Raw genomic sequence first — 436,971 nt, 5'->3', positions numbered from 1 at the left:
AGCTCCTTGAGCAGGTAGATGAGCTGCAAGCCTGCTTGGCATTTTTTGGCTGTGGTTTTGCCTCCCCCTGCTCCTCCCTGTGCCTGCAGGAGCATGGCTCCGATGAGGATGGGATTTGGTGTTGGCTGCCTGTGGGGTCTGCAGCAGCAAGCAGTCGGCAGAGGGTTGGGTTCAGGCTGCAGTTGTGCAGGCCATGGAGCACGCGGTGGCTGAGGGAAAGCTGCTCAGCCCTTGGAGAGCTTCCCAGCTCCGGCAGCACGGCAAGGCCTCCTGGTATGTCCCACCGGGTAGCCTGCACCTGCTCCCCCCTCTTGACTGCGGTGAACCCCTCAGCATGCCATTTGGGTGCTCTTTTAATGCTTGGTGGTGGCGTGGCACAAGTGGCCCTGTGTTCACAGTAGTGGTATGGCTTCAGATTTGGGATTACTTTGGTAAGAAAACACTCCACAGGAGGAAGAGAGGCCAAATTCATCCCTCAGGGAAAGCCTGCTCTGCTGTTCTGTCTTTTCTCCTCCTCCCTTACAGTTTTTTCATCTGTGCTGTTTCCTTGCCTGCACGTTCATCATCAGTGCATCTCTCCTCTTCAGTTTTCCTAGTGCAGTAGAGGAAAAGAGAAGGCAGAAGAGGTGTCATCCCATAGCCTTCTTTGTTCCCCTGAAGAATCTTTAAATGATCTCTTTTGTCCAGTAATATAATATGAGCCAAAATTTCCTCTGAAAGTAACTCATTCTTCATTCAAGGTGTGCATTGTGCTGTGGGTAAGAACAGTCAGACCACAGAGTGGAGTGAGTAGAACGGATGATTCAGAGAAGTGTTCCTTGATTTATTTTCTCTTGAATCTAGCCTTTTATTTCATTCTCTGTCTTGTTTGCAGGTTTAGAGCCTGGAGAGGTGTTTTGTTTTGTTTTGTTTTTTGGTGCTGCTTTCTGTTGTTATTCTCCAGTCAAACAAAAAAGAGGAGTCATGGAGTAAATTGATTATAAAGTGCCTTAACTCCATGTTCAGTGAGTTGGAGATAGGTGAAGGCCAGGCTGGCAGGGGACCGGGGAGGGTAGGGTTGGCATACACGAGAGTATTGAACGAGGAGAGGCAGAAACTGTGGTAATGGTTTGATTTTGTGTAACTTGTGTTTGGGCAACATAAAGCTGAACGAATATCCCCAGCTAGTTCTAAAGCTAGGGGCAAGTCTCCATTTAACACTTCCTGTGTTCAAGGTGGCTTTTGAGAGGGGTAGAGGATAATGTTGAAATGTAGGTATGATTTGAAAAGATGTGCTTTGATAGTACTATTTTTTTTTTCTTTGCTCTCTGTAGCTTTTTAAATCCCAGTACTTAATAGTTTCCCAGTCTCACTGGCTTCATGTGCCTGGTGCTGACCAGTATTATCACACTGATCTTTGAGAAGGATCCTGTGTGCTCAGATACAGAGTGCTGTACTGGCCCTGTATGTGCTCACGTGTATGTTCTCCTTCTCTGTGCTCAGCCCCCAGGAGGTTCCAGGCAGCTTCAAAATAAACTTGCACTTGAGTTCAAACAAGTTTGTTTCGAGGCTCCCTGGCACTAGAAGGAAAAAAATGTTCTGTCTGTCTCCTCTTGTTTTTCTCCTTCCCCTTTTCTGATTTGCTTCAATCCATAGCTCGTTTTCTTCTCTCACACTACTATGTGATTTCTTGTACAGTTCAACAAAGGGAAGTCCAAAGCCCTTCACCTGGGGAGGAACAACCCCAGGTGCCATTACTTTCTGGGGGATGACCAGCTGGAATGCAGCTTTGCAGAAACTGCCTTGGGGATGCTGGTGGGCACAAGGCTGAACATGAATCAGCAATGTGCCCTTGCTGCAAAGAAGGTCAACAGCCTCTTGGACTGTATTAGCAGGAGTGTTGCCAACAGTTGGAGGAATGTATGAGGTGATCCTTCCTCTCTGTTCACCGGTGAGGCCACACCTGGAGTACTGTGTCCAGTTCTGGGCTCCCCAGTATAAGATATGCAGGGACATCCTGGAGAGAGTTCAGCAAAGGACTGCTGAGGTGATTAAGGGACTGGAGCATCTCTCATAAGAGGAAAGGCTGGGAGAGCTGTGACTCTGCAGCCTAGAGGAGAAGACTCAGGTGGGATTTTGTCAGTGTGTATAAACACCTGAAGAGTGGGTGTAAAGAAGATAAAGCCAGACAAGCTCTTTTCAGTGTTGCTCAGAGATGGGACAAGAGGCAGCGGGCGCAAACTAAAACACAGTGGGTTCCACGTGAACATCAGGATTTTTTTTTTTTTTAAACTGCGAGGGTGACTGAGTAATGACACTGGTATCACAGAGAAGTTGTGGAGTCTCCATCCTCAGAGATACTCAAAAGCCATCTGGACATGGTCCTGGGCAGCCTGCTCTAGGTGGCCCTCCTAGATGATCTCCAGATGTCCATTCCAGTCTTGACCATGCTGTGATTCTAGCACTGGGTTTGGAAATGTTCCCTTCTCTTGTTTAGTATGCTAAATAGCACTCTGGGACCTTATCCAGACTGAGGTGTCCACTTCCCTGGGCTTCTGGTTTCCTACCTGTAAAATGGCGATAAGACCTACCTACCTCAGATAATTAGTTAATTAATATTTCTTCTACACTTTGAAAGCAAGGTGGGAGAATTTGACAAAATGCAAAAGACTGCCAATGAATGAAGTTAGAAACAGTCTAATGGTAATATAGCTTATATTTGTCTGTGAAAATTAAGGTCATGCTTGGCTGTAATATAAATATCTTGCTTGGAAAACTAGTTTGGGTTCAAAAGGACCTTGGTTTACTTGCTGTCAAAGTAGTTGTGGAAGAAAAATGCACATCAAGTCCTTACCTTAAATTTTTATTATCTTAAATTACTATCTCTTTGCATTTACCCAAGCTGAAGACTGACCTCAAGCTTCAGAGCTGAGCTTTGTGATAACAGGGTATGCAAGCCCCGTACTGACCAGCACAAAGCTGATACAAAACTGTCTTGCTAAACAAGCCAGAAGAGCTGACAGAGCCCAGCTAAGTTAGGATAGAAAATAAGGTGCAGGAAATGACCAGATGACCGAAGGGACCGTCGATACCTTTTTGGACTTCCTTTGCCACAGAAGATGGGACAGATGCTGGACTGCTTTTTATTTTGTTGCTAGCTAGTGCTGACTGAGCTTGCTGCTGGTGGCATTCTGCTTGAAGAGATCTCTTTTTGCACCTGGTCGGGCAGCAGTGCTGGCCTGTGTTGAGCCCACCTGACCCCAGTCTGGTCAGGTTGCCTCCTGGCTACCTCCAAAAAAGTAAGAGATATGAAAGCTTTTTTCTGTTTTTGCTGTGGATAAAAACACAACTTTGCTCTTGCCAGTTAATGGTGTGTGTTTTTGGAGCAGGTATCTTGTAGTGACTACCACTTTAGAAAGGGTTGGAGTGCAAATGGGGTGATTTCTTATTTCATGGCTGTGGACTACGTTATGCAGCTTTGTACTGTGAAATACAGGAAACCGGGCTTAGCCAAAAGTGAGTTGCTTAGCAGATGCTTGCTGTCATACAAATTAGCCACAGCTTTTTGCATCTTGGAGTACTGCCAGCAGAGAGCTAGTTATTGCATTAAACATCTACTACCAGTCATGATCTAAACTGAAGCAAGAAGATTAATTACTCCTCTAGCTTTAACTTAGCACTTAGCACTTTTTTTTGTGGTATCAAACATGGTTTTTATCTTTAAATCCAAACTATAATATACTGCTCTGAGTTTGAAATCAATGAATGTATGGGGGGAACAGGAAAAGATTTAATTTAGTGAGAGAAAATATTGTGTATGTATAGGACCTATCTCATTTTAAAGTGGAAAAGGAAACATTTTATTAGTGCAACTCATCTGTTATATAGCAATTCATACCTTCAAAACTGTAGTTTAAATAAATATATGCCTTAAAGAGTGGATACAATTGATTTGAACTACTAGTGGATAAAAAATAAATGTTCAATAAGCACCTTCTTTCACTTTTTACTCTGCCTCAACTGAGATTTTTAATACATAATTGTACAGATTGACTAATGAAGCACAGTATCTTTTCCTTACCTAAAAATATTTCTTTGCAATTATTTTGAGTTGCAAAGTTCTTACTTAAACTCATCTGAACATGGAGTAAACAACCGGATTGTAGAAAATTCAGACTTCACTATTTTCCTGAGGATATAAGATTTTTTTGGTCATTGCTGTCTGTTATGAGAGGGATTTGACACCAGAAAGGCTGTTTTGGATTGAATTGGTAACCTTGTCTGTTCATGCCAATGCTGCTGACTGTTGCCTGTTCTGTTCTCTGTAATCTTCTTAGCCAAGCTCTGTATCACCAAAGCTTTGATTTCTTGAGTTACTAGATGATGTCTAGAAACCCTAGGTCATAGAAATGTTTATATTTCTTTTAAAGGCTTACCCTTCCTGGTTAAAGAGAGAGGGAAAAAAAAAAGAATTAGAAATTAGTGTCCCCAGAAGACAAATGGAAAATCCCTAAAAATAATAAAAATCTGTTTAATTCATTTCAGGATTGTGCAGGGGAGGGGATATCAAAACATTGCTGGTATTTTTCGTAGTTCTGATATTGTTAGTATTGTCCCTGTAGTGCAGCAGCACTTTTCAGAAGAGGTATATGAGATCAAACAGCAGGTAACATTTACTACTTGAGTGCTGGGGTGCTTGCAAGTGCTAGGTTTATGCTCAGTCTTTACAGGGCTGCTACAAGGGCTTCCTCATGTTTTTCTTGCAGCCTTTTTTCTTTGGTGCGCAGAGTTCAAAAAAGTCCTTCCTTTCAACAGCTACAGCGGTGACTTTCTGTTTCCCTTATGCAAAGGAATCTTAAATGCAAAGGTCAAATAAATAATACTGCGTACTTGCCTAGAAATAACGTGCTAAGTTTGTAACTACTGGAGAAAATGATTTGGTACATAGTTATTTCTGTGTACCTCCCTAACACCAAGAACAATTAGGCACCAGCTGAAGGCAGTGACTGCCAAAAGCACATTTGGATGAAGTGGGTGTTTCTGGGTGGTACAGTCATGCATTAACAAGTGTGACTGCATCACTAAAACAAAAGTGTATTCGTAGCCCAACCCCTCTGTAGGGATGTGCTCTCCTCAAGAGGAAAGGACATCAATAAAGCATTTGGCAGGGAGGAAAAGTGAAGGACTGAGCACAGAATAATGAGGTGTATTTAACTGCTTGCTGTTAGCAAAAAACATCTACCTGAACTGCATATAGTGTTCACAGCTGCTTCAGGAATCATCCTCTGTGAAAGATGAAGTGGGAGCAGGTCAGCTGCTCCAAATCCAGTTCCCTAGGTGTTAGAAGAAATATAAATTGATGGGTGGGTAGGTAGGCAGCAAGCAGCAACTGGGAGGGCAGCTACACCAGTGACAGGAGTCCAGAAAGCTTCACACAAAGCAGAGGATATGTAAAACCCTTTCCTTCAATACACATGCACTCTTCTGATAGAGTTAAGAAAACAGACTTTTTTTTTTTTTTTTCTATTTTCTGAAACTGAACTCTTAGAAGGTAAAGAGCTACTTGTAAAAATAGTTCCAGGGCATAAAAATCTTGCAGTCTCGTTCTTGTTCCTTGGATTCAGTACTAAGCTCCAGTGGGTGCCTGTGTACCTTCTGGGGAGCGGAAAGCAGCATCCAACAGAAATCTTAACTATTATGCATCTTGAAAGAGGAAGTCAGATTTTTTTCTTAGCACATCACATGCATAGATAAATGCTAGAGACGAAGTGATACTGTGTGGGGACATAGGATAAAGTGTTTGGCACTGTGGAAATTTCAGACACCAAGAATGATGGTCCACAATCTGTAAGTGCTTTTAATAAGATAACTATCTGCTTGTTTGCTTAGATTTCTTGTAGCTGCATCTTCCACCACTGGGTGTTGAAGGGTGAGCAGATACAGCTCAGTGAAAAGGATACAAAAGAAACCACCCTTGCATTTCGAGAAACGTTTAGCAGCTTAAGTAGATCCAGAGTATAATACTGTTGACAGTGCATAAATAACAGCTATTTTCTGTTTATCTACATGCTACTCCATTCTTTGAGCCTTACCATTATTATTTAAATATGAGTATCTTAAGCATCTTTTCTCCTCAGAAACAACCCCTAGTTTTTCTTCCAATTTGCTTTCACAAGGTATTGTCAAATGTTTTACATGTAAGAGGAAAAGCAATATACGCTGCCCTCCAGCAGATACAAAGGGAAAAGCAGGGGAGTGGAAGCTGTGGCTCTAGAAGTCCCATGTTATGACACAGTACTCAGGAAACAAACAGGTCTTCAACCTTAAATGTTTCAGTGTGGTTTCCTTGCAGCCTTCTGCTAATTTGGTAATCCTTTGAGGAAACAATTCTGTGGATCTTTCTGGAGACAGCAGAGCATGGCTGATCTTTAAAATGGTTATTTTCTTTTAGCATAATATAGCCAGTGCTGAGGTCATGGGGGCAGCCGCAGCTGTACTCTGACTGCAGTGGTATCAAGTGTGTTTGCTTATGCTGAGCGCAAGCCAAATTACATGCTGCTGCATCCTAGTGCCTTCAAAATTTAGCTGTGCTACTGCTGCACTAGAGCTATGTGGTGTGACAAGTAAGCTTTCCACTAGGTTCCTGCAGGGGTTAAAATCAGCGGTAAAAGAAATGCATGGTTTCTAGTACTTCTGAGTAGTATCTCATTTGGATCTTGATGTGAAAGCAGAATATAGTAAGTTTCAAGTGACAGAAACAAATTAGTTCAATATCTTAGGTCTCAAACCTTGTCATCTTGCATGAAACACCTCTGACAGCTGTTGTGGAAGCTTGTAGCTAGTGGGCAAAATACAAAAATCATTAAGTTCCACAGTTTGGAATATAAGGGGAGGGAAAGCAGGAGAGAGAAACAACAGAGACAGCATTTTTTTTTCTGGATTTTCTTGTCTAATACAAAATGCTAAAAGTCTCTTGGAAGAAAAACTGCAAAGACCGGTGACACCCTTCCCAAACTAAGGCTCTGTGTAGTGGTCTCATGTCTCAGCTTCTTTGTGACGTCCCAAAGCTGCCAGCCTGTGTGCCAAATCAGAGCATCTCTGAAGGACTGCTGCTGCTGACAGCAGGATTTGTAGTTCCTGTAAGGAGCCTCCAGTCCCTGTTCCTGCTAGACAGTACTGAATGGCTGGCAACAAATGCAAAGCCAGGGTCTTGGTGACGCAGTCTAAATCTGTCTGACCTGAAAAGTGCAAAACCCATCCCTGGGCTCTGTGGTGGCTTTTAGCTACTCATCTGCACCATGGGGGTAAATGCCCACTGTCTTGTTAGTACCCTTAGCTGCTGATAAACTTGCACTGATAGTTTTGAGGCAAGGGCTGTTGCACTTTTTAGTGCTGTGTCTTGGTGTCTAGAGTATGTAAATCAAGACTGGCCAAGGTGCTGTCTTTGAGGCCTTTGCAGGCAGCCCACTAAAGGCCTTGTTCATTGTGGCTATCTTTGGCTGAACCAGTTGGCCGGGAATGGCTGGAGTGCGTACAGGTCCCTTCAGCTCTGCTGGGACTGAGGACTGGGAGTAGATGCTCTGGGGGAAGTGGGGGTTTGGAAGCGCCAGGCCATGTGCATCCCACAGGATTCCCTTCCCAAGTGTATGCTGCTGACTGAGATCCCTCCCCCTGCCCTTTCTGGAGAAGCTCCTGAAGGACCTTTTCTGGGGACCCACAGTGCTGGCACTGCACTCGGTCCCTTCTTTCTCAAATGGCTGGGAAGAGGGTGCACAGCCCTAGCGCTTGAGGCAGTTAAGAAAAGACTCGGGGGATGTTAGGCTTCGGGCCTAACTGGCTTCTAGCATATGCTGAGCTGAAGCTTCAGTAGGTGGCCCTCAACCCAAGCTCACTGAGACACTTGCCATCAGCAATGCTGTAGTGGCCCTGGCACAAGCTGTGTGGCGGGATTTGGTGTTCAGAAAGTTGTGGGGGCCGTGCCGGCTAGGCATATGAGGTAGGGCTGAGGGAACAGGGAGTATTTCATGTTTCTCTCCTTTCTAACATCCCCATGAGGAGGACCAGCTGCTCTTTATGAGGTAAACTCTCCATAGTCCCTACTGAAATGGTGTCTCTGAGCACCAGGCACTGTGTGCATGCAAATCACATGAGGTGCCCTGACTACCAGCCATTCCCCTGCGGCTGTGTCCATGTCTGTCTTGGGTGTGCAGTAGCAGAGGGCATGAAACAGTGGCTCGCTATGAACTGGTAACCCATGAAAGTGCCTTGACTACTGCTGGGGCATAACCCAGGGAAGTCCTTCATCTAGGGGAGAAGGCAGGGCTACAGCTGCACTCAACTAGTTAACAGAGGATGACGCTAGGTATGTTTAAAGCTACTACCCTTTGCTGGGAATGGCTTGGCTCTATGCTGCAGGCCTGTGACAAATTAATAAAGTTTTTAATTCTAAGCTGTATTTTCTATCTTATTGATAATAGAAACCAAAACCTGTGTGGTGTTTCACTTAAAACTTCATTGGTTAGTTGTTGCTTTTTTTTTTCTTTCTGATTTTGTTTCTTTGTTTTGTCTACTTCAAGCATGTATTTCCTTTATGTTTAAGGTAATACCTGAATGCTTCAAACTAGGTGGCTCTGCAAATCACAGGTGGGTCAGGGTCACAATGAGTAAATGCTACCTCCTTTTCCAGAGCAAAACCGATCCCAGAAGATCCATCTCTTTAAAACTTGGGCAATTTATGCTCCAAGTACTACTAATACAAAAGAGTCATTATGTAAATGCAGAGTCTTGGTGTTTCTCCTTAAATACAACAAATGTGAACTCAGTTATATAAATTTATACATGTTAAAAAACCCCAATGAATATGTTCTTCTTATATGAACAAAAGCTCTTAGAAATATTGCCTACACCGCACAAGCTTCTGGAATGCTTTCTTGAAATCTTCATTAAAGATTGTGTAGATTAGAGGATTAATAAGGGAATTGATATATCCCAGCCATGCTAGGAAATTAGACATGTCTTCTGAGATGTGACATCTTTCACAGGTATTAACAACTACTTCTTTTACAAAAAAAGGGAGCCAGCAGATCACAAATGCCCCCAGGATCAGACCCAGAGTAGTTGCTGCCTTTCGCTCTCTTGTGCTAGAGATTCTCTGTTTTTTCCAGGACTTCTCGTGCTTAGATTCAGACCTGGGGCTTCGTACGGTGATATTGATTTTATCGCAGTCCATCAGTGGATCTGATGTCTTCTCTGTTGTGCTGGGCATTGAAGCCAATTTGGTGCTTCTTTCACCTGTGTCCAAAAGGACCTGTCCATTTACCTCCTCCCTGACGATCCGGCTGACGCTTCTTCTGTGAAATGTTTTTGCTGCCTTGTATATCTTGTAATAAAGGATTAGAATCAAGGCCAGTGGGATATAGAAGGCGCCAAACGTAGAGTAAATGGTGAAAACAATGTGGTCATGTTTGATGATGCATTCATCATCCCTGCTGGTTGTCTGGTGCCGCCAAAACAAAGGCGGCATGGAGATAAAAATGGATATGATCCATACCACTGCAATCATGATGCCAGCATGCTTCGGTGTCCTTTTCCGTGCATATTCCACAGCATCCGTGATTGCTCTGTACCGATCCAAAGCAATGGCAGAGAGATGCAAGATGGAACACGTGCAGCATGTAATATCCACGCTCAGCCAAATGTCACACACCACTTGCCCCATGATCCACGTCTCCTTTACAATGTAGGCAATGCTGAAGGGCATCACTAGGACTGCCACAAGGAAATCAGTCACTGCAAGAGAGCAGATTAAATAGTTGGCGGGGTGGTGGAGCTTTCTTGTCACAATTATTGCAGTCATCACAAGAGAATTGATGGCTGTTGTCATTAGTGCAAGTACAGACAAGGTAATGGAAATGAGAATCTTGGATGTCACCCATTTGAATAGTTCTTCTGACGTACTGTTTTGTTCTGTTGAGTTTATTAAATCCATGTTCCCTTTTAAAGGTGATCTTTACCAGTAGAAGCTACCTGTTAGAAAAATAAAAACACTTCAGAAAGTGCATCTTTGTTCTGTAGAGAGCCTTCATTTTTGTTATCTTGAAAGACTGTGGGCCCCAAAATTACAGGAACATCAGACTTATCATTAGAAATGATTCTGGCTCTAGACAGATTTTCCTGGCTAACACGATGTGGGATGCTCTGCCTTCTCTTTTTCCTTGGTCGTGCTGATGGGAAGGGTATGTTTGCACAGCAGGGGAGAGGAGCGTGCAGTGGTGCCTGAGATGGCACTGCCCCGCAGGGTGCTGCAAACTGTGGCAGGGAACAGCCAGCCCTGTCCCTTCAGCAGGCAGTGGCATCCATGTGGCACCCATGGTGCAGAGCCAGCCTTTTGCTAAATGCTTGGATTGTAGTGGGTTCTCAAAACTGGTTATACATGGGCAATCTCATCCTAAGGTAAGTACTGACACTGCCTCTAGGCTAATGCTGGCTACTCTGCTGAGCAATGTAAACACTATTGAAAACTTTAATCCACAGGAAGCTGGTATAATACTTCTTTTCTCTATATGAATCCATTCTTTCCCATCAATACGAGTCCTTCCTCGTGGGCTTTCTAAACTTGGACATAGTTTTCTAGAGAAACCAGTAAAGTGAACAATTGCTCTATGAGTATGAGAAGAAGAAACATTTACATGTTGAAAGTTTCATTCCTCCTATGCAACTCTAAAATTAAACGGCTGGATATATTTTAAATCTTCAGATGTCTGGCTTATTGTCTAACTGAAATATTATGCGTAGATTAGACTCTTGAAAACATCATTACGTTCCTCAAGTTTTGCTGTTCTCTGGTTGCTGCCATAGAAAACTGCACAGAACTTGAATGTTGATTGTTCCACTAGCGACTATCTCTGCGGAAACAGTACAACTCCTCTTATGGCTCCGCAGGAAGTAAAAAGCAGGGAAATACTGATGAAATGAATGCTCAGTTGTGTTCTGGGGAAGTGCTGTTCCACCCTGCACTCTTATCAAGGAGGGTTTCTGAGCACATTGCAGGCTGGAGCTGAAGTAGAAGTTTCCAGCTTTTTAGTCTAGAGCTTGTAACTCACAGTAAGATGATCAGATCATCCTCTTGTGAGTTTTGACATGCGATTTCCTGTGCGTGGAAGACCTACCAGATGAACCTCTAAGTAGGGTTTCCTCTGACCAGTCCTGGACTGTAGTAAGTGGGTTGCACTTGCGTTGCACTGGATGCCAGAAATAGGGAAATATATGAAATAAATGAAATTTTTATTTTTATTTTTTTTTCTTAGGAAAAAAAGTGTCTCATTAATATAACTAAAGCTTTTTGGTATTGTGCTGAAGTGGCTTAAAAAATCTCATGTACTGTATATAACCTTGGTCCCTTGGACCAATTTAGTTTGATATTCTAACCCAGGCAATGCTTAATATGCTATTGGGTTACTCAAAAGAGTTTTTGACATTACTTGACCCCACCGTTTAATTGTATGGAAGGACAAGGAGAGGAAACATTTTATTTGGTGTTATTTACAAACACTACACAGAATCTTGTCCTGTACATGAGCTGATTACAGCATGCACATGCTCTTTTTCTCTCTGCATCCCTCTCTCTGAACTTGAAATACACTTCACATGCATAAAATAGATCTTTCGTCATGTCAGTGTCACCTTAAAACCCCCTGAATCCACAGTAATTGTTAGGTTGCAGATATTTTTGTCTATAGCTAGCTGCCTTCCAGAGAAGGAACAGGCAAGTATAGTATTATCTGGTGAATGTTCAACCTCTGCTAAATAAATCTTCATTTCTGAGCTTGAGTAAATACGTGGGAAAAAAATACTTATTGGGAAATACTAAGTCTTCTGTTGATATCCAGCAGTTGATCATATTTTAAAACAGTTACTCATTATGGTTAATTTCCTTATAAGTTTCTGATTCTTTAGATATTAGTCTTTAATTGCAAGCAAGCAAAAAGCAATTTAGATATAATGAAAGTTGATTAATAGCTTTTGAAAGATTATTCGGTTTGAGGCTGTGGAGTAAGGAAAATGGTATGGGTGGGTTCACAGAACTGGTGTGTAGGAATAAGTAGGTTTCCTTAGGACTGCAGTGATTGTGAGGCTCTTTGTAAGAAGCGCAGTGATGGCAATGCACTTACTTGCCATGTGTCTCTTTCTGTGGTTTTAAGATTGTCAGCCAGCATGCTCTGATTTCATTCAGGCTGACAGCATGGGCTCATAGCAGTATTGAAGACTGCCACCCAGGTTTTCAGCATGCTGCTGTTAGATACCCGTGCTGGGGTCTCCCATTCATGGGATATAACGTGCGCTTTAACGGCACCCATCTGGAATCCCACCCTTCTGTTCCTATGTGGAGTGTTAAGACCTTCTGCTGTTGCCTTCAGAGCCCCAGCAGCATGTGTCCAGGGTGGTCCCCATGGGATGCTGTGCAGACCAAGGAGTGTGGCACCATCCAGGGTGGGCAGAGGTCTGGCAACAAGATCTGCCCTCCAAGGTGGTGGCTCCCTCTGAGGCTCTGGAGCCCATCTGCTGGCTGTGCTGTTTGGGGCTGATGGTCATAGTTTGGTGGCTTTCCTGTCCAAGTGGGATGGCGGGCCTCCACTAACCATGGCGGGAGTTTGTGCAAGGTTATTGGGGGATTGTTAGCTAAAAATACTGTTTTATAAATAAGTAGAGTTAAAAGCCTGGCAGCATTTAAGGACTGCCACTTCTGTCTCTCGTGATCACTTACAGGATGAACTAATTCTGGATTTCCTCTTGCAAAGTTGAACTCGGCTCAGTCAGTGGCTGTCACTGGCTTTGGTTCTCAGCAAGCAACAGAACCATTTTTAGGAGTATGAAGGGTGATCCTGTAAACAGTGCGCTGGATTGGGATGCAGGGGAGCTGGCTTCTACCCCTCTGCAGGAGGCTTTCCTTGTCAATCTTGTGTAAATTCATTCAAGTGCTTCAGTTCATGTTCTATAAAATAGCTACAGGAGTACTTCCCTGCAAACCCACTTTGCATACATATGTTGTCTTCTCTTAGCAGCAGAAATTATCCATTGTATGCATTTAGTACAGGAAGCATCTAATCTCAGGTGGTGCCCCCGGGTGCTGTAGGTATACTGGCGTAACTACACACCGTACTTGGAGTTTGGACTTTGCTGTTAGCCCCACGTGAGTCTACAGAGCAAGACTTACAGCTAAAAAAGACTTCAAAAGGAAGCACAGAAGACTTTGTGCCCTCTTGATGAAGGAAAACAATCTTACAGTCATGCTGAACTGAAGATCTGTATTCCAATATAAGATGGGTTCAGCGGTGAGATATACGTATTTTCAAAGCAATTCTTACAGTCCAGATATTTCTAAGGCTACTTTTGTGTAACTGGCTACTCAGTGTCCCTTTTGAAGGATGAAGCTTCCTATTGGAATACATGGAATACATCTAATCCTGTGGAAGCTGGTTTTCTTTTGTCATCATCTTTACAATATGCAGCTGCTGTTGGAAAACTTTTGAAAGCCTTGAAGCATCGATTCTGTGCGTTGCATTAATATTCTCCTGAATTTAAGATTAGTGAAAAGGATGTTCTGTGCTTTATCTTCATTATAAATCTTAACAGAGTAAATTATTCTCTAACTGCTATTAAAACACAAGTGTGATGTTTCAGTTGACCCATTGAAATATTATGCTGAACAAGAGCTCTGTAAACAATGGAAGTTGCTGTTTACCAAAGATAGTATGTCTGTTATCTTAGATACGTTGACATTATTATTTTTTTGAGGAATTAGCCACTTCTGTGGATTTTTTTTTCCTTCCTGCCCAAATGCAGCATGATAAGATGACCAGAATGTAAGTATCTCCTTTATTATAAAGGCAACTGTATCATCCAACCTTGTTTAGGAGGCATAAGGGAAAATGTCTGTATAGCTTTATCACAAACATAAATGTTGAATTTTTCCATTGGCAATTCACAGAATAAAGAATGCTGTTTGCTCTCCTCAGTTTTGTAGGAGCATGTGTGCGTGTATTAAACCCATAAACACCCATTTATGTCTGAGATTTACAGAAGAATAATTAAATTGCTCTTGTTCAGTAGCATCAGTCTGTCCTGGTAGGTTTAGAAAACAGCACGCCTCTGCCTTTGCCTAATCTTGGGAAGTAGTTTGAATTTTCTCCAGTTGCTGGAGAAACATGGCTGGGAATGCCTTTGGGAAAGGTGTCATGAGCCTACTGTTTTTGGTCCTGAATTTAACTTGAACTATTAGCTTACAGCTGCTGGAGTTTTTATTTTATTTTATTTTATTTTATTTTATTTTATTTTATTTTATTTTATTTCGTGTCTGGCTTTTTTTAAACTGCTGTAAGCACTGTCAGGGAGAAAACTTGATGATTAGAGTTTAATTACTGCTTTTTGCATACAAGTTTTCTGAGTATATTTCGGGGGTGTTTGCTTGTTTTCTGTACATGTGGGGTCCTTACCAAAACATGTTTAGTTTAAAATGTCATCACCAATAGCAGAAGTAGAGTTCAGGAAGCAAAATGAGCAACTAACTGAACTGAGGATACTTAAAATACTCCAGAAAACAGTAGCAGTGTTTGCACTGCCAGGCTGTCCTCTTGACTCCATTGAGTTAATACAAAGTTGTGCCAGTGACATAGAAAGATCCTGGCCATCTCCTCTCACTTAACAGGCTCCAGCTGGCTTTGAAATGATGAAGCATTTCACCTGCTAGTGGGATTCCTTGCTTTATTGGCCAAACTAATCAGTAAGCCAGTTAAAAAGGCCCAGCTTTCTTGCCTTAATGGAAACTGATCCTACAAATATATTTTCCTGATGAGAGGGAAGGCTCTGTGCTTGCATTCAGCCATCTTGTTTTTATCACATGCACAGGCTAGCCAGAAATTAGAGGTAAGACTAAAATAACCATAGAATAAGGCAGCTGTAAGTACCAGAATTGCTTGAGAGCTAAAATTTCTTCCAAAAGCAGTATTTATGAGCTTGTAAAAATTCTTCCTGATATGGCTGTCACTGTCTTTAGATACCAACCACGTTGTATGCTAATGATAATTAGCTTAGTAGTGATCCATCACATTAAATTTGAGCAGAAGGAAATACTCTTTTGAATTAAACAAATCTGTTTAAAGAGGATGAACTCCTACCAGATTTGGTGGTGGATATGTGCTTTGTTGAGCCCAAACTCTGAAGCCTCACCAGCTGAGAAAGAAAGAGGAACACTCTCATTTGATTTTTAGTGCCTGTCCTTAAAATCTATTCTTCCCTTAACTCTTCCTAAGGCTCCCAGAGCTACAGTGCATCCCCTAAAATGAAGTAGGGGTGACTGGCTGGTGTGTAAGAGGAGTTACTTGCTGGCTGAAGGCAGCTGCTGCAAACCTGTAGTAAACATTGCCATCCCTGGAATGCAAAGTAAAAGTCCATCAGCAGTTTGAAAGAAGAAACAGAAATCTCAAGGCTGCCATACCTGATCTGCATTGCTATATGCTTGCTGTAGATGTACCTCCCCCTGCTAAGCCACAACTTTAAAATATTTAAATCTTGGTGTGCTGCCAGATATTCTAAAATGGCTGAAAACTTACCTCCTCCTTCCCCCACTTTTTCCCTCTTTTTTAAGAGCTGTATCCGTGTCCATAATTACAGGGTAGAGTTATTTCCAGTCCTTCATCTGTCAGCAAACAATCACATGTGCGTGCTGAAGTAATGCTTTAGAGTCTCTGTTTTGGATCATGCTGTCTCAGTTCATGGGACTGAGCACATTCTGGACCTGAAATGTATTGGTGAGGTAGAGGAATAACTGAAAAGATGTTTAGATTTTGCTGCTTGAGTCTCTGTTAACTGGAGTTATTTATCATTTCTCCTTATAGAAGGTCACAACAGACCCATTTCTAGAAACACAGACCACAAATAACTACAAAACTGCAGATAAATCAATTGAACTAATATCAACTAAAGATAATACAAAATTCTGCCTACCAACTACCCTCTCGGGAGAAGCACAGGTAAATAAATAGGCTTTGCAGCATGCCCTGAATAGCAATATAACACGTGAAGGAAACAAATCTCAGAATCCTGGAGGATATGTGCCTCCAGCTTAGAGATGCACAAAGCCATTTATTGTCTGAGTGCAGGAGCTCTGATTTGTTAGAAAATGGTAAAGAAAAGTCCTTGAATGCAACACACAGAACTTGCACAGTAAACCTGCATCTGATGCTTTTCTTAGCCATGTTACCAATCTAAAAGTCCCTGTGTTGGCAGAATGATACGCTGCAGTATGCTTCGTGTCAGGCACAACAAAGATGATGCTTGCTTTAGTTTTCTGGACAGCTCTTTAAATTCTTTCAGCCAACAGAAATAATCCCAAATGGTTAAAATGACAAACTCTGACAGACTTAGCCCTGAAAGTTACCATCCCAGATGCCTCCTAAGTAATCTTATTGCTCCTGGACCAAAGTCAACAGGATGGAGGTAGTGTTTCCACGGAAGCAGCTGAAATGTAAAGTCTGAGGGCTTGTTCAAGCTGCCAGCGAAGCAGAACTTGCCCTGTGCCTCTGGGTGCTTCTCAGAGAGATGCAGCACCAACTCCCTGAGAGCCGAAGTGAAAGCAGTAACCTCTGGCAAAGGGGCAAAGTGAAGCCCTGCGATAGCTCCTGTCCTCACCTCCCTGTTGTCATCAACTCACCTTCATGTTTCCTATTGAGGCCACAAGAACTCCAGCATGCTGGCTGTGATCCCTTTGCCACGTCTCCCTCCAGAAGGCTGTGGTCCTCGCTTTGCTACTCCACCAGCATTACCAGTTGCTCCACGTTTTCCAGCCTGTAAAACACCAGACTCTTCAAGCCCCAAAGTGACAACCCCACAAAGAGGGATTCACAGGTGTCCCATTTCAAAGGCAGTTCCTGGGGAGGTACCCCCAGAGCTAGCTTTCATCTCAGCCAGGTAACTGAGCAGAGTGCTCAGCAAAACCTGCCTGGGAAGCAGGGTTGCTACCTAGGTGGAGTTAGTCTGTAATGCTCTCCTCCAGGCGTTTGCCATGTTCTCTACTTGCATCCGTTGGATTGCAGCATAGTCTGTTGCTGCTTGTCAAGCCTGCCTGGAGGATACCTCCCCTGCTTATTGTCATCATAGCGTGGCAACTGCTGCATTTGCTTATATGGAAGAATGATGTTCACAAAGTAATTATGCATTCCTTGCTGCTTCGGGTGTTGAAGTTGAGTTTTTTTTTTTTTTTTGTCTCCTTTTGGAAAATTAGTCACTCATCTGTGTTTGCTCTTTATTTCATGTCCCTCTGCCATCTGTTTTAATCTAGCTGAGGGGGATGGGGAGGGGAAAGGCAAGCCAGCTTCCCAGCGAGCACTCTGGGAGTGAGGAAGGAGGAACAGCAAGAATGACATGGTCTACAGCATGACAGGCTTGCTTATATAAAACAGTAAACATGCCTCCCAAATGTAGCTTCAGTTGTTGGTAGCTGGACTGTGAACCTGTTCTGAATTTGATCATTTTGGCTGAAGAAAGCGGAAAAAAACAGACCTATATTCATAATACTGCCAGAGGAGATGGCAGTGATTCATTTTTTGTAGTTCATTAGACTGCAGGGCTCAGTTTCCTTTCCTCTTTGAGGCTGATCTGACTCCACAGTTCAGACCTCTCAGGGCAGTGGTCTGGGTGTAGCTGTCTCTCATATCCTGTATGGTCTGGAAGAGTCCCAGGTCTGGGAGATCCAGGGCCTGGACAACAGTCCCTGTGGAAGCCGTGTAAATAAACATCTGAGAGAAACAAAAGAGTGTCTGGGCATCCCATCGTCCTGTGTGAGCTCTCCACTGGGCAAAACCCACAAGTACTCTGTACAGACAGACAAATTCCTGTATTGTCAACATACTGTCCTTAGAGATGCGTGTCTCCTTGTGTGTGTGTTCAGGGTCCAAGCTAGGATTCCCCATATCTTTAATTTATTTTGCATATAACAGTCTGAAAGGTTCGATTCAACCAAAAGTTTTCTATATTAGGAAAGGATGTTTAAACTTTTTTTCAATTCTGTGGAAGGAAAAGCAAGGTTTTTTTGTTTATTTTGTTTTGAGTTTTTATTTGGTTTGGCAATGAATCAAAGAATCACAGAATTTTATGCTGTGCAGGAGTGGCTTTCTTTAACGATCATCAATTAAATTTGTGCTGCAAGGTGAAAACAGAGAATAGCTGTGCTTATATTTCAAAACACTGCCCTTCAGATAAGGGCTTGAAGCCTGCAGGAATGATAAAGCAGTGTTGGAGCAAGGAGATTAAGAGGTAGCTTTACTTCCTTTGAATGGTAATAAAACACAGCCTTGTTTCTCCCACTTCCCACTCATCCTTATGCTTTGGGGCCAAGTGTTCTTTGCTGGCCCTCAGAGAACACATGCATGCAGTTAGAAGTCAGAAACCTTTTTCATCGATACACCCACCTCTGCAAACCTATTACAAAAAGGGGCTCATCTTTGAGGGGTGGAAAAAGTCTACTAAAGGCCTGCCAACCTGAAAAATCTGGAGGGAAAAATATACTTTTATTTAAAAAATAAAAATAATTATTAATAAAATAATTAACTGAATGCATTTTGGTTAATAAACATTTTGATGGAATGAATCCTGTTACCTGACCTCTAGGTTAATATGTGTACCTTTTGTCTTAGTTCCTTGGGAGTTTGTCTTAATCCAATTAGTCACATTTGATAGTTGGAGCTCATGGGAGTTTCTGATTCTCGGAAGCATTGCTTTAGCCTTTTCTAGTCGTAGTAGAGAGGTGGGTTTTATCTAACATATTTTTCTGTATAAACTCTGAAAACTTTCAATGAGCTGGAAGAAACTGCCTTGTTTACTCCTGGACAGTAAGAAAACAGTCTATCTTCAAATGCGTCTGGAAAAGATCAGCAAAATAAGAAAACCCAATTTTCAAATTATCACCTGGGCCAGCATTAGGATATTTCTTTTTCTGCTGTGTGCTTACCAGGACAACTTGGAGGAAAAAATGGCCTCAGAGGTGTTAGGTGGAAGTGGAGTGAATGTGACAGGTCGGTGTGCTCCTCTGCAGCAGGGTTTCTGCATGACACAAGAACAGTAAAATCTGTGGTTAATTGCTTGCAATTTGGAGAGATGCCAAAATTCACACAATCTGCCATCTCATCTCTGCACTTTGCCTATTTTTTATTCTTGTGAAGACTGCACTTTTTTTTTTTTTTTGTCACGTCATCTGATGTCATCTGCCTTTATTCTGGTTGTCATCTGATCATCTCGTAGGCTGAAGATCACAAAAGCTTAGTGTGAAAAAAGGAACTTTGAGAGCATAGGTGGAGCTTGGAATGGGCAGGTGGAAGACTGGGGAAGTCTTGAGATAACTTGCTTAGCAAGTGGAGCTGTTGGGCAAGATCTCAATCTGGGAATGTCCCCAGGGGTTTTCATTTCAGAAGTAACTAACTGCCCACAAGGCAGGCTGGCTTGGGTTACTGTGCTCACGCTGACTTGCAGTGGACTCAAAACCACACGCTGCGGTGGCTCTGTGTCAACCCGTGGAAATCCAAGCTATTAGATTCCTTCATAGGAAAATAGAGACTCTTTACCTGGTGAAGTAGCAAAGTTTTATTAGATAGCTGAGACTGATGCTTTCTAACTAGCATTGCATTTGTTTCCCCCTAGATATTTCTGCTAAGATTGATTTGGTCACCTACTGTGAGCATTTAGGTTGGGGGCCATCTTTTCAAAATCCAGATTCTGTGTCTTAAGACTTAGCTCTGTACTGAAAAGGACATGACTTTTGCTGTGCTCTGCATGGGGTGCCACAGTGCTGGTTCTTGTTCCTGTGTGGAGGCAATTCAATGGATACAACTGAATGTTTTAGCCAGAAGAGTTTAGTTCACTCAGCGCATTGGCAGAAGCTCTAATGGTAAAAAGCATTTGTTTCAGGCTGGCGTAAAACAGTTGTGCCTGAGGACATGGGATGCAGCCATTCTGGCAAAGCTTGTCTAGTGAAGAGTGGGCTTTAGCTCTCCTCCTTTCCGCAGTTTCCAAATACTCTGAGACTCTCAAGGGTGCCTTTCTCCCTACTTCAGTTTGTTATTGCATTATAGCATGTTCTATGTTAGAATTACCAGCATTTGAAACACAAGTTCTGGTACACCTTGTATAAAATCAGAAGTGTGGATAGGAGAGCTATGGGAATGGGGGAGGCTAGTGAGAGTGAATCAAGCTGGGAAGCTGGAGGGAGAGCCTGAGAAAGAAGAAGAGGGGTGTGGGAGCACCTCCTGCACAGTACTTGTGTGTGTATATATCACACACTGCCATTCAATCACATCAAGTGTATGCAAATGCAGTAACATCTCAAGAGCCAGGATGCCACTTAGCTTGTCCATGCGGTGCAGTGGAAGCCTGCTTTGGGGGTTTCTGTGCTGTCTCTGGGTGAGCTGTTGTGCTGACTTAGAGCACGGGGCTGCTGGGGCGAGGAGGTGGGGGGATGCTGCTGGAGCAGCCTGGTGCCATGCCCAGGTCAGAGCGGGTCTGGAGCTGGCCCACGGCACTCAGGACAGGGCTTTCTGCATTACATTTTGGCAGGGAGTGGCTGTCTCTGTGGTCAGCTGGCATCATGGCTTGTTGAATAATTCCTGGAAGTCTTTGGCCTTGGGCCTATCTTCAGGGGTACAACGCTTTCAAGAACACTCAGAGCAGCAGGACAGTGTTAAAATGTGTTGACTCCAAATCCAGAAAGATATACCTTTCCCAGGAAGCTTTCTGGATCCGTCAGGTCTCCTGTTGCAGACACTTTGATTACTAAATAGGGTCTTAAGCTCTCTAACACTTTGTGAACTCGCTTTCATTTCTGATAGGAAAATAACAGACTGTCACACACAGCTTTTTTCTTTGCATAATTCTGATGTAGTTGTGACACTTGACATACAGCACAGATGACTGTGAATGGCTTCTTCAAATTAAAGCAGATGAATCAGAATTAATTATGAAAAACAGCCTTATTGTTGTCCCAGGAATTCAGTACAGACGGCTGTTGTCTAACAAGATTATCCAGCTTCAAATGCCCCCCCAGACTTCTAATTGATAAAACTTGTAAAACTCTTAAATGATAATCCTAAGAAACTTATTTCCAAACAAAATTTCAAAGTTTTTTTTTTTTTGTATTATTTTCCCCTCCCTTGAGAATCTATTGATGTTGGTTTTCTAAGAACTTTTAAATCATAACTTTGCAATTATGAAAACCTTTAGTACTGCAGGGAAGTTAAGATGCTACTTTATGCTAGGGATGCTTGTAGACAATACTTCAGCTGTTTGTTTCCTAAGATGTATGCAAGATGTATGCAACTTCAAAAGATGGCTGAGCAAAGCTGTCTTTTAGATTATAATACCAATTTAAAGAAGTGATAATTTAAGCAGCTCTTTTCTCCTTAGGTTGTATGCTAAGAAAATTTGTCTTTTCGTATGGTAAGAATATTTATTTGTAATGTTGGTGTACACTAGCAATATACTTCAAAACATTTCACAAGGGCTATTTACTAAAAGGTATTTTACAGCACTTCTTTATAAAAATATATATATTTTTGATCAGATGACAACATGTAATATTTTTCTGGTGGTGAATAGAAGCATCAAACTGATTTTCCCTATTTGCCCAAATCCATAGAAAGCACATCATTATTCTGAGCTGCTTTAGGAGAGTTCAAAAACTTGCAATGCATTCTCAGGGATGGCATGCTGTCTGTGGTTCCTGTAGTTTCTGAGAGAGAGAAAGAAAATAAGAAGTGCTTTCACAAAATAACATGGTTAAAAAGTATTAGTAAAGGACAGAGGCAAAGTGTACTAATCTTCAGAGACTAGAAGAAGCCTGGAAAAAATGAAAGGCAAGACATTGCTTCTGTATCATCTGTCTTGTTTGCTATGTAACAGAGCACCCTTGTACCTAGCACTTCTGGAAATCCTGAATTCTTTTCCCTGGGGTGCTTACAGCTGACCTCTCACATCAGCAAGCGTCAGTAAGTTGTTGGATTTAGCTCAGAACTATAGCATGATGAACTGTTTTTCTACCAGGAGATTGAAAAAGATCAAATGATAACTTTGAATCTCTCTGCTAAAATTCCTCTTCCGTTTTACTCTTTGAAGCTTCCAAAATTTCTGGAGAGGGGCTTTTATCAGTAACATACTGTGGACAAGTAATTAAAAATATAATATAATTTTACATTGGATGCACTTATGCATGTAAGCGTATATATTGCGTCCTATTTTTGTTCATCGTTTCAATGTTTTATATTTTAAGAACATGTTGAAAACTGTTTTCTTCATGTTCAAAATGAGTTTTTACTCTTTGAAGCTGAAGAATTTTTTAATGTTAAGTCCCCTGGAAAGAAGCAGTGAACAGATTCAGTCAAGTCTTCACATTTGTGTAGTCCCTTTTTCTAATTTCATTTTTCCCCACTTCTAGACTCTCAATGATGTCATTACGTTTTGGGGTTCTTTTACCTTTTTATTTCTTGATTCTCAATTATTAGAATGTAGCCAGGTCATATATATGAAATGTTTCCCTGCATAGTCCCAGTATTTAGGTTTTCTTAAAAAGGTACGGTTCTAGATATACACATCTAGAAAGAAAGTGTCTTCTCTAATCACTTGACCAAAGTATCTATGGCTTCAAGTAAAACTAGCAAGGCTGAAGAGAAATAGCCAAATTACTGGCTGACGACAGTCTAATTTTAAATGGACCTATCACAGCACCTTTGTGATATGTTTGTTTTATATGTTTGTGATATATGCGGTGCAGCCATTCCTAAAAAATGCCATAGAGCTAAACTAGTGCCATAGTTCTTTTGGAGCATGCTTTTTTTTTTTTTTTAAATTCTATTTTCTTTGCCCTCTTGAAATTATTTTTGAAAAGACAAGAGAGGGAGTTTGAACAGAAAGTGAAATCTTGGATAACAGAGCCAGTGGAGCTTCTTCCTGGCTGATTTGGCTGAGAGCTACTGTAACTTTTTATGTCCATTTATTTATACAACCAGGGTATGAAGCCAGCATAAAAATGTACTTGGTCAATCTAACAGGGCACATGAATCAGCTTTTTGCTTGCCTAACTTGCTGTGTTAGGAAAAGCAGTTGGAACAGAAAATTAATGTAGTTCCCAGCATCTGAAGAAATAAATATATTGTATTTACTTTGAAGCCCTGTCTGTTCTGTAGGTGTTTGCCTCCAGGTTTTGGGGATGAAAAGTTCCAGAACCATTAGCCGCAGATGCTGGGTTTGTTGTTACTTTACCTCTACTGCAACATCTATTATCCTTTCTGGTAACTCAAATAGATTGCATTAGACCAGGCATGTAATCACAGTACTTCCTTCTGCAAGTAATTTATTCCAGTCACTTTGTTCTCTCTGTTTCTGATTTTTTTTTCCCCCCTCTCCATTAGAAGACATATTAGTGTAGCTAATTTAGGCCATGCAGCTAGTAATGTCCTAAAATCTTTGAATCTGCTGGATCGGGATTAACATTTTGTTAATATTGCGCCTATATTTATTTATCTTTTGATTACTCCAATATGACTTGGTTTGGCCACAATGTTGACTGTCAATGCTCTCAATTCACTAGAAAGCAGCACTGCATGGGAGAAAACCTCATAGGTATAACCATTTATGAATCAACTAACCTAAAAACAAATTTTAATTAAGAACTATAAAAAACAGCATAAGAATTTTCAGAAAACATATCAGTTAAGACAGCAGCTTAGGAAGCAAAAATTCTCTGAAAATACTTGCTTCCGTACTATTTTCAGCCAGCAGTTGAAATGTTGTAGACCTTTAAGTGAAGGTTTCTCATATATCTCAGTTGGAGAAGAGATATAACATGGAAAGTAAATGCAGAACATTGAAGTAAGAAGAAAAACAAAACCAAACCTGACCAAAAAAAACCCCAACAACTCAACAACAACAAAAAAAACCATCAAATATAGTACAGGATCATTAGATTAACCTTATGTTATGATGAAAAACATTGCTGTAAGATGTGTTTCAGCTGCATTTAATGGGATCAGTAGGTTTATGTTCTTATTACATTGAAATGGATAAAGATTTTAATTTAGATAATTGGGCCTGACATAGTCTGTGTTTTTGTGTTTTTTTTTTTTTTTTAAATATCTGCTGCTTTTATGTTGGCTTCTGACTTCAGCAGTTATTAACAGAGAATTGTTTTTCCTGTAGAAAGCAGTGTTGAAGTTGGATGGTTGGATAGCAAAAATTAAGCATGCTTTTTATGCAGATGATTCTTTGCTTCTGCAGCAACATCCAGCAAGTACGATGGAGCTGGTGATAGCTTTCCATTGGCAGCACAGAAAATTAACTAGGAAAAAAAAAAAAGAGCCAACACCATGCCCTTGAACAGCCCCTTTCCAGCAGCACTTTATGGCTTCTTCTTAGCAGGGGTTTTATTGTTTAGTAGCAGAGGTTTCATAAATACAGAGGATGAATTTATTGTCATGGAATAATGTGCAGCAGTAGGTGGGATGGAGATGCAGTTCTCTGGGCAGAATGTAAGTCACCTCAGTAAGTCAACTCCCTCCTTGGCTAACTATGTCTTCCCTTTGACACACAACCTGCCCTCTTCCAGATGCAGGCTTTCCTGGTAGATGGATCTTGTGCGTAACCCAATGTATTCATGTTGCAATAGACATGCACTATGGGTTTATTGCAACAGTCCTGTAGGGATGGCATAGTCAGCTATATCCCCAGCATCTTTCTTAGGCTGTACACCTGTCTTCTAGTTCAGGGAGAGAAATGTAAAAATAAACTGAGTATATTTATAAATAAAATTACTTATCTCTACCATTATATGTATATTTTTAAGTATGAACTGTTATCCATTTCAATTGAAGCAGCATGACTTCTGCCAAAAGACTGCTCTTTCTCCATGAAGCTGGAGTTCATGTGTGTAAAGCATGGCAAAAGGAATTGCCCCTGCATGAAGCAGTGAACTTGGCTGCCCCTTTTGCTGGCTTGCCTCCACCCACTTTAGCCCACCGTGGCAATATGTACCTCTTTAGGCTTAAGAAATAGATCAGTTGGGTTAAACTCTGGAGATAGTTCTCTGTGTGCAAAATAGACACAACATACTTGTGCTTCATTGAGATATTGAAAACTGTCAGCTATGCTGATGGTCTTGGAATTGAAGTATTAAAGTACGGAATAAAATGTGCTGAGGCTAGAAAGTATCTTGTTCAAATAATCTGTTACAGCTCACAGTTGTTCTTCCTCTGGTCCAACTGTGGACCAGTTTAATCAGAGCCATTTAGTTTCATCAGAGGTTGCTCAGCTGCTGCAGTGAGGAATGTTGCTAATGGTCCCCAGAATGTGGTGCTGCAGAGTGACGATGCTCAGTGTTTACAGTTAGCACGGACAAATGTGTACATGTTGCTCAAGGTAACCTTGTAAGGATGAGTGATTATTACAAGTTTGGTTCTCTGCGCCAAACCTGAGGGGAACAGCTGGAGCCTCGGGGGACTGTTATTAGCAGATCTGTATTCAGAAAAACAGCAGATCCTTCTTTCTCCTCCTCTCATCCTCTCCTGGTGGGATAGCTAAATCTGCTGTATGTGATGAGAGGGGCTATTTTATTCCCTCAAATGTATCTGGCGTTTTGAGCACAAGGTGACTATTCCTCAGCCTGTCTTCCCTAGAAATTTCCTTCCACCTAGTGAAATAAATGTGTTCCACCTGAGGCTCCTTTTCCTGGGTCACTGACAGTATCACGTGTCTTTCCCTGTCTTGCTGAACAGTTACACAACCAAGGGTTAAGGACTGATAGCTTTAAAAGTTGTTAAGGAAAGAACTGATTGTTTCTTGATAATGTAGAATTTTTTTTTTTTCTGGCATAATGTCATTAAAAATCTTTTGCTACTATGACAGTTAATACAGAATATCCATGGGAAGGGTATTGTCCAGACTAAAAGTACCAGGGGGTCGTTGTCTTGGAGGCTGTTCTTTTGCTAATGTGTAAGAGTAGAGAAGAGTCACTTGTGACCTTTTATTCAGCTACTGAGAGTGTGCTTTCTTGAATTTTTGTGTGGGTAAGAAGTATGCCTTAGAAGGAAGCTCAGCTGTGTCATTGGAGGCATTGTGTTAAAAAAAAAGTCTGCAGTATAATTGTTGAGAAGAGACATCCGTTTAGGAAATCGGTAGCAGGGGCCTTTTTATTTGCTTGATTCCATGGCACGGGAGTTATTTTCCAGTCTGAAACTGAAGCTGAAGTATTAGGTTTTTTGAGTGCAACTATATGTTCCAGTGTCATTGTATAAGAATAATGACAGCAGTCATTATTCTTCAGGCTTCTTCAGCTGCATGTATTGGCTGCATTGCAGGTTCATATTAAAAATGATGGTATAAATTGCAATGACTTGCATATGGGAATAGGTCTTCTTAATATTCTCAGTTTTCTATAGATGATGATTGCTGCACTTTTGCTTTAAAAGCAGTTATGTAAAAACAGCAAAAGGTGTGTCACAGGAAAGGCAATTGCCTTTGAAAAGTTTCCTTAAGCTGTGCTATTAAATATTTATATGTGTAGTCTCAGAGCACGCAGACTAAAAAGTAATTGCCTTTAAGATCATTCCAAATGTTGCTTGGGACTCCTGGGAGAAGCAATATTTGGATCATTTATCTATCAAAAAAAAGACTGAGCACAGGAACTTTCTTCTGACTGTAGTAAAAATGTCAGTCTGCAATTTTTGCTGTTTCAGGGTTTCACTTTTCATTTAATAATCTACTGCCCTTTAAGACCATTTGATCAGAACATTAAAGGCACGTTCAAATCCCGTGTCCTCTTCAGTCAGGATATTATTATTCCTATATGTACGCTCCAGTTGCTAGAGATTTAATGATTCACTTCTAAGGGGGTGAGGAATCCGAATACCTCCTCCTGGACTTAGTTTTGTGTCATTTAAAATTACATTTTACCAGCTATAAAGAAGCTTCTAATGCTATTGCTGTAGTCATATGCAGGAGAATTGTTTGAAAAGATAAAGACTGCCTATAGTTATTAACTCTAGCCAAAGGGTGTAGAATCAATTACTTATTTTTCCTGAAGTTCTGTTTATGACCAGAGAAAAGCTTGTATAAATGGTCTAGACCCCATGAAACAGGATAAAGAACCAATTTCTTGACATCTTGTTGACTTCCTGTATATCTTTAAAGGATATTTAGTGTTAATTATTTAAAGCAATTGAGTATCAACCTTGCTCTTGGGAAATAAGTTATACTTAAGTGTCTCAAGTTGTGGAGATTTAACAGAACAGTCATTTAATAGCATTTCCCTCATCTGCTATATTGCAAACACTGTGTCAGGAATTGTGAATATACAATGAAACAGATATATAGTCTTAACAGTGCCTCTGTTCCTCTAGGCAGTACTACTGTAATTTTCCCACCTTAGGTATGGAGTTAATCAAATAAACCTTTTCTACAAAGGAGGTATAGCTCTTCTTTCTGTACGTGGAATTACAATAGTAATAATAATGAGTGGCAATAGAAAAGTCATCTATGCACACCTTTAATTATTCAGATTTTGTGTTTGATCATCTAGATTGCCATTTTGTACATGACATTTCTATTTTTTTAAGTAACCTTTCAGTTGTTTGGTAATATTAGCAACACAGAAGCCGAACATTCCCTCCCATTTCTTTCCTTGTGTACTATGAAGACAGTGAAGCTAAAGCCAAGTTTTTGGTTTTAGCTTTAACTGAAAAGCAATGTGCAAATGTATGACTGATTGCTCCAGGAGAGGTAAACTAAGTACTTTCGCTCATTTGTAGTTCCAAGTCCCTCTCTGTCTTTGAGGACAAGTCTAGAGTTCATACCTCTGTTTCATACAGCTTTTAGGATGTCTTTCCATGCAATTTGACCAAATGCTCCCATCAGGCTCTCTTTCCCCATCCGTACCAATTGGCAGCAGTGAGTCGGTTACATTTCCCATGCCCATCTTCGTACGGTCTCCAAGGAGTCTGAGCAATGAGCATTGTCCATTAACTCTACAGTAGAGAACTCAGCATCAAATCATTTCAGATGTGCCTCCTAGGTAGGAGACTTGATTTTTTTTCACATCCAGTGCTTCTGAACTGCAAGGTAGAAGCCCAGCCTAAGTGTGCTAAAAAGTTACTGATGTTCCTGTTAGCTTTTGCTTAAACTTTTTGAGGACTTATTTTGTTGGAGAAAGCACAGTGCTGGCCTTGTGAATGTCATGGAGAATACTGAAAACTCTGGGATATTTATTAAGCCTGGAGAACTGGGTGGAAATATAATGGGCATCAAGGTTGCTGAAAAGCCCTTCAAGACAATGAACTTACTGTTAAGAATGGCTTACTATTCTTAATGATGCTTTGCATTTATAATGTTTGCCATCTTGGAACAATTCTTAAAACTTATTATTTCACTCAGGTGTGGAACTATAGATGGATTGATATAAATGAGGTTTTGAAGGGGCTAGCTAGAGCTGGAGCCTAGGCACTTTGTTTCCCAGCCATTTGTTCAGGCAGTTAGAAAATGCCTGCTCTCCTAAAGCTTCAGTGCTTAGAAACTTTGGAGGTGCAGGATGCATTGAAATCAAACACTGAACTTGCTGATTGGTCCATTCCAGTTACCCTGACAAAAGATGTCTCCTCTGAGGAAGGCCCAACTAAGTTTATGTGCCGTAAACTTCAAAGACTACAGATTCAGACATGGCAAATAAAAATATTTGTCATGCCTTGAATAAGGCTGTGGTAATTAGTTCCTAGTGGAACAGGAGAACAGACTGTCTTAATTAAAGGCCATTTAGCTGGTTAACAGCTGTAAACTTCTCTCCAAATAAAGCCATTGGAAAAATTATATGAGTAAATACTATTTGATTTGTTTAATAATAAAAAGAAGGAGGTCCTTGAGTCTTCCTTTATCTGAAGCAGAGATGCAGGTTGAAAGTCTTTTACATAAAATGATGTAACCTGAGGATGTATTCATGAAGGATACTTTTTGTTAGATTTCTTCCCAAATCTTACTATCTCTAGTAAGAAACTAATTTTCGAGGAACTAGTGTGTGGCTGAAAATAACTGTGCCTCAAAGGGTCAGGTTCTCCTCCTTGTCAAGTTAACCTGGCACTTTACTAGAAAGTCAGTCCTACCTCCACTTGAGATGGCTGAAGCCAAACCATGACACAGAATAATGGAATATCCTGAGCTGGAAGGGGCCCTCAAGGACCATCAAGTCCAACTCCTGGCTACACGCAGGATGACTCAAAAATCAAACTGTATGATGCTCTCTCTCTATATATGATATATATAGATATATATCTGATATATATCAGACGTATCTGATTTCTATGCTGTTGGTAAGAGGTATTGTTTGAAAGAAGAGGGACCAGAGAAAAGAGATTTTCTGACGAGGTTGGCAGATGACCCAGTACCAGATGAGGCACCACTAATCCTGTTCTGTGTGGGTTATCTATGCCAGGTGTTTGTAGATGAGCCACAAAGGAATCTGGCATTGTTCTTAGTGCATGTGGTGCCTCAGCAATCAAATTATGCACATGAAGCTCAGGAAACAAAAGTAGTTGGTAGACTGTCTAAAAGCACAGTTAACACTGGCATCTTCCTCTCTTGGGAGGAGGTTTATCTCCATGTTTTACACTGAGTAAGCCTGTCTGTCTTTGCAGAGGCTGGATGAAAGATAAAAATAGCAGGAACCTGGCTTTTTCACTTTGTTTGAGGAAAGCTATCCCTAGAGTTAAGCTCCTGATACTGGAGAAATGTCCAGTTGATATTTATTTTAACACAGTGGTATACCTCGCTTGAGTGGATGGATGAAATAACAGCTGAGTCTGCTTCTGTACTAATGACACTAAATGTAATAGATGTGGGACTTGGAAAGTCAGTTAGCTCCCAAAGAGACCACTCTGTGTTTTCTTCTAGAAATACCCCAAAAGCTTGAGAGAAATGCCCCTAGAAGCCACCCATATTGTAAATCCCAAAGGAGCAAGCATTGACTAGCACCCTGTCTCATTGTCTGCACTGGTAAAAAGGATTAAATCTTATCACCCAGGAAATGGGTGGGAATGATATCTGTCTTGTGCGCCTCTAGCATGGCTGTAGATGTATGTACTCCCATTGCATCTTTGTCCATGATCTGTGGCTTGAAAGCCCCTTGGGAGAAGCTCAGAAAAGCTTTTCTTACAGGCAGGCCTTCTGCTGCATTCAGAATTTAAAAAATACCAAGCTGGAATATTAGATAGTAGGGTGAAAGTAAATTAAAACAAATCAATTAGCTACAAGTGCTATTCAGAGAGTGTTTCAAATTGAAATAGGCACCTAAGAGCATGAAGTATCCTGTCAAGTTATTGAACGTGAGGGTGGAGAATGGAGGAAGATGGTTTTAGTACACATGTTCAGCCACATTAATTAGAGCAAACTGATGATTTCCTTCTGTTGGGAATTGCTCTTAAAATGAGAACAGCTCTTTAGAGGGTGACCTCTATAACATGCTATCATTAAAAACTTCCCCTTATTATTGTATAAAATTTCAATACATTGTTGTCAAAATGGGGAAGCAATCTTGGGGGAAAAAATGCTTTAAAACACAAATGGTGGAATTGATTTGACTAATTGCAGCCATCTAACCCTGAATTGTTGCCCTGCACAGAAACAGTCATCTCATCTCTAGGGCAAAATTGTTCTCATCCTGAAGTAGATGTTTCATTTGGGTCAGATGAATTGTGCCTGAAGGTGCTTATTTCTCCCAACTGATTATAAACAGAGCTTAGGAAGACGAATTCAGATATAGAAATCTGCAGTGTGGATCTCTAGAGCTAGAGGAAATGGATCCTGACCAAACTATACCAATAATAAAAAGTTGAGAGAGAAATTTTCAAACAGAACATTTATCATATGTATAGTAGCGTTACTTGGTGGTCCAGGAAGTTTGTAGAAGTTTTTAAAAGCTATGGGGATCTCAGGTTTGTAAGGCTTCATCATTGAAGTTAACTAGCAGAGCAAAGGCGTGCAAGAAATATTTTTCAGGATGAGCTTGTCCTTCGGGTTGTTTCTAAATCATGACGTGCTACAGATAAAATTATGATGTTAATATTGGGATCATTTCTCGTGGGGAATTTATCCCATAGGGCTTTACCATTTACCTTTATATCCTTGTAAAAGGGAACTCAGTGGACAGGCAATAGGGATCTAAGGCTTCATTGCATTCAGTCTTTGAACTCCTTGCTTATAAAGTAGGTGCTTTCCTGTAATCCTTTTGACATTAAAACTCTCATTCTGTCTTCTAATTGGAAAACAGTATATGGTGCTACTTGGCTTTTATCCGATTCGTATTAATCAGTTCCTCATAAGTGAGAATATGAAAATCTGAGCTGTGAGGTAATGGCCCAATGTATGGAACTAAAGAAATTTTAGAGTCTACAACACTGTAATTAAAATCTCAAAAGATTTGTATGCTTCAGCACACCTTTTTAAAACATGCCATGGACAGCGGGATGTGCTGAGGGCAGGTGTCTTACATAGCAGTCTTGCTATTTCCCTATATTAAACTGCACAAGCATTTCTAATTTCAAGGAGATGAAATTGCAAGCTTTTTTTTTTTTTAAACTAATATGTCTCTATAAAGACAATGAATTGTGACTGCCTCCTCATCTTGTGCAAAGAACAATGAGTCTCAGAAGTCAGAAGCTTTAAAGATTGGTAGCTTAATTAGAAAGTGTCCTAAATGAAAAGTCTCAGCATTTTAATTAATTTCTTCTGGGATGAAAGAAGTTTATCTCAAAGGAAATTGCAGCAGATATGTGAGTATTGGGGATCACTAGAGAGACCTGGGCATTTGGAGGCAGAGAACTTAAACTGTGAGGTGTTTGCTCCTTGTCTGTAACTTTGAAGTAAGCATAGATGCAAACACTATGTATGTATACAAAAATAATGTGTGCACGTGTGTATGCACATGTATAAAAAATAAAAACTTGAAGAAAGGGATAGGTGTCTATTCTAGTAGCACTGGAAGGCCCTAGGCAGTAGCAGGAGAGGTTTCAGGGGGTAGTGAGGAAACTACACAGCCTGAAAGGGACACCTGGAGCCAAAGATGGGACCCCCACTGCTTGGGCTGGGCACCCTGCACAAAAGTCACTGTGTGTTCCCTCCCACGTTGCTGACAGGAATTCTGAGAGTTTATTACACATCTGGTACAATATTCCATGCCATCGGCAACCACTGGTACCCATCCACTCTGCCTGCGTTGTCTCCGGGATGGCATCAATGTCTACTGGACCTGGGCAGGGTCTGATATGGTCAGTTCAGGGTCATCCTCACAATATAGGTTTTGGTTACAACACTGTTCCAACACTGAATCTATTAGGAGTTATTTGAAATAACTTTCACATCGTTCCTCCAAAGTGATACATGGATAATTTGGAGAAGCTCCTTTGGGCTGTTATTTATGCTGCTAGACTGGCTTCCCGGTTTCAGATCAGATAGACTCATTTTCTTAATTCTGTGTAAAATGTATTGAATCAAGCAATGATTTCTATAATTTTATGCCTCAATTCTGGTAGAAATATTTTATAACTTTATCTGCAGGAAGCATCCACTTGACTGGTTTAAAGTTTCTTGGCAGATTCATGATTATAGTGAATGTTTTACCACTTGGAAGAGGGGATTGTTGAAACTTCATTTGCTTAGCAAATACTTATCAAGCTTTCACCCCCTTCATTATCAGAGTAGTGCAGCCTTGTGCATTCAGTTGCACAATCTCAAAATGCTGTCTGGCAATTTATTGTGACTTTCTGCTCCTTCTTTAGACTTAGATTAGGATTTAAAGGTTACAACTATTAGGCTATTTGGAAGCATTGTTTTAATAGAAGACCATAATATTTCCTGCATGTTAACAATTTTGATAATGCTGACAAATAAAAGACTTTTCTTCATTTTCAAGTAAAACTATGAGTGCTTCTATTCCATTAACCAGTCCCCAAAATGATATCCCATAAGCCTTCAAGCTCCTACACTGCAATTATGGCATTATATATGGGGAGGGGAACTCTGGTAGTTACTCTGCAATTATTATGTGTTTAAAAAGAATTTGTAAGGGTTTTCTAAGACTTGTACACACAGAAACATAGGCAGTTTCATGCTTCAGAGTATCTTTGCCCACCCCACTGTGCCTGAGCATGATCCCTTGCTCAAGTCTTCCTGAACTGCCTAGTTTCTTCACATACATGTTCAGAGCTGTCTGTCCTCGAGTGCCAACAATTGAGTGACGTATAACCACATTGGAGCAGGGATCAACTTTGTTGTATTCATTTTCTACGAATCCCTTTTGAATTTAAGAGCTGAGAATGATGCAGGTCATCTCTTGACCTTCTTCTCCCTGGAGGAGAGTCTAGGCCCCTAAATCCTGTCTGGGATGCTACAGTGCAGGATGGATGAGCAAGGTTTTCTGCAACAGAAATATGTCAGTTATGCAAAAATAACATTGATTTGTTAATAGAATATCAATTTGTCAATTATCTTATTCTGTTTTGAATCCTATAAAACTAATTTATACAAGAAAGCTGCTGATTAGTGTAATGGTACTGCGCAAAACAGTAGTAGTGCGGCAACAAATATTTGTTTTATGCTTTTTTGTAACAAATATAGCTGTTTTTAGAGCATCAGTGACGTGACTTGTTACATGAATTTTTGTTGGAAAGTATTAAAGTATGGACAATTTCATAGATGTAATGAGTATGAGCTTACAGCTAATGTTAAATGATGGGGAAAGTGAAATTATTAGAAAGACTTTGTGTGCATATATAAAGCAAGTTATCCTTAAGGACAAATCAGTGGAGAAATTTGCGAAGCAAGCATGTTTTACTGTCTTGATTTTATTTTATTTTTCTATTCAATGGACTACCTGTTTAGCTGATCCATTAGATGTCTAGTGGAAATATTTAAAATAACTATTTTAAAATGACATTTTCAGTAATAAGCCGATTAAACCCAAGTACAAAAATACTGTCTAAAGCTGATAATAGGGTTCATGTAATACACAGCAAATTGACTGTGGGACATGTCTCATTCAAGGGTACAGTTGCTGAAAATTGAGAATTCACCTCGTGACTCCACAGAGATGTAGTAGTGGGACAAGGTGTATACGGTCCCACTCCAAGTGTAGAAGTGATAGCACTGCGTCTTGAAAAATCAACCTGATCAGGGCTAGGAGGAAATCTTACCTAGGAAACACTATCAGTTTCTCCTAAGCACAATTTTGTTCTGGCCACCTCTGACTGACATTATAGGGTGGTCTGGGCAGGGAAGCAAGTTCTGGAAAGCAAACTCCATCTCAGTGCACGCTAAGGTTTAGAGCAGGCCTGTGCAATATTTCTAAGTCTGAAGACACTGACTCTATTCATAACTTGAACAAAGGAAAAGTGAAATAAGGCAGAACTTGCTTATTCTGTGAAAGAGTTGCAAAGGTTCCTTAACACATGAAATTACATATTTTGTGTTCAGAACAAAGCATAAAGAAACGTGGGGGTTGTGAATGACAAGTTTCAGTATTAGAAACTGTAAAAGTTTGAACATTTATCACAAAAGACGTTGAAAATCAAAATGGTTGAATAGTGCTGTTTGCCTGTCTTTTCCATGATATCCAGTCTGACATGCAGAATAAGACAGAGCTGCTTGTGGTCTTTTTCAAGGAGGAGCAAAGTGTTTTCAAGTAATGCTTTAAATATTTTTCTCTATCTGAGGATATTACAGTGGTCATTTGGGAGGAGAGAAGAAAAAAAGGGAGAGAGATTTCCAGGTCTCTCCTGACTACAGAGACTGCTTTGCTTACTAAAAATAAACTTTTTGATTCTTCCTTAAACTCTAAAATTTGAGCTGCTGGACTGCATTCAGATCACTGCAGTTTCAGCAAACATGGGTACAAATATGCAAGCCTGCAGCATGAAGGCCACTTTCATGGGCATTGCTGCTGTTGTGTACTTCTTCCCAAAACATAAGTTCCTCAGTCTTTTATGGTTGTCTGACTCCAGTTCTCACGCAATGTTTTCTTGCATGTTATATGAGGGACGCTAAAGTGAAGCAATTAGAAGAGTGGAACAAACATGAGCAATGCCTTTCAGTAGTCCTTTGGGGTAAAGGTATGATTCAGGATTCAGAAGTGGGCAAGCTGCTTATGGCATGGCAGAGCTGGCTCAGATCTTCTCTGAAGCGTGGGAAGAAATGTGACTAATGCTGCCTCGAGGGTGAAGGGGAGGTGTAGGGGGGAGGAACTGAGCTGGGCTGGAAAGCCAGAGGACAACCAGGCTGCTTCCACCAGGGCAGGGACAATAGCAGCTGCTGTGCTGGGATGAGCCATGTGCACCAGACTCCTTTCTCCCTTGGTTGGTGGAGCAGCCAGCCCAGGGTGGTGGCGGCGCCTGGTTTTGTTTGGTAGGCTTCCAGCACTGATAAAGTGGTCTGTGCCCAGTTTGTCATCCTTGGCAGACTGATGTCCTAGGCAAATGACAGTGCTTTAATTTATAGCTGGCTGTGCCTTGCCATGGGTCAGTAGCAGAAGCAGGAATAATAACACAGATCTTCTGGCTCTGTTGATACAGAGCTTTAACAACCAAAAGGCCAAGCAGCCAGCAACTTCTACAGAGCTTAACCAAAAAGTGTCCTTTTCCTACCTTGGTTATAAAGAGCTAGGTGAATGGAAAGACAAGATACTACTAAGGAAATGAAAAACATAGAAGAGGATGAGTGCTTCTTGTTCACCCATTTTTGAAATGTGAGGAAACAGTTGCCATAGAAATGCTATTCTTTGCTTGACGCGGTGTGTACCGGCTCTAGGAAGCCATTGGTTGTTGTCATAAATAGCTTTTCATAAATTTAAATATCTCAGAATAATGTAAGGGGAAATGTGCCCCTATGTTTTCTTATAGTAGATCAGATTCTGATCAAGTCAGGGTCTGCTTTTACTAGACAGATTTGGGCATCAGTTTTTATGTATGGTCTTCAAAGCGAATGTAACTTCAGTTTTGTTTTAGTTGTAGCAAAGGACAGCATATGTTTTTCAGGACAGTTTTGTCTTTTAGGACAGTTTTGATAGAACTTAACTCGCAAATATGTGTGATTTACATTAACAGACTATAAATTTGCAGACATTAGTTGGGCACAGTTTTGGCTGTTTGAAGTGATGTATTCTGTAAGGGGGAAAAAAGCACTCAGTAAAGAAACAGTTTTCAGCTGATAATAGCCTGAGATAATCAAATCTTCATAAATATGGCTAGTAAGTTTATTATAAAGGGTCAGATAGCAGGAAAGATGCTTCTCAATTCTTTTTATGGATAATATCTATTTATTGCAGTCACTTGCTCAGGCATGGCAGGAGGTAGTAGCAGCACCGAGTGGGGGAGAGGGCACTGAGTGTGTAGAACAATATGAGCTTTGGGTCTGCTTTCCTGGTTGGCACCTTGTTCCGCAGAGGACAGCTGAAAGCAAACTCCTTCAGGCAGAAGCTATTCATTAGAACAGCGAAAGCCAAGCTACCGCAGGGAAGGAAGAATGACCTGTACCAAACAGCCTATTGAAATGACATTTAAGAAAGTGGAGGCTTTGAAACTACTTTGCAGATGAAAGATTAAGTTCATGGCTACATTTAGTGGCTCATGCTATTTACAGATTTTTGGCAGCCAACCAGTAAGTTTATAGATTTTGTTTCTTTTATTTAGAGATAAAATAGATTTATTTTTCTTCCCTTTAAATGGAAGCAAATCTGTTTATAGGAGACTAGACCCTACGGCTAATGAAGATAGGGCCAGTTGATGTTCTCACATAGCTTTCTGGACCAGCACAGTATCCTTAAAGAGCTCTGTGTTCTTCAAGAACAGATACTGATTTGAAATTAAAAAAAAAAAAAAAAAGTGAAGAGACTTTTGCTGCTTTCCCTTCTTATAGTTAGATTTGGAAGTACATAAAGACAAGTCAGTAGTAATTTATTATAAAATTTATCTGGCCAGGTGGATGTGCTGTGTAACATACAGATGAAGTGCTTACTCAAAAGCTGCAATGCAATTTTAATTTGCTACTGCTGTGCTGCCCTTCTACTCTAAAAGGACCTTTCTGGTCTCTCATGCCTTAAAAAAATGAGGGTATGTCAACTGCAGCCTAGTACCTTAATTAATGGGAAGGCTAAGCTTATGTGAGAGTCTAGGTCAGAGATTTAGTGTTCCCTATTCCTTTCCATGGAGTCTGCCAGCCACTATAAATTACCAAAATGTCCACTGCTACCCTAGTGGGGAAGAATGAACTTTACAGCAAGGCAGCACCCAAACCATCCTCAGGGCACAGCAGTCCAGTGCTTGACTTGCTCTAGGGCTTCTCTGAACAAAACAGGCAAACTTCAATGCCTTGTTCTCAGTCTCAGTTCCTCCCAGGTGTCCTGTGTGGAAGTGTTTTGATTCAGTCCTGCTCTGCTGTGCTTGTTATTAATTTTTATGTTGTGGCAAAAGTGCAAGAAAAGTACGCTCAGCTCTTATGGTGGTGAGGAGAGGAGTTAATGGTTCCCCTGTGGTGGAATCAATTGAGCAGAAGTTAACATCACCCAGTGATGCAGATGCTGTACAGGCACCCTGAGGACATGGAGCCCAAAGGAAATGCCATCAGTCACCCACTGTGTGGGATTCAAGGTGCAGATCTGTGGTCTAGGGCTGTGGACATGCCCTCTGGAGGGATGCCATTGCTTGGCACTCTGTGTCAGAGAACTTGCCAACTGACATCTAGTTTGTTACAGGGCAAACTTAATTTTGCACTATTGATTTCCATAAGTGTAAAGCCACAATGAGGCTTAGTACTCTGTTTCTTGCAGTTACTGTAAACAAATATGATCTGTGTGGTGAGAGCATAACTATTTGTTCAATATTACACTTACAGACATTTATTCCTAGGAGTAGTGCTTCCTAGGAGTAGTGCTTTTATTTATCATTAAATAAGAAATTGCAAGCATATTTTCTCAACATCAGTAATGATCCTGTTTTCACCTTTTTGACCTCTGACTTACTAAATATCATTAATTACAACAGAACTCAATCTCCTGAAGTAATGAGATTGTCTATCCTGAAATGGCCTACTGTCAGGCTTTCAAATTTGAGGGCTCATAGCTCTCCATGGCAATTTACATGACACTACTAGCATCTTAAAAAATAGTCATTTCAATTTGTAAACAGCATGCCTTGAAGAATGGCGATCTATTGTCAATGATCTCGCACCATGTCTTTACTTCTCTGTTTTTGCAACCAGAGACAGGGCAAATGTTATCCATGCTGTGTGTGACAGACATCCTTCTTCTCTTTAAGAATGTATATTCTGCTCTATCTTACTGAAATGGATAAAAGTATTGCCAGTTGGTACGTGGATCCGGTGGCATTGCTGCCTATTCCTGCACAAAATAAATGCATGTTAATAAATGACTACTAACAGACTTTTTACTTCTATGGTTTTATATAACCTAACCTTAAAGCCCTTTACATACTAATTCTCAATGTCAGAGAGCTCTGTTCTTTCAAAGACAATCATGAAAAAAAGTCCTACCTTCCACGGGAAATGGACAGGAAAGAGCGCAGAACAGACCTCTAGATCTTCTTCACCCCAGCCTGCTCTCTGCTTGTGATTCTCCCATTGCTCTTGGCAATACTCCGTAACCTGCCTATGGAGAGTGTTTTCAAGCAGAGGGGTTTACATCATCAGGAGTGCCAAACATAGAATCCACCTTCAAAAAGAGATGAGAGCAGAGGAGTGCTTTCTAGTGGTATGCTGACATGCTTAGTGGCTTGAATCAGGGGAACAGTCTTTTCTTTTTGTCTTCTTTCCCTGAGTTGGCCTTTCCCTTTGGTTAACAGTACTAGCTATTCTTGCTCCTGGTTAGAAGGCAAGATTGCCAGTGGCTTTGTATGTGTGTGCCTGTAGTGCAGGGAGAGGTACAAGGAAACCTTCCTGGAAAACGTGCTGTTTCAGTGTGAGGCTGCCCTATTTGTGTCCTTCCCTGCAGGAATCAGTATGAAGCATTGCTGATTTTGCTAAACAGGAGAGGTGCTGCAAGCAACTTTATCTTTCTGGAGACCACAACCTGTGCTATGAGATGCAGCTCCATAGGGATCTGTCCCCTTCCACACTATTTTAAATTTCGAAGCTGGAGTGTGCTTGATGCTTAGCAGGACTTGCCCCCTTATGCGCTTGAACCTTCTTTTGTTATGGTGATTCTGGATGTAATGATTCCTGGAAATGTTTGTATTTAACTTCTGACTGAGAACAACTTGATACACTCAAACCACCGTGATCTCCTACAACAAATGGCAAGGCAATAAATTCAGTTCTGTAAAGCACATAACTGTCTTCTCTCAAAGAAGAGGAAGTCCTTTGGCTTTTCAGAGCTTCAGTAATGCAGGATAAAGAACAGTGGAAAACTTCCCACTCTGTGTGTATTCTAACTCCTGTAAAGTCTGGCAAATTTTTAAGAAATTAAGCAGTTACCTTAATATGTCTGCTTCTAAGTTGCAGATATTAAAAATATCTTAAGCAATGTGTTGCAAGATTTATTATTCCCAGCCCATTAAAGAATGTTTTGGTCTCTGGCCACCTACACCTGCAATAAGAAAATATCCTGCCAAGAATACACAGACTGCAGTGCACAGGGCACAGTCCCTGAAGTGGATGTGTCTAGCTCTCAATTTACAAAGACATGTACCCCTTCTTGGAGTGGGTGGTGTCTCTTAAAAACCTCATTTGAGAGGCAGATGGAGCATCACTGTGATGTTGTGGTGACAGCTTTACAAGGCTCTGTTACTAGTCTGGTTACAGCAAGAGCATCACCGTTCTGAGATAAGATGCTTGAAGCAGAATCAGAACCAAAGGCATCAAAGATTAATCCAGCTCCAGAACACTTAATATGTGACTGCGTTTAACGTTTTACCTCCCTGCTATATCCCTTGGCTGCTTTTTATTTTCCTGTATCTTGAGATCAGTTTTTTCTACTTTAGATTTAGGAGGCGGACAAAACCTGATTCTGTTCTCAGAGCCTGGATTGAGAGCCTTACATATCAATGATCCATCTGATGGAGAAAAAAACAAACAACTTTTCAGAGATCTTGAGACAGGACAGCAAATATGTTCTAGCAAATAACATGGAGTAGGAAGAAGCACCATTTCTTGATGCTTCTGGGTTTTTTAAAGGCTTCAGTCATCTAATGCCTCTACTCCCGTGTTGTCACAGCCCAACAGGTGTGCTGCTATCCATCCTAAAAACCATGTGTGCTTCAGCCTCAGGGTCTATCACTCCTCCTCACATTGGTTGCTTCTGCAAAGAATGAAATTTGCTGGCCTAGGTCTTGCAAACAAGCTGGGCTGGCTTTACCAAATGGTGCTTGGAGTATGGTACTCCACACCAATGGGCTGTAGAGATTGCTTGGCAGACCTGTACCATGATGTCTTATTTCAGCCTCCGTCTCTTCACTGCCTGCTGGTTTTTGTAGGATTAGTGCTTCCTCTAAGAAAGAAAGAAAAAAACAAACAAACAAACAAAAACACAATTCCCATCCCTAGAGAAGTGTTTCATTTTAGAAATCAAACAGCCTTTTCCCTGGATCTCTTTCTCTGACTGTGTAGTTGGTATCTGTTTTCTAGATGATTAAAAAGGTTAGCACAATCTTAAATATATCTGCTGCCCTGGCACGAACGTTAAAAGATGGGTAAACAAAACAAAATGCCTTGCTGCCAGGTGCTGACATTCTGCTTTGCAGTCAGTTTGGAACAGAGCCTCCTACAATAAAACCTCTGTAAACCTGTACTCAAATGAGTGACCAGTGTGCTTGTGGTGGGATGTTAAAGTGGGATAAATCAGCCACAGAACAGGGTAGAAGATACCCAGTTTCTGTTTGTGGAATGCTGTGTGCTTTTAAGCTTGTTGAGCTATGTGGGTGTTCATAGGCTGCATGGCCATGAATCACCCTGTTCCCAGATGTGCATGATGTTGAGGTCAGTGATAGCAATTTCTGTCAATGACTGCCTGGTGAGGCACCCACAGGAGTTGTTTGTTCCTTCTACAGTTGAACAATAGGACCTCAAAGGAAGAAAATAAGTAGTTTACAACAAGCAGAGAGCCAGGAAAGAAATTATTAGATGGAGAAAAACTCATCAATCCCCTGGGGGTGTTTAAAAAAAGACTGTCTTAGGGATTTTGCCAGGTTTTTGGTCTGAAAGCACCCAGTGAAGAAAAGGACACAAGTTGCATAAAGGTGTAAACTTTGCCAGCTACTGATTTTGCAACAATCTGGAGGCCTTGAGAAGCTTGAGTGTCCTGTGAAAGGTTTGGATGCTGTCCCGCAGGGACTCAAAGAAGTAAATTGTCTGAATAGAGCTCTAGCAGAACGTTATTAGCTATGTTTCACGTCTGGACTCCTGCCTATAAATCTTGGGAAATCTTGTAAAAGTTGTAAATCTTCCCTAGAAGTATTGTTTTTAGAGTTATTGGTAATATTTATCATTCTTTCAAGGATTATGATCACATTATTCAAATGGTGTGTGTTTACAGGCTAGTATATTCAAGGTTGTAAAGACAAAAGAATTAATGAAATATCTTTGCATATACACTTTTCTTCTTCTCTGGGGTGGGGGAATAAATACACATTCTGTTGATATACATAATTCTTTGACATGAGTATAGGTCATTCTAACTGTACAGATTTTACATATAAAACGTGTACGTAGCAGTGGCCTATAGATAGGATGTGTGGGAGACAGGAGAATAAATAATTGAAGTGAGGGCTAGCATCTTTCTAATATTCAGACTCAGGCTAATATATCAAGAACTTGTAAAAAAAAAATGTAGTCACAACTACTTAATTTGTAGAAACTTCTTAAAATATTCCAGGAGTGTCTTTTCCTATACATTGTTGTTCACCTAGGGTTTTGTTTTTATTTTAAAGTAGATACTGTTAAAAACAGCTACTGTTAGGCTCACCAAGAACTCAAAATACTCAAACGTTTTCCCATGAGATGCTGCAGATGCACACACCACCACCCAGAAAGCCAATGCTGGTTCTGTAGCCCACCAAGTCAAGTAGGCTGTGTTCCCTGCTCCTGTCAATGCTGAACTGCTGGGACTGAAGCCAAGAGACAACAACAGCTATTGCATTTGCTTTTTATGTACTGGAGGCTATGATTTCCCCAAATGCTTATTTATAGTGTCTTTTTGTTAATATGTGGTAACAAACCTCACTTGTGCATGGTCTTCCTTCTGCCAGTCCACCCCTTTCTCTTCTTGGTCAGAGTGAGGGGAATGGAGGCACATAGAAACTTGGTCTCAAGCTTTCCTACCTTTTCATTGAAAACTCACTGCTGACAAGGGAACACAAATGCTACCAAAAACAAATAAACAAATAAAATAATAATAATAATAAAAGCAGCCCCCACATATGAAGGGGCAAGATAGTCAAAACTGGTTAGCAGAGATGTGGTTATCTTTTGGTATTTATCTCTTTCCCTGAATTGTGATTGTCTGATTGTAAATAAGTTCAGTACCATAAGAAACAGCATTTTGAGCACTGTGCATGCTGTTTTGAAAAATGTCATTGATATAATGTGAAGATGAAAGTCAATTACTGTTTTCAGTGCTGCTTGGAGCATTTAATTTAGTGTTCAATACAAATGAAACAAACTGCTTTCACAGAATTACTTAGCATTTCCTTCTCTTTGTGGTTCTACTAACCACCATCTCTTTTCTGGGTTATCTGCTGTCTTAGAAGAATACTTTTGCCTTGACTAAGAATCCTATGAAGATTTCTCCCCACTTAAGGAAACACTGAGTGGGAAACTAACAAGAGTGAAGTAGAGATTCATTACTTCTAAATATCAAAGGTAACAAAATAAGTAGTTGCTTGAAACTAATCTATTTATTAACTTGGTAAGCCATGGGTAAGATTTTTTTTTTGTGATATTTGTGAGAGTCATGATACTTGTGACAATGGATGATTACTTGTACTTTATCATTAAAGGCATTGCTACAAAGGGCAGGCCCCAAAGGGGCTGCATCTCAATGCATTTGAAAACAAGGGAAAGGACAGGTAGACGTGCAATGCATCTGTACCTTTTGCTTTCAAGTATAGCTACCCAAATAATTAGCCTTGTGACTGTTGTAGTTGTTGTTAGCTAATGAGTTAACCATCCCCTTATGCTGATGCAGTAGTGATTACAGGCATCTAAAGATGTATGGTGTGCAGTGTTTAGATTCAGAATATTGCTTCAGCCTTCATATTCATTAAAGATTCTATTAAAACAAGGACTTTGACTTTGCATGGCAATTCTTGCAAAATTTCATAGAGTAAGAGCAAAGATGTGTCACAGCCTGAAATGTAACAAAATTAAAGCAATAAACAGGCATAAAACTTTAAAATTGTCTCCCTTCTGCTTTGGTGTCCAAACAAGTCTTTGTTACCGTTCTTGTAGAAAAGGAATCACGAGAGACTGACAGATAGGACGTTTCCAGCTTGAAAAATGTTCCTAGAACCAGGTACAACTTCATCTATCTGCTGCAAGACATGGGACAGATTATCAATGGTTAATCCTCACTTCACTGCTAGTGAAGGTGCCAGAGGGAAAGAGAGCTGACCTGAGTTTTGTCTAAGCAGGGGAAGGTGTGGAGGCTGAATTCTGCTTTAGATTATGACAAGGAAGAAACTGATGACTTTAATGTTGTTTTGGTTCATGCGAGATGGGGGGCCTATTAACTCAGTGGTTTAGCAGTCCTGCGCTGGCCTCGTGCTGCGTGTGCTTTGCTAACCTATTCCTAGGCTTCTGTTCTTGCATGAAAGTCCATATTTCTGCAAAATTGCCATCATACAACACCTACCTGCTTCTTGGGGATACTGTTACTATCAGTCTCTCTGTTGTCAGTAAATCAGTCACTAGCTTACAGCGCTTCTGTTAAGTCTTATGTCTTTGCGATGCTCTTGATAGTTCATCACTGATGAGGAGAAATATAACCATATATTTTCATAAAGGCCACTTAAGCCTTTCAGAAATAATGTCAGTAGTTGTGCTTATAAATTGAGGGCAGGATTTAGGCCTGATTTCTCTTGATAATGTGCCATTGTTCATCATAAGGTACAAGAATTCATGGCTGAAGGCATCCTGTTGTGAGAGACTTTCCCTCTGAGCTAGGTTTGTCATAGCTAGAATTTTACTATCTATGTCAAGACACATTTCAAAAGTCATACAAATTATCTGCATGTACCACATTAATGCCTACCACCTAACATTTATAGAGGAGGCTCTCAAGGAAGAAAAAGAGCATTCTCCTCATTTTCACCACTGGTTGTTCATGGTGACCTCTTTAGCTAAGATTTGTCTTACGGATTGATTATTTAAAGTATTGACTTATTTACTGATGGCAAAATTATTTAGAAAGGTAAATGTTGTTTTACATGTTAGGAAGCATAAATCAGGACTCTAGTTTATGTATTCTGTTGGCACCCATTTGCTGTTCATAATGTTTGGCTGCATGGTGCTTCTTTGCATGCAGTGCCATGCTTCCGGCCATATACCCCCCTTGCTTCACTCCCCCATGTTGCCCCAGTAAAAATGTGTGAGCTTTCTCACCTCAGAGCCTTCTGCTCTCTCAAGCATACAAGTCCATGCACTTCTAGATAATGTTGTAGAGGCACAGTCACTTGTAATTTGTACTTTCTTTCACAAAAAAATGTTGCTCTTAAGTCTTGTTACTGGGAATTAGTGTTTCCATCTCTTGCCTGGGAATTAGTGTTTCTATATCTCGCCCTTTGAGCTGCTGCTGCTCAATTATAAACCAAGCTCTTGGGTGATGATGACAATCTCTTAACTCACTGCTCAGTTTCTGCCCTAACTTAATGTGTCTACTGACGTAAGTGCAAGCACGTATGGCTACCCATTTCTAATTTGGTCAGTAAGACTAATTTTATCCACATCTTACCGTGTGTACTGGGATATCAAGCAAGCAAGTAATGTCACTTCATATTTTTCTTTGCAACTGTACAGGTTGGAAATACAGGGCAAGAATTACCCTGCTATGGTCTCCTGAGAAGTTATTCCAAAATGTTATTTACCTTGCAGTACTCGTGATCAGGTAGCACTTGCTGTGCTACCAAAACTCCCCTCAGCAGGGGGGAGAGAGAGATGTTCTGAACCATAGAAATGAATGTTGATCTTTCTGAGTATGCTAAAACAGAGTTTTTAACAATGTTTGTACACAGTGGCCCCTACAACTTGTTCCTTTCTTTGCCTCTGAAGCTATTGCAGTCTTTCTGACAAAATCTTCATAGCACAGTGCTTCCAAGAGACATGGAAGAAAGGAAAGGGATATGTATTATTTCATCTGTGGCTTGCACCATGCTTGAGCTAGTCCTTAGGTATGACGTAGATCGTTAGTGTTGTGTTATTCACAAAGCATTTCTGTTCAGATAAGCCATGTCAATTTTAGATGTTTACCAGTGAATAGTAGGCAAGTCTCCTGAACTTGTGAAACTTTCCAAAATAACAAGCTCCCTGTGGAATGTCAAGTATTGTAATTCCTGCTTTGGGCTTAGCCAAAGCAAACCTTGAAATACCTTTTCTTATTTTTTTTTGCAACATTCCTACTTCTGACATTATTCAATAAACCCTGATATGCAAAATTATAAATGTGGGAAAGGACTGTGCTAAATAATCCCTTGCACCTGTGTTTAAAATAATAATTTAAAAAATGGGTACACAGTAATAAAACAATATGAATAAGTATGCATTTTCCCCCTCCCATAGTGGCCATGCAGCTTCAGTGAGAATCCTATCTCATTTAAATAAGTTACTCCACTATTGAAAATGATTAAAAAAAAAAACAAAAACAAAAAACAAACTACACATGCCAAACACTTCTTTGAGACCTATGGTTAGCAATCGCATACTGTCTAGATCTATTTTGTTAAGTCCCCCATGCTTAGTTTGTTCCCCAGCCTGCAATAACCACCTTGAAATTTACTGCTTTATTTTACTTTCACCATTAACTTGCTTACCTGGCTAGAGATTGTTAATGTAGCTGATGATCTGTATTCCATGCCACATTATTTTCAAAGGCTTCTTGTTCCTGATTCAAGGTCTAAGGGGTGTTCTTGTGGATGCATATTTTGAAGCATTGCTTGTAATTTTAATGGGTATGGGGAAATAGAAAGAAAAGCTCACCATACTCTTTCCTAACTTTTACAACCCTGTGAAAGACCATAGAGATTTGCAGCTTTGTATTCTCCTGCAGGTTCAGAAAGAGAGATTAATTTGCACAGCTTTATTCTACAGGGGACGCTTGTTTCCCTAAACCAATTAATAGTGAGGCTCCTGTGGGGAGTCAAAGAGTCACAGAGGCTGTGGTTGGAAGGAACAGCTGCAATCACCTTGTCCAGCCTGTTCTTTGTACATGGAAGACTTCTGATATCAGAGACCATGTAAGCAATGGCTTTGTCCAGGTGAGTTATGAAAATCACCCGTAACTGAGACATTACAGACTCTCTGGGCGATAGTACTGCACTAATCTCTTAGTGGAAAGTGTTTTTTTTTTTTTTTTTTTTCCTTCCAGTCTCCATTATGAACCTTTCAGGACGCTGCTTGTGAATGTTGGCCTTTGTTATGCTGCCTGCCACTCTCAAAATCCATTTGGCTCTGTTGTTTTTGTTACCTTCCTCCAAGCAGTTGTAGACACTAGCAGATCATCCCTTCAGAAGACTTAATGAACCCCACTTTCATCCTCTTCTTGAAAGCCATGGGTCCTGACCATCTCAGCAACTGGACTATATCCAGGGTCTCTACGTTGCTCTTGAACACATCGCTCATCCCAAAAGTGAATGAAGTACTCCAAGTGCAGCCTTATCAATGCTGATTAGAGGGGGATAATAACTTCTCTCAATCTGCTGGGCATGCTTCTATTATTATGGTCATTTGCCTTCTCTCTGACAAGAGAGTGGTGTTGATTTATATTAATCTGGCATCCAGTGTAACTTCAGGATCTTTTCAGGCTAATTGACCCATTTTGTTTCCAGTCTTTACAGATGCATGGGGTTATTCTTCCCCATGTGCAGAGCTTTTCACTTTTCTGTGTTGAACTGTATGATGTTTGTTTGCCTGGTCCTCAAATTTACGGCTACGTTCCTTTGGATTGAAGTTCTGCCTTCTGTCATAACAGCCGCATCTAATCTAGCATCCTACAGGGTAATTCAGAAAATTTACAGGCAAGTTCCTGTCAGATTTGTTTTCATGAGGAACATTCCTCCATCCATTAACTGTAGGGGGAGCCATGAAAGATTTATTCCCTAAGCTACAGCTGGCTTTTGGGCATCTTCCCACAAAGAGCATATATCTGCTTTACCTCTCAGAAGTTAGGAGAGTGGGACAGAGAGAGAACCTGTAACCATCTTTTCTTTTTGCTCTGCTATGCAGTGCCCGAGTCTGAACAGAACAAGAGCTTTTTGTTTGCTATGATGTTCTTCTGTTTTGTGTCTATTTCTGCCTTCCAAATATTGTGTTTCATCTTTAATGGTTATGGCATGCATTAAGGAGAGAACAGTCTTATGACTGAACCAGCTCCACAGACTGTTAGCCTCATTATAGACCCTTAACTTAATGTTCAGACTGTTGGTGCATTAATAATCTTTCAGCATAAAATGTTGGCTTGTCTTCATGACTTTTTTTTCCCTCTATTACGCTTCCATTTTTTGTAAATAGAGTACCTTCTGGCTAGTTAACCTATGCTGTATTTTTTTTATTAACCTTCCCTCTACATCATATTAACTACAGATACTCCTAATTTTTCTTGGATTTTCATCAGCCCTTCCATTTTAATATTTTATATAATAAAATCCTAGTGCTTGTATTTCTGTGAATATTGCTATTCCTTCCTTTGTTTCAGTGGCCTCTCTCAAAGGATATGTCTTTTGCTATTGACCATGCAGGTATCACTTGGGTGTATTTAGCTTCTGTAGTGGTTCCCAGCTTATTTTTTTTCCCCAGCCATTTTGTAGACTACTAAGAATCTTCCAGTAGAAATGCAAGTCCCTGTATGACAACTCCAATGTCCTGCTCCAGTAGTGTGTTGGTTTTGGTTTTCACCTCCCTAATTGTTTTGTGTGGATCTCATAGAAATAGTTCATATAAAGGTTTACAGACCTCAAGATGAGTACAGTTGTTTCACATGACAGGAGAGTGGAGATAGTGTTGTTAAGCTGTTGCTTACTGTAGAGAAAGCAGTATGTGTTAAGTGATGATAAGTGTGTGCAATATATTCTGACAAGTGTTGCCTACAGGATTAACAACAAAACATGCATTTGACTTGCTTTGTTCACTGAGAGATAAATGTCTGTTAATCAAAACCTGGTGTATTTTTTGAAAACCATGAAAATATTTCACTTTGGTATAGCTCTTCAACCACAATTTAGAACATGAAAACAATATGCCTCATTTTATCCTTTTCCCTACAAAGCAAATACATTCTATCTCAGGCCAGAGTAGGATGAGGTTAAAAGGAAGATATTTTAACAGGGAAGAAGTGTATTACTACTGAGAGGGACAGCAGCAAAAAGGCTGAAGAGTGAGTGGCTTGCTCTGTCTCAGTGGCAGCAATTTCTCTTTTTAGCCACTAACCACCCTGGATGCAGCCATATGAAAAGCCCACTGCTGAGGGGGAGTGAGCATGACATTCTCTTCAGTGGGATTCAGAGCTAAATTAGCTCATCCTCCTCCCGCGTATCTTCCTTCATGAATTGCTGTGATGTGGCTGCATTAATGAGACACAAGCCTCGTACAGTACCTTTCTAGTGCCAAAGTTCAACTGAAGTTTGGCGAGACTGCCTGCAAGTGCTTAGCTTTACAAAGTTACGGGTTACAATTTTAAAAGATTGCTTCATTTATTATATAGTGCATCATCCTTGTTTCTTTCCTTTATTTATACAAAATGTCTTTTTTTTTTTTTTTTTTAATAAAACAGTGAGGTGCCTAGACTTGCAATATGATGGTCTACTACTCTGTTTCAGTTGTGGATGAGTTCAACCAAGCTGGAAGTCAGAGGGCATCTCTGCTGTTTTTAGTGGCAATGAGCTGTCCTGAATATGGTGATTTGCTGTATCCACAGAAAGTGAACTTCCAGCTAATAACCCTGAAGGTTTCTTGGGTTATTTACCCTTGTGAAATGTGGGGTGTGTGTATGAAAGAACAGTGCTTCACAAAGTGGTCTCTGGTTTGTTGGTGGTTGGATGGCTGGGCAGCACTCAGTTAAAATAAGTAGCTGCTTCATACTGCTTTTAGAAGTTTTACTAGTGTTTTCTCTTTCGAATCTGGGATCCTGATTTTGATTGGCACCAGGGTTAAACAAGAAGGAGGGAAGTGCAAGAGATGCAAGCATTAGGAAACTGTGAAAAACTTTCCTACAGAATGCGCTTGCTTCTAACTGTTGTAGGCTGCAGATTTGTTGATGGTCAAAGGATGAATAGTTGAATTCCTTTTTAAATGACACACTTTAGATGTTGTGTGGATATTGCTGAGGTGATCAGCTCCAGGGCAGATGCATTCTGCAGTGGAGCAGGGGATGGCGATGTGCAGGGGGGTTTCCTGCATTGAGGAAACTCGAGGGAGCCGCCAGAAGCCAGCAGCTCTTGTGAGAGTGGCTGGCGAGGCTTTGGTGGGACCAGGACCAGCCACACCCCCACATGCCCCTGCTTGATGAGCCTGATCTCCTTGTATGACAAGGTGACATGCTTAGTGGATGAGAGAAAGGCTGTGGATGTTGCCTACCTAGAGTTTAGTAAAGCTTTTGACACTGTTTCCCACAATATTCTTCTGGAGAAGCCAGCTGCTCATGGCTCGGATGGGTGTATGCTTTGCTGGGTAAAAAAATGGGTGGATGGCTGGGGCCAATATTTGTGGTGAATGGAGTTAAATGCAGTTGGAGGCCGATCATAAGTGGTGTCCCCCAGGGCTCAGTACTGGGGGCAGTTCTCTTCAGTATCTTTATCAATGATCTGGATAAGGGGATCGAGTGCACCCTCAGTAAGTTTTCAGGTGACACCAAGTTGGATGTGAGTGTTGATCTGCTCAAGGGTAGGAGGGCTCTGCAGAGGGATCTGGATAGGCTGGACCAATGAGCCGAGGCCAACTGTATGAGGTCCAGCATGGCTAAGTGCCGGGTCCTGCACTTGAGGCAAAACAACCCCATTCAATTCTACAGGCTGGGTGAAGAGTGACTGTAAAGCTGCCTGGAGGGAAGGGACCTGGGAATATTGGTTGATAGCTGTCTGAACATGAGCCAGCAGTGTGCTCAGGTAGCCAGGAAGACCAACAGCATCCTGGCTTGTATCAGCAATAGTGTAGCCAGCAGGAGCAGGGAGGTGATCGTTCCTCTGTACTCATCTCTAGTGAGGCAGCACCTAGAGTGCTGTGTTCAGTTTTGGGCCCCTCACTACAAGAAGGACATAGAGGTGCTGGAGCATGTCCAGAGAAGGGCTACGAAGCTGTTGAAGGGTCTAGGGAACAAGAATTATGAGGAGCAGATGAGGGCACTGGGGTTATTCAGCCTAGAGAAAAGGAGGTTCAGGGGAGACCTTATCACTCTCTACAGCTACCTCAAAAGAGGTTGTAGTGGGGTGGGGGTTGGTCTCTTCTCCCAAGCAACAAGTGGTAGTACAAGAGGTAAAAGCCTCAAGTTGCACCGGGAGGGTTTAGGTTGGATATTAGGAAAAAATTCTTCACTGAAAGGATTATGAGGCATTGGAACAGGTTGCCCATGGAAATGGTTGAGTCACCATCCCTGGAGGTATTCAAAACACACATGGATGTGGTGCTTAGGGATGTGGTTTTGTGGTAGACTTGGCAGTGCTAGGTTGACAATTGGGCTTGATGATCTTAGAAGTCTTCTCCAACCCAATTGATTCTATGATATTCCCTTTTTTCAGTCTCTTCCATGTCCTGATCCAGCCATATTTTAATTCTAAAAAGAACTAAACTCAGGTTTTGAAATAAATAAAATTAGCATATGCTTCAACACTGCTCTCGAGCATAAGTTCTTCCCAATGTCCCTAACTTCTAAAAAAGGAATGATTTCTATAATCACATAGTACATTCAGTATTTACATGTGCATTTGACTGAGATGCCTAATGGTGGTTAACCATGCTGGTGACTTAAGTGAGGAAGCTGATAGACAAGCAGAAGCAGAGAAGTGCACTGAGGGGAGCAGTTTTTAAATACTTAATTACAGAGTGCCTGAAGAAGACTAGGAGCTTCCTGGAGTATGGATCAAGTGTTTTCTCCTCTGATAGGATTAGGCCACTCTGGCTACTTGTGTCAAGTCCCTTCCAGACATGACAGCACTTTGATTCCTCCCACTCCCCTGAGGACTGTAATTAAGAAGTTACTGCCTCCCAAGTGTGCAATTATATTCTCTAAAAACCAATAACAAGCCCTTAGTCTGAGGCATCCCCTGCTTCCTTCATTAGCATTTTCTGACTGATAGGTAGGTAGTTCATTACACTTCGTAAAGTGCCAAGGATGTTTTGTCCTCCATAAAATTTACTGAAATGCAAAGGGTCTTAGAGAGGGGATCAAAAGGAAGGCATGAGGCTGGTTAAATACAAGTATAAGTATGTTTGATAATTGTTTTTTGTCAAATATATAGTATCTGAGTATCTGTTGAGCTTGCCAAAAAATGAGCAATGATAGGCTTCTGAGAAGCAGACATTTGGGTCTTGCTGTTTTTTAAGTTCCATTAAAAAACGCTGATTCTAAATAAAAGATGTTGGAAGAAAACTACCCAAAGAGACAGTCTCTCATCTGGTGACAGAAATAAAAGACTCACTAACCCTTAAATCTCTTGTTTAGACTAGCCATGCACTCGGTTATGTCAGTGCCACTCTTAAGCTTCTGTGAAGGCAGAATTGGTTATGGGAACTTTGTGTGTGCAAGGCAATAATGTGATTTGCTTGAAAACCTGCTTTGAGCAGTAATTTGAGTGTTCCACTACCCCAATGTTACTGCCACATCTCACAAATAATTATCTTTCTCTCATTTAAGGCACTCCAGCAATAGAAATTAAGCAACTCCTAGGCACGATCTACCAACGCAGTCACAAAATTTTGAGCTAAAGCTTCCTTGTTGCCGTGTACACCTTCATACTGCATTCTGAGTGGGCATGGAGACTGCTTTATTCCCTCCCTCACTGCACCAGCCTTTAGGCTTTCCTCTCTGCTTCCTCTGTTTAGAGTAAAGAACTTAATTTCTTTGATATTTCTACTAGCCCTTTTTTTTTTTTTCCCTTGTTCTTTTCTGGGTGCTTTTCCATTAATTCCTGTCCTTCTCAAATATATTGCTCAAAAATGGAGTAGTTTTTTTTTTTTTTTTTTGGGGGGGGGAGTGGAGGAGGGGAATGCTTTGTTATACCCTGTTTTATGTATTTACAGTAAATGTTCTCTTTTTTTCTTCAATACTATGGCACTGCAAACTCATGTCCAGCTTTTGATCACTCGGGTCCTTTTTTGCGGAGTTCCTTTTACTACCCTGCCATTTGCCACCCTGCTTGATGCAGGTTATTATTCCTACCTAAATGTAGTGCTTCGAAATTCATTAAGGACAATGGCTGTCTCTTGCTAAATTGGTTATTTCTCCAGTTTGGCACAAATGCTCTTGACTTAGGGCCTCAGTGCCAGGAGTGAGCTACAACCCAGAACCCATTTACCAGAAGAAAAATACTTCTCTGTGCTTGGACCATAGTTCCAGAAGAGGATTTAAGGCTCACTTAGGAGTTATTAACACCTTGGACCTTCAAGGAAGGTTAAAAAAAAATAGGAATATTTTAAGGAATATTATAAGGAAAATGGGAAGTTCATAGTTTTAAAAGCAAAGTTCATTGCCTGATGTCTGTTAGTAGTATTTTTCTTCAGTTCTACAAGTCATAGAAAGCATCAGATAAGTTGAGTGCAAACTAAATAGTCTGTTTCCAGATCAAGAATTAAGGGTAATAGCTTGAGGGAGAAAGAAAAAAGCAAACTGCACAAAATTAAAGAAACAAAATAATGAAGCTTTGTTTAGTAGATGATTCTAATAAATTGCAGCTTAGCTAATTAACATAAGGAGGCAAAAGCAATGTTAGAAACTACACCCTGCTTCCTCCATTATTTTATGATCCAAAATGACTTTTGTATTCACTGCTACTGTCTGCCAGTATTTTAGTCCTGGCTGCTGTGTCTAAATTAGGAAATTGCTTCTAAGAAGTAACCTCTAAACATGTAAAAATACTGCAATTATGCCAGCTCTTTTGGGCAGGGATGAGTGATACTTACACAATATTCTAGATGATTGTTTCTTCAAACTGTGTTCAGACCCTGAATGTTACTCATTAAAAGTGCTGGGAGCAAGACTTTAAAATAAAGACATTAACTGGTTTGTAGAAATCAGTACAAGTCTAAGATTAACTCTGAAGTTAAACTATAAACATTTGATTTTTATATTCCTTTTGTTCCGGTACCTGTAATGCTAGATAATAGTTGTGTTTGAGAGGACTGGATGGCCTCTCATGCAAACAGAATGTGTTTTAATTTGAGTGTGCAGAGTTCTGAATAGAACAGGGAGTGCTACTCTATTTATTCCAATAGTCTGGCTATTCCCTAGCTAATTAACAATGAAATGGACAAACTGGCATTGCTATTACTATACAGTCAATATAATTCAGTATCTTTGTTTTGCATCCTGTTGGTTTTCATTGGGCTTTGCTTTTCTTGCAAAATATTTCTGTTGGTGTTGATAATAGCTACATTTAACTTGAACGCCCCTGTGTGGATGAAAAGAATCTGGTTTTGTCTAACAGAAAGTAAAAAGTCTAATTTAGGAAAATATTTTAAAATGTTGTTGAATATAGTGAAATAACATCCCACACCTAAAATAACAAATACTTGTATAGGACATATCAGCACTCTGCTGTTGTAACACAGTATGTTGTAAGACATTTCTGGATCTCCAGGTTTGTGAGTAAAGAATGAAAATAAAAATAGAATTGCTACCTAGTACCTTGGAGATGTGTGCAATCATTCTGAAATTCATTCAGGTGACAATGCCTAAAATTATCCCCATATTTTCCATTGTACAATGATTATCAACTTTCTGTAGCTTTGTGAACAAAATTGTCATGCTGAATCTGTGCCTCAGGGTGAGTTGTAGTTGGATGAACTAGAGTAGCTGGGCTGTGCAGAGAAGGAGGTTAAGGAAAACTATGATTTTGCCACTCTTAAAATTCTTACAGCAGTGTTTGATTGAGAAAGTCTTCAAAACTTTGAGAGAAGGAAGATGGGAAATGACAGTGAGGGGGATGACTCACCATCATCACAGAATAAAGGATGTTTCTTTCTGGGAAAGTGCTGCAAGCAGACTAGTGTGAGGAGAGAAAGTGGTGAAAAGAAAGACAGGTTGGAAGTGGATAGCTGTTAGTGTCCAGTCAGGAAAGCTTGAAAACTGTTCCTGTTCCCACCATCTCTAGGTTTTTCCTCTTATTAGCCAAAAGTTGTGACATTCACTGACAAAATGTGTACTTGTATTCCGCTAGTAGTAGGCCCAGAAACATTAACAACTTAAGGTGCTTTCCTCTGTTTGGTTAGCTCAAAGATGCAGGTGTTAGTGATTCAAAGGTATTGAGCCCAACTGTTAAGGTACATGATGGATGCTCCAGGAGCTCTCCTTTGTGCTGTTTTAAAAAGGGAGAAGATTCTGCAAAATAACTTTATCAGGAGAAAACACTGGATATGATCTTGCTTGTGCAAAGATGGTGTTCAGGGTCTAAGGTAGAATTTTACAGAGAGTCAGACTTCTGCCTGCTTTGTTACAGAATCAAAGTGTAAGTAACGTGAAAGAAAAGAAAGATTTCAGGGTTAGACATTTGTTTCTGGTCCTAAAGGAGTTTTAACCCTCTTTCTGTCCTAGTATCACTTAAAAACTCTCTGAAGTCAGTTAAGCAAAGCTCTTCTCTGTCTGTGTCATCTTCAGTGCTTGACTTGAGAGAGGCTGTCTGATTTGCAGAAGTGGTAAGATGCTTTGAAAAGTTGATATCGAGGAGTTGTGTTCTGTAAGTACAAATAAAGGCCTCTGCGTTGCTTAAATCTCTGGCAACTGAGGCTAGCTACCCTCTTCTTAAGCTAGGGCCATGCAAGTTAGTAGATACTGGTGGCAGTGTTATCTTTCTGTCCTCAAAATGAGAACAGTGCTACAAACTCTCAGGGTTTTGGGTAATAGGCCTTCGCTGTGGTTCAGAAGAGGTCTACAGTGATGAGCACCATTGATAAGGACCGTGAGGAAGTGAGCAATTCTGGTGGATAGTAAATGACACACAGTAGAAAAAGAGTAATGACTGGGGAAAAAACACTAATATCTGTCCAGTGCTCGTGTCACTGACTGATAAATTTAGCAGGATCCCATGGGAAAAATAACAAAATATGGTCCAATGAAAGACTGTACAACAAAGCAAGGGAGATGTATTTGAATTGCATGACAGTTTTAATTTTGTCTTTTTCTAACATTTGAGTGTCTGTGAACAATATATTTCTTTGTTGATGTAGATTTTATAGTGTGTTTTTGGCCTCCAGGGTGTCTTTTGTATGCTCTTCGTGTACACATATGCATACAAACTAAGAGTCTACTTACCTTCCCAAATAAGGCTAAAAATGTTGCTTGTTTAACCAGTGCTTTTTTGCAATGTGATGATTTTTTCAGGTAGAGAAGCAAAATCAATTATGCAAAAACCTACTGTGCTAAGATTAGGAAGATGTGATTTGCAAGGAATATATTCAGTTTCAACAGATTTCCTTTGAAATCTGCAATTTGGGTGTTTAGAATATTTTATTTTACATTTCTAGACAACAGAAACCTACTTTGCTCCATGTCAGAGAATAAATTAAGTTATCCTTCTATGTGTTACTTCTAATCCTGAGACCATTCTGAAGATATTTTTAATGGTTTTGCAACTAGAAGTATCATCCTGCTAGGTTGCCTAAACTCCTTGAATACTATTCCTTGGAGTTACAGTCATTAAAGGAAATTTATGGTTCAGATTGCAGTGTTGGTGTACATAAAAGCAGATGTCTAAGTCTTTTCCTATAATTTATATGTATAAATATTAATATCCCATTTTATGATATTAATGTTGTATTATTAAGGATCTTGGGCGAAAATTTGATTCAGAAAGATTATCCAAAATTTTTTATTTAACTAGGTGGTCTACTATTTATAAACAATATTAAAAATTTTCTGAGATGCACAAGTGTTCTATTTAATTCTCTTACTCACAGACCTGGTGGACTGCTCTTTGACTTTATTGCCGTTACGTATTAGATGCAGGGGAGAGCCTTCCATCTGACACTCATGTTGTATCTCTAGTGCCTTTCCCAGATTCTGCCCCCGATAAGCAATGTATAAAAGTAGCTTCAATTATTCTCCCTTTGGTAGGAGACCTTGGAAAAACCTTCAGGAGGTTGTGAACTGGTGTGCGTCATACAGCCTATCTTGTCATGGTTTTGCTCTTTCTCTTCCCCCTTTCCCCTTTTGTCCTGAGGATGTGCTGCCCTTGCACTGTGACTACATTATCTTTTTGCCTCCTGTTTTACTTCAGGTCTCTGATTCTCTTATTATCAGTACTGTGCATGTACTTAAATTGTCTCCCATACAGAGCGACAATTTCTAATAGGGGAAAACCAAATACCAAAACCTGGAGAATTTTATGCCCAAGCCTGCTCTGAAACAGTAGTAATGAGGCAGCACCACATTTGTGCCCCTCCAACAACAGCCTTTGTATGTTCAAATTCTTATGCCCTAAGCTATAAAACAGTCATATAATGCAAACATCATAGCTGTGGTATAAAGACACTACTGTGGCAGTCTAGGACACAGATTTTCATGGTCTTAAAATTTACCTGAAAAAAGCACATGGTAAGAATAATAGATAATAACTTTTCCTGATGGCACAAGGGCTAACAGCCTGGGTGAAAATGTCAGAGGGCATATAAGCTCAAAACAATGATTGCTTTGGCCCTGGATCATGGCTCCAGGATAGCGCACTACAAAAAAAGGGCAAATAGATCCTATAGGTGGTAAATCTGGCACTATTTTCACTGACGTCTGCATTCAAGTAGGAAGGAGCAATCTTCATGCAGGGGCTTCCCATGGAAAGCATATCAAAGGAGATCAGCGCATGGTTCAAACCTGTAGGGCTTGTTGACTTCAGCTCTTGTGCTGCCTGTGGGTAAAATGAGTTGCCTTGATGCATTGTGCCTTCCAAGACAACCAGCTTATTCTGGCTATTGGACTGCAAGCCATTATTTATCACTATGGCTTGCTTTGTGTTAATTCTTAGCTCTGTCAAATAACAGGATGATTAGAACTAAGGGACAGAAAAGTGTCCCAAGTGTATGCTTATAAATAAGTGTAGAAATGAAGAGCAAGGTAGCACTCTGTTACTCTCCTGGTCTGCAACATCATCTACTGACTTTTCAGGAACCTCTGGAGTGGTTATGGTGTCTGACCATGCAGCAATCTTCCATGGATTTCTTTCCATGATTTTAGTTAGGTATTGCCACATGGTCCCATTGCTTCAGAGGATGTGCATGAGCAGTGCACATACAAGACCATCTACGCCTGCTAGTTTGGGGGGCACCTTTCTTTTGCTGGTGTGCTCCACACAGTTTCAATGTAGCTTCAAGTGTCTGTTCTACCATTGTAACATTTTCATTTTAAAGAAAAAGATTAAAGGCAAGATGTCTGCTCATTCACTGTGGAAAATGAAGTATTGCACTGCAGGAATATCTTAAACTGGAATGGGTATTCCTGCTTTCCCTTCAGTGGTCTCCCTGTTAATTTGCACTGATTTGCACAATGCTGGCAATTTTTGGCTGCAGTACCAAATTTCCTGTCCCTGTAGAAGTTCAATATGTTTCCCTTTGTCTTCTCACACACTACTGAACTCTGGCTTCCCACCCCTGCTCAAACACTTACTAATGTGTTTGGTTTTGTAAAGGAGTAACCACAGAGTGGGCAACTGATCAACTGTTCTAAATGAAAGCAGAATTTCAAATCAACAGGGAGATCAACTTTGCTGTGCTTTCCTTTGGAAAGTATCATTAACTGTTTTTCAGTAATAAGAATCATCTCTATAGTAATAAGGATTAAGAAAATAATTATTATGAAGATATTAATAAGAACATTTTTTAAATGTGCGTGTGTTTGGAGTGAGATGTTTAAAGGGCTCCTCAAGTTTATCTTAACTATGGTTCTAAACTTGTAAGATGATGAAAGTAGTATTTCTCTTTAGTATGAGTGGGTGGTGTTATCTATTAACATAAGTTTGAAATCACACTGTAACATTTAAAGTCTATTTATATGTGAAAGACTAACAAGCAGATGAGTGAATGTAGGTCAGAGGTGAGTTAACGAAAATGGTAATAATAACACCTGGCTACATGGGCTGGGTAAGAAATTACTGATGCCAGGAGAAGAGGATTAGGAAAATAAATTGGTGTTCAAGTAGACTGTGGATTCTTGTAGCAGAACAAAATACCAAACATTATGACTGAGCTTTACAGCACTGTGGACTCCCTGCAAAACCTTGTGTTTCATCCCGGAGGCATATTCAAATACCTACCACTTACCCTTACTAATGCTTTCAAGGCATACCTGGTTGAACTGTTTTAAAACAAACAAAAAACAACAACAAAAAAACACAAAACCAAAACAAAATAAAAGCACTTGACCAGATGGTTTTAATGTGTCCAGACACTGTCTCACAACGGACCATAGATCGTTTCCATAAATGACAATTTAACTGTCAAGATTTAATTAGAAAATGAATATGAGCCTTGGGAATAAACAGGATATTCTGTGGGTGTTGGAAAAAGTGGGCAGTCTGACATGGCAGGGGCTTAAGAATTGCATCACTAACATAGAATTGTCCTCCCAACAGTGATCAGGGACAGGACTGCTTGAAAAATAAACTACCAAACTCAAAATATTCACCATAAATACAATGCATGTGATATTTTCACATTGTTCTCATTCTTATCCCCATTAGCCACATTACATAGTTGGTTGTTGATTGTATCAACCTGCATATTGCACTCCTGAAAATGCTGGGAAAAGGACACAGAGCTTATAGAACTATAAAATCATAATTTTCCTGTACACTGTTCTGCTACTGTGAAAATTGTACACTTCTGATGCCACAATCCTCTTACAAGTGTAGGGAAACAGGGGCTGCCACAGCAAATTAAATTATGATTATTATATCCCCTGAAAATATATAACAGGCTTTGTCTGATACAGGGTTTGTTTTTCCTGTACAAAGGAGCTGTCTGAAAGGCAGCAGGGGAGAAAGAGAATGCTTATTCTTAAATTATAGCAATTTAAATAATATTTGTATAAGTATGCATATACATGTGTTATTAATATTAAAATACTTACTAAAGCTGACATAAAAGTCAATTTTAAATTGAAATTGGAAATAGTGAAGCCTAAAGTACAGCTTGACATCATTCATTGACACACTAATATAGATTCAGTATCGTTTCTGCTGTAAACCTAACGTTAAATCTAATCAGTATTTACTGTACTATATCTGAAGATAATAAGGAGGGTGCATTATCCATTTTAGTAATGCTACACTCATTTTAGCTGTCAAAAGGTTAGAGTCAAAGATATACAAAAGAAAATCTTCCCTAAGTGAAATCTAAAGGGACATTTAATTTGTTTCTGTTCCACTACTTCAGAAAAAGAAAATATTTTGAAGTGTATAATGAGTCCATGTAAATGGTAATTTTCTGTGGTGATTTCTAAAAGCTTTTTTAATAAAGCTATTATTATTATTTAAAACATAACTTTTTTTTTTGTGTCAGTGTTGAATTGCCTCTGTGAAGTTGTGACAGACTTGTGCTTGAAATATTAAATATATATAATTTTCATGGCTGTAACTGTATTGGCTGGTCCCAGATATTTATTATAGGGAAGGTGAATCCTAAGCTTCGTAAAGTTCATGAATTTTAATTTCCACTCCTGATTTGATTATTTGAAGATAAGTCATTTCATTTCATCTCTAAACAGATCTAAATGTGCAAGCAAAATCCTCTACTCTGCTTTTTGCACTCAACATAATGCATATTCAGCTTACAAGGCCCAAAGTAACAAATTCTTGCTTTAGCTATGCAAGATAAATTAGAGAAATTCCACTGGAAGCAGTGGAAGTATTTGCAAGCACATTTTTAATAACCCAGGACATGTCCTATTGCAGAATTCATGAGGCTATGAAGTTACTAAAACTGCAGTATTCATTGCCACAGGATACTGAAGCAGTCAACAATATAAATGGATTGGAAAAGGATAGTGACAGTTTCATGGAAAAAACACCAACACTGGTATTGAACATGATGACTCTATATGTAACCTCCATCTCAGGAACTTTAAAACCATTTTCAACAGTCCCAACGTGACTGTGTTAGAAGCTGTCACTAAGGTCTGACCCAGTACCAGCATACTTGTTGGGTGTCAGTGAAAGGAGCCCATATATTGACATGGAAGATTGATTGATTTTTTTTTTAAGTTCATTCATAGTAGTAGAATATAAAAGACTTAACAGGCTTAATTTCTATTTAGTGTTGTAGGATCCTTGCATTCAAGCTGGAAAGCTTTTGCCAGATGGTTAATAGCCTGAAAGTATGCTTTCAGCCTTGGAGAACCAGTCTGAAAAGTTTTCCTCTTCCTTGTTGATTTGTTCTGCAGCAAACAAATGGTGTAGTTTGGGATGATGACAGACTGAGTCCAGTGTCATTGTCTTAATTATGGAGATGAAAAGCATAGTTGCAGCTGAGAACTCGGAAATATCACCTGCAAGTTGTAGTCACACAGCTGTGAAAAAAGTAGCAATTTCCTATTTAGTGATGGTTTTGTAGCATGGTTAGCCAGTGGCCTCAGGCATTTCCATCCTTCAGCATCATCATTTGTTTCGCTTGTCTCTGCTTTAAGCTTTGCCTTTCTTCTGTTGAGAATAAGTGAGAGGAAGAGTTGTAAAATTGTAACGCTGTTGCACCAGAGCTCACACCACACTGAGGTGTAAAAGCTGTCACTTAACCTAAGTCATTGTGTGTGTGCATCTCGTGAGTGAATAACTGAATGAGAGATGACAGTCAGCAACTTAGCTTAGCATTTAAGTTGAGTTCAAGGTACAAGTCCCTATTAAACTTGATAAGGACTTAATAATAACAATAATAATAATAAACTTAATAGGGACTTAATAATAACACAGGTGAAATATCTAAGACATCAAGGAATACGTTTCCCATATTTTGCAGATCAGAAAACTAACTTGCTTGAAATAGTTATGGCTATGTTTTATGCTTCTGATAGGCTGTGCACCTTTGTGTTAGTGACTGCAATCCAGATACCAGAATTGGCGTAAGCAGCAAAGCACCAAAACCCCAAACACAAGCTCTTACAAGCCCTCCTATTCTGGAGATTGCAAACAAAATGTAGAGAGCATGGGGTTCCTTCAAATGCATGCAAAGTTTTTCCCCCCACCCTTCATCTTTTCTGTGTGTCCCCCAAATCATTGGTAAATCTATCGTTGCAACTGGAAAAATCCTTTGGAACTACTGGGATGGAAAGACAAGGGAAAGCTGGAAAGTCTGTAAAATGGGTATCACCCTGGTGGTTTGAAGTGAGGCAAAAAAGAGAAGTCACTCAGATAAAGATAAGGATTTTTCATGTGCAGTTTTAGTCACAGTTATGATAGCAGCAACCACTGAAGTTTTCTGTTACTGTGGTTTAATGTATAGTCAAGCTAAGACCATAGCTTGCTGTTAGCAGTGCACTGTGCTGGCCCATCTGCTCTTCAGACTGAAATGTGGTTGTTCTTAGTAAATGTGATGGTCATCCTCTTTTCAAAGGCCTTGAAGCCACACTACATAACCAACTTCGTGTCATTACATATGACAAAAGTACTCCTGGGTACAGGAAGATATGCATTGTATGTATAAGATAAAATAGTTGTTTCCTGAAATATTTTTAGGGATGCAAGTTTACAACTTAAGGTGCATTAAGATGGAAGACAGATGTAAATTATTAAATCACTACAAAAGTGGATTTTAATTGTCTGACATAACTGAACAAGTTTCTGAAGGGCTTTAAGCTGTTAAAATTTTGTCAAGCTAAGCAGTACCACAATTATTTTCAAAAATAATTTTCCAAAGCATTTTTTCCTATTATTTTTCCTATTTATACTGAAAGCTCTTTAGTGAAAGGACCATTTATTACTGTATGTTTTTTCAGTACAAGATGGGTATCTAGGCACTATTACAATAACACTATTAAGAACAAATAACCACTCCAGGATAATTCTATACAGTGTAGTGGATAGACCTTTGTATTCATGCTCTTGTACCTCAGATATAGTCATGACTTAGGCAGTACAGCAATTCATTAAGCCACTGGTTAGAATCACTGAGTTACACTGAATAAAATCCCAACTTTGAATGCTTATCTGCTGAGCCTTTCAAAAGAAAATCTGCTGAGCTTTGCTGTACTAACCCTTTCTACAATAACAGACTTTATTTTAATTCAACTAGACATATTTAGGTGATGACACTACTGTGTTCAAAGCAGGACACATTTATCAAATATATAGTGATTAAAATTACTTTCAGAAACACATCTTAAAACTGCGGACAATTTCCCCCCATTTATTTATAAAAGTACTTATTTTACCAAAATATCAATAACCTTTCTTCCATTAGCTCAAGCGTAATTGACCCTATTCATTTCTAGCTAAAATTGTCCTCCCTGGAGTCCACTGACTGAAACAGAATTACGATTCATATGGATTCAGCTGATATAATCTACTTCAGCTATAACCTAAAGAAGTAACATAATTCTTGCAATACATGATAATAGAAGCAATTGGCAAAGGTCAGCTTTTCAGATATCTTGTAAAAATGTAATTAAGTTTAGTCTTCTGATAGTTCTTCTGCCTCAGTGTCTGTACCAAACTTGGGGATTTTCTAATTGAAGTGCAACATCTATGTGACTTTGTTAACTTCAAATTAGAAGGTTCCAGTATAATTAAAATAACCTCAAAGTCAAATTTAACATGTAGGAATTGTGCTAAAACTCTTTGAATGAACTCTATTGTGTGATAGTAAAACAAATTTTAAATTATCAGTTCTCCTGAATAATATTTGCCCTTCCCCCCCCTCCCCCAAACAAAACCACTGACCTGTTCAGGCTGTTATTTTACATTAATGGGGGCAAAGGATATGCCAAAATGAGGCCTTTCTGTACATAACTCCTATCTGCATTTCAGTTTTCCATTTCTAAATCCTAACTTTTGTTAGGATGACTCTGTTAAGCTCACATCACTTTGATAAATCACATGATAACTCCTTGTAAAGCTGTCAAAAAACGAGATCAGTGTATATCAAAAAAAAAAGTGCAGATGCAGAGGTCAGAGAAGAAGCTAGCTGGCAAGAAAGTTGAAATGAATTCTAGTGTAATACTGAAGAAAAATATATGCATACCAGCATTGTTGCTGTCTACAGACTCCAAAAATTGTTTTAGTTGAGCTATCTACAATTAGAGAAATGATAACATTTACATGATGACTTACTGTATGAGCATCTCTTTAGTTACCTTTCAGTTTGACAGACTGCTATAAAACAAAAAGATGTCCAGCAAGGAAGTGTGCAGAGACAAAATTGGCACAAGCTGCATATCAGATATGAATCAGTTATACAGTGAGATGATAAGCTTACGCCTCTGTTTTACTGGAGGTGCTTGTATTTGCTAACAGGGAAGTGAAGTATTTCACGACCTTGAGGCAGCAGAGCATACTTTCTTCCTTTATGTGGGTAGCAATATGTGAGTGTGATAGACTGGCACTTAAAATCTGCATTATATTGCCATTTGGAAAGGATAAGGGATCAGAGAGATGTCTTGCATATTTTAGAAGATTCTGTGAGCCCAAATGACTTTCTGACTTCATAAGTATTCAGGATGCGCTACTATGGATCCCAGCCTTAGAGCCATCTCTGTAACCTCTGTGACATTGCAAAGGTCACTGAATTGAGGTGTCTGCTGGGAGCCTGTGTAGTAAAGAACATGCCAGCTCTGAATAGCTAAGGGTTAAGCATCATGGAGCATCACAGGTGTTAAACTCCATGAGATATCCTCAGCTGAGGTACAGATGAACTTGTATCATGTCTGTATGTTGTCCAGCAAAAGCCTCCAGGATGCTCTAACCACTATTAAGTAAAGTTCAGGGTTTTCAGTAAATTAGTTAGTTGCATTATTTTCAGCTGAGAGAAAACAAACAAACAAACAAACAATGACAACAACAACAACAGAACACAAACAACAACAACAAAAAACAACCTACAAAGCACACACCTGTAAGATTCAAAACTAAAGGTAAAACAAAATATGACAGCTTATTGTTGAATGTGTATGTCCTAGCGAAGAGCTTATTTAGCATGTGTTCTTATGGACCATTCGGTCTAGGTAATAATGAACACCTCATAAGATCCCAAATAATAATAATAGTTAAAAAAATGCAGTATATTCAAAGACAAATAGATTGTGAATATTTACGTGGTTAACAAAAGAGGAAGTGGCATAACATAAGCCTACCTGATATTGAAAGATGTTAGTGCTTAATGCGTTGAAGAACAGATTCAGGAATAGTCAGTCTTTTTGGAATACTTCTGCTGTAATGTGTTCAAGAGACAGAGACTTCACCAGCTAACTGCTATGTGTAGAGCTAGCTTCAGTTTTGACCTTATTGAGGTATAAGAAATGTATACAAATATGCTAGTCTACAAATACGCTAGTAATTAGAATGATAAATGCTGGTAAGTGCCTTTCTCATTCTTGCCTAAAATTTACTCAAAGTCTTATAACAAAATATACAGCTGAGTACCTTTCTGGTTGCATTTTGTTTTGTATCTACTGCCAAAACAGTGCATCTTTCAGATAAGATTTTCATGTGTTACTTTTAATAATAATGTTTAAAATTAAAAGACTGCTTTCATCACAATAATGAAGCAGGATAGCCAAGAAAATAGATATGTGTCTTAGCACTGAAATTCATTAAAATAAGAAGAATCCATGAAACAATGATGATAATGAGAAACATTTGAGTCTCAGAGTGGACAATATGGAAAACAGAGATTGCTTTTATGGCTAGCTGCATGGGGAGTCTGTCTTACTCTTTTTCAGATCTTTCTCTCTCCCTTCCCCCCTATCCCCTCTCCGCACTCCCTTTTTTATATCTAAAGAATAAAAGAAAATTATGGCAACTCAGTTACTTTTTCACTGCCATAGACATACAGGTTTTTAGTAGTGCAAAAGCAAGGTCTGGTGGCGGTATAAGGAATAATACTTTATTTTGCTTATGTAGAGATTAGTATTAATGATTACCTTTATTCCAGTGCTAAGAAACAAATAATTATTTAGTAATGACTAACACCACAACCTAAAGAAGGCAATTTGTTGTAATCAAGATATTCAGGTTTCTAATGGCCTCTATTTAGTTTTCAGATTGTGTATCTGTTATTTGTATTCATCTTAGAAATAAGTTGTCCTTATAAAACGTGTTTTTAAAAGAAATGTTTGAAGAGGTGCAGTCTTTGTTTTCCTCATTAAAATATTTTTACCTTCTCCAGAATATAATGAATTTGCATAGCAAACACTAATGAGACAAATGCTTGCCTTTCAATTGCATTTCCTTTTCTTGCATTGCTTACATTATTTTTCTTCAGCAAATCAGCCCAGTGTTAAAAAGTGGCACCAATGTGATGTATATGATACTATTATCTAGTATCTATATGATACTAGATTAGATACTAGTATCAATATGATACTTCTCTTCATGTCTGCATGTCTGCGGCACTGTGCTGATTTTCTTGACAGACTGTGGGATGTTAGGAATACAGAGGGTTTGCAGGGGAAGCTGATACACTGCACACATCCAACCAGAGACAAGTTTTATAATTCTGATATCCATCTCCACTGAATTCTGTTGACTGTGAAAAGACAAAAGGCTCTGCCTGGGACAGAGTCCTTTTGCTGTTGGAGCACAGATGGTATGAAAGTGCTTTATGCAACACAAACTGTTACAAAACATTTGGTGCAGTAAAATGCGTTGTTGATACCTGTCTTCTTTAAGCTGCTAGTCTGTCACTGTCTTTTGCAAACTAGCATACAACCAGCAAGCTCACTTCCATCACAAAAAAAAAAGAAGGGGGAGGGGGGAGGGGAAGTGCCCTGTTTGTTTGTTTATTCTTCCCTTCCATTTTCTCCCACCAGCTAGTTTCTCTCTATAATATCACCTCAGATATTATAGTAGAAACACTGAATAGCCAAAATTTCTATTGTACTAGATATAAAAAAAGATGAATAGTAAGGAAGAAAGTACGTTCTAAAAAAAGGTGGGAGAAAAGGAAAGAGAAGCTTTCAGAGCAAACATTCATCACACCTGGGTCTGCTGAACTTTCTAGGTACAGTATGAAACACCTCCTTTTCCATGCTATAGTCACAGCTGTCCCAAGAGGTTTTAACACCTACAGTTGGTTTAGATGCTGCTAACTTTCATAGCTTAACAGACCAGAGCAAGTGTTTTGCACAGTCTGGTATGCAACTCATAGGCTAAAACTCTGTTAGAGACAAAGAGCATCAACTACCTTGCTGTTTTCCTGACACCTTGATGGTAATTCTGCCTTCTACCTATAATGTTTTTTTCTTGATTTATGATTTGTGTGCTCTTTAGTCCTTGTTTTAAAAGATAAATTAATGAGGTCACAAATAAGAAAAGAATCAGAAAGTAGCATAGAATCATCTAGGTTGGAAAAGACTTCTAAGATCATCAAACCCAACCATCAACCCAGCATGGCCAAGTCTACCACTAAACCATGCTCCTAAGCACCACAGCTACACATCTCTTATTGGTTCATCCACCCTTGAATTTGGCAGTTGGAGCAACTGCTGGCCAAGGGAAAGTCCTGCTTAGAAGTATAAAATCATACGAGTTTGGGAACTTTTTCTTTCTCTGTGCATTCTTCATGGTGGCAGGAAGGGCTTGTAAAGGCTGAAAATGGTCTGTATTGTGGCAAAACTTTCACTAAAATCGGTATGTTTAATTAAGATTACCATGTATCAGTTAGAAGCCTTTCTTATTTTTTGTTAATTTTACAGTTATCCACAGTGACGCTTTTTCAATTGTTCTATTATTATAAGCACAGCAACTTTCTTTGCCTCTCTTGCTGTGAATAATAAATTTGAAGAGCACCTTGACTAATCTTTCATATACCCAGGCCATAGACAAAGCCCTGAGATGTCAGGACTTTGAACTTCTGTAGATAGAAGTGAGGGTAAGGAGTGCCAAACATCTGAAAATGTCAGGGTTGTCTGTAGCATTTGTTTCTTCTTCTATCAAAAAAGTAATGAGAGAAAATATCCTGAGAAGGATTTCTTAGAATGTCGAATAGTGGTGCATTTCTTTATTCCCTCTGAGCATATGCAGTTTTCAGGTACACTTATGAGTGATCACACTTAATATGCATTTGTTCACAATTGACTGCTGAAGATTTTAATTTGTCTCTTCCTTTACTATCCAGACATATCAATATTAAGTGCCAGTATTGTCTCCTGGCACAGTTGCAGGAAGTTTTACCCTTCTGTTTTTAAATGCTGTTGTATGTAAGCCAATTTAAGGTGTTTTGTGAAGTGGTATAATTAAGCTATTGCATTTTAACTGTTAGGGAAAACAAGGATTTGGGGATTTCATCATTGTTGTTAAGAAGCTACATTTATGTATTATGGGAAAGGTCACTTTGAAAAACTGCACATGGCAAAAACAAAAACAAGTATGCAGTGGCATGAACTGACCACTGGCCAACACAAAAGTGAGAAAAATTTCACAACACATCTTTGTGATGAGCTACCATCAAAAGATTTTAGGGTTCAGCTAGGCAAAGACATCTTTAGTTAAGCAAAATAATGAGTGCTGCTGTGCTTTTCATATTCATAATGTCCTACAAAAGTTAAGCTTTTAAAATACATCTGTGAAGTGAAGAGTTATACTACTATCATTTATTTTTTTTTCCTTCAGTTGAATATTTAAATGCCCAAGGTTGCAGAGAAGGTTGGTCAGATCTAGGACTGCAGACTGCAAGCTTCTTCTGCAGTGCCTGAACTCAGACTGCACTGGATGCCCTTCACTTATTTATAGTCCTACCTCCATTGGCCACCACCTTCCTTTTCTCAAACTGATTGTCCTTTTTGACTTCTCCCTGTCAGGTCTACAGCTTTCTGTTGCACCGATTGTACTGATGTTGACCAGTTAAGACTGACATAAGGCACTATGTCAACCCTTACCTGGCAACATTTACCTCTTCAGACCCCTTTCTCTCCTGCATTATCTTACAGAAAGATCAATCTCAGAGCTCAGCAAAACTCTCTGTTGAACATGCTTTGCAGAACCTCGATGGAAGATCCAATTAAATGAATTTGATCACCCTTAAATTAGGTATAGCCCTCATGAGAGGGCCCCCATAGAGCCTCTACATATGAGGGTAGAAAGTGACTCACCATTTCCAATGTTTGCATTAGCCTTGGTAAGACAGCCTCTATGCCAGGAGGCCCGGGGGGTAGAGTGGAAGTAGGAATTGCATCACCCTTAGCAATACTGGATACTGCCAAATACCTGTGAGAAAGCAAAATGTCATAAATATAGACTCCATAAGTGACAGTGAGAGAGCTCTCTACTTGAGGAAGAAAACCATCTTTCAGAAGTGTTAAACTGTAATTTGCAGGATTTCTTCAACTAACTGGTGATGATTCTTTAAAAGCTTAGAGGTTAGTGTCAGGAAAACCCCACAGAGTTCATACAGCAACATAGCTGGTAATATCTGAAATTCTTTATAACAAGCTAATGACTAGTAAAAACCTTGTAGGATTTGTTACTCCAGAAATCGGCTCCACTAGAGGAGCTCAAGAAATTGAAGAAAACTGATTTAGTTTTAGTTAAGAGGCTGGTTTACTTGTGAATATAAGGTATTTAAAAAGCTAATGTACTTAAAATGGAGCGGATATCAAAGGCAGTTTTTATTTCAAATTAGAGGACCAGTCAATGAGACAAAAGAGCAAAATAAAAGGCAAAAAAAAAAGGAAAGATCATTGATTTGCTGGAAAAAAATAAAGAATGAAACTAGTAATTTTTCAGACATTATCAAATAATACGGTAATTTATCTGTAATATAATTCTACTAACGTTTGACCATGACTTGGTACTAGATGATTTTCCACAGCACAAAGCTCTCTGGGGCAGGTTATGAAGATGGTTACAGTCCTGTTTGTTGTACTATCTACATGACATTATGGTCTAGGCAATGGCATTGGTTCTTGAGGTTGTCAGTGCAACTTTGGGAAATATGGGTTTCATTATTGCTAAAGGACAGGCAGTGGCCTCATGACATGAGGGGAAATTCCCAACAAATTGTGAAATATAACGTCAGTCTAGTATGTGTTCAAATATCATGGAAAAGTAAAAGCTATTTGATCTTTTTTTTTTTTTTTTTTTTCATCTATGCTACTGGTAGATGCAAGACTTACATTTTTCAAAAATTATTCTCCTTCTCGGTATAGAGCATTAACCTTCAAAGTGTAACTTATTGGCTGTAATAATAGAGTTTAATTACTAAAATGAGTGCCTGTGCTTTCTCCTTTTCTCTCACTCTTAGCATACAGATTTCTCTATCTCTAAGCAAGGCCAGGAAGTTGAGAAGGTGGAGTGGCCAGTATAAGCTACTATGGGAAGAAGAGTGCTCAAGTGCAGTGCTAAAGAGAGTAATGATGTACTTGACTGTTTCTCATTAAACATCCAACAGATGATCAGAAACAACTGATCAGGGCAGAGGCAAAGTAGTCCTCCTGCCTGTTTTTGCTTGCAAGTTGTTAGTGTAAGCATTGTCTGAATCCTTTTTCCTTCAACCCATTGCATTGGATATGGCAAAACTACATTCTGTATACGAATGTAAAAGTCTACTAGAGCTGGGATAATCTTAGGGATATCTTATAATACTCAAAAGGGTTTCTGTCTTTCAGATACTGTCGTAAGAAGTAGGAGTGGAAGATGGCTTCTAGTTCCTGTTTGAGACCTTACATTGCAGGGTTTCATTCCAAGTTAAGAAATCATAGTAGATGATCACAGAAAGTAGAGATTGCACTTAGACACCTTGGAGATTGTTTGTTTGTTTGTTTTCCTAGAGAAATAGAAGGCTCTGTTCTTTGCCAAACTCTAGGGGTTTTTGTACCAGCCTTCCCTCTGCAGTCTGTCCTTTCCCCAGCCTCCTTTCCTTCCAGCTTCTGCATCCTCATATTTTCATTGTCCTTCTTTCAACTTTTTTTGCAGCTAGCTAGCTCTTTGCACTCAAACCATTCCCAAAATTGCTCCCCTTTTCTCTCCTGAACCTGTAATGCAAAAAGCAATATTTTAAAAAATGTGTGCACTTAGTAGTCGAGAATTTCACAGCTGGCCCACCACCCACTGGACATAATTCTGGCCCAAATGAGGAATGAGTGTCTTCTGAAGGGAACCTTGAAGCCACATGTGTCTGCTTCAAATCAGTATTTGCACCTTGTTATCTAGACATTCCTGGGAAGGCAGAGCTACAGGCTGTCTACCAGGTCTTTCTAAAGACCTTTTCTGTAGGAGGGAGGAGGAGGTGGATGTGGGAATCCTTGTTGGTGATAGAGTAATATGAATGTAGCTGTTTTGTCTTCCATCATTTTGGCTTAATTAAAATGTTAAGTACCCTGGGATAAGGACCTAGAGGTTCAGCACGTATACTGAACTCATAGGAAAATCCTACCTAGCCAGCAGGTATAGTCTATATGGGATTATGATTTCTTTTATCTTTCTAAGAACAGCTGAAAAAATAAGTTATGTTCAATCAGTAACTTAGGCTATCTTTGGAATAGTGATTCCTATAAACCGATAACGGAGAGGAAGACATTACAGAATTGCATAAATTGGGACTTCTGAAGCCATTGATAAGTAGTTTACAACCAGAGTAAAAAAAAATTTTTTTGGTAGCAGAACATCCTCATGTACAGGGAAAAAATAGGAAATTGCCCCAAATTGTATGAATTAACTGTTTCATGTAATAAACAGGTCCCAAGCTTTTAACAGATGAGCGGGGTTGTCTTGTACATACCAGGACTTAATATTTCTAAACATAAACCTCTATTTTACCCAATATAAAAACATTTCACATCTGCTCAAAATGCCAATGATCTCAATTTATGCATAACAGCAACTGCCTTTAAGGAGGTGGTTCCTGCAACAGAAGTAATTCTGGACCTGACTCCATCTCTGAAGCATATTCATTACTTCCATTGCTTTTCAAGCCTCACAGTTCTTTTGCTTCAGGTCTGAATGTTTATTACCTCTTGTTGAAATCTGCCTGTAACCAAAAAGCAGAGCTATCAATTCCAACGCTTTTGTCCTAGTAATGGCATCGATATTGTGAGGGCTTTGATCTTGTGAAAAACAATGGAAAAAGTCCTGTGAAATGCGTGGATCTTTTCTTATTCTGTGGAGGATGCTAAATCAGACTTTTTAAATAGTATCTTGTGCTAAGATAATTATTGGAAAAAATCAGCTTTACATGAATTTAACAGCTGTTTTAAAAGAGCTCAACTGGCAGCACCATTTGCTATAGTACAGAAGAACTAGGTTCAAATACCGAAAATGACAGCCTTAGTGCAAAGGCAAACAGAAATCAATCTGTGATCTTGAGCTGTTTGTTTTCCCTGTATAAAAGGGGCAAGGACTTAGAAGTAGATAATATGTCCCAGAATGGCTTGATGTCCTTAGCTGGATGGGAACTATTTTACTCCAAATTTACAGTGACTACATTGGATACGCCAGAAAATGATGGATCAGTACAGTTGTACAAATCCCAGACACAGAAGTATAGCTTTTCAAAAACAACTTACAAAGCAGCCTTCCAGGAGAAGAAAAAGTCCACAGTAATGACAGCACACTGACAGTACAATAAAGAGGAATTTTTTATTCTAACTGCAGGGGTTGACAGTGACCAGAAGGCAAATGCATAAAATAGGAAAGAAGAGCCTATGTTCAAATGTCATAAACTCCCTGCCTCAACTGAAAGAAAAATAAATATTCTCAAAATGTGTTTACTTTGTATAGGTATAATAATAATAAAACAATAATTTATCTGACCACAGTAAGTATTTCTGAGCTTGAAGCTGAGGATCTAGTGCTACATGACATTATCTGAGTATAAATAAATCCCTTTCAAATGTTAATTGCCATAAAAATAAATGAAACCTTTGACATCTGGTGATGAGGAAGACTGCAGAAAAAATGAAAATGACCAGTGAGTGAAGGGTTAAGTGGGTAGATGGTCATCTTTGTGAGCAATTTTTGTTGACAGTTTTTAGGCTACCATTCAACTGTAGAAACAAAGCTGATTATTATCATTAATTCTTTTATTACTGAAAAAGAATGATAGCAACTCCCAGGGATGACTATTTCTATATGAAATGAGATTTGCAGGCATACATTGCATCCTCAAAGAAGATCTCAATCTAATCTCAATATTTATTGAGATATTCGAATCTCAATATTTAGTTCTAAACAAACCTTCCTTCAAAATTTTTATTTATTATTATTATTATTTTTTCCAGTTCTTCCTGTTACGTTATCAAATGCTTATGTTAGAAAGAAGGATTTTTGTCTGCAGTTTTTCTTCCCCTGATATTTCCCATGTGAAGCCACAATCCTCAAATGATTTGTATAAAGAGGATTAGAACATGTCATCACTAATTGCAGATGAGGATTTAAAGCAGGGATGGGCAGGAGAAGCAGAAAGATAAGGTTGCCCCACCTGTCTTTATTTGTATGGCATGAATGCTTTCCTTCTACCTCTGCTGCTCCAGAAAGTTAGCCTGGCTTCCACATCTGTCGCTATCTTATGGCAAAAGAAAATAGATCTTTGTTGAACATACTGAAAAACTAACTTTTCTATTGAACATCATTCCCAAAGATCCATTTCTGCCATGAGGCCTACACAGAATTAGTTGGTTCATGAAACCACAAGAGAAGGAGAATATATAAATAGATAGGAATAATTTCTGACCTAAAAAAAAGCTAGGTTGCAATTGTGGAATTATATTTTCCTGCTCCACCATTTTTTTTTTTGTTTCTGTCACTTTGCAGTACTGTTGTTGATCTTTACATATTCCATAGGAGTACATCCTGTGAGTATGGAAATAGTAACGGTAATAAGTGCAAGACCCAATCATCTGCAAATATTACTGTTACTTAATGTCAACAACGGGTAGTAATTTAATTAATATATTTAAAGAATTACATAAATAGCAATAGAACAAAATTATGTCAGCTTGCATTTCCCTTTGTTTTGCTTCAAGACAAATCAATTATGAAACACAAATCAGAGTAATAGATGCACACTTAAAACAATTTTGGGTCCCAGACGTTAATTAACCATGACTGAGAGAACTTTCTCTCATAAAGATAAATGTTATATAATAAAGAACCTAAAAGCTCACATGTGAAGCCATGGACTACTTGGAAGGACACTTTGTATCTTTTTATTAGCCCTAATGTTCCTTGATGGGTTGAAGTCTAAGGAGGTAAGGCAAAATAAACAAGACCAAGTAGTCAGAATTGCTTTGCTGTTCTCTGAATGGATCATTCCTCAGTAAACTGCATATGCGGAGGAAAGAAGTTAATGCCCTTTCATTTTCTTTAAAAAGGAATTTTTTCTTTCAAAGCCTGCTTTCTTCAGGCCTTGCAATGAGACAAAAAAGTGACTCAGCAGTTTCAAAATATGGCAGGACTGTGCCAGAGGGAATTTAATTATCTTCAGACATCTAATGAAAAACACAGATTTTTGTCACAATTTTCAGGACTTGTCTGTCAAACCTTGGCAAATCAGGAAACTGGAAAGGACTATTTCTTGATTAAGGCTGAAGAAGAGCTTGAAGTTCATTTTAAAGGAGAAAGGATTTGGTTGTTGTTTTGTTTCAATTTCTACCTTAATTACTAAAGATAAGGAAAAAAAAAAGAGTAAAACAACCTCCTTGTCTAACCTATCAACAAAATTATAGCCAAAGTTTTACTTCTCTCTGTTCCTCCTATCCTATACCATATTTTGACCTTTTTGAGTGAAGAATTTTTTTTTTTTTTTGGAAAGCAACCCATGATTTTAATTAAGGAAAGAATTAAATGCTTTGTTCTCAAAATGAAAGGAAAATAAAGTCTCAGTTGTATTAAGCAGAGTTGTTGATGTAACATTTTGGTTCTTGATCATCTGAACTCATGATAAACACTAGTATCTCTCTGTGAAAGCAATGTTACTAAAATGACTTAGATTCTTTTGGTCACTTACTCAGAGTACTTCCAGTGAGAAAGGCACTGAATAGTGGACAAGAAACAATTCATGAGGACAGTGCCTAGTATTTTAAAATGTATATGCTATTTCTTGACTGGTATAAGAGGTATGATAAGTGTGCTGTCTCTCTTTGTGCTGACAGAGCAATATCTTACATAGCAGAAGTGCATACCTTTTTAGCAGGCAGCATTTGAGTCCTATGTACTAATCTTTTACCAAAGTGGTCGTATAGCTCAACCTTTCCTGGAATGGTGCCTCTGTTTTAATGTATAGCTGTTGGTGATGCTGGGCTTAGAGAAAGTTCTTGGAAAAAATAAAGCCTTGCTGCTAACTTTGTCTCCCAGTGAGTTGCCAAGCCACTGATAATGACTCTGCTGTTGGTTAATCTGTGCTAACAAAGTGTGGGGTATTGAACAACACAGTGGCTTTCCAAAGCCTACTCGGATTCTTTACCTGCTTTCTTTCCAGTACAGTTGCTGCTGTCCAAATAGTCTTTGTGGAAAATTTCCTGTGTGGGGGCATAGAAATGGCAGTGGAGCCTGCTGAAGGTAGTATTTTTCTTCTGTAGAAGGCAAGTACATACCCTGTTGACCTAGCATAAAAGGTCATGGGAAGCATTTCTATTACCTTTCATTGACTTGGATAGCTTTCTTTATGAGTATTTTTTGAAGACAAATGGCTTTGGCCAGCCTAAGCATGGAATATTTCCATCTTTCTTTGATCTGTTTTTCTGCACTGTTGGGTTGGCGTTGGAGCAAATGTAGAGAGCTGCTGCCAGGGAGGAGTACTTGAGCAGAATGCGACCAGCGCGGAAACTCTCCGTCAGCCAAAACAATTTCTCACCAGAGTTTCCTCAAAGTTGTGAGAACGTACCAGAAGGATACATCACGACAACTCATATGGATTAACACAAAATGCATATCTGTAAGTGCAATTATTTCTGTGAAAGAAAGATAAGATATGATTTGGGTAATTTAATGATGTCAGTCTCTACTCTATTTTCAAAATTGACTGGTGTTTGTAGGGTCCCGATGAATACAGCTCAAAGTATGCCATTTTCAGAGGTACCATCTCTCCTTTCAAAACCAGATCTATTTAATGGTGGTGTGCAGCCAAAGAATTCCTCTCCATTCTGCAAAATTATATTTCATTGCAGCAATTTGAAGTCATACCCAAAAGCTGCAGCAGTTTAGAAAAATTAGCCAGCCTGTCTGAGCTTAAATCTCAAGCCTAAACTTTTTATATGCAGTGATAAATCACTTGTTAACTTTCTACACAAAGGGTGTTTGTTGATGCATTTGAGAACATTATAGAGATGTTTGTAATTATATAAGGATAAAGTAGAAATTCTTTTATGAATAAATTATTTTTTGTGCTATTTAAGTTGGAGAATTTTGAAAAGTGTGCATTGGTTATATTTGCTCTCTCGAAAAGAGAGTGAAGTGAGAAATATCTAGCTTTCTTCTATGTTGAGGAGGCAAAATGTATCAGGTAGATTACAGATTTAGGTAAAGATGCCTGGATTTTATCTGAATTAAAATATTTTCAGGGACAAGCTTTCCAAGGTCTTTCACCTAATCATGTACTAAATCACATTCTTCTATTCAGTAAAACTGCCTATGCTTCACAGGATGGTTTAGTTTAAAAAATGAAGTCTTAGAGCTCAAAAACCAAGTAATTCATTTTCTAGTGCCAAGTACATAAAATGCCCTCCTCTTCCTTATCCTTCTCCAGTTTAGGGAGGCCAGCTTAGCATTCTGCCTGTTTTTGATTAGAGATGAAGCACAAATCTGAACTGGCATGGTTATTCCGGTTTAAGTTACAGACCGTTGCTGCTATTATTTCTTCTCAGACACAAACAATTGCCCATTCAACTTCCAACTACAGGCTACAAATTCTTGATGGTTAACCATTTACTATGAGTAAAAACTGCCTTGTTTCTCCTTTTCTCCATGGGCCACCTCACCTCTGACAGCTGAGACAACTGCACTATCTGCTATCCATTCTCTGTGGAAAGACTTGAAGTTTTCCTATGCTCTCTTTTACTATGGACCAGAAACTGAGTACTTTTTTTAATGTTAAGGATGGCCAATTGCACCTCATCTGGTTTCTCTTTGCTTAAATAAATTCACACATACGTACTCCTCAGATCAGCCAGAGATCAGTGTGTCTAAAGAAACATTATTTTTTTCCTTGTTAGAGTAGGTGGGGGTACCTATGCACACTTGAGCCTATCTTGGCAAATTCCAAGAAAAAGGTGAATGATAGAGCAACACCTGCTTTTTCTGAAGATTTCCCCCGCTGTAAAGAAGGCTGATTTACTTCATTTTATTAAAAATTATAGGCTAATATGGAATGGGACTCAACACATAAGCAAGGAATATGTCTATGATAACTGAAAATCTTTGCCCAAGATAAGCCAACTTTGTTAAAATGTCTCTGTGCCTTAAGTTTCAGGCTTACAGAAAAACACCTTCAGGTTTTTACCTTATGATTGACACTGTTGTGAATATACAGGGAAAAAAATCCAGACTCTCAAGATGTGCAAAGTTCCCTGAGTCTTATGTATCTGAATACTACTCAGCTCCAAACTTCTAGAGTAAAGCTCTGGCACAGCAGCTGGATGCACATCAGCAGATCTTTGTACTGGTAATAAATTCTTGTAGAAGCTGGTGATTCTCCTACTATAGTGTCTAGGCTTGCTGATGTGATTATAGTTGCTGGACTGGGGCCTGTGTCCTCCTTCAGAGAAGAGCAAAATAAAACCCCCAGTGCCTCAACTTTTTCTCTCAGAGCTGTTTAATGTAGAAAAAAATGACTCCACAAAGCTAGCCTGTTGTGAGATAATGAGTTGCTGTCCCCAGTTTGTAATTCCTAAGTTCAGGCTGACGCATTTGCAGCTGAACGTTTTAGGGTAGACTTACCACTTCTCTGGAGCAGATGTATATTACAGAAAAGTTGGGAATTTCAAGATATATCTCACCAATTTACTATATGTAACACATCTGAGAAACTAAGCATCTAACAATAAAGAAAGGGAAGAAAGAGCATTTTTGATCAGCTTACAAGACCTATAAAAGTGCTATCGCCTTATTAGAAACTTTTAGGACCTAAAACTCACCAATTTTAAATATATCTTGAAGAAGTTATACATTATAAATAGTAACAATAGGTCAAACATTTTAAAGGAATTAAGCAAATCTGTTGATATGTTAATGGCAGAATACACAAAATCTGTAACAAAGTGATAAATGTTCTTCAAAGTATACAATTACAATGTTAATAACATTGCATTTTCTGCCATTACTGATGAATTAAACAGGTAAGAAAAAGAGGTCAAAAAAGAACATGAGGATTGAATGAAGTGTCCATTTTCAGTAGATGGGATAAAGACAGGCAAATCTACTATCATCAACTATAATTGATATAGGATTTCTCACTCCTTTACAGCATATGGAAAACAAATCTTTCATTGTCATCAACATCCATTTACATTAAAAATGGTGGGAATGTACAGGTAATTGGAAAATCAGTCTTCAAAATCTGAACATTTGAAAGCGGAAAAAATGCAATTGATTTTAAGTACACAGTGTACATGCAGAGGATTAGCTAAATCAATTTTATACTGAAAATATATAAGTGCCTATAGAGCATATTGTTTGGGGTAAGAGTATATTTTCTTCTATATTTTTATGAAAAATGTATTGCACTCACTCCATCATAATTTTTCCACTGTTGTTTATAGACAATTCAAGAATTTGAAGCCAAGACTGGGTGCTGCAAAATTTCAGATAAAAGCTGTGAGGAAAGAGGGCAATATGCAGACCATCTCACAGTTTCATATTCCCACAGAGAAAAACATCTTTAAGAAAACTGGATGTATAATGAAAAAGCAGAGAAGTGTTTTATCTCATTATTTTCCTCTCTTAAATCTCAGGCTCACACCCTCCTCCTTGGCTCCTGAAGACACAACTGTTTACTTGTCAATCATGAGCAATGCTTCCCTTCCTGGAAAACCTTTTTCCCTACATTTTAAAATAGTTTTAGGAGTTGGAGCATGGTAGTTAATTTAGACTAGAAGAAGTAGGGTCTAAGCAAAGGTCATCTTATCCTGACTGAAGAGTTGAGGACTGACTGCAAGCCTGAGTAAGCAGGAGAAAAATACTAATGGAGCATTCCCCCCCCCCCCCCCCCCCCCCTTTTGTGTGTCACATTTCAGGCTATCAGTCTTAGAATAGCAAACTCCCTAAGCAAGAAGCTTTAAACAGGAATGAAACTAGTGTTTGAAGACAGGCCCTGTTGTTTGGAGCCTCTTTTAGTCAACGTGGCACCTGTCAAGACCTGAACACCTGGTTGTGTGTGTTTTCAGAAATGTGTGACGTGATAGTTGCTGTCACCTCCTGTGATGCAGAGGAGGTCTGGCACTAGCCCCAGGGTGTTTTGTTTGAAGACTGGAACTGTTCTGGGACTGCTCCTAGCAGTGCTGTCATTTCCATCTTGGTCAGCATCTGATCTGTTTGTGGGGATTGCAACATGGAGCACACCAGCCGAAGCGTGCCTTTGGCAGCTTATTTGCCTAGGAAGGAGTGAGATGAGCCGAGATCTTTCCCTGCCCTCCTGGGCTTGTTCTTCTTGAGCTACCTCACCAGGGCAAGAGTTAGAACAAAAACAAGAGGGATCCTGCTAGCCCTTAGCTGAAGTGTAACCAGATTTGAGTTTAGCTGAAGCCATTGACTGCTGCTAATACAGGACATAGATGCCATCCTGCATCAGTCAGGGCTGAGCTTAAGGTTAAGGTTTTGGAGATAAGGAACTGCAGAGCAAAATTTGTTGCTGGTTACCAGAATGGCAGTGGTGGGAGGGGGCAAATGGAGGAGGAGCAATCATTCAGAACGTGCTAAGTGGCAAACAGGTGTATTTTCAGTGAGGTCATACTATAGAGCATTACTTTTTTTTGCTGGATTTTCTAGAAGCCTGAAGGGGCAGATTATGCAGGTGCTCTGGTAATAGTGAGTGATTAATTTGGAGCAATCTGATTCCTGCACAAGGAGTTGGAAGGCTTAGGATCTGAACAGGTAGGTTTTTGCAGCACCCTACTAAATCCGTGTGGATGTGACTTATATTGTTATTCACATAGACGATCCTCCTCCACCCCCCAATTAATTTAGAAATGACTAATGGTTTCTAGGAGGCCCCCAGACAAAGACAGGATTAGGGCTGTCTCTGTAACGGCTGTCTGAGATGATAGGAAGAAAAAGTTTTATCGTTGAGTCTTTCAAGGCCCTTAACTCAATAAAAGATGTCTGTTCTTAAGACTCATCATTAATTCTAGGTCAAGGAATGGTTGCTACAGTGTTGTTAATATCAAGGTTGGCCCTAAGGCTAAGATTAAGGCACTGGACTGGAGATCAGAAAAGATTTTGTTGCTGTTAGACCCAGCAGGGCCTGTTATAACGTAAGTTGTTGCTAGATGAAGCAATTCATTCTGGTAAGCACTGGGATGAGCATGGACTGCTGTGGTATCTATACAGTTATATTTAGTTTAGGATTATGTTTAGCAGATGAGAAAAGCCAAGGTGGAAGAGAGGAGTTCACTTCTTGATTATGCAGGACAAGAAGAGTTTGGATGAGGAATGGCGAAGATGAGACAGATTGTTTATAACTAGCCATGGAATAGTGTGTGTATAGCTGAGGATATGGTTAATGCTAGTGTTGGGTTTATGGATTATGGCTGAAGTGCCTGGGGAAATAAGTTTATTCCTAAATACCACAGGGCCCACATGGCTAGATGAAGGCAGTCCCAGGCAGGGTTTATGCTGTGGGAAAGGCCATTGCAGTTGGTTAGTGCCTTGGCTAGTACTGAAGACAGTAACATTTGAGGCAGAATATGCTCAAGGCTTGTTAGCGGCAGAGATAAAGTCGAGATTCCCAATCCCAGGGATGAGGGACAAGTCTGTCTGAGACACAGCAGAAGGAGGCAGAGGAGAAGGATGGTGGTAGGGCACGGAGGAAAGTCTGGTGAGAGTTGTATCTGCTACTCTGACTGTTGCATGGAAAATAGGAGAGAGGTCAGGGACCCCCTGCACATTTGAAACTTCTGGGGCTCCAGCACTGGCAGACTTGGAAGCCGAGCATGTAAGCTGCAGTGCTGGCTTCATGTATGCCTGTAGCTGATGCTGCTCTACGAACTAAGATTTATTGATGGGTGCAGCAGAACTCTTAGGATTTCTGTTAACAAAACCCACTGGCATACGGGTGCTTTTGCAGGAGGAAGACGCACTGCACTCTGGTTGAGGCAGCACTTGAGGCAAGGTTTACAGTTAAGGAGCTTGGCAGCAGGGTTTGACTAATTATGCTTATTGTTTCCTCCTAAGAGGTTTGCATGGTAGGTTAAGGGAAGGGTTGATGATAAAATAGAGCAGCTGGTTCCAGCTACACAGGAAGGACTGGGAGGAGGATAGGTGCAAGCAAGGGTGAATGCTGGATGCTGCTGGTAAGAGCAGAGCTTTCAAGGGAAGCTGATAGAAGTGGGAGAGAAAAAATGACTGGAAGAAGGAACATTGAGGGTGAAAAGTGGGTGGGAACAGACAAAAGCAAGATGCAATTTCCTAGGGCTTTTATTTTCATCCCTGTCCTCCTTCCTGTCTTTAGGGCGCACCCTGACTCATAGCCTGTCCTCTCAAAAACCAAGCACAGTGCAAGTTACGTCCTTCTGTGTTGTTTACAGTAAATGCTTTGATGGCTGATTAGAGGACCTGGTCATTTTCAGCATCCTGAGAACACTGCACCCTCTTTTTCTCTAGTGCTTTTTAGCAGAAGGCAAAACACAGAAAACCTTTTTTCTCTCTCTCTCTATTTTTTTATTTTTTATTTTTAAGGATGCTTTTGTTCTGAGCAGTTTAAGTGAATACTTTGTAAATACTTTTCTATTACGTGAATATTGGTCCTCGTCATTCACTGGAACAGGGATAATGTGTTAAAGTACCCGAAGTGTTAAAGAATTATCTAGACAGTGTAGTTGATAAAGAAAATCCTTAAAGGGCTAATAAATACATACATATATATATATATATATTTGTATATAGGTGAAGGAATGAAACACTAAGTGTAGCCAGCTGTTAATAAAAACAGTTGCTTCTGGAATGAATAAAAGAAGCAGCAAGATACTGACTGTGAAGCTGACATGATACTGCAATTTGAAAACTAATTCAGGAAAGAACAGAATTTAAATAACATTTGGATGCAACAGCAGGAAACAGAAGGAACAGGTGTTTAACAAGATTTTTTTTTTCAACTGTTTAACCTCTTTGTTAATGCCAAAACCCAAACTCTGTTGGACTCTGGCTTTATGTAGTTTCTGTAGTTGTTCTTTTGGCTGTTTCATGCCTCAGAGCATTTCTTCTGCTGTTCATTTTTCTCTAGGGAGCTGGGCCTCTATCTCTAAGTACTTTTGATCTCCATTGTATGTGTTGCTTCCTCTTCGGGAGTAAGTAGGATTACATGGCTGTGAATAAGGCCTGGCATTTGTTACTTTGCTCTGCAGGTTCACTGGAGCATCTGCAGGAGAGAATTTTAGATCTCCTTGCAAAACTGGATGAAATTTGTTGCCTAAGACCTAGAAACCAGGGAAGGCTTTTCTCTGTGATCATTGTAAAATATAAAAACATAAATAAGTGTTTTGCGGTGTTTCAGGTACTTCTGTAGTCTTCAGGGATATCTCTTAATAAAATAGGTCTCTCACTGCTGACAGCCTGCTGAGTGACTTGGAGTGCATAATACTGACGTGGCTTTACATCTTGGAAGAAGCTTCTGGTTTAAGCTACCTTTTAGCAAAGAGATCTTTCTCTCTAGCCTTTTATGTCAATTTCACACTGTTCCTTGGGTTTAGGAAGTCAAAAAACAACAAGAACAAAAAAAACACACACAAAAAACAAAACAAAACAACCCCCCTCCCCCCCCCCCCCCCCAACAACTCTATAGTGACATCTGTTTTAAAGAGGTGCCTTTTAATGTTAAGAGTGTTTACTTAAATCATGACTTTAAAAAGTTCCTTCTTGAATTTCTGTGAAGGGTTCAGGGTCTGATGAGAAGAAATTATATACTGTTATATCTGTAAAAGCATTGGACAATAGACAGAGTAAATACTTAATGTCAGATTTTGCTTCTGTGTACCTCCCACTCCCTTAAGCGCACCCCATTAAACCTCTGCCTGGTAGGGACTTTTGCATACGTATCTCTAACTCTTTAGGCCTGTTCTCACAAAACTTATCCCATTAGCTGCTGCTTTTTGTTCTTATTATTCCTCCCACTTCTCTTCCTCATTGCTTTCTCACCCAGTGTGCAGTCCAACCTGCTGACTGATATTCCTCTTCCAACAAATTAGTGTTTTTGATGCTAGAATCTTTTTACTTCCCTTTCCTTGTTTTTATTTTTTTCATAATTAGATCTCCCCCCCCCCCCCCAAATGCTGTTCAACTCTCCTTGATAATCTCTCTGTTCTCTGAATAAACAGATTCATCTTCTCACTCCATTCCAATATACGCGTATACAAGAACTGATAATCTCCTGCACCTTGCTCTCTCTGACCAGCCTTTCTATCCAGGGCAGGGTTAGATTTGCTGTCAGGTCGCTGAGTGCATCAGCACATTCTGTGACCTCTTTTTAAGCAGTTTGGCTGCCTGGGCCAAGAGCTATGACATTTGTTATCAGCTTATGGTATATTTTTAACTGGGTATTACTTGCTGGATGTTAGCTCCAGGGCTGCTGGTGACTTGAGTTTCCCTAATAGGAATCCCCCCCCCCCCTTTTTTTTTTTCTGGTGACAATGCACCAAGGACACACTTGATTGTGCAGGTTCCAAACAGATCTCCAGGATGTGGCCCTTTAAAGGAGAAAGCACAACTCAAAACTCAGATCTGAAGGGTCCATCACTGGGTATGCTTAGCTCACAACTTCCCTCTTAGTCTTTAGCTTGAAGACATTTTGTGATCTGAAGTCAAAAGTGATCAGCAACATATGATAAAAGAAGATCTCTTAGGTAACATGATCCAAATCTTTGCAGCACTTTGCTTAAAACCAGTGTTTTGGACTTCATTGTTAAAGTCTTATGAAGTCTGAAAAAACGGGTTGAGTGTATGAGTCCATGTAAGCATTGGGCTTTATAGCAGCACAATCTGGAGACATGAAAGTGGGCAGTGAAACTGTCTCACCACCAATGAAGTATTAAAAAGCAGTATTTTAAAATTTCTTCCTCACAGACCTCATCCTGCTCTCGGACAGCATGAAAACATGTACTGCTCAGTATTTAAAGACATCTGCTGTCCTTGAGGCATGGCTGCTTTTGTGTGTAAAGTATTAGATAGTTCAATGTCCAACTCCATTGAAAAAGAACACAAATAAGTGAGGTGCATTGAATGGGCCCTTTTGTTACTTCTATCCCATTTGCCAGTTTACAAGAGACTGTGTGTGTGGATCCTGGTACCTTCCTATCTGGCAGGATGGTTTTGAGGAGCTCAGACATGACAGTGATTCGACCCATTAAGCAAACAGATGCTTTGTAGAACTGATGTTACACCATTTCTCGCTCTAGAGAGTTGCTTTCTGTATGTTTTTTTTAAATTATTTTTTATGATCTTGATTAATACTAATTGGTATATGATTGCCTCTAAAAATACTGTTCTATGAGGGAAACTAATTTCTGTTGTTACAGGAGCTAGTATTTATGAGAAAACAATGTAAAGCAGCCCTGTGTAAATGATGAAATAAGCCATTTTCTTCTGTTGTGATTTGTTTGTATCTGTCTGTATATTGTTTTCCTTGATAACTTGAATTGTAACTCCTACACCTGCAACTTACACCATATGTTTTAAATCATTTCAGAAGTAATGAATGGCTAGAAGACATCACAATTTTAATGAAAAGCCATTATTAGATGAGCGTTATAGAAGTTTTCTTTTCTTTTTTTTTTCTCTCCAGTTTCCTTTCAGTCACTATACTAAATATTCTCTTATGAAGAATTCACTGCTTATTTATACAGTAGGGTTGTTTCATTTGTGGTCTGGTCCTATTTGGAGAAGGAATCAACCTGCATACATTCCCCGAAGTTTCCCTTTCTCTTTCAATGTGTATTGCAATTACATAAAATTAAAAGCAGACATTTTAGATCTCAGTAAACATAACCAGAGGATAAATTCATCTTAAAAGCTGGCTAGGACACTAAAGTCACAATTCACATATTATTTTTGTCAGCAGCATGTTCAAACTACCAAGGCTCTTCTTCAAAATCGCAGCTGTGATATCTACAATAAATGAACTACAGGAAAGCTGCAGTTAGGTCATACTGCCTTGTCACTGCAGATGAAACAAACGATAATAGCATTACTGCATACTGTTTCTGCAGCGTGTTTTGTTCACTAAAAGCAATTGTAATGATTAATGGTGTCACAATAATGTATGCTGAATGCCTTTCTTCCTGCTCTGGGTGATTGGCTTAGGTAAGGAGCATGATGGGGTAGACCAAGCTCAGCTGGAGCAGTTTGGTCCCTGTTTTGTGGTGGGCAAGTACAGAGACAGGTGATGGAATTGGCTGGGAGGGGAGGACGGGAAATTGGCTAGGACCAGGTGGTTTTTGGGGGCTAGATGGGGAAGGGGAAGTTTTCTGAATGAACCAGCTGGAAAAGCTAAGGCCAGTATGCTGCTTTTCAGTGGGGAGGAAGAAATGCTCCAGGCTATCTATGTACAATTATATATGTCTTTATGAGTGGAAAGAGGCAAGTCTCCAGAGTTACACATTGTCAGTCATTGCTGCTGGTCAAGGGGAGGTGTTAAAATTAGGCTGCTGGCTGGAAGGCTATTAGGAAATCAGTTTGGGCATTTTACTGTGTTTTAGCGATCTAATTCTTAGAGTAACTCTTATGGGGCTTGCTGCCAATTATTTCAAACAGCTTGAAAAATGCTTCTGCCTAGGGTAAATACAATCAACCTGAGAAGAACTCAAACTGCTGCTTCAGAGCACTTGCATAAACATACGTTCCACATCTACAATTATGTGTTTTACAGAATGAAATTTATTTTAAGTGCTATTAGTGGTTTGGAAGGCTTATACTAGCCTCCTGCATGCACAGGCTATTTGACCACAGGTGTCTGATTCAGAAGGTCTGCAAAACATCTACTTTGCATGTTTGCAAGCAGTCCAGGAACAAATTGTTTGACAATGCTGTTACAAACCTGGGCCATATGTGACAAAGTAACAGAAGCCAGGAACAAATAAGAGTATTGTGTGTGCTAAGTGATTGCAATAGTAGGTAACTTGATGGCAAAATGCACAGAAGTCCTAAAATTATGCCTTATGCTAAAGGTAAGAGACTGTTTTTATGTTGGCTCATCTTTTGCTTTTTTGCTTGGGCTGAAGTGGTTTGTCTTAGCTTGAGGGATCTGTAGAGGAATTCCTGCCCTAACCCTGGGAGCTGTGTTGGTAGGTAAGCTGGCTCATGCTCCTTGCAGTCTGTCTCTAGCTGTAGCTAGTTGATGAGACCAAATTGGGGCAAAAAAGCTGAATGCTGAAAGGCACTGCAGATTTAATCTCAGGATTCAGAGGAAGGAGAAGGGAAAACTCAGAAAGGACGTGTCATAGGTAAAAAGAACTCCTCTCTTACTCTTGGCAGGTAACCAAAAGAAATACCAGTGCTGAGGCTTAATACAGTATTAGTGTCATGCATGTGAATTTTGTTGGCTGTTCTATTGCACCATTCAAGGATCTGTAGCATAGATTTAATTTTCTGTCTGCAGAAATTCTTAGGTGTATAAATCCCTATATAATGTGAATGACCTCTGTTTTAAAACAGTATGAGTTACTTGTCCCAGCTGTCCTGTCTGGAAGGCTGATCCAGATTTTCATGCAGACAAGCATAAAGTTAAGTTTTTTTTCCTTCTAACTTCCAGTTTTGGTTGATTCATAAAATACTCTAAAATGTACAAAAAACAAAACCAATACAAATTTGAATATATAAAAATAGTACAGAATAAGATGAATGGATTCTTATCATGTAGTTGCTAATTGATCAATAGTGTTCGTTTTGAGTAGGCACTCATGAAAAACCAAGACACTTGTTAAAAGAATCACTCCAAGTTGCCATTACTAGTGTATGATCTCTCAATTTTACTGCAGTTTTGTAGTTATTTCTGATGTCCTGTCTATAACTAGCATATTAATTTTTTAAATAATCTTTTATTTGGGAGGAAGAAGGAGCTAGATATACAAATGACACAGCTGCAAAAACTTGAAATTTTTCCCAAATAGTGCTTAAAATAGATTTATAATCAAACAAAAGCAACTATTCTGTTCCTGTGAGACTGACAAATTACAAAAGTTTACAATCCACACCTCCCTCAAATCTACATCTGATAAGCTTGCAGAGACTAAACACAAAAGTTTACCCAAGGAATATCAAACTGCAAGGGATGCTGAAGGGGTGTGGGGGGAGCAGGGGAAGTGATGGTCTCTCCTTTGTGAGATGCACAAAAGGAAAGCAGCAAAATTCTACACCAGAAGCTATAAAATTTAAAACTACTTCAGAAAAGGATTGTTACATCTAACTTAAGTCTCTGTAGAAGAGCCTTGCCAAAGAAAGAAGAGGTTCAAACAGAATTGGAACATGCAGGGATGTGAGCTCTAATCGTAATTGTTTGCTCCTTCAGAACCTTTATGCCATCTACTTTCCTCAGTATTTCTGTGGTGAAAGACACCAATGGTATTCTGAACTCTTACCCATGTGATTTCTGAAGACAATGGTTGCAAAGTCTGTTGATTAAAACTAGCACTAACTAAACAACATCATTGCTGCCCCTGGGACATGTACATGTAGATGCACTGATGGTAGGAGGAGGTGCACAGCGAAGGGTACTAGGCAAACAGAGCCTTGTAAGGAAAAGTTCATCTGAAAACCAAAGAATTTTACCTAAGCATTATGAATTCAAATTCACAGAAAGCTAGAGAATAACTTGTTGCATACAAAATTGATATTTGAAGTACTGGAATGAAATGTTTGCACTGAAAAGAAATGCTGTGCAGGAATTTCTTGCAGGATTTTTTGAAGGAGTAATGTAAATAAAGACTATTTGCTCATTAGCATGGAAACTAAGCAATGAAGAGATGGGATTCAGCAAATATCAAATGTCAGAAACCCTGTATATAAAAGCCATCAAAGCAGCAATATTATCTTCTTGCAGTATGTCATATGTGCATCTTGGTTGATGAACAGCTAATTAATCTCATAGGCTAGAAGCTTAACAAACCACCACCACCAACAACAAAAAACAAACACAAAGCAGCCTGGATGAGCAATCTTTACACCTGGAAGAGAATACATTATACAATTAAAAGTTTTTTCAGATCCATGCACAGCCAGGCATCCTTTATGCTTAGTGTAGTGTTTGATTCTCATATTATCCTTCCATTAAATGAGTTTTAAATTCTGATTGTTTTTCAAAGTTTTTTATGATAACTCTTCTGTAAATCAGCTGCAATGATCTCTATACTGTATTCAGTGTCCAAGGCAAACTCAGTCTGTAACCAAGAATATTTTTACTGTAAAGGGTCCTTTTACTTGGTTAACTTATCACAACCTTTCAAGTTGGATGTAATACAGGAGGACCACGATTTTAAAACTATTTTAATCCACCCATTTAAAAGTAGTAGTTTCTACTTCTAATGATATTAAATTCACCAATATGATGTGAGAAATTCCAGGGAAGAGATTAATTTTGTTAAATGTAGATGTGTGCAATGCTAATATCTATTAAATATTTATTTTTTTTGCCTTCCATTTATATTCAGTAGCCCTTCTAGGGTGCAGTGTTTTGTATCTGAAAATTAAACTTTTAAGAGGTGAGAGGAATTATGCTTTTTCTTTTCATTGGCTATAATGAGAACGTAGGATGACCTGCTCAGATGTAAATATCTAAGTTACCTATGAAAATCTTGCTCCAAACAATGACGCCAATTGATACAACTTCATAAAAACAAATATTTGGCGTGCTCTAAAGTGGATCAGCAGTACCACTTGGAAAATCTCACCTACTAAAATCAGTTCTGCATGTGCACATCCTCAGTAAGAATGTGGGAATGGGGCAATTCCTTTATAATGTACTTAAATCTAGAACCCACCCAGCAGTGATGTTGCTAGGTGACTCATATTATTGGCATGGATATTGACTGAAGCCTACTGCAGGAGTTGAATATCTGAGATTCTCTGTTGGGGTTGAGTAGACCTTCACAGCTCAGACCAAAGAGAACAGACCTGTGCACAGCAGCAACTCTTAATGACAATCAAGACCTGTTAGAAATGAAGTCTTTTATGGGCTCTTTATTTATTCCAGGAGTCTTCAGTTACTGAGTATTGCCGTAGTTACCAGAGTCCTGGAAGACTGTCCTTGATGACCAAGATGTCCTTGATGACACATCTTTTTTGAAGGTATATGTTAAACTAAAATACAAAATCTACATTATTTAGTTAGGCCATGTCTCATGTGGGAACTTTATGAAGAGGATATAGTCCTTTCCTGAGCTACACACTTTACTCACAGCTCTGTGCCAAATATGAAACTGCCATGGGTTGACTACTATTTTATCATCTTGAAAATTTAATTTTCAAATGAGAACAAGAGAAAACCAGCTCTCTGAGGGCTTTTCATCTTTCTGTTCCCTATTCTCCCTTTTCCCTGTTCATCTATTAAAGAGTGAAAAAGGGACCAGAAGAGCAGAAGTCATTAGGATATTAATCCAGCATGTTAGCATTACTACCATTTAGCAGTTGAAACAATTATTATTGCAAAAGACTGTGTAGTCTGGTATGATGTGCCAAGGTCTTAAAATTAAAGCTAGCGTACTTGGAAAATAAAGCAAAAGAATTATTCATCTTAAATTCCTCCCGCTGGTATACTGCAGTTTCTGACTCCACGTCCTTCCAGGGTGGTAGAGACTACTTCTCTAAGCACCATGTTAAAACAAAACCTAAAATCCCATGACCACTTTTGGTTGCAAATTTGAAATGTTAGCCCCGGTTTTATTTCTCTTTGTATTGAAGACTAGGGCAAACATACTCTAAATTACAATTAGAGGAGCCATAGTTGAAACAGTGCCACGCTCCACCTCTGATAAATCAGAGGTCAAAAAGCATAAAGATATTGCTTTTTCCCTTGCAAGAATCTTGTAATTAGTGTTTCCAGCTCATAACAGTAGTAGTAGCGCACAGACTAAATGATTTAACAGTTAATAAAATAGTGAGTATGTCCAAACTGCCTGGTACAGATAAACAAGTTACATCAAGTTCTTGCTTGGTTTTCTTAGACTTGTATCTAAAAGGCCTGTTCTTGTGAAATTTGTGTAGGAGTGGTGTAGTATTTAAAACTCCAAGGGAAATTTGAAAATCCTGTCCTATAAGTGTGCTGAAGTTCATGATTTAATGCAATGCCATGAGAGAACCGTAAGGTGCTGGTGTACATCAAAGTGAAAATTTTAGGTCTTTAGTTATGCATTTAGATACACTATTAATATGTTATGTGGATCCAACAACAAAAAGTGCTTTATCTTCTTCTTTGAATATGTGAGGCTCAGACAGCACCGAGAACTGTATTGCAGTGGACTTAAAAACAAGATTTTTCACAGTGAAATAAGTGGCAGCCAAGCAAGGGGATGTCAGGACAGGACTGGAGGTAGGGTAGAAGAGGTAAACTCTAGGTGAGTGGTGCGTTGATGCTTTCTGTTTGGATGACTCCCTGCTGCTTTTCCTTGCTGCTTCTTCTGGAAACTAATGCTTTCTCTCACCCTGTTTCTGGGATGAGCTGGCTATGAGGAGCAGAGAAAACCCTTCCATGGGACAGGAGAGTTCAGTCTTTATTTTCATGGGGTTAGACATGAGGGATGCAGCTTGCTCTGGGTATGGTCCCTGTGCTTGGGGCAGTCCTAGCACCACCTCAGCAGCTCCTGTGTCCTTGTGCCACTCCTCAGCATTTTAGTTGTTAAAGTAATTTTATACTTCTTAGAGAATGTTGCAGAAAGGTGGAAGAAAACTGCAAAGACCTGCAGTGGATTTGGAGAATCTAAAGACATTTGAAAATAATTGAATCAAAACACGACCACCTCAAGGTCCCTTCCTTAAAGGTTTTGTTATTGATCATTTACCTGAGAACTAGACACACAGATGGCACTAATCCCCCCCCGAATGTATACTGCAGTATAAACGTTCCATTCAAATAATATATTACAATAAATAACATACAATTTTCCCACAAAGTTCAGTCTCTCTGTACTAAAAATTGATGTATTCATTTATTAATATTTAATGTTTCTGCTGTGTAAGCTCCAGTGGTGGTTTTCTGTAGGCAATTTGTCTTTTATTTACAGGCATGTATAATTGTACATGACAGCAGGAACATAAAAATATTTGCAGATAAATATTATTCAAAAATAAAATCTCCCCAATTTAAAAATATTCAAGGATGTTGAGGGATATATTTTAAATGTTAACTAAAGAACAGCTAAACATTTTTCAAATTGTCCCATCTGGTGCAGCTGTAAATAACAATCTGTCTGCTTTAAACCATCTTTTGTTGGCTATGTTAGCAAATGTTAGGATTATTTGGTATTAACTGACAATTTCATCTTAAAGTACATTCATGAAGTTCCACAGTGTTGACAGTAGTACGTATATCATTTCTTGCAGATTGATATGGTACTGAGAGAATCTTTGTGCAAACATGTTTAAAGCACTTCATCTTTATGTTTGAAGATATTTATTTGGATAGAGTTAGAGATATTTATCACCATCTTTACTTTGATCCTCCTTTCTGCAAAAAGGCAATAAGCTGAAAAATTAATGCATCTGGAGAAGTAGGTAAGGCAGTTTCATCTGCCACTGAGAGTAATCACTTAGGCATGAAAGATTGGCTGACTTCTGGATGTGAGTGGGTACAACAACGATGTCTTGCAGACATTACATGTCACCTAGTGGTCTTTCATCAAAGGAGAATTTACATTTACAGGTGTTTCCTTTCTTCTAGACAAGTGGTGTGTAATATGATAATAATAATTATTATGAAAAACTGATATCATTACAATAAAAGTAGGTAATTATTACAGATACCAGTATATGTTACTCCATATGAAAAAGAAAGGGGGGGGGATCAGTTCGCTCCTGTTGATAAGCACTTGAATATTGATATGAGACAGGCAGAGATTTCCAACCTGTTTCAAATTAAAATCAACTTTGGCACTTGGCCCGCTGGTTTGGACATAATATTCTTTACCATAAGATAATTGTTCTGAAGCTGGAAATGTAGGCGCTAAAATACGCTTTGTTTATTAAAGGACAAAAATGAATTAATGGTCTAATTTTCTCTTCCCAAGCCCTGGAAAGTTTTGTCCCTGAAAATATTTTTTCATGTAGTTTAGTAATGTGAAGGTGCTACAAGTATACAGCAAAGGGCAGAGTGAAATACAAGTGAAAGACAGCACCACTAAGTCCCAGGTACTTCAAAAGTTGTGCTGAAAAGAGACTTTCTCTATCATCTCCCACTCCAATATAAAATTGCTGCCTACTAGTTATGTTATTTATGTGTATTCAAAGTCACAGTTACTAGCTTACTTTTAAAGCTGGTGTTTTAACTGCTTGCTTTGGTGTGCAAGCCCAGCAGAGGAGATGTGCTGACGGTGAACCAGATCCAATATTTTCTCGTTTATCTTAAAAAAAAAAAAAAAAAAAAAAAAAAGTTGACAGGAAACAAAATGCCCAAGTGTCAGTGAATCAATTTGGCCAGAGGATTCTTTGTTAATGGTAATTATGCGTGAGAAGAAGTTGGCTTGATTGTCAGCTTGAGTTTGTAGAGCTGGCAGATTGCAGAAAACAAAATGAGTTTAACTTGCAAATAATGTATACTTGACACGGGAATAACTGACAGACAAGAATTTATAAAGTTCCTGCCTGCTGCTTTTATGGCCACTTTATAGGCAGAACTATCATTTATATGGAAGGAAAAAGTACTACCATGCTCTCCTGCTGTGACTGAGCATTGTGATTGAGCAAAACCTGGTTAGAATGGGATGCTCAGGTCCAGAACCCCTTCAAAAGCAATGTAGTAAAACCTGTTGACAAACAGCCTGTCCCTTCTGTGGAGCAGAAGTGCAAAAAAACAGCTTTAACATAAGTGGCTTAGTGTCTGTGAAGTAGCCAGATTTAAGATTTTTTTTAATCAGATGAATGTAAGAATTTTCTTAAAGTTGAATCTTTTCCCCATTTGAATAACTAGTCTCACATAAGCGGGAAGAACTTCATATGGAGACTGTGAAAACAAACAAACAAAACCACCCAAACCCCTCCTGCATGTGGGATCTAAGGATAACAACATCCTGGCATCCCTCCAGAGCCCTTTTACATTTCAGCTAGGGAAGAAGTGGAGCGGGTGCTCCTGGGCTTTGCAGAATCCCCCGCTCTCTTGTTTCTCTTTTTAACTCAGGTTTGTAGAGTTTTTTCAAATGCTGCTCAATACCTCAAACTGATATTCTGAGGATGAGAAAAAATGCTAGCAGATTTTATTTCCAACGTTTTTTTAAAAAAAAGTCTGTTATCAAACTGAATTGCATAACTATATATCCATTTTTGTAAAGGCAAAATGCATTAGAAGTCAGTAGAAAAGGGAATTGGTTTTAGGAACAAATAAATACGGGTTATCTCTGAAATGTCTTTGTTCAGTGACTGTTATATGGAGTCCAATTGAAATGTATGTTTGTTCTGTAGGGTTTTTTTTCTGTGCTTTCAAGAATGAAGGAAGTTAGATTTGACTAAAAGGAGGAATTACGGAACTGGAATTTATGATACATATATTTGCAATTGCTACTTAATAAGATACATTCAGAAGTAGTGAAGATGTAATATACTCTGAAAATAGTAGACATTGCAGAAAATTGCATGGCAAAAATGGATTAAATTGGATTTAGAGCCATCCATTACTCACTGGAAATGAACTTAAAAGAAGATGATACAGCTTGGCATACAAAATAATTATTTTAAATGTGTATATGCAGTAAAAGGTTGTGTTAGCATGTGTGCAACAGCTTCGGTGACCTTGGCTGGTAGGGGATGGGGGAATTTTGCCTTCAGACTACTGCAGGCTAATTGGCACTGCAATCCAATTTTCCAAAAATTTATTTAACGTTACTCTGTTTGCAGAATCCTTTTCCTCCTAGACTGATGCAAGGTTTTTTTAATATGAAACCTTAGATTATGTTTGTGAAATATGTGGTTTAAACAGGTATATTGGTGCAAATGTAAAAAGGGATTTACCAAGGTGGTGTGTCAGTGGCAAAAAAAAAAAAAAAAAAACATCTAAATGTCTGAACAATTCACAAACAAAACATGTACTTAGGTTTACTTAAGCCTGTTGAGGGAATATCCCACTCACTCCAAACCTGAAAAACATAGAAGTAATCTGAAAAGTCTTGGGCCTTCTTTTCTGTTCTTATGTTTCAATAGTATCAATAGTTCGTTTTGACTTTGACAGCCTTTGAATAAACTCTGCTGAAGTTTTAAGGTAATGGATTGAGGGGAAATCCTTGGTTGCTTTTCCTTAAACGTGTGTCTGCTCTGGGCAGCATGGATGCAGTCAATTATGAGTGCTGAGCCACAGAGAAAATTCAGCTGTTGTAAGAGAAGGCAGAGCATGGCTTCTCCATTCTCTCTCAGCTCAAGGAAAAACTGGCAGAACTGGAAAAGTGCATACTGTGCTGGTTTGTCCAAAATAAAACTGTCTTGTGAGAGAATGTGTACCTCGTGTGGGGAGTTGTCAGTGTGTGTACACATATATTTTGCTGGAGTGAGACATATGCAAAATGGAAGGTAGTTAAGCTGATTGATAATATTAATGTGACAAAAGATTGTTACTACTCCATGCTGGAATATTATCTAACAGGCACAGTGAAACATCTAGGACATCATGGAGGAATCACAGAGACTTGATTAGAGAGAAACTGATAGAAAAAAGGACTCGAAACACTCTTTCTTCTACCTGCCTCAGGCAAATTTGTCACTAAACCTTTTTTTCCAGACTGTGATCAGTCTCCATTTCTAACTAGTTTTGTGCCAGTTACTCTCTTTGGAAGATTGTTCCCAAACTTCGTTGCCTTGAAGGTAGAAACATTTTTCTAACTTCAGGATGTTTGCTCTCATGTCAAAATTGCCCTTTAGCTGTTTTCTTTTTTTTTTTTTTCCTTTTCCTTCCCTTTTCTGGTTTTTACTTTAGTGATACATTTGCAGACAGAACAGAACCCTTGTCCTTCTCTCAGCCATTATTTTGGCAAGCTGAAACAGTCTTTCAGCAACCTCTTTGCAATTATATAGTCATTTAAGTCTTGTTCTTTCAGAATTCTGCTGTGAAAATTATTTGGTCTCAGAAGACCAAATAAGCTCCTTAACAATCCCCCTAACCTGATTCCTGTCAGCCATTCTGCCTTTTGTTCCATGCTCAACATCTCCTTTGATTTGAAACGAGGCAGAGTATTTACTTAATTTTTTGTTGTACCTAGATTACCTTTAATCTCTTCCATTTTTTCCTGCATAGCAACTCTGTTTTTCCCGTTTGTTTTAATATCCCTTGCAAAGCCTAATTTTCACTGTATGTCTGCATTTCTTCATCTCTAACACTCAGCTCTCGTGGCTGCTCAGTACTTTCTTGGTTCTGCATACCTAGCATGTTTGTGTTGCTGCTGCTCATCTTACTGGGCAAGCCTCTTTACACATTTAAAATAGTGATTTAGTATTTAGACAAGGAAAACACACTTCCTAAATGCAGTGCTATACTGTACTTCCAGATAGGTTACTTTAGCCCCTTGCTTTTCCTATCTTGAAAGAAGTTCTTAGAAGACAGACACAACCTTTTCCTTGCTTAGCATTGTCAAGTATCCCATCTTGCATGTATATGTTGGCCTCCAAATTATATTTTGGGTGAAATACCCATTTGTCCTCTATAAAGATTTATGTAACTTGGGTTGCTGGTCATGTATATTTCTGCATTCTCTCCCAAGTGTTGATAAAAATAAGCTTTTCTATTACTCCATGGATAACATTTATGGACTGTGTAGAAATTACATAAAGTTCTTTCTTTGGTAATTCTAAAGGAAAAGACAACAGTAAGGTTAGTTTCCTCATGGTAGACATTTTTTGATAGTGTGGTGTAAAATGAATGCTAAACAGAATTTCCACAATAAACAAACTTTTATAAGAATGACAGTAAATTAAGCTCATATATATTTTATGCTGTCATACAGGTTTTGAGATCTCCTTTGTATCTGTTTTGATATTTTTTTCTTATTCTCTCCCTATTCCCCCACTTTTCAAAACACATCCTTATTTCATGTTATCTTTTGTAGCCTTCCATCTTGTTTCTCTTTTATTTCTTTGAACTGCTTCTTTTCCTTATTCCTGTTTAACTCCTATTTGAAAAGTCATTTCTTGCTTCACCTGATTGCCTGAATAACACTAAGCCATTTTTGTTGTGAATATTTTGCAACAGGCAACTTTGAGCACCACAAGGTCTCTTGCCATCTCAGCACTGAGGAAGAGGAAGCTGTCCTTTGCAGCATCTGTTGCCTAGCAATCTGTTTCTCAGGTGTCTTTAGCTGTACGGCATTGTGATCAAAGCTTCAAAGGCAAGTGGAAAGGAAAATAAAAATGGGCTTGAAAAACACTGCAATCAAAGTGCAGCACTTGCTGCAACATGACAGCGAATAGATGCCAGCAAAGCTTTATGCCCTATGTGCCATTATGTACAAGAGGCTTCAACCGTTTTGCTAAGTGCCTTGTGCTCTTTGGAAGACACAAAGCAGTCGTTACCATCTTGCAGCTCTCCACTGGATGGTGTCACATGACTCTGTTCAAGATTTGAGCTAATATCACTCAGCCTTGGTTTCCAAGCCCCGCTGTTTTTTTTTGTTTGTTTGTTTTTTTTTACATCACCACAGACAGTTTTATTAACCATCAGGTTGGATTCTTAACAACAGCCAAGGACCCGGAGTAGTGTGTTTCCTACAGGACAAAGCTAATGTGGATGAGATGGAGTACCCTGAGAAGCTCTGCAGTTTCTCACTCAGACGTCACTCAGAGCCACGGAGCCAGGCATTGTTTTGCATGTAACAGACCATCTGTGTGACCCAGTTGAGCCATTTCACAACACAGCAAATAGCCCAGACTGGCCCTGGCTAAAGGTGTGAAAGTTCCCCATACTTTGACCATATTGTGCTCATGCTTAAAATAGGTATAAAAGAAACCTTGTGAAATACAGCTTTATTAATACGGATGATGCCCAGGTTCTTGAGATGTCTGGCTTAATTTTATTCACACCATGAAGATCATAGAATCACAGAATCATTTAGGTTGGAAAAGACCTCTAAGACTATCTACTCCAACCTTTAACCTAGCACTGCCAAGTCCACCACTAGAAGATGTACTAACTAGCTAATGCCATCACTGAACAAAATTAGATGAAGTGATAAGTACCATTCATGATGTTAGAGGGAAACCAAACGTATCTCAGTGAGACCACCTGGATACAAACAACATCTGGACTAACACAACATAGTCCCAGCCTACTGTGACATTTATTTATTTATTTATTTTTTAAATTTTTTTAGCTTATGTATGTAAGTCCCATTAACTTTTGGTGAGATTAACTGTTTAAATAATCTAGGGATTCATATTAGTGTTTTATCTGTGAAGTGACCCCCGAATAGAAGCACAGAATGTTCTCTGTTATTCAGACATTTTATTCTGCTTATGGTACAAATAAAATAAAATAAAATAAAAAAATATCCAGGGATAATGATAAGTAAATCACACTAAAGACATAAAATTCTCAGAAATCTATAAAGGTTAGGGAACAACAGAAAAAATAATATTAATAATCTCTTGTCTTTCTTTAGGGTTCACAAAATAAAGGAGTTCATTGGCCCATCTTTCAGAAGCATAACAGGAAAATGCAGTAGAAATACAGATGATTTCAACCTGCACTCAAAGTTACTGCACCACCAGAGGGTTAAGCAGGTAAATCTGTTTCCCAGCTAGGCAACTGCTGAGTGATTCTCTTGACTGTGATTTTGGAACTTCACAATGGCATTTTTGTATGCTGCACTGTTGGCAGGTGAGTAAAATCTACACCCCACTGCTTCTCCCCATCCTGCTGTTTTGAGAGTTAGAAGATTGTAGTTATTTGTCATAATTTTATTTATTACATTTCATGAAACAAGATTTTCAGGGAATGGGGTTGTTAAAAACAGTCCTCACCCACCTCCATGATTCCTATGTTTTCAGACTTTAGTCATTCTAGAGCTCAGTTGTGCTTCGTGTTGAAATTCTTTATTTACTACTGAGACAACCTTTTATAATAAGCATATAAGAAGATAGTCAGATGCTTTGCTGACTGGAGAAGAGAGATGGAATTAAAGGGTTGATTTGCCATGAACTTTTCCTTAACCTCCTGAGCTTGAAAGAACAGTTTTTCTGTCTGTTTCATGTCTGGTTTAAAATTTTCTCAGAAAGGTGTTTCCTATTTGATGCTGTATTAAAAAGCATAGGTCTTCACCAGCAAGACAAGTGAATGTCTACAGAAGTAACAGGCATAGGACTTTTGGTCTGAAGGTATTTTCTTTTGCAAGTCTGGAGAAGGGAGGAGGGATGGAAGCATGAGATGGTGAGGATGGAATTGAAAGCCCCACTGAACATTGTTCTGCTTTTGGACTTCTTTCTCTTGCTCCTACAAAATATACTGTATAGATCAATAAAGGAGTGAAGATTCCCCCTTACTTTTAAAGCATTCATTTTCATTGTTTTGAAGGCCTGCCTATGAGAACAAGTTATTAGAAATTATGGTTTTGTTTGAAAACTTCTGCACAGAAACTAACAGCCAAAGTTGGTCATTTCTCACTACTCGCTTAAATCTGTGCAGCAGTGTGTCTGACACCACTGCACAACACCAGAGGTTAGCCTCATAGTATTCTCTCTTGTCACAGGTGAAAAAGCAATTTGTGGTGGTGTTTTCTTTTTCTCTTCCCCAAGTCTTGATTTGAAACTGTACAATAAACTCTGGGAATGCTGGGACTGGGGAGTAGCAGAAGCTAAAAGTCAGTTGTATTATTCACCTGTATTTTGCAAACTTTTCCCATTTTCAAGCTGTTGTCAGCCAGCAGAGAGGAAAAGTGATTCTGTGAGATCCCTCACAACCTCATGATGGAGATGCTGCTGTCTGTATTTGCAATCACACAGCCAGGTGGCTTGTGAAGACCCAGTTGCTTTGTCAGTTTGCACAGAGGAGGATGAAATCTAAGGAGATAATTTTGTTGAATTCTACCTGCACCAAATGAATTTCCAGTAGCTCAGCTCCCTGGGTTCAGAAAAGTAGTATTCATTTTCAGGAAAGGGTGTGAGGCAGCATGAGGATGTACAACAATAAGGCTAAGTGTGAATACCCCCAGCTGAATTTTGGGCCCTTTTCACAGCCCACGTTTCCTGTGGTTGGAGCCCTGCTCCCTGGCAGAGCTGGACAGGCATGCCACTGCTGTCCTGGAAAGCAAATTTCATCCTCTGCATTGCTGCTTTATGATGTCTTTCACTAGCTAGGTGAAGTAAGATTTCAGCTGTGCTTTCGGTGGTTGCAGGGGAGCGTGGTTTTGAAAGGTTGAAAGAAGAAAGGCTGGTGCATAATGCAGGTCTGGATGTAGCCGAGCAAGGCTTGTTTGCTGCGTTTTGCACAATGGCTGTGACAGCAAGAGACACCATTTCTGGCAGGCAAAAGATCTTTGGAGATGCTTTACACAGCCAGCGAAGCTGCCTCCAGCACCTGTAGTTAATTGTGATGCCTAGTGGATCAGAAATTCCTTGTCCCCCTAGTTTTCAGAACTGAATCTTTATTATTCTTTTTTAGTGCTTTTCCAGTGTTTCTGCATATTTAGAGCATGGGTGGTTTTACAGCAGGGTATTGAATTTATGTCAACAACAGCTCAAACGTAATAAACAGTACAAGCTTTAGGGCACTGGAACATCGAACCCATAAGAAATGGTCCAACCATTTAATTGAAAGTAACAGTGTGGATGTGAAACTTTAAAACTATCAAATTCATACAAATGTTTGTTATTCATTCCACAAGAAAATGTGATTTGCTTACTAGAAGATTTTTTTTTTTCCTCTCAGTGCTGAAGAAAAAGGGGAGGCTGTTTCATACAGGAGGGAAAGTGACAGTCCCAGTTTATACTGCCGAGTGGTGTACAGCCTGTTGCTTTGCTTGCCATGAGGGGCAGAGCTCCTCTAAAGAAGGGTAGAGGGTAACAGTACAGTACTAAAATATTTCCCATCTTCTGTTTCCGTACCATCTCCAGAACCCATTTCTGTGTGTCCCTGTGTTTTATAACACTTTATTATCTCCTCTTTCTACAAGGCCTTCCCACACTTTCTTTTCCTGGTCCTTAACCAGACTTCGTGTTCTTATTCTGCCACTCCATTTCCAGTTCCTGACCCAGAAATCTGTCAGGTGTGGTGGGATATTGCTGGGACAGAGCAGAAGTGGTAGTGGAGCTGGGGGAAGGAGTTAAAACTGGAGACCAGGGAGCTTTAAAGCACAACACAATAGTTATTGTGCTCGTTCCTGTCTCTATGGCAACAATAATGCAATGTTTTTCCCTCTCCACTTCCCATGGTTTCCTCCTGGGCTTAGCCTGTAGACCTGCAGGGCGTGGCTGTTGGCCACCCCTTTGTTCAGCACAGGGACTTGAAGGATGCCTGTGCAACTCTGAATTGGTGGAAGGGCTGTTGGGAAATTGGAGAGAGGTGGAGAAACAGCTAGGAACCTCTTTGTGCAACTATGTCCCTATGGAGATGGATAGATGCTATCGTGAGGTTTTCCACCAAGGAACAAAAAGGGTCTCGTTAAAATGGCGATGGGAGCTGGTGCTATAGGCAGTAATGTTTTTATTAGTATTGTGGCAGAGATCCTGTCAGAATGAGAACAGTATTACTAATATAGGTGACCCCTCAAAGACACTCTTGCCCTTGAATGCATTATTTTTACTTTAAATTTTATATTATTGAAGGTTTGCACAAACTGCATAGCAAAAATAGACTTCTGCAATAACTTCTCTGAAATCAAAGCATTAATAGTGCTGAGGCTGTGATTAAAGCAAACTGAATACCTTAAAATCTCTGTGCATCTTTAAATTACTTTCTTTGGATAATATATCTTATAAAAGCTGAAGGCAGCTGAAAGCTCAGAGCATTGTTCAAACAGTGAAGCAGAGTGCTATCTCAATTGCATTTTCTCCTATGCCTGCTATCTTGGTAACTATGCTTGCATTATAAGCTTTTTTTTTTTAACCATTGAGGTACCATCATACTGAATGAGATAGGGTGATTACTTGGGAGTAAAGAGACTTTCTGATATTCCATAAATGCAAGTGTTCCCAGGTGCATTTCTTGTGGCTTGACACTGCTGTGCCATTTGGATAATACCAGAGGGCAAACTTTGGAAAGGTGTAAGAAGTACCAAGAGACAGAAGAAAATGTTAGAAAATGCTGTTGTGACAGATGGTGAGATGGTAGGCTGTTCTCAGATGGAGGCAACTTGATGAGCTTTACTTCTCCAGTCTGGAGAGCTTCTTGAGAACAAGCTGGGAGCAAACACACTTAGGAAGCTGCAGAGCAGCTTTCATCTGTGAACTCTAACTACTGGCAGAAAAAAAGTTAGTCAGCAGCTCTCTAGGTAGCTGTATTAAAGCTGAACAAGTTCTGCTGGTGGTTTTGGTTTGCCAGGGCTTCTGGCATAAAGATCTGCCAGGAGCGCTGGCTGGAATTCATCATGCCTTGGCTGAGAAACATTAGAGCTGGCCACAAGTCGTGGGAGAGCAATGGTGGCATTCCTAGCAAACCAACAGCACTGGAGGAGCCAAACCAGTGCCTGCCTTGAGCTTTTCTGTCAGTGGTCCTTGACTTAGCTTGCAGTAGTGGAGCATCCAGATGCTGCCCTCTTGGCTGCTGGTCCTGCTGGATGTATAGCATCATGTATGGTGCCTTTATGGCAAGTAGTACCCTTTTTTTTTTTTTTAGCATATCTCTTCGAGAGTTTGCTGAGGTTTTGGCTAAGATGACTTGCAGTCTTGAAAAAGGTATTTAGATCTACAACTGGAATGCATCCAGCTATGCAGCAACATTTAAAGTGGAAGTGACACCTGGCCACCCGACAGAAATAGTAAGCTCCCAGGAAAACTGAGAGTTCAATGATGGAAAGCTGCAGGAAAATCAATTCAAAATACAGATGTATTCACTTTTTGCCTTACCATCTGACTGAAGTTAAGTTGATAAGCCATTTTTAAGCATGTGTTCCGTTTCACCAAAGGTCTATGCTTATTATATAGATGTTTTCCTATTCCCCAGATTTTTTTTTTTTGGGGGGGGGGGGGGGGGGGTGTAAACCTGAGCATCTTTTACTTCTTCCACTCCCTTCTGTCCACCCTTTCTGCCATCTTTCAATCATATATGTAAGTCTTAATACCCACATTAGAGACCTTTCTTTCCCCACACATTCAGAGCCTACTGCATACATGTAGCTTCCAAAGCACTGAGTGGGCTTGATGTACCATCAGGCTGGAACGTGTTAGGAGCTAATTCTGGGATGTGTGAGTGCAGGAATTGTCATGGGAACACAGCTGATAATCAAGAAAGATAAAAGTTCCAGTAGGAAAACAGATTATGGGAGGTTTCTCTGATGTTGCTTGAAACAGTCTTAGACAGAGAATGATTTTGAAATTATTTCAAAGGAGACACCATGCCGTGGAAATCCCTGATAAAGCAAATCACCAGTAATAAATAAAAAAGGACACTTAAAATCATTTTTTTTTCCTAGTTATACAAGGACATAAAGCTGTCATTCTTCTAGACCCTAATAATGCAATAAAATCTAGGGAGTTATCTTCCCCAGACTGAAATTCTGCTAATTAACTTGGGTTAAAAAAAATATAATAATCTCACTGTTCTTTGGTGACAGAAAAGGAAGGGTTGAATTAGCCTGCTGCATAACCAGCCACCAGTCTTTTAATCCAGTTTCCTAGGGAAATGGTCCTTACAAGATCGTGCTGTCTGTCAGTCCCCATGTGTTCCTTAGAAGTCATTGCCTGGTTTTAACTACATATGCAGAGAGATCAAGAGTTCCTATATGCTTCATGAAAACATGCTGCCAAATAGATACCAGGCAAGCCCCTGCTAATGGAAAGGCCACAGCATGAGTTCAACCTATTATTAGACATCAGAGAATCTGTATGAGCAAACAGAAGGACTGAAAACTGTTGTAGGAACAAAAGCTACAAAAAAGCAAGCTTCAAAAGGTTCACTGCTCAAAGAACTTGTTGGGAGTTGCGATACTAAGCTCTGTATGCTCTCTTCTAACCAGTGCGGGGCCTCCTATAATTAAACCGGCAACATTTCTGTGATGAAAAGCTGTATTCAAAGTCAGCAATCAGTTGACATTGCTGCATATGGGGAAGACAGAAGCCTTGGAAGGGTCTGCAGAACCCACTGTGAATGTCTCGTGTCACCTTACCGGGATGGAATAGCTGCAAAACTGAATTGCCTTTCTCCAATTCTTATCCTTTATACTTATGCCTGGCTACAGGTAAAGTCAGGGACACATCTCAGATGTGGAGGCCTCCAAAACCACATGCCTTGTTTAGAGCTTGCTTGAGTGAGTTTGCATGTTCTTGTACCAAGATCACAAACTGAGTAACCTTGAGCTAGAAGACACAGAGAAGTTTGTCGCAGGAAGATCTGTCAGTCCATGCAGTATACATGTAGCCCGTCATTGCAGAGTTCAAGTACCTTTTACTTGTCTACGTATTTTTCTTCCTGTTGCCTTGTTAAACATGGAACGTGCCTTACCTTGCCTTATGGGTGGGAGAAGTGAGACACTGGGAATAAATGATGAGACCAAAGATGCATGCTTCAGCAGAGGATGAAATGAAGAAGGAACCCTCAGTGCCACAGACTAGAGGTGACTCTTGTGTGCTGTGCTGTGGGAAGGGGCAGCCTCAGGCTCTCCACAGCATATAAAGCTCTTTCATATGGTCTCTGCCCTTCCTCCCTCCTCAGACGAGCTGTAATTCCTGTTTATGCTTTTTGATTGCACTACAGCATATCAAATATCCCAGAACTGACCATTACACCAATGCTTTTGAAGTGACTTTCAGCGTATCCCAGTGCAAGACACTGTATTACAAGCTTGGCTACAAAAGTGGCTTGCTACCTTCCCTTTCAGCAATTGTAAGCCATGTCCAGAAATGCTCTGAATTAGCTGCTAACAGCCTAGATTGCAGTTCTGATTGCACAAAAGATATTGTTTCTTAATGACTTACATCATTTGATTTATTCTTTTAAAGTCTCTGTGAAGTTTTTAGCCAGGTACTTTGTCCCCAAATAGTGCTCTGTAAAGGCTGAACTTCTGCAATCCATTAACATTTCCACTGGCCCAAAAATGTTATTTCTGTTTCCCTGCTCTAGATGAGCAGCCACCAGGCACTGCCCCACAATACAGCCCGGCTCCTGCCATCTTGTCGAGGAAGAACCAGCCTGAAGCCCGCTCACAGATGGTGTGGAGCATGTTCTCCAAGGCAAGGGGGCTGTACAACATTTAGCATTACCAGGCAGAGGAGGAAATTTCAGAATCAGCAGATCCCTCACAGCCCTTGTGCTGTCCTCTTGCAGGATGCAGAAGCAGCTTTCGTACCTCTGTTAGCTTGGCTTCCTCAGCATGGTGCAAGGAAGGAGGCAGTTTCTCAGGCAGTCTGATGCAATCAGTGTTCTCTTAGACAAGACTCCTGCCTTCAAAACTTCCTCACAAGCAGCGCTGTAGTCAGCAGTGAGCATAAAATGGTGGTGCTGGCTTGTGTGCATGTGCCTGAGAGTTGGCAAGTTAACAGTCGGACAGCCTGTTCAGATAAGGTTTTGCTTTTACCGTCACTTCCCACGTAGAGCCTGGTGCCACAGTCTGTGCTACAGCCTCCTTGTTATCATGCTGGAGAACTTGAAAAGCAGAGACTGCACTGGGAATATTTTTATCTTTTCAATTGATTCGTTTGTGTGTTTACCTGGTTCTGATAGGGACACTTCTTCTACATTCCACTGATTCCTCTAGTCATATATGTAAAATGGCATTAAAAAAAAAAAAAAGACAAGCACATGTGCGCACACACACCCAAAAAGATCTGAACTGGTCTGCTCACTGACTACTTAGATGTAACTGGGAATTTAAATTGCAAACAAATAGTAAAAAGTAACTGTCTGGATAACCTTCCAACAGGCAGAAACACCTTCTGAATTACCTTCTTAGTTCCTTCCTACGGCACATTATCATCACTTCAATCTAAATTGAATTGAATCTAAGCCAGTTTACCGCAACAAATGAGATGCTCTCTTGTAGATGCTCTGGCCTAAAAGCTAGGTGTGACACTGCTCACTCTTAGAGGCATCAAATGAGAGTGGTGAGGACAGATCTGTGTAGCTTCCTTCACTACAGAGGAGCACTGATTCTCACTGTTTGGGTAGGTTTTAGGAGGAGTAGAAGATACGAAGAAGGGTGTAATTTTCTCATTTTCCTCCTCCTTCTCCACCCTCAATATAGAAGACTTTTTCTTCCCTGGTGGGGAGGTATCTGTGCCCTGGGAAGAGCAGTTCTGCCTACAGGGTCTCTCCATTCCTTCAGGGCATTTCTTTATTGCAGCTCAGTTCTTTCAGAGTTGGTGACTGTTGAAGGCAGAAAGAGGAGAATCTGAAGAAAGGAGACAGGACACCAACTGTTTTTCTTACTGAAGGCAAGAGCAGTACTTCTTGATCCTTACATTCATTGATTCCTACAACTCTTTAAAAGGCAATGCATCTCGTGATAACATTTTCTTGACAGGTGTTGGTCCAAGAAATTTGTAATGGAATGAGAGGGGTATGATCTGTTCTCATTAGCACAGAAAGGCTTTCTGTTTCAGACGAGACAAACAAGTCTGTATTTCCTGTCTTCTTTAATTATTTCAATTTATTAAAATATTTGGTTTTATGTTCTTAATATCCCTGCAATGCTTTGAGTTCTTGGGTCAGTGAGTCATAGTTAGAGCTGTATAAGAGCAATCCTTTTTTTTTTTTTTTTTTTTAAATATATATATAAGTGTCTTACTTTTCAGGCTGACCATGTAATTTTATCATTCATCAAATGATCCATGACTCTCTAGATTAAATGAATGAATTTCCAGCAGGTAAATTTGCTTGGGCTCAGCAGACAAAGCTTTATGTCAGGTTACTGCCAAAAAAGTCTACGCAGTATTGTCTCAATAAAAAATGAAAGTAAAAATCAGTTAGTCACAGGTGTGCTACACATTAGATTAGCAGAAAAGGCATCACAAAATGATGACATTGCAAAATAGTTCACTTGGAAAAGGATACACAAGAGTTGGTCACACCTAGAATATGTATTGCTTTTATGAAAAGAATTGGCAGAAAAAGTCAGAATCACATTTATAAGTGAAGTCAGTTCTGATGAAATAAATCAGCTCCTGACGCTTACAGTGTTCCTTCCTGCGTAGATGGTGTTTCAGCCTACATGTATTTTCAACAAATCTCTCTGCCAGTCTACCTTTAACTTTGAAAATCAGTGCAACAGCATGGAACTATCTAGATTCCTGTGCCACTTCCAGTATGGTGCCTTACAAGTTTATTTAAAAAAAAAAAAAGATGTATTTTTTCCCTCATTCTCTTTCATGGTTACAAACCTCTTTTGCAGGTGTTGGAAGTTAGATTTTGGCAGATAGCTGCATCCTGGTCAGAAAAATGTTATATAACTTCTCATCTTTCTGCTTTTTAATTCCATTTTAATCTTTTTTTTCTTCCAGCTAAATTCTGGCCAAATCCCTCTCTCTCTCTCTCTCTCTCTCTCTCTCTCTCTCTCTTTTCCCTTCCAATATTTCTCCAGTATTTCTGCAAGAAGATTGTTTTTATGAATTTTCTGACTGAGATAGAGATGAGCAATTTCTAAACCACCAGACAAAGTCCCCTTTGGCTGCCACAAGCTGATATTAATGTTGCAGTGGTCCTGATAACTGTTTGTGTAGAGGTCACCAGTTTAGCCTCACCACATTCCTGAGAAGTCGCTGTCATTGCCATATTACTTGGGAAGATGAGAGATGAGCTTCCTGATCTACCATATCATCCCTGGCTTTGACCATAGACAGCGGTCTACCACTCTCTCTGAATCAAAAAAAAAACAAAAACACACAACTGAATGGCCATTCTTTCATCTTACAACTATGATGATACAACCAGTGAAAAACAGGTGAGAGCAGTCCTTTATGGAAAAGCAGCACCTCAGTGTTAGTCCATAACAGAAAGCACTTGCCAAAGAGAATCAGGACTGATTCTCCTCTTTCTCCATCCATGTGTCAGGATGTGTCCAAACACAGCAGATAACTTGCAAGATGTTCTTGCAAGTGATTTACATGGCTGTGGCACAGACATTGAGATTGTAGTGTATGGTTTTTCCCCTGGTTTTCATGTGTTGCATCAGATAGTCTTCATAGACAGGTCCTGAGAAAGATTAATGGGATTTTCTGCAGAATTAGTATTAGATTTCTTTTTGGTTGTTGTTCCAAATTGCCAAAAATATGTTTCCCTATTCATTTGGACATAAACACAAAAACACTGGATGTTGCATCTCTTGATTTTCTTTTATTATTCACTTTTACCCCAGCGGAGGTCAGCTTTGCCTGTGCTGGGGAAAGGTAAAACAGCTCCAAGCTTGGGCGTCTGCACACCTAACAACACACAGTGCTGGTTTCTTCCACCTTTCCACTTGCAGCTTCTAGCCAAAGCCAGTTTCAATCCTTCTTCTTACATGGGGAAAAATGTCCTTTGAACCAGGACACACAAACCTTAAAGAGTGCCCTAGAAAGATGCTTAGAGAGCCATTCCTGATGCTGTTGCATGGCTCCTAGTCTGTCTGAGAACAGCAAGAACAGGAGAGCCAAAGTGCAGTGTCCTCCTCTGCTGTACATGAGGATAGAGCTTTCTACTGGAGGCTGCAAGAAGAGACTCCCCAAAAGAGCTAGAAGCTGCACCTGAAATGTGCTCTCCAATTGCTGAATTATTAGGAAAACAGAAATACTGCCTTTCTTTTGTAACTCTCTTAACTTATTTGCTGTATCAAAACTTAGAAAAAAAAAGAAAAAAAAAGCATCTCTGTGCTCAATTTTTTTTTTTCCAAAGTTTTTATTTTATTTATTTTTTTGCTGGTAAATCTACTTGGATGTATTCAGAAACAATTTTACCAATTTAAATTGCAGTGTTTCAGCAAATACATGGTTCACCACAAATATCATTTCCTCAGCTTCATCGGTTACAGTTGTTCTTCAATGTTTGTTCTTCAGAACATGAATGCAGGTACCTCTGGGTAAACATTTCTTTTTTTTTTTTTTTAAACTTCTATGTTCACAGAGCAGTACAGAGATCACTAAGTTGCTGAAAACAGTATGGGGAACAAGAGTGCTCTCCCTAAATGTATCATGGATGCTGGACTTTTTTTATGCTGCAACTTTATATATTATTTAAACTGTTCAATGGAGAATATAAATCTTAGCGTCAGAGTAGGAAGATGCTGGGAAGTTTGTGATACATCCATGACAGACACAAGGTAATCAAAACCAACTTTCCTTCTGAAAAAAAAAAAAAAGCTCTGAAAAGCTCTCCACAACAGTACAATATACCTTTAAATGCCAGAGATAAATTCAGAACTGCCATGAAGAAAATACAGTAGAGTTGTGAGAGGGCTCATGTTTCCTGCATGAATCTTGACTTCATTGCAAGTTTGCACCCATTCTCCAAAAAGAGAACAAGGCGACAAATTCCCTTCCCACTTGGCATCATTTTCTTTCCATTCTTAGTTTAACTGTATTTTATGTATTTTCTCTAGTTTTCCAGCGTTCTATAACAAAGCATTTAAGAGGTAAGTCTTCCATAGAGCTATTTCTTTGATTTTCAGAATACCTGAATTTTTTCTATTTCTGCTCAAGTGCTATCAGCAGAAAAAAGACCAAAAAACAAACAAAAAAAACAACAGAAAACAACAACAACAACAACAAAACACCCAACAACAACCAACATTTGTATTCTGTAGTTTAATGTAAGGCATTTGAATGTCTTATTTTAGAAATGGTTTGTGGTTGTTTGTTTTGTTTTGCTTTGACTTTTTGCTTAATTTAGCAGAACTTCGCCTTTTCACCTAACATAAATATGTCTTTAAAATACAAAGTATCAGTAAATAAGCCTGGAGATTCTTAAATAACTTAAGCTTCCTTCAGTATATGAAATAAATCACAGAGTTACAGGGCATAATTTTCATCATGATGCCCAGACTTCCACAAGTTTTTGCTCCAATTATCAACCTTAATGTAAGCAGATATGATGGTCCAAAAGCTGAAAAGACCTCCCGTGGGAAGGATGACAGTGGGATGCACTAGCAACAGAGTAGGCAATGCAAAAGAGCAGATGTATTGATGCTGAGCAAAACCATTATAAAAGCTGTAAAAAAAGACCCTTAAAAATACCTTTATTAAAACGTTCAGTGTAATGTGTTATTTATCAGAAATAATTTGGTTCTGTAAAAAGAAATATCCTCATGTCTGAGAAGTATATGTACATGTACCCAAAATTCTGTTATTTTCTCCATTACAGAATAGGCTCCTGGTACTGCCGCATGGACACTGAAACCAGGGAGGCTGCTTGGGCTGAGACATGTTCTTCCTTTGGGAGGCTCAGCTGAGACTACATGATTTATTTCTGCAAAACGGAAGCCTGCCTTTTTTTGAAAAAAAGTCTCCAGGCTTGAGGTAGGATGATTAAATCAAAAGCTAAGCTCTCTTTGTACCCTGTCAAAATCCTAGTACTGTGCACTACAAAATGGCCCAGCTATTTTACCTAAGAAGTAAAAGTAAACGTTTTTTCCTCGTGAAGCTTAAGACTTGACACACCATGGAGCTGCATTCACAGAGTAGTACTGCCATATAGCTACTTGCTGTTACCATGCTTCATGCAATCACTTATTACTTGTGCTGAAAAAGTGGGAGAAACTGAAAAGAATTCACTCAGCCAGGTCAAATCTTCTCAGCAAAGAAGGCAGAAATGAATTCTGCTGCCACAGGGGTGACAGTCTAGGCTGCTCCCACTGTGGAAATGGTTCAAACAGAGGGGATGATTCAGGCAGAGCCCTAATGTGTTGGATTTGCAGTTCCTGGAGATGTCTTCTCTTTCGAGCAGCTGCTCACCTTGATTGTGTGTGCTCTGGCTCATTGCAGCAGCTCTGATTTAACAGAACATCATTGTGAGCAAAGAAGGTCCCTGTCTGTTGTAGTCTGCTGCCCTAGCATCGTTCGATCCTGCCTGTGGTTAAAGCCTATGACCAAACCCAGGCAGCTTCAGTGGTTTTACTTCTGTTCTGAGTCTTCTATGCTTCATGTGATCTCTCTTTAAGTCCCCCTCACAAACACACAGACCTAATAGTTTTAACCACAAGGCTAGTCTTTGAATTCTTGGCAAAGCAGAAGTCTAAAAAAAACAAGTTGTATTTATATATGATTAAACCACAACTAAGTAATGTTGTCCTTGTTTCACCATCTAGCCCTAGAGTTCCCCACTGCCATGGGCTGGGACGTGCTCTAGTTTAATAGTGGAGTTCATAGAATCATAGAATGGCTTGGGTTGGAAGGGACCTTAAAGATCATTTAACTCCAACCTCCTGCCATGGGCAGGGATGCCACCCACTAGGTCAGGCTGGCCAAGGCCCCATCCAGCCTAGCCTTGAACACTTCCAGGGATGGGGCATCCACAGCTTCTCTTGGCAGCCTGTTCCAGTGCCTTACAACCCTTACAGTGAAGACTTTCTTCCTAATGTCTAGTTTAAATCTACCCACTTTTAGTTTAAGACCATTCCCCCTTGTCCTGTCATAATCTACCTGAGTAAAGAGTCCTTCTCCATCTTTTTTATAAGACCCCTTTAAGTATTGAAAGGTCGCAATGAGGTCTCCCTGGAACCTTCTCCAGGCTGCACATCCCCAGCTCTCTCAGCCGTTCTTCATAGGAGAGGTGCTCCAGCCCTCTGATCATCTTAGTGGCCCTCCCCTGGACTCACTCTAACAGGTCCACATCTTTCTTCTGCTGGGGCCCCAGACCTGGACTCAGTACTCACTTCTCCAGCCTGTCCAGGGCCCTTTGAATGGCATCTCTTCCTTAGATAGATAGAGATATCCTATAGATATCTTACCCTTTCCTATGTGTAGAGATAGTCAAATCCCCTTGAAATGTTGGTACATGGGTTGCTGCATCCATTTCCACCCCCTCACTCCACCAGACGCACAAGTGGTCTTTGGCTGGGTGCAAGGGCAGCGCTACCAACCAGTGATGAAGCAAGAAACAAACAGAAAAATTCACAATCAGACAGGAAACATTTAGATGTGGAAGGAAGTGGCAGAATGTTTTCAAAACTGCATAGTTCAAATCTTTGGTTTAGTGTCCCTCATTTAACATTTCCATTTTTCTATTTTTGCCAATGCACATTACACATTTTGTACCTCAACAAAATGCTCTTACCTAGTCAATGGAGTTTGAGGGCTGCTCTCGTGAGTGACAGCTCCTCCCACTCTTCTTTCTTCTCACCCTCTTTGGTTTCATAACCTAGCCTTTTTCTTATGCTTTCTCCCCTTTTCCCACCAGTACCCAAGGAAGAAACTGTTTAAATATTCAGAAGTAGGGCTCACAGCAGCATGCTGTATTATATAGCCCTGAAAATGTGCAAGCTGTGTTTTCCTCTTTTCTTTTTAAAGACTAAGTTGTTACATTCAGAATTTTGCTAGTTGTCATTAATGATTGATATGCTTTTTCTATTTTTTTCCCTAACTTTCAAAATTAGAAACTGACTGTTTTTCTGAGATTAAACATCATGCTTTAGACAGAAATCTTTAATGCAACCGGTGATGTGCACCATTGAGACAGTAGCTGATTATGAAGGATGATATCTAAAAAAAACCAGCAAATCTTACCATGTCTAACATCTGGTTTTCTTCATTCATATTTTCCACACTTTTCTGGTACTTTTATATTAAAAACAGGTGAAGATGCAGTCCAGCTATTAAGCATCCTTCCTTCGTTTTTTTCCCCTTTCTATTAGAGAGATTTAGTAGTTTGAAGTGACTAAAATAATTAAACGTGGTCTGCTATTTCTTAGATGTAGCTATATATAACAAAAGATGTGTGTCATTAGCCTAACAAACTGCCAGGAGAGCCAGTAAATGGTTTCAGTGCAAGATCAAGAATGAGGCTAATGAACAGCAAACTCTACTTGTTACCTGAGAATAGAGAAATGAAACACAAGTGCACTAAAGAGAGATAATTAAGGAATGCCATCCTGGTAAACCTGCACTCTGTGTGAGTTTGTGTTGGCCAAGCTGCAAGGTTCTGGAATAGCAGACGAATGTTTACGAAAGTAAGTAACGCTAGTTTCCATTTTAACGCTTGCTTTTCCTGATGGTGTTATCTGTTACATGTCCAGCAGCTATGGATGACAGCTTAATAGGTCATCTTAAATAAGATATACACACAGAGCCGCTGATCAAATATTACATAAGTAAGTAGATGAGACATTTGTTTTTTAGATGGTTACAGTGGATTAAGAATTCCACAACAAATATATAAATTCCTGTCACAATACCATGTACACAGAGCACAGGCTTTTTCACTAGGGACTGTGCAATTGATTCACCAGAGAGCAACTCATTTTCTAGAAAAGTGTCAGCTTTTGGAAAGCTCCCATTCTTTGCTCTTACTATGGGATTTGGAAAGCCCACCACATAATGATACCTGCTGTCAGTAGCAGATTCTGTGCTTACGCCCTCTTTCCTTGTCTTTCCTTAGTAGCTATATATAAAAATAGGTCTGTTTTCTAGTTCAAATCTACCTTTACAGATGGTTGAAAGTGCCATTGACTTTTATGCCAAAATCTAATGGAGGCATCTTAGGCTGCTCATCTTACTTCTTCATTTTGTCATCAGTCTCTCAGTAACTGGCTGGCCCTAGTGAAGAGAGCTTTGTCTACTTTCCCCAAGGAGAAAACTTGGTGTCACTAGGCCATTGTAGAAATCTGAAATGCAAAAAAAAAAAAAAAAGAAAAAAAAAAGCCTCAACCAAGCATATCTAAACAGAAACAGATGTCTGTACTGCTGGAAGATCCCTGCTCGCTAGCCCACGAGCCACAGTGTGCCCTGTGCACATAATACATGTTAATCACCATTTAGTGCAGTGGAAGCAGCTGTGCTCACACTTCAGGGCACCTAACAAAGGTTTCTGTGACTCAAAGAGATTATTACTGTTTTTTTTAGAGGTTTTATGGTTCAAAAGAGCTCCAGTGGAATGAAAGATTTAATAGCATAATACCAAGGGGGAGATAGGTTGAATGTTTGTAGATACAGCAACAGGGTTTGTGAGCCATTAAGGGTAGAAGGTCTGCTGGGAACGCACTGGAGAAAACTTTGTAGGACAGAAAGATCCAAATCTGGGTATGGTCTCAGCTATTGTGCTCATTTGAAATGGTCCCCTCTGCAAATAAGTTCCAGATCCCTACCTGCCTTTTGTCTTAGAGGGAACTGGTGGTTTGCTCCAATACGTTTCAGGAACAAATTAACATTGATGCAGCTTGGATGATTAGAAGATAGGGACTTAAGAACAAATCAGGGAAGTGACAGTGTAGACATACCCACAGGTCCTCATTAGTAATAGAAAGTAGTTCTTTATTCTAAACATAAACATCCTAAAATATTAACTAAAAAACAACAACAAAAATACACCAGCAACAACAAAAACAAAACCAGCAAAAAACAGCCACCCTAGGCTTTTAGTCTAGATGAAAGGAAACATACATTTCATCTTTCCCAAAACAGCAGGGACCTTTTTTGCCACTGGCAACTGTCAGTCTTCAGGTAATTTCATAATAAGTCCTGCAGTACAGTCCTTGAGAAGAGCGAGGGTTGGCTGGAAGAAAAAAATCAAAAGCCTTCAGTAAAAGGCAGAGTGAGAATGAGCTTAATTTATAACCCTAATGTAAAAATTCTTTGTGCAGAGGAGATGGTAATGATGCTATTATGTTGGGCAAGCCCAATATAGAAGATTGTTTATGTAGATACAAGTGTTAGAGAGGGCAGAATGTAAGTCATTTCCCTAAGAAAGATATCAACTGCCTTAAATGCAGCTTTTACAGAGACCTAAATGATATTAGACTCCTAAAGTTTGACCTCCCTGTTTTCTTGAGCAGATAATTGTATTATTTTCTTGTTTTATCTGGTGTGTTTGGATTTTTTCAATGTCACTGAAAAATGTCAGTATCACTGTCTGCTCCTGGCTGTCCTCCCTGGATGGGTGGCCCCTGGCCCTGGTTCATTCCCTCACGACATCTGGACTGTCAGTGGACCCTGTTATCATCCCCTGGCTCTGTCTGTCTAGACCCTGTGGGCCTGTGTCCCCTTGGTTGAGGCAGCACCTGTGCTGGGGTCACTTCAGCTCCCTGCACACTCCCCTTGCAGAGATGCCCTGCTCTCACTGTTCCTCATGTGCCTAAATTCAGGATGTGGATGGCTGTGTAGCAGTTTTTCAAAAACTATCTGCTGATTACATCATCTGGACATGAGTCAGCCCTGTGATGTTGATGTATGTTGGCATGAATGTCTCTGACTGGTCAGTCATTTCTGATCTTCCGTTCACCCTCTTGGTTGTTTGTGTCCAAGAGCATCTTTGATACTCATTCTTTTGAGCTACGTTTCCTGTAAAAATTTAAATTCCAATTCCACTGTTCAACTTATTTGCATTCCTCCTCAACCTGGTATCACCTGCACACTTACCAAGTGTACAAGTTACTCCCTCTGCTAAACTGTTAATGAATAATTAAATGCTAAGTATTATTAAAATTTTAATTAAAACATTACATGACACCCAGGAGAGTCTCCTGGTCAACCACAAGTGGTACATGCCTTGCAATTTGACAGTAGTTGTAATAATGAATTATTAAGACCTATTTTCTAAGTAAAGTTTTCCAGACAGTGGTACACACCCCTTCTAATATTTTCACTCAAGCCGTATTTATTGCTTTGTGTCTGTGGCAAGTTAGAAGCTTGTTCCGTAGTTACTAGGATTTAATATAACAACAGCTGGAAGCATATATTATGATAACTGGCTGGGCTGTGTCTCTAAACAATACTGGATGTGGTCCAAATTTGCCTGCGTTCTCTGATGGTTGTTGAGAGACCAACAAACCACAGCCTGAAATCTCTTCCAAAGATCATGTGTTAATAATAGACGTCTCCATTTCAGTTCTCTCTTTTGGTTTCAGAGCTCTCCCTTCTCTTCAGTGGCTCAGTGACCAGTAGTCATCACAGTGAGCTAGGAAACTTGTACTCTGTGGGCTCCATCACTAATAGACTGGTTTGGCCAAGCCATGCTGATCTTTTATAATCTAGCACAACACTAAGGATAAGAGAATGAATACTGGTAGTTACTTGTTTTTTTTTTTTTTTTTTTTCCACATTAAACTTCATAGATAGTCTTATGCTTAGTATGAATGAGCTGAATAGATTTAATGCTACTTAATCAAGAGTGTTTACACCAGGTAAAAAAATGGGAATGCTTTCCTTTTCTTCCATAGGAAAGATCAACTCTTCTTCAGCAAAAGACCAAATTATGGCCCAACTCTGTATCTAGAGACTAATGAATGTGGTTATGATACAAAGAAATCATCTGCACCTTACAGCTGGAAAATGCTTGTTTCTCATATACTAAAGTATACTACATATACTACTACAAGTATTTTGCACACTGATTTCCCAACTAGGGGAAAAGCAAAAGCCGCAATAACTACTGCTGTCCACAGTGAATGTTTTTCAGTCAGGGCAGTGTCAGAGCATTTCATGTGAGTGCAATCAGAAGCAATCCAGGAATTCAGAAGACCAGGAAACAGACAGCTGAGGACAAGGAGAGCGTGGTCTGCCTGAAATCTAGCTGCTGTCAGGTAAGAAAGATGGTGAGACTGGGAGGAAGAAGGAATAGAGAAAATGCAATGTGATGCTGAAATCACACTATTGTGCTGACCCTAAGAGTGATTCACTGAGCTCCTCTGTCCTCCATCAGAGAAAAGAAGCAATAATCAGAGAACGTTCAGAATTTCTGTCCGTGAAAAGGCCCAAGCCAACTGTTCTGCTCTCATCAGTACGCTGCTATAGGAGCTAACTACAGACAGCTCTGGGAAGCAAGTGTTACTGTGGGCAAAAGGAATGAAATCTGGTTAAAATTAACTTTTGTTTCCACTACTGTGAGGGGAAAAAAAAGAGAGAAGGGGCATTTGACTGTTGTCTTTTTGTCCAGAATTGTTATTGCAGATGTGACTATGTAGTTACACATACAGTAGTTAAAGACTCATAAATTCTATTTTGAAGGTCAAAAGCCACTAAAACTTATTATAGTTTTGATTGTGATTTATAGCTGCAGAGATAGGATGTTCTACTCAAGCCAAGGGAAGCTGCCAAATGCAACCACACTTCGATAGGCACAAAGTACCCTTTGGAGGAATTCCTGGTTTTGCTTTATCATAAAACATCCATCAAATTGTAATCACTTCACTGTTGCACAATAAGTAGCTTTTCTAGGTTAAGTAAGCCAGTTCAGTCCTTCTCACCTAATCTGTCCAAAATTTACACAATGGGTCAGACCCTTCTGTGGTTCTCTTAGTTCTCCTTTCTGCTCTCCTCTCCTCTTTTTCCAACTGATCATGCTCCTAATGTTCCTTCATAATTCATCACAAATGTTACTCATTTTTATGGGTTTTGTATTTGGCCTCTATGAAGTTGGTGTGTGTGTTTGTATCAGTATGCATATATATACACAAGCAGGTAGCTAAATCACCTTCGCACCTCATAGTGACAGTCTTAGGAGATTAAGCTCTGTATGCAATGAAATATTCCTTGTGGTGAAGAATGATTTTTCACTTGTTTAGCTCCCAAGGCATAATGGCTGTGTTTGCTAGCGGGCCAGCTGACTTGCTAATTCATGCTTGGATGTTTTGCCAACAAGCCTTTGTATTTTCCATCACCAACTAAAAACCAGTTCAGTCAAGGCCTGAAACAGTTGCACACTTATTGAACATAATGAAGTGATGGTTTTACCAAAATGCAGTGAATTACTCTCAGAATGGCAACAGACTGTTTCTAGGGAGTAATAATCCAAAACTTTAATGGGTATGGCTGCTTCTTCATTGTGATAAGCCCTCAAAAAAAAAAAAAAAAAGGCATTTCAAAGTCCAGCTTGCATTTTGTTGTTAAAAAGCACTACTTAAATATATTCAAGAAGGCTACTTGTTTGTATGCTGATGTAGGTGGTTTTTTTTTTTCTTTCTTCCAATAGACAAAATCACAACTCGTGCTTTATAGAAATCCTCTCATTTGTTGATGAAGCCAGTGCATGGGAGTATTTAAGTTGAACCTTTTGTGGTGCTTAGCCGCTGATACTTCATGGTAGAACAAGCCGCGTTTGATATATAAAGCTAACTACCCAGGCTCAGGCTCCCTGCTTCTTTCCTGGCAGAGAAACTGCAAATGCACACACAGAAATGCACAGCTGTAAGAGTCAAACCTAGTTTTATATCTCTTCCACTTCTGAGTAAGCCTTCCAGATTATGATATGATACCCTCCTACTATAGGCAAGGGGAACTCAAAAGTAATTAGTTCTTAGAGTGTCTTGGTCTGTGTAGTTTTCTGTACTCTTTTGTGTTTTCTTTCTCCAGGAACTGAAGGAAAACTGATGACATGAAGAAAGTGTGAAGGAAATGACCAATAATTCTATTCTCATACTCCATCACCAATTTGTAAGAAGGAACATAATGAAAGTAATGCTTGAAATTAAAGACGTATGAGACACATTCCCAATATTTTCTGAAGTATGTCCAGGTTTTAATTAAAATGTAAAGTGTACAAACTGAAGGACTTGCTTTTCTGCCAGGAGCAGCTGCCTTGTGCAACCTTTCCTACCGTGGACATCAAATGTCAACTGAAAAAAATGTTTTGTTCTTGTATTGAAACTCATACAGTTGGAACCTTTATTGCAATTGGAAACATAATGTAGAAGTAGAGGGCAATATTATGTTTCATGTATAATTAGTTTGCAAAAAAAACCCATAACCAAGGGACATGTTTTTGGTGGAATAACTTCACACAATAGAAGCAGAATAATGGATCACATTCATAGATCCTTCTTGCTAAACTCCATGACAAAGTAAATGAACATTTGTATAAAACTGCTATAATAGTTGAAGCTTGAATTAGAGAGTCTGTAACCTTTGTTTGTGATCATAAATTAGAGAGAAATCCTGCAGGCAAAATAAATGCAACACTAATTAAAAAAAATACAACAACAACAAAAACCAACAAAACCACCAACATTAAAAGTCAACAGATACAACCCATCAAATAGTGAAAACATTATATTGTGTACCTAACATTAATCACTTAGGATGCTATAGTACAAGTTGTCTCCAACAATTTCTGTAGTTACCTCACAGGTTAAATGGACACTTACACGTGGAGTTTGGTCATATAAAATACAAAGGTATAAAAAATGGTTTCAAATACTAAAGCTGACTAAAGTCAGTGTTTCTTTCGTTCTCAAGCTACAAAGTTTTTTTCCACTGTTTCTGGGTGAAGGGCTAATACTAGGGGCAAGCCACTGAATCTGGCAGGTCATAACAGTTTTTCCAATGAATAACTTGGGGCAAAAAAAACATTCTACTCTTGTAGTTGTAACTTCTAGCAGCTGTGCACCAGTAGGTTACAAAAGGGATCTAAATTTTAATCACTTATGTCTTAGATGCTAAAATAGTGGTATGTCATTCTCAGATGTGGAACTGGCACAAAAAGCACTGAGCATCTGAGAGATGTCATGTGCAGTATGAGCCTTTTTGTGTGTGTCTAACCCCGGCTCAAGAGGGATCTCAGTATTGGGAAGTCAAACTCTGCAAGCAATGAGTGCCTCCTGCCTGTGTGTGTTCGGTTAGCCCTTTCATTTGCTGTCTAGATGAAAAAAAACAACACAGGTAATTTGGAGCTTGCAGAGGGGAAGGAAGGAAGGAGGAGGAAGCCTGGACTTGAATATTTGCAGGTTTCACTGAAACCAGTGAGAGACAGAAGCAAAAACCTGTGGGAAAAAACTAAAGCAACAGAAACTCAAATATTTTTTCCTCAAGAAAGCAGAACTTCTGACTTACCTAAGAATCTATTTTAGTTCTTGTATTAAAATTTCACAATGGTTTGTGGTTCATTACTTTTTTTCCTTTGTTGACTCCACAAACACTTCACTCTCCATGATGAAAATGAAGAAACTTTCAGATATTTATGACATGCCAAAGATAGAAGGTGCTGTCTTGCCCATGAGTGTTTGATAATTATGAAGAGGCATAGGCTGGGGTACCAAGAGCAGTGTGCTTACAGTACCTTAAAGCAACCTGATGTAAAGGTCAATGCTGTACTCTTTGCAGTATTCAGGCAGTAACATTCCCTGGAGTTACTGATGCTCTGAACAGCATTGTTGGCCAGTCACTTAAACATTCATCTCCTATGTGCATAAGAAACTGCACTCCCTGCTTCCCAATTCCTCTTTAATGCAACACTGCAGGAAGTTAGAGTCTGGTGTCAGCACACAGCAGCACACGGGTTTGGGAAAAAAATACAAACTTTGCAGATTTGTTTCTTGGGTCAACAGCTCTTAATATTTAGCAATCTAGAAATAAACAACTAACTTACATTCTATCCTGTTTTCAACAATAACAAGATAAATGATAGATGGACATAAGTTTTTGGAAGATGAATTCAAATATAATTGTAATGACAGCAAGCAACGTTTTAGAGCAGAAGCAAATGCTATGCATGTTGAAGGGTGTGTGGCATCCTTTTTCTCTTCGATTACTGAGACTTGTCCTCAAGCTAAGGTCCCTAAAATAAGTCCCCAAGATTAAGTGTTGTAAATCTCTCCTTCTGCCTTTCCTTACCATTGTTTGTAGACTTCTGTGGCTCAAAAACTGGAATCACAAAATCTTGTGCTTGGCTGCTATCAGATTGGTATGTGTACTTGTGCAGAAGCATATGTACCTGTATGCACAGGTAGGTAGATCAATACATAAATGGCTTCTTGGGAAGCAAAGAAACAAGATCAATGAAGAGCTACAGAGTCTACACTAAGCTGAGTTTTTTTTCTGAGTTAAAACTTGGAAGTATTGCTTGTATTGTAGAGCTAAGTTCAGGCCAGTCATATTTACTAGCTATGAAACTATTACTCTCATTTTTCCCTATTTTATGAGAATAAGAGAGTCTTTTTTCCATGTATATAGTAACTTTTTTTTTTTAAATAACCTCTCATTTCTATTTTCCTCATGTAAATGTCTGCTGGGTTACTGCTCCAAGAACAAGAATATCTAATAGTAGAAAGCATAAATATACATGAGATAATAATATCTGACAAAGCAAAGACATATAATCTCCTAAAGTTTTATAATGTGCAGAAAGCCTGGGGTTGCCCGGTGTCATAAAGCATCCAACTTTATGAATGTATGTAATTAATATGTATAAAATTAATTCTCTCTCAAACAAAAGCCTACCGGATTAAGAAACTATACAAATCATACAAACTGTGCAATTCATAGCATGTTTTGATCACTTAAATAATTATAGGGCTGAGAAGTACCGCTTGATTTGTTTTGGGTGACCTTATCTTGGCAGGATGTACGAGTTAAATTAAGATGAAAACAGATGACAGTTCACATGTTGACATTATAAACTAAAAAGATTCATAGCCTACTTGGATTTTCAGATGTGAATGCCAGCATACACAATCAGTCAGCATACAGGACTGCATGTGTGTAGCATACACATATATATGTTGTCTCAGCATCAGCAAAAATTAAGCTAAGGAAAAGCAAAGTCAGAGGAATGCTGTCACATGAAATCTCGTCTACGTTCAGGTTAATAAAACAAGTAAATGTATGTGCAAGGCTGGTATGAACTGGGAAGGTTTCCATTCCTCAGTCCAACTTTAGGATAAAGCAGAAACTCAGTCCTGCTCTGTTAGAAACCCCAGCGTTTCAAGTTCTCCAGCAGTACAAGAGAAGCTAATTAACAAAAACCAACGGACAACAAAAAGAAGCCAGATAAGCCATAAATATCTGCAGGTATAAGCACACAGCAAGCGAGATAATGAAAAGTTAGTCAGATTTACCGTTTCAATTATCCAGCTGGGTGGGTTGGTGGGGCTTGGATTTTGGGGGGGGGGAAACGCCGGGAGCCGTTTCCACGAGGACCGGTCCATGCGCATCCACTCCGGCGCCGCGGAGCGCGAATCAGCAGCCCCGGCTCCCCCCTCGCCAAAAAGGCGAAGGAAAAAAAAAAAAACGAAAAAAAAAAATTAAAAACCACGAAGAGGGGAGGGAAGGGAAGGGGAGGAGGCAGCCGGCGGCCGGGCAAACTCTACCGCCTGCGCTCCGACGCCGCCCCGACAGCTCCTCTCCCGCCCCCCGGCCCCGGAGCGCTGCGGGAGGCGGCTCCGCGGAGAGCCGCGGGGAGGAGCGGAGCGGAGCGGATCGGAGCAGCCGCCAGGGGAGGGCAGTGGGCTGTGGGCTTCGGCGTGGCTCCACCCGCGGATCCCGGGTTGCCCGCACCCGCCGAGCCGGCCCCGGTGGGCCCCAGGGTGTCCGAGGTGGGGTGGAGGGGCTGCTGTGGGGTTGTCGTCTTCTCGGTCTGAGCCTTGCGCCGGGGAGGGGAGTGGGAGGGGAAGGTCTGCATCAGCCGCCCATCTTCTGTGGGGTTTGGGCTCCTCCGAAGTGCACGCTCTTGGGTGAGGCTGTTCTCCGAAATGTTATGGCCAGGCTGCGAGGAAGAGTTGCTAGGCTGCGTGTGATGTGGCGTAGGGGTGGACAAGGATGCGCTAAGCGCTTCTGCAAAGGCAAAAGACCAGCTGGCAGAGCAGCGTGTTTGGACGGGGAGATTTTTGAAGTGAGTGATACCTTGCTGCTGCTCAGATGTGCTTGAGATGTAATCAGCCTGCTGTCAGCTGCACACCTTTTCCGTCCCTTTGCTCTCTCCTTGGCATGCAGCACTGGGCCTCCCAGCTTGACACGTCCCTGTGGATGCTTCTAGTCCATCATCCCAAAAAGCTGAGAGGTCACGGATGACCTAATTGCAAGCAGTACTTTCTGCTCCTTTTTCAAATGCTATGTGCAATTTACTTTCCTCATGGATATTTACCTAGGTACTGAGTGATCCTAGGTGCTAGTTAGTAAACCATATGTGCCCCTTTTTTGGCTCACGAGGTTTGTTGTTTGCTTGGACCTCTGTTTATACAAGTCTTTGCTTTGGAAGGAAATCAGAAATGTGTTTTGGTGAAACCAGCCCCTATATACCATTGCAAACTTTGATCCCACAAATACTGTAAAAAGGTGAAAGTTCTAGGGGTTCTTTTATGCCTTTGACTATTCAAAAAGGCAAAGGAAAACCTAAGTAGATAGCAGCTCTAACACCTACCTGCATCACACAGCCACATTGTAGTTCCATAGGTCTCTTTAGAGGTGGTATCCCTGGATCATTTGATGTCTGCCAGGATCTGAGGAGGCTGCTTAGAGCTGGTATTCTTCAGGCTTTTAGTTCTAGTTTTATATGAAGTTCTAGTTTTATATGTGAAGTTCTAGTTTTATATGAACTGAATACCTTTTTTTTCTTTTGCAGGTTATGACACTACTGAATAAAGTCTTCTCCTCCCCCAGCTACCAGTCAAGTGTATCTCCTGCTGTTGTTTGATTTAATGAACAAAGTTTTAATTATACCACAAGTGACTTAGAAATAGCAGAGGTTAAGCAAAATGGTCCTTTGTCTATTGCTGCTGATGAGTAGGAGCTGACCATGCGTTAACCTGCGTTTGCACTATCGCCTGCTTCTGGCCTTAGATCAATGCCATTACAGTCGGTCTAGTGGGGGATGTGAAAGTGCCTCTCTAGAACCAACAATTTAGTATATGACTTTCTGCAGCACCTATAAACCTTTTACAAAGATTTTCTCCCAGGGAAAACTGCTCAAGTGACATTGACGGTGGCAGAAATTCTCTAGTGATTCCCAAAGCGGCGTGCAAGGGCACTAGTTGTCACAGTCTGAGCAAGTGACGTCTCCAGCTCCTTCTTCAAATACCTCCTTAGGACCTCTTGCTTCCTGTGGTATGGTGCTTGTGACACAGGTGGGAATTGCGCATTTCTCCTTTGTGCTTTGTGTGTTCTTTTGCCTTCAAAGCGTGGCCCAGCCTGAGATTGCACATTTGAGCAAAGCTGCCCCCTACCCAGTACAGCGTCACCTTGACCAGCGTGTGTGTCTCATGGCAATAGTTTTGATGGTAGCAGGAAGGGGCTGTTCTGTTTTGATTATAATAGGTAGCAATCTAAAGCTTATTTTTGAGAGTATATTTCTTGTTGTGTTCTTTTACATAGGAGAAGTCACACTGGGTCAGGCACAAAGTCCTTCAAAGTCCATTATCTCCTCTCTGAGGAGAGCTGGTAGTCAGTATGCAGGAAAAGGGCATAATACTGGGGCAAACACAGAATGCCTTGTCCTGGTACACCTTCTCATCTTGCTGAAGCTTACGCACTAGTCACTTTTTGAACACGTTCATGCTTTTGGTATCCACATTGTCCTTCTAGCAAGCTGTTCCACAGCAGAGCTAGCTACTGGACTTATATATATAAAAAAAGCCCTTCTTCGTTGTTTTAAACTTATGTTTTTTGTTTGTTTGTTTGTTTTCTTCTGTTTCTGTGTGTCACACATAGACAAACAGCTGTGGCACTTTTTTACTATTAGATAAAGCTATTTAATCCCATTAGAAAAAAAAATGTAGGTCAGTGAATGGGTAATAGCTGCATGCAGGGCCTTTACTTTATGCATTTACTAGGGGAAGAAGGCCCATACTTCTTATATACTTAGATCTCAAGTTTTTTGAGCCAGTCTTTTTGCTCTGAATTTCCATAGTGCCTATCTCATTAAAGTCTTGATCCTGGACTTGAGCTGCAAGACAGCATGACAGCACAGATAATCATAATGATGGATTGTTTGAATGATTAGTAATAAGCAATTAAAACATTGGCATGGTGGCTGGGCTGTGAATGCAGAACACTGATGGGTTTTGTAACATAACTGCATGCATTTCAGTCCCTTTCTGAGCAACTTTATGCAGCAAAACATCTTTATTAGATGAAAAATAATATAAAAAACAGATTTCTCAAATTCAAGACTGCACCTCATTTTTCCAAAGAGTGTTCATCTCCAGCAATGAGATGGAAGTCCCAACTTCTTCTTGAACAGTCAGGGTTAGTTACCAGCATGTCAGAAATTTGTTCTGAGACAATTCTCCAAGTGTCTGTGGTCAGGAGAATTCTAAGGGGAATTTCTGTCCATTTTACCATAAACTCTCCACAGACTACATTAAATTGGAAACTATGGGTCTGAAGACATCACTAAGGCTGTGGAAGATTGGCATGAGTGAGGGTCGCTCGCCACTTCAGAAGACAGCCTTTCTCGCCTCTTGCATCTTTCTCACCTCAGTGCATGCAGAGCCTGGGGATGAGATGTGAGTTATGGAATTATTTCCTGTGCATGCCAGCTACTGGCCCTTTCCTGCACCTAAGCTCTGCTTCCCCAGGGCCAGTGTAGTGGGTGATAATGAACTGGACTGTGAATCTGGTGTTGGAGAGGTTGGGACAGGGAATCCTTGTTTATCCCAGTGTTTGAAGTTCCAGTACCCAGCCATGAAGTCCAGGTTGCTTTTCTCTTTCTATCTCTGCAAACCGTGCCCCACATCAGTATGGAGTGAAGAAAAAAAAAAAAAAAGAAAAAAAGGAGATTTGGAGCTGAGTTGTAAGCCACCATCCTTTGTAAGCTCTCCTAGCTCCTGAAAGCAAGAGACTTGATAAGTCTGAAAGTCTGGGGCTTTTTCATCATGTTTAAATCACCCTTGTGCAATAAATCAGGCGGACAATTTCCTCTCCTGTGAGGGATTCCCTTGTCTGTGGGGTCTGGTTTTTCTGAGATGTTTATTTCTTAAAGGACATCAGCTACTCCTTGCTGCTTGCCTTAGTTGTTCCTTGCTGCTTCATTGTTTCTCACTCACTAGTGTCAAACTGGTGGCTGGGGTTTGCTGCCTGTCTTTCTTTTTCTTTTCCTGGATTGTATCCACATGTCTGAAGATTAATGATGTAGAGATTCTGTGTGCTCTTTTTTTTTTTTTCCTCACACACTTTCTCCTTGCCAGGTATGGGTTTGAAAAAAGAAAGGCAATACCAGACTTTTGCTCTGGAAGAGCATGTAGCATGCTGGCAAAGCTCTCAGTTCTGTGCTGCAGATGGATTAGGGAGTTAATGGATGGCTAGTACTCCCTTCTTCCTCCTCAGTTCACGGTATGCCTGTGCAGATTTACAGGGCTGTTTTTCCAATAATCAAAGCAAGACCTGAGCATGGAGATGAAATTACCATTGTAGCTTAAGTTTTATCACACTCATGGGTGTGATGGCAGCCTGTGCTAACTATCAGTCTGAGACGAGTTCAGAGGAGATCCCAGGCCAAAATCCACTATGGAAACTGGCTGCCTGTCGTAACAAGCTGCTATGTGCTGTAACTAGGTATTTGCTGCTTCTCCTGGTACCTCCTTGTTACCTTACCTCTGCTGTGCCATCCCACCACTGCCTGTCAGTATGAAGCCAGGGTAACACAGAAGAGCACTACTGAGCTTTCTACAGAGTTTATGAAAGGTAAGTGTAAAAGTTGATGCTCAGTATCTAAGACCACACTGCCTTGGAGAAGAACCTCTTCCATGGCAGAGATTTATCAGGGCAGCAGCCCAGCATCACAGGGGTTTGAGATCTCTAGTTGACCATCCCCTCCCTTTAAAAATCCCTGTCATCTTTTGCTGCCTTTTCTGAGCATATCTGACCGTTGTGCATATCCTGACTAGCTTATATGGTGTGAGGGGACACTTGAATCAGTGTGACAGTGAGATGCAGAGCAGGCTCAGCTCAAGGACTGAACACCTCAGAGCAGTGCGCAGGGGCTCCATGAGTGGTTTGGTGGACAGGAGAGGTGAGAAGATGCTTGCTGAACCTGCAGTACGGCTGCCAGTGCTTGGCATCTGTCATCTTTGGGAGCTGTTGTTGCTGAGTCCCAGGATGACCACAGGACTGATGCCTCATAGTCCTTGCCTTTTCTGCTTTGCTATAAATACCTACATGTTTGGGATAAAATATGGCATGAGGATGCCTGAATAACCTTGGTTAAATGACAGGGGTTATGATGTTATTATTTATATCACTAGGTGTAAAGAGCAAGGAATTTAGCCGCGTTGACTCTGCCTTGCATAGCCGTCACCGTGCTGTGCTTTGGTGTGCCCTTAATGAGGGTCAGTGGAGCAGGTCAGTGGGGGCATTGACAGACCATCTGTGGTATGCAATACCAGGTGCTCAGCATCTCTCAAAATCAGGCCACTTGTTTGCATCCTTTAATTAAAACACTCTCAGCTCCCTTAAAGTCTGACTATTAAGTGAGAATGAAGACTGCTACTTAGGAAAACAGCTGATTATTTTTGCTTAATGAAATGCATGTATCTCATTGCTGTGTGTCTAGATAGGGGAAAATGTGAAAATGTTTACCCTCTGTAAATAATACTTACACTCAATGTATTCAAACCTGCTCTCATCATAGAAGCCATTGGATAAAGCTCAAGCATGCCCCACAGCAAATTTGGCATGGTATATAGGACAAGTCTTGGTGGGTTACTCATATCCAGGGAAAAACAGAGAGGCCAAGACTCCATCTTGGAAAAGGGAGATGCTGCAACTTCTGTGAAGAGAGAGGGGAAAAGAAGATATACAGCAGCGGGTAACTGAGGAATAGGAAAGGGACTGAGACTTGAAAAAGCATGGATGTTATCTCATGAGGTACATGAAACGAGGAATGAAATGGCAAGTCATGCAGAAAGAATACATGAAATGTACTGTTAACAGAAAAGTTCATTACAGAGTTTCCTAAGTGTGAAAACTCAATATGACACACAGCTGAAAGGGAGGACAAGGCTCCCTGAATGCTGATACCCTGATTTACAACTAGATTATGTCAGGGAGAAGATTAATCTTTCTTTCTTGATTTAGTAACTTCCATTCCAGTTGTCCACTGGGTTTTTAGAAGATTTCTTCAAGCCAACATGTATCAGTGTGGATATTCATGTACAGAGAAAGAGAAGCCAGCAAAATCCATATGCTTTCCTCCTTCTTCCAAAAGTGAGGATGTCTTCCACATTTCAGTTTTTTTCTAAAGTCTAGAGACTATGCAATACAATTCTTTATCTAAAATGATAGCAGCCTAGGAGATTAGGTGGATAAGTCAGTCTTTCGTAACTATCAAATCTATTCTTTATCGAAACAAAGAACATACGGGTCTGAGGGACCCTTTAGATGAGAGCCACTAGAGAAGTCTTGATCGTTTTCACTGCTAAATTACTAGCTACATTTATCAGACTACTTCTTTGGGCAGATTGTTGTCTCTAGGAACGCATGTTTTTATCTCCCGGAAATTATATTTTCTGCTTGGCTGGGTGCTGCTGTTCTGTCAGCTGCTGTGATCATGCTTGCACATGCACACGCTCTTGTATCTGAACAGTATGCAACTGGAAACCTATGCGATTCATAAGAAAAAGGAGAAAATGTTAATTGCAGGGCAAAATGGTACGCATCATGCTTACAGCTACATAGGTAATAATGTCATTACTTAGAACATCATTAAAATGTATCTGATATCTCAAACTAAAAGGTCTGCTGTAGGGTATAACACAGTAATATAAATAACAACTTCAGTCCTCAGCTCAGCAGTAATAGTAAAAAAAGAAGAGTATCTCTTTTTCCCCAAAGAGAAATGCCTTGCACAAATACTGATCATGGGAACCGCTGATGTCATTAGTGCTTGTAGAGATGTATCAGTGTTGATAAAAAAACCAACAGTAGCTGTGGAATAACTTCTGAAAATGGCAAAAGAAAAGCATAGTGTCTATTTAAACATGTGCCAAAGTGCCGGTGACAGAATTCAGGTCTGAAGAGGCAGCATTCATTTGAGACAAAATATATTTCATTCTACTTCAACGAAATCTGAAGCAATTTTAGTTGAAGAAAAGGATATGGACTAGCCCCTGCTATGTTCCACTTTACCGTGCTTTCTCCTAATTTCTCCAGACATTACATTTTTTCTAATCTATTCATCTTCTGTTTATAAGGTGTGTTTTAATTTCCTGCCATGTTGTATAATTTCTTTGATTCTGTCCTTTTAGTGCATCCTCCTTTCTTATTTCTATTTACTTTGATTTTTCCTTTTTTTTTTTTTTCTCACAATTACTTCTATTAAAGTTTATCTTGGAAGCCTCAACTGAAGACAAAGGGTCCATTGTGCAAGGATTGCAGATACTTACTATTGGTAGGTGACAATCTCTTCCAATTGTATTAGATAAAATAGCAAAGTGGGATAAAAGAGAACAAACACACTGTCACATGAGGTGAATTCTTAGTCTTTCTCACCTCTTGAAGCTCACTCATATTTATGTAAATAATTTGGTTACTTTTTATAGAAGGAAGGTTCAAGGCAGAGTGATAATAATAGAGTTCAAAAACATATGATGTACTGTATCAGATGAGGATAAGTGCTGTAGATAATAGAGAAAAGGAAAATTCCCACAATTCCCACCTACCTAAAATGAGGAAGGACCTCTATATTATCAGTGCTATGAAGCTATACCTTTACTCAATCAAATTCACATGCAAACATTTCAAAATCCTTGGGAAGGAGCATATGTAAGCAACATTAACTGAAAGAGGTAAACTATGTACCATAATACCTTTTGATGCTACAACAGTCTTTCACTTTGAATTTCTTAAGAGAATTTTATTCAGTCAGAATCCCATCCAAAAAACCCATAGTTTCATTCCGTGCTAATAGGCTACCAGAATTATTTTGATAACAAACAACTTTGATCTTTGCCAACAGCAGTCGTCTCAATAAGCAGGCTGATTTTGTTCTGATTCGGATCAGTTGAAAATGTTCTGCTAAAGTCCATGGGACACAGTTGTTTTCACTAAGAAGTAGACGCTTTGTCATCTTGGAGATATTTTCAAAACTAAGGAGAGCTTGCCAAAGTGAATTACTGCCTTCTCCCTGGTGTAAAAAAGCAGGTCTAACAACCTAAATCTTATGAGTAGCCAGATCTGTTTTCTTTGGGAAGGAAAAAGTAGTCCCATCATTCATCAGGAAGGACAGAGAGGTAAATACTTAATCTTTTTCAAGATGCATTTACAAACCATGCTGGAGAAAGCAAAAAAGAAAGGCAAATAGTAGTATAGTAATAACTAATAGCTAAAGGAAAGCACATCTTCCCTGGTGGCTGAATAGTAAGTATGCATTTGTCCCAGTTATATCTAATTACTCTGTCAAGTTCAACATCTCTTGCTCTAAGGCCTTTTATACACTTTGCTGGACATTTATGCTGATTTTAGCGGAATAAGACCAAGAAGACCTTGCCCATGTACGGATCAGTGTTTGTCATTGTGGTGCCACCAAGTGCTGACTTCGACTAAGATTGCAGGACTTCTCAAAAAAATCTTCATCCCTTTTCCTTATCCTTCTTAGTCCAGAAAGATACTGATAAATTTCCAAAACAGCCTCGCACTAAATCACAGTTCTCTTAAGGAGATCTTTGTGTGTGGTTTTGACTGACTAAAAAATAAATAGAATGCACCAGATAATATTTAATTTAAGTTAAAATATCAGGGTTTGTTCAAACTTCTCAGAATCTTCCTATTTTCTTCTGTTTTGATTCACATTTAGAAAATTCCATGGGAAAAAGAAAAGCCCAGGGACATATTTATTGCAAAGGTTTTAAATATTCCATTATTAAACAACTAGACTGATTGCATTGTTCTTAAATAGAGTGAGCTCAGGTGAGGATATGGAAGAATACCTGAGACAAATATTCTAATGGCTTTGAAATAAATGCATCTTTCCATGACAGCATTTGCTTTTAAAGATCCCAGTTGCTGAAATAGCTTCTTGCATCATTAATGAGTAGTGTATAGCTGGCTGATTGTTCACCTCCTTTTGTGCAAGAACTTGGATTTGCTTTGAATACAGACTATGGAATGAATACATTTGAGATTTTAAATGTCCCTGCTTTCTGAAAAGCAGCTTTGTTGCCAAGCCACATTTCTGGAGATGTGTAACATTATCAGTTTCTTCAGTTTCCAGACTTGCAAAAATGTAAATCATATTTTAGGACCACCACCAATCTATCTTTATGTTTTACTCTGTGCTTGGATGAGCATACTCTTTCAAAGCTCAGATGAATTGGAGACTGTAAAATGCTCTTCTGAAAGGATATAAGAAAAGGCACTTGTGTTATTTTCTATATAAATCACTAGATTGTCTTTTTTATTTTTTCAGTAGGTGTTTCAATATAACTTTGTAAGCAACAGTGTGCTTATAATGCAGAAGTACTGTTTGTTAGTGTGTTTTCTTAAAAAATAAAAATCAAATAGATATCTGTTGAACAACCAACTATCGCATGAGATCCCCAAGATCTAAGGCTGGTAAAATTCATGGCAATTCACTACAAGTTCACTACAGTCAGACTTTCAGTTATTCACAAGGGGCGGAAACCTGCTAATGATAGTTGCGTTTCTCCAAAGTCATCTAGACTGGGGAAGTTACTGTCAGTTCTGCTTTTACTCTTAAAACCTTTTGCTGGACATCCATGCCTTTACCTATAGATAACCATCCCTCCTAAGTTTTTTGTCTTGCTTTATTCACCGTTGTGACTTCCCTATTTCTTAATAGATAGTGAGCTCCCTCTGTCACCGTGGAGCTTTGAATGTTTTTCTTCCATACATTTCCCAGAAGCATCCACTTTTCTACATTTTTTTCTCTCCATTTTCATTTGCAGTTTTTTTTTGTCTTTTCCGACTTGCAAACTCCTGCATGCATCCAAAGCCATTAGACATCCACCTGCTCCATCATAGAGAAAGATGCCTTTTAAAGCATGTTCTCTATAATTCCTGTGCTGTGAGTGCTTCTTACTTTCTCAGTCTCCGTTCTACTCCCCTACCTCTAACAAAACCTTTGCTCTTAACATTTAGTAGAGACAATCTTTCAAAATCATTTTCATAGCCTTAAGGGTGTCTCTTGCATTCTACTCTCATTATGTCTTAGAATATTTAGGAGGAATTGTAAAATATGATTAGGTGTTCTGTCACATCCATGGTCTTAAGATTTATTTGATATAAGAGTGATCTGAGGCTCATTAGTTCATTCCTAACACAATCTGTGTGAAGTTCAGCTATAGTTTTCTTCAAACTTTAACCATTGTCTGTTTGCTGCTATTTTTTATGAAACTATCTTTGCAGAGAAAAAAGAAAGTCTTAGGTGAAAACCAAGATTCCTCCTAAGGGTATTTTTGCTCTCTACCAAAAATACTTGCAGGCTGGTTTCCTGAACATGAAAACTTCCTTCACCAATGTGTTGAAAGCTTTTTTATGAGGGAAAGTATTTGCAGTTAACAATAAAAAACATTAAAACCTATAAATACATTATTTTGAATTTATAAATTTAAAGCTTGATCTGCTTTTTGGGTTAGGAGGAGTTTGAGGCTAGGGAGCCAGCTGGTTTTCGTTGATATCAGATCCAACTGGGAAATAGCCAGGTGATTTCTATAAAGGGATAGAAAAAAGTCAGGTGGGTTTGGTAGCTGGAAGGAGGTGGAGGGTTGAAGTGTGGGTAGCCTGCCTTGGTCAGGTGAGTGGCTGGTCTTTGTGCTTCAGCAGTACAGCCTCTTCTAAAAAACAAAACATAAGCTGCAGCTCTAGCTTTTCTGGGCAAGCTGTTAATTTGTTTTGGTTCTCAGCAACTGAAGATTGAGAAGACCTGAAGCAGGAAGTTTACCACTGGTAACTGAAATGGTAGCATTCAGGCTGTAGGCAAAAGTTTTGATCTGTCAGATATTTGGTGAAATGGGAAGTACAGCTGGATTCACAGCACCTCTCTCCTTTCATCTGTTGCAACTAAATCAAGGTAAAATGATTTAAAACTTATACTTGTCCATCTTACTGAAGTTATGTGCAGCTGAGGTTGCTATATCTCTAGGTGCTGTCTTGCAGGGCTACTGTAGGGATGTTTTCCATGAATTCAAGGTGGTCTGGTGGCTTGGCTTTTTTCATCAGGGTCGTATTGCCACTGTCTGGCTCTCAAGGCTGTTTTAAGTGATAAAGCATTGATGGTTTTGATGCATGTTATGAATGCTTTACTTAGTGGTGAGGAAACATCTGATGTTATGATGTTACTAGTAGGTAACATGGTCTTTAATGAAAATATTCATGATGATAACGTAGGAGAGATGAGTCCTACTGTTTTGTGAGTTGAAGCTTCATCTGAGAAAGATTTTGAATATGTGAAATTATATTTTACCATTAACCTTAAGACAATGTTTAGAATTAAAATATTCAAGTGCTTTGGTGTTCTGGGAAGATTTATCCCTATATTAACACTTATTATATCTGTTTTTTTTCCTATTTTTTAAAGAGGAATGTGTGTGTATATACGTGTTAATCTCAGTCAAAACCCATGGTGGGGAAAAATGTGAACAGGTTAGAATATCATCAAGGTGTGGGTGTTGATTTTTTTTGTTGTTGTTGATTACTTGTGTGTGCGTGGTTTTTTTTTCTTCTTTTCTTTTTTGGAAAAGTAGCAATATACTTTATCTCGTCTCACCAGAATCTTTGATAGAGATTAGACAAGAGCTCTGTGTTCCTTTTCTGTGTAGCTACTTGTGATTAACGAAATTCTACAGAAAGGCTTGGTAAGATTTTGATGAAGAGGCAAAAATTTCACCATTAGCATATTTCCACACTTATTTTTCCTAAGCAAAGCTATTCTGTTATAGTAACTTTTTCCAATACAAGGTTCAAAAAACACCCCAAAGTTTCTCAGAACAACACTTGAAGTATTACTGAGAGATTGTACCTGAGATACTTTTTTACTATAAAATAATCTTTTTAGTACTCATCTAGTTCTTCTTACTCTCACATTATTTCAAACTGACTTTCTTTTTGGCTTTCTTGAAGAATGTGAATGTGCTGATCTTTAAGATGGGCTGTTTATATTATATGGACTATGATCTATCATATTTTCCAATAAAGAAAACCTTTATTTATGCTGAATATAAAGATGAAATGCTGCAGGTTCTGCAGAAAAGAGAACAAGAAACGCTATGTTTTTAGTTGATCTGAAGTTCATCAAATGCAAAATTGCTAGACTCCTGTTTTCTTTGTAAAGCTGTGTACATGTGTATGCTGGATATTGGAAGTTACTACTTGCTGAGAGTATATATGGGGTATACAAAATATCATTGGGATTTGTGACTTTGACTTTGCAAGTTTCTGTAGCGGATGTTGAGTACCTACTTTATAATTAGTCTCTTAGACCCTAAAAATTGTATGTAAATATGCTTGCAGTGTGGATCAAAATATTGTGCCTTAAGCTACAATTAGAAATAAAAATCTTGGGAGATAAGTCTGCTGTTCCTTAATAGAAAGGTCAGAAGGGAATGATCATAGATGACTGTAAATATACTTGTTAACAAGCTTATTACTGTTGTGTTATTGTTTTCTAAACCCATTCTCATGAAAGGTGAGAAGAGAAGTGGTGAGAATGGAGTACTTTTTTTTCTTCCTTTTTTTTTTCCCTGGAGTAAATTTAAGTGAGTCAACTACTTAATGAGTTTATAGCTATTATGACTACTTGACAATTTCCCCCTGCTCCTGACTCATTCAGGACAAAAACTGTGCTTTGGAGGAATAAAACATGCTAGAGAATTCTGGCTGAAATGTTAATATTTAAATATTCAAGAGTGTCTTAATTTCAAAAGAGCTGCAGATTAGTGGAATTCTACTTGAAATTAATTTCTTATAATTCAATATCTATTTCTGATGCACTACAGAATGTTGGTTGTGCATTGTGCACCCCCCCCCCCCCCCCCCCCCAAAAAAAAAGGTACCTAAAACCCACAACAAACTAGAAATAGAAGAGTGACTTAGTGTACACTAAGTACAATGCAATGCTGAACATACTAACTGTACTGCTTTAAAACTGCTTTGGAAGTGGCTTATTTTTATAACCCAATAACATACAATGCTTATTTTCCAAAATTTGTTCTGCTTGCATTGTTGTAAATGACTCACGCATTTTCCCTTCAAAAGAGTGAAAAAACAATTCCTTGTAAATACCTTTCACTGAACAAATTTTTAGATATAAAGCTTTCTTTAAGCACTTGACCAAGACTAACTAGCACTTGTTAGTACTGCTAACAACATTTTTCTAACAAAGGCTTAATAAATATTAACTGGGAAATTGGAGAATGTAAGTTATTTGCTTTATTGTGTACTACTAAGTAATTTTTCAGCTTTGGAGAACAGTCTGTCTTATAAACTTCAAATTCTATGTAACCTGATTTTTTTTTTCTTCTTCCTCAGAACAATAGCTCACATGAACATCAGGGTCTTTTTTTTTTTTTCTCTACTGATATCTATCAGATATTAACTTTTATTCAGGCTTACAGGATGCAGTCAATATGTTAAAATGTCTTTTAATATTAAATGTATGTAGCAGAATCTGCAAACTCACCTTTCTTTTGCAAGAGTAAAAATCAAACGATGATATTAGTCTTTTGCTCAAGGCTACAGCACTGCAAAAGGATCTTAGGAGGCTAAGATATTTGCAAAGCTTTTCTGAATGTTTAGAGATGGTCTCAGTTTATTTTTCTAATATCTGCAAATCTCAGTGTATCATGTCTTCATCCATTTTCCCATGTGCAGCATTCACTGTACTGTTATGGTGTGCCTTCATGCCAACGTCTTGCCATATATGAAAAGGTCAATAATTCTTTCTGTGATACAAGTAAGAGTCAACATATTTTTTCTATAAATTCAGCAATATTGTAGTTGGACTCGATGATTATTGTGGGTCCCTTCTCGCTTGTATATTCTATGATGATTCTATTGTATCTTTCTACCAACCTCAGGCTGAGAGTGGAGTTGGGAATAGTGCAGGGAGCGTGTTGGGGTTGCTGTGGCCTCAGAATCTGAGGTGAAAGGTGAGGGGACTGATAACTGCAGTGCATGAGACTTCCCTGGGGAGCCTCTCTGGATGCCTGGTCCTGGACAACATCGTTGCCTGTGTTCAAGACCTTGGCAACACACGGTGACTTCTTGAAGTGTTTCTTACGTAAGTCTCTGCCTGTTGACAGGAGTGATAAGTATTTCAACTACTTTTTTCCTTCTGTCCACAAAACATGCTACAGCCAGAAGCCCTGATCCTGATCAGTTAATGGGGATCTTATTAGGATTGGTGCCTAGTGGCATGAGTGCCTACATTTCAGAAAAACAGTTCAGCTTTTCAAAGCTGCTGTTCCCCTCTTACAGGAGGAATACTGTAGTAGCCAGAGACCACTCACTGAATACTAATGCTTGGAAGAAAAATAACTACCCTGATTTTTGTTTTATCCCACAGAGAAGTTGGAAAGAATTTGATTTCTGGGGAGGTGCCCTACAACCCCAACTAGCTGTTCAACTGGAGGAATTCACTGTGTAATTGTAATTCTGTAGCCTAGAGTAAATGTAAAATGATCTGTTGAACTTGTCTGATTTGGAAAGCATTTTTACTCCAGAAAGCCTCATGGCTCTGCAGATGATGATGTTTTGAGCAGGGATGGCAGTTACGGTTTATACAACTGATCTCTACAACAAAGTTTTTCTGTTCTTGTGCAGAATAATACCAGCAGTTAAGTACTGCATTTATTTTCCTCCAGGTTATGTATAATTTCACTTCTAGTTCAGTATCCTTGTTGTATCTGAAGTTATTTACAGGCAACTTTAAGGAAAGATAGCTAAAGCACTAAGCATAGTGCAAATTGAACAAATGTTATGATAATTTTAAAGGACTACAGAAGGTTTTTGAAACTGCAAAATGATTTTTACTTACAGTAGAAACACAATTTTATGTATGGTTGTCATCTTAGTAACTATTTGAACTGCTCAGCAGTTAATGCAGTATAAACCAAAGCTAATATCTGTTTTGGAAAACAAACAAAAAAACCAAACCACCAAACATTATTGGGAGAATGTAACCAAAATGAAATAACTTGCAAAAAAATTTGGACTTTTCTCTACAGACAGGAGACATCTCTTCCCTTTATACAACACGTCTCATTTGTGCTGCCTACTGTCCTTTGCTTTCATCTTACTGACCTCTGTGATAATGTACATGTGCCCTATAACGGTCCCAGTTGTAATGCTGTCTTTAAGATATAAGTAATTATGGCTTTGCCATAACTTGATAGTGAGTAGCCATAATTAAGATCCAGGTTTTGTTTCCTTTATTCTTAGATAATCTTTTGGGGACTATTTCTCAACTTCTGATTTTTCACTTGAAAGAGTTTTCAAGTGACAACAACAAAACTATTAAACCACGTTGATAGCTGCTGCATGTAATATTTTCCTTTTCTAATGGCAGTAGTATAAGTGGAAGTTATTGGTTCATTTTTTTTCTTCTAGTAAAAGAGATATTAATAAACAAGGAATATTGTAGATTGAATATGTAACAGCCATAAAAAAAATCTAAAATAGAATTAACTATCATCCCAGATCATAACATCCTTTCCACAAGAGTATAAATAAGACAAACAAATCATCCTCAGAAGATGACAGGTAAGAGAAACATCCTTCAGAAGAAAAATCACTGGTAAAATTCCTTGTTAAATCCTGAGCAACAAATTGTGTGAGATCAGATAATTCTAGCCTCTAGATACTTAGCTCAGTGAGGGGGAAAACTGTACTGGAAAAACAATTTTTCTGGAGACTGCAGTGCCAAGATCTGTCTAGGAGTCTGGGCAGCAATGAGGTAAATGGCTTGTCAACGTGACGTTGTTGTTGTTGTTTTTAAGTAAACAAACACTCGGTGAAGAATTCTTCACTTCTTCCACCCCCCATTTCTCCTTCTCTCCACTGGATTGTGAAGCTTGGCTTAGATCATGAGATCGCAATATTTCTTGTGTGGTGTGGGGGCTGTATGAAGGAGAAGAGGGAAGTGAAGCACGGGGGTTCTATTTCAGGGCACTAGGTAGGAAGCCAGGGTTTGGCAAAAAAAAAAAAAAAAAAAAACACGTTCTTGGCTGTTTTTTAACTTTAATTGGAGAGGTATTTTATTCTTGTTTGTGTGTCAGTCCTTGCAGTATTTTAGTAATAAAGTGAAGGTTTGTTCCTTCACTGTGTTTCTTCTAGAGTTGTGTAAAATCCTGTAACATCAAGAGGCATATCAGCAGAAATAGCAGATCACTAAAACTGCAAACAACCTCTACTGCAGTTGAAATCCCTACTTTAAAAAAGCATACCATCCCTTTTCCTTGTGAACTGTCTTGCTTGCTGAATAAGCACTTCTGCTTTGTCCCAAGGGTCTGAGTTGCAGTTGCCTGTAATTTGATTGTCACTTGGGGAAAAGGAATACATACAATTTTTTTTTCTTTAAGTAATAATCACAATATATGGCTTGCAGTACATTACATACCTGACTGCCTCAGCATGAGGGGAAAATTCCCTTCTTCAGTGAGACAGATGCCATTTAGTATACACGTTTGTCATAAAGCAAAGGAACACTGTTCCAGGGAATTTTTTTCTCTATTTTAGAATATTCATGTTTCTAGCAAAAACAAAATGCTGCCTACAATAAGGGAAAGGAAACTATGGCAAAAACTTAACTGCATCCCTATCTTGCTTTTAATTTAAGGAGTTTCATGAGGTAAAAGACAAACCTCTAGAGAGCTGAAAAAAGTTAAATAGGTACTTGGAGCCTTAAAAGGGAAGAATTTAGACTATAAACTCAAATAGCAGCAGTGTTGCTGTGCAAATACTATAGAGGCCAGTGTTGAGAAAGAAGGCTTTTCTGCCATGGATGTTTATAGTTTAGAGATTTGCCACTTGTATATTCAAATTTAATTGGCCACAATGAAATGCATTTTAGTTTCCAGCAAGTGTTTGCTGTACCCATTTACAACAAATATTTGTGGCTCTTCATTCCACATCATTCCTCTTTTAGTGAAATAGTCTCTGCACCCAGTGTCACTGCACCATTGGTAAGGTTATCACAGGTATTGGAATCATGAACTCTCAATCTGCTTGTAGTTTTAAAAAGGTATTTAGTTTTGCTTAGCAGAAGGAAAACAACAGTTGAAGAGGTATCGAAGAACATGAGATAGGGAAGCTCATGGTAGTTAAAAACATTTATCACTTTAATGGTATTTTATTGTGTGCTCCTGCATCTGCATCAACAGGTTGCAAATAAAGCAAAGGATTTGCACGACATCAGTAATGCTTCCAGTGTCCCAGTCTTATTTCAAGCTGTGGCAAATAAAGCATAAATATTGCAGGCAGCAATTTTTTCTCGTCTTTTTCTCATTTAGTCACTTGTAAAACAGACTTAAAAGGAACAATGCTATGAAACCTGGCTTAACTGACCACTGGGGAGAGAAACAAAATGGAGTGAAAAAAAAATACTAATGGATGTGGATCTGTGTTTTAAAATTCCAATGAATATTTTACAGAGGATTTTTTTTGTTGTTACAAAAGATGCTTCATGTATAATTCTTAATGTATGGAAAATATCACTTACGGAAATGATGGCTTGGTACTCCACCCATTACAAAGGTTTAGTGAGCAGTATTAACATTACAATGACCCCCTTTGTTTTACTGAGATCATAAAATCATGGAACCATAGAATGGCTTGTTTTGGAAGGGAGAGACCTTAAAGATCATCTAGTTCCAACTCCCCTGCTATAGGCAAGGATGCCACCCACTAGATCAGGTTGTCCAGGGCCCCATCCAACCTGGTCTTGAACATCTCCAGGGTGGGGCATCCACAGCTTCTCTGGGCACCCTGTTCCAATGTCTCACCGCTCTGAGTGAAGAATTTCCTCCTAACCTCTAATCTAAATCTCCCCTCTTTTAGTTTAAGACCATTTCCCCTTGTCCTATCATTATCTACCCAAGTAGAGTCCTTCTCCATCCTTTTTATAAGACTTCTTTAAATATTGAAAGGCTGCCATGACGTCACCCTGGAGCCTTCTCTTCTGTAGGCTTAGAGAGCTGGGGCTGTTCAGCTTGTCTTTGTAGGAGAGGTGCTCCAGCCCTTTGATCATCTTTGTAGCCTTCCTCTGGACCTGCTCTAGCACCTCCACATCCTTCTTCTGCTGGGGGCCCCAGACCTGGATGGATCTTTTGGTTAGGTGAAAATTTTTCAAAATAGTGGTGACAGCAAACTAGTAATGGAAATCTCTCTTAGCTGCCAGTTCACGTAGAAGTTAATTAACAAAAATCTCTTTGGTCCTAGATGAAGTTTCTAGTCATAATTGGGAAGAGAGAACCACCTGCAATAATAAATAGCCAGTCCCTGTTGTGGTAGGGTTTTGCTAGGGGTCAGTTAAAACTGTCTCACATTCTCTTAGTGTGTATTGGCAAACTGTGTAAGCTCAGATGTAGGAACAGCTGTGCAGTTGCTCTGTGCCCTTTCTCCTTCCTTCAGCTCAGACCTGCAGCTACTCCCCTTGGGAGTCTCAGCTTGAAATATTTGATGTAATCAGAAAAACATGGAGACTTGGGGGGTGTTGAGCCTGGTATCTTTGTGACCTATGGAAAAGCTCTGAATATTGGTTGCTTTGGATCACTGTGTTTTGATGGATGTTTCTATAAGGATTAGTCCTTGTAAAAATCTCCTAAAGGTGCATTTATATGTCCTTTTGAAAGACCCAAATTCAGTTGGGGTATTCTCTGGTGGGAGAGACAAGGAAGAGGTGGTCTTGGAAGCTTCAGGCTTTCAAATATTTATTTTCAGATATGTGTTCCAAATTAAATGTGCTTATTAAAAAAGTTTCATTGATACTTCTAGGTATATAATGCAAATATACTACCGTGTAAACAATGTCTGAATATTTTGTATTCAGGTGTTGAAAGCTACAACTTTCAGAATGATGCAGAAGATTGACTGCATTGAGCAGTTTGATCAGCCTTGCATTGTTAAGAAGCTACAAGCCCACAGTTATTATTTTGGGATCACTAATTACTAGTCAGTCACTGAAAACTCAAAGCATGCTATTTCTGAACAAACCAGCCTTTTCTTAACACTCTGTAGCAGAGGCTGCACTACACACTGTGATGGGTTATGCTACAATGCTTTTGTCCGTTTGCAAGAAAATGAGGGAATGAGTGAAGGACAGCCACCTTCGCAGGTGTGCTGTAAAGAAACAGAATGGAGAAAGGTCCATTCATTCATAGAAAAATGAGTGCAATGGCCAAGATAATGTGCAATGAAGAAGAAAGGAGATAAAAATTTTCCAATTCTTCAAACAAGCCCAAAATATGTCAGCATAGAGAATGTTCTTTGAAACTTTTGGATATTCTTGACAACTATGAAAGTCTTCTAAACTTTTTCATCAAGTAGCTGAACTCACCATGTCAGTTTTGTTGCTAAACCTTCTCAGTGGATATTGTCACCAGCTAATTGTTCTGATTACTCTCTATCTGCATGTTGCTAAGCACATCTGGAGTACCACCCTGTTTATGAAGTATCTGTGGTACCTTGAAGGGTTCACAGGAGGCTTTCATCTCGTGTTTCGCCTTGGAGTAGGCTCTGCACACAGGAGCATGTTTTGAGTAAACTTCCTAAATTCCTTGCAATGCGTGCATATGTACACATGCATCTACAGATTTAATAAGTTCCTCATTTAGCTATGAGGAAAAACTAATAAGCCCATGTCTTGGTTGTCTATATCTGAAATCTATCATGCAGGGATGTAGCATGATATCTGCTTCTAAAACAGGAATTAAATCACTTCATCTTCATAAAAATCACACTACATAAGCGGCCAAAACTGCAATACAGTTTTCAAATAATGGCAAGGTCACCAGGTTGCAGCCACAGTGGCTGAAATAGCAGCTGCTGCTTTTTCACATATTGGCTGTGTAATGGGCTTGCGTCACTAATTATATAATGAAATAAATGAAAATGTCTGCAAGAGCTTTTGGATTTTCCTCCTTAGAATGTCAAAGGGTCATACAACTTCATGAGGGTAACCACTACCAATTTTTCTTCTAAGTTTAGAAAGAACTAGTTCTGTTGTTTGCAGGTAGTGCCCCATACTCGAGATGAGGAAAACTATACGTATGAAACTGTGTTATGAAACACTGGTGTTTGGGCTGAATGATTGAGAAATATTGGCTGAGTGACTGAGTAATACTGGTATGTCTTGCTATTATGTACCACCAATTTGAACTGCTGTGTTCTGCTTTTCCTTTGGGCGTGAGTATGTCTTCAGGAGCAAAAATTTAGTGAGAAGTTCTTCTGAACTTCATACTTTGTTTCAGTGAAATACAAATTTGTAAACATGGAAATACAGGTAGGAAGATAAACAGCTGTATAAAATGGATGAAGATGGAACTTATCTGTGCTTGGAGCTGTTGACTGAAAATTAAATCAAGGTTTTGGAAGCCAATGTAGTTCAAGGTCAACACCCAGCTCTTTACTTCTGAGTTTTTTGAGTTTTTGGTTTATTTGCACTGAAGAACTATTTCTTCCTGACCTTAAATCTTGACCTCTTTTACCTCAAAGGTCACATTGTTGTTTAAGCCATTGAACAGTATGGATCACATTAATATCTATTTTTGTGTTGACATAAAATCACACTATTTCTCACTTTCTGTAGGATAGACTGAACAGCAATTTTACAAGTGTTAATGTTATCTTAGATCAGTATTTTGTGTGTCATTTACAGCAAGAAACTGCTGTGAAATCACAGTGTAGTCAAACTTGTTATGTTTGTTGTAATTTGAATTAGGTTAAAGTTTATAGTTAGCTGAGAAAGTACATTGCTTTATAACCTTTTATAATCCACCAACCATCTGAGTGAAAATCAAGCATGTTTTCCTACGGATGGACTGTTAGGTTAGCTCTAAATTTTGTTGTTCATCAATTTCTGTGTGCAATGCGGTAGTTATAATGGATTTCAGGCAGTTACAAATACTGAGGTGCTTTTGGTAGAAAGAAAAAAAAGATGCCCGTAGAACACTAATGTTGTTGCAGGAAATATCATGTGCTCTAGTATCACTTATGTGAATAAATGAAGCCAGATCTTTACAAGCGTATATATTTTTTCCTGATACTACAATATTCTAAATGTGAAATATAATGTCTTGTCTGCATTGATCTTTTACTGAAACTGCTAAATCTACATCTCAATTGAAACTCTAAACAATTTTTTGTTATCTTCTGCCTCTGTTAAGACTATTTTTGATTGTCTCTTAGAGCATTTTTCTCCCCGGTGTCCCCAGGTATGGGGTTGGGAGGGATGAGGGAGGATCCTTGACACTGACGAGTTCTCATGGTGAGAATTTACTAACATCATATAATAATGACTAGAGCTAGTCTTCTGATGTTTGGTGACTGCAGCTTAATTTGCATGAATAAAAATGTTGTTTCCAGCTGTGTGTGCAAGTGCAGTGAGCTGGAGTCTTGGCCCTGAGCAAAAACTTAGAGTTGCCGTGGAGATCTGGATACTCATTTTTTTTTTCTTTACTGTAACAGAACTTAGATATTCGAATCCCCTGGGTGGCTCTAAGGCTGTTGCATCGCATGGATGTGCACGTGAGCACCAGATCTATTTACATTGTATTTTTCCTTCTTGTTTAGGAAGTCATCTTTTCTGGTACTTGCTGCTGTAACTTCATTTGTCAAGTTAATTTTATGTAGCTGTGAAATACCTTGGTCCTCTTCCACTAATGGTAATAACATATTCTGCCACTGAAGTCTAATGGAAATTGAAATAAACTATTTTTCCCTTTTATTTTTTTCTCCTCATCTGCTTGTCTTATGAGCTACAAATATGAGGAAGATCTCATTAACATTAGTATTTTTTTTTTTCAATGGAGGTGTCTCCCATTTAGATCTTAAGGCCATTATAAAGTCATACTGTTATTGGTTGTTAGGAGACCTTTTCACATGGTTTTTGATGCAATGAATTAATTGTCAGCAAACATTGTTGAATTCTCCCATCATGTTCCTAGAAGAAAAAGCAGGAGTGGACTTGCAGTGTTCTGTTGATGGCCTGAGACAAAGTTAATGAAGGTAGAACTTGTTTGAGTACCTTGAACTACGATGAGCAGTATTTTACGTGGGTATATGTTGTATGGCATACAGTGTTGAACTACTATTAATGACCAAAAACTAGTTTGAAGGTTTTTTTCTTAAACCATCAAAATTATTTACAGTTCTTGATCAGTGCAAGTAGACCCTATTGACGGATCAGAAAACTAGCAAGAGAATTGAAGGGAAAAATACTTCTTCCTAGAATCAAGTTTGAGACCATAGATTAAATATTTTACTAAGTGTTGCTCCTAAGCAAAGTTTTAATAAATGATTAATGTGTATGTATATCTTAGGTGTTTTTTGTACATTTTATTATGAACCTTCACTAGTTTGCTGGGATAGTGGTGTTTGGCAAAAGAATGTCTTAATTCTAACTTTCTTACATTTAAGGAATACTCTTGCTTTTTTAAAGTCTTCCTGAAACAATGAACAAAAAGTTCTGATCTTGAGCACAAGGTAATTCTCATCCCAAGGCTGAATGGTTGAATAGTCTTGTTTAGCTTGCTTTCTCATAACAGCTCCCCCCCCCCCCCCCCCATTTTGGTTTCCCTTTTCATTCTTTCTTCCCTCTTACTCCCTGGTGCTCAGATGAGAACACACAGCCCTTTACTAAGAGTGGTGAGAGAAAGAATTGTAATTACAGTAATGAAAAGACCATGTGATTTATTATGACGAATGATTGTCAATTTACCAGGAATTGTGATTTATTAAAAAATAAAAATCTGGTTGCATAATTAACAAATCTGTTGGCATAAGCCTCCTCCCATTCATGAGAGAGACCAAAATCCACCTTATAATCATGGCAAGGTAGAAGTAGTTACCCATTTCTACTTGGCATTGGCAACAAAACGGTCTGTTTTCTATCTAAGCCAGCTCTTGGACTGGCACAAATAAATTTAAAGTGATGGTGAAGGATCAATAGCAACGCTATAGAATAAGAGAAAGCTATGTAAGAGTTTTCATCTTGAATAAGCATAAACCTTCAAAAAGAGCTTTTAAAGCATTGAATTAGCATCTTCTCAATTTGTTCATGTTTGGCACAGAATACACTCATCAATGTTGCAATAGTGTTGGTTAGAAAACACTTCTGCATCAATAAGAAGCATTAGACATTGTTCTATTCTAGCTTATTACTAAAATACTCCAGTTATAAATTGTCTGACTTCTCTTGAATGGAGAGATTTTTTTTTTTCTTCAGATGAGATGTCTTGCCAAAGTCCCACGTTCTTGCAGTAGTCTCCAAGTATTTTTAAGACTTTCCTTAGTATATCAACTACAGCTCTGAGATGGTCAAAATTCTTTAAAGCTCAGCCTGAAAGTAATTGGTGAATCCATCATTACCTTGTTGTTTCCTATCTGTTGATTGTGCTCTGAGTCCCTTTCTCCTTTGAGCTTTCACAATGTTCACTGACTCTGGCATATTTAATTTGCTTTGTGAATTACATGTGACAAGAAGCACCTTGCTTACTGCACAGGGAACAGCCTGTGCTGTGAACTGTGGTGCTTGTCTGCTGCATGTGGCATTAATCTCAGCCACAGATACTTCTAAAAGTCCATGTAGGATTACAAAAGAGAAAGATTAATTGGGGAAAATATAAACATGCCTTAACTATTGAAATGGGCTTGAAGTATCACAACATAGAAATCAAAATGAGACTTTTTGGTTTTGTTTAGTTTTGTTTTGATGTATTCAGTCATTAGGTTTCAGGTCTGCAAGGTCCTGGCCGATATCTCTTCCAGATGCATGGCACCTATAAATCAGGAGTGGAGCATTACCTAAATTCTGGATGCAGTGCATGGATTTGAAGTGTGTTGTCATTAGATGAGTGTATGGCTCAAGCTCTGGAGACCTTCAGTGTTGCTTCAAATGTTTTTCTGAGCTTTCTCAAAACAATGCAAGTGTTCTTTTTCTGCCTCTAGAGAAATTGTGAGATCCCTAACATTCCTCCCCCCAGATGTCTTGGGGGTTTTGAAGTGTGTGGGGGGGAAATCCTCAGTTTGGTGATGCTAATGTGAACGGATAAATAATAAGCTGGTGTTATGTCAAATTAAAATCATGTTGTTTTTGAACCAAATTGTATCTCTAATCTCTGGTATGGTGGCATGCTTTGTGGTTATAAATCTGAACAAAACTGTTTTAGATGAAAACCATTTATCTCTTTAGTGTTTATTGTTGCTAGATCACTTCAACATCGCTGTGTGATTGTTCAGGTTAACCTTTCCCTCACTGCAAATAACAAACAAAATTTCCTGTACCTGAATGTGGGTCTAAAGGACCTAAGGCGTCATTAATATGATAAAACTGACCTTCATATCCACATAACTATTTTTCTTTGTCTTGTAAAAAGATGTGGAGAAGCCTGTTCAACATCTCCAGTCTAATAAAATATTGACAAAAAATCCTTTCCGAAAGGGTTGAAAAGATTAGTTTCTCTTAGTATATTATTACTCCTTACCAGTATTAATAAAAATATAAACCCTTAAAAGCATAGGAAGAATAGCTCTTTTTACTTCTTGCAATGTAGTTTATGAAAGTTGAATAAACTGTTCTTCAACCTTAAAATTCATGTTATACTGGTAGGTTACACTCTGTTCTATAATTAAGTTATTGAAAGATCCAAAAGAACTATTGGATAACATGGAGAGAAGACGGTTGATGAGTGAGGTAAACTTGTATGAAATGTGCAGAGATGGAAAACCAGAGCCTTCTCTACATTTGAAGTAGAAGGTTTAAAGTCTCTTTCTCTTAAATGAAGTCATCTGTACAGTTAAAATGAAGTAGCATTCTCTGTAATGTTTAGATTCTAATTGGATAAATAATTTGGACTTTTTTCCTGAAAGGTTTTCAGGAGGATTGATGTTGTTAAATGAGTTTAGGGGAAAAATCCAGTTGGCACTGCTAAATGTTAAACTTCTAAGAAAATTGATAGTGCTGTGTGACAAATTATGCATGCTACCCTGTGCATTATCAAAACGCTTTGGGATGCAAACAAAAGTTATTAAGCATGGAAAACTTTTTCTATATTTCAAATATGTGAAGTTTCTGTGTCAGTCAAAGAATGAGAAGAGGTAGATGTGACTTATCCACAGCAATAACACAAATCAAGTGTCTATTTGTATCCAAGTGAGCAAGCATGTGTATGTGAACAGTTGTTAGTTACTAGTTGACTACCAGTTCACTAGAAGAGATGTGGAACTGAATAGACTTTCCTTGCCCCTTCCACCAATGATGTGCTCTCTGCATGTACTTTTGTTTCCAGTGGGGCTGGGGGAAACCAAGAGCAACAAGAATGGTACTGGTCAGGAATTCTGTGTAATAACAAAAATGTGCTGTTAGCTGTTGCTCTGACACAACCGTTGCTAGAGGAGATGATACCATCTTCCCTCTTGCTTAACCAACCACAGTAACTTCTGTAGAAGAGGATTATTTTTTAAAAAATTATTTTAAATCACTTTTAAATAACCAACCAAAAAGACTTTAAAAGCATGGACAATTAGAACGGATAGTCATTATAATTATTGTGCCTTTCACTTGCTAAGGGATGTCAGAGCTCTGGACACTCCAGATGTGTAATAATGTAAGTACAAATTAGGACATTTCTGAAAGAAGCTTTATTCACTATGATCATTCTCACTATGATCATAGCGAGACAACATTTGGATGACATCACCACCTCTGCTCCCTGTTCTATGCTAAATAATTACAGAGCCTCCAACCTATACACCGTTTCAGAATAATAGAGAGGTGAGGATAAATGATCACTCTGGTGTTAATGTGGCCAGGTATCCATCCATGTTCCTGGAGGGATGGACTCCTCAAGCAGCTTGCTGACAGGGCTAAGAAGGAATCAATCAGCAAATAATGTGACAATGTGGAGAGATGGTAGAGCCTATAGGAGTGGCACATCCCATATTATCTTAGCTCAGAAATGGGGAGTTGGAAACGATTGCAGGCTGTTAGCTTTCAGTTGAAAGGAGTTCTTGTCATAACAAAATTCTTAGCCATTTCTTAAATCTTATATTTTAAAACCACTGAACATATCTGGTCATTTGGGCTTTGCTGATTAATGTGGTGGTATAACAGGCCTCTAATAGTAGCTTGTTCTAGTTGGAGGGGTACTTTGCTGCTGGTTTGCTATGCAAAATGCAGACAACTCTTCTGGAAAAAAAGCAGATGAGCTGGTTTGTGGATTCCATCTGCACACCCAGGCAAACAAATAAACAAGAAAAAAAACCCTAGAACTGGTATTTCTCACTGGGATATCTTTGTGTTAAGAGACAATGCAAAACGAGCTGCAATGTGTGATTGCTACCATAGAGCACCCTGTGAATTGCATCAGATTTACTGGTGCCCTTTTCGTGCAAGTCTGCACTTCTCTTTCAGATCTATGTCATGACTAAAGTTAGGATTTCACTAAACAAACCTACTGTGCTAGCCTGACACCCAGTACAGGAAAAGTGTGGTGACTCACTTGCATCAACAGTCAAAGTTGTGAAAGTTTTTGTGGTGGAGGGGTAAGCTACTGCAATTTTGCAGCAGTTGTCCTGACCTGGTTAACATCAGTCACAAAAGATGCATTATGGGACAATGTCTGATCTCTTTAATGGGGCAACACTAGATGCTTTAAGTCTGTGAGGCATGTCTATATGCAGTGTGAAAGGGTGCATTATCTCTAAACTGGTTCTGGTAGCTGAAGTCATGTTTTTGGTGGCTGACTACTGTGGCTTAATCTGACAGGCGGCTAAATGCTACACAGTTGTTCACTCACTCCTTCCCCCTGCATGCCCACAGTGGGGTGGGGAAGAAAATTGGAAAGAACAGTTAAGGAATTCATGGGTTAAGATAACAGTTTAATAAGGAAGGGGGGGGGGGGGGGGCGGGGAGGGGTGTTGACACAACAACAACAAAAAGCTAAACCAATTGTTCAACACCAGCTAACTGAGCTGGTGCGCAGCCAGTCCCCAAGAAGTGGCAACCCCTCTTCGCCAAATCCCCCAGTTTTAGGGTTGAGCAGAACACAGTATGGCATGGGACATCCCTTTGGGCAGCCGAGCCTGGGCCAGCTGTCCTGGCTGTGTCCCCTGCCAGGGCAGCACCAGGACCTGGAGCATACTTGGCTCTGCGTGAGCAATGCTCTGCCCCAACTGAAACATTGGTGGGTTATCAGCATTCTTATCCTAAATCCAGAACACTACGCCATACCAGCTACTAAGAAAAAAATTGACTGTCTCCCAGACGAAACTAGGACCTTCATTTATTCAGGTCAATGGAGAAAAACTTGGCTTCCTGGGACAGCTTCCACCCTGATGTGTAATCCGCTGAGATGTGATAGCATGTCTCTGGTCACAGTACGCGTTAAACCATGATCTGCTCTTCCTAGGTAATTCTGCCAGCATAAGCAACATAGTTTAATAGCAGTATATGCTCTGGTAAGGTCGTTCTCCAGCTGATGAAAAGGTTGGTTTGAAACCTATCTGGGGAAACATCACTGAAGAGTGATGTTCACTGAGTACTCAATTAACATTCCTTTCTGCTCTTTCTGCTGCTTCTTTCTGTGCTTTTGTCACTACTGCTGTGGCTGTAAGCAAGGTTAGGGCTGTACCCAGTGGCTTCATACAGAAGCTGCCGAGCAGGCTCTTGCTGAAGGCAAGTGGCTCTTGCTTCCTAGCACAGACAGTCTGGTGTACAGAGAGACTATGCTTACCCCTTTTCTCTCTCCCTCAGAGGGAGAAGAAGCTGTCTCTAAGACCTGCTTGCTGTCAGCAAGCCTGTCGTCTCACACAGCACCTAAGGCAGACTAGCCGGTTGTTCGTTCTGTGGTTTACTATGCTACGTGTTGCCCAACTTTCTTGTTGTATTGGTTTGGCTCTACGTTAGTCTAAACTTTTCTTAGTGCTGCTCAATGAAAAGATGAGAAGTCATCTTCTAAGTGATTATTCATTCTGTCGTGTGAGAAGTGAGATGGCATGTGCCAGCGGGAGAAAGCCCTGTCTTGCTCCAATAAAGAGTGGGGGTCATGCTGGCAAAGTCCTGTCCTACAGCCCTTGCTCAGAGACTGCCTTGAGACTCTGCCTGACTCCTGTCTTGCCTTGGCAGGCAATTTGTTTACAAGTGGTTTCAAAATCTGTAATGACTTGAAGGAAATTTGTGTTTGCAACTCCTAAGTCAGAGGCTTATGCAATGTGTCTCAGGCTTCTCTTCTGCTTTGTCACATAGAATGTCTCTTGTGAGTAAAGTATGTAGTACGTTGGAGTGTTTTAATTATCAATTAGCAGACTTAATGAAAGTATATCTTGCCTCCTAGTAGTAGTTATAGACATAGGGGAAAAATGAGTTAATATTTTAGTTGAGAATGTAGGAGATACTAGCTACTAGTTTTCATATCTTGACATCCCCCCTTCAGGGATTTACTAATCCTGTAAGTAAATCTATGGTTAATATATTTAAGATGTAAAACAAGATATCTGTCTTGCCCAGAATTCAGAAACAAGTCTTTGCTGCAGGGTCTACTTTGCAGCAAGCTGATGTGCTCTGGAACATAACTCACTGAGGGGAGAAAAAATTTTGGTAAGGCTGGTGGAGAATCTACATTCAGAGAACAAGAGCAGAAGTGGAGTTTATTGATCCAGGTCATAATGACAGAGTGCAGCCTGATAAGTATGTTGTCTTATGAAGAAAGGGCTAAAGTTGCCAGCAGAAGTCCATGCTGTATTCCACAGAGTGACTGCATAAGTAGGAGCAGGAGTTTAGCTGATTATCTATGTGGCTGTTGGTGGTTCTCACCTCACATCAACATGCAGCATGTTTGCATCCCAAGACTGTCTGTATAAATTTTGCCTATAACTAAGTGAGCTCATGCGTCACTCTTCTAAGTACTAGGTCATATTTCATTGACTATTTGATATGGTCAGCTCCTAACTGGAAAACAAAGGTTTCAAATGCTTTTGTTTAAAAACAGAATGCAGTATTTTGACCAGAAGACAGCAGCCTAGTGACTGAACTGCAGTATAATTGTATCTCTTGTAATGCAGAATGTGGCAGCCTAGTGACTGAACTGCAGTATAATTGTATCTCTTGTAATGCAGAATGTGGCAGCTATTCTGATACTCTGGTAACCTCAGAGCTGCAAGGTGGCAGGGAAGAAGGGTAAAGAGATGACCCCGTGCAAGGAGTCTGATGAAAGAGTCTGACCTCAAGGACAGTTCTGAGAGCACTATGGGCAGTGACCCATATGAAACAAAGTACTTTTGGCCTGGGCTAGAAACCTGCTCTATCCTGAATTGTAACTTTTCTGATAGCATGCTATGTTTTTTTCTCCCTTATATCTTTTCAGTTTTCTTTTATTTTGCTCCCCGCAAAGCTCTTGAAGAGATAGAACAGTCAGAAAGATTTGACAAGGTGGGACAACTGCTAAAATACAATGATCTTGATTTTTATAATAGCTTTATGAGCCACATCTATTGTCTTTTTAAAGAAAGTAGAAAGTTTTGCTCTTTGTTAAATGATGAAACATGATTTTCACCATTTAGGCAATCTGCATAAGGAAAATCTGGTCCATGAGTTCATCTTGTATTTTTAGTTTTCATCAATTTTGGTAGCTATTGTGCTTGTTTATGTTATGCATGGATACTGTGCTGTCACTTGTTATATGATCCTTTTCGAGTTGCTTGGTTTAGTGCTGTATTGCTAGGTCTACGTATAATCTTAAAACTATAGCTGTCATTATAGAAAGTGAAAGCTATAAACGAGGCTTTGACTTTTTCCTTTTTTTTTAAACTCAGCTGATGGCAATACCATTATATTTCAACAGTAATCTTGCTATGAACCTCTGCAGTCATCAGAGGTAGTGCAAGCTTCTTGGAAGATGTGCTTTTAATCTGAATTTGAAAAGATTGTAAGGATTAATATAGCTGAACTTGAAAATAATGGCATCCTGACAATATTGGCGTAAAATATTTTTTTTAGAAGTCCAAATTTGTCATTGTAAGGTCAACAGCTTCATTTAATTTATTTCATTAGCATAACAGCTTAAATATCAATCTTTCCATTATTGCTGTATTTTGTAGTGTTTTGTCAGGCAGTTAATTTAAAGACAACCTTCATGCAATTTGTATTTGATGGATACATAAGAGCCTGCATGATTGCAGGTGGTTTGATTTGTGCTTTTACAGAACTTCCAGTAGCTTGAAATGCAATTATTGAATTTCTTAAAGACATACATCTGTGAAATTCAGATAATTTTTTGCTTGTTAGGCAGAGATGGACTATTATAAAAGTACTTGAACCTAGCAACGCTCTCTGCATTCTTATTTTACCATGAAATCATTGAATCAAGTTCATCTTCAGTATCTTTGTATCTACAAATTACCTTTATTCTACTCAGGAAGTTGGTCAGGTTGTCTTCTTAAGGAAGGGATAAGTTGCTTTCTCTGTCCTACCCACTCCCTAACTCCATGAAAAAAAAAAATGGTGTGGGGGGAAGATTGGAAAGGAAGACTGGCTATAATAGCTAATATACTTCATTAAGAAGAAAGGACTTTGGGCTTTGTGTATGTTTTCTGATTACCACTGGGAATATTGCTGCTGGGAGGAAAACATCTTGGCTGGAAGAGAAACTATGTCTAATAAACTTGGAGCTGTCTTTTTTTTTTAATTATAAATAAATTGTTGTATGAGCTAAATTAAGAGGAAAATAACAAGACATTCCTTAGCTAAAAGCATGGTGTTTTTTAACCTCTAACCCAAAGATACTATAAGTGCCTTAACTCGCCATCACTCTTTGCACTGCAATCCAAGGGGGATAGCATGGGGCTCCAAATCACCTGCATGTTGCAAGAGGTGGAAAATTTGTACAAACCATCAGGAAAAAGGAGAAATGCCTTCCAGTGACTGCAGGCTATGCTAGAAATCTTGGACATGGTATATTGAGGATTTGCTTCAGTTTCAAGTGCTGTGGGAACAACATATCATACTTGCTTTGTTGCCCTTCCCAGAGTATGTCCCTACTATCTGTTTGGCTGAACTTCTAGACTAGCCTTTAGAGAAAGCTTAAATACACTTGATTTTTTGAAAATTGTTCTGTATTATTTTATTAATCTTTGTTACACTGAAACCAATAGTTTTCAATATATTTTAAAAACATTTTTTTAATGTTTAAGAAAAAAGGGATTGGGGGAGCAATAATATCTGCCTGTTAACTGCTATGATATTAGTCACTTTTCCTATGTAGTATTTGCAGCTTTGTTATTTGAAGTTAAGAAGGGAAAGAGATGAATTAGTCCATGTTGAGGGGGAACTATGGAAGGAAGAAGGCTTTTTTTTTTTTAAATTTATTTCTTTGCACCTTAAAGACAGATGCTGGTCAGATAAATGATCTTTCAAGATTAAAAATATCTTTCAACATAAATTAAATCCTGCTTGAAGCATTAGGACTGAGTCATACAATAAGTATCTAAATGTTCTCAGTGATTGAAGCTTTTAGGTATAGATATCCATCTAAGCTAGTTCTACTTTTCAACAGAAAATAGCAAAATAGCTGTTTGCCAGTGTAATGATAAGACGGGTGTCACATAAAAAGAGATGGTCATAAAAGGGAGGGTGAGCATGAAGCAAGGAACATGTTGATTGTTCCTTAAGATGAAGTGTTTATTGCTGAAATGGTGATTCTTCAGATACCATAGCACATGTGGTGTAACTTTTACTGTTATGCTGGCTGTTATCATGTAGCAATGTCTGAATAGTGCTATAGGAAGATTATTGTTGTAGGCTATAATAGGACTTGCTTCCAGAAACAAGATCTAGATCACTTCAGTGGTGATTGCAGTATTTCTAGCTTGGTGAATACATCCAGAACAAACAGCTGTTGATACACTGCTTGTGAGTTAGGATCATGTGTTCTTGGAAAACTCCTGCTACAAAACAAGACTTTGCTTTTATTGAACGGAGCTAAGGAAACAGATAAAAACACTCCAGGATAAAGTGGGTAATCATTTTACTGAGTAAATCACCTAGATGAATATTTCAGTGCTTCCAGTATATTTTCCTGTACCTTCCTGATGTGTAAGATGCAGATTGAAAGTGTCATCTCGATGGGATGTAGAGTTACTATGCTTACAACACTAAGTATGTAATAAAGACTTCGGGTCTAACAAGCAACATCTCTGTCACTGAAATGGGTACTCTGAAAAGTGAAAGGGCTTTCCAAAAGTGAGTGGCCACAAAGTGAGCCCAAAAGCTGTCATTTTGTCATGCAGTTCTCCACTGAAGGTTTCTTTTTAAGGTGCTGAAACTGATGTTGCAAATTCTGCCTTAACTTCTTTCAGACTTTAGAAGAAATTAAAGTGTGATGTATGTAGTCTGCAGTCAGCCAGCGGTTGTGCATTAGTAGCCCACGGGATCCTTATTGTTGGCTTGAGCTGTTTTGTTATATGGCGCTGTCTTGTCACTTCACAGCTGTTGCATTATATGAGGAGTTTGAGCCACAGGGAATCGTCTTTCAGTATTAAGCCTTTTGCAGAGACAAGCGCAGGACATAATAGCATTCTGTAAGGTTGCAGAGAGCATTTGCGTTAAGACAGTTATAAGTACTAAATTCTTTTCTTTTTGTTGCACTGACTATAGGAATGATTTCCAAATAATAATGAGCCTGCTTTTAAAATCAGCTTTAGAAAGAATTGTCTTTTTCCCTTTTTCTCATGTACATCCTTTTTCTTTGGATGAGGGAAGAGGACGTGTTCTGCACCCTGTTGCCTCTTGTTCTGCCTAGTACTCAGTGGTTGTCTTCTTGCCTTACCCCTCCCTCCCCACAGCAGTCCTTACCTGATTCCGTAGGAAAGCTATCACTTGTTGATTCATCAGCTCCTGTTTTCTGCAAAGATTAAACTTTTTCCCCCTCTTCTTTTCACATCTAATTACTGAGGAGGTCCTCTTCAATTTGTATCAGCTTTTGTGCTCCTTAAAGAAAAAGGAGATTGTCCTCCTACTGAGTTGTCAAAATTCACACCATTTAGAGCTCAGACTAATTCCAAAGGGTAATATAGTCCAGAAAATTCTTTTCTCTATATGCGAATACTCTATTTCATGATACGTAATTACAGTCCATAGATTAAGATTTGAAACTGTTACAATAGCTACCTGCTAGGTTCCTACCTTCTAGGAAAAGCTGATATCAAAGGAGGTGCATGTTTTCATGTTCATTTTATGCCGTGTTAATTGTGTTCTTCATTAAATTCATCAAGTAATCATCTGAAATGATCATTATTTCTTGCTTAGCAAGCTGAGCCACCCTTCTTCTATGGCTAGGCAAACAGATAAATGGTGCTGGCTGTATGTAACTCAAGTAAAATGAAAACTGGTCTGCCATGCCTGGAATCATAACTTAAAGGCAAAATCTTTAGGCAGACCTAAAAGAGGCCCTGTGCTTACCAGGCGCCTCAAGGATATGCATTAGTAATTTCATAAGCCTACTCTCTGGATTCCCAATTCTGCAATTCAATGGTCATTTCTGAGTATACCTAAAATGAGAATGTTTTTTGACTTGATTCTGGAGCAACCTGAAAATATACCTCCTTGTGAGCATCCTGTTGCTTGTCAGCTTTGAGACAGATTTGCTTACCAGACCTGTTAATTGTTGCTGCAGCCTGCACAGTGGCCCTTAGCAGGAGATTTGGATTTGTATGACATTGCAGAAGAGAATACAGTGTGGAAACCCTATGGTACATCCTGTTTTGTTCTTGATGTTGATGATGCCTCTGCAGCCACTAAATCAGTTTTCCCCCATCAGAGTTACCTAGAAGTTAGAAGTCCTGTCTGTCAGATGTCAGGGATCCTTGTAGATTCATCAAAGGCATCCTGATACCTTCTAAGGATGTTTCAGGATACTTTGATATTAATCTTAAAACAGGATGAATTGCCCTCAAGATATATGTACTTTTCTCCTTTTCCTGACTACAGGGAGAGTATAGCTTGAATATCTAGGAGTTATAGAATATCCCGAGTTGGAAGGGACCCATAAGGATCATTGAATTAAACTCCTGGCACCACACAGGTCTACTCAAAAATTTTAGACCATGTGACTAAGTGCACAGTCCAAACGTTTAAACTCTGACAGGCTTGCTGCAGTGACTACTTCCCTGCGGAGCCTGTTCCAGTGTGCAACCACCCTCTCAGTGAAGAACCTCCTCCTGATATCTAGCCTAAACTTCCCCTGCCTCAGCTTGACACTATTCCCGTGGGTCTTATCACTGGTGACTAAGGAGAATAGATTGGTGCCTGCCCCTCCTCTCCCGCTTGTGAGGAAGCTGCAGACTGTGATGAGGTCTCCCATCAGCTTCCTCTTTTCCAGGCTGAGCAGGCCAAGTGACTTCAGCTGCTCCTCATATGTTTTCCCTTCTAGTCTCTTCACGATCTTCGTAGCCATTCTCTGGACACTCCAACAGTTTAATGTCCTTTTTGTACTGTGCTGCCCAGAACTGCACACAGTACTCGAGGTGAGGCTGCACCTGTGCAGAGTAGAGCGGGACAATCACTTCCCTCGACTGACTAGCAATGCCGTGCTTGATGCACCCCAGGATACGGTTGGCCCTCCTGGCTGCCAGGGCATACTGCTGGCTCATATTCAACTTGCTGTCAACCACAACCCCCAGATCCCTCTCTGTGAGGCTGCTCTCCAGCGTCTCGTCGGTCAGTCTGTATGCATAGCCAGGGTTGCCCTGTCCCAGGTGCAGGACCTGGCGCTCGCTCTTGTCAGTGCATCTTGTTATGCATCCAGCATGAAGTCATTCTGTTAATAGGACTGTCAAAAATACTTTTGGCAGGAGAGGACTAAGGTTTTCAGTGTATCAACACATCAGACTATCTTGTTGTCAATACTTTATATTCAGCTAAGTGTTCAAACATTATCTTTTAAAATGGCTGTGACCTGAGTTACTGCTGGGTGAGAGTCATCTTGTTGATTCTTTTGGAGATAATAAATTTGTTGCTAGTAACTTGAGATGATGGAATAAGTTCAAACTCTGTTATGATACTCAAGTACAGATAAGGCAACCACTACTTGCTATTGTCTTGCCTTTGGCTGCAAAGTTGTGAAGTATCTTTCAGGATTTTGACTTCCAGCTGTTGCTTATAAATAAGTGTTACCTGTGAGAATGATCATTAGGTACAAAACCTGGCTCACTGCAGAAATGTAAAGTGCCATCAGGAAGAGTGCTGGAGTACAAACATCTAAAGCATACTGTTTTTTCTTCCTTATTCCCCCAATAGTTTAGAGCAGGTAGACAAACAATGCAGCTGAAAATTAATATTCTCATAATGGCTATTAGTAATTGGTAAAGATTCAAATCAATTATCTTCTATGTGCTTCTTGAATTTTTACCCATTATTAACTGCATTATTTTTTCTGCCTAGACTGGGAGAGAAATGTTGGGGAGGGGCAAGGCTAACAACAAAAGCATAATAAGATGAGATATGCTATACACATTTCAATTACTTTGAATTCCAGCAACTTATGAAGGGCATGGATGTACACTTCTTCAAGGGGAAAAAAGTACATATAGTACTGTGTAGTTCTTTTTGGTTTTCTCTTTGGAGATATATACAGGTGATTTGGGCTAAGGAAATGTTCAATCCAACAATTGGAGACCATGTTGAAGGGGCTGTTCCAAGAACAGCTGTCCTCCTGATCTGCAGGTCCTTCATCTGGCCAGCTAGTGCACCCGTCATATGTTCTCTGCAAGAATTTCTTTTTTGTCCTAATTTCTCTGCTTTGTGATTGAGTGTACAGAGGTTTATGTATCTTTATGATTTTTCAATAGGTGCTATTGAGTTAGAGTGCATATGTTGGAATGATTCAGTCTTCTATGGGACTTTTTGTTTGTTAGAGTTTCTTAAGAAATACAAGCTGGAGTCAAACATGGCAAAGTAGCTTGTTGCATTGTTCTCCTTACGCTTACTTTCATGCTATTTCTAGAATAGCCAGTTGAGGCAGAAATTGAAATAATAACGGGTTTCCAAGGTTTTTTTTCTTTTTTATTGACGGAGAATTAAGGATAGAAAAAGGCATATGTTATAGCGTTGCACTATTCACAATCTGGTGTGGTTGAACTGTGGTTTAGCTTCTGCATGCTACAGAAAGATGATATTTAACTGAAATCTTCCCCCCCCCGCCCCCCCCAAACTATATAGTTTACTCTGTTTCAGTGGAAGTGTCTGTTTTGCTATGGTTTTCATACCCTCCTAACGTTGTTTGGGAACCTTTTTCTAAAATGTTTTGGTCCATTTCAGCTGACATGTAGGTAGTGAGGTCTATTATTTTGAAGTACCAAAACCTGAGCTCATTATTATAGCAGACTTTGGAAAACTGAACACCTTCATTCCAATATGTCCATTCCAGAAACCCAACAATCAGTCCAATGTCTGTTACCCTGATAAAATCTTACAGTTTAGAAGACAGTACAGAGACCCAGTCATTTCTGGGGGTAGTGTTTTTTTTTCTTTCACATTTAATTCCTAGTTAAACATTATTTACACTGATTTTTTTTTTACTCTGCACTCTATTTGTAACCAACCTGATGGGTACAGCTGTGGTAGGAATACAAGCTGCTTTCAGGATTTCTAAACCCTTTTATCTTCTGCATCTGGATGGAAGGAAGGCCTAGTTATATCTTTTTGCTTTGACGTGGGATCCTGGCATAGGGGAAAAACAAGGATTCTGTGAACTGTTGAAATTTTTATGCTTTCATATGTTACCTGTTATGGGTGGAGGGGCTAGCTGCATCCTACTTTATCTCTTTTGCACCCTAGTACGAGGAAAGCTCTCATTTTTTTTAAACCCTTTAATGTCTGCTAGTCAGTTTTACTTGACACAAAACAGCTCAACACTTTCTGCAAGTAGTCTTTGATAGTCCTCTTTATTTTTCATTTTTTTATTTTTTTTTTTTTTATTGTGAAATTATCTTCCAGCCATTCTTCTCAGAAGAAAAACAACAAAAGTTTCTCCTGGATTCTCTGTGTACTATTGCTGTCCTCCTTCACATCTTCTCACCCTTGGTATTCTAGGACCAATGTTTCCTCTTGTCATACTAAAGAGCTACGTGTTCTGGGTGGGTTCTTGTAATGTCTTCCATGTCAGATGTTATTCCTATTAACCAGCTTTATTTTGGCTTGATTTTTGTGAACTAATCTCAATAGGCGAACTGTTGAACCAAGCTACTGAGTTAGCATCTTCTTTCTTGCTTTCTGACAACTTGGTGTTTGTGCTGGCAGAGCCTAGCAGTAATGGTTCCTGGATTAGTCTGATTTTATTGTTTCAAGAATTTGGTTTTGGCCTTCCTTTCCATGGGAACTTACTTTCTCCAAAGAGAAGAAAAAGCAATTAGAATCTGCTGATTTTGTTCAATTTGAGTAGGTGATCTTATTGTGCTTCCCTCCCAAACTACGTTTTCTGTATAGAATGATATTGTGGTCTAACGCGTGTTTCTTTTTTTTTCTCCCCCTCTTAATCCCAATTTCAGCTACTGGACTTAGTTTTTGTTAGCTCATAGAAAAGTCCCAGTGGGACCATACAAAATATATTTGGGAGGGCCTGCCATTAAGAGCAATAAAGAGTAGTTGATTCAATAAATAGTATTTTAGGTTGCAAGCATTTAAAAATTGTACTAGGTGTTTTGGATTTGTGCACAGAGGATCAACAGCCCTATTCACAAAATCTGGAATCTGATATAAGCTTGATTTGCCAGAGAGCTGGAAGAGCTGAGGACCTCGGCTCTTTCCTTATTCATAGGAGACTGTAAATTCAAAAGGATATTATGGATATTAATCCATATCAAGTGTAGCAGTCACTAAACACAACTATTTTTGTATTATCAAATGGGCTAATATGTTGTTTGTTCTAACCAACTTTTCTACCACCTTCAATGAAAAAGTAATGCTGGCATCTAAACAAGCAAAGATGCTTATCTAGGTATCTATCAGGCTATTCTGGTTAACCTCCAAGTAGATATGGGGAAATAGCTAAAAGTCTGGGATTTCTCAAGATCCAACAGTGTCATTGTTTTCATGATAAGCAAGTAGCTATGATTTGGGATTTAAAACACCACTAAACTTTCTGTATTACTTTTTCAAGAAGTCTTATTCTTCCTATCTGTAGAGATTAACGTAGCATCAACTAAAACACTAGAGAGCTGTGCTTCTGTAGGCAGATACCAGCAGCTCTGTGGAAATCCATTTGAGAAACAACTGCTCAGTATTTTACCTGTCAATGCATTCTGGGTGTTCCTGAGACAAGGATACCTTTTTTGATGTCTCCAAGCAGGCTTCATTTTGTTTGCTTCACAGAAGCTTGATTTGCTCTCCTTCCCTCACTTCCTGATGGAGTTAGTATTTTTAATGTGTGTTCAGGATGTTCAGACTGAAGCTCAATCAAGAACCTGGGCCTGTATATGTTTTGGTGAGAACACTTCTCTTAATCCAGTGATTTTGAATGTTGCTTCTCTCTGTAGATGGTGTTTGTCACAGCATTTCTGATGTTTCCTTGCAGCTGTGTTATATTTCAGCTAATTAAGTTACTCTAAGGTTTATTTTTCTTTTTACTCTATGAATTTCCTTCCAAACTGGAACCTTTTGGAGAGAACAGTGTTTTAGTTGTCCCCCAAACATTTTCAATAATGTTCTTGGAAAGCTTCTATCATGTGGAAAGAGGAAGGGTTTTGTAGTGAAACAAGTTTCTTGTAAAACAGCAGACCTCAAATTTCCATACTTTTGGGTAAGTGACTGAGCTACTTGTTGTCCCCCCTTGAAAAAAAATGAAATAATAGTTCAGGCAAACACTGCAGATGATAGCCAGTATGTCTTGGTTGGTGTGCTGTACTATCAGGTATTTTGTAATAGGCACCTCTCAGTTTCTCTGGTTTTCTCCTCCCTTCTGTGCTACCTCATACAAACAAATATTTCTTGGGCCAGTGAGAAGCCTTGCAGACTTGTCTGGAGTGTTTATGTATCTGTCTGCTGGCTTGAAGATTAATTCTTTAAGAGCAAGAGTATGCACTAGTTTATGCATCCAAGCTTCCATTTTTATCATCATCTGGGACTTTTTTTTTCCCCTCACAGCTATCTGTTTTTCAGCCTCTCTCCTAGAATAAGACTAGCTAGGAAAATCAACTGAATCTATCCAGTTGTCTTGCTTTTACCAAGAAATTGAATTTCAATGAAGCCCCAGGGAGAGATTCTTGTACAGCTCTAGATTATCCTTGTTTATCCTGATGTGTTTGTTCATTGCTTTTTCTTTAGGTGCAAAGAGGACTTGCTCTTTACATGAATTGAGTTAAAACATCCTTCAGCACCAAGGTCACAAAAAAGAATTGGAGATATTGAGAGACTCAGTAAACTAGGAGGAATTGTCAGTATAAATACTAAGCTGGATTAATTGATGACCGAAAATATATGAAACTTTGCCCTTCATCTGAGTGATGGCTGCTATGGGTAAACATTACTTTAAGAAACTACTTCTTATGATGTAGTCCAGAGAAATGAAGCAACAATGAATTGTTTGTAGAGTTGTTTTTTTTGTCAATTAATGTTCACTATAAGGGGGATGGAAGAGTTAATAAGCCTTTCTGGCAGAAACTAACAATCTATAACACAGATGAACCATGGATTGTGTTGTCTGAGAAATGTAAACCCAATGATGCTTTCACAAGAATCCAGAAAACAATTGCAAAAGAGAGCCTATGTTCAATCAGAAGTCTTCTTGCTTGTTGTAGTTTGTTGTTGCTTGTCATGGTGTACGGTGAAATGTTGAATATGGTGCTGTTTATAGTTGTTTAGTAGTCTTTCTTATAAAGTTGCCTAAGGATTTACGTAATGTAATCACAATAGGCAGGCTGCTAATCTTCTTGCAAGGTAACTGTAGCCTTACATATTCAGGACAGGGTTAACTGGTTTTAATAGCCCAACTGCAGAAGTTAACTTATCTCTGCATGTAGCATTCAAATAAGCTTTTGTTTTGGTAAGGTCTTAGAATTACACCAATGTTTTTCTGTTTTTAATTTCTATATCTAAACTATTTGTACACCTCTGAATCTAAGGCTTCTCTGTCTCCTGGTAAGTCAAACTCAAGTTTGAAAAAAGATTTTTCAAACATTTTATGGACCTCTCTGAGATATTTTAAACCTCCACTGTTTTAAACAACTGTCCTGGATTTTTTTCATTGTCTTAAGAGGCTTTTTTTTTTCTTTCAGAAGTAGTATTTGAATTTTTTCCTCCCCCTATTAATGTTTTCAAACGACCTTTAGTAAAGCATGGAATATATTTGTATTCTGCATTCTGACAGTTCTGCAATCAAAGCATACGCAGAATTTCCCTAAAAGAAAACATGTTTCCTACTGGCTCTTACATCTGGTTTATTACCTTTTGGTAACTATAGCATTTTACGTCTACCCTATCTTTTCTCTTTTTTTTCAACCCAAACATTTTCATGCAAATGTCTAAATTCTTGAGTCATCTTGTGGAAGTGTTTTCTTGCCTTAGTTTTTTGATGTATTTTTTTTAACACCCTTACTGAGTTCTTGCTTTGCGTTAGTATGTGTAGCTTGTCCTCACACTGTTATTACTAGACAGCTGGAATGTGCTACTCTGAAAAATGAATTTTCTTGAGGAGATGTAGCTTGGATTTGGAGAGGCAAACTTCTTATTTTTGCTTCTGATCATGCTGCCAAGTAGTAAAATACTGTGATTGCTATGAAGAGTATTCAGTTGTCACCTTGATTCGTGTTGAATTGTTCCCTATTTTACAGACAGCTTGACTGGTTCTAGTAGTGTGGTTATTTACTGCCTGTTTCTACAACTGGATGTCATTTGAAGATGAGCTAATGGATGCATAGGAAGTGATTAAGGACTACTCAAAGGAAGCTCCATCCAGGGGCTGAGTTTGCAGTAGCAAATATTGGGAGAGGGACTTTGAGCATTGAGAAAGATATATAGAAATCCTTGGATCTGCATAAATGATTTCTTCTGCCTTCAGTCTGAGCTGAGGAACTTTGTAATGCTTTATTCTAAAGAATGCCACTACATGTTCCTTGAGAAGCTGCAGGCATGAATGTGGTGTTACCAACTTGAGTTCTGCTGTTCAGTCCTACTTCGTGTCTGCCCTCTGCTTATCGTTCTCTGAGATGTGTCAAAGAAACATGCCAATGAAACTGTTGGTGGGTTGGTCCTGAAGGAGTGTGAGAAGAGTAGGCTATGAGGGAGAGACTGCTTAAGACACACCAAAGAAAATACTGGCTCCAGTTGCAGATAGTGTTTAAGCTAGAGTTTTTTCAGCTCTGAGGCATCCTGATTTGCTGCTTAATACTGATGTGCTATATTAAGGAGTTTTGCAGGGACCTGGCAAAACAAGGCGACTGTTAACATGTGGTAAGTCAAACTGATTGCTGATGTATGCAAGTTAATGTACAGCAGAAGGAACAATGTGAGTTGTTTACATACTGCTCTGATAGCTTCAGACTTAACTGCAGCCCATAAATAAATAAAAATAGAAAAAGATTTGGTTTGTTAAGAACCAAAAATTACTAACAGGTTGTGGAAAGAACAGAGGAAATAATACTTAATGTCAGTCACCCTTGCTGTGGTGTGTGCAGCCATCTGGAAAACTGTGCACTTTTAGCCTGCCTGCTGCTGACAAGAGGGTAGAGATGGAGGTGGAAGAAGCAAAAAATAATTAATGGTATGGAAAAATCCTGCAAGGAGGAGGCATGCAAAGACTGAGAGCACTCTCACGGAGGCAAAAATGAATAGAAAGAATAAGTGAAGAAAGATTCCAAATGGGTTGAGTTGAAATACTGGGCAAGAGAAAGACCGTTAATACTTCTTTCATGACTACAGATCAAACCTCATAGTTGTGTGGATAGTAATTGTAAGGGTTTTTTTTTCATTTTCTGCCATATTATAGGAAGGTATAAGGATCGTATCTGAGGCAAGAGATGAGGACAACTGGAGGAGGAGCATGAATTATACGTGAAGTAAAATGTGTAAAAAGAATCAGCAAAGTTGAAAATGCAATAATAAATCTGGGAGCACAAGTGCAGGCAAGGGCCATAGATGAGACACAGCATTCTTGTGTGCTGGGGAATCATGGGCTGGCACAATTTTAGTGACTTTGAAACATCTGAGAATTGTACCTGGTGTTCATTGGCATCAAAAATATTATCCGTGGGAGGTGCTGTTCAGCATGGTCGATGTCATTACAAGATGATGAAGGCTGTTCGTACAGATAAGTGAGAAGTTATGGAAAGGGTCGGCCAAAAAGTACTTTAAGACTTATTGACCTTTACTTTGGTTTGAAGACTGGGAGGATGCATGCATCTTATTTTTTTGGAGACAATATGCCAGTGACTTTAGGAAGGTATAATATTCAGTTTTAAATAAGGAAGTCAGTGTTTTATATTAGAGAATATAAGGCTTTGAAAAGTTTTGAATGCAGTGACTGAAATTACACTTTTTTCTTTTGTTTTGGTTTGTATGAATTTGAGAATGTTTTTGTTTGGGGTAAAAAGAACACTGTATATCAGTTTTTCTCTTTGTTTCAGATATTGACAAAGACCTTAGTAGCATTTGTGTTTACAGTAGCCAGACAGTATACCAAAGAGTCAATCAACCAAATTATTTGGTTATTATCTCATTATTATTATTATTATTATTATATAAATTATCTCATTGGGAGGTGAGTGGCTGGAAAGCTGCCTGGCGGAGAAGGACCTGGGAGTATTGGTTGATAGTTGGCTGAATATGAGCCAGCAGTGTGCTCAGGTGGCCAAGAAGGCCAACAGCATCCTGGCCTGTATAAGAAGCAGTGTGGCCAGCAGGTCTAGGGAAGTGATTGTCCCCCTGTACTTGGCTCTGGTGAGGCTGCACCTCGAGTACTGTGTTCAGTTTTGGGCCCCTTGCTACAAGAGGGACATGGAGGTGCTCGAGAGAGTCCAGAGAAGGGCGACGAAGCTGGTGAGGGGTCTGGAGAACAAGTCTTACGAGGAGCGGCTGAGGGAGCTGGGATTGTTCAGCCTGGAGAAGAGGAGGCTCAGGGGCGACCTTATCGCTCTCTCTAGGTACCTTAAAGGAGGCTGTAGCGAGGTGGGGGTTGGTCTATTCTCTCACGTGCCTGGTGACAGGACGAGGGGAATGGGCTGAAGTTGTGCTAGGGGAGTTTTAGGTCGGATGTTAGGAAGAACTTCTTTACTGAAAGGGTTGTTAGGCATTGGAATGGGCTGCTGTCCTGGTTCCAGTTAGGACAGAGTTAATTTTCCCTCATAGTAGCTGGTAGGGTGCTATGTTTTGGATTAGGATGAGAAGAGCGCTGATAACATGCTGATGTTTTAATTGTTGCAGAGCAGTGTTTACACCAGGCCAAGGACTTTTCGGCTTCTTGCTCTGTCCTGCCAGCGAGCAGGCTGGGGGTGCAGCAGGAGCTGGGAGGGAACAGACCCAGGACAGCTGACCCAAACTGGCCAAAGGGGTATTCCATACCATCTGACGTCATGCTAAACAATATATAGGGGTGGCTGGCCGGGGTGGGGGGCCGGGCTGCTCGGGGATAGGCTGGGCATCGGTCAGCGGGTGGTGAGCAATTGCATTGTGCATCACTTGTTTTCTTACACATTATTATTATTAATACTATTATCATTATCACTATTATTACTATTATTGTTATTATTATATTCCTGTCTTAATAAACTGTCTTTATCTCAACTCACCGGCTTCACTTTCCCGTTTCTCTCCCCCATCCCAGAGAGGGAGGGGGGAGGGTGAGCGAACGGCTGTGTGGTGTTTAGCTGCCAGCTGGGTTAAACCACAACAGCCCTTTCAACGTGGGGCACGAACCCACGACCCTGAGATTAAGAGTCTCATGCTCTTTGCGAGAGGTAGCGGGATCGTTGCCCGCATTCTTCTCTCCTCTTCCCTACAGGCCTGTGTCTCAGCCATGAAGATGATCAGAGGGGACCCGTCCAGCACTTCCGGTGAGTCTTCTGCCCTCACTGATGCATTCCTGCCCTAGAAATCCTTGGACATTTCATCCCAGCACTCTAAAGAATCCATCACTGCGGTATGGCCATGGCCTAGATCTGGAAATGAAAAGGCAGCAGTGCAGGAAACCAACACACGGACCATAACATTTGTTGGAATGGTTTGCATTCAAATTGAGCTTGTCAGAAAATTGTTACCTCTGCCAAGGGTGCCCCTGGGCCTGCGGCAATGAAGTACCAGCATAAAAGGCAGCCCAGCTCCCTGCTCTCTCATCCAATTCTCTCGCCTCATCCTCCTTGGGAACCAGGTGCATCTCCAGCCCTAAGACATGTCCTGCTACAACCAGTGCCTGCCATGCCGGCCCTGTGGCCCAACCCCACTGGCCAGCAGCTGCAACAAGCTCAGTCTGCGCATATGATAAGCAATAACATGAACAAGGCTTTGCAGCAGGAGCTGGAGCGGCTGCAGGAGCTGGAGCTGGAGCTAGGTTGCTAGTAGCATCAATTGCAGCTCGATAGGCACAAGCCAGACCCCAGCACGCTACAGTGATTTGTGTCACTTTGGAACTGCCAGAGTCATGACACCTTTTTTTCAAGCATTCTGCCAGCTTTTTAGGATTTTGCAGTTGTTCAGGGGTGAATGTCCAAAACACTGGAGGTGACCACTGCTCTAGAAACCTGCCCATATCCTCCCACACTCCCTGCCACTCGCAACTATCCCGCCTCAAGACAGATCTCCGGATGAGATTCCTGAGTAGTTGTTTAACCCTCCACAAAACCTGAAGCGCATTCAGGAGACATAACAACAAGAGCAGGCTGGTCTGAGTATCCCAAGGATATTCAACATCTCGGAGAACCACCGTAACTAGCTCGGGGGATAAGAGGGTGGTGAAGGAGAAAGGGAGAGTGAACAGGTAGGGAAACATGTCTTCCCCTGTCCCCTTCACAGATTGGCTCCCTAACGAAAACAGGCAATAGGTGTAATTGCTAATAGTTTCCGAGATATGGGTTCCAAAGTATAGAGTCGACGTCAGTGCTGAGTACAAATACCAGGTTAAAGTCGTGACCAGGTATTTCATCATTTCATAAGCCATTGTTACACCGCACAGTACCATAACAATCTTAAACCAGGGCCCGGAAAGGATAAACAGTGCAACAGGGAGCACATACAGAAAGTAATGCACTATAAAACTCAATTTGGAATACAGGTACAGCAGACTGGAGATTAAGGCAATCAACATCGTGACTAGCAACTATTAAGCAGGTCCAATACTTATACCAATTTTAGTTTAACACACTCTGGTCAAATTTGTCAATATCTCAACCCTTCGGGCCCCACGTTGGGCGCCAAAAGGGCTGTTGTGGTTTAACCCGGCCGGCAGCTAAACACCACACAGCCGTTCGCTCACCCTCCCCCCTCCCTCTCTGGGATGGGGGAGAGAAACGGGAAAGTGAAGCCAGTGAGTTGAGATAAAGACAGTTTATTAAGACAGGAATATAATAATAACAATAATAGTAATAATAGTGATAATGATAATAGTATTAACAATAATAATGTGTAAGAAAACAAGTGATGCACAATGCAATTGCTCACCACCCGCTGACCGATGCCCAGCCTATCCCCGAGCAGCCGGCCCCCCACCCCGGCCAGCCACCCCTATATATTGTTTAGCATGACGTCAGATGGTATGGAATACCCCTTTGGCCAGTTTGGGTCAGCTGTCCTGGGTCTGTCCCCTCCCAGCTCCTGCTGCACCCCCAGCCTGCTCGCTGGCAGGACAGAGCGAGAAGCCGAAAAGTCCTTGGCCTGGTGTAAACACTGCTCTGCAACAATTAAAACATCAGCATGTTATCAGCGCTCTTCTCATCCTAATCCAAAACATAGCACCCTACCAGCTACTATGAGGGAAAATTAACTCTGTCCTAACTGGAACCAGGACAGCTGCCCAGGGAGGTGGTTGAGTCACCGTCCCTGGAGGCCTTTAAGAGACGTTTAGAAGTAGAGCTTAGTGATACGGTTTACTGAAGGACTTGTTAGTGTTAGGTCAGGTTGGACTGGGTGATCTTGGAGGTTTCTTCCAACCTAGATGATTCTGTAATTTAATAGCACGTGAACGTTTCTGTGGCATAATAACAGCCAAATAAAATATCTATTTCTATTAAAGATTTTCTTCATGACTATACAAGAAATTTAATTTTTTCATGATTCATAACTGGTTAGGAATTGGTATTCTTAACAATGCAGTGTGGTTAATCGTGCAGCTGTCTGCTCTTCTGGTGTGTATGTAATATGTGGATGATATTATGGAGGTTGCTCCAGAGTACTGAGAAAATGAGATAAGGGTGTATCTTTTGGTGATAAAGTTAACTACCTATATATTAATAACAATTTTATTGTCAATGTCGCTGTATTAATCCATTTCTTTCTTTTACCTATACAATCACAATAACAATCTGTAATACTACAGACACAACTAATACTAAACACACTGACTTCTCATGATGTGAACTGTTGCTAACAAAATACATGGAAGACATTTATCTAGCATAGGCTGTCTTTATACTGCAGCTGAAAGCTGTTTAGGATGAAAAATCCATTTATAATGGGTTACAGCTTATCTGTTCCCTTGCTTGCTTGCAGAGAGCCTGAGTGACCATTAAATGCAAGTTTTTCAGCACTGGTGCTGTCTTCCTTGTGTTCCCCGGTGCTGATTCCCACACAGCAAACATGTTTGGGTACTGTGGGTGTCTGTTGTCCATATCTCTAGTTGAGAAGGCAGGGACTCTGGGCTGCATCACCCCTCGGGAAGGGGCAAGGGTTGGGAGAACCGCCTCTCATGCTCATGGGGCTCCAGCCAGTTGGGCAGTGATGGTGGGCAGACAGGGATGTAGTGAGCATCCTGGGGCACTGGTGTCCCAGCAAGGGTGACTGCCCTGTGTGACAGAAGTCATTGTTGTGGGCCAACTAGCCAGTCTTCTCCAGCACTTTGTGGAGCTCCTGCCAGCAAGAGTGGTGTTCATAGCTTGTGCCCTCCCCCTGTGGAAGGGGGATCACTAAAATGTGGAGGAGTATGTGTTTTTACATCTTCAACTTTAAACTATGAAGCAATAAGATATAGAGACCTTTTTAACCTGTTAGAAAGTAGGCTTTCACTAAAATGTTATTGGTAGAGTTTCTATGCCATAGTAGAGCTGTCTCAGAGGAGCAAAGAAAGTATTTAGTTATGTAATTTACTCCATAAAATGTGTAAGGTGTAATATAACTCTGAGTTGATGAGCATGCTATATATGCTGTGGCTCTACTGAGCTGAACTTGTTTGCTTATGTTGCCTGTGGTAGATGGCTATGGTTCACAGACTTTTTCTAACACATGGACATGCTATAATTTGCCTGCAATGTGTCTTGGTGATTAAGATGCCAAGACTCCTCACAGGAATACAAGCACCAATGCTCCCTTAAAAAATCAGATTTTTTTTTCTTTTCCTTTTTTAATCAAGCCTAACTTGACTTACTACTTCTCAGCAGAAAATAATCAGTGTCTTGGGAAGGAAACGCCAAATGAGATTGCATCTGTCAAGTGGTGTTTCCTCTGGATCAAGTGGAGAAGGAGCTCTAGAGAGATCTTTCACCCTGACATCATTTAGTGTCAAATGTTGTGTATGATGTGGTTCTTGCATGCTTAGTGGCAGTATTTGCTCCATAGATCTTGACTTTTCTGAGGTAATGAGACTGGGGGAAGTAAAATAAGAAGATCAAGTTTAAAAGCCAGAAGGCAGGTACATAGGTTTTTTTTTTTTGTTTTTTTTTTGCTTTGAACAGTTTTGCAAGGCCTGGAGTCTCTGCAGCAGCAGAGTGCATGTGCCTTTAAGTACAGTGAAACATTTTTGTTATGTGTAAATTTAGAGCAGCATTATCTACGAAACTGAACTTTAGAAAAAACCTTTCATGTGAAGGGATGATCTGATTTTTCTGAGAAGCACTGAAAACCCTCAAGTCCTTCTCACGTTAATGCAAGCAGAGGGAGGTACTTGAGCAGCACTGTGGATGGCTGTTCACGAAGCTGCATGATTCCTAGTCACAGGAAACTGCAGATACTAAAAGCTGAAGGAATCCATGGTGACAGGGACGGGGCTGTCAAGGATTATACAATGTAAAACAAAAAACAAGCAACAACAAGAACAACAAAAAAACACCAACAAAAAACAACAGTACCACCTGTTCAGGAGGTCTTTGCACCAAAAGACACTTGTGGCTGTTCTGCAGATGGATGTAAACACGCTGTTTTGTGCTCTTCCCTAAACAACTGCTAATGGCCAGTACCAGCAACAAGCTTGGTTTAATCTGATTTTATATGTATATATCCCCCGTATCAGTAAAAACAAGATAAAATGATATATTTCTCCTATTTCACTGATAACCCATAACAGTTAGTTCTACAGATGTTTGGGTGACACTTTCATGATTGAAAAACTGATACTGGAATCCCAGCATTGCAGTTATCTATTGAGAAATTGTGCCTGTAAACTGTTTAACCTCTTCTAAATGGCTAATTTTCTGGCTCGTCTGGTTTTTTGCATTGCAAGAATTTTTAATCATATCACAATTTACCAAATCACTGTACCAAAAATATTGGTGGGCTGTTTTGTGGTCCATTAAGAGGTACTTTGAATGCTTTCCTCCAAACTCCAGAAGAACTTGAGAAGTTACAGGCCTGACTGATAAATGAGTTTGTGTTAGGGTAGCTGTTCAGAGATTATGAATCCTGTGCAGTGCGTTAATGGCATATGATCAGGAGCTTCTCTAGAAACTGCATTGCACATTGAAATGATTTGGCACTAGGTCTGCAGAGAGTTTTGAAGATGTTTTTATTCCTATTGCACTAAGTGGAGTGTTATTTTTCTTTTTTCCATCTCTTGCTTTCCAGGAGATGTTAGCTATACTGCTCAATTTCACCATTGCTAAGCTTGAATCTCCCCTTCAAACACTAGGGATCACTTTTTTATATTTCTTTTGACAGCCCAAACTGAGCAAGGCTCAATTTGGGGAGGCCAGCCTAGACAAATTCAAGTGATGGATTTTATGAGCTCAGGAAAAAAAAGCAGCAGTAAGAAGAGAAGGCAGAGAAGGGACGCATGAAAAATGGGCTAGAAAGGAGGAGTGGAGGCTGTGTTGATACACTCAGCTTGAGCAGCAGAAGAAGCATCAGGTTCTTATAAGTGTTCATTTGAACAAAATTTTCCTGTCCTGTGGATAAGCAGATGCCTTGGTATGCGCCATCTGTGGGTGTGGTGGCCAGTACAGTAGACCATCTATATATGGGTGACTGATTTAATGTAAGACTAAGTGTGTTACACTCGTGATGCCGCTATATTGTCTGCTGCAACTGCTTGGTGCTTGTCATGAGATCCTGGAAGCACATTTGGCCCAGGGACCCATCCCTGTGCCCTTTCTCTCCCTCCTCTGCCCCTGAATTGGAGTGACTCTCCTTAGGGGAGAGGAGGTGTCCTATTGCTACCCCTCACATAAGCAATGCTGATTATCCTGCTTGACTCTCATTCTGTGGTAGTACCTTTTTCCCTTTCCAATTCCACTCCAGCACATCCCATTTCTGATCCATACTGTTTCATTTACTGCTAAACCAGGATCCTTCAATCTTTGCCTGACAGCCAAGTTTAGATGTTGTTTCCTTGCTCCTCCTTCCCTAGTAGTTTGCTGTACCTCTGTAATGCTTTCTATTGCAGACATTCTTCCCTGTCCCTCTCCTTCCATATTCTCAGCTGTTTTCTTTTCTTCTCTTCTCCAAATGGCTTTTCCCCTTTTCATCACTGCCACGGTTCTATATGTTGGAGATAAGACACCTTCTACCTACTCCCAAAAAGGAGGTGCTTGTGAATTGCTGAGATGTGCCAGGAGGTTGAGGATGCTGGCGAAATGACCATGTAGCTACCGGGGAAACAATAGTTTGACCTAGAAAATACATCAGTCTGTTGGAGCTAGATGAAACAGCACATTGAATTTTATCTGCTTGGTGAAAGCTGAGTAAAGAACAAAGCATTCTTTTTTTCCTTCTCTCTGATGTTTACTATGTTTTTTCTTTTTGTGCTATAGCATTTGAAAAGAAGAGGCTGCTTACTGTAACTCTGTTCAGCATCATGTCACCCTCATTTTCTTGAAACAATGTGCAGTTCTTTGTCTTTGTGCTCCTACACTGGAATCTAATTATTTCCACCTGTGTATTCCTAGTGCAATACAGTAGGTTTTTAAAAGTGTGACTACTGGGTAAAACATGAGACAGGACAATTCAGGATGAAGAATTGCGCTTGAATTTTGATAAGTGCAAAATTACTTCTGAAGTTTAAAAATAAGAAATCAATAAGGGAGAAGAAAACCACAACTTTTGAGGTAAGACTGGTAGTCTTGTCCCCCACTACTAAACAGGCCATCTTCAGAACCTTCTGGCTCAGCTTCAACATCAGGAGGGTTCCTGTGTCTCTCTTCAATGATACTGTTTTGCCCTGGAATATATGAAGCCATCAAAAGAGAAACCTTACCTCCTGAGAACTGTATGTCACTTCAGCTGACTTCATCAGTTTTTACGCCCAAATGAATAATTTCCAGTGAGGAAGACAAAGCTTGCAGGAGCTAGCAACCAGGTTTTGGAGTTCTGCATTCCTGCTAGCTTTTCTGCAGGGTGTTGTGCCACCTTGTTTACATTTTTCTGGCGGACTACCAAAGCACAAAGGGATTTCCCTGTTGCCCCATTTTAATAAAGAAAACTGTTACATTTGTCACTGTGCAAATATGGCACATGAAATTAGTTTACCCATGTAGTCCTTTTTTTTCTTTTGAAAGCCTTACAGATCACCAGTATTAGAAAAGGAAGTTTGATGGGTGGAGCACTTTTTTTTACAGTTCCAGAGAAATTTAATTCCTTTTTGCACGAAATTTCTTATCAGCATTCCATGCTCTTATTTATTTCCTTTCTCTTCCAAAATCTACAGCCATATTTCATGGATGACTGATTTTTGAAGTGTTCCATATCCATTAAATGAAGTTAAAACTCCATAATATTAGTGGAAGCAGTTGTACCTTCCTGTGGTATAAAGGGAACCTATAATAAAATACTTCAAATAGTGCACAATGCATATAAGTAGAAAGGTTTCTATACAATGTAAATGCAATATTCTGGTAAAGGGTTTGGCTAGCTCTATTCCAATATCCTTATGTCGAGAAAAGAAAGGAAACCAGCAAAATATAAAATATTATATATAAAACTTATATTAATACATATATATATATATATACATACACATATATAAATTTCCCTCCCAGCTTCTTTGAAACAGCAGGGGCTGGCATGGCCATAGTCAGTCCTGGCTATTGGCATGACTTTAGATGAAAAAAGCTGTAACAAGAGAAGGCGACCCAGCTGTGAGGGATTCTGGAACACTGGAAAATGGAAAAATCATGTGACTAACTCTTGCTGTAACTTACGGGATTGACTACTTCCTTTTAGATGAAAGTACTGTCCCTTGATGTTTGAATATAGTCTATTGAAGGTGAAGAGTAGAAGACATCTTCAGTATGTAACCCCATAGAGACATGGAGTAAACTTTTTTGCCAGGTTATGTAGTACTTACTATTACAAAGCTGAGGGAAAGGTATTGCAAACTGAAGAAATAAAACCTATTAACCACAACACAAATGTCAATCTCATTTTAAAATACATAATAATCTTCTAAAACAGTAGTTATGGCTGATGTGAAGATTAAGTTGTTATCATAAATAGCCTTACTGCAATTCTAATGCAGGTGCCATGGATCATTTCACTTAGTATGTCATTAACCTATCATCTTAGTCATCGAAACAACTTCAAAACAACTGAAGTGTTACTCAAAACTCTTCTAAATTAACTCTAATGTTTCTACAGTTCTTAAAATGAGCTTTCAGTTTAAGTAGTAAATCAGGTAATTCAAACTCCCCTTCATATTTTATCCTTAGTGCAGTACTCAAACCTTGTTTGTAAACATTAATCTAGTCTTTGTGTCCTTTGTAGTAAGCATATTCTTCCCAGAAAGTGTACTTAGCATACTTTTGTGTGAATTACAACTATAAAGTAAAGAATCTGGTAATATTTTTTTCCTTTATTGAATTCTACTCACAATAACAATCAAGTAAATTTTATTAATGTAAATTTTCATCTACAAAAAATGAAAGCATAAAGAATCTTTTTCAGCAATTGACACGAAGATGTGAAAATAAAAATTTAACATTAATTTTTCCAACTCTGTAAGACCTATCTTTCAATTTTTTTTGTCAGTTCCTTAACAGACACAAGTTTCCTGAGTCAAGGAACTTCCTATATTGGTTCCGTTCCATGTGTTGCTGGTATTTTGTTCTTAATTAAGAAGACAATATATTCAAGTTAACTAAAATTCTTGCAAGCAGTAGTCTGGATTGTGTATAGAGAGCACTTTTTTTTTTTAAGGATTAATATTGTTATATGCAAAATACATAAAACATAAATAATAACGAATACTTTCTAAGTGAGTACTTATAGCTTATGAAGCATTCTATGCATCCACAGAGGACCAATACTGTCACCAAAAAAAAAAAGAGGAAGAAAGTCTTCAGAATTTGATAAGAATCATATCTCCTATAAGACAGACTGTAGGACTTGAAAAATAATTAACCTTTTCCTAGGAAACTGTCAAAAATTAATCCATTTTCAGATGGAAATGTCACAAACAGGGGAAAAGTTTCTAAGGATGAATCCTTTTTCTTCTAGATATAATTATACATCTCTCTATATAAATTTTTGTTTTTTCTTTTTTTTTTCTTTTGTAAATCTCCTGCATAAGTAAACACTTTCTTTTTTTTTAGCCTGACATCCTGAATTACTAAAACTTGACCTGGAGCACTGGTGTGGAAGGAATGACCCAGATGTTCAACTTGCATTTTTATGGCACTAAAATTCAGTTGAACTCTGTTGTATGCCAGCTTAAAGGGAGTTTGTAGGCATGAAGCAATTTACTAGGGCAAATTTAGTCCTTGAGCATAAAAATCTTTCATTTTTGCAAACTTCCTTTTTAGATTATATCACACCTCTCTGCCTCTATATTGAGACTTTATACACCAGCGAATATAATAAAAATGTACATCTGTTGGGTTCAGCCAATGACTGGGATTCTAATGGGGGAGAAAACACACACACACACCAAAAATCTTCAACATAAAATTGCTCGGAAAATGGATCTGGAAAGGCTGCCATACTAGCCATGGTGCCAGAGGTTAAAGCAGGGCCTCCAGAGCCTAAGCATAACAGCAGATACGTATTCTGACCCTAAATTGCTCTAGTTGTCATATTGTCAAGGAATTGGATATGGGTTCAATAAAGGAAGAAAAGATCTGCATTACTCTTATCACTGGGATTTCTTTTAAATATTTGCACACAGTGACTTTCTATGCACATATAACATGCTGAGTTTACTTTCCTTACCATCTTTACTAGAGTAAATTTTATTTCACTAATTTGAGTTAAAGTCCAAGACACTTAGCTAATGTGAAAGTACACAGCTGATATTTCAGAAAACATCAGTTTAGGTTAAGTTGATACACTAGGGAGAGAAGGAAATGTCACTGATTTGGTAAAAACGCTATTTTCCCTTCAGCTGCCATTTCACACTTTTAATGCCAGAGAAATATTCTTTCTGTTCATGGAAAATAGAAATATCAGAAATCATGTTTGCTTCATGGTTTGAAAGTGAACAGTACAAAGCAGTGCTTTTCAGTAGTACTACTTATGCTCCTTTAGAGGGAGGTCTTTGGATTTTATTTTTTTTTTCTTGTTGAGATTAAGATCTGGCCTTCATCAAGGCTCTCACAGATCTATCAAAAATCTATGTTCAGAGCAGCGAGGGGCTTCCTGAGAATCTACTGGGCTGATAGCAAAGGAGTGGAAAGAATTGCTTTGGTTCTGTGAAGCCAATGATTCCCTTCTCCTCAAGAACTGCACAGTGCATCTTCAGTTCTGCAAGGGTTTTCATACAGTAGTTTATTTGTTGTCTTCTTGGGCTATGCTGGCTGCTGTGTATGACATTATAATGTCTCTCAGCAGGTGTATGCATCTTCTGTGTGTGTCATTCCTCAGCTGCTTTTGTGACTGTATTGGGGTCAGAAGGATATTTGGTAATACAATTATTCTCATTTTCTCTAGATGAAAATTGCTGACTGCTGCAGTTAAGGCTGCTCTGAAATACTTTAGCTTAAAATTCATATAGGACTGCTCTGAAGATGAGGTTATCCCAACTGATGTCAATACGAGAATTTCATTGCAGATTTTGTTTGTTTCCTGCAAGAGGGAGAGGGAACATATTCAAATAAAAACTTTAAAATACTCTATTTATTTATTTATTTTTAGGGAGAAACTTCTGAAATATTGGGGGGGAGGGCAAAGAAATAGTACTTGAGAATGATCTTCCCCTTTTATCCTCTCAAGAAAACGTTTAAGAGGGTGGTACCCTCAGTTCAGAGAACAAGCATATAGAGATGTTTTTTCAAAGTAAAAATAGTCAGAGATTAGAATATCTGCATTTAAGTTTGGAAGTGAACTAAGTGGGAGGATTTAACCATAGGTATGTTTAAATTAAACATGTTCTGAAAGCTCCTTATCCAACTTTCTTTGGTCTTCATTGTATTTCTTTATCATTGAAATTATCCAAAAATGCAATATGTGTATTTCACTGCTGGGATATCCTGGAACTGTGAACCAGAAGCAGAGGAAGATTTTACAGAATAGGCTGGCTGGCAGTAAAATATAGAGGAGATAGGATGTGTGTGTTAATTTTTAAAACCCTGAATTAAATTCACTTTTGTTCTAAACCGTGCTCATATAGTGACCCCTCATATAGTGTTTGTTCATTTCACTTTACTTTTCGGGTAAGAATGTGGCTGGGTTGGAACTCTCTGGACTTGTCTTGCAACATAAGCTGCCGGGTTCCACAGCAGAGGAACACAGAGGGTGATTGCCAATCTTCCTTCCCTTGACCCAAAGATTTCACTTTGTCTGATTTAATTTTTTTCCTGTAGTATAGGAGGAATAAATATTCCCCACAATAATAAGACTGGACAATAATATGTTATCTTGTCTGAGACAAAAATTTAACTCAAAATATTTGCAGTTCCCAAATGGCCATTTCTTTATGTTAGTGATGCTTATTCTTAGACTGAGGCATTCATACAAATTTAGATTATTTTTTTTTATTTTGCCTCTAACACTGAATTAAGAGGTTAATAACTGTCTATGTCTATATAGTGTTCCTTTCTCCTTTCCACTATGCATGGTCATTCCTCTGAATGAATGTGACCACTTCTTCTTAGGGATGCATGCTGCAAATAACTAAATTTGCCGCTTGCAAGGACTAGGAAGGAACTCGTGTTTCTTGACATCTGGGTAGAATGCTACTTTTCTTGGAGAAATGATCTTATAGCTCCAAACCTTTCCTCACTCAGTACCTCCAACAAGTGTTTTGTCAGGATACAAAGGATGCATGCTCAGGCCTGCAGCTTGCTCTGGAGGAGCTGAATAAGGAGGTGTGGGGCTGGATAAGACAGTCTGTTGTTTGTTTCTAACACTTCATCTATTTTAGAAACAATATGTTACTGAGGTCTTCAGATTAATACCAAGAAAACAACATTTTTTCTCTCCCAAGAAATATTTGTAATACTAGCCTCAACAATGAGATTATATTTGTGTTTTGTAGCCAAATGTTTCTAGTATTTAATGATGTTTCAGGACCTGCTGCTTTCTTGATCTTCCCAGGCTATGTATGGTGTAGAGGTGTTTTTTTTTTTTTTTTTTTCCTGTCTTAGAAATAGAAATTAAGGCACAATGGGTAATTTCTCATAACTGCTGGTACCAGAATAAGATATAGTTGGTTGCAGAGCTCCATGGTGGACACAGCCTCATCAGGCTGCACAGGGCTGCATAGAAAAATGCAGGCTTCAAATTCCAGATAGATAGGCAGGTGGTTTATATGAAAAACCTCTTGCTTTTTCCTGCTTTGGAAAAGTCATGCTGTGACACAAAAAATCCATCTTAGGAAGGGAGAGGAAGCCTGGACTCCCACAGAGGCTCAGGCAGGAGGCTGCAGAGATAGGGTTGAAATGTGAGGGGCAGGGTCGGGGGGGATAGTAGGACGTCTTGACATCTCAGGCTGTGTGCTAGGGCTTGCAGAAAGCCACAGTACTCCAAAGGGGGCTCTTCCAAATCAGAAAAAGGGACTGAGTGTGAGATTAATCCTGTCGTCATGAATTACTGATGACTGCATCTAGTAAAAAGGAGACAAACTCCTTTTTAATGTGTTATTAGAATGTGTTATTAATGTGTTATTAAAAAATGTGTTATTAGAAGGAGAGAGGCTGTGCAGTTGATTTGGTTTTCATTTTGTTGCATTACTCTGAGCATGAGGAGGAGAGGCCTCCAGCAAGAGCTGGAGTTGATGTGGCTGAGAACTGGCTGTGAACATCTCCAGGAGAGGAGGATTTTTATAGTGTTGTATGGTGGGGAATGTTGGGGTGGGCGAGGGCACATTGGTGGGGTCACGTCACTCAGGCAGAGAGTGGCAAAGGTAGCAGGAAGCTAATAAAATCTCTGAGCAACTGAGATGGGATGGGAAGGGCTCAGAAATTGCCTGAGAAGTCAGAAGCTGAGGCTGGAAACATGGACCAGCTTGTGAGAATGCAGGACACAGGAAGAGTTATGGAGAAACTCTATTCTGTCTGACATGGTAACTATGCTTCTGATACTAAAAATAAATCTAGCTTTGCTTATTTTCCCCCACAAAAAAAAAATCTAGCATTTTGTGTTTGAAATTCTTTCTTGTTCTTTAGTGAGCTCCTTTTAAGGAGAAGGTGTAGGCACACCTATCCCAAGACTGTGGTTTATTCTGGGTCCTGGCATTTTACAAGAGTAACTAGATATATAGATAAACCTGTGAAAGGCCCAGAAAGAAGGGCAAAATGAGTATGAAAACATAACAAAGTGATGTGAGAAGCAATTAAAAAATCAATTAAACTAGAGGGAGATTCTGGAGATGAAATTAACTTGGGAGACTGCTTCCTGGGTGGTAAGTGTTTTAAATATAAATAGTGCAATTATCTATGGAAACATTGATTACTTTCACGGAGAGCTAAACTTACAATTTAGTAAGCAATTATAATCTAGTAAGACTGTTGTTCTAAGTGCAGGGCAATCAGCTGTCCTCAAACAGCTTTCAGTAATAAATTGTTTTTCATGACTTCCTTCTTTCCAAGGAGAGAAAGAGGATGAAGGTGATTCCCTTCGTTCTGTGATCTCTGATCAAGTGAAGTAAACAATTTTTATTTTAAAGTACCTAGACTCAGAGCCTGGATCTTCATTGACCTGAATCCTGGGGATTAGACTCTATGGGGAGGGGCAGGAGAAAATCACTTTGTCAGAAGAGCACTTTAAAAATAACGTAAAGAAGCACATGGTAGGACTGAACCCAGTTAGAATTTTTTTGGCAATGTATTTCTTAATGGTTGGAACCTGATTTTACTGTTGAGAGATTTTGACCATATTTTGTGATGAGGAAAATCAGATTCTGGGTCTTTTTGTTTATATGAATGTGGTAAAACACTAAAACACTGTATATTCTTAACATTACCATGCCTAAAGGAGCAGGGATTTTGGAGCTTCCTGGGGGAGAATTAGGTCCTTGCTCAATTGATATTTTGGATTCAGCCTCTTCTTTCAGACAAAATATTTTTGTCCTGATAGATCTGTTTCTTCTTGCTGACCTCCTGAAGATTCATCTTTGTTTAAAAGTTACCGTCTTTGAATATCAGCTCACTTTTAAATACTTTCTTCAAGAGAAAATGTAACTCATGTTAAATTGTAATTATTTCTGTTTAAAACAATTCTTTATTTATTTGTAGTCTTCTGAGTAACTAGATATTTGCTTTTTATTTGCTTAAACAAACCATAATCTCCTTCTCTGTGTCCATTCAAAATCTATCCATCACATGAAAAACTGCATCTCAAACCTAGCAAGGCTAAGACCCTTATTATATTATTATATAAAGCCTACTAAAAATTAAATATCTGGCTTCAGATATTCCAAGGTCTCTAAAACACTTCATATACTTCAACATATTATTGTTTAAAAAAATCGTGAGAGATTTTTAAAATTTACTAGAAAATTTTCCTCTTTTACATAGAGCAAATATCATTTATGCTGTATAAGCAGGACAACATAGATAGGTTCTGAGCTACTGCAGATTTCTGCACGTTTCCTCCCTGTTAACAGAAATACAGGCTTATTAAGGAAACTTGGTGTTGAGATATACTTTCATTCACAAGGAGGAAGGAGCTACAGCTATGTATTTTTCTTGTGAAGTTGCTTCAAACTGTTATGTGCAGAGTCTTAGAGATTAAGCTGAAGCATTAAGGACTTGAGCCTTAAAAAGATGGACTTTTTAATGATTATGGTGATATGAGATGTATAGTTAATTCAGTACAGTTAGCTCATTTAACAAATCTCACTTAATTAACCTCAGTCATTCCTGCTGACATAGATTTACAAATTCTGGTACCTCCTCTAGCTGGGACAGGGCTGGTGGCCAAGAATATAATCTATGGAATGACAGTTAAAAAAGATAATCATGTGATTTTTCTGCTTGTTCTACTGGGCAGAGGTTGGTGGGTTTTTTTGGCTTTGTTTTTCTCTTTGACATGCTAATGCAAATTGTTGAACTGAATTCCCAGACCTGCTAGGGAAAATGCAGTGCTTTTGCTTTATGTATTCAATTTCTTTAGAAATAACTTATGCAGGATGGAGACTATCTTGCCCATTTAAGTATGCTGACTTCCTTCCTACACAAAGGAGAAAGAAAAAGTACTAGCTGTTTCAAATACAATTTAAGAGTGCCTATCTCCCATGGGAAAGTCTCAAGCAACCTACAGATGATAGGTGAGTCTATGCAAACATTCTTCCTATACCATATCTCCAATGGTGAACACGATTGTGGCTGCAGTTTGTCATAGAATGATTTGTCTTGGAAGGGACCTTAAACACCACCGAGTTCCAACCCCCTGGCATGGGCGGGGACACCTCCCACCAGACCAGGCTGCCCAAAGCCCCATCCAGTCTGGCCTTGAACACCTCCAGGGATGGGGCATCCACAGCTTCTCTGGGCAGCCTGTGCTAGTGCCTCACCACTCTTTGAGTGAATTTCCTTCAACATCTGATCTAAATCTCTCCTCTCATGGTTTAAAACCATGACCCCTTGTCCTATCATCACACTCCCTGACAAAAAGGATGGTCCATGGACCATCCAGAAAATTAGAAACTGAAAGCAAATTCCTACTTGGGTATCTGCAGGTTGTTGCAAGCCTGTTGTGTAGGGAAAGCTTTATTTTCTTTCTTTATACAATGGGGATGGTGACCTTTCTAACTGAAGTTAGTGTGATTCCTTTCTTGAGTCAGAAAAGAAAATGGGGGAAATAAATTGGGAATAAACCTTCCCATTTCCAGATCATCAGTCCCTTCCAGCTTAACTGAAACAGTGCATCACTGGATTTTCATGATTTGTTTAGGCTTTTGCTAAATTTCCAAAATTATCAAGAAAACACAAATGGTTAATCATTCTAAAATGCTGGATGGCTGTATCTCACCTGGTGAGTCTTGGGGAATGCTTGTGCTTGAGGCAGATGCTAAATCAAGGCATTTTTTGCCCAACATCATGTACTTGTGGACTTTAAATGTGCCAGGTGTCTGTCATCTAGAAACAGCGTCCTTTAGTGGGCTGGGCTGAGAGCCAGAGACTCTGAAGCTGCATTCTACCTGTTTCTAGCTTAATAATGCTTTATCCTTATGTAACACTTTATTTGGCTGTCGTCTTTCACTTTTCTCTCTCTTTACCTCCCCCACATCTAGGCTGTTACTGCATCTTGCCAGCAGTAGATAATAGGAACATATTAGTGCTCCACTGGCATCTTAAGATCAATTCAGATCTATAGCTTTGTCAGTGCTACCATACTGCTAAAAACAGCCACCTTCAAATTATTCACTTTTTTTTTCCTCTCCACAGGATTTGACATTGTTTGTGGTATGGTCTGTTCCTAGTGCTATTATTTTATGTGGAAATTACTGGGTAAAGTCAGGTGGCTTCTTTTCAGTGGATTTTTGATAAAATACAAGTTGGATTTTACCAGAGATCTTGCAATGAAGTAGCAAAAGACAGATAATAAGGAATTTACCAGGTATTTTTGCAAAGAGTAAATTGGGGGTGGGTAGGGTGGGGGAAGGTGTTGGCAAAAAACAGCTAATTGAGAAAACTCATCTTGCTGCTCACAGAGCCAAAAATGCCAGCTGCTCTTGACAGTTTAATTATGGAAGGCCAGTAGACATGGACAAAGATGCTCTCACTAGTTTTGATTGATTAAATTGTGATTTTAAAGTGGAACTCAAGAAAGTTAGGTGCTGGATTGTCTCAGGTTAGAGACAATTACAGAATGTTCCTGTAGGGTAAAATGTGCATGTTCCTTTGGGGGAAATATGAGGTAATTTTGGGTTAGTCTTGTCCTTGGTGAAAGAGATGAGGATACAGGCATTACCTAAGCTGTTGCTACACTCTAAAATAAAAGCCTAGCTTTCTGTCATAATCATGGTGGTGTCTTTTAATTTAACATCTGACAGTTTTTGGAGAAAACTTCTGCAGTCTGCCGTTTGGCTGCAGTGCCTTGAGAGAGTTAGATGAATTATGTGTGTTTCACGAAGACTATGGAGAGTAGAAATAGTATTGCTATGTGTAAGTGCTATGCTGAGCAGTGCCAAGAAACGGTAATAGCATGACATGGGGGAAAGGGCTGTCTTCAATTAAAGGCAAATGTTGAGGATAGAAGCACTTGTCTTTTTGTTCAGTGCTGAAGTTTTCATAGTTTTGTTTCCTTTTTTCCTTTTTTTTTTTTTTTTAATTAAGTGTAGATATTTAAAATAATATGATTGTCTTCCTGTGTTGAATAAGCTGTAGAGACTTGGTCAGGATCACAGCTTCTGCAGGATGTCTCAAGTTGGCTTAAAACTCTTAGAGAATATTTGCTATTTAATTATCTTCACTTTTTAAATTAAGCGCCTTCATTGTAATGTGAACTTATTGCATTCAGTTTTAAGCTTTTGGAAGGTATGCTTCTATCTGGCAGATCATAGCCCTTAACTTTCAGAATTTTTACCCTTTAGGTAGACAGGAAACATGATCAAATTATACTGCCATTATCCTTCATTTGGTAAAACCACATAGATTTTTAGGCTATAGCTATTGTAATTTTGCTAAATTGATGTATGGTGGAATGACACATCTCTCTTCTCTTTCGAATCTCAAAGCTTAGGCATAATTGGCTTCTTTTGTTTCATCTTAGGGGATTATTATTTTTCATCTTCTACTTTTTCTGGTGCACGTTTCAATGTATGGAAAACCTCAGAATGAAATGCCACAACTTTTGTGAGAACTCAAAAATACCATATTTTTCTGTGATATTGAGATGTACCTTGATGAGAGATGCATGGGAGAAGTAAATGCTAATGACACAAAAGTTGATAGGTGAAGTACAACCATACCTTGGTTAGAAACTGCTGCTCCTATTATTTATGCCAATGGTCAGAAAAGAGTTGCTTAGGTTTGGCATTCAGGGAGTACAACTTGTGTAAAGAACTTTCCCAGGTATAAAGGTATACCTCAGGTCTCAGACCTTCAACAGTCCCCTTTCCACAAGCTTGGAAAAAGCAAAGGAGGGTTACAGCTTGAGTATCGGAGTAGGTGTGTGCCAAAGCATCTAACTAGGAGATAAGGATTTTCTGAGTTTAGTGGCATGATGTTCTCGCATTCGTAGAAGAGAAGGCAGCCTTGCAGTAAGCAAATGGATGTCTTACTGACCTCAATTAACGTTCTTTCTATTTGTGCCAGGGCTGAGTTTTGTTCTTCAAGCCTGCTAGGTGCATGCTAGGTAAATAGCAGACAAATGCAAATGGCCTTATTTTATCACCTGGATAGCATGAATACCTCTTGCTGTCCACCTTTAACTAGGTTAGAAGCTTGGAATGAAGAGCTATGGCTCCCTGTCTGGTCAATGGAGAACTATACAGGGGTGTCCTGAATCATCCTATGCGTGCTTCATTGATCATGTAGGAATGTAGAGTCCTAGCTCAGCCCAATGTTAATGTGAATTTGCTCTTTATATACACATGGATCTGACTTCAGTATGCCTGAGCTTGATTTGGCCTGTTTCACCTGCTCCCCCCCCCCCCCCCCCCCGCAATGTTCTCTCATATAAGAGAGATTTGTCTTAATTGTAGTGTAAGGCAAGACATGAAATTACAGTAGTCACACGCTGGATGTCACCTTATCTCTGTAATTCATGAGGCGATGCTGTACCTATAAATCACAAAAATTTAACAGCTGCAACTGCAGCCAGATAAAACATTGACAAGGGCAGCTGTGAAGCAGTGAAAGGCAGATGAAACTATGACTTTTTGTCAACTGGCTTCTCCCTCCCGGAGTATATCTGGTGTCAAGCTGTCATTCCACTTGACTTCAGAATGAACAAATAGAGTAAGCTGGTAAAACAGTGTGAGCCCTTTCATCTTTCCTTTCTTGGGAAAATTGGGAGATCGACGTAATTCATAGAATCATAGAATATCCCAAGCTGGAAGGGACCCATAAGGATCATCAAGTCCAACTCCTGGCACCGCACTGGTCTACTCAAAATTTTAGACCATGTGACTAAGTGCACAGTCCAATCTCTTCCTAAATTCAGACAGGCTTGGTGCAGTGGCTACTTCACTGGGGAGCCTGTTCCAGTGTGCGACCACCCTCTCGGTGAAGAACCTCTTCCTGATGTCTAGCCTAAACTTCCCCTGCCTCAGCTTAACACTGTTCCCATGGCTCCTATCACTGGTGATTATGGAGAACAGGTCACCTGCCTCTCCACTTCCCCTCACTAGGAAGTTGTAGACTGCGATGAGGTCCCCCCTCAGCCTCCTCTTCTCCAGGCTGAACAGACCAAGTGACCTCAGCCGCTCCTCATATGTCTTCCCCTCTAGGCCCTTCGCCATCTTTGTTGCCCTCCTCTGGACACTCTCCAACAGTTTCACATCCTTTTTGTACTGTGGTGCCCAGAACTGCTCACAGTACTCGAGGTGAGGCCACAACAGCGCAGAGTAGAGCAGGACAATCACTTCCCTCAACCGACTAGCGATGCCGTGCTTGATGCATCCCAGGATACAGTTGGCCCTCCTGGCTTCCAGGGCATGCTGCTGGCTCATATTCAACTTGCTGTCAACCACAACCCCCAGATCCCTCTCTGCAGGGCTGCTCTCCAGCGTCTCATCGCCCAGTCTGTACGTATAGCCAGGGTTGCCCCGTCCCAGGTGCAGGACCCGGCACTTGCTTTTGTTAAACTTCATGTGGTTGGTGATCGCCCAGCTCTCCAATCTGTCCAGAGACAGATCCAACTCCCATTCATGGGATGTTTAATAAGATGATCTTTCTTTGTCATCCTGTCTTCCAACCGGTCTTCCAAATACCACTCACATCCCTACCCCTCCCATATTGTATCAGCTTGTAGCCTAAAGTATAGTCTCTAGTGGTCCAAAATTCTGGTTAAATAACATGTCCGTACACCACTGTATGAAATAGTCTGTCTCAGCCGATAAAAATGCTTATGTAAGTGCAGAAAAAATCTTGAATCAAGAATCTGTTCATCTTCGTAATCCCTCTAACTGAAATATCCAGTGAGTATTGTTGAAATATAGGCTATCTCAGAAGATTATCAGGTTATAGTTTAGCTTTGTCTGTTTAGACCTCCATATATGTAGAAGTGATATGTTTTTTGTTTTCTTGTTTTTTAAATCTTTTATTTACATATAAACATTACATTCTAGCTGCAAAATATTTAAATACTATGAAAAAATAGGATACAGACAGCTATTGTTCCACCATGGGAGTCTCATGGCTGCAGAAATAACTTGGATTTATTTATTTATTTATGAATGATTTTCAACCCTCAGGCACAGTTACACAGGCTTTATTCTGTTACTTATTTAATATGCCACTGAATAGTTGGAGAAGTCATTACAGCAATATTTCCTCCAACATCAGCTCATCAAATATCAAAAGCCTTAGCTGAAGGCTGTATGAGATCTCTGGTAGTCATTGACTCAGAAGTACATGAACTGCCTTAATTTTATTTCTATACAAATATTGAAGAGGTGGACACAAGTCATTAATGAGGATCTTGTTGATGGATGTCAATTTGTCTTCCAAACTTTGTCTTCCTGTGTCACTTAAACTTGTGGTGTTGGAAGGACTTTGGTTCCTGGCTTCTATTAAACCACCCCCAAATACTTCTTTCCTTTTACCCAAGGTTTACATCATTTGCTATTGTTTGCATTATGGAAAACTTAATTTTGAATAAATTTAATTCTTTCCATACAGATAGACTTAATTTCATTATGGTCTGTGGGAAAGGACAACAAGATATGCTTCCTGTGTCCCTAACTGCAGAGGTCCCAGTTTTGTATCAACATTTTCACTGGACATATAGAATATGTGTTTGTAAGTAGAGAATGGAGAAAGGAGGGATCTTTACGCTAATCTCTGAAGTAGCTACACTAAGTTTCTGCTGTTACCTGCTTCTGAATTCCTTCAGAGAAATTGAGGTTCACTGTGGAGGAAGTCAAGGTTCCTTTTTCAGCTTAGGGATTTTCCATCAGTTGTGCTGTATTTTATGTAAAATAGTGATAGCTCTGTAAGCAGGTTTCAGTAACCCGATTAAGAAGCTTCAAAATTAAGCTATGAAGAGAAACTTTGCTGTGTACTAGGACAAAAAAAAAAATCTAATTCAAGCACGTTGTTTTGTGTTTTAGCAGGATCAGGATTAGGAATTAATCTTTCGTTGTTGTTTTGTTTGTTTAATGACCTTTGGTATTTTACTGAAAATCTAGTCTGGATTCATGTCTGATGGGAAGAAGTGGTGACAGATGTTTTAATAACAATATGCTCAGAAACTCTGAAAGGTTTTCTGGATATGGCAAAATGTTTTGACTTTAATAGGTTTTCAAAGGAATGGTATGCAAAGTAAAAGTAATGGTGTGGAGCCCTTCCTTAGGGTTAAGGTCAAATAGGTACACTTCAGATGTTGAGGGCCCCAGCTGCAGGCTCCTTCTGTGTCCTGGCCACCCCGTCCTGGAAGGTTGCCCTGGGTACCAGATGTGCTGTGGGGTGGCTGGCTTGCCTCTGTGCAGCATTGGTCTGGTATCTGCTGTCTTTGCAGTATGCAGCATAGATGGAACTGATTAACATTCAAACTAGTTTAGTTTTGATCTTTGAAAAATCTGGAGGAAAAAAAAAGGTGACTTTAAGCTAAAGCCTAGTAATATTGTAATATTCATAGTAGTACAAATTTAGTGAAGAATTCTAAAATATAATACAAGAGAGCTGTCTGCTCAAAGAAAGTTGTCTGGTATGTAAGCTAAGTTGTTTTTATCTGTTTTTTAAAACAAGAGTATATATTACAAAATGGATAAACGTTAAGCAAAAACAAAAGATTGTTTATCTCCCACTATGGAAGACTACATTCAGAATACCTATAACGACCTTGGCATCCTGCTTAATGAGTAAATGGAGTACTCAGCCATATCTGATAATGAAAATGAAGCATGCTTAATTGACTTAGCACCCAACTAATCATCAGTTAATGTAGTCCTGAAAATTGTGAAGTTATTTCTTCCTAGAAGGTCAGAGCATGCCTGTAGAGAAGGGACAATCTAAGCTATATACCTTAGGCATGGAGCAAATATAAATGGCAAACAGTAATTGATGTGGCCCAGAGGCTTCATATGGTAGCATGGCCTCAGTCCATGCTGTCTTCAGCCATCTGCAAAATGGTTATAATTCTAGAACTGGACTTCATTAGTTGACATCCTGCAGGTAATTACACTGAAGGACCTATCAGACTGCTTGCAAAACAGCTCTGTTATGGGAAGAGCAGCATCTTAGGTTGTGTGGGGGGTTTTTTTTGAAGAGGAAGAACGGTTTCTAGTCAACACTGTGACCGTCACAGAATAGTCTGCTGGGACTTTATTCAAAGTATATACAGAGTTATAGAGCCTGACTTGACACCTGCAAATGTCTCTGCCCTGATCTCACTTGGCTATACAGACAATGATTCAGAACTAAATGAGATAGTTTCTTCCAAAATCTGTCTGCCTCAGCTGGGATTTTTGTCTTGCTTACAGGAATGACTTAGTACTCAGAGTCAAAACAGTGACGCTTGAGGGAGAGGCCATCAGTTTAGTTCATTGTACAAGGGATAATCAATGGAAACTGTGCTTTCACTCTTCAAGTTCAGAATCCCCGGTTAACAAGACTTCATACAGCAAGAATCCTCTCACTCCATATTCTAAGAGCTGCTTTTTTTCTTCATTTGAAAATATTAAGTGGTTTTCACACATCATCTTGATCAGCAAGTAGCAATTATGAGTTTTCTTAGGATTTTTGCATTTATTTACAAGAGCAGAGGGTTAAATGTACCAAATGTAGTAGCAGCTACATGTCCAGAAATAAAACAGGAATGGCTGCGATGTCTGGATGTTGGTTCCATTGGCCTCTGAGCTGCTGTGTAGTCCCTGATTTTAGCAGCAGATGTCTTTCCATAGAAGGCATGGGATTTTCCATATGTCTCCCTACCAGGAAGCAGCCCTGGGACTTTGAAGTTCTCACAATGAAATGGAAGGGAGTGAGGAAGATGAGGATCCAGACTCTGCATTGGGCCAGTTGCAAAGGTATCTATCTGTCATGTTTGTCCCTGCAGAGCCACCTGTTGCTTTCCTGTTGCTAAAATCTGGACATCCTACATATGATCTTGATAAATGAGGGAGCAAGAGTTAAAATGTAGAGGGAATCTATCTTCAATTTTTTTCTCCTTTGTCACTTATCTTTGCTGTGTCTGTCTTTATAGACATAAAACAATAGAATTATTTTTTTTGTGTGTGTGTGCTAGAATACTCCTTCCAGCTTTTGACTTATTTCAGTGCCATTCTTCAGACACTTAATGTTTTGTAAGGTGGGGCTTTGCAGACCTACCCTGAATACGTTCTCAATGTATTGCTCAAAATCCAAATCCTTGATCTAGTATCAGCAAACTTCACTTAAGTAGGTTTTAAGTCTCGTCTTTGTACCTCCATCTGATGCCTCAGCTGAGGGGTCAGTGTATCAACTGTGAATCTTTACAAATTTCAGAAGCTTTGGAATTTGCCTGTGGAACAGAAGGTGACCCTTGCCAAGCCCCAGCTGTGAAGTATCATGTAGCCTTTTAAATGACAAATTTTACTTGGCAGTGTTGGATTTCAACACAGGCAAGAATGTACCACAAAGGTATCGACAAAACATCCTGTTCTCTAAAATGAATGTTTATTATAGTGATGCCTGAGGAGATTTCAACTTTTTTTTTTGTTAGAGCAGTACTGCAAAGTGTACATAGGCACTAACTGAGCTGTTAGCAGGGTTTGCAAAGAATACTAATAGGGTTATTACAACAGTGGTGATCTAAGAATAAAAGCAACATAAAGGTCATGTGCAGCAGCATTATTCTTAGACTTACTGGTAACCAGCTACCCTGTCAGGTTTCTGGAATAAGGTATTTCTGTAACAAAAATATTTGGAGACAGATCTCAGAGCAGGGATTTTCTGAAAAACTCTGTAAATACATAAGTAGCTTTTGGACACCCTTTTGAAGGCATCCACATGTGACTTTCACTGTATTTTTGTTCTGCCCTGCCCCACTTCCTCTTCATGGTTTTAACTTAGTCCATTTACTTGTGGTTAAATAAATGTAGGGCAGAGTTTCCAAGAAAGTTGCAAGTGTCTCAGTAAAGGAGACAATTTCTTAGAAGGGGAAGTGCCATGAAGGCATTATAATACCACACAAAGCCTTCTCACATCTTTCTCTGAAGCTTCGAACTACAGTAAATCTGAGGTTGATTTTTCAGTTTGAGATGATGGGCTGCTTTTGGCTTATTTTCCCTATGTTGATTAACCCAAAAAAGCTGCATGGCTTGCTGCTTCATTCTCCCCATGACTTTGCAGTGGGTTAAATGTGTTTCTGTACTTGTGGAGACAGGCATTGAGGAAAAAACAATGAATGGCATTTTTTAAGATCCTACAGTGAACACTGAGAATTTGTAACACTATTTGTAGCATCAAGTATTTACACAGCCTGCTTGAGACTGATTACCTTTTATCCAGCTGCAATGTTGGTGCCTGTTGTCCTGTTTGTTGATACTATGTGTGTGTCACCAGGTCTGTCTTTTACCTCTAGTGTGTATTAATGTTAATGCTTAATATGAAATGGATGGTAAAGGAGGCATCCTTAAACAGTGTGTAGCCTTTAAGTTGTGCAGAGTCTGGAAAATTGTTAATTTGGTATGATATTTGATGGGCAGAATGTAGGGTTAATTAAAACAGTAATGTCATTAAGACTCTTATAGGAAAGAAGCAGAAAGGAGGATGGTGCCTGCTTCTCCACTACCCCTGCTACCTACACTACCTCCTACACTACCCTTCTCCACTACTCCACAATTCTGGAGGAACAGCTTTGGCAAACTCAGCTCCTGGAAGTGTGATGGGGCAGGAGGGCCTTGGGCTGAAGCACCATGGCCTGGGCTAGGGTTAGCGTAGGGACCAACCTGCCTTTGGACACCCTTGGGAAGGTACCTGGATTTAGCCGGCATCCTGCTTTAGTCTCCTTGCCTCCCTGTGTGGCTTTAATTGAAGATCTGTGCTGGAGGAGAGCAAAGGAATGAGTAGAAGGGGCTGTGACCGCTGCAGGAAACAGGAATACAGAAATCAAAATCTTTTGTGTGTCTTCAGCATGCTGTGGTATTCTGCAGAAGTAGGTGATCTGAGATCAGAAGGCAGCTCTTCCACAGATGGACTGATACTGATGTGAGAACGGTTGTTCTTGTCTATAGGAGGTCTTCCTTTCTCTGCAGGTGGCAGGAAAAAAATAATTTAAAAATGTATAATGACTGCAAAAAAATAGAAAGCATCTGCTCCTGAACCATGTTAGCTCAATGGTTATAGAGGTTGAAGAATTGAGTTATAATATAATCTTGGATATCCTATGTTGGATTTGAAAACAGATATTCTGACATATGTAGCTTATGCTCTGCTCCCAGCGTGATCCACTATCCATATTCTATGATTCTTTGATATTTATTTGGTGTAATTAAACAAGCAAAAATCTTAGTCTTCCGATACAAAATGAACCATAGAAACACAATGTTTTGAGTTGGAAGAGACCTTAAAGACCACCTAATTCCAACACCCTGCCATGGGCGGGGACACCTCCCACTAGAACAGGTTGCTCAAAGCCCCATCCAGCCTGGCCTTGAGCCCCTCTGGGGATGGGGTATCCACAGCTTCTCTGGGCAACCTGTGCCAGTGCCTCACCTGAAAGATTTTCTTCCTTATGTCTAGTCTAAATCTCCCCTTTTTTAGTTTAAAATGATTATTCCTTGTCCTATCCCTACAATCCCTGACAAAGAGTCCCTTCCAGCTTTCCTCTAGACCACTATAGGTACTGGAAGTCTTCTATAAGGTCGCCCCAGAGCCTTGTCTTCTCCAGGCTGAACATCTCCAACTCCCTCAGCCTGACTTCATAGGAGAGGTCCTCCAGACCTCTGATCATCCTCGTGGCCCTCCTCTGAACCTACTCCAACAGGTCCATGTCCTTCTTGTGTGGGGGGCCCAAGAGCAGAATGCAGTACTCCAGGTGGGGTCTCACAAGAGTGGAGTAGAGGGGGAGAATCACCTTCTTCAAACTGAACTATTTAGAGGCAGCACAATTACCAAGACTGAACAGTTATTCCCTATAGATCAGAGATGAAGTCTTGGCTAGAAACACCTACACCCGAAATTATTGATATGGCAGCTGTTTGTACAACCTGGCTCTTGAACTCTCGTGTTCTAACAACAGTTTTCCTTAAGAACAACAACAAAAAAAGTGGTGTTTTATATTTGTCTGCAGCTTTCTAGATTAACTCAAACTAAACATCAGTTACCAATGAGTGTAATGTTGAAGGTGAGATCCTGAGTGCTTAATAATATGGTAATCACTCTTTCTGATTCTCAGATATATATCTGAGAGATGTTTTTCCTAGGTCTGGTCCCAGCCATCCCACGATTGCACCTGTATTCTGATCCTATTCAGTCTCTTTCAGCTGATGAGTTCCCAAATTTCAGCCTGAAGGCTTGTCTGCAATCGTTGCAATAGTAACTTTGTGTGGGGCATAAGTGGTGTTTCATTGATTTTGGGGGTGGTGTGTGTATGTGTGTGGGGGGGGTAGTGGTAGGGGAAGCTCTTTTCCGTTTAATATTTCTCATTGGGTTGCTGCCTTAAGGGTAGACTTTCAGCATAACATACAGGAATTTGCCTACACAGTATGTCCTATTAATGTAGAGGTACTAAACATGGAAGAGACTCCCACTTCCATTGTCTTTCTCATTTTGTTTCTTGAATACCCCAGTTGGACTTCTAATAAAGTACTTCCTCCAGCTGTTATGAAAACTTACGCTATGATCATAACTTTGTTTCCTAGCAACTCTGCATCCTTCAGCTCATAAAAGAAGGTGGCTTATAGTTTTAATGAATTTAATTCTGAGCCTTGGCCAATCAAAAGCAAGTAATGTGGAAAAGTAAATGTCATCCATACTTTAAAGAGGAAGTTAAACGTTCATGTAATTGCCTATCTGCTTTAGTATTGCATATCATTTTGATAAGATGAACATTTCTTAAATGTCCTTGTATTTCAAATTATATTTTCAGTTGTGACTGGTGATATGGATGTGACTACCTTCAACCATGTGGCCTTGGGGGGTTAGAGATCTTTGCTTGTGAAGGTTTTGCTTAGCAACTTCTTGCATTTGAGCATCAATGTTTTACTTGAAGGAGGGTAATGGGCTTTCTTTTCAATTATTTTGTTAATTGTTTTGTTTCTATTTTACTTTTTATTTTAATATAATTCAGTTTATTTGGCTGGATTGCCCTGTCCTGCCCTGCTTTGAACCTGAGTTTTGAACCTGACTTTTATTACAGGGGGAGGCAGCAGTCTGCTGAGCTGGAGTATGGTGACATTGATTACAAGCTCTAAAGTAAGAGATATCAGATGGTTTATATCCCTGCTGTCTCACTTGCATAAAGCAAGTCAATGAAATATCTTCAGCATTCCCTTTGCCATGATGGTTTCTTAATATTTCTCATCTATAAAATACTATGAGTAGAAATACTTTTTCCCATTCTGTCTCACTTCATTACGTCATTAGCGTGTTGTGAAAGTGGAAGCTGGTGGGGAAACATTTTGAAATCAAAGATCCCTTTTAGCCACATTATAGTCAGGATGTATATGGAAGTTGTGTGTGAATTCTGATTCCTTCAGAAATGTAGCAAGAATCAAATATTTGATTGGTACTTGAAAGAAACTTCCTAAGTGACTAATATGACAACAAAAAAAATGTGAAAGCTGACTAATGAAAGCTAACTTACTTTTTGGTGATAGGTTTTCCATATTTAGAAACCTCAGTGTTTCTTTGCATTGGAATTGAAGAACTTTCAAGAAATTCTTTCCATTAAAAAGGTCATTTTTTTGTTGTTTGCTTTCTCATATCTGAAGTGACCAGGTTGTTTTCATTGCTTGTTGGAAAATAGATACTGCAAAAGAGCAAACTTCAGTGAAAACATGCTACGCTGAAAATAATGTAATTAACTTGAGAACGTAGGACCTGCTATGCTGGTTCAGAGTAGCAATATATTTAGCATGCGGTTTTGTATACTACAGAGACAAACAAATGCTAAAAAAGGGAAAAGACTACTTTCTGGATTTCAACACTATAGGGAAAAAACTACAATAAAATACTTACCTGTCTCTGTCTTCTGTTACTGTGATAACATCTTCATTCTTATTTATTCTGGACAAATCTTCCCAAACTTTTTGTCACGTCTCTTAAGGTGGTCATCTTGTTTTTCACCTTCCTCTTAAGTGCGACCCTACCTAAACTTCCTTATGTGCATATATTATAATAGCTTTTAGTGATGAGGTCACATATTACTTCTTCCAAGTATACTAGCTAAATGGATAGTTGCAAGATGGATGGCATTAAAAGCAAGTTGATATTAGTTTAAGATCTTATGCTTTATATTTGTCCTGTGTATTATGCACTTAGTGTTAACCAAATCCTGATCTGACTACAAAGCATTTGTTATAACAATGGTTTTTTTCTGCGATGCTTTTCACTATGCTATCTTGCAAGCTTTGTCACCACTAATGCATCTATTTTCAAGGTGCTTTGAGGGGAGAGGAAAAAAAAAATCTTCCTGTCTTGCTTAAGGGGAATGGAGAGGTGGAAAGGTAAGGGTTAAATTGTGCATTCATTTCAAGTACCTAAATTAAGATGCTAAAGACTTGATCTTTCTGTGTTTCCAACACAGAGAGCTACGTAAATTTAAAGCACACGGGTTCAAAGCTTGGCTCCCTTTAGCTGCAGCTGCCCCAGAGCTCCTGTGCAAAAGGTTTCTTTTGTCATACAATTTTGCTTCATTCCTGAGCAGCCCCATTCCGTGCATTGGCCCATCCATCAAAAATAAATGCAAGAATTGATCAGAAACTCCAGTGATCCCAAAGTCAAGTCATTTTCCATGTGAAGGAATAAAGTTAACTGTTAGCAACCAAAGGATTTCATTGAGTAAGCAGATACTCCATTAGTTAGGGAGGACATGCACCTTTCCAGTGAGGTTCACCAGTATTTGCCGGGAAGGGAAGGATAGTACAATTTGGAAACCATGGCCTGCAGTTAGTGCTGTGGGGAAAAGCACAGGCTTTCTACAGCACAGCTGCCACCTTGGTGGCAGAATCAGAACCATTCACAGTTAACACATTTATCCACCCTTTGCCTGCACTGGCTTCCAGGGCACTCTGTCCCTCTGCCTTCCTGCTCCAAATTGGTCTGCACTCAGCCTTATCCAGATGCCCCAGTTCCCTGCCTTTAACCCTTTATCATGACGTGCACTGCATTTCCAGAGTCTTGGTTTCCTTAAGCCCATTTCTGATGTACAATAACACTCGCTCAACATTAAAATGTTTTACTTTAGTATTTGGTTTCCTGATGAGACAACACTACTGGAAGGGAAACAGTCTTGAGCCTGCTTTCATTCTGCCCTTTCAACTGTTGCAATTTTAGAGGGGGAGTAGGGCCCTAGAGGAAAGTTCTCCTTCTGCAGTGACTATGTACAGCAGCGCTTACCAGCAAAGCCAAGGCATGTACTTGCTGAAACTACAAGTGTTAGACTACAGCTTTTGAAGTCAAGAGGATTAAAATTTGTCTCCTAGGTGTTGAAAGTCTTAATGCCTCTGAGTATTTTATTTCAGTATCTTTTTTTTCCTTTGACATATGCTGAGTGAAGTTTTAAAACATGACTGTTCATCAGTATGTATAATGCCGTAATATTGTAGGGAAATGAAGGGGGATAATACCTCTGTAACTGCTGAGCTTAACGTGATAAAAGACAAGCTTTTAAAAACTCCTTAAATAGGTACTCTCTAGACATTTCTGTCATTTTCATTCTACTGTGTGGAAAGTGTTGGATATCAATTCCCTCCGCTTTTTTTTAAACTTTATGTAGTTGGTGTAAGATATGGGTAAAGGCACTGAAACATCCCACAGATTTTTTTTTATAGGATAATATCAACTTCACTAATATATCAGTTTGAGCCTTCCCATTCATATCGCATGTCACAGACATGAGAAGAAAATCTGTTCCAGACAGAATTTGTGCATGTTGGTAATCACTTTGTCTTGAACGGCTTGCAATGCTGCTGCACTAACCAGAAGTAAAGTTGTATGCTCCAGAAAGGGCTTTGAAAGATCCTTCAAAAGCTTTCTCAGAGCCAGGAATCTAGGCAGCATTGAATCAAAGGCAAAGTGTTCTGCCCACGTGCTTCATCCCCACCATCATCTCATCTCAATTTGAGTTGCTGACCTAGAAGCAGACAGATGGATATGTGACCTGCTTTTTTCTGCAATGACAGAACATCCCAAGTACGTTTGTTACATCTGTGCTGTATTTGCTCAGCTTTGTAGCCAGAGCTTTCAAATTACTACAGTTCTTCGGGTGCTTCTCTTTTTTGTGTCTGCTAAATCAAACGTAAGTTTTTTGTTGGTTTTTTTTTTTGGTGTGCTGTTTTTGCCAAAAACTTCGATCCCCTGTCCTCTCCCATATCTAAAAACAAACTGCAGTTTTAGATGCTCAGAAACTGTACAAATTCAAGGATGATTTCTGGTGTTTAAAACCAATCATCGTCACAGGAATACAAGCAACTTCCTGTGTGATACAGAGTGTTGCACGGTCTATCAGAAGCTTATAGTACTTGTGAGCTATTTACAAAGTAATTGCCATTTTCATCCCATTTGTCCACTCTGGAAGATTTTAAAGCCAGTTATTTGATCACTTAAGCCTGCCTGGTATTCCACTGGTGCAAAAGCATACAGCTGAACATCAAACAGGACTAATTAGCTTCCAACTGCCTACTGCTTGAAGTTACAGTTTCTGTGATTTCTTGATTTAAGCTACAGCTGAGGAAACACAATTCTTTGCTGAAACTAGACAGAAGGAGTAGATGGAGGGGAGAGGAGACTCATATGGCTTTGATCTAGCATGACTTACTGTGCAGTGGAGGATATATCCCATTATACTTGTAGTGAAGTATATCCATGATTAGCAGGTAAAAACATTTTCCTTCAGATCTTTAAAATGTATGGTCTTGTACAAGTAGGTACCACTGACTATTTGGATCTCAAGGACCTGGAAAATGGGAGCACTACAGCACTCAATATTGACAGTCGTACTTTGCAAGAGCTCTGTGGTTTTCCTGTCCTTAGGGGTTTTTGCTGTTTTTAGATGTGTTTAGCTATTTCGGTAGAGTGTAAGTAGGTTGTATTTAAAGAAGAAAACTGTAATAATAAGCACTCTGATGAACTCATGACTGTTGTGTATGATCTTTGAGTCAGTCTGGCCCTGGAGTCCAACACTGGAAAACAGCTGCCTTCCTGTGATTTCATAAGGCAGTGGCCCATATATGATATGTGTACGTATACACACCATAAAGGGTATGTTTTAACACGGATGGGGTTAACATGCATCCTTCATCAGGGAGCATTCTTTAGAGCAGCTATAAGTAGTAATGAATTACACAATTATGATCAGAAAGTTATTTTCTTTACGGTCTGTCATTCTTATAAAAGAATAAGGAAACACTGAACATTCTTCCTCTGACCCCAGACTCCTCCTCCCACCAAGAGGTTTGTGAGATGTGTAAACTATTTCAGTCATCTGATGGCAACGTAGCACACGTCCGTAGGTCTCCCCATTCACTACCCTTATAGTGTTTGGAATATACTTTCCTCTTCTTTTTCTTTTTTTCACCAATCTATACACATTTCTAAAGAGTAGTCTAGAATCTAATATGAAGTTTGCCCACTTTGTTTTCTCTCAGTAGGTGTCTAATATTTGTTGTACAAATCTAAATATAATTTTTCCTTTTTCAGTTTCTCAGTTTGCTGAACTGCATCTAGTATTCACATGGTGTTAATCATTTTTACTGAGATATCAGGACAGAAGGATGAACAGTGGAGAAAGAACTTTGTATAAAAACAACAACAAAACCACAACACATTAGGGTAGTAGTCATACGACATACTGTGCTCCAGTGAAAGGTCAGGATTCATATCATCAACCATTATATTTTCACAGTATTGATGTCTTTGAGCTCTAGTTAGTGGAGACATTTAATAGCTAGGGAAGAGGCAGTGAGAGCAGGGACATGTGGCCTAGGAAGAGTATAGGGATGCTGTCCAGATGTGCAGGGATGGGATCAGGAAACCCAAGGCACAGATGGAACTGAGCTTCACGAGGGATGCACAAAATAACAAGAAGGGATTCTATAGGTACATTGGCCAGAAAAGAAAGGTTAAGGAGATTGTGCCCCCTCGGTTAAACAAGAAGGGAGAACTGGTAACAGCAGCCAGGGAGAAGGCTGAGGTACTCAACTTCTTTGCCTCAGTCTTCATACTAGTCAGGCTTCCCACGTGTCTCATTTCCCTGAACTTGTACATAAGGGCTGGGGGAGCAAAGTTCTTCCAATTGTAAGTGGAGAAGCGGGTTCAAGACCACCAGGTGAAACTGAACAGGTAAAAGCCTATGGGGCCTGATGACATGCATCCCAGGGTCCTGAGGGAAGTGGCTGATAGAGTTGCTAAGCCTCTCTCCATCATATTTGAAAAGTCCTGGCAGTTAGGTGAAGTCCCTGGTGACTGGGAAAAATGGAAACATCACTCCCATTTTAAAAAAGGGTAGAAAGGAAGACTGGAGGAACTACAGACTGGTGAACCTGGCAAGATCATGGAAAAGATCCTCCTGGAAGCAATGTTAAGAACACACGGAGGACAAGGAGGTGATTTGAGACAGCCAGCATGGCTTCACCGAGGGCAAATTGTGCATGACCAATCTAGTGGCCTTCTATGATGGAGTGACTGCATCAGTAGAAAAGGGAAGACAAACTGATGTCATCTTTTTTAAGGCCTTTGACGTGGTTCCACATAACATCCTGATCTCCAAACTGGAGAGAGATGAATTTGAAGGGTGGACCGTCAGTGGATGAAGAATTGGCTTGAAGACTTCACACAGAGCTGTGGTCAATGGCTCTATGTCCAGATGGAGGCTGTTGATGAGTGGTGTCCCTCAAGGATCTGTCCTGGGACTAGAACTGTTTAATATCAGTGATGTAGATGGTGGGAATGAGTGCACTCTCAGCAAGTTTGCAGGTGACACCAAGCTGAGTGGTACAGTTGATACAATGGAAGCAAGGTATGTCATCCAAAGGGAACTGGACAAGCTTGAGAAGTGGGCCCATGTGAACCTAAGGAGATTCAACAAGTCCAAGTGCAAGGTGCTGCACCTGGGTTGGGGCAATCCCAGACATGAAGACAGACTGAGAGAAGAACTCATTGAGAGAAGCCCTGCAGAAAAGGACTCGAAGAAAAAAGAAAGTCTGTAACCACCCAGACTGACTGCCTGCTCAAAAATGCGGCAGTTCAAGTCTCTGGATGCAGGGAGTGTCTGAGCCTGTTGCTGCCATCTGAGGGAGGCAGAGAGACTGTGTGTGAGATGCGAGCAGGTAGATGACCTGGTCTGCCTGGTGGCAGAGCTCAAGGAGGAGGTGGAGAGGTTGAGGGACATTAGGGATTGTGAGCGGGAGATAGACTGGTGGAGCAACTCCCTGCAAGGCCTGAAGGAGAGGTACCAGGGTAAGACACCCCAAATGGGGATGGACCACCTGCCCTGTCGCTGTCGGGCAGAGGGATGGGACCTAGGAGTTGAGGAGGAATGGAGACAGGTCCCTGCTCGACCTCGCAGGCAATGCCCCCCCCCCCCCCCCCCCCCCCCGGACCCACCTTCCCAGATGCCCTTACACAACAGATTTGAGGCCCTGGAGCTTGAGAGACCGGTGGGTGAAGATGAGGTAGAAAGTCTACCCAGGAGGATGCCTAGGGTGAGGAAGTTGATTCCATGCCTCAAGACTGCCTCCACCAAGAAAGATAGAAGGGTAATCGTTTTAGGCAACTCCCTTCTCAGGGGAACAGAGGGCCCTATTTGTCGGCCTGACCCTACCCATAGGGAAGTCTGCTGCCTCCCTGGGGCCAGGGTCAGGGATGCTGCCAGAAAGCTTCCCAACCTGGTTCGCCCCACTGATTACTATCCTCTTTTGATAGTCTAGGCTGGCAGTGATAATATTGATGAGAGAAGCCTGAAGGCTATCAAACGGGACTTTAGGGGACTGGGACGGTTAGTGGATGGAGCAGGAGTACAGGTGGTGTTTTCGTCCATCCCTGCAGTGGCAGGGAGGGGTACAGAGAGGACACGGAAAGCCCACCTGATAAACACGTGGCTCAGAGGCTGGTGCCAACACAGAAATTTTGTTTTTTTTTTGACCATGGGGCGCTTTACTCGGCACCCGGCCTGATGACCACAGATGGGTCCCACCTATCTCTAAGGGGAAAATGGATCCTAGCCCAGGAGCTGGCAGGGCTCATTGAGAGGGCTTTAAACTAGGTAAGAAGGGGGACGGGGCTGAAATAAGGCTTGTTGGAGCTGTGTCAGGGGGAACAATGGCAAGGCCGGGGAGAAGGCGATGGCCCGACTGAAGTGCATCTACACTAATGCACGCAGCATGGTAACAAACAAGAGGAGCTGGAAGCCATCGTGCAGCGGGAAGGCTATGACTTGGTTGCCATCATGGAAACGTGGTGGGACCACTCTCATGACTGGAGTGCTGCAATGTCTGGCTATAGGCTCTTCAGAAGGGACAGGCAGCACAGAAGGGGTGGTGATGTGGCTCTCTATATTAGAGGGTGTTTAGATGTTGAGGAATTTGAGGCTGGGAATGATAAGGTTGAGTCTGTGTGGGTTAGGATCAGTGGGAAGGCCAACAAGGCAAGCATCCTGGTGGGGGTCTGTTATAGACTGCCAAACCAGGATGAGGAGATGGATGAGGAGTTCTACAGGCAGCTGGCAGAAGCCGCGAAATCGTCAGCACTTGTTCTCGTGGGGGACTTCAACTTCCCAGACATATCCTGGAAGCACAACACAGCCCAGAGAAAGCAGTGTAGGAGGTTTCTGGAGAACGTGAAAGATAGCTTCCTGATGCAGCTGGTTAGTGAGCCTACCAGGGTAGGTGCCCCACTAGACCACCTGTTCACAAACAGTGACAGACTGGTGGGAGATGTGGTGGTCAGGAGCTGTCTTGGGCAGAGTGACCATGAAATGGTAGAGTTCTCTATTCTTGGTGAAGTCAGGAAGGGGATCAGTAAAACCGCTGTCTTGGACTTCCGGAGGGCTGACTTTGAGCTGTTCAGGACACTGGTTGGCAGAGTCCCTAGAGAGGTGGTTCTGAAGTGCAGAGGAGTCCAGGAAGGTTGGGCACTCTTCAAGAAGGAAATCTTACTGGCTCAGGAGCGGTCTGTACCCACGTGCCCAAAGATAAGCCAGTGCGGAAGAAGACTGGCCTGGCTGAACAGAGAGTTGTGGCTTGAGCTTAGGAGAAAAAAGAAGGTTTATAATAAAGAGGGTTTATAAACTTTGGAAAAGAGGGTGGGCTACTCAGGAGGACTATAAAGATGTTGCGAGGCTGTGCAGGGACAAAATTAGACTAAAGCTTATCTGGAGCTCAATCTGGCTACTGCCGTTAAAGATAACAAAAAATGTTTTTATAAATACATCAACACAAAAAGGAGAACTAAGTAGAATCTCCATCCTTTACTGGATGCAGGGGGGAAACTTAGTTACAAGAGATGAGGACAAGGCTGAAGTGCTTAATGCCTTCTTTGCCTCAGTCTTTAGCGGCAAAACCAGTTGTTCTCTGGATACCCAGTACCCTGAGCTGGTGGAAGGGGATGGGGAGCAGGATGTGGTCCTCGCTATCCATGAGGAAATGGTTGGCGACCTGCTACAGCACTTGGATGTATGCACGTCAGTGGGGCCGGATGGGATCCACCCGAGGGTACTGAGCGAACTGGCGGAGGAGCTGGCCAAGCCGCTTTCCATCATTTACCGGCAGTCCTTGGTATCAGGGGAGGTCCCAGTCGACTGGCGGCTAGCAAATGTGACGCCCATCTACAAGAAGGGCCAGAGGGTAGACCCGGGGAACTACAGGCCTGTTAGTTTGACCTCAGTGCCAGGGAAGCTCATGGAGCAGATTATCTTGGGTGTCATCACGCGGCACTTGCAGGGCAACCAGGCGATCAGGCTCAGTCAGCATGGGTTTATGAAAGGCAGGTCCTGCTTGACAAACCTGATCTCCTTCTATGACCAAGTGACATGCTTAGTGGATGAGGGAAAGGCTGTGGATGTAGTCTACCTTGATTTCAGTAAGGCTTTTGACACTGTTTCCCACAATATTCTCAAGAAACTGGCTGCTTGGGGCTTGGACTGGCGTACGCTTCATTGAGTTAAAAACTGGCTGGATAGCCGGGCCCAAAGAGTTGGGGTGAATGGAGTCAAATCCAGTTGGAGGCCAGTCACTAGTGGAGTCCCCCAGGGCTCAGTACTGGGGCCAGTCCTCTTTAATATCTTTATCGATGATCTGGACGAGGGGATCGAGTGCACCCTCAGTAAGTTTGCAGATGACACCAAGTTAGGTGTGTGTGTCGATCTGCTCGAGGGTAGGAAGGCTTTGCAGGAGCATCTGGATAGGCTGGACCAATGGGCTGAGGTCAACTGTGTGAAGTTCAACAAGGCCAAGTGCTGGGTCCTGCACCTGGGGCACAACAACCCCAAGCAGAGCTACAGGCTGGGAGACGAGTGGTTGGAAAGCTGCCTGGCGGAGAAGGACCTGGGAGTACTGGTTGATAGTTGTCTGAATATGAGCCAGCAGTGTGCCCAGGTGGCCAAGAAGGCCAACAGCATCCTGGCTTGTATAAGAAGCAGTGTGGCCAGCAGGTCTGGGGAAGTGATTGTCCCCCTGTACTCGGCTCTGGTGAGGCTGCACCTCGAGTACTATGTTCAGTTTTGGGCCCCTTGCTGCAAGAGGGACATGGAGGTGCTCGAGAGAGTCCAGAGAAGGGCGACGAAGCTGGTGAGGGGTCTGGAGAACAAGTCTTACAAGGAGCGGCTGAGAGAGCTGGGATTGTTCAGCCTGGAGAAGAGGAGGCTCAGGGGCGACCTTATCGCTCTCTCTAGGTACCTTAAAGGAGGCTGTAGCGAGGTGGGGGTTGGTCTATTCTCCCATGTGCCTGGTGACAGGACGAGGGGAATGGGCTGAAGTTGTGCTAGGGGAGTTTTAGGTCGGATGTTAGGAAGAACTTCTTTACTGAAAGGGTTGTTAGGCATTGGAATGGGCTGCCCAGGGAAGTGGTTGAGTCACCATCCCTGGAGGTCTTTAAGAGACGTTTAGATGTAGAGCTTAGTGATATGGTTTAGTGGAGGACTTGTTAGTGTTAGGTCAGAGGTTGGACTGGGTGATCTTGGAGGTCTCTTCCAACCTAGACGATTCTGTGATTCTGTTCTGGTGGATGAAATGCTAAACAGGAGCCATCAGCGCATGTTTGCAGCCCAGAAGGCCAACTGCATCCTGGGATGCAACAAAAGATGAATGGTCAGCAGATCGAGGCCTCCTTGGTTTTCTTCCTCTACTCTGCCCTCACAAGGCCCCACTGGGAGTACTGCATCCAGGTCTGGGTCCCCCAGCACAAGAAGGATGTGGGTGTGTTAGAGCAGGTCCAGAGGAGGGCCACAAAGATGATCAGAAGGCTCGAGCACCTCTCCTACAAAGAAAGGCTGAGAGCTGGGGTTGTTCAGCCTGAAGACGAGAAGGATCCAGGGTGACCTCGCTGCAGCTTTTCAATAATTAAGGGAGGCTTATAAAAGAGATGGAGAAAGACTTTTTGCTCAGTTAGATAATGACAAGGCAAAGGGGAATGATTTTAAACTAAAAGAGGGGGGATTTAGATCAGGTGTTAGGAAGAAATTCTTCACTCAGAGGGTGGTGAGGCACTGGAACAGGTTGCCTAGAGAAGCTGTGGATGCCCCGCCCCTGGAAATGTTCAAGGCCAGGTTGGATGGGGCTTTGAGCAATCTGGTCTAGTGGGAGGTGTCCCTGCTCATGGTAGAGGGTTGGAACTCAATGATCCTTAAGGTCCCTTCCAACCTGAATCATTCTGTGATTCTATGGTAAGAGATATACATGCTTTTAGGTCATGATTTGTCTGATCTGGTTTAGGTGTAGTAGATGTTAGGATGACATGATTTATGTCCTATGAATGCCCATTTTTTTCCAGTGACTGGAAAGGGAACCTAAGGTGACTCTTGCAGATGGTTACAGTAGTATTTGTTCCAATCCTTTCATTCCTTCCCAGTGTGTTTAGGCTAGGCATTGTACATTTGGTAGCATATTCCTTCCATCACAACTGATAAATCCCCCCCCCCCAAAAGAAAGGAATGACGTGAGATTAATTTTGAAATCTTTATAAAAGCATTGGTCAAGTGTTGTGGTAAAATGGGGAAAAGGGAGAAAAATATTGCAATGAAATAAGAAAAAATCAGCAATCTTTGGCTCTTCGTTTCCTACCTCCCTGAGACATTCTTGTAGTGTATCATTCCTGCTTGTACCACAACGGGGACTGCTCTGCACATTTTTTTTTACTGCATGTGACAGAATGTGTTTGTTTTAGCCAAAATTAATTTTAAAAACCCTGTAAGTTTTCTTTCACACCTCTTTTAGCAGTTGAACTTAGAAGATCAAGAAAAACTGATAGTTACGTGAGGGAGGAAGGAAATTACAGGTTATTGCAAAAAATGCATGTTTTATCCTCTTGTATTTCTTTGTCTGTTTGTGTCCTGAGGAAAATACTTTGAACCTAGAGATAAATCTGTTTCTGGAGGTAGTGTGATGAATGTGTGGTTGAGTGAAGATTTTTAACTCCTCTTAGGAGCATTAGGATGATCTCAGAGGAGGGAGAGTTCATAAAAATTCCCAAGTTAAATGGGTATATGAAGAGGATTAATGCAGATAAAAGGTTTTATCCTTAAAGGATTTAAAGCATGAAACAGTGCTTTGCAGTAATAAAAACTGCTGATGGAGAACCTGAAAGGAAACAAATCTGGGTGAAACTGAAAAATATGTTGCAAAAATAATTGAAGCCAGTAAAATAGCAAATGTTTCATACAAAAAATCCCAAACTGCTGCTTAGCCGTTCTAGTAACATTTGTTATTAGTCACTTATTAGTAAGGCAACTGTTGTTTTTTCTTTCACTTTAGGTATTGACTTGAGCACAGATTTTAAAGTTGATTGCTTAATGCAGTTTCAGCTGTGGTTTCTACAGGGTCCATGAAGGTTTTTCTCTGAAGAGCTACAAAATAGGAATTTTCTGTTCCTCAGACTGTGTGCTGAAAATCATAATTCTTCTCTTTGTATCTGAATCTCAAGGTCGTCCTGCCAAGGTTGCTGATTGGTTCTGCCAGAATTTCTCTAATATGGGGTACAAATCCGGAGGTGAAATCCTACTGTCAAAAAGATGAGAGTGCTTAAAATGGTTATTCAAGGTTATCATACTGCTCTGAAAAGTCCAAGTAGCATTTTCTTCTGACATGTTCTTTTTTCTGTGTGTGAATGTTATATGTTTATATCTTTTTATACATGTTCATATCTTTTATACATACAAATGCAAGTGCTGCTAATAGCACCAATATACTGTAGTGTGATGCAGAGGGTAAGAGTGCCAGAACTATACTAACCAAACCTCAGGAACAGAAAAGAGGTTAGGGGAAGAGGGGAAGTGCTGATTTTACCGTGGTATTAACTAAGTTTTATTCTCACTTATGTTTTGCTATTGACTTTTGTTTGTTAGTTCAGTGCAGGCATTAAAAAAAAATGTCATACTGTATAAGTAGAAATGGATATGTTCTTAAATGTAATATGCAACAAAAAGAGAAAACTATAGTGTCTGAATGTACATATATTGAAAATGATTCATTGATTAGAGATCATGGACAAGATATTAACTTAGATAACAGTGATTTATTAATTCATTTTCTACAAGCAATGGTGGGTTTTTGATCAAAATGTTGCTGTCACTTCTGGTAAGATCACAAATCCTCTTGCCTATTTGAGGTATAAATGTGCCATGGATGAAGTAAGACTAGGTGAGCACCCAGGCTATTTCTTGTTAAAATATCTGTGAAAGAAATTAAACAGGGTTTTTCAGTAGCTAACTCTGACAGCAACGAGGAGAGGTACAGAGAGTACCATAGTTTTTACCACTGTTTTGGAACAGCCATCTTGGTGTGGCTTTTAATACATGTGGTCTTGGGTTCCCAGCACTGAGGAAACCTTTCCTATTCAGGTGTCCTAAGTTCACCAGAATGTTGCTCACACTAGGTATTCTTGAGTGTTTTTTTTTTTTTTTAATATTCCAAACTGATTATGCTGTCACAGTAATTTTGCATTTATGAGCATTGTATAATTTCTAAGTGAGCTTGAAACTGAAGGTATTACTACAAGGAAGTGCTCTATGAAGTGTTTATTAAGAAATGGCTTTTTATATACATAGTCTCTTCCAACTCCATCTATTATTGATGCATATATACTGAGTTCTCAGATGTTCACATCACTCTGTGGCAACCCATGGTATGCTAGTAGTTGGGTAACAAGATGATGTTCAAAAAAAATAGTCATTTTGATTACTGGATAGTACTGAACACATTTTTTCACTAGTGAAGAAAACTCAGTTATTGAATTAAGTTTAATCAAATGTCTTTGCTCTTGTATGGTGTGGATAGCTGGCTAGGTAGGGGCCTGGAAACAAATCTTGTGCTTCTATTGTGTCAGGATGTAGTTTTGGCCTTTTCCCACCACCTTGCCTTTTCCACCAGCAGTGCCAGAAGGAGCAAGTTTTCCTGCCTTCAAATATTTCCTGTTCCATTTCCATGCTGTATGAACCATTCTGGCTCATGTGGATCTTTTGTCTGTTTTTCCCACCTGTGTTGATGCCCTTGGGAGACTGGGGGGTGAGCAGGCATCAGACATGGGAGATGGGAGTTTGGGGAACAACCAGGTGTTTCACTAAATAGCATCGTGCAGCTATTTTGTGGTATAGTGTTTAGAATTGTGGAAATATGGAAAAGGTCTGGGGAAAAATGGGTTAGATCCTAACATAAAATTGGAAGGGGGGGCAGGATTCCCCCCCCTCCTTTGGTCATAAGGGTTAGGAGAAGAATAAGCATCTGAGAAGTTCCTAGGAGCTTCTATGAAAATACACTTCCTTCTGTTTACAGTCTCTGGAGTATGTTCTGGATGACTCAACTATTTTAGTCTTATTTACTCTTGTCAACTGTTTTGGCAGAGAGATCTGGCTATGTGCCAGGCTGTGCAGGCTCTCCAGACACTGAAGCCACCTGCTGGAAGGACCATAGAGCACCTGCTCCCACCACTGGGGAATGCCCTGGAAATGGCAGGAGGCTTTTCATACATCAGTTTCTCCATGCTTTTATTTTGGCCAGACAGCTAGCCAGGGATGGTGGGCTTGAGCTTGTTCTCAGATTTAGTTTTTATTCTTCTCCTTGGACTGACTAGGGGGCCAGGTGCAAAGCTTTGGGTGACAACATACCTCTCCATGGCGAGTATAAGCAGGAATGGAACAGCCCTCCTCAGGCTGGGCAGGACTGCAGCCAGGGAAGAGAACAGGGTGGCCCCTGCAGATCCTATACATTTGCAGCAAGGGGACAATCCTGGACCAGAGGGGTGCCTAGTGTGGGCAAATCTAGGTAGCTCTGACTGACCTGGCATCCTATTACATACCTGTGCTAGATATTTGGGATGTCTTCAGTGTTAGCAGGTTCAGCATCTCTATCAGTTCTTGTCCAATAGCACAGTAATACTTGCAAAAAGACTTAACAACCCATTTTAGTCTAAACAATATGGTAAAGCAATTTCTTCTGGTAAAGTAGTAAATTATGCTGACTGCCCATGGAAATACAATTTTTGAATCATGAAATTCTTTACATGCTTAATGAATAAAACTCAGTTGTATATATCATTCCAATTAACGTCCAGACTTTTTGTGATCTTTTGTCTTGTTACAAGATTTTGTTAGCTTCCTGCTTCATACGGCTGCTTATTAAAATACTTCATAGGTTTTTGAGGAAAAAATACGGCAAACATGGCAGTTATGTGGAATTACCTAGAACCTCCTGATGAACTGAGCCTGTCTCTTTCCACTAGGTAGAAACTGAACTTTGTAATTGTTCTTTTTTGATAAGCCATGCGAGTGTTTAATTAGAAAGTTCACTGTTATATTGCCTGAGATATGACATGTCTTAAACCTCCTTTCAACCCATGTTTGCTGCTGCCACTTTCTTTCCTTGGGACACCAGGTTCTCTGTCAGGCATTTGATTGCCACTCAGACACAGCTGGAGTCCCATGTTGTGCAGCAGTTTCTTCCTCAGAGAGAATGTGGGAGCCTCCATGTGAGGTCCTGTAGGCAGGAGCTTGCTCACCTTGTCTCACATATCTGTGCGTACACACATCGTGATGGGAAGTGCTGGCATGTGGGCCACAAGGCTAATGGGTAGACCAGGCAGGGGGTTGGTGGGAGTACTGCTGCACCTCCATTAAAAGGCTATGTGGCCCATTCTGTACAAAAGGCTAGATAGTGTTCCAGTTTGTTCTCACCTTGTCTTATGATTGTAACTCATGTTTGTGAGTGAACGTTACACCTAGGTTAGAAGTGCTGTTTCAGGTTTGAGGATAATCTGCTTTCATCTTGAAAAGCTCAATGGAAACCTATGGAAGGCTCAAGTTGCAAAGTACTCTTTCACAGAATCATAGAATGGCTGAGGTTGGAAGGGACCTCTGAAGATCATCTCATCCAACTTTCCTGCTGAGCAGGATCACCTAGAGCACATTGTGCAGTATGGCATCCAGGAAGGTTTTTAATATCTTCAGAGAAGGAGACTCCACAACCTCTCTGGACAACCTGTCCCAGTGTTCTGTCACCCTCACAGTGAAGAAGTGCGCCCTCATCTTCAGCCAGAACCTCCTGTGCTTCAGTTTGTGCCCGTTGCCTCTCGTCCTGTTGCTGGGCACAACTGAAAAGAGGCCAGCTCTATCCTCTTGACACCCTCCTCTCAGATATTTATACACATTGATGAGGTATCCCCTCAGCCTTCTCTTTTCCAGGCTAAACAGGCCCAGTTCTCTCAGACTGTCCTTGTAGGACGTGCTCCAGGCCTCTCATCATCCTAGTAGCCCTCTGCTGGACTTGCTCCAGTAGTTCCATGTCCCTCTTCTACCAGGGAACCCAGAACTGGACCCAGTACTCCAGGTGTGGCCTCACCAGGACTGACTAGAGGGGGAGGATTGTCTCCCTTGACCTGCTGGCAACACTCTTCTGAATGCAGCCCAGGATACCACTAGCCTTTTTTTGGCCACAAGGGCACCTTGCTGGCTCATGGTTAACTTGTTGCCCACTAGGACTCCCAGGTCCCTGTCTACAGAGCTGGTCTCCAGCAGGTCACCCCCCAGCCTGCACTGGTGCTTGGGGTTATTCCTAGGTGCAGGACCCTGCACTAGTCCTTGTTGAACTTCACGTGGAAAAACAAGCTTTATTCTAATATACTACTTATGAATGCTGTGACAATGTGAAGCTACTAACTTCTGAATCAAAATGCTTTTAAGCCAATATTTAAACCAATAGTATGCATTGTTTGTGACAAACATTTATTCCTTGCAGTCTTAATAATTACAGGGCATATGTTTGTCTTGGCTTTTCTATTGTTCTTTCCACCTACCTGAATAAGAATTTAGCAGGAGAAAAAAAGCAGTAGTTCAGTGGACATCACAGTCAGAAGACACCTATCTGCTGATAATTGAACTCAAAAGAAGCTATTGTTATCTTTGCACTGTTGGTGTGCTGGGTGCCCTGTTGACAGCCAAGTTCCTGTTCACTCTTCACAGAAGAATAAGGCAGAAAACTGAAAGATCAAAAATGGAAAAAAAAACTTGTGGGTCCAGATAAAGGCAATTTAATAGATGAAGCAAAACTAAGTGTGCAAGTAAAGCAGTAAATAAATAAATTCATGACTTCCCATCAGCAGATAGGTGTCCAGCCACTTCCTGCCAAGCAAAGCCTTGACATGTGTAGAGGTTGCTTGGGAAGACAAATGCCATAGCCACAGATGTCTCTCATTCCTCCTCCTTTACCTGAGCTTTTGTTGCTGAGTATGACATATGTTATGGGATGTCCATTTGGTCATTTTGGGTCAGCTGTGTCCCCTCTCAAATTCTTCCATAGCCCCAGCCTACTTAGCTGTGGGAAGGGGGGGGGGGGTGGGTAGACTGTCAAACAAAAATACAACAAAAACAAACAAAACCCAGAAACCTTGTCCTATGCAAGCACTGCACAGCAATAGCCAAAACACTGGCACGTTATCAAACTGGTTTAGTCACAAGTCCAGAGCATGGCACCATACAGGCTGCTATGCAGAAATCTAACTCCATCCCAGCCAGAACCAGTACAATTAGGTGGTCTAATTGCCTATTTCTTTACTGTCTGTTCTTTACTGTTGCACATGGTAACTTGGCTTTTCTGTGCTTTTTTGTTATTAAAAGCTCCAACACTCAATTTTTGGCTGTCTCCTTGAAAATTACTTGTCTTAGAATCTGTCATTAAAATAACCTGGAGTTCTCCCTGCCAGTTGCTGCTTGTCTGATCAAGATACACTAGTAAGAAAAGGGAGAATGTCTGTTAATTCCAAACAGATGGAATGGTCTTGCCATGGAGGCTATGGAGAGACTTAACTCGATGAAGTCATTGACAGACTTGCACAATTAACATACTGATGCATATCTTTCTTGCTTCCATCTGTCAGCATGGCTAATTCATTTCATTACTGTGAAATTCACTTCACTTGACATTCAAGGATGATTTTGTACCACAATTCACCTGCTGTGCTACTTGTGCTCTCTTGAAACAGGCCCTTTGAATCAAAACTATTTCAGTAGTATGCTGTGATGCTTTCCTTCTTAGAAGAGGTTTTACAGGTTTTAATATTGCAGCAGCATTGAGCTCAGAATTATCGTAGCTAGTGACTTAAGGATGTTTAAGTCTTGTCAAGTATTCATCTTTATAAATGTGAATAACATTCTTAATGATTTCAAGATCTTTTATCTGTTAGTTTTACAACCACATAGGTAATAGTGTTATGATTCTGCCTGTGGAGCATTGGTTGCTCCAGTCAGCATGGGCTGGGAGCTATTGCAAGGGCTCTTCACTGGAGTATTGTGAACGCTGAATTATGAGCTAATAGCGTAACGTGTTGATTTCCATATACAAGGTAAATCAGGGTCAGAGTTGCTCCAAAGACCTCTTTCATACAAACTCTAAATTGAGTGCAGTGAAATCTAAAAGTGCAATAATAAAAAAATAAGTTGTTTCATACAGCAGTTTTTTTATTGTGCCAAAAATTATTTCTAACTCCTAACTGTGATGTTTTGTGGAATGGAAATGTTTAGGACTTAACAATTCTCATTCCTGTTTCGATTTTGTTGATAATAGAACATGAATGTGTGAGGAACTAGTTTTGGACTTGTCACCACTTCAATTTGTTTTGCCTCAATCATGTACAAATATGGTTGGCTGAAGCTGTTTAGGTGACAGTCTCTATGAGAAGTCCACTTCAAAAGGAACACATTTCATTTGTAAGAAGCAATCTGATGTTCTTCAAATGTGATTCAGAGAGCCCAAGGTGTTGATGTGGTCCTCAAATATCATAGAGGTTTCACACACTGTGAGACTTAGAGAACCATATGCATGGTGTGTGACTAGATCCAGACGACTGGAAAGGCAGATCTGATGCTGCTGCTAACTCGTAGGTCAGTATACATGAGTTTCACTTATCCATGTTTACATAAAGGTCCTTTATTGCTGTATTCACTTCACTTGATAATTTGCTGATTAATAAAATACATTGATTAATAAATGCTGGCTTATCTGGGAGACACTTCATCATGTCACTGACAGGTACCTCCTTAGGCAGCAGTGCTACCAGCAATGAAGTCTCAGCAGAAGCTCACTTCCACCTGATTGAACTGAAGTCCTGTAGAGAAAAAATCTAGGTCTTTATGGAGTGTTTTTTTTTTTTTTTTTCTCGTTTGTCTTTTGAGCTGAGCTGAGGGAATATCCGTTGTCCTACTTCAGGTGTCTGTTCTTCAAACTTATTGCCAGGTAATAGTAGTTTCACTCATATCTCCAGTTCACAGGTACAAAAACGTATGGTTGTCTTATGGGGTCAGGCAATCTATTGCTGTGCTGCTCCAGGTCCTTGTTAAGCTCAGGACCTCATAAAAGGGGAGAAGCGTTTCCTTTTGTTGTGCTATTGTGGATGTGCTACACAATTACATATTTTAATGTGTGCCAAACTGCATCACTGGGACCCCGAGTATACTGTGTACTTTCTTTCTCTGTGGTACTTCTTCAGGATGTTTTCTGGTAAAAGACAAAGTTTCAGGCCTGCTGACTTTTATGTCTGGATGGATGCTGGGAAATGCTTGGAGCCATAGTACACTTGTAAATTCAGACATAGGTTTCAGCCACCCTGTGTGACCTGATGCTTTGTGTGTCTTACAGCTAATGCTTGTGTCGGCTACTAACTTGCCTACAGCCATTATTCCCACAGATGTAAGTGGCATTAAAATAACAGATTGTACTCACTGCAGTGTTAGCATCTGGATTGCCAGAATTTCTTTGTGGTAGTACTACACCCATCAACTTACAGTGGGAGCGAGGGGTTAAAGATGGCAAAGGAATAAAAAGCGTGAAGGACAAAATTCTCACTTGTATTAAAAGACACTTTTATGTTACTAAATAAATGAGGGTCAGGATGTCTTTCTCTATGCAACTGGCAACTAACTTCTTATTTCTGTATAGAAATTGCTTTATGGTTAAAATTAAAACATGAAAGGAAGATTGTTTTCCGTCCAGTGAATGCTTCTGCAATTTCCCTTTCTTCCTTTTTACTTGTTTAAACTTATATATATACACAAATATGTACATAAACCAGATGAGTCTTCTGCAGAATACTTTCATGTGTATTCTCTGAACAGTGCAAAGTAAGAAATTAACTATTGAATCTTCTGCAGCTGGGGGATAACTTCTGGCTATCACGCCAATGTCATTCTCAAAGCTAGGTCCTATTTTATTTATTTATTTTTAATGCTATAGGTCCTTGGAAATTTCACTGACATGTCCATTTCCATGAAAAGACATAGTTTTGGAAGCTGGTATTTCTCAATGGAAAAACTATTACACTGAACATATCAGACCAGATTTACAAAAAATGTTGTGATAAAATAGAAGCTTATGAATAAAAGCTTTTTGGTGTGCATGTATGAGAAAACTGTGGAGATGGCTCTGCAGAGTCTTATAAGACAACTTTGAACTGTCTAGTCTTGCTATAATGAATGCATAACTCATCTTTCTTCTCTCCTTCCTTCTTTCACCCATCAATGCTGGCTTTACTATTACCTATACTTCAAAATGTTTCTAAGACAATGTGAACAAGAATATAAAGATTTTATAAAACCTGGACTCATAAGGAAAAAAAAGTATTGAGGAGAAAAATAACGTTAGTAGAAATAGTTTTCATGCTATTTTCACTTTAGATGCTTTTGCTCTAAGGTCCAGATGGAACGTTTAAATAACTGGCTGCATTGTCACTTGACATGGTAAGCCCTATAGAAACTGCATAAAGCTTTATATAGGAAAGGAAAAAGGACAGAAGACTTAGCATAGATGGTGGATAAATTTGAGTAGTTATAGCAAGAAAATAGTATTATGTCTCCCATAGTCTTAGTATCTGCTATGTTTTGTCTTTTGATTCATAATCAGGGAATATTCAGGCAAGCTTATGTGTTAGATGCTTCTCTAATGAGAAGGAAGAGAAGCATTTGGAGATATTGAAACAGTGTTTCACTTTTTCTCCATCGTGCCAAATGATGCGATCTTATTCCCCCAGAAACTTTGGATTCTTGCTTTCTACTATGCAAAATAGTTCTTAGTTGGACGGCAAGACTCAAATTGCATTTGTAAATGCCTTAATAAATATTCAGATGACTTCAGACTGGGTAAGTCCTTCCAATGCTGCGTTGTAATTAGCAAACTGCTTTTTACTCTGGTTTGCAAACCCAAAAACCTTTTCACAGATGTGCTGAGATGTTAGGCTGACCTCTCTTCTCAATAAGTCTTACGCAGAGAACCTAATGTTCTCCTTCCCCTGCCTAAATACAGAGAGAGAAGGTGAGTACCTGTGAAAGGTTACTACTTAGACCTGGTTAGAGGAGGAAAAAAATAATAATAAAGAATAAGAAGATGATCAGTTAGAAATGCTTCAGAACTTTTCTCAGACTTGCTTCTTAAATACAAGAAAAGAACAAAACATAGGGCAAATGTTTAGCTGCCGAGACTTTACAGGTCCTAATGTCCCAAAACAGAAAATGAAAAGACTGCCTTTTGTGTTAGCAGTTCCTGTCTTTTGAAATGTCTTCTTAGGATTAATGTAGTCTAGATCAGCTTTCAAGCTTTGCTAATATTCTGACTTAGATAATCTCAAGTTTCTGAGTGGCCTGCGTGAATAGAAATAAACAAGGAGAAAGCTGCAATTAAAAGTAAAAACCAAGCCTCAGTATCCTGTCTCTCACCTATCCAAAGGATTTGTTTCCATTTTGGATTGCTTTACCTATCTGGATGAGACACTAATGTTTATTAGAATTGTCATGCCTTAGAAGATTGTCGGAGGAATTCAGGTTAACTGAATATATTCTGTAGCTTTGGAGAAGACTGAATTCTCCATGAAAAACATTGTGAGTTGTGTTTTTTTTTTTGTACCTTTGTCAGAGTCTTGTCTCTGTACATTATGAGAAGACAAACTTTGGGCCCCAAACCCACATTTTCTGCTGCTTAATTACAAAACCTAGCAGAGGAGGAAAAGGGAGTCTGAAAGGAATAGGTTAGTGACCTGACAACTTTATTTTTGATTTGTGTCACAAATATATTATGCTCTGTTTTAATACATCTTCATCTGGATTTACCGTGCAGAGAGATAACACTAATAGTGGTTGGAATCCCACTAAGTAAGGGAATCTCCCCTTTCATGTCTAGTGACAAAAGGCACAAGAGCAGGCATGGGTAGACTGGGAATGTACTTACCCAGTCTTCAGGTTGTAGCTTCCTTCTAATAAAGAAAACTGGGTATTAGAATGTAAAAGTGCAAGACTTATTCTCTCCTGAAGGCTGACTGGGAGATATCAACAGTTTTTCCTATAGCAATATCTCTGTAAATGTGGTTGTGGATTTCATTTAGGGACTTTCTCAGTATGTATTCCACTTGGAATCAGGATGTCGTCCATGGGTAGTAGGGGACCACAAGGTTTTGGGACTACAAGGAGATACCTTTGGGGCTACGTGGTTTGCATTACGTGCCCATTGCTTGTGTTGTCAAATAAGCAAATATTCTTCTACTTTGAGATTAAATACTTGCAGCTGGTAAATATGTGTGTTCTTTTACTGAAATGGCTCTTTAGTACACTAGTGGCTATGTTGTTTGGCTGGAACAAAGACAATTCTGAGAATGGTTTTTGTATCAAATTTACTCCAGCCCATGTCTGTGTTCATAGGTATTTAGCATAAATCTCTCTGTAAATATTCAAAACAGGATTTAAAAAAAAAAAAAAAAGTCGGTACACATGATGCCCCTTATGGAAATTATATGATGGAAATTAAATATATTGATAATATTTAAAGACCATATTCTGCCTACCATTGACTTACAGTGATATCAAGGGAGGTAGATCTATATTGCTCAATGTGATCAAGGATGGCAAAATCTGGGCATAAAATCAATTAAACTGTGTCTCATTTAGCTTTGCATGTTATTGAATGTTGATTTTGTTCATCAAAGGAAAATAAATGATATTATTCAAGAAAGTGAAAACATAGGAAATTACTTCAGTGTTAAGAAATCCGGAAACAAGAGTGGGGAGGATTTTTTTTTTTTTTTGGTCTTCATTCATCAGTGCCAATGCTATTATCCCTTAGTAGTAGAAAAAAATATGATTTTAATGTAAGACAGAAAAACGAAAAGTTGTGGCTTAGGGAAAAAAAACACAACAATTGTGTTTTTGTGTGAAGGGTTACTGAGGACTCTGTTTATAGTTGACTCATCACATTTGGTCTGTGAACTCTGTACTGGTACAGTAGTTAGTTCTGATACATTTAAGTTATTCTAATTTTCTAGAAAAAATTTATAGTGATATTTGGAACAGTTCTACAAGACGCATCTTCGTTATACAGTGATGTTACAGGCACATTTTGTAGACATGTTAAAATTAATATGAACTTTGCAGCCTTCTAATAATTTGTCATCACTTACACTATTTCAAAATTTCACCAAAATTGTTCAGCAACCTTTCTTCATAGCTTTTTAAGGGAGAATTGCTGTAATGTTTAACTTTTTTCCCTCCTTGCACTATTACATTAGTGTGTGTTTTGAGACTGAATCCTTGTTTTGAACTTTCTCGCAATTCAAATCTTAAATCAATAAATAAAATAAAAGTTAGAAATATCATTGAAATATTTTCTATTTTCAAACGACCAACTTTTTCTCTGTGAGAAACAGGGAATCAATAGTCTTCAGAAACAGCTGTCTTCGTTGTCACATTAAAAAAACTAAATCTCATTCAAAATCAGGCAACATTTTTGTAACGTAAAGGCATTATATAATTAATATACTATCCAGAAATCTGCTTGAACAATATTATGAAGCAATACAGTTATTTATAAACAAAACATTTTATTCATTAACACTCATTCAGATTTTCCTCATTTTGAGTAAGAAAGTGATAGCTTAGAAGACAGCCTCTTCAAATTGAAGGATAAACAGGTATTGTGTTATGTTTTATTTGATTAGTCTCTGAGAAACAATCATCTTAACAGAATGAAGGCAAAGCACAGCTGATAATGGTGCTACAAATCTCATTCATCAGAAGTTTTTTTTGTTCTAATTTTAATGCTTCTTATGAGGTGAATTACTTCTGCTGTATCATCTGTTTCTGTTCTGAGATAAAATTTAAAGACTTGCCAATTTTAGCAATATTGTTATAGTTATTACACAAAATGAAAAAAAGCAGACTCTAGGTAATATTTACATGAGCATAGTTGAACGAGGAATTCATATCTTAAGACAAGCTTAAGATAGAATCCCTACGTGCAGTCTTTTTGCAGCTTTCCAATAGTCATTTCACTTGCAGTATTTACCAGTTGCTTATGCGGGACTAGACATAATAGTTCTAAAAATATCATGGATCATGTCTTGAATCCTACAGAGCAGCTGTTCATGGATGTATGAATAATTTACTGATTAATCACACATACTCCCTTAAACTACTAATTCATACCCGTTTGTGTAAATCCTAGTCTGATACCATGTGACGCTGACTCAAAGATCACAGGGCATTCGGAAACATTGTGATTGTTTTTCTATCTGGTGTCTTTCTTTAGGGAAAAGGGATCCAGGATTTGTTTTCAATCTTTCAGAAGCCAAGATACCTGAGCATACGACTTGTTCCTACCTTTAGTCTCCATCTGTGACCTGCTATCATAATCCAAGAAAAATAACTTGAGAACTACCTTCTGGTAGCTATAGCACAAACTTTTAATTTAGCCAAGTAGAATTATTTCTTCAGTAAAACCTTAGGATATAATTGGGTCTGGACAACAAGTAGAGGAAAAAATCAATTATAATCGCTGTCATTCTAAAGTGAGTGAACAGTATTCAACTTCTTCCTGTTCTCCGACCACATGTGTGTATATATTAATCCACTGCTATCAGTATTCTGAGATTTTTCTGCAGCTAGGCTATTTTTATTTTATTTATTTATTTATTTGTTTTTGTAGATGAATAGCTCAACAGGGAAAAATCTTTGGGAAGGTTCAGTCAAAACCAAGATAATTGTCAGCTGCAGGTAGTTGTCATATACTTTGGCACTTAATATTAAAATCTGGAGGATTTTTCTGAGATTGGAAAAAATGGTTTGTATGAAGATTTGTTGAATTGAAAAGAGATTTGCTCATGTCTATCATTATATCACTATTTGTGCCAAGAAAATAATTGTGAAGGATCACTACCCCTGAGGAATACAAAAGCCTGAGAAATCATCCATGTATATAACTAGTTTTCCAATGGTCAATTTGTGATCTCAGTGACATCAGTGTGTGGAAATCATATTACTTTGTATTCTTACAGAAAACCACCCAAAAGAAAAGTAAAATTAAAAAAAAATGTCAGTGGTACTTCTAGTGCCACAAAAAGGTACTGTCTGCTTCATAATGTGATGCTTATGTCTGTAATGTGATATAAAATGTTGTATTAGAAAGTGTATTATGTTTATATCTGTTGTTAATGTCATGGTTTATAGTAGAGCTAGTTCACAAAATTGGTTATTGCTTTCTGGGTTTTGGCTTTGAAAGCATGATATTGAAGTGAAATATAAAATAACTGCATTTGTTGTTTGCAGTAGAAATGTCAAGTGTATTTCTTTGCTGAAACTTTCCACAGGTGCTCAAATTCTATGGCATTATTGTTGCTGGGACAACTTGCTATACCTCCAGTTAATTAATGTATAATAGCTCCCACATGTGCAAGAGGAAAGGCGTGGATTTAAGTTAGCAAATAGCAAAATGATATGACAGTTGATGGCAGTTTTAGACTATCTTAGAGTCTGTCCATGTTTCTCCTCCCAGTTTGCTTCCACTTACTCCTGGCTAATAGTTGTGATAATAATTTCTACAGTCTAGAGAACTGCTTGACATGCATGTTTAGCTTTCTATAACCAAAGTCACAAGCCTGCTTTGTGTTGAGATTCTGGTCCTGTTGCTTGCTGTTTTGATTCCACAATGCAGATATTTTGGAGCTGTAATTAAAAAAAAAAAAAAAAATCATAATGTTCCTTAAGAACTGGATCTGTTCTGGAGAAGCTTGTCTATTCAAGTCTTATGTGCAATATGTCTAGTTATTTAGAGTATAGTGGAGATAAAGCTCTATTTTTTGAATTCACTGGAAGTTTCAGTATTTCAAATGTTTTTATTCTCAAATTGAAATTAAAATTTTGATCTTCACCAGGTGGAAATATCAATTATCTTTTTGTAGAAAAAAATAAAAATGAAGTCTGCTTGGCTAAATTACAATCAAAATGCTTTCAGTTAGAATTCATTTGACATTACTTTGTATACAACCTCCTGGTACCTCATGCACACTGCAGATACCACATATCAGTTCTCTGTTTCATTTTCTCATTTCCTCTGCCACCATATCCTGCACCAATAGCTAGACTGAATTTCCAATGGTATGCTTTGGTTATATGCTTATCACCACACTCTGTGATACTCAGTTAAAAGAATGTGTCAGAATTGCAATTTTGTTGAAAGCTGCAATTTCTGTGGTGTTTCTGACTACCCCTGTTGTCTCCTATTACTTACCAAGAACACAGTTTTAGATGTCTTAAACAAATTACACAGACTTTGTCCTTGAGATACATCCAAGACACACATTATATGTTTATCAGAGTAGAAAGCTGTAGAATAGCTCACCATTATTCAAAGGTGAATACATATTTTTTCACTCATTGAATTTGCAACAAATTGCATGGTCAGGGACTTCTAAACCCCAGGACTGCTCCTGTGAAGATGAAACAATGGGGAAAAATACGAGAAAACCTCATTTTATTATAGCCCAAGTCTTTCTAAATTAATGACTGGCACAATCTGTACCAAATCATGGAATGCTTGTGTCACCAACTGCTGATTTTTCACTGAAAATATTATTTTACATGGTTTCAGTTGGATTTTAATCTAGACCTTCCTCACTGGCTTTTTCAGATAAAAGCTCCCAAAACAAGAGCTTCTTGTTAATCTGAAATTTAAGAACTGACCTTTCTATCCACTATGGGGAATGACAACGCTTATATTGCTCAATGTATAATCAACGCAAACATGACTACTTTTGAAAAGTACTCTTTAAAAAAGTAGCATTTTCGTAGATTATGGTATGATGTGGTAATATATAATAAAACAGGCAAAAAAAATAGCATTCTTTAAACTGCATAAATGAATATTGAATTGAAATCTGATGTACTTGAAAAGTGGTTTTTGTGCTAAGACCATTTCAAATCTTTATTTCAGATTTTTAACTTTGTAACTTGCTAACTACTTCTAACATACTGTAGAATTCCCTGATTTTGCTAACAGCTATTTTTTTTTTTTACTTGATATGATTGGGAAAATACCTGATTGTTTTGTTGCCTGTTTTGCAAACATTTACATTTTTAAAGTTATTCTGATGGTTCTGAAGTCCTATCTGCAATATATTTGTGGAATTTCTTAATTACTCTGGCTCGGAAAAGAAGTTGATTTTATAAAGTAAAGTTTTGGTAAGGATACTGACATGATATTCGTGAATTACAGCTGAAAGGCATTCAGGAACTGAGAATTTTACTCAAGCTCAAGGAATTTAGGTTCATATGATATTTAGCTGGTTTTAGCTACACTGAAATTGGCTGGAACTTCAGTGCTTTTAGAGTCCTCGGATAGTATCCAGGTAACTATCTGGTAATTGTGCTTGGAGAGAGAGCTGCGTGACAGGAGGAAAATAAATTAACTTCATGTACAAGAATATAAAAGTACAAAAATGTGTAAATGAATTAAGACAGATTTAAAGAGCTTGTGCAACCCTAAGACCAGCAGCTGTAAGGAACTGCAAAAAGTGTTGAGCACTCAGTAGCTACCACCTTGCAACTATTTCACTTTGATCATTGGTAGCAGGAGCTAGTACTTGACATTCTCCCTGTTTTCAAGGGCCACATTTTCCAGTGTGAAACTCAGGTATCAATATTGACAGTTTTCATTCTTCCCCCAGTGGACAGAGCATAATGAATTCAACAGCTCCTCTGCAAGGAAGCTACCATCTTCTCTGCCTCAGAATGATTCCATAGCTTTGTGTTTTAAAGGACATTGCTATGCCTTTAACCCGGCATTTAATTTACAGGCAAATGGATTCAATATTTCACAGATAAATTGAGACATAGTTTGTCAGCCACGTGTCTACTGGGTAGAAATATCAGACAAATGATTATGCATGGTAGTAACTGACACCATTACCCTAGAACTAGAAAAATTTGTCCTGACAGACAATTTGCTATATGTGGCATGCTAGGCATGGATTCTCTAAAGTACGATTTTTGAGCTGTCTGGAAGCTTCCGATTTCTTGTTTTCATTTTAAAATGGCTGAGGATTGTGCTTGGAAAATGTAATTAAATACCACACAATTTTTTAAAGCTTTTTTGGTGATGAATGTTTGCACATTATCTATCTATAGCAGATACAATTTCAAATAGCAAGCTATACTGTGATGCAAATTGAATTATGTTAAACCACTAAAATAATGTACTGTTGAGTTAATTTCTCAAATGCATACACAATATATAGCTTAGCAATATGTAAAAAAAGGTGATTTGGAGATGTTATGATTTTTTTTAAGATCTTTACTAAAATTTCTTGACATCTACCTGTCGTTGTTTCAGTCATGTCATGTTGCATGGAGTGGAAGGATTGTGTAGAACTGGCTTTTAATATTAGCAAGAAAGATAAATATATATCTTGTAGGTTTATAACAATGACATTCTAAAAGCTTTTTTCTTTTTTTTTTTTAAATTCAAAGTATTACTATGTTAACTTAAAAATCACTCAGAAGATATGAAATGCTGCCTCTTTAAAATATTTCAAATGAATAGTAAATTTCATCAAAGAAGTTTGATTTATCTGTAATGCCATGTTCTCATCTCATCTTTATCTCCATACAAATGCCAGCTTCTCTAGTGTCCGTTTTAACTTTGCAATGGAGATTTTAGACTCTCAAAAGAGAGTTGGGTGCTATTGAAAGTCCTGAGAGTACATCTTTGTCTTGCCAACAGACTGCATCACTGTGTGGGAAGGCTTATACACTTTTTTTTTTTTTTTAAATCATGGCCATGGAAAGGCTGAAGGAATAGAGTCCCTCGTCTCCCAGATGTTGCTGGTGAGAGGCCAGTGTAAGAATGGGGCTTCCTTGACTATCACAGGTGCTGTTTCTTGCTGGTTGTCACTTATCTTATTGTCAAGGCTTTAGTTCTAAGGTGTGAGTGCTTCAGGCCAGGCTTATGATAGCGTATTTTTTTTATTTTTGGGAAGGGAAAAAGGGATCATTCCTTTCTCTGCTGTCCAGGAAGCACTAAACCAATTCTGGTTGATGTTAAAATCATGAAACTGTTTATACGAGCTGATTTGTTTTCAGAGAGATGGAAGCTAAAGTGTATTCAATAGCTTCAGATGGTGGGTCTGCTCCACTGGAAATAATTGCTGTTTCCCTCTAAGATGAAAGCCCAACTGCACTGAAATGCTGGGTAGTTGTTTGAAAAACAACATATGCTCTGTTATTTATATCTTATTTAAGCAACTGGTTATGCAAGATCGTTTGATGTTTGATTTCCCTCATTTTAATGACAGTAAAGAGTAGTATGTGCTCAGGATCAGATGCTGAGTATTTGATTAGATGTGCTCTAAACGGGTTCTCACAATTAAGCTGTTGTGTTGGACACATTTACATGAAATCAGGAATAGTTCCTTTCTAAAATTAAAATTCCTTATTCTAAAATTCCTTATTTTCACTCCAGCTCCCGTAGAAGAGCATTGTGTGTAAACCGATGAGAACTGACCATTTCTATTGCAACTGGGTGTTAAATGTGGTACCTGCTTATTTATTCTCATGTTCTCATGACAAATTTTGCCGTGTTGATTCCAGGGGAGGGTTTGTGGGAGTCTTTGGACAAAGCTTTCTGGGGAAAAAAAAAATCTAGAAATTGTTAGCATGTAAACGACCACTGATGAAACAGTGGTATTAGTTTGCCTTAGACAGCTTTTCCCTGTGAACAAGAGCCTCGAGATCCCACATGTTTTCCAGCTGGAATCAGTGCTTGCCTCTGTCATCCTGAGCTGTACCAGCGGAGATCTCGACAACCTACATGTTGTCATTTTTTGTATTAACATCAATAGCAGCATAGGATAAATATTAGGACCTGGGAGTATTGGTTGATAGTTGGCTGAATATGAGCCAGCAGTGAGCCCAGGTGGCCAAGAAGGCCAACAGCATCCTGGCCTGTATAAGAAGCAGTGTGGCCAGCAGGTCTAGGGAAGTGATTGTGCCCCTGTACTCGGCTCTGGTGAGGCCGCACCTCGAGTGCTGTGTTCAGTTTTGGGCCCCTCGCTACAGGAAGGACATGGACGTGCTCAAGCGAGTCCAGAGAAGGGTGACCAAGCTGGTGAGGGGTCTGGAGAACAAGTCTTACGAGGAGCGGCTGAGGGAGCTGGGCTTGTTCAGCCTGGAGAACAGGAGGCTCAGGGGCGACCTTATCGCTCTCTACAGTTACCTTAAAGGAGGCTGTAGAGAGGTGGGGGTTGGTCTGTTCTCCCACGTGCCTGGTGACAGGAGGAGGGGGAATGGGCGAAAGTTGCGACAGGGGAGTTTTAGGTTGGATGTTAGGAAGTACTTCTTTACCGAAAGGGTTATTAAGCATTGGAACGGGCTGCCCAGGGAGGTGGTGGAGTCACCATCCCTGGAGGTCTTTAAAAGACATTTAGATGTAGAGCTTAGCGATATGTTTAGATGTAGAGCTTAGCGATATGGTTTAGTGGAGTACTTAGTGTTAGGTCGGAGGTTGGACTCGATGATCTTGAGGTCTCTTCCAACCTAGAAATCTGTGATACTGTGATAAATATTAGCAGATTAATTTTCTCATTTGTTAGGCACAAGAGTTTCAAAATACTCAGTTATTTTGCATTTTACTTTTTTCCTTTTCTTTTTAAGGGACTTAGTTACCTTTTGTGGCATCCCTTGTAGCAGCTAATATTTCAATGAGTTGTCCTTTTTATGTTATTCATCTTGCAAATGAAATAAAGTTATTTCCTGTGACCAAGTATGAATAGGGTAGTGCTGAACTGTAAAAAAATCTTTTCATCCATGGTACCTGTATACACTGACAAATGACATTTTTTTAAGAGACCACAGTAATACTAAAAATGTCATTAATGCCCTAAGGGGTTTCTTCTAAGTGTGAAGGAGTAATCAAAGCTCAGGTAGGTCTCTCCAGTCCCAGAGCACTGGCCTGTCTCTGCCAGCAGCGGTGTTGATTAATAACACTCCTAGTCGTTTGCATGTATGTTGTGTGGACACCAGTCTCATGAGATCAACAGAATTCGGGGCTCCTTTTTTTTTTTTTTTTTTTCCCCCCTGAAGAGATGTGAAATTACATGGAATTTGACTAGTACTCAGGGTGAGGTCAAATTCAAATGCAAATAAATTGGGTAAATGCAAATAAATTGGTAAATGCAAATAAATTGGATAAATATTGGGTCTTATATATTGTGTTTAATCCATAGTGTTTAATAGATAATCTTGTTACTGGGAGATTTTTACTGAATTTAATTTGAGCATGTACTTATGACTCTGGTTTTACTGAATAACTGGTAAGGAACAAGTTCAGAAAGTGGGAAATTCTTCAAAATATGTCTGAAATAATGATGTACCTGAGAAGTTTTTTTTAACTGAATGTAAAAAATATGACAGTGTCAGCTTTTCATTATATGGTGATGGTTTTAAAAAGAGGGGGAAAAAAAAGTATTTCTGAATAATGAGCGTGAATGTCAATTAAACCTATGAGGAATGTCATTTGACTTGCATTGTGTAATGCCTTCCTACTGTGGAACATGTCATTAAAATAAACTTTCATGGGTTATTTGGTATACTTCAGATGGTGTAGTATTCCAATTTTATTATTTTCAAGACCGTGAATGTCCTGCTTCACATGATGATCAGCCAATTGCTTTCAAATTACAGCAATGAATTATTATCATATTTTTGCAGTTTATTCTGAAAGGGTGTATTATGAGAATGGATGGAATAAAGAACCAGTTGTCTTAAACATGAGGTCACTTATTGATAAAATTGCCGAAACCATTACTCAAGCCATTATAATGGAACTTCCATTCTAATATTTGAGATGTGAGCTGAAGTGCAGCAAAAGGGTTTTTCAGAATAAAGTTGAGCTGACTTACTGAAGTATTGGAAGGATTTTATAAACTGAGCTGGGAATTGGGTTAAAGCCAGTTCATGTGGGGGTACGTTCAACCTAACAGCTGCTCATCCATCCATGGCTAACAGTAACTTTAACCTCTTCAAATGTCTTTAAAAGTGCTCTGACAACTGAGCCTTTCAGAATTCTTTTTCCCACTGCTGCATGACAAAATATTTAATAGTCAATGACTCAATCCTTTTGTTTGCTTTCAGTTTTCCTGCATGTTTTTGGAACTGGAAGTATTTAAATAAATAAATAAAAAATTTTCATCACCTTCCTACTCTAAGACCTTCCTTTTGCCACTTTCCTGTTAATTGAAAATGGATTTTTTTTTTGTGTGTGTGAAGAGACTGAGCCTTGTCTGAAGTCATTTAGCATGTTCGTGACTCTGTCATTACAAAGTCAAGCTGAAAATCCATTGTAGGTGAACCTTTATTGATTCTTGAGGTTCTACATAAAAACACCAGCATAATCAAATGCCACAATAAAGCTACACCTTGCCAAATTGTACTTAACTTGAAGCAGATCCAAGACTCTTATTCTGAAGGAGTGAAGCAATGATGTGAAATATTAAAAAGACTCCAAACTGTAGCATTTACAGAGTGCATGTTGCACAGGTGGTTTTCTCATCATTAGCTGCCCATTTTGATTAGTCTCAAGTTATTTGTTTTTTTAAAAAAAATTAGGATGACATTGTCCAGATGTTTTCCCAGATGAGTAAGAGAGAAAGATTATGCCTAAATATTAAATGTGAATGAGGCTCAGTTTCCAGCCCATGGTTCATTTTAAAAGAGTTAGACTTAAAGGAAAAATGCTGGTTCTTAACTTTCTCAAGGTAGAATAATAGAATTATCTACATTGGAAAAGACGTTGAAGATCAGATCCAACCATCAACCTGAGCTACCAAGTCCCATCCCTAAACCATGTTCTTTACAGCCACTAATGGAGGTGTCACCTCCATTCCTTTTTTTGTTTTGACCTGCCTTGTCCATTTGGCTTCTAATAGAGCAGTCTGTATCTTAGTGGCACAACCAAAGAGTTCTGTGACGAACCAAGCAGAATGCAGCATAATGCTTGTATTTACTCCCTAGAGAACAGCCATTTAGCTGAAGTTATCAGGCCAAGAAGGTAACAGATATAAATCTCTCTTTCTAAGAGGCTTAATGAAATGAAGCCTGATGTATCTTCTCTGAGAGCCTGTTTTCACTGGCAGAACAGAAGGGCTTCCCCCTCCCCCCAGTGCACACACACTGAGTCTTCAGAGCAAAACTATTTTGGATCTTGATATCTTGATCTACCAAAATCTGAAGCACAAAATACTCTCAAAGTTCAGTGGCACTTAACTGTGTGAAGAGGTGTTAGTGAGTGTGTGCTGCTGGATTTCACAAGAAGTTGCAGTTTTGCCTCTTAAGCGTGATTAGATTGCATGATTAGAACCTATTGGTCACTTTTGAGTGAAGCTCATTTTGTTCTGTGAAGAAGTTTAAGATAAAGGCCATCTATTCTCTATAACTATTTAAATCTGAAGATAGCATGAGTCATGGAATAAATGTTAGAGAACAAAAAAGAAAAGACCTTGGCAACTTTGTGTCACTACATGCCCACTGTCAGCATAACAAGACATTGCAGGGGTGTTGAATAGCAAATGAGATAAGGAAGCAAGAAGGACCAAGTAGCTCAAGTGCTGGGGTGAGACTAAGTACAGTGCTCCAGTTCCATTTTTACCACCAGCGCTCAGGTGCTTGCTTACCTTGGAGACGCTTTTCCTAACTTGATGGTTAATAATTGAGTGGAACTTCTATGGGCCAGTCTGCAGACCACAAGTCCATGTAAATCACTGATTGCCACTTAGGTTTTGCTAGTTTGTTTGGAATTACATATGTCAGAAGTAGCAGGTTTTTTGGTCTTCCATACCATAATCGATTTTTATGCTGTTTTGAGTATGTGGGTGGATACAAGGTAAGAAACTGGGAGCAATTAATGTTATCATGTTTCGGAATGGTCTTCAGGGTGTGAATAAAAGAGCAGTCCTAAAGACACTAAAGAGGTTATGGAAACAGGATCAGCATGAGAGCAATAAGCAGCAGGGAGGGGTCTGAGACGTTTCCACATGTGGATGACAGCTTCTGGGTCTAATCTGGCGGGAAATGCTACAACCTTCTGCCAATCATGACCACATACAAGCCTTAGGAAAAAGAAAAGGACTTCCGTGAGGCTGCTGGTTCTACTGACAGGCCAAACTCTATCACAGCCTTCCACTGCAGCCGTTTCTGCCCTGTTTCACAGTTGTCTGAAGCACTAGCATGTTTTGTTATTCCCCTTCACTCAGCATAGAGAGAGGATATTTAAAACCTTGTCTGAGCATGTCAGCTGACAGAAGCACACAAGAACTGGCTGTTCTAAATATGTGGCCTGTCTGCACTGAAAACAAAACACTGGTTACATTTAACTGAGGAATAATAAGTATGCTGTTTAAAACCAAGCAAACAATGTATTTTCAACTTTTGGGGGACATCGGAGGTGGTAATTTATACCTAGTATTACTGCTTGGCTTAGTTTTATATGTTTTATGAAATACTTTATGCTTCAAGTCCAAATACAGCAGTAAGGTTAATGAATTGGATTGTCCTTGCAGCTAGCAAGTGTTCACACCAACCACTGAAGGCAGAATTCTTTCTCCCATGTTGCTTTGGCTTGCCAGATCTTTGAAAATGTATCAGCATTAGAATTTCTCTTTATGTACAGGTTTCAGCTGAGAACACAAATGTCTGGGCAGGTTCCATCCATAGTGGCAGATTAGAACTGTTTTTAGCTAAGACCAGTTTGGCCCAGTATGACATAGGAGCGTGTTCCTGAGTTCCTGGGGAAGTTTCATTGAATGCTGTTAGCAATTCCGCATGCATCTAGTCAGTTTGGGGTCATTTGTGGGTGAAAGAAGCACGTCATTTGTGTGTCTTATGCTTATAAAGAAGCCATTTTTCAAAGAGGCTATAAAACAGAGGTCTTTAGTACCCGTGATTTGTCATAGTTATCTTAACAGTGTCAGCAGAAGTAAAAGATGATTTAATATAACATCTTTGTGGTTTGAACAGGTGCCTTCTGCCTGTGTTTCCTGTTTGGAAACATTTTATATATCTTTATTTCTTGGGTTGTAGTGGTTGTAATGTTGATGTTATTATCTGAGTTGCAATAAACTCATGTTCCTAATTATTAGTACTGTTATTGCAATTAAAGGGTATTTCAGAATAGAAGTTAATTTGTCTCCCTTCTCCTTCCTACCCCTACCCTCAATAACAGCCTATAAGACAAGCATAAGGAACAAAAACTGCATTGAAAGTAAATAATCTTGAAATAACTGAAGTTAGTGACTCCAGGAAGAATTTTGTGTATAGCATTTTTTTGTTCCTAGTAGTTGCCCTGTCTATTAAATTAAGGCATACTTATCTTGCTTTGTCTGATTTCATATACATTCCAGCCCAGCAATTTTCTTGATTGGAAAGCTTGCTACTTTAAAAAAAAATCAGAAATTAAAGTTCTATCAATTTTTAGGGTACGCTCTAATTGAACAATGGCATAATTACTTTGAAGCCAATAAAAGTGACTAGGGCTTTGTATTAACTCTGGAGTTTTTTGGGTCATTCAAGTGAAAGAGTTATGTACTTAGTGCAATATCATGTTCACGGTCCCACAGTGAAAAGCTGCAGTAGAACTTTAAACTGGTTTTAGTGTTTTGTTTTATAGTGTAGTTTGTCATTGTCTTTGTAAACAACTTCTTATAAAATTGCAATTCCTTCTTATGTAACCAGATACAGGAGCTGTACATCAATCAGCTTTCTAAGGCCTGCAAGAAAGAAACGAAACACACTTAGAAGATACCCTCACTAATAAGATGACAAAACAAAGCACTACTGATGAAAACCTCTAAATATGGATACCTGCTGTAGAACTAAGATTTATTCAGATTTTGCTCTTCTCAAACATTTTGAATAATCATTTTTTCCTAGGATTACATTTTCTAATGATACACAAAGAATGATATATCCTTTGCATTTAGCTCATGATTATGGGATTGCCATTTGGACCAATGCTCTGTGGTAATAGTTCCAACAGGGTAATATAGTTGTGTTTAGGTTTTGGACTGCTGCTCCAGAGTGGCAGAGCCTGTTTTTCTAAGTGGTTTTACAAAGTTGTCATTTCTATAGGGAATTCTTAATCTGAAAAAAAAATATTGCTCATGTTCCCTTCTCATTAACTTTGAAGCTATCACCTGCTTTCTATTGAATTAGTAATGAAATTGTAGACAATGTCTTTATAGAAGGAGTGGAAGGAGGGTGGCTTATCGCATTACTGTACTGGAGTAGTAATGAGGGGAATAGAGGTGTGCACTGGAAAAACAGCAACAGTCACTGTTTGAACAGCATATGAGTATGCTGTGTTGGAACTCTGTTTTTGCTACCAAGTACAGGTCTATGCAATAGAAATGAGGAAATGTTGCAGATAGGTAATTGCAGACTCCAAAAAGAGTATTTTCCTATGGGAGGTATTTCTTTTACTAGTATTCTCTGGTTCATTTTAGCTTACTAGTTCATATGAGAGCTTTTCTTCTCTTTGCTGGGGGGGACCTGTATAGGGTTTGCAGACACTACTCGGCTGATTGTTTTCATGAAACCTGAATTATCCTTGCCACCCCTGCATTTCTTTTGTGGCTTGAAGAGATAAGTATTGCAAGATTAAAAGCTGCAGATAAAGTGAAAAAGTGTAAATATTTAAAGCCAGTATTGATCACACGCAGCCCTTATACTTAAGAAAACTGCCTGCACACAGGGCACTTAATGAAAGACATTCTCAATAATCATTAATTTGTATAATTTGCATTTATTTATTTTCCTTGCATTTCTCCTCAACTTTCTGCTAAGGGGTGGGGTGGGAGGGTGGGAAAGGGTTGTGCTTACAGTATTCAGGTATACGCTCAATTTAATATAAAGCCACCTCTGCTCCCGCTGTTGCCAGGTAAGCAGCACACCAGCAAATCAGAACATATTCCTGCATCTTGGTAGTGCATGTATATTCCTTTGTGTTCCTGCTTCTGGACAGACTGCACCTGGGTAGCAGTGTCTCAAAGGAAAACTGAAATGTAGGACTTGGCTTGGCTTCTCTTTGAGGTGAAAAACAAATAAAATCTTTCACTAAGAGACTGGATTTGCATTGATTCAGTTATCCATACTAGTCTTAGAGAAAATCTATACTGCTGGCAGGAAGTATATGAAAAACACTGAAAAGTTTCCACACGTCACAAACAGCATGCCAGGATGTGTTTCATTCTGATCAATATGAATTAGACTCTGGAAAAAAAAATGTATCAGTCACACTGGTAACCCTAGTATGAATATTTTTATTGAAATGTCTTGGTGATAATGGCATTTTAAAATTAGTACTTAATTACTGTAAATTACTTTGGAAGTAGTCACTTTTTGAAAGTTGCACTATTTCTTTTCCCCACATATCGTATGTTTTAATTTATAACAATCTGTAGGCAGATGTGTTTGTTACTCCAGTAATACGAAAAATGTGAAAGCTGAAAAAAGCTTCTGAATAGAAAACCAACTTGTGATATTCTTATTACAAATATTATTGAATTATAAAAATGGAAAGGGGGTCCTTCCAAAGATATGTTTGCATACTTTCTGTTCTTTGCATTTGTCTGACAGTCTCTGTATTTTTTTTCTGCTTTGCCACTATTCACACTGTCGGTCCTGATATTGAGGCCTGACTTTTCTTGTGGCTCAAACAGCTTGATTCTCCTCATACCAGAAGGAAGTAATTTTATTACACAGCATTTAGTTTGAAGGCATTAAAAACTGTCTGTTGTTCAGAAGTACTTGCTGGGCATGGGAATTATCTCTTGCCTCCTGTTTAAATCACAACTGACCACTCTGAATGTTTTTCTGGCCCAAAGTATAGTCTTCTGGTCAAAGGGAAAAGCACTTTTAAGGACTGGGATGAAAAAGCTGTAATCTCTCACTTTTTTTTTTTTTTTTGCAAGATAGGCTAATATATAACTATTCCCTGCCAGCACTAGCTGTGTGAAATCACATGGTATAACAGGGTCATTTGTTGTGCAATCTGTCTGATCCCATGGGCTCCCTTTGCTACAGCACCTGAATGCCTTATGGGACTTGAAGCTTTAAGTGAATTTGTTTCAGTTACTTTCCTCCAGCCTGGCTGTTCCTATAGTATATTCCCTATGCCTTTTAACCATTGTCTCCCTTACATTCTAATCTGGTCAAGATTTTGACCTGATTGTTGTGGAGCTTAAGGTTTTGAATTTATTTATTTTTTTTTAATTTCAAATTTTCATGTCAACTTGTGGGAGGAAAATAAAATAAAAACACTCCTCCTAAGCAAGCATGAGTGTCTAATTTATCTCTGAGCTACGGATTCGGCACTTGCAGTTTTAAGGCTCATATATATATATATATATGGTGAAAGACTATTGTTGGCTTTAACTGTGCAGGCTTGTATACTGAAAATGATAAAAGATTATTAGCCAACAACCCAGCAGAAAATACTATATGAATTCAAATTTATAGCTATTAGCAGCAGCTCCAAAAATGTGCACAGCTAATCACATCAACCACCTGGGAGAAGGTAAGAGTTGCCCTATTACCTAATTAACTTTGCATGGCTTAAAAGAAACCCTCCTCTCCTTTCTTTGTGATGCAAATGATTATGCCACTGGCTTGACACTGTAGAAATCATGCAATAGTCAGTCGTGAAGTTGGAAAGCCAGGACTTGCTCTGTGAATGGCTTTGGAGATGTTATGTCAGTCTCCAGAGAGAAAGGGCGGACAGCATTTTCTTGCACTTCTCTTGTTTCTTGATTGATCACTGCATATATACCAACTCAAAGAGTTAAATACCAGAATTAGTAGTAGATACCCATAGAAATGAAGTATTATCTGCTGTTTCAGAGTAAGAATTACTATGCAAACACTTCATAAGCATTTTTTTAAATTCAGAAACACAATAATCCTTTTTGTGAAGTGTATTGGATTTTGTTAGTGTACACATAAACTCTTCATATTGTGGATGTATTTACTCTATCTATCTTGACAAGAGTTAATCTACAGTATCTTCATGATGTGTTAAAATACCAGAACGCACAATCATCTCCGCTGTTTTAACCACTGAAAACTTGGAGATGGGAGAGCAAGGCCATCTATACTGCATAGTCTTCAACCTGAATTTATCAGATTAAGTTCATTAAAAAGTAAACAAAACTACCACCATCACCAACAGCAACAACAAAAATCAGGCTTTTATCCTATTCCCCAAAGTACACGCACGTGTACTGCACGTACACGCAACTTACTCTCTTGAAAGAGATTGTAGGCAATTGCTAGTGAACTCCATGAAAGCATTTGGAGCAATGTCTTTTATGACAGGAAAGATGCAGTTTCAGAAGATGAGGGTAGCAAATATTTTTTTTTCTTTTTTCTTCTTTTTTTTTTTTAGTGGTAAGTGGCTCTCTTGACTAACACAGTCCTTGAAAATACCAAATAAAATTTACTACCTTGAATTTGTAGCCTCTCTTTTCAGCTAGAAAAAAATGGTGTTTATTATTGGAGTTTCAGGAGCTGGTCTTGCAAGAGATCTATACAACAGAAGTGCTTCATAAAGGGATCTAGATTTCAAGTACACAGGGTTGGGTTACTAGTCCTTGTTCATTGCTATGAATAAAGAGACAGACCATATCAATAGAAAAGTAAAGCTGTTTCCTAGAATCCTTGGTTGATTTTATTTCAGTGCTTCTGTGATAATCACAGTAAAAAGGTACAATCTTGATACTTAGAAATGATTTTACAGATTTCAAGTTAGCTATTAAAACCACAGGTTCCCCAAGATAGTGGCTTTCAAAACTTTGTCCTATTTATCTTCACAAATGTATTTTATGCCTATTTTTGTCTTTCTAACAGCTTTTCTGTGTACGCGTGTGTTGGATGGTATGTTTGATTTGTGTGATTTGCGGCTAAAATGACTTCATATTAGATCACCATACTATGTAAACTGTCAGCCTTTAATGATGACCAGCAAAAGATGCTTACAAGAGAAGTGTAAATTTACTAAAAGCAAATGTGTTTTATATATATATATATTTTTTGTCCCAGTAAGTAACTAGTCAGTACTTAGATTCTCCTAATTGTTTTCACTTTTTCCTTAGCAGAAGTACAGACGTTTTTTGAAACTATTTTGTCCTTCATATCTTACTTAACTCCTTCTCTCAATAACTTCATGATGGCAATCTCCACAAATTGAAAATAAATAAAATCAATATGAAAAATATATTTCTTTATTAGAGAACAATTATAGCTATTGCATTCTAATATTATAGCATTTTTCTAGTTTTGTGTTATGAAATATAGCAAAGCTCAAATGATTGCCTTCTTTTAAATGCAATTCTAATGTTTCTAGTCACTTATGCTGGAACTTACTTTTTATGAGTAAGAGTGGGTACGCTTGCTTGCTAGTAGAAAGACTGGGAGTTTTATTAATTTCGGAGCATTTGAATGCTGCATGTGATCTCCATTTGTTGAAAAAATAATGCATTAACTTGTGTATACAATAGGACTCCAACCAAACTGTTTCATGAATGAATGCATGTAACTTACTGGAGGGTAAGCCTAATCACAACATTCATTTTCATGCCTTCAGAAAAATCCCCTGTTGCATTTCTTTAAGCTTTCTGAAAAAGCTTTTAAAAAAGCATCACTAATTGTTGCTAAATAATACAGTATTTCAGGCAAGCTCTGGAAAATTATTTCTATTCCCTCCCCTTACAGAAGAGAAGGATCCCTCTTTCACTCACTCATGGAAGTTTTAATGAGAGGAAACAGTGTGCTTGTGTTTTGTAGCTTCTGTAGACATCTAACCAATATTTGACGTCCATCACCTGATGTCTTTCCCTTGTTTGTTAGTCTCTGCTCTGCCTTGGAGATCTGTCTGTATGTCTTCCTTCTACCGACACTTCCCTCTGTAAAACTACCTACTCATATGTCATAAGGGGAATATAAATACACTGACAGACTGTTACTTGGCAAATGGACGCTTTCAAACATATGCATCAAGTAGTATATTATTGTACTCAAATCATTGAGATGAAAGGCTTGAGCACGAGGTTATCTAAATATCCTAATGCAGCAGAGCATCTATTATGCTCCCACACAAGACAAATGAAGTAGCTAAAAATTCAGTACTCATTCACCAGTATCCTGCAATGCATTTTTATGTCTGTGTATTTAATGTCCATATTCAGATAATTGCATGAAGATTCTTTTCTGTTTGTATTTTGTTAGGAACTTCCTGAAAGATTTAAACATTCATATGTTTTAAAAATACAGTAATTGCCTGACCTAACACATTTGTGTGTGTGTGCGTGTATGTATGTATAAGGTTATATATACATAACCTTTCAAAACTTTTTTTTAAATGTGGGAAACAATACAAAACAGTGGGGTGAAATGTGGACTACTGTGTAAAAAACTGTAGGTATATTTTTGTTTCAACTCTACTGATTTTTTTTGTTCCTTAACATCAAATAGGCCAATCATTTTATTTTTAAATAGTCAGTAGGCTTAAAGTCATAAAAGGAAAAAAGATGAGATGAAATAGACGCATTTCAAACTAATGCTGTGCCTGCATATGTCCTGTTCTGCAGAGATGTATCTGAAGTCGGTGAAGTTAAATTAGGGCTGAGCTTAGTATTCTGTCTTTTCCCATTTATACTTGTCAGCCTGGCATTTTAAGTTCATTATCTCGTGAATTATGTTTGCAATATGTTACAAATACATCTCATTCTTAATCACTTATGCAATGTCCGACTACCTTGTTCAACGCAGGGCTTTGATTTGATGGAAGTAGTGAAAATTGCTAGCTCTGTTGGAGTCACAGACTTTTTTTTATCTAGGCAACTTAGTTTTGTTTTTCTGAGATATACCTTGAACTTTCTCTTGTTTAAGAAAATATTACTGTGTAAATGATTCTAGGTAAAAATATAAACGTATGAAGAGGGAGAGGAAAGAATCATTTAATTTCTGTATATGCTATTTTTATTAAATTTACTTGGGTTTTAAAAAGAATTTTATTTCATATATATATATTTATCATTTACACAAGCATACTTCTGCAGTAAAACTTGAGCTGTTCTGTATTGCTGACGACCACAGACCTTTTCTGTTTGGAAATGACATGATTAACAAAACAGTTTTTATGCAAGTCCATGCAAATTATGTGAATAAAAGTGCAGCTACTTGAGCTTGAAGATGCAGGGTAGCCTGACTAGGGTCAGAATCTATTTGAGTCATCTGTTATTGGCTGTTTATTCCTTCATATTACAAATTATTCCATTACTAGGTAGCTCAGACAATGGCTCAAAAGTATCTGTTCACTTGTGATTTGTTAATACAGCAAAGTAGGACAAAATATACAATTTAATAACAAGGATTTCTACCTGTTCTTGAAAGAAATCCATTTTATATGTACCTGTAAACATGTTTACTCTGATTTTTCAGTTTTCCCTTCACCTCTCTTCCTTATCTGTTCTGCAGCTTCTGGTACTGAATGTCCAAGCCAAACACTTTTAGTTCCCTGTGGTACAAGTTGCTGAATGTGTGGAAAATTGGAATGTAATCATTTCTAGTTTTTAACAAATAAAGGTTTTTCTTACAATATGTGCTAGAAACTAGAAAACTAGAAAGCTTTTGGTACCTATGAAAGAATTACTCCAAAAAGTCCTTGAATTTTCATTATAAAGCTTGTGTGCATTTTATACATTCTATGCAAAATTCTATACAAAGTCTTTTTACACTTCCCCAGAGAACAGTCCCTTTACAGTCAAACCCAGAGAGCTGTTCAAGCTCTTCTCTCGACACAGAGCTCCTATGAGTAGGATTTACCATGTTGGAATGAAGGCATCTCTAATCCACTCTAAATTTGGCCAAAATAGAAATGCAACATAAATGGAGAGAAAAAGCTCAGCATGTTCAGAGGGGGAGAACTTTGAACAAGTTTCATTTTTTTATACTTTTATGGAAAAAAAAAGAAAAAAAACACAGATGAAGCTTCAGAGCTAGGTTGTTGCCTGTGGTGCAAATGTTGGTTATTTTGGGATTTAATCTGTGACTACAGACAAGGGTCTATGCCAAAACAGGCCGAGCAATAAAATCTAGAGGGAAGACTGCAGATGGGATCGTGTGATATGTTGAAGCATGAATTGAGCCAACTCTTGGCTTGGTCCTCTACTTTCCAACTTTCTTGTAGTGCAAAACTAACCTGTTAGTGTTTGAAGTTACATCTCGAACTGCCTCCCTGGGACCTTATGAGGATAGCTTGTGTTTACTGCATTTTTATTATTTCCTCTTGTTAATAAAATGCAACAAACTCTTCGAACCCACTTCTTATAGTTGAATACTGCTTTCTATGAAATTCTGTAAGAAAAATTCCTTTCATGTAGTATGTGCATGTGATCATTACGACTTTACTCCGAAAATCAGCAAAGAACCATTTTCTATTTGCTTTCCTAGGCTAGTGATACTTGGGGAAGGACTGACTGCATGAGGTAGGTAGTGGCACAGTTGCTGTGCAGATATATCTGCAGCTGGTTGTGTCTCCTTTCTGTAAAGGTAGTTGTCAGCCTGATTAATCCACCCTGAATGGTTTTAAGTAGGATCCCCAGCAACATTTTAATAGAGCTCTTTGTTAGCCTAATAGGGTTTGTAACATTATTTTATTCAAGGAATCCATGCAGACAAGAAGCAAAAAGGATTCTTCTTTCAGTATAGTAAGAGCAAATAAACAGGAAGATTAGATTATATTTAAATAATGGCTTAACTAAACCTCCATCTATTTTTTTTTCTATACGTGCAGTGTCATAGCTTTAATAAATTGAGATGTTACACTTAAAATGCATTTCAGAATATCATATTCTTATGAGGACAAAAAGCCTCTGCATTATTACAACATAGAATAGATGAACTAACTTTTATTGTTTATAGCACAAGGTAGGATTGGTCTGAGTATCTGCTACTGACAGAAATAAATGATATTGCTGCCATTTACCTTGTATTCAGTTTTCTGATGGGAGAAGGAACGGGGAGAGAAAAATAATGAAAATTCCTAAGCTTATATGACCAGATCTGTGAGGGGTTTAAACATTTAACAGTGGAGTAAAATTTTAGATTAAAACTACAGGTAAAAAGTAACGTACTGACTCAGTGGGAAAAGTGTATCTAAAATTTCCACTCACTGGAATTCCCTTTCATCCATTGTACTGTCATGCAGAGAGGAGCACAATGCAAATACAGTAGGAGGTTGGCAGCATGGCAGGTGAATAATAGACACCTTTCTGAAGTGTCTCATGGTATTCAGCAATGTTTCTGCAGTGCTTGATCTGCAGACTTGATGTATGTGTCTAGACCTAAACAGGATGTAAATATAAAGGAAGAAGTTTACAGGACATCTGTTAGTCCATTGCACATTCTGTTTACAGGTCAGAAAAATTTAACATGCAGTAGGGTTACAGATGTCAGTGACTTTTGTGAGCAGGAAGCTCTGTTCTGTGCCAGGAGCTCATACAGACTCTTTTGTGGCAATAGCACAAGAAAAAGCAGCTTGAGTGATCAGAAGAGTCAGAGAAGCAGCATACTGCACTGGCAGTTATACTGCTGCTGGCCAGACTTGCTCACTTTCTAAAAGATCACACATCAAAACTTTCCTTGAGGGCCATGCACTGTAGTATTCCTTTCTTTTCCCAGAGTAGGATCCCCAGCTCTAGTGCCTAATTCCTGACAGGCTTCTGCATCCCCGAATCTGTAAGCCTGTTCCTAAACCTGACCCAGTCCAACGTGCTCCAGCAGAAAGCCAAGTCTTGCATGTGGCTGTTTGTGAGCCAGCTTCTGTGGCTGGGTAGGTAGGAGGAGGAGAAAGTTAACTCCAGAGAAGGTCACTCACTGTGCTAACCTGCTTTTAACCGAAGCACAATCTCTGGATCATATACCAGGTCCCTTGATACCGATTATTGCCTCAAGGACAATTTCTCTGGTCTAGAGAGCAATACTACAATACACAGAGACCTGAAAACATACAGCTATTTATGTGCTACTCCTGAACTCCCTGACAGCTGCAAGTCTTCAATAGTGAGGGTCTCACTTGACATAATTGGCATTTGGCATCAACCTGAATGGGTCTGTGATATTGCAAAAGAGACAGCAACTCTTCAGCCTAGTCCTACGCTGTAGTCTGAGACTGGGGGTTTCCATCTTCTTTGTTCCTAGTCTAAAGCAAGATACTCAGAGTCATGAGGCTGCCTTCCTCCTGCTTGGCAGGTGAATATGCAGGATGTTGGCTTATTAGCTGTTCTTAAGTTACTCTCCTGGGCAATTTTTATCAAAATATGTTGATTCTGTAAAATAGTTCATTTAGAGGAATAGTTTATTTAGAGGGAAAGGAAAAACCAGCTTTGACTTGTTTTCAGAAGTGTCTTGGAAGTTGCTGGGGAATGGGCTAATTTATTTATCAGTGGAATTGGGATAACAGAGCTATCCTACACAGTTTTCATCCACTTGTATTATTTTGTTTACTTATGCAAAATTGACTACATTGAAGTCATTTGCTAATCTAATTTGCAATACTGAGAACTGACATCTTAAATAATTTGATTGGACTGAGATGATTTTGGGCCTGCATCTGCTCATCTGAACTTGATGCAAGATGAAAGCAACAGACTTTAATTTTGTTGAGAATATGAATAAATAAATAAGTAAATAAAAGAAAATCCACCACACACACATACACAAAAAAAACAAAATTGCATCAGGCCAACTCCCTGTGGCTAGGCCAAGGCTGGGCCAGGCTGTGGGCCTGCAGGTGGGCCCAGGGCTGCCATGTGGTGGGGCTGTAGCTCAGGCAGGGACCATCATGGAAACCTCAGCTAAAAGCAGCTCCCAGGAGCAAGGGTGGGCCCTGACTACAGCTTCCCCATAGCACAACACTGCCAGGGAGCCTTTCCCCACAGCACTTTGGGGGCTCCCTGCCCATTCCAGTCAAACCCCCATGAGGGATATGTGCTCAGGACCCTTAGGCCTGCGGAGGAAATACCGACATTTACTTAACTAAATGCTTGGTAGTGATCACTTCCACAAATGTAATTTGTGTAAATTTACACCCTGTCACACCATGACACAGCAGTATAGAGCATTGCTTTCTTGGGATTTGACTAAGCTAATGGAACTTTTAACATTAAAGGTGTGTGAGATCACTGTTTAAATAACCTGTGCTATTAGCCACAGTTTATGTCGGGCTATTGCTTTAAGCAAGTGTGGTGGGTTTATGCTGCTGGGCAGCTGGACTCCACCATAGCTGCTTTCTCACTCCCCCTCCTCAGAGGAACAAGGGGAAAAATATGATGGAAAGGGCTTAGGGGTTGAGATAAGAACAGGGACATTGCTCACCAATTACCATCACAGGCCAAAACAATTCAGTATAGGGAGATTAATATAATTTATTGTCTATTGTTAACAGACTAAAACCATGAGAAACTAAAAGCAAACTAAAAACCGGCTCAGATCTGGCCAGCAGCAGGTCCCTTTTGGAGCTGGCTGGACCTGGCTCTGATTTGACATGGGGCAGCTCCTGGGATCTTTCGTAGAGACTATCCTTGCAGCCTTCCTGCTACCAAACCCTTGCCACATAAACCCAATACAGCAAGAAAAAAAGAATGGCTAAAAACATAACCAGGTATTTGGAGCCAAGATTTAAAAACATCACCCACTTTATGCTCCTGTGTTACTTGCACAGCTGATAAGAGCGTTGTGTAAAGAGAAAGTCCTTCTCAAACCAATACCACATTCATTTTTTTTTAGGCATGCGTGTTCTGGTAGCTGTTACTTAAACAGCAGAATTTCCCACCATCTGTAAAGAGCAAAGCCGATCACATGGGAAAGTTTAAGAACAATGATAATATGTTTGTTCCTTCTTAAATGGAGTTTAGAGTACAACACCATGTAGAAAAGCAAGTATCTTCAGCTCCAGCAGTAGCCAGAGGTCTTTCTGCTTTGGGGTCATTAAATAGCAACATGAGACACTTCCCTAAAACATTGGAGCTAGCTTTGCTGTGTTTCATTTATTTTTTTATTTATTTTGACATTGCATTTATACAAGCACACAATTTATAAGCCATACACAATTATTTGACCAAGTTCCTCCTTATGATCGAATACAGTCCAGTGGTATGAACCTGTGATTTGGCAATTTGATGCTGGCAAGCTCCTGAACTCTGAAGAACCAGCAGAAATACTGAAACTTTTTGGAGTCGGGGAAGGGGCAGAGTGAAGTAGCAGATAATGTGGCCTGTAATGAAAAGAGGAGAGTAGGAAATGACTGGACATATTTGAATATAGGTCAACACATGAACTAGAGATTTCCAAGCAAAGCAAAATATGGGGGATAATAACTTTGAATGAAAAGTTTGTTTTTCCAGAGGAAAGCTTGGAAACTTAATTATTCATAATCAACGAGGAGGAAGTACTAGCACTCTACATAAGGTGACACATATGAAGAGTAGAAAATATTAGTTTGAAATGGAGTAGTGTGGCTGGTTTGATGGTCTCAATGTTATTTTTAAAGCAGTTTTTGTGTAGTCTTCTGAGAGGTGAATTGCAGCAAGTCTTGTCCATAACTGATTCAGTTAAAAGTGATAAATATTTCTTAATTGTACAGCCATCTAGCTTATTTTGATTAGTCTAACATTTCAATTGTATCCTTTTTGAAAACAGCATCAATGACAGTATGGCTGACAGTGACAAATGATACTGTCCTCAGACAAATTCTAGTGAAAAACTCCAAAGTTTCATCCAACTAGCATATTAGATAGTTAATTTAGGGATAAATCTTCTAGTATATGGAAAATTGATACATCTCCATTGATACATCTTCTCCAACTTATGGTTTTTATATTTTTGTTGTTGTTTTCGTTTGGTTGGTTTTGTTTTGATTTTTACATGAAAAGAGCTGCAGGCAAAACCTGTGAGAAGCTTTGTCTGGGTCTTTTGCTTTTAGCTTGGGGGTCCCACTGGCGTCTGTGATGGAGCCTGGGGGTGGCCAGGTTGAGACCAGCCCCTGTCACTTTCCCAGACCTGTTCTGCCTCACCTCCCTGGGGGCTGTGGGATGGCGCGGGTCAGGGAAACAGGTCACTGCACTGCCCTGGTGGTCCAACAGCTTGGCCCTGAGGTTTAAGGGTCACAGCAGCAGAACGGCTGGAAGAAAATATGTATTGTTGGGATGTGATCAAGTGATGTAGGTGGATGAGATCAGCTGAAGTTGTTGGCTGAGGCAGAAATGTTGGGAGCTAGTGATCTGGAAAATGACAGAAAGATGGGAGAGAATACAGTGAAAAGAAAATATTAGGGGAACAAAAGTCACCTTAGTAAAACAGAAAATGTGCTATATCTGATTCTAAGCAGTGCATCCTATAAAGGGAAATTGTTAAAAGAAGGAAGAGCAACAGAAGGTGAATTTAAATCTGAACAGAAAATTTTAGAAAGCTTTTGCTATATGCTTCATGTGGGGGAAGGGGGACTGGGAAGAGAATAGCAGTTAAGGCTGAAAAGAAAAACCCCAATTCTCCCTTCATACTCTGATAATCTAGCATTGTTTGTTGTTGTTTTGGTTTTTGCGATTATGTCTTTAATTTAAAGATTTCACCTTTTAAAATACTGGAAACATGCTAAAATTCTAAACATGCTAAATTCTTTCTCAGAAGAAAAAGGGGGGGGGGGGTGGATTTTAGATATTGAGGTCTCACCTCAATAGAATCAATCACTCAATCTCTACTTGACTTTAAAGAAAAAGAAAAGAAAAAAGCACAAACAAAAGAAAGAATAAAAAAACACCTCAGTCTGCTCAGAGGTTTGAATATATGTGCTTCCATGCAGACACCTTGCAGTACTTCCCACTGAGGCTTCTGAAACTATGCAGGGACCTAGACCTATAATGCTTTTATTATATATATATATCTTGGGAGAACATCTTATGTTTCAGCACATAAGCATGGCCACAATAAGAACTTGCTTCAGAAAAAAAAAAAATAGTTGCATGTCAGGTTTAGGATTTGTTTCTAATGGTTCACAGCTGAGTTCAGTACACAGAAAAAAAAAGTCAGGGTGATGGGTATGTCAGCCATGTCAATGGCTGACAGTGCTTCAAGCTGTCCCATCGAGAGAGGTAAACTATTCTAGGACAATAAACAATAAAGGTACTGATCAAATAGAGTCTGAATGCAGTAGTCAATTACGAGTAGTTAATAAACATAAGAAGGAATATATTTAAAAACAAACAAAACACACCAAAGCAGAAAGAATTCTTGAATGTCTCTTTGGGAGGCTACCATGCTGGATGAGCTCCAAAAGTCTGTGTGGTTAGGTATTTTGTGAGTAATACAGTCATTCAAGTTGTAAGAGACCCTTAAACTCATCAGGTCCAACCATCATGTAACACTATAAGTCCAGCACTAAACTATGTCCTAAGCACCACATCCACGCATTTCTTAAATATCTCCAGAGATAGCAACTCCACCCTGAGCAGCCTGTTACAATAGTTTAGATACTAGACCAAATTTTGGTTGTGTTTGGGCTTTTGTTCTGTCCTTTTTATGTTCCACTACCTCCCCAAGGGGCTGATTCTGTTCTGTCACCAAAAAAAAAACACAAAACAAACAAACAAAAAACCCTAAGACGTTGTAATTTTTCTTACTGAAAATTAAATTTACGCTTAAAATATGGAATGCATAATAGTAATAATTAAAAAATGGTAGCTGTATTTTACTTTGCTTTGTACAATAAGATGACTAGACCTATTTTTCAAAGGTACTTTTTGAAAACCCAAACTTTACTACAATAAATCCAAATTAAATCTAAGTTTGTGTATGTGTTATATATGCATATATATGTATATATATATATAATGATTTATTTGGTGTATCTTTCTATCATTAAAATAAATAGTTCAGTGATCATATGAGCAACATTACTAGGGTCAGAAGTCCCTCATAAATATCCTATGAACCCCCCCCCCCCCCCAAGAATTATAGTGACTTTTTTAATGTTTCATGAAGATCTATGGTGACAAAATAGCCTAACCACTTTCCAGAAAAAGGCTTTGTCTCCTTGCTTAATAAGTGAAAGCTTGTATTTATTTAAACCAGAAAAAAATCATCATGCCAAACCATTTAACCAGATAAGCTTTAGAGCTTATCATAACCTGGTTCCTACCTACTTAATTCATTATTGATATACCTATATTTTACAGGTAATGCTAACAGTTTCAATTGATACTTAGTAATATATGCCTTCTAATATGCCTCTTGAATTCATAATTCTTAACTTTTATTTGAGCTGTATAACAAGCAATTACTTAAGCATTTACCAAATTTTTGGCATCACTTTAATTTTTTGAATCTTTCATCAATTTAGCAATTTGATTAAACTACCCATATAGATAGTTGCTTTATGCTTCTTGGTGTTAAAATGCATTATTGTCCTCTTATGTTTTTCACTATTGTAAAACTTCTTTGAAGAAGAAGTGTCATTGTCTGTAAAATGATGCTTGTACAATTTTGAAGAAAAAGGTCTGGTAATTAAGTAGCTTTATTGCTATTTTCAATTTCTCTGACGGGTATAAACATTTTAATAGAACTTTATTTCAGATAAGATATCAACAGAATGTTAGTAGCTCTTTTGTACTGGAACTTCAGAAAGAAATTTTTAACAGAACACCCTGTAGGCTACTCGTTGTACCATCAGTATTACATCTGTGTTATGTTGTGATTCCTCTTGTAGCTCTAGTTCAAGGCAGAACTGCGTGTATCCCTATACAGGGAAAGTGAGTGTTGTATTCAGATTCCTACTAAGTTTTATGTTGTCTCAGGCTGATATAAAAGGAGACATGATGTTAAAAATACTGCATTCTGGAAGAATTCCCGATTGCTCAAAGCATTGGCTGCTTCTAAGAGGATTAGATGCTAGAACTTAGTAGGGGAAAAAGTCATTCTTCCTATGCTGACTGTGGTGGCTGTATTTCACAGATGTTTGTGGCTGACAGCTAAAGAAAAACAAACAATTGAGCTAGTGGTTTTTTATTTTTTTTTATTTTTTATTTTTTATTTATTTGCTTAAAATTAAAGATTATAAAATAAAATAAACCTTGAGTTTTTTAAAAGAAATGCTGTTACTGTAGGTCCCAAAATACTCTATTAAGTTCAGATAATAAGTAGGGAAAAATATTAAAAGAAAAAAAAAAGGAAATGTTCTGCCCCCTGTCCTCTTCTTGAGGAAAAGCATAGCTTAATATGGTTACATTTCTGACTGTCCCTTCTCATAGGAAAACTATTGATTTCAGGGAGAAGATTCAGTAGTGTCAGTTGCCTAGCATACACACTGTATTAAAATTTATGTGCAAACACTTTTTTTTTTTTTTAAGGTAATCAACTCTTTGCCTTCTAGAATAAGTGCACACCTCTTCTAACAGTAGTAGGAAGTAGTAGGAATATAGCAGGATGTCCAGAGCAGAAGAGCTGTTCTCCTGTTCGTTCTGTTTTATATCTCCTCGGAGATTATTTACACCCTGAAGGTCTCCTAAGTGCTTTATGGATCTTGAGTCATTCGGAGGCTAACAAAGTAGATCTGGGAGATTCTTCTGCAAGTCATTGATCCACAGTTTCCAGGGGCATGTTTGTATAGACATTGAGAAGATGTGAAGTGACTGCTAGTGCTTTTCTTCTTGATATTCTCAGTGTATTTTGTAGTAGGAAAGCATGGAATAAAGGGTTAAAGTGCCTTTCATGTATGAAAAATGTTCTCCTGAGCTTCTGGATAGACTGTTTCAGGCTCTGAAGCTGGATGTGTACAGAAAACTCTATTCAGTTACCTGGGTTGTCAGCAGGCGGTGTAAAAGAAGACTTGTTTCTCAATAATGTAACGCTGAAGTTTCATTTAATATTAAATGTCAAAGTTGTGAGTTCATATGATAATTTAGGCTGGAAGGGACCTGTGGAGGCCTCTAGTTCAACCTCCTGCTGAAACCAAGGTCAGTGATGATATCAAATCAGGTTACATAGGGCTTTACCCACATAGGTCTTGAAAAGCTCCAGGGACTGAGGGTACACAACCTCTGTGGGAGAACTATTTCACTGTCTGACGTTCGCACTCTAAAAATGGTTCCCTTAATGTCTGGCCTGAACCCTTCATTTTTTTCAGTTTACTCCTCTTGTCTTCCTGCCACGCATATGTACTGCTGTGAAGAGGCTGTCTCTGTCTCTTTGATGCCTACAGACTGTGGTATTTTACTATTAGATCCCCCTTGAAACCATGTTGCTCTAGGCCAAACAAGTCCCTCAGCCCTTCCTCACAGGGCAAGTGCTTCAGTCCCTCCTCCACTGAACCCTGATGAACTTGCACAAGTTTGTCTCAGTCTTGTACTGCAGGGCCCAAGATCAAACATAGGATCCAGATGTGATCTATTTGAATGCTGAGTAGAAAAGGTATCATCCTTTCACTCAATCTGCCAGCTCAATCTCCTGTTAATACAATTGAGGATGCTGCTGAACGTCCATACTGCAAGGGCATGCTTGCTGGCTCATGGTCAGGTCCTTTTCATAGAGCTGCTCCCAGCCTGGCTGTGCTGAGATCCTTTCCAGGGTTTCTTATTTCTTCTCACTGAAATTACTTAGGTTCATGTTGACCAGTTCTCTCAGTCTGTCTAGGCCTTTCTGCATGACAACCCTGACCCTGAGTATATTGACTAGTTCCCCAAGCTGGTGTCATTTGCTAATGTGAGGCAGTGTGCTCTGTTGCCTCCTTCAGATAGTTGACACAGATACTAAACAGGATGGGGCACAGTACTGACGTCTGCAATACTTCATAAGTCACAGGCATTGAGGTAGAGTACGATCTGTTAACCACCACCTTTTGGGCCTGGTCATTCAAACACGTTTTTATTTATTTATTTATTTATTTATTTGGCTGTCTACCCATCTAGACCTTAACATTATAACTTGCATACGAGGGTATTGTGGGAGGTAGTTGAAAGTCTCCCGTAAAACATAATCTAGAAAATGTGACTTTAATGTAAGAAGCTGACCATTTTTTTCCAGTTCGATATGACTTAAGATAGAAACACAGTTTTCAATGTTTCTCAGTTATTACTTTATTTATCTTTGTGAGTATGTCATGGTGTACTTATAGAGAATATGAAAAATAACCTGGCTCAAAAAACACTTTAAAAAGCTTTAAAAAGTCAGGTGAGTATGTGTTACAGGAACTAAAAATTGTTCAGATGTTCTGAACATCTGCTGCTGAAGAGCTAGCATCTGGTTCCTGCATTAAGTGTGTTCTCCTAACTGGTTGGTTCTGTTCGTCACATTTTGTGGCATATAAGTAATTATTGTATTAACACTTCTGGTTTCTCATAAGTAACACATCCTGTCAAAAGCTGAACTTGTATATAATTTCTCTGTAATATCAAGGTCTAGGGTACTTACTGTTTTTACCTGTATTATCCATTTGGCTATACTTGATATAATGATATAGCTAAATGTCAAGTGTAGTTACCTGGCATAGAATTCACCTATACTTGCAACACATAAACACATGAGCGGTACATAATTCCCATTTGATGTCAGTGAAGCATAGTTTCAGACCTTGGCTCAGCTGGCAATCTCTTTCACTGGACATTACCCAGAGCTTTTTACTCTTCTCCAGCTATTTAAGGGAAATGGAATGAAGATGTATGGAAGAAAAGAAAGAAATTGTTTCCTTTTCATAATGTCTGATCCAATTTTACATGAATGTATTAGTGTGGGGTTTTCAAGTGATTCAGTGAGAAGTACAGCCAAGGACAACCCATAAGATTCTTCCTGTGTGAATCTAGGAATCCTTCAAGGGTAGTCTTGGATATAGTCAGAAAAATGCACGAGTGTAACAGCTGAAATTAATTTGAATTTACTGTTGCGTCCTCATGAAATGAACCAGAGAGAAAATGTAAGGAGAAAAAAAATGAATACAAGTAGGCCAAATTACGGCCTGGTATAAGTAGGTTCAGATCCATTGGCTTTCCTTGCTTTGTGGTATTCTTCAGTTTGACCCTTAGAGCTATTTATCCAAGAGGAAACAGTCCAAGGCCTGAAGTTCTATTTATCTGCAATTCAAATTATTTCTTTTGTTACCTACTCTTAAAAAGATTGCTTTGGTGGTGAAATAAAACACCAGAATTATGTTATACATTGCAGTTTCCCCTTGCTTTTAGTAGCTGTCTTTACTGATGCATTATCTGGATAAGGTGAATTGTTCTCCTTTCTATTATCTTAATACTTACCCATTTTTCCAATGTAATTGTAGTAATATGTGCAAACCTATCCAAGAGATTTGGATAGTAGTTCGAGCAGCTGCTTCCCTTCTGTCTTCTTGGCTATGGCTAGAGGTTGTTTTTGTTCTACAGAGAGAATGGTTGTCACCATCATGTTGGTTTGTTTTTTAATGGAGCAAGCATTTGTACATAGGGCTCTCCCAGGTCAGACCCCAATTCTGGCAACGTTTCTGCATGATACAGTAAATGTTTACACAAAGGTATAGCTAGTTGCCAATAAGAGACCAGATTGGACAGGAAAGTTTGTTATTTAGTTTCACAATATTAATTTGAAGTTTTTATCTCTTGAGCAAGTGTGGCGGGACTAGGTCCTGCCTGTTTTCCTTCCATGCTATTTGAAACTTTTTCAGTTTGGTCCTGCAAATGCACAATTATTTGAACACAGAGAGCAAGGGAGGTTGTCTTGTTGACTTCATGAGCAGGACATTCAGCAATGTGATGAGAGATTCAGCTTAGTGTCTCTGCTGTCTATCAGGCATAGATCTAAACCCTAGGCAGTTGGGCTTTTTGAACAGGCCTTCAAAAATAGCTTAGCCAAATTGTTTACCTTTCTCTTTTCTCTCTCAATCCACCTAGTAAATATTTTCATCTAAACTGATGACCCTACAGAACTGGAAACAGGGTTTTATCTTCCTATCTTCTCTGTTCCTCACCTCCCCTAGAAAAGAAAGAGAATATTGAAAACAACTCTGGCAGTTATCTCCTTTCTTCTACTTCATAAAACAGGTACAAGAAGAAGGGAAGCAGTAATATCAGGAAAGTACTGTCATTAAATAGCTTGGAGTAGAAGCTGAGCTTTATTTTTTTCAGCCTTGTGCTCAGAATATTTCCATGTTCGTTTTCATTCTGTGCAGTACTTGAAGCATGAGTTTTATACTAAAATACATTTTTCTTCCTCTTCTTTCTGTCACGCTTGCTCATAAATACTTCAGTGGACAGAAGAATTTGAATGCATAGAGGAATATTCTGTCTTCATTAAATTCTGTGTGTAATTGGTGTGACCTCTTTTGCATGCTTTTTATTTTAACTTATACATAATGTTTTAAAAGCAAATCATAAACCCTGAACTTACTGGGAGTATAAAAACTGCATCCGTTCCTAGATGATTGATTAGCTCCAGTATCATAGAAAGAAAGCAAAATATTATTATATCAGCTTGAGTGGTACTACTTCAGCATGCATCTGCCCTGTTAAACGTCCTCTACAGAAAAATTGTTCTCATGTAGGTTAAGTTGCTTTGGGATAGTTTACAGGTCTAAGGAACAAACAGCAGCAAATGCGCATGTGGTGCTGTGACATGCCTCTTTGTGCTTAGGGCATAACTGAGCATAGCTAAAGATAAATCAAATTGTTGATTGGAAAGGAAACAAGTCAGATTCAGTTCTGGGTTACTACGTGGTTGCACCAGTGTAAGTGGGGAGAGAATTTATTTCTAAGTCAGCTAGCATTTGTACTGTTTTTTGTGATGTCCACAGAGTGAACATTACCACCTAGTGGTTGACAATAGTGAGCAGGAGTTGAGAAACGCACACTGGTATGTAGAGGTGCTAGGTATTTGTGTTTAAAACTCTGCCCACCATATGCAGAGGCTTAAGTATCTGAAAGCACAGATCTGTTGGGTTTCTCTTTGGTTTGGTCTGTAAGCAAAACTGCAGTGTACTCAATAAATATCTTCAACAGGAAAGCACAGCAAAAGAAAACTTGCATTTTACGATCAGCAATCCATTTGCCTCAGATTGATTATAACAGCATAGCTACTATTGTGCAGTAGAAGTGTGGCGCTGCTAAAGAGGTCCTGCACTAAAGATGGAAGAACTGCAACAAGTGTTTGGCTTGGTGAGAACAGGGAACACCCCTGCTGAGAGACTGGTCTAGCTTAACTGGAGTAATATAAGCAAAGGAACTGGATTTGTTTCATTTGTCCTTTGCCAAGGTGCTGGTTAAAAACAACAGCTAGTTTTTATCTTAGTATTAAATCAAGGGGAACCATGAATTCCTTTTTTAAGCAGATTTGATTTCTCTTATGTTTATAGTCCGTGTTTGTTAATTGATACTATGCAGTCTGATGAATCAGTTTATTCAAAAGGCCAAGAAATGAGGTGGGTTTTGAGTCTCTGAAATAGTTGGTGCATCTGCAGTTAAATTCAAGTTGTCCCTGTATTCCCTACATCTTGGAAAAAATGTATTAACTGTTGCTTTTTTTTTTTTCTTTTTTTTTTTTTTTTCATCTTATTTGAAAAATCAGATTGGTTATTTGAATGGGGAGGGAGGAGGGAAGGCAATTTTCTTCTTGGTATTCTTAATCATCCCTCCATCTTTTGATAGAAGAAAAAAGACAGTATATGAAAGAAGGAGTTTTAAAGACTTTTTTTTTCCTATATAATGTTTTCTGTGTATGAGGAATTTTTTCGCTATTAATATCTTTGAAAAATCAAGAAAGTTAGATGAAAACTTTCAATTACAAAACAAGTTTTTCTCTAAGTTGAAGCTGTGATATTCTCTGCAAATATTATCATGAAAGTGATAATTTTTGCAGATAATTGATTATCAGGGATTATTATAGAAGAACTTAACTGGAGGTGTCCTGAACAGGCAGCAGCCTGAAGAGTAGATTGCATGCTTATTAAAGTATTTTAAGACAAGTATCACCTAGTGTAATTTTGCTCCCAGCTGCTGCCACCAGATATTGCCTGCAGCCCCTGAGTTTGGAGTTGCCTGGACCTCAGTGCCTCTGGACAGCTAGTAAGTACAGGTAATTCTGGCAAAAGGAGCAACCTAGAAGGTGAAGTGGAGAAGCTTTGTTTTATTATCAAAAGTAGATCAGAAACTGAGATAAAAATACCTGTATGCACTTCTGTCTGTATGCATGTGTTTAAAGGAGGAACAAGGCTTGAGATTGCATTTGACAAGAAAACTTTGAAAACATTTGACAAGACAAGAAAATGAGGCAAAATACTCATTATGAATACTGAAACCAATTCTACTTATGAATATATATATTTCCACGCTTCTTAGTGTAGTCTCTGGAACACCTTATTCTCAGTTTGTGGGTTTTATTTTCTCATGGACCAATTTTAAACCTCTTGCGTACTGCAGATGTTCTAAATTGTAAATGAGACTTGTCTCTTTTATAGTACAAATGTAACTATTTTCTTTTGAAAAGATCCCAGATCTATACAAACATCTCTGCACATATGATCTAGGATAATGCAAAGGAAAAATACCTGGAGTTTTGACAATGAGATCTGAACCAATTTTATTGCTATGGTAAAGTGAAACTTAAAGTGACTACAAATACCTAAGGGAGCTGTTAAGTATGTAAAAGGAGAGGAGGTAAGAGATTTTAAGCAATTATGAAGTTGCTTTATCAGAAGGGCTGATATAAAATCTTGTCTTATTAGAAAGTTAAAGCTCTCGGAATGAATCTCAAATGTTCTTTGAAGTGAAAAGGGCTGGACAAGTGAAATCCAACAGCTTGCACGTGAGACTCTGTAGTAAGTGATGCACATATTGGCTTTTTACATCTCGATAGTTGTTCAAGATTCCAGTTATTTGTGAAGAAATAGTTGGCTTATGAACCCCAGAGATCACTGTCTGTTCTGTATAAAACGGGAGCTAATGGGGTAAGTTTTTGCATCTTGAGGGAAGAAAATGCCTCAGAAGAAGTCTGGAAAAAATGTGACAAAGCTAATAATTACATATGTTTTATGTTTCTTTCTTTATTATTATTATTATTTAAATCAAACTGTAGTATTCAAATACTTATTTTCTTAATTCTTCTCCTCCTTCCATTTGCCCCCCACCCTAAAAGGTAGGAGACCTGCAAGAGCAGTTTGGAAAATACAGATATTTTTCCTTTTATGTTCAGCTGAGTCTCTGCTGCTTAAAGTCAAAAGGCATATTGCTGCAAGCAGAGAGTCTATAGGAGACTTGGGTATTTTTTGAAAACAACCATTTGTAGAGGTAAATATCACAAAAATAAGTATATGACAGCATATTGATTGCTGCACAAAATGTGTTCAGGGAGTCCAGAAGCTAACTTTCTATTTCTAGAAGAGAAGAGAGAATGTTGAGAAAAACTCTTCAAAGAGTAGGTGATTTTAGTCCAAGAATAAATGAAACTGAAAACAAACAAACAAAAAAACCACGTTTATTCAGGCATTGACAGTGTAATTCTAGCTAGTAATTTAATATAAACCACTTTTAAAAATAATTAACAAAGCTTTATTATTTTAATAATTCTTACTGGCCAATGAAAGTAGTTGCTGTAACTGTTGAAGAGATTGCTAGAGGCCTATGAATAACCTTCATTACTGAAGAAAAGACTTCCTGAACATATGAGCTAATGAACCATTAATCAAAGAGATCAGCTGGTTTTCCTAATGGCAGATTCTTTACATAAGTGGCTACAGCATGAGCGAACAGGTAGCCCTGGCTGCAGGAAAATCCAGTGTTCAAAGGGTTGAAGATGATGGATGGTCCAATAGTACAAAGCTTCTTGTGTTGAGATTGGTAATGTGTATTAACTATTTTCTTGTTATTAGCTGAATAATTATTCGTCTGTGATGGAAAAACTTTTTTTTTTAAGCGAGGCAAAGAGTGACAAGGTGACCTTTTTTTTTTTTATATATATGTATGGGAAACCAATGAGAAACTGTTTCAGATGCATCCTATCATCAGATATAGACATCCTAATTTCACTAGACTATAGTAAATTTATGCTTGGTTGACTGTTACAAGACTTGAGCACATCCTAAAGCATAAGTGGTTGCCAATTGCTGTACTGAATTTGAGCTGTTCCTTTATGGTTTCTTTAATATCAAATTATGGTTTCATCTATATCAAAGCTAATGGTCTGCTCCTTTTCACTGAGATGTCTTGGGTATTACCGACAAGGATTCCCAGTCATCTTCTGTAATAATATCTGCTGTTTTTGGATTTTAAGTGGAGGACTACCTGTTTTTAACCAAATTTCAATGACTTATGTTGACAATTACTTGGTGGTTGTTTTTTTGGTAGTGTTCCCCCACACCGAGTTCTTAAAGTAAACCCGTCTTAATCCTCCTCTTATTTTTATGTTCTTGCATTGTGCTTTGGGTTACACATCATGGTTGACATATCCTAAAGTACTTCAGGACCTGCATATCCTTCCCAAAGATTTCCCTTGTTTGTGACCGGTGTGTTCCTCCCCTATTTTCTTGGCTCAGGCAATTAAAGGTCCCCTGAGCTTACAAAATATTACTTCAAGCTTAAAGTCAACATTTTGAAATGAAACAATATTTTTGATTATGTTGGTATATTCAAAAGATTCAGGGAGAGGAGGTAGAAACATAGTGCTAGGGGAAGATGTAGGGTAAAAAAAAGTTGTGATTTATGTTTGTGTGTTTGTTTTTACCAGTAGGATACAGTGAGCTTTGTAGGCCACTTCAATGGAAATCTTTTAATGGGAATTTATCATGGGCCTGTTATTGAGGCAAAAATATCTATGTTGTCCATTCTCACAAAATTTAGGAATTACTGATAACTATCAATTGGAGTGGAAAAAGGCATACAGGTAAGGAGTGTTTATTAGGACATTTCCTTCCCTCTATAACACCCGTATTGTCTCTTTCATCAGAGATTATTTAAATGAAGAATTAAAGATCCCTTTTTTTTTTTCCAAAATTCGTATGAAGAATATAGTCATAAGTGCAACACAAGGTTCCCTCATTAAACACAATGCTTTTATTGTAACAATTTATTAATATTATTGCTCTTAACCAATGACCAAAATAAGTTTGTTGGTTCATCAGAAAATTTTGGTAGTGGTAGTACTCTAGAAGTTATTTTTTACCAAGTACAGGAAAACTGCAGAGAAAAGATTTGATTTATGTTGTCTGATTGATATTTAGAAACGCAAGGTTGTTACCTCACAGGATTTTCTTGAAGTTGAATCAGATTTTACCTTATGCAAACATACACATACTTCCAGGCACGCTCTTTCCTGAAAGAAACTATGACATAGGCAAGGAAATAGGAAGTACGTGAATTTACTTTTATTGTAGAATTCTAAAAATTCAGTAAAACAGACTTCATCTTAATGTACCTGAATGTCCTTTTCAAAACTGAAATAAATGCTAGACCACATTAACTACTTTTTCAAAACTGAAATTAGTTTTTCAGAAGAAGAATGAAGCATAACATCATTGATTTATGATGCAAAATTATACTAATGGTACTATCTCGTTGAAATTCCTTGCAAATTTTTTTTATGCTTATTTTTTCTTTCATAATTTATGACTGAAGGCTGCTGTATTTTATAATAAGACTGATAAAATGCTTTAAACAGGGAATTACAATGGCTGCAACAGCATCCATCAATGCAAAATAAAAGTGCTGCTGTTGTCAGTAATGCGGCTAAAAACTGGGGCAGTGGCATGCCTTGTTTATGTGCCCAGCAGCTGATTAACATTCACTATTTTTGGTTAACTAATCCCATAGATTCTCTTAGGTAGTACCTATGCAGAGTGGAGCAAACATGATCTCTCTCTTGAAGATCTGTGGATCTGGACCTTGGGCTTCTGCTAATATTATTTAATTGAAAGGAGGGCTGAGATAAAATTATAGCCTTTTGAATGCTAGTGTGTGCTTGCAGCTTTGTTAATCTACATTTTTATTTTTTTTTGAATCTCGATGAAGCATTCTTGCATAAATAAACACACTGTTATAAGATGAATGATACACAAGATGTATTTTATGAAACTAAATAAGGGATAACGAATTGTACTAGATTACTGGTCATATGTAGTATTGCTATATGAAATACCAGAGAGGAAAAGTAACATACCTGAGGTAGTGTGCTAATAGCCTTGCTGTAGAAACAGCATGAAGAGAAAGGAGAGACTGCAGGTAAAACAGAAAAGTTACCTGCATAGTCAGTGTTCTTGTACATTGTCGGTTTTCAGAAAGACAAAAATGCAACAGATTATTTTAATATTAAGCCAAATGCTGTTCATCTTTTGTTCAGAAAAAATTCTTTTGAAGAAGTGACATGTTTTGGTAGCAGTAAGAACCCAGTCAAAGGGCAGACCCTTTATGGTATATTACTTTCCGAGACATCAGCTAATTACTGCTCAGTTGAAGGATATCCTCAGGTTCTCCTTTCATTTATTTGATAATTAGAAGACCACCAGATGGGTTTAACTGAAATGACTTGTATGGTACAGATAAAAATAAAGTAATAAATTTAAAAAAAAGAAAAGAAAAAAAAGAGGAAAGCAGAGAAACACAGCATAGATTTCACTCTTCCTCCCACCGGTTTTTAGGCCTGTTCCAGTTCCTGAGGACAGGGAATATCAGATCCATTTGATCTTAATGAGACAGACAGGTGTTTTCTTGCAGATTTACTGTAGCCATTGAAGTAATTGATATGAATACCACCCTCTCTTGAACACTGTTAGGGGATGCAGGGTCCGTGGCAGCTCAGGGTTGGGGAGGGTAGGTCAGGTCACAGTAATCTGAGTGAACCCATCTTGTTCTGAATGAAGTGATATGGAGTTTTGTAATTCCCTGACACAACTTAGCAGTGGAGTGTTTAAAACCAGCTATGAGCAGTAACTTCTTAAATTCCTGCAATTACCTCCAAAATGATCCTCTCCAGAGCTGTAAGCATTCCCTTAGGGCATAATTTTAAATGGGTTACTTCAAGTTTCTCCTTCCTACTATTTTAACCTAAAGGGCATTTTAGAAGCAAATCCAGGTTTGTAAAAATGGTATTTGCTTGTACATCATACAGCCAGCACTTACCTGGTACCAACTTAGCATATTGGCACTGAGACACAGCATGCAGCCATGCTATTGAAGACAGGTTTTCTAGCCTGACCTTTGTGCCTAATTAAATCAAAAGGTAAATTAAATTTGTACCAAAATTTTTGCTGTTTGTACCTAGAACAAGAGAAGATCTGTGGAGACCTTTGTAAAGTTTGGTTAAGAGTCTTAACTTATGGTAACATAAACTGTACATATACTTATTTCAATTCTAGTAGAAACAAAATTACTGTGTATATTGCATGCTCGGTTCCTCATTCTGATTTATGTTTATACAGAACCAAAAACATCTACATCCCCTGAAACATACAGCTGCTTGTAAAACCTGATGAGTAGTAAATGAAAGAAAAAAAGAAGTATATGTGGAAGATAAAAGGACTGGGAGCACAGATCAAAGATTCTAGGCCAAATTCTAAGCTCCAGTGGAGCTTTTTTCTGTCATACACATGAGAATTCTAGAAGAAACTATATTGCATGGGAGCAAACAGTATTTGTCTAATGTTAAATAAAAGAAATATGTAGGCCTGTGGCAGAAGGAAAATCTATATTTAAGTGCATGAAATAGATTTTGTTCTTAAGAGTCTTCATAATGAGGTGCTTCCGTGATCTTCAAGAGTATTGGCAATTAGTCAAGTTACACAGAAATGTGCAGTTGGTCCGTGTCCTAATTGCAGCCTATAAATGAAAGAAAGAATGCAGAGTGAGTTGTTCAGTATGCTACAGCACACTGGCTAATCTGGCTGAACTTCAGGTCCCTGAGAACAATGTATTTTTCTATATAATGCTAGTTTGACTCTATCTAAATATATGAAGGTTAGAGAACCCTTGAAGATGTGGATCTGAAATGTGTAGAATAATGGCTTAATGGGGATTGTAGTGTACTTGATGGACTCGTATTAAGTAGCAAGGGGAGAACATAGTATTTTTCTGAAAGTCATTAATAATTTCTTGTACAGTACAACTTAGATATAGCATGGTGTGTGACTTACTTAACCCTTCAGAAAAAAGGCAGGAATGTAAAGTCTGCGAAACTTGGTAAGGGAAAGTTCTAGGTCATTTTTGCATATATATTTTTTTTAATTATTATTATTTAAGACTCCAAATATGTTGTCCTTTCCTCCCTTGAAACTTCCTTTACTCGATCATATGTAACCAAAGGAGTGTTCATCTGAGTCATTCTTGGGATTGATGTTTGTCTGTGTTTGATACCAAAATCTCAAAAGAGCATTTCATAAGGGTAGTTCCAATAATAAAAACAAACAACAACAACAAAAAAACATCAGCAGAAGATAAAGCTCTTCTAACTAATAGGAATTATGAAAGTCTGAGCTTTTCATGGAAGGTCCATCGTGGACTTACTTAACTTGCATATGTGGGAGCCTGATCCCTTTCACAGACATATACCTGAGGTGGCAGCAAATTTGAGGGTACTTTGCCTAAAGTAAAGATTGTCTAAAATAGCAGAGAGAACTTCAAAGGAAGGCTAGATAGAACCCAACCTTTTCTCTATTCCACCCTGTCAATTCTCAGCTTTTTTCTTAATTCTGAGTTACACAGTCCCATAACAGTAGTGTCCGTTTTATAGTTTTACGTTTAAACATCAAGATGTATTTCAATAAATTTCAGATTAAGTAATTTTAGAATGTGATGTGATCTGATTTTTTTCACTACAATCTTAAATATTTTGCAAAATATATATATTTTTGATGGATTTCTAATAGAGTTGTTTTGATAATACATTAGCATTAATACTCCAGCTCATGTAGGCTATATCAGGAAAATTCTTAACTCAGTATCAACATTTTAAGTAATAAATGCCAATATCAAGTATTGTGATTCTTTCATAATATTTTCTTTAAAGTGTTAGAGAAACACAAACGGAAAATTTAAGCCTCAGAACCATTCTGATTTTTTGTTTGTGTGGCAGTAAATTTTGTTTTTCAGTCACATTGACTTAAGAGGTAGGACACCATTGTTCCTGAACAAAACCAATCAAATGTAAATATTATCATTTATAATTGGTTATTTATTATTCTTTTGTTTTGGTATAAGTGCACAAATGTGAAGGTGACTACTCAGCTGAATTGTCATCACCTACATGATGTTGTAACCCCTAGGAAACCGTTAGCTTAGTCCTTGCCATACATGTATTACCTTGTCCTAGTGGTGGCTAAGAGGAGCGAATACCTTCACTTTCCACAGTGTTTTTAGGTGGAGTTAAACACTGAGCAGGAAAGTGTGGTAGGTACTAGGCAGGTTTCTGCAGAGTTCACAAAAAAGCAACTAGAGCTATGCTGATGCTGAAGTCATCCTAAATTCAGGTGAAGGGTAGATGGCTACAGCTTGACCCAATTACCATAGTGTACTGCCAGTTATACCAACTGGAGTTGTCTTGCTTCTAAGAGTTGCTTCTGTGCAACTCTGATCCAAATATGTTTTTCTCTTTTTACTCTTGTTCCTCTTCAGTGCTGGTTGACAGCTCAGGTGCTAAGAGATGGCTGGGAGAGCTTATGGGGCACTGGGTCTATCTCCTTTAAGTATTTGGAGGGAAAAGTCATCTAAAAATTTTAATGTTATCTTGTTTCCATTTGTAATTTAAATAGGACTTACATAACTCATCCTAAGAAAGCTTAAAGCACAATGTAATCTTCCTTCTCTTACACAGTACAAGTACCTCTTCCTCATTTCCTCCCACCAAAGGCTGTAAAATAGTCTAACCCCTGTCTAATAGGGGCATGTGGCATTGTAGGTGTAATGAAAAGGAGAGCCAAATTAATTTACTGAATATTCACTTCTTATTTTTAAAGGATTTGTCAACAATAGTACACACATCTGGGAACAAAATACCCAACACCAAGAAATTTGGAAGAGAGAAGAAATCATTCTACTTAATCCAACTGACCATCTATCAATTCCTCTAATCTGTATATTATTTAGAGAGCTTAGTGGCAGACTCATAACTTGAATCATGGGAGTTGGATGAAACTTCTTCATTAGGTAGTAAATTTATTGGAGAAGAGTTCTGTAAACACTGAGCTTGTTCATATTTTAAATGCATAGTGTATGCCCCCCCCAAAAAGCAGAGGGAGAGAGAGGTGCTAAAATGTACCAAGAAGAAAAAGTATTTTCACAAGTATGTTGTGATAAGCATATATGATCACGTACTCCTCTTTTTTTTTTTCCTCTCTCTCTCTCCACTGGTCTCCTGTCTAATTGTTCAAACTGGAGAGCATTTATTTACTGACAACTACTGCTATCTGAAAAAATAGCTCAGTGATTTATTTATCAGACTGTTGAAATTCTGTTTTGGAAATGTCCCTTGAAATTTACTGGCCACAAACCTGAGCAAAGCCTCTCCACTTCCATAGGGGGAGAGATAAGGATGTGGTATTGCTGTTGACTTACAGATAAGGGCCTGAAACAGAGGCAGATTATATCAAAAGTGCTGCTAAATTTGAGTGCCTGTTTGAAGATGCCTTTTTGTGTGATTTTACCAGTAAATAACATCTCATGTTCACAGTGCAGCTGCTGTTGACTTTCTGTACCCTGAAAAGAGATTTGTATTTCAGGCAGAGCAATCAAAAAATAAAGACTCTCTCAAACAAACATGTTCTTTTTGCCCTAAGCTTCCAGTTCCAGTCTTCTCGTGTTGAGGAAGGATCCTAATGTCAATTCTTTTTAGGAGAAAAAAGAGGGTTTATAATCTTTGGAAAAGAGGGCGGGCAACTCGTGAGGACTATAAGGCTGTTGCGAGGCTGTGCAGGGACAAAATTAGAAAGGCTAAAGCTCATCTGGAGCTCAATCTGGCTACTGCCGTTAAAGATAACAAAAAATGTTTTTATAAATACATCAACACAAAAAGGAGAACTAAGTAGAATCTCCATCCTTTACTGGATGCAGGGGGGAAACTTAGTTACAAGGGATGAGGACAAGGCTGAGGTGCTTAATGCCTTCTTTGCCTCAGTCTTTAGCGGCAAAACCAGTTGTTCTCTGGATACCCAGTACCCTGAGCTGGTGGAAGGGGATGGGGAGCAGGATGTGGCCCTCATAATCCACTAGGAAATGGTTGGCGACCTGCTACAGCACTTGGATGTATGCACGTCAGTGGGGCCGGATGGGATCCACCCGAGGGTACTGAGCGAACTGGCGGAGGAGCTGGCCAAGCCGCTTTCCATCATTTACCGGCAGTCCTTGGTATCAGGGGAGGTCCCAGTCGACTGGCGGCTAGCAAATGTGACGTCCATCTACAAGAAGGGCCGGAGGGTAGACCCGGAGAACTACAGGCCTGTTAGTTTGACCTCAGTGCCAGGGAAGCTCATGGAGCAGATTATCTTGGGTGTCATCACGCGGCACTTGCAGGGCAACCAGGCGATCAGGCTCAGTCAGCATGGGTTTATGAAGGGCAGGTCCTGCTTGACAAACCTGATCTCCTTCTATGACCAAGTGACATGCTTAGTGGATGAGGGAAAGGCTGTGTATGTGGTCTACCTTGATTTCAGTAAGGCTTTTGACACTGTTTCCCACAATATTCTCCTCAAAAAACTGACTGCTCGTGGCTTGGACTGGCGTACGCTTCTTTGGGTTAAAAACTGGCTGGATAGCCGGGCCCAGAGAGTTGTGGTGAATGGAGTCAAATCCAGTTGGAGGCTGGTCACTAGTGGAGTCCCCCAGGGCTCAGTACTGGGGATAGTCCTCTTTAATATCTTTATCGATGATCTGGACGAGGGGATCCAGTGCACCCTCAGTAAGTTTGCAGACGACACCAAGTTGCGTGTGTCGATCTGCTCGAGGGAAGGAGGGCTCTGCAGGAGCAGCTGGATAGGCTGGACCGATGGGCTGAGGTCAACTGTATGAAGTTCAACAAGGCCTAATGCCAGGTCCTGCACCTGGGGCGCAACAACCCCAAGCAGAACTACAGGCTGGGAGATGAGTGGCTGGAAAGCTGCCTGGCGGAGAAGGACCTGGGAGTACTGGTTGATAGTTGTCTGAATATGAGCCAGCAGTGTGCTCAGGTGGCCAAGAAGGCCAACAGCATCCTGGCTTGTATAAGAAGCAGTGTGGCCAGCAGGTCTAGGGAAGTGATTGTCCCCCTGTACTCGGCTCTGGTGAGGCCGCACCTCGAGTACTGTGTTCAGTTTTGGGCCCCTTGCTACAAGAAGGACGTCGAGGTGCTCGAGAGAGTCCAAAGAAGGGCAATGAAGCTGGTGAGGGGTCTGGAGAACAAGTCTTACGAGGAGCGGCTGAGGGAGCTGGGATTGTTCAGCCTGGAGAAGAGGAGGCTCAGGGGCGACCTTATCACTCTCTATAGGTACTTTAAAGGAGGCTGTAGCGAGGTAGGGGTTGGTCTATTCTCCCACGTGCATGGTAACAGGACAAGGGGGAATGGGCTGAAGTTGTGCCAGGGGAGGTTTAGGTTGGATGTTAGGAAGAACTTCTTTACTGAAAGGGTTGTTAAGCATTGGAATAGGCTGCCCAGGGAAGTGGTTGAGTCACCATCCCTGGAGGTCTTTAAGAGATGTTTAGATGTAGAGCTTAGTGATATGGTTTAGTGGAGGACTTGTTAGTGTTAGGTCAGAGGTTGGACTAGGTGTTCTTGGAGGTCTCTTCCAACCTAGACGAATCTGTGATTCTGTGATTCTTATCTCTTTTTGTTCTGTCTCCTCAAAAATCTTAAGAAGGACTATATATATAAATGTAGGCATTTGCAATGTGGACTTTTACATCTGAGATAGTATCACCTTTGCGTAGTCAACAGAAAGAAATAAATGACTAGGTGGTGACTGATCTTCCACAGATAGCATCTAAAATCTAGCAATAGACTTGCATTCTCTCACTTGCCTCTGAAAAAGAGGGGTGGGTAATTTGCAGATGGACATCTAGAGCTAGGTGAAATTATCCCCACCTTCTGTATCTCACCCAGCTGGCTCCTTATTCAGCCACCTGTGCCATTCTTTGTCTCCTTAGCTAGCCAGTGCCAGCTTTGACACCAACATGTCTCCAGTGCCTTTTCTCCATCTGTCTGCTTTACTGTTCCCCCACTGTTTGTTAACATAAGGCATTCTCTTTTTCCGCACTTTGTGGGGGTTCAGAAGTGGCAGGCAAGAACATAAAATAGCATTTATGTTCCTGCACCTCTTTGCAAATCTCTAAAAGTTATAGGGAAAGCCCTGCTCATCCCTCGCAGTGCTTACTGCACTGAGGGATAGCAAGGGATGTAAAAACATCAGCCTAGAGCTTCACTGGAGGGTTGGAAATTGTCTAGTGGTTTTGATGGTTTCTGAAAATGAGTTGCTTTTCTTATGTTGTCTGCTGACTGTATGTGGCCTCACAGTTTATTAAAGCCATTTCACTTATCAAATTTGAATGGATAAAATGATGAGTTTAAAATAACAGGGGACACTGTCCTGTCTTCTGGCCATCCTTTATTTGGCATTAAGGTAGTTATGAGTGTTCTTTAGTTAGAGATTGTTTTATCCTTCCTAAAAGTATTGGAACCTTTTTCTTCTGATTTTCTTCCTGCTCATTTCTAAAGAATGTTACCCCCCAAAATTCATCTTCAGGCAGCAAAATAATACAGATGGCTCCAGCTTCAGTGATTTGAACAATTCGTTATGGGAGAAAGACAAGAATCAACCTTACAAAATGTTGTCATAAAACAATGAATGGTAAAAGTTACGCAAACTCACATGCTGGGAAGCCCCCTTTTGTCTTGAAAATCTTATTATTATTTTTAATAATCCTGAGTACAGATAACATTCTAAAAGTAAATTAGCTGTGACAAATACTTACTTCATTATCACCTATTAATGGTAACAACTGTCATGAAATGTTCTGTTACTATGATGCATTTGCAAAACAATTATCTGTATTACAAACTTTTGTTTAATCTTTTATTTCCAACTCCCCCCTACAAATTTCTAATCATATTGAAATTGTAGTACATCATCTGTTCAAAGAAAGTTAATCAATTCTGCTGTTTAATAAGAAGTAAAAATATATCCCAAAGGAATCTTTCTATTTCTCATGCCAAGTGTTAGAAGTTTCATTTTTGTGGTTTATTTGCCAGGATTACACTGATGTTTACTTTTTCCATGCATACAGTTTTCTGTTTGTTTGTTTTTACTATTCCAAAGCATTAACACAAAAATATCATTTCCCAAACAATAGTTCTTTTAATTGCTTTAGTAGTACTGTATGTACCTGTTTGTTTGAAAATAGCGTTTTTTTTCACTCATTCAGTGTTTAAAGGATAAGTGTTTCAAGTCCTTTAATGTCATTTGCAAAGTAAAAATTGTCCTCTGTAAGTGCATCTTTAGCCTAGTATAGAAATACTCCAATATATATGATTTTATCAATTTAATGACGTATGCTGATTCTGCATAATGCTATATTGATCCTGGTATATTACATTTCTGAAGAATCTTACAGTTAGTGACTGTAAATTATCATACCTACCTTATACATAAGTCATCTATAGGATAAGAATTAAATTGTAATTGCTCCTATTTTTCCGGGACACCTTTCTTGAATTATGCACTGCTGCATGTATTTGTATTGTTTGGCTATCATATCTCTGGGATACAAGAAAATTTAACTTATAGATAAGCAAAGATAAAACAACGAAAGATGTTTAATCAGCCAGGGACTTCAATAAAAGGATTTTGCATCAAAGGTACAACAGTACTAGGGAATAGTAGGTTTAACTGTTCGTAATAAACTGTTTATTCAGGAGGAAATGAAGGGGTGAAAGTAAGGAATGAGACAATGATCCTTAAGGCCTGACTGGGAAACCTCCCACCACAGTCACATGCCTGGAAAATAGCAGCTGTCTTGGGCAGGAAAGAATTCTGCAGAGCTGAAATTCTTATTTCAGAGATTACAGCTCTGTGCCTGGGCTTTAGGATGAAGTTTCTAGGGTCCTAACAAGTGCCTCAACTGATCCTACAAATGTTGAGGTATATATTTCCATTACTCTGCAAAGTAATATGAACAGAAAGTGTAAGTTCTGTTTCCTGCAGTCTGTAGTATCACTGGCTTTAAGAACACAGCATGCTACTTAGAAGCCTTGACTTCTAAAATGACTGTACTTTCAGTTTACGCGCCAAAATACACATCTTGCAGCAGTTTTCTTGTGAACACCTCTTTTTTATATAGTATAAAAAGAGTATACAATAAGGATAGTTCTTTCGATGTGTTTCTTAAATTTTTGCTTCAGTCAATGAAATACCTTAGGCTGTTACTGGCCAGAAATTGCTTGTGTGAACTGGGTAGAAATTTTCTCATTTTAACAATGGACTCTGTACTTATCAATGTATGTATTGAAGCTAAGGGATCTGGGAGTCAGGGAGCAGCAAGAGTGGGGCTGCTCTATGAGGAAGGACAAACAGGGAGTGAAGGTAGCCCCAGGGCCAGTGGTGGCGCCTCACTGATGGGCATTACAGCATCTGAGCAGGGCAGGCAGAGCTGGGGGCTGGTAATGGGGCCCACTGACAGCCCATGCATGGCAAGGAGATGAACCAGGACCAGGGACCCCATGGGGGGCCAACAAGGAGCAAATGGAGCCAGGTCCCATGGGCAGGGGTCAGTGGAGGCCCCAGGGGAGCCTGAGGCAGGGCCAATATGGATCATTAGTGCTCCCTGCAGTGCTGATGCTGGATTCATTCTCCTGTCTGACACCATAAGTGATGCTCCGGAAGGCTACTGAATTGCTAGCCCTGCTTTGAGTAGGAATTTTTTCTGGGTGATATCCTGAGACCCTTCCCACCTGAATTATCTGTGATTTTCACAAAAGATCATTCTCATCTTAAATAACTGGACGTGTGGCTGGGTTTCTTGTTATGGGGGCAGATGGCAGATAATATGGTATGTTCTCTATTTTTTTTCAAAGTTCAAGAGGGAAAAGAAGACAGAGAAAGTTTAAGGAAGGTCTCATTTTGTCCCAGTGGGAAGTAAAAGCATGCTTGAAGCCAGACTTACAGTCTTGGAAACAGTTTCCTACTGTACTTTAACAGCAACTAAAACTACTGTAGTCTCAATTTTCTACCTTCTACCAAAATCAAGCAGACTTCTGACTTTTTGGTGATCGGTGACATTCAGTATAGCAACATGAACAAAGAATTTGCTTAGCTCTTCACTTTTAACTCATTTTTCAATGTTGGTGTTCAGCCGTCATTTTCAGTACTGGTTATTATATTTCTTCCCAAATCCCTTAGCAAAGAAAATAATCCTGCTCAGTCTGGCTCATTGCCACCCCATCGTTATCCCTAGGATTAATAGCATTTGTGATAACTGCAATAAATTGGACTATTTCATGTTACCATGGCAGCCAAACTGAAAGTAGTAATTTTTTTCTCTATGTTGGCCTCAGTTGCTCTACAGTTAGAAGATATAAACTAATATTGGTTTATTATTTTCCCCATATGTTATACTGAAATACCTTTTCCTAAATTTCTCATTCTCTGTGATAAGTACCTATGATGTAGGAGTTTCTTGTTAGAAAAATAATTGGAAAAAATCTTTGAGTGTGTAAATGATTAAATTAATCTGATATTTTGTCTGAATGATGGTGAATTTCAAATACTTCAGTACAACTCTTATAATGTATGTAATTGGAGATTACTAAAGAAAACTGCCTTCCTTATGCTCCTGCAAGAAAAAAAATCAGATAATGTTTTAAATTAAAATGATACTCTATTATAGGTTGAAATAATACTATTTTCTGTGCTCTGTGGTAGCAAAATTCTCAAAAGATTTAAAATACGTCCTGTAGAGTCTTGTAGGAACAGGCAAAATCTGCATTTTATGGCTTAATGTTTAAAGAAGATTAAGATACCGATGTATTTGCTAGCAAAACTCAGGCTAGACTAGCTGCACATTGGTGTAGTGTTAAATGCTTCCTTTCTGGATAAATCATTAAGCTAGTTGTGGTGATTTAACACCGATGAGCAGCTAAGCTCCACCAGGCTTCTATGTCACTTCCCATCCTCAAAAGGACAGGAGGAGAAAATACGGTGAAAAACAGCTCATGGGTTGAGATAAGGACAGGGAGATCACAGTTACTGTTGTGGGTAAAACAGACTTGGCGTGAGAGATTCATGTAATGTATTGCTTTTTGATAACAGAAAAAGCAATAGATACTTGATACTTTTTTTGATAAAGCATATCTCTGTCATCCCAGCATGATCATGACACTGCAACTGCTCACAGACCACGAATTCCTTCTGTTTACTTCCTGTAGTGTGTGTTATTGTACAGACCCTTCATGTGGGCACCCAGTCATGCTGATTTCTCAGGAAAGATATAAGATTTTCCTCCATCATGCTGTTCTTCTGGCACTTCCTTATCCATTTGCACATGCCTGATGTGGGCTCTCCAGCTCTGTTTTGCCGTTTTCAGGGGGTCTTTTGTCTGCACCACCCAAGCACTCTGTTAACTCATGCCACTACTTCCTCACTTAATTGCAGGCTGTTAATCTTCCTTCCCCATCATTCCTAGTTTAATGGTCTCATCAGGCTGGCCAAGCCTGTTGGCAATGATACCCTTGTGTCCTTTCGTCAGGTGGATCCCAGTTTTTCCTAGCAGTCCTTGACCCTCAGATGAACTGAATTTAACACAGCTAATACTGGATATTTCTGACCTCATTGAATTCTGATTAGTTACACTGAAAGTTGTGAAGAAACAAGATCAGTGTGCAGAAATTCATCAAGAGGCATGAGGTACAACACTAATATTTTATTTTATTTTATTTTATTTTTATTTTTTTAACATCAAAGATCAAAGCAGTCATAGCAATAGAAGCATAAATGAAAATGTAACCTAGTGTCTGGGTTGGTACTCGTGTGCCTTATAGTTCTTCTGGCTGTTGATCTGTCATCACCCTGGAGAAAAATTGATCACTAGTGGTTTTTTGTTTGTTTAATCTGCATTTACCAACCTTGCATTGTCATGTCTGAAACACATCCTGCTTTTGTTTCTGTTCCTTTCTTTATATTGAAGTTTCTTTTCCTCATAGACAGCTGTTACTTAAAATGGTGTCAAATTTACTCAATAGCTGTTGTTTAAAACATCATTGTGATTACGTCGTTTATGTGCTTGGTTCCAGAAGGACTCTGGAAGATGACTGAAAAGTCATGTTTCTCTCTTGCAGTTAGCACAGACTGAGTCTACATAATTGGCAAGCGGTGGCTAGCTCCTTCTGTCAGCTGGATCTGGAATTTGAAAGATTACAGTAGGCTTTACAATCTTTTCTTGAATTATAGGCCCTTTTTTTTTTTGGTCTTGAACTTATTTTAAGCTTGTTTCCATACTTGACTTCATTTTTCGTAAACACAAGTGACAGGTGTATGAAAATTAAGGTCTTGCTAATTCTTAGAAAGCTGTCACTTTTTCACTTTTTTTTTTTCTTCCCCTTTACTGAAGAATACAGTCCTTGATGTAGCTTAACATCTTGTTCACTGCTCCTTCACTTGGGTTGACTCAGATCAAGTTTGGTCGGTTAGTATACTCAGGTCCTTCTAAATAATTTTCACACATTAAATCCCATCTTAGTTTAGACATTGGTCATCAGCCCATGGGTACAGTTATCTGAGAATCTGTAGCATTCAGTTTCATCAGGTTTTTTTTTTTTTTCCCTCTAATCCAGCCTTATATTGGAGTTCCTCATGAAACAGGATTTTTTTTTATTTATTATTTTATTCTTTTTCTCGAAGGAAAATCAAGAAGATTTGGTTTCTTGGAAGAGAAAAAATAAATGTGATGGTGGGACTGGACAGGGGGAAAGCTGGAAAATGATTGTGGAAGAATCAGGAGAGGATGTGTATGTTGTGGTAATGTGGATATTAAATGTGGCTTATATTTCTTTGATGAAATCTTAATGGTCTTCCTGCTCATTTGAGTCATGCACTTCTGATCTAGTCTTTTTTATATGATGATGGGTCTCTGATGTTGACAGTGCTGCCTAGGTCTATTTGCAAACTTAAAAACTTTTTTTTTTTTCTTTCTGGGCCACAGAATTACTGTTGTAAACAAATGTGGTTCTGGAGCTGGCTGGCAGGCAGATGATGGACTGCATTAGTGTACCTGTACCTGATAGTTTGTCTTGATGTGTTACTCTCATCACAAACAGAACAAAAAGTGACATAAGAAGATCTCCATTCTTGAGTGAGCTCTGCTATAGTCACTGCAATGACATTTTTACACTTTCACAAATGTGTTTAAAAATAATCAAAAAAAAATCTTATGCTTGGTATTGAATCAATTTCTCCTAATTATTTTAATTATTTTTGCATGTGATTATTTGTCTGTCTTTCATCATATATGCTTTTGTACTATGTATTGCTGGGGCTCAGAATATTTAGTTTGAACAGAAGATAAAAAATATAAAAGCTGCCATGTAAAAATCTTTGGTGGTTCTTGCCAGCCCTTTGGTCTTGAAGATCTTGACGTACTTTGTTTGTTTGTGTTTGCTTCCCCCTTCTGCTTTAATATTGCTTTTTTTTTTTCCCCTTAAACACTTCGTGTGTTTGTATTGGGACATTTGGAAATGCTCAAGCAGTTTAAGACTCTCTGGGAACTTTTTAACATCAAGAGCCCTTATTTTCCAAGGCTTGGCTAAAAGCTTCTATTCTGTCTCTCCGAGCTTCAACTTCCTAATACAGCTGTATTTTTCCTGAGGTGGTCTGGAAAATAAATGTATGATCTCTGGTTTGCTGTGATGCAAATTTATTTTCTTGCTTCCCTCACTAGTAAATATTTTCTCTCCAAGAGAGCTAGAGTTGTTAGGCTAGAGAGGCTGCTATATATTGACAACGTTTTGCATTAAGTGTCTTAATAGGTTTGGTGTTCCGAAGAAGTGCCTCTGCAGTGGGTTTGAATGGCAAATCTTGCCTGGAAACTGTTGCTAAGTAAAACTTGCTTCTGTTGCTGTATGATTTTGGTTGGCGCGTCTATCAGCAAGAAAATGTGAAGCAGAATCATGGGTGCGGAGGCAAGAAATCTGGGTATGGCAGGCTGAGTAGTATGGCCTTATTGAAGAACCACTTAAATTTATGGAGCAAGCTCAGGATGTACATGTGAAAGCAAAGTGTGTTGCCTGAAATACAACTTCCTCATAAAACTTCCTGGATTCATTATTAATTTATTTTTGTTTTTGGCTCTTCTGGCTGTTTGTAGCTTTTGTTATTAAGGTGGTGGTGGTGGGTATGTGGCATTTTGTTTTATGGCTTTCTTTTCTTTCTTTTCTTTTCCTTTATTTATTTATTTATTTATTTATTTATTTATTTTAGTAATCCTATCTCCCAGCTATCCCAGAAATGCTCAAATTTCTTTTCCTTTTCAGAGAAAACATATTGATAATTAGACAGGAAAGTGACAGCCACAGGTGTCCATAGATTCCCGAATAAAAGGCACATCTTAAAACTAACATTGTGCATAGATAACTGTCATATCATACCATGGCAAAAGAATAATAGGTACGCCTGGCATAAAAGCAGAATATACAGATATATCATCTGCAGTTGATTTGTTCAGCTAATAAGAGGAAGACAGCATGAAGTGAATGTGGAAACATTTGCTAAAAGGCCAGCTCTGAAAAAAAGACTTTATCCTATTGCCAAGGACAGAAAATCCCGTGAATAGCTCAAAGTAGCAGTGAACGAGTGCACTAAAGGTGACTTGCTGCAAAAGGTCAGCTTTAAGGAGCTCCTGGGATGGCTGCCTTGACAATTCTTGATACTGGAACTTTCTCATCTGTAACCTTTGCTATCAGGAGACAGAACGTAATTACATTTCCTTTCCAGCGCATGTCACCTCTGCTTGCCTAACTCCCAACTAATCCTGAAGCCTGCCACGTGAGCGTGTATGTAACTGCCTTGAACTTCGTTGAACATCAAGAGGCAGTAGCAGCTTGGGTGTAAAGAATTAACATACCTAAATTCCTGACCTCCCAAGGAGTCTTTCCCAAACATTTCTTCTCCTCCTTCCCTGTACTAGCTCCGCAATGGTTATGGCAAGTCTGGGACTGTGGTAGCCAACCTCAAAACAGAAAAGAGAAGATATCTTCAGGATGGATGACAATGTCATCCTTGTCTCCCTCACTCAGAATAAAGGAGTCTATCTTTCCACTCTGCCACAGTCAGATAACCTGTAACCTACCTGTCCTTCTCTGACCCATTTTCTCCTTTACAGCTGATTCTTAGATGTGTGGAGACAGAACACTGTTGATACCAAGGTTTGTGTTCAGAGGAAGTGGTATGAGCCTAGGCATTCAGTGGTAAAGTCTTGTTTGTAACTGTAAATAGTGCTTATGAAAGCACTAAACTGGCCATTTGAAAAACAATTTCCTCAGAATTACCTTTTTTTTTTTGGCATCGTTTTCTTGAGATGGGTTGTTCTTGTTCAGATTTGTGAGTGGTCTAAATTATTGTGACTTTGGATGTGCAGGTAGATAGATAGTAGAGAATTAGACCAAATGGAAGCACAGGACTTCTGTTTTTTTTTTTTTTTTTCCCTTAATAATAACAAAGATCAAAATTATATAATATGATTCACTCCTTCTAAACAAATATGATTCCGTTGTATGCAACCTTTTCATCCATGACATGAAGGTAACTCTCAGTGTTTATAAAGTTTTGGTCTTTAGAGGATCCTTAAGAGGGAATCTTTTCACTGAGGATGTTAGAAACTTTTAAGTAGCACTTGTGTGACTAAAGGTTACTGTTTCTGTCAGCACTATAATTTGTTTTGTCTCTCCAAAACAAATCACAGTGTAATGTTACTGATTTTGTGTAGGAGGAAAACAGACTTCAACAGGGAGAACTTTTTTTCCTGACTGAGTGCTATACCAGGCATGACAAGAAATGGATTTGTTCATAGACAGACTTAATTTTCTGTCCACCACCTTCAGTGAGAAAACTTGTCTTCTTGTTCCATTCATTTTTTTGAAGACAGATGGCTCCTTCTTGAGTTTATATCTTGTTTATATCTTTTCGCCTTTGTACATCTTTTGGATATTGGCTTATATATATATATATATATATATTGTGATATAGCTCAGCTTCTCCATTTCGTTTGCTGGGACAGTCACGTGTCTCCTGTCCTAGCTTTAAGTTGTGTTTCCTACATGTGTTAAAACCTTGTTTCAGATAGCATCTGTGTGTTCTATGTGTTCTATAACATCTATATGCAGGCTGTTCAGACTGATGGAGTCATGCTTCTGTCAAATAAAGGAAATATGCAGCCCATGGATTTGTTTTTAAGAAGTTGAAAAGAGCAAACAGAAGACAGCCTGTTTTGTCTGATTTGGTTTGGTGTAGTTGTTTTTTTTTGATTTGTTTTGTGTGTGTGTGTTAATTTTTTTTTTCACTAGCAAAACTAGAGCTTCAAATGCAGAGTCCTCTGTGTATGTGTGTTAGCGAAAGGAGCTTCTCCTGCATGACCCACTGAGAGACTACAATGATTTGCATTTATTTATTTATTTTAGAGATGCAGAACAGTTATAGCCAGCCCATCCTCCTTTCTTCTGCTGTCCATTCCTCTCCTTCTCCATTGGTCCACCAGATACCCCTCATGTTTGCAATCCTTTTTCCTAGCTTTCTGGAATGTCGTAGAGTGAATTATCAAACAAACAAGCTCTTCAGTTCAGGCACCCTTGTCCTTTGTTTATGAGTGGAGGCAGAAGAACAATGCCTCAGTTCTACAGGAAGTAGAAGACTATGCTGCAATAAAAGGCACAGGAATATGGCAAACCTTGTCTCGCAAAACTATCTGTGAGTACAAGGCTCAGCAATTTGTTGCATGAGAATACTGAAACATCCTTACCAATAGCATGTAGTAGCCTTCCAAGCTGCAGAAAATCTAATCCTGAAGTAAAACAGAATTAGTTTTCTTCTCAGTCTTCTCCTCCCCCAGCCCTGGCATGCGATGTGTTGTATTTGACACTTACTAGGCAGAGGATACTCAACAAAGTCTCACATTTTATCTGTTCAGAGTATTTAATTTTTAAGTGATGCTTTTTAGGGTATTCTTATTAAAATAAAGTATTATTTAAGTGCAGAGAAGTATGCAACACAGCCAGTTTAGCATCTTAGCTAGAACATGTGTCTAAAAGGCTCCCTGCAGAAAAAAGGGAGTGAAACCAAAAAGGCTATGGAGCAGCTACAATGTACAGTGAAGAGTAGTAAGAATAATTCTTACCATACATCTGTAAGAGAACAATGTTTAAATTTCATTTGACCTTCTTAAGACTGTTGCCATGTTATTTGTAATCCCCAAGTAAACCATTTTACAATCCGTTATAAAGACCCTAGCATTAATGTCAAACTGGACTGAGACTTATGCTTTTCATTTTCTCATTCATAAATCTTTACAGGAGATGAGGCAAGGGAAGAGACATTAAGTGAAGACCAGCATTTTCAGCAGTTGCTTAGTGCACAACTAACTCTTGTCCTGTGCACTGCTAAGAGCCAGGACCTTGTGGGAAAACGTGGCGTAAACATTTAATTGAATATGGTACGGTAGTATCTAGAGCTAGGGTTGCATGCCATTTCTTATATTTGTGACTTGTGGTGCATATCATGACTTTGTGACTGTAACAATCTTTTAATGACATAATTTGTTTCCTCTCCTTTCCTCTGAGGGTTGTGGAGTTGTCTTGAAAACATCAACTCTACTTTTACCTAAAAAAAAAAAATAAAAAATCTGAGTTTGGAGTATTTACTTCCCCAGTCATGCAATTAATTGGTGGCCTAGACAAGAAGGTAATGGTTTAAGGTCTGGCTCTGGACACTCATCGGTTTCTTGGCCCAGTGCATCACCTGTAATAGAGCTGAATCACATTCCAGGGAGCTCAGATCAGTATGACTGAGCAGTAGCTTAGCATTTTCACTTGTTCACTCTTAAATAATGTTACCCTTTTTTGATCTCTTTCTCTAGTAATTGGATAAGATATTAAAAATGAATGAGTTGATTCAAATTGATACTAACTTTGTAGATTATATTTCACCAATATGCCAATTTAAGATATTGACCAAATATTAGCACACAACTTACAATTTTCTTCTAGTGCTGACTGTGGAAGCATATTTCAGCAGTAGGGTGCTAGTGAGAGTGTTAATTGATTTTAATTTGCATTTAATGAACTCACCAATAACAGTACATTAATGGGAAAATGTGAGCTAGAGAGGGTGAAAAAAATTTGGATGCCTTCAGAATAATTAATTTAGCAGAAATTGCCAGCAAGGCCATATGCTAGAAAGGCCAACAGTGTATTTTTCAAGAATTTAGGCTGCCCTGGAAACATGGGGAGATTTTGGTTTTGTTTTCAGTATTTGGAGTTCTATCTAAAATGAGGTAGATGGCATAAGAAATCTAGAATTCCAACATTCATGTGCAGGGCTTTATGCAATATTGTAGAATAAACTTTGTTTGACCTTGCCTTTTATTCTTGAGGGGAGAAAAAAAAAAGTACAAGCAATCTGAGAAAATGCTATGCATTGTGGAAAAAAAATCTCTACCTGTTTCAGTTGCTGCCTGTGCAGCAAAAGGAATATGACACAGATGAATTATTTATTGCAATAATATAGGTTGATTGCTTGGTGATAATTTCAGAATTCAAATCTTTTTCTTCTTTTCTTTGTCTTTCTTTCTTTCTTTCTTGTATGCTTGAATTTGAGCCAAAAATATTTAGTATGAGCAGATGCCGATTCTGAATTTTATAATCAAATATGTAATTCATAATTTTCACTGTTGGTGGTTTGTAGCATAAATAGAAGGAGTAATTAAATCAAAATAGGAGTAATCAGAATGTCATGCAACTTATCAAGTAGACCACATTTAGAGTTTGTTTTTCTATTACAAAATAGGAGTTTGAAATGTTTGTAGAAGCAGGCATTTTGAAAGGTTTGTTTTTCCCTAGTAAATCAAATGAAGAACAAATGCTCAAAAAGAAGTGCTCTGCATTATTTTGATTGTGCATTGCTACCTTGGCATGCTGTGATTCTGTAGATCAAATTATGTTAAGGGATGGGAGAGATTTTTCTGACAAAAATTCTAGATGAAAATTTTGTGACAGCTTTCACTCCTTATAACAATCAGTAAAGTGACCCATGCCAATCAATTATTTAATAAAGTATATATATTTATACAAAATCTGAACCTGCATCCCAAGAGGGATTTTAAACGTCTGCCTGTTGCCAGATATGTAGATCTAGTCTATTTGCCTATGTTGTGTTGCATGGGAATGGGGGGTGGACGGACACAGGCCTCCAGTTGGCCTGCTAAATTGTTCTCTTTAGAAAACCTCCTCTACCCAACTTAGTGATATAAAGTTCTGACTTAGTTCTACCAAAAATAAATAAATATGAATTCCTATAAGTTTTTGCTAATCTCCATTTAGATTTTCCACAAAACAGATAACTAACCATTCATGATTCTTCTTTAGTAGAATTAGGCATTTTTCCATGTTGTCTTACATAGAACTTACCGCTCAGAAGTAAAAGAAAGCTGTTGCACTTCAAAAGTTAGTGTTTCTAGTAACCATTTCAAGAAGCATGGAAAGAAAATACAAGTAAAAATGGTGTTCATTACCCATAGTTTACCTACTCATTAAAGTGTGTATTAACTGGCAAATAATTGCAAAGGATTCTGGTAACTTAAAGCAATATGTTAATCCATTGTGGAGGATTATATAAAATCAGTACCTTCCTTTAAGATTACATCTAATGTTCCCACCTTTGAGTTAGCTAAATAGTGAATAACTGAACCATGAAAGCAGGACAGGAAGCAATAACACTGGATGACCTTGCTAATGTAATAAACAGGATGGTTTTGAGACAGTTCATGCCTGGTGATAATATTATTTACAGTAACATCCAGAGAGACAGATGTGATTTTTTCCTTCTTTTACTGAGCATTTTACAAAACTACAATCTAGGTATGTAGTTAAGGAAAATGCTGGCACACAAAAAAGGCAGGATGTTTAATTTGCTACTTCTCTAAAACCTCTGCTCTCTAAGTATAAATGATTTTGAAGACTTCAGTCAACTTCATTTCTCATTTCCATATCCAAACTGGATTTAGTTTAACCTTTCCCCACTAAGGAAATAACCTGCTTACCTTAAGGTCAATGTTATCATTTTATCAGTTGAATAGGAATCTAGGAGACTTCCATTCTGGCCTTGGTCATGATGCCTGACATTTACTTGGTGAAATCTCAGTGAGCTAGTGAATGTTACGGTCTCTTGCTTCCTACAGTAATAAACTTGCACTCTCAGCTTCTGCCAATCTCTGTTTCATCCGTAGAGCTGGTAGGTGTCCCCATGACCACAGAAAGAGTTGAGACAGTGATATTGATGCTACTTAACCTATCCATTATTTGCATCTATTTATCCTGTCAGGAGTTTAAAAATAACATTTTCTAGTTGCCATTTTCAGTGTATCCCAAAAGGCTATGATCAATAGCTGTTTGTCTCAAGAGCTCTAACTAACGAAGTTCACAACAGTTCTGTCCTGTCACTACTGAATCTTATTAGTCTCAAATGCTTTGTTCAGTCTCGTTAAAAATTTCTTGAGGGCTAGGGAAGTGGGGAGGGTTTTTTCTTTCTGTTGATGACCAGGCTGAGGAGAGCATGTTGCCATTTCAAGGCAGATAGCAAAATTGCTTCAGTGCACGTTCTGCGACCACAGGCAATTAAAGGCAGCTAAAGGAAAAAAAAAAATCTATTTCAACATGTCTCCACTCTAAGTATTTGTCACTTACATGCGTTATACAATGAACAAAAGACAACTCAGCTTGTACCAACAAAAAGAACTTGTTGGAAATGGAAAAACAGCAGTGTGTTTTACTTCTAGGAGGTCAGTAAAATAGTGTAGGAGATGTCTGGGTGGGTGGGTGGGAAGTAACAGCCACAATCTGGACAATGTTTTCTCCCCAAACACCTAAATATTAACAGCACAGTTAGCAGATATCACTGATTATATATTGACCAATGCAATCAGTTCACTGTATTTGCTGGGGTTTGAATTCCATGTTCAGTAGTGGATGATGATACTTTTTTTTTTTTTGATAAATGTTATCTAGATCAGAATGGGAAGAAAGCAGAAGCTTTGAAAAGTGTATTTTCAAAGGACAAGGTATATCACTTTTGGACTAGAAAGGGAAAGGGGTTGTTTATACCTTGACTGAAGCGTTCAAAACTTATGATAAGACTGTGGTATTTGAAAGGTTGCACTTTTTAATACAAGAGAATAAGAACTCTTTGACAAAGCATATAGTCATGTTGTTGTATTCCGTGGTGCATGGTGCAGAACAAATTGAAAAAAGTTGTTTGCTTGTTTGTTTTTTGTTTGTTTGTTTCTTAGTAGGAATACTTTCTTTTCCTGGCTGTAAGATACCATTGTAAGACAGGGTGCATCAACAGTATGAATCACTGAATTTTATGCTTCAAGATATAAGACACGCTCCTCTCAAAAAGTCACTACTACTTCCTAGATGGATGTACAGATTTTCCTCATTGACCATAGTGCTTATGCTTGGAATTAAGTTCCTTGTATTAGCACAGGATACCAAATTGAATAATTAGTGCAATAAAAATTAGAGACCAGGAAGTACTTTGCCATTGTCAGAGGATAAAGAGGGGGGGGGGAAAAAAAAAAGTTAAAAAGCTTTCCCAAATAAGTCTGAAAGTCTGGGTAACAACGTGGAGGGAAAAAATAATAAAAAAACAAAACAACAAACAAACAAAAAAACACACCACCGCCAAAAAAAACCTAAGTGTATTGCAAAGACTTTTGATGTTTCTGATAAAGAATTGCTTTTTATAAACTTGAAAGTTTGATTTGTTATACTTCACGTACTTTAAAATTCTTTATTATTTCATGGCTCAGTATTGCTGACTACAACAAAAAAGTATGATGTTATAAAGTACAGACAGAAAAATGTTCTATTATGTTTTCGTATTTGTCATTTTGAGCTATTTTTATTTTTCGGGTGAACACTAATGTGTGAATGCTGATCCATCAGATGACTGCACTTGTAAACCAAAGACTATTATTAGAGGTATTTTTTAGGTATTATTACCTAAAAGGTATTACTTAGAGGTATTATTAGAGGTAATTTTTCCCTTGAGTGTCAGATTCACTTAGGCAATGAAACTCAGCTTCCATCCTGAGGAACTGCAGCTGTGTGACAATTCCGTCCAGCCAAGGACAGGACTAGAAAAAGAATGCTCCAAATTCAATGCTGTCTTTACCACAATTCGAAATTGTAGAAATAAAATACAAAACATAAGTAATTCCTGTTTATTCACGTGAAATGTCTAAGAGTGTGAGAGTGGCTTAAGCAGAAAGTTGAAGGAAAATCCAGTCCTTTGAACTACTACCACCACTCCTCCCTCATGGCAGTGTGATGAAAATGATACAGAAAAGAGTGCTCACTTTCTGAAATGTAACCTTAAAATGGCTGGAGAACTGTCTAGGCTGTGGGAGTCACCAGCCTAATGGGAAGTCCTGGACTGACCTTCTGCTTCCCGGGAAACTGGGGAAAGAGTAAGAACAGAGAGCCAAGGACTATGTGTGGGGTTTAGTAACTTCTTGAGAAGAATTGCTCAACCTTTTAGGAGAAGGAAGCCAGCAAGTGTATTGTGCTCACAAAGACTGTGTTCTGTTCCTTCTCTAAGAGAATTAAAAACTGTATTTTTGAAATCTATAGTTCCAAAACTCCCAAGCAGAGAAGGTCATAGTATTTTTTTTTCTTCCTTTAATTACATCCCACATAGAAGAATATTACAAATACTTGTTGCTGAAGCTGGTCATGTTTTTAGCTTCTGGTGTTAAATAAGGATTAATTCTGAAGCTCTATAGTATATCTTTTTTTAAATAAAGAAAGTGACAAGTTACTTTGCAGGTTTAGTTTCTAACAACAAATGTTACAAACTTCTCTGTGGTATTATTTTTGCTTGTAAAGGATGTCCTGGAAGGACATGACCTGAGGAGAAAAGAAAAAAAAAAAAAAAGAAAGCAACTGATATAGTGCTGAGCAAACAGCAGTCAGTATACCCCAACACTTTGAAGACTGCTAGCATGCTGAATACAACAGTGTCTTCCAGCTTGATATACCCATTTTAAACAAGATAAAGGCAAAAATAAACAAGCAAATCTTTCATGATGATGATGAATTTTGGAAAATAAAGAAACAGATGTAAATGGCCATTTACACTATGGCCTCATCGTTATGCATCTCTGCCTAAATTTTTATATATATATATATATATGTAGCTGAATGACATTCATTTGAGAGGAAATCATTACAGTATTGAAGTTGAATATTTAGGAAAATTAATGTGCATAACAGTGAAGGGAGTATATCTGTTTACTGCTTTTCTTGGTTTCCCCTTTTCTGTCCATGTTCTAAGTACTGGAAGGAGCATTTAATCTATAGAAAACAGCAAACGTGGACAGACTTAGACCTGCAGACTTGTAGGAAAGGAAATTTGGCATACTGAAGTTCAGAAGACAGCTCCTTTAAAAAAGCTTGAGAATATTTGAAGGGCTAGAAAAGTGTTTTCATACAAATACTGAACAAAGAAGTCAAGGTAAGCAAGATTGAAGGCTATAAGCAAAGCTGTAAAGAGAGAAAGAGAGAAAGAATTCATTATGAGGTGTGCAAAAATCTTACTGCTTACAACTCAAAAAAGACAAGAAACATTTCTGTTGACTTCCAGTGGTGTGAAACTATAGCAACTTTGGATCACAATACTGGGTGCGGGTGGTATTCATCTCTTCCACGTGCTGCCTTCTCGCTGTGGCGATGAGCAGAGGCCGAGGTAAAGAAAACAATTGGAGCTGAGCTGCCAAGAGCGTAGAGAGAGGCTCTTCAGCATCCTCCTCGTCTTATAGGGGTCTTGCTGCTAGGCTTATATTTTCCTATTCTTCATATAGACCTAGTGCATTTGCAACATTTCAAAGTCCAGCCTTACACTACTCCGCATAAACTCCTCTCCAGCGAGTGCAGTACTTTTTGAAATTACCTTTTCAATCTTGCTGATATTTGTGAATATATAACCTCAAATTTATGTCTCATGTGATTAAGTTACATAGCTCAGGATATTGCTTACCCTACATTTTAACTATTCTCCCTTCTGCTGCTTCGTAAGTAACTGAAAAAATAAATAAATAAATCCTTTTGACAGTTAAAGTCTCCTTAGCTTTTTCTGGAACAGATTTCTGTTTTCAGAGGGTAAAGAACAGATGCTGCTGTTGACTCGTGCTTTGAGCTCTGTTGGGAGAAAGAGAAGGGGTACTTTGGTGTTTCCCTAAAATGCTTTCAGAGTTCATTCCTTGAATTTTTTTTTTTCCTATTCCTAGCAGGTTTCAGTACCACAGACGAGTGCCATCCATGAGTTTTTTCTTGGTTTTCCTGTGTTTTCAGTATGTTGTTTGCTTATTAACAGCAATTAATCAATTATGAAAATAACCCAGGAAAAGGCAAGTGTCCTACTAGAAATCAATGAAGAAATTATTTTTTGTCTGTTTCTAAAAATAATCATGTGTAAATGTCTCCTTTCAGAGATAGTCCAACTGAAGGACAGACACCTGGCCAAAATCATTCCCACGTAGTACAAGTTCTAAAAACATGTCTCTGTAGTCATTAATTCATGTGGCCTCCCACTAAAGGCCACATGACTAAAGAAGGTGCTTAGGAAACTGAAACTTTGGCAGGGGTATGGAACAAGAAAGCATAGATAGTAAATATTCTGCTTTTTTTCCATTGATATACTACTTGCATGTTCTGGAAGGATCTCTGAGTGCCTGTGGGATGGCCTACAAGCCTGTTTTACTCTTCTGGATCTGAGATTAGCCCTGAGGATGCCAGCACTAATTGTGATGGGTTTTTGTTTGTGATCTGGATACCTGCCCATTAGGAAATGAATTGGAACAACTTGGTCTTTTAGGGATTAAGCTGAGGGAGAAAAACAATCTGTCGGTTTCAATCAATGCTTAATTCATATTTTTGCCCTTGTACAATAATTGATTTTCCAAAGTCCAGATTCTGAATTCATTGAGAATAACATCTGTGGATGTGAATGGGAGTTTTGCATGAGCAAAGGCTGTATTTCTGAATATCACAAACAGTGAAATGTGCGTGCAGCAGTGCAAGGTAATAAAATTTAAGAGGGTTGCTCCCAGAACGTTTTCGTGGAGAGAAAACAGTTTGCCAGAGACTTGACAGACTTGAGACTTCATGGGTCTATAAGATATCCTTTAAGGGCAAAACTGTGTCTTGTACTTTATGCTTTTGCTTTTTTTTTTTTTTAACAAAAAATCTAGTTTATCTTTTGGAATACACCTGTTTTTGCAGGTTTGCCACAGTTTTTGCTTTTAGGTAAGAAATTTTTAGGCAGAAGTTTGAATATTCTATTATCTTTATTTGTCTCTGTTTGTTCGTTTTTTTCTTCTTTGCTTCTGTGTGTAAGAATGTGTGTTTGGGAAGAGAATTAATTTAGCAGGTGTTTCGCAGGTCACCTTCTGGTGTTTTATGAGCCACCAGCAGCCCATGAACTATGGGATGAAAAACAAATTAATGCACTGGGCTGGAGTCCTCTACCTGTTTTACCATGCAGAGCAGCAGGACAAAATTTTGACTTTATGTTCAAAAGTGGAGAGAAATAGGAAGAGAGATTTGGCTGACTGTATCTGTTAATATGCTATGAGCCCTGATTTCTTAGCTAGAGGGTAATGGCCAGCTCATTCCATGCACAACTAGAGGATTTGCTGCAGCAGCTGAGGTGTCTTGTGTATAGGCTTAGATGTCCACCAGCAGGTACAGGCACTGTTCTGCACATCATCAAGGCTGTTTTCCTATGCCTTGGGAAGCCTTTGATCCATAAGTAATGAGCACTGTTTTATAATTAAGTTCCCATTTCACAGATCGGGTTATTTGTTCATTAGAGTATTCATTTTCTTTCTTTCTTTAAAGCTTTCTGGATACTGATGAAACTGCCTGGAATTTTAAGAATTTTCCTCTTCATGAGCTGGTCACTTTGCTAATCACTAAGATTTGGAACACATTCATAGGTTTTTAGATATTCAGAGTCCCTGGTATTGCTAATACAATATGCACCTTTGCTATACTACCTGTCAAAATATATGCACATCAATGAATTTCACAGCGTTATTTTTCAGTGCTCAGAAGAGATCACGATTTCTCATCGTGAAGTAGGGAGATCAGGCAGGAAGGACATCACAGAATTAGTGGCAGCAAAAGCAAAACAGACCATTAGGGAGAGGGTTAGGGTGAAATATACAAGGTTCAGGAGGTTTCAAGCCTAGGGAAAACCAGGGGATCAGTCTGGTAAATGTAGGATAAATGATCTTCCTTGTTAAAGCCGTAATAAGCGTGTATTTCCCTACTTCTGAGCCCTTGTGATTCTCCTCCTTTGTGCACAGCAGTGTGTAACGCTTCCATGCTCCATAATTGCAAATAACAATCCATTTTACATGTAGTAGCTTCCAGTAGTGGAAGGAAAACTGATCAGACTTGCTTGAAAAAAATAGCTCTTTCTGCTATTCATGTTTTTTAAAATCATAAAGACAACGGGCTGGGTGAATAGTTCAAGGTGCAGAAGATTAGAAAGTTGTCACACACACTCACATATAGTGTAATCTCTTCTGATTATATTAAGTCAACCCTTGCTGCTCCTTTGTTTTATATTCTGGAAGTGAATCAGGAAGTTATGAGCTATTGTAAATCTATATGCAACTCCCTTCAACATCATTGTCTAGCTGAGATGGAATCAACTAGAGTAACAGTTTCTGGCATACAGAACTTTAGACTGATTAGGTCACTAAGAATAGCTGCTTAAAGTAGTCGTTTCTGGTTTTTGATGTCTTTCCAAGTGGAAAAATACCTAAAACAATAACTTAGGTTAAGTATCAGTGACAGGAAAACAGATGGTATTAGTGTCGATGCAGTCATGAACAAGGAAAAGATTATGGAATAATGACGGAAAATGCAATAACAATTGAGATGGTCACAGGTTTATTAGCTCTTCTTTATGTGGGATTTCTGGGTGTTGTTGTTGCTGTTTTTTTTTTTTTTTTTTACAGTATATAAAACTGGTGTCAGTTCTGTCTGGTAAGGTATCATATAGGGTCTAATCATTTTCCTATGACTCTCAGACCTTTTAAGTATCTATAACTTAAACATACTTTGACAGGTTTTAGAGGTCAGCACTCAATATCACAAACAAATTGATTTAATCTAATGACCTAAAAATAATTTACATGAAAAAGTATTTAAGAATTGTCAAAAGGAAATTTCTATGTGAAGTTCAATACAAATGTGTACATTTTCTGGAGGAAAGTCTGTCATTATTAAAAGTAATTTAATTATTTCCCCTTTCCCTTGGAAAGATTCCCTACCCTCCAACACTCAGTTTTTATATCTCTGACTTAAAAGTCTGGACCCCATTGAATCTCAAGTTCTGATTCAGGCCCTGAATAACTTTGCTTGCTTTTGAAGAACTTGGCGGAAAATTAACATCTTAATTATATCAATAAAACTAAAGATCATTCTTATTTTCTCTATCTATCACTAGACTAAAAAGCATCTTTAAAGTTCTGGTTATTTTCACACATGGAAAGGATTCAGTTGCTGAACTCCCTCCCCTCAGAACTCTATCTTGAGAATTTGCAGAGGAGGAAAGGGCCAGGAGTCAGCACCCACAAATGGTACTGCACCAGGGCCAGCCCTTCCCTGTCAGGAAGACTCCTTTGGGCACCTTCTTGTGGTTTATTAGAAGTCTCTAGTTAATGGCCCATCCGTCTCAGATTTATCTTCCCAACCTCATTCCTATTCCAACTTTCTCTTTCGGCTGATCTATGAATCCTGGGAATTGTGTTTCTTGAGGATTATAGTAGATGCAAGGAGCCCTGTACCATACTCTCCATTTCTCCACCACATAAATGAACCCAAAGCTTGTTTTGTTGTTGTTTTTCCCCAGCCTCCTTCACAAAATAAGGTCAATCATGAGAGAATTCAATTGTTTGTAACTACCTACTGCTCTCCCTCTCCCTTTCTCTCTCCTTCCTGATCCATTTCTGCTTACGGTGTCTTTTTTGGAAGGGGAATGTTTTGTGTTTCTTCAGAAAACTCCCTCTACTTGTATAATTCACAAATTGACCACCTTTTTTCCAAAGCCACTTGAGACTTTTGAGCTTATGAGAGCCATCTTGCTATTTCTATTTAAAAATTTAAGATTTAGTGTTTTTTTTTCTTTTCCACTGAATGCTAGTGAAGACCACATATTTTAGGTTGTCATTTCCCTAGTAACAAAGAAAGCACACAAATTTTGTGCATAAAAGATTCATTCAAAAATGTTCTTGTTAAAAAAAAAAATCACATCAGAAAAGAGCAGTCCAGCTCTAGCAGTAGTGAATGATGAAGTGTCTGTGAAGTACTATTTCAGAGCAGAAAATTTTGAAAAATTTTGAGGGTGCATTTCTTGATCATGGTAGATGATCTCATGCCAATCATGAGATAAGACCCATGCCCCACTCCTTCATATTTACTCCATGGAACTGTGTTGGTGCTGCTGCAATGGAACAGCCCCTTCTCAAGGACACTGGCAGAGAGGTGAATAGAGTTCAGAGGAGGTCTTTGTCGAGCTCCAAGCAGATGGCTAGGAGGCAGTTGCAGAAGCCACTCTGCCATTCAGTGTAACCTATGACTCAATGGTGTCATTTTAAAGAAACATCTAGGGTAATGTATTTTCTAAACCCTAACAGGCAGCATTTTGTGTTAGGAGAAAGGGCTTTGGGAAGTATTGGTAACAAAATCTGAGTGTCCATTATACTTGAACTTATATTTATATTTTCAAAGTTGTATTTTTTAAGAAGGGGAAAATTAGAGGTTTCAGAGAACTCAGAACTATTTCCAGGCTCTCCAAAATTAGAGGGAGCTTACTGCCACTGTAGGTTTCATGGTTTGATGCCAATCCATTAAAATAGTTTTGTGATTCTGCACAAATGATTAGCTTTCTTCATCATTTGATATGAAACATCCTTTTTCCTGGCAGTGTATTTCTAACGCAGAACAGTGGGATTTTAGACTTCTTGCTCCAGCCACTGTGATAAGAATCAAGCAGTAAAATCTCCTCTTTTTGCTTTGAAACTGTACTTTCTGTGTTCTATTGTATCAGTGTCAGATCTGTGCTCAAATACTTTGTCACCATTACCCATTTCTCCACCACAGACAGTCAAACAAAGAACTGGAAAATGGATCTGTTAACAGTACAGAGGTTTCCACTTATTTGTCAAGTCCTTCTTCATTCCTTACCATGAAAGTCATGATTGACTAAAACAGCTCCTTTTCCACAGGAAAGATAACAGAACATTTGCAATTCACCTGTGTATGTGGTAGGAGCAATTGAAAGAAGGTATGAGTGATCATAAGATGGTTCAGAACTGATGCGCGAGAGTGCTGATTCCTTTAAAGAGAGGGTCACAAAGGAAAATACTGTAGTCTTTTTTCCCCCTTCAAATTAGCATGTGCTAATCTTTGTTCCCTTCCAGTGCAGCAAGTATACAGAGGCGGGTAGGTGGAGGTGTGGAGGGTTTAGTCTGGTAACAGAATAGAGAATAGTGCTCAGCAGTTTTGAACATTAGTACTGGGCCTTAAATTAAGACATTGATGCTGCACAAATGTAATGATGTGGCACTGCAACTGTCAAAATTTGGGATGAACACACCCTCATGCTCTCATGTGACGCTGGGTTGGGGGTGGCTGGTTCATTGCTTGTGCAGCCCATCAGTTTGGAAGCCCTGCTAGTGGTGTAGAGACCTTTGTGGACACAGTTAACTTTTGTTCGGTGTTTAAAGTTCTCTTTCTGCTATGGGTATGCAGAACAATCAGTGCTGGCCCAGGCTCGTTCATGTTCATAGCAGCTGTCCTACTGCTTTTAGACAGTGAAGAATTGCCCACCCTGCAAAACAGCACAATCTCTTTGCCCTCAACTCTTCAATATGTGAAGGCTTTTGAAATGATTCCCTGACACTTCCATGACTTGTATAATTCTAAAGCATTTGATTCCTTAAGTGCTCTTCTCACAAACAGATTATTCATAGTGGCAGCACATGAAATGACAGCATGTGTGGAAATCGGGTGGGGAGCCAGAGCCATATCTGCCAACAGGCATATGGAAGGTGCCACTGGTTATGGCTAAAAGTCCTGCTATAGTTTTCTAAAGGAGAAGCTACAAACGTACAACTCCCTAACAAACACATCTTCTACTGCCCTCTCCTGCTACCTTTCTAGGCAGAAAATGTGGAAGAAACCGCCATGTAACAGCTCCCATTCACCAACAAAACCTAAAAATGAAGCTAGAGTTAGCAGAAGTTTGGCTGAGCTGGCTGCACTGTGAACGGACTTAGAGATGCACACCGTCTAGGTGGAAGGTATAAACTACATGAACAAATTTATCTCAGGAACTTCTACCCTGAAGTAATGATATTAGCACAATGGACAAGATGTTCAGTAACAAAAGCTGTGAATGTCCCTCAGTGCATAAGAGCTGGGACTAACTTGGACCGAATGTTTATAGACTGCTTAGATCATCTTAAAACAATCTTGCTAGTCACTGCTGTGATTAGAATAAATATTGGACTGAGAACTCAATGGACAAAGCGTTGTAACTGAGGTGCACTTAATTGAGATGGATTAAACTATTCCCACTGGTTTATCAGTTTATGTTCAATGAGATGGAAATGAATGTAGTTAGCTAAATATCACCAATAAAAATAATTTTCCTCTCAGTCAGCAGTATATTCTATTGAGAGAAATTATGACTTAGTTCTGCAAAACACCAAATAAATATAGCTTTGAGACCACTGATAATGCTTAAGACCTTGGAGGACTGAACCCTTTCTATTCAGAACATCCTGAAAGGTTTAGAGTTTAGCTCATGAGAAAATTCAGTTTTTACTGTCATTCTCTCACTATTTCTAACGTAACTATGTACGTGAGAAACTTCTATCAAAGGATTAAATTTAATACTTGAAGGTTAATTCTATCCGCTTTACTGAGATAGTCAATTTGATTTATTGCTCTTGGCTTATACAGAAAACAATTCTCACTAGAGTTAACTCATCGTCTCAGAAGGTGGTCGCATAATTAAACTGGATTTTTGTTGCAATTAGGTACTCCATATAAAACATTAATTTTTTTTCCCGTTTGCCGGGAATTGTTCATATTTTAAACTAGTGTATGGGATCAGTAAAGGTATTCTGGAGGGAAATGGCTTAAGAGGGGTGGAGTAGAGTTTTATTCCTCAGGGAATATGTCCTCTGCACATGGGCAGTCCAGGTTCTTTGACAGTCTGTCACACTAAAGTCTTAATATCAGTTCCCTTGACACCTCCTCCTCCTTCTCCCTCTGCTGAGAGGGTGCTTCCAGTGCACAGGCAAAATCCTGTTGTGCTACACATCTTCCACGGTATTATTACCCCTGCAAAAGCTAGGGTGATGAGTGGCTATTTGGACTTTTAGTAACCATGAGGAAAATTAGTAAAGAAAGGATCAGGGCCTACTGTGCTATGCACTGTGCATGTGAATGGATAGCTTCTTAGTGCACTATATCAGATCGCATGGAAGAGCTCTCAAGACTAATTAGGTAATCTGGGGAAAGGAGAAAAATCTCTACTTTCAAGAAGTGCCTCTGACTGAATAACTGAAATTATGGAAAACGAGCCTGTGCTAACTCAGGTATGTTGTAATCTGAAACAGTTTACCAACAGTACACTCTTATACCTTGAATAGCTTTCTGAAATGTTTATTCATGTCCCCCCAGAACAATACTAGGTTCATCCTTTGTTTTGCTGTAAAAATGCATGTGGTGTTTTAATGTCTCCCTTTTCAACACTGCATCTCTTAAAACCTTACCTGAAGATGGTTATTTTTCTGGGAAGATGCAAAACATTTTATAGGCATGTGGCTGGGTTGCTTCTGAACTGGTGATGTTAATGGTGCAGAGCCATGTTAATGGCTCTGCAGAGCTGCAGGAGAGGGGAGGTTTCCCTGAGCAAATATAGCATATTTTCTATATACATACATATATATATATATAGAGAGAGTATGTATAAGCTTATGTCTGACCTGCTTGTCCTAGGTCTGCTTTATGACCAATGAGAGAGAAATGAGCACTTTGTGGTGCTTATCTGAAAAAAAAAAAGAAAAAAACGTCTAAAATGAGTCAGGTAATTGGACCCTAAAGTCCAACTGTTGATTATGAAGAGGGTCTAAGGTGACAAGCTCAGCTACTGACATCTTCACTGGAAATGTCTAAAGTTAAGTGAAATCAATCCTATGCCTTCAGCCTTGGAAATAAATTGGAAATAAGTCCCCTTTTGACCAGAAACATCTTTTTTTTTTTTTTTTTCATGTTCTTGACTCTTTGGACTTGGACAGCTAGGCTCTTCTATCTACTTCCTTCTGTACTGAAGCATGCACCCAAGATTAGCCAAAAGATTAAAACCAAGCAAGCCCTGATAACAGTGTCTTTCCACTGACTTCTCTGGGCATTGGATCTTTCCCATACTGTTTTTATTTATTTATTTATTTATTTATTCATAGGAGGTTGTGTGGTTTTGTTTGCTTGTTTTGAACAAATGAATTCTCTCAGGTCCTGGAAATATTTTGGAATGAAATGGATTCGAGGATGATGATTTTACTTCTGTTTTCAGTGGGCCTTAGCATAACTCTAGCCTGTCCTGGAGGCTGGGGACCAAGTAGCATCAGATGGTTTTGGGTGCAGCCAAAACAATGTCTGCTGAAGTTCAGATTTGTGTCTGACGTTCAAGACTCTGAGACCTGGATGAACCTGCTATGTTCCTGTGGATTGCCAGGTCTCTAATGGACTGAGATCACACTGCACCTGCTCTGTGCTCAGCTGCTTTTATTTTGTAGTCAGACCTGGGAAAATATATATCACTGAGAGAGAACTTTAGATGTACAAACAGATGTGCACACATGCAGATGTTTAAGCCTTGTTTCACTGAGAAACTAAGCTAAAAACTAGTTGTTATTGTGTGCTCTCTTTTTTCTCTCTCTAGGAGGAAAATCAGGAAAAAAAAAAAAGGCAAAAGCGTGATAAATGTAATCACAGGGGAGATGACACAGTGTTGTGCCTGTTTCTTAAACGTGACCCGGTGGCGTGTGTCCCTGGAGCATTGTGCAGTTTTGCTGGCTGGCTGTTTGGGGTTGCCACCTGCTGGTAAAAATAGTGCATGGCTTGTTTTTTCTTCCTGGAAGAAGACAAAACTGCAAATGAGCTGCAAGAGTACGTTTTGTTGATGTTTTAATTAATTTATTTATTCCTTACTGAATATTTTCATTTTTTTCTCAGAAATTTGTTTTGAGTGTCGTTATAGTGATTGTGTATGACAGATAAAATAATTTAGTGCTCTATGTTTTTTTTTGCAGATTATGTAAATCTCCAAATATTCAAAGAGCTGTGTTTAAGTTATTATGTAAATTTCCAATGGCTGGTTCTCATTTCTTGCAGGTTCACTACTGTAACAAAGAGGTTTTCAAAGCAGAATATAAGGCCTGAATTTTGCATCCCTGTTAAAACTTGAGGATTTCTGATTGCCTACAACAGTTTTGGAGAGCTCATCTTGAAATACCTTGGAAAAAAAAAGCCCCCCCCCCAAAAAAAAAAAAAAAGATATGGCTAGCGTTAAGCCAGTATGCATAAACAGTATATATTTTGCAGTCTTCATTTCATCCAAAGAAGATGCCATTCTTTTTATTTTTTTATTTTTTATTATTTTTTTAATAAACCACACTCCTGAGCGTGATATCAGGAGGTCAGAGCTGTGGATTTCATCCTGGAATCAAGTGCAACCACCTAACAGCCAATGTTGTTTCTGTCTCGAGCTCAAACACACTGATTATGGTGATCTGCAAGCTGTCATACTGATGGCAGTGCTGCAGTAACAGTCTTTGCCCAGGGAGGTGCGAATACCTCACGGGAGATGCTGCTCCCGTGCTGTACAGCTCCGTGCTGCCTGCTGCCAGTCACCACTGACCCGCTGGTTGGAGCAGCTCAGCTCTGGGACGCCAGAGCCCTGGGAAGTGGGTGGTGGAGCTTGGTGGCACTTTGCTAGCCCCACTAGTGGGAGGGGGGGACACTGAGGATCATGTTGCTTTTTAAGTGATTACCTGTAACTCCCAGATTAGTGTTGCCAGCCTTTTTCAGGAACTAATTTCGTTGTCTTCTGCATAACATGTACTTTTGCACAGTACAACAATTATCAGCTATCTCCTGGATATTAATAATTTAAAACCCCATGCAGCAGGTGCTGTTTGTTGCTTAAGCAGAGATCTGATAGCGAGCTGGGGAGGTTTGAGACCTCCTGTGGCAACCACAGGGACAGGAAGACTGTTCACACCACTCATGTAAGGACCTACAGGAAGGGCTGGAAGGGGACTTGCCATTGCAGGGTGGTTTTAGGGAAGGCCGTAAAGTCTATGATGCTTGGTCCCGCTCTGCACTGCCCTATGTGCCTGTCATTTGCCCCTAATAGTGAAAAAAAAAAACATCAGCTAGATTCAGCTGGTTTCGTATGGGCTCATGGGTACAGTTCTCCAAAGGGACTCATGGGATGTGATTTAGTGATGGGACTAATAGGTCAGGTTGATGGTTGAACTTGATGATCTTTTCCAAAAGGTTTTTTCCAAATTAGATGATTCTATGAAGGCTTTAAACTAAAAGAGGGTAGGTTTAGATTAATAAAAAGAAAAAAATCTTTACTCAGAGGGTGGTGAGGCACTGGAACAGGTTGCCCAGAGAAGCTGTGGATGCCCCATCCCTGGAGGTGCTCAAGGCCAGGCTGGATGGGGCTTTGGGCAACCTGGTCTGGTGGGAGGCGTCCCTGCTCATGGCAGGGGATTGGAACTGGGTGATCTTTAAGGTCCCTTCTAATCCAAACCATTCTGTGGTTCTATTCTAGGATTCTCTGTATGGATTCAGGGAGAGGAGGGGCATGGGGTTCCTGCTGCGTAATTTTTGGGGTTCTCCCTCCAGTATGGGGAAAGGACTGTTTCTCACCTCTCTTTCAATATCCCCTGTGGAGTTGTGTGGAGGACTGGAGTCAGGCAGCTGACTCCTTGGCCTTCAGCTATATTTCTTTCAAAGCATTATAATAAATATCTATTCCCTTCCCTGATGAAAAAATCAGTTGAGTTATAGCCAGAGTTGCCGGTTGTTAAGGCTGCCCAGCCCTTTGTCTGATGTTTGTATGGTGTTTGTAGTTATTTATAGCTGTCAGGCTTTGACCGTTCAGAATGAAATTTTTCATGCTTAGTGGGAGTCTCAGATGAATTTTTATTGACAGTTTCACCAATTCCACTTCTCAAAAGAGAAGAGAAAAAGAATGTGCTTGGCTTGTGTTTCAAACAAATAAAAACCCCTCTCTTGCATTGCTTCTCTTTTGTCCCCATGCTTAAAAATTGGAATTTAGATTTTCTTCTGTCAAAGTGAGATTTTTTTAACATCTCTTTAAAAATACGCCTGTACTTGGCCAGTGAAGCAGCCTTGAAAAACCACAATTTGCTCCATAAAAGCAAAAAATGTCTGGAGGTTAAGAGGATGAAATAATAAATCTTCATGAATCTTCCCTCTTAAAGAAGCGGAGGAGAGTGGAACAGTGACGATGAGCCAGAGATTTGGAGATAAATATGAGATAAGGACAGATGAGTGAAGGCAGGACAAAAAGGGAACAAACATACAAAGAATTACCAGGACTGGAGACTGTATGTGTTTATGGCACTAAAGCCTTATTCATGCTGGGTGTATTTTGAAAAGGTTAGGTGAAAGTATCCTTAATTTTGAGATATCTGCCTTTTTGAGTGTTTGACTTTGTAGATACTGTGTGCCTAATCTGGAGTAGACAATCATTTTGAGTTGCTTGTAACCTGGAGGTCTATAGTAGTAGAAGCTGACCAATTAATCTGTCAGAAAAGTTACTCCAAAGGTGTATTTTTCTCAAATATTTTTGCTCTTTTAGACATTTACATATTTTCTGTTGTTTCCTTTGCCTCTCCTCTCAGAAGGAATTCCTCTTTTGAGTATTCAGATATGAACAAAACAGTCAATACCACAAAGATTACCTGTCTGCCCAGCAAAGCAGGCGGGTATACGTGAGGAGCTGCTCACAGGATGGGGCACAGCCCCAGCAGAGCTGGAGGCCAGAGGCTGTATGCTAACACGGCTGCATTGTACTGTAGTAGCACCTATCACAGCAACCGGTGCTCCAGCAGGAACTATGGTCCCTTTATGCTTCCCGCTCCTTTGCAGCCAAGGAACGTGTGCAGCTACAAAATGCTTCGTGTCTGGCACAGGGCATTGAGTCAGGGTAGATACTGAGTATGTGCTTTGATCTAGGAGGAGGGGGGATTGAAAGGAAGGGGTAAGGAAGGCCTTGCTGCTGGCCATGAGAGAATGTTATGCGCTCGCACCTGTATTTTAAGGGTCTATGGGGAGGCAAATCTCTGTCTCCATCATTGAATGCCAATGAGGTACCTTTGAAAGCAGTCTAAATAGCTACCTCTGAAAGCCTAAAGCTTGCCAAGATTACACCTTAGTGCCCCCCTAAGACCTGTAGCTTGCCAGTAAAATACAGTCATCATCAGGCTTCGGTCCCAGGCCTCTAAGCTCTGAATATAAATGGCCCACTTTTAAAGGCTACGGTGCAGTGAATGAGACTGCTGAGACCAGAAAGGCGATGCTCTCAGCAGCTTGCTCATGGCTCCAGTGTTGCCCTTGGAGCATATTAGATCTGCTACTGATTTCTTAGCTTTCCAAGCAAATAAATTGCTCCAGGCATATGCGTTACATATGCCCCTGGGTCAATAGGTAGTAGTACAGCCATACGTGTTTTATCTTTCTTAAATAACAATTCAGATGAATTTAAAATCAAAGTTTGTCACCCTAGGATCAGAAATAGGAACATAAGGAGAGAGACCATACTTTACTTGGTATGGATGACAAAGCCCACAGTAGTGAGTGGCACCACACAAGAGCAGCAGGAGCATGTTTTAGCCTTGCTCGCTACTGATGTGACTTAATGCTCATCACTTCTGTCAGCAGTGAAGCACAAATCAGGAGCTACTACTGGATAAGCAGGAGAACCTGAGCTACATCAACAAGCCTCTTTTCTTGTGCCTGTAGTTTGTAGCTCTATTTTCTAAGATGTCTATGGATCTATATATTACGAGAAAGGAGGATTAAGACATTTACGTACATGCTGTTTCAGTGGGGGGACACTGTGTAAAGCAAGAGGCCAAGACTTTGGGTGATCCAAGTTAAAATTTCTGACTGCCACTTGTTGTTTTGTCAATCCTGACCTAAATTCTGTAGAGAAGCTTGCAACAACTCCGGGATACCATTTCCTCCAAGTGTGGGGTCAGTAGGTTCTGGCAAGGTGAAAAAGCTTCTGCCTGAGGAATTAAGCTGAAATAAAATTACAATGAGACCAGCCTGTAATTAAATTTTATGGTATCTGATTGAGTTTAAGTACTCCAATTTTGCCTAATTATTTTATCCGCGGTTATTCTAAAATTAAAAGAATGAAGTTGCAAATGTACAACTAAAATCTTTGTGATGCATTTTTTTCTGGTCCACTGTTAAAAACAAACAAACAAATTACCTAAATGAAGCCTACATAGAAGGGAACATTAAATTTTCTATGAGGGGTTAATGTATGCACTGCTTCAATTTGGATATGGGTATAAAATGCCACCTGAAATGAAGAAACCTTGCTTTTAATTTTTGATGTGCCAAAGACTCAAGCCAATGCTATGAAAAATACACAATATAGAGATCAGTGTGTGTGCGCACGCGTGCATGTGCACACGAGTACACAGCTTCTCATAATCGGGTTCTTTGTAATATCCAATTCATTTTTATGCTAATTTTTCCATAGAAAAGATTCAGTGTGTTGTAAAATTTGGCATTCAAGGCACACTGAATGCTGCCAGCTACTTCTTTGCATGAAAGACAGATTTCAACTCAGTTTTATTGTGCCTTTATTATTCAATTTCCAAGGAAAAAAATAATCAGGCATTTTTTTTTTAATGCTTCATTTTTCTTCATTTAGCCCTGATTTCCAAGCTTTTTCCTAGGTATTTCATGTGAATGTTTATCTGTTGCACATGTCCACTTATTTATACCCTCTATAGAGGTGGTCTTGGTAGTGTAGTATCTGAGCATCTCCCCTTATAAAATCAGGTCCACGGTGAGAGCCAAGAATGCTACCATAATTATTATGAGAATAGTAGACTTCACAGAATCACAGAATCGTCTAGGTTGGAAGAGACCTCCAAGATCACCTAGTCCAACCTCTGACCTAACACTAACAAGTCCTCCACTAAACCATATCACTAAGTTCAACATCTAAACGTCTCTTAAAGACCTCCAGGGATGGTGACTCAACCACTTCCCTGGGCAGCCCATTCCAATGCCTAAAAACCCTTTCAGTAAAGAAGTTCTTCCTAACATCCAACCTAAACCTCCCCTAGCACAACTTCAGCCCATTCCCCCTCGTCCTGTCACCAGGCATGTGGGAGAATAGACCAACCCCCACATCGCTACACCCTCCTTTAAGGTACCTATAGAGAGCGATAAGGTCGCCCCTGAGCCTCCTCTTCTCCAGGCTGAACAATCCCAGCTCCTTCAGCCGCTCCTCGTAAGACTTGTTCTCCAGACCCCTCACGAGCTTCGTTGCCCTTCTCTGGACTCTCTCGAGCACCTCCATGTCCTTCTTGTAGTGAGGGGCCCAAAACTGAACACAGCACTCGAGATGCGGCCTCACCAGAGCCGAGTACAGGGGCACAATCACTTCCCTAGACCTGCTGGCCACACTGCTTCTTATACAGGCCAGGATGCTGTTGGCCTTCTTGGCCACCTGAGCACACTGCTGGCTCATATTCAGACAACTATCAACCAGTACTCCCAGGTCCTTCTCCGCCAGGCAGATTTCCAACCACTCGTCTCCCAGCCTGTAGCGCTGCTTGGGGTTGTTACGCCCCAGGTGCAGGACCCGGCACTTGGCCTTGTTGAACTTCATACAGTCGACCTCAGCCCATTGGTCCAGCCTATCCAGATGCTCCTGCAGAGCCTTCTTACCCTCAAGCAGATCGACACACGCACCTACTTTGGTGTCATCTGCAAACGTACAGAGGGTGCACTGGATCCCCTCGTCCAGATCATCGATAAAGATATTAAAGAGGACTAGCCCCAGTACTGAGCCCTGGGGGACTCCACTAGTGACCAGCCTCCAACTGGATTTGACTCCATTCACCACAACTCTCTGGGCCTGGCTATCCAGCCAGTTTTTAACCCAAAGAAGCGTACACTAGTCCAAGCCATGAGCAGCCAGTTTCTTGAGGAGAATGTTGTGGGAAACAGTGTCAAAAGCCTTACTGAAATCAAGGTAGACCACATCCACAGCTTTTCTCTCATCCACTAAGCGTGTCACTTTGACTTATTTTTTAACACGTGGCCTAGGGTAAAACCAAGGAAATCTTACTGTTTTGTTTACGTTTTTAAATCCAAACACACATTAGAATGATGTCTTGCCTACCTCTGGCTTTTACAGCAAATAGTTTTGTATTAGCATATGTCTCCTTTCTAATATCTTTCACTACAGGTGATACTTCTGAAGCAGCCATCACTGGATGCAATATTGTGCTGGTTTATATCATTTTTAGCCATTGAGCAAGTAGTGAAAATTGAATAAGCAGTCATTACCTAAGAATGATTATTTAAACCTAAGCTATTAATAAAATCCTCGGACAGGTGGAGGCACTTAGTAATATCAATTAGTTCTCTCTTGAGATATGAAGTATTCATTTTATAAATTTATTTATTCTCTATATAAAGTTTGTTGCCTCTTGAAAAATGGCTTGCTATTGAGAATACATCATGCTATTCATTTAGAAGAATATTCCGCAGATGACATGGACGTGCTTTCAACAGTTTGGGGAAAAAAGAACAAGTGGTTATGTTTTGCAAACATGAAGATGAGCCTGAGTGTTGGATTAAGAAAAAGATTAAGAGATGGCTTTGTGGAGATCTTCCGCTCAGGTACTGCATTTGCTGTGTGGAGACAATAGGTTATCACAGACATTACTAGCAATGCATCTTTTTTTTCTATAATGCTATATTTCTTAGTTGGCTTTCTCTGTTAAAGCTTTTGTGAACTCAAAGGTGATTTGTTTCCGGCTAGTATAAAACCGTCACTGAGAGTGACAGAATTTAATTGTAGGGACTTAATTCGTCATCCAGATTGCTCAATTGATGGTCTCTATGAAAACTGTATAGCAGAATAAGTAACAGGAACTGTGAATCACGTGAGGATGGGAATGTTAAAAATCAAATCTATTTTTTTCCCAGGCTTTTGGGAAGTCATCATGTGCTCAGTGCGCTGAGATAGAGATGAGAGATCTGATTTTGTGCTCTTCTCTCTCTCTGTTGGAGTGTGCAATGCAAACAGGAGGGCAGCTGCCTGCATGTGCTCTGGCAGGAGCAGTTGTGTAGATCATCAGCTTTTCTAAACAGCACCAGCTAGACTGGAAATGGAAAATTGGTATTTATTCAGATGGAATGAAGCCTCTCTCCTGTGGGGAAGGTAGCTATTTAGTCAGGCTGAGACAATCCAAAAGAAAGTTCTGGAAGAAATCAAATTGTTGTCAATAAAACTAGCATGAAATAGAAGTGGTGTTGTTATGATCAGCTAGTAAATGCCAACTGGCAAAAAAAAATGTGGTAGTATTCACTTTTACTACAGTTTTGTGACTGGGATGTACAAGGTTTTTTGTTATGTTCTTATTCTGAGGAAATAGTAATGCACTTCTCAAATTAACTTACAGTTAAATATGAAAAGGTTAGACTGTACCTAATTTATGAGGAATTGTGCTAAAACCGGCTATCTTTCAGACATTCCTTCTCCTTGTTTTATATACTGTTTTTTTTTTTGCTCAGTTTGTAGCTTTAAGTTTTACTGGACAAGAAAATGCTGGTGTCCTATGATGCAAGTGATTTTGCACTGTGTGATTGAGTCAACTAAGTGGGAGGGAGCTTAGAAAAGGAAATTGTAGCCAATTCCAAGCTGGTGGGAAAGCAGGGTCTCAAAAGAGGTGGAAACAACAAAGAGAAGTAACAAGAGGACAGATTTTGTCAACCAAAGGGTTGTAGGAAGGTGCAGCCAAACAGGCTGCATTTTGCAGGGTAACATATTTCACATAGGTGTTTGTCTTGAGGTTTTGCTTTTGGTGTGTAATGGATTGTGTTATGGAAAGTTCAGCAAAAGCTGCCTTTTCTGGTTTTGTTCTTCACTTCAAATACTGAAGTCCATAATTGTGGCTGTAAATATAATACATAGTGCACTGATGAGAATGCAGCACCATCATCAGCGTAGTCCTCAAGAGCTCGTTAAAAACAAAGAGTCTGTTTCCAAACCTCCTTTCTGCGCTTGCTTCAACTTTGCATCTGAAAATTTACATTTGTGCTGATCTGAACTAGTAAGGGTGAACAGTGAGGAGAATTCTGTTTGTGCTCTTACATGGTTCTTTCCTTTCCTTTTAAGTGATAAGTAGTTCTATTTATTTCTGTATATTCACACCCTTTGACCAGGTAGCACATGTAGAAAAGCCTACTATTTCCTTGTATGTGGTCCTTTTGGAGTATGCAGGCTGCACAGAATCTTCTGTATGACCAATGTGGTATTCAGCATCACACACAGTTGTTCTTGCAAGTTTTATAGTGACTTATAAATAATATTATTTGTGTTTCTTGGTGTTAAGTTACTGCAAGGATTGGGTTATGACTTTCAGGCAACACCTTCCTTATTTCCCCTCAGCTGCTGCAGTGTCATGACAACCAGTGTAAAAGATGTGGAACAGTGGTTAGGTTGTCCATCCTCTTCCTTCCCTACACCATCTTTACTGTGCTGGGGAGGCTGCAACACTGAAAGGAAGAATTTCACTGTAATGAACTCCTTCCCCTCACGAGAAGGAGCACATGGAGAAAAATCATGTTTAAATTCTCTAGGCTGTATTGTTCTGTGTAATGTGGAAGTCCTCTGACCTAATGTATCTTTTATGAGAGTATCCTAATGGAGACTTCCTTAAAAGCCCAGCTCCCACAGCCACTGTTAAAGTCCCAAGATAGGCATGGCCGATGAAAGAAAGCAGCATCACTTGGGTGGAGTCTTACAGTTCCTTTTAGGATTCTTACAAAACCTGGGGAATAACAGGCTGGGGAGTGCTTGACTGCTCTGAAGAGGAAGAAATACCCTTCCAAAGGGGGGGTCCTGTCTATGGCCCAAATATAGGGCTTCCATATATGGGAAGAAAGAATGGATTTCAAAGGTCTAGATACTGTTGAGCTAAACTTGGGCTTTCATTTGCCTGGAGTGCTTCTCTATATGGAAGGAGAAGGGCTCCCCTTCCCACTTCCCCCACTCATGTACAGGCTTGAGTTATGATCGTTTCCTTTAACACCTGGAAAGTGGTATGGTATTTTATTTAAATATCTGCTTGTTCAGGCCAGCACACCTGCCAGTACAGTGAGAAGCCTCTCCCCATGTGTTACATGTGTCCGCTGTCAGATTAAAATGCAATTAAGTAATTTAAAAGGAAATTTCCAAGTCCTTTTGTGCCAACCTTCCAGCACAGTTTACATAAACAAAGTGCATGTATGGAGGGGCATTTTAAAAGGAAAGCTGGGTGCTACTTACCAGAACAGTGATTTTGTGAAAAGGCTGTAGGTGCAGTTCCAACCAGAAGCATTAAAATCCCATCAGGAGAAAGAAACACATTCAAACTCTTTCAAACAACAAGTAATTCTCGTAGCCTTAGGCCAATTGTTTATGACAATTACTCTACCAACGTTGTCTGAGTTTAGTCGTGTTTGTTTTGGGAAGGTTCTCACTTTCCAACTTTTTCCTGAGCAGTAATTATAAAGAGGTGTGTATATGAAGAAGATCATTTTATTTCTCACCTTAAAAAATAAATAAATAAATATATATATATATCATCCTTCCTTTAATTCACATTCTAATTCATAATTGAAGGGAGAATATGGTCACTCCCCTGCCAGCTCATGTTGAGACTGAACCAGGCCAGCTCTTAGATGGTGGCTTCTGAACTTGGAAGCTGGACAATCATAGTCCTTTGCTCAAGGGTTCACCCTGGAAAACGCAAGTGGATTTTTTTTTTAATATCAATTTGTTGGGACATCTCATGCTTTCCCCCATGGTGTGGGAATACATTTAAAAGCTACGTAGTTTTATAAGTGCAGCATTGATCAAAATATGCATTGACAGATCTGGCTGCTTTCCTGAGGTTTGCCACCAATTTTGTATTCTCTTGGGTGAACTACTTAACACTTCAGTTTCCTCACCCATAAAGTGGAAGCAACACCTGTGGGGACAATGGCAAGGTCTTTAGATAAAAGAAGGTATTCAAAGGGTGGAGTAGTGCTATACCACGATGATTATTCTTTTACTGTTAAGGTACACTTTTCACATTTAACACATGTTGGTAATGATTAATTGAGTTGTGTGGATTAAAATTTTAGTGGGAGTTATGGAATATGTTCCTAAAGAATAATGCATTTTAAATGTTATGTGAGATTTCAAAATTAAAACTTTGTCTCGTATTTCAAAGAATTTTAAATGACCTTCAGACAAAGCCAGTCAGTGGTTTGAATATCCTAATGAAATCACTTTACTTGCAAGATGTTGTGTTTGGAAATGAAACTCAAAACTACTGACTGTGTTGAGCTGATGATGTTTGTCTGTCTAATACACTAATATTCATCAATGCAGTGTGTGCAGGCAAAGTTCAGACATGAATATAGATAACTAGGATTTTCTGGGAGCTCATATAATAATCTCTTTTAGGTATTGATCTTTGTAGCTACCTGATGACCTTTATTTTACACTGATATCAAAAGAAAGCAGCATTATTTTATCACTTGGCTCCATTAATACAGAAATAATTGAGTTATCACTAATCATTTTAGCAAATTAGAAACTCCCATTTAGTACACACTTTGCTGGCTGTGCTTGTACTGAGTAGTGTTTCTGGAGTATTTTGAGACTGTTTACTGCTTAATGTACTGTTTGGTGATGATATCCAAATCTGACCCTAATATTTTGAAAGTATTTGAAAGTCCAGTTTTGCTTTTTTTGACTTACTTGTACCTGCCATTTTAATTAGACTGAACTTAGATGAATATGTTGTTTTTTTGTTTTTTGTTTTTGTTTTTTTTCAGGATGAAGCATGAACATTACAGTTATCTTGGTACAAAAGATCAAAATGTATTTGTGTAAACTGTGAGTTCAAATATTAAGGTTGTTAAAAAAAAAAATAAAAGGGAGTAACCTCGAAAGATTTGAATTAAAATAAAAATCCACAAACTTCACTTTTACTTTGATCTTGTGTTTTTACTACTGTAAGTCTTACTAAGTAACATTGCAGTCCTATAAATTATTACAAATTTGAATTAACCCCAAAAGAATTAATATCTTCCATTACAGTTTGTCTGGAAAGCTTTCCTCCCATAGGAAAGCTATAAGCTTATTGCCTCCATATAAGCTATGTGTACATTATACTGCAAGTATAATACTGCAGATTAAAAAAGTCTATGAATATATTATCTAAAGCAACCTCAGATAATTTTATAAAAACATTAGCTGACGTATTTATGGAAGATTTTCAAAGGCACCCATAGCACTAGATGAGACCTTTAATATAATAGTTTCTGAAACTCTGAATAACTTTTCTTTAAAGCTGAAACTTTCCACATAAACACATTGATTTCATTATGGACAATAACTGAAATAAAGCAGTTTGTTTTATTCCAAAATTGTTGCAATTGAACATGTTAGGATTATAGTTTTAGATTTGGAATGACTTTATAGCTGAAAAGTGTTCATCAGTTTGTCGGTCTGCCATCCAAATATAATTGGGCATATATCATGCTCAATTCCTCTTTCCTGGGACATATAATGAGGGATGACTGGGGAGTAAGGGCTAGCAGCACAGGGTGGATGAGGGAAGCAGGTAAGCACATCAGATGGTGATTGTTATGCTAGAGGGAGAAGGAGAAAAATTGAGACTCTTCATTATTCAGTACATTTCCCATGACTTTAAACTTATCCTTGTCCCAGGTTTCCAATAATGCTGAGGAATGGGCAGAAATATTAATCAGTCTCTCAGAATGTGATTTCAGTTGTTACCTGTTACAGTCTTCTCAGACTTCGCTAGAGAGACAGGGGCATGTGAGGTATTTGCCTCTGGCTGTAAATCATGTAAAATTGATGGTAGCTTATAATAAATGTCTAGACTACTGAAGTTTCTTTGGTATTTAGTCTAATTAAATGAATTGTAAGGAGTTGGATCTGAGATCACATAAAGAAAAAAAAGATAAAATACATTCTTTCACTATGTGATATAAGCAGGTTGAAAATGCTCATGAGGATTGTCTTGCAGAAACATTGCTGTGATCCAGCTGGAGATGGGCCTAAACCCATTTCGTGGAATGCACCATCCCAGGAAAACACAGGAGGAGCCTTCAAATGTACTTGGGTCTTTTTAGCATATTTGACCTCTATATGGAAGTTTCTGAAATCCTTTCAAAAGATTGGGGGGCTAGTCTTAAATCCTTTAAATTAGAATTTAAAGAGAATTGTTTTGTTTTTGGAGATATGTGAAGTGAATGATGCTTTCAGGAAAAATATTTGGGGGGTTGTTCATTTCTCATTGTTTAATATTCGAAGACGTAGTGTAAGCCCAACTGCTGAAAAAAGTTATCTTCAGTAGATTTATACATTTTCTGTAGGGAAAAGCTTTGCACTGTCATGTAGATTGTAGCTTTTCTAATGGACCTTGTCATCTTGATTAGTAAAAGGGTCAATTCATAGAGAAGCTGCAGAGGTTAGATGATACGGTCTTGGGATATGAGTTGATGAGTTGCAGCAGTAGGTCAGTAGATATTTGGATGGTAGATCTGGAGTATGTTATGGTTCCAAGGCACTTCCTGGGGACGTTTTTACTAATTTAAGGATCTGGGCTAATAGCTTTACTCTGACAAGATTTCTCTGTTCATTCTGATTCATTTGCTGTACTTTCTTTTCCTGATGTGCTTAAATTAGTTCTTTTACACTTAGTTGCTTTCCACTTTTGTGTCACTTCAGGGTATAAAGGGGCATGTCTGTAACATTTTAGACCTAGGCCTGGTCAAATCCTGCTTTTATTTTATTTTTTCTCTTCTTTTGACTTTTTGATTAACTGTGCATTTGGAGAGAAACTGTTTTGTTGGTGAAAATATAAACCGAGAAGCAAAGAGTATATATATGTTTCATTTGTACTAAAGCAAATTTGCACCATTTGGGGGAATGTGAATGGACCTTAAAGCACAAGTGAATGGAATTCATTTCTATGCTATCATACCTTCTGAAAGTTAGGGTTTTCCAAATATCTCATGCTGCTATTCAGCAGGCAAATATAACTATACTTATATATTTGTCTAACCACTTTTTTCCCCAGGTATCATGTTTAAAGCTCTTATCTTTTTCAAATGCTATTAAGAAATCAAGACAGCATTTTAAAGTGTTTGATCCTTACAAAACTGCTGACTTTTTTGTTGTTTAACTAATTTTTAGTAAAGGTATGCTATATCATACAGATGAATGATCTGATCTTTTGAAAGCACTTTTTTTTTAATTTATTATTAATTTGTAGTTGGACTTGGTTTAGAATCTGAAAATATCAAGAAATGACTTCAGAGTGCTGAAGTGTGATTTATAATTGACAACTCAGGTTAGGTGCAGCTACATACAGAAATCAAATATTAATAATAGTTTTTATCAGTTCATTTGAGGTAAGGGGAGTTTAATAACTTTAAAAAAATAAAAATGACTACTTTGAAGCTGTACAGGAAAGTTTAATTTTCACGATTCACAGTACCATTTACACTGTATTCAGTACATGTGAATATTCAGAAAAGCTTTGTGAGAGCACTATGTTTTATATATTTGGATACTTATAAAATATTTATGTGTAGGTATATGTATTAAATAGTATAAATCTAAAAAAGAAAGTACTTTTTATATTATATTTTACAGGGATACAATGGCTTGTACTCTTGTAATATAAAGGGGCACACTTTGAAAGAATTAATGGTCTTGATATTGTAGCAAAAAACCCTGTTTGTATGATAAAAGCTTCCTGGTGTTACAGGTATCCTTTTTGAAATGACGTAAGAAAAACTGAAAAAAGTCACTTGGAGAGGATTGAGTGCTCACTTAAAAGTTTGGTTGTTAGAAATAGCACTGTATGGATTTAAATTCATAACCTCAGGTATGTGAAACACTTTTTCTGTGTGGAAAAGATCCAATTTTCCAAATGAAAAACCACTTGGAAAAATAGATTTTTGCCAGTGAAAAGGATGTTAGATCTGGTCCTCAATTAATTGAAAACGAGTCAGCCATTACACATCTGAGACTTAAACTTGGCCTTTAACAATTGTTAAATCATCAGTAGTAGTAATAGTTATGTTAATATTTTAAAGATGTTAAGTATAGCTTATTTTACACATACTTTGCTAAATTCATGCCCGGTACATGTCCACTGTTTGGGCCCCATCCCAGCCATTTGCAGCCTGATCCCACGCTGCCCCACTGAAAACTGGCCTTACACTGCAAGGAACTTGGACCACTGCCATGCAGTGTCAGGGTCTTGCTCTGCAGCAACTTGTGTGTAATATATGTAATGTTTTGAGAAGCGCCAGTCTGACTGGGAGCATGGAGCAAAACAGTGGAAATTGTATATCTGTGTTACTTAAATTTGCCCATCTTACTTCCAAGTTGAAATGTATTTTAGGATGCTCCCTGCATGGGGAGCTGCTAACAACGCTCAGGTTGTTGTGTGAGAGCCGTGGGAACACCGCCATTCCCCACAGGTAACAGATCATGTCTGTGCTGCACGCTCAGAGGCTCTTTTCTGCAGGGGTGATCTAATGTAAGGACAGGTGGTTTGAAGAAACAAATAATCTTGCTTTCTTTCTGTTCTTTATCAAGTAGTCTCGCTTGGTCTAAATCGGGCTTTAAGGCTATTGTTTGCTCTAATGCAATTACACATGTTTTTTACTCAGACTCCAGTGAGCCAGACTTTGGCAGCAAGACCTGATAAGCCGTCTATGTGTCTTTAAAAATGAATTGCATTGTGCTGGTCCCTGGGAAAGTGTCTTCCTTGAAAATAGTTAATCCTCCTTCCCCATCATTTCTGGATGAAACCATCCATGGCATATTAACTGACAGTGAATTTACGTCTTACCCAAGGAAAAAGATTTTTTGCCTGTGCACAAGGTATTTTACTTAGAGATGTCTTTTTCATTTACTACGTGGGAAGTAAATGGTAATCTATGATAACTTTTTTTTTTTTTTAAAAAAAAAAAAAGTCTGGATAGTATCATTGAAGGGAAGAACTGTGTAAATGTGCAGATCTATAGAACAGTTGTAAACTATTGGAAGTATAAAAATCTTGCAAAAATGCTACAGCATCTATGGTTATATCACTGATGTTTATTTGTATCCGGATCACTGGTTTGGGGCAAAAATACTGGTATATTTCATGCTTAGAATCCAAGGTAATCCAAATCTTCACAGCCTTCCCTTTCTGGTGATGCTCACTACTTCCACCTTCCATTGACACCACCTAACATTGGGGCTGCTCACTCTGTGAGCAAAAAGCCCAAAGGCCCAAGTGTGCTACTAAGTTGACATGGGGGGGGACGAACTGTGCCCTTGCTGTTCCAGGATGGATCTTTGAGTGCAGGTGCATGTGGAATGGCTTCTGTTATGTTGTGCAGATGCTCTTGATGCACAACATTGAGCAAGTAAAGCTTGTATGTAGAAGAGTTAACACCAGATTCCGCACCTTTGCATGATTGCTGAGCAGTGCAGAGTGTGCTAGAAGTAAAATGAATAACAGAAAATACCCTGCACAGAGGAATGATATAACTGAAGTCCAAAGCAGAGCTGGAACTCTTTAGAAATCTGGAATACAACTGGAGAATGTTCAAACCCTTGCTTTATCACATATATGCTAAAAATTGTTCGTAGCGAAATAGAAGAAATTCAGAAAGTATTTTTCATTTTCTCCTTTCAAATTATTTGATAGGTTTTACTCAACTCAGTGAAAACTGACCATGAAATTATAGAATTTAAAACTGGGAGGTTACATAAAAAATAAACATATGACAGGAATTTTTACATGCAAGTACACTGTGCAAAAATATTCAGGAGAGACAAGGATATAAATTGTTATAGTATCAAAATAGAAAGAGTTAAAATAGAAAGAGTTAAACAGACCCTCCACCCCATAGACAGTAAAGGCTGAAGTGAAGATTACTTCTCAATGAAACACAGTTTCTCTGAGCTGCACTATTTCTATATGTGTTTGTGTGTGCATGTATACCTCTCCAGGGTGCAAATGTACATATAGGTGATTGACTCTGATATGTTTCAGCCTTAGGAGTATCATAGTGATTATGCTTGTAGACACTTTCAACGCTACAAGCTTTTTATCTGAACGATCCTCATATCACGCTACAAGCTTTTTATCTGAACGATCCTCATATCTGCAGTCTTTAGCACAAAATTCCCAATAGGATCCCAAAAGTATTTGAACAGTTCAGGCAGGCAGGCTGTGCAAGTAGTTGCTGGATCTCATAGAAACACCTGTCATTAATGTTTCCTCCTTTGGGTATTTGTATTTATGCATGTTCTGTGGGTGACTAAACAGTAGTTCCTAAAATGCATACATTATCTGGAAGAATGTCTTAGAGACCCATGAAAAGGAAAGAATGAACGATGCTAACAAGACCAACATTGTGCCTGGTTTCCTTTGCAATGATGTAGTGCTTGGCAAAGGTGAGGAGGAAACTTCATGTCAATCAGCATGGGATCACCTCTTGGGCATAGAGATTCTGTGCTCCTGTGGAGCAAAACAATGGGGCTTTTCCCAGCTGCCTCACATCCAGTCCTGAAAACCTGCACTAGAAATGCTATCTCAGAGCTGAGAAAACTGTAAAAGAACCTTTCTGCCATGAAAACAAATAACTTAATTCTGTCTAAACAAAAACTTAAATGGTTTTTGAAAGCTCTCCTCAGTCTTTTGAGTTCTAATTTAGGAGGAGAAAGTCAGTCTCCTGGTATGAAGTAAAAATTGTAGATAACTTAAGGGAGGTGGTTTCTGTATATCCCATCATGGACAGCATAAAAGAGGCTCAATCATTAAAATCTTCATTTTCCCCAGTCCTCCTTACAGAAATAATAGCCACTTGAAAGACCAGTTTCAACTGAGGATTCAGAAGGGAGCAGATGGGCTTTACTGTGACGTGTACCAATATCATATCACAATCGAGTTGGAGATTGGGGCATGGGTCTCAGGACAGAATCCCCGCTGCTGCATTTTTATGACTCTCGTAAGTGTAAGGAAGGTTGGGGAATAGACAGTCTCTTTAAGTTGGTGGCTGCAGGTCTGAAATTGCTGCCAGAAACCCTCAGCTGAATGACAACCCTTTTGTTTTTAAGTACTGGAAGACAACTCAGAAATGAAGAGGCCTCTCTGGGTGATAAAGACTTACAGGTATATTACTTGGTCTGCTTTACTGAGTCTAGTGAAGCCTTCCTTATTCATAAGGCTTAAAGGTGAAAAAGGACATATCCATTCAGTTTCTATAAGCTACCCAAATTTGGGATGCTGAGTGTTGAGGTTCAGATGGTGCTTGGGATTCATGAGGATAATAACAATTAGTGCAGTCCTGTCTTTCTTTTTGAGGTCTGACCAAAGAATGCAGTTTGAAGAATGGTCAGACACAGGTGATATAATGAAGTGAGGTGGGGCATTTCTGTTCTAAAGCTGTAGATAAGCTGCACATCCAGTTGATTTCTGAGGAGAAAAAGAAGTGTCTTGGGAAGTCTTTACCATCCTATGAGATGAAGATTCAAAACCAAACAAATTCAAATCTATGTCCCTGGCTCTCCCATTTATGGTCTACCAGTCTGGAACAACTTGAGACTTCTGTGGGTGTAGTCAGAGGAGAGAAACTGCTCTTAGTTCAGTCTGACTTCCCCACCCCCAAAGTCTAATTCCATCTTGACACAAGAGAGAAGCCCTGTATCGTTCCTTTTGCTTATGATTAGCATATTCTTATGGCCAGAATAGAGGGTCATAGAACCACAGAATGGTCAGGGTTGGAAGAGACCTTAAAGATCATCTAATTCTAAGACCCCTACTATGGACAGAGACACCTTCCACCAGACCGTGTTGCCCAAAACCTAATTCAACCTGTCCTTGAACACTTCCAGGAATGGTGTCCTTGGACAAACACCTGGCACAGATTTCTGAAATGTCACCATGGCGGTCAGGTGGTCTTTTTCAGGTCCATATGGCCCCATGACCTCCCTGAACAAGCAGAAGAATATCTATTACCACAGATCTGGGATAAGAAAAGCAAATATAGGCAAACTCTATCTGCTGTCAGAGTTTAAAGCTGACTGTGAAATGAGAGTCATAGGGTGACTTTTGGGAAGTGAGTCTGAAATCCAGACAAAGCTGAGCATGGCTACCATGACAGAGCTTCACCCCCAGGGGATTCTTCTTGGCAGAACAGAAAATAGTGACAGACTGAGGAGTTACAACCACAGAGGGTTGTAGCAAAGCTTTAAGAGAGGATCTATTTTTGTTAGAAGTGACCTCAATTATTCTGTCTGATGAATGTGAAATGTGTTAAATACCTAGTCTAGTTGTTCAGGATCCTCAAAAATCCAGCCAACATATATATGTATATTTTTTAAATATAACTAAGGGCACAGTCATAATAAAAAAATAAAAATAACAAAATTGTTGGCTCTATTGAGTAGGCAATGTGACACAAATACATTATAAAAATAAAAATTCAAGTCATTCTGCAGTATGAAACACAACACTAAATAATAGTGACGTGGAAATCTTATTTGAGAAGATATCTGGGATGTTGTCACAAAACAGCTTTTTATTGTACTCTGAGGAAAAGTTCAGTATCTCATGATCACTGGTTGCACATACTTTCCCAGTCTTTCTCTGTGCGAGCTTCTGTGGGTCAATATCTTTCATGAACATACTACCATTCTCTTCTAATGAACTCTGTATGTTGGGAAAGCTTTAACACCCAGACAAAGTCAGGTAAGTCTCCTAACTTCAGGAAGAAATGGAAATCTGGCAGTGAGCTCTGTCTTGCACTACAGGAAAGGCTACAAATTCTCTGCAGCTAGCTATGAATTTGCAGTAGAGATTTTACCTGTTGGGATTTTAGAAAAAATAATTGTTAAGGACAGGGCTGTAAAGTTATCCTTAGTGTTTCTTTTTATTCTATGGCTTCAAAGCCTCAGTATATAGGTGGACTGAAGACACTTGTGGATTTATCATGCTCCTTGCTGAGGGGGAAAAGGTCACCAATGGTGAACATTCTTAAAACAATTGTTGAATTTCCACACAATTGAGTAACAGTTTATATACTTTCCATTATGTATAGCACTTTGGCCAAGTGTGCCAAGATCTACTATTGGAGCTAAAAAAATTACTTGTGTCATAAGAAGGATATGCTATTTGAGAACTGCTTGTAAGGTTTAAAAGCAATGTCAGCATTACAGACATCTGTCTAAGTTTCCTTCAGTGCAGTGCCATGATCTGAAAACTGTATGGGTTCCAAATACACATTTAGCTGAACAAATGCTGGAGTTTAAGGCTCAGTTCTCATTCATTAGCCAATGTGCTCCTGAGTTCACAGGCTTTAATATATATAGGGCCAAACCCAAAGTAATATAGATGGCAGTTCATTTGGTGGCGGTATCTTCCATAATATTGTAATGATTATTTTAAAGTTTTTGTAAATTTTACAATATAGAAGTGTGTATACAGAAAGTAGTTATATCAGTATTTAGCCTCATTACTGCTAAAGCACATATGCAATTTGCAAAATGCAGTAATTCTGAAATTTCTCCACAACCAAAGACACAGCCTTCACAAAATCACATTTACAGATAATATCAAGGATCCAACAGGAAAAAAAAAAAAAAAAAAGCAATATGTGATCTCTCCCATACCACATATTGGAAGTCTGTTACATCAAAATCCTACTTCAGGCATTTGATCCAGTTTGGAATATCCAAGAAGGCTTAAACCAAGAGTATCGTCATCTTTACAGGCTGACCCAACCATCTTCGGTTACAAATTAAAATAAAAAATACATTTTACCTCCTAAAAAGTAAAATGAATGAAATGGAACATCTGATTCTTTTTTTTTTTCCTTTAAAATTTATGACCTATACGTAGAATATATGACTATGATGTACTTAGTGATTTTTCATCATTTTCAGATTAACATGTATACTTTTTACTGTTCCAAAGTCATTCTGTTTTCATGCCAGCAAATCATTTAGATAGTTAATTCTTTGTAAAAAGATTCTGCATTTACTTAGTCACTAGAACAATAAAGACCAGGACCTTCTGGATGAGACTGTAGATGTTGCAATGCTATAAATTAATAATAGTAACTGTGAGTGAATTTCATGTGTCACTATAGGCTCTTTCAAGATTTTATCTTAGATAAACATTCAGCAGTTCTTGCTTATGTAAAACTGTCTGTTCAGCAGCTTCCTCTTGGATACAGTTGATCTGTGTTACACATCACTTGTTTTTACTAGTATAGCAAGACAAATGATGACTGTGTAACTGCTAGGAATTTGGTTAATTCAGAGTATTTTGCTATAGGTTCTTGACTTGTGCAGACTTTTGATTGAGCTCTCAGTCAGGTTGTCTTCCAGACAATTGCCTGGATGAGATTCTAGGGGCAGGTGTTAACTGTGGAAACCTACTTCATATTAACCGTACCTGTCTCTTTGCTACCGACTTTGGAGATGGAACTTTTTTTTTTTTTTTTCTGGTCATTGTTCTTCACAAAAGACCTAATTGAAAATATCTGTTAAATCATGTCTCTGGTTTCCCTCTTCTTCTCTCCATACTAATTGGATGTGTATTGTGTTTGTGTGGGAAGGAAGGAGGCTCTATAGCTGTATAGCAATATTGCTGGGGAAAGAACATTAAAATGGATAAAGGGATTTCCTGGTGGTATAAATACCTGCACACGACGTCCCTGTGCTCTGGAGCCCTTCTGTATATGTATATGCAAGTACAAAGACTGGAATACAGTTGGAGCTGCTGTTAATCACTCAGGATCTGTTCTGTTAGAAAACAGGGGAAGGTGGCTCTTTGTCTTTCACCTCTTTGAGGGTATGACTTGCCAAGCGTTTGCTTCATCCGACACCTTTGTGCCCTTGAATTCTGACTCTTCTCCCTCTCTGCCTCTGATAATGCATCACAGCGCAGCAGAGTGCCTGCCAGTTTCTAACCATGCGACCAATGTTGTCTCTACAGGTACTTTTTAAAAATAATATTGCTCTCTATAACTCTCATTTATAATGCTTTTAGATGATATGCCTGCATCAAGTTTCACAATATTTAAAGTGTTTGGTATCAATTATGTGCAGGACTGGAAGTGCTTTAAAATAAAAACAATTTCACAAAACTGCATCATGAGTGAATGAGGAACACTCACAATTTTTGCATTTCAGCCAAACTAGCTTTCTCCTAATTTATTACAAGATTAGACTATAAATACAGTAGGTTAGAACAGGTTCAAATGCTGACACTTTTTTGTCATTATAGTCTTAATGATAATTGTTGTGTAAATAATTGAAAGATTGTTTATGTAACCACAATTTTGAATTATATAAATTACTTTAAATAGGAAATGTATTTAAACTAGGTTTGAATACTATATGGAAATGTTTTCAAGGAGAAACATTGCTCTATGAAGCATATTACATACTGAATAAAAACGAAGATTGAAGTGAATGTTCAAAATTGGTGATGGAAGTCTCATCTACATTTTAGAAATTCATGTGTTGTGTATATAACCCAAGTAATTACATTTAAATACTAAACTGTCTGAGAGAGAGACAGAGAGAGAGGAATTTCTTGCAGCCTCCAATCTACAGATATGGGATTGTAGAATACAGAAGTTACTGAAAACTTTTAGGAACTGAAAAAGAAATAGTTTTGATTTATTTGAAACTGCATACAGGTAAGAATTTTACTTGGATTCTTAACAAGGAACAACTCTTGCTGAATGCATTGGAAATGAAATGTTTTAATAAAATAAATAGCATATAGATAATGAAAACTAAACATCGGCATTACCTAATGTGGTCTTATATGCTAGGTAGGAAGCTCAAAATGTCCTAACACAGTTGTTGCTAGTAGTGTTAGTAGGGAACTATATAGGAGAATTTAAATTTTATATGAGGCCATATTTATATATCTGTGTTATAGCAGTATTTTCTAGATTGTTTATTTATCTTTATGGTTCTGATCTAGGGAAAAATATATGGTGACAGGCAGTATTATCAAACGCATTTGTAGATCTGTTTTGGATTTGTTTTTTCATATTTTCTAGTTACACCACAAGGACACATATGACTGTATTCGGTGGGAATTTAATTCACAGGATCACATCTAGGAGGTGATCCTGTCAGAATGAAAGTGACAGAAGGTGCCGTTTCCAAATTTTGTGCATAGATTCAGAAATTGTAATAAACAATGCCATTGTGGTGAAAACATCTAACGAAAACTTGTGGAAAAAAAGTAGACTTGAAAGAATTTTGAATAATGACTTATTTAAATGTCAGATTTTATTAAAAGGCATGTAACAATGCTGCATCATTAAATATGAGTGAGTACTTTTGTTGAAATAATATACAGTATCATATAGTTTTCTGTAGTACCCTATACATTTTAATTGTTATTATTTAAGTAGCATCTTCCTCCCTACCTAGTACCACATCTTTATTAGTAATTTGAAAATGGTAATTTTTATTTATAAAAATGGTACAGACTATGGATTATGAAATAATAATAGAAAAAAAAAAACACAAGTAAACACCTAGATCTTAATTCAACAGAAAAGCTGTATTGCTCTAAGTGCATAAGTATTATTAATGCGATCGCTATTTTGGGTGTATTTATACTTGTACGGGCATGCTTCTTTTAGTAGAGTTTATAGATATATACATGTGTCTAAACATGACATTTTACTGCTATTACTGTTGCAAAAAACAGAGCTTTTAATCCCTAATTAATTATTCTGTTTTGAACAACTGGAATGTGTGCTCTGAAGTGCAGTTCTACATATCTGTTCACAAACATGAATTTTTAATATTCCTCTTTAGAACAGTTGTTAGACGGGACAGTGTGTATGTTTCTGCTGTCTGCTTACCTCTCAGGAACCATAGCTTTTGCATTGAGTAAAACGTTGTCTGAAACTCCAGGCATTGGAGATTACTGAGCACGGAACTGAGATACCTCTCTTCATCTGAGTGAGCTAGAAAATGGTGATTTCTACTTTCCAGAAGTTGCCCAGGAGAAGTGGGAAATAGAGCAAAGCTTCATCTTTCACTGATGAAAGTTTGCTACTCTTTGACCTCTTTGCTGATTTTCTTGAGCAGCTGTAATATTGATCTAGTGAGGCAAGAAACCAGTGGAATATGCTTCCTGAATCTCTTCTTCAGACTTATGCTTCTTGCTATGCTGCCTGCAAGACCCCTGTGAAAACGCTTGGAGATAAATTCATTGCATGCTTGTTGCTGCTGGTGATAGAAAATGTTGATATAAGCCAAACTTTTTAGATGAGCCCAGAATCTATCGTCCTGTTTCCTGACAACCCTGCAAAAGCACTATGAAATGTTTTCAGTGGCTTGGCACTTGTGAAAATGACTTCTGGATGCCGCAAAGCAAACGTCCCAAACAGCTGCTTTTGAGAACATAGGTCTTATGCATGCATAAAATATTGCGTTCCTATATGTGTGTGTTCACTCTGGGATTTCATGATAGTGAAGGCAATGATGTTTCTGGAAACACAAAACAAGTTTTCATGTAAGAATAAATGAAATGGTATGTGGAAGTTGGGTGGGCAGCCTCCTCTTGGAGAGTTCATTGCTTTGCGTACTCAGCAGTATATATAAACTGTGGCTAGATCCATAGATTTTGTTTAAAATAATACATAAAGACCATGACATGGCAATTTCTGGTTTGGGCTCAAAAGGTATCTCACTACTTGTAGCGGCAATCTCATCTGGTGTGACTGGGCCCAGTGTTCTGGACTTCCAGCAACATCAACCTGATGGTTATGGCCCAGAGTTAATGTTTAGAGAAAAAAACAATATACGAGGATACCGTCTACTTCTAAACTGAAAGGATGTATCTTGAGTCCTCATACATTTTCTTACCAGTCCCATCTGTTTTGTTTTTGATCCAAACTCCTAAATGCTCCCATCTCCATTTTGCCATGATGACTTTGGGAAATGCATTGGCAGGACTTCATTACTCTGTGCCCTCCTGTCACTACGGAAATCAACCGTCTACCTATGGGGTGATGGCAGGTAAGAGATGTAGCCTAAACTGGGTGAGCTACTAGAATATTGATTTTGGTCAGTTTTCATTTAAAGGGATCAGTTCAAGACAATTGCTTAAAGAAGACAAGATAAATGAGCATTAAACTTGTAGCATGGAAACTGTGACAGGATTTAGAATCGATATTTGAAATAGAGGGTTATGATCAAGGTTATTTTTTTGATTGTTTTGCATTTTTACCAGTTTAAACATGTTGGGATAGCCTTCAAGGCCAGAAAAAAAAAAATACTTTCCGTCAACATATGCTTTTTCTGAATGCCATATAGCTGTATGACTTGCTTTCACAGAGGTGATCATGGATTTTTCCACTCACAGGTATGCTAGCATCCCACTCAGTTTTAAAGTCCCAGGCCAAGTAAGAAAGAGGAAATCTTATTCTATGCAAGTTCAAGTTGCCCTCAGTGAGACAATTCCATGAGCCAGATTAACACACAGCCCAGGAAATAATTGTTTCTCAGAGCTAATCCAGATCAAACTCAGCATCTGATTTCACTTAAGATTGAAGGAAATATTTCACTAAGTTGGTATAGATTAGTACATCTGTATAGGGACTTCTTACAGACTGACAGTAGACTTCCTTCACTGTGTGCAAATGTCCAAATCTTCCCATTTCATTATCCATTAATCTGTTTAACCTGTCTATTGCAAATGTTCCTGTCATTGTTTAGATCCCCAGGTAAAGTCTGTAGGTATTAAACAAAAGGTATTGCTCAGAAATCCATTGTGTTCTGTTCCAAAATAAATAGATCTTCAACCTTCTTCTTTCTTTTTGTACCCTTGTATTTCTTAGGTATCAAGCCTGCAACTCCAGAGATGCTATCAGCAAGTCTCTCCCAGAGCCGCATTTTACAGACATGCAGCATGCCACATCCCAACATAGTCAATGGTGTCAGCACATTACAAAGCAAGTCCTTATCTGTTTTTCTTGTCTTTTCCTTATTCTTTGGGATTTTGTGTGTGTGTGTGTGGTTTTTCTATCTGAAATCTATAATGACATGTCACAGTTTGACTATGCAATACGTATGGCTATGGGTTGTGAAAGTGATTGCTATTCTGCTTTTGTATATGGAGACAAGAGAAAGACTGGGTCTCTTGGGAGATCCTCACTCTTGCTCCTGGGTAGCCTTTCATATAAATTACATAACCTAATCCGTAATATTTTTTATGAGATGACAAAGGCATCTTTTCATAGTTTAGCAGAATAACTGTATGTAGTTTTCTTTTGGGTTTTGCTCAGGCAGCCTGACTCCTTGCCTTTATAAATTCCCTGAGCACACCCTGAGTGCCAGCTCCTGTGCTCTGGGCCACGGCTTCACACCCATGCACCAGTCCCTTCTCAGCGACGATCCCACAGCTGCAGACTTCAAGCAGGAATTCCGCAGGAAAAGCAAGTCTGTTGAAGAGCCTATTGACATGGATTCCCCTGAAATCAGGGAGCTGGAGAAATTTGCTAATGAATTCAAACTGCGGAGAATTAAGCTGGGTATGTGCTTTTTGTCAGCCAAAAAAAGGCTGAAAATTTCCAAAGAGAGCTCAATTATTTCTGAGTGTTTTATGGTCTGGTCCATGCAGTTGTCTAAACATAACTTTAATCCTTGCCTTGTATGGCCAATTTTTTTCCACTCCTAGAAGACTTGCACAGAATTAATAAACTTCAGCTTTTTGCAGCTTAGTATGCAGAAAGTAACTGTAAAAGTTCCTGCTTTTTGAATTATTTGTCTTCCTTGCAAGAGCAGATACGTTTTTTTGTTGTTCACTAAGTTGCATTCAGTAGCAGGTGCATTAGTTTCTGAATAGCTCAAAATTTTCTGCAACTGAGGGCAGCACATTCTCTAAGCTCTTGTACCCATTCTCTTCCCCATGAAGTGCTCCATCTCACAAGATGGTGCGATGCCACCTCAGTATACAAGATGGACGACATCCATAGCAAATTTTTCACACCAGTAGGAAGGTTTTCCTCCTGTTTTATTTTCTGGTAGCATGACACAGGTACAGCAGCAATTGATTTCTTTGTTCCTATCTGATATCTAGTGGGGATGATGTGAGATGAATTGTATCAGTGGGTCTCTGGTGAGCTGAATATTGGGTACTCCAATCAAAGACCTGCAATTCTGACATTATTGCTTATAGAATTATATTGTAGCATTACAGTCATAGGGCATCTTTCTATTAAAAAATCACCTTTATAAATGTAAGAAAAAATACAAGATTTTTACATGTGTCTATGCATTATCTCAATAGCTAGAAAGTTCTTGTGTTCCATTTGCAGTACAAAAATAAGGACTAAAGCAGAAATTTATGGTTTATAATAATAATTGGGTACTTAGGTATAATAATATTTGGGTAACTTAAGTATTTTTGCTGTATATCATGTATTCAAAGTCGTCTACAGCGGAGGAAATATTATCGAGGCCCCAGGCTATTAATCAGTGTAATTTTTACTGCATCTTGATGCAGTGATTTGTGAGGGAGTGAAACTTCCTCTGATGTAAACAAATGGCAGAGAGACTGTGAGACTGAGCTTAATGCTCTGATGGGAAAAATGCAATTTGCAGAGGAAAACTAATCTGAGGTTGAGCTTTACAAGAGAAGACAGAGTTAATATGGGCTTTGGGTCTGGGACTGAGAGACACAGTTAGTGCAGTCAAAAGGGAAGCAAAAGGCTGCCTTGTGAGACATTCAGCATCTAAAGAGATTGTGCCCATCCTGGCGCAGAGGTAGAGAGGGAGGAAGACAAGCCAAATTATTCAGTGCACTCAACGAAGAGCTGCTGTTTACCAAGTCAGTGCCCGCATGTAAAGTGCAGCACTTCTCTGCTTCAATTTAGGCATCACAACAAATAACAGGAGGCCAGCAGTGCTGCTAGGGATTAGCTTATTGACATGGCATCCTCTAAAGAAAGGTTATGGGGTCTGGACCTTTCTCAGATCCCTAATCTCAGAGCCTGTAAAACTCCTCTGAAATCAACAGAAGACTCCACACAGCTCTGAGGTGAGCTGAAAGTCAGCCTCAGAGACCTCTGCAGAAAGACCATCCTGAAGACACCACAGGCACACAAGGTTCATAAGAGTCAGCAATGAAGGCTTAAGTGTATCAAGGACAGTAACACTTTTTAGAAAGCTTTAGAGTGATTTTTTCTTTTTAATTTTTGACAGGTTATACGCAAACCAATGTTGGGGAAGCGCTGGCTGCTGTGCATGGCTCTGAATTCAGCCAAACTACAATTTGCCGGTTTGAAAACTTGCAGCTGAGTTTCAAGAATGCATGCAAACTGAAATCAATACTGTCCAAGTGGCTGGAGGAAGCAGAGCAAGTGGGAGGTAGAGAGCTGAAATCCTCTGAATATCGACTGCAATTAGACCACGATCTTATAAATACTTTGAAGGACTAATATGCATTTTCTGTAAATTAAGGTTTTTGTTTTACTAGCTTTAAATACTAAGCTGTGCTGATGGCATGTAATGAATTTTAGTATCTTTTTTGGGTGAGTGAGGAAGGGCAAACTGAAAGGCATAGAGGGTACAGAGCAGCAGAAACTTCACTTTGCCTTCTGGAAGTCATTTCCTTCAGTCCCACTGTAGTGAGCTAGTCCCACTCCTGTAGCATCTGTCAGAGTCATTACCACTTCTTTAGGATCTGCAGGACAGTGTGTGCAGCACTGAACTGGGATTCTTCACTAGCAGAAGACACTTCCTTCCAGTCTCTGGCATGCAGGATGTGGCCATGGGATAAAGAATTTGAGTTCAGTCAGATAAGGCAGTCCTCTTTGAACCCCCGAAGAAGAATAGCATGACATAGAGGTTTTTGATGTGACATTTTTGCTGTGACCTTTTTGCTGCTAGAGGGTTCCCTTCCTTTTGCCCTGTTAATTTTCAGTTGTAGAAAGAATTCTGAGGTTCACTGGGCTAAGCTGACTTTAGAACAGGTTGGTTGATGCAGAGGAAATGAGTTGTTTTAAGGAAGCACCTTTTCAACAGGATGAATGGCAGTGATGTGAAGCAATATGCCTGGAGGTGATTGAAAGCCAGGACTTACCACTGTGCGGCACTCACCTAACATAGGAAGAAAGAGATGATCTTAATACTACTTTTTGCATTTTCCATTATATTCAACAGTAGGAAACATTGTTAAGGAGCTGCTTCTGCCACACAGTTCATTTTCCTTTGAACCAAATGGAACCAAAATCTCTTAATGTGGTCAGCACATTATAAGGATCACTTCTAAGGGATTTATGGTGGGTAGCAGCTGCTGACTGTTTGAGCATTGGCGCAGGCTTGAGCTGCAGCGTAAGATCATGCCTGCAGACAGAGGCCTCTGAAAAACAAGGGGACACTTGTCCACCAGAAGGTGGGGCAGATGAATAAATGGGATAGGAGCCAGGGCCTTATTTCTGAAGAAAGACAGTGAGGTGGCTGACGAGTACGGAGATGGGCTGCGTCTCTCCAGACTGTACCCTGCAGGCAAGGAGGAAGAAGGTATGTAAAAGGAAGGGGGCTGATGTATGGTTCCTCAGGTACACTGGCAGAGAAAAAGAGACAGTGCTACTTGCAGCTTTACCATTGGCTTTTTGCTTATAAATATTTATAACTGTAGTTAAAACAATGACAAAATGTCTTAAACAAAGAAGTGTAACTGTGCGTGGTGCCCTTCTTGTGGTGCTGCCAGCAACAGCATTTGTTACACTTTCTTCTGTCTTCAAACAAAAGGATGATTTTTTTCTAGAGATGATTGTGCTCAGTTTCCATTCTGTGTGTAAGTTAACTGCTGTTTTGTTTTTAATACAGCTTTATACAATGAAAAAGTTGGAGTGAATGAGCGTAAGAGGAAGCGCAGAACCACCATAAGGTAATACATATTTATGGAGTTACATGTTAGTAAACCCTTTGGCTGAGATGCTTATTTTTTGGGGGGGAATGTGGGAGTGAGGTTGAAATCGAGGTGTTTTTTTCCTACTAATGAATGGTTAATGAAAGATAAATTATTTTAAAACATTCTAGTGAAAAACAACAGCATACCCCTCCAAGCCCCCAATTTTCTCCAAATGTCTTAAATTTCCCAATTAAAGACATTTTTTTTCAAAATATGACAACATACTACAGTATGAAAAAAACAAAATAAAACAAAAAAACACTTTATTACAATTCTGCCCCAATCTTATAATCTTTATATAGTAAGATAGCAGAGCACCCTTGTTTTCATTTATAGGATGTTCTACATTATACCAAATGAAATTGCATTATTTTGCCACAGAATTGTGGTCTGGTAAGTTTGAGGATATCTTTTGCAGGTCTCTGTCCCTATCGTCTGTCACTGGGTTCTTTGGAGTTCCCAAAGAAGAAATTCATGAGCTAAATGGAAAAGAAAAAAAAAATTGTTCTGGGAACTTCCTTCTTTTTTTTTTTTTTCATCTTGGGGAACCAAAATCTACCATCTGTCTAGCCTCAAATCCATAAAGAAATAAAGTAGGCTGGTAAAAACATGTTATATAAACAATTACTAAATAGCTAAAGCCAAGAACATGATGAAAGCAACGGTGTGGGGTATGTTCTTCTCATTTAGATAATCTTATTGTTGATGAAGAAAATTCACTCGGGGCCTCCAGGGAGCTGTAGTACTCTTCCACAGAAAGGGAATTTGGCTGCCTTTGGGCACAACCTGACACTGTCATGCCTTACCTCTTAGAGTACTGCACCTGTTCTTTGAACAGGGATCATATCCTGTGTGCAATGTCATCTCCCAGAGATGCAGGCTGCTCCATGGCCCCGCAATGTCAGAGTCCCACAGTGACAGCTCATAGTTTTTCCTCTCCCATTCAACTTGGGCTTTCCTTTTTCAATCGTATTGCCTTTGATATAAGAAATAAAATGAAAATATGATTTCTTTGACTTTTAAAGTATTCCTCTAAGGGGATGCTTCTCAGCTAGGAGTGAGTTGGGGATAGGAGATGCATCATTGCTCATTTGCTAATCACAGCACCTCAGAAGGGATGAAATTTTACTCTTGGGATGCCAGTTTCTTCTCCCAGCTTCTCTCCAAGCGAGTAAGGTCTTCAGGGCTAGTGCCATGCCCTTACACAGTTTGTGCATTACTGACTGAGAGCAGTGAGTTCAGAGCATCTCTGTTCTAGGCATTTTCCCCTGGCTAGAGGAATCCCCTGAAGACCATTCCTCTAACGTGGGTTTTGCTGCTGTTGCTTTTTAACAGCTGCTGAGGAAGTCAGTCTTCACATTAAGCTTATTATTATTCTTCCTGCTTTTATATCTAATCTCATCACACTGAGACCATCAAATGTGTTAAGTTTTCAAGGGCACAGATAATTGAGGGGAAGTTCAGTACCATATCCAATATAGTAAGAAAATATTAATTACTTCTTTGAAGGCATGTAGGACCTCAGTTTGAAGACCTCAAACTAATCAGGGAGATGGACTTATTTGAACTATAGCTTTACTCTTAGCAATTCTTAATTGATGTTTGAAGTCAAACTAGAGGTAAAACAGAAGTCCCACTAACTACATTAGGTTAGTTATACCCTGAGCAAAAGCTCCTTAATTTGAAGTTGTGGAAGCTATTTTCATTAGGAAACCTAAAAAACCCTAGTCAAAAATAACTATACATCTCTGTGTGTGCAGAACATTATGCTATTAATTAGGTAGGCTTGGTAATGCTACTAAATTTTTCAAAATAAACCTGTAAATGAAAGACCAACAACATATTACAAATGAAGTATCTGAAACTCCAGCAGCTATTTTGTACTTTTGTATAATGGAAATACCCGCACCTCATTTCCAGAATAAAGCATGAAGTGCCCTCTTGTGTCCAAAGAAATTACAGCTACTGCTGAAGCTAGTTTCGGGTGTACCCTGTTGCTATCAGGCAAGCATGTTGCAGATACTCTTAAATTTTTGAGAATACATTAACACAAATAGGAAGTGAATTAAGGAAAGATGGTACTCTTAGTTTACTTTTTTATTGAACCACTCGACTTTGTCATTGCTGACTGTGAAGAATAGGTTAAGGCTGATTTTTTATTTTTAGAAAATGCAACAAAACAGACTGCTGTAATCTCTGATTTCTAAAAGTAATATAGTGTCCGCTCCATAACAAGATGAGATACAGAACTTGACACAGCACGTCCCAGATGATAATTGATGATGCTCTTCCCCTTTTTAAAGGTGAATGATATGACACAGCCAGGTGAACCCCAGCAACGTGCATTTGCTGGACACCAGTAACACTGCTGTGGCTGGGGCAGAATGGGTGGTCAGGTTTGTTCTCATTCCCAGGGTCTCATTCGTGTCTAGTTAGTAGCTGTATGTTCTAGAGAACATCAAGGAGCACAAATATTTCATGATTAACACTAGAATTGCACTGAAGTTGATGGTATTTTTGTCTTTAAATGACTCTGTGCTGAAATTCTGCATTCCTTTTTCCTAATTCCTAATTTCATGCATTCTGCATGTTATGCCGTCCACATCAGCAACGTACTACAGCAGTAAGTTCTGTGGGTTTTTATTTACTCAGCAAAAGAGGAAACAAGCCAAGTCATTGCCTACAGTGCTCTGACTCAACCCTTCTCCTGAACTAGTGGCAAAAGCCTGAATGTGTCAGAAAAGCATTTAAAGGTGAAATTTTGTCCCTTTATCCAGTATTGCTGCCAAAGAAGCCCTAGAGAGGCACTTTGGAGAACAAAGTAAGCCTTCTTCTCAGGAAATTATGAGGATGGCTGAGGGGCTCAATCTTGAGAAAGAAGTTGTGAGAGTTTGGTTTTGCAACAGAAGACAAAGGGAAAAAAGAGTGAAGACAAGTTTGCATCAGAACGCCTTTAGTTCTATTATCAAGGAGCATCACGAGTGCCGGTAAATCTTTTTCATGCATAGTTGTGGATTTCTGTTTTGCTTTTTGTAAATATTTCAAGTACTTTGTTGTTTAAAAAATATATAAAAATCAGTACATCTCTTGATTCCCTTACAAACTAGCCAGCTTCAGCTGCAATGTAGTGCGGAAGACCTGATTTTAATGTAAAAGGTTGGGAACAAATTAAATGTTACAGCATATATTTAAAGACTGGGAGGCCTCTGCTTAACTGCAAGGAACCTGTTATGCATTACACAACTGGAAATGCTTTACAAGTTGCCCAAGTAGTTGCAGTTTCCCTGTACCATGCCTTCCTTGCATCTGTGCTACATTTAATGATTAACAGAGAGCCCCCTGTAGGTAACCTAAGCATGAGGAAACAAATCCTTTGTGTTACATATGAAGAAAGGTTACAAAGCTTGGTATCAGCCACTGTTGTTTTGAAATAATTTTGCCTCTGCACATCGATGTAATTGCTATACCCTTCACCCCATGGTAACTAGCTAAATGAGCTAAATCTGCGAGACTGTGAGCCATTAGGCACATGCAAGGTCCTGTCTCCAGCAGCAAACACTGAGTTCACTAAATTGAACATGAAAAATAAGTTAGAACCACGAGGAAGAGGAAAAGGTGAATAAGTGACCTTAAACTTGTGGTGGTGGTGATGCTGACTATCTACTTATGGCCAAAGATAGAAAATACCCACAGGATCTTGTGGGACCGCCACTAGTTGTGAGCAAGCCAGGAAGGCAGGCAGAGGAGCACCGGGTGAGGACAGAAAAGCTGCCTTTCCTCTGACTGAACCATTTCAGGTAACTTCCTTGTGTCTGTTCAGAGTGAAGACATGAAAGATGTGCCGTAACTGCTGTCTTTATTCATGGTACAATAAGCTTACCAGTACCGAGGTGTCAACACAGCCCCTAACACTTAATGTACCACTTGACTGCCTTAAGCAAATACCAACTATAAATGACCTTTTTCTTTATGCTAGTTATCAAAGGTATTTCTTGCTATTGGATTGTGTGCCTTAAAGTTTGATTTTGATAGGTTTAGCTATAAAAATTGGGAAACTATTTACCTTACCTTACGACTTTGTGGCTTGAGGGAAAAACTAGAGGATTATTTTATTTTTTTTTACTTTGGGCTTTCTTTGTGTTGTATTTTTTTTTCTGATTAAATCTTTTGTGGACATACTTACACCAGAGAGAATATATTAAGCTAAAAACCAAGAAGTGGTGTTTTTTTTTTTTTTCTGAAATAAGTATCCACACAAAGCATTTATTACACTGTACATTCCCACTCTCTTACACTCCACTAATTGAAAACAATCCCTCGTCCTCCCCTACCCTAGGGAAATAATCACGGGGAGGAAAAAAAAAAATAATCCCTACTAACATAAAACAAACAACCAAAGACAAAAATAAAAGAATAACAACAAAAACCAAAACACGACCATGCCAGAGCTCCACCTATCAGAAAGCCAGACACTAAGAAACTAAATTAAGGACTTTAGTACTCACCAGGGATAGATTATCAAGCCATCTCATCAGCCCTGCTCATTGTTATTAAATAGTCCATTACCATATATGTATTTTAGTCTTTTCCCAGGACTGAAATTGAGTACACGCAAGTAGTAATGGCCAGATAAATTTTATTTTTCCATAAAACAGACCTGATGATTTAGAAAATGTCTAGATAATAGGCCCACAGAAAGCAAAGGGGTTTAATGTTCAAGATCACTTAAAAGCAGTGTGTACAAGTTGTGTTCTCATACTACTGTATATCAAATGGTCTCTTATACCTATTACAGTGACCACAAGCATATTCAGCTATGGAAATTAGGCCTCTGGATTAAGAAAATATATTTTTATGGGTGAATTGCACTGCTATAACCCCTTAATTTAGAAGTAGCCTCTAGTCTAATAATTCAAATGGGAGAAATTATGCTATGTTCTCCCTTCAGATAATCCTCATCACTGGCATAGCTCACCCACAACAGCAAAGACTGAGCCTTAGTCTTTATCAGCCATGTGTATTGACAGATCATTAGCTTTCCAAAAGGATGAAAGATAAATGTATTTGAGAAGACTGGCACTCAGTGAAGGTGATAGCATGCATTTGTGTACCTTTGACGTTATGTAACCTAGTGTTATGTATGTTGAAACTACAGACAAATATGAATTTTATTTATATTGTAAGTTATTTTGTTGATTATAAAAGGCTTCCTAAAAATGATATAAGCCTGTATGTTCCCCTCCTCTCCAAATAAAGTATTCCCATATATTTGGTATTCCACATAATGGTTTGTAGTTTTTTAGCTGTGTATTGTGCTGATGCACTTGTTTGTTTTAGCATGCTGTAAGTTAATTCAAGAACAGACTTACCATAAAACTGTGATTTCTAGTTTTCCATAAAGTCTCACAAGTGAAGACTAATTGCAGAAGCATAGCAAAATAAAATGAAAGGTGACATATAATGACATTTTCTTGTAAAAGAATGACAAAAAGACTAAATGGAAGAAGCAGCCACCATCTAACAACATCTAGCTGTTTCCAAGGAAATACTAACAAATTAGAGCAGAATTGTTTAAAAAAAAAAAAAGGATGAAATCAATTTAATGTGCTGCAGCTGCAGCTTTTAGACTTAGAGAAAGTAGCAATTCAGTGTTTTCTCTAAGAACAGCTTACTCGCTGGATAATTGCCATCATCACTCTTGATTGGGAGAAAAAACCTAGATAAGACTTCTGAGGGTTAGCTTTACAAGCCTGCAAGTAAGTTTAGGTGGCTGTTTGACAAACATGGGCTGCACTATTTTTCTTTTCTTTTTTTCTTGCTCTTACTTTTCCTATGGTAACTTTAGGTAGCATTAAAACTAGAACAGAGGACAAAACAAGGTATTATACTAATATGTAAATATGTGGTTCACCTGTCTCCTAAGTGCTATGTACTCTGTCATCCTCGTCTGAAGGATACAACAGACCTAGAAAGGGTCCCAGTACAGGAAAAGCTGATGACCAAAGGTAACTGGAATAACTAATTAAGCTAGGACTCTCTCTCTTCTAGATGTAATATGTGTGCATTTAATGTTGTAGAGGTCTATTGAATTATGAGCTGTTCCAAAAGGGTGGATGGAGACAGGTTATTCACCATCCTTTGTAATGTAAGAACTGAGAATCAACGCGTGAAACTAGAAGGAAACTGAAGGGAGAAAAAAAAAAGAAAAAAGAAAAAAAAATGGTGGTTCTTACTGTTGTGGGGACTATATTTTGAAAATCCTCTACCAAAAAGTGTGGGTGCCAGCAGTTTATTTATATGGCCAAGTTCACAGAAGAGAAAGCCAGTCAAAGCTGTCATTGAGCTACAGTGAAACTATGCATGGCTCTAGGAGTACCCTAAATTAAAATAAAAGTTAGAGGCTAAGAGATATTAAGGGTCATCTGTGTTTATCTTATTCTCATGTTTTCTTGGGCACTGCCTGCAGGCACTAGTGGAGTAGGATTCTGGGTGAGGTGGACTTTGGTCTGTCAATGTCTCAGAACAGACATTCTTAGGTGCATCAAGCAATCATGGCGGTGTTCTTGGATAGACGACTTGCAGTTGCTGTTAAAGCGTCAGCAAAGATAAAGGAGTTTGAGGACTTTTTATCGTTGTTTTTTAGTCCACTAAAAATAATTTAAAAGGAATGTGTTTCTTTGCAGGGGGTGTAATTTGGTTATAGAGAGCTACAAAATACTTACCTATATTTGAGATAAATATAAGCAAGCCTGCAAACTTACAACACTTCTCAATCTGCTACTGAAAGATAGCAGAAAGACACAGAGTAGGGCTGCAGAATTTAAGATAACTCTTTCCGGAAACACTGGATAGATCTTATCAATGATTCTACATAAGCAAACTTACTGACCCCAAATAGTAATGCCTTTATTCTTCTTCTTCAAAGACCCTACAGATAAAGAGCTCATCACAGAATTACGTCTAATTTTAACAGCCACTGAAAGTATAAAATACAGTTAGAAAGGACACAAGCCTTGATGTTCAACCAAAATACAATCAGTAACGTTTTATACCTAACTAATTTCACTGTATGGTTTCTTCTTCAATGCCTAAGAGTAGTCACTCCTTTTCAAGCGAAAAGAATTGCAAACTTAATCAAAAGCTATGCTTAATGTTGAGTCAAAGGCCCACAGGCAACTTCAGCAAATATTATGGTCCTTTATAGCTTGGGTCAAAAGGAAATATTTAGGAAATGGAACTATTAGGAAAAAAAAGTCACAGTATAATAATTAAAATGCCAGGTTGGTCAAATGTTCTGAACTTAGCTGCTGTCTTTGTGGCTTTAAGCTTGGATTTTAACATTGAAAGGCAAGGAAAGGAGAAATACGGTGTAAGGGAGCAGAGCTGATACACCATCAAAGTTTTTGCTCTTGTAGCTGTACAGCCTGAAGAGCAGAACTGTTTCAAACTCCCCACAACCAAAAGTAGCAATGGTATCAAAAGTCTTATGGAAGCCAAGAGGTCATCAGCAAGACCCATAACAGATCTAACAGAAGTCCAAAGAAAGCCCACCAAGAGATTGATGTGTAAGACTAACCTTACAGAGGACAGATCACTGTGGAGTAAAAAGCCTTTTATTAGATTTTTACAAAATAAATTGAAAAAAAAAATTCACCTCGTATCAGAGATATATGCAATATATAAACTTACACATTCCTACCCACTACCTCACAGATTAATAGTATGTCCCTTACTTCCTCCAAAGAGAAAGAACACCTCAATTTCTATATCAAAAAACAGATGAAGGTTCACCTGTTTTTTCTTTCTCTGGTGATTTTAACCCTAAAGCAGATGATGTGACAACAGTAGATTCATAGAGGTTATGGTTTCTTGCTACACTTTTCCTAGCAGCAAAGTCTTTTTATGAAATTTGTACCCCAAAATTATTCTGGTTTTAATCTTAGGAGGTATTTTACTTTTTTCTTTATAACCACAATGATTTTTTTGTTTCTATTCAATGAACAGCCCCAGTAAATCAGCACAACTTAGGAAAAGTAATCTACATCAGAGTAAGGGCCGAGGAACTTTATGCAATCCGGGAAGTCATAACTGTGAACTACATTCTCAGACTTTGTCATCTGTTCAAAATGTCAACAGTTCTTATTTTGGTAGCCAAATGTATTCCACCTAAAGCCGGAATCACGTTGATGCAGCTCAGAGACCATAGAAAAGCCTTCATGGAACCAGAACACTTTTATTATAGTGTTTAGACAAGTAATTATCATGTATCATCCAAAATTGTTCTTCTAACTAAAATTTAGATTTAGCTTATCAATGTGCTCAACTGCATCTTAGTAAACAATTCCATTATGCACAGTTATCTCCCATTATGAAATACTGTAAAATATATACAAATGTTTCAGGCAAATGTCCTTTTTGCAAGTGCGCAAGTAGCATTTCTGAACAAGTGCATTTCTAAACTTCACTGAGTCTTATCAAGTGTACACAGAGCTCACACCATAGTGTTTTGTGGAAACTATCTTTCTTACAGTTTACTCTCCTTTCAAAGACTCATTTGGAAAAAAATCACAGGAGTACAAGATTTATATACATAAAGGCACAGCAATTCTGTTGAAACTAGCTATTTTACAGTACAATTGAGTTCAATCAGTGCCTTTCATGCAACGAAGTTCACTAACATAAATCCTTTTCCAGTAAAATTAACTGCACAAGGACTGTATCCTTCCCCTTCGGTAAAAAGAACAATCAGCTATTTTTAATCAACTCAAAGTTACTACACAAACCTGAAAGAAATGCATAAACTGCTTTTTCTTTCTGCCTAAATGTTCTGGATGTCCAAGGCTATTTCTTATCAAAACAAAACAGTTTTCAACTAAGAGCAAAGGTGAAGTTTCATTTGTGCCAAGATGTCAGACTAAATTTTTTTCTATAGTGATAGTTTTATAAAAAGGATATATATTATACAGGTGCTGTCCTAGGAGACACCACCACCAGCCACAGAATTGCCAATTCTAAAGATAGAAAAGGAACTGAGATAGAAGAAAACTTTGAATTCAACAGAGGTCAGATTCAGATCAGGTATAAATTTATCATTAGAACTACATCCCTATTCAATCCAGTGCTCAAAAAGATGGCATGCACTGGTCGCAGCAAGTGTACTTCTCCCTATCAATTGATTCAAAGTATTCTCCCCTTCTCCCTCCCTAGTGCCAACTTCAAGTTGTCATTTCTGAAGCTTCAGAGTTTTCCTAGGCATTGGTTGCATTGAAAGAGTATTTGCACTTTTTACATCTGTCTGCAGCTGAATAATTAGAAGGCAGACTACTGCCATCAAGCTAATCAACTCCCAACGCTTTGAGCTGCCGTTCGATCTCTTCATCTGATATGGTAGAAGCTTTTGATGTTGATGCAGACGGTAAGCCTCTGGCAGCTGATGGAGCTTTGGCCATCTAGAAGGAGACAGAAATTTTCTTTAGTCAAAAGAATACATTTTATGACAACCTGACTTCCAGAACAGGACTTTAAAATAAAGGATGTTAGAATAAACTTTTTTAGGGAAAAAAAAAAAAATGACAAAAAAACACGAATGAAGGGGAAGAAATATGTGAGCTTAGCAAAACCATCCATACCTTTCCAGAGATTTCAATTCCGATCTCATCAAGCACCTGGTTAACAATATCCTGGCTTTCTTCCTCTTCATCAGAAGCATCAAAGATATCATCCAGAGTATCATTAACTTCAAAGAAAAAAACAAACAAAACCAACACATTGCGTTATGCAAAGATGAGATTACAAAAATAACCTAGTGTCATCTTTCAACTCTCCCAAAATGAAGTAATAATACCACTGGATAAGATATCAGCAGAAAGCATTTTTATATTGGAGAGGTTTTCTTACCTCTGCTGTGCAAAGCCTGTGAGTACAACTGAAGGGACAACAGGGTAAGGCATGACTGCTATTATAAAAATGTTTAGTTTCTCCAAAACAGTTCAGTTGCTCTATTTTCCCTCCACTAGATTTTAACATTTCTCAGAAATATCATCTACAGTTCCATTAAAAAAGCCCTTTCTTCTTCAAAACAAATCGCAAAATTGTTACTGACCTATTTTCTGAATTGCAACAATGCAATTCAGAGCAGTAGAGATGTTGACATCCTGTTCAACAATCCTGTTTTGAGTCCATGCTACCTACTAGGGCCAACACAGTGGCAGGGGTTAGGATAAGGATGCAAGCTGTGCTCGCAACACTGGGAAGTTCTGTACTATTTAGTTGGCAGTGGATTGACACTGAAAGAAACTCCTTTTCTATATCACACGCCAAAAGTAAGTTTGTGGCTTAAAATCAAAAAGGAGACAAACGCATTCCATACCACCATGTATATAAAGCTGAGATGATCAATAATCTCTGTTAAACTCAACATTTTTAAGTGTCCAGTCCTAGAACAAAAGGCACATACAGAACAATCAGATATGGAAAGGGCAATTTTTCACATTCTCCTATTAGTTATGCCAACAAGGTTTTGAAGTGGTCTCGAACCCTGTTCCTAGACTGGTTCTACCCCTTCAAGAATACTATGGCATGCTGCTAGCTGTTCCCAGAACTTACTCATTTCTTCAGTCATTTCCATCTTCATATTTTCCTTCTGGAAATTTTGCATAGTTTGTAGTGTCTTCTGTGGATCCATTTTCTTATTAACTGCTTGCATTGTCTAATAAAATTGAAAAAAAAAATCACCTCAATTATACAGTGAGACATTAATAATGGCCAATACATGCATTAAGAAGGAATAAGACTTCTCTAATAGAAAATACCCTTCAGTCCAAATTTCACTTTACTAGTCTTTTTACGTCCCGAGAGAACTATAGATACACAGAAGATCAATAAACAGTCTGTACTCAGTAAGAAATAATGTTGTCTGCCAACCTACCACACCTCTTCTCCTAGCTGTGTATTAGGAAAAATCTGCCTAATCTTAATGAAAAGAATGGGAAACCATTTCCTTAGTTGCAGTCTATACATTTTACAGAGCTAAATGGCTGCAGGTTTTTTATTCAGTATGGTACGTTTATTTCAACCACCACTAGAGGACAGACTTTGCAATTGTTTCTCTATGTTACTTCTTCATGGAAAAAATTTACTTTTACCTGAAAAGTGAATATTAAAACGCTCAGGAAGTACGCAGCTTATGGTAAACCTTTGCACTGGGTAGACAACTTTCTGTGATGGTGTAATGAACTTCATCTGTTTTACTATAAGTATGGAGCATTGCCTTTGCAGCTTTCTTCCTTTCTAAGAAGCAAGCTACTACATCTCATGAGATGTCTAAATATAAATATAGATGTGAGCAGTTTAAATGGAAAGTCTAGCTATATTTAAAGAAGATAAAAGAGATGACTTGATAGCAACTCTTTTGATTAACCTATACAGCTACTACTGGCTTCATACAAGCACTTCTGCCTTCATTTCTGATTTTGTTTAAAGTGATTGTGTACTATGCTTCACATGTTATATGAATTTCAAAGGTTATGTTCATATTCATATTATATGAATTGAAAATTTTGTTCTGGACTTTGAGGATGTTAGTTTGTTAGAATTCTTCAACTCCAGTTATAGATCAGTATCAAAACTATTTGCACTAAATTGAAATATTTATGCATTTTCAGCAAATATAGGTCAGATACATGATCTAACAGTAAACAGATGAATATCAAGAATATCCGCACTAAATTGAAATATCATTTATATATCTTCAGCAAATATAGGTCAGATGCATGATTAAACAGTAAAGTCCAGTGAGTAGTCATCTATGTCCAGAATTAGTGCCATACATGCTAAAAAGTATTTGAATAATATTTTGAAAGCTTCACATTCCACGTATTTGTCTTGTATGTTGAGGCAACTGTTTGCATTCACTAATGGTTATGAGATTGAGAACAATTTATAAGCTTCAAAATGCACTACTAAGTGCTTTCTTTTTCAACCTTCCTGGGTGGATGAAGCAAAGATGTTCACTTTAAAAGTGACCAAAATAATTTAATACCTTCTTCTGGTAATGTAACACAAATTTGTCCATAGAAGTATCTGCTGTATTTCAAAAACCATCACCTTTCTAGATGCTGCTTGGAATATTTTTTCAAATATTTTAACTGACTACATCTTAATAATTAGCTTTGTAATACCTTGGTTTTGAGAAACTTAATCCAAGATATCTCATGGACAATGTAATAATTAAAAAGCAAGATCAAATTATTCATATGTAAGACTGTTACAGACTGTTGAGTAAACTGTTTAACTTGACAGGTTGTGTAGTCAGACAAGCCAACCCTTTGTGGGTTAGTCCTGGTAAATAGAAAGCTTGTTGCAGAGCTACAACTCTGTCTCACTAAGAGGTTGATACCTGCCAAAATAATGCTTCTAAATACCTTTTTTAGAAAGCCATAATTACTTTCTGCATTAAGTTGTGCTGTTCTTTTAGGTTTAACTGCCACATAACTGGATTTATCTTGGACTCCATAAAAGTAGTATTTGTCTACAATTATGTGTGCTAATTCTATTTCCTGCACCTTGAGCTGAACAATCCTGATTACCAAAAGGAAGCTCCCTATTTGTCAGTTTGCAGAAGTTGGAAAAAGTTCATGACTAAGATAACTGAGATTTTTCAGGGCCTTTTATGAACCAAGATTTGCGAGAAAACTTAATGTAATACTGGATCCTTAGAGCATGGAGAGTGAGAATGACAGGGAATTCCAGATTAAATTTCTGCAGAAATGTAAGATGCGAAGTAATAACCTACTCGTCACATAAACTACACAGCTACTGTGACATGCTGCTTTGATTTCTATCTGAAGCGTGCCCCACTTTTTCCCAATAAAAACTGCTTGCAACGTGACATACAAGCAAGATACTGTAATGGCATGGTTTGTTTGTTAAATTTTTATTTTTTAATCTACTAACAAAGTTCTTCCACTGGTATAGAGTTGATTTTTATCATGTAAACATTTGACAGATGTCTAGCCCAAGAAAATATGCTTGCTTAGACACTAACTGGCAGAATTGACTATTCAAAAAATTGATAATATGAATCAAATTACACTTCCCTATTATATCCTCAATACTGGTCAGGTTATTAAGCAATACACTTTATTCAATTGCTTTCCTTCAATTGCTGTAAGCAAAATAACACAAGTTAACTTTTTGTAAGCATATACTGCATTTTAATGTAAAAGAATGTCTTGTAGCACCTTACTTTTGCTGTAGTTGACATAGCTCCTGCCATCTTCATCTGAGAGTTCATGACCTTTGTTTGAGTTGACATAGAAGTGACTTTAGAGCTAACAGCGTATGTTCGATTTTTCTGTTTCCGCAATTGTACAAGCTGTTTTGCTAGAACTTTACAGGCTTCCTTGTTACCAGTCTTAGCCATCTTCTTTATTTCCAGTTCCTATTAAAAATGAACAAATAATTATTTCTACTGAATTTTCATTCAAAGACTTTATAAAATGTTCAAGCCTTAACTTGAATAAAATTCCAGAAGTTAACTATACTCTTGACTTTTTTTTCAGGACATTAAAACTTACATAAATAGTAAAATACTTGCTTTTCTTCCAAGGTTACTTAGTAGAATAAGTGCAATGCTTTTCAGCTTTGACAGAGGAAAAAAAAAAGAAAACAACAGAACTGAATTATAACAAAGTAGCACACAGTTTCCCCAAAAGGCCTCACACCAACTTTTGCATAACGTCATATTAATTTATATGTGAACGTTCAATTCCATATCTGGGCATGGAGTAACACTTCAAAAAAAGTGAAGAAATGATTATGGCCAACCAGTTGTTAGTGCAATCTCTAATCTTCTTTCTTACATTCACTTGTAAGCCATATTGTGAATGGAAGAAATGGAAAGTTCATATGCTCTGCTAAACGCTTTTTCAGCTTAAAGAGAATCTCGTAACCTTTTTGTGGATTAATGGCAGATAGGCAACAACCATAGGCTCTGTTTGCCAACACAATTTACATGGACTTAGCTTAGCACATAATAAAAGTGGTATATTTTGTCCATCTGTCAGTGCATGTTGTAGACAGCAATGAGTTACAATAAACAAACCTATTTATCAATCCATGAAGAATTATTTAGCCCAGAGGTACCAAGGAAAAGTTTGTCAAAAAAATCTCTGCTAACAGAGTTATTTAAAACTATGCCTTTTGATTTGTGACTCAGTAATGTAAGCTTTCCAAACGTTTTTCCTTTTTAGCCTTTTTAAAGAGTTTGCTATAGTAACTGAGTTCTTTTTATGATGCCAGTTATACATTTTGATTTTTACCATTAAGTAAAAGTAGCCTTTAAGACCAGCACTGTAACTCTTCAGGAGAATACACCTGCTATGAAAATACAGATGCTTCACTTTATGTACACTGGTGGTCCAGAAAAATGCACTTATAAGAGGATATGTAGGACCAAAAAAGTAAACGCTGGTCACTAGAATATGCAAAACAGTCATTTAAAGGCAAATGTAAACTGATCCATTGTGTCAGGTTTACTACTAGAGAAGATTGTGGTTAAGCTTACTATAGAGATGGCACCAGCACAAGATGTTCTCCAAAAGTCCGTAATTTCTGGAGGGCTTTGTCATAAATATTATTTTTAACCTAAGAAAGTACAGATCAGCAAGTAAGGAACATAAGACTGTTCAAATATTAGAGGCCAGAAATATATGCAAAGATGTCCTCTGTGTAGGTAGCTCGTGGAGATCACAAAACCAGAATTCTATAGCAAGCCCAGAATTTTCTTTTTTTCAACAACTCAATAATTGCAAAGTATAGGAGAGATTAGTTTGCTCACCAGCAAATTCTAGTTTGCACATTAGTTTTAATGGAAAGCATTTGATTTTCTCACTGAGATCAATACCTAAGTAGCATATATAACTTGCTTTTCAAAGTGAAATTTAAAACCAACACCAACCATTGCTATATTACTGCAGACAACCCAGGTGGAGAAATCAAACCTTATATATTGATTATTTTATTCTTAACAAAGAAGAACTTGGCTAGCAAGCTGCAACACACTATTTGCTTTTGAGATTTTTGGGGTTAGCTTATCCAAGTCAGTTATGTTCTTCTGAAAAAAAAAATAATCAAAATTCATATAGTTATATAAGGTTACAGAACTGAAATAGAACTGTCTGTACAATATTAGGTATTCAGAATAGTATCTCATACTTCAGGAGAAAAATACTTTCTGAGGAAAGAACATAACAAAATGTTCTGGGATTGACTGACAAGTCCCTGGTCCTTTTTCACCTGATCTAACTCAGAAAAATTAATATTTATCGTCCATTGACTCTCTCACACAAACAGTATATTTTTAACTCTTTTGAAGACCTGATTCACTTCTCCTTTCTTCTCTTTAGAAATTCAATATTTCTGAAATAATTCAATGTCACAAATAATCAGAACTTCAATATAAGTATTCATGAAAATTTAGGTCTTTCCAGAGTCAGAACATTTCATACTGAAAAATGCCTGATCTATGAGTAACCTATTACATCTTACCTGTTCAAGGCTTCAAGAAACACTTTTTCTGACCTCTTTTAATTTCTTATACCCAGCTCTCAATATTCATGTGACTTGCTGCCATGAAACACCTTAGTAGCGACTGAAACAGTAACTGGTTTTATACAGTTTTTCCCACAGTTGGAGGGTATCTTCATGCATCAAACCACACCATCTGTCACATCCATTTAAACTATTATACTGCCACACAGGTGCAGCATCCATTCATTGAATACTTGATAAACCCTATTCACCAAGTTTTCAAGAAATCTTAGTTTAGGCAGATACTTTTAATATTATTAGCTAGCTTTAGGGAAGTTCTAGATGAATGAAAAGAATAAACCCATGGGGTTATTAACGACATTCTATGCTTTTTCAAGCACTTTCTCCTACTGGAGAGTCATGGTAACGCATGGTAGCACTGACAATTTTTAGTTTTCCCACTACTAGACCATTGATTCAAAAGCCTGTTAGAAAAAAAAACCTTCTGAAGGATAGAGAATACTAAGGATGGAGGGGAAAAAAGTTAGTATACTTATTTAATCCAAATACATTGTTTCTGGCTCTACCTATGTTAAACACTGAGAATCACTTTTAGATAGTAAATTGTTTTCCAACAAAATTTTAATAACTGAGAAGTCAAAAATCCAGTTTTTCAGTGTTCAGTTGTTATGTACTGAGTAGTATCTTCAGCACTTTGCATATTTTTTTTTTGTTATATTGGGCAGGTGTTTGTCTTTAAAGAGTAAAATAAAATTCCCTATTGTACTTACCAGTTGCTTTTCCTGTTTTTCAAGTGCTGCTCTATCTCTGGTTATGGTCCTCTGTGTACCTCTTAACTCTCGATTTTGCTCCTTTATTATATCTGGAAAGAAATATAGATAGAAAAAGGTCTTCAATATTATATAAACATCTCGTTTGCTGAGTGCTCTGCAGACACGTGTGTCAGACAGTTTCTTCTCATTCAGAACGAACAGCCAGATATCAAAAGAACTGTTGGTATCTCAAATACCTAACATTGTATTTTGCCCATATTTAATGTATACAACACAATTATGTTTCAACAGAATAGGCCATATGCAGTAACAAAAAGGCTATTTTACCTAGAATATTTCTTTGCACCATAGCAAGAGCCTTAACCCTACGGTATGGGTTAGGTACGCGCACTTTTTGACAAGTTTCAAGCCTAACTCAGGGTTAACGTTGTCACTGTGAGCTCAGACCTTTTCAACAAGTCAGACCCAACTGCAAGAAGGAGGTCAGCTGAAGAAATCTAATATATGAGATCCCAGAGAAGTTAAGGAGTTCTTAGGTCCATGAAAACAGTGAAGTTACTTTGAGATGCGAATCTTGGATCTTGCTCTTCTCTGTCCTCATTCTGGTTTAATGGAGATTATTTTTCTCCATAAATGTACTACATCTGTACAGCTCAACTTCAAGTTAGACTATGAAGCAATAATTTACAAACTTTTTCAATTAGTAGATGCCTAAGAATATTTAGGTACAAAAGTGGAGGCCTTTATAGCAAATTTAAGTTTTCTGACATCTGACAAAGCATGCAGAAGCTTGAATGCTATCACATGAAATATATCATCTTTCATAAATGTTTTGTTCACTCTGCTATTTAAAAGTTTTTTTACTGGTAACACCCACTTACTAAAAGTATTACTTTTAATATAGGCGTCAGTCACACTAGTTGCAATTAACTTTTGTTAGAATTTACAGTGAGTGCTTAGGTGTGATTCACCTGGGCAAAGGTAGAGAGGTCTGCATGTGACTCAGCATCCTCTGACCTTTATAGAGGAAACAATTTAATGCTGTTAGGAAGATTCATTTATTCCTAATGCATGCATCTACTCTTAGATAAACTTTGGATGAAAGGTTAACAGGAGTGAACTGTCATGTAAATTTTGTGTCTAATCCACGGAAGGAACATCATAGTGTGGTTATGCCATTGTACTTAAAGTCTGAGGCACGTGAAAAATCAATGCAAACAGGCACAGTTACCAGCAGAAATGATGGCATGAAGGATAAATTGTTGATACACAGACACCCTTTTCAGTTGTTAAGGCTTGCAACTATTTTTCTAGAAACAAAGAGGCATTCAGATTCTGTTTTCTCACATTAAGAGATACTGTAAAACATCCATAGCTGAAATAACTTCAAACTTGACAGGTTCCAATTAAAAAACCTCAAAACCTTCAGTAGTATTTTGAAGAGGACATGTATTACCCCCTCCCATCAATCGTTTTCAAGCAAATAAACACATATTGCAAACAAACTCTGTAAGGAGACTTCTTTTTATAGTACTAGCTACCCCTGCTCCTAGAAATACACAAAAATCATCTTTGGGAAATGCAGACTTTTCAATGGACATTAACAAAGAGCTGAAGGATGATACAGTACATAACGTTACGTTCTTCACATGAGCAAAGCGTCATTGAGAATTATTCTGAAAAAAAAAAATGCTACAGGCAAGTAATTTTGAAGGTAGACAATCGTATATTACTTGCACAGCTGCACTTGTGAAAATGAAAGAAAAGGCTTAATAGCTACATACAAGACTGTCTTCTCTAACTGAAGTAACTATTAAAGAAATCCCCTTAGCGCAGAAAACTCGAGAAGTAGGAACTTCAAGACAATAAGAAACTAGGAATATAATTGTCAGGAGACAATAAGGGCTAGCACAATGCTTATTCCTGTAGGATTTTTTTCTTTTTTTTCTTCCCTCACTCTGATCTCACGTCATGGCTTAAACTAAAGATAGCAATAAACCAAATAGAACAGTTGCCTTCAATTACGTTCAAGCCCTTCCATTTATTTTTGCAAGTGAGGGACAAGATAAGAACTCTGAACAAGAACCCAAACCCTAGCTCTGCTCCAGCAGCAAGAAGACGACGGGGTATTTCTGAGGCAGCCTTCTGCCAACGGCCATCCCCCTGTGGCACCTGCTCTTGCACACGGGGGTAAGGAGGACGCGCCTCCATTCCTGAGAACTGGTTGGACCAGAGATGCCCTGACCTGGCTGCCATCACCTGCCTTGGCCATGGGAGCTCAGTCATCTCCTCCTTCCCCCCCTCGCAGACTGTGCGCCAGAAATGGGAAGGAACAAGTGGGAACTACGTACTCTTCCTCGGTGAACTACAATTGGCTGACGTGCAGCGTCATTTTTGGTGAGCACTTCTCAAGCCAAGCCTCATATGATTTGACAGGGGACACCCAACACACCACCACTCAGCCACTTTCAGGGCTCTTGCCAACACCTGGCCTCTGCCCCAGGTGTTGCATGAGGCAACAACGCCTCCTCGGGGGGCTGCCTGGTGTGTCCTGGAGTTACTCAGGAGCTAAGCAATTCTTCCTGGCTTCACTTTCCAGAAGGTGACTCTTACACACAGATCTGTTAACAGCTCGGCCACAGAGACGACGAGACCAACTTGTCCCAAGACCCTCGCCCACCATCTCCTCCCCAGCCCCAAAAGCACTCGGCCCCCTCCCCGTTTGCTCCAGCAAGCTCCCCGCAGGCATTTTTGGTGTGTCCCGCCCCCCCCCCCCCGCCCCCGGGCAGCGACATGCGTGTGTCCCCCCTTTACCCCCCGGCACCCCCAGACGGGGCCCGGGGCCCTGTGCTCGGTGAGCCCCCGAGCTCCAGCTCCGCCGGGACGCGGGGCCCGAGGCCGCCCCGCCCGGTCCCATCTCCCCCGTGCCCGGGGCCTCTACAAGGGCCGGGGACAGCCGCCCCCTCACCGTCCACGGTCTTCTTCTTGAAAAGCGAGGCCATGGCCTCCGCGGGCTCCGTCAGCCTCCTCCTGCTGCGGTGACCAGGAAGCGGCCGGGGCCCGCAAGCCCGCCCGGCTCCGCCTCATCGCCGGCGAGGGGCGGGACGGGGACGGGGACGGGCCGCAGCTCTTCCACGCCTCCCCGCCCGGGAATGGGACCGGGAATAGGAATGAGGCGGCCCAGGCTTGGGTCTGGCGGTGGGGCTGAGTTGGCCCCAGCTCGGGGAGGCTCGGGGCGGCCGCGGTCCCCGCTCTGCCAGGGGCCACAGCTGGCCCGGGGCGCGACAGTGGGGGGAAAAAGTGAAAATTCTCATGGGTTTTGGTGTCTGATTGCAAGCCTTAATTTTTAATGAGGTGGCTTGTACCTAGCTGTGGTTTTATCGTTGGCGATTAACTATGTGCGCTCCAACTAATTAGGAAAAAAACACCACACTGGAGCTAACAGTGCACTGAAGAAAACACAGAGCTGGCGGTTTGAACACTAGCTGCGCATGCCTTCCCTCCCCTGAAACTGTTGGTCCTTTTTAAAATGTAATTTGTAAGGAAAAACAGGCAACTGTAATCTATTTTGATAGCTAGATATAAATCTAACCTGGGGAAGAACCGTAAGTTTATGGTAGCGGTACCCTCATCAACCACACTTTTATAACCCTGTGTGAATCTACTGGAATATTATAATAACGGTGTAAAGATTTATGTGAGCATATGTAACTATAAGCTATTTATTTTGTGACAGTGCTACTTAATTTTCTGGAAGTACTGATTTTAATTCCAAATAGCAAGTTTTCATTGTTGTCTGCATGGCCTTTTAGTGCTAGTTGTTCTTCTAATCTAGTTGTGCAAGCCTAAAATTCAGGTCATGCTCGATCACATAAATACTATGAAAATTTAACAATTCACTGTAAAGTAGGTAAAATAGACTTTGCAAGTTTATTCCTTTGTATCTGTTGCTGTCTGTTTAGTCAAATCAGTCAGGGATGAATTAGTAAGCAAAACTGAAATTCTGGCTTTAAAAACGCACAGATGAAGGGGAGGAGACACCTTGTAATTGACGCTCAGTTCTCCACTTTCCTGAGAGAAAGTCTGGGCAGCTTAACTACAGGCCACTCTTAAAATGAGCTAATTAGCTATGAGACCAGAAAAGCACTTTTCCATAATATTTCTTCATGAATGTTTTCTTGTGATGAGAGAAACAAAGCTGTCCATAATAGACTTCATGACTGCGATAAATAAAGTACGTCTGAGCTATTGCTTGCCAACTGTTGTTTTTTTGTGCTCCAAACCTGATTGCTGTTATGGTACCATACACTGAGAAGTCCTTGAATTTATCTCTTAAAAAGACTAATGCTTAAACTTCAGTGTTGCCTGTAGATTCTCAATGTCCTGTTTCAAGGTCTATTTGAAATACATAAAAAAACCCGTAGTCTTTTATGCTATAATCAAACTTTAAAAATCAATCAGATGGAATAAATAACCCTTCCTTAGTGACCATATGCAAATGTCAGTAGCAAATGGAAGAAGGGGCTTCCTATTTTCTGTTTGTTGAAGACAGAGTAAAGCAGGTCAAAAACACCGGTTCAGAAGAATGGTATGATATCCTGTATTAACTTGAAACCGAACAGCTTCAAAGTGCAAAAAATGATTTTTTTAATCTATGTGTGTACAAGCTATTCTGGCTGTGGGCCATTAAAATATTTAAGCATATTGTTAATTTAAAACAGGTGACTTAGGTTCAGTCTACTTAAAACAGGTGCTCAGAAAAAAAATGGCTGATATGAAGATACCCTCATAAGGCAACACTTCTATGTGCTGTTCTCCAGGATAGTCTATGTAACAGCTGATCTGGAAAAATACTTTTCTTATATACTTGGAGGAAAGGGTGGGGGGGAGGGGGAAGTGAGCTTCCATGCGTGTGAGTCTTAAAGAAGCTCTCAAGGTTATGCTTGAAATCTTTTCAAGCTTTCTGACTATATCAGTTGGTCTAATGCAAGTTGTTAGTCTTCTTTACCTCCCTTGCTAGGGTGAGGGAAACCTTGCAAGCTGGCAATCTAAGGCAAGCTGTCTTGGGATGCTTTGTGGATAATGACCCAAATTCAGTACTGTTTGATCTCTTCTGGGCCTAATTTCTCATCTGCAGATATAAGAAAATTAAATGAGGCCATGTGTAGTAAAGAATGAAGTGGGTAAGCTGAAAATTGTAGGAGCCTGATTAAGATAAATGATCAAAGAACTGTATAAATGTATTGTTATATGAAATGCTTATGGCATAAAACAAGGTCGTAAAGAGAAGTGTCTTTGGTGCTTCAGCAGCTGGATGTGTTCCAAGTCCCACAAAGACTTGCACGTGCTTTACTTTATCATGGAGAAGCTCCACTGAAAACAGACACAGCACCTTCATATTTAAGAGTTTGTGAGATCATTGTGTAAAGGCTAATGTGACTTATGCCTTGTAATATGGAGGCAGATTGAGTTAGGAGGAGGACAAAATGGAAAAGCCAGGCTGAATGTTATGGTTGCATTTAGGTGTATGAATCCCTTGAAGCCTGCGTGTGTGTGTGTGTGTGTGTGTCGTGATGCTATCTCTAATTGCACTCAGTAGTAACACTTGGAAATCGTGGTGCCCTCAGAGCAGGGAGGTGGTGGTAATACACATGGTGGGAGAAAGCTGTGAGGAGGAAGGTGAGCTGGAAAGGTACAAGAGAGGATAGGTTACCATTGTAAAAGGGGTGTGTGTGTAAATTTGTGAAGAAAACTAAAGTCAGAAACAATAGGAATAAATGAGAAGGACCTAGAGGAGAGGATAAAGAGGACTGAGAGAAGCAGTGGAGATGCTGGAAGTTCCATCTGGTATCGTGGTTATGAAATTCATTCCTTCTGCTTTGTTCAAAATGAAATCACTTATTTATGTATGCAAGTCTAAAAAACAGTGTTTTATACAGTGTATCTCACCCTCATCTTACAGGTTAGACAACGTTCCTGTAAAGCTCACAAGAACTGAAAAATACCTCATTTATAGGAGGAGAGGGGGAGTTGCATCTAGCAAATGCACAGGTATGAAATAACAGCACTGAAAATAAATTTATAAGACAGATTTTATAACAAAAAGTATTTAACTATCTACAAATAACTAATGAGTTGCTGTTTGGTAAGAATAATGTAAGAATAAGCCAGGTTGTGATTAGAACATCAGTGGATTATCTACTTGGAAATAGTTTATATCCTTCAAAGTTTTCATTGCTTCTCCCCCCCCCCCCCATAAAAAATAATAATAATAATAAAAAAAGTTAGTTTAAAAATATTGAGGAATGTAGTGAATCTAGAAGTCTTGCTTCCTGTCTTTTAGTAATTTAAGATGAATTAGGCATGTATGTGAAGCAGGGAGCGTACTGTTGGTCTTACAAATAACTTAATTGATTCTTCCTTTCACTGTTCAAAATGAATCAATTGCCAAAGAGCTGCTATTCATCTGTGCCCTATAGCATGCAAGACATGCAGAATAGAGGGGAAATACACATGTAGGTATGGAAGCATGTTTTGATTTAGTTCGTTCTTGTGAGGACTGTGTGACATCTGTGGAGGCTGAATTTGTCTGTTTATGTGAGAAGGGGTTTGTGATGTCAATATTTTGCCTGATAATCCACTAAATTCACTTAACAAGCTTCTGGGTTAAAAAAAGTGAGAATGAGTTAAACTGTAGTATCTTAAATGTGGGATGTTACTGCAGAGTTTGAAGATCTTTTGATGAATTGGAACTCTGAATGTTTGAAGGATGTTGTCTTTATCTTAATTTTTTACTCCTGAATGTGTTTTGTTTGCAAAAGTTGGGTGGAGTAGTAGTGGTGATGAGATTAAAAAAATAATCGTAAATGCATGTAACTTAGGCAAATAAGGTTTTGTGTTGTATGGAGACAGAATACCAAAGTATATAGAGTCACTTATGTATAAAAGATTACATGTTTGAGACTTTCAGCATCTTAATATAGCACAAGTGCTCTGCACCATTTAGCATGTGCATGAAGTGTGATACTTTGTAAAACCGTTTAAATGTCTAGCCCCTCCTTATAGAAATCTGGTTTTAATTATTACCTTGATTGGTGATGATAAGATTCTTTCGAGTTGCAGGCTGCATGCTTTATAACCTTCACATCTGATTGCAAGGTTCTTGGTGAAAGAGGAAACACTTCATTATAAAATAGTGACATTGCTTTGTACAAGCAGATTTAGTTTTGCTTCAGTAATCAACTACAGTAGGACACCATGTTTCTGTAGGGCATTAATGAAATCAAGGGTTATACTTTTAAAAGCATTTACTTGCAAATACCATATCTTTAAATGACTTTGCCCAAGGAGAAGCAGAAATCCATGCTATCAACAAAATAGGTAACTACAGTTAGTATTTTATCACAAGCTTCAAGAACTCCTCAAGGCATCAAGTTTAGGGGGGAAAAAAAGTGAGAGATTATGGGGAGGATATTTATTATTACAAACTGCAAAGTCAACAGGGACCACTAAATGTTCTTACAGTCATAATAGCCTATCTCATGTTAATTCTAGCCTCAAGCTGTGTGACTCTTTATGTGCAGAGATAATGGGGGGTAAAACTGTATTTTTAGTTTAGCAGCAGATTCCTTCCAACCATGGAAAATAAATTAGAGAGCTTTGCAAACTAAAAATGATTTGGGCTTTGAACGAATTCCCAGCAATAATATACAAGACTTATTACCCTGGGTACTTAGAGAGTCCCGTATGTTTATGGCTGAGAGTAGTCATTTTGATTGAATATTGCTTCAGTAACTTGTTTTCAAATAATCTGCTTTTAACACAAATCTGTTAATCCTAAAAAGAAGCCCTTTTTGTTAATGTTCTTATTATTTGTACTTCCTATGTGCACCTTAGATAAAAATTAGCATGTTACTCAGGAAGATTGCTGCATTAATAGTGAAGTTGTTATATTTAACTTATCTGGAATTCATCGCACGTAGACGCTTAATGCATAAAGACTTGTGTTAAATAGGTTCAGATCTGAGAATGTATGTACATCTGCTCAAGTATGTAGTGTTTAGAACAGTACGAGTAGTTGTTCTAAAATTATGCATTACAAATGTAGAAAATTCAGTTTAAGGTTATTACTGTTCATTTGTGTTACTTTATTATCTAAGAACATGGCTGCTTTGGGTTAGGAATTCAATACATGTGAAACAAAAACACGCTCTGCACCAGAGAATACGTTGTCCCAGTATAATGAGAAATAATATGTGGACATCAACATATTGGACAGTGGAAGGAAACCAGAAGTTTTCTTATGTAGCCTCACGTCCTGTCTGTGCATAGGTATCAATGCAAAAAGATCTTAAGAAGGTATTTGAAAGACCTTTGTAGCAGCTTGTGAAGAAGTCTTTCCAACAGCCTTAAGTAGCAAAGAAGACAAAAGATGCTTGTTTTGTCAGAAGCAATCTTAAGAACAGGTTGTGAAGAGCTAGCATTCATGAAAACTGAAGGAGTCTGTGGGCTGTGAATGTGGGATTGTACAGAGATTGGCATAGGCCAGGGATGGCCTTGAATAGAGATGCATCTCAGGTGGGTAACCAAAGGAACTAAATGGAAGGAGTTAGTGAAAATGGCTGTGTAATCAAAGCAATGAATTGAAAAGGCTATCTTCTGCAAATCATTTTGAAGGAACCAGGTTAGCTACATCAGGGACATAGATGTTGCAATCACCTGGCATCACAATAACAGGTGTCTGGACTAAGCTTCAGCTTGGTGTCTAGATAGGAAAGGCTGGTTTAGCTGGGCTGCTCTGCAGGAGTGAGTGGTAAGATTTCTATACAGCAGAAACAATGAGGATCTGGAGATGATGCTCAGCTTGAAACCCTGAATAATGGAGGTGAAGTTGGTGGTGGTTGCAGTCATTACAAAAGGAAGAAGGCTGGAAGCACTGAGTAGTTGCTGTTTGATTCAGCATTTTTATAACAATTTTTATGGGGGAGATATATTTTGAGAAGTTAGTAGATAAAGTAGAAGTTAGAAGATGAAGTAGAAGGACTTTAATATTTCTTTTATTCTAAGTGCATGATATTCTTCATGCCTTAAGGCAACAATTCTTTTTACTTCTGATGATTCAGCTATACTTTAAAACATTTTTTATTCTATCTTTTGAAAGCTGTGGGAAGAAACAAACATTTATTTAATAGAGTTGTGCTGGTATTATTGCATCCGTATGAAGACAAATCTAAAAATTTTAAAAACATTAATGTTTCTGTTAAGTAGAAAAGGAATACAAAAAAAATCTCTCAATACTGGAAATGTTAAATCAAGGATTTCTTATCTTTTTTAGTGATTTATATTTTTGCTGGGGTTCAGAAGGCTTGTCACTTATCTTGTCCTTTGAGAATAGCTATAGCTACCTAATGGTCTAATCCAACAAAAAATATGTTCAGGTCCTGTATTGCAAAAGCACATATAAAACTCAAATTTACTGGTATCTACTCCCAAAACATATATTACCAGAAAGCCAGCTATAGTTTGTATTGCATTGGGCCCTTAAGTGTTATAAAAAAATGGCATATTCCTTGCTTTTCATAGCTTTATGACCAGCAAGACAACATCAAGCAGTTTATTGCAGACTCTGTTTATGCTTTGCAAGAGTGCAGCCTAGTATGCCCACGTGCATGCTTTGTTTTCAGCACCAACTCTGGAAGCGTTTTGAATCTCATTTCATTTTATTTGAGTCTATGTTCTCTTTGTTGTCTGTCTGTGAATCTGTATTGAAAAAGTTAAATTTGGACCAATGTCGTTTTCCCTGTTTAAAAAGGCATTGCACTTATTTTAGATTAGTTCAAACTTTTTAATGGCACACTTGGCAATTTCTTTCTTAACCCTTCAATGCTGACTTCACTTTACTTTGTTAAAGTAAACCATGCCATCTTAAGGGAAGGCAGGGGAAAAAAAGCTCAGCTACATGTAAATGAAGATTCAGCTCTACAAAGACAGGAAAGATATTTGGCCATATTAACTTCAGTGTGAATTCAATGGATAATCCCTTTATATGATAACTGAGGTGTTTCATTGGTAAATGAGGTCACCAGGATGCACATGCAAGTATCTGTAGCAATCTGGAAACCTCAACTGTCACTGACAGAAGCGATGTTGAGCAGTCTCTACTTTCTCTGCCTGTACAATGTCACATCTTTTGAGCTGAGCCTTTTGATCTAATTAGATCCCTATTCAGGGGGCTTGTCTGGTTTAACCTTTAAATGATATCTGAGAAAACACATGTCTTTGGTGGCTCTTTTTTTCTTAACTTGTATGCAGTTAATGGAAGAGACTAGCTTAACAAGTGTTTGCTTGTAAAATATTACCACTAGATACTGCTTTTTCCTTCTAATTTACTCCTTGATCCCGATATAGCTGTAGTTGCTAAAAACGTTTGGAAATTATAAAACTTGGTACTATTTTACATGGAGGGTGTGAACCACGGGTGGGTTTGATGTCCCAGTTTAGCTGAGTTCTTCTGATCCTCTTGCCTGTCTTTATTATGTGCATGATCATTCTTTCATCAGAAAAGTCCTTCTATCAGGTCTTGCTCCAGTTTCGGTAATGAATCAGAGAAAGGGCTATTCTGCTGAGAGAGAGTTGGTGGCTGCAACTATTTTTACTGTTTTTTATAGTGTGCATCAAAGTCTGTAGGCTGAAATCCTGGCCCATGGAGCAGAGGGGAAAGAAACTCAATGGTATTTTTCTCCCTGTTGTCCAGGAGAGCTGAAGTCCTCCAAGTAGGATGGATCCTGTGGTCCTGGGAAGTACAGCTGGCTGGGAGGTCAGGGAAAAACAGCTCTGTATGATATGTCTTTTTCACAATGGCAGTTCCTGATTGTATATCCCCCTTGGAATTACTGAGGTTTGGCTTTTAGGAACAGTCCCTGAACAAGCAGGTATTTTACATGATGCTGATGGAATTCTGAAACTGGCTGTTTTGTTCAAATGTCTGCTAACATCACTTAATAAATTAGATCTTTTGTTATTAACTGCCTGATCACAACTACTGAAATTTGTGACGTTAGCCAAATCCACCAATGTGCAATTTAGCTCTCACTGTAGTATTAATTACAGCTGCTGCTTGTGTTCATTGTTGCCATTCATGTTCATGGAATGCTTTAATAAAGGGAATAAAAAAGGGGTTTATCATGTACTTTCCTGTTGTATACAAAAATAGATGATACAAATTCACCAATTTTGTCTCACTTTAAAATAGCTTCTGGAAATAGTGGCCTATGAGGGAATAGGGCTGATTGACTCATTCGTTGTGCATAATTTATCCTGAAAAATTTGCATTTTTGTACATGTATTATCCATGGAGAAAAGAATTTACATTCATCTATTTGTTATTCATAATCTTGCATTTAATAGTTTATGAATTGCTGTCTGAATTTTTTAAGAAGTGCTCGTTTCACTGTTTTGTTGCGTGTGATGTATGGTGGTCATCAAAGTCATCTTGACAGTTTGTGGGTCCTCACTGGAAGACTAAAACTTTTAAATAGAGAACAATTATTGCTTTCTGTGGTTCTTTTTGGCCATATGAGAATGTGCCTCCTCTCTATGAAGAGAACTCATTTGCCAGCATTTGTTAGGAAATGGATATGGTCAAGGGGGGCAGCTGTTTAGACTTGCAGTATTTGTGAATTTTGTTTGTGTGAGACTGTGAAATCTGGTTTTCTTGTCAGACCGAACTTCTCTTTCTTTTGTGAGAAGGCAGTGTAGCATGGAGGCAGTGTAGGACTGGGAAACGTGATGTCTGTAGCTCCCGAGCATGAAGCAGCGCATGTAAAGATGATGGAAACCCACTGAGCAAAGTAGTGCAGGTGCCAGAAACAGTTTGTGTACATTAGCATGGTATTCCACTCATAAAAATATCCATGTCAGGCTTGCAGTTCAAGAGTTTCTTGGTGTTATATTTTATATCTCTACTGAATTAAGTTTTTGTACATGTTCGTGTATGTACATGCATGTATCTCCATTGTATATACACATACGATGTTTCTACACACCTCAGTTTTACTCTTCTATTCAGTTCTGCTCTGTGTGCAAATGGCCTTGCACAGGTCTGTTTCTTTTCTTGTCTGGAAATAGGAGTAACAAACACTTCCCATTTCCTTCTCAGGATTGTTGTATTTTATTAGCCTGTGCTTTCAAGCCGTTGTGAGCATGCTGACCATTTGCATGGAAAAACCAATAGTGCTGGATTGCCAGGGTCCATTAATGAGTGCCAGGAGGAATTAATGATATAATCACACGTGCAAATATACAAAATCCCTGAATGTTAGTTTTATGCATGGTTACCACTGATGTCAAAACTATAGGATGTAGTATAATCAAATAATTTATTAGGCACAGCTGGTTAACTGCTTACAGCAAAACAACCTGTAGCTTAATTGCTCCTTCTACTGTGCTGGTTTTATGCATATCTTTCTGGCCCCAATACCCAAAGCAGAAAACCCTGCCTTGGGCATCATTTTGGTTGTGCAGGAAACAGTGGGTCATAACTCATCCATGTCAAATTAATGTTGTTTTCATGGGACATCAATGGCATAATGAAGGGAGAATAAGGGCATTAAGGAGAGTTAGTCCTTCAGTAGGACTTCCCATCTGATTTTATTGGTATGCTAAATGGAATCATATATATATTTTTTCCTCCTAACGAATCATAATGTCTTCAAATAATTTCTTTGGGGAAGAAATATAAACGTTTTTTTCAAGTATCAATAATATGTTTCAATTCAAATGGAATTATTTCATACATTTAGGATACAATAATGGAAGTTGCCACATGATGTCAACCCTAAAATATCTCTTCCTCTGAGGTAATTTTTCACTAGTTCAACTATTTTACTCTATAAAATACAAAGGTAAATGCCCTGCTCTGAGCCATGTTTTAGAATAGCAATTCGGTATTTTGATTTTATTTTCAGGATGCTTACTTCCATAGCCAGGTAGGTGAAGGATGCTGATTCTTAGTTTCTTGCAGGTCAGTTTGAACAAAACCGAGAAGGTTCTGTAGGTCATTAATTGTAAACGAAAATTTGAGAAATACTGCTTCATTTAATCATTGAAGCTTTTTACATGATGTGTTGGGTTTTCAAAATCTTCTTGATTTAGGGGCATGAGTCTGTTGGGGTAAGTGATACTCAGTCATGCAAGACATATCTGTGTTCAAGTTGTTCATTTATCAACACAGATAGCTGTTAAATCCTATAGAGTAATGACACTTTTTTGCAGCTTTAATTATGTCCGTATTAGAAGATTGTAGCAGTTAACTGTAGCTGTCACTGTTAAAGACTTCAGAATTTTGTTAATAGCTCTGGTGGTCAATACTGTTGAAAATGTAATCTTATGTCTTCGTACCTTCTGTTTTTGTGCTTAGGAGCAGCAATTTCTTAAGTAAATACATGGGGACAGAAACAAAAATTAATAAAGCTCAGTAGTGGCATGAGTTAGTGTATCAGGTAAAACACTGTGGTTTCCAGGACTGTTTTGCCTTTTCTTTGTGCAGTGCTTAGTGCAATGAGTGCATAGTAATTCAGTGGAATTGCAAGGTCTTACTCCTTCATGAAGAAAGAATCACACAAATTGGCATGGGAATTTATTTTGCTGCTGCAAATTGTAATTGGGCATGAGCAGGTCTCTACCTTTCTCGCATGTTCTCTATTCCCTGTCCCTCCTTGCTTGTAATTTGAAGACATTTTAACAATACAGAAATCTACCCTCTCTGCAGGCCATTTAACACTTTCTTCTCATGTACCTTAGATAGCATGTGTCATGGCAGGTGCTCCAGTTTCATTTTTAAATCATATAAAGTATCACCATCTGCTTTTCTCTGTAGATCTTGAGGTGACAAGCTGTGAACTCCACTGTATCTCAGCACTTGTGCCAAAAAAAAAACACACCCTAAAATCTAAAATTCCATTTCATACCTACTGCTGTGAAAGAGGTGTCTGCCTTGGCAGAATTTAGCAGTCTCCTTAAACATTTGCTAGATTTCTAGTTTTAACATATGCATTTTAATGGAAGGAAGAGCAACTTGAAAATTTAATTTTTAATTTGTTTTTGGCCATCGGGTCTTGCTTAAGATATGGAATGTGGCTAATGTAGCTTGTCATCTATTTCTCTCTGCTAATTTCTGCCAAGACAAGTAGCCAGGTTCACTTCCTTTATTCCTGGCAATTTTATTTATGTATTTAATTAAATTTAAAATGACTTTATTTTAGTCAAGGATCTTAGGTGACTGGGAGAAAATCTTCTTTGCTTACTGGCATGGTGTGAATTCTCACTAGAGCGATCTTGTCAGAAAAATCCAGGTATTCTTACGTAACAGTTTCCAACTTGTTCTATTCCAGTGAATGTAAGGTTGGTTTCTTAACAAGTCCATGAAAAGTCAGTCAGCAAAATAAATTATACAGTAGGCTTTTTTTTTTTCAGGTATTCACACTTCCACTGTAAGAATTTTAAAATGATTTCCAATGAAAAAAAAAATGGTTTTAAACTAGTGTTATAGGGTGGTGTTGTACACACACACAAGATGTATGTGTAGTATTTATATATTCTGTGTTTAACTTAATGACACTATCAGACAGGAAACATTTTCTTCTATACTGGTTTTACTTTATTCTTGAACATTCCTTAAAACTGTAGGCTTTTTCTATATATATTTGTATAAGGTGTAAATGAAATTTTAATAAAACGTAACCCATCAGGGTGTTCCAGTGTGTATTGTGGTGGCTGGTATCTGATACTTTCTTCAGTTTTCTTCAGTTCTTGAAATTCATAGATAGTTCTTGTCATTGTTTTATCTTCAGTGGTTATTCTTTGAATGAAGATCATGTCTGGATATGATCTCTGGATTATAATTGGATATTGCCTTTTTCTGCCTTAATTTTATGACCTTTTTTTTTTTTTGCAGTTATAGTGATATCGTGGAAGACTGTGCCTTTCTCTGAAAGGATAAAATCAATCACTAATTGCTGCAAATCCCTGGTCAGCTTTCTCTGGTGTTAGGTTTTTGTTCATACCGTTCCTTATTGAAAAACATTGTAATTTCTTTGGCCTTGAAGGATTTTATATTCTTGAAGGATTTTGATATTTCCCCAATGATATTACCTGTAATTACTTTGTGCGTTGTTTCCTTGTCTTTGCTTTTACTTTCATGACTTCCATGTGTACTTTTTTACATAGACTTCAGGGTTATTTTCCTGAAAAAATGCAGTAGATTGTTAGAGCATTTGTTGCCCCATGAAGAGAACCAGAATCTATTAGTGCTGATTCTTGTTAGAAATGTATCTTATAATGCCTGAAATCTACCCAGCTTGTAGTTGCTTTTCCGTGTTGCATTGGTTTATTTTTCACAGACTGTTTTATTCATGCTTTGAGGATCCCTGCTTTTCTTGAGATAATTTATAGATATAGCTGTAGTAATAACAATGCAAATAATCAGAACTGTGAGAAACAGTTAAAATGTCAATCATCTAGTGCTGGTGTTGGGAGGAGAGGTTTCCCCTGCTTCATACTTCTTTTAGCTTTTTTCTCATGTCACATTTCTCACTGTGAATATTTTGTACAGACATAGTCTTAACTCTTGAAGTATTTATGGAAATATGTATCACAGGAACAGATGTATATGGCATTGTATATGTCTTGGAAGGGTCAGAGCTGAATGTTTAGGGGTCTGCCTCTTATCCGATGTACTCTTGTAAAATGGTCCAGCTTCACTGGTCATGTTCACTACATACATCAACCTGTTCTATGCTGAAAAGGAGAGACAAGGCTAACAAATGCTATAACCACTCCTGAACAACAATCTCTGTGTTTAGTGACACCAAGAACTAGATTAGCTCGTTTACTTTTTAGTCTCTTCTCTACAGGGAGCTGCTGCTGCTGGGGGGATGGGGCCACATGATTCTTTCCCCCTCTCCCATGAATGAGTATAGAAACAGTGCCATATATTCAGTGTGCTAACATTTGCATTACAAATGCCTGTGCTGGGTTTAGAAAAGAGCTAACAGATTGTCATTGCCCAGAGCACTGGCATTACAATGATTGTTCCAATATAACATGGCTGTTAAACTTTTTCTTAACCCTTGTGCTACCTTAACCCAGTTTGAAATAATTATTTGCCTAGAGTAAGCCTTCCCAGACATACACATTTCAATACCCATCGTGATCTGGACAAAACAATTACCTGTTTCAATAACTGCTATCTGAAATGCTGTATGCGTCAGATGTATGGATTTTCTAAAATGCCAGAGTAGTAGATAATGCACAGCTTGCTGCCCAGAGCGCTGCTGAGATTAAACCCTCAGCTGGTGGAAAAATGAAGGATTATGCAAGGCTTTTCACACTGGTTTTCTGTATCCTCTACAGTTTTCTGAGAACTGGCAATAAAATTAACATCCTTTGTCATTTATGCCATTGTTATAATGCTGTCATCTAGCTTAACTTCAGTGGTCCTAATTTGATTGGTGGAAGATGGAAGGGCATCTGTTTACTTAGTGAATCCTCTATAAGTGAGTAGATCTAGAAAGTGTTGGGGGGGGAGGGGCTCATTTTGTAAACAATTTATTAAAATAAATATATATGTAAACAAGGAAAATCCTAAGTTTCATTTGTATTGAAGTTCCACAGCTAACTGAAAAAACTGAAAGTCTCAAACTTTTGAACTTTTTTTTTTGACCTAGGTTTTGTTATCAAAATTATCGGTACCACCCTAAAAGAGTATTAACATTAGGGTGGGAATAATAGGAACTCTTTCAGGAAAAAAAAAAAGAGGATTCTTGACAATTTTGCTAAATACAGTCTCAAAAAATATTTGTATGACATTTGAGGTTTATCATATTCTTGTCTGCTTATTCTTCCTTGGTCATGGTCATCTATTTTTATCCCCCAAACGCTTCAAAGCTTATTATAGGTCAATTCTTAGTCTTTCCTATCTCACTAAAGATAAGCAGATCTGTGTACACATCCATGAGATCCAAGTGTGATTACAAAATTTATTCATCTTCTTTGCAAAGCGTAGGTGCCAAATGCCAAAGTGTTCTTGTTCATTGGTACAAAAAAATGTATATCCAAAAGAATACTATAACTGAAGTAAAGTGCTTTTTTGTGTTGTTGTTGTGATGTGTGTGTTTGTTTTTAAGACCACCACGCTATAATCTGTAGAATTACATCAAGGGTAATTAAATCTGCTAATAAATTAGTATAGGAATGTCTATTTAAGCATTAGCAAATCCACTTCCCTCTCTCAGTAATAGAATACATCTATTGGAAAAGGTGGTGATCTTAATTACAGCCTGCAGACCTAACAAGTATTTAAACTTGGTTGCTTAAAAACAGCTCCTCGGAGTCTCATAGTCAAGCAAGCAAACAATTGGCATTAATGCATTTGGATTCAAATTCAATTCTGTTGTATTTTGCCTTTTAACAAGGTCAATTCACATCTATCTCTCCGGAAGGCATAGTCTGAACAATCTGGTCATTGCTGGGACATGTTAGCATTTTAAGTTTTAACAGAACTTCAATTTGCTTAAAATAATTTCTTAAAAAAAAACCTGATAAATATGTCTTGTGCTTTTAGAAACTCCATATCACAGTTGTCTCTGAATTATTAGTAATGTTGCAGGAATGTCCGTGTTCACTGGAAAGTATATTCTTCAGTTTCCAAAGATTTTGCAGGATATGGAAGACCATTTCTTTCAAACCTGGTTCAGTTCAAACACCACTGTCATCAATTTCTTTCACTCAAATGTGTCATAAGATGGTTTTACTGGTGGCTGCAACTCCAAGAGCATGTTGGGAATTCACAATTCTTCAACGTTCTCATTCCTTCACTTTAGTCTTTTGTCAGGGAAGACATGAAAACATCTTTAGAGTTTTACCTCACCTGAGATGTTAATTCAGCTCCAGAAAAATTTTAATGTGATGAATCAAAACCAAAACAAAACATGTTTTGCTATGTTCATTCAATAAATTAAAACTTTGTTTGAATATACATTAGCCTTTAAACTTTGTATAGTTTTATATTTAACTAGTTAATACTAGTATTTTGTATCGTGATGTCATCTTCCATACTCAACTGATATTACAAAAAAAAAAAATCCCTCTTAGTAGCATACAAAGTATCCTTAATGTTGATGTAAGTTGCAATTAGTAATGTTTTCTTGCACTATTATCTGAAAGAAGAATGTGTGCTTATGTGCGTATACACACGCACCTATATATATATATATATATCACCTACCATCTAGTAGGCAACAGCAATGTGTACTTTGAAGGAGAGACATAAAAGTAACCAGTACTATCTGGAAAGTGTTACCATTATATAAAGGATCTGTATGACATTTGAAGAATGAGAATTTCAGAAAATATACTAAATAAAACTATTTCAGTGCAGTTATATGACTCTGAAATGAAACTTCTTGCTAAAAAGAAAGGCATGATGTCCACTTCTGTGACTGGGAAACACATCCAAATTAATGCTTTACTTTGTTTTCTCATTCAAATATATGGAGCAAGAAGCTCAATGTATAAGAACAAACAGGTATTTTAAGTAGTCTCTTATTTGGGATAAAAATATCATATCTGGTGGGCTGGTGTCATATACAGAGGACATATTCATTTTTTTGAGAAGATGGTATTTTGTGGGGGCTGTTTTTTTTTGACTGGTGCTACAGTATACCATTATTAATTCATTTATGACTGGAAGTTAAAATCTTCCATAAATATTCTATGTAGAGCACAAAATTGTCTAACATGCACATGTTTTGAAACTGTGAAAAAAGATATAATGTCATGGTCAACAAAATCAGAAATCGTAGAACTCTACTCCAAAAAAAAAAATTGTGCAAATGTCATCAGAAATAATAAATAGGATTCTGTTGCTGTGGGATAGTTGTTGCATATTTCTGTTTGTGAGAGAAAAGAGCTATTTCTGCAATTATTTTAACTATTTCATCAATCCAAAATAGTGTATCATTCTGAATTTCAAGACTGGATTTTGGCTGAAAGAAAAGGGCAGACTTGTGATTATTGAAATTTTAGACATAATATTTTATCAGCAGTCTTGGCAGCTGTACCTGAGTACTATAGCACAGTCTATGGTATTTGTTGCATAAAACCTAATTAAAATTTAGACTAAACTGATGGCAGTGGAACTGGAGAGGGAAGGTTGCATCCTATGGGTCTCTTTTTTTTTCTTCCCTTTCATAAAAGTACCTTTGCCATTTTGTTCATTTGTAGCCAAGCAGCCCCCTTATGAGCTCAACATGTGTTAGAATCTGCTGTTGTTTGGCGTGCCACTGTCGGAAAGCAAATACATAGCCTGTTATTTGTTGTAGTTTTGTGTGATCCTTGGTAACTTCTCTGGCCAGGCATTTTCAGCTATCAAACATTGGAGTCCGGTTTTGGTCTGCAAGTTTACTCCATGTCATTGTAACAAAGATTTAGATGAGCAAACTGGGTTTTACATGAGTTTATTAGGTAACAATGAAGTCAAAACAGCTAACCACCCACCATAGCGATTACTATTTTACTTAGGTTGGTGGTAGCAAATCTTGCTTCATTTTTTTGTACAGAGAACGACAGCTGAGTACAATGTTTTACTGACTGTGTCAGTCTGGCATATAAATGTGCTATTTTCTTGATGTGTACCAAAGGCTTGAGACAGGATTACAGAAGCTGAATAAAGAGCCAAATGTGTCATGGCTTGCTTTTACTGATGAATGTGGCTTGGGCGAGCTGTCAGCAGGGCTTAGAGAAAACTACCTTTTAAATTGGGACTGTGCCACATACCTAGTGAGCTGCTTTCTCTTCTGAAAAGGAACAGTTATTTCATGCAAGAGTCTGCATTTCTGAATTCCTGGATTTAACTCCTACTGTTGGAGCTGGATGTGATCAGCAAATTATTCATTTCCCTCTGTTTTTTTTTCTTCGCTATAGTATTTGTTTCGGGAAACATACTGGTAATGGTGTGGGAGGTGTGTTTCTTTGTGGTGTTTATTGCTTTTCTTCAGAATTTAGCAAGGGGACATTAATCCAAATATATCAGCTGCTGAATTCCAAATGTTAAATTGAAATAAACCATGTGAAAAAAAAAAGCAGCAGATCTGTAAAGGATCCATTCCTTGAACATTTTAAGTAGGTGCATAAGAGAAGAAGCTCCTAAAGTTTCCAGGATTTCTAGGCAGCACAAAATACTGCAATAATATTTATAACATTATTTGAGTCTTGTATCCTTGTTTTAAATAAATGCAGAGATGTGGAAAAAGTTAGGGTGATTTTATAGTCAGTGGCAATTTTTTGAATCTCTAGTACTTGATTTTGAGCTTATGGAGTTTCCATGTCTCAAATGAAGGAAAAAAAAAAATCTGTGCATGTTCCTCTACACTCTTCTCAAGACCTAATCTTCTTGAACTGGTAGCCTCATTTGGATTTTGTGTGTCCTGTAGGCACTGTAGTAGAGGTGAATATCAAAGCTTTGAGTTTGTCTTCCACTGCAGATCTGAGAGAACATATGTAAAGAAACAATGAAATAATAGAGGCATTTCTTACTACTGTTTGTTTTTGTTTGACTGCTATGCTTTTTTGTCTCTACCTCAGGAAAGTTTTCACACTATAAAATGCTTAAAGTGCTTTCTTTCAGAGGGGTTTTTTGTTTAATGTATAATTTTCCTGTGTAACAGAAGAAACAATATTCCTGCATAACAGAAGAAAAAAGGTTTGTTCTGTAATAGTTAGCTGATATAGTAGAATAATTAGAAAAAGACAAGGAGTATTAATGAAGTTATGGTGTAGTCTGAAATTTCTTTCCAATGAAAATTCCTTATCAAATACAGTGAACCTTTTTCCTGCTGTCCCTCAGGAGCGTCTCCATCTCTCTCGAAGTATATGAGATTTTTGCATCTATTAAGGTGATTGGCAGTATTTTCAATACATTTTCCAATTATCTCTGCAAACACTTTGGCAAATCCAGTTGTCCAGTTGCCTACAGCTTTTTTTTTTCCTTAGTTATACTACTCATTATTTAAATAAGTTAAAGGAAATAAATACTTATAGCAGAGAATGTCTTTTTTTATGGCAAGTGTGAAAAGTTGGATCATTATTGAGGGTGAACTGGATTCAGTGAAACCATGTAAATACTTGTACAGTCAATTATGTCTCTCGAGCTGACCTAAAGCAGTTATAGGGTGTAATGTGCTGCCGTACTCTGCACTGTCTGGAATTAGTGCTTTGTCACAATACAGTCCACTAACGATTCATACGTCCACTAAAGTCCACACGATTCAACGTCCATTAAAGATTCATAGGGAAAACAAGTTTAATTTCTGCTCCTTCTTGTGTCCTTGACTTACTTCTATCCTTGCATGTTTACAAATGGCACCATGATGCCTAGTACTCAACCACCTTCTGATGCCAAGTCTTGTCATTGGGCAAACAGAAGTGTTGTCTATTGTGTTCAGATAGTATGAAAGAAATGCTGACAGGACTTTCCTGACCTTTATTCCTCATGATTTTCTGTGTTGTATAGGATCTTTTGATAAATAGAGATGAATGAACAGAGATGGAGCACAGGAGGTAATGGGGTGCATGGAGAGACAGTAAAATGTGTGAAGCAAACAGCCAAAAGACAAACTTTTCCATATGTGCTACGATAGCCCATCAGAGGACAGTATGGCTTAACAGGATGGAAGCATACACTATCACAAGTTGTTTGGAGGATGAGGGAGGTGTACAGAACCAGCTATCATACCATATGTTTCCAGGCTGAAACGGGAAGACAAGGGGGATATCGCTCCTGGTGGGAGCATGGATGAGAAGGAGAGGAAAATCAAAGAAAAAGCTGCAGAATACGTGAGGAGCTTAGCAAGTAGAAAAAGGCTCTAAAGAATAGAGATACAGCATGTTAAAAGGAAGGGACATTGAAACCTTAAAAGAAAACAGCTAGGAAAAAATGCTGAAGGTAGAACTGGTGTTGCAAAGACTTGATTGAGGGCTAGCAGTCAACATAACTGTTAAGACCTAGGTGCCACCTTGCATAGCGTGAGAAGTACTTTGACTGAGAGCTTATATGATTTTCCAATTAAGAGATGTCCTTTGCATCATGCAAGCTAGGAACACGTTGGAGGACTTCATGGTTGTTCAGCCTGCTCATTTGTTCAGACCTTCTACCCCCTTAGCCACTGGAGTGTGTTTTGTGTGCATCTAGAGCAGATTGCTAACACAAAACTAGTTCTTGTGGACCATTCAACTATCTGAACTTGTGTGCAGTTAGCAGGGACAATCAGGGGGCTTTGCTTCAAGTGTTTTTATGCTCTGCACTAAAACGGTAATGGAGCCCCACTTTGCACAAGTGTCTTCCAGTATGTACTACACATGATGTATCAATCAAATAAGTCATTCAAAATACCTTAATGTCACTTGTTTGCATTTGCGTACATTTCATTAGAACTAGCAGAACATCAGTTCCCCAGCTCTGTGATAAGGTGTTATGCATTTTGCACGCACTACTGTGAACTATATACAGTGTGGTCCACTGTTAAGACCACTATTCAGATGGGTAACAAGTGTAACACCTTGCAGATATTACAGCAAGCATTGCAGGTAATTAGACCACAAACCTCCACTAAATGATGTCCATTTTAAATTGACCAACAGATGGCACCATCAGTCTCCTTTTCTCTTGTGGCTTAAAAACAAATCTTAAGCAACTGTTGTATGGATCTCTGCTGCTAAAATCAGTAATGTCTTTCTAATTAATATTTCATTTAAATTCCTAATGTCTCATAATAACACTTAAAATCTGTGCACGCCTATATGTACAGTGAAACAAATTGTACGGATACATATTCATAAATTTAACCTATAATGTTCCTTCTAGTATGTTGGATGGCTCTTGATTTCCAAGGGGTTTATAATTCAAGTCTGAATTTGAATAATTTAAGTAGAAAAAGCATTGAATGTGATTCTCTCAGTGGAAGCAAACAATAGTGGAGAGCTGAAAAGTGGTTTGAAAACTGATGGAACAAGTTGAATTGCATAAAAAGTATACTGCACTAGTGTCTTGAAACCCAACCTTTCTTTTTACTCAAATTTATAGTGAGATTTGATAATATTCTGTAACTTTCAGATGGCTTTTCAGGATCCACAGAAAACATCATCAGCTTGTACAAATGATGATTTATAGCAGCTACAGTTCTCTTAAGTTATCTGAATTGCTATTGAGATTTTTGGAATGAGACATTAGTGAGAAAGTTTCAGGAATAAGACTTGCCTGGACAAAAAAGAAAAAAATGAAGTTATAAGGAAAGAGAGTGCAAAGTAGAGTTTAGAGGAATTGTTATATGGTTTTGAAGAGATAAATCCAATACAGTGCAGGCATCTATCTTTGATTAGCTACTTACTACAGAAGAGAGAGACTGCTGAGGATATGCCGTGTGCTGCCACCCTTGCAATAAATAAGTTTTGTGATTTTTTTTATATTTCTTATGTTTACATGGAATTTATTTTAATTTGTGCCTAATGTCCCTTGTCCTTTCACCAGGCACAGCTGATAATAGTCTAGTTCTATCACTTTCCTGCACCCCCCCTACTTGATAAGATCCCACTTGAGACTTCTCCAGGCTGAACAGTCTCTCTCTCCTCATAGGAGAGATGCTCCAGTTCCTTCAACATCTTTCTGGCCCTTTGCTGGGCTTGCTCTTGCATGGCCCTATCTTGTCCTGGGAAGCACGGAGCTGGATATTGCCCTTAGCACTGGTGCGAACACATCAGGAGTGCAAGAACTCCGTGTTCACAGATAGCATGCCACTTGTCCCAGCTACCTTGACAAAATGTCACTTTAGCAAGTTATAAAGGTTGGTTTTGAATTTTAGTGCTATAGAATTTATCATTTTATCTTAAAAGGTGTTAACTGTCAACCTGAATACTACAGACAACTCTAGGCCAGCTTCTCTACAGTTGTCTTCCTTGGATGTTCAGTATCTACTTTGTGCAACGCATCTATAAAGTATAACAGCTCTGAATCACTTGGTTTTACCAGCTGTTGATTGATTTTGCACAATTGTATGTGATTGAAGAAAACATCAGTAAGGTTTGAAAACAGGTTTTATTTCAGTAAGAAAATAGCAGTATTATTCAAAATTCCTAGAGGTGACTGAATACAAATAAAATACAAGCTCTTCTGTGAGGGTTTAAGAAGGTAGACACAGAGCCTAGTAGCAACTGTAAAGTCAGCTTCCTTTAACTCAAGGCTTTATTTTTTTTATTTTATTTTTTTCCTAGAGGTATTTTTATCACTATAGGTGTCTCAATTACGTTTTAATGGAGCTGTATGAGTATAAGTGCTTGTCAACAGAGGACATCTATCTGCATAATCAGAATGATAGTATAAGGAATAATTACAGAATATAAGAAGTAGCTAAAAATGAGTCAGTTGCAGTGTGGTTGAATCCTGAGCAGCCACTCTGCATTACTTGTCCCACCTGACTTTGTGCTTAAGTCACTGGTTTGCAGTCCACTCACACTACATAACTTTAAACTGGCTCAGGAAAGCGTGCAAAGCAAAAACTGAGTAAGATGGAAATGGAGGGAAAATAATCAACACACCATCCATAGCCTCTCCTGTATCACAATACAATGTGTTCCAAAACAGACGGAGATTCTTCTTCAGCAGATGCTAAATAAATGCATGTCCCACAATAAATTCTGTTTAGACATCCCCAAGGCCCATGTTAGCATGCTATTTAAGCACATGCTCAAATCCATTTGGATTTCATGAAGTACTTAAACTCTATTCAGTCTGTATTATGTACAATGAAAGGTTGCAAAATCAAAATGGATTAATAAATACCTACTTTATTAAGCTAGGATTTGTTATCCTTTTTGCATCAGTGCTTTGCTTAGGTAGCATTTAATTTATAGGTGTGTGTGTGTGTATATATATATTCTTTTTGATTGGCTTTAAGCTGCTGGAAATCAGCAGTAATATGTGAATAAATTATTCTTCATTTTTGATCTAATTTCAAAGACACAATGGAATTCAATAGATTTTTTTTTTTCACGAAGTCCAGAGGGAACAGGATCAGGCCTTTACATTCTTAAAAGATGCTTTCCAGAAAGCCTTAGATTTCATTCAGCACATACATGTTTATATTTTACAATCCCTGAGAACACCTATGAAGAAGTCCAAAATGAATGAATGTGAATCCAAATTTTTTATGCGGAATTCTAAAATCTAACACCTCTTAATTGTTACCCATAGAATAAAAACCTAAGAGTTAGTGAAAGCTTCATAAAAGGACACACCATTTCTAAATTCTAAAATAATAATAATAATAAAATAATAATAAACTACAACCCTATGCACCTTTCAGCATGGTTGCATAGTTTATATATATATTTTTAGGAGTCCTTGACTTTCACGCCATAACTATTTTCTATAACCTGGCTTTTTAAAAAGAGAAGAAACCAACAGTTTTCTCTTTCTTATTCCTTTATTCAAGAATACAGCAGGTGAGGAAAAAAAATAAGCGTTGTTATTCCTTTTCCTGCAAATCTAGGGGAAAAGTTCTGTGTTAAGAATTTGGTTCGTGGCCTCAGGAAGGCAGTGGTAGTTTTCATTTAGCTTTGCTGGGCTTTGCATGAGATTCGTATTCTGTTGATTTATGGTGAGCAGGGATAATTCGATAAGATACAAAGTACTGTATCTTAATTTGTATGTTGGAACCTCACTGTAAATTTATTGTCTAAGACATTTCCCTTTCATAATTAAATTGCACTAGCTAGTTTTATTGCCATTCCCATGGATAAATCTTTGATCTGAGAGCTTTCATGAACTGTATCTCTATTGCTCACCTTTTTATTACAGGTAAGGGATTATTTTTTTTTACTGTCGTCCTGGGGGTCTTGACAGGAAACTTAGCTTCTATAGATCTCTGCCTTCTAATTTATTTGTTGACTGGAGAAACCTTGTACTAATAAGGCTTTTACATATTGCCCATACTGTTATGTTCTCTTTAGTGAGATGCAGGCACATTTCAATTTCCTATGGAATTTTTTAACCTCATTGGTTTCTATTCTTTAGGACATCTATCACATCCTCAGGCAGCATGCATAAATTCTACTACTATTAAAAGAATTTGTATGACATACAGTAACAGAAACACAAATCTAGGAAAGCAAAGCATCAAGTTTGTATTCAGTTGTAGCAATAAAACCAGAAAAACCCTAGTGGAATTGTGAAGTTCATTTGGGGTTTTCCTGGAAGACAAAGAAAAACAATAAATTCATAGTTACTTTTTGGAATAGGTCTTTTCTAGAAAAGAGTTTGAATGGCTGAAACATTGATGAAAATGCAACTAATAGACTTGTCTGTCAAAATAAAATGAAGCTTCAGGCATGACAGCTAGAACACGAATCTAAAGCAATACACAAGATTTGTAAATGGTGTAAAATGTGATTGCAGCATTTAACAGTTATGCTGTAATGTCATAAACGTTAGCCAATATAACATTTAGTGGAAATTAAGCTGCCTCGCTTCCCCAGCAGGATGGGCAAATGCAGTAGTCATTGTAGTTGCTTCTTGTGCACATCTCTCCCAAGATTTCTCTTGGCAAAGAGCATACTCATTGCAGGTCTCTTCTCCTTTTTGGGGATTTGTCAGAATTTTACCCAATATTTATGTTGGTTGGAGAGCCAATGCATTGCCACCTCAATCTCAAAATTTTAGCTTTTTGATACATACACATCATCCATTGTAGCTCTGCCTCTTAAAATTCTGTGAGGTGTGTTAGTAATGGGTAAAAATGCAATGTGCTCTGTTCTCTTCCTGTTTTTATGAGAAAGAGAAAAGGGAATTAAATCTGACTTTCGCCTCCCACCTTAGATTATGTATCCAAAGGTTAGAGTGAAACCTGGATAGCACTTTGAACCCTGAAGCTGCCTGCATTAAAATATGTTAATGTTCAAGTGTATTTTTCTTAGTCTTTGTTAGGTTTGCTTAAATTTCTGAAACTGGAAATGCTCCCTCTGGTGGCTAATTTATCACTTAACATCTTTTACATTTTTAAAAGCTGGTCTACATAGTCTAGGGAATGAAGTACTGGCAAGGATAAATTTTTGGTTCAAATGATGTTGGAAATGCAGCAACGTTTTTCAATTTACATTCAGCAGAGTCATTAGTGGGTACCAATAGGACTGTCAAGCCTATTGTCAAGGAACTTATAACAAATCTACCTGCACATCTCAAACACGACCTTTGATGTCTGAAAAATTAGTTCAGCCCTCTCTTGACAGAGGTTGCTAAAGCTGCTGAAGTTTAGGAAAGCTGTGGTATGCTAAATTCAAAGACTATCTTGCCCAACCTAACTACAGTATATTTATATAAATGTAATGGTCTCTTATCAAAAGAAAGCACTAGTTTTATGTTATGTTGTGAAAGAAAGGAACGAGTCTGGACAGCTCTTTAATTAGAATACCATTTCTTGTCCCATCTTGTTTTTTTGGGGGGGAGGGTGGAATATCTTTTCTAGGAAAAAAAAAAAGACACACAGATTTCAGCACTAAATGCTCTTAACATTATATTTGAATTAGAGTTCTTTGGAACTGGGGGCCCTTGCCAGGCAAATTTTGCTAACTGGCTGCCTAAAACACTGACTGGGAACTTAGCAGTATATAGCACATCTTCTTAAGTGACAATAGCATTTTCTTTTCATTATTCCAAATAGTTGGATTAAAACCAGGTAAAATACTAGCTTTATGAAGTGTAACTTTTAAAACAAGTGTAAAAACTTAGAGGACTCATTTAATATCAAGGATATTTTTGAAGAAGTTTGAGTTACTTTGAAAGAAGCCTTAATTTCATATGAAAAAATCAAGTTTTTTTAAAGCAGTTTCAAGGACTGATTTTCTCTAATAAGTGATATAAGCACAATATATAAATGCTGTCCAGCTTTTGGGATAGCTTTTGTAATCAGTTCATTCTGCTACTTGTGATTTGAATGCAATGCTTTGAATGCTTTGAAAAACTTTGATACTGCACTCACTCTTTCATTGAGGAAGCATTTGTAAAGCCGAGGATTAAAGAGCAATCAAGCAAACAAACAAAATCCCTATGAATATACTTTTCAGTTTTGATGACAGCTTTCATAAATTTTGTGATTTGGGTGTTTTCCTTAAAAGGCTTAACTACTGGAATCAATAAATTGAACTGAGAACATGGGCTTTCATTAGAATGAAATACCATAAGAAGGTTTGTAGTCTGCCTTTGCAGAAAAATTCTTTAAAATATTGAACTGATTGCAGTCTGTTGATTCACAAGTGAAAAGGCAAAGTTAAATAATTGCAGATTTCATGACATTGAAACTCATCTCAAGTGTTTTGGAAGCCAGGTTGCTGCTTTTCCTTGAATTTCAGAATACTAAGATTTGGAACAACCAAACAACATCTGCTGAAAATAAAAATGTGTTACAATTATACTGAGTAAGAAAAGAACTGGTCGAAGTTCAGAAACTCTTGTTGACCAAAGAATTCATTTCTTTCCTGTTTTCCACCTCATTCCATGCCTTTGCTTTCAGTTTTAACGAATGTGTATTTTTCCTTTATCTGTCACGCAATTGATGGTATTCCAAATTTAGGCTTTTCATGTGCTCAGTATTGCTAACTACAGCTATTCAAAAATGAGATCTTTCTCCTGCCTTCTCTCCTCAGGGTAACTAGTCCCTTGATCATAATATCAGGATTTGAGAAAATAAAGAAATTTTATACTCTTTAAAAGTTTATTTTCTTTGCGTTTCTCAGTGATAGAAACTAACTTTCTAGTGGAAAAGCAAAGGTTCTTTTGCAGATTTTTTTATTTGAACAGTTAAGTATTAAGGAAAAAAATCCAGTATTGATATGATGATTTTAAAAAATCTTGCCAGCTAGTAGTGATGTGCAGTTTCAGTTTGTAGTCAGCTTTCCTCATTGATCCTGACGAAGCAGAATAAACTTCTATTTTCACATCTTTTTTGCACATAACACTGTCAGTCTGATGCAACCTCTGCAATTCAAATGTGTATGTACACCTGATCTGGGTGAAAATGAATTGTTGTTAGGTCGTGCCAGCTTCCATGTAGATAAGCAAACTGACCACACAGCTGCAAGGTTGCTACCAGTGTCCAAATGGAGATAGCAAGAAAATAATTGTAGGTTGTGGGGGAGAGTGGCAAGGAAGAGAACAGTGAGTTTGGGGTACCTTCATTAGCAGTGTATTGTTTGATCGAGACACAAATCTAGAGAATCAGGTCTCTTCCGTTCTGATTTACAAACAGATCTGCTTGGTTTTCGAGCCTTTACGCATCATAGTAGGAGCAAAGATTAAGAGAAAGCCAGGGAAGTATCTCTGAGTGCAAAGTTCCCCCTTGTGGATTATAATAAAGAGATTCATTGTTATTGTTCTTTTTTCCATTATCTTCACATTCTCACGTGGGACTAGCTCAGTGAGGCTCGTATAGCAAAAGAATAAATCACTCTGAACTGTGGCCTGTTGTTTCAAGAAGAATGGACAAGAGCAATGAGGTATGAGGAAGGGAGAGCTATAAAGAAACTTATGCCTCTGACATATCTGAAGTTCCTTTTAACCTTGCTGTAGGCAGAATAGGAAGGAACACATTTCAATTTCAATCAGTATTTTGACAAGAGCATGAAAGCAATCTAATTTAATTATACATATTAACAAATTTATTGTCACACTTGGTGGTTTAAGCTTTTAGTTCACTTTTCTAGCAGATTTGGAGCACTTCTGGAAATGGAATAGTCTCTGTAGTCTCACAGATTTTAGAGATTTTTTGAGGTTTGCTTTTTTTTTTTTCCTCATCAAAACAATAGTAGGGTATCAGAAGGGTAGCCTTACAAAGTATAGTGGCCTGCCTAATCTAGAGGTCTTTTCAGTTACTTACATTTCCTTGTACTATAAAGAATTTCAGATCTGCAGCCTACATAGGAATGATTGTGCCTGCACTGACTGAGTACTCCTGTGAAGAGAGTCTTAAGGGAAATAGTTTCCTCTTCTTTATGTTTAGGCACCCACTAGCCATCTCAAAGCATTACCAGATGCTTTCAAGGAAAAATAAGTTCAAACTGATCAACTGTGGAAAATCCCAGCCTAGAAGAATATACCTCCTGAGGGGAAAGTTGTATTTTTTTAATAATAGTTTATATTCCTTTTAAATTTGTTGTGTTTTTTGCTTTTGTTTTAAGCAAACAAAATATTGAAATGTTAGCTTTCATGTATAACACTATTAAAAGAATCCTGATGAGCCGTTGATATTTGTGGTCTTTTGAATTTGATGCTTTAATAGTTATGTTGGGAAATTTAAATATATTTTCATGAAGGTCTCCAAGCAAAGATCTACTAGCCTTGTATACCTTTGTGTTTTTTTTTTTAACTAACATTGAGCCTGCTGACAGCAGCTGCCTGAAGGTGCAGAGCATCTCCCAAAAAGTCCAAGACTCCTTCAATTCTATTGATTTGTTGTAGTAGAAGTTGAGTTTGATAAATTCAGCTTAGCAAGGAGACTTCAGCTCTGTACTTATTATCAGTGTTGCTGATAAGTGTCCAGACAAAGCTGCTTCATTGTAGAGAAATATTTCTTTGGACATTGATTTATATTAACAAGTGCCACATACAGTTCCTCCTGTATCTTTTAATCTCAGTCACAGTCACCTGTGCTGTCTTATTCCCACAATGCTTAGTGATGTTCAAAACTTTCATTGTGCTCCTGGGCATTAGTGTGTAGCTTTTAAAAGTATATGTGGCTATGCAGTGCTCTTAAGGTATTTGGGATTAATATCTGCTGTTTGTTAAATATTGACTAACCCCCAAAACATTTTTACTGTTGCACATCTAAGTGTGTATGTGTCTGATTAGCAAAGCAAATGAGATGAAGTTTACATATGTTGCCTAAAAAAGGGAATTTCAAAAATTCTTTTCTACTACTACAGATGAGTAACACGTTCTGTGTTTTCTGAGATGCAAACCCTGAGCACTGTAGAAAAATAAGAGATCCCTGTGTCCTAGAAGTCACATGTGCTCTGATTTAATGACTAAACAGAATACACGGCACAAATCAGTGAAAACCTGAGTGCTGAGAGAGCATACAAGGAGATGAAATTATGTCTATATAAGACTTGGACATTTCATAACAATCATGTGCTGCATCAAGTAATTTATTGAGACTCTTCTTGCATACCTAATGTCTGAAAAAAAAGCAGACTGAGCTGGATCCCTATGTAAAAGATGGAAGTGTGTGTTTGTGAAGTTGGAGAGCCTTTTTTTTTTTTGGGGGGGGGCAGATGTAGACATGCAGTTATGTGCTTTACTGGATTTGGATTTTGGCTTGTGAAGGTTCAGAAGTGAGTGATTGTGCCTTTAATAAGCTGAATGTGGACGCTCACAATGAGGTTTAAAAGAATAACATAATGGCAAATGTCTCAAGAATTTTAATACTTTGGAATATATGCTTAAACTGTGCTTCCACTGCTTCCAAGGCTTGTTCATTGGTCTTAAAGAGACATTTCTGGGGATGTCTGTTACAGTAAACATTCTTATTTGGCTTTGGCTAGCCTTGTTGTCTGAAAGGACAGACAGTGCTCAAGTGCTGCTAGGGGGTAGGATTGTTTTGCCAGTGCTTAACAAACTGGGGTCTCTGGTCTTTCCAAGCTACTTTGTTACTCTCAGTGGGACTAGAAAATTAATGTTGTTTCCATCATTACTTTATCTATATAAGGCAAGTTGTTTGCTGTTAAAATGGGAGGTAGCTGAAGGATGCCTGTAGGATTTGCCACCTCTGAGTGACAAACTGGAATTATAATGGTCCACAGAAGGTTGTAAACTATGAACCAAACCAAATCAATAGGAAGCAGACATGACAGTAAAGATAACTCACTCTCTGGATTTTACCATTTGTTATTCAGAGACAGTTTTGAAAGTCTAATTCTCTCTCTAACGCTGTTCATTGAAAATTAGCATCAGAAATTGCTTATTATTCTTTAAACAAAATCAGAATTACCTTTTTTTTTTTAAATCATACTTCCTACTCCATGTACCTTTTCTCAGTAGAAGAGAGAGAGAGAGAGAGACAGAGCTACTGGGGGGAGGTCCAGTGAAGGTCCACAGAGATGATTAAGGGACAAGAGCGTCTTCTATCAGGAGAGGCTGAGAGAGCCGGGACTGCTCAGCCTGGGGAAGAGGCGGCTCAGGGATGGAGGGGGGATCTCATCAATGTATATAAATACCTGAAGGGAGAGGACAGAGAAGACAGAGCCAAGCTCTTTTCAGTTGTGCCCATTGCCAGGACAAGAGGCAATGGGCACAAGCTGAAACACTGAAGGTTCAATCTGAATATCAGGAAACACCTTATTGTGTTACACACTTCTTTATTGTGTTTAATGTGTATTACCCCAACTAGTCTGTGATACTTTTTCTGTACCTGTATTTTTATGCCCTATTTATGCTTGGAATTAAAAGCTAAGCCTGCCAAAAAATGTAATTCTCTTTGTGGCATCTCCTGGACATTCATAGCATACCTTTGGAGATATTATTAAGCTAGGTAATAACAGCTTTGGGGACAGACATCTGAAGCTTTGTCATCTAGATCTAGGTATTTGATTGCAAATGCAAAAAGTAATAGAACAAATAATTAGTTCAAAATGGGCCTCAAAGTGGTTGCCAAGTAGAGCACAACTATGCTGGCAATTACTTTCACATGTAAAATTTCTGTGTATCAGAAAATATCTATGCTGAAAGTCATATGTTAAAAAAAATAATAATTAAAAAAAAAAACAGCAATTGGAAGATCATTACACTAGAAATGAGAGGTCTGAAATGCAAACTGTAAAATGGGGAAGAGGAAGGTTTTCTAATCTTAATAATCTAATAAACTATTTTTTTGTTAGGTTTTCTAATTTGCAGATTCCTGTTTTATTGTAATTTTGGATAGGAGTAATAAATGGAAAGATAGCATTCCATGTAGCAAATAAGATACAAGAATGAATATATCACTTAGTTCTTCTGTAACTTATTTGTTTTTTCATGTAATCTTTTTTGAGTGTCAGTGTTGATCACACACTACCCCAGAGTTGATAAAATAATGAAGATAATACTAACCTCCTGGGTGCTATTACTATTTCTATATCGGAGACATCACTGGAGAATTCCATCTATTTTTTCATTAATGGTGATGAAGTTACAGGGTTTTTGGAGGGGAGGAAGAAAAGAGGTAGTGAAGAGATGAGGTTGGGCAATGGCTTAAATATTATCCATTTAGTACATCTGTAAAACAATTTCCTGTTTACAAGTTTTAGATGTAATGGAACTATTGATGCTTCCAAACAATGTTAGAATTCTGACTTCAGCGTTTGGCTGAGGGCTCATTTCCCAGTCACACTTATTTGCCCTTTTTATCAGAATGTCATATTAACTGAAGTGGCACAAACTTTTCAGTAAGATTTGCTGCGTCTGTTGAGAGAGAGAAGCATTTTGTAAATCCTCCAATTAACAAGAATAAGGAATATACTTTCTGCAAATGTCTTTATGCTTTCATTTGTGCTATTTTGGCATTAGACAGAAAGGATTGCATTCAGCCAAAACCATCTTTGATCTAAAATATGTGAGAATCCTCTGGTCAGGTTTCATTGGGTTTGGATCTTGGCAATTTTTTAAGTGCAAATTCATATTAAACAATACTTTTTTTTTTTAAAATGTAATCTGACAACTGTAACATTGAATGGTACACATTACCTTTTGCTTTATATCCTATGGGGATTAATATGTTACTTTAATTTTGTCTAAGCATTTTGTATACATCCATTTTGGCTATAAATAATTGATAGGAAAAGATGTGGAGGAATGATTAATGGAGATAAAAAATATATAAAAATTCTAGTATAATAGAATTGGAGAATGGTTTGGGCTGGGAGGGACCTTAAGGATCATCTAGTTCTCTCTTACCATGGGCAGGGACACCTCCCACTTCACCCGTCCAGATCAGGTTGTCCAGGGCCCTATCCAACCTGGTCTTGAGCATCTCCAGGGATGGGACATCCACAACCTCTCTGGATAACCTGTTCCAGTGCCTCACCACCCTCTGAATGAAGAATTTCCTCCTAACATCTGATCTGAATCTCCCTTCTTTGAGTTTAAAATCATCCCCCTTTGTCCTATCACTGTCTGTCTATGTAAAAAGTCTCTCTCCATCTTTTTTGTAAGCTCTCTTTAAGTACTGAAAGGCCACAATGAGGTCACCTGGGAGCCTTCTCTTCTCCAGGATGAACATCCCCAGCTCTCTCAGCCTTCCTTCATAGGAGAAGTACTCCAGCCCTCTGACTATCTTTGCAGCCCTCCTCTGGACATGCTCTAACAGCTCCTCATCCTTCTTGTGCTGGGGCCCCCAGACTTGGATACAGCACTCCAAGTGGTGCCTCAGGAGGGCAGAGCAGAGGGGAAGAATCCCCTCTCTTGACCTGCTGGCCACTCCTCTGTTGATGCAGCCCAGGATGCAGTTGGTCTTCTGGGCTGCAAGCACTCGCTGCTGGCTCATGTCAAGCTTTTTGTCCATTAGAACCTTCATGTCCTTCTCTGCAGCGCTGCTGCTCAATGAGTTCTCCTCCCATTCTGTATTCATGTCTGGGATTGCCCCAACCCAGATGCAGCACCTTATTTTTGGCTTCGTTGAACCTCATTAAGTCCCTTTGGACGGCAGCCCTTCCTTCTGTTTTATCAACTACACCACTCAGCTTGGTGTCATCTGCAAACTTGCTGTGGGTGCACTTGATCCTATTATGTTATTGATAAGGATATTAAACAGTGCTGGTCCCAAGATGGGCACCTGAGGGACACCACTTTTCAACAGCCTCTACCTGGACATAGAGCCATTGACCACAACTCTCTGGCTGCAGTCATCCAGTCAGTTCCTTATCCACTGAATAGTCCATCCTTCAAATCCATCTCTCCAATTTGAGATAAGGATGTCCTGTGGGACTGCAGAAGTCCAGGTAGATGACGTTAGTCAGTCTGCCCTTCTTGACTGATGCAGTCACTTCATCACAGAAAGCCACCAGATTGATCAGGCATGATTTAGCACTGGTGAAGACATGGTTGCTGTCTTGAATTACCTTCTTCTCTTGCAAGAATCTGTTCCATGATCTTCCCAGGCACAGAGGTGATATTCACTGGTCTGTAGTTCCCCAGGTCTTCCTTTCTAGCCCTCAAAAATTTCAGATGAAAGTGTGTGTGTATGGGTGAGAAAGCAGGGCAGGGGTGAGCTTAGAATTTCAATGATTTTTCTTGAATGAATAAATTTGAGGCATCAAGGCTGTTATTGATTTATTTCAGCATATAGGCCTATGTGGCCTGTACAAGACTTCACTGTACATTATGGAAATATTCTCTTGATAGAAATAACAGTTGAAAAATTGTAGGGCTCTTCTTTGTACTTAATATCTGCAATTCACTGGCATCATTTAGTAAGTCCAATGTAATGATTATTTTGCTAACATCTCAACACACTGTAAGTCACACCACTACTTCTAGTTTCCAGTCATCAGTCTTATCACGATGACAGCTGTCTCAAACTATTCAGATATTGCACATACTAAAAACAATTGGCTGTGCTGACAATTATTCTCTCACAGATGGACAGACACCATACTGATAGCTACCTACTCCTGCTAGATGAATAAGTTGAAAGAAATACACTCAAAATATGTTTCTTGCCCTCTGCTGCAGGTAAAAGGTTTACCTTGTCATTAGGCATATCAAGCTGTCAACAATATGAATGCAATTCAGCCATTTTCACTTCTCAGAATACAGTTGAATGGGGTACACACAACCAAATGTCCATGCGTTCTACAGTTCAGCATGACTCAATAAAGATGAGATTAAGATCACAATTTTTCAAGTGGCATCAGGCACCCGTGCCTTTGCTTTAGTCATCTTCCTGTCAAAAAAAATAAAAATAAAACCACCTTATGCACACCAATTTTAGTTCTGTCTACTGGGCTTCAAAGTTACATGTCTTTTTTTCTTTTTGCTGATGTTGCTTTGCAGGTGTTAAATAAGATGAATTAAAAAAAAAAAAAGAGCAGAGAGTATAGCAGTTTACTTTGGCCAGGTTGTAACAGAAAGGGGAAAAATAAAGAATGCATGTCCTCACATGAGGATTGTCTACTTGTGTGGAAAAGCTGTTATTAAAATACTAGTACTACAGAAAAATTCATGGTTCAGATGAGCTAATAAGAGATTTCCAAGCAATCATAAAAACTTGTACTTACATTACACTAACTGTTAGCTTGCCATTACATTTCTTAACAGTCATAGCCGTTAACAAGCAAAATCTTCCCAGGAACGTTTTCCCCAGTGTGTCATATCACTGGCTTAGTTATACAGAAGCACCCAGGACTGCCAGTGTCAGCTATCTACCATTCTGCATTTACAGAGGGGTCAAAGGGACCAGTACTCGGTCCCTTCCACTTTGATTTCTGGGTCCTGGCTGCAATTCAGTGCTTGAAGCTTTAGATCCTGGGAGATAAAAGGAAAGGAGTTGTGCAGAAAAATTGACTATCGTTTTGAATTTCCTCATTAGCATGAAATTTTCTGACAAAATCCAATACAAACAGAAATACCAACCCCAGTTTGGTCTCTAATCCCAAATCACGCAGTCTAAGTGGTCTAAGCCCTATTTGGCCATCAGCTGGCCTCTCTAACGCCAACAAGAATATTTTGAGCCATCCAAAATGATCCGTTTCACTTAGCCGCCTACGCTTTGCCATGGTTACGTGAAGTAACTTCATGACACATGGCTGACATTTATTGCATTTGTTTGTTTGTTCAAGCTCCAGGAGGCTATCAGTGATATACATCTGAGAGCGGAGGCTTGAGTTGACATCCTTCTAGCCCCCGGACTGTTAATTTTAACAATATGAGTAAACTCACCAGAGTTTCCCCATTGAGTGTGTTTGGGGCATACCAGAGAGAAGGTGGTGCAGAGGGGGCCTGCAAAACAGCAGATGAAGGTGGTTTCATTGCCATGGGAACCAGACCGCCCATGGGGAAGGGAGCAGATCTGGTAAACTGGGGAAGGGGTGCAGAAGAAACACGTCATTATCTAGCTGTATTTATTTTTAAAATTGTTTGTGGCATGGAAATGTCACCAATGCATACTCGAGTTTGGAGAGGACTAGGAACAACCTTGGTTTAAGGTGTACAGCTCTGCATCTGCTATGATTATCCTTACAAAGGTCCAGGCCACAGTGCTCTTCTCTGATACGTTTCTGTATTAAAATTGGTGACCTCCTGGATATATTTTCTTATAACTGACAGCAGTATGGCCTGTTGGGCATTCATTGTGTGGATGCTGTCTGAAAAAGCAAGCCAAATCATTTTGGTCCTCGTGAAAATTAAGATTACATCAAATGCTGAGCATCTTTAGATGCTGCTTATGTCATCTGCGTAGCTCCAAAATCAAAACGTCCTTCTGTCCATCGCTGTTATGACCCTTTGAGTTTCTGGAGCATTCAGATTTAGGATAGATAAGTTACTGTTATATTACTATTATATTACTTCAACAGTGCAGAATCTCCCTTGTGACTCAATCAACAATGCTTTCATTGCAATGAAACCAACAGAGATGAAACTTAATTCAGGTGATTAAATCATCAGTATTATTTATGATTCTAATCAACAAGCAGGAAGACTGAAATCAATTAGTAGTTCTCCACTTGCTTTGCATTTGCAGTGTTTTATTTAATTCTCTAAAGGGGAGTTGATTCCCTCTCTCTTGTAGCCATTACAGATGCCAATTGCAACTGAATAAAAATTTCATTTGATGCTTCTCTGTCATAATGGAAATATGCTGTGGGAAACATTCTGAACATTTATTTAAGAAATTATGTTCTGTAACTGAAACTGTATTTGGCTCTTATTTTTTAATTTTTTTACCTTTTTCAGTTTTTTTAACCTTTCATTTTATTAGACAATCACAAAAAAACACATAAAAAGGTCATTTATCATTGAAAGAATATTAACTTAGGTTGCATCCCATCCCGTTATGTTTTGGTACAAAGTAAGATTCAATTAAAATGTACAAAAACATCTAAAAACATCAAATCAATAAAACTTTATAAAAAGTGTTCTTGAATTGTAACTTTTTTTTTCCTATACGTCTAAACCAAAGCAAGCATTACATATCATTAATAAGCAGACATATCTTGGTTAACATGTTTGTCAGTGTTTCAGAATTACAAGGTCTTACTGCAGTTGTTAGGGTGAGAAAGGCAAGGTACTGGTTCCTCATTTTGTAATTAGTTCATAGCGTTGTATGAAATATTTATTGAAATACTTTCATTGAATGAGTATTCTTTACACCTGCAAGTAGAGCTTACTGCTGCCAAAAACTGCCACATTGCTTCAATAAACTTTCGGTTTGCATACTTAATGACTTCTCCTATTGATCTGTAGTTTGGCCTGTTTTAAAACTTCAGCACAAACACAATCTAGTCAGTACATTAAATGTTAAATTATATTTTGAGGATTTAAATAAGTTGTAAATTTAGAGTTTAATGTACATTGTCTTGTTTTAAATTTTTATTTTAAATAGGCATATTTTATGAGATGTTAGTGAGCATAGGGTTTTTTAGAATTAATTTTTACACCTTTTGAATACTGATTTATTTGGTTTTGCCCTTGGATATTTCCTCAGATATCAAATAGCACTGGACTGGGTCCTGTATATTCTCTAAAACAGATTTTTTCAGTGAATATTCCTGTATTGATTATATCTATTTAAATACAAAGAAAGTCCTTGTTAATAGAAGGAAAATAGTTTAATGATTTCAGCAGGGCTAATAAAATCATGCTATTGCTTTCCAAATTATACTGAAGAACTTTTCAGTCAAGGATAAAGCTTGAAACTAAGGAACTATGACAAAAATATCTGATTTTACTTAGCATCTGTTTAACTCTTATGTATGTTGCTGAAGCCCATTTACTCTGACAAGAAATGTAACAAACTAATAGTAGATTAAAACAGGAGATGTGATACATCTTTCCTATCCTTTTTGATATCTTGGCAAGGAATGTTTTGTAGACTACTGAAATTCAAAGGAGTGGTCACATATTGAAAAATAGTTTTCTTTAGGAAAATTCCATAAATTTAAGCTTCTGTATGTTATGAAGGTTTTTCATAATTGCAGCTTTTTATGGTAAATAGCTAGTACTATGTACAATCCATTGCTTATATCCAGCACTAACTCTTTCTTTTCAGATGAATTTTTTTTTACCCCCCTTCTCTAGTTCCATAATAGAGTGAAGCATTTGATATTAGGATATATACGTCTGATGTATGTGCCTTTTATAATATGATCCAATTCCTTTCTATAGACAGACCTTCATGATTAAATACTGGTCAGTTTGTACTGTTGCTTTTATAATCCCTGAAGCTTATTGGTAGCTGCATTAGACTATAACTACCTTAGATCAAAGAAAATTAAATTTTTATTTGCTAATTACATTTTACTCTCTTGCTTGCTTTAGAAAAAATAAATCCATCTATGAAACAACTGGAATAACTATTTAGAAGTTTAATTGGATTCATAAGAGGTGGGGAAGGGTAGGTCAATGCTAGCTCACCTCCTCCAATGCTCTTCTGAAATAGCAAGGTTTCTGACCTGCTGGCCATTTGATGACCGCTCCATAGAAGACAAAGCAGGAAAGTCTTCTGCTGCTTTGCACCTGGTTACACTCCTGATTTTAAACAGAATGTAATCATCCAGATGACAAATGACTGTAGTAAATGGCTTTTCGATACCTCTAGAGAAGCTTCACTTAAGATTTCTCCTTCAGATTAGCAAAGATTTTAGCCCATGATTTACAGAAATTATATTTCTTAAAGTGTCGCTACTTCCATTTATAAATGTAGCTGTAAAAATCAATCAGGCGACTGAAGTAATGTGAAAAATATTTATTGTGGTTCTTACCGCCTTGGATTTTATAAGTAATCCCTCTTTACCCAGGATAGTTGTGTGACTGAGTACAGGATAATCTACTGGTTTCACAGGATTTTTTTTTTCAAAAAGAATGACACCCGTGTCAACTTAGAAAAGATGAAGGAAAATATATGCCACAGTTATCACAGCTGCTTAAAAATTATCAGAATTTTAAATCTGCTAATGAAATACTGAAATATTTAATAACCATATTGGAAGGATTAATACTGCTAGAATATTTCAAACAGACATAAAATGTTTTGTGGTGTGAAAAGCCATCCCAATATCTAAGCAGAACAAAACAACAAATTTATTTAAAATGTAAGTCTAAAGAAAATTCTTTAAAAATATATTGACAAAACAAATCTCTATGGGAACTTGGACTCGTGTGTGTGCATTTTAGAGGTGGTTTTTCTTTATTTATTTTGGTAGGGGCAAAAAAGAGAAATACACAGTAGTGAAAATTGGTGTCAGAATGTTGGAAGAAATAGAATAATGAAGTATAATTTAGCTGAATATAGAATAATAGACTCTACACATATCAATTGACAATATCATGTCAATTTTGATACTGTGGCTTTTTGACACCGTTATTATTTTCTAAGCAAATCATACCTTTTTACCTCAGCTATGTTACTGACTTTCATGTACATTAATTCACATTGTCATCTGAATAATTTTAAAATTAAATTGTTTTCATTTAAAATTGTTGATAAATAATGGAAGTTGGGATTTTTTAAAATTATTTCTGAAGAGCCAGTTCTCCAAATATGTTGTTTTCCTCATATCTTTCCATTTGTTTTTAATTACTAGCTACATTTCCATGAAGAATGCAATCTTCTGTTGTTTATGGGTTCCTCTGCCCATGTTGCTTATTTCTTTCATGCAGACTTAATTTGTTGTTTCTGGCAACCAGGTTATCTTTAAAGACACATAGTAATGTTGCAAACAGTGAATAGTGACTTCAAGAGAGAAATAAGTAAACTTTTCAGCAATGTACAACATGGATCAAATCTTGAGGTGTTGTGATCTGATAGAGTTTTTGACTTGAGCCAGACTTTTAGTTTTCCACTACCTGAGTATTTATCTGCTTGTTCTCCCATGTAAATGTTTTCAGTAACAATCAAGAGAGGTAAAAACTGAAACTCCATTGTGACAAAGCTTGTAAAAATAAAAAATATAAAAAAAAATCAGGCCTGCCATACAGCATTCCTTTGGCTTTTGTGGTTGACTTTGGACATATAATATAAATATAGTGATTGTATGAGATGGGTTTCAATGAGAGCAATATGTATATCGCATGAATTAACAGTAGTTGTATCAGGGCTGGATGAAGTCTTAATGTAAATGGGAATGCTGCTCAGCTGCACAACTCTGACCACTTCACATGTGAGGGAAAACTGCATTTTACTCAATGGTGCTAGTAAGGCTGGAAGGGAAAGTTAAAGGATCTCTTACATTATCCATTAATAAGCAATGTTTTCTACATAGCTTTTTTCATGGTTTGTCTTCTATTTTGTACTTTGATTTAAGACAGCAATCTTGCAGACCAAGCTTTTCCTTCCCAAGGTAAAAAAAGTGAAAAAAAAAAAAATTAAAAAAATCCAGAAGATATTGCTCTCCAAACCTACCTCATTGAATGTGATCCTTTCTTAGGAACAGTGCAAATTATATAGCCATCATTTTTCATTACAAAATACTAGGCAGCAATGTTAAGCAGCTGGCTATCCTAGTTCATTCCCACTTCTGTGGCACAGGTCTTGTCACTGTCCTCCAAGCTGTGCTGGCACAGCTGTTTATGGGACAATCCTATGAACTAGATCAGGGGACTGTCTACTCTAAATAATTTGAAAAAGTATGATTTGAAATTGTTACCTCACCAGATACTATCAGTACCACAGACTGAACATACTTTGACAGGTATGGGAATCTCACTTAGCAAAATAGTCCTACTAAGGACAATTTGGGTGAGACCGACGACATCAAGCTCTTCTATTCTTTATCAGCATCTGATTCATTTGTATTAAAAGCTGGCTAGATAGCTGGGAGTGTTGGGAAGCCAGTATGCTAATTACCTTACTTTAAAAATAAATGCATCAGAGCCACCAGGGCATATCTGTTGTGTTTTAGATTATTCATAGAAATTATGAGGTTATCAACAGTGAATGTGAAATTGCTGGGCATATGCTCAGATATCATCTTCCTAAGCTGTGCAATTATTCAGGATGTCATCTCAGTCTTCCAGCAACCAAGAACTTCTGTTTCTACATAAAACATCATCAAGGTATTAGAAAGCCTTTGGCAATAGAATACAATTAAAATACCTCAAGCAGTGAAACCCATTAATATGAAAGAGGCTAAGTTCAAGAGAAACAGTTATGGCATGTCTACTTGACACAGACAGCAGCACAGAGCCCTTAGTGATTAAAACACCCTGCTGAGAATCTGAGGTCTGTGTTGTAATGGAGACAATACAGTGCAAGAGTCGCTACATTTAAAGCTAATTTGGACATCTCTGTGCTACACTTCAGTGGCTACAGGCTCCAGCAGTACTTCTTTTGTAAGGGCAAATCATATCAAGGCAGGAATAGTACAGATGTTTATGTCACCAGCTTCAAACTCAGTTGCATTACATTCATGCATTACATTCCCTGTTCTGCTACTGCTTCCCTCTCATGCCACAGCTGAGTCCTTTCAGCGCACCTGTATGGACATGTCCAGCTTGGGCAGCTTGGATATAAACCACAGGTTCTGCAGGAGCAATAAAAGCAAGGAAACATTCACCCAACTCACAACTAACAGTATCCTTTGAGGTCAAGAATTCTCTGTCAACATTATAGTTCTGGCAGCAAATTACGCGGGCTTCTTGTTAGCATTTTACATTACTTTTACTAGCAAGCCTATGGAGATAATGAAGTTTTCATCTTTCAGAATGAAAAGGATGAAATACACTGCACTGTAGAGAAACATCTTTACTTAGATGCTTTGCTAAGGTATCTTCTTGGATGATTTTTGAAAACCATACTTAAATGTTCAGAATGTTATCCAGATTCTTAAAATTCAAATGAAAAAAATATGTGCAGGAAGCTTTCACTTCACTGTTACTGCATTTACTTTCTAAAGTTACAAAAAAAAACCAAAACATTTGTATTTTCTAACTATAGAAACTTCTACAAATAGCAGCTTCAAACCCATGACTTTCTCTACCCATAGAAGCACAGAATATACCACTGCAACATAGTTCTACATGCTATCTTGCTGATGTGTTTGGTATCTGACCCCAAGCAAATATCTCTGTGCAGATGAATGTGGGGTCTGTGTGCTTAGTTCTTGAACTCTGCTGAAATTGCCACCTGTGATGATTTCTGGAATCCCATCATTGGAAAGAGAAAAATCTATTTCTTCTAAACTAATTTAAGAGCTTCCACTTAAAGATGGAAATCACTCTCAGACATTACTTGTATGGCCTGACCTCAAGAAGATCATCACTTTTCATTTCTTTCTATATAATAAATGAATTACTCATTTCAATTAATGTAGTATGACCTTAAAAATGGTGGACCTATTCTTTCTCTATCATCTTGCCTCATGAGACTGTGTTTTCCAAGATGGCAATGTCTCTTGCCATCACAGTGGTTATGGAAGAGTCAAATTATCAGTGGTGCTATCTAGATGGAAATCTTACAGTTTTGTATGGACAAATTAAAGCTGTATATCCCTGTCCAGTGAAATTATATCTTTTAATTTAGCATTTTGCCTTTTATTTATTTATTTACTTATTTGCCATAAGGCCTGTCTGCTATGGGCAACCAAATTATCATTGAAAATGATCAACCTACCAATAATAATTTTAACTGTAAAATTTCCTTTCCTTCCTCTCAGCCTTTCTCATTAATTGAACAACAACAAAAGAACAAAATGTCGTGTTCTTTTTTTTTTTTTTAATATATAAAATATTATGAATCAGTGTACCAGGTCCTTTAATAACATTTGCATTTAATATGTGCTGTACTTCCATTTCATAAGTTGTTTTTATGATTTGATCAAATACCTAGTCAGAGCCTCTGACATTATTTATTAACTGGTTAATATTCATAACTACAGTTTCCTGTAAGTACTTACAGACCTTCTTATTAATATCTCTGCAACCATCACAAGTGGTATTATATAGCAGATGGCACTTGCCAAAATCATCTTGTACCCTGCAACATAGCCTGGCATCCTGCAGGTCTCTGCAGTCTCACTGAGCTCTGAGAGCTGCCTTCCATCACGATTGCTGGAGCCCCTGACTGAGTGTTCGTATCACCAGTCATAGTCCACAAACTGTTTTTTAGAGGTCACCATACTGGTGTTGGCTCTCTTAAATTTCTTAAGTAATTCCTACCCTTCCATTTTCATTTAGGTGAAATAGAAGCCTTTTATTTGCAAAGTATAAAGACATACTCACTAAATAAGCAGTGTTACAAATGAATGCTTGAAATAATGTGACAAACAACGATCTGAATAGCTCAAAGATATTTTTATGATCTGTATGAGATTGATGTGTGAAATGGGATCTGTGGCTTCAGTGAAGAAAGTCTCTCTTTGCTTGGTGGCTCTCATTTTTTCCCCTAAAATAAACTCAGACAAAAAAAATAAATAAAAATCAGGTTTTCAGATTTACAGCATGTTTTTAGAAATCTGCATGTTCTATTCTTGCATCATCTTTATATTCTGAATCTCTGCTTCATGTAGCCCATTTCTTGAATTTTTCCCTTTGATAATCAGACACCAGATGACCTGCAGCAATAGAATTCCCCACTTCCCTGTCAGACCAGGGTAGGTGTAAAAAGGAGGGAAAAAAATCCAGCTAGGTCATTTCTGTACAATGTAACCTCATTGATGAGCATTTGTATTGACTGAAGTCTGTCACTTTGCTTGGAATTTGTTTAAGCTATATAAATGACAGTGATGATGATTCTTAGATTTGTGAAAGTGAATAGGAAACTGCCAGATATGTTTTAAAGAGTATCATCTCACTTTTGCATTCAGAGAATGCATAACAAGACTGATGCTCAGCAAGTACAGCAGAGTGTAGAGGCTGGTGGACAGAGCATGAATGTTACATCATTACAACCAAAGACTTGGAATACGACTCCAGGGACTTTATCTGAGGGTCTTGTTTCATTCTGAGGTTTGTAATGGAGATTTTGTGATCTGAGTGAAATAAATGTGGGGAATATGAGGTGGTTCTGAGGTGGTTTGGCAATGAGGGATGGCTACTTTGGAAGCACTACAGAGTTGACTTTAGAGCACTTTGGGCCATGCAGCTGGAAGCATAGCTGTAGTGAGCAGATGGACCAACTATTAGAGCATTCACACTAAACTCAATGGTGCTCTTTAGGGCTAGAGCAAATCAGCAGGAAAGAGCTATGCTTTGATGGATGCTGATGATGATCAACACTAATGACGAGATTTGAGGTGTGTGGAATCTACAGGGAGGGTAATCATGAACCCTGAGTTGCAGTTAGCCATTTGGACAGTAACAGTTTGAAAATGTGCTGTTGGCCAAACAGCTAATGTATGGCAGGGCAGCATTAGATGTGTGATGGCAGTCAGGAGCATTAGACAGACAAGTGTGTATGGGACCCATGCTGCAGGAGGGCTTAGGCTGGAGGAATGTCTGGTGAAAGTATCCCCTTCCTGGCTGCTTTTCAGGTGTTCTTCACATAGGCAGAGAGCAAACAAACACCAGAACTGCTGTGCATATGAAGGAGATCATTGCTGCAGTCATAAGGCAGACCAGTAGACCCATGGATGTATTACGTGAACTGAATATATCCACAGTAAACCAGGGGTTGCAATGTCTGCATGGTAGACCCAGGCATATTTCAGGAATTAAGACACTTAGGGCCCTAAGTGGCCCTGTGTTTGCAAAAGCCAGTCCATAGAGGGCTATATGTGAGAGGCATTGGTTACTTTATACTTCTTCCCATGTAAAAAGGCAGCTGTGTTGTTGTGCTCCCAAAGGATATCTGATTTCTTATGGGTTGGAAAAATCAGCTACAAAATAACTAAGAAATGTAGTTGAATTTCCCAAAGCCCCAAATACAAGCATGCTTATTTAGTACAGATAGACTGAATCTAGCATGTGTTTCTGCTATAGGTAACTAGCAATAGAGTTGTGTTTGGACAGATAATTCTATTGTCCAACTTCAATGCCCTGTTGTGGAGAAACTTTCCTTCCTTTAAAGGAATGTTTTCTTCTGATTAGGTTGTCATTGATGAGGTTATGATTAGCTGTATCAAAATAAAGCTTGCTATATGGCATAAGTCAAACAAGGCACAGCCTCTTGCGTTCCCTTCCTCAAAAACAGGCAACCCACAGTGTTGTCATCAAAAAAACAAGGCATACACACACCACAACAAGGAAAGATTCCTCAGTTAATCTTGAATTTGCAGTTGATGTTCTGGTTGACTTGTTCAGAAGCTTATTCACATCTCTTGGATTCTGTAAGACAGAGTGATAACACGATAGATTTTGATCTTGAGGTTTTAAATGCTATTTCTTCCCTCAAATCCTTTGGTATCTTCTGTGTTTTCATGAAAAAAAACGTATTAGCTAATTTATTTAAAACCATAGCCAACTGGCTGGTTATTTTTCTAACAGTGTTAGTCACTTGTCTGACTTTTAACATGACTTACTCCTCTTTCAAATGGTCTTCTATTATGTGCCACTTTGCCTGAATTCCTTTTCTGAAATTGCCATTAGTGCTTAGGTAATAAAAGCACAACAGCCTGTACATACTTCACATCACCCAAGAATCTAGCTGTCAGGGCTGTTATTTTTCTTAGTAATCTTTGTACAGGTAAAAACAGCAACATCTGAGAGGCTTTTATCAATGATTAGCCTATTGTAGAGCATATTTCATATACTGGGAAATGTGCTGTGTACCACTTTGGGATGGTATTATGGTATTAAGGTTTCATAACATTCCATCAGCATGTAGATATTGCAGTAAGATGCACCTGATTCTGACTTTGCACTAACTTTGTACTGGCATAACTCCATTGCTTCAGATGAATGGAGGAGAAACCAAAATCAGGTCCAGCAGAGTTGCATAGATAGGTGGCTGGCTAAGGAGAATCTTCTGGACTTTTTTTGGAAGCTATAAACATCCTTAGTTTTGCAGGTAGGTTTGACATCTTCCAGGGTTTTACTTAAATGTGTTCATAGAATCACAGAATGGTTTTGATCAGAAGGGACCTTAAAGACCATATAATTCCAACCTCCTGCCATGGGCAGGGACACCTCTTGCTAGACCAGGTTACGCAAAACCCCATCCAGCCTGGTCTTAAACACTTGCAGGGATGGGGCATCCACAACTTCTCTGGGCAACCTGTTCCAGTGCCTCACAACCCCCTGAGTAAAGAAAGAATATCTTATCTAAATCTACTTTTTTTTTGTTGTTTTTTTTTTTTTTTTTTTTTTTTTTTTTTAAGTTTAAGGCCATTCCTCCTTGTCCTATCACTACCCTCTCTGACAGAGAGTCCCTCCCCAGCTTTCCTGTAGGCCCCCTTTAGGTACCGAAAGGCTGCAACGAGGTCTCCTGGGAGCCTTCTCTTCTCCAGGCTGAACAACCCCAACTCTGTCAGCCTGTCTTTGTACAAGAGGTGCTCCAGCCCTTTGGTCATCTTCAGTGTTGCAGGTTTAGTGCTTGTAGGGCTCAAGTCTTTTGTCAGACAGTTTTATTTGGCTCCATATGCATTTTTCCAAGTGTCGTCTTTCCCAGCACCAGGGGAGCAATGAGTAGAGCAGTGACAAGCATCACTCACAGTGGGATTCTTACTTTCATGATGTTACTGTTTTTCATGTAGCTTTTCCTAAATTAGCTTTAAACTAGCTGCTTGGGTCCTTCTAAGAAAATAGCTGCAATTGCATAGAATATAGTACAGCTTCCAGAGAGACTTGGTAAATATCCAGCCCATTAACGTCTGCTGAGATCCATGCTGCTGTACCTACGCAACTGTCAGAACCTGACCTACTTAAAGTCAGTTTGGGTAGAATTACTCAGGATGCAGTCAACCCTGTTTGTTCAGGGTTTGTTTGTTTGACCTGATGAACTCTCAGGTCCAGTGTCTATCATTGCCATCCAAAGCACAATTTTATCCATATCCTCATACGTTTCTGTGTAGTTATTTGCATAATTTCCTCTCTATATTACCGCTAGTGTAAGTCTTAGTTAATGAGATGACTGTATGTTGGCAGCCATTTGCAGATATTAATTTTTTAAAAATACAAAAGCTTTCTTCACTAAACAAACTTGTTATTGTGCAAAGACAAGTAAAGACTAATGTCATCAATTTTTATATACCGTTCCTTCTCTGTGGTGGCTAAGGCTGTTTGCGTTATCCTGTATGGTTGCACACTTTATGCTTTATGAAGTCTTATAGCCAGCCAAAAATTACAATATCCTAAACATTCTCAGAAGAGCACAAGTGTGTCCACTTCCTGCTGTCCATTACCTTCCCACTGCCCCAGAGTCAGAAATTCTGGATTAGGGATACTTGTGGGTACCTTCCTCTTTGTATCCATTTATGGTCCTCTTGTCCATGAATGTATGCAATTGCTTTTTGAACCTATCAATCCTGTCTGCCTCCACTATTTCCTTGGTGAGTCTGGAAGGGAAAAAAATCCTCTCTGAATACCACAGTTACACAAGATAAGTTTTCTGAGTGTTTGTTTAAAGGTTATTTTTACCATAAATATCATCTGTCAATATTTTGACTTTTTACTGCAGCAGGTAGCTGCACAAACCAGAATGAATTATTCATTTTGATTTATTCATATGGATTTTTAATAATGCTATTGACATGGCATGTATGGACCTACTGCCTGATTCCTATCATAATAAAGAAACACAAACAGAATACTGTGGATGGCTCCAACCACATATATGAATTATAGCAGTTATACAGCTACAGGCCAGTGTAGCTTTATCTTCACATACATGTAGAATCACAAGTCCTTCTTATAGGCACAGCGGCTTGTTTGGGTGGACCCAAAGGTGGAATAGCAGATTAAACTTCAGAAAACAACAGACCTGATTCTGACAGACCCTTGATAACGTGCTGCAATGTAAATGTGGGTTCCTTCCCACTGCAGTCCATGGTAGTGCTTATCTGAGAAAGCCAGGCTTGAGCCTGGAGCCCCCTGCTGAACTGGAGCCTGTCGACAAAGCTAGGATAGAGAGTAGTGTGGGGAAGGTTTGTAAACAGCTGAAGTGGAGTCTTCTGGGTTTAATGTGTTCCATAACCAGTTCAAACAGGGCAGCGATTGAAAACCCCAGATGTCAGAGTTACACAACAGCTCCTTCAGAAAAGCAGCTTTAAGTTTTCAGTGGGCTTTATAATAAAAAGCATGCAACAAAGGACTGAAATGTTCACCCACAGATAGTGAAGTGCTGGCTTTGCTAGCAGTACTCACCCACTATCAGCTCTCAGCTCATCCTTTCATGGAGGGAGAGATGGATCTAATATTCTTCTTCATCCCTAATGCATGTTTTTACATTACCCTTATGTTATTGTACGTGGGCCGTGTATAGCAGACTTAATGCAGCAATTTGTAGACCTGCATCAATTTAGTGCCTTTTTTTTTTGTTTGTTCTTAAATAAATGCTATATTGAGTGCAAAGTTTGAGTTTTTTTTTTTTTTTCTTCCACCTGGACTAAGGTTGGGGTCTTTAAGGAGAAGGATGTTCTTTCAAAACTAACAGAAGTTTAGTATTTTCTATTCATACCTCTAGCTTCATATCCGAGCAGTACCCAATTCCGTCTGATCTGTTTCAGCCACCAACCATGGGATGTGGTAAGATGCAGCCTGTGAGCAGCATTTCACCCCCCCCTCTGAAGGGAGTCATCGGTGAGCAAAAACATCAACCCTTGTTCTGAAGCTGTTTAAAAAAATTCACCCCAGGTAAACAGTTTTTAACTTTCTAACATGTCTAAAATTTTCCTATGAAGCTCTGCAAATTTCATCCTTCTAGGGGACCATTAGGTCAGGATTCTTCTACCTGGCACTTGTATTTGGCAAGGTATTCTTTTCTACGATATTATGGAACTATAACAGCATTGATGCTTGTTTTACAGTCTAGCAATTTAAAATGTCCAGTCTTTTTAAATAGCAGAAGGCTGTTTTGATACTGAAGAATGATTTAAAAGGATTTACACCAGTCTGTGAATTCAGATTTTGTATAACTAGAACTTTGGTTTGGTTAAGAATCTAAACTGGAGTGAACTTTCGTTAACATGGACCCACACAGTCTCCAACATCTGTCTACATAATTATCCTTACTATAATACAGCCTTTTCATACAAGGGAAGAAACAGCCTCCAGCTCTGCCATCCCTTCAAATCCAAGCTGCTATCTCCTCCAACCTCACAGCGCTGGGCCTTCTTAAAAGGGGACTACTTCTGGTTCTGAAGTCTACAGGATGCAAACCTTCACCTGCATTCATTGCAAAGCTCTGCTGTATCATAAATTGTCTCATTATCACACCCAAGACCCTTTAGCTTTGGTGCTTCCCATCTACTTAGACCACCTTCAGACTGCCTGGAAGGTTGTGAGATGATCAGGACTTAGCTGAGCACTGTCATCTTTCGCTTTGCATTTCTCTTTGCCTTTTCCCTCCCCCTTTGACTCTTTCTGTCATTTATCACCAGTCCACTGGTCTATACCTATTTGCGCTAATGAATTCACGCCAGTGCTTTAATGTGTCTACAGTGAAAAGCCAGTCAGGGTGTCACACCTCTCCTTCTCACACCTCAGTATGTCCCTTACCTTACCTCTGCCTCACTAAAATAAATACTAATGCTAACATCTAGAAAATCCATCAGGAAAAAACTTCTGCTAAGAGGAACTGTTTGTAATTGCTGACTGTTCATTGGAGCACTATAAGTGCATTTTAATAGGTTTCTTTTCCTATCAAGGCTTAGTCAGTGAGGCTTGACAATTTTTTTATTAACAAGGTGTCTTATTGTTCCATGGACTGTTTGCTTTTTTATTGTACTTACTGAACAGTGTAATATTCTAAAAAGCATGAGGACACATTGGTTGCTGATTTGATTTTATATAAACCAGCAAACATATCATCTTACCTGATTATGCCATTTCCTTCCACAGGTGTGACGAAACAAATGACAATTTCCTGGGTAGCTTTTCACCTTTCCTATTTGATCAGCTGCACAGCACACTGTTTTCTGCTAAATGCCTTGGACTCACGGAAGTAAGAACAAGAAGAATCTAACAGCTATCCCTAACTAGCAGCAAACCTTGTGTGGCAGAATATCAGAACAGCAGCTAGCTGTGGTCTGGTTCTGCAGTTAGGCGAGGAAGGTGCTCTCAGTAACTCCCTCAGAGGCATTCTGCATGTAAGATCCTGAACTGCTGTGTTAGCATTTGTTAGTGAGACAATGTATGTGGTTCTTCACAGATTACTAGGTCCTACTGTATGCCTGTGCATCAGAGGCAATGCACCAGAGTGAAACCTACCCTGCAGACTTCATGACAAAAAATCAGAATGAGCCTCTGTTTCCTATCAAAGCTTCACATTTTTGGTATATGGAAAGTATAATGGTCTCAAAATCTTCTCCTACTGAGTCATCAGTGTAGTATCTACATTGTCCTCTCCATTGAATTGAATCTGTCTCTCATTTGGAGATTGAATTTGGGATCAAATCAAATCTGCCAGTCATCTGGGGATGATACAGAGATTGAGAACTATGAGAACTAAGAGTGCAATGCACTTCCATTCATCTATTGTCTCAGCATGTTGTATGCTTAGAACAAAATCCGTGCTTTGAGCTAGTGGAGATGAAAATGTATTAATCGGCATTTAGCAAAATTTATCCCAAAATCTGAACTTAACCATCCTTGCTACTATGAGGCAAACCACAAAATCTATTTTCAACAAACTTTTAGTTATTCCATCATCTCTGGTTCCTACTTCAAATTGGAACTGCAACACCACAGGTACTAATTTAAAAGCAAGCTCATTTTTCTTCATAATAAGACCAAGTCTTTTTCTGTATGAAATTCTTTTCAGTGTCCTTGATGCAGGAGTGTGAAGCATTTTTTAAAACAGATGGTTCTAGCTCAGCACTGTAGTATACTGATGGCTGCTGCTTTATCCAGGTGGCCAGGACCCTCTTCTCTAGAGGAGACTGATGACAGCAGGCAATGCCAGTGAAAGCCTAAAAGGGTTGAGAAACATGATGAATTGCCCGTTCTGCTCCCTCTCATCTTATGCCTTTTTTCCCCAGACTGTTTCCTTGAGGGAAAAGCTGTAGTGTATGAAGGAATAGGGTAATTCATCACATTTTTTTCAACTGATAAGGTCCAAGGAGTCCCTACATTAAAACTAACAAGATATTCTTGCTTTAACTGAACTGGCAGTTTTATTTATTTGTTTTTCTGGAGTAGAGATGCTTGTAGGGTCAAATTCACTTTCAGTTTTGTACAGTGAATGTCTCTTCACACAGGGGCAACACAAACATTCCTGCCTGTTTTGAGGACATAGTCCTTATAGTGTGTGCATCCCCACCAACCTCCCTTTCAAATGCAAGAATCCTACGCCACAGCAGATAAACTGACTTTGTTACTTACTTAGCTTTCTTGTGACTACATGATTTATCATTGATTTTCTGTCATAATTTTGCTTTTATGGAGAGAGCAACTTAATATAACTGTAAGAATGACTGGATTGTGGTATGGAGCACCTAGAGCTTGCACTGAAGGGAATTTTGAAAGTGTTGACTTTTCCAAGAGCTCCTGAAGGAAGCCAGGGCTTACTTGAAGATCAAAGGCTTTGGAGTTCAGTCTAAGTGATCACAGAATGCAGGTCACTGCATATATCTGCCTGCTCTATAACTGACAAGGTTGTCATCAGCCTTACCCAAACATACTTTAGGCAGCTTAAAACCATCTGGGAGAGTAACAGCACAGAACTCTGTACAATCTACTGTCTGAATACTTAAACTGGATGAAGGTGTTGGGAGAGAAATGGAGAGGAATAAACAAGTTTTGGAACTCCCAATGAACGCCATATGATTTACAGTGATGCTATTGGTGATACTCAGTGTAAGTAATACAGAAGATAGCTTGGGTGCGTTCAAACAGCTGTCATTAACTCCTTTTGATTGCAGTTGTGTATATTAAGTGTGGTAGCTAGTGTCTTTTGCTCTGATTTTTTTTTTTTTCCAGACCTGGAGACCTCATAAGATGTCACATATACCAGCAAGAGTAACAGTATTGTTTCAAATTTTGGGCTCTTCCCCTGGACAGATTCAAGCTGGCACTCCAACAGGAAGAAAGCTCTCCAAGGTATTACTGTTTTTCCAAAGCAGCTAATCATCCAAGAGAATAATATGAAATATGATTAGCTCTAACTACTCCTCCAATCTGTGGCTTATTCAGTGCTCTTTGAATTCAAAATACAGTCTCCTTTTGACTTCAAATAATGTAACTCTTGTCTTTTGTAATAATTTTCTAATAACCTCAGTCTCATTCACTTAACATGGTAAGCACTCCTATTTTGTGAACTGTGTTTTGTTTTGAATGCTCAACTCTCATCTAAATTATGAGAAATACTTGAAAATAGCACCCTCTTCTTCTCAGCATGTAGATTTTTTTCCATAATTCTTGTGAAATAAAAATAAATATACGGTAAAAGATCAGTCAGAATTAATGTAGTACATAACTCCGGAGGCATTGCTATCTGGCAGAACAAATCCTAATGAAATCATCATTCAAAAGAAACTCTGCTCCCATGTTGCAGAATGAATATGAAAATGATCAATTAATGTGCTTAAACAAAAAGTAGATAAATAGACAGAAGGCATGGTTGAATAAAATTCAGCTAACTTGGGTAGTTTGTATTTCATTTTGTGCTTATAAATTCATGTTATAAGTGCCTAGTGAAGACTTGGTATTTTCCCCTGGTTTTCCATCAGTAAGTCATCACTGTACATCTGATGCATCCCTGATTGATATCATATCACTGACTATCCTGTGGCAAATACTCCCAGCAGTTTGGTGCATCCATATTACTCAATTTTAATCAGATAAGCCATTTCATTCAACAGCTGCTCTCACCCTATGCTGGCTTTAAACTTAAATAATTGATACTGATAACTGATTTAAGCATAGTGTGGTAATCAAGGTATTCCCATTTAAAAACAAAACAAACAAACAAAAAACAAAACTATCTTCTTGCAATGTAGAATAAAATTTACTCACAGTTTTGATACTTTAAGGGACTATTTTATTATCACATTTAATGGGTTTTATCAGTAAGTTATACTGATTTCACTTGGAGTGGCTTCATATACTTACATTCAAGAAGGCACAGCCTTATTCTTGTAGTATGACTCTTTCTGCAACTCAGACTATTCTATCAAGACTGAAATTGGGCAGTTTTCAAGTGTTTCTCATAGTTGTTCAGACAGGAATACTATGCTAGTTTCCCTTTCAGCAATGCTTGTAGTTCCTGCACTCCCAGAAAAATGTAGGTATGACTGAGAAGACTGCTGAGGTGGTGCCTGAGGAGGAGCTGATATGAGTTACTCCACAGCTCTACCAAACTCCATAGGTTAGGGTCACCCTCTGAATTTCTTCTTCCATGATGAACAACTGCCTCTCACCAAGGATGAAAAGGCATTGTTCAGAATGAGTCCAGAGTACAGTAAGGAGCAGTATTTTTATTTCCCTCGAGGAACAGTGGTCATATTACACAGTTGAAACAGTCCAGGTTTTGATTTTTCATTTAAGAGACAAAATTATTTGTGGCTAGCCATAGTTATGAAAGATTTACTTTGAAGAACAATATAAAACTGCTGATGCAATTAAAACGAAAATATTATTCAGAGGTAAAGCTATAAGAAGTAGGATGTATAAAAGCAATTTAATTTCACTGGTTTCAGAATCATTGCCTTTCATCTATTTTAGATCTATTTTTAGTAAAATTTTGCAGCCTGGAGGTTAATTCATATGTTAATGTATGTTTGTCTTTCAGAAGCTTATTGATTTGAACCACGATTTCTACGGAGGTGGTCTAGAAATATTACTTTACATGCACTGTATCTATATTTCCTCTGCAAGCTACACAAAAGGCTTTTGATCAGAGCTTCTTTCATTTACTCACTTTTCTGGAAAACCGTGCTAAATACAGGTTGGTACAGTAATAAGTTTCTCTGTGATCCCTAACGTAATGAAGTTTGCTTATAAGGGTCTGAGCCATGTGTCCTTGACCTTCCCCACTAGGATCTTTCCCTCCCATGTCATATGCTCAGATCACTTGCCCTACTGTGTTCTTTATTTCCCTCTCTTGTCCCTCAAAACCAACAGGTCATGCCATGGGTCTTGCTTTCCTTCTCTGGCTTTCTGGCTGAGCCAGAGACAAAAATACCTGCCCACTGTTTGGCTGGCTAGAACTCATCTGGCTTCCTAGACACAACGTCTCTTCGCGTTAAGTAGTGCTCTGTAGTGTTACTTAACAGGGTGTTCATTTAACTCACAGACAGTGACAGCTCCTGCTTTGAGCCAGATCTTTACTTGACAAAATCATGTGTAACTCTAGATAAACCAAGGACTTAAACCTAAATCTAATCCTTAGAGTGGAAGTAGTAGGTGTGGAGGAAACTGCTGGGTGATATAAACTGAAGTAATCAAGTCTTTGATCCTGCAGTTTTCTACAGGTTACTGTACTAGCTCATTATTGCTTCGATCCTGCCCAATATTTGAACGCTGCTATTGCAAAATGATTCTTTCAGAGGTTCGGTATGTTCTAGGATTTCTTGGAGAAATACGATGATAGCTGTTGTTCTGAGTTTGAAGCCTGAAGGTATCCAGATGAAGAAGAAACTATGCTCATTTTGCAGATAATTTTAAAGGGACTTTTATAGCTAAAACCTTATTTTAAAAACGTACGTATGGTTTCAAGCATAACCATGTAAGCACCAAAGTGCCTGCATGTATAATGCCAACTGTGAGACTAAAACAGTATGAAGCAGAAATTTGTTTGTTCCAATTTTGCCAACATTTGTTATTCTCATTGCAAACCACGTAGTGTTTGCCATTTTACATACCTATTCTTTGAGTCATGTATTTTTATTTTGTATTTTTACATTTCTTACCTTTCATTTAAAATGCAAAACAAATTTTCTTCTCACAGTTATTGAGAAAACAAGAAAACACGAAAATGGTGTACTTCAAACAAACCAGAACAAAGACCACAAACCCGAAAGTTCAGAAGCCCAAAGTCTAACAAGAAATGCAGATATGCTCATTCTTAAATCCCAGAGTCTTTTTTAAAGTCAATTTTGAATTATGATTTTAGGGAAACACTGACTCATGAGTTTTGATTAATATAGACCAACAACAGTTCTGTATTATAATCAGTTATTAAAATGGAGAAAATAACCAACCATTCATACCTTGTGGGCAACCTTAAAGAAACAATCAATGCTTGTGTTTTCTAAAACAGTGGCAACATGGATTGAACAAATCACATCATCAGTGGAAATAACTATATTCAGGTATCGCTATTGAAGTGTCAAGCACTAAATAGAAAAGAACAGGCAGTCCATGTGGTTGCCAAAGAAATTGTTGAGGAAATGTATCAATCAGAATGTAAAATCACGTCTGGAAAGTCGGAAGTCCTGGAATTACACCTACTCATTTTGCAGCCCCTGTCTGATAAATATTGCTGGAAGTGCGTTTCTGAAGTGCCGGGATGCGGCCGTTCCCTCCTCTGCCGAACACCAAACTGCTTCCACCTCCCCTTGTCCTAGCACCTCAGTGCAGAACACAACCTCTCAACTCTTTGAAACTGAGGTCCATCTAGTGGGCACCGCTGGATATTACATCAGCAAGAAAGTCAGCTTCTTAAAAGGTACATTAACATTGTCTATACATACCAATGTGATTTTTCTTTTTTTTAAATGAGATAGACTTATTTGAAAATTGTTCAAGCCTGCTAGAGAGGTTCTCTGACAGATTGCATTCCTAAATGAGTCAATTGTTCTTGACAGAGATGTATTCTCATTTTTCTTTCAGGTTCATACCTACATCCTGATGATGCTGGTGGCTTTTCCTTCATGTTCAAAATCTGGACTTTGGCTGGCCCCCAGCTGATAAATTTGCTCCCAGCTGATAAACTTAGTCCCCAGAGAAAAAGGAGAAATTTTGGAGAAGAATGATTGATCATTTCCTGAGAGATATGACCCATATAAATGAATTAAAGATGCAGTTCTGCTATCCCTCTCTGTTTCCTTCAGCAGACATTACACCAGGAAAACTCCTGGGAGACTTAATCGAATCATCTTGCTTGTGTGCACTAGATCTTGCTGCCTAGGAGATGTACAACTGGCATATCTAATAGGCACAGTGTTCCCAAAGTGTTTAAAAATAGGAACCCCGTGACACACAAAGGTAGAAATTTTAATTAGCATAATTAACAAACATTTTCATATCAAATTTACTTATAAAGAATAGTTAAGAGTATCGTGAGTCCCTCATCATCCTTGACTATGGAAGTAAATATGGGTCAGAGGAGAGGAAACATATTGCAAAACCCTTTTGAAAATATGATGTGATTTTGAGACCATCTTATCAAAATTAATAAAAAATAAAGCTTTTTCCAGCATCAAACCAAAAGGATGTCCTGCCAGAAATGGACATGCTGCTGCATTTCACATCTGCTCATGCCAACATGGAAAGGTAGCACTGCTGTACCCATCTACTCTCCATGGAGCCTCTCTTCACCCTTACTGCTGGAGTGAATGAGTAACTGATGAATCTTAAGTCTCTGGATCACAGCCAACACACTGATCAACCCTCCTAACTCATCTTGTCTACTTCAGTGATTTAACAGAAAGGCCATGACCACAGAGCAACTGGAATGTGGCTGCAGGTCTTGCTTTGATGGCCCCTGAGCACTGAGTGACCTGCTGTGCCTGCTCTTTTTCTCCTTCATGTACCCATATCAGGCTAATTAATTGCCCATTGGGCTGTGTTGCCGCTAGTGCTTTGCATAATGAGTAGGGCAGCTTTCCCCTGACCATTAATTTCTTTAAAAATTTATGTTTGCAGCTTGACAAGACATTTTCTGTTGGTAAGTTTTGAATGCTTGTTACAACAAAGAATTCCCATTGAAATAGAATCCTTGGAGGAAGAAACTTCAGGTTTACCAGCTCAGCAATTCTTTCTGAAAAATGCTCACATTCTGAACAAGTTTTAATTCTAACACCCTTTTAAGGCTGCTTTAGACAAAGACAGTCAATGAAACCCTACTCAAGTTGTCATCTGGGCAACTCACATGCATAATAAATAGTGAGACAAATGGTAAGTGACATGTTGGTGTATGTTGTTGCTTAACTATACACAATGGCTTAACTTTCTGATTTGGCTAATTTAAATTCAAAATTCACTTTGTACTTTTTTTTTGGGGGGAGGGACGGGACACTATGGATGAGTGTAATAGCATTATTCTCTTTTGAACATGATGGATGTTAGTTTTTGTTATTAATACTAGTATTCATATAACACCAATTCTATTTGTTGCATATAAACATGTTTAAATCCTTCCATGATAATAATATTTACATTCTCTTCAGAGAGGTGAAGGTGTGAATGGAAAGAGTTGGTTTGGTTACTAGACTAGCTATACACATCACTGTGTGTCTCAGAGAAAGCAATTCCTTACATCTGACAGAAAAAATATTGAAATTTGCAATTTTTGCATTTTTATCTTCAGAATGTTTTGTCTTCTGCAGAGACTTGTGGCACCTTTGCTCTAGAGCTCAGGGAGCTCTACCCTCATTCTGGAGAGGCAGAATCCTCATGCCAAAGAGGCTTTGTTTCCAACAAGGAAATGTCTTGACCAAGGTTGAATATTCTGAGGAAAGAGCAGTTACCTTTGTAAATATTGTGGTATGCCTATGGGGCATTTTTTTCCTACACGGCATTAATTTTAAAAGTAATCAAGTCTCCCAGGAGTGCAGTGTCCCATGAAGCAATCTAAAGTGTCAGAAGACAAACATAAAAGTTAACAGATCCATGTTAACAGATCCATTTTATGTTTACCATTTTCTCTGTTATGCCCATACTTTATAAAATGCAACAAGGCATGTAAGAGATCTGGCGGTCTGATGTCTGTCCATACTGAGACACAATGGAGGGAATTGGGAATGGAGCAGCTGCCTGATTTCTAAACTGTCTTGCTTTTATAGGCTCTTACATAAGCCCTTTTTTCTTCTGACTCCGTATTTACCCACTCAAGGGTCTATCTCATTGTTCTATTAGTGCACTACCTGAATTCACAGCAATGAAATATGGCAATAAAGCTTATTAGATATTGTACGAGGAACACAGCTCAGAAACACTCTTCTGAAAGAGCCCCATCCCTCACAAACAGATATCAAAGCGAGTAAGATTATATGCAGCAAAACAAAACAACTAACTACTTCAAAATGGTGGTATCTAAATTGCATGGTGCAAATGCTATTCTTTGGAAAAACAAGATTTTTCAAATGAACTGCATATAAAACCACTGAAGGGATGTGTGAGTAGAGTGGAGGATGTGCTCCTGTCCTTGTTCCTGGCAGGACTCTGAATGGGACAAGGCCACAGGGGCTGCTCCTGTGCCTTCAGAAACCACAGTTGATGAGATGGCGCCATTAGCCTGACCTGGGTCCCCCTCATTTAACGGATTCATTTTCATTCTTTGGTCTGAAGGGAGAACATACAGGGATTTAAAAACATGCTTCTTGCCTTGGTATGGATGGGTTCTGTGTCTCATTTGTCCTTCATAATTTGCAGCTCCAAGTGTTTTCAAGAGCTTTAGGACTGCTTCTCGGCTGTACTGCTTCCCCTCGTGCAACTCCTGAGTCTGTGACATGCCTTTGAGCAGACCTGCTTGCTTGCCACTTTATTATTTGTAATTAGGCTGACTTTATTTATAACCCATTCAAGAGATGCAGGTAGGCTTTCAGATGCTCCTGTGCACCGGACAAATGTTCCTCATGGCTAAAACCTCTCAGGGAAGAAAGCTGCCGTAACTCCTGGCTGCTGGCTGGCTTAGCACTGAGCAGTCATGAGCCACCTTAGGCACATCAGGAATAAAATGTTCCTTGGCACTTGCAGAAGCTGAATGCTAGGCACCTAGAGAACTTTAAAACTGAAATAGGTACCCACTTAGGTTTAAGAGCCTTCAGAGTTAGGCAGCAGCTGAGCAGAGGTTTTTAATATCACTGTTTGTAATTGCAGCTAAATTCTGCCTAGCTGCCTGCTTAGGCACCTAAATACCTTTTTGGGATCTGGCCCTAAGGATTTTTTTTTAACCTTCTTATGCATTAAATAATAAAGAGCAGGCAATTAAGAAGTCTTACTTAACTGTGTTAGCCTCTTGAAGAGAGCTACAAATCAGCCTCATTTCCTCCTCCTGAGGATCATTAGATCATTTGTTACAAGTGCAAAGGGAGCCTCTGCGGTATGCCTTCAGCATATTTCACTGTAGCAGTGTGTAGAGCTGCTCTGTGGAGTGCTCTGTTCATTTGTTTACAAACCATATGTGCTAGATTGAGCATCCCAGTTGGATGTTTAGTTTGCAAAGTGATATGTCAGTGGCTGCTTAATTAGGAGTCTGCAACCTTCCTTTCTCAGATGCTGCTGCTTATTAAAGTGTTCCCTGATTGGGAATAATCAGATGCCATTGGTAGAATAGTTGCCTTTGGTCTGAGTGAAAGGACTTTACCACCTCTAACTTGGAGTTACGGCAGAAGGCTTGGACCCCAGAGGTTAGGGGCTAAGGACAGAAGAGACAAACAGCCTTTTATTCTCCTTCCAAGGCAGGTGCTGTCAGTGAGGAGTGTTGTTGCACTCTGTGGCCTAGGAGAGGGAATGTTTCACCGTTGCTGCCTGTGTATCCCGTTCAAGGTGCTTCCTGGGGTTTCTCTGAAAGTGCAAGAACAGGTGAGTGACTTCTCTTTGCTGCTCCTCGTTTGGGCTGGGATGTGAGGACAATAGCAATCACAACAGTTGGTGTTCAGCACCTCTGTGGAAGGCCTGTAGAGAATAAGCTGCTTGTAGTAAATGAACGTGGCTCATTCTCTAGTGGTGTAACCTTCTCTCATTTGGAAGGCAATTAGTACTTCTCAAAATTAAAAGCTTCAAGACTGTTTCTTCAGAGATGCTCCAGTATGCTATACTGAAACTATAAAGATACCTCTGAAATAAACTGTTGTGTACTATTCAAGTGCTCTGGATTAATATTAATTTTGTTAACTACTTCCTGTCTCTCTAATTCATTACTGCGAGCTTTAGGTGGGGGAAAAAAAAAAAAAAAGGCCTCACCAAAACTGATGGTGCTCATGGGAATTGTGGTACTGATAGACTCAGAGAATTAAGTTGTTTATTCATACTGCTCTGCCTGTGTTCTTAGGCCAGGCAATTTTTCTGCCTCTAATGTACCTTCCCAGAGGCAACAACACTCTCTCACTTTGGAATAAGACAGATGAATTTAGAGGAAAATATCTAATATTTTAAGGAAAGCTGGCATAAATCAAAGAAAATACAAAGTCCTGGCACGTTGGACTGATCTCCTCCAAAAAACTGAAATACATCAGGTGTTCCTCAGTGCTCAATTCTAGGACTAGTCCAATTCAACATATTTTATCAACAGGAGGCTCAACATGAGCCAGCAGTGTGTCCTGGCAGCCAAGAGGGTGAGCCACCTTTTGGGATGCATTAAACACAGTAGAGCCAGCCAGTCAAAAGAGGCGATTCTCCTGCTATATTTAGTACTGGTGCAGCCTCACTTTGAATATTGTGCACAGTTCTGGTTTCCACAATGTGAAAAGGATGTTAAGGTAGTGGAAAGCATCCAGAGGAGGGCAACAAGGCTGGTAAAAGGGCTGGAGGGCACCCTGGTTGTCTGGTCTGGAGAAGAGGAGGCCAGGAGGCAACCTCTCTGCTCTCCCTAGCTTCCTGAGGAGGGGAGGCGAAGAGGGAGGTGCTGGTCTCTGCTCCCCAGTAGCCAATGACAGGACACAGGAGAACAGCACAAAGCTGGGCCTGAGGAGGATCAGACTGGGCATTGGGAACAATTATTTCCCATGAGGGTGGTCAAGCATTGGAGTAAGCTTCCTAGTGAGGTTGTTGGTGCCCCATGCCTGCCAGCGTTCAAGGTGCAGTTGGATAATGCCCGCAATAACATACTTTAACTCTTGGCTAGCCCTGAAGTGTTCAGGAAGTTGGGCTTGATCTTTGAAGGTCCCCATCAACTGAACTATTCTATCATAAGTTGTATGTACTTTTAAGGCAGAAGCACAGAAAATTTTCTAGATGTTAATGTGTGTATGTGTATAGGGATATGGTAAGAAAATCCTGTTGTGGGGAAAAGGGGTAGATGGTGGGTGGTGAAGCTTAATCAGCTCTCTTATTCCTGACTCTGGGAATATTATCCCTATTCAGTAGATTACTTTAGCTTGGGAGGAAGCAAAAGCCATTTTACTCTTTTCCCCATCCTCTGGCTCTCTGAATAGTGGAGAATCATCACTGTGAGCAGTATACTTCCTTCATAGATGGCTTTTTTCAGGCAGTTTCAGGATGATGGTTTTGCTTGCTTTAAGACATCTTTTTTCATTAGGGCAGTCACATCCTATAGGATAGAAACGCCTATGGAATAAGGAATAGACATAGTAATGAATCTTGTTTCATACAGGAGACTAAACAAGCTGCATGACTTAAGCCAATGGCTGGATGGCAAAAAATCTGACCATGAGCTTGAGCTAATTAAGTCCACAGCCTCATCCAACTATAGCTCACGTAGCCATTGTGGAAATTAGTGAATTAATACGTTGTATAGTAAAATGTGTAGAAAGTATTTTTATGCATAAGTGCTACAGTTTGACTATTTGCTTTCCTACTAATACAAATTACCCTGAGAGTAGGGAAAAGTAATGATGCGATAGACAACAGAGAACAGCCAGTTAAGTGTTATTAATACTTGCATTTTATTCACTAAGAGACTAGTAATGCTCTACAAGTATTTTTCTAGCCATTTCCTTCACCATTTGCACATGTTCTTTTGATGAGTGAAGAAAAGCTGATGAAAAGCCTATGATAATGAGATAATGAGCAATATGAAAAGAAACTGGAAAATGCTGACAGTCTTGATTATTAATCTAGCATAGCAAATTACATTATTAATATACACTCGACAAAAGGAGTAAAAAAACAACAAGCAATTTTTAAATTGTTATAGGCGTTTATGAAATTGTGAGTTACAGGAACAAAACTACTTTTCACTTGCATTTAATGTACATATTTAGAGTTGGGAAGTGGTGCTTGGTATTAAAAACATGGCAGCATCTCTCTTAGTAAATGCTTTCTGTCATTTAAGCCAAAGAAAGGATTTGCATTTCCATGTTTCTCCAGTCAGGAGTGTTCGTCAAGTGCTCCTATAGTCACTAATCACATCCAATAAATCATAAAGAGTGGTTCTAGATGAATAGTTATAGAAACCACTAATATCAAGCGGGGGTAGGAGGAGGAAGTAAAGTGAATGCAGCTCAACTGGTTGCAGTATTGCAATTACTCTGTTTCATGACAGAGTTATCTAACACAGTTTACCTGGGAAAGATGGATTTGCAACATCTGGTGGCAAAACTGTACAATAGTGATAGAGGTCTGATGGTGAAACATCTATGTAAAATCATTTCTGGTCTCCTGCACATTGTGATATCAGAACACAAGGTAGAGGTGGGGTCAGAAGAACTAGCTATGCCAGCAGGGGTGGCTGTAGAAAATCCAGGCATTATCTGGATGTGGAAAAGTCAGATTTTAAGATTACCTTTTTTTTTTTTTTTTTCCATAGCAGTAATTAATCTCAGTTAAAACTGTGTTAGTCCTAGCTTGGACCTGTCCTATTAAACTTACACGTGCCTGTATCTGTGCTGACATGAGTGGAGGTGAAGGCAAGTGAGGAAAATGTGATGGTTTAATAATAATTTCAGTAAAGTGTCATCAAAAGCCTTAGTCCTACCTTAGGGCTTGTTGGACTGGATCAAAACCTTTGGAATTAGCTGATGCAAGTGTGCTCTGCTGCATATTCACTTTGCTGGTTCAGATTTGTTCTAAATGTCCTGCTGAGCTAATGGCTTACTGTGGGCTTCATGTCAGGCCAGGCATTGCAAGCTTGCTCCCAGCTGCATAAAATTGACAAGCATTCTGTATTGTGTTCTGGCTAATTCATCAGAAATGCATCTGTGCTATTCAGCAGTTACAGGTGTTGTACCAATGACAGGAGGACCACTGTTGTATTCTGTGGGTGGCTATGCTGAAGACAACAGGAGGCATTTCAGAGCAAAGTGTCAGTGTTCATGAACAGGTCACCAGTCTCCAGCCCACAGAATAATAAAACCCTGTTGTCCCAGGGTTTTTGGACATTAGGAGCTGCTGGGCTTCATCCCCAGTTTCTCTATATTCACCACTTTTGCTGCAGCCCCAGGGTTTGGCAGGGGGAGCAGGGAGCAAGTCTGTGCTCAATCCGCTGCCAGGTAGGCACCAAAACACCCCTCAGGATGTCTGGGAACAGCACTGAAGCTGCCCTGAACTAGGCCAGCTGCTGCTATTGCACCAGCTGGAAGGAAGACCTCAGTGTGCTGCTTGTTGTTGTTGTGAGGAGGCTGGAAGCAAAAGGCATCAGCTGGCATCTGAAAGTTTCAAGCCATTTTATCCACTTTCTCCTTCTTTTACAGTTACTGCCCAGCTTCCTTGCACTTCCCTCGCAGATGCAACAGGGCCCCAAAATTCAACTGCTGAGATGGAAACATGTTTAACAATGCATTATGAAAAAGACATGGTGAAAAATTCCAGTGTAGATGGGGGATTTTAGTGACAGATTGTGCCCTGGGATTCCGGTGCATATCTTCCATTAAAGCCATTGAAAATGTTCGCGTTTCAAGGAAGAATTTGGGCTGTTGACACAATTCTCTCTCTTTCTTTGGGAGCCAGACATTTTCTGTGGTAACAGAAAATATTATAAGAAGAATAAATATAATGCATTTAGGCATTAAAATGAATAACAGTCCTTGATCTATTGCTGAAGATTACAGACATGAGATGTGAAAGCTGTTCTTAAAGTAAGATAGACTTTTGCTCTAATTGGCACTGCAGCTTTCCTTTTATTACAAAATATGAAGGAGATGACTAGAGAGGTGTCTAGATCCTTGCAGCACACAGAGAGGTTGCTGTGCATCTGATGATCATAACTTTGGCCGGTAGCTTGCTGTATTTCATTGCCCTTTGAATCAAGTGATCCTAATCTCAGGGTAGCATACCTGCTGCACACGAGCTGCTGCCTCCAATTCCAGAGAGGACAAAACCTCGGTGGTGAGTGTATAATTGTTATATCTATAAAGGAAACATTAAGCCTACTGTACTCCTAAGGTGCTGTATGAATGAAAATGACATTGAATGAATGGAATATTACTCCCCCCCCCCCCCCCCCAACAAACAAAAAAACCCGTCAATTTCCTTTTTTTTTTTTTTTTTTTCCAAATTGGAGAACTATAAGTATGTATAAGAGAGAAACTTTGTCCTGGGAAAATGAAATAATTCTTATACTTCTGTTCTCCCTCCCCAGATGCTTGGGACAGTCTCAGCATATTTCCATTCTGCCTTTTCAGGAATGAAATGGAGTGTCTGCCTGCCCCGACCTCATGCATCTCCCCTGGGGACTGGGGATAGCCTGAGCTCAGCCCAGTACTTGTAGAGCTCTCTGGTGCCTATTGCACTTCTGGGACTTGCACTGTGTCAGCTGGAAGTGTAGGTCATGGCGATGACGGTACTGCAGCTTTACAGGAACATGCTTAGGAGCCCTTGAGTCCTTAGGTCAAAGTAAACTCCCCAGTGGGAGTTTACCCGTCATCGTGTAAATCGGTGTGAAACCAGAAATGTGTGTGGCAAGCTCCATGAGAAACCTAATTTGCTTTAGACGATGTTTGTCAAAATCGAGTTGTCTGTGCAAAACCGCTGCTCCATCGAAATATATATATATATATTTTTTTTTGCCATCTTACCAGAGAATTTCTACCTTGTTGTGGACGAACATAATCTCCACCCTTTCTGTTCCTTTACATACAAGGCATAGATAGCACCTGGTGTTTATTTCCTCGGGATATAGTGTGTGTCTTTGGAGCTGGGCTCTTCATTTAGGAAAAACAAGACACCCTGCATTTTTGACTGTTGAGTGGACAGTAACAGCAAAGCCAAGGGGCTTTGCCTGTAACTGCTAGCCACAGCTAGCTAGGGTGTGGTTTAAGATGATTTAAATACTTATAGGATGCCAGCAGAGGGTGAAACGAGGAAGGGGGGAAATGAAGAAGACTTGTTTATTTTAATCTCTGTTGAAAGGTTAAATTTTCAGTTATCCCCTTTAAAAAAAAAAAAAGGAAATGATTGTGTAGTGGTGAAAAGGGAGGGGGAGGACCTTTACTTTCTGTTGCTGTTGTTCAAAAGTTTTGCAATGCTTGCAACAGTTTTCCAGCACTTATTCAGACCTCTAAATTTTCTGATCGGTGGAAGTGGTGAGCACCCACAACTCCAACAGTAATAGGTCAACTCAAAACACCCAAACCTGTGAGTTCTTGCTGAGCCTGTGCAAACTGCTGCTTCTACCACGTCTTTGCACTGTTCCTTTCTGTCAGATTTATAGCACAGCTGGCAAACCATGCTTCCTTGATGTTATAACCCATAGAGCTGATGTACCTAGCCACATCTGGCTGTGGTGCTTACCTGGTTTTCCACCAGGATTTTCTGGTCTCTATTTCCTAGGGTTGCCCTTGGCATTGCTGAATTTCAGCTGGTCTAAGATGTAACGTAGTCTGATGGATTTAAGAAACTAGAATACACAGCAAAGGCAAATGCAGTTTACTTTAAGTACAGCTAATTGGTTATGTTCCTTGTTAAAGAAACAGATTAGAGCAGGAAGCTGGTATGTTGCTCTTCTGTAAAGATGATATTGAACCAGTCATACCTTAATGTGTTCCCTTCCTCTCCTTTTGTCAGTGTGATGCATCAGCAAGCTGTGCTTTTCACTTCCAAGCAGTGAAAGGGGACACCAATAAATTACAATGACTTTAAATATATATATATATATATGAATCTTACCAGGTCTTACACTTCATCTGGGCTGTTCTTTAATGGAATTATTTTACTACCACATTGATTGTCATTGCAATTTTATGGTTTGCTATAATCTTTGGGCTCCTATTGCTTGAAGTCACTGTTGTGGAAATAATATGGAAGCAGAAAGCAGACGGTTTTTGTTTGTTTGTTTTATTTTTTTGAATGCTGTTTGTTTTATTTTTTTAAATGTTCCTATTCCTTGTGAAATCCACAAATTCAAAACTGCCCATGCCTCTGAAAAGTGACCCTCTGTATACCCTGGAGCACTGTTACACTGCTAAAAAAAGAAACTTGATGCTTTCTCATGGGGTGGAGGGGAAAGAGTTGAGAAAGGTGGCAGTTTTACCCCAACTGTCTCATAATGCTTGAATGCTGGGAGGCAGAAAGCAACATAATAAATATCTGAAAATGCAGACACTTACCACTCTTTTATATAAATTCCAGATTACGGGCCAGATTCACTGTTGACATAAGCAGATGCAAATCCAATGAAGTCACTGCAGTTGCTTCTACTTATGCCAGAGGTGAATTTGTCCCTATTTTTGGAACACATTAGTTTTTGTGCTACAGCACTGACACACAGTGTCGTGTCAAAACCATTTTCAACCATGGCTTAGTGCCACTAGCTGACTGACACGATGTATCATGTCAAACATCTGCCTAGTAATGGTCCTGTTCTGCTTCTCGACATGATGTATCGTGCCACTGTGTCGTGCCTGAAGGCATCTGATAGGAATTGCAGCAGGATCTGAAATAATGAGGAATGCGCACTAATTGAATATCTGAGCATTTTTGGCATCCTGTGGGAAACAGCGCTCTGTATGTCAGCCTATCTGTAAACCTCTTGTGAACTCCTCGTGTGCTTGGGTGTAAAGCAATCACTAATGTACTCCCACCTTAACACATTGTGTTGGCACAGTAAAAGGCCAAAATAGAAATTTGTCAGGTTCTGCTTTAAGGACAGGTACTGGATTTTCTCCACAAAACAATCCATTGGTATGAAAAAAAGCTTGCTCCTGCTCATGATTTTACAGCCTTCTGTTACTGTGCATTAAGTGTAGAAGCATGTTGTTTTGTTTCACGTTTTATTTTTTGATAAACCAGCATCAGGCCTTCTAGCCGCTGTGCCTGAAAGGGTTTTCCCTCAGCCAGGGATGGAGCTAAGCGACGTCTCCCCTAGACTGGGAAGACCGTTCCCTGCCCCGAGCAGCTCTGCTGGGCAGGATTATGCCCGGCACTCGAGCGTGGGAGCCAGGGGATGGAGCAGCCGCAGGAGCACCTAAGCGTGGGTGCTTCCGTGAGCTGTTCCGGCACCAGCCTCCAACACCTGCCAGCTTCACCTTTGGGGTCACCCTGTGGCAACAGGAAATGAGGGAAAAAGATTTCTGAAAGTAACAGTGCCCGGGCTGACTGGAGATCAGTGACAGCAATCAGCACTTGGATTTTCTGTTTTCCCCAAAGCCATTCAGAAGACCATACATGCGGCACAGTAAAGTGCATGTTGTATGTGTGCTAGCCACGCATTGAAACTTCGAACTGGCTGCAAAGGTTGATGTAGAGATTGACTCCATTTAGGCAGATATACAAAATGCAACAACTATCAGGAACAAATTACTAGGGCTTTATTAAAGGGGTATATAGCTACCTTAAGACCTGTATACCCAAAAATAAATGTGCCTGCAGGAAATTGAATCTTTTTTCAAAGTATTGCAGTTGAATGCTTCAGAGAAATGCTTTCTATAAACAGGGAATCCTAGTGGGGTCAGACAGAGCTATTTTAACCTTGTGTATTCATCTCACTGTTCTGGCAGAGGAGATGCATGTGTGTTTGTGTGTGTATATATACAGAGAGAGAGAAGGTATAAATTTAGAATATTTGATTGAAGGCTTCAATTTCAGAAACTATTAAGTATAGGCAAACTTCAAAGGATTTTTTTTTTTTTTTTTAAAAAGAAAATTGAAATAATTCATTTTAGGCCAAAGAAGAAGAAAACAAGAGCAAGCAAGGGTGGCCGTGCCCAGGCTTATAAGCTGGGATAATGCTACTGAGCCGTATGCTGACTCGTTTCCATGTGAGGAATGGTATCAAAAGCCTTCAAGTACGGGACTGCAGTGGGGCGGCTCACAGGCAAGAATGTGTGCAGAGGTAGGCCATGAACATATTTGAGTAGGACTAGAGCCATTACAGTCAGATCCTGGTTTGCCACATATTTTTTAAGTCAAGCAGTGCAGTTCTCTCTCTCTTTTTTTTCTTTTTTCTTTTTCTTTTTTCTTTTTTTTTTTTTTCCCAAAAGTGGGGAGTGAGGAGAGACCTTCTGGGCAGTCAAAGATGCGTGCAACCTGCCAGCTAATGGGGCAAGTGGGTTCCTCCTTCCTCCTGGACAAACTTCCAGGCAGTGCTGCAAATCCTTTGGGAAGTGTTGTGTGGCCCATGTGGGTGACTTGACTGGTGGACAGTCCCCTCTTCTCCAGCTTGGCCATGCTTCCTGAGCACCTGGGGGTCAGGAGAGAGAAACTGGGCAGTGAGATGCTCCCTGCACCCATTGCACAATGAGAAGGGAAAGGGACCTGCACCACCACCACCAAAAAAAAAAAAAAGTTAGTAATTAGTAATAATAAAGTAGTAATGAACATCTATTCACCAGTTATTAACTGCCACCCGCTCTCTGTGCAGCACCTGATTTTGGGGGGGGGGGAGGGTGTAGAGGATGCACAGGTGCTTCCGCGCCCGCGGAGCTGCAGCAGGGGCGGAGGGGGGGGTGGGTGAAGAAGGGGGGCCGGGGGCGCGGCCTCCTTCCCCCGCCCCCCCGCGGCCGCTCCGCGGAGCCGCCGCGCTATAAGTGCGGGCGCGGAGCGCGGCGGGCGCCGAAGATGCGCTGGCAGCCGGCGCTGCGCGGCGCCCCGCCGCGGCCGCCCTGCGCGGAGGAGGAGGAGGAGGAGGAGGAGGGGGAAGAGGGGGAAGAAGGCGGTGGCGGCGGCGCGGGGCGGCCGCGGCCGCGGCCATGAGCTGCTCGGACGTGGCCATGCAGCAGCCCGCCCCCCCTTCGGCGTGCGGGGCGCCCCGCTATCTGTCCGGAGCCGCGGCGGGCTGCCCGCAGGTGAGCGGTGGGGTTGGGTGATGGAGGGGAAGGGGGGGGCTTTGCGGAGGGACCCCCCCCCCCTTGGAGGGCTGCACGGTGCACCGCTGGCTGGCCGGGGCGGAGACCTCCGTCCCGGCCAGCCAGCGGTGCGCCGTGCAGCCCTCGGGTTGATTTGGAGATGCGGGGAGTTGGTGAGGGTGTCCCACAGCAGCGGAGCCTGGTAAGACTTAAAAAAAAAAAAATCAAAAAAGAAATAAAAATCCAAATTCTTATATTTGGCTTGCTCGGCTGGAGTGGGGCGGGACGGGGGAGAAAGTTGCTTCTTGCCTTCTTGTCCCCCCTCATCCTCCCCACTCGCCCGTGCGGTGCGCTCCCCAGGCGCGCACACGGGAGGGGACCCGCGCTGCTCCCTGCGCTGCTCCCCGCGGAGCGGGCGCGCCTCGCCATGCTGAGTCGCACAGCCCGGCTCTCCTGGAAGAGCGGCTCCGGCGAGTTTCCAACTGAATTTGGTGATCAGATGTATTTGGAAGAGAGAGAGAGAGAAAAAAAAAAAAAAGTGAATCAGGAAATTCTTATCAGGCTGACAGCATTTTTAGACTATGCAGTGCGTGGGTGAAGTGGGACTAATATTGACTTGGCCCTAATGTAGTCATCTGAGAATACATTTTTTGGTTGTTGCTGCATTCCATAAGGTTTTATCATTATTATCCACGAAGATTGTTTTCTCCGTACATGGGAAGTGACCCCTAATATCAACTTGCCTGGGAGACATGAATATGGGCTAAAACATTAAAATTCCTATCACTTGTTATTGTTTTTTTCTTTATTGTTGGGAAAAGAGCTTTTGCGGAGATGATACCGAAGCTGACTTTTCCAGGTCGCTCACCTTGTTCACTGTAAACACAGGCTCTGGAAAACTTGCGAGTTTAGTCTGTTGCAGTATGCCTGCATTATTATTTCTTCTCTGATCTAGGTCACGGCTTGCAGAACCCTCACCTTATTCAGTGGTTGTTAGTCATGAACTTTGTATTTGAGTATCTGGAGCTCCAGTTGTTAGCCCGCCTGAGTTGGAGGGAAAAGAAATAAATAATCTCGAACAACTTGACTAAGAGAACTAGAAGCAGAAAAGTGTGATTGAAACTTAGGTGGACTTTTTAGCACTTAACTTTGTAGGCAATTGGCTGTATTTCTTTTCCAGCACTGGAGCGCGGAGCACCTAGTACGTGAAAATCTATCTAGTGATCGCTAACGGCTGTGTCACACTCCCATGCAGTTGCTTTTTGTTTTTAAAGAGACTCAAGAAGTTTCTCCATCAGCTGTAAGCAGCACCACATCTGAAATGTCCCAGAGGCACCCTAATGAAAGTCAAAGTTTCTTAAAATTTCATTTTAAATAAATTGAGTTCCTGTGGCTTATGCTATTTATGAAATGTGGAGGTAGATATGCAAGGCAAGAAACATAGCTCTGTCGAGCCAATACAGCATATGAGTCGTGGCCAGTACAATATATCCTGTAACCACCAAAAAAGCATTCTCAACCTTGCTATCCTACAAGTTATTGACAGTTTGTTTTAGTTAATCCTGCTCGCGCCAGTTTTTCTGAAATGTTTGGAGCTGAAGGGTCTTCACAAACCAGTCAAGTGTCAGGCTGCAAAACTGAGCTGTTTGTGCTGAACTAAGAGTGCTGCGCCTGCTGCCTCTAGCAGCTGCGGGCTTTAGAGGGGTTTAGGTATTCTCTTTTAATCCAACACTTTTTTAAAAAATAAAAAGTAGTAAACACAGGATGAACTCCTGATATATCTATAGTCATAGTGGAATGATTTAGCGATCGGGTAACACATGACATTTTGCAAGTCTCTGTTTCTTCAAAATCATCCTGTCAAGAACATTTAATCAAGTGGTAAAGAGCCTAGGGAAGAAAGAAGAAGAGTCTGTTGCCAGGTTTTTGTTTCTTCTTACACATGTGTTCAACATGTAAAATGCTCCTGCGCTCTTCATAGGGATGATGACCATTTTAAAGAATGTTCTCCTTTGCTGGAATTAAAACTGTGGTTTAAAAATAACAGTGAGGGAAGATGTGTTAGTGGGGCATCTTTAAAATAAAGCTCTGCATTGGAGCTGACAAAGCGGAGCTCACCCTTAAAATATCCAAGGACTCCCTTGAGGCGTTTTTTAGTGCCATCGTACTGCTCTGTCATCTTCGAGTACCCAGTAAAATGGTTTGTCTCCTGAGAGAGAGAGAGCACCTCAGCCTTTCCTTTTAATTTCAGGGAGCTGGAGGTGTGTTATTCTAACTAAAGCTTGTCCGTCCTCGCAGGTACTTGTAATAAACCTGTCACAGATGTAATTGGTTATGCCAGATTTTGGCATCAGTTTTGTATCTCTTGAAGAGCAACGCAAGCTCTTCAGTGGTGGAACTGCCATTGCAGCTATTTAGGCTCAAGTTCTAGATTACAGTACTTCTCTGGAGAGGTCATCTTCTCGCCTTTCTGTAGGTTGCATGCTGCATACGCAGGTCAGGAGAAGTGTCTCCGACAAGCAGCTAGTGCTGTGTCACTGCTCTGCACTCAGTGAGGTCTGAATGATGGTCTCCTTTTTACACAGCAGGTCTTGGATTGCTTTAAACGATGGATTAGCATGCAGCTGGAGTGTGCAGAATTGAGTTTTTTTTGTTTGTTTTCTCCTTAGAGGGTGCTCCATCGTGCCTTCTTAAAGTTACCCCACTCCAAAGTTATTCCCACATTTCTGTACATGTAGTTGTCACTCAACTAAATAAGCACAGAGCTGATTTTGCCTTGCACAGCGATGCGGAGTTTGTGGAACCTCAGCTTTAAACAATTCACAGCCTAGAAAGGACTTGCTGGCAAATTAATTTAGTTTTTTTTTTTTTTTTTTTAAGTGCTTAATGGACTGAAGCCTAAATTCCTATTGAATGTTAATGGGAGTGGAGGCTTAGCACCTTAGATCTTTGAGATTGCTGAAGTCCAGGGACATTGCTGGCAGGAAGTAAGAGAAGTATGGATATATAGATCCTTACATGATGCCAGAAGGAACTAATGAAAAGGGGATGCAGCCCTCTTTCTACAGGTAAATTGGGGTTTCCATGTTCCTTTGCCAAAATACGGAACGAATGTGTGATGGTGTTACAATAAGAACACATTCTTGTGCATGGTAAGGAGCCGTGCTGGCCCGAGTGTAAAGCTCTCCGCAATGGTGCAATAAAAACTCTCTTCACTGTACACTTTTTTTGAGGAGCTCTGAAGCTGCAGTAGTAAGTTTTGGATTTCTTATGTATTGGGTGAGGAATGGGTGTAACAGAGCTGCTCGTTCGAAGAGACTGGAAACATAATCGGTGAAGAATCCTGTTTTATTCTTGGCGTACAAGACATGCAGTGACAGCTTGCCATACCCTGTCGTCTAGGGACAGCAAGCTGCAAGGCTGAGGCTAAGGTAGGATTCACACTGGCTCACTAACAGCTGATTTTAAGACCTTTGAAATGGGAAGTTACAGTAAATGGTAGTTTTGGAACATCTCCATGGTATGTAGATGTAGAGAGCTAAGCCAAACACCATCCTTGCTAAATCAGTCTTACATAAAGAGTTGTGATATGCTCAAGTCAGACTTTCTGCTGGCAGTGCTGTAGACAGACTTTTTCCAGATAAGGGCTTGTCTCCATTAGCAAATTAGGTCACTAACTCAACTCTTCCTTCCAGACGAACAGCGTTGCAGACAAGGACAAGCCGTGTGTAGTGTTGTGTCAGCTGGCCGTAGCTAAACCCTTGTTCACATGCTGTAACTCAGTTTTCCAGTAAAGTTATTTGTATCGCCTATTTGCACCCTTGAGTATGGGTGTGTATTACTGACGCTGGGTGTGTGTGGCAGTCCACGGAACCTGACACACCAGATAGTAGCAGAAGGTAGCTTCACATTTCGTTTTTGTAGTTTGGATGGTTCCTCAAGGTTTGTTCTGAAGTCTGATGGGTCCCCTGCTGCTGACTTCGCAAGACACTGAACAGCTTCAAAGGCTACTTTCAAAATTACGGGATGTAAAACCTGGATTAAGTCTTGCTCTGTGTGTGGGTGTATTTGTTTTTGTTTGGCTGTTTTTTAACCCCACGAGACCCTGCTGATTTCAAAGATATGGCTTGCTTTACCTTGTTGTTCTGATGGGACCAAACCATTTGAATTTCCTATATCTACATGAAAATAGAGCCTTAATGGCACAGCCTTGTTCAGATGTACTGCAGAAGATGTATAAATTTAGTCTTCCACTACTTGTCTCCATCAGCTGAACACTGCAGGGCTTCCAGGCTCTACTGCTGCAAACCCAGTGGATCACCTGAAAGAAAGTGTGGCTTTGCTATCAGCTTGCTCTTTGCAAGGGGGGAAGTTACAATTTCCTATATCCGAGGCATGCAGTAAATGCTGCTTTCAGGCCCAGCATTCCATGCCATGATTGCTTGAAATTGTCTTCTTCCTTGAATACTTTCAGTGTTATCAATAGGAGCCTGCTTGGCAGGCAGCTCCACAAATGCGGGACTGTCCGTGATTTGCCTAGGGTTTGTTACTGAAATTCCTTCTCAGAAGCTTATGCCGAATGACAGCCTTTTTCTCAGGATAGGGTCATATAGTGTTTCCTCAGTGTAGTTATTCTTTATTTTTAGTTTCTGTTCTTTCTCTCATAATGGAAAATCTGTAACAGGTGGCCACAGGCACACCAGACTTTCATGCTCGGGAGCATACAGGACCATATGCTGCATGATGGCATGTATGGAGATAATAAGTTGTAGGATCAGACAACCAGCTTATATGTAAAATAAGAGCCGGCTTGAATTTTCAATTCAAACTCAGCTACACTAAAATTTTTCCAGCCTCAGCTGTGTTTGGTAGTTTTTATGTTTTGCTGCCTACTGGCTGCTTTCAGCTGGAAGTGAATTTTTTTTCAGTTTGTGAAAAGGAATGCTCTGACATTTTTACCAGACACCCCGGCTGAGATCCGGGACCCTTGAAGTCAATTGGACTTTTGCCATTGGCTTTCATGTGGCCAGAGTTTCACTGCATGAGAACAGTTTTCCTTGGTTCTGGGCAGGGTATGTTGGAAAATAATGGGAATCATCAAGACAGGGGTTTTGTGTGAGATTTTGGACTGCGTGCTTTCTTGGTGTAAAAGACCCAAGTGGTCTGTTTTCCTCCAAAAGAGTGGAGGATGCTTATTCAGCGTGAACCCTCTCTTTAATATTTCTATATTCCTGATCTGCTTTTGACCTTTAGCTTTTTTTTTTTTTTTTTAGGATACTTGTAGTAAGAGTTGAAATTTTCTTTGAAAGAACCTGTTTGTAAATATATGAAACAAAATTAGCGTCGGTTTAAGTTGAATGCAGCCCACGCTGCATTATTTACCCTGAGGTCCTACCATCCTGCTTGTGTCTGTTACTGAAGATGGGATCAGATGCTATAGGCATTAGATTTCCCATTTCTTTAGCTATTTTCCAAAATGCTAAGATGACTTCTAATTCTATATTCTGAGTCTTGGCCAAAGTGAGATATTCTGTGTTTTTATTTTTATTTTCAGATGCTGCTTAATCTCAGTCTCTAGCTTTTAGTGAAGAGAGAGGTATAATTCATGAATATATGAAAGCATTATAGAACTGAAAAAAGGCAAGACATATGCGGAGTTTGGTCAGCACTTACACTTTTATAAAGACCTTACAGATACTGTTGAGTGCTTAAATGTATGCCAGAACTGTTTGTATGAAAGAAGTACAAGGGAAAGTGGGCTAGCCCAGACTAGTTATCAGAAACCTAACCTGATGTTTTTTGTTTTTCTTTGATATTATTTTTCTTCTCTCATGAGAGTGGGACAAAGTCACTTAGCAGTTGATGGAAAAAGTAGATACTTTCCCACTCACACAAGTGCAGATAGAAATGCTGTGAAAAGATTACTGTTAAGGTCAGAATGAATGATGCAGAATTTGCATGTAGGCAGAGGTATCACAAGAGAGTAAGGGAGAGAAAAAAACTATAATTTTTATTATAGGATGTATAATATGTAAAGGATGTATATAAGTTACGTACAAGGAAAAATCACTTTATCTCACTGTAGCTTCATATTTAAAGGGCCCTGTAATCGCAGGCAAAAAATTGGCTGATAATTTCAGCCTGAAATACAAACTAAGTAGATCTGCATCTGATTGCAGGCTTGATGTGGTTTTGAAATATCTTTTAATTTAGAATTTTCATTCTTTGCAAAAAGTTCACCACAAAACATATTTTTTCCCTATAAGTAACTTTACACAAGCCATTGTACCTGTCCATCAGTACTGCCATCTTTTTTGACATTAAAAAAAAATATGAAAAAAATAAATCAGATTCATTGTTTTCAAAAACAGAGCAAGTACTCGGAATGTCTTGTAATGACTACCCATGGACTGGAGGGGAGGGAAGAAAGTTGAAATGGAAAATGAATTAGATTCTTAAGCTGTGGAAGGGGGAACATTCCTGCACAGAGAAGCGACTCTGGAGATAAGTTTTAATTTCCTGAGCTCCAGTCTCTATATAGGAACATTGAAAGACTTCCTTCCTGATAACCAAGTCAAGCCAGGGGCTATATTAAACGATGTGTTTCTGTATATAATTGCATGCTTGTGTATGTATCTGTATACTTGCAGCATAAATACAAATAGTGTACCTGTAATCACAGAAATCAACTTTTAAAGAGTGTTGTATGTGTTCAGGGTCCAGCATATGTACAGTATCTGAGATGTTGTAATATATCAATATCTATTTAGACACCTTTAAAGTACCTCTTTCATGCTTTCTATCTACTTAATAAATAAATGCATAATATAATTAAAAAGTGGTTCCCAACCTCTTGTCTTACATTTTTAAAGAGGATCTGGGTTGTGGTGCATCTTTGAACATCATTAAGTCATTTAAGTAGATGTGTTATAGATTTTTAATATGTACATCTACTGTATATGTGATATCGTTAAAACTGTTTCTGTCCTATTGAGGTCTCATCCTTCAGAGATTATTTAGACAAAACCATGAAGCTCCCTGTGAGTGATATCTTAGTGTTTCAGGAACAAATGTCAGGAGATTTTTAGTTTGTTTAGAGAAGGCACAAAGCGTTTACAAAAAATTACGGGTCACCTCAAATTCAACACTTGCAAAACTTAGTTTGATAGCTTCAGACTACCTTTCACCTTAGCACTTAGGTTCTAGAAAAACTATTTATTGTTTTAACTTGCTGTTTTTTGTTTGTTTTTTAACGTCTTGAGAATAAAGCTGTATGTCTAAATAAGTGATACTGTACCAAGCAGAGCCACTTGCTTTGTGAAGCATAGATTTACGTGAATTTCAGGCTATTGTTTAGATCTCCCAAACTGCAAAATAAAATTCCTTGCATCCCTTGTTACAGTTTGTGCAATAGAGTCAGAGTTAAAGGTATTACTGAGCTGGTGTATGTTTTTCAGTTAAGCTACCAGAATATCTGATACATCACTTAATTGCTCTGAGCTTGTAGTATTGTAGGTTTTAATTTCATTTGTAAGTATCTCTTTCTTACAATTAATTCTTTTAGTAATCACTCATAATTGAGAATTAGCTCTGGAGTTTCTATTTTGTGTTACAATAAGAGAATTTGTATCTGCTTATGGGATTTTAGAAAGCATCGAATGTAAGTACATTTTTGGTGTACGAGATTGGAGAACGACTTCCAATTATTTCTAAATCTGACAAGCGTATTTATTGTATAACTGGAACTTTATGGACTGTGTAGTTGTTTAACTTGCTCTATAGAACAACTTTGGAAAAAGAGAAAAAAGATGTAAACTTAAAGAGATTCTGATGGTGCTAAAGTGTTGCCAAGCAAACCATAAAAGACAAGTCAAGCTGTAATTCTATAGAAAAGCTATGAAATACTTCTGCATATGTGCTGTAGTTGTTTTTGGGTTCCTGAAGGTTCTTGTGTGTAAAGTCAGCTGTGGAAATGGCTAGCTAGCTAAAAGCTATGATTCCTGCAGCTTGACTGTTGTGGGGAGCTTTTTTCTGTGAAAACAGTTGTAAAGTGGAACATCTGAAAAATATGTTCCATGCAAAATGGATCTTCACACACATTTATTTTGACATTTAGGTTTGATTTGAGAGAGAGAGAGAAGATTCTGAAATAGCTGTTCACAGATGGCTTGTGCTGGCTTTATTTTTTTTTAATGCTTCTCAGTGTTTTTGGTTTGGGGGGATTTTTTTGCATGTGTTTGCAGACTTGTCCATCCCCCTCTTCCCCCAGATCACATGCTTAATTTTTTAAGACTTGAATTTTTATTCTTTACTCCAGAAGCTGGCATTTAAAAACAAATAATAAAACAAAACAACAAAAAACCTACCCCAAAAGAACCCTTTCACCACCTGAATGTGTAGATTCTCATGATAAAAACAAACAAAAAACACCTTTCCTTGCCCTAAATGAGAATTTATGCATTTTGTGGACTCTTGGAATACAGTGGGAGACTTTTCAGGAATCAAGTTCTCTCACTGTTCCTGTCCTCTTGCCCAGGAGAGCAAAGCTGGGTGGATGTTCAGCCAGAAGGGTGAAATACAGCAGTTGTGTAAGTGGCCACCTTTCTGCAGGGCTGTACAACCTCTGCAGCCCTCGCTGATGGGAATATCCTTTCCAGGTGGGAGTCAGCAGTAAATTGTCAGAGTCTACCTGTGTTGTTTTTGAAGGTATTGGGTGCAAACCATTGCTGTTAAACTACCTGTGGATGTGAAATGTGTCTGAGGAGCAGGTCCATCTGTGTGTGAGGAATCAAAACTCTTAAGCAGCACTGGTAATCTCTTTTCTGTAAAATGTTGGTGCAAAATATCTCTGTCTTCCAAGTGCAATGAATTGAAATGAATATTCAATGCATTCAGTTATTTTTCTTTAAGGAAACCAGATGTTGAGCTTGCACCAAATGCTTTTAGTGATACATCTCTTGTTTGTTTTGTTTTTAATCCCAGAAGAAATTAGCTTTATACAACAAGATGCAGGAGTCTCTGGAAGTGACCCTTCCCAGCAAGCAAGAGGAGGATGAGAAAGACCAGCCTGCAGAGATGGAGTACCTTAACTCTCGCTGCGTCCTTTTCACTTACTTCCAGGGAGACATTGGTTCAGTAGTGGATGAACACTTCTCAAGAGCTTTGAGCCAAGCCAGTAGCTTCAACCCAGAAACTGCCCTCACCAAGAGCAAGGCAGGGCTAAGTCCGTTGTGGAGAGGTAAGAAGGGAGGTAACCTGCTGTCTGTGGCGTAGCTTACTTGGTCTACGTCATTGTAACAAATATTGCGTTGCAACTGAAATTTTGCTCCCTTGTGGAGGTGGAAAAATCACCCCAAATATGGAAGAAATGAGGAGCAGCTTGGGGTTGAGTGGTCTGGTGTGCTAAAGGGGGAAAGAGGTACCAAAGGCATGGAAGAAACAGTCATCTCCCACTCTTCCCATAGCCTGCAGCTCTGCCAAGGCCTGGAAGGTGCAGGGCAGAGCTCATGTGGCTTCAAAAATGTCTGCTGCAAGATTTGAGGCTTATTTTTAAGCTCTAAGTGTGAAACTTGGCCTGTAAGGCAAGAGCAAAGCTGTTTGGGATGCTGGCCTTGGAAGTGAGAAGACCCACGCAGCCTTCTTGGGTGACTTTGCCAGGTGATTAAGATTTGTCTACAGCTGCTTTCCAGGTAGGGAGGAGCCAACACAGGCTGGAATGGGCCCTGGCCCTGGCCCATGTGGCTGGAGCCTGCCCATCAGGAGAGCTCACAGGAGAGAGACAGCCAGCGTTACTGACTTCCTGCATGTAAAATGGGGGTGGCTGTGCTCTGTAGCAGGAAGTAGAAACTTTAACGGTCAATGCTGTGAAGTGTTTGAACAGCACCATACACTCTTTGCCTCATAATGGACGTAAGTATTATCAATGTAATGAAGGACAGATCTTGCCGGATGAACTAGGTAGATCTTATGGATAAGATTTTTAAACTGGTGGCTGTAGAAAGCCTGCCTGTAAGACGTTATTTCCGTTTTGTTGAATGTGAGAGTCTATGTAGTTTTTCAGATTCACAAAGGCATTGCTTCTGATCTTTTCTTCACATGGACTGTCAAAGGGACGGTGAACTAAGAACAGTGATTAATGACCTTGCATCAGGTTTAGTGGGAGAGATACCATGAGGATCCTTGTAGGACTGGTGGTATTCATAATCAGTGATGCTATGGTGAGAGTATATTAATGAAAGTCACAGATAATAAAGAGAGGATTTTTTGGAAACCACTGTGAAGAGAAAAATAGCACAGAAGGTCTTGCTTTCCAGAAGAATGATGACAGATCCGAGGAAGTTTAAGCAGAGGTCAGCACAAGTGGCTAGGGAGCTAGAGGAATTTATGGCTTGAGCTGGGACCATTAATGTTAATGGGAAATTTTCCGTTGACTTGACTGAGAGCAGGATTGAATCTATGCTTACTATAAAGAAGATTGGAGCATTTATAAATGGCCCAGACATGCTGCAAATGTTTTAGAGGTGGGATCAAGGCAGTCACTAGAGACACGTGCCTACAGCAGACCCTATTCTCTGAGTGTTGAGACATATCATGAAATGAGGGTTGTGGCCTTCTCTTTGGCCTCAGAAATTCCCAGCTCTTTTGCCCTGACTCCCCTCCCAGTTGCACAACCCCCTGCAGAGGGCTCTGTAGTAGACAGGCCAGGGTGACCTGGCACACGGGCTCTTCAGACAGGCTGCTTCCTGACCTGGGTTGCCCCATGCCATCAGTGGGACATGGAGGTCTGCATGTTCTGAAGGTGTTCCAGGAATAAAGTAAGGGGATATGCCCTCTGCTGTTGCTGCACCTGCTGGAGCAGTATGAAAATACTCAGGGAGGCTACTGGGCAGAGCTGCTTGCTTCTGCATAGGAGACTAAGAAAGATGACCATGTTTGTTTCTCCAAAGAAGAGAACCTGACGAGAGCTTTATTGTACCTAAACAAGTTTCTGAAATACAACTGCTTGAAAAGATGGTAATGCCTTAGTCTTTTGGTTTATATGCTTCTGTTGAAAATGCTCAGTTGCAGCAAATGTATATGAATTTGTATCCCATTGCCTAAAGGAAAATATAATTAGCTTGATTATTTTTTTATGAATAAATTTCATGGAAAGTTAGATATTTTTTACAAGAAATAATAAATTGACAATAAATTATTAAAAGATCAATTAAAAAAAACAATTAACAAAGATTTTGCATTTGCATATAGCTGTTTTAGAAAGTACAGATTTAAGTGAAAAAGTCTGTGGGAGTGTACTTGCTATTTAGCTCATTGCATTATTTCTTCTTTACCTGATAGAGAGGACAAGAGGACAAGGTTTTATGGTTTTTTTTGTTTTGTTTTTTATCTAAGTTGCATTTTTTTAGTGTTGTGATAGAAAAGCAAATTGCAATTTCATCATTACATTAATATTGTGTTTTTTGGTTTCAAGGAGGGATTTTGCTTGTGTATAAAAAATAGAACTTCTGTATATTGAAAATACAGATCAGTCTGATCATTTTAGTCTGAAATGAACTTAAAAACTGCCTTTTTATATAATATAGATTCCTACAACAAATTTGAGTAACGGGGATGCTAAATACTTAATGATACTTGAAATCTTTTGCAGGGCCTATACTTGAAACTAACGTTACCTTTATGGAGTTTTTATCAACATGTTTTTCCCAACTGAAAGGGATTTTTTTTGTTTTCCTCCTGCCTTAACTGAGAAGTAATGTTGTGCTACAGAGAATTCCATACATTGTCTTCTTTAAAGCATGTGGGCTTTGGCAGGTTTTCAGTGCATGTTGGCCAACCACCATTAACATTTGCATTAGTCACCACTTTGTGGTATCTGAGATGTTGCCATCTCCCTGCCTCACTGTACTCAAAGTAGGAAATTGTGGTAACTGAGTATCTTTCCTGGCAAACAATTTTAGTTAAATACCCCTTTCCCCACTCCCAAAAGCCTGTGGAAGCTATTCAGATATTTTTCTTTCTCAGGGACAGTGCTGAAATAGCTGTTTCTCCATTGCCATGTTTCACAGAGGCCAGGCATCCAACATGACAATATTTGTAAAAATAATTGTCTGTGCTCACTGCTGTAAAGGTAGAAAGGAAAGAACAATCTTCAAACACAGTGGAAATGTGTGGTGGTTGTGGTTCAACACAGATGGTTGTTGTTGAAGATGTTGCTGCATGCAATATTTAGTAGCATCCTCTGTGAGCGTTCAGACTGGATGAAGTTTTCTTGCAAGTTCATGTAACCTGGATGGACGTTATATCAACAGTGACATGACTTCACCTTGGCCAAAGAGGTCGTCATCTGCAGTTACGCTCACTGGTGTCTCAGTGGTGGCTGAACCGTGACAGCTTCTGACAGTGGTAATGGCTTTTGCGAAATGGGCACAGGTTTGACAAATTGAGATGACCAAACGTGTTTTCTGTGTCCTAGACCTATTGCATGATTGGTAAAGGCAAACTGATATGCAATCTGGACTGAATTCGTATTGCCAAATCCAGTGGTTTTAAGTGCTCTCTCCTGATATTAAATTTGTCCTGCACATATTCTGTGGTTTTCGGCACTTTTGTGAAGTGAAATGGTTCGCATTTAGGGCTTTTCCATGCTGATAACAGCCAGAGAGTTTTCAAAAACTCTCCATTACAGTGACTAATTTTCCAGAATACTGGCAATGCATTGTCAAGCTGCGTTTCTCTGTTAGGCAGTGAGGAAAATAACAGACTGGACATGAAGAAGCTTAGTTTGTTGGTTTTTTTTTGACAGCCCTACTGCCAACACTAAGCCATGTGCACTCTGTGTCTCAGCATAATCCCCTGTAACAAGGAACAGTTTGCAAACGATGAACAATAACAATTTCAGAGGGGTGCTGAAGCTTCTGTTATGTGCTCGAAGCTCTCTCCAGTCTTCTAGTATGAATTACAATAGAAATACAATGCTAAAAAAAGAAGCAGCCTTTTGAAGGAAGCCATATTGGAGTTTTTTTGCAGCCTCTGAGAGTGTTTGGCACAAAGATAAGTTCTTTACATTTGTCCATAGAATATTTATGAAGTTATTTCCAATATCAGAAGTCATTCAGGCTCAACGAACTGCCTAAACTAAAGCCAACTGATGAATGGAAAAAATGCTGTTATTTTAAAGGATTTTAAAATAGATACATTAGTGTCCTAGTGGTGCAGTCAGAAAACTCTGAGTTTTTGTTTCCAAAATATTTTTGTGTAAGCACAGTTCAGAGGCAGGAGTGTCTGAAGAATCTGTTCATTCTCAACGATGTCTTCACCCAAGTCTCATTCCAGTTGCTTGTTAAACACAGCAAAACAAAAAGTCATTTAGGAAAAAATAATATAAACATTTTTTATAAATGCTATATGAAGGACAGAGGTTTCCTCACCTTGTCAAATATTAAATGACCTTGGCTTTATTACTCTGTAGGCTATTTTTATGACTTTGGTCTTTCATCAGAGGTAAAGTCCTGTATTTTTATGTTTCCATCTTCGACCAAAAAAAAACCACCTATTTAAGCAGAGGCATATTGCATGAGGCAGTACTTTCAAATATGAGTTGGCAAGAGGGATGTGAGAGAGAAGATGCCAATACTTTCCTACACATCAAAAACATTAACTGCTTCTTCAAAAGAGGAATTTTTAGAACATGATTTCATAATGTAGAGGTATTGGAATGCATTTAAATATAAGTCAAGCCCTAGCTGTAAGGAGCAGCAAGTTTTTTTTTTTTTTTCTGACAAAAACTTCTTTCAGTTACATAGACTTCATGTGCCTGATGCTATTGGAGACTGAGTAACATGATACAAGAAACTAACATAAGATGCATTAGAGATGATCCCATCAAAACATGCAATTAATTTGAAGAGAATTTTCTAAATGATATGTTCTGGTCTGGTCAGGAGCAGAAGTTAATGTCTCATTATTTCTGTGTCAAGATCCTGAGAGATCTGTGATCCTTCAGCCTGAAGAAGACAAGTCTCCTCACGGGGTCTTATCAATGTGTGTAAATACCTGATGTGAGAAAACGAAGATATGGGAGCCAGACTTTCGTCAGCAGTGTTTGTTGACAGGACAAGATGTAATAGGCACAAATTAGAAATCAGGAAATTCCGTCTGAAAGCAAGAAAACATTTTTATTTTTTTTTTCTATTGTGAGGGTGATCAAACACTGGAACAGGTTGCCCAGGGAGGTCATGAAGTTTGGATTTGGGCTAAAATCTGACTGAATGTGGTCCCAGACAATCTGCCCTGGATGACGCTGCTTTGAGTCCTGAGGTTGGACTAGCTGATCTGAAGAGCTCCTCTCCAACCTCAACCATTCTGTGATTCTGTAACTTGAAGCTTGAGTTCAGCATTACAAATTTGACAGTAGAAAATCATTGTAGGGTTTCTGTCATTAAATTTGTTTTTCAGCTTCAGTCAAAATTAATTTCTCTCCTCTCTTCCAGAAAACTCAACAATTTCAAGCCAAAGGAGCAGTTTCCCAACTTCATTTTGGACCAGCTCTTATCAGCCTCCCCCACCACCATGCTTAAGTGGAGTACATCCTGATTTCCCCGTTACTGCACCAGGCACCTTCCCAACACCAGATCCCAGCAGCTGGCCAGGACACGGCCTTCATCAGACTGCCCCACCTCCTCCCCCTGCTGCATCTGAATCCTGGCATTATCCTTTAGCATCTCAGGTGAGCCCTTCGTATGCACACATGCATGACGTGTACATGCATCGCCATCACCCTCATCCACACATGCACCATCACCATCCCAGCTCGCACCGTGACCCCCGGTACGGGTCCCTGCTGATGCCTTCAGTACGTGCAGCCAGGATTCCTGCTCCACAGCATGACGTGACTAAGACAGATCCTGCTGCTGTCACCAGCGCTACCTCAGCATGGGCTGGAGCCTTTCATGGAACAGTGGACATTGTGCCAAGTTTTGGGTTTGACGCAGGTAAGATGGTTCAGTTGTGTCTGTGACTTGTTTTAGCAGAAAGAACTCAAGCAATGAAGTGGAATCCCTGCAGCTCAAGTAGGGTTTATTCTCAGAGCCTTCTCCAAATAAATTTCCAGGTAGGAATCCCTCCTGAAATTGCTGTCAGAGCAGATGAGCTGTGAAATATCCATCTCCCTCTGCCTTTTGCTGAAAGACCCTTGTCTCCCTTGGTCCCACTCAAGACAAATGAGTTGTGACATGATGCATGTTTTTTTTGGTTTAAATCTTGTGGGAAATGGCTAATTAAACTTTCACATGGAAGCTTCCAGCTTATTCAGCCAATTCATGTTTTCATTCACCAAAATATAGCTCCAATGAGGACTGTATTTGTCAGTACATGAGGATTGCATCCTACTCATGTAAATTGGAAAAGCGTAGCATTTCCTTCCTGTGTAGCATCCAGGTGTCACATAAAGAAGAGATGCTGTTTAAGCTGTGCTCACCATCATACTGAACTCCATTCTTGTAGGGGCTAGGCAGAGGTCTCTGAATCAGATTCATTTTACTCCATCTATAACTATGGGACAACCTCCATAAACTACATCTGCTGCATCACAGGCAAGATTTGACTTGAAGGCTCTCATCTCAGCATTAGGAGCAGTCTGGTAGCCCTCACTGTTTATAGCCATTTGATATCAAAGTGATGGGTGACTTATCTCCAGAATGTCCATCTGTGCTCGTGTGCTCTGTTATGGTCTCTTTTTTCTGCGTGATGTTTATCTGACCAGCACGTTAGTACTTCTGAAACACCTTTTGTTACTTTATTCAGGAAATACTGGGTTTGCATCTCTCTTCCCTTTTCCTTGAGGTATCTGTTTCTCTGTCTTTTTGAGGATGTCTTCTTGATAGCTCTAGCTAGCTGATTCCATGTGTAAGAAGTGCTTTCTTGCTTTTCGTTAGTGTGTAAGGGAAGAAAGAATTGGTGGAGGAAAAAATGCTGTTTCTTAAATATGGAATAATAGAAACCAGAATCCAGTTATAAGTGAGTGAACCTAATACAAATTTCTTTCTTCCCATAGTAGCAACTGGTAACCAATAACCTCTTCTAAGTACCATGCCACTTACTCCTTCAAGAAATTAAGAAAAAGAGTAATAGGATTCTTAATACTGGATGATTTTATATTTATTAATAACACTTCCAGCCAACCAGATGATACAAGATGTATTATTACATTTTATGCTTTTATGTATAAGAAGATAACCTAACAAAATCACAATAGTAAGTTCTATCTTTCTGACAAATTCCATAATGGAAGTTGCTTTCTCTGAATCATGAGCAAATGGTCATTGCAACTGATGGAGGGGACGAGCCCACTGGTCTGACAGTAGCCCCAGCAGTCCAGCTCCAGAACTCTGTACTTGACTTACCTTTTGGGGGATGGAGCAGCAAACCGTGTAAGGGATTGTTTGTCAGGAAGAACCACTGCCAGGCTTCAGTACGAGTCTCACCTAGGCTGTGAGTTGTTTCGGTACCGGGCAAGCTGGCTTGTATACTGTTTTTGGCACATGCTTGGTGTGTAGATTATAGTCCATGAGTTCCTCTGGGGAGAAAAGAAAGATGAAAAATTATGTGTGACCAGTTTATAGAAACAGAGGATCTCAGCAGACCAGCGTCTCTCTTGTTTATGACTATTGAAAATGGCCATGCTCTGAAACACAATAGCACAACCTTATTGGGCAGCCTCAGCTTGATACCTAGGGCTTTGGAAACAATGGACCAAACAATGGATGTCACAGCACATAGTGGTAACCTGTGACATTACAAATATTGGTTTGCTTACCCTGCACACTCCTCTTCTATGGTCTCCAAGCAGAGACTCGCTGGGAAGGACGGGAAGTCTTGTTCAGAGAGATTCCCTTTCCACATCTGGTGGATTTGAGACAAATGCTTTGGTTACAGCTATTCAAGGTGTGACCAAGGTGGAAAGAGGGAGGTTAATTGCTCCAGTGTTTTCCATGCATGTCAAATGGAGTCATCCCAGGGAATGTATGTTGTGCTGCAGGGGAGAGGAGGGAGCTGCTGAAGCACCATACTGAATCATATCCAGCACTTACCATCACTGTCAGAGCTTTTCTTGTTCCCTGTCCACTCTGAGGTAGGGTTTTCACTGTTTAAGTCTCCACATCACACAGATTTTTATTGCATTTAATGCTAGCGCAAGATGGCAGTCTCAGCAGAGAGGCTAAAAACTGGAGGGCCTGGAGAAGAACATACTCGCCTTCTTGTAAGCGGATTCTCCTGAGTTGGGTAAGGTCATAGTGGCAAGAAAACTTCAGTTCTGGAAGTTTTTGACCACATCTCCCTGGAGAATAAAAGACATCAGCATCTGGAGCTGTCGATATATTAGATTACATAAGCTTCAGTTAATTTATTTGGAAAAAAGCTAACACATATAGAGGATGCTTTTCAGAGTCCTTCAGATATGCAGATGATTTTTTTTTCCCCTCTTACTGTGAGTCACATTTCTTATGCTACTGTCACATGCGATTATAGAAACATTTGCAAAATTCCTCACGCTGAATTAGATGGAGTGATAGGGTTAGGATCAGGGCAGGCTGTCTATAATCTTACCCTCGTCCAGCTACATTGTTGCATCTCAGCCATGCAAAGCCAAAGACTCCATCTTCTGAATGGACAATGCTGAACCACTTCAAAGGTTAAGAGAGGGCTCCCCTTGCATGCAGGGTGTAGTTTGGGAATTGGTTTCAGAGCAGATTGTATGGGACATTAGCATCTCGCTGTTTGCAGAGCAAAAAACAAAGTATCAATCTGTCATGCACATCTGTTTGAATTTACATGGTCCTGTTTTAGTGGGATGAGATGGGATTTAGCTACCTGATTCCCATTAAATGTGGCTTAATTCTTATGCTGTATGCTGCAAATTAACCCTTTTAGATGCTTCTGTGTTGGTACAAGTGGGATTAAAGAAAACGCTAGCCTAAATCAAAATCTGTTGCAGCCTGTTACATTTGTGGCTGCTGTTATGTGGTGCCTTTCCAAAGCTGAAGTGCCCAAGCTATGGACCAGCTCGATACATTTGATATCAAGCACCGAGCACAACGTGTTTGTGCATTGAGCCTTAATTCTCTGTCCTACTGATGCCAAGCAAAGCAAGGTCAGCCTCTAACAGCATTGACTGCAGTTCACAGCACATATACGTAGACCGTTGCTGCAGCCACAGTTGTACAGTGTGGGGACTAAATCCTCGTGTTCATGTTAAGGGTGAGAAAGTTGAGTTGAGCACTTAAAATTGGGGAGAAACTGCTGTCTCATTGCCACTGGAGCTGGTGGTTGCAGCATTCCAAGCTTGCCTGTGGGCCTTTGGGAGCAGAGCAGTGGGCACAGGCGCTCTTCAGGTGGTCGGTCAGATCCAGCTGGCAGCCCTGTGGATAGAAGAGCAGAGCAACTTGCCCTGCTACTGCGGAGTCTGCTGGTAGGATATCCTGCCCTGCTGTTGGACAGATGTGCTGGAAGAGGTTTCCTGTAACCCCAGCATAATAAAAGCAGAGCAGGATTTTGGCATATCTGAGGGCTGTAATTTTGTTTTAAAATTGAGGTGCACATCTGTCTGTCCTTATATTTGGGAGAATTAATAGATATTCTCTAGTCCTGGCTAACTATGGAAAGTCCACTTCGGAAATGCTTGTAAATCAGTGGGTCATGTTGAATACAGAATTTGAGCGGTCAGTCTGCTGCCTTCCATAGAGTTGTCTCCGTTCACACATGCTACAGGTTGGTCACACTTCATCAGGCTGGTTTAGATGTTCCCACATAACCCGCATACCGTGTGTGTGGCAGTTAGCTGCATCGGCATCTCAGAGATGGAGAGTTCTGCTGTGGAATTACTGGCTTGTACAACACAAGCGAGGGTGTCTTTGCAAATGGGAAAATGTTTGTTCTAGCGGCAAACTGCAAGCTACTGCTCTTGGTTAGTAGCAGGGCTGCACTTGGATTACATGTTAGAAGTGCAGATAGCCTTGCCATAAAGGATATGGGAATATAATGAGGAAAAGGCATGGAAAGTGTTTCACATTCAGTTCTGTAGCTAAGGCAACTTTCATTTTTTTGGATTGTTTTCTGTGGCTATTTGAACTTAATAGCTATATCTTAAACCTCCTTGTTACATTTTTTTTTCTGTTTCTTGCAAAGACATTTAACTAGGAAGGTGTCTAGTCAGATGGTTATTCCCCTTCTACCAGTCATTACTGCCAGGTGTACATCCTTTTAAGGAGGTGTGTGTAATATATTTTTTTAAACCGGTATGAACCATACAATCTATTTCTCTTCTCATCAGCTTGCGTTGCCTCCGGTGTCCTGTAGTGCTTCACTGGTAAACTTAAATGACTTCCTTGCACTCTGAAAAGTTTCTGCTGTCTGACTGTCTGACTCCCCTTTTTATTATTATTATTATTATTATTTATTATTATTATTATTATCTTTTTTCTTTGCTTTAAAAAAATAAAAAGGGGAAAAATAACAAAAAATTGTCATCACTAACTGTAAGGGAGCTTTGAAGGAAACTAACAGTAGTTTATTATGTCTCTGCTTGTGAGTGATACTGCCAGGAAAACACCTAACTCATAAGTAAAAAGGAAGCATCCTCGTTGAGTAAGTAGTCTGCAAGTGTGGCATGCTTTAGTTGACAGATGTCCTGTGTTTTTTTTTTTTTTCCAATTTAAAGAAATAGGTGTAAGTGCATATGAAAAGGAGCAGAGAGCCACCCAAGAAGTGTGCTCTGCTTTCCCTTGTTGCAGCTGGACATGCAAGTGTTTGGGCACTGCTTGGGAGTCCTCACACGGATGGAGCAATGTGGTGTAATCTTTCACATGGCTATTAATAGCTTTGTAGCTCAGCTCTCACATGTTGGTCATCATTAGCGATATAACTGTACTTCTACATCGAGGATTTGGTGGATGGATCTGAATCCATCAGGCCTGTTGGAAGGCTTTCTAAAAACATGAGTCTTCCTTTGGGTTATGCTGTGTGATCAGATATGGAAATGGGTGAGCCGTCTCAGCACATCTTTAATTCTCACAGGTTACCGAACAGGCAACTTCAGCAGTTGTAACACCACTGTAGTCTGTTACAGTTGCATCTATTTATATTAGTGGTGTATTTGGCCTTAAAATCGTAGCAGATTAGGTAGTTGGTGCATTGGTCTTGGTATAGCAGGACAATATATTGCACGATGCAGAACAGAGAATTGCTGTCTACACAGCAGTGGTTTATATTGGGAAGTGAACCTTCATTTCATGAAATTTAATTTTCTTGGGTCAAAACATCAAGGGACAGGCTTTAAATCAGTAAGGCTTAAGTTCCTTACTGCCTCTTAAAGTATGCGCCTGCACCTCTCCTTTTTACTGTCCCTGTAAATGAGCAAAACCATATCTTCTTTGGGAAGTTTCATCCCCACCTCCCCCTCTATTGTCTGGATTTTAGGTATCCACCCTGTTGGGTGTAAATCTAGTGAAGATTGAATCCCTCTGGAGTAGAGAAATCCCAGATTATAACGCAGGTTCCAAGTCCATAATGCTAAAGCCACAACATAGCACCACATTTATTAGATAGTCCTCACTTTTTATAAAGGAAAATGTTAGAAGAACTCATAACAAATGCAAGCTGAAAATCATTAATTTTTCCCATGTGGAAGCACTAGCCATTCTTGGCTAAAAATCTGACATTCTGTAGGTGAAATTATTTGGGTTTTGTACTTGCTGCGGGAACATTTTACCTCTCTCCTCTGTAAGGTGAGATACCATAGAAACTGTGAGATCCTAAAGTGTTACAGATCTTTTTGAAAAGAGATAGAGTCAATAGCTGGCCCCTATCAGGAAAAATGATGTTGTTCCATAGTGGATAGCCTGCACAGACCTCGCAGGATGATTTTATCACGCCATGCTCCTCTCCAAATGAGGCCAAAACAAGGAAGCACACATTTACCAGCATTCCTGAACTGCTTGAGACAGTCTAAAACTTCAGTGGGGTTTAAGTTCGTCCCAAATAAACTATAAAAATTGAAGCAATAGCAATGTTACTAATGAATCCACTAGGCTGGTAAGTTGTGTTTGTTTTTGTTTGGGGAGGGGGAGGAAGCAGCTGTATCAGATTTTAAATGTTACTTTTCTTTTCTGAAATCCAGGTCTACAGCATCAGGACAAGAGCAAGGAAACTTCATGGTTCTGAAGTTTAGATATAACGTAAGACCATCTAGAGCTGGAGTCAGCGCAGCTGGGCGGGCAATATAACCATCGTTGACTCCTTCTGCACAGGGCAAAGGACACACATGAAGATGAAGAGCCAACCATTCTGGTTTTGCTATTGAGCCTTTTATTTTTAAGGCCACTTATGGGTCCCACAGAGTTGGAAAACAAACAAACAGACAAACTCGCTTTTCTTTCTTTCCTCATCTGAGCCTGCTGCAGCTGGGCAACCTAACTCCTTTCTGCTACTTTAACAGTGTTTTGTTTTGTTGAGCTTGGTATTTTTATGAACAGTTTCAATTGTCAGGGAAAAAGACTCTCCCTTGACTACAGTGCGCCTCCTTTCAGGAATACGTTATTTTGTAGCTCTTTGTGCATCTATTTTTGTAGAAATACAGAAAGTTTGGGTAAGGATTGATGGGTTATTTTAGGATGACATATTTTTTTAAAAAAAAATTGTAAAATTGTTAAGTTCTGTTTAAAGAACTTGCTCTCAGAGAAGCACTGGCAAAAAATGTATAAAATGCTATTTTTAGATGTCCGTGATGTGTTTGTGCATTTTGGGTTTGTTTCTTGTTTTGTTTTGTTACCTCAAATATCTATCTTTCCCTTCTTTTTAAAGAGCTAAACCTTCCTTCTTTCCACATTACTAGATCTTGATGTTTTTGTCCTCTAGTTCTAGCTTAAGCAAGTATAATTCACACCTAAAGTTTCAGCCAAACATTTTTCCTGCTGGTGTTAGATTCTAGTAAGGGTGTGTTTTTTCTTGTTTCTAAAGACAGCTTAGTGCTGTACTGATTGTCAGAAATTTGCAAACACCTTTAGCATGGAGCAAAGCCTGAGGTTACAGAAACTGCATTTCCAACCCATCCATTCTTTCAAAATGGACCAAATACTTCTATGGATTTTTTTATCAGACCTGAGTTTGGACCTTATCCATGATCCACAGAAGCTGATGAATGCAGTCACCTATGAGTTGTGTTTCAGATGCTCATAGTGATTGTAACTGCTAGCATACTCATATTTTAAGTCACAAGGCACGACTTTCCGCTAAGCTATTTCAAGGGTTTTAACCTGTAACATGAATGTTTAGGATAGAAATGTAAATTTTATAAAAATGTGTGACTTGCAGAAACAAAATGTTTTCACATGGCCTGATCTGTCTGCTGAGAACCTCATGGGAAGTGCTGACACTTTCAACGCCTGTCGATGTCAAAATCTGGTTGCCTAACCTAAGATTTGTTGGGGGCCTTATGGGACCCCAGCTACAGCTCTTGAATGTCATAAGAAGTTGTATGTGCTCAGCATGCACAAAAACTGGGCTTTGCTGCTGTCAGGGTAAGAATGAACTGGGAAATTATATGGCCATATCTAGCCACAGCACACTGCAAGGTGTTTGGGAAACCCCATTTCTGTCCTGGGCCTTGAGTCTGACCTGATTAATAATGACTTTAGTTGAAGCCAAGGCGGAGCAGGATCCAATCCTGAATAAGGGCTGCAAGATTGCCCTCAACAGCCCACATCCTGCAATGGGCTGCTGGTGGATCAGCCGCCAGGCCCAGCAACATGGTGGTAACTCCAGCAACATGACAGCATGTGCTTAGGTGGGACTGAGTACAGGATCAGGGCCTAGGTTGCCAAATCCTGGCTATTGCTTGGAAATGTTGCCTTTCTACTCTGTTTACCTTCAGTGAATGAATATTTTTGGGATCCCACTGTAATATTTCCCAAGGCTCTCATATTATATTTCTGTTATCATTGTTTTCAGACGTAACTGTCTAAAAGGCAAACCAGCTACATGGAGATCAAGACCATAGACATCAAGACATTTAAAAAAAAAATGCTTTTAAGGCAGTGAACATTGTGAATGTAGGCTTGTCAGGTGGACACCACATGGGGGTGTGTGTGAAAGGCGAGGGGGAGTGTTGGGATGTGTCTGCCAGTCTGAAATTCAGGCCTTCCTCCCTGCACTGCTTCTTCTCTCCAAGCTTTCGAACTTGATCCTATGAGGTGTTGAGTTCTCCCTTGACATGAGAGGGCTCGATATGCTGGCACTGTGGGCAGTAGGATTATATCACAGTTTGGTAAGACCCTTAATCATGTATCTTGCTGATACGACGTTTGAGACAGTGTAAAACTGTTGAAGGGACTATTCTTAAATATTACCTAAAAATAATAGGGTTGTTGTTAGTGTGTTGGGATGCTGAATTAAATATTATTCTCCCTCAGCCCCACCTCTTGTCCTTATAGTCTGTCAGCATTTCTTCCTTAAGGAGTTCCACTCTCATGACAGTTCTATATATTGTTGCTGCTCTGGTGGAGCTAGCTTCTCGGTTTGTCAATGAATTAGTGATGGAATGGGAAAAGTGCATGGGAAGGAAGGTAACAAAAGCCTTCGTGGCTTCTTTATTTATCAGAACAGTATAATTCAGGAAATATCTCAGGAATATGAGTTTCTGAAATAGATTAAAAATTGGGAATTATTACAGTATTAGAAATACTGGAAAAAAAACCCACAAGATTTATTATTATTATTATTATTATTTTTCCCTGAACTTGGCAAAGCTGGAAGGCAAAGAGGCAATGTGTCACAAGAGAAACAACAAGAAAAGTTGTAATTTAACTCTTTGAACATCAGGGTTGGAGATTTTGGGACAGGGTGAGCAAAACAAAAGGCAGTGTTTCTTTTTAATATGTAGTATGTTTGACTTCCTGAAATAGTTAATGTCTAGCAAGAGCAGTCTGTTCATTGTCTTTGTTTTTGCAAGCTCAGATGGTGAAGGATCTCCTCCTGTTCCCTGTAGTTGTCAAAGCAGAATGAGACAGGAACAATCAAGCCTGAAGTTTGCACTGGAATTCCTTTCTGGACTGTTTTATTGAGTTGATGGCTAAAGGGAGTGGATATGTGATGATTCTGTTGCTTCTTTCTTCAAGGACTACTGTCATGCACTGTTTTGCTCAGCGGCTTCCACTGCTGAACTTGTGACTGTGCTTAAAGTACTTGTATAAATATGCAAGGTTTTGGGAGACAAGTGCCAATAAAAAACTGCTATTTTCTACAGCTGTTCACGCACCAGTCAATTGACTTTGAAAGACAAATTTCCTCAGTAACTAACTGTCCCCTGTACTAACAAATGAGATGAAAGTAAAAGCACAAGTACATAGCAGTAGCCCTTCTTATATAACCTGTGATTTGAATGACAGGAAAGAAAAAAGGCTTATGACACATTTTTAAGTTAAATTCAGCAGATTTGCTTCTCTGTCATGCGTACACATATACATGCACACTTACACGCACAAATGTTCTTATGAGAAGCAGATGCTATGTTGGTATTGCTCTTGAAGGAAGAGGGGAGTGCTCGCTCATGATGTTGCAGTTACAGCTTATTGATGGCAGTGAAAAATAAAAAAAAAAAAAAAAAGAATGATAAGGCTGCTCGTGCTACCAAAGGGCCCTTAAAATCAGGTCACAGGCAAGTTATGTCTTAATGTGCTCCTAAAGGACTTGTTTCATTCTTTTTGTGTGTGGTGAATTCCAGTGATGTACTAAGAAAGTGAATGATTCATTTTTTGAGGTCTTACAAAAACATGATGTACTCTGACACTATTTCTGGGACAACATAGGGAAACTATTGTTTTATTTCAAGAAAATCTAAATACTAAACTCTTAAAATTGTCCAGGATTTTATTTCATTCTTATTAATGTTGAGAAATCTGCTGACAATTTTTTTTTCTTGTTTGCTTGAAGACTGGGGGTGTTCTACCTGACCACCAGTTTTTGAAAAGCAGATATCCATTTTGTTTCAGCTGCATTTTCCAATCCTAACAAGAGAATGCTATACTACAGCTATTGAACACCCAGCAGATCTGATTTCTGATAACCTGAATAAGCTACACTTGACAGCAGTAAAATGCACTTTGTTCTAATTCCTCTCCTCACCAGTCACACAAATTCAGTTACCGGCTTTTCTGATGCCTCTTTCACAATGTGAAAGTCTTCAGTGAATGTTAGGGTTTTCTCAACCTTCTGCTTCTCCTGCCTTCAAACATGCTTTTGGGGATGAATCTCTTTGCAGCTTTCAGAGAGAGAGACTGATTGCACACCTCTTGAGAACAGAGATTGTGGGACGGAAGGGAGTGTTGTGTCTCCTCACCTGTACTTATGATCAATTGCCTTGCACATACCCAACCTTTCTGCTTCCAGCCTATTGTGTATGTCTAGCTCTTCACTCCCATTTCCTTATATATGTGTATATATTTACACACACAGTTATACCTAGTTCCCTCTATTCCACCCTCATGCTTCAAATGCATGTCATTTGGAATTGAAGTGAATGACATCACTAAATTTCTGACTGAAACAAACAACAAAAAAGATATTTTATTGCATTCTCCATAACCTCAGGAGTGAATGGAATTTTTCCATTCTTGTAAAAAAAAAAAAAAAAAAAAGTGAAAAAACAACCCCATACCTCTCAGCCCAACCTTTCAAAAGCCCTGATTTGTTTTATGTATAAAGATGACCATGGAGTCAGCAGAGTTATGTAGAGAGGTGCAATATGTTGCCTTTCAGCAGACAAACATATCATGTTGAATACAATTCTTTTAAATAATTTCAGGTACAATGTTTTTCTCCATATCAATGGACCAGCAACATACGTTTCTTTTAAACAGTTTAGAAATATATATATGTTAAATTGATTTCTTGGCTTTAATATGTTTGCCTTTGTGCTTTTAACGGTTATTTGAATGATAAATATTAATTGTGTGTGTAGATTTTTTTTAAAAGTTGATGCGTGTTGTTTGGAACTGAAATCTCATGTAAAGCAGGATGGTATTTAAAAATAAATACTGCTTTTACATATTAGCCCTATGGGCACAATCAGACAGTTATGATGCAAGAAGAGTTCCCTTTAAAGCCTAAGGGACTTGTGCTGGGGCGAGGTCAAAATCCCAGTCCCTGAAACAGGAAAGGCAGGAGGGGTCTTCTTGCAAAGGTTGAGCTGGTTGGTAATGCTGTTAGCAAAGATGATGATCTTCTCCAGCATTGTATGCTGATGGTTGGGCAGCCACTACACAACGCATTAACATTAGACTGTACTAGCAGGTTTACACTTGTCCCCTCTTACATGTTGAACTGCATGCCAAGGGGAATTAAAGATATCCCTGGAAACCTGTATTTTAGCTGCTCTTGGTCTGCAGAGTGCACGTAACCCTCTGGCTGTTCCCGCTCTGCAGTCTCCATGATGGGACCATCTTCATCCTCCAGTGCCTGGAGTTCCCTGTGAACTTGCATGGTGCTTTTAGCATCTAGTAGAGGTCATTTAGAGACAGTGATAATTAAAACATCATAGTTCTTATGCACCCACTCAAAGGCACAAGCCTTCAAGATGGATCAGCTGTGCATCATTGATGATGGTCATTACAGGAGCCCTATCCTTGCTTCCTTCCTTCAGTGTCTATGTAAGTCTTTGATGGCATTGAGATCATTGGGACCAGACGTGAATGCCTGAACTGTAGTCCAGTGTTGGCTGACACAAAGTGGAGGCCCAGGGTCTGGTCCAACATCAGTGGATATAAATTGGAATCCTCCTTGATTCCAGTGGGCTTGGGCTCAGGTAACTAGTACCTATATAAAACCAGTATTTATAGCAGTTGAGGTTTACAGTAATCATAGTAAAGTATCTGCAGAACTATGCTGCACTTTCTCTGCTAGCTGTTTGTAGCTATCTTTTAAAACCATCTGTCAAATCAGGGTTTCTCTCCTTCCCCACTTGATTTCCAACCCTGCTTCCCTCAAAATTCCATTGAACATTTCATCCCTCTCATCAAAACTGGTGGGGGACTTTGTATAAAGAAAAATGTCACTGTTTTAATTACTGAATAAATAATTTAATGTGAATTTTATTGTTATATTTTTAATGTAGCATTTTTGGTTTGGTCTGTATTTCTCAACAATTAGCTAGTGCTTTATTTTTATTCTAATGCAACTGAAGAACTCATAAATCTCTTTGTAAATTACAGCATCCTGAGTTTCTATTCTTTTTATGAGAATAATTTTTACAGCTAAGGGTTTGTTTCCTGTTGAAAACCCTGGAAAACAAGTGTTCTAAGATGGTCCTCTACTGAAATTGGACAGTGAAGTCCTAGCATATAAGGCTTTCCAGTTCAGACGCTGTCATTTGCTTCTGCTTTGATGTCTTACTTGTTTCTTTATGTCTTTTTAAGTTGCTTTAGTACTAGAGGCTGCTTTAAAATCACACCTAGTAGAATCACTATCTGATGCTTCTTGGTGTATGAGCCTTTTAATTTTTGAATTTTGTTGCTATTCTGACGGTCATCAAGTAGAATTTTTCCATGAGAGTTATTTACTCAAATTGATTTATTATTATTTTTTAACGGCAAAGTTCTGTGATTCCCATTAAGGAAGTAACTTTGCCCTTGCTAAAATTATTTTACAGCTGTTTAATTATGAAATGTTTGCATGTCTGTGTTCTGGATCGAGGTCTGAAGGTTTGATGTTTCGGTCACAGATATATCATTTACTGTTCCAGCAGAGGGGGTGGGGGGAAACCTCCAAAGCTTGGCCAAGCACTGAGCTTTTGAAAAATTGCCACTTGCACGCGATCAGCAGGGAGCTGTTAAGAGTTTAGTTGCAAAATTCTGTAAAGATCCTGACCATATGGGCTGTACTCTGTTTCAGAGCATCAGTAGATGAGCAGGAATTTCCCATATGTCCTGCTCCAGGCACCATGTCCAGGACTGGACAGCAAGCAGAGTGCTTTGTCTCTGCTCAAAATCACCCTCTTCTTTCTTGGGCCATGAGCAAAAGGTAGAGGAGCTGCCAGAAACTTAAGGAGAGGAAGGCCAGGGAAGGAGGAGTTTGGGTTCAAATCTTCCTGTAGGAGAGAATGGGGTTGGGAGCTACTGGGAGAAAAACAGTCTGCATGCACAGTAGAGATGAAGATGGGATGGGGACCACTTCAAAATAAGCAAATAAAGCCTAACGATTGCTTGGCTTATACATGAAAGAAGTAGAGGTGGATGTGACAGCCATCAAAAAATGCAAGTGTGGGGACTTAGAAATTTGGGACAAACTATGTGTCAAGAAAAAGTTAGGATAAACATTGCAGGAAACTTCTTTCTTTGAAGTGAGCTGTGTACACTGTGGTTTAGTCTGTGAGGAAAGATGAGGGAGCCCCGTTGGTTTAAGACAATCACATATACCCTCGGTGAAGCAAATGCATTTTAGGCAGCAACAGTACGTTAAAGTGAAGGATGAGCTAGCTGAAGTGCTTTTTCTTTTCCCTGTAACATCTTCTACTAGAGCAGGGCTCCAGTGGCCTTGCCTCACATCTTGGTTTCCAGGTGCTCATGGCTGTTATTTCTATATGATCTCATTGTATCACAAAGCAAGAGGAGGGGAAGGGATGCTTAAGAGGGAGCATTATTTTGTCACTGATTTTGTTCATGCCAAGCTACAGCCTCTGTTCATGTATATTGGTGCCACTCAGTTGACTTTAGTGATCTTACATCCATCGAGAATCTCATCATTTACATCCTAATAAATCTAATTCGGGGTTTTATTAGTTGGAAACTGGGTTCCAGACTGATGCCAGGGGGAGGCGCTTCCCTTGGTGCCAGGAGGGACCTCAGCAATGCTCAGACTGCTATGAGGGCATGAGGGAAATGCCATGGAAAGTGTGAGGAGCAAGGCTGGCATCCGCTGCACTGGTGGGGAGGCATGGCCAGGGGCCAGCTGCTGGGGTAGGGTCTGGTGGTCCAGGGGTTCCTTCAGCCCTCCATGGGGACCTGTGGCGTAGCAGGGCCAGTTGTCCCAGCAGGACCTCGGGCTCCGAGGGATTATTCTGCCTGCGTGACGTGGGAGGCCGGCTGGGGACTGAGACATCTGGTGAGAATTCCTCACGGCTGAGCTGTGCGTTGGGCTGGGATGCCAATTAATTTAGCTGATTTCTTTTTTGGGGTTGTTGGGAAGAGGAGGGGGGCTGGATGCTGCAGCCTTCCAGTAATTTTCTCTCCTTCAGAACATCACTTTTGCTTTATTTCAAGCGAAGTGAGAAATGCTATTTAAATTTTAAAAAAAAACAAAAACACCAGGAACTACACCGATGTCTTTGCCTTCACAATAACTGTACATCTGCAATGGTTTATCACTATGGCAAAATGAGTGGGTAATAACATTTTGATGTTGGCCATTGTATGTACAGAGGTATTGCAGTCATTGAAAATGATTTGTTACGTGAATGCCCATAGTAGCACTAAAGTTCAAAGAGAGGTGGTTTGTTTTTCATGCCCATTTAGTTATGAATAACACCAGCTCTAATTTCCTCCTCCCACCAGCAAGCAGAGAGTTCTACATTGGAAGCCAAATATAGCAACAAAGATTTCTATATCTGGCCAAAACCAAGAAATCTGTTCCCTTTTAAGAATAGCACTCTATTCTTTACTGGTGGGGATAGATAAAGAGAAAATTCAACTTCAAGGAACTTTCTCAGTGGGAAACTCCCTAGTCTCTCTCAAATGTCCTTTTTAAGAGTATGAGCTTATTTTTTGTCATCTATGTCAATGGGAATGATTTCTGTAGAGGCTCATCAGTAAAGCAGTTTTGTGGTGGCAGTCTGTATAAATATTCCTCACTTGCTAGTGTGTTGTTTCAGCCCTGCTTTGTCTTCTGAGCAACAGAGCCAATGCCGAATGGAAACTGCAAGCTGCACAACTACCCCTGCTTTTACTTCACCCTTTTCTTTTAGGTTTGCTTTTGTGGAGAAGTAATTCCTTGGCTCTGGCAGATCAACTCCTGCTCCACCTGACAAGTAAGCTTGAGGAGGCGGCGTGCAGCAGCATCATCGCCCTCATGCTCCTTTCCTCATTGGCTTTCTCATCAAGGGCGAGTATGTGGGAAGCCATCCCTGTGCACTTTTTCATGACTTTTTTCCATTTTCAAGTTGTGTAGTGCCCACAGAAAGGTGTCTAGAGTTGGTGGGCTGCCCAGTTCCCTGCCTGGCTGTCTGGGTTGGAAGAAAAAGGAGGCATTGCAAACTAAAAACAGAATTTTTCAAGGCCGAGTGCTTCCTCCACTGATTAGTTGATCTTTCCTGAACTGATCATCAAAGTGAACGTGGACATGGGTGTCACTCTACCTTTTTTAAGCTGAATTTTTCCTATATGAGAAGCTAAACAACTCTTTCTGATCTTGAGTAGATTTTTTGACTTCTCTACGCTATCTGAGGAAGGCTATTCAGCCCTTCCTTCGAAGGTTTTATTCCCATTCCAACCCACCCCCACCACCCACCCACAAGCAACTGGCATCTGTGACATGTGAGCAAAAAATCCCGTTCTCTAATGTACCAGCTGTCGTTGTTTTAGAAGCATTGCCTCATTCATTTTCAGACTGGTTGGCTGAAGGTCTTTGCTGTAAGGTGAACAGTTCAAGATTATAGATTTCAATCTTCTTCCTTTGGGATTCTGGGATTTGCTGCTGTTGTTGACTTCAGTAGAAACAGGTTTGGACACCTAATGCATCTTAAAACCAATGTGGGGAAGTGTCACGCGGTGAATCTACTTGCATTGGATCTGTTCTGCAAGATGTGTTACTGATGGAGTTTTAAATAAACACAGGGATGTTTGGAAATATTTTGTGTATGTAAATATGTAAAATATGCAAAACAAATTTAACAGCTGTGGGGTGTACTCATTGCTCACGTGAGGAGGCTTTGTGCAATGTTTTTTTTCCATCATCCCCTCTTTTTTAAGCCTCTGCATCTGTTCCAAGATAATCACTTCTCTGTGATTCCCACTGGACAAGGAGGGCGGAGGCTGGCTGGGTCTATGTGTTGCCCTAAAGACTGCCCAAACTTCCATGAAGAACCTCATACTTCATCATGAAGCATGCTTTCTACAAATCACAGCAGCATGTGCCCTGAAGGCAATGCACAGCAACCGCTTCTCAGTAGAGGTGGGTCACGGTGTGGGTCCAATTGATCTTGGCCACCCAAGAGTGGTAATGCAAGGCACAACACACAGCAAAAAACGAAACATTAGTCACCAGCATATGAGTCTTAGTTTCCTGAATTTAATCCTTTTCTTAGGAAGGGGTGACAGTTTTGCAGCTTCAAGTCCCTTATTTAGCCAGAGGGAGCTGAAGCCTAGGTACACATGAGATCCTGCCACAGACTTCAAGAGTACTTCAGTAAGAAGAAAGTAGCACAGAACAAGCTCAGTCCATAGCACTATTAGACTCTACACTTTTATTTTATTGTTGGTAAACAGTGTGCTTCTTTTAAGACATCTTTTCAGAGAGGGTAATGCATCCTCTATGCACATCAAGTCTCTGCATTGCTTTTGAATGCATCAATTCCACAGGATGCTTTGTGTGACTTAGCTACCTGTTGTTTTTAATGATTTTTCCACCCTTATCCTTGCTTTTGTTTTCCATTTCCATTGCTTTAACGGCAGGCTTCCAAACTCCTGGCTGCCTTGCAATGTGGATATCTAGGCTCACGGCAGAGCAACTCCGTGTCACACAGTTAGCATCTGTGTGCACAGTCAGTTTAGCCTGTCCAAAAGCTTGGGCTCATGGGTGTCAGGGGGTGCAAAACAAATACAAGCTCCATTTCCTGGCTTGGTGGTTTCAGTCACAGCAAATGGAAATGCTTGGCATGAACAGCAGCCCTGGGTAAAAGGCAACGTGGAAGTAGAACACTGTTCGGCAGGAGCTCAGCAGGTATCCTGGCTACCTCAGAAAAAAAACTGCGCTTATTCTAGCAAGGAGATAACATAGTGCATTCTCCAGAGATTTATTGCTTCTTATTCTCCTTGCTCCCAGTTAGATTAGCTGCTCTAAGTATATGACTCAGGAGACCCTAAATATGTTTCTGCTCACTTCCAGGCCTTTTTGCTTTGTTGCCAATGACATTTTTGTGTGAACAGGCTTGAAGGGATTTTCTTGCTTCCAGAACTTTATCACGCTATGCAGCAGGTGCAGCATACCCATTCAAACCTTTATATGATGAGTAGACTTGCCAAAGTCTCAGTCATCCTAAAAGGGTCTTGAGGGCTTTTTGCTTCCTAGGAAAAAACACAGTGATAAGTGTAATGATTTGTTTGCTCTCAATGGAGCTAACCTTTATAGATGTGGCTTTAAACATTTTGGAAGTATTCTTTTGCATGGAGTTCATTATGTGACTGGCACCTCCCTGGATTTTCCTACCACTACCAGTTGTCCGCATCAATATATGTATATATCTTTATGAGATTAGTATTGTTAGGAAGCTCTTCCCAACCTTACTTGTGACCTAATGCAACAACAAAAATCAACACCATGGTGGGTCAGGGCATTAGCAATCTATAGCAATGCCTTTGTGCTATATTTTCCTGGTTTAAAAAGTGACAGGTTCCTTCAATCTTGTTTCATCAGCTCCTGTCTCATGTGACTTCTTCTAGAGATTGCATATATTCTACCACCATTTTCCTCTTGCAGTGACTGGAAATTGCTGCCAGCCTGGATGATACAGCAAAGTCTCTGAGGCAACTGTTAAAGCCTGTGACTTGAAAAAATGTGACTGTTGTATGGCTCATGGGTTGTGTGGTTAATTTTCTCTTGTTTTATGTGATGGAAAAGTAGTTACTTTTTGTATAAAGCTAGATGTGAAATGACCAGAATATTACATAGGCAGAAGCAGAAACAACTCAAGAGCAGGACCCTGAACTTCTTCCTGTCCCCACCACCAAAATGCCTCTATGTTGTCCTGAAGAGACCAGCACAGGAGATGGCCTTTCACTCCTCACTCCAAGATTACTAGCTAGAAAGCATTTTCTTTCAGTTGCTTTCTGTTTATGATGCTGTGCAGTATGTGCTGGTCTCATCAAATGTGGACAAGAAGCACCAAAAACATTTGGCTAGTGGTTTAGCTGCAATAGCTGCAGTTCTGCTGTTTTTCATGAACAAACTCATCATTCAAAGTGTGCACTTGTAAAGCAGTGTTTGCAATGTGAGGGTCTGGTAACAAACAGAATGATGTCAACCTTGTTATTTGGATTTCAAATATGGAGAAGGTTAGAGGAACACTGAAACTAAAAAGATGTGATTGTCAAGCTGCAAATCTGTCCCTTAAGAAATTAGTTACTTCTAGTATTTCAAACTGTATTTTGGTGTTTCTTAATAAAGTTTCTCTTTGGTAAAGGACAAAAAGTAGCTGTTATCCATGACAGACATTGCTGATTACTTTTCATGTGGCTTTTTGCTGATTTGAAGAGGTCTGAGAGGAAGTATAGAGAACCCAGATCAACCAGTGTCAAAACCTCTAGTTCCCCCATGCACAGTATCATTCATCATTGTAAATTCTCTTCTGCAAATCTCAAACCTGTTATTTTCTTTATATGAAATCGGCAAACATCATAATTTCATCTCAGCTGGAATATTACTCCCCCCCCCCCCCCCCCGATGGGTCAGATTTAAACCATCTGCAGGCAGATGGAAAGGAAAAGTGGAATTAGTGGAATTATTGTTTTCACCAAAAAATTTTGCAGCTGTCAGGGTGTGTTTGACACAAGCCTGATGGCTGAAAACAAAGACAGGACACATTGTCCCGGCTGGATATCAGAGAGCATAAGAACTCTTCATGGCCAGCTCTTGGACATCTTGGGGCCAAATGAGGTAAACAAGATCATTACTTAGCCATACTCTAGGGCTTTCCGGAGAGAGCTCTTCACTGAATTATGTACTGCTTTTGCTGGGCCTCAGTGAGACCCTATCAGTTTTGGCATGAGGGGGTGACTCTCTAACTGATAGTCACAATACATCATAGAGACCACTGTTTTGTGACTGACATACCATGTGGCAGAAGCTGCAACCATCGATTCCAGTACCTGTCATTACGTATTGCTTCTATAATTCAGATAATTTATGGCCCTGTCACTAACAACTGCAGACAATGAAGAAGGGCTTAAAGCAGAGCTTCCTAGGAGGGACACCAGGAGGTATGGCTTAAGCCCTCCCAAAGTGGACTAGAAGATTACTTCACCACTTTGTAACCAAACACTAGTGGATCCTAGGTCATACCAGCAGTACTTCTTTTGAAAGCAGGCCTTTCCACAGGAGTATAGTCTGCCTGAAAACCAATCCAACACTTCAAGCATGTTTCTTCTGGTGGTTTTGTCAGTCTTCATTAAGAGTAACTGTTCCTCCTACTTGCAGCAAGCTAGGCATCTTCAAGAAACATAGATGAGTTTCCACCTGGACTAAAGCACTAATCTTCTCATGCACTTGTTGTCTTATATGTAGAAGTATGATTCTTCATTGGCAATGTGGTG

General features: G+C 39.1%; 4 protein-coding genes and 1 long non-coding RNA gene across 51 annotated transcripts; 3 read left to right on the top strand and 2 right to left on the bottom strand.

Annotated features, from left to right (window-relative positions):
- Nucleotides 1-1,149: 1,149 nt before the first annotated feature.
- Nucleotides 1,150-121,866, bottom strand: HTR1F (5-hydroxytryptamine receptor 1F). 10 transcript variants are annotated; one of them, XM_083805831.1, is made up of 7 exons: nt 120,938-121,859; nt 68,681-68,795; nt 38,587-38,701; nt 18,983-19,074; nt 16,688-16,821; nt 15,588-15,772; nt 1,150-10,005 (listed from the first exon to the last, which is right to left on the bottom strand). In XM_083805831.1, exon 7 carries the CDS (start codon nt 9,965-9,967, stop codon nt 8,867-8,869), a length of 1,101 nt encoding a protein of 366 aa, XP_083661957.1. In that variant the 5' UTR covers nt 9,968-10,005; nt 15,588-15,772; nt 16,688-16,821; nt 18,983-19,074; nt 38,587-38,701; nt 68,681-68,795; nt 120,938-121,859; the 3' UTR covers nt 1,150-8,866. The 10 variants fall into 10 exon arrangements, 8 of the variants coding, with proteins under 8 accessions (XP_083661957.1, XP_083661960.1, XP_083661955.1 ...); XM_083805834.1 differs by lacking the exon at nt 38,587-38,701 and having other exon boundaries at nt 1,150-9,768; nt 9,937-10,005; XM_083805829.1 differs by lacking the exon at nt 38,587-38,701.
- LOC310884315 lies at nt 78,758-118,077 on the top strand. Of its 12 annotated transcripts, none has more exons than XR_014574146.1 (8): nt 83,376-85,304; nt 88,912-89,006; nt 90,143-90,246; nt 96,097-96,787; nt 97,502-108,280; nt 109,321-109,475; nt 115,328-115,690; nt 117,459-118,077. It is a non-coding gene; the product is annotated as an uncharacterized lncRNA (long non-coding RNA). The 12 variants fall into 12 exon arrangements; XR_014574147.1 differs by having other exon boundaries at nt 90,143-90,271; XR_014574150.1 differs by having other exon boundaries at nt 90,143-96,787; nt 97,502-97,622; nt 108,085-108,280.
- A 9,633-nt stretch (nt 121,867-131,499) lies between the features above and the next one.
- On the top strand, nt 131,500-350,073 carry POU1F1 (POU class 1 homeobox 1). Of its 12 annotated transcripts, XM_083846828.1 has the most exons (10): nt 131,500-131,565; nt 131,675-131,841; nt 164,966-165,017; nt 187,794-187,885; nt 310,733-310,798; nt 311,620-311,737; nt 312,071-312,312; nt 313,985-314,149; nt 315,614-315,674; nt 318,476-320,067. In XM_083846828.1, the coding sequence occupies exons 2-10, from the start codon at nt 131,781-131,783 to the stop codon at nt 318,687-318,689; spliced, it is 1,071 nt and encodes a 356-aa protein (XP_083702954.1). In that variant the 5' UTR covers nt 131,500-131,565; nt 131,675-131,780; the 3' UTR covers nt 318,690-320,067. The 12 variants fall into 12 exon arrangements, with proteins under 12 accessions (XP_083702954.1, XP_083702950.1, XP_083702953.1 ...); XM_083846827.1 differs by lacking the exon at nt 131,500-131,565 and having other exon boundaries at nt 131,588-131,841; XM_083846826.1 differs by lacking the exons at nt 131,500-131,565; nt 131,675-131,841; nt 164,966-165,017; nt 187,794-187,885; nt 318,476-320,067 and adding exons at nt 293,147-293,334; nt 337,986-338,074; nt 346,977-350,073.
- CHMP2B (charged multivesicular body protein 2B) lies at nt 323,290-335,149 on the bottom strand. Its single transcript, XM_083847073.1, has 6 exons — nt 334,992-335,149; nt 332,021-332,112; nt 328,945-329,139; nt 326,304-326,406; nt 325,328-325,434; nt 323,290-325,147 (listed from the first exon to the last, which is right to left on the bottom strand). Exons 1-6 carry the CDS (start codon nt 335,023-335,025, stop codon nt 325,034-325,036), a joined length of 645 nt encoding a protein of 214 aa, XP_083703199.1. The 5' UTR covers nt 335,026-335,149; the 3' UTR covers nt 323,290-325,033.
- A 31,911-nt stretch (nt 350,074-381,984) lies between the features above and the next one.
- VGLL3 (vestigial like family member 3) lies at nt 381,985-429,541 on the top strand. 16 transcript variants are annotated; one of them, XM_083846934.1, is made up of 11 exons: nt 381,985-382,037; nt 383,244-383,346; nt 385,323-385,442; nt 387,133-387,288; nt 388,291-389,010; nt 389,175-390,461; nt 392,966-393,089; nt 401,285-401,454; nt 411,389-411,644; nt 416,896-417,131; nt 417,215-417,362. In XM_083846934.1, exons 6-11 carry the CDS (start codon nt 390,459-390,461, stop codon nt 417,224-417,226), a joined length of 801 nt encoding a protein of 266 aa, XP_083703060.1. In that variant the 5' UTR covers nt 381,985-382,037; nt 383,244-383,346; nt 385,323-385,442; nt 387,133-387,288; nt 388,291-389,010; nt 389,175-390,458; the 3' UTR covers nt 417,227-417,362. The 16 variants fall into 16 exon arrangements, with proteins under 16 accessions (XP_083703060.1, XP_083703065.1, XP_083703064.1 ...); XM_083846939.1 differs by adding an exon at nt 423,579-429,541 and having other exon boundaries at nt 382,002-382,037; nt 411,392-411,644; nt 416,896-417,396; XM_083846938.1 differs by adding an exon at nt 423,579-429,541 and having other exon boundaries at nt 382,003-382,037; nt 388,805-389,010; nt 416,896-417,396.
- The last annotated feature ends 7,430 nt before the right edge of the window (nt 429,542-436,971 follow it).

The sequence above is a fragment of the Anser anser genome (genome assembly GCF_964211835.1).
Source record: "Anser anser genome assembly, chromosome: 1".
NCBI lineage: Eukaryota > Metazoa > Chordata > Aves > Anseriformes > Anatidae > Anser > Anser anser.
The sequence above is the reverse complement of the archived record's forward strand: the minus strand, read 5'-3'. Positions and strand labels throughout refer to the sequence as shown.

Excerpts from the sequence above, each read along its gene's own strand:
- HTR1F (XM_083805831.1), bottom strand. The coding sequence starts at position 9,967 with ATGGATTTAATAAACTCAACAGAACAAAACAGTACGTCAGAAGAACTA.
- CHMP2B (XM_083847073.1), bottom strand. The coding sequence starts at position 335,025 with ATGGCCTCGCTTTTCAAGAAGAAGACCGTGGACG. Across the intron at positions 329,140-332,020 it reads AAAAACAGGAAAAGCAACTG|GAACTGGAAATAAAGAAGAT; the intron begins GTAAGTACAATA and ends CATTTTTAATAG. Across the intron at positions 326,407-328,944 it reads CTATGTCAACTACAGCAAAA|ACAATGCAAGCAGTTAATAA; the intron begins GTAAGGTGCTAC and ends CAATTTTATTAG.
- VGLL3 (XM_083846938.1), top strand. Across the intron at positions 401,455-411,388 it reads AGGCAAGAATGTGTGCAGAG|AAGAAATTAGCTTTATACAA; the intron begins GTAGGCCATGAA and ends TTTTAATCCCAG. Across the intron at positions 411,645-416,895 it reads GCTAAGTCCGTTGTGGAGAG|AAAACTCAACAATTTCAAGC; the intron begins GTAAGAAGGGAG and ends CCTCTCTTCCAG.
- POU1F1 (XM_083846828.1), top strand. The coding sequence starts at position 131,781 with ATGGGAAGTACAGCTGGATTCACAGCACCTCTCTCCTTTCATCTGTTG. Across the intron at positions 312,313-313,984 it reads ACTGCGGAGAATTAAGCTGG|GTTATACGCAAACCAATGTT; the intron begins GTATGTGCTTTT and ends AATTTTTGACAG. Across the intron at positions 314,150-315,613 it reads GGAAGCAGAGCAAGTGGGAG|CTTTATACAATGAAAAAGTT; the intron begins GTAGAGAGCTGA and ends TTTTTAATACAG.